The sequence below is a fragment of the Ixodes scapularis genome, unplaced genomic scaffold (assembly GCF_016920785.2).
Source record: "Ixodes scapularis isolate PalLabHiFi unplaced genomic scaffold, ASM1692078v2 ptg001212l_1___fragment_1__unscaffolded, whole genome shotgun sequence".
Taxonomy (NCBI): Eukaryota; Metazoa; Arthropoda; class Arachnida; order Ixodida; family Ixodidae; genus Ixodes; species Ixodes scapularis.
In genome coordinates, this window is record NW_024610117.1 from 2087573 (window position 1) to 2633708 (window position 546136).

General features: G+C 46.2%; 5 protein-coding genes, 1 long non-coding RNA gene, 1 other non-coding gene and 5 pseudogenes across 10 annotated transcripts; 5 read left to right on the forward strand and 7 right to left on the reverse strand.

Annotated features, from left to right (window-relative positions):
• The first annotated feature begins 2401 nt into the window (after positions 1 to 2401).
• Positions 2402 to 81493, forward strand: LOC8041234 (medium-chain acyl-CoA ligase ACSF2, mitochondrial-like). Its single transcript, XM_040220245.3, has 16 exons — positions 2402 to 2484; positions 30562 to 30727; positions 37381 to 37509; positions 37607 to 37660; positions 47579 to 47697; positions 47815 to 47862; positions 55431 to 55548; positions 58651 to 58746; positions 61012 to 61160; positions 62251 to 62342; positions 64876 to 64952; positions 65050 to 65157; positions 74439 to 74584; positions 78432 to 78573; positions 79820 to 79933; positions 81304 to 81493. Exons 1-16 carry the CDS (start codon positions 2402 to 2404, stop codon positions 81421 to 81423), a joined length of 1761 nt encoding a protein of 586 aa, XP_040076179.2. The 3' UTR covers positions 81424 to 81493.
• A 7610-nt stretch (positions 81494 to 89103) lies between these two features.
• LOC115310545 lies at positions 89104 to 92211 on the forward strand (annotated as a pseudogene).
• A 31340-nt stretch (positions 92212 to 123551) lies between these two features.
• Positions 123552 to 127974, reverse strand: LOC121047154. 4 transcript variants are annotated; one of them, XM_042288170.1, is made up of 10 exons: positions 127671 to 127974; positions 127326 to 127409; positions 127165 to 127233; positions 126593 to 126661; positions 125892 to 125960; positions 125769 to 125819; positions 125617 to 125655; positions 125338 to 125540; positions 124310 to 124469; positions 123552 to 124238 (listed from the first exon to the last, which is right to left on the reverse strand). In XM_042288170.1, exons 1-10 carry the CDS (start codon positions 127696 to 127698, stop codon positions 124123 to 124125), a joined length of 888 nt encoding a protein of 295 aa, XP_042144104.1. In that variant the 5' UTR covers positions 127699 to 127974; the 3' UTR covers positions 123552 to 124122. The 4 variants fall into 4 exon arrangements, with proteins under 4 accessions (XP_042144104.1, XP_042144103.1, XP_042144106.1 ...); XM_042288169.1 differs by having other exon boundaries at positions 125892 to 125987; XM_042288172.1 differs by lacking the exon at positions 126593 to 126661.
• Positions 127975 to 128676: 702 nt separating this feature from the next.
• On the forward strand, positions 128677 to 130981 carry LOC120836619. Its single transcript, XR_006077234.1, has 3 exons — positions 128677 to 129245; positions 129308 to 129377; positions 130786 to 130981. It is a non-coding gene; the product is annotated as an uncharacterized LOC120836619 (long non-coding RNA).
• Positions 130982 to 151764: 20783 nt separating this feature from the next.
• LOC120848313 (medium-chain acyl-CoA ligase ACSF2, mitochondrial-like) lies at positions 151765 to 412889 on the forward strand. The gene is made up of 16 exons (XM_042288177.1): positions 151765 to 151847; positions 242305 to 242470; positions 267677 to 267805; positions 267899 to 267952; positions 270777 to 270895; positions 270986 to 271033; positions 279740 to 279857; positions 282784 to 282879; positions 303813 to 303961; positions 323571 to 323662; positions 329720 to 329796; positions 329893 to 330000; positions 362098 to 362243; positions 381412 to 381553; positions 385635 to 385748; positions 412770 to 412889. Exons 1-16 carry the CDS (start codon positions 151765 to 151767, stop codon positions 412887 to 412889), a joined length of 1761 nt encoding a protein of 586 aa, XP_042144111.1.
• On the forward strand, positions 178544 to 178625 carry Trnas-uga. Its single transcript has one exon. It is a non-coding gene; the product is annotated as a tRNA-Ser (tRNA).
• Positions 412890 to 460875: 47986 nt separating the features above from the next.
• Positions 460876 to 462658, reverse strand: LOC121834468. Its single transcript, XM_042288173.1, has one exon. The coding sequence runs from the start codon at positions 462518 to 462520 to the stop codon at positions 461597 to 461599; it is 924 nt and encodes a 307-aa protein (XP_042144107.1). The 5' UTR covers positions 462521 to 462658; the 3' UTR covers positions 460876 to 461596.
• Positions 462659 to 478569: 15911 nt separating this feature from the next.
• On the reverse strand, positions 478570 to 481230 carry LOC121048302 (BEN domain-containing protein 5-like). Its single transcript, XM_040504481.1, has 2 exons — positions 480666 to 481230; positions 478570 to 478757 (listed from the first exon to the last, which is right to left on the reverse strand). Exons 1-2 carry the CDS (start codon positions 480964 to 480966, stop codon positions 478630 to 478632), a joined length of 429 nt encoding a protein of 142 aa, XP_040360415.1. The 5' UTR covers positions 480967 to 481230; the 3' UTR covers positions 478570 to 478629.
• A 7316-nt stretch (positions 481231 to 488546) lies between these two features.
• Positions 488547 to 490382, reverse strand: LOC115311259 (annotated as a pseudogene).
• A 1753-nt stretch (positions 490383 to 492135) lies between these two features.
• On the reverse strand, positions 492136 to 517100 carry LOC115324413 (annotated as a pseudogene).
• A 13344-nt stretch (positions 517101 to 530444) lies between these two features.
• On the reverse strand, positions 530445 to 531890 carry LOC115311248 (annotated as a pseudogene).
• Positions 531891 to 532990: 1100 nt separating this feature from the next.
• Positions 532991 to 538013, reverse strand: LOC115317173 (annotated as a pseudogene).
• Positions 538014 to 546136: the final 8123 nt, after the last annotated feature.

Sequence of the window (546136 nt, forward strand, 5' to 3'; positions counted from 1 at the left end):
TACGAAATGGCACGAGGTATGCGTAAGACGTCTATAGAAAAATGTGATTCTTTTAAGTCGAAAACATTGAGTTATGCAATTATTGTTGTAGGAATGCATATTTTATACAGAAACACTTCGACAAAATGGCGAGACACGCAGTGATTTGGAAACAGCAAAACAGCACAGTTAAAAATCAGGTAGACGTAGTAAACGCGGACAAGGCAAGACAAGTGTTTCTCACGATCATGTAAGCGACTTTATCGCGTGAAGTCACTGAATTCTTGCATCATACCGCGGCCACATGGCAAAATTAATGTAATTTCGATCGAATGACATTATGGGGTCAACAAATCCACTTGCGGCGCTCGTATAATCACTCAAGACCGCGAGCTGATTAAATCCTATATGACTGATTGAAAATATGTTAACTTTTCCGTGTGGCAGGGGTACTAAACGTACTACTTAGTCTACTAATTTACCTCTCCCTATGGGCTCGAGCTGCCTTAGAACAAAACATAACTTATTTTGTATATAATGATACTATTACCTTAATAGTTAAGATTCTAGTATAAACGCGGTAAAGGCAATACAATAACCTTAGTGTAAATAAACACAGAACCACAAACAACGCACTTTCAATAATCACACAAACTTGTTATTTACCTTCCAGTAAAAACTAGATTACCGCGCATATTTACAAATGTCGACGCAACTGCATACGAATAACGGCGAAGAACAAAGTTGCAATCTATCATGTGATTAAAAAAAAAACAATTGAAGCATTTTACTTGCGCTCTACATGACCAGGAAAGCCCGTAAATAAGTTGTTTCTCTCCTGTAGATCGTATCCATACGTCTTACAATATCCGTGACGAACACATTTGAACACGAACCCCAAGAAGCCTCTCTCTGTTGAGAGAGGTCTATCGATTAATCGACCAGAGTCTTCGTTGGCTAGTTGTCACACATGTCACTCAAACCGTAGCAGGACTTGTTTCACGAATCCACGTAAATGCCGTAGTATCAAGCGAACACAAACAAAACTACCCGAGACTACGGTGATGACAGAAATACGACGGGAAACAAGTCTAAAAAGTACCACACACGAGAGCAGCGGCGACGAAAGGCTCAAGGTTGTCGACCCATCTCTTGCTGGTGTGCGCTCCCTGCGACAATGACTGGATTTCTCCTCGGTTTCCTTCCCTTCTGAGATGTCTCAGCGTTCGTTTTCAGACAGTCAGCAGCTCACACACAACGTAAATTTACCAGAATTGGAGCCATGTGGCATCGGCAGCATCGCAGCCGGTCCTTTCGAAAAGTTTGGGGTGCTGCGGAACTGCACGTAGTCCCGCGGTTACGGGGATACTCATAAATATAAATTTGGTACTCTCAACCTTGGTAGCGCGTTGTATATTACGTTTATATTATATATATAATAAATTGTGCAAGACTGCGCCTTTAAAACGTATATTAATGTCTGATAAACGCGCATGAACGAACACCACCGCGCCACTTGTCAAGAAACATTTTTTTTCACGTCGATAGCGTATTCTCACGTAGTTGCGCCATGGACTTCCTTCCTCCGCCATTGTGACGTAACCTCTCAGAGCGCTATGGCCTCGTCTTCTAGGAGGTGTTGCTTAATTCCTCCTCTTCCTTTCCTACTGCCGCTGAATTTGTTCATGAGTGACGTGACACGAAGTGACGCCATTTTGCAGTTCAGTCCAGCTGGGAAACTGAATTGGAGTTCAGGTCACGTGACGTCAATTTTAGCAGTAAATATAGCGGGGAATCTTAACCCGCTAAATTTAGTGACGATAATTAACCCGCTAAAATTAGCGGAAAAATGTTTACGCTATGCTTAGCGTAAAAAAAATTCCCTCTATATTTAACGCGAACATTTCCCCGCTATCTTTAGAGGGAAACTTAATCTGCTAAATCTAGTGGGAAAACTGTGACGTCCCATGATGCAACTCTCGCGGTTATGTCGACGCCGACGCCGCTCAACCCAAGAACGGGCGCTTCAGAACTGCGCTCTAAAAAGGAACGCCTCGCAACAAATTACATTGATTGAGCCCCGAGTGCATGAATTATAAGTAGTTTTTTCGCAGAGCAATGCAACTTCCATAAGCCGTACCAACCACTGAAATTCATCTGAAAACAACAAATGCACACAGCGTGTTCTTAGCACCTGTGTGCACACGTGTTGTTCTGCTAGCGCGACCGTATCATAAATTCCAGCCGCATAAACAGAATAAATCCCCCTCCCCCCCCCCCCCCCCCCCCCCCCGAATCTCACCGGAAATGATATTGTAGGACAACGCGATGCGCTCAAGCCTCATTTTCGCCTTAGAGTACGTACTGTGATCAACTGTTGCCTCTGACGCGTACTTGGTTGTAATTAACGCTTGCAATCAAGATGCTCTTGATTCGCGCTCGAACCGTGGTGAATCCTCTCCGCCGCATAGCTAGAATATCGAGTGAAACAAATCACTTCAAACGGTAAGTCAGACAACCTCTGCTTATTGACGCATCTAGTTTTTAGTGCCAATGACATAATGAAATGGTAGAAAGGTGGTAAGCTGGGCAATACTCATGAAACACGGGCAACTCGAATGCTATTTACAACGAATGACGCTTGCGTGATCGGCGAATCAGCTCGCAATCTGTCGCGCGAGTGGAATGCGCGACGCCCGGAGTGTCGCGGGCTGATTGGCCGTCCGCTCAAATGTCATTCGTCGTAAATGACATTCGAGTTGCCCCTGTGGCACGGGTATTAGTTGGCATAAAGACGCGTGGAACCTAACTGCATGCGTGTTTGTCCTCGTCTTTTGTAGGCTGTTAGGTTTCAGATGATATAGCAAATATAATTAAAATCCGATTTTTGATTGATCTGTGTGCAAACACGCTAAGCTGAACTCTCGTAATTTGTCACAATGCTCTGCGTTCTAGAAAACGCGCTATGTGGACTTGAAAATAGCTCTGAATACAGAGACTCCAATAATTTTATTTCAAAATTAACACCCTCACGTTGTCATTTTGATATTCGAAATGTGAGCATAGTTATTGATCGACTGCACCGAGATTGAATGACTCACCTTCGCAGCATGAAAGGGTTGTAGCTTTAACTGGTCTTAAGATATCAGTGCGGTTACAATGATGTAAAAGCGCCCCTAGTCTACAAGTTCTTCCACTGCCTATTACGTTACAGCTACGGAGGCATTTAGCATCCATCTCATTTGCTGCTACGAGGTCCTCTCGACGCAGATTAAAACCTAATATGTTCCGAGTAATCAAATTACTTGTAATCACTCACATTCATCCGTAGCTTTGTAACTGCACAAACTACGTATATTTTAGACATTTTACAATGTGTGGCATTTCCAGAGTCAAGCAAACGCTCCGTTGCACATGTGTAGTGCCACTGTTTTAACTGGCTTTGCTGTCAAAAACTAGTGAGTCGTCTGCACCGCGGCGTAACCAAATCTCGGCATCGTCGGTTTCAGGCACGAGTTGAGAGAGCGAAGCTCCCTGTTGATCGAGCAACACGACATCTTTGCGAGGCGGCATGGTAATGTCGTGTGCAGTATTGGAAGCGTGAGACAAGACAGTGACGCAAAGGTGCGACTTTCAGCAGAAGGATTTTTCATTGAACACGACTGGACTGGGATAGAGATCCTGAGCAAAATTTCGTCGTTGTCCTCTTGGCTGGCGGCTTGGTAGTTTCGAACACGATGGAGGCTTTTAACGGTTCCGGATTCAAGACATTTATTTAAATTACAAACTTTGTACAATTTTATGTACAAGTAGGGGAAGTTTGCATCTCCGTCGAACTTCCTTCCGGTCGCTCCAAAGCAAGCAAAAATTGCCCCTTCCCTCCCCTTCACGAGTTCTTAAAACCTCAGTCGTTCTCGCCCTCGGGAAGGGATCGGCCAATAGGTTTGAAACCCCTCGGAGTCACGTGCTGCCCCCCGTCCAATGACCGACAGGGCGCATACAGGCACATTCGTCAAGTTCCCAACGAACTCGAGAAGACAGCCCCATAACTTCGACAGTGGTCGCCGTCGCCATCTTCGTGGCGCCACAGGGAGCCCCTGAGTCGAAACCCGATCGGGTACGGGGGGTGCGCCGAGCAGCCCCAGCGGCCTTCGTATATAAACAAAAAGATAACACTTCTCGCGCACAGCGGCCACCCCCGGGGGCTGCCCAACCTGCCTCGCACCGAGGCGCGCAAGTCCCTAACGAACCTGAGTGGAGAACCAAGTAACATCGATGGTGGTCGCCGTCTTCGCGTTAACACAGCGAACCCCTCGGTGGAAACCCGATCGGCCACGGAGGATGCGCCGAGTGGCAGCCGTCCCCGTATAAAAACAAGAAGAAAACACTTCCGCTCATGGTGACAACCCCGGGGGGTGTCCACCATGCCTTGCCCCAAGGCGCGCCAGCGGCGGACGCGCGGCCCGCTAGTAAAATAAACAAAACGAAACACTCCGCGGCGTCGCCCAACCTTACCCCTTCAACGCAGACTGTTGTACGGCATATAGACCGACAACAGTACACAGGATTCGGCGACTGGTGACGCTTTACCGGTCCAGGAACGGACATGCTTCATATGTACGCTCATAATAACATTTCTATGGGGACAGGAAGCAAACAAAACGAAACGATCGCGATTAGACACCACGCCACTGTCGCACGGCGAAACAGCCACTGCACCGCCGGTGAGTTAAGTCATTTTCTTACGCGCTGTACACTGTTCGGCCGGCACCCTGCGGCGCCAATCTGCAGTGCCCACCTGGGCAAGCGGGAACATTCACCTGCTCCCAAGGGTAACGTGGCTCCGCGCTACACATTACTCCAGCTGTTATTTCAAAGTCGCGACAGGGTGTCCGCGTTCCCGTTGTTTACCCCTTTACGGTGGGTGACCACACAGTCGTAACGCTTCAGCGTCAAAGCCCACGTCGTCAGTTTAGCCCCGTCCGTTGTGCTCGTGGTGAGGTAGGTCAAGGGGTCATGGTCGGGCACGTCGTTTATCCGGGCCCTAAATAACCAATAATCAAACTTATTCAGAGCCCAGATTATGGCAAACGCCTCGCGTTCGATGGTCGACCTGCGCATATGGGTCGGCGTGAAACGGTGGCTCGCAAAAGCGATGGGCTTCTCTACGCCGTCCCCTCTCATCTGCGTTAGGCAAGCGCCGGCAGCTGTTGCGGACGCGTCGGTAAAAAACCAGTAGGTTTGATTCGGTTCGGGTGTGCAGAGGGCCACGGCACCACAGAGCATCGACTTTAATTTTTGGAATGCCTCCTCTGCCTCGCTGGGCCACGATATCAGGTTGGGCACCCGTCGCTTTGTGAACGCGGTAAGAGGTATCGGCACCTCAGCGAAGTCGCGCTCATACTCCCGATAATACCCCATAAGTCCCAGGATGCTCCTCAACTCTTTCTTGGTCCGCGGCCCAGCTAGCCCGTCTATCGCCGTGAGCTTGTCCGGATCGGGTGCGTGCGAACGCTACCCCACTATGTGTCCCAAGTGCTTTATTTATACATATATATACAGGCGCCTCAGCAACATGGCACTTTTCAACGCTAGCCTTTAAGCCTCCTTGCTTAAGCGGCTGCAGCACAACACTTAAAAAAAGCCCGTGCGTCTACTTTCCCGCACAACACTCGGAGAGCCAATCAGCACAACTTACGGAGGCAGCTGAGCAAATGACGATGCCGAAACAACTGTTTGGACCAAAAAACGCAGTCTGAGTTGTGACATTAAGCAATGCAAGCGTGACGTTTTGCATTGCTTAATGTCACAAGTCAGACTGCGTTTTTTGGTCTAAACATATGTTTCGGCATCGTCATTCGCTGAGCCGCCTCCCTAAGTTGCGCTGATTGACTCTCCAAGCGTTGTGCGGGAAAGGAGACGCACGGACCTTTTTAATAGTGCACATCCACGTCCTCAAGATGTTCCTTCCAGGAACTGTAAAATATTGCTATATCACCCATGAAGCGGAGGCCTACGCCCAGTGCCTGAAAAACAGGCGGTTTATTATCCGTTGAAAGGTGGCCGCGGCATTCTTCAGGCCGAACGGCATCACCTTCCACGCGAATTGTTCTTTGTGCGTCACGAAGGCCGTTAAATGTTCGCTCTCGCGAGCCATGGGCACCTGCCAATACCCGCGCCGCGAATCGGCCACGGAGATGAACTTCGCGCTTTCTACTTTAAAAATAAACTCTCTCGGGTTGGTCATTGGGAACGCGTCCGGGTGTGTGGCGTGGTTAAGCCGCCGATAATCAACAGATAAGCGCACCGCGCCGCCTTTCTTGGCGACTCACATGATGGGATGAGCAAACGAGTTTTCGACAGGGTAAATTAGGTCCAGCTCGAGCAGTTGGCGAATATGCCGGCTAACCTCTTCTTTTAGGAGCTCGGGAATCCGGTACGAATTCCCGAGCCTTGGGTTTATGACCCTCCTCTAGTTCAATCTTGTGCTGGCCCACCATGGCTCTCCCGGGTGCCCCGCCGAATACTTCGCAATGGTGAGCGAACACCTTTAAGATTTGGTTCCTTGACTTTGCGTCGAGCTGTTCCAGTTTTGACACCGCGAGCTCTTCCGCGCCGTCCGAATCATTCCGAGGGGCATAGTCGTTCTCGCCAAAGTCCTCGTCTTCGTGGAACACCACGCCCACGTGCCCTGCTCGTGTATACTAAGGCGGAAGTCGGTTTGCGTGCACAATTGAAGTCTTTCTGTCGGGTTCCTCCAACCGGTAGGAGTTCTGTCTCTCTGCCCCGATAACGGTAAAGGGCCTGGTCCACCTCGGCGCAATCTTACCTGTTCGCTTGCAATCGAACAGCAAAACCTTGCCTCCCACCTGGAAGGACTTCTCCCGCGCGTTACGGTTGTACCTGTCCGTGTAATCGCCCTGCTGAATACTGCTGCTCAAGCTGGCCAGCTCCGCCGCGAATTCCAGCTGCTCTTTCAGCTGTTGTATGTACTTCGTGGGTTTTTTGCGAAGAGTACCGGGAATAGTCACCTTACCTGTCCACGTTTGCTGTGGTATAGCCAGTGGCCCACTAGGTCTCTACCGTAAAGAATACGGAAGGGAGACACCCCGGTAGTATCGTGCGGCCCCTTTCAATACGCCAAGATAACAAAAGGCACAAGCTTATCCCATTTCTTAGGGTCGCGTTGGATGGCATGAAACAACATATTCTTAAAGACGTGGTTCCATCTCTCCACGGCTCCGTTGCTCTCTGGGTATTCTGGCGCTAAAAACCACGGGGAGCAACACAGTCTTTCGAGCATCTGCTGCGTTAGCTTTGCGGTAAAGTTCGCACCCTGATCGCAGCACACGGTCTAGGGCCTCCCATATGACTGAATACTTTTAGGAGAGCCTCGCAGGTGGCCTTCGCAGTTAGTGAACGAAGGCAGACGGTTTTGGGCCACCGAGTACAAAGGTCCACCTTGCAAAGAGCATACCTTTGACCCCTCGCTGAGGGTACGCCGAGAGGCTCGATTCTGTCCACGTGCACAACCTGGAAGGAATGCTCGGGAAGCGTCAGTAGTGTAATCGGCACACAATCCTCGCGCCTCCTATCCGATCGGATCTGACACCCTTGGCACGACCCTCAGTGCTTTACTACGTCCCTTTCTGAGCCAGGCCAATAGAAGCTGATACATGATGCGGAGCTCCGTTTTGTTTGCGCCCAGATGCCCGCCCCAGAACGACTCGTGCGCGAGGAGCATCACCTCCTGTCGCCTCTCGCTGGGAAGGACCAATTGCCTTACTTCCGAGCCAGAAATTGTGCCCCTGTGATACAGAAGCTCGCCCGATACGAACATTCCTCCCTTGCCCTGGCTCGCGTCCCCCACGTCTTTCTTACCACCGTGTCATTTTTTTTTGTGAATCGCGGAATTTAACAGCCTCGCTGCGCCCCCCTCGGTCTATATCAGGATTGTTAGCTTCTTCTCCCCTCCCGTCCGTTACGGCCCCATGAGAACTTTGTCCTCGTCTTCCCCGCCGCTGTCTTCGCCGGCACTTGACTCCACCGAAGTTTCCCACTGAGACTGAGGAGAGAAACCGAGGCCTCCCAAAAGTATTGCCCAGTCCTCTCCCGTCAAGCGACAGTCCACTCCAGGGACAAGCTCGTTGGTCAACGCGTACACGATGCTTATCTGCGCGCCGTCCACGACCGTGCCGTTGTGGCGGAGCTGCAGCGGCAAACGAGCGAGCTTGGTGGTTATTGCCTGTCCAAAGGCTGAAATCTAGCGTATCGATCCCGACGGATCTCTTGCACTGGTCGGCAAACTCCTTCCCAGATAATAATTATCTCTCATCCCGTATCGAGGATCGCGTTCGTCGGAACGCCAGCGCAAACTATTTCGACACGCTGCAAGCTGGAAGTACAGGCGGCCTGCGGTGGCCCAGTCGCAAGCGTCGCCACCAGTAACCCGAGTCATCTGATGCCGGCTCGTCCTCCCCCACTACTATCGACTGGATCCGCGATACCTTCGAGCCAGCCACAGGGTGGGCTCCCGGCTTTGGTTTCCGGCTTGGACAGTCCCTTGTCAAGTGACCTTCTTTTTGGCACTCGTAGCATCGGAATAGGCGGCCGCCCCTTCCAGCCTTTGTAACGAGCGCCGCGCCGGTATCCCCGCTAGCCTCTACCCCCTTCGCGAGGCGACCTCTCCTTTCAGCCCCCTCGAACGTCTGAAGAAGTTTGGCGATCTCGTGTGCCTTCATCGATCCCTCGACCTCGCACAGAATCGCATATTTTAAGCTGTCCCTGCTCACACCGTTTTTTTTTTTCGATCCGCGGCCATCAGCTCGACTAGGTCTTGCTTAGCGTAAGCCCATCTCGCGTCAAGGTTATAAGCAAAATAACCCCTCACTCATGACGTGGATTCGTGTTTCATTTTAGATACGGTTTCGGAGCGCCTGAGGTATTCCAATGACGTCAGTCTGAGCTCCTCTATAGGACGGCTGCTTTCACCTTTTCGTAGTCGGCGAATTCCTCCGCGCTCAGGCTAGCGAAAAGGTACACCCTCTCCCATAGTCCAAGCATAATCAAATGCACCCGATTGTTTTGGGGACCCTGAACGTCGAGAATATATTGTCGACTTCCTCGAACCAAACTGGCACGTCCGCGCCGCAAGGCAGCTTACGGCCTTTCAGCACCTTGGCAAACTGTGAGAACGGGTCCCTATGACAACCCTCGCTCCCGTCCGGCCCAGACCTTAACTCCTGTCGAGTCGTCTTTCCCTCCGCCTCGATCCGTCGCATAGCGATGCGCTCCTCTGACTCGAGTCTGAGCAACTGACGCGGGTGCTCTAATTCGAGTCGCCGCATCACAACGGCATCGGACTCGCCCAAGTTTCTCGAATTCGGTAGCTCAACCTCGGACCGATCATTGTCCCCCGTCCCCGACTTACCCCCAACTTCTCAGCCATGCCTCTCGTTACAACCCCCATAAACTACTCAAAACTGTACCGGAGCCACGTCCACACTTGGAAACACGCAAGAAATCCCATTCACGTGGTCTCTACTTGTCTGTTTCCGTCGAGAAGTCCCAGTCCTTGTTACGCTCCAACGTCGACAGCCGCTCACTTGCTTACAGCCCTTGTCGGTTCACGTGCGCCGAGGCCTGCCACCGTCTTCAGGAGCTTGTTTTAACCGGGTCCCGGTCTGGAGACGTGTTTCGCCCCTTCCTTGAAGGTTGAGGCGCACGATCCCTTCGTTGTTGTCAGCTTGCCGAGAATCGTACGTACCTTTCCGCCAGCCCTGTCGGCTGCGCCAGTAAACTTTCGTCGTGGTTCTTCTTGGCTGGCGGCTTGGTACTTTCGAACACGCTGGTGGCTTTTGACGGTTCCGAGTTCAATACATTTATTTACATTACAAACTTTGTACAATTTTATGAACAAGTAGGGGAAGTTTGCATCTCCGTCGAACTTCCTTACGGTCGTTTCAAAGCTAGCGAAAATCGCCCCTTCCCGCCCCGTCACGTGCTTTTAAAACCTCGGTCCTTCTCGCCCTCGGAAAGGGATCGGCCGATAGGTTTGAATCCTTTTGGAGTCACTTGCTGCCCCCGTCCAATTGCCGACAGGGCGCATACAGGCACATTCGTTTAGTTCCCAACGGATCCAAGGTGACAGCCCCGTAACTTCGACACTGGTCGCTGTCGTCTTCGTGGCGCGAAAGCGAGCCCCTCAGTCAAAACCCGATCAGCCAGGGGGGTGCGCCGAGCAGGAGGCGCCTTCGTATATAAAGAAAAAGATAACAGCTCTCGCGCACAGCGGCCACCCCCTGGGGCTGCCCAACCTCCCTCACATCGAGGCGCGCAAGTCCCTGAGGAGCCTAAGACGCAGCCCCGTAACATCGATGGTGGTCGCCGTCTTCGCGGCAACACAGCAAACCCCTCGGTGGAAACCTGATCGGCCACGGAGGATGCGCCGAGTGGCAGCCGCCTCCGCGTACGAACAAAAAGAAAACACTCCCGGCGCCGGGTGACCACCCCGGGGGGTGTCCAGCATGCCTCGCCCCAAGGCGCGCCAGCGGCGGCCGCGCGGCCGCTAGTAAAATAAACAAAACGAAACACTCTGCGGCTTCGCCCAACTTTACACCCTGTGTAGCACCCAACCTTTTTTTCTAACGAATGTGAGCTTACCTGAGCATACGGCTGTACAAAACGTTCGGGGTAATACTCGATGCCATCTTTCTTTACGTGGACCTAGAAATTGGGAACTAAGGTCCACTCAATGAACAGGCAAAGACCGCTGCAATCATCTCAGTCCCAGCACGTCAGTTCGATACACCGGCAAGCAAAGACAGAAATTATAACAAGAATATAAAAAAATACTAATGTGTACTAATACTATAAAACCACAACGCCACTGCAGACGTTATATGCTTGGTTAGTTAGGATGCAAAAGCACACCCCCACAAAAGGATGATTAGCACAGTGACCTTGCACTTTTGATGCTGTCTGATTGGCTCGTCGGCTCCTAGCGTTGGCCAAGCTCCGACGTTCACTCTCTGATAGAATGACTTGCACATTGCACAATGTCAGTATTTTCCGCCTTTGTGCCGTGGCGCTGACCGTCCAAATAATCGGCAAGTGACTTTTAAAAGCGGTCTATTACAGGCACTGATGAATGTCGTCCCGTAGATATTTACTGACCGCCGAGCAAACAGTCGCCTCGTAGATGCACATTCCTGCGGAAATACACAAAAAATCATGGCGCTGTGTTGCCTACTTTCCCGCTTATAACTGTGAGACGCACGAATGAACCGGAGCTCTGAGCAACTTCGGCAGATCAAGTGACGTCACAACACATAGTGTGCAATAACTCGACTCGATTGACTAAGCGGGAACAATGAGCTCTTAGAGTGGTGCGCGACCATTGAAATCTCACAAGCCGCCCCCCCCCCCCCCTTTTCCAGAAAAAACGAAAAAAAGAACACCGGGAAAAACGTTTCTTACAGCCACAAGTTGCGACGTAACCTTTTCCGATGTCGAACATAAAGAAATGCCATTGGCGCCAAAGAAGCTTCTTTTTTTCTTTTGCGGCGTTTAAATTATACTTAGTTGCACCGACTTCTCTTGTCGCATTCAATGCTGTCGTGTAAACGGCATAATGCGCCAGGAAAGCGCATCGCATTCAAGTAGCCGGAGGTGGATCGAGACGGCGAACACGCATTCCTTCAGCACATGTAAACGGTGGTTGCATCGCATTTTTGAACGTGGAGGATTATGAGAAGGCGCTCGCTGCGGCAGCGAGTGAACAGTTGAAAACATGGCTGCGGCCAATCTGGTCGGCGACGGCGGAAAGCGGCCCCGCGTGGTGGCCCGAAGATTTCTTGCGAAAAGGAACCTGAGTTCTTATTGCCATCATAAACAGCAGTATAGAGCTCAGCTGCTCGGTTAGGGCGGCGCCCATCAAAGCCTCGTGAATTACGACTTACGCGTCCGACAAAGTCCCTGCTTCGGCGTATGCACGAACGACGCCGAGAGCTCCGAGCTAAATGGTAGCGCAGTGCGAGCAGCTCTATTCCTCGATGTCGTTCCTAACTGCGCCGGAGCCTCTCGGTCCCGGGGTTCGGTCGTGGCTAGCGAGGTTTGGCGGGGCGAAGTGTGGTGACGTTCTCAGAACGGTCGGAAACGATCTCGCTCACCGGGACGTGCGCACGCACGTCGCCTCTGTCGCAGAGTGGCCTGGCGGCCCGGCTTGGAGCAAGCCGCTTGGGTATTGATGTTGCTTGCGCCTCGTCATTTGTTGCACATAATCGTAGACAGCGGGCGCAATCTTTACGCACGTCCAAAGTGACGAAGGGTCCTCCGTGTGTGAAACCCCGGAAAATGTGTTCACGTGGTGTGGCTGGCGCCGGAAACGCAGCTTTATCTGTGAGATTTTACACGGCGATGCGCCACCTTCACGTAGGTCTTGATGTGCATCTACGTAAACGTTGACGCGTCGGTTTCATTTGGAGGACAATTGGAGTCGATGGCGGTTCTTTTTTCAAGGTGGCTCTTGTCTCAACGAGCGAAATAGCTTGGCTATCGTCCAAGCGGGGACTCTGAACACTAGGACGGAAACACGGTTCTTGAATTTTCACATTCTCACAGAAACAAACGCGCACAAGAGCGGTAGATAAAGAACAGAAAATTACTTCGGAGAAGGCGTGTCCCTAGGCTTGGGCCGCGCTTCTCAGCGAAGCGGACGACGATAACAACTCGTGCCATATTACGCAGTGTTGGTAAAGCCGCCAGTGACGCCAGGAAACGTGTAAAAACAATCTCCTGAGTGAGCGATATCAATACCTTTGAGTAGAAATCGCCCCTGAGTTCTTATCTTGTCACCGACTCTGCGTAATTTTTGTCACTTTTGTAAAAGATTTATTCTAATTCGCTCGGTGATGATTTATAAAGAAAATAACGCGAAATTTGAACTCCAATAAAACGAATATTCTCCCTGCATAAAAGAAAGGTTGATTCTACCAACCTCGACCGCATCCACAAGTTCACAATCATGGCAAAATGAAAAAAAAAAAAATCACCCTGATAGTTTTAAAGACCCGAATTACTTTCCTCACACCCCCTATCGTCTCTCGAATAGTTTCTTTTTTATTCTTCTCGTTCGTATGAACGTGTGGATTTGGCCGCCCACAACTCGTGGGAGATGAGTCCTCTACACGAAACTGAAGAAATAGGAGTATAACTATAAGAACGCTATTTTTTATCCTAACATTTACTTAGCCGTTATCGTCAGGAGCTTCATCCCGCTATCACCTGCAACATTGAGAATCAGAGCTTAATGAAATCTTGAACATGAAAATTACCAAGCTTTCTTTGCAATCATTTAGTGAGCTTGAAAACGGTGCATTCGTATGTGTCGAGTGATTTTGCATGAAACTACATAGCTAGTTCTGTGTTTGAGAGACGCACTGGTGTTGTACAATTGATGCCAACATAAGAGAGCGGGCAGAGAAGACATTGCCTTTTAGTTGGACAGGAAAACCCATGATTGTTAACATAATATTTGCAATGGTATGAACTGGTGCGCGCTTATGCTCCAAAAGTTTTTTTTTCTGCTCCTGAATTGACTTTTGGTTGCTATAAAGCGTGCCTCAAAAGTACTGAAACCAATCATATTGCCGCGCGCACAGCTGGCCGAGTAGGCAGCGCGCGCGTGGTCTAACTGTTATCGCGCTTGCCTCCCACGCAGAAAGGGTTCGATTCCTGGCCGCGACTACGCATTTTTGTTGATTGATTATTGTTGATGTTCTTAGTGAAATTATTGATGTTCTAGTGAATTCGAGAACCGTCTTGCTGATTCGGTGTGTAGAGCATTCTAACCTCGAATCAGCAAGACGGTTCTCGAATTCACTAGAACATCAAATTACACTGTCAACAAAAATGTGTAGTCGCGGCCAGGAATCGAACCCTGGCTTTCTGCGTGGGAGGCAAGCGCGATAACCGTTAGACCACGCGCGCGCTGCCTGCCGGGCCAGCTGTGCGCGCGGCAATATCTATGGAAACTCTAAACAAGGCTACCAAGGGTTGCCGTGTGGTGGAAAAATAAGATATCTTGGAGCTCCGGACGCCGCTTGGGGACATTCATTTTCTTATTTGTTTTCGCGTTCCCGTATTGCAGCAGCATGCCTCCTGCTGAGTTTTAGCTCCATTTTGTTTTAATCATCTCTCAACTACCCTTTGTAGTTTTCCTTCTCTTCACCTCGTTCATTATTGGGGAGGAGATTGAACGGTCACGCCTCCACCGCTGCGTTTCAGCTGTGGGTAAAACAAACCACATCTCCGCGATTCGTCTTAGTCCGAGAGATCAAAGATGACAATTTGAAGGCCACTGCTCGTGCTACTAAAGCACTGTTCAGAGCGATGCGTTAGCGCCAGATTGTGCTAGGCGAGCTTCCATTTTTTTTTTATTAGTAAACACTAGGCTTTGAGGAGAACAAGCTCGATAAAGAGCCCCCTATAGATCAATTTCCTCATCAATTTGGGGAGCACTTTCAGTGGCATTTGTGACCAGAGGAGGAGAGCGCGCAAAGCCTTCATCGGCGCTCTGACTGAGAGAGGGCGTGCGTACCCGTCCTTTGGGGGCAACATCTGATCACAACCTTGTTTTGTATATTGGTAGTGTCAGCAATTTTCAGGAGTCGGGGAAGCACAAAAACTTGTGCCAGGGATCGAACCCCGGTCACCGGCGTGGAAGCCGAGGGCGCTGTTTACTGAACTAGGGACCGAACACGGAAGAACGAGAGGAGCAGAAGCAGGAGGTTTGATAAAGCGCGGGAAGTGGAGCGGGAGGGAAGGGCAAGAAAGAGAGGAGTAAGAACAGGTAATGGAGAAGGAGCGCGCGGAACAAGGAGTGCAAAGCGTAGGAAAGAGCACTTCCCTCCTATTGGTGACCTAAAAAATTCAACGAAAAGGCTTGGTATCCAGGTGTTGCTGAAGGGAGTCGCGCGTAGTGCCACCAAAATAGCATGGTTTTACGTGATTTGTTTTTTCTAAACGAAACCCAGCTTCTTTCTTCGCCCACGCCATCTAGCCTCTAGTCTTCACAATGCCACCAAAACCCGGTCACCTGCTTCAAGATTAGGGTCTCGACAATCAGTTGCGGAAACGACTACTACCGACTGCCTCGTTGCACGAGGCGTTACAAGAACAATTTGCATGGACACCATAACCTACTTATCGGGACGTATACTATATCTCTGTATAGCGACGAAGTCAGAACAAAGCCGACACACCGTCAACAACAACAAAACAGCAACAACCACGAAAGACGCTGCATTGTCACCAATGATCGCCACACTGTATTTGCGTGCGTTCAAATTGCGCAATCACCGTAGTAACAATCTTAAAGTTGAAAGACTTGTGGTCACATTCTAAGTATTTCAATAAAATTGTACTTCGTTTCACAATACTTTTTTTTTTGTCAACGAGGGTCATGTAAAGTGTGGCGTCTCAAAGTGAGTTCACGATTGCGCCAAAAAGACCACAATAAAGGAAAACACTTGACGTTGGCTGGACGCGCAGCTCTCGACCAGAATTGTTTCAGCTCGAAACACTTCTATTTCTTGTTCCCCTGAAAAGCCTCGTTTCAGGGCACCCGTTTTTTTTTTGTTTTTTTTTTTATTTTCTGTTTTATTTTGCTCCATTATTAGGCAAGAGTGCATAGTTTTGTAAATTTTAATTGTTGCTTTTTATGTTTGTCTATTTGCTTCAAAAAAACAGGCAAGTGCGTAGTTATGTATCTTTCAATTGTTACTTTTTGTGTGTATTTTTTTTTCTTTTTTTGTTCATTTTTTATTTTTATTTCCATTCCGCTGCTGCTGACCATTGTAGGGACCCGAGGACCAGTCAAGCTGCATATCGCAGCTTTTTTCCACGGGTCCCACCATCACAATCGATGGAAATAAATTTATTATTATTATTATTATTATTATTATCTTCCCAAGAACGGTCGTCGCGCTCCCTGCCAGAAGCTGCCTTTTATTCGGACAACTTTGCACGTTACAGAAACTGAATACTACTTAAAAAGTGTTTGGCAAAATGACCAAACGTGCAGCCATTTTCATTTTTAGTGCAGATGATGCGAAGTTCTACATACAGTTATGTTCTTATCAACAAAAAACAATCATGATTTCTCTTTCTAGGTTTGGCAATGCAGAGGAAGCAATGGTTCAATAACGGGTACGAACCGGCTTGAACTGGTTTGAACCGGTTCATGCTTAGTGGAGCCGGTGACCGAACCGATATTTAGCGCTCACCACTGAACGGGAACCGAACGTGAACAAAATGCAAAGCAACTGAACCTAATGTTAACGGAACCGCACTAACGGCCTGTTTCAGATCCTGGCAAAGAGTCGGGAATATTGGGGAAAAGCTCGCGATTGCTTAAAATACGGCATGCACTTAAGAGGACGAATTCTAAACACCAAGGAAAAAAAAAACAAAAAAAAGCACAAGAAAACAAATTTTGCTTCGATCATCGGCTCAATAAAATGCAAGATAAGTCTGTGAAATAAGTTTCTATAAAAAAAAAGTAAAATAAAAAAAAATCCTGATGCATTAACAGTATTGCGTAACATGTGTCTTGGGGACAGCAGCTCGGCGCTCGCGTTATTCGTTATTGTTGTGGCGTCATTGTCGTTTCTACGCCTCGTCTTGAGCACGATTCTGAGCATTTTCACGCCATTTTTGTTTCCCCTCTCGATTCGACTCTCGTGCGTGATGGGTGGTAGCGTTCGCATGGATGCAACCGTACCGCGTCGAATTGAGATTTCACTGTTTCGAGAAGACGACGAAGTTTCTTAATGTAGGAGCACTGAATCTTTGAACTCCAGAGTTTTTGCCGAATTTTGCCTATTTCGGGGGCTTATGGTCTCCAAAAGACGACGACGGGGCATGGGAACCCTCCCGGCACCGGAGCCAAGCATCTTCTGGTGGTTGGGACCAGAGCAGCAAGGCAGAGAACCGGAAAGAAGGCCTTGTCTAACGCAACCGCACCGACAGCCAAGCGAAGCCTTATGGCAGCTGCTGACGCGACCAATGCAGCGACAGCGGTGAATCCACTCTACACGTCGTGGGTCGCTACCTAGTCGACGCCCGATCGGGACGTGCCTCGCTCGCTCCCCAAGAAGTCACTCACGCAGTGTGCGTTTTCAGAACACTTTACTAAAACGCACGCGTCGGTGGTCAGCGTCCTGCCCTGGTCCTCCTCGTCGTCGTCCTCGTCGTCGTCGTCACGCACACACCGTCCGCGGGTTAAGGAGCGCTCCCCCTTGTCCCGCTTCCCTTTTCGTATTCTCGCCCCCATCAATCACGTGCCCCCCCACGACCCGTCGACGTGAACACCCACGCCCCTGCCACGGGCCCCGCACGATCCCCGAGCGGGTATTACGCGCCATACGGTGACGCTCCCCCGTCCAGGGAACCGGGTGAGCAGGGGGTGCTATGTTGCGCTTTTTGCACTCCCAGGAGGCTTGGAAGAGGGAAGTGACGTCAACGACTAGAGCAAATGCAGATTGGATGTTGACAGAAGAAAACAAACTCAACATCCAATCTGCATTTGCTGCGTTGTTGACGTCACTTCCTTCTCCCTAGTCTCCTGGGAGTGCAAAAAGCTCAACATAGCCCTTCAGGAATGTTCGGCCCTGGCAGGGCGCGGGAGGAACGGGCGAAGGAGCGGGGGAAATGCGGGGAAGACGCGACTCCAGGGTGGGACGGCCGGAGGGATCCCCACAACGTTGACAAAAGGCCTTTCGCTGACGAAGACTGCACTCACCCTGGACCAGAAATCCCGGGAGGACGATCATAACACCGCAAGAGCTCCTAGCGACCCGACAACCAATGACGCCGAGCAACCGCACTTATGCCTGGTGAAGGTGATCCCGACGCTCGGTGAGGCTGTGAAAGCCGACGATCACCACATTCAACTTGATGCGTCGGGACACCCGACACTCCAAAATTCGGATTCTCCGAGCGCTGCCGATATGAATTGTCACCAAGCTTCGTGGAGCTCACGTGACCCATCAGGTGATGACGAGATGGACCAAGCTGCATGGTCAACCGTCGCCTCTAGGGGAGCCCGGAAGAAAGCGATAGCGCCGACACCCATGAAGAAACAGCCGGGAGGTGATGGTGACAAACACGACACAGTCATCTTACGACCGCGTGAGCGAGTGCGTGTGACAGAGTTGTCGCCAAACTATCTGAAGACTGACCTAGCAAAATCTATTGAAAACCATTCCAAATATGAAAGGTGCTATCGAATTAGGATCCAGGAGGTCACTAAAGGCCGGTTCTCACATGCAGCGAAGCGCTGATGTAGCGCTCCTCACGTGCCGTCAGCTACTTGTCGTCTGCCATGAGCAACAGTTTTGACGGTGCGACACAAAGCTGGTGATTGCTCCCATCAGCACGCGCTTAGCGCGAGGTCAGCGCTATGCTTGTAGCGCTCCGCTGCATGTGTGAACAGGCCTTAATACTATTGCGGTGGACACCTGGTTGCCCCACCTTGCGGAACACTTCTTAATGCTGAAGACGATACGAACACCAGACAAGGAAATTCCAGTTTCTACATACCTCGCCCAGCATGGAAACCAGGTCAGACGGGTAATTTACGGAATCGACCCGACCGACGACCCAGAAAACCTGCTACCGAACCTGGTCAGCACTACACACTGGATCCTGGATCCTGGAAGGAAGACCGATGGGCAAGAACAGCAAGACAGCCCTAATCACATTCGAGGGTAGGAGAACCCCAAGATATGTCACATACTACGATTGCATGAGGCAAGTATGTGCATACAGACCCCGCGCGGTGGTGTGCACGCATTGTCACGCTATCGGACACATAGCGGACATCTGCCCTAATGAAGAAGAGCAGAGATGCCCGGACTGCGGAAGGGAACACGTGCACGGAGAAGATGGCTGCATGGACACCTCCCCGCAGTGTAAGAACTTCAAGGGGGCCCACCTGGCCACGGATTCCTCCTGTCGCAAATGGAGGGAGGCCAACGAGCAGCTTCGACAGAAGGGAAAGACGAGGGCGAAACCCACACGCGACAGACGTCAGGCACCTCGATCAAGACGGTCTTCGGACACTGGGCCGAGGGATGAAAGCACGCAACGGGACCGTGCTGCGCAACTACCCAAGGGAGAAGAGATTCCCACGCCAACCCCGCCACCAAAGACTGAGGGGCTCTTCCCAGCGCTTCCAAAGACAGCGATAGCATCCGCAACAAGTACAATAGAAGAGAGAGAGGACGAAGGTATTCCGCACATGGTTCAAGCCATGAAAGCAGCTCTCATGGGGTCCAGGTCACGAGTACCGTCTCGAGGGCAGATGGAAAGAACAACCCAACGGCATTCCGAGCCACTACAACACCAAGCAATATACACGGCGACAAACATATCTTAGGCAAGCTGAGATAGAGATCAAACATTGGTGACAAGGCGGAATTCAAGTCCTGTATGGAGGGAATGATCGCCAGCATCAAGGCCGATCTCCAGAATACCATCATGAGCGTGGTCAGAGAGATCGTGCAAAAGGAGCTTAAAGCCATGATAACGCAAATCCTGCACGTGGCTGTCCGCTCATTGTTCCAAGGTCAAGAATATAGTAGAAAACCAAACTCGTCAAGCGGCAACACGATGAGGCACGAAAGTCAAGATGGCTTCAACTAATAACAGGGCTTCAAATCGGGGCCAAGCCCCGAGGCCGCCATGTGTTGTTCAATGGAACTGTCACGGATTTGCGGGAAAAGTGAGTGAACGGAAGAAACGTGTTTTAACTATAGAGAAACCGGTAGCCCTCCTGCTGAAGGAGGTAGGGGGTGTAGAAAAAGAAATAGCGGGGCATAACGTATATATGACTCCGACCATACGGTACAAGAAGCGGGGAACACCGCGCAGGGGGTCTGATACGCCGAACGTGCCGATAGCTAAAGGACAAGCAGCAGTGTTCGTAGATGATAACCTACCGCAAGACCAGATCGATATGTCGCAATGGTGCAACGAATATCACGAAATTGTGGCAGTGCTGGTGAAAATTGGAGCTCGTTGGTTGGTGGTGGTGTCGGTTTATGAGCGCCCAGGATACAACGTACGCAGCAACGCGACCGCTTGGATTTCACACCTGAAACTTGCAGCGGGGAAGGTACCAATCATCGTGGGTGGGGACTTCAATGCGACGCACACCATGTGGGGATACTCCCGTGACTCACCAAAAAGTGAGGAAATAGCTGAAGCAATGACACTGAACTGTTTTAGACTCGCAAACGACGTAGATATGCCTACGCGAATAGGTATGCACGCAAAGCAGAAGGACACCACACCCGACCTCACCTGGGCAACTCGGAACATCAAACTCGAGTGGCAACTTTCAAAAGACTGTATGGGCAGTGACCATCTACCAATCACCGTAAGACTGACCCATTTCTCACCCGGCGTAAAGCAGCGGGTACACAAACCAGTGAAATGGGACAAATTCAGGGAAGCTCTAACTCAAGGGCTGACTGAGAGCGGGTTCACAGAAAGATTACAGGCAGCCCTCAAGGAAGCCACACAAGTCATAAAGGTCAAGGAAGGCGACCCGACACCGGATTCACACCTTCTCAACCTACGGGCCTCCCGAATTGAAGCCCTGGAAAGATATAAGAATGAGGGCAAACCACCAGCATTGAGGGCAAAGCTCAATCTGGTGACGGCGACTGCGAAGAGGTACGCCAACCAACTTGCTAGGCAGCAATGGCAAGACCACTGTGGCTCCTTCAACGGTAGGACGGGCCTTGACAAGATGTGGAGGACGTTCCAAGCTATGCAAGGCCGAAAAAAGAGCAGGACTGCAGCACAAAAGATGGCGCTGGCACTGCGAATTTCAGAAGACCAAGTGGCAGCAGAAGCCATGACAACTCTTCTTCCCGCAACCCGCAACACCCGCCCCAGAAGAGACTTACAAGCGTCAATACTATGCTCCAGGGGATCCTGCCAGCGCCCCCTTTACTATGGGGGAGCTGAACTCGGCTCTAAGGTAATGCAAAACCAAGAGCACATCAGGCCCAGATGGCATTACCTATGCTCTTCTTAGGAACCTGCCAGACGAACATTCAGAGCAGCTCTTAACATGGATCAGCCAAATCTGGACCACAGGTCAAGTTCCAGAAGAGTGGAAGACGTCCTGGGTCATCCAAATTACTAAACCAGGCACGCTCACGACGTCGCTTGCGAACATGAGACCTATTTCACTCACCTCGAATTTATGCAAGCTCACAGAAAGAATGGCGTTATACAGAATTCAGCACATTCTAGAGAACAATGGCACATTTCATTAAACGTAAACAGGCTTCCGAAGACACCTCGGGACTCAAGATAGTCTTTTGATCATCTACACGGATGTGCTGGAAGCACCTTCCAAAGTTGATCCACGCATCGTTGTAGCAGTAGACGTCAAAAAAGCGTTTGACTCCGTACCACACAAGTCAATAATCGACAGCGCAGTCGCCCATTGTATCCAAGGAGCACCACTCAACTTCATCAAATCCTTCTTGGAGGGACGTAAATTTACAGTCAAAGTGGGAAACACCGCAGGTCCAGAAACACCGAATGGGGTCGGAGCCCCTCAAGGCGCAGTCCTTTCTACTACGCTGTTCAACCTAGTCATGGCCGATCTCCCGTAAGTCTAATTACAATAGACTTACGCAAACAGAAGTCCTAAAACTTGAAAGGCTCAACAGGGAAGCTATGAGAGCAATTAGCGGACTTCCACGATTTGCAAAAATCGAAGACCTGCACATTCACTCTAAGCTTAATACTCTCAAGGAGGGGCAGACGCACTCAAGGACGCGCAACTGGACCGACTCAAGACCACAGAAGCGGGAAGAGCCATATTCCGACATATTGGTTACGCAACGGATCACCTTCCGACGCTCCCAAACTGAAGCCTCGAAGATACAACCATGCAGCTTGCTACATTTGCCCCACTGGCTCGCAACATCGGGAAGGACCACGAAAAGCGGCGGTTCCAAAGAGTCATGGACCACATCGACTTTTTTCGAGAGCACAACAGAGATTTCACCAACCTGTACGTATACACAGATGCTGCACTACGAGGAGACGGACAAGGAGCCATTGGATGGTTCATGTTAAACTCCCAGATGATATGCAGTCAAATACTTAAGGGTGAATGTAGCCTCAAGGAAGCCGAGCTACAAGCTATACTGGCAGGAGCCAAACAAGCGGCCACACACTGCAACAAGACAGAAGCCTCTACAAACACGTATGGGTATTCACTGATAGCAGGGAGGCACACGCAGAATGCGACAAGGTTGACACCTATAGCAACACCGTCCGACAGCTGCGAGAATTAGGCCAGCAATTTGCAGATGAAGGACGCGTCCTTCGAATTGGATGGGTGCCGGGGCACTCCGGCATATATGGCAACGAAGAGGCCGACAATGCTGCCAGAACGGCGCTTGAAGCTGCGCCTGCGAGACCAGACCAGGAGCAACAGGAGCAAAGTCAAGAAGGCGAAAATGATGTCCTCCCCCTTGACCCCGACGAGTTCCTGTCCCTGGAAAGGACGAGGAGGCGCAAGACACTGAAAGATCTGGTCCCTCAAGATCCGAACGGCGAATTACCTGCCGAATACAGCCGGAGCGACCGCGTTATTCTGCGCCGGATCCGCACCAACACGGCAATAACGCCTGCCCTGCAGGCTAAGCTGGACAGAGCCAGGCGAGCCCGACATTCCGATGACCCCGGGCCGGTTATTGACGGTGACTGCACTCGATGCGGGAGCAAGTGTCCAGCAACTATATTACATCTTCTCTGGGAATGCAGAGCCACTGTACGCTCAAGGCGGGCCACCATATACGACCTCCCCGTTTGTCATCGACCCAAAACTTTCGTAGAGTGGACGCGACCAGGGGACGACATACAGCACAGGAAGATTGTGCTGGATTCTCTGCTTAAGTTCATTCGAGAAGCCGGCATCCGGCACTATTTTTAAACATTTCATCCACATTGTATTCCCCATCTCTCATCCCTCATCTTTTCCACAGATGACATAAGGTCAAGGTGGTGGAAAAATCATTAAAATACGTCTTAAACAAACAGACTGTTTCGATTGGTAGCAGATGGCTAGATGAAGGAGAAGAAAGACAGGCTGCGGGCGACTGGCCCCTGCTAGATTGGGTGCGCTACGATCGCTTACATCTAAACGTAGCCACTATTGGTCTAGGACGAGCCACCTCAGCGCGCCGTAACTGAAAGCCGCTTTCTTGGAATCCGCTGCGAGCTTTGCGAGGTACAGCCTTACCGTGCTAGTTCGTGCGCTCGACTGGTTGTCTGTATGCACCGGCGCAACGCGGTGTCGGCTGCAGGGTACAAACTGAGAAAGAGAAGGAGGCTAGAGCGCCTGGGGACGTAAAAACATCGAGCTGTCGTTGGAACGTTAGGTCAATCGACGGAAAAATAGCTGTGTTTGTCTCTAATCACACTTCCAATAAGCTCAAACACGGAGGACGAACGGCGGAGGCCGGCGTTCAAGATTAGAAAGCGTTTGAAGAGTAAGTAGAGACAAAGCAGCTTGCTTTTAGACTTAGCTACAAAACATTCCCATGAGAGCTTGATGTTCTGAAGTCCCCTCGTGCGCTCGTGTCCTACCCTCCCTCAAACTCTACCCGCGTACTGCCACTGCCAAATAGAGAACGACAGGGAGTGCCTTTCGAACATTTGAACCCAACACGCGCTCAATTTTTTTCTTATTTTTTTTTTACGTTTGGGTTAGGTACTTTTTTATGTCTTTTCGACAGCCGCTCTTACGGTGCGTGCACGGCGAGGCACCCTGAATTTTGGCGAAAAAATGAAACAATAATCCACGGTGAGGTTCTCACTATACTGGGTTTGCCCTTAAGCTTGGACAGCAACCAAAGCTACCAGCGCGAGCTTTCCCCCGTTCCTGAATTGGCCCTCTCCTCCCCCTTCATCTTCTTTTGCGACGCCTACACACGCACACACCCGTGTTCCTGGCTTTCAAAAGTGAATTTTTAGCGCGAGTGCACCGTCTGCGGGAAAACGTTTCAAAACAGTGTCCTGGTGCCTTCGTGCTTGTCGCACTGACTTCTGTCACGGCTTAAAAGTAAACAGAGCACGACAGCTGTTGTTACAGCTGTTGCAAACTAATTTTATGCATGCGACTGTTTGGATGGGGAAAATTTCACTTCTCCGCATTTCGCCGTGCTCCAACATCGAGGGTTCTCGTCGGCTAGGGCAGTATTTCGCTACAAGTATAGAGCAACCAATGCTAAGTTTTTATTTTGTTATTCAAAGGAGCAAGTGCTGCACTTAAAGGGGTCATGAAAATATTTTAAAATTTTTTCCTCCATAGGTTTTCTCCTGAACAAACAGAACTGTGACAACTTATATAACTTAAAACTTAGAAAACGACACCTGCCCAACAGCAATAGGGGAGCACGTCTGCTTTCATTTCTTCCACTCTCCCCCCCCCCCCCCAAAAAAAAAAAAAAACTACAAAAAAAAGGAAATTGGAACGAACATAATGCACTTAAAGCGCGAGCTCATTTCGTCAAATTCACGCCGTTGTAGGTTGTATCTTGGCAGGGACGTTGTGGAATCTTCCGAAAGGTGGTTCGAACCGGTGCCATGTGAAACGTGCAGCATATATGCTTCCTCGGGTTCATAGAAAGCTTCTAGGCCGGTGGCATGAATGGACCTGCATACTTTACCAGATTTGCAATTTCCCAGCTCGTAAGACAAGTTAGAGAGCTTCTTGCGAACAAGGTAGAGAACCTCCCATCTCTTTGCTAAAAAGGCCGTGAAGCATGTTGCAGCATCACTCAGTGGTTGAGGTCCCCTCAGCACGAGATCTCGTACATTGAACTACAGATTTTGCCTCCCCTTGTTGTGCTGGTTGCTTGCTGCAGTCTCGAGACGTCGAGGCTTTCTCGAGCTTCCCGCAAGTTCCCCGTGAACACTTCCGGAGATCTTGTGCGAACTGCGTAGTGGCGCGCTGCGTGCATGCTGGATCCGTGCAAGGAAGACCGTTTCCCAGGGGAAACGCGAGCTCTTTCCCAAAGTTGAGTTGAGGCGGAGTAAAACCCGTGGACCGGCTGATTGTTGGGCAGGTAGCGAATGCCATTTCTGCCAGTTTTGCGCCCCAGTTTTTGTGTCGCTTTGTATGCGCTACAAGAATCAGCTTCAGGTTATGGCGGACTATTTCTCTGTCCGTGATATTCGCCTGTGGATGGTGCGGCGAAGTCCGTTTGTGCCGTATCCCTAGTGCCTTGCAAGCATCCACGAACACCTTGCTAACAACATAAGACGTCTTTCCCCCAACGAGCATTGCGGCAAAGCCAGAGCGCGCAAACATCTCGAAAAGACAGTCCCAGATTTCCCTCGACTTCAGCTTGCGCGAAGAAACATTTCGACACACCTCGTGAAGTGGTAGGTCATTACTAGAAGATATTAATTGCCGCGTGGACTACGAGTAAAGGGACCGACAATGTCAAAGGCAACACACTCCCAGGGGTACTCGCTTTAAATCAACTGCATTAAACCTGGGGGTAGGCCACTTCGTGGTTTCGCCTTCTGGCATACCGAGCAGCTACGTGCGTAAGTTATGGCATCCTACCTCATGCCTGGCCACGTTGCAATTCGGGCCAAAGTTTCGCAAGTCGTGCTCCCATTGCTGTGAGCTGCCGGCTCTGAACCATGCATATAAGTTATGAATGACTTAACGGAATGTATGAGGTATTACAGTTCGGAAAAGCGGGCCGCAGGACCCATCGTCCGCCTGGTGAATGTACCGCAGCAGGATGCCCTCGCTGCTCAGCAAGTATATGTATCCAAATTTCTGTGACTCCTGGAGTCGACTGCGCTTACGTCTGTGCAACCGATGTGTTACCTTCAGACAAAGTTCATTGGGCGGCTGGGCCACCCATAGCTCCTATCTGCTCACAAGGATTCCCCACTGCGAATCTGGTGTGATGAGTGCCGCATTGGCCAGCGTCACCAAGTCAGAAATTACCTGCATTTCATGCCCAAGAAGGGGAGCACGGGACTTCGTACCTTCGTACCCCGAAAAAACCAGAGCGCTAAGCGAGTGCCGTAGGTAGTCCTTAGGGGTGGGGTCCTAGCAGCGGGGTTCTAGCGGGCGCGGGGCTTGGGCGCGTCATCTGCTGGCGCCGTAACTGAAGAAGCATGGCCATGGCCATCTTTAGTTCAGCTAGACCCCCCCCCCCCCCCCTTTGAAGATGCATTGGCCGGCACTGAGACTCCAGGCCTAGCGTCTGTTTTTTTGTCGATTGTTGCGTAATCTACATGTTCACCGAATGTCATATCGTCGTCATAACTCATGTTTTTGTCGGGGCCCTCTGATGACGACATCTGTAGTAGTTAGAGGTTCAGAATTCCATTCAATTTGCTTGGGTGAATAGGAAAAAATAAACACTTCGCAAACGCGGGCAATCTTAGAAACACACAAATGACAATGTAAAAATTAAAAAGGAACCCAGTTTGCGGCTATCCTCACAGACGAGCAGCATTGCGCGTCTGGACGACAGTATGGGAATTCCCACGCTGCTAACCGTCTCGGTGACTGACACGACGAACTGGTTCAACAACACGTAGTCATTTCTTCACTGTCATCGCCAGCGCCGCGATCCCATGAACCTCTGCGCATCCACGGCGACGGCCTTTAATAAGCGATGGAGCGCCGCTCGCGTGGCCAAATATACTTGAGCCCTCGTGGCGGAAATGACTGTAGGCGATTTGGCGCGCGGGACACCTTGCCCAACGCTTTATATCCCCAGGTTGCCCGTAAATGCTTATTTGTTTTCATCTTATTTAGACACAACATTACTATTTTATATTCCACTATATACATACTCGCTTGTGAATTGGATGCTGCCTATTGTTTATATTGTTTGCGTTTCGCATACCTGCGTTTTTGCGTGTGCTTCGATTCCTGTTAATATTTTTTTCTCGTTTTTCAAAATGTGTTTGTAATTATCACTCCTGTTGAAGTTCTTAACTTCTCACCAATAGTATGCCAAAAAGATAAAAGGCCGACATCAGCATGCAAAGATACCATTAAATCAGATAATGAGAGTTATCGAACTTGCTAGACTGAGCTTAGCAAAAATCCCTTGGCGTGTTTTCGTAGACGTAACATCGCCTGGTTCATTTGGGGAGAGAGTGGAGGGAACGCCTGAGGTAAAGGTGAACACGCCTCAGTGAAGCAGGCGCTAGCCATTACTCGACTTTCCGATTATGTTACGCTTTTCGCTTAACCTAATCTGGAAGCCGTCAAGATATTAGACCGTGATTCACTGGGGCACCTTTACCAAAGTCTCGGGCCCCCTTCTCATTCTTGTCCATTAAAGGACAGCGTACAACCTCGATTTTCTGCTGGGAAGAAAATCCTTTTAGCACTCCCCTCCCCTAAGCTGCAAGAGGGACCAAGTTGTGGAAAGGTAGAAAGATGAGAGGATACAGGAAAGGAGGAGGCGGGCAGAAGTGAAAAGCGTGAAGTGCACGTTGGCGTTTAATCCAGGTGACGGCCATTAAACACGCGCCAATCAGAGTGAGAGTCTGATGACTGTACTCACAAGCTTTTTCGAATTCGCACCAGGGGGAAGTTAGATCCGACACCTTACAGTACGCCCGTTTACCCTTGCCACAGTCAGCAGTCAGATATATCACCTAACGTTTTTCCCTCACTAATATACGGAGCATGATTAACTGGTGTGACGAATCATGTTCCTTGAATAATACCGTTTCAGTGCGAACGTCGTTGTGTTAACCGAGATATGACTCTGGGAAAAAAGAAAAGACATAAATCTGTTCGTTTGAACAAAATAATTTGATACACTTTGACAAACAGGGGTCTGCCGATGGGCGTTGGCTTATTAATATAGTCATCGGTGTTGCCGACTGTCGCTCGTAACTTGAGAATGTTTACCCTTCAACACCGAATAATGTTGCTAAAATGCTGCTATCGAACACGTTCGCGTGTTGTTGCCTTCGCAGGTAAACGGAATTATGCGTCTCATACAATTCTTAGACATTTTTCTACTGCACCGCAGCGGCTTTCGGGTGTCTTCGGCTACCGCATTAGCTGTTAGGGATTGACTTTGCTTTGATTTTGTCGCTTCACCGATCAGCGTGTGAATGTTTTGGCCGTGGTTTATTTAAGTTGCTCCAGTTAGTTTATACACCTACAATAATAACGGCTAATATCTGAAACTCTTCAGTTCTAATTCTAACAGTTCTGCTTAGTCTAATAAGTAAAAAAAAAAAAAAACACCTAAATTTCTTTCTATTCACTTATTGCTACACTTGTCATTGACCGTTTTCTTCAGTTATTCTCGAAATTTAAAAAAGTCCTATTTTACTATTACAACTGACCACTTACACTAACTGAACCTAAAATTAATGGGGTGGTTGGGAGGCACAAAAGTGGTGACATCTTTTCTTGAGGGTGGGTCAACTTAGTTAAAAAATTAGATTGATATTAGGGTTGTGCTCGACTAGTTTTCCCTTATACTAAACATTCATATGTACCGATCGATTCCCATAAATTCTTATTTAAGGCATTCTGTATTATTTTACATGCGGCACAGGCCTTATTTGCAATTAACTTAACTGGTATATTTGCCCTATTACGTTTAGCGATAATTCCAGGCGGTTAATTATTATTTTGTATTTATTTGACTATTTATATGTCTGCTGATTTTGAAGTCAGTCTTATTTGGTAAAATGTAGTTATATTCCTTTTGTGTCTTAATTAGGAGATAATGGGATGAAGTGACTATTTATTGAACTGATTTAATTTCAATAAGTAGTATTCACTATTAGTTAATACATGTATTATTTCGCCATTTCCGAACTCGGTCGGTTTCAGGTGCGCAGTAATGACAATTATTTATTCTTCTGGAATATTTGTGCACCAATCAACAAACTGACAGATAATGTTTTCTATGAATCATTGGTCACTTTTATTTTATCAAAATCTTTATGGACGAAATGGGCTCCACTGAAATATGACTGGGTATTAGCAATGACTTTTTTGTATTGGGCACAGAAGCTTCTAATAATGATAATGAATATTAGTTTTAATTCAGAAATTCTGGGGACTGAAATTGGTCCAAATCATTATTACTCATATTAGTAACTATCTGGAGTCAGCTATCTTTGAAGCAGGCTGTCTTTCGGAGGCCATTGCCGCTAATATTGGACTTTTATGCTGTTTGTGTTTCATAAATGTGATCGGCTTGAAATAAGTAATATGGGCGCTTGACATCGATTCTTGTCCAAATAAGCTGAGAATGCCCGGGTCTTAGCGACTTTCGCTATTCTGTGGCATTTAAGTTTTAGGGTCGGGATTGACTAAGAGGGGTTGTATTGACCATAGGCATCCATACCTTTTTTTCAAATCTGTATACTGGGCTATCCGTGACTCTTATAGGCTAATTCCACGATTTGGGGGTTAGAAATTTTTTCGACTTCAACGGCTAATATTGGCAAATGGCTGTTATGCTTGCCTTGGTTGGCAGGAGATGGCTAGAAATGACTAACTGATCAATATTAACATTTTTCACAATAAGATATGTTGGCCAATGCAAATAGAACTGGCATGATGTGGCTAATATTGGACATTGGCATCTATTTATGGCATGATTTGCTAAAACTGCTACAAACGGCTAGCTATTTGTGCTTATTATTGGCAACGTAATTTAATTTCTATGCTCACCGGTGACAATCGCTTCGAGCGGCTATTGCTGGCTATTAGCACTTAATAACAAACTTGGCCTAAATCACTTAGTAATCCCTATTAGTGACTATTATTATAATACCGTGATGTTCATGTTGTTTTAGATTGGAATGGCTTCAGATGTCTATTAGAGGATAAAACAGTTTTTACCGAAACTCCATAATCCCAGAAATCTGTTCGTCCGTCCTTCCGAGCATTTTTAGCAACATTTAGAAGGAAAATCAGCGTAATTTGACCCGACGTCATGTCTATATTTGAATTCAGTTTCCCCATTTTATTAAGGGAGGAAGACGACACGTGGCCCTATATATCAATAAAACTAGATAGGTTTGTTTCCCTGCTGTTGAATACGTATTAGTTCCCCGGAAGACAATATGTTAATTTATGTTTCTAAACAACACACACGCACACACACACTCACACTCACACTCACACACACACACACGCACACGCGCACACACACACACACGCACACACGCACGCACACACACGAACGCGCGCACGTACGCACGCACACACACACGCACACACACACACTTTGTTACCAGAAATATAAAATTAGTTTGCATGTATTTTGTGATCCCGCATGTTAAATTATTTTTTCTCTATTGTTCTTGCGGACAGAAATATCATGCACCTCTGCAGCAGAAACAAATCAGTGATAACATAACATTAGTTCAAGTTATCTGATAAGAAATCTGGTTGGATATTCTTATCTTTGCGTGCACTTCAGTCATTAAAAATATTTTTTCTGCCTGTGGACACAGGGACCTCTCCAAACTCAGCTACTTCCACAATCCCGGAAAAGAGCCGCTTCTGACGTGGACAGCGGGGGATGTGATTGACAGAGCGGCGGATGTTTTCGGGGACACCACAGGCATCGTGTACCCGCATCAGAACATCAGCAAGACGTACACAGAATACAAAAAAGACGTAAGTGTATATTTCAAATATATCTTTATCTTGAGACACATTTCTGGGCCCTTCAATATTTAGCACGGAAGGCTTGACGGAGAGACCAAATATCCCTAATTTTATTAGTAACAATGACAATCATCATGCAATATAAACCGTCACCTGATACCATGACATCGCATACACAGTGGAGTCAAGTGAGTCTGTGAAGTTAGGGAACATTATGACATGGCATCGCGACGGTACCTCACCTAACCTTACGTGGCACCATGACATTAGGTTACACCATATATAGACATTGTGATATCGCGTTACGTTGTTCCATAACGTAACCTTACATAAGGACGCCGTGTGACAGTTACTGCACCTGACCTGACGTTTCGTCACGATGCCATGTACAGTAATGTCGCGTGACCAAGTGCGTTCGTGCTGTGACGCCACGTTGCACTTTGAGGTGACGTGACACTCTGACATCACCATGAAGTCAGGTCACACCATGGTGTCATAGAGGACTCATATATGCTTCATTTAGATCGTTTTTGGTATATACCAAAGAGGGAGGCATTTTTTTTATAATATCGACCGACTCAGAATAAGTAAAAATTGCCTAGCTTGAGAGCCTAGAAAAAGAAAATATCTGAGAGTTCATTTCTTCTGACATTTAGAATAGAATTATCACATTTTCATTTAATAAATCTTTATTCAACGTGCATCAGGTGCATATGTTAGGGACAAGCCGAGTGGTGGGCATCCTTAGTTTGGGATACCCTGGCTGCGACCGGCTATCCGGGCCCTCCTCACCAAGTCTTGCTGGATCCCAGGGTCCGGGTTGATCAGGCATGCCATTCACTGCTCGTAGGGTGGGGTTGGATGGGAAGTGAGATCCGGGGTTTGTTGTCATTTCCATACCTGGTGGTACAGAGTGCCCGGAAAAGGGCAGAAATTGCGGGTGGCAGGGTATTGAGCGGGGCAGACGGTGTGAGGATGGGTGCAGTGGGGATATGTGTTGGTCTGCAGTCTTCGAAACGTGGTGGATTCATTTCTTGATAGTCTTGGGTGCAGTGCCGGTTATTTTCTTAGGTCGTGACGGTAGTCGTCCAGTACGTCGGCATACCTGGTGAGCAGGTCGGTCGTGGGTGCAGCAAGGAAGGTTGTTCCCTCTCGGGAACAACCTTCCTTTCTCCAGTCATGCCGCTGCCCGCCCGTTGTGTATGCGGGCGGGCAGCGGCATGTGTCGCCTCATTTCATTCGAGGTATTCGTGTCCGGGTACCAGGACGAGGTATACTTCGGTGAGCCGGGGGATGCTCTTGAGAATGCGAAGCTCTGTTTTGGAGATGCGTCCCCGTAGGTAATGGCGGCAAGCTGCCTTGGAGTCTGTGATCACTGTGATGGTATCGTCGCCTCTCGTGGCGGCTAGGACAACGGCAATTTGCTCGGCGGCTTATGTACCCGTAGATGTTGTGCGGACTATGAAGGCGGCTATATCTTGCCCTACTGCATGGATTGCACGTACGGCATTGCTGGCTGATGCGCATACGGGGACGCGTCCGTGTATATTACAGTTGGACTATCGCCGTATTGGGAACTCATGGTCCGTGCTCTAGCGGATTATCACATTTGATCCTATTATTACAAGATGACACTGGCCAAGTCTGGCGAATTTCAGAGGACACACTTCTATTCTCTGGGATCCGCCTGAGCCCTAACACATAGGCTCGAGGTTATTAAAAATCGGAGACTGTGGTTTCACCGAAACAACTATACTGAGTTTTACAGAAATTCTAAAAAAATATAATGTTTCTCATTTAAGCATTTGGTAAAGTGTTCAAAAGGGTGCTTACATCTCAAAGGTTGTATCATTTGTTGTCTAAAACGATGGGCAAGTTGCAGTCATATCCACAAAAAATAATTTGTACGGCGCACGCGCTTATTTTTACCTTTTGCTTTTTTCTCTCCCTCTTTTCACCTCCCTACTTCAATTTATTTGTGACGTAATCGATTATGAACTTAGAAGCTTCGCAAGCGACAATTTAATTATACGTAATAAAAACATACGTCAAGCATGTTTTTAACGCAATTGCGAAAGCACTACTGCCCGCGATATTGAAATACTGAAGATCGGAGTTGGAAGTGATGTCGCCTCCTGGCTTTTTATCCTCCCTCGGAAAACATGGCGGCGTTTGGCACATGTGACACTAAGGACGACAGGGAGTCAGGGAATCGGACAAGGTTCTGTTTTCGGTGCCGAAGGACCCTCTCAGACTTCAAAAACAAAATCTTGAAACGGTCAAAACGATCTGTGCACCATAGTTTCGCACGTGACTCTGTCGGGGCAGCCTTTCACGGTGACACTGCGCGACGTGGCCCCTAACGTCGCTCACAAAATTCCACTGCGCGTTCTCTTCAACCTCACACCGTTTCAAAGAATTAGAGATCGCTGAAAGGGTCCTAAAGGAGCTTCAAGCTCGAAAGTGAGGTGTCGCCTGCTCACAGCAATAGGCGGCACGCACGGAGAAGCAATGTTGATCGCTGAACGCGGGCGAACACGATACTTTCGGTTGGGACGCTTCGGAGGCGGGAGAGGAACTGGAGTTACAGGACAACTCAATCTTTGACGTCACTGCACCGGGGCGGACCGCGTGGTAACTTCAAATTCGGCTTTTGGAAAAATTTTTTTACTGCACAAATATTAAATTTTCAAGCCTCGAATATTAAAGGCATCGTTTTTAATCGTTTCGCAAAATACAAAAAAATTTGATTTGGACCTGTCAGTATTTCTTTAATGTTTCACACTATGCACCAAGGACTGCATATATTGAAGCAAGTCTGTTCATCCTGGAACCCCAACAGGTGTATTCGAGGTTTCACTATTCTGAAAGTGTGCAAAATTTGGTATCATGCTCACCACTTTTTTTTCAAAGATACTAGGAGTACAGTTCACTTTCATAGGAACCAGATCCTGTTAGCGAAGATATTTCGGTTACTCCGTTAGGATGAAATTTTGCTTTCTAAGTTAAAAACAAAGCATAGTTTCATGTATTTTTTACGCACTAAAAAAAAAACTCTTGATGTATGCGATGTTTAATGTACGTCTCTCCTAACACTACAGAAGTAATATGTGTAATTAAATGAAAATAAGTAGATATAAGCACAGTCTACTTGATTTAAATCCCGCACGTCACGACTTTTCACGAACGCTTAACAGCAGTCATGAGACACGCGGCTTAATCATAGTTTTCGTTTGTGGAAAGGAACCACCCGAAATATTTTGACAGTACATCTAGCTGATGGTCTGTCGTATTTTTCAGACATTGATGGTTGAACTGTCTGATGACTTGTCGTATGTTGGGACATCTGATGGCGTAAAAGTGTGTTTGTCTGTTGGTCTAATGGTGGCTATAAATATATAATCACACATACGTTCAGGCGCAAAAAAAAAAAGATTGCAGTCCAAACAAATATGAACTTTATTTTGTGCGGCACATTTCTCGCTGCAATTTGTTTGCCATCATAAATTTTAAGAACTGTATTCAGAAACCTGCGCTGTAATAAGACGTTGCATTTCAATGGCAGGCACAAAGTAATCGTGTTCAATCGCTCTCAGAAGTTTATTGGACCACTATAATTACATGCAGATTATTCATGAGAGATTTATAAAAGGAAAACTTCTCTGTGATAAAAATAGAACAACAACTACTAACTACAATTACACCATGCTCACACCGAGCGACACTTTTAAATGAAGCACAAATGACCTTCAATAGTGAGAGAGAAGCCGGCCGAGTCAATAAAGACGACCGTTTTATTGTCTATTACAAGCATGCTTGCAGAAGGCTTAGAAGAAAAACAACACTATAGATTTGATGCAATCCATCATAGATGGATGAGCCGACACGGGCAGTAAAAAACAATGCAATCACAAAGAAGAGAATGCAGGTCGGTCATATTCAACGGAGATCTTGCTGTCGCCTATTAGGAGTACTACGTCGAAGTTTGCCCACTAATCATGGCAAAATAATTTCATGGACTCCGACGAAGAAATCGGTAATCACAAGAAAAGCGTTTATTGTTCCTTGTTATTTGGTGATTTGGTGCAGTAAACGTTCATTCGAGGAGAGGGCCTTGTACAGCGCGAAATATTTTATATCGAGCACCTATTTTAAGAGCAACATTTTATAATCGTAAGGGCAGCTGGCTCTTGAAGTTTAAATAGGTGAGCATGACCGTATTCCGTTTACGACGAAAAAGAAGGGCCGAGACTTGAGCGCCCGAAAGTTAGAGAACAGTGATAATGGCATATTGGAAAACGGAACTACGTCACCCTCTACGGCAGTGGTTCTCAAATGGGGGTACGCGAAGCCACTTCTGGAGTCCGCAAAACCCTCAACAAAAATTTTTTTTTTTAGTTTGCACGTTTTTTTAGTTTAGTCCGGCCGTGACTGATTTGCAACCTGCTTCCGGAACTACGACAGCAGGTTGCTGCTACTTATACCAATAAAAGGCACCTGTTTCATGCTCCAAATGTGTTAAGTTACTAACGTCCCCCCCCCCCCCCCCCCCCCGTTGGAAGGGGTCCCACGTCACTCCCAGCGGTCCGTAAGGGGTCCCCGACATATCCATAGATGAGAACCACTGGTCTGCGATATATCATAGCTCGGCAGAACACGAAGACATGCTACGGCCTCAGTGAGACTGTCAGCGCATGAGATCGAGTTACGTGACAAATTTACGTTAAAGCGATTTTGTCCCGGGGAGAGTTGTCACATGTTTCGCTTCATCCCTCCGGATGGCTGAAGTGGCCGTCGCGCTTTCACACAGCCACAAGAGCCAATCACAAAAAGGCAGAAAGGCCTAACATCTTTTTCTTTTTTTTTTGTGGCTAAAAGTTCAAGAAATGGCGGTTTTCATTTTGTTTTAAACTTCAGTTTCGAGTGTTCCAGGAAACCGGAATATTTCGGCAGCTTAGGCGATTCACAAACAACTCAGCTGACGCAAGGAAAAAATGAAGGACGTTTACAACACCCAGTAACGCCGAATTAGAGCGCAGCCTTCGAGGAAGAGGAGGGAAGGGTACTGAGAGGATGATAAATACCTCTCCTCCTCATCCTTCCCGCTACTCCTCCTCTCTGCCCCTCTTTTTCCTCTTGCTCCTCCTCACTTCGTCCCCTCATCGTTCAAGCTCCTCTCCTCCTCTCATCCTCCTCCTTCCTCCCCCTCCCTCATCTCTTCTTCCTCATCCCTCCTCCTCCCCTCTTACCCTTCTCTTCCCCCTTCTCCCCCTCCTTTTCCCCTCCCATCCCCGTCCCCCCTCCTACTCCCCCTCCCCTGCTCCTCCAGTCCCCCCTCCTCCTCCCCTACCCCTGGTCCTCCTCCCTCCTCCTCCTCCCCGCGAGCTGCATTATGAGAAATCCCCACAATGTACCGCGCGGGACCCTCGTGACGTCACTCATCACATCACGTTTGACGTCACGAGGGTCCTGCGGGGTGCATTATGGGACATCTTCCATAATGCACCGCGCGGTTATGCCGGCGCCGCTTAAGCCGGAAAAAGGCGCTAAGGAGCTACAGAGCTGTGCTCTGAAAAGGCGGCGGCTATGGTATGGCAGGATGGCGTCGGCGCGACCTATCCGCATCTCGCAAATATTTACTGGATGTGAATGGTATTGGCACGATCTTCTCGATCTGACGGCAGTATCGGAACTCACATAAACGTTCACGGTATTATTCACACATTTTCTCTTTGTGTGTTCCGAAGTTTATGACGTACAGTCACGGTCCAACTAAATGCAAACAGCGGATCGCATGCCTCCCTGAGCATGCAGAAGCTACTGGAGGAACTTCCTGATAATTCTCCAGTGTGACATTATATTCACTCTTGATTACACGTTGCAAGATACTCGCCGTTTAGATGGTATGCACACCTTTAATTGCTCCTCTTTATAATGAAAGGGCTGCCAGTTATAGGGGAAAACAACAACATTCGGAATTTAGCATTGTCATACATGGGGCAAAGTGATCTTACTGGTCGTTTTTTATGGCAACATATTCAGGCATTGATAGATCACGAGGCACAGTGCGATTGGATTATTAAAGAATGATGCCCCCTGTAAACGGAATGGGAACGTTTTTAATCAAATGACTAAGCAGCACGTGACAACAAAATATGCAGCACGTGTGCTTGCGGCGTCAAAATATCCTATGAATAAGCTACATCATTCTCTAAGCCGACCACCCAGGAGTACAACATGAAAGCAGCGCTGTTGGCTATGAATCATAAAAGAATTGTTTTGCGAATAATTAAAAAAGCAAAAAAAAAACTTAACCGCGCTTCTTTTTTTTAAATTATTGGCATCATCGGAAGCTATGAAGCAGCTGAGTTGTCATTTGGTCGCCGGTCCGTGTTTCTTTCTTCTTAACACCATGACTGTAAAAATGCGTGTGTTTCAGTTTGTTCAGTGGAACCAGTGATTCCTAAAATTAGACATTGATGAATTGTCCAGGTTGTTTTAGGCATGTATTTTTTCGTAATTGTTTATGCCATTTGTATGTTCTGCCCAATCTCCTAACCCTACAAAATCTCCACTAGAACCGAATAAAAAAAAAATAATGTTGACATCCCGAGCGACGATAAAAACTGTTTTAAAACAGTGCCGCATTTCCTTTCCTTTAGGTAGATCAACTAGCTGCAAGCCTGGTGTCGCTCAAACTTCCGGTGGGCTCCAGGGTTGCCATACTTGCTCCGAGACTTTACGAAGGAGCACAGCTCCTTTATGCGGCCTCCAAGGCGGGACTTGTTATGGTAAATGCGAATCAGTTACTTGGCCGCACATGCTGAGCGCACAGACTTCGCGCGGAGCATTTTATAGATCCTGGCTTACATCTGTTCTGTTCTACAGGTTGGCATTCACACATTCTGCACGCTTTCTGAACTTGAATTTTGCTTGAATAAGGTAAGTCATCTGCAGCTCGAAGACGATTTTGTATACTTATTATATTTATTTACAATATTTCATATCCCATTTCGGTTTTAAAGGCTGGTACAACATGAACAAAGTGCGTGTAGTCTTGACTACACGCACTTGATAGATGTTATGGGCTAATCGATGTCGACAGGTGCACTTCTATGTTGATACAAAATAGATTTAGGGTAGTGGAATATGAGGTGTTTCGCGACAAAAGATTCCATTCGTTAACGGGGCGGGGGAAGAAAGCTAATTTAAAGGAAACTATTTTGGAATGGAAGCTCTTCAACACATCTACCGAGTTTATACCTTGGTAATCATTTGCTATACTTCGTTTCACCTTAAGTGCAGATGTAGCTGACGCTACAAGCGGATGGGACCGATCAGACAGCCTCAAAAGTGCATCATCATGGTTTTCGTCATGTTTCTGAGCGTTTTATATTATCAATAAACCAATCAGAAACAGTCAAGGCCTAGAGAGTTGCTCTCTTTACGCGCTTGATTGATCTCATTGCCTCGTAGTATCGACTGCATGTAATTTTAAGCTGAAACGAAGTATTGTAAGTATTAAGTAAGTTTCCTGGGGAATGCTGAAGTGTTTGGTGAACTCATATCAAACTTGAGCCTTGCTATTTCTGTCCTTTCTGCAGAGACAAAAGTTCCGACTGTCTGCAGAGTTGAGCGGGGTAGTCATGCCTTCTATATTTGTAACACAAACAGCTAGGTGGAATTTTTTTTTATTATTTCGAACCTTTTAATACCTGATACAGTATGGGAAAACCATGCGACTTTAACTTATTCGAAGATATGATGGGTGTTATTATTATCGTTGTTTACATTTATAATCTTATTGAATTATAGTTAATTTTACTTGATTCATACTTGAGGATACTTTTATTTCATGGAGTTTATTCAATCTTGTAGAAAATATAATTTGATGTGCAGGGCGCAGTGAAGGTTCTTACTTATATGCAAGCCAATATATTTATACACTTTCATTGTATTAAGTGGGATCATATTTATTTGGTAAGATAATGATTGGGCTTTTTATTCGTTAGCTATAGTCATGAAAAACTTGATTTATCTTACATACCATCTGTCAATCATTACACTGATTGCCGAATCAATGTCGTGCATTACTGAAAAGGATTTGAACTTCTTGAATAATCATTTACGAATAAAATAGGAAATAGTACGCTAAGAGGTTAATTTTACGTACACTTTTTGGACTACGTCATTCATGTTCATAAAAACCAAGTAGGTGGCAGTACTGATCTCTGTGGGACGTCAAACGAAAAATTGCCCATGATGAATGATCAAAATCAAAATCAAAATCAGTTTATTTCGTTAGCGCTTTAACACACATTCGACAAGTGGGCCTGAAAAAAAAAAGCTGAAAGTTTGCAGCTTCACGGGTTCCTACCCTCTTAGACACAGGGCAAAGCGGCAATGATACGAAAACTCAAAAGAAAAACATAATAAAACATGTTTTATTTACCATGTCACAGGAAATAGGTTGAATTTCAACACAATGACTTAAATACATATAACAAAAATAAAACAAGCATTTTCCCGAATGACGTACAATTATGATAATACAATGTTTTCAAGTTTGCCGAGGTTTAAATAATTCTTATAAGTTATCTTGTGGCACGTTGGCACGTCGCAGTTAATGTATTAGAGTACATGTTAGATATGTCAAGTATCTTATGCTTTATAAATAAGCGAACGGAACTACGATGGCGTGGAACAGTTTCAGTTATCATTATAGTTTTTGTTTGCATTAACCTCAACCTGTCGAAGTTACTTTTTGCTGTTGTACCCAGACCAGGTGGCATCAACAACAAATTGAATGAAAAAGGAATTGATATATTATTTTTGATAGTTCCAGAAAATACTTGCCTATATTTGTTCATTATTTCAACTTCTATACATTTTTTTATGTGTGTAAGAAACATGTAGATTCCACAGCATGTGTTCGGAGAACACAACAACGACGGCCTTGACGCTGTTTACATATTCTCCGACATTTGTACCAAAATACAAATCATTGGGCAATGCGATCCGTGATCCTGGACATTTAAATATAACTACTTACGTTTTGAACGTGTGTATAGCTCGACACCTAATGGCAACACAGTCATCTAAAAACAACGTTTTCTTTGGAAGTGGGTACGCTTTCACTACAGTCAGAAACAATCCATATGCTGTTATCTTCCGCGTACATACTCATTTCGGATGAGTTTCAATGCGTTCAATATTGTTGACGTAAATAATCAATAACAAGGCATCTAATATGATTTGCTAAGGATTCCCAGAGTAAATACGCTGCATGGTTGATGAGGAGTTTCCAACCTGAACGTTCTGTTGGCGATGTTGTAGATGGGGCGGAAGAATTGATAATGGAATAAAGTCTTCCATAGAATCTTAACTGGTGAAGATGTGTCGTGTGGTTTATTCGATCGAACGCTTTGTTCAAATAAATGATTGTCCTCAAGGTTAAAATTTTATTATTCAAAAGGTCTAATATGATCTGTTTCTGAACTAGTAAAACTGTCCTGTGGGTTTGTGTCTCCCAGCACCGAACTGCCATTCCGTAAACTAGGAGTATTACATTAAAAAGTCGAGAACGCATGATTTTCAGGGGGCATCGAAAAAAAGGAAGGATCGAAATCGGATAATAGTTACTCCCATCATTACTATCCCCGCCTGTTTAAATAACTGAAATTTTAGCAATTTTAAGAAATATTGGGGAATAGACTGGAGACGATAATATAACGTTATACGGATGACTTAGGCATGGAAGCATTAAATGCGAGACAAATTTCACACGTTCGATTTAGAAATCCTCAGAGTCATGACAACGGCTATTTTTCATATTCATAAATGGGGAGAATACTGCGACTATATAAGATTGAAAAACATATTTTCATTAGAGGTGGTAAAATAGTCCAATGGCTGTACTGTAATAAGTACTGTTCCTCGTACTTACAAAAAAGTAATTGAATTAAATCACAAGTTCGGCACGAGATACGTAACTAATATTAACGGTTATGCTTTTCATTGCGAACTAAAATGGGTTCCGCCTTAGGGAGTTCAAACGCTTTGGAGATGCATAAAACAAGATGCATCAAATATGGCAGCAAAACAACGTTGTTTCGTTCGTCGTGACTACGCATTTACAAAATTTATAATTTTTCTTAATTCACGATTTTTTTTCGCTTTTTAATAAAAGAAATATAAAGAAACGTTTCGAATCAAAAAAAAAAAAAACACAAAGAAAGTTATTTTTTTTTATTCTGTTTCAAAAGTTTCCTAGAGATTCAATGCTTTTGAGACTTTTTGTTTGCATTAATGGTTCTGTATCGAAACGCTGAGCAGTAGGCACCTTTCAGCTCGTTGAAGAAAAGGTCATAGCACTCGTTATCATCGGTAGACCGTAGCACGTGACTCCAATCAATAAAAGTAGTATTTTATTTCAAAGTTACCAGTGTTTAAAAACTTACGCCTCGTAATATTAAAGACCGGAATGATCTTGTTTGTGCGGGAACTAAACGACCAACAAACACGTTTTCTTCAAAGCACAACGAAAGTTCGGGGAATTAGAGAACCTCTTTGTTTGGCTCTTCAAACGTAAACCTGAACCCCCTCCACAGTTCTCAAAAGTATGTTTGTCAACCTTAATAGCGCCCTCAAGCACAACCAAAAAGTCATCCATATAGCGAAACACTTTTTGGACGGTGTACGCTGCAAGAGTTCTTGTGACACTCCTATAAACTCGGGCAACTTAGATGTCACTAATTATTGAGGCCACACAGCACCCAATGCAAACTTCCATTTCTTGGAGAACTATTTCCTTGTCCCATCAAACTACAAGCGAGCTGATGTAAAAACTTAAAAGCTGTAGAAAGCTTTACAGGGTAACACCGCTAGAATTTTTTTAACGTGAGTTCTCCGTTGCACTCTATAAACGACTTGCCTGACGAGGAAAACTGATCACGTGGCAGTATATGAAAAAGGTCCTCTACATCTACATTAAATGCCGATAAATTTCCGAACTTATAACATTCACAGAAATCCGCCACTGCCTCGGAATTAGAAATTCGGAAAGGTTCTCCAATGTCCAACGGCGACAACTGTTTCTGCAAGAATTGAAACAATTGGCGCTGCCAAATATCTCTTTCAGTTAAACTAGCCCTAAACAGGCATGAGTCTTTATGCGTCTGAACACTGAAAAATACTCTCAGGTGCCGCCCTTCCTATTTTTTCATGCACTCCCCCAACATTCTCCTGGCCAGGTTCTTGCACAATTCCATTCCCCGAATCGTTGAATCTTGTGGAAGAACAGAGTTTGATGAAATATTTTAGGCGAATACTTAACGTGACAAGGACTGTACCAGCAAAATGAATTCACAAATCTGGGACACGTGCCAACGTCAGCATTCACAAAAGTATCGCAGACACGTCTTCCAAAGAAGCCGTCTCCCTTGGTAATCCACAGGAGCTGTGGATTACCAAGGGAGACGGCTTCTCTGGAAGCCGTGTCTGCGATACTTTCGTTGCACTGGAGCGCGCCGTCAGCAAGAGACATGAGCCACAGACACTCAACACAGTGGTCTCGACGGACGCTGGAGCTTGTCCTCAAACACATCTTCTACAGTGAAACTTCCTCGCTCGCAAGCGAGGGAGCTTCTTCGCCTCCGAGTTATACTCCCTTTCACCTTAAGATGGACCGCGACGGATGCTAAGACCCACCACAGCCAATCCAAAGCCCAGAGGGTGACACCGTGCCCTGTGGGTCATCCGGAGCAAGGCGCGAAGTGTGAAGTCACGTGTCACTCCCGGAGTAGTGGATTGGCTAAGGCGGGTCTAGGGCGCGTTGCTTTACGTCTGTGGGTGAAAGAGAAGATAAGAGTTTATCTCTTTCCCATTCCGCGATTTATCTCCTTTCCCTCTTTGATCTTGGTTTTTTGGGACTTCGCAAACCTTTCCAAGCACCACAAAGGGCCTCGCCCAAGGGCAGGTGGTTAGCGTCGCCTTGGAGCGCCCTCCCGTAAAGAAGCAGCGTGAAAATGGCGTTCGTTTCGAAACAAGCGCTCTGAATAGCGTCACTTCTTTTTCCCACCCAGTACTGCAAAATATTATTATTCGAAACAAATCGCGAAAAGTAAACCACCCTTTAACACGCCCCATTTTCAGCGCAAACCGAGCCGTGAAATTCAAAATTATTCGGGAACATTGAAATGCGGTAATCTTTGAGACGCTCATTTAACTTGGCTAGCAGAATTGAGTAAACTAGTATGCATGCGAAATAAATCACTCGCAAGAAAACCGCCACATAAGCACGCCCCATTTTAGGCACAAACCCAGCCGTGAAATTTGAAATGTTTCGGAAACAATGACATCCGGGAAGCATTCACGCGCTCATCTAGCTTGGCTAGCAAAAGTATGGGCGCCAAGGAGTTTATTATTTAGCAACAAATTAGTTACTATAGTCTTCCAATTTACCCCGCCTTAACGATTTGTGATCATTCTCGGTGAGAGGTTCGCTAGGGGCGCTTCTGTTTTCCTCACTATGGGTAGTGCTCGTGCTACCCATGCGGGTATGTGTTAATTTTCATAGATCATAAAAGCTTGGCATTGCACGTGCTTGCAGCAGCAGAGGGTGTTGAAGTCTCCTCACTCCTGGCTGTGAAAATATTCCACCAGGCGGAGATACTCTAAATTTCACGCCGCGAATAACCTTCAATAATAACGACCACTTAACAAGCACTCACAAAGGTGCGGATTTTATTAATTGTTCCAGCGTTCGTTTACGTGAGCCGTTTCTCCTTTTAGGGACAAATTCTACATTATTATGCGCTCACAGGTTTGAGACCGTCTTGCGTTTTTCGAGTTTTGTTTGAAGAAAAGCTCTACAGATATAATTCGACCCGAGTAGATTGCACGATTCTCTCAACCCCAAAAACGATTACCATTTCTTTTTAATTTAGTGATTACAATAAAGCGTATTAGTGCAGCGAAAGTGCTTTTTTTTTTTTTGAGTGACTGACCTCAGTGGTACAAATTAACGTATGTCAATGTGCTTTCGAATTAAAATGAAAAATCGCGGGTATGTTGTGTTTCTGCTGAAAATGGCTTGCAGTGTGAACACAAAGCAGACGGCGGAGTCCGTGCAAGAGGGAGAGTAGACATGTGTCTCTACAAAGTGTGGTCGGATTGCACTTGTATGGTGACATTGGCTCACGCTATGCATGAAATCTGTGTACGCGCTACGTTGCCAAGAGTAGCGCAGCTTCCGGATGGTTCACAAAAAATATTTACGTGTTCTTGTAACAGTGCCGAGCTTCAGCACTCTGAAGCCACTCTATATCATAATTTCACCTTCTTGCGGACTAGCTGTGAGTCAAAGCTTTAGGGCCCCGTGCGCTTGCACATTCTGCGCGGCCATCAAAGTTTTGCACGCGCAGTCTTCACTTCTGAAAAGCTGCCGAAGGTTATGAAGCAGAAAACAGGGTGTCGAACTGCAAACGAACCGAACCCAAAACCGGAACCGAACCGTTATTTTTAGCCGAACCGGAACTGAACCAAACCGAACTCTTCGTCAACATCTTGGGACTGAACCGAAACTGAATCGGAAGAAAATATAACGGTAACCTATTCAAAACGGTTCACGGTCATTTTTTTTTATTCATTTTTTGTCATTATCAAAAAATGAATATTTGAGAATAAGAAATCGGAAGAGCTCTGTATTTCAATGTATTGATCCATCATCGTATGCAAAATTGGTATGAGGAGTTGTGGGTTTTCGTTGCTCTTTGTACTGGCACTATGTTTAATTAGGTGTCACCTGGTCACGTGGTTGCCATGCTGTCAAGTAAGGTCACGTCACGTGGCACCATGAATTCGCGTGACATCCTCAGTGACTCACTGCGTCAACTCCATTTAAATTAAGAACGTCACTAGATTAATTAGTGTTATTAACTCCGTGACGTCACATGACATGACATCGAGTTCGCTGGGGGCTGCATAACACATGGCGTACTCGATTTTCATGAGCTCGAGTCGAGTGCAAGGGTTAATTGCAATCAGCTCTGCCAGACATTTGGCTATTCGCGGATATTCATTAAAAGACCAGAATAGCCGAGCTCTAACAATGACGGGAGCTCAACTCATTGTCTATGCTTTCTCAACCCCAGTGCATGACTTTGATAAACACTGACGTACATAATTTGGTTCAGATCACGTGGCCCCTTTTTGTAACCGCGAGTTGAGGAGGGGATAGATGTTGCTTTCCTTAGCTTTTTCTGCGTCTGCTATCGCGCGGAGTGGAAAACTAATGGGTGATTTTGCAAGTTATCAACGTCAGGGTTTAGTCCTTGACGATATTCACTGAATGTACAAAAATTGTCGCGCAACCCATTTTACATGTACAAGTCATATTAAGCACAAAATCTTGTTTTCATTGTTGCTGCACTTCCTCAGAAGGTTGCCTCAGATAATAGAGGCATTGAAAGGACTTATTAACGCGATAGGCCTAGGATGTCTCATCGTTCAGTCGACCTTCAAAGTCCGTGAGCTAAAAGACACGTCGGCGACACGATGTGTGTATATTTAGAAAGACAAATCGAATGTAAGTGGACATACTACTACAATCTCAATTTCTAAATGATACCGTGTGGTGTCACGCTTCTGTTGTAAAATTTTTCTATCTAAGCAGCATATCTCTTTTAGTTGTCTTTCTACATACACAGGTACAATGATTGGAGTGAAATGCTGCAGTATATTTGATTTTTGGAGTGTAGTGTATATTCATTTTACGCTGTTTTTCCGCCAAAGTGTGTATGGGAACTAGGGCCACGTCAAGCAGCAGTAGCAGCTTTTTGCCCTCTTTTTCACCCTTTTTTTTGTTTCGTAATAATGAAAAAATAAAATAAAAGATTAATATTTTCACTAATAGCAGCAAAACTTCAATGTGGACGGTCAGGTCCAATTTGAGTAATCAGGCAACTTGGAACTAACAACTTTTGTGTGGTGATCCCGTTTCTGGTGTACGGTGTGGAAGGACTCAAACCCACCAACTGTAACTGCACTACCCTTCGTGGTAACCGTCATTCCCCGCATCTTTGAATACCGAGGAGGATAACGGTGTAAAGAACGACACAGCGGAGCGCACATGATATCATGATGACAAGAGTCTCGCTCGCGCTCGTGGGGCCAACAGTCAAAAAGAGAAAGAAACAGAAAAGTAACAATAGGCTTTTGTTGATCCTGACAGTGCTAGGTGATTGGGATTTCTAATATCACTTTTTATGTACTTGACCTCAAATCCTTTCGTGACAATATAGTCCGTGTTGGGATTAACCTCCACTGAGCGTCTAGCGCGCGCATTTACGGGCCGGAGTGATGCGTTGCCATTCTTGACCCATGCTACTTCCCCGCCATAGGCGAATAAAACTGCGGTACTAGCGAAACTGATGCTCCTTCGTGCGTTCGTTCGTTACTTGAAACAATCCGTGGATAACATTATAAACTAGCAGAACTTTTAAATATATTCTACGACTGCGCGCTTCTCATTAAATATTAAAACATAAGTTGTTATTGCGCCTGAAGGGGCGAAAGCTCGAACTACTCTTGGCATCGGGAAGAGGAGTTGTACTCCTTCTCCCGCATCCTGCTTCCGCGACTTAGATAAGTCGCAGATGACGCCACACAGTACTCTGTGGTTCAACCCATACTGAATTCCGAATTGCGTTAAGTGGGAGATTCATATTGTTTTCGTAAACTGCGACTTCAGCGGTGAAGCACACTGGCTCCTGCTCGCTGGATTCGGAAATAAGTATAGATTAAAGTTCGGGGCCCTGCAATTTTTCCACAAAATTTAGCGGGGAAATTGATATCACAAGAGCTATAAACCAATTAAGTTTTTCTCAATTAAATTTAGTGAGAAATTGCATGTCACGCGAGTGAGAAATTGCATGTCATACCGCATCTGTTTCCCGGCGACATTTAGCGGAGAAATCGACGTCACCTGACCTAAACACCAATTAAGTTTCCCGCCTACATGTGGCGGGGAAGTGGCGTCGCGTGACGCCAGCTGACATCACGTGACCTATGCACCTTGGGAAAATTCACGGCACGTGATCAGAAGGTCAACTCAGCCTTCACGCTAAATTTAGAGTGGAAAATTAACGTGTTTTGGCCACAACATCAGTTCTGTTTGCCAGACAAATTTAGCGAAGAATTAACGTCACGTCACATATACACCAATTCAGGGGGAATAGGAGGAGGTGGAGGGAAGAGAAAGAGGAGGGAAGGAGGGGAGGAGCGGCAGGAGAAAAGGAGGAGGAGGAGAGGCATACCATCCCCTCTGTACCCTCCCCTCTCTCTCCTCAAGAGCTGCGCTTTAATTTCGCATAACAGAGATCTGTAAACGCCTTTGATTGTTTGTTCTGTTCTCCTCCGAAGCTTACCACACGAAATTCATACAATTGGGGAGTTTTTTCTTCCTCCACTCCTGGTCTGCATAGTGATGTGTTTTTGTTTTCTTTCCTTTTGCGGCCAGCGAAACCTGCAACAACATCAATTTTCTCCTTTATTTTCTTTTGGCGTTGTTCTTGAAATCGAACACATTTCTACTGGCTGCCCTGCGATCCGCCGTGGAGTCGCTTCATTGGCCCTTCCGGCCGTCTGCGCGCCGCTGCGTCGTCGGGACCAAACCGTACTTTTTCGACCCGAAACGGATCGAGGAAACCATTAAAAAATATGTGTTCGTCTAACCGAAAATCAGGATGCTGTCAGGTTTGTACAGCCCTTTTGCCAACTACCTTTCCAGAATCCAATGACACTTCGAGCTTTTGCCGCTTGGTGTCGTCTTTATGTAAAAACAGGTTCTATTGCTTTCAGACAGAGTGTGCGGCTCTGTTCTTTGGGGAAAAATTTCTTAATAACAAGTACTACGAGATGTTGTTACAAATTGCACCGGAACTGGAGAAGTCATCGCCCAGGGAGCTGAACATCCAAAGGTGACAATTCAGTCGTAGCTGGCTGTGTCATATTTTTAAACCACGTGAGACTGGCTGGGATGTTTTTGATCACGTGGATGTTTTCGATCTGCCATAACCTAACCTGCGTCCTTCCAGGCTGCCGTTCCTGAAACACGTCTTCACCATCGGCAACGACCGGATGCCGTAAGTACCATAAAATGGCACATGTTAGTGTCAGAGCTATAAATGCTTTATAGGGTAACTTCCTCTGAATTGTTTCCGCTGTATAATGGGATTAATAAAATAACCTTTATTTTTCTTTCATCGCTATTCAGATAAAATCTCTGCATCTGAGTAGTTCACTCGCAATCAAATACTAAATGCTTCCTGCTATATAACCTCTTGCAAATATGTTTGCATTAATTTTTTTGTCTTCAGTGTCCTAACAAAAGATTGTCAAACTAACATGAACGGTGACCCATGCGTATAATTAAGGCACACATGACTCAGTGGCTGGTGTTACTCTAATTAGAATATGTCAGTTTGTAATGACAATCAAGTTAACGAGTGAGTAATGCATAACACATGAGAAGAATTTGAAATTTGAAGTGAATGTTTAATGAGGCAAACTTGTGCCCACAGTATTCACGTGAAAGGTACCAGAATCTTGCGTCGGCCACGCAAGAACGACTGACTTGAAGTAGCCTGCTATGTGCTATGGGTTGTATCGTACACGCGCTATGTTTAGAATAATTATTAGTCTCAACACGCAATTATTCACAATATGAGACTCGACCATTCCTGGAAAACATCGTTTGCTAAAATAAAGTAATGGGTCCGTGGAGTCTGAACTCCGTTCAGCAACGCCATGATCGCGGCAATATACAGAAATTGGAAGAATTCTAAATCCGGCAATGGCGGTTATTTAAGCTGTATTGAGCTGGGTGACTTACTGCGCAATGCAATTTTTACGTTAGTCTTAGTGTTGTCTAAAGTTTTAACGGAACTTATCGGGGGAATGAATTCTGCTGTATAGATACCAGTATTTAACATACGAATATTTGTATTACGTTCAATAGTTTGTGTTTTCTATCTAAAGGCGACTTGCGAAATATATATGTTAATGGTATTTTAGAAAATTTTTATTTAAAATATTGTAGTAAATAAATCCAAATATATTATCCATCCTTTCCGACATTTGAATGAAAATTCAGTGTTTGGAGGTCTACTCAGTTAGAGGATGATCTGACATTGGCCTGCCGGTGTTTCATATATTTCCTGCCCTGAAACCACGAGTGAAAAGACATCATTTCTATAGTGGCGACGCCGTCATGGTCGCAGCGTGTGAGTGGTTTGAGGTGTGAGACAAATTAGTCTTTTAATACACAATGCGGTTAAGTGCTGTGATTCCCACGGAGAGTGTGAGGAAATGACACAGGAACCGGTATTAAATTTTAAACACGTACTTTAGACGACAATCTATACAAAGAGACACACAATGTAAAATAAGAAATAGTATTTAAGAACAAAAACAAAACTCGAATCGCGACCCGAGAGAAATAGACCTCACGACGCCTTGTTCTTGAGCCTGACACTAACACTGCGGCAGATGGGAGACTTGCGAAGAGGAAACGACCCGTCCATTCATTGTTTCTAGACAAACGCGAAACGCCAGCGTTCGGCGTTTCCTTTGAACAGTGATTAGAGACAAACGCAGCGACCTTTACATCTACCCTGTAATAATTTTAACCAGAGCTCAGTGCTCCGACATCCCCACGCGATATCATGTACTTTTCTGTCTCTCCTTTTTATCTCGCCCAATTTCTATCTGCATAACAATAGAAGTCTGCAACCAGTTCCAGCAAATTCTGCAGAAACGCATGGGTGATTTCAGATAAGATCGACCAAAGGATGGCTAGTCGACATTTTCAAATCAACTGATGTTTTATATGTTATTGTCTAGTGTCTGGTATGAACGAATCCAAACTTAGTTTTGATTAGAAAAAATACTTGGGGACAGGAAAAATCGTAAGGCATGAGGTGGTGGACAGTTGCATTAACGCGCACTGATGGAGGGGGCCCGTTTGAGAGTGAATAACTAAAGCGATAACATTAGGAGAACACTAATACGTTTTAGGCGCAAACTATGGGTATAGCTTGCTTGTAATATAAAGTAATCATATTTATTTAAAATTTATTTATTTTTCTAAAAATTGACAAACATGCCTGCTCGAACGACAAATGGCAAACTTTGGAGGTCTGTATCTCATGAAATAATTTAATCATTATGATATAATTTGCAGATATTATTCTACTAATATATAGCTCATATTTAAAAAATGACTAAGGTATCTGTGTGATACAATAGTTAGGATATATTTAGTCAAACATGGAAAACAAATCAAACAAAGAAAAATTCCGATGCGAATAAAAAAAAAACACCACCCTCGATTTTTTTTTAAATTGAGGTAACCTGTTATACTCTATTTCGGCATTCATTTCCATTAAAAACATGTTGCATCATTTTATTGAGAAAGAAGATACAACTCCCCAAAGTAGGGTCCTTTTTCAAAGCCTACACTTAGCAGTGTTTTATACAAGAACTGACTCTGAGTTCCAGTTTCATGAAACCAACACACATCTTTTATATATTTTTATTCAGATGAGGCCAATGATAACTAAAGAAATCGTTCACACACTTAAATTAAGGAGAAACTACTGTGTACAAAGAGGTATCTTATTACGGACTAGTGATCCTAGAAAAGATCATGCAGCCATCGGCCACTAGGAACTTTGTTTACTTTATTCTCCTGCGACACTATATGCTATTCCCTCTTCCGCTCTACCTTCATCTCTCTCTTTCTCTCATATATATCCCTGATATATATCCAGAACAAAAACATGTTCAAGCATTCCCTTTCTGCGTGGTAGTGTTCTGTGGCTAGCAAAAATCATTTCCTCGCTAAGCTCACGATTATGGCAAAATAGTTGCCGGAAACCGCAGACGACACTCGTCGCTAGTTCTGGCAAAACGGCCGATACAATCTTTTTTTCGTATTTCCCCGCTCGCTGTCAAGGACAAGGGGGTTCGCTTCAACCAGCAAAACATGGCCGCCGACGCCTGTTTACTGAGCAGTCACGCCTGTCGCCATCTCACTCGCTGGCGTCACGGGCGATAATATCAGGCACAAAGGGGCACACCAACCGGCAGCATTATCCCCAAATACTCGAGCCTCGCGTAAATACATAGAGTGTAAACGCTGTCGCCATGTTATCGTAGTAAAACCGCCCCCCCCTCCCCCCCCCCTCCCCCAACGGGGGACTGCAGTACGCGACGGCGTACTAACACAACGGCGTCGATATCGACATCGCGGGCTCCGAATTTTCCCATAGTTCTACCCCACGGGCATTTCTCGAAACGCTTGATATTGTGTACGCCCGCCTGGAAGGATTTCAGGCGCGTAGTTAAGATAAGGCGGTTCTCCGCGGCAAAAGAAAGCAATTTCACAAAAGCTTAAAAGCGGCGGCGACGCGTGTGCGGTGAACGCTTGTAGTTTTGGTGTAGACAGGGTGTGTGTGTTCTCGTTGTTGACACCAGCCGGCGATAAGGCACTGCAGGCGGTAGCTCAGTACAGCAAGGGCTAATCCGAGTGACCATCAACGTAACCCCACCGCCAACGCCTCGCGAACCGGTCGCCGACATGGCTCAGGCTGTGTCATGAACCACGTGGTAGAAGCTCGGGTGCTTTCATATCAGCGCGTGGAGGGACGACAGTGCGATTCCGGAAAGTCTTTTTCGAAGGCCGCTGACCACAATTTTTTGTCTGGAGACTTTCCCTCTTTCTTCCTTTGACGTGGATCAAGCTTTGCCGATTGTGACCTCTCTTTTCAAATGTACGTTTGCAGTGAGTGAGCTCCTCAGCCTCGGACTTGTCACTTGTGCACCCAGTAGTTCTTTCACTTGGCAATTATATGCCATCAGTTGGGGTTTAATTTCTATTATTTATGTATACATTATGAAGACGTCCTGGAGCTCCGAACGAGTGTTTTGTGCAGATTACTTTTGCAAACACAAAAAGACTATACCAAAGCAGCGGAATTTTCGAACTGTTGGCGAGTTGGACCTAAACTCGTTGAAGCAAATTCTTCCGCCTGACTGTTCCACCAAAGTGAGTGCGACGGACTACCTGTGCTACCATTGCTTCATGCACATCACTAAGGAGATCTCGATGCGAAGCTCAGAGCAGTGCCCTGATATATTTGTGCCAGCTGAAGAAGCAATTGAAGATCTAAATCGCAGCATACTACCTACAGATGTGTCGCCGCTGAGACAACCAAGCGTCGTAAGAAGTCGGGACAGGCCTGCCTATGTCAAGAGAAAGCAGACAGAACTGGAGCAGGTTGCTGTCAAGAATATACGCTCAAGGCTACGTATTGCGTACGACAGGGACGCACCATCGGGGTCGTCCGAACCAACATGCTCCACGTGCACTGAGTGGGTGGACAACTTTCGGCAGGCCTTTGAAACCGCCACCTTTCTCCGGGAACGTTGTCAACTGCTTACACTCCTGCCGTCAACACTGACGAAGAATGAGGGTCAAAAGATGATTCCACAGGCCTCAATGTACCTCATCAGTAAATCCCGAAAACTCAAGGAAAAGCATGGCGTGTGGTATGAGCCGGATCCTTACACGAGGTGCAAGGTGAGCCCTGAGAACCTGTCTGCTGCCCTAGAGTACTTCACGAAAGACGAGCTACAATGTTCGCGCCAAAGTCCCAACCAGAAGGACGTCATCTCTGTCATGCTCAACGGAGAGAAAACGTTCGTGCCAGAGCGCTTCATGACACGCTCAATACGAGAGGCCTTCCGTATAAACAAAGACAAGCATCCCGATTCCGGCGTTGGGCTAACGAAATTTTATTCGTTGCGCCCTAGATGGGTCCAATGTATTCCACACCAGGAAGTGTGCGTTTGTGTGCGCTGCGCCAATTATTATTTGTATTGCCGCTCTAGAGAACGTTACAGGCTCAACATTCAACACTGGTGAAATGAACTCGGCATTTCTGTGCGACCCAGCAACAGAACTGTGCCTTCAAGGAGACTGTGATCACTGCCCAAAAGGCCAGTTTCTTACACTCCAGGAACTTGATATCCCGGAGGATGCAGAGATTGTGCTTGCAACATGGGAGTCCGGCGACCTTGTGAAAAAAACTTTGGAACCTCAGACTTTCCTAAAAGTCATCCAAGTGACGGTTGGAAGTTGGGTACTTCACAACCATATCCGGCAAACGCAAGGTAAAGCGATCTACGATGAAAAACAGTGCATGAAACGCGGGAGCATTGTCTTTCATTTTGACTTTGCTGAAAACTGGACCATCGTGCTTCCTGACGAAGTGCAAGCATATCACTGGAAAAAAAACAAGTTTCGACATTTACATGTGTAGTGACGACAAGAAAATCTACAAACAGCTTTGCCATCATCAGTGAGGACCTGTGTCACGACGCCGCTCACGCTTGCTTGGCTCTAGAAAAAGTGAAGGAGTGGGTTGAAGACAACGTTGCGGTATACTCGTACGTGACGTACGTACGTGACGGCGCCGCCAGTCATTTCAAGAATCGCTACCAGCTTCACCAATTTGCAAAGGACGATTGCCCACAAGCCCAGTGGTTATTTTCTGCATCTGGACATGGGAAAAATGCATGTGACGGAGTTGGCGGACTCGTGAAGCACCAGGCCACGCTGAACAACCTGAGAGAACGTTCAGTAAGCGCAATTCAGACGGCCAGGACAATGGTGAGCGTTCTATCAAAGAAACTGAAAGGCGTGCATCTTGTATATCTGGACGAAAATGAGGTTGTTCGGTATCGTGAACAAAAAAAAGAAGAGTGGCTGACGGTGCGCGCCTTCCCTGGCATTCAGTCTTGGCACGCGTGGCGGCTCAGCAAGTCATCAACAGAAGGGACCTGTGACGTATATGTAGCACGGACAGTCGGATCTGCTTGGAAGCAACTTTATTAAATGGGTACAGCGAGGAAAACCTTAGCGTAAAGTGCCGAATTTGATTTCCCAAGGACTGCTCATTTTGAATGCAGGGACATCTTATTTATCACATTTTTCTTCACGGGGTATTTAACCTACTGTTTTTGTTGGTGGTTACTAATAATTTTTATCTGATCACTATAAAAGAAATCCCAAAATGTTATCCTCGAGCAGGATAAAATATATCGGCTTGCCACGATTCATTCATACACCGAGAGCATCGAAGCTGCTCCAGTTAGGCACTATGGCATCCGTCACCTGAAATTGTTTGTAATCGTAAATACACAGCCAACCTAAATATCTTACTATTATATCTTCGTTTTTGTGTGTGGAAGTAAAGTTATTTATTTTACTCTAGATGTAAAATATACCGGAAGGTACAACTTCACACTGCATCATCTTTTCTCAAATCTTTAGTCTCTAATATGATACCACTTTGTACGCTTATGTAAAATGCTGTATATAGTTTCTCCTCCCTTTTACTGTGTGACCGATTGCTCTTTTTATCAATGACCTCATCTGAATAAATGTATATAAAAGATTTGTGCAAGTTTCATGAAACTGGAACTCAGAGTCACTTCTTGTATAGGACACTGCTAAGTGTAGGCTTTGAAAAAGGACCCTACTTTGGGGAGTTGTTTCTTCTTTCACAGTACAATGATGCAACATGTTTTTAATAGAAATGAATGCCGAAATACCGTATAACAGGGTACCCAAATTTAAAAAAAATCGAAGGTGGTGTTTTTTTTTTTATTCGCATTGGAATTTTTCTTTGTTTGATTTTTTTCCCATGTTTGCCTAAATATATTGTAACTATTGTGTCACTCAGATACCTTATTTATTTTTTCAATAATAGCCATATTTTAGTAAAATAATGTCTGCAAGTTATGTAATAATGATTAAATTATTTCATGAGATACAGATTTCCAAAGTTTGCCATTTGTCGTTCGAGCAGGCATGTTTGGTAATTTTTAGAAAACTAAATCAATTTTTAATAAATATTATTACTTTATATTACAAGCAAGTTGTACCCATAGTTTGTTTGTAAAAGGTTTTAAAATTCTCCTAATTTTATTGTTTTAATTATTCACTTTCAAACTTGCCCCCTCCATCAGTGCGCGTTATTGCAACTGTCCACCTCTCCCTGCCTTACGATTTTTCTTGTCTCCAAATTTTTTTTCTGGTCAAAACTAAGTGTGGATTCGTTTATACCAGACACTAGACAATGTCATATAAAAACATCAGTTGATTTAAAAATGTCGACCAGCCACCCTTTGGTCGATCTTATCTGAAATCACCCGCATATTCTGTACCGATTCTATACCTCTGATCAAGTTAATTTTTCTTTTCGCGTTTTGGCAGCACTAAACGCTGAACGAAGGACATCAATTCTAGAGCGGGGATACATGTAGAATGCTTAAACTGCCATTCTTCAAAACAAATTTTCGCAAAAAGGCTCACTACTCAAACATCCTTTCTATGTAGAATGTAGTAGTGTTCTGTTTTCCTTTTATGAATTTTTATTTAAAGTAAGCAAACATATTTGTTTGAATGTTGTCTAAATTTCGAATAGACTTAGTGGCAAGAATTAAAAGGCATTTCGATTGATGTATTGCGTAGAAGTTTAGTGTTCGCTCCCTAAGCCTAAGCAAATGGTGATGACTGCGAGCTTCGCAGAGAGGTTCTGCCAGCATGTAAATATCGTTTAATCGACACTTTCATCTCCCACAGCGGCACCATCACTTTCAATGACCTGATGAATTCTGCAACGGCTGAAGACCACGCCATCATGAACTCTTTTTCTGCCAAAGTGCAGTTCGACCAAGACGCTTTTATCCAGTTTTCCTCAGTAAGTGTTTAAAAATGAATTATTTTAAGCTTGAGAACATTAGCGTCCCACGATAAGCAATATCCCTAAATTACACAAATGCCATGGTTTTCTATGAAGCAGAGCACCAGGTGGAGGCCACGCAGTGGTGGTCATGACAGTTCCACCGCCTTCTACGAACAGCTATTCAATCACAGAGGTTGCCGAAAATGTTGAGCGACATGTTCACTGGTATTATAAATTCACTCTTGCAGAAAACGCCACGACACCCCTTTATTATCCCAGAGTCAACCGAACGACACAAACAATTGGAAAGAAGGGGGGGGGGGCGCTAAATTTTACGCTCAAACCGAATCCGAGACATCGCATTTTATTTTATGAATAATTGTTTCGGGCTCTAAATCCCAGAAGCAGCGCTTTATGTTTGGTTAACATAAATAGTTGTCAAAAAAAAAAAAAAAATAAGGCTGACAGATAGGGTGTGTTATAGTTCTGCTACTTTGCATTCTGAAAAAGAAAAGTGGAACTTTTTTCTAGTTATGGATTGTTGTGTATATGCTGCCCATCACATTGCCGTAATGTGTAAGCAGGTATAGGATAGTGTCACATATTTACAAAATAATTTATGAAAATAAATTATATGACATAACTTGGATGGTTCATTTTATCGAATGAGACTGAGCATTCAAATTTCATCACGATGCCGTAAGCGAATTCGAGCAGCCTCTCTTCTTTCTTCCTAGATCTGGGAGTCGAAGTATAGCATAACCGTTGTTTTGAATTGTATGACCTGGTGAGTTATTTTTTGTAGGTAAATTTAGACATCCGGAATGTTAGTCATGTGGGGCGTGTCTCTCAGCTGTAGTAGATGAATTTAGCCAGTGCAGTACACTCGCCAGCCTGGCGTTTTTAACGTGCTCCACTCGATGACCTAGTAGGGTCTCTCGCTACGTCCTATAAGGTCAGATAAATTGATATGGATTCGGGGTTTTCTAAAGCTTTTAGCAAACACGATACCTGTGCGTCCAGTACAGAAACATGGCATTATATCATTGTTCCCGCTTTCATAGGACAATGTAAGTACCACGAAAAACATCTGGAGAACGGCAGTTGAATTTTATAACCAGAAATACGGACAGCCGTTTTGATTCGACAGCATAACTACTTAAATACATTGGTTTATTGCCGATCGCGCAAAAGTGAGTCGACTGAAATTTTAGTTCTTTTGAACGACATATCTAAAATTTATAAGATAAAGTACGTTACGCTATCCGAAGCAATAGCCATTACACGTAAGCGTGGCTGGACACTTGTTGAGTATTTTTAATAATAACAGTTTAGCTACGAATGCTATCATTAAGCTATAAGAGAGTAAAACAGCCCAGATAGGCACACTTTTAGGCAGGGATGGGCAAAATACATGCAAATATGTATCGAAATACAAATACAAAATACTTCGTCAAAAAAGTATTTAATTACAAATCTAATTACATTTCCAAAGAAGCATTTAAGTACAAGATACAAATACAACCAAATGTATGTGGTCTCTTCCAAATACTTTTCCAAGTACATTCCTCAAAATGTGCGTCAGCGACTTCAGGGCACCTGCAACGAGTTTCTGGGTATCTCATTTTACTTTTGCATCCCACACTCGGGAGTTAATGTGCGAGGCTCTAGTAACGTAATAGAAATATAATTTCACAAAAAAATGTCATCAGCTTGGACGTAATAGGTGAAAAAAGTACAGAGCTTCAAGCAGCTTTTTTTGTCGATTACATTTTGGTATAGATCAACAAAGAACCGAGACGACCAAGACGGAGCACTGTATCTAGAGACTTTTTTATTGTTGCAACTCACACCAGTTACGAAAATCTGGACGACCCGCGCACTTAGAATGTTCCAGGCAAAAATATGGATGGAAATCAGGCTGGAAAGCATCACAAGTTGTCACAGGCATTTATTTAGCCAGTCTGCCTGTGAACGTCGATTTCGTCACTATTCTTGCCCTGAACTAGCACCGTAATCACAATGTCACTAAACGCTTGTGCTTGATTGAGAGACACTGCATTCGGTGCAGAACGTAGTTGTCTTCCTGCTCTGGACAGTGACAATAAAGTTGAGAATGTATTTTCGCCCCAAAAAATTGTATTTAATTAGAATTGTATTTGAAATACCCACGTTTTAGTGTTTAAATACACACGCCAAATACATTACCCAATTTGTAATTAAATACAACTGCAAAATACACAAAGTATTTTAAATACGTATTTCAAATACTTGTATTTGAAATACTGCCCATCCCTGCTTTTAGGTATGCAAGTGTTGATTTTTTATTGGTCCAGTGGAAAACGAGCTACTTTGTCAATTTATCATTTCGTATGTGTTTCCTGCCCAAAAAACAGACTCGATATTTTTGTTTCTATTTCTATTATTACTTTATTTATTTTGTAATATTATTTCCTCGGTTCAAATATTTGTAGAAAATCAGAATAAAAATTGACAGTATTTTTAAATAAATTCATAAATAAAATGCCTTTTACACGAACAGAAGGAATAATACGGAGCCTAATCTGTAAACAGTAAATTACGGCACTGGATTTCACGTTGACAGAACAAGTACCAAATAATCATTTTAGCTTGGCGATCAGCCGCAGAGACTCCGCGCCGGCTCAGCCGTGCCTTGTGGAGGCGGCGGCCGAGCTCCACGTAGCACGCCGCTCTTGGTCACCAGGCTGTAAAAATGTGGCAAGCTGTGCCAGGAGGTATGCAACCTAGTCGCTATGTAATACGGAAGCTGCAATAACTTCCAAACGCTAGGCGGGTACATGAGGCCTCATTGGACGGAAGCAATGGCTACACAAAACCCTGTTATGACTCTCACGGCATCTATTTAGGGAAGGTATAATGCTATTATATTTTCATGTTCATAGATAATAAATAAATCTGCATTATTTATTACTTTTTTTGTCGGTGGTGCTACTAACAAACCTAGCTACTCAAAAGCGAACCTTGCGGTTCTGTTCGGGAAAGACGTGATGGAGTATAAATACTTTTTTCAAAACACCATCCCGTTTTCATAGGTTGCCATTATTGTTAACTATGGGCATTTATTCATTCACGTAGGGTACAACGGGGCAGCCGAAACCTGCACGATTGTCTCACTTCAACGTTGTCAACAACGCCAACACTCTGGGCCGTTTTATTGGATACCATCAAAAGGTGTCGTAGTGTTTTTTTTATTTCCAGTACTTCAACTAATTAAAGCAAATTATTATAATTTTTATATTAGTCCTTAAAAAAGCAGTTTCCAAAATCGGCGAATCTGAGAAAATTATATACAAGGTATTCCCCAATAACTAGAAATAATATAGGAAATAACAATTCAAATAAAGATTTGGATTCCCTCCCGCTAACACTGCAGATCAAAGCGGAGGTTGAAGTGCAAACAGAAATAGTTAGAACTATAATTATCCAAAATTAACTAACAGAAGGCTTTAAATATTCTCGTTATCTGACCCATTTCAATTAAAGCTACGTTACCGGTCATCCAAATACGTAATCATAGTTGTTTGACACTAGAAAACTGTATACATTTTCGCGCAATTCAATGGAAAAGTTGGGCTTCATTCATTTGATGGTAACTCTGTATGACAGTACACAGAAGGTGAGCGAAATTTGTTTTATTACGTGTGTAATAAGGATTGGATATATGTATATAACCACTGCAAGCTTGTTATCACCGTTGGCGAATATAACCGGATTAATAGCAGGCCCCAAATTAAGAGCCGCCGTTTAAAGTGCACGAGGTGTAAAATTTTTTCTGTATATTTCTTTTTTATTTCATTTTCCCTCAGGGTTTAATTCCTCAACGACTTTCTTTCAGCAATACTCATCGCGGCCGTCGTTACACATTATTTTCGTCTTCCTATAGTTCGAAATATTTGGGAGTCATTTATTCAGAGTGTGGCGGTATCAACGCAGCAAGGGCTCAAACGGGCACCAAAAGGAGACAAACTAAGGCTTGTGCGTTCGACGGTCAAAAAGACCTGCCAGTCGGTCGAACTGTTTGCCTTTCATGCGTCAAACCTCTCGTCCAATCTGCATTTCGGAACCGAAACTTTTTATTCAAGGTGTTATTAACATCTGCTTATCTGCTGAATCATTCAAGAGTGGCGAATTTTGGTCTCAGTACATTGCCGAATGTACCCCGGAATCCCTGCAGATGCACAGTCCGACAGCGGAGGGATGCAGGATTTGACAGAACGCGAGACTTCGGGGAAACGTAAATATAAAAACGCATAGATTTAAGTCACAAGTAAGGAGTTCATTCAGGAGTCTTTCGCACTTCAGCATTATTGCGCAGGTTAAGAATATAGAATACGAGATGCCTGGCTAAAACTAAATAAGCTGTTTATTCTGTAATTTCACCAAATTTTATTTCGCAAAAAAGGCCAGCTGGTACGGGCCTCCGGCCTTTATGGCACACATCAACACTCCTTGTTCCAAATAGTGATAATTAATATTATAAAAATAAGCAAACCAGAACAATTTTAGATTTGTCTTTATTTGCCGCACACGCGCAGTCTTCAATCTTCTTTTCGGACGCGGTCGTCATGCTGATATCCCTGGATTTCATTATCCATTAGTATAAGGATAAACATACGCCCTTGCAAAAGTTGGTATTCCGGTGTTATTTAATTTATATTGAGAAGTGCAACGAATTGCGTCGTCTGAAATTGGAGCAACTCGGTCGGCACTACCCTACATTTCAGACAAAATGAATAGCGAGATGGGTTTCTTGCCATAATCAGAAAGTTTGCTGCAGTCCTAAGAAAAAGCGCGTCCAAAAAGTGTTTTCTCTCGAAGCTTCTTGGCCGAAAAAACCGAGCTCTTCGTGTTAAGTTATAAGTATGATTGCTTGGGGCGCTCTGCATCAAACATATAAGAAAACCACTGGTGGAAATAACTTGCTGAATAGCGTTCAGCAATAATGCACGCTCTCTCAACAACAGGCTACTGTTTGTTTCTTCTTCAACAGTTGCCAACCCGTTGATTCCAGTCCATAATACAAAAAAATCGTCTTATTTATTTCCATGACGTCACACAATTGAATTTAGAAAAGGTGCTTGCAATAACTGCAGGAATGAAGAGAGAATGATTTCAGGAATGCACGAGTACTGACTTTAACGTGAGAATCTTTTCTGGTGCAACATGCAATGAGAAAACAAGTTTGTTGCTTTCACTTTGAAATTTCAACCCAGCAAATAGATTAGTATTACACACCTTCAGGCATTACAAAACCTATCCACACTTTGTGCGCTTTTCGTAATCTCAGCGTGCAAACGTAGTTTGATACAAGGTTTCACTTTATAATATCGGCCACTTCGATTCATCTGCGAGGTCTGGGCAAATGGGAAGCTGTGCAGAACTGAAACATTTACTTTGGATTGTTTCACAAATACAAACCATTGTTCGTCTTTGCAGCGTGAAATCATGTGCTTGAACGCAGATCTGATCTACGGATTCGGCAGAACATTGGGCGTGTTGGCTGCCACAATGTTCGGTTCTACCGCAGTTATACCTGGAGCTAGATTTTCACCAAAAGCGACCCTGGAAACCATCACCAACTACAGGTTATATGATCGCTCAATATATTTTCGAATATTACCCGTTTTTTCGGTTTTGTATTAAAAACGAATGTCCCTACTCTAACAGTGATACTATAGCCAAGCTAGGAACCCATGCTCTTAACACTTAACGTATTGTTAACTGTGGCAATCTAGCGCACACCTTTCTTCTGATTCACTTTGAGGCCGTCTGCAATTAGACCTCGATGTCAGAGAGACATTTAGTCTAGCCCGGCATTTTTCTACAAGAGGAGTGCCGTTGCTTCTTGTGTCACGTTTTTTTTATCACTATAGTGCAAATATTTTTTTATTTCTTTGTCCTTAAGTTAAAAATGCCCCAACAGCTAAAGGACTTAAAAGTGCTATACCATAATACATAGAAAAGAAGCGGTACAACACTGAAATAATGAAAGTACAAAGACACTATTGAAATGCCGATGTTCTATGTGATTTCCACTACCACTGCATTTTAAAAATCGTTAAAACTAGGAAAGACATAATTTGCAGCTGACGTAAGATTTCTGTACATGTCCACCTTTCTTGTGAGAGGCGAGCGGTTTCAATATCTAAGAACATAAAAGTTTATTATATCTCAAGAAGCGAGATGGTACAGGAATGCTTATGTATTTTAGCAGGCCTGCGAAAGCTACTCCGCCATTCGATAGTTCGTGCAAAAATATAATAAGTCCCTAATAGTTTTTTGTGAAAGTGTGATCATTCTTAATTTATAAAGTAGCCAGGTATTAAAATAATATATTGCTTGCCGAGGTAAGGGTCGTAAATCAAACGAATAACATGTGCCTGCACTTTTTCGATACTCTATAATCTAGACAAAGTAATGGCATTCCATATCGGAGATAAAAATTCCAATGTCGAGCAGACGAAAGAGGTTTACAGTACTATTACAATTTCCGGGTTCCCTGTATTTCTGGACACTTTGCCAAGCATCCTCAATGATGAAGAAACTACAACATTCACCTGTGCTTCGATTCGAAGTTTATCATGAGCATACTAAAGCTCTTCCATGAACCGAACATTAAAGCTTGATCGTTCATGCATCGGTAACCTGTGTCCAAAAGTACGCTCAATATTCCAGATGCACGATCGCCACTGGTTCAACCAGCATATTCTCCGATATAATGCGTAAGCTTGAAGAAGGATCATACGACGTTTCTTCCGTTAGAAAAGGTATGGAAGTTTCATCTAATAATAGTTTAACGTCCTACTTTCTGGTACTGCGTATACTTTGGCTCACTTTATCACAGAATGCAGTGAAGACCACACGCACGTGATAAGTTATTTTTATATCGGCTTGGATGGATTCACGCTTGTGCAGTTTGTGGAGTGGGTGCAAAAGTAAAATTTATACTCTCTCTTCTTAACCTTTGTGGTATTACATCCAAAAGGAAAAGCCCCAAGAAATCTGCGAAGATCTGTCCTTAAATCGTGCGAAAATCGGAAAGTGCGAAAATTATTTCACGTGCTTTTAGAGGAAAGAGCTCATTTAATGTACGTGAACTGCGTGTAGGGTCTAGTTAGAACCACGTTAGGTACTTTTGTATCCCAAATACCCTCGTGTTCTTTATACTTCAAAATGGGCGTATAATTATTTGCTTAAATTTTGATATTAGCCCATTGGCACTTGCTTTACAGACTGAACTCAACCTCAGGTGCAATTTTGAACAATAATAAGCCTGTAAAAATAAAACCGGTCATGCGTTTTAGTTTTGCATTGCAGCACGCTGAATTTATTCACTCTAAAGAACATATCCTGCTGATTAAATTGAGACGAACTTCATTCCCCCAATCAGCTTTCATTTGTATCAGCACGAGCCCGTCTTAGTACTTCAGGCAAAGCACACTGATCAGTTTTCAGGCAAAGACAATGATCAGTTTTCTTTTTCTAACATCTCATTCGCATGACGAACGCTCTTGTCCTCAGTGCGCCACCCGTTCTGTTCAACAATGTCCCCATCAACCCCTTTTTATTTTTTTTTTTTGCGAGGCGATGTGATGACAACCGGAGCACTTCTAACAAGCCCCTGACTTTTAGTTTATTCTAGAGCGGAGCCAACCGCGACATGCGCGTATCCACCTGGACAACTGCAAACCACACTACCGCTTGTCTAATGACGAAGGCGCGGAATAACACATGGCCCGCGCATGCGCATGCGAAGGAGAGGAGAATAGGCGATTGCGGTTGTAAGAGAAAAAAAGGAGGGGAGAAGGAAATTGTTCCGAATTACAGATCAACATTTTCGAAGCTTCCTACCAATATGAAGGCTATCGCGTTTAACATGGAACACACAACGTAGTATCACAAATGTGGCCCACATCGACCAGGCTTCAGCCCATCACTGCGTCAAGTGAATGCGGGCCACTATCTGAATACCGCACCCCCCCCCCCCCCCCCCCCCCCCCAAATCTGGTGGGATTAGTACACCTCTCCAACGTGTCACACGACGCGTCGGGAATTTAGTCGTTTATCTGCCCTGGTCTTTAAACGAGAAACACCTTATCAACAAAATGTCCCACTGGCCGCAGGACTTGTCGGTAAGGCTTCCTTCTGTACAGTGTTGAACAAAATTGGGGGAGCTGATTCATATGAAAGAGTTACACAGCTCCTCCTGCGTTAAAATAACGGCGTCCTGCCGCAATTGCCACCTGCATGGGATGCGTGAAGCTGCACAGGCAGACACACTCCTGTCTCAGCGACGTACAGCCACGAATAACAGATTACTTCGAACCTGAAACAAAAAACTTTAAGGGACAAGCCTGCCCCCAACATGAAGTCAAATTACCCCTTTTTATTCTGTGACAAAAACAAAGGGGGAACTGACCCCAGTTCCTGGTCGGCAGCGACTTTGTTTAACTCTCCGTAGTCTGCATTTGTCTAGGACAGAACCGGTCTCATCATATTGCAGTCTATTCAGAACCTAACACGGTCACAGCGTTATGCGCGGTCGGCCGTGATCGCGGGAAAAGGGGGGGGGGGGGGGGGGCAGTAGGGGTGTATTTTGGCGTTGGCCAAGATAGCCTAAATTATCGCTAGAGAAGTAACATCAAGGGAGTTCCGCTGGAAGGTTTTTTGAGCTCAGGACAGCACCTTTTGCTATACTTACTTGTTTTGACCATGACTTTACAGTGGTAGTGGAACGGGACAGCACGGTGAGACTCTTTCTGGGGACTAGTCAAATGAATGTCGAAACCACTGCTCTCGTCTGGGTGAAAATAGGCATCCCCTGCATATATATGAGAAACTAGCATTGAGTAGCACTTTAGGGAAACTGTACCTGTTTTATTTAAAACTTTCAAATGCCAACCTGTCTACCGTAAAGTGACCGTCACCCAAAGCCGTTCAATGTGGTTACTCAATCTCTTGATGCAGAACGTTCTGTCACAAAATGTATGATTGATTATAATTTAAAGTTGACGGCATCGACGACGCTTTTCTTCGGAAGGTTTCCTTCGTAGCGTCTCATGGCGATTTGTGTTTGACCTCAATACTCTAATGGAACTGCGAATCCTATTTCACAACTACTCTGATGTGGATCGTACCTTAAAGGATTTGGTTGTGGTTGAGGTTTTCTGGAGTAGCCACGAGCTTGTTCGTGTTTTTGTTTGAACTTTCTCTTCACCCCACTTTGCTTGTTTTTTGCCTGACATTTCCTCTATTCACTGTTTCCTGAATACCCTTTGGCGTTTGCAAATTTTTTCGCAGCGATCATGTCCGGGTCATTATGTAATCCTGCCATTGTGGAAAAAGTAAGAACAAGGCTGAACGCTCAAGCTGTATACGTACGTAAACAATTCTGAAGCGAGTCTCTTTACTACGACATGCTTTCATGCTTCCTAGGTCTGCTATCTTACGCCTTACAATGGTGCGACCTTTCAGATCATGTACGGTGCCACCGAGACCAGTCCGATCTTCAGCAGCACGAACCCAGATGAGCCAACAGATCGCTGGATTCGGACAATTGGGACACCGCTGGACCACGTTGAGGTCGGTACTCACCGGTCGCTGCCCACTTTTTCGACTAGGGGTAACCAGGAATATGCAGTGCCATCTACACTCACTCCAGTCTTCTACTTGAGCTATCAACGATTATTCAAATGGTCGCTTTCTAGCCTAATTTACAGAAGAGTAACATTAGGGACAAAATGCTCGACGGTTCGTACAACGCGTCAGAGGGAGGTCCGAGTTCGGCGAGGCTCAGGTGGCTCAGGAAAATCTAGGTGTCTCGCTGGTTTCGTCTCTCATGTGCCTCGCGCTTAATAAGCATTAATACAAGTTTGTATGAACTTTAGATATAAAAAAATGTTTCTTGTATCTGTGACATTGTGCCCACAAATGTTTAGAGAAAACACATATTAAAAAGACCACAACGCGTCGGAAAATTAAAAGAAATCTAGACAGGGGGAAACAAAAATATAATTTTTCTTCAAAGAAAACTTGGCGAGGCGTCCTCGGCATCAGGCCCTAATACCTTTTCGTCGCCAAGCAAATTATAAGGCAGAAGAGGCAAAATTTAATAGCGAGATTTCTGACAGCCATATTTTGAGGAGCGTTCTGTGAACGGTAATTTCACAGGCATTCAGATAGCGGCATTTTTGTGCTCATGTTCGTTATTGTACGTATCATCATATCGCTGGTGTTTTACGACGAAATCAGTGAACATGTTTTCTTGCGCCGTTTCCTGTTCCCAAATACATTAGCCAGCCTTCCACTTCCCAATCGCGCAAATATTTGCTTTTCGATTGGTTTATCTTAAAATCGTCTCTAGAAATGAACTTTGTACTTCACGAGTCCCCTCTTGAACGCCGGGTGTTTTTATTCTTCAAGGTGTTTCGCTTTGTGACTCAGATGGCGTACTCATTTACCGTTCTATATTGTATGTTTTGGTTTCTTGACATGTCAAAACACTTTTCTATCAAAGTAAAACTTTTCCTTTCATATAGTTCACTTTATAATACATGCCTAAAAAAGCAGTTGTATTATAGAAAAAAATACATTCCTGAGGAGCTATATTGTATTACTCAACTAACCTCACAAATGAGTCATAAATATTGTAGTTACTCCTGTGCGAAGTGATTTAAACACTAACTTAAATAAGTAGTTTCACTACTTCTATTTTTGTGAGACACACTTCCTTTTCGAAGCCAAACGTGCGTTCGTGCTTGCATCTGTGGATGTAAGTGTTTTATTATTTGGTCCCTATGCTATACGCCTCAAATGTGGGCTCATTTTCGTCTTCTGCGCATGAGAAAGGAAGTAGCGATGGCGTCAGAACGCCGAGCCCTGATTGGCTGATCGCGACCCCTATCTCTGCGTCGTCTGCTCCTTTGCAACGTCGTCTGCGTCTGTCTTACCTTTCCTGCGACTTTCGGAAGTTCGAGTTCGACTTCGCCTTTCAGAGAGGGCAGACGAAATAACTCGAGCGGTACGTTGTTTTTGTCTAACAACTAGCAGACGCGCATCAAGCAGGGAAGTCAAAGGACTCACTGGCGAGGTGTCCCGAGGCGCCGAGGTTTGTTTGCTTAGAACCGAGAGTGAGCGTGTTAGTGTCCGCAAGTTCCCTCCCAAATACTTTTTCCCTCCATTCGTGTGCGGCGAGACCCCTCACTCTTTAACGGCGTCGGCAGGTTGGCGCAGTTAACGTCGTCTGCTTTACGTCTGCTAGACAAAGCGATGGCTGCTTTACCTTTCCTGCGTCTGTCGGAGATTCACCACTTTTTCACCGGCGAGAGTCACCGTTGCCTCGGGAAGCAAGAAGATAACAAGAGGAAGGAATTGACCTCTTAATCTAAAATTGAGGTCAGCGATCAAAGTATAATACGGGAAAGGTTCACAAGGGTCGCGCGGGCATATTCCATTCTGCACGCCAGCCGGTCGTGGGCAGACGGTCGCCGAGTCGCGGAGTGCCTGCTAGGCCTAACTGCCCAGCTCGTTTGGTCGCGTTCGGTGGAATCGTGGCCGTTGGTGCTTTTCCCGGGTGTTTGTGGATCCAGCGTTCTTGTTCGTCGTGGTCTGTTTTAAGTACTTCTTAATTTTTTCTTGCTGCTTGAAGACGGGACGCGTCAGAAGCGCAGGTAGAAAAATAAACGTCCGTGGGTCGTCGCGACCGCGACGCTGTCGGCCATGCTGATTTGATCGTAAGAAGTGCGTAAGACAGCTTTGGAGCTGCCGTAGGATTTCGTCGTAACCTGCGCAAAACTTGCGAAAATTTCGTTTCGTGAATACGAATTTGTTCTTAAGTTTTGTCTTGCGCAGAGTTTTGGCGTAAGATCGTTTCGTGAATCTGGCCTCTGCGCTTCCGAAAGTCGCAGGAAAGGTAAGACAGACGCAGACGACGTTGCGAGCAGACGATGTTGCAAAGGAGCAGACGACGCTCAATAGGGGGTCGCGATCAGCCAATCAGGGCTCGGCGTTCTGACGTCACCGCTACCCCCTGCGCAAGAAGCAGACGAACTTGCCCTCCGCATAGTGCATGAAACACATCTTGGGCATGTGTGTTGCGCCTCCTATTCGGCGAGGAAGTGTTCCATAACGCGTCCTTGGTGCATTAGACCATAAGGAGGTTGGACTCCCGCCAGATGGTTACACAAGGAACGCATGCAGAACGAGTGATGACGAAGCAGCCAAGTTCGCGCCGTCATTGGATGAGATCAGAGAAAAACAATAGCACGGTGGTACATCTGGCGACTAAACAAAGACACTACATCCGTTAAAGGCAGACGAAAGTAATTTTGAAATGATAAGCAATCTAATTGCAAGGACTGGTGCGTCATGGCGTCGGATATCGCAATCCTGGTGGTACTTTGTCGAAATGTGTGCAAGAAAGGTGACCGCACGCAAGGGTTGGTGTCCTCCCGGCGTACCCTACGCTGTGAGCACACCTTTCCATTGGCTGTTTGGCTCCAGAGCGAAAGCTACCCTAGAGCAGGCGTCCACTCAATCCGCCTTCGCTGTCGAGGTACTGTCAAGGTCACGACAGAAACATCCTGACACATGAGTGATGTAGCTATGCGTAAATTAAGGGACCAAAATTACATGCACGCGCTGGACACAACAATCAGGGTTTGTCACGCAGGACAGCCCCTGACTGTAAGGTTTTGGCAAGGTTGGTTGAGGTGTAAAATTGATGAAAACACTAGTTGTTCTGGAATATCAGCTATTAGCGTTAAGCCCAATTTCCGAACTCTTTTTTGTTACGTTCCGTCCATAAAAATCCCCCCCCCCAAAAAAAAAAATAAAAAATAAAAATAAAAAAGGACCATAAGAAGATGTAGGATGGTCCATCAGGCTGTTGGTCTGATGGTTGATTGTATTTTGTTACATCTGACGGCCTAATGGTTTGGTTGCCTGTGGGTCTAATGGTCGGTGTAGATTTCTAACCACCTATATGGAATATAAAGGGAGAAGACAGAGATTGCCTAACAGGCAGTTCTGGACTTCATTTCGTAACCATCATTATTTAGAAAAAACAAGAAGGTTTAGGACAATTATGAATGAAGACCGTGTTGGTGGGGGCCATGATTGAAGAAAGAATAAACAAGTCAGACCAAAGAGACATGTTACATCTGTACTTCGTTACATCATATTACACATGACGAAAGAGGTGGTTGTATCGTCTTCGTTTTACATGTTTATTTTTTCTTCAGTCCAGGCTTTAGGATACCTTTAGAAATCGTCATATGAACCTGAAAGTAGAGTTTGTATTTCAATAATGATATGTCAATACTCCTATTCAGAAAATAGTGTTCGTTCATTTATTATTTCGTAAAACAAGACGGAAGAGGAAACGTACTTACTCCACTCCGGATGTTCGAGGCTCTACAACTTGTAAATTTATCGTTGTCTCTTGAGTGGCAGTCTAAAATCTTTCTTCATCGTCCATGGTGGGCATCACGGCGTTGTGCGAGAGCGTGCAATACGCTAAGCCTAATCGGGCCGAGATTGACTTTGTGTTACCTTATTCACCGTTTTGTAAACTTTTTATCTTTACACATTTAGTTCTCACTACACATCAGTCTAGTAAGTGTGTTTCAACCTAGCAAAGAGCTTTTTTTTTTTTGCACATTTTGTGGCACTTAGATCTTAAAGGAAACCTGACACCCCTAATCTTTTTTCTTTTTTTTCATTTTTGCCAGGCGATTTATTATGGTATTGGAAAACTACCCAATTCATATTTTGCAACAGAGTCACGTATATTTTTATTAAAGCCAAGAAAACGCAACTGCTCGAAACCGAAACTGAAACCCGCGCATGGAGGTCGGAGGGGTAGAGATGAGAGAGTGAGTGGCGGAAGTCATGTGGCTACACCCAACCACGCGCTTTTTTTTTTCCTTCAATTAGTTTTTTCGCAGCAGACGACATGCGTGGCGGTAACTGTTTGCCCTGCTATTCCTTTGCCGTTATATCTGTTCCGCTCGCTGCTCTGTACTTCAAGATGAGCTGTTTTATAGATAGAGAAGTTGGAGATGAGTAGTAAGTACCTGTGGTGAATTTCCGTGATCGGCTCCGAGAAGAATACCCCCAAGATGTTGCGTGAAGTGCTGCCTCACATGTCCTGCGTCCGAAAAAAGTGGCTTTGTGCGGCAGAAGCGTCCACAAGTTTCCGAAAGATGAACGGAATCGGGACCAATGGCTGGCTGCAATTCCTGTAGAACATTTCCGCCTTCGGAAAGTGGACGCTGCCCGATTTATATGCTCCTTGCATTTTGTGAAAAGCGATTACATTGAGTTCGCACGTGTCAACAAGGAAATCCCATATCATTTAGTTCAGCGACGTTTCGTCCACAACCTTTTTGTCTTTCAGTGACAATTAAAAAAAAATGAATCGGTGCCGCATTAAAGACTAGTTATTGAAACGATGTAGCCAAAACCGAAAGTGATCCATTAAAATTAATTTAGAGAGATACAATAGAAGTGACCAGCCATAATAAGGCTAATAAAAATGATTATTATTGCACTAAGATCAAGGTGGACCAGAAAAGTCATCAATATATTAATTGACAAAAATGCAAAAACTAACATTGATACTAGAATCAGGAACCATTTTCTGGACAATGATGATTACCGGAGGTTATCCAATTCACTTAGCAATAGTTTTGTTAAGGCTGCAAGCGAATTAAGACACAGCATCAATCCAGTACAAGCACATGAGTCATGCAAATGGTCTAACTGGAAAGTTTCGGCATATATGCCCGACATGACGGGAGGATGATTTAACGAGTACCTTAAGTTTAGTGCCTATAACAAACTCTCCATGAACAGAAAGAATGCCCGTGCGAGACACACGATATAACATCGATACGCTTAAATATTTATTATTTTAGTTATCCACTGTGTCTTTTACATCGAATAAAATCCGAAGCGCATTGAAAGTCTCGATAAGTTTGCCAATATACAAAGGCGGAAGCAAAAAGTAATGTGCAATCGACAGGCCAATATATGTTTCTCTGTTAACATGTAAATTCTAACACTATTTTGAGTGTTAACACTAACATATTTTGGAAAAACTACTATTTTTTAAACTCTCGTGAAGAAGGAAGAGCATCGGAGCTGTAGCTTCTGTTTTCGGCGGTGGCTTTCCAGGCGAGCGATCTGCTCTTCTTTCGCAAGGTAATCTGAAGCGCTCGACGCAGTGGAACTTTGGTCGATAGCGGCTTCGCGGCGGTTGCAGAACCATACGCGCTGCTGCGCACATCGCCGCTTGTTCAGCTACCGTCCTTCTTCCTCCGAAGAAAGGTTGCCGTCATCTATGAGCGACGGCGGCAACCAGTTGTTTGGTGGCCGCCGTCGCTCATATATGGCGGTAGCTGCCCAGAGTTCGGTGTCATAATTTTTAATCCGGCGGGCACGATCCTGGGGAAAATAGCCCTTTACAGCTCGGCTGTAATAATGACCAGCCTCACCGCGGAACCTTCATTTTGTTGCCTTCTTTGAGTGAGAATGTGCGTGCGTAATGAGCCAGAGTTTCTACAATGGCAGGGGGACAGTGTTTCTTCAAATAGCCGAAGTTTTTGTCTGTGAAATCTGAGCGACAATAAATCGCCTACTCCGGCGCAAACACCCCAGCTCACGAACGCTAGTGTCGGTGACGGTTTAAGAGTTCAGTGGAAGCTCCTCCCACCTCTTTCCAGTCTAGCAGAACGAGCGCCAGAGAGAAGGTAGCCTCCTCTCCAGCTTTCGCTTCACTCAAGTGGAAAGCGGTGAGGGGAGCTTCCTCTGAACCCTTGACCTGTCACCGTCTGTCACATCTCCCCTAGAAACACTTGTCTCCATAGACAAGGGAACCTTCTTCGAGTCCACTCAGTGGATTTACTCCTTGCCGCTCCGGACGTCCCCGCTTTCCCTAACCAAGGGGACTGCTAATTTAGATAGGCGCAGCTTGCGTAAGCGCAATTTCAGACACTGATGGCAGCTAAAATTATCGCCTGTTCCCGCTGTTTTGGCGTTCCATGATGTATGTATTTTCCGGACGACATTGAGAATGTATTGCAACACTTTTCAAACAGAAACAAACTGTAATCTAATTTGGGGGTACATGAGAGGGAGCGCCAATGCGACTGGATTGTTTTATTTCTCGGTGAGTTTTATGAGGATTCAGAGAAAAGCTGTTAGGTTTATCTTCAAGAAATTCTGAAGAAAGAGATCACCATCAAAATTAATGCTTCAAAAAGATTTAACACTGCTGTCATCCAGAAGAAAGATAGCCCGGCTAAAAATGCTTTCTCTAATCGTGAATGGAACCATACGAATACCTCAAGATAAATATTTCGCTTTTTCCCAAGGGACAAACACTCGATTCCCACACCCGAAAACAATTTTTTAAAGTCGCTCTCGGGTAGATGCGTTTAAGTACTCCTTTTTTCCGCGCACTGTGTCCGATTGGAACAAACTACCTCGAGATATAGTCAACTGTGACTGTGTTTCTTCGTTTCTTCAGCAACTGTTATCAACTGAATAAATATGATATTTTTGCAATTGGCGCCTCACTGTCAAAGGCGCTCCACTGTTACAACTCTTGTGTCATATTTGCCACTGTCTGCAAGATAGTCGTTATGTAATTGTTCATGTACTGCTATGTGTACACTTGCCGACACACTGCTCTCAATTGAAGCTCAGAGTTTCTTTCGTGGCATTCTGGTGGCGGGGGCCTACACTTACATTGCAAGGATATTTTATACATAGTGCTTCATTGTTGTGCCACTCCTATTATATTCAATGTATTAGAATAATAGTATTGATAAAAAAAAAAACTCCATCGCCAGCTTAGCCGTGTTCATTGACAAGGCGCTTAGGCCTCTTAAATAATTTAGAACAAAGTATAGCCGAAAGACATGCATATCTAACGCGCAAAAATAATGTGATTACCACGCTACACTACAGAACTTGAACATTAAACTTAGCAAAAGTCAACATTCGAAGAATATATTGAACGTACCACACTATACAGCGTCATGCGAAAAAAACAACACATTTATTTAGGAAAAGTATTAAATAACACCAGCACAACAGCGTCGACCACACTCACATTTAAAAAATGGGACGAAACTCAAAATGAACTGTTTTTGTGATATGTTTTGAGGAGAGCTTCCTTTTATCACAACACAAACACGAAGCTAAATGAACGAACTGAACTTGTTCGTTTCCGACGCCAACCCGAACAGCTATTTTTGGCGATGAATGAAAATGTACCTGCGGGGATTACATCTTGGAATGTAGAGACGGTTTTTATTGTAGAGAAAATCGCGCCGAGGGCCGTTGGACCTTCTTCCCTTTGATTCTTTTGAATGTCGAGTAGAGAAGCTTGAGGGCATGCCCTTACCAGCCTTATTCCTCACAGTGTAAGATAAGATAACAATGACATGCAGCGTACACAAGGAAAACAAAGTTTACACTTTCAAGAGAGTTTGGAAAACTTGGAATGCAAAACTTTCTAGCTGATAGGGGGAGCGAGAGTCTCAGCAGCTGCATCATCGTCAGCAATATGGTGGCGTCCTAGGAGCGTTTTTTTTTTTAAAGTGGTGTAGGTGGTACTTTTGTGTTTTTCCCTTTCTGCTGGTTTCCTGGATTTCCGAAAAAAAAAAGTGTTGCGCCGACAAGGTTCTTTCTGTGAATAGTCAGCACAATTTGAATACCTCTGAACAAACTTTCACGTTCGTGTCGGGGTTTAACTGAAGTTGAGGGCAACTGCGCCCGGTTGCAACAAGGCTCAGACAAAGAAGCGCTAAATATCTAGACACCAGCACGACATCAACCTTTTCTCTGCGCGATTCTTAGTTTTAGCAGGAGCGATTTGTCCCGCGTTTTCTGAAATACCATATATATATATATATTTAAGTCAGAGGTCCGTACTTGCGGAGTTGCTATGCTAGGAGTTTATTGCATGTATTACGACAGTTTCGCCGAGAGGCTCGGCTTCGTCATCTCCCGTCGAAGTCGAGCGTCTCGGCGAAACTGTCGTAATACATGCAATAAACTCCTAGCATAGCAACGCCGCAAGTACGGACCTCTGATTTATTACACTTTCCCGGTCTATTGTTGTCAAGCTACTCTGCCTCACCTATATATATATATATATATATATATATATATATATATATATAGTGTTCTCAGGTTTTTGTGTTTTTTTTTTGCGAAAATCAAGCGAATTGATCTAAAACTTATTTAGTCCATAAATGTTTTTGTAGCGTGAGATACACTGGCCAAGGTTGAGCAGTTTCGCGTGGATCGCATAATGAGCCATGCTCCGTGCTGCACATGCGTGAGGAGCAGTGACGTCACACGGCGCAAAGCTGGCGGGCCGGAGCCTCCGCGGCCGCGCGCTCCGCCGCCGCCGCGCCCGCCTCGCCGGTCTGCGCATTCCAGAGGAGTGACGTCATTGCCGCGGCAGACGCACTGTTGCCGCCGGGTGCTCAGCTGTGCCTTTCCGTTGCGCAGTAGCCAAGTCTGACGCTGCACCGGAGCCGCTCGATAGCGCCTCTCATTTTCTGCGCATAAGCTCACGCTACGTTTATCCTGGCATATCCGAGCTAAGCCACTGCAATTTTTTTCATGAGCGAACATACCTCTAAGAAAATATTGTTGTAGTTTCTATAGTAGTTACTGGGAAGAAGCGTTTAAGCTACTGCTTACAAAAATAGAAGTGTAATTGAAATTAGCTATAATATTGGGAACTGCAGTCATTTCAGTCGAGTTGTTGATGTACGCACATCTCCGGCGCATTAAGGCCTTCAAAGAAGTCATAAAATAGATGACGCCTTCCATCGCTGCAGGTGAAGGTTGTGGATGCCGAAGGCAGGATTGTCCCCTTGAACACGAGGGGAGAGCTGTGCACCCGAGGTCCCCATGTCTTCAAGGGCTATCTCAACGATGAGGACAAGACAAATGAAGCCATCCGAGACAACTGGTACCACACGGGGTAAGAAGGGCAGCAGCATCAGTCGAATCTGCGACAGCTATGAGAAAAACTTCCACAACACTAAAGAGAAAATACAGATAGTTCCCACGGCACGGCTCCCAGAAACTGCCTGCTAAAGAAGAGGGTGCGAAACGACAAAGGCAGGCAACTCAACTGAACGGAAAACGTGTATTCATTCCCGAAAGAGATTTACCGATACGCTGAAGACTGTATGAAATTGAGCAATGTTGTAGTTCATCAACATATTCGTCTCCATTGATAAGTCCTTGAATTAAAAAAAAGAAATAAAATCAATGCGTCGTAAAAACCTTCTTGCAAACAAACTGGTATTACATGACAAGTTAAGCTGCAAGTAATACTTTTATACTTAGCTTCAAATATTCACTCGTAAGAGTACGAACATGTACTCTGCTCGTTGGTCAGACACAGAAGGCTAGCAATAACTAATGAACCTCTTTCGGCATCAATTTCTACTTTCGCTTCAAATTTTACAACGAGATCTATTAAGAACTAGAAGACCAAAATAAACTTTAGTTTTTAACAAAACCCGAAGGTCCTGAGTTTGTTACCGCAATATTGTCACGTATCACATCTGGTACACCATGCAGTTTGGGGTATATCTTACGAGCATGAAGAAAAAGTTTTTTGTTATTTTTTAAAATTGGGCTTAACAAAACTAGGAGTCAAAATGTGAGGACATGCAAACTTTCCTTTAAAAAAGACATTTTCTTTGTGACAACATGGATTAGTATTGCACTGAAACATTATGAATATCACTCATCGGTGTGTCTCTGTAGTGTTGAGATTCTCAATGCTGCGCTTCTAATGAAAATACTTGAAGCAGTGGCGCTTTCTGTTGAAACACTGCACAATGTGGCCTTTGCGGCACGACATATTCGCGAGGCGAGCGATGGAGGGCAGCTTGCAGCGCTGTCGTTTTATGTGGTACACCTTGCATTGGCGGATATCAATTGTCAGCAGTGGTGCCATCGGGGACCTCCTCTTGGATGTCTAAATGAGCGCGTTTTGCTCACAGCTGGGTCACTCAGTGCGCTTACTTTGATGCGGCTTTCCTGCTTTGCACAATGCTTCTTCAACACACGACTTGAATTCAAGCAGTGATGTCTTTCTGTTTCTCTGTCTCCGCCAGAGAAGCCAGGCATTCACCACTGTCGGGTCTGTCATATGCAAAACAAAGAACGGAGATACCACTATTTTTATTGAATTCTGATTGGATAGTATCCCAGCATCGAGTTCAAAAGGTCTACTCCGCCCATGTGCATGTTATAAACGAGAACAAGGCTTGAAAAGGTCACGATCTTGTGCGTCTTCTCTATCGCGAAGTAACGCTTGACTTCTCCAGCTGGTTTATGGACGGCAAAAGTGGACAGCAAAGTGACGGTTTAGTTGTCATGCCATGCCACTGACAAAAGTTTCGTTCCAGCCACCTCGCACCCTCTTTCTTCATAAGCTCCTCCCGCTTTCATTTCACTTCCTTTCGGGAGTGAGCAGCCAGACAATCGATTTTCCCGCAAAGTTCCGACACAATCGACTACCTCTTTCTGAAAAACTACTTGGAGAGAAACATGCGTAAACCAGTTTTTAAAGTACAGCGAGCGGTAAATCTTCCTCTGGATGTTGTGGGCTACCCTCATGACCACGTTGCTGCTTGCACCCAAGTCAGGTTCACCTGGGAGCTGCTTATTGTTCAGAACACCGCTGAACACTTCAAAGTTATTCCGCTGGTGGATACTCCACTCAGCACGAACATCTTGTAGCCCCAGCGGTGTGGCGTCTTTGGGTTGCTGAGCTCCAACGAGCTACGTTCCTTGAAGGGCATGGCCTGTTCATCAGCGCAAAGCTTTTTTTTCGTGGCACTCGGCTTAAGTGCTGACGTAAAATGTGAAGCAGTGGTCATACTTTGTGTAATTTGTCACGTCAGCTTCACCTGGAGGTAAAAACTTGTCGTTAATGTGCAAATAGAAAAACCGCTTCAGTTCCTCCGAGCGGTTCAGGCTCATCACATTTAAACCTTTTCGTGACCAGTCCTGGAGAACCAGTAGCGGTGGTTGCTTGGGAGCAGAATAATCGACAGATAAAGCACCATGCCGACGAACCTATCTAATTCATCTACCGTCGTTGAGAGAGGTCTTTCAGGACGGTATTGTGTCCGGTAGATTATGGTCTCCTCACACATCGTTGCGAAAACCTCATCAGGAAAAAAGCAGTTAAAGAGGTGAGATGGAGTACCAGATTCATGATACTGGACGTTAGGTTTATATCCGGATTAACTACATTTTTTTTTTTTATTTCTTAACAGGCAGCATTTCTTCTCCTTCCGGTTGCTCTTCGGGGAGCGTTTTTCGCCTTTGACTCGTACTACTGCTGAAACAGCTTATCCTCGCTTTTTTTCTCACTTTCTGAATACTAATTGGTTGTTATATCAGAATGAGTGTGACGTGGTAGTATCTCTTTTTTGCCACTATCGGAGAGATGTGGTCGCTGCCGCTGCTCCTGTCGCCATCTCCCCGAATTCGGCTGGCTCCGCTCTTGACCTCTTCGTAAAATATGTTGTCGTCCATTACTTGGCATTGATAATCCCTTTCTCGTTAATATTCTTTTCTATCTTGAATTATCGGTTCATTAGTTACTCTAGAAACGCGCGCTCAGAAGGTTCGTTGCATTCCAATTACTGGATAATCCTATGTTCTACAGTCTAGTGTCAACTGTGCATGCACACCACTCTTCGTTACCTTGGATTGTTTCTTTTGGTAATATTTTCTGAGATAGAGTTACATCAATGTTAAAGGGTTAACGATATGCTTGCGGTAAAACATTCGCTGAGGCAGCTGAAAATGGGAAGCCCACATCGTAGCGCCTCTATTTTTATGCGTTTTTTTTTTTTACCCAGAGTGCCATGATTGGAATTGCCCTTCCGCACGTATTTTATCATTTACATGACGATTTAGGCAACTTGATTCACTCATTTCTTAACCAAAGGCGGAAAGCAGAAAGATGCAGAAAAGAGGGGAGTGTGTCCCTCTCCTCCTCCCCTTCTGTTCCCCTTTTCTCTCCTCCCCCTCTTCCCTCCTCCGTCTCGCCTCCTCCTCCTCCTCCTCCCACCCCCCTCTCCTCTTGCCGCTAAATTTGTTCATAGGTGACGTGACACGAAGTCGTGACGTTATTTTCCCCGCAAAGTTTAGCGGGGAAACTGAATTGGTTTTGAGGTCACGTGACGTCAATTTCCACGCTAAATTTAGCGAACAAACTTAACCCGCTAAATTTAGAAGAAAACTTTCCCCGCTAAATTTATCGGAAAATTTCTCGCTAACTTTAGCGGGGAAACGTCCCATAATGCAACGCGCGCGGTTACACCGACGGCGACGGCGACGGCGGCGACGCTCAAGCCGTAAACGGGCGCCTAAAAGCTGCGTTCTAAAAGAGACTGTTTCGGAGCAAGATTTACACCGCGAAACGTATTTGCCTCATTTCCGAGTGTGTTTAAGAGTTTCTGCACCGAAGCCGACGTCTAGAAATAGAAGTGCGTTCGAAAACGCTCGTAACTCAAAATGTGTTGGGAGGTGTAAAAATTGCTGTAAAATATTGCTTTTACGAGATATAGTTTAGTAACCTAAGTGGCTCAACCCTTTCCTTAAAAGTGAATGTTAGGATCTCACTGTTTGTTTCAAAATCGCGTTTTTATTTAAGTATGTTATACTGGTGAAGTTGGTTGAATAAACGAAGCGTTATCTGCCACGCCTTCGAGACTCGAGGAAAGTTACAAAGGAAATGAGTAAAATTGCTGCGTTCAGATATTTCGTTTTCCCTATTGAACACCCGTTCGCAGGGACGAGGGAACAATGGACGAGGATGGTAGGCTTACATTTGTGGGCCGCATCAAAGAGATGATCAACTTCATGGGTCTAAAAGTGCCGCCACTGGAGATCGAGAACATCCTGAACTCGCACCCCGCCGTGGAAGAGGCGCAGGTATGTTTCCAAAAGTAGGGTACGTGGTGCAAGACGTCCAAGAGCAGACCCATTACTTGTAGTGTACTTTGTATCGACTGTGCCGCCTAGGCGCATTTTCTTGAATTCAAAGTCAGCAAATCGTGGTTACGGGTTTCATTAACATCCGTTTTCTCGCTAAATTTATAGGGAAAATTAGCGTCAGGTTACAGGAGGTTTCATTCAACCAGTGACAAGAAACCATGCTTCGCCGCTTTTTCCATCTCGAAGTAACGCATTAAATGCATACACAATAGGCTGTACTAAGTTCGTGCAAGAGCCGCGCTTACATACTGGACTTTATGGCAATGATGTTCAGAATCTTGAAAAGGTTGTCAGCGATAGTTCAGATATTAGCTATTTTTATCAAGTACCTTCGGTACATAAGTTGAATTTGTTTTTAAATATTATGTACACCCGTGCATTAAAGACTTGTCTTACCTTGTCTTTTTCGCAGTGGATGCTTCAAAATGAGTCAAGTTGAAGTGTTGTTTACAGAACGCTATATTTTCACAATCTTTTTTCCTCTTATGTGATCTTTTTTTTTCGCATAACTTGCCATTCAAGATCTCTCTCCTTACATGAGCTTAAGTAGTTGGCCGTTCGTTCCCAATCCTCTAGGTATTCTAAAAAAAAAGTCCGTACCATGAAACAGTTAGTTTTATGAAGAGGCTTTGCCTAAGTAATTGTTTAACAGAGTTCTTTCTTCCTTACCATCTAAACTGGATATAATTTTGAAATATATCTACAGTGAATAACATATTCGTGCAAGTGATATTTCTTGATTCAGATAGTTTTTTATTGGCACCATATTTTGTCACACCATGAACCACTAGCTACGTAAGCCACAATATAACACTGCATTTTCAAACAATAGGTGAACAAGCCTCTAACATATTGATCAAATGTGGAACGTATCTATTGAAAGCAAAGATTTTTAAAGAGTTGTACACCCTACGTCTCAACAAAGGGTCACACAAGAATTATTTGAACGATCTGCAACTGTGAAAGCAAATCGCCGTTGTGATGAGCTGTCTTGGTGTATTTTGTGATCTTCTTTAAGTGCGTTTTTACCGTGAGATTAAAATTCAAAACTTTATAGCTCCAAGAGCAGCTCGTTTTAGAGTGTTTCGAGACTCAATCTTTGACTTAAATTACAGTTTGTGCTAGTTTGGCGTTTACATAAGGGAAATAAAATTATTTCTAATTTTTTTTAACCTTTCGGCAGGTGTTTGGAGTACCGGACGAAGAGGTGGTTGAAAAGATATGTGTTTGGATCAAAGCAAAGCCAGATAGAACCTTAACCTCAGAAGACATCAAATCCTTTTGCAAGGACAAGAAGGTATATGCATAGTTCAGACATACTAAAAAGAACTGTAAACGTACGCTCATGTACTCTTTACACAAACAGTCGAGCGCTGCCTCCTAATGCAGAACACGTAATTCAACTTACATTTGCAAGTTTTCATCCCGGAGAGCGTAGTGCCACTCCTCCAACGTTCAAGGACATGCCCTACAATGGTACTTGGGACATTTATGTCACATTCAAATGGGGCGCACGCAGCACCGAGAAAATGCTGCCCCCAAGGCCGCGCCACCGCGCGGGTGCAGCGTATGATGCACTACCAAGTGAACACGAAGCATTCCGCCGTGCAACGCGCTTGGCGCGGTCACTTCAAGGGCACAACATAAACGGGTGGACCATTGAACAAAATCCGCCACGAGTGGGGCGGCGGCGCGCGCCACCTATCGAGAGTCTCCCGAGCCGCCATGTTTACCTAGACGAGGAAGACGAAGCGAGGGAAAGAAGGGGCCGAAGGAGGCGGAGAGCGGTAGCTCAAGGCCGCACCGGCCCGCAGTGCGCGAAGCTGCACGGTCTCCTTTCGACGGTGCAGCTGGTGCAGCAACGCGCCGGTGTCGTGCGCCGCACCAAATCCCAAATGAACGTAGTGCAGCCGCACCGACACGGCCATCTGAACGCGACGCGTCGGCCGGTGCAGTGCGGTGCGGTGTGGTGCGCCCCAATTGAATGTGACATTAGTTAAGCCACGACCTGCATATGGCGAGTAATATCAGACCTCAGGTTGCTGAAGGTTAAAGAACGCGCAAGCTTCGTGCTACTAGAAGCTGGGAGATCGTTAAAATTGTATAAGCACTGGAGGAAAGAAAAAATATATATTCCATTCCTGTGTCACCAAGGAATACCAAGGTAGTGGGGGGAAAAGCTATATTGAGTTTTTTTTTTTTTTAGAGCGTAGCTCTTAGGCGCCCCTTTCCGGCTTGAGCGCCGTCGGCGACGGCGACGCGTAACGGTGAGTTCACGGGACCCCCGTGAGGTCACTTGACCTCCGTCATATCACGTGACCCCGTGAGCTAAGGTGACCACGGTGACGTCACGTGACCCCCGTGAGGTCACGTGACCCCGTGAGGTAACGTGACTCCCGTGATGTCACGTGACCCCCGTGAGGTTACGAGTGACACGTGACCTCACGGTTACGTCGATAGCGACGGCGACGCCGACGCCGCTCGGAGGCAGGAGTAGCAGGCAGGATGAGGAGGTGAGGAGAAGGGAAGAGGGGTATATGGCTTCTTTCAGTACCCTTCCCTCCTCCTTCTCAAGAGCTGCGCTCTAATTCGGTGTTACGGGGGGTTGTAAGTGACATTCATTTTTGTTTAGCTGCCATGCACTCCGAAGAAACCTTATAATTACAGCTGCCGTGGTACAAGGTACCGGAATATGTGCTGTTCGTGGACTCTTTCCCGAGGACTCAGACCGGCAAAGTTCAGAAGCATAAGATGCGCGAAGAGAGCAAACGGCTCCTGAACTTGTGAAGAACAACCATCGCTGGACAAAGACATATACAATATATGCTTTGTAAAAGCCTAATTCGACTCGCATTATTCGCCCAGGTTACCCGAAAGGTCCAGGGCCTGTTAATAAAATGCAATAAAAACATCCTGCACTTCTTTGGTAGTTATTTAGATACGGTCCGCCCAGTACCTAATATATAAACCTAGGACCCGTTCACGGATGGGTGACATCTGTGGAACGCCACTTTGAGATACGAAGTAGAAACTGGAATTTTCACATAGAATGTGTTAATGGGCTGAATTTGATGCGAAAAACACCACGTTCCATTGTGGCTGGAGAGCTTTACACGCAAGCAGAGGTAACATAAAAAATTCATTAGCCCAGAGCAGGCGAATCACGAGCAGACAAAACATATAGAAGTTATTCATACATAACCAGGCACAATTAGTCGCAACCAGCGATATTCCAAGGGGGCTCAGTGGAAATCCAACCCCGTATAATGCGACACGCAAGCCGACGCCTTTGATCAGTGCCACAATGAGCTGGTGAAAGAAGGCAAAAGCAGCAGTATTAAGTACGACTTCCTCTAAAGGTCTCCAGGAGCTACACGTGACAGTCGGCGGCGAGGGATAACCCAAGCGTACTTAGTACGCAGGAGGTTGTTGACGGTGAGCCAGGCACGTAGCCAGGATTTTGTTTCGGGGAGGGGGTAGGCGCCCATGACAAAATGCTGTATGAGGGGGAGGGGGAGAGGAGGCCCCAGCAAAACGGAAGATTTCGGGGGGGGGGGGGGGGGGGGAGGCCCGGGCACCATGGGCTCCCCCTGGTTACGTGCCTGCGGTGAATCATACTTGGATCGGCATACTTAGTCTGCAGTCGGCATTCGGTCGTAAGTGAAACCTAGCCCGGCATGTTTAGTCCGCAGGCATGCTTTCAATGGCGAAGTAAACTTAGTTCTGCGTACATCGCCTGCAGACGGCCGTCGGCAGCAAGTCGAATTCAGTCGGGTGCACCTTCCTCGAAAAAGTAATCTATTAAAATTACAATTTCTTTTGATCACAATGTAGTCAGTTAGATCATTTGACTACTTAGGAAAAAGGCAATTGGCTGTTATTTGAAATAGTGGCCTTACTTTTTTTAATTACTTAAGATTCTTTAAACAACATATTTTTTCTCGGTTTGAAAACGGGTCTTTCGTGCTGTTTCGAAATTGATTAAATTTATTAAAAGCACAGAATTACAAACTACTAATATTCTCAAATCCACCACTTTTAGTCTAGCATTCTCCTGTAGGAGACGTTTTACATGATTTCTTAATAAGGAACTGGCAGAAAGAATGGACGTCAGTAGCAAGGAGAGTAGAAAATGGTAACGGTCAGACTTAATTTTAGTACATTCAAAAGCAATCAAATTTTACTTTTGATGACTTAGTGATAAATATATTTCGTTGATTGTCAAAAATGATCCAAAACGTAATGAATTATAAGTAATTTGGGCACTTAATTATTTTGAGTACCATACAAGTATGGTCGTATTTAGTTCAACGTAATCATTCTGTAAGCGACAGTCGGCTCACGCACCTAACTTACGAATCACGAAGCGTACCTCTCCTACCTAGACTGACAATATTGCGGTCTGCATCATAACTAGTGCTTGTATTTTTTGGTAAATACCGATAGACACCCCCCAAAAAAAAAGCCCAAATTGGTTTAATCTATATCAGATAAAAAAAAATAAAAGTTCATTCCACCTGTCTTTGCGCTTGAAAAACCAAAGCTTCATTATAATGATGTTTTAGTCATAACTCTATATAGTGTCACGAATGACAAGGTGACAAAACAACGAAATAACTGAGAAAACTGAAACATTTAATGGGACGAACTTGTGCCCAGGAATAAAAGGGAAAAGAAAATAACAACAGAGCGTCGCGGGCGTCGAAAGCGGCGAAACAGCAGGATCGAACGCTGAGGCGAAAACTGACTCGACAAGGTCGCGGGCGGCCTCTTATCAAGAGTGAGTCACTATCTCGAAGATTCGGCGGAGAAGGTTCGAGCGTAGCGCGCTCGGGGCGAGAATTAACAGGCACTTTCTAGAACAAGAAAGCAGGAATAAAGGATGGAAGTTACGTCCGGAACAAGAATAAATGAGAACGTTCTAGAGCTCCGTGACCGAGCGTTCATTTCCCGGCACAGCGCGCGGCATTATCCCCCCCCCCCCCCTTTAAAAGTGCACCGACCCGATGCAGCACAAAACGGAAAATAGAAAAAAAAAAAAACACACACACACACACAAAAGGACAGCAGAATTGCGAGCCGCAGTTCACAGTTCACTCGCCGACGAGAGGGGAAAGCTCTATCGTTCGTAATAGACCCCTTTCGAAATGCTGCCCTCTGTTGGCAGCTGCGAAATCCCTGCGCAATGGCGGACTAAAACCGCAACATCACGGCACACTATGCGTTTTGTTTGGATGTGAAGGCAAAACCACATCCAAAGAAAAATGTGATGAGCGCAGTGACGTTGCACTTCCGACGCTGTTTGATTGGCTCGCCAACTCCTACCGTTGGCCGCTCTCCGACGTTCCCTATCTTATGGAATGACTTGCACGTTCCCCGATGTCAGCTGTTCCGCCATTGTGCAGAGGTTCCGAGCTTCTAATAATCGGCACGCGAATTTCGAAACGGGTCTATACGGCTTCAGCCGGACGACGTGCACCACCTCGGGTCGCGGCTGACGTCTTGCAGATGGGCGCGTTCCGTCGGGTAGAACTTCGTAGTTCAGATCGCCGAGGCGTCGGATGATCTTGTAGGGTCCGAAATAGCGTTTCAGAAACTTCTCGCTGAGACCGCGGCGCCGTATTGGTGTCCAAACCCATACCCAGTCTCCGGGTTGAAAGTGGACGTCTCGGTGGCGAAGGTTATACCGGCGTGCGTCGACTCGCTGCTAATCTTGAATCTGGATTCTTGCCAGCTGACGAGCTTCCTCCGCGCGCTGGGAGATCAGTTGAGCTTCGTCGTTGCCATCGTCGGCTGGCACGTGAGGCAGCATGGCGTCGAGCATTGTGGTAACCGTCCGGCCGTGCACCAGTTGGAACGGTGTCATTCCCGTGGTTTCTTGAGCCGCTGTGTTGTACGCAAACGTGACGTACGGCAACACCTCGTCCCATGTGTTGTGCTCTACGTCGACGTACATGTAGATCATGTCGGCGATGGTCTTGTTAAGCCGCTCCGTTAGCCCGTTAATCTGCGGGTGATAAGCGGTTGTTCGTCGATGGCTGGTATGACTGAGTCGAAGAACTTCTTGGGTCAGCTGTGCCATGAAGGATGACCCGCGATCTGTGATCAGCACTTCAGGGGCGCCGTGTCGAAGGAGAATGGACTCGACGAAAAACTTGGCGACTTCGACCGCTGTTGCCGATGGCAGGGCTTTCGTCTCGGCGTATCGTGTAAGATAATCGGTCGCGACGATAATCCACCGATTTCCTTGCGACGATGTTTGGAACGGCCCAAGTAAATCCATTCCGATCTGCTGGAAGGGCGTAGTCGGGGCAGGTATCGGCTGTAGGAGTCCTGTTGGCTTCGTCAGAGGCCTCTTACGTCGTTGGCACTCATGGCACGACCGTGTGCACAGGTGGACTGTTTTCGGGAGTCTCGGCCAGTAGTACTTGTCACGAATTCGGGCGAGCGTCCTGCTGTATCCAAGGTGTCCAGCCGTCGGGTCGTCATGGCATGCTTGAAAGATTTCCTCTCGCAGGCTGGCCGGAACAACCAGCAGCCAGGCAGGGTTGCTCGTTCCGAAGTTTTTTCTTGAAGAGCAGGCCTCGCCGCAGAACGAAGCTTGGCAGGTCTCGGGCCAAGACTCGCGGAACTGAACTTCCTTGACCTTCGAGGTGGTCTATCACGGCGCGAAGTTCGGGGTCGTCTCGTTGAAGTGCTCCCATGTCGGTATCCGTAAGTGCTCCGAGAAAACGGGCGTCATCGTCGTCGTCGGTGCTGTCGGGTGGCGATTCGATTGGGGCCCTAGACAAACAATCGGCGTCATTATGCTTGCGGCCAGACTTATGCACGATTGTTAAGTCAAATTCTTGCAACGTCAAATTCTTGCAGTCGAAGGCTCCAGCGAGCGAGGCGTCCTGACGGGTTCTTAAGGTTGGCGAGCCAACAGAGAACATGGTGGTCCGTGACAACGCGGAACGGTATCCCGTACAGGTACGGACGGAACTTGGTTAACGCCCAGACGACAGCGAGACATTCCTTGTCGGTTGTTGTGTAATTTTTCTCTGCCTTGGACAGTGCCCGGCTTGCGTAAGCGATCACCCTCTCTGCTCCGTCTTGTCTTTGGACGAGTACCGCGCCGAGTCCGGCGTTGCTGGCGTCCGTGTGAACTTCCGTTTCCGCTGGTAGATCGAAGTGGCCGAGGATAGGGGGCGACTGGAGTCTTTCCTTCAGTTCGTTGACCGCTTGTTCTTGTTCCTCCCCCCAATGGAAGTTCACGTCGTCCTTGGTCAGATGCGTGAGCGGTGCAGAAATCTTAGCGAAATCGCGAACGAAACGTCTAAGTAAGCACACAGTCCAAGAAATCTTCTTACGGCTTTCTTGTCTGATGGCTTCGGAAACTCGGCAACAGGAGATGTTTTGGCAGGATCAGGGCTTACACCCTGAGCACTTACGACATGGCCCAGGAATTTGAGCTCGCAGTAAGCGAACCGACATTTTGACGGCTTTAGTGTCAGTCCAGCATCCTGGATAGCCTGTAGCACGGCTCGCAAACGTCTCAGGTGCTCGTCGAAGTCGCTTGCAAATACCACGACGTCGTCGAGATAGACGAGGCAGCTTTGCCATTTCAAGCAGGAAAGAACGGTGTCCATTACGCGCTGGAACGTCGCCGGTGCTGTGCACAGTCCGAACGACATCACTTTAAATTCGTACAGTCCATCCGGCGTGACGAAGGCAGTCTTCTCACGATCCCCGTTCGTCGACCTCGATCTGCCAGTACCCACTCTTCAGGTCCATCGACGAAAAGAATCGGGCGTGGCGCAGCCGGTCCAGAGTGTCGTCGATGCGTGGCAGCGGGTAGACGTCCTTTTTTATTACGGCGTTTAGTCGACGATAGTCCACGCAGAACCGAACAGTCCCGTCTTTCTTTTTCACCAGGACAACCGGTGAAGCCCACGGACTCTTTGAGGGCTGGACGATGTCGTCGTCGAGCATTTCTTGGACCTGCTTTTGGATGACTTCTCCCTCTTTCACAGATAAACGATACGGCGACCGATGAGCAGAAAGTGGGTCATCATCAGTAATAATTCGTTGTTTCGCAACCGTCGTTTGGCGCACCTTTGACGACGTGGAGAAGCACTCACTGAACTCGGCGAGAAGGTCACTGAGTTGTCGTCGTTGTGGGGTAGGCAGGACTGGATCGATGTCAAACTGCGAAGGCGGCGTTGTGTTGGGTGGCCACGAAGAGAGGTCTTCTTATATTCCGGCGACTGCGGCTGAGTCCGGGAGTTCCTCGGCGTGCCTCACGGCGGTGCCTCTCGTATGGTGCTGGGCCTCCTGTCGGAAGTTCGTTACGAGTGCGACAGTGTGTCCGTCTTGGAGCTCCCTGACGCCCCTTGCGATGCCGATCTCTCTTCCTAGAAGCAACTGGAGGCTTCCTTCGAGCAAAACGTCGCCGCAGAAAGTCTCATCGACCCCGACGGGTACGAAAACACTTGACCGCGGCGGTAGGTTCACGTGGTTTGCGAGGATTCGTACCGCGGATGACGTCGCTTTGGGGCCCTCCCGTGGTGGAGCACGTTTTCGTAGCGTCAGCCGGTTTTCTCCGAGGTCGATGACGGCGCCATACTCGCAGAGAAAGTCCATTCCGAGGATAACGTCCCTCGAACAGTATTTCAGAACGACGAACTTGACAGGGCACGTCTCACCGTGGATCTCGACGCGAGCAGTGCATCTCCCAACCGGCGTGATGAGGTGCCCTCCGGCGGTTCGTATTTGAGGTCCATCCCACGGCGTCGTGACTTTTCGAAGACGGCGGGAGAGCCTCCCACTCAAGACTGAGTAGTCTGCTCGGGTGTCAACGAGTGCTGATGCGTCGTGGCCGTCGATAACAACGTTTAGGTTGTTGGACACCGATGCAGAAGCTTCGCTGCGATGCGTGGCGTCGGGAGAGTGGGAGCGCTACGTCGTTCTTGGAGGCTCTTTACGTCGGTCGTCTTCGGCAACTACATCTCCAGGGGTTGCCGCGCCTAGTTTCCCCGGCGAGGAGCGAGGGGTGACAGGCTTTCACGTCGGGATCGGTGCATCGGCGAAGCCGGACGTCGTGGCGATGGCGACGGGAACACTCGGCGGGAGGTAGGCTCGGGGGACTGGGGTCGTCGAAGGTACTCGTCGATCTCCCGAGGGCGTTTACCGTAACGGGGGCGTGGGTCATTCGGGTGGAACCCCCGCAGCCCGAGTCGCCGGTATGGGCATTGGCGGCAGGTGTGGTTCGCTTCCCCGCAGTGGAAACACAAAGGACGTCGGTCGGGTGTTCGCCACACGTCGGTCTTCCGAGGTGCGCGGGGCTCCTGGCCGGCGTACCGGACCTGGTCGTCGCGGTGGCGGTCGTGCTGCGGCGCAGGAGACCGACGTCGGTGTGGTGTCCAGAGGGCACTACGAGCGCGGGGGCGGTAGCCGGGCAAAAGAAAACCTGGTGCGTATGGGACTTCTGAGTTGTACTCGGCACGAGCGGTGCTGGAGGGTGTCAGTTGAATAAAGGTCTTCAAAAACGCAAGAACTGGCGACGAGCGTCCAGCCACGCGAGACCCGTTGAAGAGTCGCCCGCCGCACTACTCCCCGGTGACGCCGCGACGCCATGGCGACCCTCGGTCGAATTGAACCGTTCGACGAAGCGGGCACGGACTGGCCAACCTACATCGAGCGACTCGACCAGTTTTTCGTCGCAAACGACGTCAAACCAGAAAGGCAAGTGGCAGCGTTCCTAAGCCTCATTGGCGCGAAGACGTACGCTCTGCTAAAGAGTTTGGTTGCGCCGGACATCCCGGTTAGCAAGTCGTACATCGAGCTGGTAGCCATATTGCGAGAGCACCTGTCGCCGAAGCCTCTTGTCATCGCGGAACGCTTCCGTTTTCACAAAAGAAACCAAAACGAGAATGAAAGTATCCTCGAGTTCGTAGCCGAGCTGAAAAAGTTGGCGCAGACATGTGAATTCGGCGGCACTTTGAACGAAGCCTTACGTGACCGCATGGTATGCGGCATTATCAGCGACTCCATTCAAAAGCGACTGTTGTCGGAAGCTGGCCTGACGTTTAAGAAGGCGCTAGAAATCGCAGTGGCGATGGAAGCTGCCTCCGCGAACGCACAAGTTTTACATTGCCGGAGCGCGGACGCCGAGGTGCTCAAGGTGGAGCAGGACAAGTCCGAATGCAAGCACTGCGGACTTGCGAATCACACAGCAGGTGGAAAGGCTTAGACTGTCGTAGGTGCGGAAGACGCGGACACCTTGAACGAGTTTGCAGGAGCCAGCAGTCGGGGCCAGCAGCTTCTCAGCATCGCGGAGCACCGACACGAGGCCGGAGGAATCAAGGGAAAAAAGTCAAGACGCTGAACGTCGACACGAAAGACGAGGTCGAGATGTTCGAGCTTCGGGGGACACGTCCGCGGCCTCTCCAAGTAACAGTGAAGGTGAACACGATTCCGCTGACGATGGAAGTAGACACCGGGGCGGCGGTGTCGGTACTCCCATTAGACCGGTACAAGACAAGGTTTCCCAATCTAGTGAAGGGAAGAAGTGGAGTCGTCCTTCAAGCATTTACCGGTAAAAAGGTGAAGCCGGTAGGAGAGGCACAGGTTGAAGTGGACTACCAAGACCAGGTTCACAAGTTACCGCTGCAGATTGTGGACTTCAAGGGTCCCCCGCTTTTGGGACGTGACTGGCTGGAGGTGCTGAGGCTCGACTGGACTAGCATCAAGGCTGTCCAGTGCTTGGAGAAGGGGAGCAAGAAACAAGTCGACACGCTTTTGAAGGACTTTGCTCAGGTGTTCTCAGACGATCTGGGCCGTCTTCAGGGGTTTGAAGCTCACCTCAAGCTGAAGAGTGGGCACACTCCAATGTTCCTGAAGCCAAGACCAGTGCCCCAGGCCCTGAAGGCAGCTGTCTCTAAAGAACTGATGGCACTGAAGGAGGCGGGGATCCTGACCCCGGTGGACAGCAGCGAGTTTGCATCGCCCATCGTGGCGGTCGTCAAAAAGAATGGATGCATAAGAATCTGCGGCGACTACAAGTCAACAATCAACCCGTGCTTGGAGGTCGACAACTATCCGCTCCCCAGGATAGAAGATATGTTTGCAACGCTGGCAGGAGGGAAGTTTTTCTCAAAGCTGGACCTGTCAAAAGCCTACCTACAGCTGGAGATGCATCCTGCAGCGCGGAAGTACCTCACCATCAACACCCAGTTGGGGCTGTTCCAAGTGAACCGTCTTCCCTTCGGCATAGCATCTGCACCCTCCATTTTTCAAAGAACTATGGATCAAGTGCTTCAAGGGCTGCCGCAGACCACCTGCTACCTGGACGACATCCTGGTGACTGGTAGAACGAAGGGTGAGCATTTTGAAAACTTGAAAGCAGTCTTAACACGATTACAAGAAAAGGGAATGCGTCTTCAGAAAGAAAAGTGCAAATTCTTCCAAACGGAAGTTGCCTACCTCGGTCATGTGATTAGTCGGGATGGTCTACGGACCATGGAGGATAAAGCAGCAGCACTTCGAGATGCACCCACTCCAAAGAACAAGGCAGAGTTGCGTTCATTCCTTGGGCTTGCTAACTACAATGGCAAATTTCTACCGAACTTAGCAACTACAGTGTATCCTCTGAATCGTCTACTGCAGAAGAAGGCTGCATGGGAATGGAGCACAGACTGTCAGGACTCCTTTGATTCGCTTAAGAAGCTGGTGACGTCGGCACCAGTCCTGACATATTTTGACCCGCGTCGACCCGTTATACTGGCATGCGATGCATCGGCGTATGGAGTAGGGGCAGTCCTGTCCCATGCGTTTGAAGATGGAACAGAGCGGTCAGTTGCTTTTGCTTCTAGGACCCTGACTGAGCACGAGAAGAATTATTCTCAGTTGGAAAAAGAAGGCCTAGCTATCATCTTTGGAATAAGAAGATTCCACTACTATTTATACGGCTATTACTTCACGCTGATCACTGACCACGCTCCCTTACAGAAAATCCTAGGCCGAACGACCGGTATCCCTACAATGACAGCAGCGAGGCTCCAGAGGTGGGCCTGTGAGCTAGCCGCACACCGCTACACCATCGTCCACCGGTTTTCCGAGGAAAATGCCAATGCAGACTGCTTGTCAAGACTCCCAAAAGCAACGGACAACCCCAACACAGACGCCGTCGACGAAGCGTACGCCTTCTACTGTGAGTACTTCGACAATGTACCTCTTAGATGTAAAGACATTGCACGGGCGACGTCCAGAGACCCCCTCCTAAGTCAGATCGTGGAAAGAGTAAAGCATGGTTGGGGCCCAGAACGCAAGCCAACCGATCTAGAGTATGCACCCTTCCACGTAAGCCGCAATGAGCTGTCACTCCACCAAGGATGCCTCATGTGGGGTTTACGAGTGGTGATTCCGAAGACCCTGCAGAAAAGGGTCCTAGAAGAACTTCATGGGGACCATTATGGCATCGTGCGCACTAAGGAAATGCCTAAGAGCTATGTTTGGTGGGCATCCCTGGATAAAGACATTGAGAGGGAAATTGGAGGGTGTACCATGTGTCAGCTGCACCGAAACAATCCGTCCGCTGCTCCCCTGCACCCTTGGGCATGGCCGACACATCCATGGGAGAGACTGCATGTGGATCTGGCGGGACCTTTCATGGGTAAAATGTTCCTCGTCCTCGTGGATGCTCACTCCAAATGGCCAGAGGTGTTTGTCTTGGAGTCTACGACGTCAAAGGTCATAATCCAGTGTGTACAAGAGTGCTTCGCACGGTTTGGCCTGCCCACAACCATGGTTTCTGACAATGGGCCTCAGTTTGTGTCGGAAAAATTTCAAACTTTCTTAAGGAACAATAGTATCGCCCAGGTCACGTCTGCACCATACCATCCCGCTACGAATGGACTAGCTGAGCGGTTTATTCAGACCATGAAAAACTATCTGCGGAAAACAACTTCGAGCCATCCCCTCCGTACAAGGTTTTCACGTTTTCTTCTGTCGTACAGGAACACCCGGCACCCGACAACAAGAGAGTCTCCGGCCCAGTTGATGCTACAGCGGCATCTTCGCACCAGACTGGACCTCCTGAAACCATCAGTTGCAGACTGTGTGGCCAGCGCACACTACCGCCAACAGCGGCAACACCCAGGACAAGAGCGGGATTTTACTGCAGGAGACCAAGTCTATGCCAGAGATTATCGAAGTGGTCACAAGTGGCAGCCAGGAACAGTCGCTGCCCAAACTGGTCCAGTGTCTTTCCAGGTGCAAGTCTCCCCGGGACGGGTATGGCGAAGGCATCAGGACCAGTTGCTCCGAGCACCGTCGCAGGACTCCGGACCTTCAGAGTCGCGTCCAGACGAGGCGGGAGGGGTGTCTGCCACGGCTTGGACAGACAGCACACCGCAAGAGAGCGCAGGCGACAGATGCCTTCCACAGGCCACTTTGCCTGCACCATCCGAAGTCCCGAGGCCAAGAAGCAACACCCAGGATGCTGAGACGCTCATGGATGCAGATAATAGAGACGGAGAGCGACGGTATCCCGTGTGAGATCGGCGCAAGCCTCGAAGGCTAATAAAAGAGTGAAAAAAAAGTGACGGATTTTTCTAAACTATTTACTGTTAATGGCCGGATGTTACCAGCTGGGTATGTTTATTTAAAAAGGAGGGGAAAGATGTGGTGTCCAGAGGGCACTACGAGCGCGGGGGCGGTAGCCGGGCAAAAGAAAACCTGGTGCGTATGGGACTTCTGAGTTGTACTCGGCACGAGCGGTGCTGGAGGGTGTCAGTTGAATAAAGGTCTCCAAAAACGCAACAGTCGGGGCGGAGCGACATAGGCTCGAGGAGGAGGCGGTGGCCGTCGGGCCACTGCGGCGTAGGTCAGGGTGGGCTCCTCGGGTGCTGCTACGGTGACAGGAGTCTCCGCCTGGAAGGCTCGGTGGACCTCCTCTCGTACGACTTCGGCGAGTGAGTGAGAAGACGAGCGATCTGCAGCAGGTAGGATCTTGCGGAGCTCTTCCCGGACGATATCCCGGACGATCTCCCGGAGGTTGTCGACACCGTTGGTATTCGGGTCCAGTAGGGAAGCTGCGACGGTTGGAGCAGTAGGCGCGCCAGCGAGTCGGTGGTAGTGACTTGCTCGGGCCGTCAGTGCGCTCTCGATGTTGATGGCTTCACTGACAAAAGCATTGACGGTCATCCGGGGATCCCGAACCAGGCCTCCCAAAATATCTGCCTTGAACGCCTCGCATGAGAATTCGAAGTTTCTTTTCCTCGGTGGCCTCCGGGTCGGCTCGGGCGCTTAGACGCAGGACATCCTCAACAAAGCTGGTCAGGCTTTCATTGGGGCCCTGCACCCTTGTTTGAAGCAGGTCCTCTGCTCGCTGGCGACGATGGTGGTTGATGAATGTCCGCTTAAGTTCGGCGACGCAGAACTCCCATGTAGCGAAGGAGGCTTCGTGGTTTTCAAACCAGTGCCTCGCAGTGCCTTCAAGCGAGAAGTAAAGATTGTGGAGGCACTGCTCAGTCGTCCATCCGTTGTGGCGGGCTACACGTTCGTAATGTTGCAGCCAGTCCTCGATGTCCTCGTGGGCGTCTCCGTGGAAAGGCGTCGGAGTTTTGGGAGCGACGGGCAGGTATACGACGCTGGCGGAGGACGGGTTCTGCGACGACTGGCTGTCCATCGTTGGCCTTGTTGGCTGCTCAGTCTTGGGCGGCAGAGGTCCGAATTCCGGCTGTAGGTCTTGGGTGCGACGACTGAACCGGATCTCGGAAGTGCTTTCGTTGGTTCTTCGTGGGCTAGGCGTCGGACTTGCACTGCGGGCCCTCGGAGGGGTACGCGGCAGGGGCATCCGGTACCCTGCACCTCCACCAAAATGTCACGAATGACAAGGTGACAAAACAACGAAATAACTGAGAAAACTGAAACGTTTAATGGGTCGAACTTGTGCCCAGGAATAAAAGGCAAAAGAAAATAACAACAGAGCGTCGCGGGCGTCGAAAGCGGCGAAGCAGCAGGATCGAACGCTGAGGCGAAAACTGACTCGACAAGGTCGCGGGCGGCCTCTTATCAAGAGTGAGTCACTATCTCGAAGATTCGGCGGAGAAGGTTCGAGCGTAGCGCGCTCGGGGCGAGAATGAACACGCACTTTCTAGAACAAGAAGGCAAGAATAAAGGATGGAAGTTACGTCCGGAACAAGAATAAATGAGAACGTTCTAGAGCTCCGTGACCGAGCGTTCATTTCCCGGCAATAGTGACGTCCAGAATACAAACCCCACTAATCCGCGAGGTCCCTTGTTTTCTTCGAAACCACACCCCTTATCCCGTTTAGATATCGTAACGCCAACGGGATCTTTTTTGAAGTACGAGGTTAACTTGCATATTTCTTGAAGGTTTTGGAAACCCTTTGAACGTGACTTGTCTTATCTGATACAAACCCTAACAAAAATGTGTATTTTATGCGAGACACAAATTTGGCGTGCAAAAATGCAGAGCCTTTTTAGAAAGAACAAGAGCGCAGGAAAACAAGACACTTCACAATTCGACGAAAAATAAACGCAAAATACACAATCATAATCCTAACGCACCAAGGCCTATAGTGCAGCGAATGTAAAAAAAAAATGGCACACACGTTGAGGCAGCCGTCGAAAGATAGCGTAAATGGCGCGATAACGCTACTTTTGTCGCGATCATTGCGCGTATCACAAGAAACGAATTGCAATTTAAGAGTGCCAAGCATTCGATACTATAGACCCGCCAATGAAAAATGCAGAACCACGTGTAAAACCCCTCTTAAGAGCAGGGTATTACGCACTTCCCTCCTGAATAAATTAATACCTTAGTTTGTTGGTCTTATGAACCCGAGATACCTAGGGTGAGGTGTGCGCAGCCTGTACGAATCTATTCAAAATCCCCCTAAAGAAACAAAGTGATTTATGACTCACTCATAATTCGCACACAACATATTATGTGCCTTAGTATTTATAAAAATGAGCACGACAAATTTAAATGTGTATTTTTTTGTTTTTCCCACCATTACCCAGCATCGTTCTTTTCTGAAGTCTACAGTCTACCTTTGATTTTTGGGATGCAGGCACTGCTTTGGCGATTAAAGGTGGCAGAAAGAGGAACGTCCGCGATATTATTCTAAGAATTTCTCATGAGCAGATGACTCGTGACGCAGAATGTGCGTAGAATGAATTACCCCAAAAATAACTAACCAAACTAAACAAACTGTGCTAAAATTATTCTTTATAAAACAATTATTTCAAGAATGCCGTTGCACTGTTTATGCCGCGTGCTGACGTGATCCCGTTAGTAAAAGTTCGTCTTTATTTTTTTTTATCTTAATTTAATGAGGACCGTTCTCGCGATCGCAACATCTCTGGAACTGAATAATTCTAATGCGTATTAGCTAACCATTTTCTTCTAATTGAATCAGGGAACTTACAAAAAAAAACATAAAGGGGTTGAGCCGGGCTTCGGTCCGAGACACCAAAAATTACAAAACAAGTTTTTTTTTTGTTTTTTCGAGCTTTTTACAATACGACATTGTCTTAGAGCTAAGCTGCAATCCTGAAACATAATTCACCTAACTAGACCGCTAGCTTCAGAACGCAGTTGAGACACAAGCAAGTGCAACACTCCAAGACATATTTAGTAGCAGACGAACTGTAAAAAAATACTTCTATATGCACCTGACAAAACTACAACACAACACCAGAAAAGTTTCAAAAAGAACAAGTAGAAACGATGTTGACACATCATTATTGATTGTTTTCTGACACCGAGCAGAAAGGAACCGTCTTTTATTATATCAATTAGGGCAGTATACAGTACCGCTTCAGACGCTAACGCGTTCAGCGCTTGTATTTACGTTCCCGGCCTTCCATTTAAAGGGTCGCTGACACATCAAATTCATATTTTTTTTTTGAATCCGAAACGATTGAAAACGATGCCGGGACATGACCCTCAAAATTCGAAACTTGGGAATTCAGTATTTGTGAATTAAAAAAAACAATTTCCAAATGCCGAAATTGAAGTTCCCGCGCGATCCGCGCCAGTGCAGTGAGTCAAATTTGCGGTGTCCTGCGACTCGACTTTCTTTCGGACCTTCGTCCACGCTATGAAGCAAAGCGCCGTTGCCACCGCGATTCCAAGCGAGGAGGAAGTGAGCAGGCTGGATAGAAGGCGCCGGCGCGGGAAAAAAACCGGATTCATCCCCGACTCGCCGATCATCCTCTGCTTGAGCGCCGCCAAGTTTTCCGAGGAAGCATACAAATCCAGGGAGCGACATCACACCGAACTCTGATTTTTGGTATTTCAAAAAGAGGGGCCGTAGTGCGTTCGCAATTGCGTTAAAAAACATGTTTTGCAATTGCCGTTATTAAATGTTATAGAAATGTCGCCTACAAAGCTTCTACGTTTCCTGATTTTTGACGTCACCGATTAAACGAAGTAAGAAGGTGAGCGGCGGGAGATATAAACGCCAAAAATAAAAAGGCGCTCGCGTGCGGAAACATGTTTTTTCGCGATGGGGTTTTTGTTTACGTGTCTGTCACTACAACTTGCACCATTTTAGACAATAAAAAAAATGCGACCTTTGAGGAGTCAGTGCCCCTTTAGCGCTGGGGTAATCGCGCATGGCACCGGTTCTTGCAGTTTTCCTGGTTTCTCTGCAAACCGAATTGGGCCAGGCTTTGTTTCAGGCAAACGGAGCGTGTCGTGTCGGGCCGCGCGCCGTTTGCTTATCGTAGCTTTCAATAGAATGAGATCAAAGACAACGTACTTAGATCTACCAGTTGACAAGCTCCGCAAAACAAAAACGTCGTTCAATAGCGTTTTTTCCCTGTTGCGTCCAGGCGAGCAGGTACGGGCGGATAGCGTGCCGGACGCCACCAGCTGCAACGCCTCCACGGGCAACAGGGAAGGACCGTTTCAATCGATGCTCTTTTTGCGCAAACTTTGGCGCAAACTTTCTGTTTACCGCAAAAACTAGGTCCACCGGTTCTGCTGCTTCTTTCCATAGCGTGGGCATATAGAATGGCGAACACACCAACTAGCGTATGCATCATCGATATAGCAACGTTGGCCAAATCTTTCGGCGCCCGTGCACTTGTCAGTAGTGATGGGACGAATCACCGGAGATTCGGATTCGGACAGATTTGGAAATTTCCGAACTTTTCGCGACGAATATTCGGAAGATTCGGAGATTCGTCAGATTCGTCGCTGGATGCAGGCGGCAGCATGAAGCTTGTCGTAAACCACGCGAATGCGGTCAGTTGTGCTCTTCTTAAATACTGTTCCTGCATATAACCAGATTTCGTCTTGTTTATTTCAACGCATGGTATGTACTGTACTGTCATTGTAAACCCTGGCACGCGCCCAGGTCCAGCTGAGCTGATCGGTGTGGTTAACGTAGGCCTAACCAATGCACGGTCTCGCTTTCTGTGCGGTTTCGCGGTGATCGGTAAAATGTAGCGGAACGCTGTGTATTATACATAATCTGGCGCAACGCACAATAGATATATATTCAGGCAAGGAAATGATTCGTCTCCTTCTCTAGAGCTGCGTATGTCTGTACCTGTAAGGCACGAGAGCGAGATGAATGTTGCTCGTCACAACTTAGGCCGCGTACTGGCACCGGTGGCAAAGAACAACTGTCGATTCTCCGTTCTCGGCAGCAAGTTTTGTATGCATGAACTTTATTTGATGAAAAAGAAACACAACACAGGGGTGTCCAATACAACTTCATTGTTCGGAAACAAACATTAAATCGGAAAGCCTGCATTAACCAGGAGGTTCAGGTTGTTTCCCGTGTTCCAATAGGAATACTTCAGTGGGCACTCGTTGGAGATAATCGAATCGAACATACTCACTTATGTGGTGTGTGCCACTGCGACAGTAATTATGGGCACGAAATGTGTCTGTACCGAACAGCATGTACGGCATCGATCTCTTGCGGCGATGAAAACATGCGCTTGTATTTCCACGTGCGTGCACCAACATGCCTATTTGGGTCGTGATCCGGAACCGAAACCAATTTTTCCGCGATGTCTGGCTAGGCTACCGTTCTCGATAAACATTCAAAATAATATTAACAAAGGGGAACATTTTATTTATTACTCTGATATTATATTACAATATTATTTCGTGCACTTTGTAGAATTTATTGAATTTAATATCACGAAAAGTTGAAACACACATCAACGTGATTTGGCAACCATGGCAACTCTCCGAATCTTTCCGAACTTTTCCGAATCGCTTCAGATTCGGCTCCGAATCTTTCCGAATCTTCAGATTCGGCTCCGAATCTCGATTCGGATAAAGATTCGTCCCATCACTACTTGTCAGCTTGATCGCCACCTGACGGCGCCGCCACTCAAAGTTTTACACGGGTGTTCTTTACTTCCGCAAGGTCGCAAAAACGTTGTCCTCCAATATAGATCATTCCAGAAAAAAAAAAGGCTGCTCCAGGCTTGTGTCATTTGGAGCCTTCTTGCGTATGGGGTGTGCTTTGCGGGATCGGTGTCCGAGTGGGCTAGCGCATACCAGCTCGGAGCACGTGGAGCGAAAGCACGGGCTGCAGAACTCGGGATACTGGGTTCAATACCCCATCCCTGCCCGTTTTGAACTGAATCAGCATTGTAACGACGTGCGGTAGTGTATCCCTACAGCGTGGAGCAGCGCTAAGGACCCCAGGTTAGCGTTGTACTGAACTGGATAAATTTCGTATATATAGCTGAGAGAAAAGTCGCCCATTGTTACTGCCTAACATCCGGCTCTATAAATTTACACCAAATACAATTACACTACTTAAGGTGCCACCCCACCCTTGGTTAGTGTGATTCTGAACCAACAGATTCTGGTGGGATCGCCTTCCAGGCCTGTACATCAATGCGAGAAATCGTGTGTGATGGCCCTTCAATATAGTGGGGTATTTTTCTACATCCTGAATTTGACATCCCTGGTCCCTTGCTTGTTTTTCTCTGCTCGAGCTTTCTTTTGAACGCTCACGGCTGCGCCAGTTTTCGTGCAAGGGGGCGAGTTGCCTACGCTTCGAGCTTACGTCTCCGGCAAATGTAGGCAGAAAAAAGCACGAAAATCGTCCTGAGCCAAACGGCGAGACACATGCATAACAAAACTACCGGCGCGTTAAAAATATAAAATTGCCTGTGCGCCGTTATCGGAGATTTCAGAGGCCAATTACACATATTTCTATGGGATCAGATTTATGCAGTCACGAATGAAGGTGGCGAGAGGACGAACACTGAACTGAAAAATAAAGTTTTGGCGAACTTGTGACAAACAAAAAAGTAAAGAAAAAGCGTCGAGGCAGCAGAAAAGCGGGCGGCCATACGAGAGCGTAATAGAGAGCAAGAGCGAGACTGACTCGACAAGGTCGTGGGTAGCTGCTTATATACAGTGCATCACTATCTCAAATGCTCGGCAAAGAAGGTTCAAGCGTCTCGCGCTCGGGGCGAGGATAAACTGGCACTTTCGAGAACAAGAAAGCGGGACGAAAGTTACGTCTGATGCAAGAATAAACGCGAATCTTCTAGAAATCCGTGACCGAGCGTTGCTTTCTTGGCTCTGCGGGTGGCAATATGACGGGCCGGCCCTCTTGTCGTGCATGTGTTTGGCTCTTTGTGGATTTCCAGGAAAACGTGATGACGTGATAGACTTGGCTTTCCGAAATCCTAGCTTGAGGAATTAACAAGAAAAATAAAATAAATGACCTATTTTTTGGGCGGTCAGGTACCTCATTTAGGTAGCTGGGTGTTTATTTTGACCAAAACCAGGAGACTGGAAAACCCAAAAAATGACACTCATGTTTAGACGTCCAGTTTAGTAAACCCAAAGTAGGACTGGTGCGGGAGTCATAATAAAAAAATCCCGAGGTTAAAGATTAATTCACAGCAATAAATGATAAGAATTAATTTTAATATGAATCCAGGGATAAATGCAATGACTGGCCAAGCAAAGATTCTACGTAGGTCTATGGATAGCTTTTGCACATAGTCTAAACCATGTACAGAGTGTCACGAAAAAGAATTACAGGCTTTTCTCTTTTTACCGCAAGAATAATCTAGGCATTGCCGAACGCTCATTCTCCTCCCAAATTTAGCGCTAGAGGTCACAACCAGATGTCAAAGTTTCAGCCCGATCCAATACCTTATTCAAAAGTTATAAGTGATTTTCTGAAAATTTCAATGGGAAAATGGCGGCCGACGGAGTTTTCGTATACATGGGGCTCTAAGGCACCAGAAACCGAAAACGGGCAAAAATGGGCTCCATTTTGCCCGTTTTCATCCCGAACGGACACAAGGTGTCCGTTCGAGATGAAACTTTTGCATCTGGTTGTGACCTAGCGCTACCTTTGGGTGGAGAATGAGCGTTAAGCGATACGTCGTTTATTTTTGCGGTAAAAAAAACTTTACATTTTTTTGGTGACATCCTGTACCAGCGCAAGTAGTGGTGGGCATAAATGAAAAAGATGCGAACGGGTAGAGTTTGACGTTGTATAAAATATAGTGTAAGCACGCACATGGTACGCTGATTAAAAATGAAACAGCCCTACACCTTACACTAGCGCTGAGCGTATCGAAAGTTAAGGATGCATCAAAAGCTAAAGCTTGTACACATATACTGCTAAGGCCGTTATGTTTGAATGCTCATAGTGCTTTATTACCCTCAGATTTGGTGTAAGTTATCTCCTGATTGCTTACAACAGAAAGAAGGAGGCATTTTAACTCTTGGTTGACAGAAAAACTCCCCCTACTGAAAGCTACCAATCATCTCCGCGCCGATTATGAGTATTCACTGCATGCCAACGGTCGCGTGCTTACAGTGAGTCTTTCCCACGTGATTTCATACAATCGCAATAGTTCTTGACAAACAACAATGTTTACTCAGGCAAGCGGTCACATGTGATGCTTAGAATATTTTGTATTGATTGTGGCACACGTGGCGAGTTGCATAGGTATTTTTTTTTTTAGAATACGCAAAATAGAATGCTCCTGGGTTACCTTGGCCTCTAATGCATGTAGCACACAAAAGAGCACAAAATAAATCGCAGTGGGAAACGAAAACAATAATGATAAACAAGCGTGTAATCACGGGAAAATTGATGAGGCCATTGCACATATACAGAAGGTAAAACATTTCGACAGAAGGTAAGCTTTGTTTCACTAAATACAATACCGGTAAAGTATTTGTTTTTATCCTGCGAGCGAAGCGGAACATACAAGTGCGAGCATATACTGCCCTGAACTACACTTCCAGTGAAGAAGCGCCCCATTCAAAGCACCGACCTCGTTTTTATAGCCTTCGGTGCGTTCAAACCTTTGAAAACACAATTATAATCAATTCTAATGTTTCAATTATTTTTATTAAGTGCGCCTATGTGTGTTTTTTGTTGTCTTTTCCGTTCACGTGCCATTTTCTTAGTGATATAATATTTTTCCAGAAGTCCGACAACTATAGTCTTGCTTTATAAGGAAGAGGCGCATAATAAAAAATGTAGACAAAACAAAAAAAAAATAGCGCCAACACGCGAACACACACTAAAAATACAATAAAACGGTGCATTCAAAGTTATTCGTTAATTTTTTAGAGAGCAGCAGTTTCGTAGGGCGACATTGTTACCCGTAGAAGATTTGAAAAAGTGCAGTACAACTGTTAAGCTCGGGGTCTTTAACGTGCATTACGCAGTATATGGGGCACACAAACGCACGACGGTAGGATGCAGATGGGCGACTGAACCCAGGGTCCCCGCTAAAGCCCCTTTATAAAGACGTTTTTTATAAGTACCGCCAATCATATTTGTGAAAACGCGCAAGACACGTGGCACGAGCGGGCACTCCGCCGCCATTCGCTTTCAAGGGTCAGTCATTTAGTGCTGCGCCGCCATTTGCCTCCAAGTGCCGCTCGAGAGACGGTCCTCGTGTACTGGCAGATTTGAGGTTACTTGAAAGACCAATGCAAACACATCGAGGGGAATTAGTCCCTACAGGTTCTGCAGCGTGAGCTCCATGCTTTGAACGGAGCTCGCTCTCGAGCATTTCTAGACGGATCCATATCACATGAGCGAATCGGCGTTTTAGCGAATAACGGGGGCGCGCGTTAACCCATCCGCCGCGATGCGCTTTACGCCGCTTCGCGGTGACAGTCTGCGGCGGCTCATTACAAATATGTGAACCCACTTATCCCACCCGAAAACGCCGCTTCGCGGCGTCCGACTATTTCCTAAAGTGTCGTTCGGTGAAACATGGGCTTTCGCTAAAACGTCATTCGATCAAGGGACTGCTTCCCTTCTTCCACGTGCTCTGATCTGCGGTGCCAAAACACACTCGGCCAACGATTCCCCACCGTACTTGGTTTAGCCTGTGAGCTAAACCAAATGAGCTACGCTTAGAATATCGGCAGTTTTTCCCCCGATATTTTTGTGGGTGCCGCCATCTTGGTGGTTAGTAACAAATCAAACGCAACTGCCGATCGTTATGATTCAAAAGTGCGACTTCCTCAGCATTAGCTTCGGTGTCAGGAAGCTCAGGTAATATTGCCTTGCTTTGTCGCGAACTGTTTAAACATTTGTGGAGGACGGAAGAGCGTTTCCTGCGATTTCAGATACAGCTTCAGATAACTGACAACCATCATTTTAAGCATTCATATCTGTATGAAGCGTAGCTTAGTTAGTGGGTTTAGTTTAGCCCGACTGCATAGGCACAGAAAGGGAACGAACAGCTTAACCTCGTGCTCTTGGCGATGCTTCAGTGGCTTCATCAGCCCGTAGCGTTTGCTGCGCTACGAACTAAGGCAAAGCAAAGCAAATATTCACATTTTAGGGTTTCACGACGCTAACCAACAAAAATCACTTAACACGCCCCAATAAAATTAAATTGCAGGTTTATTTTGACGTGCGAACGAAATCTCAGATTGGCCTCTGCCGGATAGCGGGGGTACCTCGGCCGATATTTAAACCCGACAAATATAAATTCATGGGCCAGCGCGTTGGCTCAGAGACACTGAGACGATTTAATGTTTTGTGTTTTGCTTAAATAGCATTGCCACTTAAGAGCCACCGAGGTAGTTTTAGAGCGCAGCTCTTAGGGGCCCGTTCCCGGCTTGAGCGGCGTCGCCGTCGGCGTCGGCGTCGCCGTCGGCGTCGCCGTCGGCGTCGGCGTCGGCGTCGGCGTAACCGCAACCCTCGTAACCCTCGTGAGGGTTACGAGGGTTACGAGGTTTAATCTCATGAGGGTTACCCTCACGAGGATCACGAGGGTTACGAGGGTTACGAGGGTTACAAGGGTTAGTTACCCTTGTAACCCTCGTGAGGGTTACATGGGTAACTAACCCTCGCGAGGGTTACTTACCCTTGTAACCCTCACGAGGGTTACGAGGGTTAGTAACCCTCGTGAGGGTAACCCTCGTGAAGGTAACCCTTTTGAGGGTTACGAGGGTTAGTAACCCTCGTGAGGGTAACCTTCACGAGGGTTACCCTCACGAGGGTCACGAGGGTTATGAGAGTTACCCTCACGAGGGTTACTCACCCTCGTAACCCTCACGAGGGTTACGAGGGTTAGTTACCCTCACGAGGGTCACGAGGGTTATGAGAGTTACCCTTACGAGGGTCACGAGAGTTACCCTCACGAGGGTCACGAGAGTTGCCCTCACAAGGGTTACTAGGGTTACCCTCACGAGGGTCACGATGGTTACCCAGGTCGTGACCCCCCCTGGGGTCACGTGACCTGGGGATACCCCCCGAGGTCACGTGACCCCCCGTTGACGTCATAGGCACTGATGACGTCGTCAGTGACGTCACTGATGACGTCACCGGCATCCGCATCGTCATCGTCATCATCACTGATGACGTCATTAGTGACGTCACTGATGACGTCACCGGCATCCGCATCGTCATCATCATCACTGATGGCGTCATCAGTGACGCTACTGATGACGTCATCGGTATCGTCACGTGGCCCCAGGTCACGTGACCCCCCGACGTCACGTGACGCCCCAAGGTCACGTGACTCCCACAAGGTCACGTGACCCACAAGGTCACGTGACCCCCCGCCCCCCGAGGTCACTTGACCCACCCCCCAGTACCCTTCCCTCCTCCTCCTCAAGAGCTGCGCTCTAATTCGGCGTTACAGGGAGTTGTAAACGGCTTTCATTTTTTTTAAACAAAATATAGTCAAACAATTCCGACAAGCATAGTTTGATTGAGAAAATGATTTTTGCAAGTGATAAAAACATTAAAATGTTTTCGCGTACGTGGCGGAGTCTGTAATTGTAGAAAGCATTTTCTGGCGCCCATTTCATTTGGATCGCGTAGGGCATGTGCACCGACGCACAGTAGAATGCGCGCAAAAGTAGATGTGGTGGACCCGCAGCCTCGCACTTGTTGTTCTGACATCTCTAGCTCGCTCACTGCGGTCATCCAGGCATCTGACACCGTGACATCTGACGTTTTTTTTTTGTCCTTCACGTGGTGTTCCAAGTGGCACACGTCCGAAAATGTACAGTCGTCCTCAATATGAGTGTGAACACGCCGCCGTCGACCGATTGGTACTGCCAGCTCCAGCTAGCGGCGCTTCCACGAGTCACTGCGAGAATAAGCGCTTGCGCAGAAAGAACGGATGCGCTGTTGCGATAGCGTGTATCACCCCCGTTCTGGAATCCTAAAACCGTCCGAGGCCCGTCTGTTTTGTTTTATTGATAGTTGGAAGCGCTGGTTGTGATAAGCAATCGGCCAAGGACTGCGCTTTTTAAACGACAAATCCTGCGGTGTAGCTTGCGCGTGTCGGCATAGTCGATAGTCACTCTTGATGGTATAAAACAAACCTGTTTGACAAGTAAGTAGGAATCGGGGGCGTTATGATTGGGTCTTGAAGTTGGTATCAGTGAAGACGTTTTATCTATACCTTGTTTCACCTTAAATTCAGACGCAGCCGATGCTATGAGCTAATCGGACCAATCAGACAGCGTCAAAACCGCGCCATCATGCTTGTTCGTCAAAAAAATACATGCGTGCCTCCTTAGAAAAAAAAAATCAGTTCCGCGTTAACGAAAAGATACCGCACGAAGCGAGATCAGAAAAACGGAGCGCGCGTGGAGGGTCGTATCTACACTGACCGCGCAACTTTTTATAAATATATAAAGCAGCACTTACTGCCTTATCCAAACTGACATGCAAAAGGGGGTGGCGTGCGTTCTCGTAACAGCCCATCCGTCCTTTCTGCGCAGGCGCTTATTCTCGCAGTGACTCGTGGAAGCGCCGCTAGCTGGAGCTGGCAGTACCAATCGGTCAACGGCGGCGTGTTCACGCTCATATTGAGGACGACTGTACATCAATCCATTTTCGAACACGTGTTGTCATCTGTATTTTATATTAAGAACTACAATTTGCCGTAACTGAATGGGAAACGTTTGAGGTCTTATAACATCATTAACGTGTAGTATATGAATTAGGAAGTTTTGGAAAATGTAATATTAAAGGATGCTCCATAATTTAATGTCTCATTATATAGATCAGTTGACGTGATTCCGTTTTTATAGCGCCATAAAATATTACAATTTTGAACTTTATTTTTTGGTTTAAATTATACATTATCTGTACATTTTGTTGCTTGCTTCTTTCACTTATTGCATCCAATCGAACGCTCGCGTAAAATATCGTGGACGATGGGACGTTATAACTAGAGAAATATTTTTTTTTATATTAGAGACTGCGGTTATTAAAAGCTGAATAAATATTTACCAACTAAAACTAATCTTAATATTGATACATTAAAGTATTGTTGAAAAGCAGCTTTTTAATTTGACATTTTCTTTATAATTGTGAGATACATAGAAAGAAAGTTATAAGCCGTCAAAAAAGCACCAAAACGTCATGCTCAATGGGGTTGCACCTTAAGGGAAAGGCGTCGGCAGGCGTTCATTATTTGATATGCTGTTGCATGTATTACACTTCTAATAGTTTGTATGTTAAGATACTTTGTTTACCAGGATCATCCCCTTAAGTTTCGTTGCTAGATTACAATGCGAAACTGAGCTACGTCATTTAAAAGATGTATAAAAGACAGTTATTGAATAAATATTAAAGAATTTTAGGTAACTAACTGAGAAAGAAACGGAAGTACACAATCACGCGAGTTTTTCATCACTTAAAAAAAAACGCGTCTTGGTTGTATTACAAGTATGGAAACATGTAATGCGTAGATACATGTCCTCAAAAATATTAAAACTTGTATTTTTTTGTCGCCCATGAAAACACAGATGCAGAATTGCCCATTTTTTTGCAAAAAAATAATAAAATATGTGGCAAGAGCACAAGCGCGACATTTTTACCGCAAATAGGACCGTTAGTAGAACTGCCAGCAATATTATAGATGAGGACGCGGGACCGCCGCCAAAAGATTCGCCTTGAGAGGCTTCAAGCAGTGGTGATGCCGTACGCTGGGATGTTCCGAACGACTATGCAGTGATACTGCCTACCTTTGACTGGAGGTGGCCGTGCAGTGCTGAAGGCTTCGTTGGGCCACTGAAACAAGCGGGAGTTCGGGAAGACGTTGCAGGACTAGGCGCATTTCAAATGGGGCAGGCCTGGCCGGTGCAGCTTCACACCACCCCCGCTAAAGAGAAGATTCTGCGAGCAGAAACCAGGCTGGTAAAAGGGTGTCTGTATACAAACCATACATTTTCACACCCTTATTGGTGTCAATGACATGGGTCACAACTCACCCCCTTATTGGTGTACAAAGCGCCCTAGAAAAGAGGTGTTATTGCGTAGCCTACACAAAAAGGTGTGATTCTGCTCTACAACATTTTATTAGGGTGTGGTGGCAGCGGTACACCCTTCCAAAAAGGTGTACTGTAGCTGGAAGAGCATGGTGAAGAAAAACCCGAGACTAGTGTCAACAAATTGGGACAACACAACACTGTCTCAAAATGTTTCGAGACGTGCTGTGTTGTCCTGATTTTTTGTCCCTAGCCTTGGGTTTTCTTCACCATGATCCTTCTCCAGCTCGCCTGCGCAGTAACTCTCACTTCATTCAGCTAGAAGAAGTAATACTAGATGTGTAACGCAGCACTTTATCAAAAGGTATCTATGAAGAGATGATTGCTAACAAATTGAAACATGTGGAACACTTTATTATTTCAATCCAGAAAAACGTGCGTGGATCCTATCCTCTTCTGGCGCGAATTCGCGACAAACCAATGTCAAACCTCAAATGCGAACATTTGTGACCTAATGTTAAGTTTTTGTGACAAAGCTACAAAAGTTTTAGAGGCTTAAAATAAATCCACTCAAAATTTTAATAAAGCGTTTCTTCGGCTAAACCTACTTTAATGCCTTCTAGCTCTGGTGACGTAAGCACAATTGGACAGGCTGGCAGAGACGGACCGACCGGGAGTTGCTTGGGGTGTAAGCGGCAGTTCATGTTTGTAAACAGTAAAATGGTTTATTGAGACGGAAGCAGGACTATTACCGGAAGCAGGCTTGCAGAGTACTTACAAATAAAACAGCCATCTCATGTAATCCGTGATAGATGCCAGTGTTGCGGAATGGGCACCCCCCCCCCCACACACACACACATTCCATTCCCATTCCATTCCGGGGAATCAGAGTTTTCGATACTTCAATTCCTTCCAATTCCTAGGAATGGAGACACTGAGCCCATTCCCACTGCTGGAATGGCTGAATCGTTCCATTCCATTCCTTTAATTCCTAAACGTAAAAATTGACACTTGACAGCTACATTTTGTTGCCGGCCTAAGCAGCATAAAGCTGACATTATCAAATGCAGACACAATCGCAAAAAAATACTAAATTCCTCAAAAAAGCACTGATTCTTACTAAGCGCACCGCTGGTGGCAGAAAGTGTTTATTTACAATGTGCAGCAAACATCAAGAAAGCCCCTTAATATGTCGATGCTTGTTTAAGACATCAGTCTCGCGACCACGTGGCTCGTAACAAACAGCAAAACGTGAATGCGCTAATTTGTTTTGGCAAACTTTTTGGCATTTGTCTTCTAGGACATACACGTACGGCGAGCGTGTTTGTTTGATAAGAGCATAAAAATATCCAGTTCGTGCGTGGCGCAGAAATAAGCTATATTACTGTATTCTTTAAATACGTGCACAGCAACACGGCTAGTGCACTGCTCGAAGCGACTCCATGCACAGCGGCAAGAACACATCCTCTGACAAAATGCAACCTCTGCGGCGCAGCACGAGGGACCGTATAGACCATGTCACGAAACCTGTTTTAAAACGCATGAGTTTACGCTTGCTTTACGAATCTCGATATTTCTTATCATATTTATTTCAATTTTTTGGCTGGTTCGCCTGCCTTTTTCCACCCTTCGCATACTCATTCTCGTGTTTGCTCTTCAGATGGCGAATAAAGTTCGATGATATACGGCGACTGCACCGTGTATAGTTTCGTTGCACAACTTTCAGCGTGCAGTTTGTTGATTTTCTTCGCGACTAATGTAGAAAAATGTCTTCTACGATGCCATGACTCGATTTGTATTTATCTTGTCTTCTCGTCCGAATTGTGATGTTCCTCTTCGCGCTGATCGAGTAGAGGGTTCAGGCAGCAGACGGTACCAACCGATTCATTCTTCTACCTCGGTGTCGGTTGTTCGCGTTGTGGCGACGGGTCGGAAAGTCAGCGTTGACAAAGCTCTTCACATCAAGATACAATTAACGGGGGAGATAGAGCACGGTTCGAATTGAAATTCCCCGTGTTTTCTCAACAACACGGTCCCACTGACTTCTCACCGCCTCAAATAGGGCCCAGGACAAGGAGCACGAATGCAGACCGGACAGCCTGAGACCCGGGGAAGCGAAAACCTCAGTGGCAGCTTTCACCCAGCTCTCCTTTTCACGTGCCCTCACAGCAACGGTCGCGCCTCGTCTGGCGCGGGGCGATCTTTCTGCAGGTCTAGTCAGTTCGGTCACACCAAGAGCGGTGACGATAGTCTACTTCACCTTACGATGGACCTCAACAGACAGAACGAGAGCCTTTGAAAGTGCTTTCTGAGTGTCGCGTGACCCTGCAGTCCTGCTCACGGTGCTGGATTGTTTAGGGTGACTCGTAGCGTCCGCAGCGGTCCATCGCAAGGGGAAACGAAGTATGCAGAAACTAAAGTCAAAGGAAATGAGCGGCAATCCGCTAGCTTGCTTGTAACCCCAACCCACTAAAATATATAACACAGAAAACAAGCATCGGAACAAAGGCCAATTAATAGGCGGACTTACACTACACATGCAGTATAAAAAAACAAGCCTCGGAGCAAAGCGCAAGAGAAGATGGAAGTGAATCTAGCTTTGTTTTAATGGCGAAGCGAACCCAGATTTCGCACTTCAAAGGAGTGCGCACGAATGAGCGTGGAAGGCAGCAGGGTTGGCTGCCTGCTAAACAACGCACCTTGAACTATAAGAAAACAATACCTGATCATCTTTCGACGGCGCCCGAGTCAACGAGTTATCAGAGTTCTGCGAGTTAGGAGTCGCTTCCGCTCCCAGATCTGTCTGTGCGCGCGCGTGCATCCTACAAACCGTCGCAACAACAACAAAAAAAAAGCATGACAAGAAGGACGATGAGGAGTTGTGCATGGCGGTTTCTTTCTTTGCCGCTCCCTTTTCTTTTGCTTGGTGCTTGGTTTCTTGTTTAGCTCTCGCGTACCGCCATCGAAGCCCGACGCCTGCGCGTCTGTGAAAGGAGCCACGCTACCCCCCTTTCCCCCTTTGCTCTTTGCTTTGACGCTTGTTTTTTCTATTGCATTTTTTTTTTTTGGCGTATAAGTCTGTTAGGGCTCCACGCGGGCTAGCAGTTTCCCGCTCGTTTTATTTCTGAGCAACTGACTCGCTGACTAGTTCGGTTTAGCTGACCGAAAACACAAAAAAAAAAGAAAAAAGAAGAACCGTGCCCATTCCATTCCCATTCCATCCCGGCAAAAGGCACCGAATTGCATTCCAATTCCATTCCCCTCAACGTTGCCGCCATTCCATTCCCATTCCATTCCGGGGTCGTGAAAATGCGGAATGATTCCGGAATCATTGCAACTCCGGAGTGGCAACTCCGCAACACTGATAGATGCATAATCCAACCGATTCGGGCACCACAGAACAATTCACAAACACAACGTCAAGGATGAAGGCGGTCGCTCACATTCAACGGAACTCTCGCGGTCGCCGATGAGTAGCTCTCTGTCGTGATAGATGGACAATCCGATTTGGGCAACACAAAACTACGTAAACACAATGTCGAGGTTGAAGGCGGTCGATCAGATTCAGTGGAAGTTTCGCGTCCGCCTATGAGCAGCTCTGTTGAAACGCGCTTTACAAACTCCGACGAAATAAATGGTCATAGACTCCGACAAAATAAACGGTCGTTATGGAAAAGTTGGGATGGATATATTCCGGCCGTTCACGACGAAAAACCACGGTCGCGAAATGGAACTGGCCAAGACCTGCTTGCATGAAAAACAGGAGAACATTGTCGGACGCTTTTTGGAAACCGAACCTACGTAGTCCCTGCAATTCACCATAACCTGGCAAACGGCGAAGGATATGACCCGTGAGCCCATCAACGCGTGAGAGCGAGTCACGTGGCAAATTTTCTTCCAAGCGTTCTTGTCCTACGGAGAGCGGACACGTGTTTTGCTCCACCCCTCTGATTCGCTAGAAGCGGCCTTCGCACTTGCTCACAGCCACACGAAGACACAAAAGAGGGTGTGGAGGCTTGTCAGAGAACGAGATCAAAGAGGGGTGGACAAAGCAGCTAATCTCCTTGTGCTTCTTTGTATAGGCTACCTGCGCTGCCCAGGGAGGGTCGCAAAATGGGACACGTCAGTACTTGCTTCATACAGTAGCGTGCGTGCTCTGATACCGATCGCGAAATCACGAAATAAATACACAAAACAAATTCGAACGCATCAAACTAGAAATGATTTTTTCACGCGTACCAAAAGAAAAAAACGGGGAAAAAAAGCATTGGGACATTAGATATTTTGGTGTCACCACGCAGAGATAAGAATCGCGTACACTAGAAGGGGTGTCATAAATTCGGCACTTTTGATTGTCTTGCGGCATTGTTTGTTCAAAACTGCACACAAAAATAAAATCTCAGTGAAGATACGTAGTGCGAGGCCCAGTCAGGTGAGTTTGCAATACCCTAATTGAGAGCGCCACGGACCACAGTTTGTTCAATGCTTCAGCGCAGGAGGTCTTTTTCGGGTTAAAACTAAGCAGATTCCGTTTTGCTTAATCCTGTTTTTCTTTTCTTTTTTTAACGTCACGTTTTAGGCAGTTAAGGAATAGAAATGCATCGCCGGCATAGGCCATTCATGCAGGACTCTTGACACTGGACCAAAAATGCCGTCGTGTACGGTATCTCAGGATAACGTCGGCGCGACCCATCCCTTTTTTCACAGATATTGGCTTGACCAAAATGGTAATGGCACAATCTTTCAGATTTGATCCTATGTCGCAGCAATATTGTGTGCTGCCTGGGCTGCATATTGACACGTCTTCGTTCATCTTTCGCGAGTGGAGATGTTTTGTTTTTAAATCAAAGTTGAACTGAAAAAACTGACGCACGCGCGACACGCAATTTTCGGCTCGTGTCGGACGGTGAGTTCGATCAGAGTTGCGAAAAGAATGCTCTAACACTTCCTAACCGTACGCGACTTTGTTTGGCGGCTAATTATACTGGATGTTTGTACCACCGTACATCAGCAACAGTTTCAGCAAAGCAATAAACATTAACGGATATGAAATCGTGGGTGTATTAGACTGCATCACCATAACGCTGCTTTCACATCGTGTGAATAGAGGGCGTAAAATTCGCCCATACATCCTTTTTACACGATTTCAGACACCATCGCTATAAGCGGGGTCGTAAAAAATGGCGTGCAAGGGATGAAAAACGTCAGCACACCTTTTTTACACCCACCGATATTCAAAAATCGTGTAAAAAAAGTGTAAAAAGGGTGCTTTTACTAACTTACACCCTTTTTAGACGGTTATGGGTGTTGTAAATGTTTAGTGTGTAGCTATGTTCCTACTCTTACCCAAAGGATCCGAGTTACTTTGGCCGGTCGTTTCACGTGACAACACAAATTGAAAAACGCTGGATGCGGGTAGGTTCTAGAACGGAAAGGTACAAACCCGTTACCCTGGAGTAAAATCGAGTAAATTTGGACCTTTGAGACAGAGTGTGTTTCCCACTATGATAGAGTGTGTTTCCCACTATGTTCCCCATGTCGATTTGTTCCCGGTATGTGTCCGATATCGGTGTGCCCGGTTTCTGGCAGGGATCTTTTCTACGATATGCATATGTAAGCACATGATTTCTGACATTGTTCCTATATATTGGGATATCTAGTTGGCTAGGTCTGACGTGGGAGCGCGCGATTAGCCACTGTTCTGATATAGGAGCAACCACGTAGCCAATCGTACCCACATATCAAATTTTAGATAACTGATACTCGATCAATACATTTATTATCGGCCGATGATCGATCATCGGGCGAGAGTCGATCATTACCCATTGCTAGTCGGCAATGTCTGTGATGCCATGCACATGACTACTGCGAATTTCAATCGCTCCGAAAAGACTTTTATGAAGGCTTTGAAACACAATTTTGACCCGCGTCCCTCGGCCAGTTTTGAACCAGCGGCATTTCGTTCAGTAGCCGGACGCGGTACCTTTCCGCCACACCTGCAAATAAGTGTTCTGTGCATAGACGTTGTGTACAATCGTGGGAAGTGCATTCTCGTGGGAAAGTGCGGGGACACGCCGGCGGATAGCGCCATGCCCAATGCAGTTCGTGGTATTTAAACAAGATGTAGCGAGTATCCGAAAAGTGTGGGGACACACCGCTGGATGGCGCAATGTCCAGTGCAGTTGGTGATATTCCCAAAAGACGTCGAGAGTATCGCGACAAATCGCGTCTTTTGTGCGGCACCGCTACACCAATCAGCCTAAGTCGTTTCGCTTTATATATCTTTTCCCTAAACACTCCGCACATCAGTTATAGAAGAGACACGAACGATCGTCATGCACCAAATAGCTGCCATCGTGCTGATCACTGATCCCGCTTTTACGGAGGCACGCCGGTGGTTCTTGTCCCGGAACGCACACCTGCGTGCCTCTGCTGCCGACGCCCGGCCGACATACGGCGCGACTAAACAGTGCCGATGTGCGAGGAGTGTCGAGCCTGCGGGCATAAGGCCTCTGATTTCGTACGGTCGTACGCTAGAACTGCCGCCAGCAAGACCACCGGACACAAACCTCGTAGTGGACGAGGAAGAGGCCGAGCGGACGGTGACCGCAATCACGAGGATTTCTTTTCAAGACACTCAGGCGTCCGGTCCGCAGCAACGCGCGCCGTTAGCGATGCGACAAAAGCCAAGTGTCCGCCGTAACTTTGACCTCAGAGGGCTCCGTCGCTGATGAGAACCCCAACGCGAACACGGCCAGTCAGACGGCAACGGCTGCAAAGTACGCGACTGACGCACTGGACGGCTGAGATGGTACTGCAATGAACTTGGCGACTGAAACACTCAAGCGGCGACTACGAGACCCAAAGCAGGAAACCGACCATACGCTGCAACAGACTGAGCGACCCTGGTTGGGAGCGACAGGCAAAAAGGGGTGAAGCGTGAGCTTTGGCCACTCTTCGTCTCTTCCCTGGTAGAGCAAGAGGTGAGCAAGAGGTCTGAGAGGTGAGCGAGAGGTGAGCGAGAGGGTGGTAGAGCGAGAGGTCTGAGAGTCGTTTCTCGATAGTTTCCCTTGAAAACGCACTGCGTGTGGTTTCGTTGAACGTTCGCGGACTCGCTGCCAGACGACGTCGGCAGCAGCTCTACCGGCTGTCCAACGAACATGACTTGGACATTGTCGCAATTCACGTGATCAAATTCGACAGCGAGGCCGAGACCGGCTGCATGGCGCCGCCTTTCCTGGCGCGGTATGAGGTCCCCATTAGTCATGCTTTTAGTTTCTCGGCTGGCTAATGACTTTTTCTTAGAAAATCTCTAGGTGCTGTTGTGCAAACCGTACAATTTGCCTGTCTTGGAGGTTTATCATGTGCGACCTTTATGTCTTGGATTATTAATGGCGTATCATTTCTGTTCATGCACCAAATGAGGCCGAGGAAGGCCGGGTTTTTGTTTTTCTAATCCATCACCAAAGTTTCCAGTCCCATCGTTTTTTTTTCATTTTTTCTGGTGACTTTATTTTGTGTCTGCCGTACTGAAGACAGATCAAACCAAACGCGCTATAGGAATGCCAGTACCCTAGAATTAAATAACTTGATTGAAGATTTTGTTCGGGAAGAAGTCGCAAGGTCAAACTCTATGCCTTTCTCGCACTTTCAGAATGCCAGTCACTCTAGACTGCACCGTGCGTATACCTCATCGGATCTAATACATTTATGTCATGTCTCCTCAAGTATCAGGAGAAGAATCAAGATTTCGAAGACCGAAAAAACTTGGGGAAGCTGCTGCAGGAAGAATTTAGAACAACTGTTGTTTTAATTGAGAATAATACCTACTTGAAAGCCAAATTCGAGTGCCTAGATTGCGACCAATACAAGGGGGCGACTATATACGGGCGCGATCAGAGTGTTGCTTGCGGGGAGAGCAGCCGACAAACAAAAATAGTGGTGGCGGAAAAGAAATACCTGCAAGCTAATGATTTACGTGAAATACATCACCTTGGGGTTTTGTCCAGCGAGAAAGCTCACATAGAAGAGGCATTTATTAATCACTATTAAAAGGTGTTTAGTTGTAGCACCCCATCACTGTACGGATTTGAGGACGACTTTCTGCATCTACTGCCGAAGATTGAAATAACCGATAAAGACTTTTTAAAGTAACCAATCAGCTTGTAGGAAATAACAAAAGCGAAATAGGAATTAAAAGCCGGGAATTAGGGAGGCCCAGATGACTTGCCTGCTCTTTTTTACGAAACATTTAGAAATGAATTTTTATCCTTGTTACTCGAAGTTCTTTACCAAGGCATATGAAAGAAAGTTTTGTTCTTCTTTTTCTCGTAGAAGCAATGCTAATCCCAAAGTGTGGCGATCCTGTTAAGGTTGGCAGTGTTAACTCCTACCGTCAAATAAGCCTTACTAATGTTGACTGAAAACGTCGAGGAAAGTCCTCGCTCGCCGTTGGCAACGCGTGGTAACGAGTGTTTTTGGGTCTCATCAGACATGAGGCCGGACTATTGTGACCAAAATTCGTGTTGCGCGCAGTACCTTGGAGTACTGTGACACTGAGTTGAGCAAAGTCGCCATGTTGTAGGTTGACTAGAAAAGGGCTTTCGGTCGGGTGTCTAATAACGTCCTAAGCTAAATTTTGGAGCATATCGATACAGGATTCGTTATTTTTGAAGGAGTACAAATGGCATATTATAACGGCACAACGAGTCTTATTGTTAATAAGCGAGTCAGTGCGCGCATTCCTATCAAATATTTTGTTAAGCAAGCGTGTCCGTTCTCGCCAGTACTGTTATTATTGTATATTGAAACATTCTGTCCGAGTGGCGTTTAAATTTAGCCTTTTTGCGTTTCTACCTTGAATGCGCGCGAGGTTTGCATTTCTGCCTATGCGAACGAACTTGCAATTTATTTCACAGACAGGGCGAGCAATGGAAAGGCCGTCAAAGTAACGATACCTTTTTGTTCTCAGACGTGATATTTCGTGAACTGGTTTGAATGTTCGGGTTTTTGGCACGGCGGATGGCATCCGAGCCAAACTTTCTCGCACACGTTGCCTGGGCAACCCTTGCCATCCGAGATCTAGGCGTAGTAGGGGAATACTACCGTCACAACGCAAGTTTGTCCAGCGAAGAGTCTGATAAGCTGCGCGAGAAAGCGGCCTCCGGGGCAGACCGCCATTCGCCATTTTTTGAGAGAGCTACAGTGTGTAATTATTTTTGCCGTAATCTTTGGTATCTTCTACAGGTCTTCTATTGTTCTAGATTTCACATTCTAAAGCTTCAATGTGCGTTCGCTGTATATGTGCGGGCGTCCAACTGGGAGCGCGTCAGCCGAATAAATATGCTTCGACACGTTCGGCATGGGGGTCTTTCTTTATCACACATTTTATATGCCAAATTGTTAACCGTTTTCTTTTTCTGTGAGATCGAGATTATTTGTTTCTGCGTATTGTTCTTCAGGTTCAATTTTTGTGTGTCCGCCCTGTTTCATTGTTGCATCTAGTGACGGTTCTACGGGACCACTGACTCTATATTCATAGGAAGTTGTCGGTGCATACAAATATTTAACAGCGCGTTTTTTTTTTAATATTTGAGTACTGCTTCACGAAAGCGTCGTATAATAAATATAATAGAAAGGGCTTTTTCAATTTATTTGCATCGAGTTGCCAATAGTTCATCCTTAGGACAGGCTGTACTACGTCGAGTTAACTAAATGTTGGTCCCGGCCACTATAAAAACCTTTTTCTTTCAAATTCTCAATAAAACACTTCCGGTTAAAACTTGAGATGACGGAAATGAAATATTTCTTCCCTAGACTATAAATTTATCTTGGTCAAAAAAGCACGAGTCGATAGGACGCGTGTTTTTAGATTGCTGGAACGCGGTGTTATTTGGGTTGTACTACAGCGAACCCTGAAAAAGGCCCTTCCTTTAAGTGTACATGGGATACGTTTTCTGCCTGTTGCCCAAACCGACTATGTGCCCCATGAGTTGTTTACGATCATTTGCTTACACGGTATCTAGATTACCCGCATGGCAGTGCGGCATGCAAATGTAGATGCTCGATCTCTGTGTCAGTATTCTGCTAGCGCATTACTCAGATCAGAGAAGTGTATAAAGGTTTGGGACATTGGCCTCACTAGTTGTCAATCCTAGACACACTGGTCACATTAAGATCATGTTAATCAGTCTGTGTCAGTCATAACTCAGCCGGCCCATTTTTGTGTTGTTTGGAAGTGTATTTTTGTAAATGAGTAATGTCTGGTCATAAAAAAAGTATTTGCGTGGCGTAGTAGGTAGCCTGTCTGGCTCGCAACTGAAAGGTTGTGGGTTCGAATGCCGCCCGCCCATATTTATGAATATTTTTTTTCTTTTAGGAAAATGAATTACTTCGTAAACTAAAAATTCAAGATTTCACGCCACGCCACCGACGCGCAAGCCAGCGTTTTTGCGATACGAGTTTCTTAAAGCTGTGGCTTTAAACTTCGACGTATTTTAAATGGAATTCGAACCCATGTTTCTTCGGCTGCGAGCTAGACACACTACGAACCAAGCCACCGTATACGCCGCTCTTCGCGCTCACCCGCTGGAAGAGTATGAGAAGCCAACGAGAAGGCGATGCGAACGGGTTTCGATAAGGGTTCCGATGTTCCAGTCTTAAAGGCAAATCTTAAACGCCCTCCATGCTTTTGCCCAAACTTGTGCGCAAACTTTATTTTTACCGTTAAAGCCACAATAGAATCACCTTCCACTGAAGGCAATCTGCGCCCAAAGGTTCACCGGTTCCGACGCTTCTGTCCATATGGTGGGGTCATGGAACGTCGAGCACTACTGAGTGGATGCGACACGAAAAGGCTCCACGATGAAGCTTGTCAACTGACATTTATCTACACTTTCTTTACCCTCAAGTTGGGAGTATATTGCCGAATTCCACTGGTCGTTTTGGAGCGCGCCGGGATCGACTTTTCTGGAGCGAGCCTATTTCATTGGGCGATCGGGATCGAGACCGACGTGTTTCACTGGTCGTTTTCGATTAGCTCCCGCTCCAGATCTCGATCTGGATCCCAAAAAAGTCGCTCCCACGATTTCGGCGGATTCCACCGGAAGCCAGCGGGGCCAGCCCTCGACGCACACATGTGACTTCCTTTCTCGTGGGGCATCTCGCCTGATCTCGCCCATCTCGCCTCAGAAGAAGAAGAAGCACGTCGCAGGCAGGGCTTCTAGATTGTCTCGACATCAGAAGAATTCGTAATGACCGCTTGCTTACCCCTTGGCTCGACAGCCGGTTCGTTTTCCTGGGAGGAGAAGAGAAGGTATTTGCCGCGCTACGGGCATTCCGGCAATCTTTGCTAGAAGCGCCTGAGCCATTCCTGGCGCTCGTAAGTCGAACACGTGTTAGCGCCGCGATTGCGAAAACGTCTTCGAAACGACCGCGGCGGCCGCGGAAAGGGATTCCCGGGCAGTTGAATGACGGGAAGGCATCCGCCGATCCCGAAGCAGTGGTCATGTTCATCGGGGGATCCGTAGGCGGCGCGACCCCGTTCGGATCGTGTGCTTCAGTCCGGATCTAGTCAACTGATCCCGGCGCGCTCCAAAACGCCCAGTGGAATTCGCCATAAGTTATGCCTTTAGCTCAAGCTTTCTGGACTTGCTAACACAAACGAGCATGCGATGGCGCGGGCAGCCAAAACACTGCGGAAGCCAGCAATTTCGCGCTTAAGGGTGAACTGTGTATAGTAAGGTTCACCAAAATTATCCGCGCCGGAACGCTCGCGCGGCTTGAGCGCTACCGAAAGTTGTACACAAGCGCTTTTCTTTGTAAGTGCCACAGAGAGTTGTCCACCAGTATAAACCATCCGAGAGGAAGGCTGAACCAACGTTGGGCTGCACGCCGGTGTCAATTTAAGCGTTCACGCATGTGGCTCGTGCTTTGCAAATACCACCGAGGATAATCAAAGCTTGTGCAGTAGAAGTTTGACGACATCGCAGTGAGGTTGAGCGAAGGCATCGATTAGATACGAGTGCTTATTCAGTGCTCGGCTGGACCACGTGTCGAATCATAGCCTCCATATACTGTCGAAGCCTGGCAAATCGCCTCCAGAAGCGGCCGCCGTAATGGAAAAGGTGGAGCGACAGACAACGTATGAGAGGAGAGCCACATGACTGGCGCCCCGCTGAGGCGAGACGCCGAAACAAACTTTTCCGAAGAGAACAAGTGTGTTTCGGGTCCTCGCCGCTGCAAAAGCTGTGCGCTGACGTCAAGGTTCCCCGAGAAATGTCTCTTTGATGCTCTGTGCTACCAGATGCTCGCGCTCCATATCTGCGACCGGGCACTCTATGCACAACTCCGTCGTCAAACTGCCAAGCTTTGTGAGTATAAAACAGGCTATGGTCCAATCAATGTGTCAAACGACGCTCGGCATCGAGATCGGCTCCGATTGCCGAGTTGGCACCAGTGTTGTGTTATGGGCACACCCATTCTATTTCAATTCCATTCCGGGGAATGGAAGTTTCCGACAATTTGATTCCATTAAATTCCTCGGAATGGAGACATTGAGCCCATTCCTCCTCCTGAAATGGCTGAACTCCACAATTCGATGCCTCTAATTCCTAAACATGAAGAAATGGCCATTGATCACCATATTTTGTAACTAGAAAAAAGCAGAATAAAGATGCTGAAGTCAAACGCGGGGACGAGTGAGAAAGAATTCAAAAGCTTCCTCATAGTCCTCATTGTACTAAGCTGAAGGGTGGTCGCACAAAGCGCTTCGTGGCAATCTCTTGTCACTGCAGACATCGATCGCGCGATGAAGCGTTAAAGCTCGTGAGTAGCAACGCACGTTTAAAATTAAAACCACCGATTTTCTTCGCAAACGGACCGTATACTTTCCGCAGATGCATGGTCATTGTGTTGTCTGTTTGATAAGGCCCTAAACATGCGTGGTTTGTGCGTGGCGCGAGAAACTATCTTGGTCTATGCTTCGAGTACTTGCACAATACCACCGCGAGTGCGTTGTTAGAAGCAAAGCCGCGTATACCTGACCTAAATGACTGCGGAAACAATAAAAAATCACAGACAACGTGCGATCGGTATACGGCGCTTCCACAAGTGACCGCAGCACCATGTTACGTAATCCGCGTTAGAACATAAATTTTTAACGTTTGCTGTACGATTCTTGCAATTTCTTAACACATTCATTCGACTTATTTATTTGTCTTCCACGAAAACACTGTAAGATTGGCTGGGTTACAACTTCAAAGCAGGAAGTCGAACCGGCTAATACTCTGGTTCTTTTCGGGTTTTGGTTAAGTAGCCTTGCATTTTGTTCCGTTTCGGTTCTGCAGGTTCAGTAAGGCTTTTGAAATAACGTTTCGGTTACCAGCTTCGTCAAGCGCCACCCAGTTGAAACCGGTTCTTTAAAAAATATGAACATCTCAAAGTCGTGAACAAGAAAAGTCGAGTTCAACACGGTGTCATCTGCATTTAAAGGAAAAAAATAGATCTTCAGAAGTCGTGGTGCGGAAGCGAGGAGAGCCAGACAAATATATGCTTAAGTTCGTTTTCTGATCTTGACTTCGCAACGCAAACACCGTTTTATAAAAATTGCGTGGTTAGGCAGGTGCTAGGATAGCACGAAATACAGTACTCATATGTGAAGAAAATCAGCCAGCACGCACAGTGACAAGTGTTACCCGGGGTAGATGCGCAATTTAGCCATTGGAGTAGGACTGCTTGCCTGGGGTCTTTACGGGCTCACGCAGTACTAATAACGACCGCAAACCCGCACGATGCTGATCCAGATCGAAACGGCAAATCACCCACGCCGCACGTCCGAACGACGTGCTCGAATGCCTGAGTTGAAGAGGAGAAAGACAGCGAGGGCCAATCGAAAGACAATTAAAACAAAACAAAGGACCAAAAATGCAACGGGCGACTTGCTGTTTATTTATTTATTCAGAATACCTCGCATCGCTTTACAAAGGTATTATTGCCAGGGAGGGGTACAAATACAATTGAGAAAAAGTACAAACGTACAAAAAGTACAAAAAGCGCGAGGCCGAACATGAGATAATAATATCAGTTCTTTTCGGTTTATGAAGCATCACTTGACACATGGTTGAAAAAAGAAGTGGCAGAAGTCGTAGAAATTATTTCCTCTGGCAGCGAATTGCAGGTGCCCGTTGTGCATGGAAAGAAGGAGTATTTAAGCACATCTGTTCTTCATTTATACTCTCGCACTTTTTTTGGAGTGATCACGCCTTCCTGATGATTAGTGGGCAGGCCGCATGTACTTAGATTTGTCAATGCCGAGATAACTATGAAAAATCCTGTAGTAAAATATTAACCGCATATACCGCCTTCGCTGGAATAATGGAATTAAATCAAGTTATATCTTTAGTTGTGTCGCATTTGATCCAAAGTTATAATTACTCGATATAAATAGGGTAACCACCTTCCTGCTGGCAAGATGCGGGACACGCGGGGCAAGGGAGGGGGGTGGGGATAGAGGGAAATCATGAACACGCACATCACGAACCAAGGCTCTGTTAACACATTTAATATCCTGTGCTCTTTATACACCTGCAAATTGTGTCGCAGCAATTAAGCTAAAATAGTTTTAACTCCCAGTGATATATTACTTATGCCAAATATGTTATTAAATGTGTCGAAGTTGAATGTATAAAAATCAACTCCAGCAGCACTCAATGCATAAAATGAAATAAAGTAACAGTAAACCTCTTTCGATTTATTGTTTCCTGTCAACGCTTGCTTTTTCCACATGGTCCTACACACATTTTTAACATTAAGTTTTTTGTTTTTGCCTTCTGTGACTGTCTTTACTAAAAAAACGTATCCGGTAACTTTTTTACGTTGATACGGCGACATGAAAATAATGGCAATGAACGAGCAACTTTCTTTGCAATATTTTGCCACTAAAGGAAGAGGCATAACGGCGCATGCGCGTCGGGTCTCCTGCCAAAACGACAGCGACCTTCCTGCAATGCTTGCATAGAAAATGGCGTACAATTGCGATTCACACGATTACCACTGACCTCCACGCTTCCCCGTGTCGCGTTGTTCGGCAGCCCCATGAGTTGCAGAGTGAATTTTACGACAGTGTGAAATGCGAGACATTTTAAAGATTTGGGAATTTCTCGCGGGACGCGGGACACGAGCCCTCAATGCGGGACAGTCCCGCGAGTCGCGGGACGGGTGGTCACCCTAGATATAAACCGAGCTGCTCTATGTTGAACTGCCCCCTGGTTGACAAGGTAGGCCTGGCGGGGGTCCCAGGAGGCCCAGGCGCACTCTAATATTGGTCTAATATAGGTTAGGTACAATGTTCGTTTGGTAAACTTGGAACAATCTCTAAAGTTACGGCTAATAATGTTCAACATTCTGGTCGCTTTTGTGGATGTGTAGTCCACGTGTCTGGCCCACGAACGGTTTTTCTGTAAAATATACACCGAGGTATTTGACTTCAGAAACTGTTGGTCTAGAAATTTCGCTGATAACTTGTTTGAAGGCGACAGGCTGTCTCTTTCGCGTGAAACATACATGATTACACTTGGTTATGCTCAAAATCATTCCCCATTTTCACACCAGGCGGAGATACGACAGATATCTTTCTGCAAAGCGAAGCAATCGGAAGCCTCCAGATCTCGCCACTGTGAAACAAATGCGCCGACAGTCGTCAACTTTTTGTTTTTATTTGGATGCTTATCTTCGCTTTCTCCTTCCTTTGGGAATATTGCTTAGCAGCAAGAAAAGAAATGACGCACACGCACACAAAAAACAGCTCTTTAGTCTTTCGGCATAGGCAGATCTATTCCTTTTCACTGCGATGGACGGCACGACCTACACGAGCCAACCCATAGTTTAAAGCTGGTCTTGTGATTTCACGCTTCTTGCATTGCTCCGCCCAACCGGAAGGACATGTGACACCCTCCGAGCTATACATTGGCTGCGGTGGCTCGTAGGGTCCTTTGCGGTTCATTGTAACGTGAAAATAAAGTATAGAAGTGTACAGCTCGTCACCGACGTCAATTCGGGCCGCACATAGACGTGAAATATACTTCTTCGTTTCATTGTTTTTGAGCTGGCTCAATGTAATTTCTTCCATTCGCTTAATCAAAACTGAGCCACTGACGCCACGGTCTCAAATATTTATTTGACTTCCCGCCGCCACCCGCAAGAAGGCGCGGCTCATATTTTATTGCGCCAAACCGTTTCCAATGAACTGGTAACCGCCATATGAAATACTGTTCGTTCTGGTACGGGTTTAATATTAAATGTCTCATTTGGGTTACGGTATTGTTCCGGTTCAGTTAAAAATAACGTTTTTGCTCCGGTTTTCGGTTCGGGTTCGGTTCGACACCTCGGTTAAAGGCTACATGATATGCACTCCGGAATGGAAGTGATTACTGAATCACTCCGCATTTTTGCGACCCCGGAATGTACTGGGAATAGAATGCCGGCAGGGCTCGGAGGAATGAATTGGGAATAGGATTGGATACCTTTTGCCCGGAATGGGAGCGAAAATGGAATAAGCTCGGTTCTGATGCGACTTGTGTCGAATATCATCTAGGGCCTACACACTGATAACACAGTTTGCTAGCGCATGGTAAGTGGTTCTTAAAACAGCATCATTGCGCCGGAGGTGACTGACGTCTTGATTGTCTCATTGGCTTATGCTCATTCGGGGATGAAAATGGCGCGCCAGTGAGGCAACCAAAATTGAATAGTTGCAGACAGATAAGGTGTCGTTCCTGGCGCCGCGAGACACGACAAAGCGGTGGTTGTAATCAAGCTCGAAGGCAACTCCGCAGCACTGTTTGGCACCATCCCAAGCAACCACGTATGTCCGTCGGACGTCCGAACAAGAGCCGAATATCCATTGCCAGGGAAGGACGTCCGTCGGACGTACACTGGACATCCGTTTCCGTACGTCCAAATTCGGACTAATAGTGGACGTCCTGTGGATATACAGAAATGGATGTCCGAGGGCTGTCCATTTGTGGATGTTCGAACATATCCCAATAGGTATTGGGAAACCATTCAAAAACAGTTACTTAAAAGTGGTCCCATTCTGCACTAAACGATTATCATAACAGAACCTTTTTGTGCAGAGGATATACCTTTCCCTAATGAAGATAGGTTTGAGGCCCCCCCCCCCCCCCCCCCCAAGATTCTTTGACAGATTTGATGGCCCCTTCAAGATTTCCTGAGGTCTTAAGAGGTCCCATCACAGTATTTCCTGAAGTTCCATAGGGGCCCATCACAATTTTCTGCAAAGTCTGATGGGCCCTCTAGGATTTGCTAAGGGTTTGAGGGGCGCAATAGATGCTTTCTGGGGTCTCCAAGATCATTCAATAGGTATGACGGGGAAAAAAAGAGGTGGACACATCGGTAATTCGTTTTTTTTTTTCAAGTGTTGTCCGAAGGTCCATTAATAGAGGCCTAGAACCTTAGAATTGTAAGCTCCTTTCAAGCTGATACTGTGTGCGGTAAAAAGAAAAACAGTATTGTATGTTCTCGACTACAAGTAATCAAATGAATTGTGATGCATGTGTACTACTTTTTAAAGTAATTTTGCAATCATTTGATTACATTTTACGTAGTGATGTCGCAGTGCCAGTTGGCCTTATGTTTCGTAAGCTAGAAGGAAACAAGGATGTTAGACAGCAAAATAGTTTTTTATTTGCAATCAGAACCAGGGCAGAGGCACCTTTCTCACACTTGAAGGTAGATGCCTACTCTCCCTTAGAAGTGGTGCACCTCTCCTTTGCGCGGCGAAGCCACTCCTTGACTTCCGTTTCCACCTCTTTTTTCGTAGACTCTTTGCAGTGCTTTGTCCGCTTTATAGCAGCTGAAAGCAATAGATGACCCTTATAGTACAACTTAAAAAGGCAGGGAATTGCGTTGCAAACTTCTACTTACCAAAGATCAATTTGTACAGCTTAAGGCTACGGAAAACCTTCTTCCCTTTGCGCCCATCCATGCTGAACTTGGCTGCAGCTTCGTCACTAATCAGGTGTGCAAGCATAGACCTTACAGTTGTTTTGATAGACAGGTCCCCAAGGGAGGTCAGCTCCACAACCTGGAAGGAACGTACAGAGCACGACACAGTTAATACGAACAAGACATAGCCAGTTTTCGCTGTTTTACTCTGACCAGTGAAACGCTATCCCCAAAGCTACTTATATCATGGAAAGGGTTCATCTTGGGGCAATAACCTTGGTTATAAGAAAATGCAATCCTCAATTCACTGTCCATGCAAAATGCCAATGCCGTGTTTGAGCACATAAAACGTGGGGCTGGTGCCTGGGGAACGTAAGACATGACATAAGGAGCATTACGATACCCAGAAAGCAAGTATAGCCAAAAATGTTTGGCATTCAAGGTTAGCTGGATAGAAAGAACCTGAGCATGAATGGGTTTACAGCTTGTATTAACTGGGCTAGGCTTTACAATTAGCCAATTCACACCCCCTCTTTATCTCCGAGGCCAGTATGAGTGAACTGGTGATACCTTGAGAAAGATTGAAGGAATGTGAGGGCCCAAATTTTATTTTATTTGGGCAGTTGTTTACACCTCCTAGTCATTGTTCTATCTCATTAGTCATTTCCCATGCTCTAAGATCTGGAACTGTGGGACAGAGTTGCCATTTGAAGAAATACGGAAGTAGTCAGAGCTTGCTCTACACTCATGAAATAATGCTAAAGTATAGCACCATTACAAACACCTTTGTTGCTTACCAGAGAACAGGCAGTCTCACCCCTTCGATGCATCTCGATTTAAAATCACAGCTTGCTCCTAGCTTATTTGTTATCTACATGTCTTAACCTTAGCTGCACACTAGGGATAAGACATAACAGCAAAGCCTAGAGAATGCAAACACCAATACTTGCCTCAGTAAGTGACAAAAACTAGAGTATGGGCAGGCATTGATAACAGCAATTGCTTACCAAAGCCTCACTCGTGGCATCTGTAAGAGCGCCATCAAACACCTCAATTGCTTCAGGAGTGTCGAGGGGATCAACGAGGATCGGCTGGCTGGGCTCTACAACGAAACTCTCACGCGCTCGTAGCAATGTCGAAATCATGTCCATTATCTCCGTCTGCTGGCTCCTCATGACGCTCATCCCATTCAGCACCCGTCGCTGAAACTCTGCATGCAAAGAAAAGGCTTGAAATAAATATTGGCAAATAAAATTAGTGCAGGCAGGAGACAACATCCTACTTACCAGCAGCACTCAAGATCCTAGCAGTGGCCCGCAGATCAGCTAAAAAGAAAAAAAAAAGATGGCAAAAAGTCAAGAGCTTAGCCATTTCAAAACTATTCAAAGTTGTGCAACCATGCTGTGAAAGAAAAACAATTGAAATCAAATTAGCTTACCGCAGGTCGAAGCACTGGTGCTAGGCGTCATGTGTTGCATAGCCTGCAGTGCTGAAAAAATTTAATGAAGGACACACAAAATATCTTAATACCCAGCTGCAACACAATTCTGCAGTAAAGTACCTTGATCTAATCGACTGGGAGCCGACATCCTTGTCAATGTTTGAGATGCGGTTGAAAAACCACTGGCATCTACGAAGATAAAGACAACTGCAGGCGCTAGATGCAATAAGGGTACAAGGTGACTTGGATTGCTTCTCATATTTATTTATGTTATTTATTTATTTGGTACTTCTGAACTGCCCTTGAAGTGCCCGTGGGCCTACAGGAGGGTGCACCATGCATACATGCAAGAGCTCAAATGACACAGAATACAAAATTAAAAAACATGCCTAAAAAAGTAGGAAAAAAATTTACATATGTAATATCAACAGAATGTGACCTCCGACAGTGGAAAACATACAGCGCAGAAACCTGTTGCCCCCATATCTGTTGTTTAAAAAACAGAAAGGAAAACATACAATCAATGTATACCTTGAGCAGGGCTCGCACGCTAAAACTTCCAGGCAAAAAAATATCCACCTCTGGAGAGTTCACTTTATTTAATATGCTAAAAGCCTACCGAAAAGTTTCCAGATGTGAAAAAGTCACTTCGTTTTTGGCGGTATGGTGCTCCATACATTTGCTTGCTCAAATTTGATTAAATATAAAACTTCACCCAGAAAGATATGAAAGAGATGGCGATTGTTTTTGCAAGCTTTGCATTTGAATTTGCACTGCTAGTGTGCGTAGCTCTTTATTTGTAAAACGATCATGCAATGTACCTTTATTTCGTGAACTGGGAGCCGGTGTCCTTGTTGACGTTTTAGGTGTCTGGAACGAACCACAGGCACCTGCGAAGATAAAGACAATTGAAGGGGCTACATGCAAGAAGGTTACATGGTGACATGGATTTTTCTCATATTTAGGTTCCTAGATGTGAAGAAAGCCACCTTGTTTTTGGTGGCATGGTGCTCCATATATTTGCTTGCCCAAATTTGATTAAATATAAAACTTCAGCGCTCACACGGAAATGAAATTAAAGTTAATTGGTTCTGCAAGCTTTGCACCTCAACTTGCAGCAATATGTGCATAGCCCCTCATTTGTAAAATGGCCATACATTATAGGTTGTTCGCACATAACGTCAATTTGGCATTTTGTTGTTAGCTTGTTTTTTCACACAAATTTACTACATTGAAGGATTACATCGTAACCGGTTGAGATGATGTCAGCGGTGCTCTACGCATTTGAGGGGGCGTGTCAATCCTTGGAATGCTCGAGTTTGGCACACGCCAGACAGCTCACAACAACAAAATGGTGGACGAAATTACGTCAGTGAAAACACCCTATAGCTACCTTTATCTTGTGGACTGGGAGCCAGCGTGTTTATCGAAGTGCTAGACGACTGGGACGAACCACTAGCACCTGTTTGGAGATGTCTGATTAAGTTGGGAATTGGTAACATTAGAATACAAAAAGCGAAAAACAATATAAGTGGTTTTCAGGAGAAACTGTACCTCGCATTAGTGCAGCTTGCGACATTTCACTGTGTATTGATCTTGCCGGGCTCGCACTCTGTGATTCCAGTCTCTGGCTACTGGCTGTGAAAAGCGACCAGAAAACCTCAAATTGTAAGATGAAAAAAGTACAAATTGATCTCCCAAGATATAAAAAATGCAGTTGTGCCCCAACCCCCTATATAAGCACATTGTTTACGTAAAACGACAGATCAAGTACGTCTGACGACACACCCTAGACTTATCAAGTGCCAGGTTCGAATTCTAAGCTAAAGGTTAAGAAACAGTTGCAACGGTCAACAAGGCTGTCAGCTGCAGAACAAAATAAAAATCAAATAGCGTTACGCGAGTTCTGCCGTGCGCAGAGCGGCATCGGGGCTTCCGGGAATTCATCCGAGCTTGAGTCGGACTCGCTCCAGCGTGTGGGGCGAAATCTCCTACGCTTTGGGCGTATCTCCTCGTCCGAGAGATCAGATGTGAACCGCGACCGCTCCAACTTAGATCGCCCTTCTTCGTAGGAATCTGTAGTTACATAAGAAAAAAATACTTACAATTAATGAACACTGCTGCACGCATGAAGAGATGCAATATACTCACTGAATAGTCCTTTCACAGTCACCTCGAACTCAGAAAACCCTGGTCCTGGTGGCCCCCCTTTCGCACTAGCTTGACAGCCTTATCGGTGGACACCTTCGGCCATAAACACTTGTTTCCCGTGACCCACGTGCAAGGCACGATCTCCACCTCTTGGGTTAGCGTAAATTCCACAATTGCATACATCCCTGAAAATGAACAGAAAAACTGATGTGAGAAAGTCATCAACACTAACCGGATCTAAAAAGTTATGCAAAAGCTAAACATTTACCTTGAGCTGCTGAAATGGCGGCGGTTTCACGGTACCGTCGCTTTCACCGACAGTAAAACGTAAAACCCGGTCGTGGTAACACCAGAGTCCAAACCACGCGCTCCTAGAGCCGACAATGCACAAATATCGATGGATTTCGTTGGCTATGGATTTTAACGGATATGTGACACTAGCGGCACCTAGAAAAGTTGAAAACTACATGACGTCGGGGTTAAACATCAATAAATAAATAAATTGGTAGCGTTTGTTTTATTCATACATTAGTTTGGTGACTTATCAATTTAAACAAATCTCCACAGACAAATTATAACAGCACAGTCGTACCGTCGGTGTCATCCTTGGTGTTATCCTACGTTGATTTCATGAATTGCAGTTTACACCAACACGCTCGGCAACAAGCAGTAAAATAATTATGCCTAATTTTTAACAACAAACAAGAAAAGTAGCGAGAAGTATATTCTTATTGAATCATATACCGACAACCACTGATCGGTATAGCCAGCTTCGCGACCTCACCTGTCTCGGCTGGCAACCCGATTTTCGAGTTTTGTTCTTTTTCTTTGTTTCTTCCGTGTCCACGTTGTTGCTGTCGCGTGTCAACGGTTATACAACGGTGTTACTAAAATATTTTTATTTCTGTTTTAAGTAGTATGGTGCGTGTGTGGCAGTACTCACGTTGGACAATGTTCCAGAAGAACTTTTCGTCTAGTTGAACTATCTGCTTGAGTTGTCCATTTCGGGTTAGTACTTGCTTTCCATACCACGTCCTTTTTTTCCATCCCCCTCTCTTTTTGTGTTACTCGAAATTCATTCCGTTCATGTTTTCGTAAGTAGCGTCCTAAAGGACTAGTACAGATGTTGGCTAGCGTTTCACAACTTTCGTTCACCTATAGTTGAACGGCCTACTTGTTTCTATTTTTGGGAAAGTTAGTTTAGTCTCATTCTGAACCGCTTCGTTATTTCGCGCATATCATCCGTACCACGCTTTGTTTTTTCCGTCTTCGCCCGTTCCTGTCTGGCTGGAAGCACATCCAGTCTGCGACTGTGAGCTACAGGTACGTTGACAGTGTATGTGATAATTGCCCTCACTTATGCCTTTGTCAACTTGTTTTCTTAGGTCTGCACGGTGGAGAGGGGCTTCCCCACGCCTGGGTCAAGCACATCCAGTCTGCCGCTGTGAGCTACAGGTACGTTGACGGTGTATGTGATAATTGCCCTCACTTATGCCTTTGTCAACTTGTTTTCTTAGGGCTGCACGGTGGAGAGGGGTTTCCCCACACCTGGGTCAAGCACATCCAGTCTGCCGCTGTGAGCTACAGGTACGTTGACAGTGTATGTGATAATTGCCCTCACTTATGCCTTTGTCAACTTGTTTTCTTAGGTCTGCACGGTGGAGAGGGGCTTCCCCACGCCTGGGTCAAGCACATCCAGTCTGCCGCTGTGAGCTACAGGTACGTTGACGGTGTATGTGATAATTGCCCTCACTTATGCCTTTGTCAACTTGTTTTCTTAGGGCTGCACGGTGGAGAGGGGTTTCCCCACACCTGGGTCAAGCACATCCAGTCTGCCGCTGTGAGCTACAGGTACGTTGACGGTGTATGTGATAATTGCCCTCACTTATGCCTTTGTCAACTTGTTTTCTTAGGTCTGCACGGTGGAGAGGGGCTTCCCCACGCCTGGGTCAAGCACATCCAGTCTGCCGCTGTGAGCTACAGGTACGTTGACGGTGTATGTGATAATTGCCCTCACTTACGCCTTTGTCAACTTGTTTTCTTAGGGCTGCACGGTGGAGAGGGGTTTCCCCACACCTGGGTCAAGCACATCCAGTCTGCCGCTGTGAGCTACAGGTACGTTGACAGTGTACGTGACAATTGCCCTCACTTATGCCTTTGTCAACTTGTTTTCTTAGTGCTGCACGGTGGACAGGGGTTTCCCCACGCCTGGGTCAAGCACATCCAGTCTGCCGCTGTGAGCTACAGGTACGTTGAAGGTGTATGTGAAAATTGCACGCACTCATGCCTTTGTCAGCTTGTTTTCTTAGGGCTGCACGGTGGAGAGGGGTTTCCCCACACCTGGGTCAAGCACATCCAGTCTGCCGCTGTGAGCTACAGGTACGTTGACGGTGTATGTGATAATTGCCCTCACTTATGCCTTTGTCAACTTGTTTTCTTACGGCTGCATGGTGCAGAGGGACCTCCCCATGCCTGGATTTTGCACCATATGTTCATAACACACTTAAACTTCCCTTTAGATGACAGGGAATAGCTTTTCCCCGTCATCTACAGGTAGGTTTCAGTGTGTTGTGAATATGCACTCATACCTTCGTCAATTTGTTTGCTTGGCGGGGGAGAGGGGGAGCCGTAGCGGCCTCCCTCCACCGAGGACTAGCACTTCGTCACTCGTCCGGTTAATTTGCGATAGTTACCGGCACTGGTATCTTAAGCTTTTCTCGCTAGGTATGAGATTGCTTTTCCACGACACAGCCAATCTGGTATATAACATAGGCTAAAAATACTGAAAAAGTCTCTAGGCACAAGTGCCATTCATATAGTCCAATTAATATAATTAAAGCATATTTCTTTCATTTGTTTACAGACGGACACTCCCTCCAAGGTCTGACTAGGACATGGGTCAGACAACAGCAAGACAGCTGCTAAATATATGGCAGAAGAGCTTTCCAGGGCAGAAAGGTATTGCACAGTTGACAAAAAGGGCGACTGTCGAGGAGTGGAGCCACCAGAAGATCTGGAGAAAATGCATACTATTAAAATTATCATCTTATTTCAATATAGATTTGGCTCATGGTCTTTCATTGGCACAGCATGCGGGCTAGGGTACGACATTTTGAACATTCATAGCTGTCCAAGTAAAGGGTAAAGCATAAAGCGCCGTTCACACTCTTGCGACCGAGAGACCAGACCGGTTTTTAAGCCTTTTGCGACTTCTTAGGACCGGATGCGCTGCAGCGGAGCTGGTCCTAAGAGATCGCAAGAGGCTTAAAAACCGGTGTGGTCTCTCTCGGTTTTACTCGGTCGCAAGAGTGTGAACGGGCCTTTAGACGTAATGCCCTAATCCCTAGGGATTTTGAGGCTCGATATTCAAAGTATGTCCGCTGAGGATGCCTGTTCGGATGTCCTCCGGATGTACAAAACTCTTACCTTTGTACGTCCGTCGGACGTCCACGGGACGTCCTTCGGATTTTCGCGGATGGCCCTCGGATGTACGATATATCCGAAAAGGATATCCATCGGATGTCCGATGGATGTCCAGTGGTTGCTTGGGATACGACTGGGATGACGTTCAATGGAGAAAGAGCGTGGAGTTCGGATGCCTTCATTATTCTAGGTGCTGCTGGTTTTGCTCGACTTCCGAATTTACGAATGGGCCCGAGCTGAGATGAGCTGGTTGAGCGCGGGGCTGTGGATTTGTAGACGTTAGAATGCTCACTCATACTGCGTAGTAATAATAAATCTGTGAATGAAAGCAAGAATTACGAGAAGCCGAAAGAAAGGCATTGTTCGCTTTTTATTAAAAAGCCGAAGGTCTGCGTTTTCTTTTTTCTTGTTTTTTTGGTTTCTTTCAAGTGTTTCCGCCTTATTTTGTGCCGTTGAGCAGACGCTGAAATATGCGTAAAACCCTTACAATGAATGCCTTTGAGGGCGCGTTCATTGCTGTGTTTGTTTGCTATGAACGCGCACTTCCTAGCTGGTCTCAATTGTGGGCGAGCGCTGGCTGACTGATTTTTTGTAAGCAGTGGAATCATCTACACACAGATCAGCTGTCAGCATGCCATCCTTTCAGGAAAGCATACGCTTATGCGCCAAGAAAGTGAGAGACAGGAGGAAACGGGGCCTTTTTGGAATGTTTAGTGGGCAGACCCATTGATCTCTATTGTAGTGGGCGGGATCGCGTATCGGGAGCCATTCGGTGGCATTACCGGCGACCATTTCTTGACTTTAGGGATTCAGGCATGTCTATGGGAGGAACACAAAAAAAGTATGACTATTGAAGCCTTTACGCGGTGCTCGCAAGTGATGTTTGTGGTACGTCGATTAAAAAAAAATGTTCAGGAGCACCACCGACTTTGCAGGCGCTGCTTACTTCAGTTGTTACATCAATGACACCTTCAACACTTGAACGACACGCTCGAGTTTTAGATTGTCACAGAAACACTCACTACAGTTAAAAGCAAAAGCTCACACCAGAATTAAAATGTACAAGCACTTGAAACTATGCGAATGTCCCCAGTAAAGGCCTTCGAACATCCTGTGCTAGGCCCTAATCACTCTGAGATCACGAACGACTCCACATTGGCTCTAGGGACCCCTCGTCTCATTGAATCTCATTACAGTTTACCTACAAACAATGACGCAACCCGCGACTGGAAACCACTAAATATTTATTAAAACAATATGAATATTCTGCATTTTAATATTTCCGGCTAGAATATTATATCTTATTCCCAGAAAACAGGATAAAAGGTTCATTGTCGAGGATGTCTTGCCAAGATAAGACATTTCAGTTTATCTCGTTTCTTCGATAGAGTCCCATGCATTAGCTGGTGTCATTATATACCCCTTGTGCCTCTAAATAAGCTACGCTTCAGAGTAACGACACTTGGGCATATTGTGTCTTAAAATCGTGGTTCCCAATTGCCTGAAGCTTTAAATGAAATCACAAGAAACGCTTTTCCGCCCTCCACAAATGTTTAAACAGTTCGCGACAGAGCAAAGCAATATTACATGACCTCCCTAACACCGAATCTAATGCTGAGGAAGTCGCACTTTTGAATCATAACGATCGGCAGTTCCGTCTGCTCTGCATACGAGCCAGAACGGCGGCGCCCACAACAATGTTAGAGAACGGAGAGCCGATACACTACGCGCAGCTCATTTAGTGGCTCTAGATACCCCCGGTGGTGCCGCCCGACACAAGCGAGACAAGCGTCGATCCACGATCTATCCTGCTACATTAGAGGTCAGTGGGTAGAAATAAAGGTAGCTGCATTTGTCTCCACGGCGCTTCTCGAATGTGTTAGAAGGCGTAACGCCGTCATCCGGCGTTTGACTCTCACATTCGAACGTGTTCTACCAGTGCACTGGAAACAGGCAGCGAGCTTTAGTTCTACCCACTAATCATTCCAACCAGAGCTCGACGTTATGACGCCCCTGCGCGCTATAATCTCTCCTTCTCCCAGTTTCTCGGCCCATTCGTTGATTAAAAGTACAAGCAAAGCACACAATGTACTATCAAGTAATAAACTTTGCACCTGCCAGCAGCCCTTTGTCTGCAAACTGTATGGCTATTGAGCATCGCACAGCCAAGCTTGCCATATTCGGAGCCCAGCATGCGCATGTGTATCTTTAAAAAGTGAGCAATTCATACGCCCCACGTCGAACGCTAAAAATGGCACCAGTCAGAAGCCCTTTTCTGCTTACCATCATGACTCGTACAAGGTTCAGAACATACTAATTATTTATATGCGTCTAAAGACTGAATTCTATAAAACGTGGCTTTACAGCGAAATTCATTACAACGCACTGCCTCGTGTTTGTTGTCACCATACGATACACAAGTGACGAACGCCGCCGAGCCTGATACACTCAATCCAGCCGTCAGTTCTGAAGTGTAGTGACGCCGCGCTACACACCAAGCTGCCTGGGGGTCTCGCAAGCGTTAAAGCCCCCTATTCAGAAACCCCCTTTCATTTGAGTACTTCCGGATGCTGCCAGGGTGGCCAAATAGTTTCTTGATGGCCAGTGTTGAGCAACTGCCTTCTGGAATTTAGAAAGCTACTGCAGTGCGATGCGCATTTGTTTTTAGTTGTGTGCGGACGGAAAGTTCAATACATATATCTATATGCGTACTCCTACATGTTGATTTCACAATAAAGGAGTACATAAATTACCCAGGCCCGCAAAACCCTGCGTGCTTGTGGGCGGGACACTATTGCAATGGATCAGACATGTGCCCCCTGACAAAAATGTAATGGATTACAATTACAACTTACCGAAACTCAGATGTAATGGATTACCGTTACACTTTACTTTTGTTGAAAAAAAACAGATTACTTTACTCGTTACGTTACAAATGACTTTCACGTTACTTTTTCAGTGATGTTTTCCAAGATCTTCTACAGCATTACTTTTCATTTGTCATACGGTAGTCCTTGTTAAAATAAAATATTCTACTGAAATTTATCCTTAAGCAACCGGAAAGAATAAACACAAATTCGGGACGCAAACAGACGATACATCGTATCGTCTGTATCATACATCGTTGTATCGTCTGTTTGCGTCCCGAATTTGTGTTTATTCTTTCCGGTTGCTTAAGTATTTACCAACACGCTCGTTTTTTAATGTTGAAATTTATCGTCCGATGAAATCTGGACAATCAATTAAAGCTAACCTAACCTGGCCTGACCTATCCTATAACCTTACCCAAACGATGAAGAGCGCAAACAGCGCTGCGTCATTCATTTGACGTGCATTTTAAATTGGATAGCAATTCGCTACACATTTTTTTGCCTTTTGCATTTAAGTATGAGAATCGCAGTATTTTGAGAGGAAAGAGGCACAAATCATCGCACTTATTCTAAGATAAATAATATAAAATGTAAATGATAGGTATCAAAGTTCGAATAGTTCCAATGCTCCTATGCCCTGAACGGATTTGGGTGTCACGATGAAAAAGACAGGCTGGGCTGCAGTTTCATATGTCGTATATTTGCCCTTGATAGAGAAACAAGCATCCGGCCGTGATCCAGTGCATCCGCCAGCCCGCAGCTGCAGTAGACGATGTCGCGTGCGTGCCCGAGAATGCTCACGTGCCTCGGCTTGTTTGCAGCAGGTGCGGCGAGGGATCGTTACAGAGAATCATTAATCGTGAGATTCAATCACACTTGATTCGAGTGCGAGGCGTTCTCGCAATTCTAAGGGAGGTATGACAAGTGATCACGATGGGCGTACTCAAATGTCAAATTTGGGTGCTTTTGCGAGGAAAGTCAACAAATGGCATCTGGTACGCCTCTTCGGGGGAATAAGGTTTAATGTCGATCCCCTGGGGATCCTTTGACCTGCAATTAAATGCGCGGTTGCACGGCTACCTCTCGGCAATAAGCCTCCGTCAGACCGCACTCTTGGATGACAGCATGTCATTAGACGAATGCCCTTCTGCGTGACCCGTCATGTTCACAGTTAACATTTGACGTAATATATCCATCAATCAACCAAACTGTCGTATGAAGAATGGTGGCATATGGGAAGCAAGGGGGACACAAATTCCAGTGACAACCTTCCAGGCACGCGACGCTGCGTCTAGAGACGAAAAATCGTCTCTGGCGTTTCGCGGCTGTAGTGGCGCTGAAGCAGACTTGTACGTAACTTAAATACTCTACTTAAGTTACTGTATCTTAAATACGTTTGTGAGTAACTTCGTATCTTGAAAATACTTTCAAACATCAGTATTTAGTACTCTAACTTAAATACCTTTTCCCAGTAACTTCTACTCATTTTAAAATTACTTTTAAGTTATTTTCTATTTTTTTATTTTCTTTAGAGGTGGGAAGCTTGCAAAATATTGAACTCTAGTTATTTTGGCTAGGCACCCTGCCATTGCAGTTACATTTTGTGCCAGGTAATGCAGTCACTTCCGTGCTTCTGCTGCAGGAGGTGACAGGGAGAAGCAGGTGTCGCAGCCTCAAGCCGAGCAGACGCGTGTCGTGTCTTCTAACTGGGCAAAACGTCAAAGCACATTTTCTTGCAATTTGTTTGTGGCCAAGCACAAGCGCACCAGCGATTCCAAAGCAGAAGGGGATGCGGTTGTACAAGGCTACAAGCCAGAGGGAGGGCACTTGTGTCGGAGAGAGGGTGGGTTCTACAAGTGTTTGTTAAGAGTCGAAAGTAAACCTAAGTTTTTGTTTTTCTATGTTATGGAGTGAAAGAATATAAAACAGAGCCTTCCAGCTTCAGAAATGCCTTTGCATCCGGACGCAGTTGCACACACCGCTCATTAGTTTCACCAAGCTCTCTCCGCACACAAGACTCGTCCATCACTCGCGGCGTATGCAGCATTGCCTTCGGTAGCACGAATGACCGCCGGCGCCCACCACGGCAGTGTTGTCAGATGGCCGAACCGGGAAGTCCTCACGTTTGCGGCAAAAAGTTCCTTTTGACCCTACCCGAGTGTGCAAATGTCCCTACGGTTGTCCCCACAGGAGCAAAATAGTTGTATTTTATTTATTTTTCTCATTTGAGAGAGCCCGCCTTCTGTACCTCTCCGTGAGCACGTTACAACTGATTAATTAGCTGTTTCTTGTTTTACAAACACAAGATTGAATATGTAAAAGGAAAAATACAAGTTAATCCAGGTATTCAGTAAAACAATGTAAGAACTTTTGTGTTTATTGCATAACATACAACAGTCACTAAAACTTGAATAGCATTTTTAAGAACACCCTGGTTATTAGGACCTTACGTTAACGAACATTTGCATCAATCGCCTCCGCGGTGCGATCTTTGGCTGCGCACGCGTTCACAGCTAAGTGACTGCATTTTTCAACCTGGTGATAAGCGATGGGAAGGTCTATAGACCCACTTTTTTCAGAAATTGTCCGCTGCACAATCGGTTAATTGGTGCAATCTGATGGCACAGGTATTCCCCAAGCCGAGTTCAATAGCACATCACACGAGGCAGATATAATCAAAACGATAGGCTCGAGCGAAGACGATAATCAAGACGATAGGTGACCTCGCGAGCCGAGCGCCGCGCCTCCAATGAACGCTTCCACTGAGGCAAACATTTGGATTACCGTAACTCGAGTGAGCGTAGCAAGCGCAACTCGATGCTCCGGGGCCAGGGCCCCCATTTCGGGCTCAGGTGCACCTGCACTCAACACCTCCCCTCCCCCCCCCCCCCCCCCCGACACACACACACACACTCAAATAAAAAAACAAAAAACAAAAAAACTTAGCAATGAGCGACGTTGTTAGCGCGAATGTTGCGAGCGTAGCAGCCTTTCAAGGTTTCCATTCTGAAAAGTTCCTACACACTCCTCGAAAGTCAAAATCCGTTCCTACGTCCCTGCAGCGTAAAAAAAAAGCGAATTTTTTTCAGACTTTGGTTGTGCTTAAAGGGAAGATGGGGCACTTCTACATTTGAGAAAAAAACGCTTGAATTGGGTTCATTTGGCCTTTAGATTAACAGATATCAAAATAGTATTTCAATGCGACGCGCCGGAGAGCCATACGAGCAATTTCAAAATAGGACTGAAGCCCCGCCTCCCTAGCCTTGGGCAGCCAAAAGAGCCGTCGATGACGTCATGGACAGCGACTGTCTTTCACGTCTTTCTCGCGTTTAACAATACTTACGCAGCAAATGGTTTGGGTATTTGGGTGCACGGGGTAAAAATACACGAGAATTCACTTCTAACTCATTTTTTCCAAGAAGCTCCGTAGCTTCCCTTTAACAATGAATTGCAGAGAAAAGTGTAACTTGAGAGTATCTTGAAAGTAAGAAGTTACTTTTTTGGAGTATTTTGTACTTCACTCAATTACTTTACAAATTTGAGTATTTAGTACTCTTCTCAGTTACGATTTTTCGTGGTACTCAGTAACTTAACTTCAATACTTTTAGTAAGTATCTTGTACAAGCCTGCGCTGAAGCTACCGCGGCGCTAGCGTAGATGCTTCACCTCATGTCTATATGGTTTCTGCTTTTGCGTAAGGCCCACACCTGCGGTGGGCAAACGCGGACTTGTTCGTAAGCGGCGTCTTGGCCTCAGCGTTGCCCTGTATCTCTTCCGTACACGTTCTCTGCTTCTTTTAGAGCGCAACTCCTAAGGCTGGTTCACGCACTTGCCCGAGTCCGTGCGAGAGCGACTGTAACGGCTTGTGACGTTAACCCTTTTACGGATTGCTATGGTGGAAACGGGGTTTTGGGACGCACATAGCCGCCATTGCTGCTGCACGGCATGGTCGAAATAGGCTTAAAAACTGGTTCTGTGCGACTCTGTCGTTGTCGCTCGCAAGAGTGGGAACCAGCCTTTAGGCGCCCGTTCCCGGAATAATCGGCGTCGGCGTCGCCGTCGCTTTCGGTATCGGCGTAACCCTGCGGGTTTCGTTAAGGAACTTCACAGACCGATACACCAATTCAATCACCAGCTAACTTTAGCGGAGAAAGTGAATGCGGAACGCAAGTTCGTCTGCTTTTCGAGCGTGATGGGGCTGCGGTGACGTCGGAACGACAATCTCTGCTGGGCTCTTACTGTAATGATAGTGGGTAGACCTCAAGGCAGCTAGCAGTGAGGTCTACCCGGTATCCTTCCAATCAGGGTTCAGCGTTCTGACGTCACCGCTACCCCCTGCGCGAGAAGTAGACGAAATTGCGCTCCGCATTGATGTCTGTGACGTGCCAAACTACAACACTGTGAGCGTTGCATTATGGGGTTCCCACAGCACCCTACTTGCCCTCTCTGGCCAATCATAAACAAAGTATCAACATATCAATAAAGAGAGATTTCTCTCTAAATTTCTTTACCGCGGTATATCGCAAAATCAACATATCTCAAGAGCTGCGTTTTAAATTTCCAATACTAAGAGGTGTAGACATCTGAAATAGTTCGATGACGCTTTCGAAGCTAGCGAAGTCTTCTTGAAAAGTCTCAAAGTCCTCGTCCTTTCTACTTTTTTTTTCTTTTCTTTTTTCTTTTGGGGGGGGGGGTTGTTTTTTTATCGCTTTCGTAATTGCGTTGAGCGACCGCGCGGCAGTTGTTTCGCAGCCACGGATACTTCTTTTTTTAACCATGGTCGCCTTAGCACGCTTTACTCTTCAACGTTAAATCGAAGTTTTATGATTTCAACAGGAATAAAATCTGCATTAAAAAAACCTAGACTTAATTCGAATACTACGATCGCAACGGCCTTATAAATGCTCAAAGAGCTTTCGTTACCAACGTCGACTCAAATGGATTGAGCGAAACTTTAGATATTGTCACGAATGACAACTGATGAGGCGGCGAATTACTGAGTAAACTGAGCGTTTAATGGGGGGAACTTGTGCCCAAAAATAAAAAAAGAGAACAGAAGATATCAGCAGAGCGTTGGCGTCGAAATCGGCGTAAGAGCAGGGTGGAACGCTGGGGCTCGCGAGACTGACTCCGGCACGCCACGCGGGGCCCCTTTTGTACACGCGTGGACTTGTGGAACAATCGGCCTAGAAGATTCAGCGCGTAGGACATTCTAACCTCGAAAAAGTAACACGGTTCTCGAAATTACCAGAAATCTAAATTGACAGAAAATAAATGACGGCGCGCTCCCAGGAATCGAATTCTGGGCAACCGCACGAGAGCCAAGTGCGGTAACCACTCGGCCTACTACGCGCTCGCCCGCCGACGTGCGTGGCATTACTGCCCCCTTTAAAAGGCATCGTCTCGATGCAAGGCAACGAAACAGAGCAAGAGAAACAAAATAATAGGAAAATGCGGAAGCTGGCAGAACACAATCCTATCAAGCGTTGCACGAACTTACAGTTCACAGTCTTATCGCGAGTAGTAATGCTTGAGGCGCACGACGTGGACGACATCCGGTCGTGGAGAGTGGCGTAACGGAGTCCGTGTTCCGTGGGGCGTCACCTCCTAGTTCAGATTCCCAGGTCGACGAAGCACTTTGTAGGGTCCGAAGTAGCGCTTCAGGAGTTTCTCGCTTAGACCGCGTCGTCGTATCGGGGTCCAAACCTACACACGGTCTCCGGCCTTAAAGCGAACGTCGATCCGGCGAAGGTTGTACCGGGTAGCTTCGACACGTTGTTGGTCTTGAATTCGGAATTGGGCGAACTGGCGAACTTCTTCTGCTCGTTGAACAACCACCTGGGCGTCGGGGATCCCATCGTCAGCTGGTTCGTGGGGTAGCATTGCGTCGAGCATGGTCGTTTCTTTTCTGCCGTGCACCAGGTGAAACCAGGTTACTCCTGTCGTCTTTTGCACCACCGTTTTGTAAGCAAACGTAACGTAGGGTAACACCTCGTCCCAAGTCTTGTGCTTTACGTCGACATACATGAAGATCATGACGGCGATAGTTTTGTTTAGCCGTTCTGTTAGTTCCTTTGTCTGCGGATGGTACGCAGTTGTTGGATGGTGACCGGTGCCACTGAGACGAAGGACCTCTTGCGTCAGCTGGGCCATGAATAATGATCCATGGTCTGTAATGAGGACTTTGGGGGCACCGTGCGGAGGACAATGGACTCGATGAAAAACTTGGCGACTTCTACAGCCATACCATGAAGGAAGCGCGTGGTGACGATTCTCCAGCGGTTTCCCGACGTTGACGGCGGAAAAAGGCCAACTAAATCCATTCTGATCTGCTAGAGCGGCCTGGACGGGGGAGCAATCGGATGCTGAAGTTCTGACGGCTTCGTCGGCGATTTTTTACGTCAAAAACACTCGTGGCATGATCGAATGTAGAAGTGAACACTCTTCGGTAGCCTCGGCCAGAAGTACTTTTCTCGAATCCTGGCGAGCGTCCTGCTGTAGCCAAGGCGTACAGCCGTTGGGTCGCCATGGCGTCCTTGGAAGATTTTGTGTCGAAGACTAGCAGGAATAACCAACAGCCATGCTGTGTTGTTGTTGACGAAGTCCTCCTTGTGCAGCACCCCTTGCCGCATGGAGAACGTATGCAGGATTCTTAAGAAAGCACGGGAACCTTACTCGCTTGCCTCTCTAAGTGCTCGATGAGCGCTCACAGTTCAGGGTCGTCTCGTTGAAGGGCTGCCATGTCGCTGACGTCCAAAACGCCGAGGAAACACTCATCGTCGTCGTCTTCAGTACAGGCAGGACCGGCCTCGACAGGAGTTATTGACAGGCAGTTGGCGTCATTATGCTCCCGGCCGGACTTGTACACAACGGTCATATCGAACTCTTGTAGTCGTAGGCTCCAGCGGACGAGGCGTCCGGAAAGGTCTTTCAGATTCGCGAGCCAGCAGAGCGAGTGGTGGTCCGTGACGACGCGAAAAGGACTTCCGTACAAATAAGGGTAAAACTTTGTTATTGCCCTGACGACAGCAAAACACTCTTTTTCAGTTGTTGAGTAGTTCCTCGCCGGCTAAGACAGCGCCCGACTCGCGTATGCGATGACTCGCTCTGCCCCATCTTGCCTTTGAACTAGCGCCGCGCCAATTCCGGTGTTACTGGCGTCCGTGTGGATCTCTGTACCAGGGAACTGGTCGAAATGGCCAAGAATCGGGGGTGGCTGGAGTCTTGGTTTCAGCTCATCCAATGACCGCTGGTGTTCTTCTGCCCATTCGACCTTTACGGCGTCCATCGTGAGGTACGTCAGCGATGCGGACAGCTTGGCGAAGTCCCGAACAAATCGTCTGTAGTAGGCACAAAGACCGAGGAATCTTCTCACGGCCTTCTTGTCAGACGGCGGCGTAAATGCAGCTACGGCGCGGGTCTTCTCGGGGTCAGGGAGAACACCTTTGTTGTTCACGACGTGGCCAAGGAACTTAAAGATCGACGACCACTTCGCGCTTTCCACTTTTAGCCCGCTTCCTCCTCTCCCTCCTACCCTTTCCACCCACGCCCGCCCCTCTTGGTCCCTTCTTTCCATCCTTCGCTTTCCTCCCCCGAAGGCGTGGAGGGGAGGGTCTTCTGCCTTGCAGAATCTCGAGTCTGGTCGTCGGCCTTTAAGTTCACCATAGGCGAATGGACACTTTGTTGGCTTGAGTGACAGGCCGGCGGTCTTGATGGCTTGAAGCACGGCTCGAAGTCGTTTCAGGTGCTCGTCGAAATCTCGTGAAAATACCACGACATCGTCGAGGTAGACGAGGCAGCTCTGCCATTTCAGACCTGCAATCATGGTGTCCATGACACGCTGGAAGGTGGCTGGTGCTGTACAAAGTCGGAACGGCATCACTTTGAATTCGTACAGTCCGTCGGGAGTGACGAAGGCAGTTTTCTCCCGGTCGCGTTCGTCGGCATCAATCTGTCAGTAAACACTCTCCTGGTCCATCGACGAAAAATATCGGGAGTGGCACAGTCGGTCTAACGTATCGTCGACCCGGGGGAGCGGATAAACTTCCCTCTTCGTCACAGCGTTCAGTCGAATATAGTCCACGCAGAACCTCAGGGTTCCGTCCTTCTTCTTTACAAGGACGACTGGGGACGCCCATGGACTTCTTGAGGGGTGAATGATGTCGTCGTTGAGCATTTCCTGGACTTGATCTTGAATCACCTTCCTTTCCTTTAAGGAAACTCGATACCGCGACTGGTGGACAAGGAGCGCGTCGTCGTCGGTAATAGTGCAATGTTTTGCTATTGTTGTTTGGAAAACTTTCGACGACGTGGCAAAACAGTTCCTGTATTCGGCGAGGAGTTCAACCAGTTGCCGGCGCTTAGCATCTGGGAGATCGGGGTCGATTTCGAGCTGCGGCGGTGACGTGCATTTTTGCTGTGACGACGAGGTTACCTCAGAGATTGTGGTGAACCCGGCTGGCGCCTGAAGCTCTTCGACGTGGCCCATGGAGGTACCCTTCGTTAGGTGCTGCGGCTCCTCTCGAAAGTTTGTCACGAGAACAGTCGTACGTCCTTCTTGGAGATCCGTTACGCCTCGAGCGAAGCCAATTACTTTTTTAAGAGCAGTTGGACGCTGCCTTCCAGGAGAGCTTCACCGGGCATGGCTGCGTTGGTTAGAACGGTGACGAACACACTCGACCACGGCGGTAAGTTCACATGGTCGGCGATAACTCGGATCGTTGTTGACGGCGTGTAGGTCTCCACCGGCGTCAAAACAGGCTTTCGCAGTGTCAGCTGGTTTGCCCCGAGGTCGATGACGGCGCCATACTCGCAGAGAAAGTCCATTCGGAGGAAACGTCCCCTCGAACAGTCTTGAAGAACGACGAACTTCACAGGGCAGGTCTCACCGTGGATCTCGACGCGAGCAGTGCATCTCCCGACTTGTGTGATGAGGTGCTCTCCAGCGGTTCGCATTCGAGGTCCATCCGACGGCGTCATGACTTTTCGAAGGTGGCGGGAGAGCCTCCCACTCAAGACTGAGTAGTCTGCTCCGTTGTCCACGAGTGCTGGTGCGTCGTGGCCGTCGATGACGACGTTTAGGTTGTTGGACACTGTTGCAGGAGCGTCGTTTGGGTCTCTGGTAGCGTTCGAGTAAGGGCCCTCTGACGTTCGTGGAGGATCTTGGCGTCGGTCGTATTCGGCAACTCCACTTCTAGGGGTTGCTGCGCCTAGTTTCCCCGGCGTGGAGTGAGGGGCGACAGGCTTTCACGTCGGGGTCGGTGCGTCGGCGTAGCTGGGCGTCGTTGCGAAGGCGACCGGAACTCTCGGCGGGACGCAGGCTCTGGGGACTGAGGTCGTCGCAGGTACTCGTCGATCTCCCGAGGGCGTTCACCATAAGGGGGGCGCGGGTCGTTTGGGTCTAACCTGCGCAGCCCGAGTCGTTGGCATGGGCATCGGCGGTACACATGGTCAGCTTCCCCGCAGTGGTAGCACAGCGGGCGTCGGTCGGCCGTCCTCCAGAGGTCTGTCTTCCTCGGCGCAGGTTGCTCTGGGTGAACGTTTGCCTGATCTTCCTGTCGTCGGGGGTACTGCGGCGTTGGGGCGTCTCTTCGAGGTGGCGCCGTGGCCTGGCGGGGAGCTTGCGGCTGTCGTCGGGCCATGGCGGCGTAGCTCAACGTCGGTTCCTCCGGTGCCACCGTGGTGACTGGAACCTCTGGTTGGAGCGCCCGATGCACTTAGTTTCGGACAGCCTCGGCAATGGAAAGGATTGGCGGGCGATTGACGGTTGGCAGCAACCTTCACAGTACGTCCCGTACGACCTCCCGGGTAATTTCCCGGACGTCCGGCGTACCCGGAGTGTTTTTGCTGTTAAGCATCGTGAGTGCAGCGACGCCTGGATGTCGCTGGTAGTGCGCTTGGACGGCGCGCTCGATGTTGACTGACTCCGTGACGAAGGCTTCGACGGTGGTCGGGGGGTTGCGGACGAGGTCTCCGAAGTTGTCAGCATTAACACCTCGCATCAGGATCCGCAGCTTCTTTTCGTCGGTGGCTTGAGGGTCGGCGCGAGCGACAAGGTGCTGGACATCCTCGACAAAACTGGTGATTGCCTCGTCTGCGCCCTGGGTCGTCATTCGAAGAAGGTCCTCGGCCTTCTCCCGTCGATATTGGTTAGTGAAAGTCCTCCTCAGCGCATCCTTGCAGGTGGTCCATGAGTTCAGCTAAGTCTCGCGATTCTCGAACCAGTGCTTGACCTTTCCTTCGAGAGCGAAGTAGACCCTGAAGGCGGTGTTCGTCCGTCCATCCGTTGTGCTGGGCCACTCGCTCGTACTGTTGTAGACAGTCCTCGACGTCTTCATAGGGCTCACCATGGAAGGACGCGGGCGTACGGGCAGCGACCTGTTGAGCGACGACGGGTGGAGTGGTCATTGTCGGTATTCTCTTCCTCCGATTCTCAGGAAAGAGACCCAATTCGGGGGACTGACCTCTGGTACGACGGCTTCTTCGGGCTTCGGCGTCTTCGGCGAAGTTTAGCCTTCCGGGGCTAAGCACGTCGCCCTTACAAAAAAATTGTTATGCTTTTCTGCAGAAAAGCTGTTGAAAAAAGTCAATAGAGGATATTGTACGGTCAACAGCTTTTTTGTTTACTTTCTTTTGAATATTGGCCCACTTTTCTAATGAAAGTTAACAGACTTCCCGCGATGCTTTTCTGTTGAAAAGCTGTTGAAAAAAGTCATCAAAGGATATAAAATGTCAACAGCTTTTCATCTGACTTTCTCTAGCTTTTCTGTTGACTCTTTTGAATATTGGCCCATTTTTTGCAATAAGAAAGTCAAGAGACTTTCTGTCGCCTCCAAGATGCTTTTTCTGCAGCTTTTCAGCTGAAGAGCTACAGAAGATTAAAAAGAAAAAAAAAATTCTTTACAGTTAGCTATTAATTCAGCAAAGTTATGGAAGCTTATTACGGCTTTCTACTCCTCCAAATTAGCTGCAGCAGAATAAAGTAAAAAAAAAACGCGAATTTTGTTTTTTCATATTGTTTAGTAATTGGTTTCCCTGTGGTATTTGAAGTCACTACTACGTACACACACAACTACACATTAGGAACGAACACAAACACCAAAAACAAACACATTAGGAACGAACACAAAGAACTCAGCACCTGAATTATTTTCTTTATTTGCACTGAACACCCGAATCACAGACCGCCTGACTGCCACAGAGCCTTAAGCGCGATCCAAACCAACGCTTCTTTTTGCGCCTGTAGGTCGTACGGCTGCGGATGTGACGCATTTTTTGACGTTTTTGCTGTTTCCGGGCGCGCTTTCTGAGTCAGAGCCGTGCGCTTTGGTTTGGACGGGCCAGCTTCGGGCGAGCGCGCACGCGCGCAACAGACTGGCCGGCCAGGCCAGTCTGTCGCAGCCAGAAGGCGGCGAGAGAGAGAGAGAGAGATCGCGTTGTTATGTTGGAAGAGAATAAAAGTGGGGGGAGGAGAGGGCCAATTGTGGATGCGCACCGGGCGCTTTTGTCACTTGCTCTGAGAAGGCGGCGAAGAAACGCGGAGCCGGAACTACCTTGCCCTCCACCGATTGGCCGGGTCACAGGAGCGCCCTACTACGACACCGCGCGTTTTTGTGCGCGTTGAGAAAGAAGTTGAAATTATCCAACTTTTTTGTGCGCGCCCGGAAAGAGCGAAGGAGCGGCGCGACGTCACGAAAATACGTCACATCCGCAGCCGCACGACCTACAGGCGCAAAAAGAAGCGTTGGTTTGGATCGCGCTTTATATAGCCTACACATTGAAGGTAATCATTTGGCCGGTGACCCCTCAACACTTATTAAGGTTCCAAGTATTTAAACTTCTCCTCGGGAGTCTGTCAAAAGGAAAACAGTCTTTCGAAATTCGTGGACGATATCTCTTACTAAAAGCATTGGTACTACTAATAACAATTCGCGCAGTCGCTTAAACAACATCCACGAAAACGGCTCCCATAAGAAATATTAGGGCTTCGCTGCATATCACCGCTCAGGACGAAGCGAGTCAAGGCAGTTTCTCCATTTTCAAGTAGTTATTTTGCTTTTCTTTGCTAGTGGACTATTCAATATGGTCATTAAAGTCACTATGGTCACTTACCCAGTAAGAACGGCAGGGCATGCCTTTCGAGCGCCTGGCCTCCACGACGGAAGACCCCATGCCTTCCGTCGTGCTTTGACTGCACGCGCGCGCTCGAGGTGCGCAAACGCCGAAGCATTGTCGAGGCTAGTAGGCTCGCGCTGGACGCGGGACAACTGATGCTGCTTCCCGTCCTCACTTTGTCAGAGACTATTGAAAAACTTAGCAACCTTTGACATCTAGTCGAGGTGTACAATGTTCAATAAAAAGTCAACAAAAAGTCTGTAGCTTTTTTGATGACACTGGCTACAAAGAGACAACAGAAAATTTTCAACGCGAAGTAAACAGAACGTCTGCAGTCATTTTGATGACACTGTCAACAGAAAGTCAGCTGAAAAAAAAGTCAACATAAAGTTAATAGAAAGTCAACAGCTTTTCTTTTGGCTTAGGCTGAAGAAAATCATAAGAAAAGTTTCAACACAAAGTCAACAAACTTTCTGTTGACCATGTCAACAGACAGTCAGCAGAAAAAAAAATCAACATAAAGTTAATAGAAAGTCAACAGCTTTTCTTTTGACTCAGGCTAAAGAAAATCATCAGAAAAGTTTCAACACAGTCAACAAACTTTCTGTTGACCATGTCAACAGAAAGTCAAAGTCAAAAGGAAGTAATCAGAGTCAACAAAAAGTCAACACGTTTTCAATAAAAAGTCAAAAATCATTTTTATAGGGGTGGGCTGGGATGTCTTCGGAGCGGTACGTTCAGAGGGCATAGAATGCAATACCCCGCACCTCCACTAAAAATATCTCGATTCACAAGTGATGAGGCGGCGAATGACTGAGTAAACTGATCGTTTGATGTGGCGAACTTGTGCCCAAACACAAAAACTGAATAAAGGATAACAGCAGAGCGTCGCGGGCGTCGAAGTCGGCGTAAGAGCAGAGTCGAACGCTAGGGCGAGACTGACTCCGGCTTGCCAGGCGGGGCCCCTTTTGTACACGCGTGGACTTCTGGATCAATCGGCCTAGAAGATTCGGCACGTAGAGCATTTTAACCTAGAACAAGCAACACGGTTCTCGAAAGTACCAGAAATCTAAATTGACGAAAAATAAAAGACGCGGCGCTCCCAGGAATCAAACCGTGGGCTACCGCACGAGAGCCAAGTGGGGTAACCACTTGGTCACCCAGGAGCTCGCTCGCCAACGCGCGTGGCAATATGCACATAAGATTTGACATTCTATAGCAGTGATTGGCTTTTCTCCAATAATTTATCTAGCCAATAGGGAGTATTCACCGGTGACCATAGCTGTGTGCTCGACTGCTGAGCGAGTGATTACGGCTGGTTTCCACGGTTCTTTTGCAACGTTCTTTACGCGCCATCAAGACTGCCGGTCTTGCAGCCTATTAATGTGGGCCAATTGAGGGCATGCGCTCTAAACATCGCCTTCAAATATGGCGTCCAGTGTATCCCCTTAATGGAAAAATCTCACCAGCCATTTGAACTATGCCACCAATGCCGTGATGTACTCAGAGAAATTTAGTATTTTTCTTTTCCGGCGTAGCGACCTGGCAGGTTCTTTGCGGATGTTGAGCATGAGACAGCACGAGCTGTCTTGGGCGTTGCCGATTTCCTTGTGTGTACTAAAGGAATGGCGGTGTCACGCATGCGGTGAACGCTCTGTAAGATCCTTCTATTGGCTTTTTTTTTCTGTAATCACGACGGCTCATTGTGGTTAATGAGCAGATTGTGCAACTTGCTTAGAGTTTAAGAGACGGCGGGTTCGCACGGTCGTTGCTTAGTATTATGACTATACTGCCACTAGTTTTTAACATAGGCATTCATTTACATAAAAACCGCGAGATACAAATCTCGGTTAGGCATGCTAAAATTCCAATTGCTTTGTGTGATGTATACATGAGTTGTACGTCAAAAGATACCCAGGTTATCCGAATGAAGCCTGAGTCCTTCAGTAGTATGTCAGATGCCCTTCTTCAGTTTGGCTCGCAATCAAACTAAAGTTACGTTACCTAACATATCTCACCTGATTTGCGCAGTTTTCTTGGGAACTTAGCGAATTTTTCAACAGAAGGCCGCAAGGTTAAATATTTCAGTAATTTTTTTTTCTATTTGTGAAACAAGTTTTATTGAAGTTTGAATCACGTATTTGCTAATAGGACGATTAGAATTATAGTCAGCAACTGCTTAGTCATGTCTTGTAGTTAATTTGTTTCTTCCTCTATTGAATGATGGTGTGAAAACTCAAAAACCTAGAAATTATATATAAAACAGAAAGCATAATTTAAGCGCATCTTGCTATAAGAGACACTCCGGTGGGGGGTAAAAGAGGGGGGAGGGTGACATGGTGATTTTTTGTTTTTGTGCTCAATCAAGCGCATCTTTGATCCGACCTATTAATGTCATGTAAGAAGCATCAAAATATTAAAAAAAGAAAATAGAGGCGAGAGGTCAGTGATAATTTTTACTGAAACGATGGTACTAATGCACGACGGCTACAGGCGAACGCAACGTTTGGTGGTAGCGATGGGATGCGCCTATCAACGAAGATTGTTACTCTGGCGCAAAAGAATGCTGCTGAAGCAAGTGCAGCTACCTTGGTAAAAATGATAGGGCGGATCGCTGCAGAGTTTTACAGTCGCCTATCTCAGAAATTCACAACTGATTCTACTAACCTTCCGGAAGCCTTCAACGGTCGCATCGCTGGACGTCTTAAAAATGATTACTGAGGTGGAACAACGAGTTGATAACGTTAGGCTGCAGCACGCCGGTATTAGTACGCAAGAAATGGAGTCGAGACTAAAGCTCGACTTCACCTAACGCCTACGAAGTGTATCTTTAGCGATAGCGAAGGTACATACCTGGGTAAGATCATCAGTAACGGGGGCATTAGACCAGATCCGGCGATGTTGGCTGCGTTTGCCAACACTCCAGCAACTACGGCGGTAAAGCAGCTAAGACGCTTTCCTAGCTTTGCTTTAAACCTTTGTCGATTTATGAATAGTTTCACTATCAAATCATCTCATTTGAGTTCACTTTTGAAACAAAATAACAAGGGTCAATAGAGTTCGATTAAAGTGGCATTCTTTGGTAAAAAAAAATAATTTTTCAAATTAGCTACTCTTTCTTTTTTCGAAAAATGCTTTTACGTTCATCGAAACGGACGCGAGTGGCGAGATATTTGATGCTTTCCTACTTCAGAAAGATTGTACTGGATGGGAACGTCTAGTCTCGTATGCCGGCCGAAACCACTTTGAGCTTGAAATCTGATGTCAATCATCGGAAACGTGAACGCCTAGCTGTTGTATCGACAACAAAGATAAACGCAAGAAAAATGAAGAGAAAAAATAGAAGAGAGGTGGGAGTCGGTTTCCAAAATGTAGGATTGAAACTTGACGGTTGAAGGTCAACAAAAAAATATTTAATATGATTTTTTGAACTCAGATAACCAAATATTCAATAGCCTTTGGTGCCAGAAAAGAAATTCAATGTTTTCGCTTTAACCGTGTCAGAATGTGTGCATTGAATACAATGCGTGTAATATACAACACGTTATACAAATAATTATCTATGTGCATGTCGGTCTACGCTGCACGTTTAAGTGTTGATTGTTGTAAAAACGTCGAGGTCTTAATTCCCAGAAAGATTGAGGCTGGCATGATTTCACAATATTACCGAATATTCGATCCCCGAGTTCGGGGACTTCCTAAAAGCACACGGGATCGAGCACAAATTTACGCTTTTTATCATCGTTCAAATGAAGCCTCGGACATTTAAGCGGAAAGAACCGCTTAAAAAGAGGCTGAGTGATCAAACAGAAACGCTAAATCAGGACATTGCAATGTTGAATTGTTGAACTACGTATTGTTCAGCTAGGTATCTTTGAACTACGTATTTTTGAATTTCAAAGAAACAGGTGATCCAGACTCTAGCTTCTTCTCTAGTGGAAGTCCATTGGCCACCCACGTTAATGTGATTGGCTTCGACGCTGTCCTTGCTTGCAGTGCGTGCAAGTAGTACTCAGGTGGCTTACCGGCTGGTTTGAGACTGCTCACTTGATTTGTGAACTCCTTGTTGGGATTGTCTGCCCAGGACAAGCAGAAAAGTGCCAGGTTTGCAACTTTTTCGCGCTTGTAGCACTTTGATCACTTGCGTTTGCACTCTGGGGCTTCGGATTCTGCGAGAAAGAGTAGATACAGGGCCGCTTGTCGTTTATCATTTACCGATACCCGACACAATATTCACCACGCGTTGCCTTCTACGTGATTTCCAGAAACCTTTCCCCCTTCTGTTCCATCACGTGTACGCATGCCTGTGTTTGTGCTTCTTTATTAGTTTTTTTACAGAGCCATCTTGTTACGATTTGCTACACGGTGCTAAATGAATCTTTCAAAGCCTCGCTTTGCGCATGCCCCCGGCTGCACCTAAGAGCACAATTAGTGGCCGTAATGACCTCAATGAAAACACCCCATGGGAGTAAGAGTTGCGCGCTTGCTTTACACCTGCCGCCGCGCCGCTATTCACCGAGATCCGATCACGTGAGGAGCAGACTCGAATGCCGTGCAGGAAAGTAGGGTTTGCGCGCGCCCCGGCGTACGTTCCCCTGCTTTTGAGCGCCGCTAATCGCCGAATTCGGACACGTGAGGAGCAAACTCCGAATTTCTTGCAGGAAAGCTGGCGCTACGGCGATGAACACGCAACTCTGGCTTCCGTAATGAGCCTATAGAGGAGCACTAACTCAATCGATCCCGCAGCAAGAGAAAGTACACAATCACCGCTCTCGACGACTTTGTGCGTTTGCTGCTTCCGGCTTAAGCAATCACGAGGTGTGAATGAAGCATGATCCTGCGCTTTCTTCTGTTAGTGATTTGTTTAACCGGTGACAAGAAACGCTCAAAAAATAACCAGCGCCGTGACAATAGACTTTTGGAACTGCTTTATTGGCTTCATCGGACCGTAGCGTTGGCTTCGGTCGGACAAGACATAAAATGGAGTGTATGTAAACGTGCGAGCTTCTGTAGCGCGGTCTCGACCCTTGGAAAAAAAAAAAAGAAGTAAAATCGCCATATAGCAAAGTCATTCGATTGAAGCATGAGCGCAAAAAGCATGTAGAGGTTCGGATGTACGGTACGATAACTTCTCATCGCCGTGCCGGTTGTTCAAATAAAAATAAATAAAAAAAGCTTTCCCGGGATGTTTCACATTTGTAGACCCCATTTATTGCGGATGTGTTGCTCTACTCGTACTGTCTTTATCGCCATCGAATAACATAAAAATAAATTTAGCTCATTACCCCCCCCCCCCCCCCCCCCCCTTAGGTTCGGGAATCAGTGTGTTATTTTTCAAGACCACGCGACGGGGTCATACCCAGTTGCCTCGCACGCGATATTCCGTTATCACTCGTGCCTTCGACCCGTCCTCACTTGTAAAGCTTGCAGCCAAGATGATTTCACTTCGCGCTCGGGCCGTGTTCAATCCTCTCCGCTGCATCAGAAGAAGAGTCAACCCAATGAAACACCGCAAACGGTGAGTCCAACGCCCTGCCCGTCTTGGTGCTTCAAATGTTTCGTCCAGAATGCGCAAACAAAAATACCTAGGTCATTTCTTCGATAGTGCACTCTCAAGAAAAAGGGGTGTAAAAGGGTGTATCGTTACACCTTTTATCCCATGTAATACACCCCAAAAGTTCAATTCGAGGTACAGCGCCATACAGTCGAACAGACGGCCCGAAATTTTACGAGGCGCTTGATAGCCGTGTGGTACAACTTATTAAAATAGCTGATGTACGTTTTAGTGAAAACAACAAAAAAATAATCGGGTTTTTTTTTGCCCTACTGTAAAAACTCGGTGTTTTATTTATGTGATCTTTGATACGTACTTTAGCTATTTAAAAAGTTATATCGCACCGTTATCAAGCCGTTGTAAAATATGGGGCCGACTGTTCGAATATAGGTCTCTGTACGTCGAAATGAAGTTTTGGGGTGTATTTTATGGGATAAAGGGTGTAAGGACACACACTTTTGCACCTTTTTTTTCTTGAGAGTGTGGAGCGGGCAGTCACGTTAAGCGAAACCTTCGTATCTTGCCGAAACACTCTACATACTGATGCGCCACCTGGACCAGATGGCGCCAGGTGAATGAAGTGATTGAAACGTTATACAGTGATGTCTCGTCAATATGGGCACCTTTGTTCTCCCCAAAAATTGTCCATGATGTGAGTTGTTCATAAAAACTAGACAAAAGTGCACGCATTTTCCCAGTTTGTCCCCGAAATCGGTTTCTATATAGTGGGGTACCTAGATTACCATAGTCCGTAATCACGAGACATGACTGTAGTTGGAAATTAACACCTCAGTCTAGGCATTTTGAAATTCCAAATATCTTAGGTTATTGTTAAACATACCCACTGTTGTATGACTAATATTTTCAGCACGCATATGTGGTAGGTTTTAATTGGGTATGCAGGGAACTTTGCTTTCTAGCAAGAAGCTCGAAGATTGAACATTAGTGTTCGAACGGTTCGAACAATTTTCAACTTTGGTATTTTTACGTTGTGGGGCGCTCGGCCCGCCACGCAACGGCGAATGCCGACACCAACGGCGGGGGCGGTTCCCACAGCCGCCTATAAATAAGACGGCCGAGTCGGGCCAGGGGCATTGACTGTTTGGCTTGTCCGGAAACCTGTCGGTCATGGTGATAAACCCTGCCCAAGTCCACAGAACGAGTCGTCTGGTCGATCACCTGCGGCGGGTGGCGGAAGTCAAACGCCGCAACGTTAAGAGCTTTGACGATTTTCCAACTTTCAAATTCTTCGCTCCACAATATTTTAATATTTTCCAACTTCCAAGTTATGAACGCTACAAAGTTAGACATTATTGACAGTATTGTATCTTTTCAAACTGTGGAGTTCAAAAGTGCGATAAGCTTCGAGCCTCTGAAAAAAAGTTTGGACTTGGTCCAAACGACCTTCATTCATTCATTATTTTAATTTTTTTTCACCTTAAGGGCCCGAATTGGGCATTGCATAGGGCGGGTGGAATAAATACAGGTTATACAAATCCAGAGAACCAAAACGTTAGAAAACGGACCTTTCTGCAAAAAGTGGGAGTTCGCATAGGTTCGAGTGTGGCTCAAATTTTAAGTGACATTTTCTTGGCGGAAGTAGACCGTGATATAGAGAGATCTCTATACAACACCAAGGTTAAAAAAGTAGTCAGATACGTCGATGACTTTTTAGTGTTTCACGAGGACTGGGACGGAGGGGGCGTGACTGGGACGTCTGTGGATGAGGTGATGACAGGTATTGCGGAGTGTGGCGGAGGGCTCAGGTTTACTGTGGAGGTACCTAAAGGGGGGGTTCTCCAGTACCTTGACCTCTCCCTCCGCTCCAGCGAGGGTCACATGTGTTGGCGCTACTCTGCGCGATCTAAGAAGGGCCGTCTGGATTACAGGTCGGCTCATTCGAAACTGATTAAGAGGGGCATAGCACTCTCTTGCTTGGGTGCAGCCTTGAAAAAGTCGTGCCCTCATACGCTTTCTGAGAGCTTTGGGACACAGGTGCAAAGGTTACGAACAGCAGGATTTACACCGGCGTTACTGTCTGACGTTGCAAGTGCATTATTGAAGCGGACTAAAGGATCCCAGGCGGATAAGCCCGGCGTAGAAAAGAAAAGGCCTGTAGTGATCCCGTATATCCACGAAATCTCCCATAGTCTAAAGAAAGTCGGGAGCCGATATAACATACCGGTGGTGTTTTCAGCCCCCCTCACACTTAAAGAGGTTTGCTCTAGTATTGAAGCGAGAGCGGAAGGGCACCTAAAAGGAGAGTGCAGAAAGAAACATGCGAAACCGTTCGTGAGATGCTGTGAGGGGGTTGTTTATAAGATTGCCCTCTCGTGTAATAAGTGTTACGCCGGGCAGACAGGACGTTGTTTAAACGATCGGCTTAGAGAGCATAACTACTCCCTTAGTGCCCCGGTTGGAGGGCACCTCTCGTTGCACTGCAACGTATGCAAGTGTAAACCGTCCTTCCCTGACACTGCAGTATTAGGACGAAACAAAGATAGATTGGGGAGAGAAGTGCTCGAGGCCTTTCACATTGTCACTCTGGGTGACAATGTGTGTGAGTGAGGCCTCAATAACGCTTTCACAAAAAAAAAAAATTTGAATTTCTGCGCGAGAAAGTGAGAGGTTGGCCACACGGTGATGTGATGGTGCTGATGGGGGAAGGGGCTAACACGTACACGTCTCAGTGAAAGTGCTGATTTAGGGTCTTCCTGGTATGTGTGTTTTTATCTTATTTTCTTCTTTTTCCTTTTTCGAGTAATAAAGTTTTAGTTGCGAGTCAGCGCTTGTCCCGTCTGTGTGTTTCTTCTCCTTCGTCCGTGTTTGTTTGCGCTGTTTTTACATTATGATGAACGGACCCTTCACCCTAAAGTTTGTAGGGTTCCTTTCCTTAGCGAAAAACTACTATATTTGAACCATATGTTGTATTCATTTGATGCATATACCTTTTCATATTTTCGTCCGCATTCGAAATGCATTTACTGACATATATTTCAAACATATTTGCGGGTATGCACTAAGAGTACGGCGATAATATATTCGAGATGCCCTATAATGTATTCGGTAATGTACTAAAAGTTTCCAGTTGCATTAAAATGCCTTTATGCAGTAGTATAATAATGCTTTTTATATGTTTATTGAATAATGCCAGTAAATATCCTTTCCTGACCTCAAAAACTCGAACCATCTAGTACACATTGAGCAGTTCACAGAGATTGCGATTAGAAACTGGTTTATTTTGCACTACGGATACAGTGGCAAATTCTATCTTCTGTCTTCTTGGACTTTTTTTAAAACAAAGCCTTTTAATTACACAACACTATTCCCATTTCACTACAGAACGCTTTTTTACGCTCAACAAAAGAGAACACTTGCTAGCTACAGTTACACCTGCGACGAAAAAAAACGATAGTGATACAACTGAAAAAACAGCTTGCGGCTGATGGCCTGAAAGGTAGAAAGTGAAAAATGGTTTCCCCTTGAACAACTTGTGGGACTCGGACGCACTAGTAAACAAGCATTAAAAACGGGCTCTAAAACTAAAAAAAAAAAACAATTTTCGAAAAAAAAAACAAAAAAAAAAACACGACACATTTGCGTGTGCTGTCGAGGACGAACTGTCGTCTGTCCATTTAGACCGGCGGCCGATGGCTGAAAATCGAAAACGGTGGAGGCAAACGCGCGTCCTATACTGGCGAATGCCGCAAAAACGACGGTGGTCGATGTCGGCACTAATCGCCTGGTCGTTATGCCATCATCGAGCGAAGGTCTCTAGATTCGCGAGGGCTTCCGGCACACCTCCTGACTGTCAGAAGGCAGCTCAAAGTTCCCAAGGAGGTGGCGCTAAGGTTAGCCGGACGGGCGGAAAGTTGGGCGCCTTGTTGATTCCGCAGCCACGTCATGATGGGAATCACTTCCTCGGTGCTTGTAAAGGCCCACGGACGGCCGGGAAACGTACCGTGCGCCTGACTTGCCCATCTATAAAAACTTCATGAACTGTCCGACAATTATTTGGCGCTTTTACTGCACGAAGAGTCGGCTACAGCTGGCCGCCAGTGGGGGGCAGATGGCAGCCATGTTGAATCTGCCGCTACTTTGCGATAGAAACGTGCACCTCAGAGCTTGCAAGGCTACACGTACGACTGGAAAGCGTATTGTATGCTTTTCTTGAACAATCATGAAGCCCTCCCTCCACAAACTTTTTAGCGAGGATTGGCATGTTTTCCGGCTTAAAACATAAACACTCATGGGCTCGATGGTAGAGCTGCTATCAGTTGGCTTTCTTCTACAGTGATGCCAACCGTTAAAAAACATGTGGATTTTTGTTTTGAGGGGAGAGGGCATTAAGAATAATATATGTGCAAAAACAAAACGTCTTTCTCAAACTTTTCCTTGTTTGTAGAAGTCATCAAGGTCGTCACGCTACATGTTCGAAATACATACGCATAAATAAAACTAATCATTAACTCAAGAAGCAATTTGAGGGGAGGGGGCATTAAGAATAATATATGTGCAAAAACAAAACGTCTTTCTCAAAATTTTTCTTGTTTGTAGAAGTCATCAAGGTCGTCACGCTACATGTTCGAAATACATACGCATAAATAAAACTAATCATTAACTCAGGAAGCAAACAACAACACTAAACTGTTGTCGAGTTGTGACCAGTCATTACACAACTATTGTTCGTATACACCACAATTTAATAGCGCTCTTCCAAAATGAAACATAATATAACCTAGAGCTAGAAATGCGCTGCTGCGACAATAGAATTAATTTCCCCCTCAGCTATAAATCACATCTCACGAAATACAAAAAAAAAATATCAGAACGAAAGATAAGCGTCTTACATCACATGCACCAGCAAATTTCGCACCTTTAGCGAGGTGGGAATAACAATTGCCGACGAACAAAACCTGCCGTTACCACCACCAATTAACATTTCCGCACATTTACAAGTTGCTTGCGACACTCACGCTACAAGCAAGCTACGACAACTCTACGCATCATGCCGTCATCGGGATGGATAACCACCGTTCCGAGAGTCCCGTGTCTCGCAGTACCAGCAATTTGGGCCAGCATAAAAGGCAAACGTTTTGATGTGCCAGATAATGCACCCATAAAGTTTCTTCTTACAAGGCTCTGTCCGCAACCTCTGGTTCTGCGCCAAAGCTTACCGCATCACTGTTAGGGGATAATCTCCAAACAAGAGCGACGAGCGTGCAACGGGGGTCCACACTGAAGTGTAACGGAGTAGCCACTGTGAGTCCTGGCCCTGCACAAGCTCAACAATCGCGATCAGCGTATCGATGCACATGCAAATTCTCCCCCGGCCTAGCCACAACACCACATGACTGAAAAGTTTCCTTGCGACTGTCATGGCCGGCAAGGCTCGAGCAATGAAGGTATCTCATTTAAAGGCCGGCCATCAAGCAGAGAGAAGGAACCCGACCCTCACTTTCCTTCTCGCCACTGTGAAAGGAGGAAATCGCCTCTCGTTTCCTCATCGCCATTTTCTTTTTTTTTTTTGCCGGTTGCTTGTTTTTTTGTTTTTTCTTTGTTTTTGACAACTTTGGAGTGGAGGAAATGAAAGCTTCAAGGATTTGAAAAGATTATCCAGAGGCCAGCCGGCACACCTGCGACAAGGAGCTGAACCAACCGAGTATCTGTTTTGAGCGAGCTTGGCACTTGCTCTTCCCAACGAGTTGCATTGGCTTTTTTTAGCACTGGTTTGCAGGACGATTCTTGCTGTTGTGAGAGCACAAATGCCTTGTTCTGCTCAAAGAAGTAGTAATTGAAGTATCAATTTTAATATAAATATCTGATTTGGCATCTTTCGTTGTTTAGGAGGATTCATGGCGACAACGGGAAATACGAGCGGCGTTTTCTGTATATCAGGGATGGCGCTCCATAGACCAGTGGTTCTGAATCATTATAATTCGTAAACCGGCAGAGGTGACGGAGGATCCCATTCGTAGTGGGTCTAGCACGTTTCGGTGTAGAGCGTTTTGATGTAGTTCATTTCGGTGCGGACCTTTTGGTGCACAGACATTTCAGTGTACGGACTTTTGCTGCAAAGACTTCGGTGCGCGGATATTTCGGTGCACGGACCATTTTGATGCATGAACATTCGACGCTATTGTTTGCCTCGCCGGTATCTCTTTTCCAACGTACGCAGACACGCTTCACATCGTGTTTGCGCGTTGAGTTGATAGAGATAGTCTCCTCTATAAGGTTTTGGCTTTATTATTGGTCCTGCAAGTAGGAAAGGACCCAAACAGCAAGACGTTTGAAGTTGTTTGTGTATTCAGGACAATTTTGAATATCTTCAAATGCGCCTCCTCCGCGTAATCACATAGCTCCGATTGTTAATAATAAATTTTGATAACCTCGCACGACAAAAAAAAAATGTAATTATCACTTGTAACTCATTAGGGAATAAAGTAGGCGTGTGCGGGTACAAAATAAGTATAATCAAATCAAATATCGATTTGAATCAAGTAAACAAGCCGAATTTGGTGAATACTAAATCTTTTTTATTTGGCATCAAATGTTTGCTCATTCTCGTACGAAAAAGAACAGTGACCACAGATCATACACAGCGTATGATCTGTGGTCAACGTCTCCTTCCATGCCGTAATGATGTCGCCAGACGTAAAGAACTGCCTTACAATCGTGCTTATACAGGGCGACTTTTTTTTAACGACTAGACATTTTTTTTAAAAATACGTTAGAGTTATGCAATTGCGATTTGCGCCTTATTTCTAGTCATCAAAAGCACCAAATCAATCATTTTTAAAGAGATGTAGTGCACATGAAGTTGTTCACGGCGTCTTAAAAAACCTAATTTTGACGCGAATCGTGTTACCGCAATCTTTTCGGCCGCCGCACTCCTCGCCCCTTCTATACAGTGGCGTTGTCACAGCGATGCGCATGATTTGTCGCTTTGGCTTTATAGCATTAGGCTGTGCCACGCGGAGATGGAGCCCACATAAAAATCAGAACTATATCTTCACGCCCAAATTAGGAGGACGCCGTATCAGGACGCCGTATAATAGTGTACGCGCGTTACATCTTTTTAAGATTGGACATCAATCAATCAATCAATCAATCATTTTATTTTTTCAAGTCAAATACAAATTCGACTTGAACGGTCCGCTGGCACAAAAGGCAAACAGGTTGCCTGACGAGGTGCCAGCGGCCGGCAGGGGACGGCAAAATCCAGCGGCAAATACAGAAAAAAAGCAAAAAGCAAAAAAAAAAGAGAATCCGCGCATGCAGAAACCCACAGTAACACAACATCGTGATAACACCCAGACATCATACAAGGCAAAAAAAAATACATATGCGTACAAACAACATCAGGAAGCACAATAAATCAACACCGCCCGCCATTAGACATTGTTAGGGAGTGATAGAGAAGAAACACAATATGTAAATAAAACAGCAAAAAAAAAAAGGCCTATAAAGTATACTATGTAAAAATAAGTATACGCATGAATTACATAGTACAAAGTGCATAGTGTAAAAAATAAGTATAATGCTTGTGTATGGACAGCATTCCACGATTAAAAAGTACCATATATTTTACGGTCGTTAGTCAAAAAGAGAATCTAAAACAGTGACAAATAAAAAATGGCCAGGAAAAAAACTCCTTTCCCATAATTCACCCTTAAAACAATAAAAACATATGCAGGCAAAAGTAAAAACCATTAGTATATCTATATTTACACAATACGTATCTCATGTTCGACCAAGAAGGAGCGAAGCTGCTTTCTAAAAGCCCCTGTGGTGCCGGCAAGCAATACGTTGTTGCCTAGAGCGTTTAAGAGTTGGGGTATCTGGAAGTTGATCTTTTGGTTGCCGTAATTCGTCCTAGTTCGTGGGAGTTTGTAAGCTGACTTTGCCCTTAGGTTATAGTCCGTTAGATTTGAGGGAATTAAATCAAAGCTATTTATTCCTTTTGCATGAACTAGCTGTCCAAGTTTATAGTGGTATAGCCTATTGAGCGGTAAGATGTTAAGTTTTCCAAGTAATTCATTAGCATTGCTATCGTATTTTGCGCTGGCTACAATTCGTATTATGCGTTGTTGTAAACGAATGAGCCCATTATAGTTTGTTTTGCAAGTGGTACCCCATACTAGAAAGCAATAATACAGTTTGGTTTGGTGGCTTGCGATTTTTGCCAACAACTTTCTCAATACACGATGCCGTTTTCTTTTCTAATTAAAAGGTTAATTAGCGAATTTTAGGCAATCGGTCGGTTTTAGTTGCGTTCTTTCTTGAACCTAATCCTCGCCTGGCCGTATAGCTCACCTACACAAACCGCAATGGCGCTAATTTTTACTGGACAATTTGGTGGCTTTCGATTATGCCCAACAACTTTATAAATCAACTATCCCGTTTTCTTTTATAATCAAAAAGTTCATTAACAAATGTTAGGTACTCAGTCGGTTTTTGTTGCGTTCTTTCTTAAACCCATTCTTCGCCTGGCCGTATAGCTCACATTCACAAAACGTTAATTTGCACGTTTTTTCTAATATCTAGTAGGTAAAAAAACAAAAAAAAACAACGTTGTGTATAAAACAGAGGGCAGATTTTTTTTATATATAAATAAAGCGTAGGGCACGCGTCTTGCATGCATCTTTTTTTTTTTTCGGCCTATAAAAACAAATCGCGGGACATTCAAAATTGAGTTTATGATGGGGCGGGCGCTTTATCATGGGGTATTTTGTCATGTTTCATAAGCTTTATTACTAGTCAGAAGGAAGCCACGCGAGCCGTATCAATTTGCAAACAGCTAATTCGGGTGTTTCCCAAGGCGCTCTAGAACTTTCCAGTTGACATTTCGGTTCTTAATACATTTAAAAAAAGTTTGGTACTTAGTCCTAAACATTTAATTTATTAGGCAAAATTAAAAAATACTGCAACTCTCGCAAGACGTCTGCCCAAAACATAAAGTTTGTTTCATTGACGTAAAGTGGCTGCGTTCTAATTTCGCGTTACAGAGATTTGTAAACGCCTTTCCTTTTTATGCTTGGTCTTTATAAAGATTCGTGAAAAGCTTTCGCGACCTTACCTGTCAAGCCGCGTACGCGGACAGCGCGGCCTCCTCGGCAAGTTGTTCCCTCATCGAAGACGACAATGAATAAGAGATACGATCAAAATCTTAATGCCTAAAAAAAGCGCAAGTTTAAAATAATTATAAGAGTGTCAGTTGATTTTATTTCTGCTATATTCAAATTTCAACACTCGTCGCAGGCAGCATGAAAGGAAGCACCGCACTCTTGGCGCAAACCAGTGCCCAGTCAACGGTCCTACACTCAAACACGCGTCACCACCCGACCTGTTTCAAAAATAAATAATTTCCAGTACTTTTGGTAGAAAAGGCGAATTTTCTACTGAGCGTGATATTTTCTGGACCCAAAAGTCCTGTAGCCGAGATCGGTAGTTCATAGCTTCAGGAAGGCGAAGAACGACGGATGCATTATTTCCCGTGGAAGTACTGTTTTGACGTTGAATTCCACATAAAATTGTATTTGCACAAATTGTGGCACGGTACCTAACTTGCTTGATTACATTTCTTTTAGAGACAACATAACCAGGCATAATCTACAGATATTGCAGAATTTATTTTTGATGGCGAACAGGGCGAAAGACAAGTATGGACATAAAGAACACAATAGAGCTCTTCATTTCTACTGCATTTCTTTCTGTACTTGTGGACAGTTAGTCCGCATGACTATATTAAAAAATTGACATATCGTTTAAGCTTACCCCTTTTTATAGTTTTTTTCAATAGATTAATTAGGAATTGCGGCGAATCCCGGCTGGGTTCGGGTAAAGATCTCGCTTGTGCTCAAGGACACATTTCGGCATGATTTCCCGCTTGGTGACGACGTTGAGCTGGCCGCTGTTCCGCTTCTTTTCTAAGTAGGCGGGGAACGCCAGACGCCTAAATTAGCCAAGCAGCCCCAAAACTTGCGGTAATACACCTTCCAAACTCCTTTTTTTTTGTTTTTTTTAGATGGTCGCTGGCCTTCGCCCACCCTGACAGAGCCCCGAATAATTACGATGCAAGGGCTGCAGAGGCTATCTGGGCATTCCATTTTTTAATCAGCGAACAAATGGGAACAGAAGAGAATGAAAGCTTCGTAATACCTGCTGTCTTTTAATAAATGGCATAATATGCTACTATTACTAGTTGCACTATTTTACGCGAAGAAAATTGTGATTTTGCGGTTCAATCTCCGTGTTTCCCGTTCTCTTTGCTGATACGCAAGATATTTGTCGGCTGTCGAGTTTTCAGTTACATTTGTTGACAGAAACTAAATGCACCTTTGGCCACGAAGAAATTTTTTTCAAAGGCTGAAGATAGATGAAATATACCTTAAATCGTTTCACTTTTTATGGAAGTTTGTTTTTACTCTTCTTAGTAGCGTCAACGAGGCGGCCGTCACTCTAGAAAACACCTGTAGTACGAACCTATATATTATGCCCCAGAAATGGTCAGACTGTGTCCCTCTGACTGCAATATTTTTGACTTGTAATTACTCATGATTTTTACTTTGTACAAAAAGCAAAAACACAATAGTGATACAATCACTCTTCAGTGTGCCGTTGTTAGAACGACCAATTTTCAACTCTCTTGGTAGAGCTCAAAGTTCAGATAAAAATACCCATCTTTTTTTCCTTCTGCTGTGATGTTCAAGTTCCGTTCACTCGAGATGAATATGCGGTGTTGTAGCGTATGTGGCCGCATGCGGAAGTATCTGAATGTAAAAGAACTTGTTGGGCTAGTTGGTGTTGACTTTTAGAGCTGCACAAAATGAGTAAAAAAAAAAAGAAAAGTTGAAAAGCAAGCCAGCCCGAACCCTTCCGAGCTAATATCCAGCCTGACTAACTAATCCCTGATGTTTGGGATTGAAGCAGAGAACCTTGAAGGGTTACAGATTTTGTCGAGGGGGGGGGGGGGGGGGGGGGGCGGTAAGCCCATTAGCCCTCGTGCGAGAAGGCCGGAAAAAGCGAGGAGGAAAATGGAGGAGGAAAGGGGAGGAGGAAAAAAAGAAAAGAAGGGGAATTTTCTGCCACGCTGAGAAAATTTTGAGCGCCCGCCTTTAAGCGTCTCGCAACACTTTTAGATCTCAATCCAAACGTGTCCATGAATGAACCCAGCAGGGTACGCAGAAAGCCCGCATAGACCAAGTCAAAACACCTCATATATCACAAGAGTTCTTGCGACTAAAAAGACTGGCCAGGTTCGAACAAAGCACGCACCCCGCACGCGCTTTTTTATGTTCCGCGCAACAAGCGCGCCATCGAAGTGTGTAATCTAACCGGCCGGTTTTCGAAATTGACGAGTTAATAAACGATATTTGCTTTGCATATATACTTTCCTCAGCGTCAAACTGGCTACGGCATTTACCGCTGAATTTCAACACCCGCTACCCATTCCTGAAGAGTCTGCCGTTTTGTAGAGCAACGGGCTGGCCCAACGCAGAACAGTTACAGGCCACCGGCAGCCATGCCGTTACCAGATTCATTAAACTCCCCTGACCCGCCGACGTGAACCCCACGTTTTTGGGCGCATACGGCGCATCTGTACAGGATAAAAATATCAACAAATCGTCACGTCATCGCAAGACCGCCACCTCGCTCGGGAAGCTTTCCCCACCTACCCGTCTTTCCACCCTAACTCTAAGCCGTTATCCCTCCGCGCGCCCTCGCGTCCCAACGCGGTCACAAACACGGTGGAGAACCGGTACAATGCCAAGCGGCAACGCGAGTCTTGTACTTTACTGCCCCTTCTCCGGGCATGGGGACAACAACTCGAGAGCAACCTCCGCGCGAAGCACAGACTCCGATAGGGCCGTTCGAGGATCCGGCAAAAAATCGCAAATTAAGCGGGTTCAACTTCACGACTCTACAGCCCTGGGAACGAAAGGAACATGTGAGTCGTGTTAACGAGGACCCCTCGGAGCATTACACAGCCACTGTTAAAGGGATATTACAACGAAATTTCGGCACTCATCTTTTGGTCTATATGTGTTCAAAGGAGCAGTATCTCATCGAACACACAAATTTCTTGATAAAAAGTCCCGAAAAGGAATTTTAAAACGAATTAAATGATTAGCAAAGAGCAGCCGGAGGATGTCGCTAACGCCTCGTTTGTAATGCCCGTCTAGGAACCTTGACAAGTAATGACGATAACTGTCTCGCCTCCAGCAATTCACGAGAGAAGACGGCAAGGAGGAACTTCCTTCTTCCCGAGATTCCTTTTGCGTGTCCCAGAAGTCGCTATTGTCCCTCTACAAGATTTTAGATGATTAACCCGTCACTCAAAATTCGTACAAAAGCAGCTGCTTCGGTGGTTGGAACGACTAGGCTATCTTCTCGACGTCAGCCTCGCCGTAGCTTTGCTCGTCCCGAGACGAACTACGTCATGATTGCGTTGGATGTCACGTGCTCTCCGCTGGCTTTTTTCCGAGCGCTTGCCAGAGAAGGCCATTTATAACGAAAAATACAGCCACCAGGCTCATAATACAATCGTGCGATTGTCATTTACAGACATTATGGATCATACTCAACCTATTTTTGAACACGACGGTCATATTTCAAATTTTGTTGAAGTATTCCTTTAAGCGCCGTCCACACAGTTGCAACAGAGTAGGACTATGAAGGAAAAGACCGGTTTTTAAGCCTCGTGCGTCGGAGTAGGACCTGCTCCGCAGCGGCGCATCGGGTGTTACGCCGTCACCAGACGCTCAAAAACAGGTCTTGTCTCTCTCCGTCGTACTCGGTTGCAAGTGTGTAAAGAGTGCTTTAGGTGGGCACGGAAACTTGGCGACTCTCGGTATTCCGATGCATTCACACTGTGTGTGGCGTATCCGGCAACACCCAGGGGCGGATCGAAGGGGGGGAGGGAGAGCCCAATCGGCACAAGAATATTAGGCGAGTATCTACACAATATTGTTGGCGAATACTCAGAATATGCGGTTCTTCCAATCCACACGATGTCTAGAAAATATCGTTTCAAAAGCGGGGCAGTACCAGCACAATAGGGAGTTTTCGTAGATCGTTTTTGCCGTCCCGCAAGGCCCTCCGCAACCCGCTACGATAGCCGGAACTCCACAGTCGAGGCTATCGGCGCGCAGGCGCAGTATCAACTTCTTCGTTGCGGAACGCTTAGCGGAGGAGGCAGCGCGGTCTACGAAAACTCCCTAATATCACTGGAGTTCCGCAACTGTCAAGCTGAGCACCCACCGGACGCCGAGTATATCTATAGAGTCCAGCAGCGTCGGCTGGGTGCACGCCGGACGTCGCGTCTTAATCCTAGGTCAATTGAGTTGTCCGAGTACCCGCCGGATATCGCCCGTACATCCATCGAGTACTTGGAGCATCGGCTGACTACACACCGGGCATCGCATATGTCAATCGAGCTGGCGTGTCGTCTGAGCACCTGCTGGAAATCGGGCGTGTATCTATACACTCCGTGCGGGAACTATAGGGGGCGCTTTGAAAAACGCGCGTAGCGCCGCTAGCGGAGGAGCTGGCGTTCGACAGTGAGGCGCGTTCAGCAGCCTGCGGCGTCTTTTCGCATGCAAAGCTGTGGCGTCGGAAGCGCGCACGGACGAAACTTTTGTTTTTTGAGCCGATACGTTGAGGTTGACGTTTGCTTGAGTGCTGGGGCAGGCCCAAGAAGGGCATTTAGCTGTTCTCCACTTCTTATATATTGAGTTTGAGTCGTTATTAGGGGTAACTTCTCTAGCTGCGGCCGAAAAAGGGGTTGGAGCAATTTTCCGAAAAGCAACACGGCCGCCACCTTAATTGCTTTGAGTGGGAAATTGGTGTCGCTCGTCGCTGTAAACGGAAATGCTGGAACGATGACATTGGGAGGTGAGTGAGATGTTCACTAAGTTTGTGAACGAAGTGTGCCAAGTTTCGTTAAGACAGCAGGTGTGAAAGTTATGCTTCTAACGAATAAAGATATGAAGCTGTATGGGATATCCAATAGTGGACACAAAATGTTGTGTTATAACCGGGCTGTGCGAAGTGCAGATTTGGGCACACAGGTGCTTGGACTAGACAGCAACACGATGCAGCACACATTATACCAAAAAGAGGTGGCAGAGGGAAACCAGGTGGAAATTCGGTTTCGGCGGCGTAACTCAATGGTAACCGGTTTTGACCATGAAAGGGCTGTCAAGAGAATACCACTCGTCATGGGAGGTGGAGATTTTACAGGTAGGAAGAGACTAGTCGACTGTACTACCAATTGAAACAACTTTACGAAAGGTGGTTCTAAAGCCTCAAAAACAAAGTCGTCGGCCAACACACGGTTCGGCTGTCAAAGGCTTTTGCGGTCAGCTGTTGTGTAATAACCTGTTGCGCGAGGTGCTGATTTTCGGCACACAGGTACTTTGACATGACCGTAACTTGACACAACTTAATATACCAAATAGTAAAGGCATAACGAAACCAGGCGGAAATTTAGTTTGGGCGGCGTAACTAAATGGGAACCAGTTTTGACCGTCAATGGCTGTCAAGATAATACAACTCATCGCGGGAGGTGCACACTTTCCAGGTAGGAAGGGACCACAGGACGGTACTTCCAGTTCGAACAACTTTGTGACAGGTGGCTTTAAAGCCGAGAAAAAAAAAATTGTTGTCGACAAAACTCGGGGTGTCAGCGTTTCCAGATCCAAAAGGAGGCTGATCAAAAAAGAAAGCACACCACATAAACTTCCATGCTCAATCGTCGATTCTCCAGTGGTTCCGAGTTTTATTGTAGTTTTCCTTAGATTCATATGTGTCCCTTTTGTTTTACCGTTTAAATCTTTCTACATGAAGTACAGATTGCGTGCCATATTCCTCCGGAAATATCATCGACACGTACGATGGGGACGAAACTTTTCTGGAGGGCATTGCTCCAACGAAATTGGCACTGCAAACCCGCGAGTGTGGGATGGCATTTCAGTTCGTCCCATCGGCGCTAACACATGTAGGCGTCACTGGCACGAAAACAAACGCAGAGCGCAAAGCGGCAGTGTAGAATAGGTCAGCCGTGCCGACACAGTGGCAGATATGATCAGGAGACTAAATTTCTCGCGTAGTACGGGACGGGTCCATCGTTGTCACTGTCCCACAAAACATCGGCGAGGTGAAAAACTGTGAAACTTTGTCCCCACGAGATGCGACGCATGACTGCTGAAGTACTTAAGGCCCTGTCACACTGAGGCAACAGTTGGACAACTCTATCCGGCAACACGGGGAAGTCGTGTTGCCGGCGACCCTGTCACATCGAGGCAACAACAACAGTCGGGCAACATGTTGCTGCCGCCCGGCAACAGTGTTGCCCGATTTGTTGTCCGACAACCCTGTCACACCGCGCTGACGGCGAGGACAACACGGGGAATACTCCGCCATCTTGATTGTTTACCTTCGTGTGCGGCGCGGAATCGCTGGAAATGTGACTCTACAAAGTGCTAGTGCGTTCGAAGGGCCGGGAATTACCACGGTACGACATCAACCAGTGGCTGTAATTAGAAAACTTGACACAGGGAGTATTTTTCGCTCTTTATTTTATCGAAATGTTTTTCATTCGCTGACAAAGCAAATAGCCCTAACCGAGGAAAGTGGGATCGCTGATGTATTTTCGTGATTTACGCCACCGTATGAAGTGATTCTGTCCGGCTCTTTCATGCAATTCCTATTTCTACTGTAAAATTGCGTTAGCACCGGAAGTACCCCAAAGCGTCTTTTGTAACGTGGTGTTGAGCTGAACTGACAGTGCTTCAAAACTGCGACACCGACACCATCGGCCTTCATAACAATCGGTGAAATAAATATTTTCAACGCTGTCTACTGGCCTACCGCTGCTACGTGATCGCTTCATTCCCCCAAAACGTCCTGGGTATTTTTAAAACAAATCAGGTGTCTGGTAGCGGCTGTTTCCAAGTTCCAAGCATCAACAATCATGATCAGAGTGGTCGTTTTATGCTTCGATTTTTTAATCTTAGGTTTTCTGAGTTATTTTTATTATACTTTATTAGTGGGTGGGTAGGCATGCCATTTTATTTCACTATCCGTAATGTGCGCTGGTCTCTCGGGAGTTCTAATTTCAAAACCAGTCTGAACGTTCACGACCGTAGCTGTGACCATTTCGAAAATTGCTTTCCGTAACTACGCAACCAAAACATTAATCGAAAATATTTTAGCTGCACGCCAGCCCTAATTATTGTTAAATAACGTTTTCCAAGCCTTTATTTGAGTAAGACTTTATTGATAGGGGACTAACTCTACCATCGAATCTATCTATGTTGTCGTGTTGCCGGCCCGAAATTCGCTCAGCCAGCGATCAGGGCAACACTCGTTGTCCAACACGAGTTGCTGCTGTTTTTGTTGCCGAAAGCTGTCATACCGAGACAACATTTTAGTTGTCGTCCATGTTGTCGTGCTGTTGCCGCGGTGTGACAGCTTTGTCGGACAACACGGGGAGCGAGCAACAAGTTGCCCGACTGTTGGACAACGTGTTGTGTTGCTGTTGCCGTCGTGTTGCCTCAGTGTGACAGGGCCTTTAACGGCGCAGCACCGGCAGCACTTCATACTGTGAAAACCCATCGCAACCGCACCGCTCCGACTTCAATGCGTACCAACGTACGTGGCGTGGTTTCGGTTTCGTTTTCTCTGGGGTTCTCACTGCCTACCTTCGGTAACGGCCGCGCGGCGGCGTGCCAGTCGCGTCGCACGGAGTGTATAGAGTACTTAAAGAGTCGGCTGAGTATCCGTCGCGGGTCGAGAGTTTCAATTCTGTACTGGAAGTGTCGTCCGAGCACCCGCCAGATATCGCACGTATATCTACAGAGTACTTGGATGGTAGGGCGAGGGCAAGAAAGGAGGAAGCAGACGGGAGGCTGCAGAGAAGAGAGGGGGAAACCTTCCCTCTTTAGCGTTTCGTCTGCTTCCTTCTCCCCGGTTAGTCTTACCCTCGCCCTACGTTCTCGAGTTGCGACGGACTACAGATAGTCCAATTTATGTGCTACAAAAATATTTTTATTTGCTCACGCCACCATTACGCTCCGGGCTTTTTTGGCACCTTTATTATATACACATGTAGATACATTACAGATACCACAAGCATCAGCTCAGCATATACATTAAGCGCATACACATACACGGCACATACAAACGTCAGCCCAATAGTACACTAACCACCACCTTCTAGAAATAAGACGGTAGCGCTCTTCTCGTGACGTCGCAACGGAAGGCCATCGGGGGCGCGCGACGAAGCGAAGGCGACGCTCGTGGATCGACCGTCGCAACGTGCGTCTTATTAGCTAAAATTAATGCTGCACATAGCAACTGGTCTAGAAAACATTTCATTACACGGAAAAGACATTTCACCGCTAAACAATCTGTACAAAATGGCACGAGGTATGCGTATAAGACGACTATAGAAAAATGTGAATGTTTTGAGTCGAACACATTGAGTCGCAATTATTTCTGTAGGAATGCATTTTTTATACAGAAATACTTCGGCAAAATGCCGAGACATGCAGTGGTTGGACTCAGGAAAACATATTACTGCTAAAAATCAGGTAGACGTGGTCAACGCGGGCACGGCAAACAAGTGCCATTTACGATCATGTAAGCGGCTGTTATCGCGTGCAGTCACTGAATTCTTACATTAAACCACGGCCACATGGCAGAATTAATGTACTTTTGATCGAGTGACATTATGGGGCTGACACATCAGCTTTCGACGCTCGTAAAATCACTCTAGATCACGAACTGATTAAATTGCATATCTTTTAATGAAAATATATTAGCTTTTTCGTGTGGCATGGGTACTAAACTTACTATTTAGTCAACTAATTTACTTCTCCCTATGAGCTTGAGTATACAGTAATACTGTCACCTTAATACAGTTAAGATACTAGTATAAACGCGGTAAAGGCAATAAAGTAACATTAGTATAAATATACACATGAGCACTAACAACGCAGTTTCAATAATCACAAACTTGTTATTCACTTTCCAATAAAATAGAAAATATTACTACGCGTATTTACAAATGTCGACGCAACAGCACGCGGATAGCGACAAAGAACAAGATTTCATTCTATCACAAGATTTAAAAACAAACAATCGACTGCAGCACTTCGCTTGCGTTTTACATGACCAAGAAAACCTGTAAATAAGTTTTTTCTCACTTGCCGATCGTATCCATACATCCCGCTCTATCCGCCACGAAGACATTTGAACACAAACTCTAAGAAGTCTCTTTGTCGAGAGAGGGGTCTATCGATAATGACCAGTGTCATCGTTGGCTAGCTGCGAAGCTGCCACACATGTCACTCAAGCCGTAGCAGGTTTCTGCGAATCCACGTAAATGGCGTAGTATCAAGAGAAAAAACAAAAAACAAAAAAACTACTCGGCAAGCACTCCCAGATCTGGTCGTCTCGGAGAAGCCGCGTCGAGTTCCCACGGCGTTGGAAATCATGCTTTCCTCAATATCCCCTCTGTCCGTTGATGTCTCGCTGCCTCCAGGCCGTCCAGTCCGAGGAAAAATCTGCCTCCTGGTCTCCGCACCGTCCCGTACGCCCAGCCCCTGGCCCCGTCCTTCCTTTTTGTTCCCCTCCGGGGTCGTCCATTTCCCCCGCATTAAAGGTGGGGAGAACTTGATATCTCTCCAGTCGCAGGCTCTGCTGGAATGCCCCTCGCCTGTTTCTATTTGCTTGGACAACGTGGTCTTTTTCTTGCTCGTGGTGAGGGGGAGTAGGCGAGCAAATTGTCAGGTCCGAATTAGGAGGGGGGGGGGGGGGGGGGGGGGGGCGTTCTCCGAAGCATGTCGAATTTGCCATGAGTCACCACCCGTTGCCTCTCGCTTCTTGAAACACGCACACACCCACACACCCGCGCGCGCATACCTAACCGGATCTTGCGTTGGGCCCGAGCGCCCTGTTTCGAAGGATAACCAAAGATGGGTACGTCCACAACTGTCTCTCTCCCTCTCCCTTTCCAACTTTGCTTTCCAAGGCGTAAGCGAGTCTGGTCACGTGAGGTTGACCTAAAAAGGTGGGGATCACTCTCCCTCTTATTATGCCTCCTCTCTCACCCGTGTCGTCCCATCTCTCTCCTCTCTCCTTCCAAGAGATCTTTTTGGGAGGAAACAAAAAACAAAACAATATTCGGCCAATCGTCGTTACCGGGTTTGCGTCGGTGCAATATAACAGATATTCTCTGGACATCGGCCGTGTCAAAATGGTACCGGCTTTCTTTCAATATCATTTTCAAATCGGCCGAAAATGCCTAATACTGCGCTGTTATTGCCGATTCAAAAACGATATTCAGGGAAAAACACGGTTCGTGTACCTTACATAGCATGGTTGCGTCGCCGCAATGTAACTGATATTCTGTGGACATCAGCAGAATCAAAATGGTACCGGCACAATTTTCCCGATACAACGAAAACGTTGGCAATACTCGCACGGCTTTCCCGACCCGAGGCGAATATCGCTCATATACTGTGTGCTTATTGTGTGCTGCCTGGGAGGCGACGAAGGCGGCCGCCCCCTCCCCCCCCCCCCCCCCCCCTTCCCCCCTTCTCGGAGGGCAATTTGATATGCGTGGACCCCCCAGTGCACAAGAAAGAATGGGAGAATAGTATCCTTACAAATTTCCCTCCCTCCCCCCCAAACAAAAAACGGAGTTCTGGATCTGTCAGTGGCAGCACCTGGGAGGGGGAAGGGGGGGGGGGGGAATTAGACCCAAAGTGCCGCCTCTGGCCGCAAAGCAGTGCGTTACAGCGGTGGGAACCGCAGGAGAACATATTGTACCCGAACTCTCTTGGCGCACGGAACTCAAAACTGCGCCGACAGCTCAAGCACGGCCAGGCAGGAGCGAGCGTGTAGTAAAACTGGAACGTTAGGCTCCATTCGGACAAAATGCAGTACGGCAACAATTAACCAATGCACTCCGTGCAACCGCCATCCACAATGGAAAAATTGACAATTTCCCAGCGCGAACCCTCTTTGACATGAGCAATCGAAAAGAGTGAATTAAAGACATGGCAAAGACACTCGAACGAAGGCGGTTGCGCGCGTCACAACCATAATATATGAGCTGAAACCTCACCCATCAGACTTAGACGGCCGGAGGCGTAGTTGGGGCGACAGAACATCCGACACTACAGGCCTCAATGAGTGCCAGAATATTCACGAAAACTGAACACTTGCGCGGTATTAAGAGGCTGAAGGATAAACCTGCCAGCATCCGACGGCGCATTGACGATTTTTTGCTTCGGGTTCGTGATGTCACGAAGTTCCGTTACGTAGACAGAAGTTTTGATATGACCCCGCCCCCCCCCCCCCCCCCCAAAAAAAAAAAACAACAACAACAACCAAAAACAACTTTATGAGGTTTCAAATCGGTACATTGTAGGTACCAAAAACATACGTCCTGCGCGCCCAATCCACCTATCTGGGAAGTTCCGGTCAACCTACCTTCTAGCGCAACACGAAAAAATGGGGTGGTTCTCAGTCGTACTGGTACCATGTTTGTCGTACGTCTTGCAGCAGCAAGTTGCAACCAAATTTGTCGATGACTCCACACAGGATATTCTTTGTGTAGTTCCTACTGACGAGCTTGCCTTCAATAAAGTAAGGTCCTATAATCCTGTTGCCGAGGAAGCCACGCCAGACGTTGACGCACCAACAAACCTAATGGTTATGTTCTCGCAACCAATAAGGGTTCTGGTCTGACCAGTAGTGCCTTTTTGTGGAGATTCGCATTTGCGTTGCGCCAGAATTTCACCTCGTCGGTCCAAATCACTTTATGGAAAAATATCCCTCTCTTCGCCTGCCTTAATCAAAACTCAGTTGCGAAATTGCAACCGCTTCTCGATGTCTGCTTCGGTGAAGTCTTGTCGAAGACACACTTGGTGCGGAAGGAGGGTATGCCTCTATGCCTCCGCAGCAACTTGAACGCTGAGGTCAGGCTGCTTCCGCATTCACGTGCTACCTCCCAGGTGTTGCCCCGAGGGTTTACTCTCACATATGCGGGGACTTCAATTTTGAAATCTTCATTTACGATTACAGCCTTCAGGCGCCTTTTGCGGTGCACAGAGCAAGTCCCCCGGAACCTTGCAGAAACGTTCGCCATCCTTGTATGGGTCGTAACCGGACGGCCTCGGTGACAATGAGCGTACATCCGTGTGGCCAAATGGGAATTGCCGTTTGTTTCAGGGTACGCTAAGACTTTTTTGCGACGGAGTATCTTAAGTTCAACGGGGAAGCCATTTCACAGCACTGTATTGTGTTCCTCTGAAGATAGGGCAGCTGAGTCCTATCTTCAGCGTAATAGAAATGTAACGTGCATCGAAACATCACAGCATCGAGAAAGTCGGCTTGTATATTGCGAGCAATACAGCCGAAATCGAAATGTTGAGATAAAGGGAATCCCACCCCAGCAAAATGAAAACTTGCTTGACATCGTGGGAAAACTGGGAGTCGTGATTGGCGCGCCCATACTTGAAACTGATATCGAGGTGTGTCACCGCGTTCCCGTTCCGAACAGTACGGCTAGGAACATTGTTGTTCAGTTCATACGCCGGGACAGGCGAGATAACTTCCTTGGGCATGCCAAAAAACGACGCGTCAGTTGCGAGGACCTTGGCATTAGTTCGGGTAGCTCTGTGTATGTGAACGAGCACCTTTGCCCCGCGCTAAAAAAACTGCTGGGAGTGACTGTAGCAAAAAAGAAGGAATGCAACTGGAAATTCGTTTGGGTCCGAAACGGTAGCATATTTGCTCGTAAGGCTGAACAGACGCCGTTTCTGAAAGTAACGTGTGCTGATGACGTGTGCAAGATAACGGCGAGCTAGCAAAATTTTTTTTTTTTTTTTTTTGTTGTTGTCTCTTGAAAAACGATGTCTGAATCCTTCATTTCACCTTTTAAACTAAAAAATCTACTTGAAAATGAGTCTGCATTTCAAATGACAATTATCCACCTAAATGTTCGATCTGCAAGGAATAAGCACGATGACCTCGCTGTTTTGTTTGACTGCATTGGACCGAATATTGACGTCGTCATGCTAACTGAAACGTGGTACAGTTGTAGTGCTGATTACTTTCTGCTTCCGGGATATTCTCATTTCAACCTAAATAGAAATGATAGGCTAGGCGGTGGTGTTGCTATGTTGGTAAAAAATGAAAAAAATTGTGAGATATTAGAATCGTTCTGTGAAATTACTGATTTTTATGAGGTTGTAACTGTACGTTTCAAAAATACTCTGCTCTCCGTCGTATATAGGCCACCAAATTCTCCGGTCATACCATTTTTTAATTTTGCGGAGACATTGTTCAATTATGTCAATGATAACAATTACAAGGTAATCATGGGTGGTGACTTCAACATTGATATGATTTCGAACTCTGGCCAAAAAATCTCTTTCTCAAATCTTATTGCTTCAAATGGGTTGTCGAATATTATCACACATCCTACAAGAATAACAAATACGTCATCTTCTATGCTTGATTTGTTCATCACGAACTATGAAAAATCGGTGGTATCATCAGGTGTTCTTTCTACTGATATCAGTGATCATTTTTCCATTTATTTTTGCTTGTACAGTGAGCACTCCCAGAAAAACCGCAGTGACCCTGTTCCAATGGTTAAAATTCAGTCTATCACCCCTGATCAATTGCGTAGTTTTCGAGAAGAAATTGAAAAGACATCTTGGCAACATATTTTTTCAACAAAATCAACAAATTCCTCATATAATTTATTCCTCGATACATTTAGTGCAATTTATAGTAAACATTTTCCTTTTGTCAACCTCAAAGCATCTAAGAAGTCGCGTAGGCCTTGGGTCACGCCAAAGCTACTCTCAATGATACGGGTTAAGACTAATTTATATCAAAATTTTTTACGAACAAAAGAAATTAGCAAGCTTGAAACCTTTAAGAAATACCGCAACAAACTCACAAGTCTGCTAAGAAATGCTAAGCGTGACTACTACAATAATCTTTTCGATCCGTTAGAAACTAAGAAACCTGACGTTATGTGGAAGAAGATACGGTCAGTACTGAATCATAAGCCATTTCAAAACGTGCCCCATGAAATAAGTATAAACTCCATTAAAATAACAGGAGTGAACATGGCAAATGCTTTCAATAATTTCTTTGTAAATGTTGGTACTTCTGGTGTGTCATCGTTCTGCCTAAACAAAGTTCTAGATTTCATGCCAGTATCGTATACGAAATCGATGTTCCTATTCCCCACGGATGAGTCAGAAGTCTACTCGACCGTCATAAATCTTAAAAATAGCAAAAGCGTCGACGCTGATAACATGCAGGTAAAACCTATAAAATACGTCATTGATATTATTGCACCATATTTAACATACATATATAACCTCGCATTAGAAACAGGCTGTTTTCCCCTGAGAATGAAGGTATCAAAAATTAGTGTTCTTCATAAAGGTGGTGATAGGCTTGACATAAATAACTATAGGCCCATCTCAATCCTTCCTGTCTTTTCTAAATCACTTGAAAAACTAATACACAATAGACTCATAACACATCTTGATAAGCACGCTTTAATTTCCGATGCGCAATTCGGTTTTCGTAAACATCGATCTACCGAATTGGCTTTATTAAACCAGAAAGAACAAATTGTGAAAGATTTTGACGAAAGAAAGATGACACTAGGCGTCTTTCTTGATTACTCAAAAGCCTTTGATTCCATCGATCATGATATTTTACTTGCCAAATTACCATTTTTTGGAATAAGAGGCGTAGCACTCGATCTCATAAAATCATACTTAGAAAATAGGAATCAATACGTGTCTTTTCTGAATTTTCATTCGGACAGGCTTTCTATCAAATCGGGTGTTCCTCAGGGTAGCATTTTAGGCCCATTGCTATTTATACTATACATAAACGACATTGTGCATGTGGCCAAAAGCGATGATGTAAAGCTGATAATTTACGCTGATGATACAAGTATTTTTTTCTCCCATAACAATCTTTCTACTTCTATTTCTACAGTGCACGAAGTGCTAAAAAAAATCGCCGCCTGGACGCTTAACAACAAACTAAAATTAAACTGTAAAAAGACCAAAGCTATTTTGTTTAGGCCCAAAAATAGGAAAATAAATAACCTACCTCATGTTACAATAAACAATGAAGAAATTGAGTTTGTGGATTGTATTAAAACTTTGGGTGTGTTGTTTTCTTATGATATGAGCTGGAATGCACACATAGACTACATGCAAGCAAAAATATCTAAAAATGTAGGCCTGCTTACAAGATTTAAAAGTTTACTTCCTACTCGAATTAAATTAACTATATATAATACATTAATTTCTTCTCACTTAAATTACTGTAACCTGATATGGGGCACCACAACAAAAAGTAATCTGAATAAGTTGCATCTATTACAAAAGAAGGCCGTACGTGCAATTTCAGGAACTCCATTTCTTCATCCAACTAAATCACTATTTAAATCCCTAAATGTCAAAACCGTTGAGCAAATGTATCCTTACAAGCTTCTGTCAACGTATCGCAGGGCTCTTCAACACAATAATGTTCATTTTATTAAACTAGTCAACCTAAAACATCGCGTCATCCTACGCAACCTAAGACAAAATGAACCCTGGATGATTCGCCCAACGCGTACAAATTACCTAAATCAGACGCTCCATTTCAGATTGTCCACCATGTTAAATAGTTTGTACAGAAAAGGTCGCCATTTTGAATCACTATCACATAGGGAATTAAAAGAACTTACTTTTCTAGGCGATTTTTGAATACTGCTGATATTTTTCGTTATGAACTGGATGTATTATTTCATGTACGATTGTATCATTGCTTTAATTATTCGAGTTCTTCTTTCACTGGCCTGTGTGTTTTTCGTCTATATGTTTTCAACAAATTTAGTATTGTATAAATCAAGTTTCTGCATTGGTGTGTACTAGTCTCTGTACACTGTGTAGTTGTAAACTAAATTTTAGTCGTTAAATTGTTTGAAGCTGTCGCAAACTGTACGGGGGCTGGGACCCTTGTCAAGCTGCTCTTTAGCAGCTTTTTGCCCCAGTCCCTGTTGTCATGTAAAATGTGACAACGAATAAATTTGATTTGATTGATTTGATTTGATACCGTGAAGCCGAAAAGCTGTCCTTACACTAGTGCGACAACGGATCGACAATCACTATGAAATGTCGAAAGCATAACTAAAAGCGTGTGCTGGCCGCAGACATGAGAGAATGTATGGTTCATATTCAAAGAAATGTTTCGCTCTTCGATTATTTCTCGTGGTTTGAGGCCGTTCTACGTTTTTAAATAATTCAAGAAACCATTCGTCATCGATACCGCTCCGCAAAGCAAAGCAACTTGTCATGGCCGCAAAGGTGGCTAAGCACCTTTGCTGCCTAGCCGCAGAGCCCAACCGTAATCAGCTCCGGCATGCTGTCACATAAAGTAGTGACGCAAATATCGTCATTGACACGTGCATCCCCGGTGTAAAGGGGGTTGTCCTTCTGGCGGACTTCACGCGTTTGGTTTTGGTATCGGCTGGCACCAAGCTGGTTTCCAGAGACAATTTTGGAGATGGATATCTCAAATCACGCTCTTGATTCAGAATTAAAAAAAAAATAATTAGCTCGAGCTTTAAGGAAATCTAATTTCACAATGTAAACCTGTGTCCTAAAGCTAATAAATCGAGATTTAATTATTATTTTTTGTTAATTAATTATTTTTCACCTTCATTCCTTGTGGAACATTGTGTCCCCCTGGCCATGTAACTCATCTGAATAAACTGTATATTTGTAAATTTCTACTTTTTCTTAAATATAAATCTCTTAACAATAAAAAAAAAATATATAAAAGCTTCGCTACGTCTTGGATTGTCGGCTGGAGGCAGCCAGCCTAGCTCATCTGGTAACAAAGGGCTTTGACAAAAATATGTCCTGGGTGGGGAATATAAAACTCACGTGACCCCCAAATGGTCTCCATTAGGACAAGCCAGAAGGTTCCCGAGTGGCGAGAGCTCCACGCACACTTCGTACCAACTTGAACGGTTCAATGCCTTTGAAGCTCAAATACAATTAGCGCCATCATGCAGGACGTAATGCCCCTTTATTAAAGAAAATGACCGCATCTCCACGTTGTGAATGATGTTGATTGGGGCGAAGCTCTGGTGGTGCTGATGATGCTGATTTTTTTGTTCATAGGTAGTGCTGATGGTGCTGATTTTTTTATTGCTCAAAGGTAGTGCTGAGTTCCGGGTTGCGTTTCGACTTCATTATTACTGCTTTATGGTCGGTGAAATGCAGAGCCAGTGGTTTTTCTAGCGAATCAGCTTGGATCCGCTAGAAGCCGTGGGAACGCATGTTCACCGCTTAAGTCAACGGTCCATGTCAGAAAGAGAATGTGTGGTATGGAACGTGGTTATATACGCATTTGAGCATTTGACCGCAGCACCCTCTCGTCTATAAACGTTGAGCCAGAGCATGCAAAATTTAACGCGATTATATACGCATTTGACCGCAGCGCCTTCTCCTGTATAGACGTTGAGCGGCTACATGCAACGTTTCATCCATGACAGAAACCCCAGCTCTTGAGTTACTACCATATCTCAGAGCCCCCCTACTCGTCCCGTAGTCGTGGCCGAGTGATTAAGGTGATGAACTTGAAATCCATTGGGGTCTCCCCGCACAGCTTCAAATCCTGTCGACTGCGGAAAAAATTTTTTCCTTTTTATGTGAGCACGGACGCCGGACGGACGGACGGACGGACAAGGTTAGACCCTAAGGAGCTTCGTCCCTAAAAGTTCGCCAAATCGTGAGTACATGTACGAGAGCTACGGCGCGATATAACGCAATGAGACGGGTTCGAGCAACGCTGATGTAGTTTGTGCTTTTCGAGGTTTCTTTCATTTGAGCGCAATGCACTCTTGCATATTACGATATGGTTCGGTTCCAGTGCGCCTTAAACAGGGTGCATTAAATTTGGCAGCAATTATCGCCACTCGAGAAAAGCGGGCGGAAAAATAACTGATTACAGGTTTCACGGAAATTCAGGCAGATACTTTTTCATTGCCCTCAAAAGTTCTTTGCTTCTGCGGATTAGCCGTAGAACGTATATTCTTCATACAGGCCGTTTTTTTTTGTTGTTTTCTTTCCCCTTAAGTCCAGACGCAGCCGACAAACCGAGGTGATGGGGCCCATCATACAGCGTCAAAAGCGCACCATCTGGTGCTTCTCGTGGTTCTGTGCGTGTTATATCACCGCTGAACCAATCATCAATAGAAAAGGCCGAATGAGTTGCGAGTGTTCCCAATTCGTCGCTTGCGCATCCGAACGCAAAGAGGGGAAGGCCAATTGAAATGGCCATATAGAGAACACTCAGGGACCGTGCGAGGACGAGGCAGCGAAGCGCGTGCCGTGATTGCCTGAGGTTGGCAGAAACAAAAGCAGGTCGGCTGATTTGGGGGGCAATCAAGCGCACGAGGCGCGTAAAGAGCAGACAAATTTGCATGGCGTATTGCGGTTAAAACGGAACGTTACATTCGTAACGTTTGACTACGGGCGGAAAATCCTGCTTCTCGAGTGCCCTATCACAAGCGAGGCATGAAAATCCACACAACTAATTATTCGTTCAAACTATCACCTTATTGACAGCCAATTCTGGCTTCCAAATATTTTATCTTTCCCAGTGCCTTTATCAGAAGCTCGATGATCAGTCGTGCGCTGACCATGCACGGATGCGAGAGATTAGCTTTCGATGGCTGAGTGCGTGTACAATTTCGTCTGCATTATGTCCTCTGCCCTATAACTTTTGTGGAGAAAAGCTCTACACATAAACATGAGGTAGTCACCTATAGACTTCTAATAAGAAGTCATCTTTATCCGAAATGACTACTCAGCCCAGACGTTAGGAAAACGGGCACTACGACAAGGTGCTAAACCCGCTACAGAGAGTGGAAAGAAGGTTTATCTGGAAGGCGACAAACTTGGCGTCAATGCATATACTACATGTGGCATGACGCTTCCAATTCACGAATCCCTCTGCAGGGAGACACATCATCGGTGAGATAACGGTTCTATCTCCTGAGGCCCAAGTTGTGCATACTTTCTTTGGATAGCAAAAGCACTGTAAGCAGAGCTTAAAATTCAGGAATTTTGCTTCTTTCGTATGATCAGCGCGGGGTCATTCCAGCGGAAACTTGGCTAGACGACAATATCCTTCAAAATGAAGTTATTCATCTTAGTTAGCATTTGTGTAGGAGATATTGTGGTTCACGAGGTGGAGGAGTAGATTTAAACTGGGCAAATTTGTAACCGATGACAAATAAATAGCTCAGGAAACGTTCAATGCGCATTTAGTAATTACAATGGGCATTTCATGAATAACTCACCTATTAATACAATATAAGCTATAATTATATTAATTCCAGAAGATGGAGTTTTGTTAATCATAAGCAAACTAATGCAGACGACCTCGATTTGGTCGTCTGCATCGCCATCTGCCGTTTACCCTGGCAAGTTTCTTGGCCCTATGTATCAAAGAAAGAGAGTTACACTTTCTAAGTTTACAAGAAAAACAGTCCTGTGAAGTACACCTTTGACGAAAAGTTTATGTCGCGACATGCAGGCGTCAATTTTCACACCTATTTTAGATTGAGCCTGGTGACTTGGGACATCGATACATTCAAATGTTATTGAGACGTCGTCCTGAGGCGTCGTCCTGTCTTGAGACGTCGTCCTGTTTATTTTCTGTGCCTTCTACGTCTTGATGTTTCTTCTCTACCCCAGTCTCAGGTTAATTCAACATGGTTAACATTCCCCAGCTCGCCTGCACCTTCACGATTTCTGTTATTGATATTGTAAAAAAAAAACACTTAACTGAAGTACTGTGAGCCAGAGTTGCTCAATATTGTTTACACACATAGTTAACAAAGGTATGTTTCGAACGAAGCTAGATTATTGCTGGTTACTATTTCTTGGGGAGGAGCGTTCCACTCTGCTACTGTTCTGGGAACGAAGTTCAATTTTTAAGTTTCATTATTTGCCCTTTCTAATAGATTGGACTGAAATGGGCACGTCTTAGTGTTCTGGATAAGCGAGACATCATATAGAGAGATATTTTAATGTTAAACTTGCAGTTACTAACCATAAACAAGAATTTTAAACGTGCTATTTTCCGACGGTCTGAGAGTGGTGGGAGATTGAACTGCGTAAGCAATTCCGTTACCAATTCAGTTGTCCGATAGTTGGATAGTATAAATCGGGCTGCCATCCTTCGTACAATTTTAGCTTCGTTTACCTGGTATGCTCTATAGGTGTGCCATATACCGGAAGCATCTTCTGATGCGACCGTAATAATATACTGTAAGGAATTATTTGTGTCTCGGAGGTAGCAAACTTAAAGGTTGCGCTTAAGAACTAAAGGTTCTTCCTGGCTGTAAAGGAAATATTATATATGTGCGTGTTCTAGTTTAAGCAAAAAGATGTTTTAACACCAATATGTTTTAATTGAGAAACTTAGGTAAAAGGTTGATTATCGCATCAGTACAGAAACGAAATAAAGTTTTTCTTCTTTTTAGTGATGGCATAGAGCACTGTCCTGTCGCAATTAACTTTTATTTTTCATTGCTTACACCACTTTTTTACCAGCTCTAAGAAAGAGGTTAAATGTACCTGATCATTGTGGCAAGAGATATTTTAGTACATCAAGGAATCATCGGCGAACAAGGGAGAGTACATTTGACCCATTTTTTTTTGGCTATATCATTTATATAGCACGAACATTTCGGGTCCCAAAACAGACCCCTGTGGAACTGCAAAGAATACTTTTACAATACATGATTTTGAAGTATTTATTTGTACAAACTGTGTTCTGTTTGCGCAATAAGCTTTAATCTATCACACAATCTTTTTGTTTGCCCCCAGATTCAGTAAATTCTAAATAACCTCTGCGTGAGGCACCCGGTCAAAAATATACGACAGATCTAAACATATTGCATCAATCTGTCTTCTATTGTTTACTGATTTGGCAAAACCATGCAAAGTTTCAGCGATTTCCGTCACACTCTACAATGTTCTTAGAAAGCCATAGTAGTTAGATAAAAACAGTTTTGATTTCTAAAAATAGGGTAATAGATACAATGTTCTCGAGTAACTTCCAGCATTCACACGTAAGCGATATAGGTCTATATTTTTCAACCTGAATGTTATCTCCAGATTTGTACACTGGTACGGTCCTTGCTATAAGCCTGTCCGAACTTACCTCATGCCGTTCGAAACCTTCGCTGTAGATGACGAATAAATATCTAAAAATCCACTCTGCGTAACACTTTAAATATGGGGTAGAAATTTCGCCTGGTCCCACGGATTTGTTTGCGTTAATCTCTAAAAGCAAAGAAAGAATGATTCGCTCGGATGTATCCAGGGTCTGGCATAGCCGAAACCCGTTTAACAGTCATGTTTCCAGCGCGACAAAATATGTTACCACTCTCCGCCAAAAACAAAATGGAAGAACATATTAAACATATTTGTTATTTTGCTGGAATTAGTAACGTCGTGTTCATTATCAGTAACATAATCCACACACTCCCTTGACGGTGCGAGATGACGCCACTATTTTTGTGGTGATGTCCTCATAATTTCATGCGTATACTATAAAAAAACATTTTTTCTTTTGCATTTTATAGCTTGCTTTTAAATGTACGGGTTAAGTGTTCGACAGCGTTGTTGTTACTTTTTTTTTTTTTGCGGTTCCGGGATATTTTATTTTTTAGATGAATTATTTCTGGGATCATCCACGGGTTTTGTTTTGCCCCTCATTCGCCCTTTTTGCAACAAATCTTTCGAGACAGTAAGATGTTAATGCCTTGAGTATGTCCTATAAATTATTTGAATGTTCCATCTTCACAAGGAAATAAGGGTTTAATTCTATACGGTCTCCAATAATAATGTAATGAGCATGATCAAAATCATACACTTGCTTGGTTAGGCACTGCACTCCTATATGTCGCAGCGACATTGCGGGAAAGCAACACAAGTTTATGATCCGAGAGTTGCTTAGGGAGTCCTTTTTACGTTGTCCATTTGTTAATTGGAGAGGACCGTACGTACAATGCGGAACACAACTTGTTACTGTTCATTGTTCTGTTTAAAAAAAAAAGTATTGTTGGTATGTCAGGGGAGGGTGCTATGACGACTGCTTTGCTTAATTTATATAAATGATCTTTAGTGTAGTTTTAGTATGCGTCAACGAGACTATTTACAAACTATTGTATTGATATTAAAAAAATATTGCTGCCGACGGCCATGATGTGCTTCAAAACTTAATTCTTAAAATTGATCTTTAGAGTAACAAGAGACAAATGTATCTGTATATAGACAAAACCGTTATTTTGCGAATCACATGTAACAAACATATCAGCTAATTTTAGTGTCTCCTTCCCATTTTTAATATTCTTGAAGCTACAGAATATCATAACGTCGATGTAACCCTACTAACTACTCAACTTCAACAACACACTTTTCAGATATTTGTTTCTCTTCATTCACAAACCTGTATTATCTAACTGTAAAATTCAAACTCGCCCGCCGCACCAATAAGCGTCTGGTACACAACACTTTCCTTACGTCTGTAGTCGACTAGGCATAGGTAGGTCATATGATAGCCATATAATAAAAAAAAGATATATCCAGAACCTTGAAATATTTTGAAGAAAGGCACTTCGATTTATATTTGGTAAATATAAAAGACAAGGTGCACAAACTAAGATTATGGCAGATAACTAGATTCTATCTCTACAATTACAAAGACAAATCGTAGGTATATTATTTTAATACCATTAATTGTCGCAAAACACAAACATAATTTTACTCACCTTTCATCTGACCATTATGCTTAAGTAGGACGTCACACTAGAAAACGCTCATTAGAACCAATGTTCAAGAACACAATATAGTTCCGGACAAGAGACAAGAAATGTTCGTTTCTCTTGACCGGAGTTTGTTTTATTCTTTCTGTTGCCAGCCATTGTTACCAACACGCTCTTCAGTTAATGTAAAATATAGTTTTTGCATAGTTTATTCATTCGAACCGTATCCGAATGGAACTCTACCCCAGAAGCTGCTGTTTTCAATACCTTTATTTAAAACCCGCACAAGAACCTCATTTTACTGATTAACATTGCCTTCGTGAAACATTATCTCTTTCTTATTATTATCGCTGTGAAGAGACAGACGTTTGTCTTAGTGTCCCCGAGTGCTAGCCTCAGTCGTTGTGAGATGCTTCAAGACACACAGGGGGGGGGGGGGGGGGGGGGGGAAGCTCACGCAAACTAAACAGGTCTGCGTGGATACTCAAGTGATGCTTTTTTGGCTGTGTGTGTGGGGAGAGAGGGGGGGGGGGGGATTTCGGGCCTTTCCTTCACGGTCGTCTTTCTCTTACAGGTATTGAACGCGTCTACCCATGTGGACTGTATACTCGCGATAACTATGCAGTAATGCGAGCTGCGTGGCGCGTCCTCTTCACTTTAAAATAGAAAACAAAAAGAAAACAAAAACAGAAAACAATGCTCTGCAACAAAATATTTCGAGATATCTATTTATGCAAAATATAATATAAAATGTTTGTCACGCGGTATAATTTTCTTTCGTGAATGTGACAACTGCACAAAACTGGAAAAAAAGTGAAACCAAAAGAGTTTGCAGCGGATGTTTCGCACATATCGATCCTCTTTCTGCACATGTGGCATTTTTAAAATGGGGTTATTGTTGGCAAAACTTGAACTAGCTAATGCACCCCCTCCCCCCTTCCGTCCTTCTCACCGCGCAGGCAGTTGTATTTCGGAGCCATGTGCCCCGTTTTCCCCCACAATAGAGCTCGCCATCGCTCGCACCTCTTGCGCGTCCTTGCTTGGAAACCTTGCACTAAAGATGCTCTCGGTTCGTGCTTCTCTCCTGTTCAATTCTTTCCGCCTCATTAGAAGAAAAGTCAGCACATTGCAATTCAAAAGGTAAGCCCGACGATTTCTGCACGATGGTGCATAAACTTTTTTGGTTTCAAATGTGCAAACGATATCAAAAATATTTCTGCTATTGTCCTCTACGCGGTAATAATAAGGTAATCTTTAGAGATTTCTTATACACTCTACATAATAAATAAATAATGCACCACATGAACCAGTAAAATACGCGCTAATATATCGATGTAAATTTTATTCATCGAAAATAACACTTGATTTTGAAATCAAATAAAGCGTAGCTATTGATGAGCAGAACCAAATGTTGAATGACTCATAATGGCAAACCAAAATCGTCCTTGGGTTAAAAAGATGGCGTGGATACAAGTCCAGTACCAACGATAAAAATACCGCACTTATACCTGAAAATGATTACTCTCAGCCGCTGCTGCCAGGTTGCATTGTTGCGGATGTGTATGATATCCGCTACAATTAACGATATTTCTAGTCATGGGAGAACAAAAGATTTTGAATCCGAATCGAATTCGAAGCGAATAGTGATATTGGCCGAATAATTTCGAATCGAATAGTTTGAACAGCACAAGAAATACAACAAGATATGTTTAAACTATAATTTTATATTTGGCCTCATCTTGTACTAGAAGTACTGCAATTGATAGTTCCAACTGTACTGAGTTCGGGAGCACGAAATGGTCGGAAGCTTGCGCCACCTGACTGAAAATCCAAGCCCGTTTATTCGGAAAGGTCGAACAATTCGATATTGTCGAGTAACTTGATATTGTCGAATACAGGATTCAATGGGCTATTCGTAATAACGGAATATTTGCCAATCCCTAGATACTACCTGTAATCACTTACGTTTGGACCTCAGTTGTTAATAGCCTCATATCTACAGCAAGTTGAAGGTTTTTCACAATTTTTGAGCGCAGCTTCGTGCGCGAGTTTCGAGAATTATAATGTGTTTTTGTCCCCATAAAATTTGGTGCAAACTAGTGTTGAACGCGTTCCTCAAAAAAAGAACGAATGCTCATTCCTCGTTCCTTCTGATTTTCGGAATGCGTTCCCGTTACAGGTTTAACTTGTGAAATACGAACTCGCTCTCGTTTAATAATAGCTTTATTTCCAACAATGATATACAGTGTTGGTGGGGGCTTGGGAAAAAAGCTGCTGAAACAGCTTGACTGGTCCCGAGCCCCCAGAAATCAGCAGCGGGAGGAAAAAAAAAAGAAGTTAACAGCAAAATCACATCATACATCAACAAGATGTTCAAAACAGAAAAGTCACAATAGCAGTACTACATATATAACAAATAATGAACATATAAACATGCCACTCACATTTCATCAGTTTGGCTAAAAATTATTATGCTCCTAAGGTTATCTGCAGATATATTTTCAAGCTCGAGGTGTTGCGCACAAAAATATTTGGGGGTGGTTGGAAGAGTAGACGCCGCGGTTCAAAGGCCGTAATTAGTTCTAAAAAATGGGACTACTAAAGGTTCTGTGATTCTTGTTGGATATGCATACACTTTTTCTTTTAAGTCAGCTAAGTTCACAAGATGCCGTACATTCATATTCATTTCAGCTTTATATTTAACACATAGGCGATATCGATAGAAGTTAAAAATTTTAACTACATCTAGCTGGCTAAATAATTTTTCCGTTGGAAATTCCGGTGAAACATTCCAAGTGCTTCGTAGTATCTTTTTTGTAATAAAAATATCTTTTGTAGATTTGTATGATTGGTTGTTCCCCACATTAAATAGCCGTAATTAATTTGTGAGTAAAATAGCGAGTTATATATTAGCAACTTTATTTTAAGAGGCAAAATATCTTTGTGACGATACGCCAGTCCGACAATGCTAGACATTTTTGATGTAGCATAATTTACATGAGCACCCCATGACATTTTCTCTGAAAAAATACACCTAAAGTTTTAAATGCTGGTACCACTTCTCTTTTAGAAGAATTAAACATTATATCCTTGTCGATGTTAAGAATTTTACCCTTCGGACGAAACAAAACAGCCTTTGCCTTATTCACATTCATTTTTAACCCATTAAACCTACTCCATGTATTTAACTTTTCTAGCGTGACGTTTGCGTTCTCAATAAGCTCTGCGGGGCTATCTCCATTAAACAGCATGCTGGTGTCGTCCACGTAGGTAATAAATTTTGTTGAATTGCTTATATTTACGATATCATTTATATAAAGATTAAATAAAAAAGGACCCAAAATGCTTCCTTGAGGAACCCCTGATTTGATTGGCTTTACATCGGAAAATTGACCAATGATGTCGACATACTGCTGACGGAAAGACAAGTATGATTGATAAGAAGCGAAACCTGACCCCGATACCCATATATTTCGAGTTTTCTAATTAGAAGGTTATAATCGAGAAAATCAAAAGCCTTCGTGAAGTCAATAAATAAGCCGAGAATTAGTTTTTTATTTTCAAAACCTTTAAGAATGTATTCTTTTTGAGTGAGAAGAGCGAGTTCAGTAGATCGTTGCTTGCGGAAACCGAACTGAGATGGGGTGATTAAGTTATGACTATCTGCAAATAATGACATTCGAAGGAGCAGCATTTTTTCTAGTCCTTTAGAGAACACTGGCAAAATGGAAATCGGTCTATAATTTCCAAGATCGTTTTTTATCGCCGGATGACACAAGTGAGAGAGGAGGCATAATAAAAGGGAGAGTGAACACAACCTTTTTAGTTCAACCTCACGTGACCAGACTCGCTGGCGCCTTGGAAAGCAAACTTGGAAATGGAGAGGGAGAGACAGTTCTGACGTACCCGTCTTTGGTTAATCCTTCGAAACAGGGCGCTCGGGCCCCACGCAAGATCCGGTTAGGTGCGCGCGCGCGGGTGTGTGGGTGTGTGTCCGTGTTTCAAGAAGCGTGAGGGTACAGGCGGTGACAAATGGCAATCGCTACATGCTTCGGAGAAGGCGCCCCCCCCCCCCCCCCTCATTTCGGACATGACAATCTGCTGGCCTTCTCCCCCTCAGCACGAGCAAGAAGAGAACCACCAAAGTATTGGGAACCACGTTGCCCAAGCAAGCGAAAACAGAAACAGGCGATGGACATCCCAACAGAGCCTCCAACTGAAAAGCTCTCAAGTTCTCCCAACTTTTCTGCGGGGGAAATGGACTACCCGGGAGGCGAACAAAGACGAAGGAAGAACGGGGCCAGGGGCTGGGCGTACGGGACGGTGCGGGGACCAGGAGGCAGATTTTTCTTCGGACGGGACGGCCTGGAGGCAGCGAGACAGCGACGGACAGATTTCCAACGTCGTGGGAACTCGACGCGGCTTCTCCGAGACAACCAGATCTGCGAGTGGTCGCCGGGTAGTTTTTTTTTTTTATTTTTTGCTCGCTTGATACTACGCCATTTGCGTGGATTCGCGGAACAAGTCCTGCTACGGCTTGAGTGACATGTGGGGCAACTTCGCAGCTAGTCAACGATGACGCTGGTCATTATCGATAGACCCCTCTCTCGGCAAAGAAACTTCTTGCAGTTCGTGTTCAAATGTTTTCGTGGCGGATAGAGCGGGACGTATGGATACGATAGACAGTTGAGAAACAACTTATTTACGAGTTTTCTTGGTCATGTAGGACGCAAGCAAAGTGCTGCAGTCGATTTTTTTTTAATCTTGTGATAGAACGGAATCTTGTTTTTCGTCGTTATCCGCGTGCTGTTGCGTCGACATTTGTAAATATGCGTGGTAATAATCTAGTTTTTATTGGAAGGTAAATAACAAGTTTGTGATCATTGAAAGTGCGTTGTCGGTGGTTATGTGTATATTTATACAAATGTTACTTTATTGCCTTTACCGCGTTTATACTAGAATCTTAACTGTATTAAGGTAACAGTATTATTGTATACAAAATAAGTTTTATTTTGTTCTAAGGCAGTTCAAGCCCGTAGGGAGAAGCAAATTAGTTGACTTAAAACAATCACATTTCTTTATAGAGGTCTTTTACGCATACCTCGTGCCATTTCGTACCGATTATTTAGCGGTGTAATGCTTTTCCCGTGTAATATATTGTTTTCTAGACCAGTTGCTATGTGCAGCATTCATTTTAGCTAATAAGACGCACGTTGCGACGGTCGATCCACGCACGTCGCCTTCGCTTCATCGCTTGCCCCCGATCGCCTTCCGTTGCGACGTCACGAGAAGAGCGCTACCGTCTTATTTCTAGGAGGTGGTGGTTAGTGTGCTGGTTGGCTGATGTTTGTATGTGCCGCGTATGTGTATGCGCTTAATGTATATGTTGAGCTGATGCTTGTGGTATGCGTAACGTGTCTCCATATGTGTATAATAAAGGTGCCAAAAAAGCCCGAAGCGTAAAGGTGACGTGAGCAAATAAAAATATTTTTACCACATAAATTGGGCGGTATCTGTAGTACATTGCTACTCGAGAAGGTAGTGCGAGGCTAACACGGGCCGGGGAGAAGGAAGCAGACGGAACGTTAAAGAGGGAAGGAGGTTTCCCCCTCTCTTCTCTGCAGCGTTCCGTCTGCGTCGTCCTTTCCTGCCCGTCTTACCTAGCCCTACCATCCAAGTACTCTGTAGATATACGTGCGATATCTGGCGGGTGCTCGGACGACACTGCCAGTACAAAATTGAAATTCTCGACCCCCGGCGGATACTCAGCCGACGCTCTAAATACTCTACAGATATACGCCCGATATCCAGCAGGTGCTCAGACGACACGCCAGTTTGATTGATATACGCGATGCCCGGTGGGTACTCAGCCGACGCTCCAAGTACTCTATGAATATACGGGCGATATCCGGCGGGTACTCCGACAACTCGATTGATCTTGGGTTAACACGCGACGTCCGGCATGCACTCAGCCGACGCTGCTAGTACTCTATAGATATACTCGGCGTCCGGTGGGCACTTAGCCTGACGGTGGCGGTACTCGAGTGATATTGTGCTGGTACTGCCCCGCTTTTGAAACGATATAGTCTGGACATCGTGTGGATGGGAAGAACCGTATATTATGAGTATTTGCCAACAATATTGTGTACATACTCGCCTAATATTCTTGTCAATGCAAAAATGTTCCAAAAGCCGGGATTCATGATTAAAAAACAAATACCTCCGACTTGCATAACAATACCAACATTTATCAGACGTTTCGTCTCCTATACGGGAGACATCATCAGTGCGGCTTGGGAACACCCGACTAGCTACCAGAAATACAACGCTTCTTCTTCGTTCTCTTCATTCGTAGCGCTGGTTCTGCCGACTTCTTCGTCCATGGCATACGGGAGACATTATCATCGTCTGCACTCGCTTCAACTTTTTTTTACGGCCGTCCTAGATGGGAAGTTAAATGACAAGTTATTTCAGGATGTCGGTGTACACGTCGGGGAGGGGGCCGCGGTTGGAATTGCAGGCAGATGGGTCACTGCGAATACACCATGATTCCAGAAATCTTCTGGGGCCCCACCGTTGTTCGCGTGCCAGGGTCACAGCATTCGCAAGGTCAAAAGTGTGACCAGTCGTCCAACAATGGTCCACCAGTTCAGTTTTTGATCTTGTGGCATGTGTTGCCTTCTCCACGTCTCTTTTGTGCTCTTTGAGGCGGGTACTCCGTTTGCGGCAAGTTTCTCTGATGTACACTGTTAGCAAAAATAACACGCCCAGACGTGTAAACCGTTGTCCCATAGCGGACACGTCGAAACGTGTTCGTTTTACACGAGGCCATCTGTGTTTTTCGTCTACACATGAGGTGCTGTGTAAACTTAACACGCTGCACCGTGTCTGCCTTCCGCAAAACCGTTTCGAGCGTGTTCCTTATGAAACATGGCGGCCAGCGGCCGAGAACAGGCGAGAGACGAGCCCAGCGAGCCGCGCGCCTTTCAGCCGAATTGAAAGCACACAGGGCGCGTTAGTTCTCGTTCGATGTCTTTTATACACAGTAAAGTCTCCAAGCGGCGGACGTAGCTACTTGCAAAGGTACGTACGTGCGTTGTCGGCGGTCGGCGGCGTCAATAGCTTCAACAAGCCGCTATACAAAAAAAAAAAAAAAAAACCGAATGCCGCATTCACATGGATAAATAATCTATTTAGCAAACTATTTAGAATCGGGCGGTAACTTGCGCCACCTATCGAGATTTCTAGCAGCCTGTTTAAAAAAAAAAAGACGAGTCTGTTAACACTGCGAACGACCACGACTACACAGCAACCCTACATACAACGCAGGCAACACAGCACACACCACCGACATGTACACAAACACAACAACCGACACTACGCCCGACACTTCCTACTCGATATCCATTTCTCCCCGCGGCGCATATAAGCTGACATGTGCGGGTGAGCTCTTTGGTCGCTGACCATTACAGATTTATAGAAGAATACACAAAACACGGCGCAATGGACAGCCGTGTGTTAGAACTGTTTGGATTTAAAAAATATGGAGGCAAAATCTATAATGTTAGTCCGTTGCAATAATAACGATATGTTAACAATAAATCTTAAACCGGTCATGAAAAAGTTCAAACTTTTGTTATTTTCTTGCTTGACCAGTGTTATGAGCAGTCCGACTAGCTTGAATCAGATAGGAAAACAAATTATTGGGATTTTGTTATTACGTATACAATAATAAATGAAAATGATCCTTGCGCAAAGCATTTTTTATATATTTTTGTGAAGGACATCCGGACATCCGCTTAACACCTTACTTCCGCTAGTTGCAGCAGTTGCAGCACGGGAGCAGACGCCTTCACTTTTGGGGCGTTTTGATGCAGTTTATTGTCGTAGGTCGTGTCGGTGTCGAGTGGAGGGGTGGGGCTTGGGAGTTTGTGACCGATATTATTCGTGACCACTGGGGTGGTGCGCGGATGCCTTTTTTATACTGCCATTACCCCGAGCTTTGAGAATACACGGTCCCGTAACACCGCATTATGCTGAATCGCGAGCTCCTTCTCTGTTGGCGTCGTTTTCCTGGTACCACTCGGGGGGGTACTGCAAGCGTTTAAACAGTGTGCACCGTCTCGCCTACATCCCCGGTGACGTACTCGACTTGTTGAGACTTATTTATTCCGTCATTTTGAAGTACGCAAGGCAGTTATCTCGTTGCTCTGATTTCGGTTATAAAAGCAACGCAAAGAGCTCGTAGTTCCCACCCTCAGTATACGTTGGACATCTTCCACACTTTGACACCGGATAACTGAATGAACGAGGATTTACATTCACTTCCGAGTTTACTCTCGCCGCTTCCTCACCGTTGAGCAGTAGGATGAGCTGGCGACAAGCCGCGGATGAAAGGCTTGAGCATCAACAGCCCAAGCGCACTCGGTGCCGATGCGGGCGACGCGGGTTTCTGTCAACCGGGAGGCCAGCACAAACCGTGACCATTCCAGCTCTTCGTCATGACACGGTGTTGCAGAGAGCAGGGTAAAATACAGCTACACGGATCACCGAAGCAAACGACTGCTATCTTAAATCTTGGCTTGTGATTGCGCCTTTGTAGTAGATCATCTTATTCGTTTTGCTGGAGAGACGCAAACGACGGGCATAACAAAATCGCTTGCCGCATATCTCACAAAAGCATTTACCCTGTCACCTTGCGAAAATCGCGAAACACGGAGTCCGCACCGTCTTAAGCTTCCCGTTTTTTACCTGCTTTAGAGCAGTTTGTACCTGCTAGTAGATATGCCTACTGAAACTGAAACAGGGCAGTGCCAGAGAGAAAGAGACAAAGTTGAGAAAGGTTGCTCGCTCTCCAATTTGTCAACTCTCAAGTGATTGTACCATGATAAATGCACCAACGCGTCTTCCAAAATAAAGAAAGAGCACTACGTTCATCACATAAAAATAGGTCTCAGTACATGCATCTGTGGGCAGGTAGGAAACCTTGCCCTACTTTATTCACGCCGCATGATTGGCGCAACAAACTCTTTGCAGGACCGAATCATCTACTCGAGCGGTGTGCGTCGCTATGCAAACGCAGTACAACACGAAGCATAAAAAACGGCAGATTTAAGACAACAATCCGGAGTCCGTTATTCAATTAAAACAACGTAATTTTGTTGAAAACGCCCGCTGCTTCTTACTCACGGTATGTGTCGGGATACTTCCACAGTTTGAAACGGAACGAAGAAAGATTTACTTTTAAAAACGCTCGCTGCGTCCTCCCGGACCAGCTGGACCGGATCAGCTGACGACGACGGGACTGTACCCGTTGAACCTCCACCACGCAACAAACAATTTGCGCTCCGTGTTAAAAGCGTGGTTCAAACAGACCCGGAATTTAAAGCACCGCACCACACACGACGAATGTTTCAGCTCTTTTTCGCATCGCCGGGTTGCACCAAACAGAACGAGATCGCCGAAGTCAACGCCGCGCTGTCGTGAACCTTGGCTTGTGGTTGCGAACCCGTGGACCCTGTGACTCCCTTCGCTTTCAAAGCACACACGGCGATTACGAATGCTACTTTCCGTCTTCCAGGAACATCACAGGGGCACTTCTCCGGTCATGTCTTCAATATGTGCTCGCAAACTGCGAAGCTCTATGCGAAGCTTCTCGCGTCCCGTCAAACCAAAACAGTAGCGGCGCCCATGCGTACTTGCCAGATTTTCTCCGGTCAATCAAAAACAACGAAAGCCAACCGGCGCTTGCTTCCAGCGTACATCGGCGTTGCGCTTGCGCCGTGGCCAGATCGCTTGCTGTTGAAGGTTGAAGCAAAAGCGAAACCAACTGCAATGTCACGTGTTCACATCGAGGACACGCTTTTTATATCCATTTTAACTGTTTGGAACAAATAATTAGACCCATAACTTTATTTGTGGTGTCTAAGAAACTGTTATCAGGACCCCTAAACTAAATACAAACATGGGCGACATGAGGGAAGCCGCATTGCCATCGGCCAGAAGATGGCGGCGAGCACGGTAAGCGCGGGTTTCGCCAACGTCCTGCGACATGGAGCAATTGCTTTTGGTGCATATCTGTCGCCGAGACATGTTTCTTTCCGCGGCATTTGTCTTGATGGTCCTTTCTAAGTGTGTCCCCAAGCATTCCGGTGCTTCGATAGCCGGCAATGCCGCGGTCGTCGCCGATGGCGATGAGTGTTATCGAGGTCTGCTACACGGTCATGCGTGTATGACCGAACCAATACACGTTTTTTACAACCTCGCATGATTTCTGAACGAATTATCCGTTACTCATCGTGTAAATTTATGGTAATTTGTGTAAATAGCGTGTTTTTCACCCCAAATATTCGCCAAATACACGGGACTTGCTAACAGTGTAGCACTTGTCACAGTCCTGACAGTTCACTTTGTATACAACACCACTCTGATATTCAGGGGGGGTTGGATCTTTTGGTTTCAAAATGAGGTCACGTAATTTTATATGGGGTTTGAAAGTTGTTCGTATATTTAGTGGCAGGAGGGACCGGCGAATAGATTCTGAGACGCCTTTTACATAAGGGATAGTCACCACGCCTGCTTTGTAATTATTAGTTTTTTATTATTTTTTTTTTATTAATATTTATATATTTTTTATATTATACTATATATAATTTATATATATATATATATATATATATATTATATATAATTAATATTTATTAATTATTACACACGTAAACAGATGCAGCAGGAAAGAACAAAAGCGACTAATAATTACAAAGCAGGCGTGGTGACAATCCCTTATGTAAAAGGCGTCTCAGAATCTATTAGCCTGTCCCTCCTGCCACTAGGTATACGAACGACTTTCAAACCCCATATAAAATTACGTGACCTCATTTCGAAACCAAAAGATCCAACCCCTCCTGAATATCAAAGTGGTGATGTATACAAAGTGAACTGTCAGGACTGTGACAAGTGCTACATCGGAGAAACTGGCCGCAAACGGAGTACCCGCCTCAAAGAGCACAAAAGAGACGTGGAGAAGGCAACACATGCCACAAGATCAAAAACTGAACTGGTGGACCTTTGTTGGACGACTGGTCACACTTTTGACCTTGCGAATGCTGTGACCCTGGCACGCGAACAACGGTGGGGCCCCAAAAGATTTCTGGAATCATGGTGTATTCGCAGTGACCCATCTGCCTGCAATTCCAACCGCGGCCCCCTCCCCGACGTGTACACCGACATCCTGAAATAACTTGTCATTTAACTTCCCATCCAGGACGGCCGTAAAAAGAAGTTGAAGCGAGTGCAGACGATGATAATGTCTCCCGTATGCCATGGACGAAGAAGTCGGCAGAACCAGCGCTACGGATGAAGAGAAGGAAGAAGAAGGGTTGGATTTCTGGTAGCTAGTCGGGTGTTCCCAAGCCGCGCTGATGATGTCTCCTGTATAGGAGACGAAACGTCTGATAAATGTTGGTATTGTTATGCAAGTCGGAGGTATTTGTTTTTTAATATTCTTGTGCCGCTTGGGGAGTGCCCCCTTCAAAGTATCGGCCGCAGGCAGTACCCTGTTGGAAAAGCTCGACCGCGGAAAGGTGATGAAAAAACTCTCATACAAGCGTACCCGTAATATGGGACATCCTATACCAGCGGATTGGATTATTGCGGACCCAAGAAGGCGCATGAAACCATGTCGGTGGACGGAACCATACCAGCATAACGTGATATGGGACATCCTATACCAGCGAAAATGCTATACCAGCATGGTAAAGCCATTTAGCTCCACCGTGCTGGTATCGCCTTTTCAGTGTTATGAGGCGCGATCTGTTAAGCTTTACATATTTGTTTAATAAGGTCGTGAAAGCTACACTTACGTGGTTTGTGCAGGTGAGTTATGCGGCCAGGAGTACGTAATATAGGGGCCTAATCTTAACAATCAGTCCAATAATTAAATACATTTTGTTAATTAACTTTTAAATTAGTGAAAATAAACACAGGGTTTCAATTAGAAACATGCTGAGAGTCATCTAAAACACTAAATCAACTCTTTTTAGAAGGATTTGACGCAGGGGTAGCATTTTACGCGTTCTGTAAAAACGCTTTATGTGGATGCGTTTCTAGGATTCGGTTTCTTATCGGATCCCATCTTTGCACCCACGGTCCTGTTCCCCAGGGGCATGGACGAGCAACACTTGTGCGCCCTGCTTCCCTCCATCCTACGAGGGAGGCGAAGGGGCGGCTTCGGACTGCGGCCACCGAGCAGCAGCATTGCGGGCGCAAAGATGCGCTCAGATAAGAAACCAAGGTCTGAAAACGCGTCCAAATGTAGCTTCTTTTTTTTTTTTTAGAACGCCGTAAGATGCTGCTCTTTTATCCTCACAAAAATAGTTTATTTAGTGTTCTTCGATGATGCTTCCCTACTGAAAAAAAACCCTTTGAAATTCAGACGGGTGGCAAACTGGTCGACCCATTTGATTCAAACGGGTGGCAAACTTGTCGATCCGTTTGAATCAAACGTGATTGCGGGATACGGGTACCCGTTTGAAACGGTACCCGTTTGATACGGATGCCCGTTTGATACAGGTGCCCGTTTGAGACGGGTGCCGTGTGATACGGGCGCCCGTTCGGCTAGACATGTGACCACAGGTTTGAACGTGCCATTCGAATTGGCAAATTATGCGCTAGCCCTAAATGGGTATCGTCTGGGAGGTTGGTTATCTTAAACTTATTTAAGACGTCCCGAAACTCATAAACCTATTTATAACATGGAAAAAACACGTAGAACAAATGCGCTCGCGTATTTGCTTGTAAATGGACAGGAAAACAGACACAAAAGATTGCTTTCAATTCTCCTCGAAGTTTATTGCCTGTTCTGTAGACAAGTACAAACGTGCAAGCGATCAGTGAAATGCGAGAGTCACTTTCAGCTTTTATACAACTGACAAGATTGCAAAGCAAACAAGAACCGAGATAGTTCTAGACTATACAGGTAGACTTTCTGGGGAATTATTCTCCCGGCTGCCGCGTGAATAGGCGCTGCATAATTCCATAGATAATCTGGAAGAGTACGCGTAGACGAACGGTCAATCGTTGCCAACACGTAGATTGCAGTGCACTTACCATAATAATAGCGGACTCGAAAAATGTAATTCGTGATATTTGTCGACGCGGTCAAAGCAGGACAACCACACAAACACAACCGAGAGGGAACGGCTCCTTGGAAGTTTCAACACGATGCGGCGCACAAGCTACCATTTGCCGAACCCAACCAAACCACAAGAATTCCTGACTTCTTTGAAGAATCGCTCGTTGCCGATATACACGTAGGACTTTTCGAACACTGAGAGCTTTGGTGCACGTCCAATGCATCGTCGAGAGACATCCCAATAAGACCGCAGGGTTAGGCGACAGATTGAAGCAGGTAGGACGAGCGAAGTTTAAGCTGCAACTGACAACAAGCAGAAGAAAGAAAAAAGCGACTGCAAGGCGCGCCCTTCCGGATCTTGATGCTTATCAGCGCGTAGCTCGCGCGCTGCTGCGGGTCACGTGACAGAGGTGACAAGAAAGGAGGGAGGGGGCGCGGTGAAGGCGGAGGACACCAAATACTTGACTAGGGGGAGTACATTCCACTCTGCTCATTTGCATTAGACAGAACGCCTACAGCGCCGAATCCAGCCCTGACGGAGTGGAGGTCCGCGTCAGTCCACGCGCAAGTGCACGTGGATGTTCCCGGCGGCCGCGGTGGTGTCGTCTCCGATTCCACCTAAAGCTTCTTCATGTTTCAAAAGTAGCGCATGGTGCGTCGATCCACGAGGCACGTGGAACGTGCGACCCTTGAGAAAATCATGGCGGCACAGCGCAGCAAAGTATTTAGCGCACCACTGAGCTAGAGTTTAGACTCCATGTTATTCTTACAAGTGGCGCGCGGCACGTGTCTCGCGCATTTCCACAACAATGAGTTTGGTATGTAGAACATCAATATCATCAATAGCCGGGACCTCCCCGACGATAGATGGCTCTCGCCAAGCCAGAAAACCTGTCCGCGCCGAGGCTATTGTATTTGAGAGGAGTGGAATGTATTCCCCCTAGTAAAGTATTTGGAGGACACCGAGACAGCCCCGAACCCTCCCCCCAGGCATTCCAATGAGACGTGCTTTTTGTAGCCTCGGAAAGCAGGCGCGCGCGCGCGCGCAATTTAGCACGTTTGAACGCAGGAAATGGCCGCGGCCAGAAGCTCGGCTTCCGCCTGAGCGAACGAAGTATTCAGCGCGAGCTTTTTAGACTGCTGCAACGGCGAGCGTGCTCTCACAATGCTCGATGTTCTTGCAGCCGCGTGTTCGCGCGCAACCTTCGTTGTGTCTTGAAATGAAGTGAAACAGACTCTAGAAGTATATTCTTTCATGCGGTCGCGTCTTCTGCGAGAGAGATTCGAGCTGAATAAGTAAATTGAGGCAACAAAGATGGAGACAATTTTAAAGTTCTGTCAAAAATATCGGCTCACCGACATCGCGCTTTACGTAAAAAAAAAAGTGTTAGTTTTTGTTGCAGTATAAGCGAACATCAGCGCAGTTAAAATATAAATATAGTTACTTGCATTACGCGGACGATCTGAAATCGATGAACCGGCGCTCCCAGCCTTTTGGAAACATTGGCTGCCACGGCTGAAACAGGCGTGCCCACGCCGCCGATTTGTACTTTCAATATCGAACGGGCTCCCGAGAGCCGTTTGATGCATAGAGTTATTATGATGTACGCTAAAGGTTCAACTGGCGCTAGTGTCTACGCGACTTCCGGGAGAGAAATTGAAGCAGACAGCAACCAGTTGCGGCGCTCCTGTGCATTCCTATGGGAAAACGCGCGTGCATTTTGTCTCTTCGCCGGAAAATAACATGAATAACTTTTGTTATTTCGGTTGTACCGGATAGTATATAGCTTTATTAATATTGGGAAAGCGTAATTGCTTTAGTTTGTGGTCGGTTTGCCTTGCTGCATACCCGACCCGGAGGAATAACACGGAGCCAACGGTTTCAACAACAAGAAGAAACTACATTTAATTGGACATGGACATGACGATTAACATTGCTACCGGCGCTGTCGGAGTCCAGGCAGCGACTTTCTGTGCGCCGCCTCTGATGCGCCTTATCAAGGCGGCGCACGCGATGTGCGCGTGGCTGGCGTGACGTCGCCGCCACGCGGGAAAAGTTCGGCACCCTTGCCTCGCAGTCGGGCAACTGGGCTGGGGAGCAGCCAGTGTGCCCACACTTCCCTCCCCTCAAGCTTCGTTCGGCATGTCGATGACCGAGACGACGTCGTGGGCGTCAGGGGGTGGATGGCGCTGATGTGCGGACTGGCGTTGGAAGTCCGACCGGCGCCTGCTGAACGAGCGCGATGGCCCGTTGGAGGTCGCGCTCGCCAAGTTAGTGGACGCGTGCTATGCGTAAGAGCAGCGGCTCGGTCAGCTCCAGCTTGTCGCTTGAGCTCCTTGCTCTTAATCAAGGCTCGGCTGGCTGCCATCTTGTTGCTCTGGACCGTCTCCAGCAGGTGGCTGCTCTACATGTGGTCCTCCTTGATCCGAGCCAGCTGCCGCTCCGTCCTGTAGAGGGTGGCCGCGGTCCACGATGAGAACGGCCGCCGTGTCGTTCAGATGGCGGGTGTGGCGACGGTGTTGTCCATTAGCCAGCTTCGTAGAAAAACAAGGAAGCAGACGACATGGGGCTCAGTTGAGGGTTGAGCCTGACGTTATCTTCGCACCCCTACCAGAGAGTTTGAAATAACGGATCTCAGGTGGGCACACAATCTTCTCCCCCCTCTCTTGAAAAGGGTGCAGATCCTTGGAAGTAGAAAACTACCCCCAAAATGCGAGAGAGGTCAAGGAGACACAAAAAAAAAGGTTCCTCTCTCTTTGGTGTCACCGGCGTCGCAGGTTATACCACCGCCTTGGTGGAGACAAGTTGGTTTCCGGAACGGGACTGCCGTCAGTGTCGTTCCGGCCCTGCGAGGAATCTTCGTCTTCTGCTTGAAAAAATCGTTTAAAGGGATGCTGAACCAAAATGTGGATTCCCCAAAACACGCGGAAAAAGCGTGCAACGGGATGCTACAAACACCAAAACATCACTCATAGAGCGATATCTCGAACGGATGACCGTATTTGTGTAGAAAAAAGAGGCGCATTTGGCAGGAATGTTGACGTCATCTTTCTACGAAAAGGAGAGGGAACAGCCTCGAGTCTTCTCCGCCTCGCGGCCTTGAGGGGGCGAAGCGAAGAGAGGAGGAAACTAGGTATCTTGACGGTCACGAGCCTCGTCGGCCTGGTTCAATCTCGACTTCTTTTTCCAAAAATACGGCCTTCTATTTGAGATGTCGCCTTACTAGTAGTGTTGTAGGGATTGTAGCGTCCCGCCAACATTTCCAGCATTGTTTTTTTGAAATCCAAACTTCGGTTCACCATCCCTTTAAGGTCGGTGACATGAACAGGTCCGGTTTCGTCACTAGACTCACAGTGAACTAGTTCGTAAGTGAGCGGTGAGCACTTTTCATGCACGCAAAGCGGACCTTCCCCCTGTTGGCGAGGGAGACTGCGAAGCCTCGAGCGGCGTCACTCAGTGGGTGAGTACGCCTAAGTACAAAATCTCCCACCTATAACTAGGGTGTGTATTTTCCGGTTTTAACCGAAAAACACGTATAAACATCCGTCGGTGACAAAAATACAAAACCGCTTAAAACCGAAAAACACCGGTGGTTGGATATTTTCGCCCTGGTTAAAACCGAAAAACACCGGTCGTTGCACGTTTCCGACCTAGCGAAACCCTTTCCCCGTAGAGGTTCGTCAAACGTGTTATCTCGTGGATCCTGCATTCTTCCAGTGTCTATACTTGGCCTGTACGTGGCGTCAGTCCGCCCTCCTTTCTGGGTGTGAAAAGCGTCTAGTTAACGCAGTGAAAGCTAAGCTCTCACACGCCTTTCCCCCATCGTGTCGCCCATGGCCCCCTTTTGTGGAAAAATTAACGCAGCGGAGGGTACGCTCTCACGTGCCTTTTCCCCAATGTGTCTGGCCAGGTAATGTCGGTGCAAGCCATGTATTCAGAGGTTGCTGTGGTTCCTGGAAGACACTACCAACATCCGTGTCGTACTGGGCTACTGAGCTTTCAGAACTGAGATGCATTCCTTGTTATCTGTTTAGTTTCCATGGGCTTTTGGGGAAACGGAAAAAAAAAGGGTTTTGTTGGTGAGGGAGTTTTTTGCTGTATATAAAAGGACCGTTCTGTAAAAAAAAATCGTAGACGTGTTTGACAAGGTGCGTCCGTCCCGCGTCTGCGGGTTTTCTCAACCTGAAACTTGCTTCCCTTCGTCGTCACGCGGAGTAGAAGGCCACCAGGATGGGAAGTAAGCGGAAAGCTCAGGATGACTACGCTACAAATTCCATGGATGAATCGTCGTTCTGGTTCCGCGTGCCAATTGTTAATCCGTGCATAAACGTGGAGCTGCCTGAGGGATTTGTGCCTTATGAAAGTATCTATCGGCTGGTCCTCCGAGACGAGAGCTAGCTGAGTGACCTAGAATCAGAGTTTCTTTGTTACCGCCAGTATGCTGTGACTAGCACCGTTGATCCAGTGTTATTTTGGAAACTTCATTTACCTGACTGGCCACTACTGTCCCAAGCCTGGCTGGACATTTTGGGATTTCCTGTGTCCAGCGAAAATGTGGAGCGTGTGTTTTCAAAATTGCGGGTTGTGAACCGCAAGGAACGTGCTGCCATGAGGGATGCAAGCCTCTCGAAGTATGCTTGCATCCACTATAATAACCAAGTGTGAGAAATATATGCTTCTTCGAGAAGTGTATGAAATGTGCGAATAAAATTAGAACTCTCTGTCTGTGATCAATCGCATTTTTTTCCACCGATAATCACCGATTTTAGCCTCGTCGTGAGACGTTCCACCGAAATACACCGGTGTTTCGAAAACAAATAAACACCGAAAAACATCCGCCGATTTTTCTCACAAATAAACACCGGAAAGTACACAGCCTACCTATAACCGCAAGTCACGTCGCCCCTGGTTGTACTGGTCCTACTGCTGTACTCGGGCGACTTGGAGTTTTTTTCGGGCCTCTCGAAGGTTATCGGAGAAGCGCTTTCGCAGGTCCTCTGCGAACTTCACGTAGGGGCGAAGCCTTCCCCCAGACTATGTAGAAAGGAGACTGTTAAAAAGCGGGAACGCAAGCTCCTTGCCGAAATCCAATTCAGGAGGAGTGAGACCCGTTGACCGTGGTTGTACGGGTTGCGAATGCCACCTCGGGCAGTTTCGCGTCCCAGTCCTTGTGACGCTCGGTGTAGGCCACTAGCATCATCTTAAGGTTCCGATATACCCTTTCCGTGATGTATGCTTGCGGGTGGTACACTCTAAGAAAAAAAGGGTGTAGTCGGGTGCATCAGTCGCTCATGTCCCCTTTCCCTGAAAGGCGCACCCTCCGTTGCCCAGCCCGTGTGCTTGAACACCGACAATGAGCATCCCCCGCTCCCTTAAACACCTCTAGGTGTACCCAGAGCCTTTTGGGTGTACCCGTGCACCGCTACGCTAGCCACGCGCCCCGATCAGCTTGTTCTTGGATTTCTCCATGGGGGTCACTGTTTGGGTTGGGCAGTTTCTTAGGAAGTATGGAGCTATCCTGTTATCCTCGGTATTGACAGTAGAGTGGACGCTATGCTTGGTTTAGGCCAATCGGGTCTCCGGGTAGGATAACATGACTACAGTCTCCAAGCTAGGGATAAGGCAGAGCACGGCACCTGCCTGAAGGCCAAGGCCACGGATAGCATCTACTGCACTATTAACTTTGGGTCGAACTTTCAAGAGGATATAAGCGACAAATCCTCTCGTTTTGTTCATTGTTGGGTTGCCCCTGAAGATAAGCCTTTGCGAGGGCGCCCCCTTTTGGCCTTAAAGGAGCTGCTATTTTTCTACTCCACTCTTTTTCTTCCTCTCCCTAAGCTGAAAGCGTGGACAAAGGTGCGCAGTTGGCGGATCAATGAACCGGAGGTGTTTTTTATCTTTCGACTCCTCTGTCTGAGCGCGGATAACGGCAGTAGTGTGATCATGGGGTAAAAGTTTTACGGAGGACGTAGTAGCTTTTTTCGACCTCGGAATGTCTGCTTCCCGGCCTAGTTGCTTGTGTGCTGTGCTGCGACCAGCAGGTCTGCTGTGGATTTCACCCGCGACAACGTATTCGTGTGTACCGAGATTTCCAGTGTTTGAAAAGTCCTCATCGGCAACAAGGGATTTCTTCAAAAAAGCCCAAGGAATTCATGTGATGTGTTTAGTGTTCGGTTCGGCAAATTACTGCTTCTGCCACATCGTGTTGAATCTTCACGGACCCCCTTCCTTTCGTTTTTGTGTTTGTGTGGTTCTGCAGTGCCCGTGTCGGCATATATATCGGATTACATATTTCAAGTCCGGTATTTTCATCGTAAGTGCACTGCAACCTAATCCTTTGCAACAATTGACCGTTCCGTTCCGGATTACCTCTAGAGTTAGGCAGTGTCTATTTTCTAGCAGCCGGGTGAATAATTTCCCCGAAATTCTATCGGCAGTCGCCTGCCATTGGCTGCCTACAATCATGTGACAACTGCAGGTGGAATACTGACTTTCTTATTCTCCTGGCGTTTTGTGAAAACACGTTTTTGTTGATACACGTTTTGTAGACACGTTTCATCGTCACTGGTTACGCAAAATGCACGCTGTAGGGCAATTTTGTCGCGCGTGTATCTCTGAGGCGCGTGCTCGTGCACGGACCCTGCCCACCCGTTCGCGCCGCTTTGTGGTGACAGTCTGCGGCGGCTCATTACAAAAATGCTAACCCACATGTCCCACCCATTCACATCGCATCGCGAATACATTCTGGGGCGGCTCATTACAAGAAAACAAAGGAGAGAAGCTAATATAGAAAAGCTAATCTGAGCAGTCGATGAAACGTCGTTTGATGAATTAATGGCGACTGCCGGTGGAATTTCGTGGAAATAATTCTACCGGCTGCTGCCAGAATGGAGTCTACCTAAGGCTCTCCCCCGGTTCTTGTTTGCATAGTAATCTTTTCAGTTGCGTAACAGCTTCTTTGAACGTCTTCAGATATCACGGATTGCTTGCAAGTTTGTACTTGTTTACGGAATAGGCTGTCTAATAAACTTCTATGAGATTTGAAAACGACCCCGCATGTCCGTTTACATGCCTTATTGCAATCACCGGGGTGCATACATTTTTACTGTTTTCCTTGATGCCTTAAATAGGTTTATGAAGTTATGAAACGGGTGCATAAAGTGGTGTGACCATGTACCTTTGAATCGGGTGCATCTGTGTTCTCTTCGAATTCAGTGAGTGTGGAAAGAGGTGTAACAGTACACTATACACCAACTCTGGTTTACAAACAAACCTGAGCGCCCCTAGCAGACGCCACCGGCGCCGCGCATGCGCGATTGGGGTGTGGGAAAGAAGCTCGCCGTCGCCCATTAGCAAACCATTGATATGCGATGTTGTCGGCGTCGGTGTAAGTCCCTCTGCCCTTTTTCGCGTTCGAATTGTAGTTTCTACCCTACTGAAAAAAACCATTTGAAATTCAAACGGGTGGCAAACTGGTCGCCCGTTTGAATCAAACTTGTCGATCCGTTTGGATCAAACGTGATTATGGGATACGGGTACCCGTTTGGAAACGGTACCCGTTCGAAACGGTACCCGTTTGATACAGGTGCCCGTTTGATACGGGTGCCGTATGGTACGAGTACCCGTTCGACATGGCACGTGACCACACGTTTGAACGTGCCATTCGAATTGGCAAATTATGCGCTAGCCCTAAATGGGTATCGTCTGGGAGGTTGGTTATCTTAAACATATTTAAGACGTCCCGAAACTCATAAACGTATTTATAACATGGAGAAAACACGTAGAACAAATGCACTCGCGTAGGTGCTTGTAAGTGGACAGGAAAACCGACACAAAAGATTGTTTTCAATTCTCCTCGAAGTTTATTACCTCTTCTGTAGACAAGTACAAACGTGCAAACGATCTGTGAACACTATACAGGTAGACTTTCGGGGAAATTATTCTCCTCGCTGCCTCGCGAATAGGCGCTGCATAATTCTTTAGATAATCTAGAAGAGTACGCGTAGAAGAACGGTCAATCGTTGCCAACACGTAGGTTGCAGTGCACTTACCATAACAATAGCGGACTTGAAAGATGTAATCCGTGATATTTGTCGACACGGTCAAAGCAGGACAACCACACAAGCACAAACGAGAGGGAACGGCTCCTTGGAAGTTTCAACACGATGCGGCGCACAAGCTGTCATTTGCCGAACCCAACCAAACCGCGAGAATTTGCGACTTCTTTGAAGAATCGCTCGTTGCCGACATACACGTGGGTCTTTTCGAACACTGATAGCTTTGGTGCACATCCAATACCTTCTCGAGAGACATCCCAATAAGACCGCAGGGTTAGGCGACAGATTGAAGCAGGTAGGACGAGCGAACTTCGAGCAGCAACTGACAACAAGCAGACAAAGAAAAAAGCGGCTGCAAGGCGCACCCTTCCGGATCTCGATGCTTATCAGCGTGTAGCTCGCGCGCTGCTGTGGGTCACGTGACAGGGGTGACAAGAGAGGAGGGAGGGGGCGAGGTCAAGGCGCTGGGACCACTGGGACAGCCCCTCTCCCTCTCCCCAGGCATTCCAGGGAGATGCGTTTTTGTAGTCCCGAAGAACAAACGCGCGCGCGCGCGCGCGCGCTCGAACTTTGGAAATGGCGGCGGGGCGGCCAGAAGCTCGGCTTGCGCCCGAGCGAAGAAAGTACCCAGCGCAAGCTCGTAGTTTGAGTGCTGCAACGGAGGGCGTGCTCTCGCAATGCTCGATGTTCTTGCAGCCGCGTGTACGCGTGCTACCTTCGCTGCGTCTTGAATTGAAGTGAAACGGAGTCTAGATGTACATTCTTTCACGCGGTCGCGTCTTCTGCGAGAGAGATTCGAGCTGAATAAGTAAATTGAGGCAACAAAGATGGACAAAGTATTAAACGTCTGTCAAAAATATCGGCTCACCAACGTCGCGCATTTACGTGAAACAAAAAAAGGTGTTAGTTTTAGTTGGAGTATAATCGAAAATCAGCGCAATTGAAATATAAATATAATTACTTGCATTACGCGGACGATCTGAAATCGATGAACCGGCGCTCCCAGCCTTCCGGAAAACATTGGCTGCCACGGCTGAAACGCTAGGCGTGCCCACGCCGCCGATCTGTACGTTCAATATCAAACGGGCTACGGAGAGCCGTTTGATTAAACCGGTGCAGTTTGCAGCATGGTCGCCGGTTTCAGCAAACGTGCGACAACTTTGCCCAAACGAGTCGCCCATTTGCCCAGACGAGCGACCCGTTTGCCAAATAGGTGACCGTTATGGCTCATACGGGGGACCCCTTTGAGCCATACGGGCGACCCCTTTGACAAACTGGTGACCAGTATGGTTAAACGGTTACCGGTATGGACCCGTTTATTTTCATATGGGCGCCAAATGGTTTTTTTCAGTAGGGTACGTCTTCCTGGCGATGCCTGACTACTTGAGCGGCCTCAACGAAATTACCGAGTCTCGTTACACCGCAAAACTTCGTGTGAATAATGTTACATGCGGCGATTCATTCCGCGTGGACGCCGCAGAATGTACGCTAAAGCCTGATTCGCATGATGAGACTTCGCTCGCAATTTTTAGTCGGGACGTCGATCGGGCTGCAAAAGTGTGAACCGTAGTTGAGATGGTCGACGTCGATGCTGAAAATCTCAAGCAGAATCCGACCAAGCGAATCAGGCATAACAAGTCGGTGATGGCCACTGGTAACAATGATCAGCCCTACTGAAAAAAAACATTTGAAATTCAAACGGGTGGCAAACTGGTAAATCAAACGGGTGCAAACTTGTCGACCCGTTTGGATCAAACGTGATTATGGGATACGGGTAGCCGTTTGAAACGGTACCCGTTCGAAACGGTACCCATTTGATACGGATGCCCGTTTGATACAGGCGCCCATTTGATACGGGTGCCCGTTCAACCTGGCACGTGACCACACGTTTTAACGTGCCATTCGGATTCGCTAGCTCTAAATGGGTATCGTCTGGGAGGTTGGTTATTTTAAACTTATTTAAGACGTCCCGAAACTCATAAACGCATTTATAACATGGAAAAAACACGTAGAACAAATGCGCTCGCGTAGGTGCTTGCAAATGGACAAGAAAACAGACACAAAGGATTGTTTTCAATTCTCCTCGAAGTTTATTACCTCTTCTGACGACAAGTACAAACGTGCAAGCGATCTGTGAAATGTGCGAGGCACTTTAACCTTTTATACAACTGAGAAGATTGCAAAGCAAACAAGAACCGAGGTAATTCTAGACAATACAGCAAGACTTTCGGGGAAATTATTCTCCCGGCTGCCGCGTGAATAGGCGCTGCATAATTCTACGAATAACGTAACGATAACCCGTAAAAGAGCGGTCAATCGTTGCCAACACGTATTTTGCAGTGCACTTACCATAATAATAGCGGACTGGACAGACGTAATCCGTGATATTTGTCGTCACGGTCAAAGCAGGACAACCACACAAACACAAAAACGAGAAGGAAGGCTCGTTGAAGTTTCAACACGATGCGGCGCACAAGCTGTCATTTTCCGAACCCAGCCAAACCGCAAGAATTCCTGACTTCTTTGAAGAATCGCTTGTCGCCGATATACGCCTAGGACTTTTCGAACATTTGGTGCACATCCCATACGTTGTCCAGAGACGTTCTTATAAGACCGCAGGGAAAGGCCGCAGATCGAAGCAGGCAGGACAAACGAAGTTGCAACGGAAAACAAGCAGACAAAAAACAAGCGACTGTCAACGCGCGCGCAGCCGGATCTGCTTATCAGCGCGGAGCGTGCCCTATCCTCTCTCTGGTCACGTGACAGAGCCGACCAGAGAGGAGGAAGGGGGCGACGGCGAGGTCAAGGAGCAAGACACCGGGACACCCCACCTCCCTCCCTCGCCACCCTCTCCCCTCATGCATTCTATAAAAAAAAAAAAAAAATTGCGGTTGGCTTTTTGTGGCAATGCAGTTAATGCTAGGGGAGAGGGTGCCCGGACCGCTGTACACGCGCTTTTCTTCTCTCTTGGAGTTGCCACTGCACGTCGGTCGCGTCTGCAGGCTTGGAAAGCAGGCGAAACGCGCGCATTTCAGCACGGACGCTGGAAGTGGCGTCGGCCATGAGCTCGGCTTGCGCCCGAGCCAAAAAAGCACCCAGCACGAGCTCGTAATTTGACTGCTGCGACGGCGGGCGTGCTCTCGCAATGCTCGATGTTCTTGCAGGCACGTGTTCGCGCTACCTTCGCCGCGTCTTGAAATGAAGTGAAACAGACTCTAGAAGTACATTCTTTCACGTGGTCGCGTCTTCTGCGAGAGAGATTCGAGCTGAATAAGAAAATTGACGCAAAAAAGATGGACAATGTTTTAAAGTTCTGTCAAAAATATCGGCTCACCAACGTCGCGCGTTTACGTAAAAAAAAAAGAAAAAAAAAGTGTTCGTTTTAGTTGCAGTATAAGCGCACATCAGCGCACTTAAAATATAAATACAATTACTTGCATTTCGCGGACGATCTGAAATCAGCCAGCCTTCCGGAAACATTGGCTGCCACGGCTCAAACAGCTAGGCGTGCCCAAACCGCCGATCTGTACGTTCAATATCAAACGGGCTTCCGAGAGCCGTTTGATTAAACCGGTACAGTTTGACGGTCCGGTCACCCGCTTGTGCAACATGTTCACCGGTTTGAGCAAACGTGCGACAACTTTGCCCAAACGAGTCGCCCATTTGCCCCGACGAGTGACCCGTTTGCCAAAGAAGTGACCAGTTTGCCCAAATAGGTGCCCGTTATGGCTCATACGGGGGACCCCTTTGAGCCATACGGGCGACCCCTTTGGCAAACTGGTGACCGGTATGGCTAAACTGTTACCGGTATGGTCCCGTTTATTTTCATACAGGCGCCAAATGGTTTTTTTCAGTAGGGAGTACATCCTTGTATCTACTGTTTACATCAAGCCTGCTTACCAACCTTCAAACTTGAGTATTTTGAGGCCTGCACTTACTTATGCCAAGTACCGGGCCCACGTTTGGTCTACGGGCCGGTGTCGTCTTAAAGAGCAGACGACAAACATAAACGTTTCAAAGAGCAGACGACAGTTCGAACAGTCAAGCGGTCGTTGGAACTTGAAGACGCACTGAACGTAGTCCGCCTGTGGTCCGTACAACTTCGTGGTTTTTCGCCGTTCATGTTAGAACAAAACAATAAATCTGATGACCAGAAGTATCCGTGAATTCAATCCAAAGTGCTTCCCGCCCAAGCAATCGTGGACCGACGGCGTCTGGTTTTCCTTTTCACGGCACATATCCACCTTCTCGGACGAATCGAGCACATGAAAACTGGCATTCAAACCTTTCTCGACTCTTTTAGTACAACCCCGGTCGCGGCGTTTTGACGAGAAGGCAGGTTTTTGTCAGGTTACTTTCAAAACATCGCGGGAATACACGTCTCGCATGGGGACTTCTGCCCACAGCCCCAGACCGGAAGTGCGACCGACACACCACCACCGCGCCGTGACGCAACAGAGATGAGTTCGTGTATTGAACGGGGTGCTCCTGTGTTCCCTTTGAGAGCAGTAGGTGTAGAAAGGGGAGTAATGGTACACTATTGAGCGGGGTGCATTTGTGTTCCCTTTGTGTGAGGCGGGTGTATGAAGTGGTGCAACGGTACACCATCGAATGGGGTGCATCTGTGTTCTCTTTCATTTCATTGAGTGTAGAAAGAGGTGTAGCTGTATACCATTGAATGGGGTGTACCTGTGTTCCCTTCGAGTAAGATTTCCGTAGAAAAAGGTGTACATGTGCACCACACCAACGGGTGTACACATACTCCAATATTTGGGGTGTACATGCATTCCCCCAAAGGGTGTAGCATATGTGACAAATACCTACACCCCCTATGGGTGTACCCCATGACACCCTTTTTTTAGAGTGTACGGGGAAGTTTTCTTGTACTTGATTCCCAGCACCGCGCATGCGTCCACAAACACCTTACTCTTGAGATAGGAGGCATTATCGATTACAAGCTGTGCAGCCTAGCGAATGTTTCGAGTAGACACTCCCAGATATTTTGCGAATCTAGCTTCCGCAAAGGGAATAACTCGACCCACTTCGTGAAGTGGTCGGTTACCACGAATAGGTACTGATTGCCACGGGTACTACGTGGGAAGGGGCCCATGACGTCACAGCAACAGATCTGCCAAGGGCTCTGACTCGCGATTGGTTGCATGAGACCGGGGGGCTGACCACCATGTGGTTTTGCCTTCTGGCACACCGAGCAGCTGCGAGTATATCGGAGCACATCCTGCCTCATGCCTGGCCAGGTAGCAATTTGGGATAACTTTTCGTAAGTCTTGCTCCCACTGCTGTGTCCTCTCAAGGCAGAGTCATGCATGTATCGGATGAAAAGCTTACGTAGCTCGCGGGGTATCACGGTCCAGAACGCCGAGCCATCCGGATCGTCGTCGGCCTAGGGGATGTAGCGCAGCGGGAGGCCGTCGTCGCTCATCAAGTAGAAGTCGAACTCCTCGTCACTTGGGCGGTCGACTGGACCGCTTGCTGCCAGCCAAGCGGACACGCGTTAGCAGAGTCCGTCATTCAGCTGCGCCTTGCGATGCTCCTCGCGGCTCAACAATTCACCCCACCGTGAATCTGGGGATCCTCGTGTCGTGGCCGAGACGGTCACAAAGCCATGGGTATCCTGCGAGTGTTCCTCTGGAAGTGGAGCTCGAGAAAGCGCATCAGCAACTTTGTTAGTTGACCCCGGGTGGTACACGATGGAGTAGTCGTACCGTTGTAGCGTAAGCGCCCAACGAGCAAGACGTCCAGCCGGATTCTTAAGTCCCGTTAGCCATGATAGCGCTAAGTGATCAGATTAAATCGGGAACGTTGCGACATCTACGTACATATCGAAGCGCTTCGAAGCATGAATAATGGCGAGACATTCACGTTCTGCGACACTGTAGTTGCACTCGGCTGGAGTTAGCGTGTGGCTCGTGAAAGCAACTGGCCGAAGCACACCGCCATACTCCTGCAGCAACACAGCACCCAGGCCACAGTCGCTTGCATCTGTCTGCAGAACGAACGGCTTGTTCAAGTCTGGGAGCTGTAAACAAGCGTTGTCAGTCACGGTTTTTGAAAGGGCTGCGAATGCTTATTGTTGTTGTTCGGCCCAACACCACTTGACGCCTTTTTTTAGAAGGTGATAGAGCGGTTGCGATATCTCGGAACAGCGTGGAATGAAATCCCTGTAGAACGCAATCATTCCGAGGTATCTTTGTAGGCTCTTTACGTCATGTGGGCTTGAGTATTCCGTTAGCGCGCGCAACTTATCTTCGTTGGGGCGGAGCGTGCCGTTATCCACAACGAATCCAAGGAGGTTAATCTTGGGCGCGGCCAACTGAAACTTTCCGGGATGAATCGTGAGCCCAGCATTACTCATTCGCTCAAGTACAATGCGAAGGTGCTCGACAGGCTCCTCAATAGTTCTCGAGAAAACAACCACGTCATCCATGTATGCCTTGGCACATTCGTACTTCGAGTTCCAAAGTACAACATCCATCAGGCGTTGAAAACTGGCTGGAGAGTTAGACAAGCCAAACGGCAGTCGGGTGAACTCGAACAACCCTCTGCGGCAGATGAAAGCCGTTTTTGCAACGTCTGATGGGTGAATCTCGATCTGAAGAAACCCGCGACTGCAATCCAGCGTTGGAAACACGGTCGCGTTACCGATCGCATACATCACGGAGGAACTGCTGGGGAAATTGTAGCTGTCTCGTACTGACACATCGTTAAGCCACCTGGAATCCACACAGAGTCTGGCTGTTCCGTCTTTTTTCGGTGCGAGAACAACGGGGAACGCCCAGGGGCTCTTCGACTCACGTACTGAACTGGTGTCGATAATCTCCTCGAGCGCCGCATCAAGGAGTGTCCTTTTGTGGACGCTGATATGTCGAGAGTTGCACCTCCAAGGCGGGGCGTCACCGGTTTCTATGCGGTGCAGCAGAATGTCAGTCTTTCCAGGTGTTTCCGTCAACATCGCTGAGAAAGACTGCAGGACGGCTTGCAGCTCCTGCTTCTGCTGGCTGCTTGCGGGGCACTTTAGCAACGATTCTCGAACGCCGGCAGGCAAGACGTCTGGCACCGTGGTGAAGTGGGCTGCAGTGGTCGGGTTAGGAATGCAGTCCTCGCGTTTGGTAAACGGAGTCAGCTCCAGTTGTTGTCCCAGCCGGTATCCACCACAATAAAAGTCGAGCGTCATGCTTTCGCCTGTAATGAAATCTCGGCCCAAGATCACGGGTACCACAAGTCCTGGCATATAAAGAAATCGCTGACGCCGCTTCTTTCCATTAAACCGAATCTGCAGCCTCACGTTTCCTCCAGCTGTTATCTTTGTACCAGAAGCTAGCTGCAAACGGGTTTTGCACTCGCGGAGGCTTATCTTTCTTGCTTTGCAGAGTTCAAAAACGAAATTCCCCATAAGCGAGATAGCGACCCAGAATCGAAAAGTGCGGCATAGGGAACATGGATCAGTGAAATTGTCATACGCGTTTCAATGATGTTAGGCTCGGGCTGGATTTGACATACCGATGGAATCTGTGCCGCGGCCTGACCGCTCCAGGGACTGTACCGGCCGTCGGCGAGTGGCTGTCTAGTTTCAGCGTCGCCGGCCGTAGTAGTTTCCCTGGTTCTGGTTCCGGCCCTTTGCCGCCGTCTCGTGCCACCTCTTGTTTGTAGTGTCCAGAAGCCTTGGACACTGCTTTCGCTGATGGCCGGGCTGCTCGCACTCGTAGCAGCAGTCCGACGACAGTTGCCTGCTTAGGCCACCCCCACCGAGGTGCCCGGCGGACCGCCTCCAGTAATCGGATAAGGAACCACTATGGGAGGGCCTCCACCAGGCTTGCGACTGGCTGTTGTGTGGAGGGCTTGTTCCGTTGTGGCGGGGGTTAATGCTGCTGGCTGCGGGTTTGCGACCGCACCGCGCCAGGTTTCGCCAGCACTTGCAGGAGCAGACTGATGAGGATGGTTCGCTTGGGTGGTGGTCTTCTTTGGGCCCCAGCTTACGATAGGGCACGGCCAACCCCCTCCCAATTGTCGTGGCGACCCCCCCCCCCCCCCCGAAACCCTCACGGGCCCCGCTGTGACCTCCGGGGACCTCTCGGGAAGGGTTAGGCGAACATACGCTTATCCCGCACGGGAGATCACCATGCATGCCACGCCAACTCTCCTGGTTGACGTGGTGGGGAAGGGAGGTCTCGTTCGGACATTCCACTTGCGTGGAGGCCTCGGGGCCCCGCCATGCGCATGCCGATTCGAGCGCATACTTGGCTGGTGGCGGCGACACGTAGTTCCGCTCGGCATGAAGAGCTCCCTCGATGAGGCGGGCGCCCCGTGCTAGCTCTTCAAGGGTCTCAAAGGTGCGGTTGATCAGGTAGACGTTGTACCTTAAGTGACACTGTCTTCTGACCCGAGCTACTCTGTCCGACTCCGGTGACTTCGGGTCCACCCTCTTGAAGAGCTCTTGCATGACCCGAACGTACCGGACCAGACTTTCATCCGGGTGCTGCGTCCTTGCCTCGAGCTCTGGCAGAATCTGCGTCGCGTAGCCTGCAGGCAGGAACTCTTCTCGAAGCCTTGTCTGGAAGTCCGCCAGGCTGGTGAAAGGGGCCTGTGACCCCAACCAGCACCTGGCGCTGGCTTGCAACGCCAGCGGGACAATCCGGTCCACGATGAAGGCATCCGAGGCACCGGAGGCAAGGTGGTACGTCTGCAGCTCGCCCAGGAAGTCTGCCACGGACTTGACGTCGTCGTACCCCACGTAGACCGGAACAGTCAGGTGTGGTCGGGGCTCTCGCGGTGGGGTCTCCTGCTGGCCAGGCGTGTGGGCCAGGCGCTGCATCACGGAGTCGCACATCTCCGTGACCTTCGTGAGCAGGTTCATTTGTGCCGCGGCGGCCATCGCGGCTTCCTGCTCCCGCGTGAGCGTTCCTGCAAGTACAAAAAAGAAACGCCCCCAAAAACCCAAAACACGCGCGCAAAACGATTGCCGCGGTCACAAAAACACACTCAGAAAAACTCTATGGTTTGATGAAACCGGTACAGTATGCCGGTCACCGGTCACCCGTCTGTGCAACATGGTCACCGGTTTGAGCAAACGTGCGACAACTTTGCCCAAACGGGTCGCCCGTTTGCCCAGAAGAGTGACCCGTTTGCCAAAGAAGTGACCTGTTTGCCCAAATAGGTGACCGTTATGGCTCATACGGGCGACCCCTTTGAGCCATACGGGCGACCCCTTTGACAAACCGGTGACCGGTATGGCTAAACGTTTACCTGTATGGACCCGTTTATTTTCATGCAGGCGCCAAATGGTTTTTTTCAGTAGGGTTAGCAAGTTCCCGATTGAAACCATGGTCGATTTTCACTAATTAAAAATTTAAGGAACATATTAAACTTAAAGGAAAGCTGAAGCAGTTTTGCATTTGAGGAACACATTTAAATATTGTGGGGGACAATGAGCCACACTGCACGTGGATGGACGGCGCCGTGAGCGAGGAAGAAGAGATAAGAGGCTCGTGGTGTGTGCGCGAGGACAGAGCTACAGTTCCAAGGGCGGTTGACGAACGGAAGAGCCGGTGCCGGGACAGGCATCTCAACAGAAGACCTGAATCACAGGGCAGCCTTGGCTTTCCACAGCATCGCACGCACAACTTGAGTATTCATAAAGTGTTTCTCTATGATAGTGCTCCTTGTGTGGCTTCCTCGGAGTGAGTAGAACTCGGCCTGATAGGGCGATATTGATAGGCGATCCACAACCTTCTTTATTTGACCTCCAGGATCTCAAATATCAAAATTATTTCTTAATTTGTTTAATCGAGGCTGCATAGAATCATTTTTAAAGTACCGCTGAAGGAACTCTTTTCCGCAGAGTGACGTCACAAACGGAGCCTCCGAAATCTCCACTCATGCATCTTCAGCACATATAAGAGCTATGCTTGTACACACTATTTTTAAAAAAAGAGGAGGGAAAGGCGTGACGACTGGTGCCAGTGCGGGCGAATATACCTAGACAGCTTGCGATTGGACGCGCGGTCCTCAAGCGACAGATGGTTGGTAGCTGAAAGATCCTCTTACGACGTCACTACTGGTCGGATGTCTTTTGTGTTTTCCCACGTTTTGTCATATCTCTGTGAAAAACGTACGCGATATCGAGATTCACGTGATGAAACTACGCTAGAATCAACCTCCATGTAGTTTTCTGAAAGAAGTCTTGCACTTCCCTTTAACAAGCCTGCTCATCATACAGATAGCCCTTTTACTATCTCCCCCCCCCCCTCCGGCCATATGACTCACGTGCGCGGACCGCGTAAGTGTAGGTTTCACGGCTCTTGTTCAAAACATCTGTAAAGCACACAACACGCACCCTGTAGAAGGTCCCCTAATACGATACGATTGTATGGTTCCTTCCCCGCTTGCGTCGTTCGGGAGAGACTCGCGGACATCCAGCGCTCCATTAGAATACTGAGTGTTAGCGAGTCACTAAACCAGCGATTGGTTTGAAACAAGCATGATGTATCCACACAAATAAGCTCTTGTCCGAGGTCCTCGAGGAGCACTAATAGCACTGGCGCAATGTAGTGACGTGGTAAATTTGGTAGCTAGTATTTATTTCTAGAAGAAATGCGTGCAGCAAAGCTTAACTTTGCTCGAAATATGGTAATTATAAATTCAATACTGAACAAAGGTGTCCCTTGCTGTCAGGCCAAACTCCCACTCTTGCTGCTCAGGAGTTCCTAAATTGTGCGTAAAGGATGAACACAACCCACATTTGTGCTGCGAGCGCACCTGCAATATAGATATTGAATAAACATGACATGAAAAATGAAAGGCGTTTAAAATTCTCTGTAATGCAAAATTAGAGCGCAGCTCTTGAGAAGGAAGAAAGTAGGGTATGCCCCTCCTCCCCCTCCCCTCCTACTCTCCTGCTCGCTCCTACTTGGCGGGAAATTTCCTTAAATTTAGCAGGAAACTTTCCCGACTAAATTTAGCGGGTTAAGTTTTCCCGCTAAATTTGGCGGGGAAATTGATGTCACTTGATCTCAACACCAATTCAGTTTTTACGCTAAATTTAGCGGGGAAAATGACGTCGCATGACCGTGTTACGTCACCCACAAACAAATTCAGTTTCTCCTCTAGATTTAGCGGAAAAATTAACGTCAGATGACCTCAACATTAATTCAATTTCCCGCCAAGTTTAGCGGGGTAATTACGCCAATGGTGACGCCGCGAAACGCGGAAACGGGCGCCTAAGAACTGCGCTCTAAAAAAACTCTTACATGAAATAAACTGAAAATTAGAGAGAAGGCAAAGGAAGGAGAATCTTAGATACCGCGTTAATATCATTCCTTTTGTCCGTTCTCAAATATTTTGTTTTCAAGAAATGTTTATCTCTTTATTGATGCTCAGAGAACTCCTCCCAGTTTCAGCATGAATGCGATAAATCAGTGCAGCTAGACCTTGTAAACCATAATTCACATGAAAATGAATGTTCGCCACATAGTCATGCATAAGTCGGTAGGTCAGATCTCTAAATGCATTTGTAGTGAGGAACGTTCTTGAATAAAGCTTCTAAGATTTGAATTTGACAATTTAAACATCCATAAGGTACACTGTATGCCACCGAGTTTTTTGTGTCACATCAGAAACGGCACAGCAACGTCATCCTTGCATACCTAACAAAAAATTGAATTTTTTTGGCATGGCATGGGGGGTGCTATTCTCATGCATATACGGCCCCCTTTAACAAAATGTAACTTATAAAGCTTTTTATTGGTTCTTCCTTAACTCGCACGACCAGATTCGGCACCGTCAACTCTCACTCGGCATCACCACTTTTATATATAGATGTAATAGTGAAAAACAAGATGCATGGGCTTGGGTACGGCTCAACAAGCACAGATGTGTAGAAAAGTGATGAAAATACTCCCTGGAGAAGGGGAACAAGAATGACAAAGGACAAACACAAATCTCCAAACACAGCTAGGTGACTGGTGAGCAGTCTTGTACACGTTACTAAAAAAAAATTAATCGATTACAATTACTATTACTCTTGGCTAAAAAGTATTCGATTAGATTACTTGATTACTCGACGGCTAAAGTAATTGGGCATTACTTAAAGAAGTAATCGTTACTTTTCCGATTACTTTATTGTGTGAAGACACATCTTTAGCGATCATAACAATGAACTGCTTCCAACCCATATTTCACATTTGCACAAGTATTGAAGAAAAACTGGCTCCCTCTTCGTGGTCGTTGCACCTTCACAATGCGGACACAAGCATAGAATTCGTTTGAAGAAGTTGAATGATTTGGGCGTTCGCCAGTTTGGGGGGGGGGGGGGGGAAGGGAGGGGAGGGAGGGAGGAGAGGAGAGGAGAGGAGGAGGAGGGGGGGGGAGGGAGGGAGCGGAGGGGGTTCTAGATCTTGTTAAGCTTAAAAAGATTGTCCGGTCGAAACCGGAAGTACTTAAGTTCTTGCGCTCGTTACGTCGAGGGAGCCTTCATATAGACAAACGTCATTTTTCTTTTGATATATGATCTCCCGTTATTAATTAAACCTTTCATGATCCTGTGAACGAAACTGCACCGCGAATTTCGCCAGTGTCAATGGCTGACATCCGTAGGTGCTGCGTGACGTCACAAAACGCAAAGGTTTGTCGTATGGTTGGGATAACAAGGGTTGGTCGATGGATGTCTTGTATTTTGTTTCGAATTATATAGTCTCCTAGGCAGTACCCTACTGAAATACGTTTTTTTTATGCAGTTCCCAAGCACGTGCAAAAAAAGTCACGCCTTTTAGCAGGATATTACTCGCAGACAGCCATAAGCTTCGAGCAAACGTATGCCGTTTTGCGCAAACACAGCTGCGACGGACGTCGATCGAACTAGGGGCGCTTTCGAAGCAAAGGATGCAGATTTCGCCTCTGAAGCGGCACTTAGATGCACGAAGCGGCATCTGGGTACACATTTCGGCGGATCCACTGGATCGGTGATGAGGCTGCGGGTCATTCCCTCAGAGGCGACGTCCGCGGGTCGAAGGCAAACGGCGAACCGTTCAAATGCATGTCGGACTCGTCACTTGACTTGGACGAGCTTGGTGAATCGTAGCTACGCTCCATTTTCACACGCGCGTTAAACAGATATCGGGCTGCACGCGTGCTAAATACAACTTCTGGCATCATTTCGAGATGGCCAAGCTGTTGGTTTCGGTTTCGCTGCATAATCAAGGTCTGTTCGATTCGGCCAGGAAGTTATGAACTACAGTCGGTTACAAGTCAAGAAGGTAGCGACAAATGCCCCTCAAAGGGGATCTTGGCATTTCGACGATAGGTTCGCGGCATCAGGATAATTTTGCGTCGGGAGTCACTGGCGGCAGCGCGCGGTCGGTATACCGGTCACCTCGAAGACGAAGGCCTGACGATAGCGACTTGGCCAAGAAAATTATCGACCGTGACGTTGGCGTCAAGTTGAAGCGAGAATCGGCAAAAAAATGACGATTCTCGGTGTTTTTCTCAGGCCCGTTAAAGGGCGTTCGCAGATACCAGAGGACAAAGCATGCAGTATTATGCTCAGCTACGGGGACATGCGAGTGCCAACGCACTAAATCCCAGACCTCTGCAGTGTATCGGAGTCGTCAATATGCACCCAAGAGCAACTGAAGGCGGAGACTATCAAGAGGGCAATACCTTTCCCGTGTCTGTAAGTAAGAATATCAACAATGTAGATCCCCACACAGCATCAAAAAGAAACGATTTACGTGAGCCAATATTTCAACACTCACCACAGGGAGCCAAACCTACGCAAGCAGGTGCCTAAAACACTTTTAGAATATCATAATCAAGCAAATTCCCACCCTCGGTTAGGATCTCAATTCCGCGTCCACCGCGGGTACGTTATTATCATAAATGAGAGGAAACGCAACCTCCGTATCGGCGTTATTGTTAAACATCGCAGACATTTGAGCAAGCGCTGCGAAAAATGGCACCGCGAGCAGAGACGGACGAGGAGTTCTGCTATCGCCGTCTGCTCTTGTCGTCTGCTTCTGCACGGACGTTGAACAGAGTGCGGAGCCGGTGCAAGATTTTGAGGAACTGGGTCTGAACTCGTTCAGAACTGGGATGAATTGAACGCGCCAGTGCAGCGGTCGAACACAACTTACGGTTGAATCGAATGCACCAGTTCCTGCACTGCCGAACTAGTTCAGCCAGTTCAGGCGAATCGAACAGATATAAATTGACTGATCCGATTTAAGCGAGGAGTGGGTGGACATAGTTTAATATCGTTTGCACAGCATCACACCTCAGCTTACAAGCCTTCTGTCCGCTGAGAGCTCAGCTCGCAGCTTTCTTCTGTGAGATGATTGCTGCATAAGCAGGATCTCGATCTGGGCGGGAACCCAGTCCCTACGCACGACGACGATCCATTTTGCTCGTCACTGCACGTCTCGCGGAAAAGTGTGGATCGTCATGTCTTGGCTCGCATGTGCTGTCCGGTGGTTATGGCACCCAACCGCGCAACAAAAATCTCACCCAACCCCAAAACAAGTCGAGCACAACAAGAAAAACGAAGCACGCTGAAGCATTCACTCGCAGGCAAACAACGAGCCAAAAATGCTCGCTTTGTGTTTTGTGACGTCAGAGCTTCAATGCTGCCAACGAAAGCAGCGTTTACGCTAGAATGCGATATGAGCAGTATAAATTCAATTACTCACGCAGAGAGGCATATAAAATTCGGATATTGCACGTACGATGCTTCTTGAGGCAATAACAACGATATTCAATTGTTTTCTCGAATACAAAATTTGATCGGACAATCCCTTTAAGGAAGGGTTGTCGCTCAAACTGTGTGCGTCGCTCATTTTAATATTCACATGTGGATGAGCTCGCATGTTATACAAAAGAGCAGCAGCTCCAGGATTTGAAACGGATCATGTGTAGTATCCATTAGCGGAAGAGATTGTCCCGACCACTTCTCAACTCGAACATTGCTTGTCACAAAGACCACGTAGGGGAAATGGGGAAATATTTCACCTGCCTTTGTTATATTTTGCATCCGCTTTAGGCATTCTTCGGTTCTGGTTCTGGCTGCGAGTAGGCACCCTCAGCAGGATTTTATTTTTTTTTTATTTCTGTGTGTGTGTGCGTGAGGGGGCTAGTTTGAACGAAGGACTCACAAAGCTACATTCTGCATCCTCAAACTTCGCCCTGAATGGCCTTTGCCACGCACTGTGGTATTCCTGGGGCTTCCCCCTCCCAGTCCCATCTCGAAAAAAAAAACAAAAAAACTGACAATCCACAGAAACTGTACATAGAGATTGACCTCGTTTCCTACAGCTCCGCAAAAATCTTTATTTTTTCCGTTCGAAAAAAAAGACAAAAACAATTTTATTTTGTCATTTCATAAAAAAAAGGCGTGTGCGGGGGGGGGGGGGGGGGGGGGTATGGGTCCCGTGGACAATTTGTAACGGTTACAAGTAATTTTATTACTTCAAAAAGTAATCAGATTACTCTTCTGATTACTGCCTAATAAAAGTAATCAACTGATTACAAAATTACTCCAAAAAGTAATCGATTACAAGTAATTTGATTACTTGTAATGTGTACGGTACAAGTCTGCTGGTGAGCGACCGAAAAAATCCGCCTGGTCCGGGTATCGAACCCGGGACCTATTACAAGTGGAGCGCTCTACCAACTAAGCTAACCAGGTTTTTTTTTTTTTTTTTTTTTTTTTTTTTTTTTTTATTGCCATACTACGACATACATACATAAAACCAAGCGCCAGATCATTGTGACGACACGTTCACTTAATTCAATGAAATGAATGAGTTGTCACTGGCAATATTTATGGGTCTAAAACGCCGCCGGTCGGCCTTCCGCCAGGCGGTGTAATAGGCTAAAATTCTCTAATCTTTGTCAGCCTCTCAAAAACGGGCAACCATTCCAAGTCCGGGCAAACTTTCTGGTACACGGATAACACAAAGTGGACATTTTCTATGAAATAGAGGCGTACCGGGCGGACATCTAGATCCGCATGTCGAACTGCCATGCGACATTTCCATATGGCGTGTAGACCGAGTAACATGACGAGGTCGTAAGGGAAGGCATTGTTCTCCACTGACAAGAACCGAATTCCACGGGCAGTAAGCGGCAGGTCTTTCTTGAGTGTGCGTTGGAGCACGTCCCAAAACAGGATAGCATCCCAACAGTCGAGGAATGCGTGTTCCACAGTCTCTGGTGTCTTGCATAGACAGCAGTTCTCGCCCCACGGCACCGACATGCGTTTTCTAATCAACCACGCTTTAACGGGCAAGGTGTCGGTATGTAGTTTAAAAGAAATGAAAGCCGCTTACAACTCCCTGTAACGCCGAATTAGAGCGCAGCTCTTGAGGAGGAGGAGGGAAGGGCACTGGGGGGGGTTAAACTAACCAGGGGGGGGGTCACGTTACCTTGGGGGTCACGTGACCCCCAATGCCGATGATGTCATCACTGACGTCACTGATGACGTCATCAGTGACGATGACGATGCGGGTACCGATGACGTCATTAGTGACGTCACTGATGACTTCACCAGTGATGATGACGATGACGATGCGAATGTCGGTGACGTCATCAGTGACGTCGCTGATGACGTCATCAGTGATGATGACGATGACGATGCGGATGCCGGTGACGACATCAGTGACGTCACTGATGACGTCATCAGTGATGATGACGATGACAATGCGGATGTCGGTGACGTCATCAGTGATGATGACGATGACGATGTGGATGCCGGTGACGTCATCAGTGATGATGACGATGACGATGTGGATGCCGGTGACGTCATCAGTGATGATGACGATGACGATGTGGATGCCGGTGACGTCATCAGTGATGATGACGATGACGATGCGGATGCCGGTGACGTCATCAGTGATGATGACGATGACGATGTGGATGCCGGTGACGTCATCAGTGATGATGACGATGACAATGTGGATGCCGGTGACGTCATCAGTGATGATGACGATGACGATGCGGATGCCGGTGACGTCATCAGTGATGACGATGACGATGTGGATGCCGGTGACGTCATCAGTGATGATGACGATGACGATGTGGATGCCGGTGACGTCATCAGTGACGATGACGTCATCGGGGGGTCACGCGACATCGGCGGGGGTCACGTGACCTCGAGGAGGGGGCCACGTGACTTCGGGGGGTCACGTGACCCCCCACGAGGTCACGTGACCTTGGTGGGGGGCTCGCGCGGTGCATTATGGGACATTTCCCATGATGCACCGCGCGGTTACGCCGACGCCGACGGCGACGCCGACGGCGACGGCGACGGCGACGCCGACGCCGACGCCGACGGCGACGCCGGTCAAGCCGGAAACGGGCCCCTAAGAGCTGCGCTCTAAAAAAGGTCTTTACCGACCCACGTACTAGCATTCTTTTTACGCGGCACAGCACATCCCGGTCTACGCTATCCTGATACATCGAGCGGTACAGTGGGATGGGAAATAAACAATCAAGAAGGTCACGTGACAGTCGCTTCCGTGTCACCGTACACAAGTACTCCCTTGAAAAGCGTACACAAAGAAATCGGTATGCACAGACAACCTCCTTGAGATATCCAGTGACTCTGCCTTCGTAATTGTCATAGGAAGAAACAATGAACTCCGGCAGGTCGTTAAACAATCTTACTTGGATGACTGTGCGCAAAAAAGGGTCAACCTGGTCCCGCATAAAAAGGAATCGTGAGACTAGCTGTCTCAGAAATAGATGGGCCAAGCTGAGGCCACCAGACTTTACGCGACGAAAGAGGTTATCACGGTTAGTCCGTTCCCACGTTGATTTCCATATAAATATAGCGAAAACCCGGTGCATACGCTGAAGGTGGACGCGAGAACAGTGTAACACCTGTAACAGGTACCACAGTTTTGCTACAAGAAACAGATTGCACACCGTGGCTCTCGCGAAAATGGAAAGATCCCGGCCCCCCCAATTCGTCGCCTTGACTCTAATCTTTTCAGTCTCAGCTCGCCATAGTTCGTTGTTTTCGCGATAATTATTCAAAGGCACACCCAAATAAACCCCAGGCTCGGTAGACCATTGAACTGTTTCGAACACCCGCGGAACCGCGTCCCAGTGGCCATGCCAAATCCCTAAGGATTTCGTCCAGTTTACGGCGCATGCGGATTGGTCACAGTACTTCCTTGTCAGCTGGACCGCCGCCGTGACGCTCTCACGGTCACTACAGAAAATAACGACGTCGTCCGCGTATGCCAAAATTTTAACTTGGCACGCGTTTAAAGAAAAACCACGAATATTCTGACTATTTATGACACTTCGGCAGAAGGGTTCCAGAAAAATGGCAAACAATAATGGTGAAAGCGGACAACCTTGCCGCACAGATGACAATACAGGGATACGGCGGGTGATATGCTTGTTAACTACAAGGCTGGTCAAGCAGTTCCTGTACGCCATTTTTATGCCCTCGAATATAACTGTTCCCACCCCGACGTTATCCAATACGCTAAAAAGAATGTCATGCGACACCCGATCAAAGGCTTTCTCGAGGTCAATTTGAAGCAATGCGACCTTCCGGTAATTAGCGTCGCACAGCTCCAGGACACTCCGGGCAATATGTACGTTATTCATTATTGTCCGCCCCTTGATCCCACAGGTTTGATGTTCCCCCACTATCTCAGTAACCACCCTTTGCATCCTTTTAGCAAGAATTTTCATTAAGATCTTATAGTCAACGTTCTCTAGTGTTATTGGCCGATAATTTGATACATTTCGAAGCTTCATCGGATCGTTATTCTTCGGAATCAAGACTGTATGCGTGAACGTGAAGGAAGGTGGAAGGATTTTACTTTCATAACACTCGTGATAGACTTCTAATAGTACACTTGCACCGTCGTTTTTAAACTTTTTGAAGAAAGCGGCGCTCAAACCATCGGGTCCGGGCGACTTTCCGGTTTGCAGTTCCTCGATGGCTTTTTCAACTTCCGTAAGACTTATCGGTTCTTCTAAGCTTTCCCGTATCTCGCTGCTAAATTTCGGTAAAAATAACAAAAAATCGTCCTCAAAACCGACTTCCTTTGGGGCTCTGTGACTCAGCAAGCACTCATAGTATTCAACAAAAGCCCGCTCGATTTTCTCGGGATCGTTAGTCGTGTTCCCCTGATAATCTATCTCAGTGATTTCGTTGGCCCGGGCGTGCCTCTTTTCCGTCGCTAACGCTTGTTTTGTTGGCATTTCGCCCGCGAGAAACTTTTCCGCTCGTGCTCGTATTATTGCACCTTTATATTGCTCGGAATCTATAACCTGCAGTTTGTTCTTTATATTAATTATATCCGCAATAAATAGTCCGGGAGATTTGCACTCTTCGAGTGCCAGCAACTGCAGAGTCTCCCGCAGTTGCTTTTCTTCTCTAGCTTTCTCATGCTTCAACACACCCGACCTTTCGATTGCATCCATTTTAATTCCTTGTTTAAAAGATTCCCACTCAGCGCATATCATCTTGCGTTCAGCTTTCCTTAAGGATTCGAACCGTCTTTGAATCATGTTGTTGAACACCTCATCGGGGACGTTCTTTCCTCTTAGCCCCCAACCCAAATGTCACCAGGCAGTGATCACTAAAGCTGACGTGATCAACGCGGTAGGCCTTGCACGCCGGGACAAGCTCGACAGAGACGTACGCCCTGTCTAGCCTCGCGTGGCTGTTTCCTTGAAAATGGGTGAACTTCACACCCTTTTCGCCTGTCCCGCAGTGCGCCACGTCAACCAAGTCATGCTCGCCTACGATCTCATTCCATAAATCGCCGCTGCTGTCCCTCCATCGACCAGGTACCGCCCTATCTTCAGGCGCACATATGTAGTTAAAGTCTCCCATCACGACTAACAGCCTTTCGCCCTTTAAATGTTCGGAGATCCCTTCGAAAAAGGTACGCCGCTCAGCTTCGGAGTTTGGGGCATAAATGCACATGACGCGATATTTTTGATTCAGCAAGCGAAAGTCGCAGTAGACGAACCTCCCATCCTCTCGCGAGGCTACTTCCTCGACCGTTATTCCAATAGAATTTTTCAGAAACAAACAGGCGCCCCCCGATCTCCCAACCGCATGGCTCACGCATACATCATATCGTGCGTCGAACTGCCCCACCATGCGCGCTGTCTGGTCCTCACCCTCAATTTTAGTTTCTTGGATGGCGACTACGTCCAAGTCATTTTCTAGGAAGACGCGTCTCAACTGATATTGCCTCCGTCTTGCTGACAACCCTCTCACATTTAGGGTACCGAAACGCAGTCCGACCGCAGGAAGTGCCATACGTTTAGGCGTAAACAGGAGCTTACGGCTTTGGTTGATCTACTAATCAAGTGGGCCCTACTCGTAAAACACAAAAAGACCTTACACCTTACTGTGACAGTCGGTCACCGCGGGTCCTCGACGGCGAACGACTCCGCGCTTCGTACCGTCCCTTCTTCCCGACGACTTTCCACTGGCGCTCTAGGCGTCTAAGCGCCAGTTCGCCCTTGGTTGCTGCCACATCGTCGAACCTTCTCTTTTCAACGACTACGTCCCAGGACATGTCGTCATTCATGGCACTGTCCTGTGCCACCTCGTTGGACTTGCCCCGAGCGTCTTGCTCCGTCGCCACCTTCGTCGTCGTTTCTGCCCCCAGGATGCGTTCTCCGTCTTTCGCTGCGGCAGGCGACATTGCGTCAGTCGAGGTTCCCGCGGGTAGATTCCCGGTGGACTCTGCACCTGCTGCAGTTCCTTCTTTCACCCCCTTCTTCCTCTCGGCTTCCTTGCTGGGTCCAGGGGCTTCCACGGAAGACACACTTGCCTTCGGTGCCGAGGCTGGAGGTGCAGGCTTTGAAGGCGTCGCAGCCTCCTCCGCTTCATCCTCATCCATCACGAGTTCGCTTGTCTCGTCTCCTGCCCCACGGTTCCCAGCTGCACGGGCATAGGACTGGATGCAGTCCTGTCGCTCGTGACCATAGTCCCGGCACTTGCTGCAGCGCGGCACCCTGCAGTCTCGCCGAATGTGGCCGGTTCTGCGACATCGCAGGCAAAGCGGCGCACGGCCCGGAACGACGACTAGCACAGCCCCGCCGTAGACACGTAGCTGATGCGGTAGGCGGTCCAGAGTCATCCCCTCTTTCAGCAGCAGACGGGCCACCCTGGTTGTCGATTCGACATCTTCAAATCCGTCAATATGCCACTTTTCACGGGTTATGTCTCTCACCGTGCCGAAGTCCTCCAGTTTCTTCTTGAGGGCTTCGTTTGGTGTGTCGAACGGCACCCAGTGGAGCTTGAGACGAACTTCACGTTGGTCTGGGTCTATGGGCACGCACCATCCACCCTTCACCTGGAACTTGCCGGGCTTCATCAGCATGTCCTTTGCGATGCTCGTCTTAAGTCGGACGGTCCAGACGTGTCCCATTTGAAACACACCCATGCCAGCTACGTCCTTCAGCACGCCAAGTTCCCTCAGGGGTTCCCTGAAATCTTCAATGCGGTAGGGCCTCGCACCGATGTCAGCGTGTAAAAAGACCGTACATTTCGACGAATCACTGGCAGGAAGCGTCGGCAGCATGAAGCGATAACCGTCTGGCAAATCGAGGACACTATCACCACGGCACAGCAGTGCCGTTTTATCAGCTCCAACGGAGCACATGATTCCACGTCCGTTCGCCTCGGCAGACGAAAGAAGAATCCTGAGCTAACCAGGTGTTAGACGTCAGTAGAGCAAACGGGTTTTATCAGCTGCCACCAGTCTAACACCAACAAGGGTGAAGCTTGCAATCTAATGTTATAGTTATAATGCAATTAAATGCAAAGGGGCAAGCGAGCTGGACAAGAATGATGAAACCCGGACCAGGCGGATTTTTTCGGTCGCTCACTAGTCACCTAGCTGTGTTTGGAGATTTGTGTTTGTCCTTTGTCCCTCTTGTTCCCCTTCTCCAGGGATTATTTTCATCATTACTGTCCAGCTTGCTTGTACCTTTGTATTTAATTGCATAATAATCATAACCTGAAATTGCAAGCTTCACCCTTGTTGGTGTTAGACTGGTGGCGGCTGATAAAACCCGTTTGCTCTACAGACGTCTAACCCCTGGTTAGCTCAGTTGGTAGAGCACTCCACCTGTAATGGAGAGGTCCTGGGTTCGATACCCAGACCAGACGGATTTTTTCGGTCGCGTACCAGTCACCTAGCTGTGTTTGGAGATTTGTGTTTGTCCTTTGTCCCTCTTGTTCCCCTTCTTCAAGGATGATTTTCATCATTCTTGTCCAGCTCGCTTGCCCCTTTGCATTTAATTGCATTATAAGTGTAGAAAAGTGTTGTCAAAAACTCAAATATCAAAATAAAAATTATTATATAGAATGTGGATACAATTGTGAATACGGTCATTTATTTAATTATTTATTTATTCTGCATACACTCAAGCACCGAAGCATTGTAGAGGGGAGATGCAAATCAAAACAAACATAAAACAAAATGACAAAACAAAAAACATGCGGCAAGAAATTCAAATATCAAAACTACACTGGGATTGGCAAAGGCTGTAAGCAACATCTGTTACGAAAAAAATAAACAAAATAAAATGACTCATGTCGGCACATCAAGCAGAAATGTAAACGAAAATTGGCGAAAAAGAAAATAATCGGTATTTCATTTCATTTCATTTATTGTTCCCTCAAAGCGCCCAGAGGCATTACATGAGGGGGGGAGAGACAAAAGAAAAAGTTCGCTGCAAAAACAAGAAAACACTAACATTGAAAACAGCACGCGACAGATCGCGCACACATACACAGCATACTATATACACAACAGCTACACACCAGAGAGCGTATAAAATTAAACTGACTTAAATAATTCTTCACATACACTCCTAAACTTTGCACAGTCTGAGATATCAACCACACTTTCAGGGAGGTCATTCCATTCATGAACAGCCAAGATCAAGGGCGACTCTGAAAAATGCTTAGTGCGACATAAGGGTAGCTTAATTTTATGACGGTGATCATGCCGAGGAAAAATCCTATGGGGCGGAAGTAAAGGTTGACTTTTAAGGTCAGCGTTGTACTAATACACTCGATGAGGGAAAGCCAGTCGTGATGCTTTCCGTCTATTACATAAAAGAACAAGGTCAGCTCTTGTTTTTAGTGCTGTCACGCTCGACGTAAAGGAATAATCTCTAAGAATAAAACGTACGGCTCTGTTCTTAACAGACTCTATTTTTTTAATTAAATAATCTTGCAATGGGCTCCAAATAATGCTCGCATATTCTAGTTTTGAAAGAATAAAAGATTTGTAAGCTAACGATCGAACGTCACTTGGTGCTAAAAACAAGTTCCTCCTAAGATACCCTAGAGATCGATTCGCTTTGCTCACAATATGATCAATATGCATTTTCCAGTCGAGATTATCCGTTAGAAATACTCCGAAGTATTTGTAATGAGTTACATTTTCAAGAATTGCACCATTAACTTTATAATCAAAGGCAGACTTAGACTTAATTGTAGCAAAAGTAAGAAGCTTGGTTGCGACATCTGCTGGAAGGGGGTTCCAGTCGTTTGATGCATGCGGGATAAATGAATAAAAAAAGTGTTTGTTTTGCAGCGGGTTAACCAACTTTATTCTGATGGTCCAGACGGGAAGAGTAATAGTTAGGCAATGTAAAGAAATGGTTTCGCAGCGACTGATGATGATATACTTTATGAAACAGGCGAAGTCGAAAGAAGTTTCTACGCAATGACAAAGAGGATAACAACAAGGTGGACTTCATGGATGATATGCTGGCTGTTCTAATATAATTAGACAGAATAAAACGAACGCGTTGTTTTGAACTAGTTCGAGAGCTTTATGTGGAAAAGCGTGGTTAGGATACCAAATACACGCTGCTATTCCAATTTTGACCGTACAAGAGTGTTACAAAGAAAAAGTTTTAAGTTAACTGGAGCCGTTCTGGAAGTTTCGTCGTAGGTATTCTAACATGCGGTTAGCGTTGGCGGTTATTACATCGATATGAGGTGTCCATGTTAAAGTCGATGATATAGTAACACCCAGATAACGGTACGAGTTTACAGATTCAAGTTGAACGTCGGTTAGTCTATATGCTGAAGGGCGCGCGCCTTGCCGGCAAACTCGCATTAGTTTGTATTTGTTAGGGTTTAGTTCCATACGCCATTTTTCGCACCAAAGAGTAATATTTTTACTTAAATCAGATTGGAAAAGGCGTTCATCATCATCATCATGAGCTTCCCGATGAATTATACAATCATCTGCGTATAAATGCATGGATGGGGAAACACAACTTGGTAAATCATTAATGAATATTGGAAAAAGAAGCGTGCTTAAAACCGAACCTTGGGGCACGCCCTTTACCACATCAGTCAGAGATGAATTATTGCCATTTAGAGTTACATATTAAGAGCGGTTGTGAAGAAAACATTCTTGCCAGGTTAACAAATGAGGATCTAGGTTTAACGAAGAAAATTTAAGCATTAGTAACTTATGATTAACCTTGTCGAATGCTTTAGAAAAATCGAGAAAAACTCAGTCAGCCTGATGGTTTTTGTCTAGTATAGCATGCAACGCATGGGAAAAATAAGGCAGCTGTGTTTTGCAAGCAAATGAGCGACGGAAACCATGTTGAGCAGGAGCGAAAAATTATTTTGATTCTAGGTAATTAAAAATAGGAGAGTACAGTATGTGCTCCATTATTTTACAGGGGATACTTGTTAGTGAAACGGGGCGATCATTTAATGGAGAATGATTGTTGCCGGACTTATGCAGTGGAACCACCTTCGCAGTTTTCCATTCCATTGGGAGCGTTCCACACTCAAGAGATTGTTGGAAAAGTTTGGCCAAAAAAGTAAGGATCAGTACATTTTAGTTTGTCTTAGAAATTTTGAGGTAATATTATCACTTCCACATGACGATGATACATTCAAACAATCGATTAACTTTACAATTCCAGTAGGTTCCATGGCGATGGCAAACATTGGGATAAAACCCCAACGGGGAAAGTCATAAAATACACTTCCATCACATACAAAAAAAACTATTTGAAAAAAAAAAAAACATAATTAAACATTGATGGACATTCTGCCGGAGGGATTAACGCCCCAGACTCATCGCTAAAGAAATTACGGTGTCTTCATTCATCGTAACAGTCTTCCAGAACTTTTTGGGGTCATTTAACAAGAGGCTGGGTAAAGTGTCCTTAAAATAGTTTTCTTTGACGTCAGATATAGCTTGGGAATATTGACCTCAGCCGCAAAGTATGCGTCCCATCGATCAATCGTGTTACGTAATTCAGCTAAACAAAAAAAGTCGCTGTTTTTTATTGGAAAGACTGTGTAGGGTTTTAGACTATACCAAGGAGCTTTAGCATCAGATTGAATGCGCCTTACGGGTACATGCGCATCAATCCGTTCGTCACTTTGAAACAAAATAATCTCCAATTTTCCTGCACGCTTCGTTGATCAAATTGTGGCAGATATATGTCTAGATAGCTGCACAGTTTTTTGGTTAATAAGATCACAATTGGCCTTATTGGAAGATACTTAAGGGAAGATAGAAGGTCAGGGTGTGTCGACAGAATTAAATCAAGTGTGTTCGCTGCATCATTGGCATACCTTGTTGGTTCCTTACCAGCTGTGTCAAATCAAAACACGCGCACAAATAAAACAAAAATGTTGACTCTGAGGTGAAACAGGTCGAAACGAAGGTGGGTCAGACCACTTGATATGAAGAAAATTAAAATCTCCCAATAAAAAAATAGGAGAACTAGAATGCTGACAAGCATTAGAATTCATAAAGTCATGCAAATCATCAATAAATGTCACTGCGTTGTTTGGGGGGCGGTAGCAGGCACTCAGTAAATTGTTTTGTGTTATTTAAAGTGATACAAGCACAAACGATTTCTAGATAGGAAGCAACAGCTACGCAAAATGAAGGTATGCTCTGCAATACGGCTATGAGTCTAGCACCCTCACGTCTATCGTCTCTGTGAAAACGATATACATTAAGTATACGTTTTATCACCTTGGGAAATTTCAGAGCTGCGTACATATTTACCGAGGCATGTTTCCGCAAAAAAAAATTAGGTCTGCGTTTGTTGAGCTTACAACAGAGTTGAGCCGATTTCGTTTATTTATAGCACTTCTTATGTTAGTAAACGTAACTGAAAAAGATGGAAAAAAAGTAACATGTCCGCCACTGGTTCTTGCGTGTAGCTATGACGCTTCTGACAGTACCTGCGCGTTAGAAGATGTTGCCCGATCTTTACGAGCACGGGTGCAATAGGCTTGTTCATGTGCACTTACTCGGTCATGGTCACCCGAAATAGTTTTGGCACGAGTCAGTCTTTCTTGAGTTTATTCATGTAGCTTGTCACCGGCCCTACTTCTTCCGGACTGGGAAGTGCTAGCAAGATCATTTTGTGCCTCTTGTCGTCATCAATCCGAGAGCCCGTAAGCTTACACCTTCGACAATTTTCGTCATCCCACACATAAACATCCTGATTAATAAACAACTTATCATACTTAAAATATACTTTATCCTCAGGTCTTCTTTTATCTTTAACAGTTGCCCATAACTGTTTCCGGGTGTTCTGAATTTTAAGCAAAAAATCTTCTGATATTGAAATTTTCGCTCCCTTAAATTTTCTTGTGTTTCTCAGTAGCTCAATTTTTTCGTTGAAGTGAATACAGTTTGCAGATTCAATACGAAGAATAAATGTCAGATGCGCACTCAGCGAAACCTGTTGCATCTATATTCATGCGAATTACTTCGGAGAACCAAGCGCTGCAGACTCGGGAGGGAGTTCGGTGAATGTGTCTACCGAAAATGAGTGTAGACGGAAAAAGCAGTTTGATTTGCGACAGTGAGCATTACATAAGCAAGTGACATGTCATCATTACTATTACAGTTCCGACTGTTTCTTATAAATTCAAACAAAATGTCAGCCACGTCATTCGGTGAGTTCCCTCCGTACATTACAGGGTTTGGCTCTCTCGAATGCTTTGCGAGAAAGTTGATGAACTGGAGATAGCTAGCGTATTTCTAGAAAAACTATTCCCAGAATCGTACCTCAGCATCGTAAAGAATATGAAAACTTTCTAGAGACAAGAGTGGTGCAGGAGTTCAATAAAATAAATACTTAGTTTTGCGAAACCATCTTGCCGTAGTAAACGTATATAAAGTTCTCCTAGGTAGAGCTAGTCATTACGGATGATTGTGCCCATTGCATAGCATAAACATTTAATTTGCGCATGACCACATCCGTCTCACATTGACTGTCTGCAAACATCCACATAATAATTTCTTTGAACCTAAGTATTTCAAGATAATACTTAGCGCGAGCTGTTTAAAACACCATAACACTTTTTAACACTAACAGAAAGCCTCTAGTGGGCCACAAATTAAGCAGTCTTCACTTGATTAGGAAGAGCAGTTACACATATTAACCTTGAAACTAGGCCTGCACTGAATTGTTTTCTTAAGTTGAACCTGCTATGCTCTGCTCACTATATAAATCTTTGCAGAGCCGACAATGTGGAAGTTTCAATGTTTTTTTTTTTACATTCCACATCTCCCCACTGCTGGGCGCGATAGGTACATAAGATTGATGACACCCATGTAACACAATGCTTATTTTAAGAATTTGTTTGAGTATAGCGCGAGCGAAGCCATCTCCGGGAAGTTATTTCTGAGACACCATCGAACCTACATCCGCGGGTTCTAAGTTCACATGTTAATCATGTCTGCAGAATCCTTTTTGTAATTGAAACCCCATCGAACCAAAGATTTGAATACGTCTTTTTGCATTTTAGGCTTTGTAGTGCTCTTGCTGTTTTACTTAATGAATAGGTAAGAAGAATGCTTATTTCGTGTTGCAAACCTAACACCTGGTGGCACGAGGACTCCCCTGTCGTGACACTAACCAAAAGTCACAGGCAGGGAAGTACTGCAATGCTCTTGCTGCTGGGATTACCTCCCCCATGGTCCTGGCCAGACCACAGGAGAAGGTTGACTCCAAGCTTGTGGCCATTAGTATCTCCAGATCCTAAGGAACCCAAGTAGTTGAAAATAAAAACAAATCAAACTCAAGTACTTGGCAGAGAAACATTACAAAGGCTAGGATATTCTTTCGTGATCAGCATATAGGTCCTTTTATTTTTCCTACTTCGTACCCTTACTAATAAAACAATCTTTTGCTGCCACGGCCATAGTCACCCACGAGGACAAGGCCATGCAAGCCTTGAAATGATGGGTACTTAATTAAGACAAATGGTTACACACCTTCGTTTAACCCTCTTTCGCCCAACCTGAGAGATTTGTCGAATATTCACATTCAACTGTAAAGTCCATGAAAAAATACAATTGCAATGGAAAGATTTTTCTACCCTCATGCTCAACGAGTGTCGAATGGGGATACTACTCCAGTTCATACACTCACCGAGCATGAGGGCAGAGTGTAGCAGCAGAGGGTAGGTGTCTGCATAGAAAGATTCTTTTTGGCGCACCAAGAGGCTAACCGGTAAAAATCGGTACTAATCGAATCAAAACGCCAAAAAAGCGCCGATCTCGACTTGGCAGTAACAGTGGCACACAGTATCGATTTTACTGACTAAAGGGTACTCAATCATTATTTTTGGCTACCTAATCAAACTAAATATTCTACCCGGCTTGCTTTTTAGGAAAATCTCTAAAGTTACAACAACTATTAAGACAAACAGTAAAAAAAGCAATGGAAAAACCAACAATTGAATTTGCCTGCTCTCCAGTAGAACGACATCTATGGCAGGCAGACCTGCAGAATGAGCAAGCAGTCTAAAAGAAGGGGTATGTCCTATGTATAATTCTTCTCCGTTCTGCAGAGCAAGTGCTGGAAGAAAGTTTTACGGCATACATTTTTCACAACCCTATTTCTTGCAATCAGTTGAGAACAAGTTCGAGCAGTGAACTTGTCCTCGCCACCGGCACAACGTTTTAGTGATGCCCGTAGAGACTCAAATAAATTTGTGAGTAAAAACAAAGAAGACCAACCTTCATGAAAACATCTGTATCTGGCGGGGCTGGGGCGAAAAGTAGAGATGAACAAATTTATTACAAGTGATAGATTCATATAGCATAAACTCAAGTATAGCGGGAGTTTTTAGGTCAGTGATGTGTTTTAATTAAACACAGAAATGGTTTGTTTATAGGATGAACCAACAGCCCCTGATTTGCATAATTGTAATCCACAGGGTGAAAACAATCGCTAGTGTGAGTTGGTCAAGAGAACGCTCGCAGTGTTTAAAAGCTTCGTTCGATTTACAAGCACCTCCTGCACCAGTCCAGAAAAGTGTAGGGCGGTGCACTTCATGTTAGCGATTTGGCGAGCGACGAGACAAGCGACAGCTACGAGGACCCGCTGTCGCTCAGTCAGCCGGGCGACGAGACATCCTTTGTGAAAGTAAAGGGAGGAAGACACCAAGGCGAGGAGCGACGTCTTCTGGAAATCCAAAAACCGAGCGATCAACCAGCGACAGTGAGAAATCACCGTCACTCGTCGCCGGTACTCGTAGCTTGTCGCCGTCGCTCGTCTCGTTGCTCGCTGAATTGCTGACATGCAGTTCAGAAAGGCATTGGGACCAGCCTCGCATCCAGTCATAACCACAGTATTTTTTTTTGTTTTCTACAGGATTTGGTTTTACCACAAAAATAAACTAGGCATCGCAAAACGCTCATTCTTCGCCCAAAGGAAGCGCTAGAGGTCACAACCAGAGGCCAAAGTTTCAGCCCGATCCGATACCTTATACAAAAGCTATAAGGAATTTTCTGAAAACGTCGATGGGAAAATGGCGGCCGACGGAGTTTTCGAATACATGGGACTCTATGGGCAGCCACAAACCGAAAACGGGCAAAAAGGGGCTCCATTTTCCCATTGAACTTTTCAGAAAATCCCTTATAACGTGTGAATAACGTATCGCATAGGGCTGAAACTTTGGCCTCTGGTTGTGACCTATAGCGCTAGCTTTGGGCAGAGAATAAGCGTTCGCCAATGCCTAGTTTATTTTTGCAGTAAAAAAAACAAAACTAAGTTTTTTTGTGACACCCTGTACATCGCTTTTAAGCATGGCACCTCGTTCCTCTTCTTGATTTACATTTTTGGTAAATGAAAATCGTGATTAAGCACAATTATTTTAGCTCAAAATTGTCACGAACACTTGGCACACATGTTTGAATTGAAGCGCGCCCAACATAATTTAAAATTAAACGAGAAGGGGACGAGATTCGCTTACCGTTTCACGGAAAGACGCCTTCGGATCCTAGGCTTAACATCGAAGACGTCAGCGGTCGGCCGATCGCACGAGGCCTCGAGGCCAGCCGTTCGCGCCGCGCTGACCACGCCTGGTTCTATGAAAGGTGCCGTCGAATTGAGAGCCAGAGTCGCTAAACATCTGTCCCATAAAACGTAGAACGAGCCGTCGACTCGCTGCGTCTCCGCGACGATGGAAGCCGCGGCAGCGGAACCTGCGGAACCGGAACAACCGGAAGCTCTCGCCGACGCGACGCCGGCGGCGAAGAAGTCACAATAAAGCGCCGACTTCGCCGAGTTGGCCGAGTGCGAGCAACGGCCCGTTCGCCCATGTGGACCGGTGATGCGGTATCCTCGGCTTGGTGTCGCGGTCGGTTTGTTGACGTGCACGTTTGCTTTGCTTTGCGGTACGGTTGATTCGGCTGTCGAATACTTGTGGTGCACATCATTCGAGACAGTCGCTCCAAAACGTCGCCCTGAAGGGGTGACCGAGGAACTTGTGTCAGCTGAACGAACCGTCTATGTTGCGTTTCGACATGTATGGCATATATGTAACGATACCGGTAGTAAATGGACGTTCTGTTGGAAGATGTCGGTCGCCTTTCGGCATGTATGATTTGGTAAAATGTGGGCTGATAAAATGACGCTGCTGATCATTATGCAATCAAGTGCTTCCAGATGTATTTCAAAATATTAGCGAAATAGCATACAGAGAAATCCGTTCTACGAAGAAAGCAACAGACGCTGACTTCCACCCGCGGCCTTCCTGGCACACGACTCCGTGTTTAGCCAATCCTAGCTGTGCTTCCTAGATAACGGAGCCGAATGACTTCGTTATGGTGCTTTCTCAATTAACCGCAAGACTGATTTTAAATGCAATAACAGTTCTCAGCCATACCTCCGCACTTCCGTGGCCGTCCTTCGGTGTGTAAGTAACGAAGTCACCATTGTCTGCTGTAGAAAAACCATATGAGCCGGAGCGCCTCTACTCCGCAGTCGTCATGGAAAACAAAGTGAAAGGTGGCTTGCGTATGCCGGGGAACACTTTTGAAGCCTCGTTTTTTTTTACATTTATACTAAGGATAAGGTTAACATGAATCCAGTGCCTAAATTTTTATATACTAAGATGACAATTGCCCTTTGAAAGCATGAAGGGCTTACGGCAGATTCCCCAATCCCAAAATATTGTTCGTCCACTCGTCTGTCTATTTCCCGCTAAATGTAGCGGTAAAACGGAATTGGTGCATACCTCACGTGGCGTTCATTCGCGTGACCTATGCAGTAATTCTATATCTGATAGGCATAAATATCGCGTGACCTGACTTCAGGAGGTCTATAAACCAATTAAGTTTCCCACTAATTCTAGCGTGAAAGTTGATGTCATGGGACCTGCCTTCACTTAACCTATGCACGAATTACATTTCCTCGCTCAATAATGAGGGAATTTAATAAAACTAAGGAGACTTCAATCCTTGAAACTGCACTATAATGTCTTCTAAATAATTTTAAATGATCGCACCTTAAATACTGTATTTCATAGATTATTTGATGTTCAAATTAAGGTCACTGCCAATTCTTCACTAAGACTGGTCACCACTTTATCGCTTGCGGAAATGACCACATTAACAGTGTTTCAAATGTTATCTTTAGAAAACGTGCTAAAGATGAAAATAAGTAAGACTAAGAAAAAAATATGATGACCCAAACATGCAGAAACGACATGCAACGATGAGTCTTATCTTAGACATCAATATATCCTTGATAAGTCTAAGAGCTCATGTGTTCGTTTTAATCCTCATTCGCCTCTAAAAATTATGCAGAATACCTATATTAGGTGGGCGAGTTGTTCTAGTTGGTTTTGATACATGGCGGCAAACAGGCAAAAAAACAAAAAAATAGGACAATATGACATAGAGTAGAGGAACACAGGAGAGGGCGTACGCCCTGACCTGTCTGCCTTTCTTTTATGTCCTCGTTTTTATGGCAAATTTTCCACCGTGTATCAAAATATCTACACAATATGTTGTCTACAGTAATTGCACTAGCCTTTTGCACATTCTATATTGATGATTATTGCAAACTACTTTGATATCAGACATTTCTTACCCAATCTGATATGGGATACAACAACTCGTAAAAATATACAGAAATATATGTATTAAAACAAAGTGTGCGTACCTCATCTTAAATTCTTCCTACAATTCGAGCACCCAAGGTTTGTTTTGATGATATGATACCTTAAAAAGAGTGGTTGCCATTGAAAACTGAAAACAACTGCAACTGAAATACAATGAAAACAAAGTTCCAATTGAACACACAACTTTCTTCGTCGTGAACTTTCATTTCAGACGTATGAGACGAGATCTGTCTATTCGTGGCTTTTAAATATGCTTTAACTAAGAAAAGATTCAGTGAACCATATCCGGTCGCAAGGCGATTCTGATCATATCACTGTTCTAGTTATTCCGCTCATTTATAAATATTGGCACACACTCAGCTCGCCGGTTCGGATTGTGACTTAAAGGTTAATTTCTCTCTTGGCTGGCGAAAAACAAATGACATCCTAGAGCCAGGCGAGAGGAACGCTTCTTAGCTCGGCATTATTCTCATGCGGAATTTCATACTCAATGACTACACCGCACTGGAGAGGGGTTTGGTGACGGTCGTACTTCTAGTTGAGGATGTAAGACCAGAGACAGATTACGTGTACGTTACAAAATAAAGCACATGCCTTAACTATAATAAAAATATGCGGTAGCAAATATCAGAAAATTTCTCAGTTGACGGCCACGCTTTTTCATAGACTTAGAGTCCGCCTGAGAACAGAGTAGGTGCAGAAAAAAATTTCTAGCGGTTCTCAAATATTTTATATTTTATTTTGTAACACTCCAATTTGCATACTTCATATTGAAATAATTGCACATAAAGTATTTTCCTTGGTGCGCTCAGTAAATATAACGCCAGGCAAAACGTATGGAGAGAAAACATACCAGAGCAGTTCTAATAAGTATTCAAGGCCTCCTAATAAATGCATTTATTTCTCAAAAATTCCTGTGCAAAACAATTAGGCATATCATAATCTAAACATTGGGATAAGGAGAGTATAATGTTTCCTAACCAGCTTGTATACATACTTTCGCTCCTTGTAATACGATGTACTTATCCAGTGAACCAAGTGCAGTACCAGATAAGTGTATAGCTTCGCTACTAAACTAAAAAAAAATGTATCGCGAAGGACGCTGCAGTTGCGTTGCTACGTGAAACCTTCTAGGTTTAGCGCAAGCAACATCCAGGCATTTCTTTCCAAACTGTGCCTCTAGGTTTTTCCAGAACCGTACATTGGGAGAGTTTGGCCAATAGGCGGAGCAAAGGCCGCAGCGCCGAATATTGCCCCCGCGGTTAGAGCGTAAACTAAATATGTGACAACGCGTCGACCAATCAGCCAACCGCGACGTCACAATATTTGAAATGACATTTAAAGCGTGAAATAGAAGCGTTCAATCTCGCAGCAGCACGACGCCGACGACGTTTAGAAGATGCCACACCGGGCGTCGGCGGTGCCTCCATCTAAGCCCTGGGTCTCGGTACCTCGGAGGCGGCAGCTTTCTGCTTTGACTGGGTTACCTCTTTGGAGCCTGATGCCAGGGCCGGCTTTTGGGGTGGGCGAGCTGTGCAGCCGCACAGGGCGCCATTCATAGGGGGGCGCCGAAAGGGCCGCCGACTGAAAATGATATTATGACTGTGAGCGACCCGCGAAGACTCCGAACTCGCAATGCCGATCAATGTTGCCAACTCAAAATTCAGAAACCCGCCCAGAGTTCCAAAAACCGCCCAATTTATAGTGTTGCGCAAGAATGACTTTATAAAGCATTTTATTTCTTTAAATGTTTTAGAACAAGTATAAATATAAAAAAAAATATTGTTAAAAATACTCTTTTTTTACTTTACTTCTTTTACTTGTTTGACTTAAAACTGGCGACAACAGGTGGTATTAACAACAAAAAGATGTCAGCGGGAAAACTACACGAAAACTGCTAAATTGGCCACACTGATTCCGATCTCTTTCATTGATGTTTTCTGTTGGTGAGAGACTGGCCGTCTCATTGATCACGGTAAGACATTGCATAATTGATTTCGAGTTATTTGCACGGATATCTTGAAGTGCATTTGTTCCATTTCCAGTGAACTGATCACTGCGTAACCCCTTTGACTGTGCGTGCACACCTGAGTAGCTGAAACTCAATTGTCATGAAACGAACATATGATTACGTAACGACTGCTAGTTTCTAGAGTCTAATTGTTAATGCTCAGTGTGCACGTGTTGCTGGATGTAAACTGGGTGAATTTTCATCGGTTCGGCGACTGTTCTTTGCGTTGACTTTGGCCTTGGGGTCCGTATCACGTAATCTGGTGCTATGCCTACGGTACTGCATACACAGGTGCCACGAGCTACTCAAAAATATTGTGGGATCTACCGAGGTCACATAAGGAGCGCCTTCGGCTTCTTTTAGACAGTAATTTTTGTGTTCATGAGTTTCGGGTTTTTAATACTATAAATCACGACCATCTAGCTTGTTTTTTTTTTAAAGTATTGTTACAATAGGCATTAGGGGTAAAGTATTGTTACAATACGCACTGGTATAAAATTTATATTTAGTCTGTTGGTTAAAATTTCAGTGCTATGCCACTTCGTCGAAAGAAACCATCAGGAGCGCAGTACAGAAAACGAAAATTTGAACAAGATTGCGGATCCTGGAAGAGCGGAGACGCCCTGAAAAAGTATGGGAAAGTACGGTGCCTGGAACGCGTCTCCGACTGGTGTGTTTACCGCGTCCAAAAAAGTGGTCCCTCGATTTCCGCTTGATGACGTCATAGAAGCGTCATGCTGTCGCCGGTCCCGATCCTGGCGGCGTCCCAGCAGCGGTGGTGTTTGTAGCAGATGCCTGATATGCTCCAAGTCGCTCTCAAGTGTGGTGGTCCAGGGAAGTTTCGGCAGCCAGAAGTTGGGACGCCATGACGACGGCGGCACTCGTGTTCAATAGTGCTACTCGCAGCCTTCTCGTTAGCATTTCTACAACCAACCGCCAGGATCGCGACATGCAACAGCATGACACTTCGGCTTCTGTGACGTCATTTGTTGCCACTTTGGGACAGCTTTGAAGCAACGGCGGGATAGGACGCTAAACACACCAGTCGAAGACGCGCTCCAGGCGCCATATGAAAGTACACGAGGGCCGCTCAAGTTCAAGTGAACCAGCAGAGGGAGAAACATAGAACCAGAGCAGGATAAAAGCTCGACAAGCGAAGATTATTCCCAAACAAAGGAAATTGAGACATTGCAGCAATATCCGGACGACGCCGAGGGCTCCACTGCAGTCTGTGGCACTAAACAAGATAGTGATGACACATCGAATGAGATAAAGGCCGCCAGCGACGAACTGTCTGATCCTGTATTATGAACTAAGCTGACACCACAAATCCGGGACGCCATAGTCAGCCAAGGGCCTGCAAATATAGAGAGCAGCGCCGTTTGTTTTTAGGATGGGGTTCTCGACTGACAACGACAAAATCGCTACTATTCGCGCTGGGTCACTCTGGCATGTTTACTACCAACGTGATTCTGGGTGCGAAAATAGAGGGGGGGGGGGGGCGCCACGACCGCAGTTTGCCCAGGGCGCTTGCTGCTCTAAGGCCGGCCCTGCCTGATGCTTCGACCCCAGTGAGCGACAGCACCATCATGCTCCTGGGGCTCCTTCAAAAAGGCCAAGAGGATCTGCAGCCTGCCGAACGGCAGGCTGCAGATCCTCTTGGCCCGCCGCTGACACGCCTCAACGAAATGTGGAAATCTTCAAATTAGTCTGACATCTTCCGCAGTAGCAACAATCCATCTCGTCGTCATCTTGCATGCATATACTCATCGCATTATCATGTTCCTTAGACGCGGCACCGCGGGCCTTCATGGTACAGGCCTTTCCGCAGTGCCGCCGCTCTCCAGAGCCAAATAAAGATATTACTATTAGTAGTAGTAGTAGTATTAAAACAATGCAAAGGGTGAGGCGCGCGAGTGTCTTGAGACGCGGTTTGCTCGGCTCGGGTTTAGACGGTCCCGCACGGCTCGTGCGGTCGCTTTGTCAGTGCTTTCCTTCCCCCAGTCTCAGCTGAGACGCTGTTTCTAGCAAATCAGCCTTGGTTTGGAACACACGTTCGTTTGTTCTAGCCTTGAACATGGGCGTAACGAAAACCTCACATGCGCCAAGTTTTCAGTCACAGAGAGTTATACCTTTTCACTCTAGCGACGCGAAAACGGCTTAAATTAGTTGTGTCACATATTTAGAGCTCATGATCGCCGCTAGGGGCTGTTTCGATGCCTGTGGTTGGCCCCGAGAGGCGCGCCTATTCAAACCAACGTATGGCCAAACTCTCCCAATAAACGGCTCTGGGTTTGTCCACTCCTCTCCATCCTCTTGATTCATTGACCTACTGAATTTCTAGGTTGGGTCGGCCTTGTCCCATAGTGTGGGCGATGACGGATAGCGGGTAAACCAAATTTATGTTGGGGTCACGTGACATCATCTTACGGGAAGCCGATTCTCCGCACAATTTTGCGGAAAAGCTGAATTTCTGCGTAAGTCACACGACATGGTTATGTGACATTTTTTTTCCGCTCAATGTAGTGGGAAAACTTAATTTCTTTTGAAGTGGCGTGACGGCAATTTGCCTACAACATCTAGCGGGGAAACTGAATTTGAGTATAGGTAGCGCCACTAACAATAATAGTTCCTCCAAATATAGCGGGAAAACTGATTTTTGTTTGTATAGGTCACGTGACATGAAGCCGCTGGACGCCATTTTCACCGCTAAAGTTAGTGAGAAAATTTGATATTACGTTTTTTGACGCTTCAGTTCAAGTGAAAACTCAGCCCGTAAACGTTGCGCGTCAAAAGTAGCTGCAGTCACCTCAAATCAAAACAGCATGAAGATACGTGACTTTGGCTGCAGTTCTCCAACAGAACATATTTTTTGTCTGCATGTCGACGCAGGGATCTTTCCAAACTGAGCTACTTCCACGTGCCCGGGAAGGAGCCGCTTTTGACCTGGACTGTGGGAGACGTGATTGACAGAGCGACTGACTTATTCGGGGACACCACAGCGGCCGTTTACACTCACCAGAACATCAGCAAGACATACACGGAATACAAGAAAGACGTACGTATAGACTCAGATGATCTACTCAGCGCGAGACCCACTTTTGTCATTTAAACATTCAGTACGCAACGCTTCACAGGGAAACGATTGATTCGCAATGTTGTTGCTAACGATAAAAACATCAACGCAATATTGCAGTTAACGATAAAAACATCAACGTAATATTGCAAATGAGACGTCAGTGTCACCTTATTTTCATGTTGACATGTGACGCCAAAATGTTGCATGCCATAGTGGTGTCAGATGACGCCGCAGCGTCACGTGATGTGAGGTCATAATTGTTTTTTTTATTTAAGGAAGAATAGTTCGTGTAATTTCTTTAGTATGAGCCATACGGCTCAAGACAACACTTAAAATAAAGCATGGGAATCTCAGCGTGTCCACTTGCACCGAGAAATTACTCCAGACACCATGACTCGTGCCTACGTTAAAGAGGATGGCAAGAAGATCAAAGCTATGCCTCTCTTCGCCTTCTTGAAATGGGCCAAATCATGCCTTAGCACACCACTCTCTGTACAAAGAGCGTCATTACAACCCATATGAGGGCACGGTAGTCAAAAACCTGAATGCAAAAAAGAAAGACGCATTACTCCTTCTTTCGTATAATCATACCCAATTCCAAAGCCCAAGAAGCACGTCCGTCATGTCAAACTGAACTGAAAAATGTCTGCGCGCTAATTCACTGGAGATTGGTTACTATAGCTTTTAGGAATATAAGTCTTTAATAATTTTTGTTATATTATCAGTCGCATTCCATTTATTTCACGGCCTTTCTGAAGTCAAAGTCAGATTGAGGTCGGCACTTTGTGCGTTTATTTTGAAGCTCGTTCGTCTGTTTTGTGGTGTTGAGTTTTGTATTGTAAAGTATTCCGAAAAACTAAACCTCATACCTCAAGATAATGTAAAGTTTCCTAAGTAATAAAATATGTGCAGGATATATATGAATCCGATGGCTTCCTTTCATTCATTCATTCATTCATTCATTTGTTTATTTTTGTGCTCATGAACAGCATGAAGCCTTGATAATGATGCACAATTAACATACAGCAAAAAGAATAATTCTACAAATTGACAATAGAAAACTTGAACGTTACAAAAGATGGTTATAGATTTGTAAGAGAAAACTTGAATGCTGCAAAAGAGGGGTTAAAAATGTCAATGCAAGATTCATTGAAAGTACTATACAAGGTCTGAATACGTGTCATGGAGCAGGCTTGGAAGAATTCATTAACTTAAAATGGGAGAGAAATTCGCAAAAATCTTCTCGGGACATGAATATTTATCGATGAAGTTAGGTCAGGGCAATTAATGACTCCTTGAAGGCATTTGAACAAAAATATAAGATCTCTGTCGCGTCGTCTGGCACTCAAAGTAAAACAATTGTATCGCTCTAAGAGTTTTCTATATTCAAAGTAAACAGTGCAATCAACATAGCGGTCGTAAAAAAAAAAAAAAAAAAAAACACGTTTCTGGACATTTTCAATCGACTCTTGGTGCGTACGCCCAATAGAATTCCACACAACTGAGGAAAATTTCTGTACACAATGACCACACTTTGAATTTTTCCTGATAGTGCCTAACGGTTTTTTGAAATTCAATCATTGAATTAATCATTGTTCATTCTCCGCGTCGAAGCCAACGGTGCCCTATACCAATCGGTGCTATAGGCCGCTTGACGTTTGAAGTTCATCAGCAGGACTAGTTTTCAATATAAGAAAAAATGCGCACTAATAAAATAAGCCATATTACCAAAATACCATAATCCTAAAAAAGAATACAATAGAAAGGTCATTATCTCTGTCAATATTGAATATATTGTTATATCTAAGGATCACCCGGTTTGCGTAATTCAGCGTTTGGGGAGTGTGTTGATAATATGTTAGTTAGATCTATTTGGTATAATTTGCTATGGTCTTATTGTTTAGTATGCTTAGATGTATTAAGTGAGTGTTCTCATACACAAGCACGAAAGTGCTTTTGAGAGACAGAAACTAATTTAGGCAGTTGAAGGAGGATACATAGTCTACACTCTAAAAAAAACCCGTGCGTCTGCTTTCCCGCACAACACTCGGAGAGCCAATCACCGCAACTTACGGAGGCAGATCAGCAAATGACGATGCCGAAACATATGTTTAGACCAAAAACCGCAGTCTGAGTTGTGACATTAAGCAATGCAAGCGTGACGTTTTTCATTGCTTAATGTCACAACTCAGACTGCGTTTTTTGGTCTAAACATATGTTTCGGCATCGTCATTCGCTGATCTGCCTCCATAAGTTGCGGTGATTGGCTCTCCGAGTGTTGTGCGGGAAAGCAGACGCACGGGCATTTTTTAGAGTATAGTACTACTACAATTATTGCGTACAGGAGTGTACCAATAAAGCTAATACAGTTTAGGTGCGCACAGTACCTTGTCAGGCGATAGCATTGGCTACTAAATAATGCTGCAAATACAGTCGCGTTTAATGAAGCTGACAAAATGTTTCGATTTCTGAAAACACTAACAAGGCTCAGGTGTATTGATAGTGCAATTGCTGTCTTCACGATACCCGCGACTCACAGCATCTAAAATAAATAGGCGTTTATTGTTTGAACCTAGCAAACCCCAATTATGTCTATAGCACATATTGCAGGGACTTTGTCACACAAAATATCTGATGAGTGAAGCTGCCCTGTCTGTTAAAATACGAGGAGGCAGTTGGCCTGAACTCATTCGGTTGGTTAGTGATTTGTATCGGTTAATGGCCCTTAGACAGGTAATGCTCTCGTTGTCATGTCTTCAAGTTAACAATGCGTTCTTAGCGTTTCAATGCTTTTTAGGAGAACCGACCAGCCATTTGTTTAAATTATTGGTATGGTTGAACATACAATTTCCTGCAACACAGGACAAACCACGACGAGCTTTATATGCATTGTAAAAAGTAGTTCTACATTGGGTACTGGTCCTTACTCTGGAAATTTAATAAGTCGACACTGGTTTGCGTTTACATGGCATAAGCTTTGAAGAAAATTTGAAACCAAACTTCATTTATATGGGAACTGTTTTTGCAAGGACACGCAAAGTTGAGAATAGCATACCCTATGAGTATGTTTCTTTCAAAGTAAACTGCGTTGAATTGTCCGGAACTCGAATACTGGAGGTCATTTCACCCTTTACAGATTAAGAAATGACAGGGCTCTTGGTCAAACACATTGAGGATATGTGCAGATATAGCCATGGTCACACTCACAGGAGCAACAGGGATCACGTAGCTTGCTCTAGAAGTGCATTTCGTTCCTAAACTGAAAAGGGTTTGGTGGCAATAATTTATCATAATTAAGAATATTTAGGGAATAAAGCTACTGATTATAAGAGTTCCGCTTTTAGAATATTGCATAAAGAATGTATCTGAATAAAACAGACGCCCTTAAACTTGAAAGCAGAAGAAAATTGCAAAAAGTCTCGTGTCACCGTTACTAAAAAGACGCTGAAATTGATAAAAAAAAAAAAAACAATTGTTGTTTTACAGATGAGGTTGATATAATAAGAATGCGATTCCGCGACATTTTTTGTGGGTTGAGGTGGAGATTGCATTTACTTCGCTTCTTTTGACTGTCAGTAATACTGATGGAAACTGAGAGTGAGGATGATATGATAGCGCGTAAGGTCATCCGATCATCGGCATTCGGTTGAAATGCTTAGCGGGCAGACGTAAGGCATTCTGCCTTTGTCTCCACTCACTTTTCGAACGCAAACACGTTCGTCAAAGATCTGTGTTCTGACTCCCCCACACGCTCTCATTTTCTCGTCTCCTTCGTTTTTGTTGGTATAGCGAGTTATTTTTTTTTCGTAACATCAAATTACGTGATGTGGTGACATAACATGGTCACGAAGGTTACCTGCACGGTTGCCGCTTTTGGCCTAGACAGTTATTTCGTCTTTGCAAGTTCCCCCATCACTGCAGTGATAGTGTAGTCTCACAATCGTAGGCGTCCAGGGTTCGATCCAGACTTGTGCCCGTTACTTGAATAACGTAATGGATAACACTTACAAATTAGCGAGAATAAAATAAAATGTATTGCTGTTACAAAATACTTCCTTTAAAGAGTAACAAATTACTTTACTTGTTACGTTACACGTTACTTTCACATTATTTTTCCCGCAAAAAAGCAAAAGGACATTTTTTTATGTTTTCTTAAATGATCCCCAACACTACTTTTCATTTCTCATACGGCCGCATTCCGGTTGTCTCTGTAAAAATAAAATATTGTATCTAAGACAGAGAATGTAGGTGCACTCCGTTCACATGTAAGGTGACAAGGAAGCAAAAGTTGCCACCACAAGCGACAACCCCCTAGCGATGCGCAAGTCTGGAATTCTGCAGATAAAGTTATCGGTGTCCATGCTTAGTATCAGCGTCTACCTCCGCTAGGAGGTTGAATCTAAGAAACCGATCTACGAAAGCTCCCTTTTGAAACGGGATTTTTAAGTGGTGTAAGAGTGAAAGACATATGAACACGATGAGCTTTGTCCTGTCTAAGTGAAGAAAAACACGATGGAAGCCGACAGGAAGAAGCAGAGTCCACTCGGTGCTGTCTATTTGGCACATTTCAAGGCATTTGTGTTGCATACGTGAATCGTTCTAGAATCAAAAACTTTTAGCTTTACTCTGAGTTTCCAGACTCCAGCCGCTTATGTTCACGGCGCTCTTCATCAGGTAAGTCAACACGTACAATGGAACACTTCATAGTTGCTGGAATGAAGCGATAATACCGCTCATCGCTCCGGCTGTTACACCTGATGACCTTCCAGGTTCCTGCATACCCTCGAGCTCTTCTCCCTCAGTGCGCACAAGTTGTCGAGCTCCTCCTCGCCTGGCTTCCACTTCCTCGCCCACCCCTCTAGTAACGTGACCTCCATGTTAACCAATCAACATCGAGCACCTCACTCCTCCTCTCCCAGCTGTCAAACAATCAGTATCGAGCCTCGCGGTCTCACTTTTATCCAGGCCTCACTTTTTGGGTTTCGAGAAATGCCGACCGTTTAGTCAAAGAATGAATCAAATCAATACCACAAATAAGTTATTTTTTAACAAAAACAAATATTTATGTGTTGTAATCTTATAGACTAACTCCTTTGTAGTTATGAGCACCTAATTCACTGCAAAAGAGCATAAAAAGGATCACGAGGTCTCGGCCTCTTCCAAATCGTGCTCAAGCCGGAAAATCGAAGCTGGTCTTTTAGGCCACTCCCTTGTTACTTGGTAAAAGACCACAATCTTGGTGTTGTCTTAAACTGGAGTTTTTTTTTTTCCCCTTTTCTTTTTCCGCTCTTTCACACGGTGTTTGCCGCGTAGTTAAGGCGGAAGTCGTGCTTTTCTGCCTCGCGATTTCGAAACCGTCATTGGCCGAAGCTCGGCCATACTTCGTTTATCTTACGTTGAACCGCTGTGGATTGGCCTCCACAGCCAATCAGGAACCAGTTTAGAAGTTACGTCACCTCACTCCCCGGGCGTTTATCAGTGCGCGTATTCAAATGGCGCTGGTTGTAGGTCCGGCGTGTACGCGGTGCGAATGAAACTTTTTTGTCGGCTGTGTTCGAGAAATTTCAGACTTGTTTTTGTCACGTATTTGAGGTAATGAAACAAAGAATAAATGGAACTAAACATGTAATGCGGCGAACTTGTGCCCGAAACAAAAATAAAAAAGATAACAACAGAGCGTTGCGGGCGTCGAAGGCGGCGAAACAGCAAGATCGAACGCTGAGCCGAGACTTACTGCGGCCTTGCCACGGGGAGCACCTTTTGTAGCCGCGTGGGTCTCTGGAATATTCGGCCTACAACTTTCGTCGCGTAGAACATTCATTTTGTTTTTTTTTATTGGGAGCGTAGAACATTCATTACTCCATCAGACAAGAAATTTCACGAATTTTCGAGAACGCCAAATAGAAAGAATAAATAAAAGAACATTCCGCTGCCTGGAATCGAACCCCCATCTTCCGCACGAGAGTCAAGCGCGGTAACCACTCGGCCACGCACGCGCTCGCTCGCCGACGCGCGTGGCATTAGTCCACCCTTTAAAAAGGCTTCGTTTCGATGCAACCTCAAAGGCAACAAAATAGAGCAAGCCAAACTAAAGAATGGGAAATTACGGAGGCTGGCAAGACACAATCCTATCAAGCGTTGCATAAAATCCTAATTCACAGCCTTATCGCACCTAGTACGGCTTCGAACGCACGACGTGGACGACTTCCGGTCGTGGAGGGCGGCGTGATGAAGTCCGGGTTCCACCGGGCATCACCTCGTAGTTCAGATTCCCGAGTCGACGAAGCACTTTGAACGGTCTGAAGTAGCGCTTCAAGAGTTTCTCGCTTAAACCGTGTCGTCGTATCGGCGTCCAAACAAACAAACGGTCTCCGGGCTTGAGGTGAACGTTGATCCGGCGAAGGTTGTACAGGGTAGGCATCGACGCGTTGTTGATTTTGAATTCGGAGTCGGGCGAGCTTGCGAACTTCTTCGGCTCGTTGAGCAACCACCTTGTCGTCGAGGATCCCATCTTCAACTGGTTCGTAGGTTAGCATCGCGTCGAGGACGGTCGTTATTTTTCTGCTATGCACCAGGTGAAACGGGATCACTCGGTTTCTTGCACTGTCGTGTTGTAAGAAAGCGTGACGTAGGGTAACACCTCGACCCAAGTCTTGCGCTCTACGTCGACATACATGGAGATTATGTCGGCGATAGTTTTGTTTAGCCGTTCTGTTACTCCATTTGTCTGGCGTTGGTACGCAGTCTTTCGACTGTGGCCGGTGGTACTGAGGCGAAGGATGTCTTGCGCCAGCTGTGCCATGACCGATGATCCATGGTCGGTAATGAGGACTTCGGGGGCGCCGTGCTGGAGGACAATGAACTCGATGAAAAACGCGGCGACTTCAACAGCCGTACCTGATCGAAGGGCTTTCGTCTCGGCGTACCGTTTGAGATAGTCTGTGGTGACGATTATCCACGGGTTTCCCAACTTTGACGGTGGAAATGGGCCAAATAAATTCATTCCGATCTGCTGGAACGGCGTGGACAGGGGAGAAATGGGATGCGGAAGTTCTGGCGGCTCGGTCGGCGGTTTTGTGCTTCGCTGACACTCGTGGCTTGCATGATCGAGTGTAGAGGTGAACGGCCTTCGGTAGCCTCTGTACTTTTCTCGAATCCTGGCGAGCGTCCTGCTGTAGCCAAGGTGTCCAGCCGTTCCGTCGTCATGGTATCCTTGGAAAATTTCTTCTCAAGACTGAAAGGAATAACTAACAGCCATGCTGTGTTGTTGTTGACGTAGTTCTCTTACAGCACCCCTTGCCGTATGAAGATGGGCAGGATTTTTTAGAAAGCACGAGGAACCGCACTCGCTTGACCCTCTAGGTGCTCGATGAGCGCTCGCAGTTCAGGGTCGTCTCGCTGGAGTGCTGCCACGTCGCTGAAAACAAGAGCGCCGAGAAAACACTCATCGTCGTCGTATTCGATGCAGGCAGGACCGGCCTCGTCTTGGGCCCTTGACAGTAAGCCGGCGTCATTGTGCTTCCGGCCGGACTTGTACACCACGGTCATGTCGAACTCCTGCAGTTGTAGGCTCCACCACGCAAGGCGTCGGAAGGGGTCCTTCAGGTTGGCGAGCCAGCAGAGCGAGTGGTGGTCCGTGACCAGGCGAAAAAGGACTTTCATACAAATATGGGCGGAACTTTTTTATTGCGCAGACGACAACAAGGCATTCCTTTTCAGTCGTTCAGTAGTTCGTCTCCGCCTTAGACAGCGTCCGATTCGCGCATGCGATTACTCGCTCTATCCCGTCTTGCATTTGGACTAGTACCGCGCCAAGTCCGATTTGCATGCGAATATTTCTTGATCTTTAGCAAGATGTCTTTAGAGGTTTTCCATGTTTCTTATTGCAGTTGGACGTAGGAAGCATGATGAGAGATCGGACTCAATGCCCACCCGGTTACATAGGACTGGGTGTTCAGTTGTGCATCTGGTCTGTCGTCCGTGAAATTCTTCGCGATCTCCGTGGAGCTGTCATACTCGCCAATTGAGGTGTCAATGGCGATTTTAAAACAAGACTTGGATAGCTCTTCCAGTTTAATTTGAACGTGGTAGTAACGTAATTTATCATGTTTGTTCGGCCTTCGGGAAGCGGAAGAAGAATTTTTCATCATATCAAACTTGTTTTTGCAGAGGTAGGCAGAACATGGCATGCCTGCCATCTCCAAGTATGCGCGGGTGTATGCCCGTTTGCGGCCGGTTGACCAACAAAGCGATGACCCATAGCCGACGTGCCCACAAACACAAATAAAATCCTAATAGGTATGGATAACGAGCTTGCACTTTATAATACATGTAAAAATTGCAAAAAACACATATGAAGATTTCGGATTAGAAAATTCGAGGTTATCGCACACGACAGTGGAAGAAAACAAGAAAAAATTTGCAGACGGCCTTCAAAATGTTCAGGCACAGTGTATCGCAGTTGAACCGGCGTTAGGAATCGGCTAAGCAAATGAAAGATAGTAAAATCTAAACCAAAAAGGGAAAGCAAAATACGCGATTTTTCGAGCGTCAACTAAACAAACAAACAAAACAAAAAACAAAACATAAAGCAGGAGGAATAAAGCACTCGGTGGCGTAGCGTCGCCTCAAATATAAAAATAAAGTAGACTGAAAAATGGAAGGAGTTTCTTGACGGTCCATCGGATAACGGCCTTTATCGTAGAAGACGCTGAAGACGGTTGTCGTCCAGGCGCTAAAAATCGCAATTTGTGCACGTTATATAACGCGACCGAAATCACCACTATTTGCACTACGACGCTCTCTCTTGTTTTTCTGTTCTTTTGCGCGAGCGAGGAGTCAGCTTTTTTATAACCCCGCTTTCATTATTTTTAATAATAGCGTCAGAAATCCATGTGCACAATGGACTTCTTTCACAGCATACTGGTATCGCAGTAACGCACGTGGTTCGAACTTGCCTTTTGCTTTCTTATCCGAAGACGATTTTAACGGCACTAGCCAATTCGCCTATTCGACAAAACGTTTATAAGCAAGACATTCATGAGAAATGGGAATTGCAACAACGAAACGAAATAATTGAAAATAATAGTATATTTCAAACGTAGCTATCTTCGAAAATATTTGTACATTACCCTTTAAAAATATTAAAAAAAAGGTGTAGGAACATTCTTGTATTGTCTGGCTTCCATAAGTTGTAACAGACTGTTTCCTTCAGGACAGCCCCAAATTGCAAACCTGTGGGCTCTGACATCTTTCCCACGCGAAGAAAAGGTCCTTCACTCATAAGGTGGCACCTACTTTTTAACATTCAAAGCAGCGAATACACGTCACAATTGTCTTTTTTTTATTGGTCACCTCGCACGTAGATGGGCAAAACAAATGCCTAGTGGAGAATCCCTCTGCTACTGGAGACTCCGAGCTCGCCAGGGGCGCTGCGATCACTTTTCGTCCGCGCTCCGCGAGTTAAAGTGATCGAATTGGTACACCTATGCACCCACCAAGTTTTTCGTTCTTAATTAGATTTTTTTAAGTGATTTAAATATATGCACAATGTAAATACGCTTGTTTGAATATCCGTACTATTTACAAAACCTGCTTTTTACGTGTTTTTTATCTCCGCGTCTGTGATGCAGCCTTGCTGGAGAGGGGGCGCTCATGACATCACGTTGATTAGAGAACTTGGTTTCTTATTGTGGTGCTGGAATGGTGACCAGTCCTAAGAGGGCGAATTATAAGGTCATCTTTTCTTGCACGTGGCGCTGTAAAGTCATGCGAAAACATGAAGTCAGCCCGCAGCAGCTCCGAAGTTTCTGTGCTGACAAAAGTGAGGCGCCACATAAAACGTGGCATCTCCTATTCTCTTCATGCGTTACCACCTGTACGGGGTTCGAGTTTTTACTGCTACATTTTTAAAGAGCTGTGGTAGAAGATGACCTGAATCACCGTTGGGCAGAGATATTTTCCTTGTGCCTGAGCCAATCGGAAAGCCCCTCGCCCTACAGGGTTGCGGAATCCGCGGAGCTAGTGTTTCAATTTCTACCTATGGCTGCCGGAACGGTTTTCTCCGTCGCTGTTCTCATCGCCCGGTGCACGGAATGGCGGACGCCTCGGAAGTGCCGACGGCGGCGTCGCAACCGACGTGAAGCTCGCGAATTCGACACATTGGAAGAGAAAATATCTTTTTGACCCTCAGTGTTTGTTACGAGGCCGTTAAATTGCTAGAAGTATGTGAGGTACGAACAACGTTCTGGTCTTCGCTCGAACCACGTACACTCATCTGGGATGAGGCGATTGGAAATATGCTGAAGTCCGGCACCCTGGATTTTCGTTTGCTGGATGTTAGTTCGATGTGCATTCTTTGGTTGTTACCTGTATCTAAATATATTTAGTCATAAGAAAGAAAAAGAGAACCGAATGAAGTGGCTCGCGAAAGTTCATAGACTCACTATAATACTTCTTGTTAGATATTGTGGGAACCACGGGTTCTCCGCATCCCTATCTAGGCCTAGCTCAGGCAGGCCGTGGGACGTCGCCACGTGGGGGCGCGTCCCGGAGGCGAGGGCGAAGCCGCATTCCCTGGTGGGCGGCTTTCCCTCGTCCTTCTCGGGTGATTTGCCTAAGGCACACCCCTCAGGATCATGACTTGGACGCGTCCGCCCCTACGGGGAGCCACCTACATCCGACCCACCCTGGGCGCGTCCATTCCCGCAGTCTATATAACACGGCCCTAATCCAACGGGCGGGACTCTCGCTGGGGGAGGCTCTGCTCGACGGAGCCTTCACATCCTTATCTGATCCTCCCCCTCCGTGATACTGTCAATAGCGGCAGCGCGGACTCCGACTGGTGATCCTGTCAAAAGAGACAGCGCCGTCATATCCAACATTGTTGGCCTTCGGGCAAGCGTGTGGCATCTAAGTGAAATAAACACGTCTTTATCCGGACCCAAGGAACCTTCTGTGTTTCTAAGTGGTACCCCCAAAGAAGGGGAAACCCATATCTGGCGCCCCAACGTGCGGCCTGTCCGGCGACTGCAAACAAAGCAGCACTCTCGCAATGACTGCGAACCAGGCCAATTTCCGGCCAAGAACTTTGTGGACAGAGGGAGAGGCTAACGCCCGACACCCGATGCCACTCATCGGCTTTGTGGCCACGCCGGCCACGCACGGACACAATGAGCAAGTGTCCTTTCGGCCGAGCTTCCTTAATGGGTATGACTCATACTGCCCGGAATGCAACCGTGGCACTCCTTCTCGGAGCGCGCCAGCCTTCATCGCTGAGCCAAGCCCACCCGCGACTTTCGAAGTCAACACGGGTCCGACGAGACAAGAGACAATGACGCAACAGCAGGCAAATGCAGCTGGCCGTCAGCTTCTCCGCACGGAGATAACACTGACGCCGTCTACGAGCCACAGCACAGCACAGCTGCTACAGGCGCAACAAACCACTTGGCGGGCCTATACAGAGGGAACAACCCGCCAGCCGCACATGCGGAGAGCGATTCTCACCACAGAGAAAACACGCCAAGCGGATATCACCCCCTGCTAGAAAACGCAGCTCGGGTGATCGAAAGCCTGACGGGCGCACTGCAAACAGCAGTTAGGCCCCCGCCGCCGACTCGGCCACCGTTCAGAATCCCTATCCCGACATACCAAGGGTACAGAGACCGAGTGAGTGCGACAGACTTCCTCGAAAACCTGAAAAAGTACCAACAGGCCATGAAAATGTCGGACCACGAGATACTTGTACGCATTTTGCCAATCTCGTTGGTGGACCAAGCGGCGCGGTGGCTCCGTCTAACCGGAAGCCAGCTGTCGTCGATTGAGCAGTTCCGCAAGGCATTTCGCCAAGAATTCTTCCCTGCAGACTACAAACGCAGGATGAGGCGAGAGCTCGAACAACGGACCCAACACCCAGACGAGTCACTGTTGGAGTTCGTTAGGGCGATGCAAGAGCTCTTTGAGCTAGCAGAACCCTCAGCGCCCAATGCACAGCGGGTAGAGCGAGTCATTAGACAATCGCACCCGACTTTTGCGGCGTATCTCCGAGGCAGTCGCATTCGCAACTTGAACGAACTGGCCTCGGAGGCTCGGCGGATTCAGGGAGACATCCTTGCCGCACGAGCGTATCGTCCCCCACCCCCAGCATCAGCGGCACTCGAGCCGCGCTGCGCGTGGAACGGTGACGCGGCGTCCCGAAACAGGAGACACGAAGCCGCCCATTACGCAGACGAGCGAAGTCGAAACACGTACGACTTATCAGATCGTGCGCACGACCCCTACTCCTATGAACGGCGCGCAGCAGAGACTGCGCCGCAATTCAACAGGCGAGATCGGACCACAAAGTTACCGACGCCACGGGAGGAAACGCGGCCAAAGCGTCCAAACACACAGGACGAAAGGCGCGGCGCACATCAAAGCGAACGACAGGACTCAAAAAAAGTCCCGCAACAACGTTGCTTTCGCTGTAATAGCGCCAACCACCTGGTTCGACAATGCCCAGAACGGCAGAACCCCGGTCCCCAACAGTCGGGAAACGACCAAAGCCGCCGATAACCAACCCGGCGGCTCAAAACGGCACGGAGCAAAAGACTCTTTTGCCTACAGCCTACAGAATAGGCTTTCCGACCGGCACGCTAGCGCCATTCATAGCCCTGACGATTGTCGGTCGGACGTTCAAGGCACTGCTGGACACAGGAGCCAGCGCCTCGCTTTTCGGCGACGAAGTGTTGACCCACCTCCAGCAAAACTCAGTGCATATGAGGGAGGGCAACACAGCCTTTCGACTCGCGTGCGGTACCGCCCATTCAAGCGGTACTGTGCGTTTGGTTGCGAGATGGGAGAATCGAGTAAGACGGCAACGCTTCGTTCATTTTCCCAGTCTTTCCGTTCCGATCATCCTGGGCAGAGATTTTCTCGCCAAAACAGGGATCGTGATCGACGTGAGTAGCGGTGGCTACCGAGAGGGCACATTTGCACCTCTGAAACTCTTCTGCGAACCCCCAACGCCAGAAAAAACACTGGTTAATGGGGGCAGACAGCAGCTGCCAAAACAAGGCAACAGAATCACAAAACCCCGGGTATCAACCCCTCAACAAGTACCCCGACGCGGTTGCAAACAAGCGCCGTAGCGTCGGTGGTCACCCACCCCCTGCTGACTGAGTCATGCTGCGGGTCAGGGCAAGAAAAAGCCCGTTTGTCGACATTATTGCGACGCTACGACGCCATGTTCACAGAGCGTCCCGGTTGCACAAACAAAGTGCGACACCGGATCGACACGGGCGATGCGCTTCCTCGGAGGCAAAACGCACGACCCGTCAGCCTGGCTAAAGGAAAAGCCATCGACGTCGCTTTGGACGAAATGATCGAGACCGGAGTCGTCCGGCGGTCAAACAGTCCCTGGGGATTTCCCGTTGTGCTGGTCCCAAAAAAGGACGGCAGCTCACGGCTCTGCGTAGACTACCGCCGTCTAAATGACGTAACGCGGAAAGAAGCATATCCCCTTCCGAGCATTGACTCGATCCTTTCCAACCTCGGCAGCGCACGGTATTTCACAACCCTGGACGCTAGCCGAGGCTACCTCCAAGTTCAAATGGAGGCAGGTGACGAGGCAAAAACAGCCTTTGTGTGTCACCGCGGGCTTTTCGAATTCACAAGAATGCCCCTTGGTCTGTGCGGAGCGCCAATGACGTTTCAACGCTTGATTGACCGAGTACTGGGAGAAGCCAAATGGAAACATGCAATGGCCTATCTCGACGACATTGTCGTGTACTCCAACACTTTCCAAGATCATCTACGAGATCTGGAGGATGTGTTCGACAGGCTAAAGGCTGCGGGTATCACTTTAAACCCAGAAAAGGCCCTAACAGCCGAAACCCGAATCAACTTGCTTGGGTTCACGCTCGATAGCGGGCGCATCACGCCAAACCCCGAGAAGCTAAAGGCTATCCGGGAGTTTCCGGCACCGACGGACGTAAACTCGCTCCGTCGCTATCTGGGAATGGTAAACTTTTACCGCCAATTCATCCCGAACTGCGCATCGCTCCAAGCGCCACTGACACGGCTACTGAAAAAGACCGTGAGATGGAGTTGGGGTGCCGAGCAGGAGGCGGCATTTCGCTGCACCTCTAAAGCGCTCGAGGACACAGCTGAACTAAAGCTGCCCGACTTGAACAAGCCTTTCGTGATCCAAACGGACGCGAGCAAACTGGGCTTGGGAGCGGTCCTGCTCCAAGAGCACGAGGAAGTGTTTGGTCCGGTAGCTTTTGCTAGCCGCTCGCTGACACGCGCTGAGGTGAACTACAGCACATATGAACAAGAGTGCTTGGCTATTGTATTTGCCCTGAAGCGCTTCGACATTTATGTCGACGGGACCACGTTCACGATCGAAACAGATCACCAGAGCCTAATATGGCTGTCCAGACTTCGCGAACCCGCAGGACGGTTAGCGAGATGGGCCTTGCTACTGCACAAATACGACTATGTCGTGCGGTACAGGAAAGGCAGCACAAACGTGGTGGCGGACGCACTGTCGCGAGTCCCCGTAGACTGCGCAAATCTTTCCGTGAGGACCCAGGCCGAGCCAATGGCAAACTCCAAGCCACGCGAAGCCGAAAATCAGTCCAAAATGGAGGCAACACCACAGACCTCCTCGGACGAAAACGTGAACCACATAGACGCAGTGAGCGCAGTGGGGATCGTGTTCAGCAAAGAAGAGCTACTGAAAGCTCAGCAGAATGATCCGTTTTGTCGAAAGGTGATCGACGGACTCTCGAGTGAGTCGGACTCTGTGGAGTCGGGCGGCGCGTCCGCCGGGCGTACGACTGCTGGTATTGCGGTAAACGCCGAGTGTCGGGATGTATCTGGTACTAGTACTGACACGCTGGATCAATATCTGCTCAACGCCGACGGGCTCCTGCCGAAATATATCCCATCTGACAAGGACACGGATAATGTGTTCAAGGTGGTAGTGCCAAAAAGTCTGAGGTGCGCAGTAATGCATTACTATCACGACTCGCACTTGGTCAGACATGCGAGTCGCTCCAAGACTTATACAAAGTTATGCCACATCGCAACCTGGCCGGGCATGAAAAGGGACATATTCCGCTACGCCCGCACGTGCCACACTTGCCAAAGCTTCAAACGAAGAGGCGGCAAACCTCCGGGCCTAATGCAGCCGATCCACAGCCAAGAACCATGGTCTTTGGCGGCTTGCGACGTGGTCGGGCCTTTACCAAGGAGCCCCAAAGGACACCAGTATCTATTGGTTGTCACTGACCACTTCAGCAAATGGGTAGAACTTTTCCCACTACAAAAGCTGACGGCCCGAGCAATCACTAAAAAGCTCATGGAGGTGTTCACCCGATTCGGATTCGCTGAAGCTCTTCTAACAGATAGAGCAAGCTACTTCGTCGGGAAGGTATTCGTGGACGCTTGCGAAGCGCTGGGCATCAAGCACAGAACAACCACATCCTACCACCCACAGGCGAACATCACGGAGCGATGTAACAGAAACATCAAACCCATGCTGGCAGCATTTGCCGAAAAGCACCGCGACTGGGACGTATACATTCTTGAGTTTGGGTTCGCACTCCGTTCCACTGTCAATCGTTCGACAGGCTTCACCCCCGCCTTCCTCACATTTGGGAGAGAATTGCCGAATCCAATGGACCGCGTCCTGGGGGCAAACGCTGGGGTGAGCGACGCACAGTCGAAACAGACTGAACATGCGCGCACGCTACAAACCCGGATGACGAAAGCTTTCTCGGAGGCCCGTCGCAATCTCGGGGTAGCACGAGCTAAACAAAGAGCTCAGTACGACCGCTCTCGCCGGGACCTCCGCTACAAACTAGGCGATCTCGTGCTCAGACAAAACCATGTTGTGAGCGACGCCAGCAAAGGCTTTTCTGCTTCACTGGCACCAAAGTGGTTGGGCCCGTACCGAATGCACGAAGTATTTTCACCACTCGTGTAAAGCTGACTGAGAAGGACTCAAGAAAAGTCAGCGGGCCTGTGCATGTCTGCGATCTCAAACCCTACAACGAAAAGGAAGAAGAAGGGGACGAACAAACGCAGCCCCCGCAGCAATATGCACGCGAAACGCGAGACAACGCCGATGATGAACAACAGGCGTCTCGCTACAATCTGCGAACTCGGAAAAACCAATATCCGAAGTTTTCGTAGAGGCAGCCCCAGTAAGTGGCGAAATGTCACATCAAGGGAAGCGCAAAGCACAATGCACTCTGCCTTCGCGAACGCGCCAGACATCATTGTTTTACTGGCAAGTGACCTAGATAGAAGGTCACCTCAGCATTCGCTCCCGGATCAACCCGTAGGGGAATCCCCCGAACTACGGCATCCGAGGGAAAGGGTAGCATAACGGCCATTGGTCCGTTATTGCCACCTACGCTCACGTGTCCAACACGTCACCGCAAAAGCGCGGTGCGAGCGTCGTCACAAGCGGTCGGAGACCAAGTGGTCATTCGACCGCAGTACACCCCGCATCCACGAAGAGGATCCCCAGCCAGCACAGGGCCTTGCGCCGTTCGGGAGCTGCTGTCTCCTGGTTGCGGCGGTTCAGCGCCGTCCACGGACCCCGGCTGTGCGTGAATCGTCAAGCAACCCTGTGACCCCGGCCGGCCGCGGGCCGAACCAGCGACCCGCCGTCGTCGTGCACGTCGGGATCGTCATCTGGCCACAGACAGCCCGCTCTTCATCCACGACCACGGGACCCGCGCGGCGGTCGGACAGCTCGCCGACAGGGGCCAGCTGTTCGCGTCCGTCCGGTGACCTGTCCCAGGGCCCCGCAAACCTTCTACCAAGAACACTGCGCCATGGTGAGCAAGCGACTGCGTCATCGGGAACTTCACGAAGAACGTCTATTTATTTGTTACCCCAAGCATGTGGGAGCCGGCACCGCCTCGTTGTTTTTGTTTTGTTTTGTTGTCGAGAGTCGGTAGGTTAATTTTTATCTTTCTTAAACCTACCTCAGCCTTAAGGAGGGGGGAGTGTGGGAACCACGGGTTCCCCGCCAGTGTTGCCAGATGGTCCCAACAAAAAACCGCCAAACGGCTGGGAGGTATAGCCCAAATATAGCCAAAGCCATAAAATAAGTATAGCCCAAAATAGCCAAGACTAAAAACAACGATTTTTAAGCCTTTTATTGACAATTTTTCATACGCGCAAAAAACAACACGTTATATTCTCTTTTTCAACCCTCAGATGCGCCACTTTTTGTGTGCATTAGGTCCCCTGATATATATATATATATATAAAAAAAAGCTTCAGAAGGATGAAAATTTGTGAAACAATTACCCATCCTTCGTAGGTTTTCACAAATAGAAAACATACATGGACAGCTGTATTGTGAAGCCCGGGAGATCTAATCATACAGTAAAAGAACAGAATGTAGAAGCAGAACAGTCAGAACTGGGAGTTTTAAACTAGCACCCCCTATATCTAAGGTTCTTACCAATAACCCACCCGTCTATTTTTCTTTGTGTAGAATATGAGCGTCCCCCGTTCCCGGTTCAAGCTATTTTTGATTGTGTTTCTTTTCTTAAAGTTGGAGATGCCTAAGAATTTTCGAAATGGGCACCAAAGCTGCGTTTGGAGAGTCCAGTCTACGTCCGGGTAGAAGACGCGCTACCGGACCTGTAAAAACAGTGCAATTTCTTTGTTTGATTTGCTTCACTGCGCTGTGGGGAGAACGCTTGAACTCTGCTAGCACTGCTTCTCTGTGCATTGTGAAAACCCCGAAGTTTGTAGAAGTTTAAAGCCATTCTCCTTCCTCTCTCTCCTCTCGACTAGCCAAAAGAGAAACAATTTTTTTTACGAAACTGACTAGAAGTTCGAAAATTAACTAGTCGAACCTCAAAGTTCGACGTCGAACCTGAGGTTCGACAAGAGTTCGCCGCACCCTTAGAAATAGCCCAAAAATAGCCACATAGCCAAAGGCGAAATTTTGACGCCAACTAGAAAAAAATGTAGCCCAATTTGGCTATATATAGCCCAATCTGGCAACACTGTTCCCCGCATCCCTATCTAGGCCTAGCTCAGGCAGGCCGTGGGATGTCGCCACGTGGGGGCGCGTCCCGGATGCGAGGGCGAAGCCGTATTCCCTCGTGGGCGGCTTTCCCTCGTCCTTCTCGGGTGATTTGCCTAAGGCACACCCCTCGGGATCATGACTTGGACGCGTCCGCCCCTCCGGGGAGCCACCTACATCCGAACCACCCTGGGCGCGTCCATTCAAGCAGACTATATAACACGGCCCTAAACCAACGGGCGGGACTCTCGCTGGGGGAGGCTCTGCTCGACGGAGCCTTCATATCCTTATCTGATCCTCCCCCTCCGTGATACTGTCAATAGACCCCTTTCGGCATTTTGGCAACACTAAAACAAATTTAGCCGGAATAGTAAAACATCTAGCAACATTGGGTGATCGCCGCCATTACGCAGGGTTCGACTCGTTCGACCGGTCGGCGTGCAGCGTAGCCGCCGTAGCGTTTTGAGCTATGGCTTGTGCGGGTGTTTTCCCGCGATCACCTGTTGGTCTAATGATCTATCGATACTGCCACATATAAGTGACAGAAAGGTGGAGCAGTTCTACAGGAGCCGGTCAGGCACAAACAAACCGGTGCACGGAAAGAACCTGCAACATCTTCGTCGAAGCATACGCGGTCCCCGCCTCGATAAGGACTAACTACTCGCGGAACAGGCAAGCTCTTTCTTGTTTTGTGGTGATTTTTTTAGTAACATTCCATAATTTTAATACAGTTAATCATAATGATCGAGCTTTTAGCGTGGCCACTCCGAACGACCCGGTACGCTGCCCCCGTCGTGAGCTTGTCGTTCGGTGACAGTCGAAAACTCGCTCGTTTCGTTTTTCGTACCCCTCCAATAAACTTACGACCGCGTACCAGTAACTGCAATATGTGCCTCACGAGTCAAAGCCTTGAGTGTTCAAGAAATCGCAATCTCAAATCGTACAGAACAGCAGAAACGGTTGTACGGGTGGGTGGCAGGCAGCATTTTAAATTCCTTCCTCGGTAACCTTTTAAAGACTAAGAAGTTAAGCGGTTTATGGCATTGCTCACAAAGCTACAGAGTAGACTTCTAAGAACCACTGATGTATTGGGTTTATTTCACGGCGTTTGTAAACGTACCACGTTTGTTTGAACCCACCCAAAATGCGACATTACAAAAAAAAAAAAAAAAGTGTGCTGGAACTGATCTTTATTTGCACAGAAAATATGCACAGCTGTTTGAGTGTAAAACCGGTGTATAATTTTTTTTTTATCCCAATCAGTGCAGGAAGTTTCTTCATCAAGGGTTCCTGCTACCGAAGCAAGAGAAAGACCCAAGAACAACATACAATGTGTTCAGGAATAAAAACCGTTTAACAGAATAACAATTGTTGAACATGCTCTAATCACCAACTCTTTGGCTGCATTCTTACGAAATTCCAAACTGATTAGTAGCGTAACGTCCCTAAACGTCTAGCGGCACGGCCTTGACACTCTGTTTAGGCCACCAATCCATATGTTCCCACGATCGCAAGGCGGGTTCGAGTGATCTTCAGATTCGGTGTACACTGCATTTCGTCTGTACACCCCCTCCACCCGACGTCTGTTTTCTGGAAAACTCTTTACCGGCGTGAGTAAAGGAAATGAACTTGCGGAAGAAGTAATCATGCATCTACACACCAAAAAGTACCTAAAATGGCCTCGGTTGCAGTGAAGAATCACTGAAGGAGGGAGCCGCTCGCGCATGCGAGCCGCGCACTGAACCGTGGCCGTACCTTTCTAGTTAAAGACGGGGCTCGACACACGGCCACACTACTACAACATATAATTGTTTGCGATGCTTCCGCTTATGGATGATAAAAACGTTTTCTTGTCTAACCCGCGAAAGTTTTGTAAACGACACGAGGACTCGGTTTTTCTTTTTGAACACTTCAGAACTTGTCTGACACGTATCTTTTTTTCTGTCTCCATCAACGTATCCATCCTACGTACACAAAGGTACGCAGCAATGCGATGGCATATTGATGCGGCGCGCGCAGACTGGGACTCAAAGTGTAAGCAGCACCGTTGTAGGCGGTAAGATGCAGGCGGTTTTGGCGGGACCCCTGCGTGATGGCGCGGACCTAGTTGCAGTTGCGTGCAACAGGTGGCGCTCTACTTCGAAAGGGGTCTATAGCGGCAGCGTGGACTCCGACTGGTGATCCTCTCAAAAGAGACAGCGCCGTCATATCCAACATTGTTGGCCTTCGGGCAAGCGTGTGGTATCCAAGTCAAATAAACCCGTCTTTATCAGGACCCAAGGAACCTTCTGTGTTTCTAAGTGGTACCCCCAAAGAAGGGGAAACCCACAATATATAGATACGTATATTTGCTGACTTCAGTTTTTACCCCCCAGAAGAAATTGAAAATTAAATTTTGCTAAACGTGGAACAGCTTAAAACCTACCGAAGCAATAGAACATAAAACGAATATTGGTTTTGTTAATTTTACATATTTTCAGAACGATGCTACTATCTATTATCGGAAGATGTTCACCTCTTCGAACGAAGGAAGGCTTCGCCAATATACTCTTTACGTACATAAATCCAGTCATGAAGGCCTCGTGAAAGTTTTTTTCGAAGCTGTATTGATGAATTCCAGATACAAATATTGATTTGTCGGACTTACCCGGTGTTCGATGTAGTCCCGTGTACCTGTAACTCTGCGGCGGCGTGTTTTTTTTTTTTTTTTGAAGATTGCTTTTGAGCACAGAAGTTGTATTCAGATGTTCACGGCTCAAACGAGCTATTTTTGGAAATCACATTTGAACCGACAGCATGGGAGCAACGAACATACTGAGCATGGAATACGGAAATAGAGCAAGGGGTGGGAGAAAGTAGGGGGGGGGGGGGGAGGGAGCTGCAGCAGTCTCGGCCAGTGTGCCGTGGGGCACGCTGCCCACGCCCACCAGTGCCGCGCCCCTACTGTAATTACATTTCAGATGATCTTTGTGTACAAATAAATAAAAAAATGACCGCTTCTAGCGGATGAGCTTGGATCCGCTAGAAGCCGTGGGAACGCATCTCCACCGCTTAAGTCAACGGTCCATGTCAGAAAGAGAATGTGTGGTAAGGAACGTGGTTATATACGCATTTGAGCATTTGACCGCAGCGTCCTCTCGTCTATAAACGCTGAGCCAGTGCATGCAAAGCTTAACGCGATTATATATATCCCTACTGAAAAATCCGGTTAACTTTTTCCTATCCGGATTATGGAACCGGAAATTTGTTTCTGGAAACCCGAAATCCAGATTGCAGACAAAGGAATACTTTTTGAAAACCTAGATTCCAGATAAAATCCAGATAGAATCCAGATAGATTTCCGGTTCCATAATCCGGATAGCGAAAAGTTATACGGGATTTTTCGGTAGGGTACGCATTAGACCGCAGCGCCCTCTCCTGTATAGACGTTGAGCGGCTACATGCAACGTTTCATCCATGAGAGAAACCCCAGCTCTTGAGTTACTACCACATCTCAGAGCCCCCTACTCGTCCCGCAGCTGTGGCCGAGTGGTTAAGGCGATGGACTAGAATTCCATTGGGGTCTCCCCGCACAAGTTCGAATCCTGTCGACTGCGCAAACATTTCTTTCTTTTTATGTGATCACGGACGCCGGCCGGATGAACGGACGGAGGGACGGACAAGGCTAGACCCTACGGAGCTTCGCCCGTAATAAATAAATAAAGTGACCGGATGTGACTTTCTGCAGCGAAGTGACAGCTGAGGCAATCTGCGACTTTCTGAGTATGACCTTCAGCCGCGACAAATATCCTTACGTCATTGACTCGGATCACGGGCCACAGTTTCCATACCACGCCTTCCAAGGGTTCAGGAAGTCAAGAGGATTTTTTTGGAATCGGTCCGCCATGTACAACCCACGAGCCAATGTCCAGGTTCAAAGGTTCAACCGTGTTCTTCAGGGGAACGTTCAATCCACCATGCAACATCAAGGAAACCTTCGTACTTGGATTAGCGAGTCACTAGGTGGATAAAAAAGTACACCACATGCAGCAACAAAGCTCTCTCCTTCAGAACTAATTTATGAATATAGAATGAGAACACCTCTAGACATTGTGAGATGTCCGTGTCTACACAAGCCTGTTCACATCTGTAACCATTGCTGATTACCATTGTTAATAACAAGAAATGCAGGAAGAAATACACAAACGATGGGTGGTGGGAAAAGACGTTATCAATATGCGTCTGAGGCTCCGTCTGAGTGAAGATCCTTGCATAACATTCAAATGGAACGCCGTCGTTTTGGCCACATGTACATGTACCAAAAGCAGTCAAAACAAGCACCTTTTTTGCAACAGAAGGATAGGGCTGGAATTCGTCGTTCTGGTCTCGAGCATATCCAGCACGAAACCAGTTACAGGAGGTCCGCTCAGATACAAGAGAAACAAGGAAAACTAGCCATCAACGATTGGTGGATGTTCCTTCGAAGATCCACTAGAAACAAGAAACCTCTAAACAGGTTTTCCCCTCAGGAACTTTTTAACATTGGGGGTAGTGTGTTGTGCCCACGAGCAGTGCTTCCAGACCGAAAGAGGGCGGAGGACAGAAGGAAGGACGGAGTGCGAGGACAGGAACTGTTTGTTTTTGCTGAGTCTAGAATAGACTCCAGTATCAACCCTTTTCTTACCATCGACGAGCTGGGCTCGCTCACATTGTTTGCACCGTTCCACCTGAATGGGGCTTGGCTCGTCCACGCAGAATAAAACACATGCCGTTTACCAAAGACAAGGTGGATAGTCGACGTGTGTTTAGTGTTGTGTGCCTTAAGAAGATATCGCAAAAATGTGATAAATTTTGAGATTTGGCCGAAAACCAGCTTACCACTGGTAAGAAAGCGTTTAAAAATGGCGGCGTCCACTTTTGGAAGCAATGTAATTCGTGACAATTGTGCAAAAAAAGAAAAAAAGGACGGGCGAAAAACGGAGATTTTACAACATATCTCTCCTCTGAGATGACAAGGACATAAACCTTTCTTCCGACAGTGAGTGTGAGGCCACTGAGCTATTTGACTTTAGTACTGACGCGACTCCGATTCGGATGCAGACACTGGTTTGTCTGGTCGGCATTGGAAGAGAATCAACGTGGAGATCCCTCTTCTTGCGCTTACGCGTTTTTGCACTCCAGTGCTGCGCCGGATATGAAGGTTGACGTAGAGGGTTATGCAAACTGCGTACGCTACTATACTTTCATGTTTACGCTATATATACATGTGTACGCTACGATACATATAAACAATTTTGGATCGTTTCTCTAAGTATTTCCGTAGCCAAAGGGTTAAGGCGACACGATCACAAAACATCGTGTCGTCACGTCCCGTAACAAAAGAACGTCCCTTCAAAGGTTGGCCTGATATGACAGTGACATCACATTACCTTATGTAATATCACGAGGTAAGGAGTGGTGAGAAACGCGACCACGTGGTTTCTCGTTGTCCACGCGATATCATTGACGCTGTGACGTCACTTTATTTATAAGGTCACGTGGCACAGTCACGTCATTTTTTCACCACGACGTCGGGTTACACCACGACGCCGTTGAGTAACTAGAAATGCCATCATTTAAAGTACCATTGATATACAGGCCAAAGAGATAGAACGCTTCTCTTTAATTAGACCGCCTACTGGAGAACTAAAGAGTTACATGCTTGAGAGCGTTATAGAATATAAGTATGTGGGAGTTTATTTTTCGTGCATTTTGACATAGAATCATCACGAAGATGATACTGTTAGAAGGCTAATATATTTTTGAACTTCGTCCACCTTATTCCGACGAATCTTTGATACGTCGCGCAGTTTTAACAAGCACTGTAATTTACTTTATAAAAAAAATATCTTAGAGCACACTTGAGTTATTTGGGACCAGGCTCATAGTTATCTTGTGCATATAGACGACGAAATTATAGATCTTGGATTGTGATATCCAATAAACCACTACCGTTTATGAAATAGAGGCAGAGAATGAGTTAGTTTGTCTTTCGCTTCAAAACTGAACAAAGTGGTTAGGGATCCACACTCCGTATCACGGACGTGCTTGTTATTTCATCGTATGACTCCACCTGTTATCTTTCTGCTACAATTATTCTAAAAAGTGACAAATTATCTTTTTTTCTGTTTCGGAGTTTGATCCAACCAGTCGGGAGTATCTTCACGTTCAGAAGGGCTAAACCAAGTCAGGGATGATGTACTGTTTTGTTTTTTAATTATAAAATTCAGAGCTGTACTTTATGTTAACATATATTTTTCATAGCTGCGAAGAGTCGAGTTTACGCGTGATCTTGTTGAATAGACAGACTCCTCGTTATACGCTGCTGTACATATTGACAACCTTATTAATACTCTTTTCGTAAGCTGGGAGTAATTTCTAGAAACACAGTGAGTTCTCCACATCAACTTGTATTCTACGGTTATATGTCTCATTAATCCAATCCAAGAAAATCTTCAAAAGCGTTTTTTTAATTGTCTATGATTGTTACGTTAAATTGGTCGTACTGTTTATTATTCTTATGCGAGACTGTTGGAACAATGCAAATGCCCTACCTTGAGTTCTAGACGACGTGAGAGCGATCTCGTTTACCGGTTTAAACGTATTCATGGGCCTATTAATTTCCCATATCTCGCATCTGCTATTAATATTCACGTTCCGAGTCGAGTTTTGCGGTTTTCTCCAACTTTCTATGTTAATCACATGATCCAAACCAGCTTCATGACCCGTATTCAACACTTCTGCAATACCCTCAATGGAGCAGATACTGATGTTTTTAAACCAAATTGTGTAGCTTTTAAGACTTTTGTAACCAACCTGTAAACATTTTGTTGTGCATCATTATCAAGGCGTCCAGCTGTTCATGAGCACAGAAAATAAACAAACAAATCAATGAATGAATGAATAGCTGTTTTCGTACGTATCTTAAAAAAAACGGGTTTCTTTGCCGTGTGGTTGAATGTACCCCCTGCTCAATGGCACAAAAGTAATTTGCGGTTGTAAATAAAAATTAAAGACGCATACCCAGTATACATTCAATTCAGCATGGTCGTTTTATAACACAATGATCCACAGAAATAATTAAAAAAACAAGTTTGTTGAGACTTAGTCGTTCTTTATCCTCATAGGTAGACCTACTAGCTGCAAGCCTGGTGTCTCTCAAACTTCCGGTGGGTTCCAGGGTCGCCGTAGTGGCTCCAAAGATTTACGAAGTGGCACAGCTACTGTTTGCGGCCTCTAAGGCGGGACTTGTTATGGTAAGTACGGTTTACTTCTTTCGCTGCCCATGCTAAGTGTACAGATAACGTGCGCAGCAGTGAATCTTGGCTCCCGCCTGTTCTGTTATCCAGGTTGGCATCAACTCATTCTGCACGCTTTCCGAGCTTGAATATTGCTTGAATAAGGTAAGTCATCTCGACCTCATGGACATTTTTCTTATTTGTATACAAGTCTACAACGGCTACCTTCAACAGCAAAACACTGTAGTCCTTAGCCACCTTCGTGTAAGGGATATAGAAAACCTTGAGACGTTTACGAATCCCTGTAATGCGAAATTGGAGCGCAGCTCTTGATAAGGAGGAGGGGGGCACGGAGGGGGGTACGCTTTCCCCTCCTCCTCCTCTTTCCCTCCCCGTCTCTTCATCCCGTCCTCCTCTGCTCCTCCTCCCTTCCTCCTCCCTCCCACCTTTCCTCCTTTTCCTCCTCCTTCTCTACTCGTCCTCACGTCCTCCTCCCCCTCCATACCCTCCCCTCATCCTACAGTTTCCCCGCTACATTTAGCGGGAGAATGGATATCACGTGACCTAAACATCAAATCTATTTCCCCGTTAAGTGGGGAAAATGACGTCACATGCCTTCGTGCCACGTCACCCATTAACAAATTCAGTTTCTCCACTAGATTTGGCGGTAAAATTGACATCACGTGACCTAAACATCAATTCGATTTGCCACTAAATTTAGCGGGCGGTTGCACCGACGTTGACAGCGACTCCGTGAAACGCGGAAACTGGAGCCCTAGAGCTGCACTCTAAAACAGACCTTGTAATAAACTCTCCATTGATCGCCATCGTAACGTAAGTCGAAACGTGGTGTAGCAACTCGTCATCACATGCCTCCGAACTTACCTTGCTTCCGGTGAAGTGGCCTAGAGAGGGAGTAAGATGTGAGCTGGGCGAGTTGGTACTGGTCGAAGGTGGTAAGAAAAAGGCACAAAAAGACGAGCACGGGGACAGGAACAGAACACAGAAGACAGAAAAACGCTAACTCGCAACTCAAATGTATTGTCGTGGCGGCTTCTGGTGGAGGTTTAACGTCACCTTGCATAGCCTACTACATGGGCAGGTCGTGCAGGGTTCCCTTATATTGTGAAGTTCGCCGTCTGAGAGCGGTGTGCTCGTTTCGTCTTACACGGTAGGACATATCACGTTTGGTCTGATATGAGGGTGGTATCAAATCTCCGAGGCCTCAACTCATGCGGCAGATATCTGCAGCTGCGGTCGCTGACGTCATTCAAATGTTGTAATGAGCGAGGGGAGGTAGCTTATCTAGAGCGTTGGATGCTGAAACTTTTCTAGGCATTGCCTTGATTGATCGTTCCGCCAGCGCTCCTATAGAGTACTGCTTAATACGATTATGTGCGCCTCAAAATAAAAAGGTGAAATACTGTTACGTTCGGCCCGCTGCCAAACACTTTCTGCTGGTAAGAGATAAAAACTGGACACGATATTACGACGTGCCAAACTAAGAGTAAGAATAAAACGAACTTTACCGTGCACGCTTTGACTACATTTTTGAGTGAGTTATAGCGCGGCAACAGGAGCTCTTTATTGAAATTGTGCTACGCGAGCTGTGGATTGTCATTCGACGGTGCTTTGATGCCTTTGGTCTAGAATCGTTTCGTGGAACTATAACCATTTTTGCATACAACCACAAACCAGCGTCTAGCGCACGTGATTCAAACCAGATTGGTGCGGCGTCGTTCTCCACCCACTTTCAATTACCCCCGAGTATGGTATTTGCGAATTGGACATCAGCATTACTGAATTTGGTTCTACATAACGCTTTCGTCTGTAATTAAATTCAGGGCCTTATGAGCTTGTTGGAAGAGCGCAATTTATGGTGTGACTGCTTGCCCTTGAGGTCCAATAACAACTTCAATGAACCACATACCAGTCAGATGAAATTATGCATTCCTATGAAATAAATCCTTTAAACACCCTTTTGTTCCAGAAGACGAAGGTGCATATACCAGTTGTCGTTGATCGGCATACGTGGTGTGCAAGCGCTTGCTATGATGGACTCTTTCGACTCTCGTAGGGTTATAATGGAAAGCGGCCTGCTCATTGGCTATCAAATGACTTCCAAAAAAAGGAAAGCCGTTTACAAATCCCTGTAACGCCGAATTGGAGCGCAGCTCTTGAGGAGGAGTAGGGAAGGGTACTGAGGGGGGTCACGTCACCTGCGGGTAGTCACGTGACCCCGGGGGGGTCACGTGACCTGGGGTGGCCTTGGGAGGGGTCACGTGACCTCGGGGAGTCACGTGGCCTGGAGGGGCCACGTGACTTGAACGTGGGGGTCACCTTGGGGGTCACGTGACCTTGAGGTAACCTTGGGAGGGGTCACGTGACCTCGGGGAGTCACGTGGCCTGGAGGGGCCACGTGACTTAAAGGGGTCACGTGACCCTTCCAGGTCACGTGACCTTGGGGTGACCTTGGGAGGGGTCACGTGACCTCGGGGGTCACGTGACCTTGGGGAGGTGGCCACGTGACCTCGGGGTCACGTGACCTTCAGGGGGTCTCGTGGGGTCACCTTGGGGGTCACGTGATCTTGAGGTGACCTTGGGAGGGGTCGCGTGACCTCGGGGGGTCACGTGACCTTGGGGTGACCTTGGGGGTCTCGTGACCTTGAGATGACCTTGGTTACGCCGACGGCGACGCCGACGCCGCTCAAACCGGAAGCGAGCCCCTAAGAGCTGCGCTCTAAAAGTCCGGGGCATGTGCAGGTGCTTCTCACGATACCGCGAAAGCCTGAACTCCTGTTGGTGTCCGGAAGAGGAGTTGCGCTGCGTCTCTTTACGCACCCGCGACTCATTTGAGTAGGGGAGAAGGCGAGGAGGCATGAGAGAGGCAGCGGAGCCCTCTGTGTGGATGCCAAGTGTACTTTAAGATTTCGCGCTTGGCGTCGTCCTTGCGTAAAAAAAAAACACAAAAAAAAACTATTATTTTCAGGCAGAATGTGCGGCTGTGATCCTTGGAGAAGAATTTGGCTCTGTAAGTTTCTACGAGATGTTGCTTAAAATTGCACCAGAACTAGAGAAGTCGACGCCGGGAATGTTGAAGAGCGAAAGGTGACGATAAAGATATTTCCCTCCATGAGGCCCAGAATTTCTTTGCTGGATATCTTTCGAAGTGCCGTAACTTTCACTGCATTCTTTCAGGCTACCGTTCTTGAAGCACGTGATCACTACAGGCGACACCCGGAAGCCGTAAGTAACTTTAAGTCTCAGATGTGAGTGTCAGTTAATGAGTGCTTTTGTGGGTGACAGGCTGTGCATTTTGTTTCTGTGGAGCGTGATTTACATAAGTGGCTTTATTCATGTTCTTTTCTCTTAGGACAAACGACTGAAAGCTGAATAGTTTCTTTCTAATAAAACACTAAAGTCTCTACACGAGGCTGACATATCTTAATATTTGTTCGCTCTCATTCTCGTTGTATTCAAGTGGCCGATGTAGCGCGTTCAATGTTGAGGACGGAAGAGATTGTGCGACCGACTCCGAGCTTAGGTGAAAACGTTATGTTTAATCCACGTGCCGTTGGTCTTGAGCCAATGAGTCGATTTGTTGTGTTTGTTGGTGGCGACACTGGACGTATTGGCAGCTACAGGTAGCTCCCCCCCTAAAGACGTCACCTGTAGGATCGCAGCAGGCTGCAGGGGACGGAGCGATCCTGTGAGCAGTAGGTGGTGAAGCTTCCAGGAGTAGCGCTGTTGCTGTTGGCGTGTTGCGAGCTGAATGACGCTGCAGGAAGCGGTGGACGTTGAAGACAGGGTGTGGAGACCGGGCAGGTTTTGATTAAGGTTGATGTCAGGCGAAATAAAGACAGCGGGTACAACGATCGGGTAGTGCTCTGGCTCCGAAGTTTAGTGGGCTCTATATCCATTCGGGCTACAGGGGAGTTGCAGGCCAGCTGCGGGACCGATTCAGTGTAATTCCGGGAGATGACGCACCGAGTGGAGAGCAGATGCCTGACGTAGTAGGAATGAAGAGCACTTGGACGGTCAGCGACGTGCCTTATGAACAGACTGGCGCGTCGTGACTTGCCATGCTCCAGCGTGGCGCGGTGTGGCACGCCCCACATGTTGTGGCAGCACGCGACCGTGCCAGGACAGTACCACACCACACAGATGGGCACGACTGCCGGGGCGACACCAGGGACTGCGGCAGTGGTGGAAATACCAACGAACGTAGACTTGCCGTGCTGGCGGGCTGAGCGAGGTGGTCGCAGCCCATTGCTGAGAGATGCCGGCGGCAGACGCGACGAGGCAGAGGTGGTGGCGGAGGGTCCGGATTCGGTGGCTGTGATAGATGTGCCTACCGCATAAACATCTGAAATGCCATGCCGTTGCCATGCCGCCGGGCCGTGGAGAACGTTCCCCTGAATGGCAGGTGCTCGGAGTGGATCATCAAGTCCGGGTCAGGAATTTATAGCGCGTTCGATGTTGAGGACGGAAGAGATTGTGCGACCTACTCTGAGCTTAGGTGAAAACGTTCTGTTTAATCCACGTGTCGTTGGACTAGAGTCAATAAGTCGCTTTGTTGTCTTTGTTGGTGGCGACACTGGACGTATTGGCTGCTGCAGCCCAGTATATTGGTTTAAACGTTTAAATGATAGCGCGTTTGCTAAAATAAAAGAGACAGGACTGAATGCGTTGTCGAATTACTTTAATGATCTTATATCTCAATAGGAAACGCTCATCATATATTTCGTGTGAGAGACGGTGAAGAATACAAATCCGCTAACGACGTTTCTCGTAACTGAGAATTCGTACGGTTCCTGCGCTATCAAAATATTTACCGTATATATAAAATAACTTATTTCGCCCCTGGTCAATCCTAAAGCATTAACTAGAGCAGATGTCTAAATCACAAACGCTTTCACTAATGTGAATAGCTTAATTAGAAATACAAGACAAATTGTCAGGCAAGCAAATTGAATAGGCATTAAAACAAAACGCAATGCTTGAACACGACAGGATGGATGCTTGGGCGAGTTGGTGAACCATACTTGACGGTGACAGCGCAGGGAAAACCAATCTCACACCAGACACTCAGGAAGACAAGCCCACGCGCTGAACTTACAACTCTTGTGTATTCGACTACTTCATTTTTGTCTTCAACGTCTGGGTTGACTTTTCAGTACGTGATAAGTAGAAGAAGTAGCACGAAGTACAAGGAAAATTCTAAAGACAAGGCAGAAGAACAGTAAAAGGGAAGAAAAATAAAGAAACGGAAAAAAATATATAAACGAAACACTTTTACAAATCGTCCCTCTCCCTCATCGCTATCATTTCGATAGAAATTGAAGCTCTTTGGTCGACAGCGCGATAGAAGCACTACTTACACACTTGTCCTTCAGCTGTGCTATCCTTTCCGCTTCCATTATTGTTCTTGTCCATGCGTTTCGACTCCTACGTATTAGAGAACAAATTTCAAAATGTGCTACACAGCCACAAACTCGACAATGGATTCCGAAGTGTCCAGCTACGACTCAGTGGGTGTTATAAAAATGCTCACTTAAGCGATCATTCAAACCTTATGATTGCCTGACTTATGATTTTCAAAGATGGTAATAGAGAGGAAGTAGGATATTCCTAAGCCCACCACATAGCTTTGTGTAAAGAGTATGCTTAGCTAAACAAGACGATTATTAGCATAGTATTGCATGGTCACTTGACGTTCATGGAGGGCATGCACCCAGAGGACAGGCAACCCTTTCTAGTTTGAGCCTTTTGTGCTTCTTGCCATGCCGCCTGCCCTGCTTTGCTTTCTCGTGACTGCGCCTCCATTCGCAGCGAGTACCATGTGAGCACCTTGACAGTCACTCCTTTGTGGCGCCATCGGGATGAACACATCTTCAAGAGAGAGAAGTTGAACGTTGTGTGGGGAGTGTTTGAGAAGTAGTGACACACCTGAAAATGAGTTCGCGCATTCGAATTGCACATTGCCAATTTGTCACTCAACACTCTAAAAAAAGTCTGTGCGTCTACTTTCACGCACCTCACTCGGAGAGCCAATCACCGCAACTTACGGAGGCAGCTCATCGAATGACAATGCCGAAACATATGTTTAGACCAAAAAACGCAATCTGAGTTGTGACATTTAGCAGTGCAAAACGTCACGCTTGCATTGCTTAATGTCACAACTCAGTCTGTGTTTTTTGGTCTAAACATATGTTTCGAAATTGTCATTCCCTGAGCTGCCTTCGTAAGTTGCGATGATTGGCTCTCCGAGTGCTGTGCGGGAAAGCAGACTCACGGGCTTTTTTTAGAGTGAACTCTTCCCAGATCATTCTCGCAAAAAGCCATCCGGCAGAGCCAATCGATAAAGATGGGCAGTCTGTCAGTTGAGATGGATGCTCCCGCGAGTGAGGGGCGTTTGCGTGAGCTGTGTTCTGTTCCGGGCAAACCGACGACATGAAGTCCAGTCTTTCGGGCAGTGTTTATACCGTGACAGTCAAATAAAGTGAAAAAGCAACGGACCCCGGACGTGGTATTTTAAAGACCAAGTGTGTGAGAAAATACAAACGCGGGCTACCAAAACGACAACGATGCAAACCTCTCTTACAAAGCCCGCGTCTCTTGGCAGCAGATCAGTCAACGTGACTATAAACTGTTAAGGATGGTTTACAGATTTATCTTTGAGTGTGCTCAGTTGCATTGCGTTACGTAAGCGCTTACGACAAGCAGACACGCTGGCGTCACGTATCGGGCAGATTCAACCAAACACGGACAAGAACTTTTGTCTCCAAAACCAATCCGTAAAGGAAACAACAGCATACGGGTACATCAAAACAACGATTACGAGCGAAAAGGACTACCTCTTCAACACGAAAAAGACAATGTAGCAAAATCTAAGAAACTAAAAGGAGCAGTTTTGCATCTCGCCCGACACTCGTGTAACAACAATTCGACAGGAAGAGCATTGTGAAAATCACTAGCAGCCCCGGCGTAACCTACGCAAACAGCGTGCTTATATACAACGCAGCTACAGTCTGCTTTGACCCACAGGCTAAAATCGCCGGTCATCTGTGAATGCGCTTAAATCGCAGCTTCAACGTAACCGCTCAAGGGCCGACGACAACTTGCGGATGTCGAACCCACGAAGTAGCGCCCACCGACGCCGGAGTCTATAAGCGACCTTCAAGCGTGGCAGCAGTGCAGCCAGTCGCAGTGCACTAGGAGGTGTTAACATATCCGCTTTGACCCTCAGGCTAAAATCGACGGTCATCTGTGAGTGCACACAAATCGCAGGTGCAACAACACAACGCGAGGGCCGACGACAGGCTGCGGAAGTCGGAGCCACGAAGCAACGCCCCCGACACCGAGGCTTAAAAGACACAAACAAGCGTGGCAACATTGCAGTCTGTGAGAGTGCAGGAAGCGGTTTAAGATCTCCGCTTTTACCCTCAGGCTAAAATCGCCGGTCATCTGTGAATGCGCTCAAATCGCAGCTTCAACGTAACCACTCAAGGGCCGACGACAACTTGCGGATGTCGAACCCACGAAGTAGCGCCCACCGACGCCGGAGTCTATAAGCGACCTTCAAGCGTGGCAGCAGTGCAGCCAGTCGGAGTGCACTAGGAGGTGTTAACATATCCGCTTTGACCCTCAGGCTAAAATCGACGGTCATCTGTGAGTGCACACAAATCGCAGCTGCAACAACACAACGCGAGGGCCGACGACAAGCTGCGGATGTCGGAGCCATGAAGCAACGCCCCCCGACGCCGAGGCTTAAAAGACACCAACAAGCGTGGCAGCATTGCAGTCTGTGAAAGTGCAGGAGGCGGTTTTAAGATCTCCGCTTTGACCCTCAGGCTAAAATCGACGGTCATCTGTGAGTGCACACAAATCGCAGCTGCAACGACACGACGCAAGGGCCGACGACAGGCTGTGGATGTCGGAACCACGAAGCAACGCCCCCGACGCCGAGGCTTTAAAGACACCGACAAGCATGGCAGCATTGCAGTCTGTGAGAGTGCAGGAGGCGGTTTAAGATCTCCGCTTTGACCCTCAGGCTAAAATCAACGGTCACCTCTGAGTGCACACAAATCGCCGCTGCAACGACACGACGCAAGGGCCGACGACAGCCTGTGGATGTCGGAGCCACGAAGCAACGCCCCCGACGCCGAGGCTTAAAAGACACCGACAAGCGTGGCAGCATTGCAGTCTGGGAGAGTGCAGGAGGCAGTTTTAAGATCTCCGCTTTGACCCTCAGGCTAAAATCGACGGTCACCTGTGATTGCACACAAATCGCAGCTGCAACGACACGACGCAAGGGCCGACGACAGGCTGCGGATGTCGGAGCCACGAAGCAACGCCCCCCGACGCCGAGACTTAAAAGACACCGACAAGCGTGGCAGCATTGCAGTCTGTGAGAGTGCAGGAGGCAGTTTTAAGATCTCCGCTTTGACCCTCAGGCTAAAATCGACGGTCACCTGTGAGTGCACGCAAATCGCAGCTGCAACGACACGACTCAAGGGCCGACGACAGGCTGTGGATGTCGGAGCCACGAAGCAACGCCCCCCGACGCCGAGGCTTAAAAGACACCGACAAGCGTGGCAGCATTGCAGTCTGTGAGAGTGCAGGAGGCAGTTTTAGGATCTCCGCTTTGACCCTCAGGCTAAAATCGACGGTCACCTCTGAGTGCACACAATCGCCGCTGCAACGACACGACGCAAGGGCCGACGACAGGCTGTGGATGTCGGAGCCACGAAGCAACGCCCCCCGACGCCGAGGCTTAAAAGACACCGACAGGCTTTGCAGCATTGCAGTCTGTGAGAGTGCAGGAGGCAGTTTTAAGATCTCCGCTTTGACCCTCAGGTGGCTACAAATCCTAGTTTGACCTTTCACAGCATTCCTCACTCCGCTGGTCTGCCTCCTGTTGTCCCTTTCCAATCATTCCCGACGACTGTAATCATTGCATCGTGCCTTTGAAGCAACTAATACCCGAAAGCCAAAGGCTCAAATGCGCGGAATGTAACGACTCCTATTATGTATGAAAATGTGCAGGTTTCAACAACGCAAAATTCAAAGCTATGATTTGCATTGATTTTTTTTTTTGTTGTCTTGGAGGTGTACAACATGCAAAGTGAACTCCCAACGACAATCGCTGCGAACTAAAAGACAGGAACGTCTGCTTAAAAAAAACTAAAGAAGTCACCAAAAAAAGGAAGAAAGACATTTACAGTTTTTTTGTAATGCGACATTAGAGCACAGCTATTTAGAAAGAGGCTAGGAGGCAGAGGATGGGAGGCAATGCCCCTCCTTCTCCTCTTCCCCCTCCCCTCGTTCTTTCCTGCCCCGCCCCCTTTAGTGGAAAATGTTGCGGAAATTTCCCGGTTAAATTTAGCGGCAAATTCAGCAAACATTTCTCCGCTAAATTTACCTACAAAATATTCCCATAATGGAAAGCGCGATTACACCCGGTTGCATTATTTCCATAATGCAACTTGCGTGGTTACGTTGACGCCGACGGCAACGGGGACACCGCTGAACCCGGAAACAGTCACCTAAAAGCGGCACTTTAGAAACTAACCAGATGTCGCATGTCTTAAAAAAAAGACACTGATATAAATATCTTATATATCTTAAATATAATCGAGACCATTGGGAAAAAAAAAAAACCTGAATCTGCAGTCAGCAAAACAACACTCCGTAATTCACAATCAGGATGAAGAGGAAAAGACAACCGAAGCAATCCAGAAAACAACTGAAATGCTTTCGAAGCAGTACAGTGACTTGAACGAGCTGAGGAAAAAGGACAAAATTACTTGGAAACCTCGGTAAAAGAGGGACGCGCGAAATAAAGAACTTGAATAGGCGGCTGGAAACGTTCAGGAATGTTAATCGCGAAAGAACATAGATATATGTGGTATCGTCGGAAATATTCAAGAAGACTTGACAGCCGTTCTCGGCAATCTGGCAGTAAAAATGAACCTGCCTGTGCCTTATCCTTATAAGATTGAATCTGTGCAAAGATTGAAAACGACGGTAGGAAAAATTCCTCCAAGCATTGTGCGGTTCAGGGACAAGTCAGATAAAGGATGGTTGGTCAAGAAGCGCACCGCATTATCATCCAACCGTATTTTTATCAACGAGAGCCTGACGAAGGCTCCTGCGATGTTTGTCTTGGAACGCAAAAGAACGTGCAAAAGAAAATGTCTACAAATATGTCTGGATGAACAACGGGAAACAGTGTGGCAGAGAGACGGTGCGGCTGCGATATATATTGATGAAGCGAGTGACTTGAACCAACGTTTTTTTATATGATCTCATGCAGTGCATATATATATTGGGATAGGTGCACCAAGACCATACTAGTAGGAAACTGAATGGAACACTGCGAACATGTTCTTCATATTATTCAAATGAATATTCGACGCCTTAAGAAACACTGGGAAGAACTAGGTGTCTACCTGCTGGATGCTTTGATAGAAATATATATAATAATACTAACCGAACGAAACATGGAGGCTGCACAACTTCTGACATTTTATCGTGAATTTAACGCAAAATCGGCATGCCGACAAGGCAGAAAAGAAGGAGGAAATATCGTATACATAAACGATTCCTCTCCATTTGCTCGTATTAAGTGGTCTTCGAATCGCGCGGACGTTCTTGTACATACTACTCATAAAACAGAACTGCCATTTAAAACATCTGTTCTGTATAGTTCGTCTAGCCATCCTAACGTCCAGGGCGGTTTGGAACAATCCCTGGACTTCGGAGACGCCAGCGACGCAGACGACATGAACAGGAATCGAGAGCTTACGGAGGTCACGAAGCGCCGCCTGGTAATTTGTAAAAAATCTTTGTCGCAAAACCAATTCTGCTAAACTCGGCGCAAAGTTGCTCTGAAGCGCAATACACAGACAAAAGCAGATGTGAACATTTTTTTTTATTACGGTACCAGAGTTACTCAGGACTGCCCGCTGCGTTGAAAAGGGTTTTGGTACAACAGATATATTGGCTGTTTGACTGAATACTTTTGACCTGTGAATATGTTAGTGTAATTGTGTACGCATAACTCTTTGACCGTCAGCTTGAAAAAAAATCTGACAACGTTATATTTGGCACTTTATCATAAATAGTGGGTGGGCTTGATCCAAGCATAATTCAAACAAAAAAACAAGTAAGGGGTCTAGTTTTCCACAGGTCGAAACAATTCCAGTGTTTTCTGATAGATTTCACCAGTGTTCCAGTGATTCTCTTATCGCGAGTGGACAAACTAAAGCTCACTCAAATGCAAATATGTGAACCAGTTTTTTACATCACCCACTTTGCTTGCCGAATCGGGCGCAGCCAGATTTTTGTCTGTTGCCTGCACTCAGACAATGAAAAAAGGAGTATATATCTTTGATTACGAAGCTGTGCTTGAGTTCCGTTAGGACCCAGAAAAAATCGTTTTTCTTCTCCCTGGGCTGACAACCCAAACATCGCTGGGAGAGTGCATCACACCCAAATGGGACTACATAAAGAAGTCCCAAGCTGCCACTTGCCAGGGGCACTTCCTACACGCCAAACCTCACCACTTCTAATAAATCTCTCACGTGCAAAATGGATATGTTGTTTTTTCTTCAATGTTTATTCACACTACCTTCGCAGCAAATTATTTCCGGGTTATCGAAATTGACAGTGGTCTTCCTCATAGCAACGTTTAGAGCGTTGGCTATATTATGTCGTTTAGCGTCTGAGACTGTTGCATAAAAAAAAAAAATCCTTTAGCCGAAGGAGCAGTCACAGAAGGGAACGTCTCAAACTCAGCTCAAACTCAAACTCAGCTACGAAATTATTTAGCCAAATGCTTGGTGCCGTCGCCTTAACGAAATTTTTATTGCTGCCAGTGTGCGGCAAGCAGAGGCAGTTTCTTCCAGTTTGTAACAAGAATATAATGGACACGTTCATTTCACGCAGCGGCAGTATGACTTTCGACGACCTGATGAATTCTGCGACGGCTGAAGACCACGCCACTATGCATTCTGTGTCTGGAAAAGTGCAGTTCGACCAAGACGCTTTCATCCAGTATTCATCGGTAATTGTTTAAAAGCTCGAAATAATATTTAACATTATCATACTAGCTTATTACACAGAACGATATTATAAAAATTAACCAATAAGTTAGCGATCAGCATAGCATCATGCTGAGGTCGTACTCTGACGGTCGTAAATCTACAGCCTGGTACAACCGGCTTGTGGGTCAGTGAGGTTACCTTCATTTCGAGCACCCTTTTCACAAGTTTCTTTAAATGAATCCTTCCAAACAATTTTGGGACACGTCGCTGTAATCCCAAATTGCACCGCGCGGCCAGAATTATTGTTGAGCTGTTAGATGTGCTCTCGGACCAACTCAACAACAACAACAGAATAATTAAAACAAGGACGACACACATTGTATACCAGCATCATACTCGTGCCACATGGGCAACTCGAATGCCATTTACAACGAATGACATTTGAACGATCGGCCAATCAGCGCGCGACACTCCGAGCATGGGGCGTTCCACGCGCGACAGATCGCGAGCCGATTCGTCGATCACACGTATGTCATTCGTTGTAAATGGCATTTGAGTTGCCCGTGTGGCACGGGTATTAACCACAGTTTACCAGAATTTGTAACAATGGTCTAATATCACCATATTCTACAAGGAATATGTAAAGCAGCAATCTTTGAGAGTTGTCACGGTTGACAATATTGTAGGAAATTGAAAACCGGCAAAAGGTGAAAATAACTTGGCACAATAAGCCCCAAATCTTTTACCGGGTACTGTTTCCTCGGCAGATTAAACAATATATATATTTACCGGTTGTTGTGCCGAGTGGGTGTGGCAAACCTGCTGAGCTATATCGATAGACGCTATTACGCTGTTCTGCAGTAAGCAGTTTCCAGCTGATGGACGTAAATCAGTTAAGAAGTTGTGAATTTCGGATCGACCGATTAGACTCTATAGTGCGGGTTCTGTGTATATTTGTAACTTTAGAGGAACCGATTTAAATTTCAGGGTTCAATTAAACCTAAATAAATAGCACGAAACAAATTTCATCCGAAAGCGTCTGTAAAAACTTGAAACGGGTTGCTAAAACATCTGTGTGACTGGGGAACAATATGTATATTTTTGTTGCCAAGGTGCAAAAACATTGGTGGGTTGTTAGGGAATGCGCTACTCTGACCCTTCGGTAACGCCACACAGGCAGATCATCCTTTAGGAAACGCTACTGCCGACCTCTTCAATTTTCTGTTCTTGGCTTTCTTTTCTTGGTTTCTCTTTTTGATTTCCCTTTTGCGTCCTATTATTTTTGCGGCCTCATTTTGGCTTTTGTTGCGGGGTTAGCGTTCCTTAAGGATCCTTGCGCATTCGCTAAGAACCCACCAATGGATATCCATTTATTTATTTTTCCGGTTTCTGTCGCACGCAGACCCGCGTCGGCTTGCCGCTTCGTACGCCGCATTTGGGCCAGCCGAGCAAGGCGCTATTAAGCCGGGAACACATTTGCGAAAAAAAACCGAATTTTGTGCGAAAACCACACACGAAAATCGCACGGCAGCTAGGCTCCTCCCCTTTTCCGAAAATCGGGAGCGGTTCGAAAGGTCTGCAGCGCCAGATATTTTCGCACGGCGCCTCCGAATCCGGGCGGAGGAGCTCGGTGAGTGAAAGCCCGGAACAGGACGGAACGAAAAGATACGATCGGCTCGCAACATGGCGGCTCACGCAACCTCGGAAGCAGCGCAGGCAACATCGTATGCCATCCCTGCTTTCTCGTCTCAACCTTCGTAGAAAACCCCTTCTGTCTTGATCAAAGGGTCGCGTGGCATTCAACGAGGTTTTAATAGCTGAAGTTTTTAAGAGGCGCGAAATATGGGACGCCAGTTCGCCAGACTACCGCACAGCCTCCTGAAGTCGGAGCACGAAAACCGCAGTGCATTGCGATTTCCGCGCCGCGCATTCCAGCTCATGTGGCTCGTCTTCCGAAAATCGCACGCTACGATTTTCGCAGCCTCCGATTTCTCTCCGATTTTCGGTTCGTTTTTTCGCAAATGTGTTCCCACCTTTAGCGCTCCTCTGTCTCGTTCGCCCGCCTTGCACGCTGAGCTGCGTCTTGCGCGGCCTTCGCGCTCGCACTGGCTTCCGCCCATGTGACGTTGCCATCCCTTTCGCCTTTCTCCTTCACTACACAAATTCCTGTCCGCTTGGCTCCCTTCTTGTGACGTTTTTTTTTTTTTTTTGTGCGCGGACGGACACCGTTTGCGGACAAATGAGTGCTGCAATTAATTTAAAAGGCACTGGATGGTGTTTGGGATCCCGTGAGCACATATATCTTCTAGCTGCATCTTTTTCCGCAGAAGAAATTTGTGTCTGTAAATGTTTGGTGAGTGGCGTCACGACGAACCCCGAGCCCGTCGTAGTTTCAGACCTAGTGAGGCCTGGCTGTGCGTGAAGCATTCGAGTACGTGTAAAAGGGCATCCTGATGGCTGAACTCGGCCCTGTGCTAATACCCACTGGCCCCCACCAGAACTTTTTCCTTAAACGGGTGTCCTTGTAGATACCGGCGAGGATGATTTGCTCAGTCGTCTCATCTGTACTTTTCTTCGTTCTTTCACTTCTACGTTCCCAATTTTAATTGCGCTCTCTTTTTTCTTGTATATTTGGCGTCTTTTGCTGTGCAACTTACGGACGCAAGCTGAGGTCGGAACCAGGTTTGGTAACTTATGTTGCGAACGTTGCTTTCTAGAATGAAACAAACTTTAATACTCGTTACACACAAAAAAAAATGACTTGCTTCAATTTTTTTTTAAATGTAACTAAATCCTTATTTTGTTATTCTGAAATGTAGCTATAGGTAGACGTAAAGCGTTGTATTCAGTCTGCTTGATTGAGAGTGAATATTTCCTGTACAGCAGCATAACCCACTCTTCTACGAGGCCACTATTGTTAAAATATGCGTTTTTTATTTAACCTAGGGTACAACGGGGCTGCAGAAAGCAGCTCGCCTCTCTCACTTCAACGTTGTCAACAATGCCAACACCGTAGGCCGTGTGCTTGGATACCATCAACAGGTATCGTACAACATTCACGTTCCGTTGTCGTAATACTTCGAGACGAATATCGTCATTTTAAATAAGGCCTAACAGGCACAGGCTAGAAAATGAGCGACTTCGGGTAAGTCATATGCAGGGTGTTTCACTAACAACAAAAATAATATTTACAACATAAAAAAACAACATAAATAACTATTTTGAGGGGGATAGCGTTGCCGAACACGGCTGACGTCATATGGATTCAGGACAAAAAAAAATAAGTGCCGAAAAATCAACCGAAAAACAAATAAGAGATGGAGCAAGCTAGAATATTATTCCACCATTCTTGGAAATAAAGCGATTGTGTTCCACGCAAACAACATACATTATCTGGCTAAAAGCTTACGCGTATTTTTCTTCCCACAAACACCCTCATAAGGTTCGTTTGAAAATAATGTAGCGGAATATGTCGTCCAAGTTTCGATATTGTTCGTTCTTCCCATGTTCTTTCCCACATTTGAAAAGAAACATGTTCGGCGGAAATCGGCCTGGTTGGTAGCACCAACCAAATCTCGAAAGGAAGCCCGACGTTTTGAAGCCAACTCGGTTTCTTCTTCAAGGGTAACTGAAAATACGCGGAGCAGCACAAACTCCTAACCTCTTCGTCTTATAAAAAAAAAAAAAAAAAATTTAGTTTCGGAGAGCTTTTTTTTTGAGGTCACAGAGGTCATGTGCGCGCACAAAAAGGACAATGCACTCCGGGGCCTGTATAGGTTTCCTGTCTTATGCTGGATTTGCCACGATTCCAAGAAAAGTCGTCTTTCGATATTTGCCTCTTTGTCGACCACGTCCGCGTTCGCAAAGTCAACGCTATGGTGTAGGGCAGTGCTTCTCAACCACTGACTATTCGCGGACCCTTCGTGGATCCACGGAGATGATGGAAGACCCCGTTCGTGGTGAGGGGAAGAGAAAGCTATAGGTTGATAATGATGATTATTCAAACTGCGAGTTGGGCTAGTTGGTACTTACGCTTTGTAAATAAACTGTATTAAAACTGCGAGTTCGGCTAGTTGGTACTTATACAGGGAGTTGCGAGTTGGGCTAGCTGGTACATTGGCTGCACATAGTGATAGGTATTGGAGTCTGGCCGACTTTAATAATACCAAGACTATGAGAAATTTCAAAACGAATTTGGACCGCGAGATACGTGAGGCATTCATGATAATAGCGCATGGCACGAATGTGTCTATTAGTGCTCCTTGTGTTGCCGTATCCAATAAGGAGCAGGCTTTTATCAGTCACTCGACAGTTACGGCAGGCATTCCAGGGGGTTAATGAAAGTCCATCAGTTTTGCGCATGTGCGGTTTTATTCTTCTTTTGATGTGTTTCCTTCATTAAAGCTCAGTTGCAAGTTACACCTCGTCCTCTGTGCTTCTTTTTTTGTCCATGTTTTGTATGCGTATGTACTATGTGCCACCATGATAATGGTTCATTAAGTAGATATTATTACGGGCTGGTGCGAAGTAGACTTCTTTAGTTGATGTATACAAGAGAAACCTCATCCGAAAATTGGAACGCTTTTTCTCAATCGGATAAAGGACAACTTTTATTGCCAGGTTGACTGACGAGGCAGGGATTCGCGGACCCTTAAATGCCTTCGCGGTCCCCAAAATGTCGGCTGACCCCCATTTCGGAAACACTGGTCTAGGGTATCCCAATATTCGGCGATGGCGCTACGTCCACTGTTCAACTTTCGCATGTCTTTCTTGTGTTGGCCGATTTCCTCGGGAAAGCTATGTATGTGATTGTTTCTGCATTCTCAAGAAATTGATCGTGAAAAATGTTTTTAGCACACCTCAAATCTATCGAGCCGAAGACGGATTGTACCTTGCCAATGTTCGATGCGCAAGTGAACCGGCGAGGGCAAGATCTGACGTTTACGGTGCACAGAAAACCAATACACACAGGAAGCTAACTCCATTTTGACTCTAACCACCCAACAAGGCATAAGGCGTCAATTGTTTTAACCCTGAGGCGTAGGACAATGATTACCTGCTCGTCCGAAACCGATAGCAAGAAAGAGAAGACCATAATTGCTGACTTAAAGAAAAATTGCTACTCTAATAGCACCATTGAGCGCGTCGGCCGACGCCAAAGACTCGCCAGATAAAACCAGATGCTTCTAGAAGGAAGGCAGTTCATTGAATCGCGCCCATTAGCGACCACTACGTAAAGGGGACCAGAAAAGCGCTTGCACGAGTATTGGGAAAGGAAGAAATTCTGATGGCCCACAAGCCCGCGTCTACACTGGGAAGGTTCATATTAAGACCCAAAGATCCTCTACCAAAAGAAAAAAAACATAGGGTGTGGTTTACACCATTCAATGCGCAGACGTAGAGTGTCATCCCAGGTGGCACGCCAGAGAAATGCCCAACGTAGGCAAAGTTCTGGCAAACATAAGGGCCCAACTTTGGCCCAGTTAGGTTTTGCACCGTGGCGTTCATCAGTGCCAAAGTACGTTGCCTAATTATAGCCCAAGTTGGGCGATACTAGGGCATGCCAAAGTTTGGCTCTGCTCTGGTCCGCCACAGAAGTGCCGACGTAGTGCCACACTGGAGCCCTAACTGCCACAGAAACACCTAATTTGGGTATTTCGGACATGACAAAGTTTGGCTTTTCTCTGGTCCGCCACAGGGGTGCCGGAGTAGTGCCATATTTGAACTATAACTGCCAGAGCAAAGCCTAATTTGGGTATTTGGGACATAACAAAGTTTGGCTGCTCTTGGCTCGGCCACAGAAGTGGCGAAGTAAGTGCCACACAGCCAAGCAACGCCAATTTGTTGATATTTCGGATAAGCCAAAGTTTGGCTTTTCTGTGATCCGCCACAGCTGTGCCAAAGTAAGTGCCGGACCTGAGCCATAACTGCCAAAGTAAATCCTAATTTGGGAATTCGGTGCATGCCGAAGTTTGGCTCTTCTCTGGCTAGTCACTCGAGTGCCAAAGAAGTGCCAAACGTGCCAAGGAAAGCCGAGAGGCCTGCTGAAGTTTGGAATCTCTGTGGTGTATCACAAAAGTGCTCTTTCGCGCACTCAAGAAGAAAATTTAAGTTAAATAAGATTGGAAACACGATGGTCGGATCTCATCATCTCCGTTCGTAAGCAGCACGGCGGTGCTTGGCAGTATAGTGCCAGTACCGACCGAAAGTCGGTTTCAATATCGCTCAAATGTCCAGTTTTTCAGCACCGTTTGATATCCGGCAACTATTGCCGTACAGTCGTTTTGCCCCGGCCTAGCGTTCGCGCAATATTGTGCGAATACTGTAGGATGACCATGCTCAGTATTGGCCAAACGTCGTGCAAGTATGTGTTGTATAGGATATTGCATATAATTTGTCACATGTCGTTAACATGCGCGGAAGAACAAAATTTTTTCGAACGCTCCCAGAAGTTTGTTAAATCACTATCATTACACACAGCTTATTTTCGACATATTTACAAAGATCACACTTCGCTGTAAAATCAAAAACAAATGATAAAATATAAATAACACGGATTTCATGCCAAGCAAAACTCATAAATCAAAACACAAACAACCGCAAAGATTGAGAGGAAAGCAGAAGTACTATCAGAAGCATGCTTGTACTGTACTTACTAATAAACGCGATATAATGTAATCCTTAACCGATGCATAATCCGACTCGGGCAGCCCCAAAACTCAATCGTGAAAGAAGTTTGGGCAAATTCAACTGACGTCTTGTCGTCGGCGAAGAGCAGTTTTTGTCGAAGCGCGTCCAACAAACAGAGCACAAGAATTCCACGGACTCCGGCGAGAAAAATGGCTATTACAAAACAATTGGCGTGGATGTATTCCGGCCATTGACAACCCAAAAGCACGACTGCGTCTGAAACGCACGAAAGCAACAGAAAACTGAAGAGCGCATTTTGGGAACCGGACTTACGTGGCCCTCCTATTTCTATAACTATAACTTGGCAAACGGCCCAAAGTATTCAACAGATTTTCCATCAGAGCGACAGAGAGAGTCACGTGATAAATTTTCGTCCAATCAGTTTTGTACTACGCGTTCTTCGGAGTGAAGTGACGCGTCTCGCTCCACCCTTCTGATTTGCTTAATGTGGCCGTCGCGATTGCTGACAGCCACACAAAGACAGAAAAGCAGGTGAGGAGGCGTGGCAAAAGGCGAGGTCGAAGGGGCACGAACATTGTAGCTAATCTACCTCTGCATTTTTGACTGATAGGGAAGACATTCCATGGCTCGTACCCGAGGCTTGGAATGTCACCTTTGGTTAGGGGGTAGGCAGGGGGTGGGGGCGTGGAGTGAAAGACTGTGAGGGTTGATGTTGTCTCATGCTTCAAAATAACTTTGAAAAAAATGTGAGCGCAGCTCTTGAGGAGGAGGAGGGAAGGGTACTGAGGGGAGGGTAAACACTTCTCCTCTTCCTCCTCCTCCCCTCATTCTTTAATATGCTCCGGGAAGGTCACCTGACCTCGGGGGGGAGGGGGGTCACGTGACCTCGGGGGGTCATGTGACCTTGGGGGGTCACGTGGAGGTCATCTTGGAGGGTCACATGACCTCGAGGTGACCTTGGGAGGGGTCACGTGACCTCGGGGTCACGTGACCTCGGGGTCACGTGAACTTGGGGTGACCTTGGGAGGAGTCACGTGACCTCGGGGGGTCACATGACCTGGGGATCACGTGACCTTAAGGTGACCTTGGGATGACCTTGGCGACGGCGACGGTGACGCCGACGCCGCTCAAGCCGGAAACGGGCGCCTAAGAGCTCTAAAAATCGTCCCCGCCAAGATTCTATCCTAGTTCCCCCAAGTGTGAAGCGGGCGCAATGCCACTGAGCCCCTGTCGTTCTCGCTTTTTGTTATCGTTAAGATTTGACAGTGCTCAATCACAATGCAAGACACGCAAAGGGCTACGCTTGCTTTTGCAATGCGCCGCCTAATAATGATAGCTGTTGCGGACACGTGCACACATCAGTCTCGCGCAGCGCTTGCTCGACGGCAGCAGTTTCTGCAATGTCGAACCATTCTCACTGCGCGTCCTGATATTGGCATGTGTACTTACGCGCGAACACAACAACCCGGCGAAATCTGCGTTTGCAAAGCTAGGTCCAGCCGCGGCAAAACATTCAGCCCAACTTTGGATTGGAGAAATCAAGAAAAACCCAAAATAAAATAAAATGTTGCGAGCAGAATAAAACTTGATTTCTATTTAATTAAGTTGCATACCACTCGCGTACATCCAATACCTCATCAACCACACTGCAAGGCAGTAAGCAGAAGTGTTGTAAGTTGGGCGAGTTGGTATGATGACATGATGAACAGAACAGCGCACACAAAGACAAGGACAGAGAAAAGGAACATGCAGCGCTTGTGTGTCCTGCATGTTCCTTTTCTCTGTCCTTGTCTTTGTGTGCGCTGTTCTGTTAATCAAGGCAGTAAGCCTAGTTCTGGTGCTTGTTTGGCGACTTTGGCCCGTAGCTGCTAGATGACAGCCAAACTATCGGGAAGCGAAGCCCAACTTTGGCACTTGTTTGGCGACTTGGGCCCAAAGATGCCAGATGTCAGCCGAACTGCAAGGCAGTAAGGGTAACTCTGGCACATATGTGGCGAGTATGGCCTAAGTGGCAAGATGACAGCCGAACTATCAAAAAGTGAAGCCGAACTTTGGCATTTCTTTGGCGATTTTGGTCCAACAATGCCAAATATCAGCCGAACTACCAGGAAGTAAGCGTAACTTTTTTATTTGTTGGGCGATTTAGGCCGAAAGATGCCAGATGACAACCGAACTACCAGGCAGTGAAGCCTAAGTTTTGCACTTGTTTGGCGAATTAGGGCCGAAATACCCAGACTCCTGCCAAGGGAGGTCAGGTTTGGCTCTGCACTGGCTGCTTCAGACTTTTGAAAGCCCTAAACTCCCAGACAGCAGCGAAATTGTGGTCCAGGGCTCTGTGCTACCTGGGATGCAACCTACATCGACGGGACGAAGGAATTTCCTGAGTGAATCCGCCAACACAAAAACAATGTACGAAATTTTGACAGTGAACGTAGCGCCATCGCCGCCCAACTTTGCGATACCCGAGGCCATGGCATTGACTTCAATAAATCGCACGTGTTTCATTTGTAACAGAGCCAAATATCCGAAGACTCATCTTGGAACCCTCGGAACTCCAGCATACGCCAGGGAACCTAAACGGGCCCCTCGGCGCATTGCCCTCTGTGTGCACACATGGTCGTCGTGACCTGGTTCGAAAGCTGAGACGACCATCTTCATAACTAAAACAACAAATTTTTTGTTTTGGAAGACGAAAAGGTTAGGAGCTGCTTCTCCTCCGCGTGCAGTCAGTCACCCCTGACGAAGAAACTGAGGTAGTTTCGAAACGTCGGGTTTCCTTTGGTGCTTTTATCGGAGCTACATTTTTCCTACTTTATTTCGCACCTGTGTTCCCGTCTTTAGTGACTCACTGTGTAGAAAACACGACAAGCGACTCCGATGTCTCGGAGGAAATGTATTTTAATCACGCGCTCTCGAGACCACATCACCGTTTGTGCTTGGCGATGGAGCTGCAAGCTTAAAGGGAAAATAGAAAACAACGAAGCATGGGGCCCCTGCAGGGCTCCCCCCTAGCAACATAGAGCAAAATGTGTCACTCATGGGGCAGAGTCAGATGTTCCATGAGACACGCTTAGTGACGGGTGGCGAATTTGTAGGCGCGTGGGAGTTTGCTTGTTGTATGATCGGAGTCGGAGGTAGAGGATTATCATCCAGGAAGGCTGGCTTTATGCGGTCCATGGCAACGATCTCTGTTCGACCGTGCAAATCGATGGTCATCGTTTTTGCCGTACGGTCAATAACCTTGAACGTCCCGTCGTAAGGCGGTGTCAAACTCCTCTTGAGGCCCTCCTTCCGCAGGGAAACGTGCGTGCATGTTGTTAGATCTTGGCTTACAAAAACTCTCCGGGAGCTTGGCAGGCGAGGCGGTGTTGGTTGTAGCCGTTGGAAGATCTCCCTCAAGTTTTTCAAGTATGTCTGAGATGGGAGTTATGCAAATGTCTTGGGTGCTTTGAAGAATTTTCCGGGTAAACGAAGTGGTACACCATACACCAACTCTGCGGAGGCGAAATTCAGGTCTTGTTTGTATGTAGACCGGATACCGAGCAGGACAAGAGGCAAATGGTCCACCCAGTGAAGGCGTTCGTCTCGTGCCGTGATAGCCGCTTTGAGCTGCCGGTGTAAGGGTTCCATCATGCCATTAGCCGACGGGTGGTATGCGGCGGTGTGGATGTGGCGGGCCCCGAGCAGGTCAGTTAGGGCCGTAAACAAGGTGCTCTGGAACTGGCGTCCCCTGTCTGTCGTTACTGTTGATGGACAACCGAAGCGAGAAACCCACGTCCCTACAAATGTTCTTTCGACGGTCTCAGCAGAGAGGTCGGCCAGTGGAACTGCTTCGGGCCACCTTGTGTACCGATCAACAGCTGTTAAAATGTATGTAAATCCTCGAGATGGTGGGAGAGGGTCTACAATGTTGATGTGCACGTGGTCGAATTGTGCACCCGGATTAGGGAACGGTTTGAAGGGTGTTAGGGTATGTTTGTTCACTTTAAAGCTCTGGCACTGTAGACATGTCTTTACCCAACTGCGCACATCTGTGTTCATTTTTGGCCACACATAGCGTGCTGTGATCAGTCGTTGTGTATTTCGGATACCTGGATGGCTGATGGCGTGCAGTCGGTCTAAAACCTGGCGTCTCAGGGGCAACGGAAGAAAAGGTCGTGCTGTTCCCGTAGATATGTCACATGTGATTGTGGTTGAGGAATTCGCGAGAGGTATGTCCTTGAGTACAAGTGTGGTCGTTGCATTTCGCAGAACTTGTAACTCTGAATCTACCTGCTGTGCTGCAGCTAGGGTCTGAAGGTCCACGGAGGCAGAAGTAGAAGAGAAGGCACCAATGCGAGAAAGCGCATCGGCTGCGCTGTTGTCTTGGCCCTTGACATGTCGAAGGTCGGCGGTAAACTCGGAGATGAAGGCAAGATGTCTTATCTCACGCGCGAAGTATGTGGTGTGGTTGCCCCGAAAGGCATATGTCAGGGGCTTATGGTGTGTGAGTACATGAAACGGTCGTCCTTCTAGGAAGTAGCGGAAATGTTTGACAGCCAAATAATTTGCAAGTAACTCACGCCCAAAGGTACTATAGCGGGTTTCCGCAGGCTTCAGTTTTTTTGAATAGAAAGCAAGCGGTTTCCAGACTGCGTCTAGCTGTTGTTGCAGGACAGCTCCTACAGCTGTGTCGGAGGCGTCGGTGAGGAGTCGGGTGGGTGCATCGGAAAGTGGGTGGACAGGAAGTGTAGCGTTGGCTAAGGCCTCTTTCACTGTGGAAAAGGCTGACGCAACCTCTTCGCTCCATGGGACTTCCGATGACGGTCCTTTCTTTGTCTGCAAAAGGTCTGTCATTGGTTTAAGAATTTTCGCGCACTGTGGTATGAATCTGCGATAGAAATTCACCAGACCCAGGAATTCTCGGAGCTTACGCAGAGATGTTGTTTGCGGAAACTCGCGAATCACCTTTACCTTGTCTTCCAGCGGATGGATTCCTAGCTGGGTGATGCGATGGCCAAGGAATTCTAAGTAATCCACTCCGAAGACGCACTTAGTAGGTTTAAGGACAAGGCCGAATTCCTGTAGCCAGTCGAATAAAACACTGAGGAGTTGCTGGTGCTCGTTTGGTGTGGCACTGGCTACAAGAAGGTCGTCCAAGTAAGCGAAAACAAAAGGCAGATTTCGCGTGACCTTGTCAATGAATCGCTGGAACGTCTGAGCAGCGTTTCGCAAACCGAAGGGCATACGGGCGTACTCAAACAGTCCGAACGGTGTAATGATGACCGTTTTCACTATGTCTGCCGGTTCCACAGGAATTTGATGATACGCTTTTACCAAGTCAATTTTGCTGGAGATGGATGTACCTGTTAGATTTTCAGAGAAGCTCTGGATATGCGGCAGGGGGTAGCGATCGGGAACTGTGCAGGCGTTCAGCGCTCTATAGTCTCCGCTCGGTCGCCAGTCGTTGGGGTCTTTCTTAGGGACCATGTGCAGAGGTGATGCCCGATTGCTCGCTGAGGGTCGTACGATGCCTAGCTGCAACATATGGTCGAACTCACGTCGTGCGATGGCGAGGCGCTCGCCGGCAAGCTGGCGCGGGCGTGCGGAGGCGGGTGGGCCAGTTGTTATGATGTGGTGCGTGACTCCGTGCTTGGCAGGGAGTTCAAGGCTGTTGGGTCTTAAGAGTATGGGGTATTCAGTGAGGATGGCTTCATAGCGCGATGTGGCTGGAAGTGGTTGCAGCGAAGTCACCGTAAAGTTGGAAGCCTTGCACTGACAATGATGTTGTCGAATCCGTGAGTCGCCGTGCTTGAAGGTTCACACACAGACCCGAATGTGAGCGGAAGTCTGCTCCTAATATTGGTTGTCGCAAGTCGGCTCCGATGAAAACCCATCGAAACGTTCGACGCAGTTCGATTTCGATGGTGAGGGATCGTTGCCCGTACGTCTTGGTCGCAGAGCTGTTGACGGAACGCAGTGGAGGTGAAGGCGCCTGCTGCTGGAGGCGGTCGTTGCGTGACGCTGGTAAGATGCTGACTTCAGCTCCAGTGTCAACAAGGAAGCGGTGCCCTGAGATTTGATCGACGACAAAGAACAAGCGGCTTGTTGTGTGGCCTTGGTTACCCGCCGCTGCTAGTGCTGGGCCTCGGCGTTTCCCGACCACGAGCAAGGTCTCGTGCACCGTGTGGCTCGCTCACCGAAGCGGCGATAGTACATAGCAGTGCTGGTCAGAACGCGAATCTCGTGGGGACGCAGACCTGTAACGAGAGGGAGTGCGTAGCGGGGATCGCGACGGTCGCGCTAGAATTGTTTGCGATTGACCCATGGCAGCAATGGCGTTCGTGAGCTGCTCCAGTTTTGTTTCTGTGTTCAAAGCCCGTGTTTACCAGGCTGTTGGTTGCAGTTTTGCGACAGCACTCACGGTCTGCGAGGAATATTCCGCGGTGCGGTCGGCAACCACTGCCGGGACGTCTAGGGGCATGTCGTCCGCAGTGGCCACCATCATCCGCATGCCTTGAGGAAGCTTCTGGACGAACAACTGCCGCAGGATGGAACATTGTGCTTCTGAAGCTTGCGGTCCTAACAGCTGCTTCATGCGGCGTAGAAGTTGCGTCGGGCGACGATCGCCCAGTTCTTCGGCAGTGAGGAGCTGTTGGATGCGGGAGCTCTCTGATGTCATTGTCCTGGCGAAAAGTATTATCTTCAAATGGTCGTAGGCATCTTCTCGTGGCGTAGTCGAGCTGGTCTGCCACCTCCGCTGGTAAAGAGGTGACGACGTGGTAGTAGCGCGTCATTTGCGTTGTGATCCTTCTCAGGTGGAAACGGGCCTCGTCCTGAGTAAACCAGACTTGCGGGTTCTTAGCCCAGAACGTTGGCAGACGAACCTCGATCATAGCGAGAGCGGAGTCACCACAGGTTGCTGTCACGTCACCGTCGGAAGAAGCCTTGCCTTGTTCCATGTTTAGCTTGGATCCGGCGTGCGAGGTGTAAACGTGACGCTGTTCAAGATTCCGGGACACCAGTTTGTAGAAAACACGTCAAGCGACTCCGATGTCCCGGACGGAAGGTCTTTTAATCACGCGCGCTCGCGACCACATCACCGTTTGTGATTGGCGATGGTGCTGCAAGCTTAAAGGGAAAATAGAAAACAACAGAGCATGGGCCCCTACACACTGCTTCTCATTCAAATACGCCTAGCTGTTGTTAGAAGCAAGAAAAACAAAACAAAAAAACAAAATTTATGTTGACGATGAGGAAATTGTTTTTTTTTTACTTCATACCATCGCAATGAGCCGATGATCTTTTTCGGGTAGTGAGCGCCGGGAAGGTGTGAAGACTCTATAAATGAAGTATAGCATCCTCCTTTGAAGGAGAAACTGATGTGTCTTCTATGTTCATTTAAAAAGGGTGGAACGCTGCACCTAAAAATGGGGAGCAGATTTGCTCCCTTAAAAGACATATCCAAAGACGAAAAAAAAAAATGCGTTAAACAACGTGGACAAAAATTATATGATAAATAAGATTTTTAAAAAAATGCACAGCTATATTTACGCTGGGAATTGAATTTGTAGTTGACGCCCGTGAGAGCCCGCGGAAACGTGGCCGCTATTGACACATTGTGCTTGCGTTCTTTTGGGAGCCTTAAATGAGCTCTAAATGTTGCTTATTAATCTTCTATTCAGGTGCAAAAAAAACGAAATGAAAATGAATATGTAACTTTTAGAGCCCATACGAGCTCCCGAAGAAAAAAAAAAACGCGTGCACCAGGTGGTAAGCCGGTACGCCGGTTAGAAATTAGCGGCGGCGCTGGCGTCGTTAAGAAGCGTGCTCAGCCGACAGTGTGAGCGTTCTGGGAGCTTTAGCGGCAGCACTAAACGGCACCGGCGTAACTTGCGCCTGCAGTAGCGCGGAGCGGCGGCGCACAGGTCTGCCGCGTGGGAAGTAGCGGCTCCCACGAGCGCCAACTACAAATTCGTTTCGTGTCGTAAATACAGCCTTAAAACTATTTTTTCCTTTGTTAATTCATTTGATGACATTCGTTTTCCGTCCAGCCTTTGCCTGTGCATATGTCCTTTAAGAATAAAGTTGCTACACTTTTCTATCCAATTGAGAAAAGTTCCTCCCCTAAACCAACATGGCGGCTGGTAAACGAGATCCGGGTCGAAGGTTTAGCCAGCTGCACGCCTTTTCATCGGAGTGACAGAGCACGGCCAACAAGCTTTCCAAAGTTTTTTACGTGCCCTGTGACTCTCCAAACATCCACCTTCAAGCACCGGCATCATATTTTGTACGGGAAAGAGAGCAGTGTTTGCGTGCTGTGGTTCAGCGCTTAGGGCCAGGTCGTGTGATTGATATAAATGCCAAAAAATAATATTCAAAATATATCGTTGCAAAGACTTCTGTCAGGATTTTTGCAGCACTAAAAGAGAGAAATATTTGACATAGAGCTAGGCCAGGTTTGACGACACCTTTTACAAGTTTAAGCATGCGAACTCTAATGGAATTCCGTTCGAACTCAGCTGACCATTGTGATGTACAACACGGTAGGACAGCTGTCCGCTATTTCTCATGCCTCCAGCAGCGAACTTAGCGTCATCGTGGAAACATCAAAAACAAATCCGTCTGATACGCATAACAAGCTCAACGGCCTCCTAACGTCCGCTGATCTCCAAGTGAAACTGAAGCTGCATGTGATTACAACAATCATCTTGTGACAAGCATCAGGAAATTTCAGATTGGTCTAACACACCAATAGCCAATCGAGACTTGCCGATCTGCAATTACATGTCCAGATGTCACTTATTGGGTCTAAAATGCTACCGACTGGGTCGCACAATGTTTCAGAGTGGGAGATCCAAATGCAAAGCTGACATATTTTGATGACTGTAGAAAGAAGGTGCAAACCTACAGGGCACAGTCTGAAAAACCTGCTGATAAGAACAAAGACATTGTCATTAGAGGCAAGTTCTCCTACCTACTTTGGGTGAGGGAAATGACGCCATCACCTGACATTAGAAAATATAATAGTGCAAAAATAAATCTATACAATTTGTGGAAGAGATGTACGACGAAAAGCAATGTTTGGTAAAATACCATTTTCGAAATCTGCTTGACATGCACTCCAACAAGTCGACAAAAGATGTCAAACGGATGGCAGGTTCTGAGATCGATTGCCCTAAGTCTATTTCAAGAACAAATGCAGTTCGTTTCTATAGACAATTGCCTCTGTACAAAACATCCCAAGGTAACAGAAGCATAGTTTTGTTAGAGCGTCTGGGAAGGCACGATGCGATACTAAACGTGCATTAGGCTCATTGCAAATCCTTCAGAAGAGAGATGTTCACTTTCACGAAAACAAAAATAGCGGTCAGAGCGCAAAAAGTTTCAGCAAGAATTCAAAACTGCTCAGGTAATCAAAATTAACACTCTTCATCAGAAGCCGTTTTGTGAAGCAGTGGTGTGACCTCCAAATGTCTGTTTTGTCCGAAGCTCGGTGAACCTCTTCTCGGACGACCCTGGCGAGTGAGAGTGAGGGCGGGCGATCAGCAGCGGGTAGAATCTTGCAGATCTCAGACCGGACAATAGTCCTGACGATCTCTTGAAGGCTGTCGACACCGGTGGTGTACAGGTCAGTCGGGAAGCTGCGCCAGTTGGAGCAGCAGCTTCGCCGACGAGACAGTGGAAGTGGCTTACTTGGGACTTCAGTGTACGCTCGATATGGATGACCTCAATTAAAGGCACGGCCTCGCAGTGCCCTCAAGCTAGAAGTAGAGGTCCCCGAGGTGCTGCCCAGTTGTCCATACGTTGTGGTGGATTACACATTTATAATGTTGCAGCCAGTCCCCTATATCCTCGCGCTCTTAGCCGTGAAATGGCGTCGGAGTGCGAGGAGTATCAGGAAGGATGACGAGCGGTGGGGTAGTAATCGTCGCGTCCTGTTTCTTTACTTCCTGTGGCAGGGGACCGAGTTTCAATGGTTAAATTTGACGTATTCTACGAAGGGTATCCTTCCGAGAATAAATATCGCACTTGGTCTTTTGAGGGGTACAATTCACGGGTATATAATGTAAAACCCAGCACTTCCACCACAATATCACAAATAACGACTGATGAGGCGACGAATAGACAAAAATAAAATAAACGTTTAATCTGGCGAACTTGTGCCAAAAAAACAAGGAAGAGAATAACAGAAGGTAACAGGACGGCGTCGTAGGCGTCGATTGTCAATGTGAATGCAGAGTTGAACAATTACGAAATACTGCCTAGGTAAGGCGCGGCGCGGCCTATTTTGAGCCTTACCTACCCTATTGAAAAAACCAGCAAGGTTTTTTCAAGCTGGGCAAGCTGGTTTAGCTGGTTTTTAAGCTGGTTCGAGCTGGTTCGAGCTGGTTCGAGCTGGTTCGAGCTCGTCTAGGTAATATTCTAGCTGGTTCAAGCTGGTTCAAGCTGGTTCGAGCTGGCGCTGCAGCTGGGCAAGCTGGTTCGAGCTGGTACTGAAGCTGGTTCAAGCTTGGCAAGCTGGTTCAAGCTGGTTCGAGCTGGCACTGCAGATGGGCAAGCTGGTACTCGAGCTGGTTCAAGCTGGTCGTGCTGGTTCAAGCTGGTTCTGTATCTGGCCCAAGCTGGTTCAAGCTGGTCTTGCTGGGAGCGCGCACGCCAAGGTCGGCAAGAGCTTGTCGAACTGGCATTGCCGGGAGCGCGCGCGCCAAGGTCGGCTGGGGTGGGGACGATGCCACGTCCTGTTCTTTGCCCTCTCGGTTTTGGTAGACGACCGGGCGCTTCAGGCACGCTGCGAGCTTCCTTTGTGTGCGAGAAAAGAGAGAGAGTGAGTGGTTGGAACGGAGAATTTGAGACACGTTTGGCCACCTTGGGCACATTTTGTAGGGACGGCTGTGTGCGCGTCGTTTGGCGACTACTTGAACGGCGGTGCAAGCGAAGCGGGATTTAAGGAGACAGCGAGCGGCAGTCCGTTCAGCGCGGGAAGAAGTCGGATGCCCCGACTGAAGCGTCGTTTTGTGTCTTCGAACACCTGTGTGCTCGGGAATGAGGGTGGTGCCGAGGAGTATCGCCAATGCCATCCAAGCCACACGGATTTCCTCGCCTCTGCCGACTACGCAAGAGTACGCTTCGCCCCCATTACGGGCGGGACCCAAGTTCGCTTCTCTCATCCGTGTAGTATTTTTTATTGTTATTGCTTGTTTTTGGCGTGTGTCTAGTATTTTTCATGTTGAGAGATAAGCAATCTAGTTTTAATAGCATTGTTTGTTTTGCACCGAGAACTACTATCTGTGCGCCGGTTAGTACTGTGTCAGCGCAGTGGATGTGTAGCATCTGAGCTCATGTGAGCAGACCGCGAATACGAAAATAATAAATTAGATGCCGAGCTGGCTTTTCTGAAGCGTTTGGCTTGTTTATCCTGTGTATTCATTTAAACTGGTTAAAATAGTGGGGAAGTGCACCAGCCTAACCAGCATGGGCAGTTCACCCAGCATGACCCAGCATTTGCCCAGCATTCACCCAGCACGACCCAGCATCCAACCAGCACGACAAGCTGGGCATGCTGGAGAAATAACCCAGCATGAAGCTGGGATGCTGGGACCAGCTTGTGCTGGTTTTTTCAATAGGGTAGGAGCATAGAAATGTCTACATCGTTTGCTCTGGATGCATACGTTGTGAGCACGAACAAGCCCCTATACGGCTCTCCAAGATTCCGAAACCTTCTGCTTACATAAGGAAAGAAAGTAAAAACGGCTTGCAATGGTGGGATTTGAACCCCGTCCATCTGCGGTGGTGCCAAGCATGCTGCCGACTTGGCTAGCTGCGCACATGGCAATATGACCATTGCAGGGAACAATGAAATGGTACTGAATGAAAAGCACAGCTTTCACTGCGTGAAAAGAGGTAATGTGGCAACGCACCGTGTAAAAAAATAGAATTACAAAACCTGCAAGAGCTTCAATGCAAGCGCTACATTGTATCCCGATTCTAATATTACAATTCAAATTAAAGAGTTAAGAACAGAGCACCAAGAACGAATTAGGAAAGACAACCTCCAACCCTAATGAAGCACAAGAGGTGTCTTTGGGTGTTCTGATAGGAGACGATTATTAGCTGGATTTTGTTAACGGGCACGTAACAAAATTGGGTAAAACTTTGATGGCGTCAGATTCCTTGATATAATTTATATTTAGTGGACGGGTTCACATAACTGCGACGGTATTTGCATTTCCACAAGCTTCAATTTGCAGGTTTCAATAGACATCGGAAAGACGTAAGCCATCCTCAAGTGGTTTCGACAGACAGAATATTTAGGTTTGTCAAAGAACCCAGACAAGGTGTGAATCGGAAGCGCCTAAAAATCGTATAAAAAAAAAAAAATGTCGAAAGCGCGGGAAACGTAAAAATATACACCAAGCCGCAATATGTTGTACTTCAAAGAGGTTCATTTTATATTCGGAACTGAGCTTCAAATAATCTGGCAATTATCGCGAAACTATGAAGAACTGTCGATAAACTAATGATCTCTAACATACCTACAGACTTGCTCATGACCTTAGGAATGACATGGATTCCTTTGGGACGATTCATTCTTTTTTTATTGAACATTTGAACATCTGTAAGCTAAAGCGAAGATTACGCGACCTGCATTGCCAAGCACAGAAAAAAAAAGTTTAAAACCCAAAGGAAGTACTGGCGCCATTTGACATTCGATTGTGCCAAGCAATTTTTGCAAAAGATTCTGATGGACGTTAATTATTGAGCGCCCTACCTGGTGCTGATGGCTTCATGGGGAACCGTTGTGGTTTTCAAACCGTGAAAGTTGTGCCATTTTCAAACATATGGCAAATACCTTGACACAGATGGAGGCTGTGATATACTGGAATGACTCATTAATCTATATAATGAGCCAGGTGAACCATTTCGTATCCCAAGAGAGCAAGGCTCATGGCCAATTTTTACGCGGGGCCGTGTAAGACAGGCACAGAGTGAGGAATCAAAAAAGGTGCGAACAAAATATTACATCCTCAGGTTGACAAATGCGGGAAATTTGACGAACACGGCGTCGTCTAGGATAATTGTTGGTGATGTGCTTATTGCTTACAAGGTCCGACCATGTCTCGTGTAGAAAATGAGAAAGATTCACGGTGCTTGTCCTGTACCTGATGACTTGCTACTTGTGGATAAACACACGGATAATAATGAAGAGGTTAATTGAAATGCTGCTCCTCATTGAGTTAAAAAATGAACTCATCTTGCAGTTGGCAGTGATTGTGTTAAAGCGAAACAAAGCTAATATTTCATGACACTAAAGAAAACAATGAAAAGTAGCGCCGACAAGTCATATTTTATCAACACGCCGTACGACGGCCTTTCCTTCTACTCTCTTGCATTTTGAAACATAAATTTTATTAACATGCTGCAGCGTTAAACTTCGCGACCGTAGTTAAACTTTCTTTCCGTAAACTGTGGGCTACGGCTCTCCTATAGCAGCTGAGACTATAACGGTGTAATCGCAGATATCGCCGGTATGGGCGTCAAATAGGAGAAAATAGGAAATTATCCGTTTGATCTCAAAGAAAATCGTGCGAGTCCGTCGAAGAGCGCCACTTCCATGCCTGAACCTTCCCAGCAAATATGCAATGCGATTCTATTGAAGTTAATGTTGAAACCTTCGTATCGGCTAGGTTATCAAAGAGCGTGGAATTGAGGTCCAGTACTCTACCAAAATATTCCGCAGAATACCGGGAAATAGCCAATTAGGTTTTGGTGGGAAAGAGCTGGGGACAGACGGGGAGAGCGAGGTAAACCATTGATCTGTGAGCCAGGTTGTTTCTTTTTCAATAGCAGCAACCAACCTTGCTATAGTTAAGGTAATTAATTGTTTGGTATGTTACACATCCGCTTTATCGCTTTTGAGAATAGAGAATTCTGTCGGCTAGTATGAAATATCAGTGAGATGTTCCTTGCACCCTTATTTAAAAATCATAAACAACTTAACTCGATAAATTGGTTAAACTCACTGCTGACGCGTCGAGTTAAACCATGGTTTCTGAACGACGTCCCCGTGTTCAAATTGTAAGCTTCTACTCGCTATGAATATCAGGCTAAACATCTGCACATTAGACCCACCGGAGAAGTGGAGGAAGACAACATTCGACAAAAAGAGGGAACAGATGGCGAACTGGTCTTATCAAATGGCACAATATGAATAGTCAAACAGAAATTGCTATAGTTAAAAACATTGCTGAATGCCCACAAAAAAATGCGATCGGAAACGATCCCTCAGTAGCTTCTTTGTCGCTAGAGTATAGCCTGTCATTTTCAGTCATACTATCACCGGCTTGCGGTGCTCTCCATTGCATTACTATTAAAGCCGTGGCTCAGAGCTAACGCGTCGAATAATTTTGCAGCACGAGCCGAGCTGCATCGACAACACGCGCTTGTTTTCTTTCGTCACATGGCAGCTCCTCCATTTCGGCCAAAAATAAAATAAACGTCTTCCACTACAGTGGTTCATGGTTTTCGTGACGTCACACGAACCAATGCCTAAACGCTGCATTTCTATAATAGCGTAACTAAAGTGCAGACGTTTTCAAGCATGTACGTATGTTCATTGTAGCGTTCAAAAAGTGTAATATAGTACATCATTACGAGATGAGTGAGTTTCTTGCTTTCACTTTGATTTTAAACTGGTGAAATAGAATAGTATTACACAGCATCCCTCATTCTCAAGTCTCTTCGTGTTAAACGCGCTTTTTGCAATAAAAGTGCTCAGAGCTAGCTCTTTTTGTGGTATGATTTCGCAAATTCAAACACGTTGTTTGATCTGGGATGTTAAGGGGGATCCTAAGCCCTACAATGCTGGAGATATCGTCTTTTACCTTACGGAAAAAAATATTGGCAGCGACCTTTGAAGTTTTACAACAAATGAAATTTAGCATTTCAAGAAGCATCGTTTAATTGTGCTTAAAAAAAACGTTAAACGGTCGTATGAAGAGGTGAAGAATCTGTTTTTTTAATTTACCCGCTAAATTAATTGAAGCAACTGACTTGGTATAGGTCACATCACTTAAGGTTGCGCGACGTACATGTTGTATCTATATTTAGCGAGAAGACTGACTGTATATTTGTCACGCCTCATCAATGTCCCCGCAAAATCTAGCGGGTGAACGCTCTTTTATGTGAGGCAACGCAGGGAAACTTGTGAGGTCATTTTACCTCATACAGCGCCCGAGTCGATCAAGCCGCGCTTCAGGCGTTCGCCAGGAAGTAGAACATCACGGAATGTGCAATAAAATGTTTAGTGACTGACATTACGTCGCCTCAATTTAGTTCTCTGATAGCGGCTACAGATTGTCGGCACCTTCAATTAGTGATTCGAGAATGAAGACCCTCAATCAAGACTTGTTCAGCCCCCGCTGGCTCTTTCCTTAAGTAGCCTCCGAGCCCTTTTTTCTACCGCCGCATCTCGCTCCTGCCGACGATGGAATTACTAGCCTTCTACCAAGGATGGTTTGTCTATAGGTTGTTCCAAGTCACAGGACTCGATCTAAAATGTTCCGTAAAAATCTACGCCTGCACGTAGTAATCTAAACTTTTCGTCAAAGGTGTATTTCAGAGGTCTGTTTTTCTTGTAACATAAAAAGGCGTAGCTCTCTTTGTCAAAACATAGGGCCCAGAAACTAGCAAGGATCACCGGCGAGTGGCGGCGTAGATGACTAAGTCGAGTTGCGTGGTGCGTTTGCTGCGCGTAATCACAGATGGCGTCTGGAGCAGCGTCCGATGGTGTAGCTAACCAGGGAAAGAAAGCAGACGACACGCAGACGAAATCCGTGGGCAGCAAAAGCGCCGTCGTTATGCGAGCGCGTTTCTTAGAGCGAAGCTGTCTATGGCTAGGTTCTGGCAGATCGTTTCCGGGGTCAGACCGAGCGTAGACCAACAATTTCGCACTGTTAACGCTGCAGACTCCCGTGTCGCACGCGGGCGCCTTCTCTGTATCAAAGATTCGAAGTAAATACGAAAATAAAGCGTTGACAAACGCGCTTGCAAGATGCCATTTGATTTAGGCTTTTGCTTTAGAACACTCAATGCTGCAGGCGCCGCTACCGCACGCGTGCGTCTTTCCAACACAACCGTCTCTCGCTCTCGCTGACATTGCGCAATGCCACGCGCTCTTCGGCGGCTACCTGCTGAATATCGCGCTTCTAACCTTATCAGTTGGACTTCAGACTTCAAATGGGTCGCATCCATGTTTTACGTTCCGAAGAGGAGCAGCGGGAGAACGAGGAGCGTCGGCGCGCCCAGAAGCGGCACGCCATCAAGATAAAACCGCCGTTGCCGCTGCTCCCAGCCCGACATTGCAAATATCACCAGAGCGCCAGCTTCGTTGGACTTCCCTCTTCACGAGATGGAAGGGCTCTCAAGGTTTTTCCTTGAATTTTTGCTTCTATTGATCGTTTTTATTTTTTAAACAAAGGCACATTACAAATAGATTATGCTCATTTCAATAAACCATAGGGGTCGCGAGCAGTCTTATTAGAGAGGTAGCACTATCTATCAATACGTGCGCCAAACCCGCGCCGCTGGTCGACTTGCTCGTCTGCGTTTAGCCCGCCGTTGACCTTGGCAAGTTTCTTGGTACTATTTTATGCACAAAGAGAGCTACGCTTTGTAATTTTACAAGAAAAAACTGACCTGTGAAGAACGCATTTGACGAAATGTTTACATTGCTATTTGCAGGCCTTCATTTTTACGGTCTACTATAGATTGAGCCTAATGACTTGGGACACCCTGTATATCGAGCTCAAGGATATGGCTATATCGGGCCACCGATGTGTCTCGCAGCGAATGGCACAAATCGGGCAGGAAACGAGGATGTTTTATCTCGGATTTGTAGGCTCTACAGAGTGCAAAGCTATGTATCGGCCGGGAGCCTCGGCCTATGGCACCGGAGACGTTGGAGGAGTCAAAGCGTGTTCGCAACGGCGGAGAATGTGGGAGTCGGCGACGGACACGTGGAGACAGTGAAGGGTTCTCCAAGAGCTAAATTCGTGTATAATACTCGTGAATTCAATTCACGTGACATCAATTTGCACGCTAAATTTAGTCGACATTTTGAATTTCTTCACTAACTGGTGTTTTTGTGACGTGACGTAAATTTCTCCTCAAAATGTAGCGAGGAGATTGTATTTGTGTATAGGTTATTTGGTGTCACCTCACATGACGTCAATATCTCTGCTCAAATTAGCCAGAAAAGCAGAGACGGTGCGACAAAAAGTTGAAATATTAGAGGTTACAATACACTGCCTTTCATTCTAAAAAAAGATGGCATGTGATTGCAGCGTGAAACCATCTACGTCAGCGGAGACTTGATCTACGGATTTGGACGCACGTTGGGCGCTTTGGCTGCCGCGATGTTCGGGTCTACCCTAGTGCACCCGGGAGCGGCGTTCGGACCAAGAGTGGCGCTGGATGCCATAGGAAAGCACAGGTAACACGTGCCTTCATTAGGTATTCAATTATCCCCCTGTGAATCTTCGCCTATATTTCAAACAGAAGGCTTTATTGCGTCCTTGAGGCCTTAGCCAAGCCCACTACCAATGCTCTGAACACTTGGCGTGAATGTTAGCACTAAGAACCTAGTATTGAGAGCCTGCTCTGCCGACTACCAAATAATATTGAGGCTTAAGTTTTCATAGAATCGCCTTAAAATTAGGTCTCACTCCTGCAAGTGCAAATTTTATTACTCTGCCGTGTCTAAAAACGATATTGCGGTTACGAGCTATTTCTCATTTAGTGACCCCTTCGAAGCAACCGTGCTTGGCTATAATATTGTACGTTTGCATGCAGTGTTCGTTCTTCCACTTCAATGAGATGCATCTTATTTCCAAAGCTGGCTTTGTAACGTGGTGCAAACATTATTGTCGTAATGATTCAGTTGTATGCGTTATAAAAATAATATATGACGCCTATTCAGTACAGCAAACCAAGAAAGAACGAAAATTGAATGTCATGAACATTCTTATGCAGCAAAAACTTGGCATGCAGTGGAGATATGGCGATACTGGATCAAGAGCAGAAATATTCATGTAAACCGGAGGAGAATCATGGAGACCGGATAACGCTTAGATACCGAAAAGAAAAAAAAAATTGAATCGTTAAATTTATAAAAAAAAAAAAGAAAAAAAACATTTCGGCGAAACTGTTTTGCCGCATCCTTTGGTGGAGCAGGTCGTGTGTCATATCCAAGCCTGTGGCTCCGTCTAGCTAACGCTGGTCACACTGCACGGTGGTGTGTCCAATTCACATAATGTCACGAATGACAAATGCTGAGGCAAAGGATAACGGAATGAAATAAACGTTTATTGGGGCAAACTTGTGCTTAAAACAAAATAGAAGTAAGTTAGCGTCACAGGCGTCGGATGTCGGTGAAACAGCTGGATCGAACGCTGGGGCAAGACTGACTGCGGCTCGCCACGCGGAGCACGCGTGGGCTTCTGGAACAATCGGCATAGAAGGTTCGGCGTGTAGAAAATTTGGATCCAAACAAGCAACAGGGCGCTCGAATTCACCAGATATCTGAATGGAAGGAATAAATAGAACACACTTTGCTCTTAGGAATCATACCCTGGGCCTACGCACGAGAGTCAAGCGCGTTATCCACTCGGTCGCGCACCCGCTCACTGGTCAATGCGCGTGGTAATATATCGACGTGCGTGCGACACCGCACAATCTCTAGCTTTAAGGCGCTACATTGGATCTCCCGGAGATGGCTCTCTAGGCTGATGTCGAGCCCAAGAGGAAGAGCAATTGTGATGACGCTTAACTGCTAGAATATTGCACAGTCAAATTTTTGGCTGAAAGTAGGCGGCGAAGAAATGTTAGGGTAAGTAGTTGTGGTGGCATAAGCTGGACCAGGTTCAAGAAGTCAATGAATATAATATCATGAAAATTTTTGTTACACAGGCATTGTGACGCCTCTGAAGTCCCACGAAAATACGCTGACACTATTGATGCAGTGTCGACAAAAAACACAAAAAAGGTTATTTTTTTGGGGTAGAACAACCACACATCCATTCAGTGGCCATCATTTTGCCTTGTCAGAGTAGTAAGAATAAGCCGCAGGCGAGTGGCATCTTAATGATGTTTTTAAGAGGGTTCGGCAAGGAGGTAGAAGAGGCATCAGGAACTGATCTATGTATAGTCAGTGCATGGCTTACCTCCTCGGAAGAGCATATCCCACAATCTCATGATTGGTGCACAGGCCTAAGAGTCAATGTGCTCCTCTTGTGTGGGTTGTAGTGAATTGAAAGTACGGCTCTCAACGAACAACATTTTATGCAGGCCGTTAGAAGCGGAGCAGTGGTGAGAATGGCAGGGTATTCAATGAGAGTCAGGAGTGTTTTCAGTAGTCTGCATTCGAACATTATCCTTGGTGGGTGGAAATATATATATATATATATATATATATATATATAGATGCACTACTGGCATTTACGTGAACACCCAGGCATGGTGACATAAAAAATACAAAAGAAACATGCAAGAATGGATAAACACGCAACGCAACAAACATAACTACTAAACAAAGTGCTTCGGAGGGGTGTTACTAAAAGATAAGAACAGCGGAAGTGCTTTACCAGGGGCGACTTTCTGCCGAAGTCCCGGGTCCCCGAGCTTGTCTCTAGAATGTAATGGTAGCTTCCGAGGTTTTCCCCTCTGTTCACCCTCCTTCGATTTCGGATTCCTCTCACCATCGCTAGGTTGGGTTACGGACCCTGAGACGCCAACACCGATAGGGACGAGCACTTGCCGAGACACGTGCCCCATCCTGGCGATGATGAGAGGAATCCGAAGTTCAAGGTAGATGAACACAGGGGAAAACCACGGAAGCTGCCATTTCATTCTGTGCACGAGCTGGGGGACCGAGGACTTCGGCAGAAAGACGATCGGTAAAGCAAAGCTTGTACAGTGGGACAAGTGGGGCAAGCAAAACGTTGCGACCATTCACAACATCGAGGAATGAACAGGGGAGCTAGTTCGAATCCTCGAGCGGTATTTTGCGGTGGTGGACACAGTTCAGGAAACCTCGAAAGTGGACCCTCATCTGCGGCACCTGTGGGTGGCGCGAAGATCTATAACAAAATGCAAAAAGGCAAACAAAGAAACAGCAAAACAAGATTGCGGAACTGAATGAGAAAACGGAGGAGTATGCATTGAGACATTCAGGGTAAAACTAGTACAGTCTGTGTGATGGGTTGCGAGGCAGCCTAGTTTTGCACGAAGCTGAAAACTTCTTCGGGCACTGGTGGATCCGGAGGGGACAAGAACGGTGAAACAGAACAAGATAACCTCTTTCATGCATAAGGAAGGGGTTGAAGACTGCTGCCTTACGGAGCGCCTGGCCAGGGCATTCCTGTTTCGGGAGCCTCCCGTTCATTAACCAGACTATCAGGGAGAACCGAACCAGATGATCGATAGGCCAATAACGCTGAATGAACTCCAGGCGGCACTGAAGGCGATGAAGAATAATTTAGCGCCGGAGACGGACAGGATTACAGCGAGGAAGTTATGCAATTCGAATAAAGGATCTTCGCGGGAGCTGATTGCTCCACTTCAATGAAGAATATTGGATGGCGTGTACCATCCGGGAGAGCTACAAGAATGTTGAGGTACGATTTATTCCTAAAACGAAAACGACTCAAATCTGTGGAACCTTAGACAAATTTCTTAGACATTATGCTTGGGAAAGTCGTTTAAAAGAATTTTCAGTGCGAGACTCACCACGCATATTGAGGACAATTCGTTACGTGCTCATACACAGTTCAAATTACGCCCACACATGTCGATGCAAGGGGTGTTGTTTATGTTGTAGAGGGACTTGCTCCACAGTCAGCGCGAGCGCAAGTAAGGTGCCTTTTAGCGCGTGATCTAAAAAAATGGACACGTTTACAACTCCTTGTAATGCCGAATTAGAGCGCAGCTGTTGAGCAGGAGGAGGAGAGGATACGGAGGGGACGGCATGCCCCTCCTCCTAATCCGTACCTCTTCTCCTCCCTTCCCCTTCCTCCTCCTCTCCTCCTTCCTCCTCCTCCTTCTTCCTCCTCGCCATCCTCCCGCTCCTCATGGCTCCCCTCCTCCCTTCTGCTCCCTCCCGTGTTGTGCGTCACATAATGCAACGCGCGCGTTACGGTGGTGCATTATGAGAGGTTTCTCATAATGCACCGCGCGGTTACGCCGACGCCGACGCCGAATCCGACGCCGACGCCGCTCAAGCCGGAAACGGGCGCCTAAGAGCTGCGCTTCAAAAGCCAATGAATAATGTAACACATGGAACTATAGTATAAGGACTCAGTCGAATCAACTGAGGGGAAAGAACGTACAACTACATACGAAGTTTTCCTTCGAAGCGTAAAGCGGTTCTCTCGCTGGGGGACTAAAGATCGGATCCCCTAGCACTGGGGCCCAGGGGCACGCCGCAAGGGACAGTGCTTTCAGACGTACATCTGAATTTGGCAATGAAAAATCTGATGGAGAATCTCAAGAGTATCCCAAGGGACTCACATCTGTGCGCAATATCCTCCGCATATATCGGGACTCACACCCGATATATGCCGAGGATATTACGATCTGGTGCAAGTCTGGGAGCAACGGTCAAGGGAACGATACGCTTTAGGCAGCGGCCGATATTCCGGCAGCATACCCGCGGAGCCGAGGGCTTTAATGCGCGCCGCAAAAGTCTGAGTTGCTGGTCATGCGGAACGCACACTAAGGGCTTGTAACTTACATCCGTGTCGAAATGGAAGGACAAGAGGTGCCCAAGACGCAGGAGGCGCGATTCCTGGGGCAGCTCATCCCACAGGGAAGGAACAACGAGAACACACTTGAAAAGCTCACGAAGGCGATGGTGCAGACCAACGGTATGTTGCGTAGGAATCGCAACAAGCAACATGGATCTAAAGAAAGAAAGGCCGTCAAGCTCGTGGATGCATTTGTGGTGTGGAGGGTGATTTGTTGAACGCCGCACTTAAACTTTACCAAGAACCACGTAGTAAAGCTCGATTTTCTGCTTGGAAGGAATGAAAGTATGCCCTGGGGATGCAGAAATATGCAGCCAGTCATAGGCTACTTAAGTATGGAATGAACTGCGCCTTTGAGGAGCTGGTCAGCGCCCAGATTGCAGCTCAAGTCAAAAGACTCGGAGGAACCTTACCACGGTAGCTTGCTGCTTGACAAGCTGTGGTTGGAAAACCCGGGCGCCGCCTTCCTACGAGAACAGGTCGAGCTTGGAGACCATATTTTAGCCGGTTATCAAACAAATCAAACAAGTAGAATTCCCAGGAACATGAACCCCTTACGGGACGGGGGGGGGGGGGGGGGGGGTGGCCACGTCTGGCAAAGTGCCAGTTTTTCGCTCGTGCCTGGGCCAGCCGACCACGCACCCTCAACGTCGACGCCGCGGGATTTGTTGCGGGGGTGGCAGCCGCAGCCGTGGCTGCCTCGAACAGGAGCAAGATAGTCGCAGAAGCATTATTCAGAATGTCTTTTGATACAGAAGCCGAGGAGGTGGTCATCGCACTGGCTATCTCTCACAACGCAAAAGGAGCTATAATATTAGACGCTGAGGGCGCCGTTCGCAACTTAGCGGCGGGTTCCGGGGGGGGGGGGGGGGGGGGAGAGGTGGCGGCCGGGCTACTGAGAAGGCACCCCCCGCAGGTGGTTCACATTGTCGGGTCTCCAGGCATATGGCCATGCAGGAAATGAGGTGGCTCACGCCGCTGCCGGAGATTCTCTTCCAAGCCGGGACTTGATTTCTGCCTCAGGCATGGAGGACGGATTGTCTTACTTCAAATGTCAGGTGGACATCCGAATAGCAAGAAGGAGATTTGCACTACCGGGCAAGTTCCTAAGCATGATAGGGGAACACACCCTCCGAAGGCTACAGATGGATAGCTTTCTCACCCCAGAGAGCTACACACTTCGTACCGGGACAGATCCACGCCGGCAGTCTTCTCGTAGTGAGGGTTGCAAAAGACAGACACATACCACATGGTGTTGACCTGCGAGAAGAATGAAAAAACTTCGCAAGGCGGTGCAAGCGAAGAGGAATGGTATGCGGAGAAAAAGACGGCTCTTCGTTCCCTGGAGTGGGTAAATTATTCGCTTGTGGTCGATGAAGGTGCAAAATATTTGAACCTCCAAGGCTAGAGCCTAGATAAATTTAAGGTTAGGTAAGGCCCCATGAGTTTTGGACGAACGGGTCTGTAGCTGGACCTTACGAAGCCATCTTCAAAAAAATGCTTTAAAGTTCTCCAAGTGCCCAAAATAAAACGAGCTCCACTAACACGACATTTGAATAGTACTTCATGACGCATAGAGGCGTAGTAGCAAGCAGGAGCGCAAACAAAGTAGTTGTTGCGAGAAATTATTCAATTATCAAGGACGCCTCCACCGTCATCTGTTGCAAAGGTAAAAAGTTATAAGTCGCATTGAGCTTCCTTTCGGAGATTATCGTCACGTTTTAGAACAGGTAAGGAGTGCGGCAGAGAATGCCCATATAAATTCTTGACTTCAAGGAGCCATCGATGCTTCCTATACGACTTGGGTGTAGGCAAGTTCTGGACAGCGTCCAATTTTCATTAAAACTTCCGGTGCAAAAAAAAAATAAATAAACTGTGAAATTATGAATCTCCACTTCGCCTAACTAATCACAAGTCCGTTCTCTGCCAGTCACAAGAAAAGGATCTCCAGGTGTTGCAGATGTTGCGCTTTTTTTTTAGCACTGAAAGCCGGAATTTTGTAGGAATGAAACGTAACCCTTTGGATGGCGCTTTCGATCAACAATCCTTACCAAAACCAGAGTGTTGAACCGGGACCAAACCGTTATTTTTATCCAAACCGTATTTCCATATAGTGATCAAATTGTCATATACTGTACTGCAATGTATAAAAAATTGTGGGTTTTCGTGGCGCTTTGGTATTGGCACTATGACTAATCATGTGTCACGTGGTCACGTGACATCATGATGTCAAGATATGCTGTCAAATAATGTCACGTCACGTGGCCTTGTGACGTAGTCCCGTGACTCATCGCGTCAAGTAGACTTAAATTGAGTGCGTCATCATAGTCCGTTGCAACTCAAGAAGGTAGGGCGAGAGAAAGGAAGGCCGGGGAGGAAGAAGCAGGCGGAACGCTGGAAAGAGGAGAGGGTTTCCCCCTCTCCTCTCCAGCGTTTCGTCTGCTTCTTCCTCCCCGGTTTTCTTACACTCGCAATACCTTCTTGAGTTGCAACGGATTATGGATGTATTAGCGTTGTTGACACCGTGACGTCATTTGCACTCACGACTTCTCACCGCGAGTTACGTGCCACCGTGACGTACTCAATTTTCAGGGGCCCGAATCGAGTGCTCGGGATTTTGACAATCAGCATCGCTAATTATTGGTGTTGGCTCGTGTTCAATCAAAGATGAGAATAGCCTAATTCTAACACTGGCGGTGTACCATTGGCGACAGATCACGTCGCCGCTTGTTCTAATAGCGATTGACGAAGGGAAAGCTATTTCTTTCCTTTATTTTTCCTGCGTCTGCCATTGAGCGAAGAGAAAAAGTAATGGGTGTTTTGCCAGCTATGAACGTCAGGGATTAGCTCTTAGTTGTATTCACTGAAAGTACAAAATTGTTACATGAACCATTTTACATGTAAATATCATTGAGGAAGCCAAACATATTTTTGTTGTTGCTGAACGGTCTCATGAAAGTTGTCCCCAAAAATAGAAGGATTGAAAGGACTAAATGTGGCTTATTAGTTTGACGATAACTAAAACCACAAGTGTGTACGGCAGGGATACCAGAAGCGAAAGATTCTAGTCGCCTTAGAGGGCCCTTTCAAATTCTCGCAGTTTTGTTTAAACTTCACAGTTTTTGGAACAAACTAAAAGAAATGGAGGATTACTGTTAGCAAATGTCACACATATAATTGTCGAATCAGGACCTCCAAACTGAAGAGGGAGTCCCTCAGAAAAAAAAAAGGCTTATGTTGAGGAGCATCGTAAAACTAAGAGTGTGTGTGTGTGTGTGTGTGTGTGTGCTACATCGTTTGCAAAATCACTCCTGCCAGAAAGCGCGTTTTCGTGGTGCCAGACGCACGTGCCGTTCCTCACAACGCTGCACCAAGAAAGAATATTTTTTGTTTCTGAATACATGAGTTGCACTGAGCGCGAACATTCTGCAGCGTTCATTTTGAATTACAAAATTTAATTTTTTTCAGTCAAAAAAAAAAAAAATTCTAATCACTAGTTTATAGTGCAATGTTGTCACGTGCAAACTATGTTAAACAACTCAGTTTTCTGGTTAAATGGGATGTCCTCATAACAATACTCGGTTTTACTTTAAATGTGAGCGTAGCAGAAATTAAAAGAGCCAGCTCCGGGCTTTCAGCGTCCATGGCAAGCACGCGCGCGCCTGCAGTGCAAGCACTGGTCAGGACCACAGGCTTGCGCATGTAGCATTGGCTGCGTCTGGAGTTAAAGGGGCCCTGCAAAGCGTTTCTGGCCATTTCTTTTTAATTTGCATCGCGTTCGTTCTAACTAGTGACTGTAACTCTAGCAACACATTAAACATAAAATAAAGAAAATATCTGACGTCTCTTTAACATAAAATGAGAAATAAGTTCAGAAGTTTCAACACATTTTTTTTTGTTGGTGACATTCTTGGTCTGAATTAATAGAGAACCTAAACGACAAGAGCGAGCAACGACCATGCACAATCTTCATAAATGTTGAAAATTAACATACAGTTATGAAGATGTGAACGCCCAACCAATTTACGAGTGTTCCAAACAAAAATCGGAGCTTAAAGGGGTGACTTGAGCCTATTCAAACAATCCTTCTTTTACAATTCTATGTCGTCCTTATGTGACGATCTGGATTAATGTTGTCACTGAATTCTCTTTTATGACATTGATAGGTACGCCTTCCAAAGCAGCATTTGATTTTCTTCGCCCCTTTGCAATGCCCCTTTAAGCTGCAACGAAGTATAGCAAAAGTAAATGCCCAAATGGTAAAGTTCTGCAGTAAATATAGCAGTCTCGCAATGATATGCGTCTACCTAAAGGCCTGTTCACATATGCAACGGAGAGCTATACAAGCATAGCGCTGACCTCGCTAAGCGCGTGCTCACGGGAGCGTTCACCAGCTTTCTATCGCACCGTCAAAACTGTTGCTCATGGCAGACGATAGGTAGCTAAAGAGAGGGAGAGAGAGAAATGTTGAAAAAAACAGAGGCCTGGAACTTATTTAACTAGCTGACGTCGCGTGAGCAGCGCTACATCAGCGCTTCGCTTCATGTGAGAACCGGCCTTAATAAAATGTTAGAGCTCGCTTGAAAGCACAGATCTGTAAAATGAGGCCCCAAAACAAGTGCGCGTAAAACCGAATATAACTTTAGCTTCCCGAGAATGTATTCTGCGAAGCTTCAAGCTCGTGCAATTCGATGTTCAAATGTGATTTACATTAGAAATATATTGTCTCTCCTTTGCGTTATTTGTGTGTAATTACTAACATCATTGCACACATCTCTATTAAAGAAATACGGACGATAACCAGCCAAGTCCTGAACAGTTATGAGTTCCTGGTTTCAAAACCGGTTCGATATTTTTATCAGGAACAACTATTTGCACTTGGACAGCTGCAGCTTCTTTTCCATCTATGTTATTTCGTTTGCTTCCTTCACTTATTAAGCGAAAGCATTAGCTGTCCCATGGAGCGAACCGACGTAATCAGCTTTGAAGCGGCGCCAAACGGCGCCTTGGCTCGTCCCAATGTCGCGTGTCCCATTGGTTATCGCGTGTCTTCAAGGAACGAGGCTCCCTCCATTGGCTCTCGTGCGGCTTAGTTCCAAAAAAAAAAACGCCTCCAGAGAAGCCCTCTCTATGGCGGCGCAGCGCACACAGCGGCCCGGCTGCCGGTAAGAGGTGCGGCGGTGCGAGCTTGGCGCACGGCCCGCTCGGGCAAACTCCGAAGGGGTTGCACAGCAGAGCTCATCGCGGTTAGGCCACTTCACGAGAGCGCGCGCTTGGCCGTCCGCCAACGAAACGGGGCCGTCCAATACACTACGCCGCAGAAAAACTAAGGGAGCAGAAGAACGCCATCTCTGATTTCGCCTTCACATTTCAGTAGAAGTGCTTAGGTGTCCTCGGACATATTTGTTCTTTAAGTGCTCTAGTGCGTTGCCATACGCCGATGGTTTAGTGGCTGTCGACCCATTAAGCCCGACCTATTGAAGCGTGGAGCTCCTGAATGTTTAGCACTTGGTTGGTGAAGGTCTGTATTCCTCAGAATTTTGGCCCAACCGGACGGAGTTCGGTCAAATAACTTTACGTTAAAAATCTTCATTTCTATACATTTAATTTTGCAGTAAGGCGTCCTGTATGGGAATATTTAGAAGAATATCATTTATTATTTCTCTTTCTGCACATTTCGTATATTTGCCCTCGGATCTATAGTGTGAGCACAAAGTACTTTTGGCATACCCCGCGACCCGGTGCTTCACACTGCCAAACAGCGAACATAAAAACACGTTTCCGGAGACTCAACAGATGGCCTATTTTTGAATATCGTACTCCCGTGTCGGTCTTAAGCTGTTATGGGAACTTCGTACAGCAAAATGTATTGATAACAATAAAAAAAATATATTATTGGTGCCTGAAGACTTGACCAGAAAAATAAAGGGCCGGTCACCCTAAAGGTATGCATCATAAGTAAATGCACTCCCAAATTATCTGATATATACTGTGCAAATTTTTTCCGGCGTTTTTATCCTAGAGAGGCACGTGTTTAATTGAGTTAGAAGAAATATAAACATTTTTTTTTTCATTTAGAAGCTGACCTAAGTAACATCTGTTCCTGACGCATATTAAACTTCTCAAACATATAGAAGTCTGTTGCCTCTTTTATTTGTTGAAAAACAGTTTTATGTGATTGTGGGCTGGACGAAAACAAAGTACACAATGACGCGTGGCGAAACTATCACGATGGCGCACGCAGACCGCCAGAAAGTGATAAATTAAGTAGCTGTGATGTCGAGCAGAGTATAAAATACTACTTTGTTTTATTTAACAAAACACTATAAAAAATAGCAAGGGTGATGTTTATTTGCAAATCGAATTGATCGGCATCTTGACAAGTACAAACCCTAAATGCCAAACTGTGTGGAAAATGTTCACTTCGGTACGCGCGATGTTAGGCCAGATCCGATTTGAGTATGGAGGTCATCCTTTTCTGCATGATTATTCGCCTGCATCACGGTGCTGAGTATAAACAATATTTGTCAGGAAGGCAAGCGTTGTGCTTGCCGCTCAGTGCTTCTATAAAAAGTAGACTGAAAGGGTTTGTCCTAAAACGTTCCAGGCATTTTGAAAATATTATTGCCGTTAGCTCAGTAGCGCCGTCATTACATATGTTGTAAAACGTATTTTGTAAACTATATTTCAAGATAGATATGATAAAGCCGGGCACATTTAATGATTTCATGCACAGTAATTAACTTTGGTTCAAAAGCACAGCAGGATTCGACTTTTAGTATAGCGGCGCAAAGTAGTATTTTAGGCAACCTACCAAACTGATAACATTTTCATTCGGGCAAAATATATGTGACTGAGGTATAAAAATAGATGGCGAGCCATATATGTTAATCTAGCTTTGTTTTACTGTTTCATTGAAATTAAATAACGGAATTTATTTTTGTACCTCAAAATAATAGTGGGTTCTGCGCATGACAAGAAAAAGTTATATGATAGTCGTTCCATTGTTGAAACTGTGCCTATTGCCAAAGAAACGCGGAAAATATATTCTCAGTTTTGCGGTTCAAACCAGTTTCGAACCGTTTTTTTTTTCGCTCCCCTGAACTGAACCGGAGCTGAACAAAAAGCCGTGAACCCGAACCGGAAACCAACCGATAAAAATATCGGTTCGACACCCTAACCGAAACACCTAAAATGGTTTTTCATTGTCTGAATACGAAACTGGAAATCCAAATGAAATTGTTTCATGGAAAGCTGAACTCCAGATAGCGGACTAAGTAATTATATCTAAAAACATGATATCCAGATCGATTTCCAAATCCATAAACCAGATAGCGAAAAGTTGTACTGAGTTTTTCGTTCGGGAAAGAAATGAAACTTTTACAAGATACATTTTTAAATGTATAGTCGTTTTTTCTAACGATGGCGTAACGTCCGTGGCGTCTGGAAGGATATAGAGTCCAACTCAACTCACTGACTTTACGCGACTGCGGTGGCGCTGTTGTCGGTACTGCGCCTGCGCAGACGCTTCACTCCTCCCGATTTGGTTTCTGCGCACGCGTAGTACGCACACCTGGTGTGGACAAAGCGGGCTTTCACTAAACAGTGTGTTGGTCTACAGCGGATCGAAAAGTGGGTGTAGTTCAAAGCGGGTCTACCAATGCAAGGCACCAACGCGCCTTTTAGATTTATTTACACTTTAAGTGCCTTATAGAAACACCGAAATTTAAAGATAAGCGATTAAAAATTTAACAGGACACCTATGTCAGAAAAACTGTTTTCGCAATAATTACGTCAGAAGAAACCCCGACAGCAGATCAAATCATTCACCCAACGTAATACTACTGAATTGACTTGAATGCTGGTCCGAGCACGTCCGCATGCGTAATATATCCCTGTATCGACGTCCGGTGCGTAGACGCGCGGCGGTGGTGTCTGGCATCGTCGCTCTACCAGACAACCTAGCACGGTCTTCAGTGATCGCAAGACGCAACCACAAATGCGGCGCGTGAACCCCCGCCATAAGTTGCCTTTGTCTGCTATTCCGGCATCGTTGACAGTCGTATGCAACGCCCAGATTATGTAACACGGCAGAGCGGCACACATTATGCAGATGGCATTATGCAAGCCAGGTGTGCAGCTCAAAGCTTGCAGGCGGTGAAATTGACGGTTACTGGACCTTCAAATCAATTCAGTCTCCCCACTAAATTTAGCAAGAAAGGGGATATCATGCAACTTGATGTTGCGTGTCCTTTACACTCCTTTAGTTTTGACGCTAGATTACTGTAAAATCGAGGCCACATGAATTAAAGAATACATTATTCCCGCTAAATTTAGAGTCAAGCTTGGCGTAACACGGCCCATTCACCAAAGGGTTTTCGGGCTAAATTGAGTAGAGATGTTGTGGTCCCGGAACCTAAACATCAATCCAACTTCACCTCTAAATTGACTGGTAAAATTTACATCGCGTTGTGTGGAATCACGTGACCTAACACCCGTCCAGTTTTTGTGCCAAATTTTGCGCTGGAATTCACGCCACGTGGCCCAATTACCAATCCGGTTTCGTCCCTAAATTAGGCAAAATATTAACATCGTGTTACCTGACGTCAGGTTATCTCACCTCTTACAATTGATGTTTTACGTTTATATAGTGCTACGATTAACGTACTGACCAGACGGTTACATGACCCGTATTTGATTTGAGAGTGAAGTGCGCTCCCCGAAACGACTCTTTAATATTTCAACAAATCCAAGCCCTCGCGTTGTAAATGCTCCAATATTAATTATAGGATATATTGGAAAATTGCTAGCTGCCAATTTTTCCCGCTTCGTGTGAATAGCCGATGAGCATGAAATGTAGGATATGATGATGCCGGGCCTACAAATTTTGAGAATTCATTCTTCGCGATGTTTACCCCAGGCGGTCATCCAAAAGGCGTAGAGGGAGTCTATGAGCAATGCCAGCTAGAATACAGGGTCTGCTTCTTTCCCTCCAAATGTGATTACTACTAAACTCACGCAGGTTGCCTAATTTGCGTCAAAATCGTCGAAAGCACCTCTTGTAACGTCTCAAACTAGAGCTTTTACGCACGTGGTGACTCCAGAAGGGACGCGTCTGACATTTTGTGGCGGCTCTCATCGAGTTCGAATGTGCTTGCCGCTAGGGGAGGGGCGGGAATTCACTAAAGATGACGTCATACACAGACCTAGTCTTCTAGGTGATATTGCCATGAGAGAGATGACCCCGCGTTATGTAGTGACTTCTGATGTCGTGTAGCATACGTTGAAGTAAAGGGCGCTTGCTGTTGCTTGAAAACAATGGAGCAAATATTTTCACCATCCTTGTCTCAAGTGCAACAACAAGGCAGTGATGAAAGGAAAACTCAATCCTTAGACTATTACCGGAGTCGCTGCATTCACAACACCCAACCGCTTAACGTTCTCTAAAAAAGAAGTTCCCAGGAAACTCGCCCATTGCCACTGGGTACGTTACATGGCCAACCATCAAACGCATCCGGTGGTCATCTTAAGCTGATGTTTGAGGCAAGTACTCGTGTGATTAATTTTCCGACGACAGATTTGCTGTTTGTTCACGAGGTTACTTCGGAAAGCGGAGGCTCGGTAGAAATGGACGCCACCAGAATACTGCTAACTTCGTCATGGTTGTCGACAAAGGAGAGACAACAATTCTTCCGTAATATCACAAATCAGACGGTTTGGCTCAGAGTCGCCACCACTTTCGGACTCTAAAAAAGGGCTTGGGTGGTTCACCAGCAACTACAAGGTAAGCCACCCAAGCTCGAAGTTTGGTATAGTCTCATTTGGAATGGACGGGTCTTGTGATGTCGCGGCGCGGTTCGCGGTTCTCACCGTGCTCTTTCGGTCCGTTCATTCACTCGTTACGTCCACTTTCCCTCCTGCAGGAAAAAAAGAGCTTCCTGGCACGCTTCTAATGACGCGCCGCCGGAGCGGGAGAGTAGTGGATCGAGCGGCCATGGCTGAGGTCACGGCAGCTCGATCTGCTACTCGCCGTGGCAGCTGTTGTGGCTGCATCCAAAACCGCCGACGCCCGGGATACAAAATGGCTCTTCGAAGACTATAGAATGGGGAGCTTTGGGAGGTTGGAATTCCTATCCTTCTCTCAGCCTGATCCTCTAAGCTAAATGCTACTTCATTCGGACGTGAAATAGCGTAGCGACAACAAGATTTCTGCATAATTTTTTTCTTTCTCCTTAGAAAGAGCTTGCAATTATTGAAAACATGAGACAAAAATATGGCTGCGAATTGTTGCTCCTAGCGGACGTTTCTTGGATGAACATCGTGTAAAACAATTGCCCTTACTCTCTGTTCAATGTCACCTTACCGCGCTGCTCCACACAAAACTTCAGAAATCATACTCGGCGCTAATCCTTTTTCTAAGTGGGATCTGAAAATTGAGACAAGATATCACCGTTTAGCGCTGGTAAAAACAGCTGTTATTATCGCAATTCCACCTTGTCTTCGCCATTCGCAGGCGATGGAAGATCAGTCCGACAATGAGGGGAGCCGAAAATAGTTCTCATTATTGATTTTATGAATTTGAGAACTGCATGTCTTCAGCGCTTCTCGGAACGCGTCAAACCACTCCGTGTAGTGCTCACAACTGTTTTCGCCGGTTTTCACGTCATAAACGCTTGACAGGTTTCTTCTAATCGAAGAACTCACTTGAGCTTGTTTTTTCTGCAAATATGCTTCGCGCCTTTTTTTAAAGATGGTTTTACGTGGTTTCAATGGGGTTACCGACAGACTAGCAGCATACAAGTCTTGACTTACTCCAGCCACAATTTCATCAGAGTCCCTAAAGAAGAGTTTGATGAACTCACGTTGTGAGGAGAAGCAGCCTCGTTCTTGAGGTATTTGTAGTAATGCTAACAAAAGGTCAGATTCGTTGACTGTTCGTGGAGCCAGTAGCTTTTCTAACCGCATTTTGTTGAGTGCGGTTGGAAAAGCCGGATGTTTACATGGCCACTTGCGTAACTGAGAGTTTTAAGTTTACGTATGCATAGTTGGCTATTTTACAGAGTGGGGCCGTTTTGTTTTTGTGAATTGGCAGCTAATTAATGGTATTCCAGCTCAAAGTCCCTTTTCGCGTCAGTTATACTCAACCCATTAGAAAAAAAATGATTTGGAAAATATAAAGACATCCCATAACTAACGCTCAAAAAGTTAAGTGCTGTGCGACAAAACTGCTATGACGAAGACGTCGGCTCGCTCCGAGTGAAAGTTTGTCGTAGCTTTCCTCGTTTAGAGTTCATACGTTACTCAATGTTTCGCCATCACAAGCTAGTTCAAGGCACTGCAAAGTGCCAAGTGGAGTTTAAAAGAAATAAGAGATGAAGCTTACCTAAAAAATACACAAAAATAACCTTTATTCCTTCTCTTGTCCCCCACCTTCAAACTGAACAACAAATCCAACCTTCGCAAAGAAGTATTTTTAGCTTTCAAGACTGACCTTCAAAAATCTCTACCCTCTCCTGCACTTGCTCGTCTTGCGGACAGCAACATCGAGAAGCAACTGTTGTTAAGCTCTGATAAGGAACTTCGTTAGCTTGAAACGTGTGAGGTTGTTGTAAAACGCTGGAGCAATGTGGGTACATTTGGCTCGTCTGAATCGTCCATTACAAACATGAATATGATTAAAAGCTGAGATTTTTACCTAGAATATATCAACAAATAAAACCCTGCTTCCGCTTGTTTTCTTTTTCTGGTGCCCTTCCATCGCGACAAACTCGTATGTTGCGTATTGATGTGATAGAAGAAAGAAGAAAACAATCTTTGCGTGATTTAACTAAATATGGTAATTAACAAAATACAAATGTAACGTATATGTAACGATACGTTCCATTTTTTACACTGTAACAGGAATGAGTTCCTTTTTAACCGATGGAACTCATAACGGGAACGCGTTCCAAAAATCAGAAGGAACTAGGAACGAGCTTTCGTTCCTTTTTTGAGGAACGTGTACATCACTGATTCGGAGAAATCAGCCGCATTTCTGCGTTAATAACAAGAAGAAAATGAAAGGTGGGCATATTATTTTGATATATTCGTAAAGAAACATTTAAAGACGGCATATCGATATGTTTTGTAAAGTATTATGAATGATGGTTTATTTGCAAAACAAGAAGTGAATATCTCTCTAAAACGCGATTTTACGCCTTGTTTGAATATTTTGTTTGCATAAAATATTTGATTAATATTTCTAATTTGTTGTGTATGCGTTGCACATCTACTGTAAAATGTATTTAAAAAGTTATGGTGACGTGAAAGCCTCGATGAGAAAATTAAGACTGTGCAAAGTAGCATCGTGGGAAAACTTCTTAATTTCCACACCTCGAGCTTCTATATTTCATATCTCATAAAAAACAATGTTCCGGCGCTTATATATAGCTGAGTATTCCTCCCAAGAACATGGCTTTCATATATATTTTTAACGAAAATATCAAAAATATGACCCGGACCATTATTGCACGAACAGACGTGGAATCACCCTGCAGACTAGATCAATGCATATTAAACAAATAAAGCATTTTGGAAATATCTGTAATCCTTTGAACTAGGTTAATTAATAGTGCAATCCAACCGAACATGGAAGTGGATCCTTGTTTAATACACAACTGTTCCTCCACAAATTATTTTACCTCGAGCTAATTTTATAATCTTTTATTTTATTAAGGATGATATTGCCCCGGGTGCAGCTGGCCAGGTAGGCAGCGCGGCCGTGGTTTAACGGTTATCGTGCTTGGTTCCTACGCAAAGAGCCGATGTTCGATTCCTGGCTGCAGATGCATCTTTTTATTGTTTCTGTAAATGTCGCGTTCTGGCGAATGCAAAAAACCTGTTGCTTCTTCGAGATTAGAATGTTCTATGCCCCGAAATTTCTACGCCGATCGTTTCAGACGCCTACGCGTGTACATCGGAACTCCGCATGGCGAGCCGGAGTCCGTCTCGTTCCAGCGCTCAATCCTGCTTTAACGGCGCTAGCGGCGCCTGCGATGCTAGCTTTCTTCTATTTTTGTTTTGGGAACAAGTTCGCCCCATTAAACGTTTAGTTCGTTTCAGGTTTCGTCGGCTCATCAATTGTTATTCGTGACAATATATAAAATATTTCGAAGAAATTTGCATTGTACGAAGCTCGTTAAAGTACATTTTACTTTGTGTAATGTGTTCTTTATATGAAACTGTTTTATATATATTCTTTCTTCATCTGAACTTCCTTCCTCACCATGTTCTGGCACTTTATGTTGGAGAACGCTCTATATGATGAACCATGCAGCCCGATTGCGCCGCTGAGTTTTTGTAGAATTCAAAGAAAATGAAAAGCATGGGTAGAAATTGTGAGACTTTTCACCCAGACTTTTATTCTTGAGACAAAGGCTGCCGAAGCCAAACTTAACATAGCAAGGCTAGCTTTAGCGGGATGCTTAATTTAAAATTTTCTTCTTGCCCCAGACAGCCGAATAACCATGATTGCGCCGGAACATAGCAGATAAAGAATAACGTTCGGAAACTTTCTGTGCGCCGACTTAAAACAGCTTTCTCCCGGTCACAGTTGGGCTTTAAAGAGTACTCGGGCGATTTTCTAGAGCGCAGCTCTTAAGGCTGAACTCCATGGAGCGAATTATGTAACGAATAACTGTGAACGTCGCCCGACGGCACGCTCGCTTTGCGCGCGACGTAGCAGCCACTGTGCTGATCCCTCGGGCAGAGCAAAAGCCGCCGGGCAAAATTTGTCAATTTTTCGCAGCATATTTGGCCCATGGAGTTCAGCCTTTAGGCGTCCGTTTCCCCGTTGAGCGGCGTTGCTGAAACCGTCGCCGTCGGCGTAAGCGCGCGTTGCATTATGGAAGTTCCCCATAATGACGTCATGAGGGTAACGAGTAACGTCACGAGGGTCACAAGGGACGTCACGAGCGTCGTGAGGGTCACGAGTGACGTAACCCTCTTGACGTCACACGGGCATACCCTCGCCTCACGTCCTCCTCCTCAAGAGCTGCGCTCTAATTCGGTATCACTGAGAATTGCAAACATCTTTCATTTTTTTTAGATACAACAATTAACTACATTTTTGGAATCACCTTTTGGTTTTCAAGATGCTATCTAGCGTTGCGAAATTCAAAATAGTTATTGTGAAGTCGACAAGTAAATCAGATACCACAACCCGCATCCAAATATACCCGTGATTTTCTATACCATGGCGTGACTGACAGAGAGGCGTGCAAGTCGAGCGGGCAGTTTGAAAATATACAATGGCGAGCATTTCTGTTGTGCTGCACGGGTGCCGGAGCGACCTTCCAAAAGATTCATTTGATGCCAGGAAACTGCTTCTAATCAGTTGGGAACAAAGTCTACAGACCGAAGACTGAACCGCTACGTTCCGTTGACGTCACTTTTCTTTTGTTTCCTGTCAAGATTTCCACTTTGAGAAATGCACTGAGGACCAAAATGGCGATTTTGCCCAGTATTTGGGTCACAATTTCAACTATGTTTGTTGGAGTGTTTAATAAATTTTCAAGCAAATGGGCGGCAATAGAGAAAAAGCCCAAGTATCTGTTTAAACAGGCCGCATTTAGACGAAGAAATGGTGGACTTGTAGTTAGTTTATCGGTGACAGAACAAAAAAAGGATACGATTTGGATTTTGTATTTTCGTTCTGAGCGATGGAGGATAATTTTATAATTATTAAGGCGCACTATTTCCCGCAGGTTTTTTTATTCATAATAAATTAATCAATGCAAAACAAATGGAAAATTGAAGTAAACAACCTCATTTATATTATAACATATATTATTTCAAAAATAATATTGTGTTCTAACTCAAGGCGTATTACATCACATTAAAGCTGAGTCCAGAAAAAAATAAGGTGGGTTACCACCTTATTTCTTTCTGGACTCAGCCTTTATTGTTCAGTAAGTTTACCAGCTTGCATGCGTCTTATGCTTTTCGGACTCTTGCCTTGTTGGTTTTGAACATTGCTCGCCTTTTCCCGACGCCCTCCTCCCACGTTCAGATTCGCTTCGTCTTTCATTGAAGATTTGAAACTTTAAATTAGATCTCAAAACAAATGTTCGGCTCGAATGCGACTTCATCCCTCGCCGAGAGGGTCGCCGCCTTTCTTCAGTATCAGTTATGATGTACTTGAACGAACCCTTAACTCTTGTTTGACTCGGGTGGATTATAAATCTGCCTTATGGGCCAAGAAACACAATATATAATTTATTATTCCAGACACTGTCATCAAAAACAAACTTGATATTCCAGATGCACGACGATCTACGGTTCAACGCCTCTTTTCTACTCATTGTTTGGTCATCTTGACGAGGGAGCATACGACGTGTCTTCCATTAGAAAAGGTACGAAACTTCCAATTATTAAATTACTGACGTCACAATCTCCGACATTGCTAGTTTCGGGTCGGTTTAAACGGTGGATACTATACTACGTTCAGTGTAAAAGGAAGTTGATGCACTTTTCAAGAAATCTGAGTTAGTAGGTACTTCTATAGCTTTTTGTCCAGTGAATTCAATCATCACAATCATCGTTGGTAAAAGTAAACGTAAAGCGCACTTATTTTGAGAAAAAAAATACATTCAGCGATTGTCTCCAGGCACGCAGAAATCGCTGCCTCTCATCTTGCCAGGGCGTCGTGACGTCATCAAACGCATCCCCGAGACATCTTAGTGGCGAGCAGGGGTCATCAAACCCCGCTGACGACGTCACTTCCGCTAGCATTTCTCTCCGCTCTCGCACCTTTCTACTCTCGCCGTGTAGGAACGGGCAGGTCTACGTCTAAATTTCAATTGGCTCTTACGACACACGTACTAATAACATCGAAAAAGAAACAACTTAAGAAACTAAGACACACAATTCGTAAGGTGTCTCCATTACAACTTTCACTTGCGGTTCGAGCTTAAGAACCTCTTCAGAGTCCCTTATGTCCAGACGCATCGGACTCTACTATGTAATGAAACAATCCAGGCAGCGTCAAAAACGCAAATCACCGAGTCTGTTATGCTTATGATTGGTTCAGTGATGTCAGAACTCGTACAGAAACTTCACGAACAACAGATGCTGCGCTTTTGACGATGTTTCATCGGACTCATGAGCTCGTAGCGTCGACTGCGTCTGGATTCAAAGTGAAATAAAGTATACTTGGGTAGAATCTGAGGAAGAGAAGGAGATGAGAGGGTGAGGACGTCAGATAACCGACCTGTTTAAACAAGGCAGCTAATCATATGTCTACCCGCTGATCATTCCAAACCGAGCTTGTTTGACTCGATGTTCATTCTTTTATTTATTTTTCCTCAAAAGCTTTCGTGTGAGATCCTTAGATAAGAAGGAGGCGACTCTAGAAATTATACAATGAAATTTGGAAACACAAAACACAACAACAACAACAACAAATGAACAGCACACTTTTACCGCCTATGAAATCTGAGAAGTAGCAACACTAGAAACCTAATAAGTAGAGCGAAAATGCAAGATGATAGAAGTCTCAAAAAACACAGGGAGAGTAATTAACATGGTAGATTCTGGAAGACCGTTCCAGTCCACAATTAACATTGGTAGAAATATTTCGTTAAATTCGTTACTCGAACCGGATCTTCGTTTAAAATTTCGGGAGTTATTGAGACGACGAGATGGCAGCGTGGGATTTAGCAAGAATGAACTTCTAACCACCGGATGACAATGATAAGTCTTATAAAGTAAGCAAAGATGGTGCTATCGTGCGACTTGCCTCGAAAATAGAGAAATTTAGGCTTATTTCTATAGAAGAGACACTGGATGTATAATCGTAGTTAGAGGAAATGTAGCGGGTCGCTCGGCTTTAACTGCTTCAAGTTTAGTGAATAAGCAATTTTAGGGAGGATTCAAGATTGCGACAGAGTAGTCTAACTTAGTCGAGCGAAAGTTTTGTGGGCAAGCTTCCTAAGTTTTGAAGGAGCAGCACTCAGAAAACGCCGGATATACCCAAAGGTCCTTGCTGTGTCACAGAAAATACCCTCGATGTGGCTAATCCTTGTGAGATCAGATTTGAGTACGACACGGATATATTTGTACTCATCGACTTTTTCATAATTCTTGTCATCTAACATGTAATAAAAGGAATAGGTTGCTCCCTTCCAAGAAAAGCGAATTAGTGCAAACTTTAATTTATCGAATGGCAACTGTCAGTTGTTGTATCATTTGGAAACTCGTACTAGCGGTTTAAAAAGAGTCTGATCACTGGGTGAAGTGATTTCGCGATACAGCTACACAGTCGTCTAAAAACTACATAAGTTAGAATAAATACAATGTGGTTGGTCCCTATGAATGTTAAGAAAAGAGGAACAAGAACTGTGCCTTGAGGCACATTTGAGGTGACATTGAGAAATTTAGATGCATGCCCTTTTAAGACTGTGTACTGCATTCGAGAAGCAAGGCAACTGCATATCCACTATAAAGCTTTTCCTTCTAAATCAAGACGAGATTGTTTTCAACTTAGCCAGATATGTGTTGCATGGTCAAACGGCTTTGAAAGGTCTAAAAATATTGGGCCAGTTTCGTTCCGAGTTTGAAGAAGGCAATGAATGTCTCGCGTAAATTCGACCAGCTGTGTGTCACATGAATAGCCTCGACGAAAACCTTGTTGGTCTTTGTAGAATAAGGTATTGCAATCTAAAAATATACATTATGCGAGAGTAGATATAATGTTCGAGAAGTTTCGATGAAACTGAATTTAGTGAAATGGAACGATAGTTGTAATTGAGGGGCCATCTCCGTTTTTGGGGAGCGGAACGATCTTACCGATTTTACACTCAGAAGCAAGGTAACCTATGGATAGCGAATGATTAAAAATTAGCTTAAAATTATCGGATACCGTGTTCGTAGTTTTTGAAATTTTGTTGATGTTATTTGACCCTGAGGATAAAGAAAGCTTCGTCCCTTCGATGAGAGGGCCCAGAGGGGTAACACCGGCAGATGAAACGCAGAGAGGGTCCCTATGCTCGTATTGGAAAGCTGGAAGCACGTGCTGATTGTTGGGCAAGTTGGTATGGTACGTTAGGTTAGGTTAGGTTAGGTTAGGTTAGGTTAGGCTAAGTTAGGTTAGGTTAGGTTAGGTTAGGTTAGGTTAGCGTTCTGTGGTGTCTGTTCTTCCTATGTCCCTGTATTCAAAGCGCAATCGTGTTTTCTGGAAGCACGGGCAAGTTTAGGGAGCTCTCGTAAGTAGAAAATGGAAGCACAGTTTTTCCTCAACGGGGTTGCCACTCTCGTCAACCAATTGAACTATGGGAGTGTTGACGTTTGAAGGTATTAATTTGAAAAACTTCAGAATCAAATATTGTCAAATTTTATTTAAATCTAACGCCCCAGCGCCCTCTCGTCTCCTATTATAACTTAGTGTATACCCTCAAAAAGGGCAAATATTTGCTTTCTATACCAGTGGCAATTGAAGGAGACTGGGATACGACAATTCGAAGGCACGTTTGAGCGGGATTTCTGACTGTAACAAGTAACGATTACACGTAGTTTTAGACACAGAGTTAGCTGCCTTTGCCTCCACTTTCGAACACGTTTGAAGAGCTAACGATTCCACCAGAACTCGGCTCCCTAGCACCCCCGCGTGAACGTTTCCCCTCCTCTTATACAGTTTCTACCAGCTTAGCACCTCATCTGGACTCATCCTTTGACACCTCTTGCAATGAGAGCAAAAGTAAAAGTTACAGGATCGCACTTGCAACCTTCTGTGGCAATTACCGTGGGAGCAAAAGCTCTAACACACTGTGATAAAGCCTCCACATATTGAACGAATATCTGAAGATATATAATATATCACGCGCTCCAATGAAACGAGCTTTTTCACCGCACGCAAACTGCAGATAGGGTCTCGTTAAAAGCATGCTTGCTTATTTCAGTGTCTTTTTTTTTTCTTCTGTGTTTTTAAACACATCATAAACTGAAACTCCGGAGTGCTGGATATTTTTTGCGCCGCCTGCCGGGGGCCAGGGAGAGGATCAATTTCAACCTGAGCGCACCGTCGACGTTCGACTCGTGATCAATCGGGGTTCTGTCCAACCGCTACCGCTTTACACGTGTCCAATCGGGGTCAATTGTTCGGCTTCGTTACTTCAGGCCGAGTATCCACGACTAGAACCTTCTGTTCTAGGAGGTTTTTCGCTGGGACGCAGCGAACTAAGCTCCGTGACAGTCAGATATCTTTACTACCCCTGTTACACGGGCACCCGTAACCGCAGTTGGCTCAGACGTAACTTCGTTTACGTGGCGCCACCTTTAGCGCACTATACTTTGGACAGCTATTTCAGAAGTGTTGAGTGCGCGTTCACTGCTTTGGTGGGTGTGAAGAAGCTCAAGCGAAAGGGCGCCGATAGTTTTGACTGCGTAGCCCCAAACGTTTGGCCGCATATATGGTGGGCTGACTGTGGCTTCGTGTTCGCAATTAAGTGTGCATATGTAGAGAGGGAATAAAGAGCCGCTGACAGTCCCGAGATCTATATTGTTTTACCGTCTCAAACGGTTTAGAAAAGACTTGAAACACACACACACACACACACACACACACACACACACACACACACACACACGCACACGCACACGCACACGCACACGCACACGCACGCACGCACGCACGCACGCACGCACGCACGCACGCACAAAAGAGATCATCACCATCAGGTCCTTCAGGAGACTGAAAGCCCGTCAATATTGCTGTCCTCCCCCCTGCCCTCTCCCCCCAATTTGCGCTCCTCTTCACTTTCTTTTTGTGACGTAATTGGCAAAGACATTTTTCAAAACGTTTATGCTTGTCACAAGTTGCATGTCCGTAATATTTATTATTGCCATTTATTAAATAAGCTTTTTACGGCAACGTTTAAGGCTCTACAACGTTTTTCTTCACAATTTCAATAATGCGGCTGTACTGGGCATAACCTATACGGCATCACCCCTTACGTCGCTCACCAATGGCTGCTAAACTTTTATTTTAACATTACCTTTTTAAAAACCGCTTTAGGCAGACTACCATACACTGCTTAAAAAAGAAGCGCAGAAAAGTGACACGATGTCTGCGCGTGAAGAAACGTCTCCTGGAATACTTTCGCGGTTGGCCCCATGGGATGTGCACGTGCTCATGAACGACGAGAAGGAAAGAGAAAAAGTTAGCGACATTTTCTGTGTTAAGTCATCCAAATAGAAAGGGGTGCACGAGGTTGCCACCTAACTCGTAGATTCGGAAGGGTGTTTCAAATCAAGCTTCCCGAAAATATTTGTTTTCGTTATCTAAAAATAGGCTTGATATTTTTAGAGAGATCCCTTGGAATGATTTTCCATCAATATTCGGGTTTTCAGTGGTCGTTTTGTGTTATCTTGGTGAGCTCACGACAGATTGGTACAGAATACTACACTACATTAGGAAAGCGCTTATCCCTGACTAAAACTACACCACAATCAGTGAACGCCGTCGACAGATATCTATACTTATATTTGCGTCTACTATTTCATTTAGAGTAGGTGAAGTGTGTGGCATGGTGGGAAATATCATCACAAAACAGCTCGCATGAAAAAGTTGAAGCTTAAAATATACTCGCCAAAAGAGGACAATCTAGGAAGAGCACGGCGAGGGAAGAGCTTAGTGACAAAAGAGAACACTGACAAAACAAACCGCAATGTGGAAACGTCTTCACTAGTCTCTCTGGTAATTTTAATTTTGTAATAAAGTAATTATGTAAAAATGTGAATCAAAATATTAAAATTCCCCCTGCATACATGTGCGGCCTTTAAATGTTTATGTGGATGCCTCACATGCGCGGCCATCCCGATCTAAACGCGTGTACCGTTATATTCTGAGCAGCAACTTTGGTCAAGGCAGGGCGTTATATTCAAGGGCTTATTTGCGATCTTATTTTATAGGCGACACACTCCGTATACTCGTCGACCGACAAGGGTGGGTATCGTAGCTTTCAATGCTAATACTAGGGTATCATGCTTTAAAGCGCAGCCTTAGGATACCGTTACCGGGTTTCGCGGCGTCGGCGTCTGCGTCTGCGCCGGCGTCGGCGTAACCGCGCTACATTTAGCGCAAACATTGACGTCACGTGACATCAACACCAATTCTGTCTCTTCGCTATTTATAGCGGGAAAACTGCCGTCACATGACTTCCTCTCACGTCGTCTCTGAACGAATTCAGTTTCTCCGCTAGACTTAGTGACGAAATTGACGTCACGTGACCTCAACAGCAATTCAATTTCCTGCTAAATTTACCGAGTAAAATGACGCTACATGATTTCTTGTCAGTTCGCCTTTGACTAGATTAAATTTGTCTGCTAGATTTATCACGGAAATTGACGTCACGTGAACTAGAACCTGAATCTTGGCCGGTCTGTGACGTTTGCTATATCTTTTTTATTTGTAGCAGCCATGGCCGGCTCCTTAGCCACTCCTGCAATTGTGGAAATGATTAGAACAAGGATGAACGCCCCAAGTATATACGTACGTAAGCTGTTTTCTAGTGGTTTTTTTACTGGAAAATGATTTCGAATCTTATGGGATCCATCATTTATGCCTGTGAATGGTGAATGCTCTCAGATCTTGTTCGGTTCCTCCGAGACCAGTCCTGCCTTCAGCAGCACGAATCCTGACGAACCCACAGACCTTTGGATTCGGACGGTTGGAACGCCGCTGGATCACGTTGAGGTCTGTATTAGACATGCAAACAACGAATTCCTTAACTACTTAGAAACTTTTTGAGGGAAGGAACGAGTAATTAAATTTCAATTACTTTTTAATTGTGTAGGCAGCAATGATGTTAAGTCAGAACGTGTACGATACATTATGAAACTTGTTTGTATCCACTGTCTCTAGGTGTCACGAAGATATCAGGCACTCAAAGGAAAAGTTTAGATAAAAATAGTTCAAATATTATTTGCATTTAGGCAAGGAAATGGGATATCTGAACATATTACACCCGGAAAGAAAAACCACAAATAAATTCGCCCCGAATAACATTTTTCCAATTGGAAATCAGAAAAAAAGTTTCCATATGGAATTTCGGGGGGCCGTTTTTATAGTTTTATGAATTTGCCATGGGCTTGTTTTTTTAGTAAACCTAACTTGTGGAAAAGTGAAGGATTGAAAATACTTGTAGCGAGACGCTCCCTATTTTGAACTTTCCTTAATAGTATTTAAAGCATACTTTTAGTCAGTGATAAATATAAGCGAATTATAATATAGTGCTTATGAATTACTTTGTTTAACATACCAGCATTTTTCTAATGTGATTTTCTAGTTTGAATATGATATTAGTGATGAATAAAACATGCTGAGGTTTTATGAACCGAAAATGTTTTGTTCAGTCGAGTGAAGCTAATCCCCCCGGTAAATCGCGAAGTGATGTTTGTATTTATCTTCGTCTGCCGACCAAGTAGTCTGAGCATATAAATAAAACAATATGGATTTAAAGATAAACAAGAATATAATACACGCAGTTTGTGGAGCTCTAGGTTTGTCTCCAATAATTGGGAATTCTAAGTACGTACTAAGCAACGTTACTAAAACACTCAGTTGGGAAACTCACCGTCGAAACCTGGGCCGCTGGCGTCCACCGAGACCGAGCTAAATGCGACAACAGCGCCACTCTTTATCATTTGTCTGTACTGTGGTCACATTGAGCTTTTTGAAAGCCTGTTCTTGCGTAAAAACAAACGAAAAAGACTCTTTTTGTATGAAATTTATTGAAGTTTAGTACCAAAAGAGGGGCGCGTTATGTTTTTAAAATCTTTAGTTTGCAGGGTTTTTCGGCTCAATTAATATTGTTTTTATACAACCATGCCTCAGCGGACCTTTCAGGTAGCATGTCCCGCCCCAGGTGCATTTTAACTCCGATAGCTCAACGCGGCGCGTCCGCCGGGGAGACGGGGGTGGCACGTAACCTCTTCCGCTGTATTTGTTCTTAAAGCCAAAATAGAAGTCACGTGCAGTCCCTCGAGTGGCCGCTGCGGGAGAAATGGTGGCATTGTGTTCGTCATTAGCTCGGTGCTCGGAGACAGTTTGGGGCCACTTTTTGAAAACTGTCTCTATGGGAGTTTCCCAACTGGGTGTTTTAGTAACGTTTGTACTAAGTGTTATTGCCTCGGATTTACGAAGCCTCTTAGAACAGTAAACATTTAAAGGCCCTTTGAGAGGAGCTGGCCCTAGGGTCATAGACTAATAAAGTGAAATAAAAAAAATTGTCCACTGAAGTTCAATCGCTGCGCAGGTATGAAGATTCACAACACACGCTAGTTAACGTAATGTGCATATTTATTTATCTATTCGTAGTATTGGTACCAATATTAAACTGTTATACCTAAATGCACAAGCTTTTTAAAACTATTACCAGCTTCGAACGCTTTAAAAAAATAATGCGGCAGCGACTAGGTCTTTAGCGAGACGCATGGCTTGGTTATCACAGTTGTTAGAGGTGGATTCGTGGATCCAAAGTACCTGTTGCTGTCATGGGGGCTGATTATTTCTCGTTGTTCTTTTGTTGATGAGGTGAGACGGTTCAAGCGGCCGTGGTACAATATTGGTAAAGAATGTGTCCCATTTTACTCAAGCTTACTAACACTAGAGGTACCCAAATAAACTCGAACACAGCATAACCTTTCCACCGTATGAAAAATATTGCCTAACCCTCAATATCGGGCATCGACGAACCGACAAATAGGTTTATTTGATCGCTCTTGGGTCTCACCGGATTCCTCGAGCAGTGCTTTGAACAATTGCCTACTCTTGGTAGAGCTCAATCTCCGCATTGCTACTGACAAGACCCATGTGACAGTTCCGGCATTGACAATGGCATCCCCACTTCCATTGTCCCCTCGTCCAAACCAACCTAAGCCTCCTCATTACAGTTTGCAAGTATCAGTGATGGGCAAAATACATGCAAATATGTATCGAAATACAAATACAAAATACTTCGTGAAAAATGTATTTAATTACAAATATAATTACATTTCCAAAAAAGCATTTAAATACAAGATACAAATACAACCAAATGCATTTGGTCTCCTCCAAATACTTTCCCAAATACATTCCTTAAAATTTGCGTCAGCGACTTCAGGGCACCTGCAACGGGTTTCTGGGTATCTCATTTTAACTTTGCATTGCACATTCGGGAGTTAGTGTGCGAGGCTCTAGTAACGTAATAGAAATATAAGCACAAAAAAATTTAATCAGCTTTGACGTAATAGCTAAAAAGGTACAGAGCTTCAAGCAACTTTTTTTGTCGATTACATTTTGGTATAGACCAACAAAGAACCGAGACGACCAAGACGCGTAGCACTAGCTAGATAATTTTTTATTGTTGCAACTCGCACCAGTTACAAAAGTCTGGACGACCCGCGCATTTAGAACGTTCCAGGCAAAATATGGATGGAAATCAGGCTGGAAAGCAACACAAGTTGTCACAGGCACTTATTTAGCCAGTATGCCTGTGAACGTCAATTTCGTCACTATTCTTGCCCTGGACTAGCACCGTGATCACAAAGTCACCAAACGCCTGTGCTTGATTGAGAGATATTGCATTCGCTGCAGAACGTAGTATTCTTCCTGCTCTGGGCAGTGACATTAAATTTGAGGGATGTATATTTTTCGCCCACAAAAGTGTATTTATTTACACTTGTATTGGAAATACCCACGTTTTAGTATTTAAATACACACGTCAAATACATTACGCAATTTGGAATTAAATACAAATTCAAAATACACAAACCATTTGAAATACGTATTTCAAATACTTGTATTTGAGATACTGCCCATCCATGCCAAGTATAATACCTACCCCAACAGCTTTGAAAAACAGGTTCTACACAAAGTGACTGATCACATAAAGACGATCCAAGTTCAACCACGTCAACTAGATGCCGAAGGAGTTAGAATAGGGAAGACCCCATTCGAAAACATTTTGGAGTTGGGAATCGTTATTCCTTCGAGTAGCCTTCGGGCCTTTCTGCTCCGCAAGGTGTCAGCAAATTTCTTCTGGTGGGAAGAGGCGCCAGATACCCAAAATGTTTACTCCAATTGCGGCTGGCGACTTCGTTGACAATACAATAGACATACGACGAGTTTAAAGTGCAAACAGTGGGAAAGTTTCCTTGCTGCGTATGTCTAACTAGACTAACGTCACGGAGCCAGGGGTTTAAAAAACAATGAATGATATTTAATGTTAGGTGGACGGGACGATTAATAGAACGCTAAATATGCGTCGTGCAACTGCCCATGACTGGCTTAAGCCCAGAAGCCAGTCTTGGGTAGTAACGCGTTACTAGTAACGCGTTACTGTAATTTCGTTACTTTTTTGGTAACTTGTAACTGTAACGAGTTACTTTTTAAAAATGTAACTTGTAACTGTAGTTCTATTACTTTTTTCTGAGGTAACGATGAAAGTAACGACGTTACTTTTGTCGTTACTTTCCAGTTTTTCATGAATAATATATCACTGAACGAGTACAATTTAGCCATTTTTTGCGCTTTCCAAATTGTCTCTTCCGACATTTCGAGTGTCAAGTTAATTTTTTGCACAGACTTGTGAATACGTTCTTTCTCGCCAGTCACGACCCGAATATAGCCACGTGTAGGTTCGGTGAAAAAAAAAAAAGTAGTTATCTTTAGCACGCGCTTGTACTTTGTGACTGAACACTTGCATCTTAGTGTCTTGAAGAACTATGTCTTTTGCGGTTTTTCTTTTTTTCTGCGCAAAAGCTTTTTAATCGGGTGAATCAAACAACAATACACGCGGAGGGCACCGCGAATGTTTCGTATTTTAATTAGCGCCGCCACTCCGCACTGCGCATGGTTCGTATCTTGATATGCGCCATTAATCCGGTGTAGTGTCAACAGTCGAGGCGAAAGTTACTGCTGTTTGCGCGGGGTTTGTTTCTGGCTTGCCGGGTACAAGCTGAAATATGTCCAGGGACTCTATGAACCCAGCGCAACCGTCAACGAGCCAGCAATACGCTAGTGCTACGAAGGATATGAATGTTGATAAGAATAAAGAAAAACTACCATGGCCGGCGTACAGAGAGTATTTTGCTGACGTGGAGGAGGTTACTAACACCTTGACCGCAGAAAACGCCACTCTATTGCCTCACCGCCTACCCGGCAATCAAAAACCTTTTCCGGCGAAACAACACAGCAATCTCATCCAGCGCGTTAGACGAGCGCCCGTTCAACAAGGGCAGGGACGTGTTCGTTATCAAACAAGGGAAACTTTCAGAAACTAATTTCGAGAAGCAACTGCTGCCAACTTACAATACGAAGTAAAAAACACACTTTTTAATTTTATGCAAATAAACTTGGTGAAAAGCGTTTTCTAGTTTCTCCTAATCTTTTTTTTGTGTTATAGAAAAAGTAACTGAAAAGTAACGTCGTTACTTTCTGAAAGTAACTGTAACTGTAACGAGTTACTTTTTTTGTTGCGGTAACTGTAACGGTAACTTCACTACTTTTTTCTGAAAGTAACTGTAACTGTAACGAATTACTTTTTAAAAGTAACTTACCCAAGACTGCCAGAAGCCCCCTGGGCACTTATGGCGATGTCCTATTATATCCGTAGTGAGGGACAAGGCCCCCTTAACTCGTGCACTGGTCGCGCCAGCGTTGCGCTACGGTTCCTGTATAGGCTGCCTACGGGAGCCAAAGTTGCGCGTCTGTTTTCCGCATGGCGCCGCGCCGATATTCGCCGAGCTCGATCGTGTGAGGTGCAAAAAATTCAACGTCGTGCAGGAAAGCCACCAGTACCGTCGCTTTGCCGGCGGTGCACGTGCCCAGGCGTATTTTGCTCTTCTTTTGCCTTTTCATCCTTTCCTATTCTTCACGCGCGGCGCCAGTATTCGCTGAATTCAGTCACGTGACGAGCAAAGTATCTAGGACAGTGCAGGAAAGGCGGTGCTACGGCCACCCGGCGGGGCTGAATACACAATTCTGGCTGGCGTAGGAACTCTACGTTGCTCTTCCCCCGCGAGCACCCTGAGGTTGGGTTACGCTCAAACCCCAGGGAGTGCGCGGGGGAAGCGCAACGGCGGTGACTGTCAAGTGGCGCCGCAACCCGCCGGGCCCCGGGGTGTCTCCACGCTACCCCACTCAGTTTTGCATACATGAGTTCTCACGATGCTGGCTCTCAAGTACATGGAAAGTGTTCATGCCGTATCGTTGTGAACAGGGTCGTGTTAACGAGCGCGTCCATTTCAGACGGTATGCTGGTGAAAGGGTATCTGTTCCTTACAGACACGTCGTTAAGCCGTTGGTAGTCTACACAGAGTAAGGCTGTCTCGTAGTTTCTTGGAGTAACAACCACAGGAAATGCTCAATGTATCTTTGACTTACCTCCTGCACCGCTATAAGTCATCTCAGGGAAAAATGTGCCCAGGAGCGTTCTTCTCTACAAGCTGATCGTGCACGGGCTGCAGTTCCAGGGCTGTGCGTCACCAGTTTCAATGCCGTGCAGCAGGATGTTTGTATTTCCTAGTCACTCCGTGAACATAAAATCAGACGGCAGTAGAACGTCCTCCAGTTGTCCCCTCTCAAGTTAAGCAAAAGGACAGCCCAAAGACAGAAATCATCTCGCCGTTTGGTCTTTAGAGTTCCAAAGTGCCATTTTGAGTGAGAAATTTCGCCCAAACATTAAAACAATTCATTGATATTCTCATAAGGTATCTAGTCTTCACTTATGACCCCAACAAACACATAAAATTGATATGGTTTTTGAAACATCTCCTCTCACAAAATACGCTCCTTGTTTCACCCAACCGAAAATGTAACTTAGTGGTTTCACACTTAGAATATGTAGGCCACGAAATTGGTGCACGTTGCATACGGTATCTATAAAAAGGTGGACGTCATAAAACGTTACCAGCGCCAATCACCACCATTTGCCGGCTTTCAGAATTCCTCTAACTAGTTATAACGTATCACCGGTTTATCCTCGGGAAACTGCGATAATGTGTCCACTAAAAATGTATCTCAGGAAAAAACATACCGCCTTCGTTTCCAATACAAATACAGAGAGCGGCATTATACGCTTAGAGTCAGGCAAAGGGGAAACTCTCAGATGCTACTATGCTGTCTTATTCTCAGCACGATACTGCAAGCTACGAAAAAATTGGATGAAAATTATAAAAGGGGTTGTACTGCAGCAGTTTAATAATAACAACTGGAAGCCGCTATCTTGTCCCGACAATTCGTACAAGTGTAACGGCGGAATCGCACTTTCGGAACATAACTAATCACAGCCTATGCTGAGATCCCACATTTCCACAAGTAACGTCTACGGGCATATGAGCTACCACAACAGAGCGCCGACCGGTGCATAAAAGCCCAAATGAACACCTGTTGAAACATGTGCTCTCGGACACTATTGGGATTACCAATAGCGATGCTGCAGTGCTGTTCCCGAAGTGCTTTTTGGAGAGGATCCCTCAACGAATGACGATCCTTACCAGGTTTCTGGAGAAGGTGCGAGGGACTGTACTCTCTCGTGCTTCGAGGTGATCGATCAGGGAGCGGAGCTCTAGATTGTACCGTTGTAGGTAGACCATGTCATTATAACTGATTGCCCCAATGTACACTTCGTCGGCGTCATCGTCGTCGGCGCATGTAGCGGGTGACTGGACGGTGGCGCTGGACATACAACCGGGATCACTGTGCTTACGGTCGGACTTTTATGCCACGGTCGTGTGAAATTCCTGTAGTCGTAGGCTACACCGAGCGAAGTGTCTTGGTGGATGCTTAAGGTTTGTAGGCTGGTTAGCTGGAGTGAGTGGTGGTCTGTGACCACTCGAAAGGGGCTCCCAAACACGAACAGGCCAAACTTGGTGATGACCCAGGCAAGACGTTATTTGTCTATCGTTGGGTAATTACTCTCCGCTGTTGAGAGTGTCTGGCTGGCATAGGCGATCACTATTATGTACACTCCTGAAGTTGAACCAGTGCAAGACCAGGTTCAATATCACGGGCATCCGTGTAGATTTGAGTTTCTGGGGACTGGTCGAAATAGCGAACGGTGGGAGGTGTCTGGAATTTTGCTTTAGTTCGTCAAATGCGCTTTGATATTTTTTGCTCATGCAATCATCACGGCATCTCTCGTGAGGTGTGTGAGTGGCGCAGAAAGATTGTTGAAATACTGAAAGAAGCGCCTGTACTACGCACACATGATCAGGAGTCCGAGGTCGGCGTTCGTGTCTGATGGTCGAGGAATTTCGGCTACGGCGTATGTCTTTCCAAAGTCAGGGCGCGATCCTTCGCTACTGACGTCTTGAGCAAGGAACTTCAGTTCTCGTTGGCAGGAACGACTATGCGGCTGCTTCCGTGTAAGCCTGGCGGTCTTGATGGCTTGAAGTACGGCCATAAATCGCCTAAAGTGCTCGTCAAAGTCACGCGAGAATACCATGACGCCGTCGAGGGACACAATACCGCTCTGCCATTTCAGTCCAGCTAGCACGGTATTCATGATCCGCTGCAGAGTGTCCGCCACCGTTTAGAGTCCGAAATGTATAACCTGGAACTCGTAGAGTTCATCGGGTGTGACAAAGGCAGTCTTCTTTCGGTTCTGCTTGTCGATTTAGGGACGAAGCTCCTTACACTCTTAAAAAAAAAGAGTCGCTATGACTCTCTTTGGGGGTATTGTCGCGCCGCAGAATCGACTCCAGTTTGTAGAGTCCCTCGACTCTTTATAAAGAAAGTCGCCACGACTCCCTGTGGGGGGTCTTTGCGTGCTACAGATTTGACTCCTTCACGACTCCAGTTTGGAGTCACTTGACTCTTATTTAAAAAAAAGAGTCCCGCGACTCTCATCACACTGGAGTCATGGTAGTGTATGGGCGACTCCAGGTGACGTAGTTAACTGCGACTCTTTAACGACTCTTATCCAACGGAGAAAAAGGGTCACACGACTCCTTCCTGGTAATCCCCGTGACTCTGTAACAAGAGTTGCGAGGACCCTCCTTTTATGAAGAGTCCCCCGACTCCTATCGCAAAAGAGTCATGGAAGTGTATGAGCGACTCTCCGAAAGATAGTCAGTGCTGACTCTCACTTTGTCTGGACTATAGCAGCCCTAGTCAAGTATCAGTTTGTTGAACAAAGGGAGGCATTGTGATCGTTAGGAGATTTCTTGCCGCCTGCGAGGTTCAACTTGAATTTCCCTAAAACAAGGGTAGTAACATCAACTGTGTGAAAGTATAAAAGTTGAAATGGAGACTTCGATTCCACCTAAAAGAAGCGGTAACATCAATTGCCTGCAAGTGTGAACGTCGAAGTGCAGAACTGATATCTTACAATTTTCTGTAATGAAACATGGAAAAATGAACGATGATGGTCTTAACGATGCTGAACTGAATGCTGCTCTAAAATTTATCATGAAACACATCAGAAGCTTTCAGGACAGCATTGTTTTGTTACATCGGAATTTGCACAAAACAAAAAAAAGTGTTTTTTTTAATCGGCAGCTTAACTTCCTATTAGTTTGATTATACTTATCTTTTACAATAGGTTGTATATACCATGTAGGAACTTAACCCGAGACTGGGGTAAAAAGAGAAACTTAAAAGTAGAAGGGTCAGAGACAAGTGAAGAAGAGAACGTCTCAAACGCAGTTTGCAGCTTGCTTTGTTTGTGATTTTGGTTACGGTGGCGATGGCGACGCGGCCACGTTCGCTGGTTACGGCGGAGCTCATTTGACGCAACGTGAATGTTTCTGTTTTAGTCGACATACATTAGAACTTTTAAACGTAAAAACATTTGTTTTAACATTTATCTAATTCTTTGTAATGAAGTATGTTGGTTGTGTACTAAACTGAACCTTGGCCTGGCTCAGCTTCGTTGTGTACTAAACTGTAGCTTGGCCTGTCTCAGCTTGGTTTTATTTCAACATGGCGGCGACAATCGTTGCGTGCTGTGTCGTGCTCAACCTATTTTCTGTGCATTGGTCGTCCTGTTAGCCACCTCCTGCAATCCTCACCAGCCGCAAGCATGCTGTCGGAGTATTGTGTGCCCGCCGGAAAGAATATACAGTCTTCTCGGAAGCAAGGCTGCTACTAGGGCTGCTCGGGTCGTGGCTTGGACATCGTCAGCTCCCACGAACCGCGTCCGCGAGCCTCACGTCGTTTCCTTGGTTCCTTTACGTTTCCGCCGATGAATCCCCCAGCCTTGGCCTTGGCCTCATCCCTACAGGACCTAGCTGGTGAAAAACAATCTACGACAACGCGGCGTCTTTGGAATGTGATTGCTACGATCAGTGGCTCTTAAAACCTCAGTGGCCCCCCTTCAATTGTGAGCTCTGTGTGTGTGTGTGGGCGTTGTAAAGAGAGCTCTTCGGTGTGAGCGCTCTTACCTTAACAGTGTGCAAACTCTTCGAATGGTTATTCAACAGGCGGCACTGCGAGACGCAAGCCTTCGGCGTTGCTTCAACTCGCAGTGTGGTGGTGTGGTTCTCAAAATGGGCACTTATACTAATTTTCATACATAGCGTGCAAAGCTGTCAAAGGTGCTGAAGTGGTGCGCATAAAAATACAGAAAAAAAAATGTATTCCTGGGCGCGTTTCGTGGACGAGTGGTAGGGCTGCTCTGGCGATACCGACGTCTCGGCGGCAGTGGTTCGAACCCACTAAACGCGCATTTTTTTTCTTCTTCTTTTTTAGGCATATTTTTTTGAGCAAGATTGTGCGCATTGCCGAACTGCATATTTCAATTCCTCCTTTCTTCTTTCTTTTTATTTATAAGTCGCCGAGAGGCCACATTGCTACCATCTGCTCTGCCGCTTTGCAAGTGTTTTTTGACTCCAGCACCGAGTTATATTTTTCTTTCGTGCAGCGTGGAATGAGGAATCTCAAAATTTATAAGTAACCCCAAAATTTATAATAGGACGTTAATCGACAATAGTTGTGGCCTGAACAGTTTATTTTGAAATAGCTGTCAAGGGTAGGAATCCGCCTCTCGGAGTACTTGCGATGCACCTTCAGGCGAATGGCGTTGTGTGTGTATTCGAATTGCTTGACAGTCCCCGTGCTCGAAACTTCTACATGGCGAGGTCTTCGCTTCGGGGCGCCAGCGTGCCAGATAAACACTGCGCCTTGTACTTCGCGACAGTCCGGGCGCACACTCCGGTGTTGTTATTGACCGTCTCCAGGACTTCACGACCGACTTCTCCGGGAAACGCGTTCTTGTACTCGCGTACACTTTGGCGATCACCTGCTTGCACTCTTTCAAGGTCTGCGCGCAATGAATCTTCGAATCTTCGAAAATATCCGAGCAGGAGAGGTACTTGAGCTTGTTGCGTAAGACGCCATCTTCTCAAAACCAGCCAGTGCACACAACCCGAAAACCCGCAGCGGTTGCCGCACGGACAAAAAGGAAAACAATTTAAAGTAGTTTACATTATCTTTTCCTTTTGATTGAAAAACAATTGTGCTCCGTCGGAATCATAACACCACTATCAGTTGCTAGCTCCAAGGAGGCACATTTCTCGACTTTTTTATAAGTGTTTTTGCAGGGGACGCACTATTTTATGGGGTGAACGTAGACACGGTCGGCGATGCAAACCGGTGCGCTAGCTTTGACTGCGTTGCATGCTACGCATGAAACGGAGTATAGTCTTGAATAAGCTGCTGCACCTTCACTCACTCCCAGAGACGCACCCCACGACAGTTCTAGAAATATGTAAAATGCAGACGCAGGATTCGGTTTCGAATAATATGCACAACGCGAAACTTGTTGAATCTCGTATAAAACGAATTCTCAAAACGAGTACTCGCAGGTATAGCTATGTGGAAAGATGCCCGCTTCTTGCAGAGCGAACCCAGGTTCGATGCAAGAAATAAACATACATTGTTTTGTTTTTGTTTTTTACAATTATTATTGAGAAAAATGAATGTCGACGAAACTTCGTGCATTATTTTTTTTCCTTTCCGTTTTAAATTTTTTTGCACAATTATTATTGAAAAAAAATGTCGACAAAGCTTTGAACTAAATGGTGTCGGACTCCCATTCTAGAGGTGCATAGGGAAACGGCGCGGCTTGGGTTGCCGGCTGGACGCCGCGAAGCAGCATTCATACTGTTTTTTTCGGTAGGGCAAATACTGCGGACCTGTGACTCCCGTTGAGAAGGGGAAGAGTCAAAACAGAGTCGCACGAAAAATTGACTCTTTAAGAAAGTCGTGAAGTGTTAAAGAGAGTCATGGAAGCAGTGACTCCCTTTGGACTCCTTTTTTTTTAAGAGTGTAGGGTCTAGCCTTGTCCGGCGTCCGTGCTCACATTGATTGCCATCCCATCTGTCTTCTTAAAAAAAGAAAAAATGTTAGCGCAGTCGACAGGATTCGAACCTGTGCGGAAAGACCACAATGGATTTCTAGTCCATCGCCTTATTCACTCGGCCACGACTGTGGGACGAGTAGGGGGCTCTGAGACGTGGCATTAACTCAAGAGCTGGAAATGTCATGGTTGAAACGTTGCATATAGCCGCTCATCGTAAATACAGGAGAGGGCGCTGTGGTCAAATGCGTATATAATCGCGTTAAACTTTGCATGCATTGGCTCAACGTTTATAGACAAGGGGGCGCTGCTGTCAAATGCTCAAATGCGTATATAACCACGTTCCATACCACACATTCTCTTTCTGACATGGATGAAAACGAACGAAAAGCTCGGCATTCTTCGACTCAGCGTCTGCGCAGAGAGTAAGCTGCTCCAGAGAGGATAAAAAAAATCAGCACCATCAGCACTACCTATGAACAAAATCAGTATCATCAGCACCACCAGAGCTTCGCCCCAATCAACATCATTCACCACGTGGAGACGCGGTGATTTTTTTTTTAAATTGCCAGTAGCCACTCTTTAAGTTTATCGACGGGAAGTACCGTAAGTGGCGCAGACGGTCGAAAGTGTCGTCGATGCATGGACGCGGATATACATTTTATTTTTCGTAACCGCGTTGAGCCGGATCTAGTATGTGCAGAGCCTGGAAGTCCCGTCAATCTTCTTTAATAGCACGACTGGAGAGGCCCACGGCTGCTTGACGGCTAGATGATGTCGTCGTGGAGCATTTCTTGAGCTTGTTTCTTGATGGCCTCCATCTCTTTTACAGACACTCGGTACGTGACAGTCGGACAGAAAGAGCGGCCTTGTCAACAATATCTGGATGCTTCGCAAGTGGAGTTTCGGTACCTTTGATGGACTTGGCGAAGCACTCACTAAACTCGGAGAGATGGTCGGTGTAGTGTCGTCGTTCTGGGACCGAGAGGGTCGGTTAGACTAAGCTCCGAAGGTGGCCTCATCTTGTGAGGCAATGAAGAGGAATTTGTTTACATGGAGACGATAGCGGCTGACTTTTTAAGTTCTTCGACGTGGTCCACGGTTGTGCCCTTTGCGAGGGACTGTTACTCTTTTGGAAGTGCTTCACAAGAGCGATGGAACTCCGGTCTTTGGTCTCCGTTACGCCCCCAGTAATGCCGATTCCTCTTAAGAGGTGCTGAACGTTTCCAATCAACAGAGCTTCGCCGCACGTAACTGCTGTGATCCCGACCGACACAGACACTCGACATCTGCCGCACGTTCACGTTGTCGACAAGGGCCCATATTGCGGTTGAAGTTGCGTCGCCATCTTCCGACGTAAGGATAGGCTTCCGCAGCGTCAATCTGCTCGCTCCCAGGTCGTTGAAGGCTTTATATTCAGAGTGAATTACCATTCCAGGAACGGCGTCTAATGCACAGTTCTTGAGGACGACGGATTTCAATAGACTGTCTCCCCACCCGTGCAGTGCACATTACCACAGTTGTGCTGATATGTTCGCCGGCGATTCGTAACTGGGGGCCAACCCATGGCATCACCACTTTACGAAGGCGGCGAGAGAGCTTAGCACGGTAAGCGGAATGGCCCCCTCCGGTGTTCATTAATGCCGTCGAGTCCAGGCCGTCAATGGAAACGTCCTGGTTATTCGACACCGTCGCAGAAGTGGTTTCGCTACGATGGGAGTGCTTTAAAATTTGTGGAGGATGTTCGCTTCGGTCGTCTTTGCCAATTTCACCTCCATGAATTGCTGCACTTAGTGTTTCCGGCGGAGGAAAAATGAAAAGCTTTCTAGACGACACTCACTTGGAGAAGAGGCCGGGGGTTGTGGGACGGTGAGCGCAGTCCTCGAGGGGAAACGATCATCGAAGTCGGCGAACGACGAAAATAATCTTCAGCGGTTTGTGCCTTCTCCCTAACCTGGGCGTTGGTCCTGGCGGACGCACGAGACCCGTTCTTTTTACCGTCTGGAGTACTGCGGCGCAGGAGGCTCATGATGCAGAAGTGCCACAAACGGGCAAGCAGGCGTGGGTTATCGGCAGGTCATTGCGACGGAAGTCAGCGTCGGTTGCTCGGAGGCTGGCACTTGAACGGGAGGCTTCAGGTGGAAGGCGTGATGTACGCCCTCTCGACCGACCTCGACGATCTAGAGCGAAGCCGGGGGTTCGGCAGTAGGAAACAGTTTCTTGAGTTTCTACCGGACGACGTCGCGGATAGCCTCGCTGGTGCAAAGATAATGGTGTCGATGGCGCACGTGGGCGGCATGGGTCAGCGGAATTGAGACGTCGCTGCTAGTAACTGGCTTTTGCAAGGAGTGCGCGTTCAATGTTCGACGCCTCCGTCACGATAGCCTGTACGATTGCAGGTAGCTTTCGTACAAGGCCTCCAAAGTTGTTCGAACGCAAGCTTCGCAATAAAACCTTCGGCTTCTTTTGCTCCGCTGCCTGAAGGTCGGCGCGTGCACTCGGGCGTAGGGAGTCTTTAGCGTAGCCGGAGATGCTCTCGTTGGGACCTTACATCCTTGTCTAAAGAAGGTTCATGGGTCTCTTCGGTTGGTGCTGACTGGCGCATGTCCGTCACAGCTCTTCTTTCGGCTTGTGTAAAGAAGTAATCTAGGTTTCATAATACTCTAAGCAGTGCCGTGCCTTGCCCTCGAGGGAATGTAGACGTTTTCTAGGCTTTGTTCAGGGATACACCTATTGTGCCGGGCCATTCGCTCGTACTGGTTAATCTAACCCTCGATGTCTCCGTAGACGTCGTCGTGGAAGGAAGCATGCGTCCGGGGTGCGACGAGCATAACGACCACGGAGGGAGCGGTCAAACCGGCAGTGTCATTGTCGTCATGTTTTTCTTTAGCTTGACCGCCAGAGGGCCAACGTCTGGGGGCAGGCCTTGGGTACGGCGGCTGGTCCGGGTTTTCGGTTTATCAACGGAGACTAGCTTTCCGGGACTTGAAATGGATCGAGTCCAACAGACCTTCTGGGGGGAGGGGGGGGGGGGGGTTCGTTTCACGAGTAGTGGATGAGGTACACCGAAGCTTGACCAGAAATTTCGCAAATAAAAACCAGAAATACGGTGAATGACGTAAAAAATAAGCGTTTCAAAGATCAAACTTGTTTCCAAAAGAAAACCAGAGCTACAGGCGTTACGGGCGTCGAAGGCAGCGTTACACCTAGGTCGAGCGCTGTCCAATGACTGCCCTCTGCAGCCACGGGCAGGCTCTTTTATAGCCTTCAAAGTACCAAAGCAGGAGTGGCCTAACTGCTGCTGCCGAGTCGCATACGGCTCTTCGTGGGCACAGGTGGGGCTCGCCGCTCCCTGGTAAGCGTGCCTCCTTCCCCTCCTGTGCCCCCTAGACGAAAATCTTTAGAATTTAAAAATACTCACAGTCTTTGCAGCCTTGTACTACACTACGCACATAGAGCTGAACTGCTTCTTGACATATAGATGTGGCCAGTGAACTCCGTTTCCTTTAGCGTTGTACACACAATTTCGAATATACGCATAATGGACATCAGGGGCAGTGACTGGCTAGCGAACCTTTCATCAATTTTTGCTTAGCGGGTGAAGGAACGTTCTGCTGCATGGTGTAGTTCAAGTCGACAATTATACTTCTCCTTGGAAAATGTTCGGTCTATAGCGTTACTTGTTCAATGTTTCCTCTCCCCCCCACCCCCTTGTTTTTCCCCTTTGGCTCGCTGAACTTTTGTAGTTTTGTTTGCGATTCAACCGCATGTCAGTCTGGCCACGTCTGTACAAGAATAACGCTATGCACATCCAAAAACAGGAGAAACTTCTGAGTTCTTTCTGTATCCTTGGGGGTAATAACGAAATAAGAAAAAAGGGCTCGAAGCCGTGACTCGGACCCGGCACTGTCGTGTGATATCCGGGGACGCTAGCCACTCCGATAGACTCTTTTTTTTTATTTGCTGCGATACTCTCGTTACTTGTATTCAAGAATGCGGCTATATCTAGAAACCTGGGTACGGAGCTCCCTGCAGTGCCAAAGATTCAAGATGGATGTCACACAACGTATCTACCACATCCACATTAAGATTGTGGGTTTCTTCCTCTTCCTGAATCACACCACTACCATCTCACCTGCATTGACAGGTTCACACAATGGCGTGAAGCAATTTCCATCATGGATACCGGAGCGGATATTGTTTCTCGAGTTTTTTACAATGAATGTCCAGATTCGGCATCTCCTCAACTACAATTGACCGAGGCCTGCAATTTCTGTCTTTTCCATCAAATGCTCATCCTCCTCGGCACCGACTGTATCCGCAAGCATGCCGACCATCCAAGCAATCGCTAACGGTAATGTTGAACGTTTTAGCCGTTCTCTTAATCCTGCAGTTGTGAGTCATAAGTTCATGACCCATAAAGAACCGGGTAGGTAGAACAGCACCTTACGAATGGGGCGACACATTCGGCGGACTTCCAACACGAGAAGGAACAACTATACTGCCGAAAAAAACACGTTTATTGTATAAACAGATTGGTCCTTTAAGGCCTCAAGAATTGTGTTCGGCGAATGAGGCACGAGTAAATAAAAAGAAAATCAATATCCAATTCGCCGATTCGATTATCTATAAGGATAGCAAGGCATTGGTTAGAGGTTGGCAAATGATACCTAGTGCGGATAGGATGAAGGGTTCAGCGATCCTTGACTAATTTAACAGGAGATGAAGTCAAGGAAGCTGCGAAGCTGCTGGATGCGAAGCCGTGGGGTGCGAATCAGTTAGGTGCCAAGCTGATGGAGCCGTTGCGTACCAACTTGGCTCCGCCGGAGTGCGCTCCTGGAACACGAAAGCAGTTTTTGACACCGCTGGAAAGCCTTGATATTTGGCAAAGGGTTTTCCTGCAGAGGCGGCAGGGGAGTTGAGGTGAGAAGGCTGCAGTCGTTAGACTCCATTTAATTAGGGCCAGGGCAGCTCAAGAGCGGCAGGAGGCTCCACTCCAAAGCATTGCAGCGATCGTTGCACGAAGCAAGCAGAAGAAAACTGCGGTAGGGTTCTGCGCAGTCTGAATGTAGAGCATAGTAGCGGGCAGGTCGAAGTTGTGAATTGGCTTAGTAAACGGGAGGTATTAACAGACGTTGAACGCAACCAAGCACCACGATACGGCAAGGAACGGTTCTAATAATCTTACTAGGAGCATAAAATACAACAGAAAAAAAAAAATCTAGCTCCAATATTAAATTTCAACAAACGCAAATATAGATAAAACCATATAAAACTAAAACCAAATGATTTCGCACACTAGAAAAAAAAAACCGCTGGAAATTGCACATAGAAGAGGAACACTAGGGAATTCGACTAAGCCATTTGGAAATGGCGTGATTTCGGCTTTATTGTGCCACACTTTTAAAGTAAAATGCTGGAGTGGAAAACCACATCTTATCAACGCTGCTTCCTGTTTGACAGCTGACTTATACACACGAGATGGCAGTGATCAGTCTAAAGAAAATAGTGAAAGATATTTCAGGTAACACGAAATGTTGTCGTCTCGACATATCATTCAAGCACACTTTTTTATGTTGTGATATATTTCTTCTCGCGCAAAGTTTGCTTTCTGATGAACTCGACAACCGTGGGTTCCGCGTCCCTTTCGTTTATTTGATTGAAGCGACGCGCCAACCCCGATCGCTCGCCTTCACATTGCATTATAAATGTTCGATTGTTACTTTGCTGAAGCTAGGACATAAATGCTGGCTAAACGTCCCCTGATCAAGACAAAAGTGGAAGCCTTTTACAACTCCCTGTAACGCCGAATTAGAGCGCAGCTCTTGAGGAGGAGGAGGGAAGGGTACTGAGGGTCACGTGTTGTCTGGGGGGGGGGGGGGGGTCACGTGACTCTCCAGAGATATTTTTTCGCTAGATTTGGCGGGGAATATTTTCCGCTAAATCTAGCGGGGACATTTTTCCGCTAAATCTAGCGGGGAGACTTTTCCGATAGATTTAGCGGGGAACAATTTCCGCTAGATTTAGCGGGTAAATTTTTCCGCTAGAATTAGCGGGGAAATTTTTCTGCTAAACTTAGCGGGGAAATTTTTCCGCTAGATTTAGCGGGGAAATTTTTCCGCTATATCGAGAGGGGAAATTTTTCTGCTATATTCCGTTGCAACCTAAGAACGAAGGGCGAGGATAAGACGGGCCGGGGAGGAGGAAGCAGACGGAACGCTGGAGAAGAAAGAGGGAAGCCTCCTTCTCTCTTTAGCGTTCCGTCTGCTTCCTCCTCCCAGGCCCGTCTTACCCTCGCCCTTCGTTCTTAGGTTGCAACGGACTGTAGATTTAGTGGGGAAATTTCTCCGCTACATTTAGCGGGGAAATTTTTCCGCTGGATTTAGCGGGGAAATTTTTCCGCTAGATTTAGCGGGAAAATTTTTTCGCTAGATTTAACGGGGAAATTTTTCGGCAATATCTAGCGGGAAAATTTTTCCGCTAGATTTAGCGGGGAAATTGTTCTGCTAGATTTAGCGGGCAATTTACCCATAATGCACCGCGCGGTTACAGCGACGTCGACGGCAACGCCGACGCCGACGGCGACGCCGCTCAAGTTGGAAACTGGCGCCTAAGAATTGCGCTCTAAAACGCCTTCTAACGTTCTTCAGTACGAGGTATACATATATAGAACGTTTGGTTTTGCTCTATGAAAGGCCTCTTTGAGAGGCCTAATGACAGGCAAAATTACTAATGTAATTCGGGTATTAGCGGAGACAATGAAAGAACGCAAGTGCAACTTGGTGATCTGCTAAGGAAAGTTTTTAATGACCTAAACTTCAATTTCTAACTCGTACCTCTTTCTTCAGCCTAAAGCGTGGCCCAAATAGTGAAATTCAGCGATGTAATGTGATTGTAGACCCTTTTCAAGAGTCCAGCAAGCAACATTGGCCGTCGCCATTTCCCGGAAACGGAACACGGGATCGGACCCGCGCGCTCGCTGCACGGTGACGCAGTACTCATCTCCAATGAGTGCTCAAAGTCAAGGAATGGCGGAAAGGAGTTGCCGCGGGCTTTTGAACGGTGTCTGCTGCTGCATAAACTTTCGGATCCAGTTTTCTGTTTGACGAATCTACAGTGCCTGGATTTTCCGCGTCATTCAGAACCTTTCTGGGGTTAAAGATCGAGAACAAGAGCCGCGTAAGTGTTTGACGGGGTTTGTGCTCATACTTCTTGAGCACCAGTGACAGGTGAACGGCGTCACAGCACTCGTGTTCGATTTGTGCCACATGGCATTTTTTAGGTGACGACGATAATGAAGTACACATTCCATTGTGTTATCTGTTTGGTGGTAAAGCAAGTGTTCAGCTCTTTATATCAGCCTGTACATGTATCTCTTCTGCCCCGCTCTCGGTCCTTGGAATGCTCTGTTTAATAGTGTTCATCGTTCGCAAAATTCACCCAGCTTTTACCACTTTACAGGAAGTTCGAGATCTTTGTTTACCGCATTTATTAAATAGTTACATATAAAAATATATACATGTAGGTTACTTTAGAATTATTATTTTGCCCTTCCATGAAATTACCGCCCAAATTTGTTGTGAGAAAGCTGTTCACAGTTGTATTACATGCTGAGGAACATTTGACATGCACGTGAGATGGCATGTATAAGGCTTCTTTGTTTGAGTCTAGTGGTGCTGGAAACTCCGATGTTGTTGGTCGCTTAGTAACAGCGAGCTTTCGCAACCTTCGTTTGAAACACAGGGTTTCTTGGTTCTTCACACAGGACAAGTTAATTTGCACAAAACAAGATGCGCTGACCAATATGAATGCCTTTTCTGCTGTATGAAAAACGTTTTCTGAGTGTAGCCCTCGTTCCTATCACTGCACCTAAGCGGGGAAGTACTGTCGGCTTTATAGCTGTCGCAGTGTCAACTGACCAATACGGAATACTTTCACGCATTACAGACGAAATAGAACCAGAAAAAAAGGTATGGCAACTTGGGGTAATTTTTTTGGGTGTCTTTTATAGTGCGAGGCGACAGAATGAGAAGTTTAAATGCAAGGCTCCAAGGTATATGTATATGATGCACACTGCGTCATCCTAACAACTGAAAGCTGTGCCTCGAGTTTCAACGAAATCAGCCACCCCAGCACTTTTTTTTTCTAGTTAGACAAATTTATTGCAGATTTGGGGGCTATATACAATCCTCAGCCATAGGCAAAACATGTGAAAAATTGTAAAAGAAACTTGAGTACTCTTACTGAGTGTCGGTGTTTGAAAACTTGAAGCAGACTAGAAATTACGCGATGGCAGTAATGATTCATCAGAGTAGTTACTACACTAAAGAATAGCGAGTTCCTTTCATTGTGACTTTCCTGTATTTTTATGCAGCAAAAATACGACACGAATTAAGCTGACTATGCATTGGAGTTGGTTCATGACTTAAGAAATTAGAAACAGCGCGTAAACAGACGAAGACAGTGAGAGTAGAGCACAAGACGAGTGGCTGACTGTCAACTGAAGTTTTATAAAAATGGCTCAAACAAGAAAAGCACCACAAAGAAAACTAACGCCATAAGAATCAATGGCGTGTCGCTCACCAGGAATCTATAAAATCTATGTTTTTTTTTCTGTAGATACATTGAAGGCTGACTGACGCAGTGCCCCGAGCCAGCTTCTCTATTGCATGCGCCTCCAGCACCTATCTTTGCACTTTGCGGGAAAACAAGATACGACAGATATATTAATGTTTTAAACCAATTCCGTTAGCCTCATTTAAATACTCCCATTTATAAACTTCGGTTTCACAAAATTTTTGGTGATATCTAGAACTTCCGATAGCTTTGAAAGCTCCTTGCTGACAGCTTTTCCCTTTTCCTCCCAGAACAGATTTCCATCAAGACTAAAAGCGCAGTCAGCCTGAAGCACTGCATAGAGCAGTCACGTTGGCCTTCGAGAACACAATTTTGACGGTTCTTAGTTTTCAGGCGCACATCTTGGATGCACAGTTTCTCCTTTGAGGTTTTGGTCGATTCAAGTATATTCTAGCAGACATTGTGTTTTCTTGCTTTTTTCTGGTTTAATATGTGAAAATCTGTGGGACTTGCTAATATTTCTCGAATGTTGAGAAACCCAAAGACTTGCACATCTTATGTTCTGGGAGGACAGGAAGGTGCACAGACGACACATAGTTTCCCTACTGGGCATATGATCGTTTTCTCCTGTTTCCCTCTTTTCCCTGCTACTGCCTAAATATACGGCAATGCTACTCAATTACCCAAATACTAGTCAAATACTAGGCAGTCCTCAATTCGACATTTCTGGCGTTGTCTCCAAAGAAGAAAGAAACAACCTCAAACTAGACGAACAAAAGAGAAATTAAGAAGAGGACCAACGTAAGAGCGGGAGCTTCATGTCTTTTTCTCCTTTGAGTGAGCATGAACGTGGGTAACGTGTAAGAGTCCCTACAAAGAAAGGAGGGGAAAGAAGCCTTTGTTTTAAATATGCGAAGTGCTCGTCTTTTTCACCATATGGACAAAAAACGCCAGTCTTCGGCGCAAAACCCATCACCTCACAAACTCTGGTGATATTTTAGTACTCCTTTCCTCGTTGCTCAGTCAGATTAGTTCCGAGTGGAGCGTTGTGGCGTCAACGGCGTCCGCCTAATCCTATGGTTTATCAACACCAATTGAAAACACACCTGAAGACAAGCAGTGGCGTCCCTGTTCGTTTCTAATTGACATGCGTGGCAGTCCGCAAGACTCACGCGGTAGCGGACCGGGGAAACTTCATTTTTGTTCATTATTTCTGAATTCACCACACCAAAAGTCGTCTTGCGGGGCAGGCAGACACGTTAAAAACGATACTGTAGTCAAAGCCATCATTTGTCGACATGCACGGCCCATACCAACGCTGCGGTCTGCCTTTCGCGATTTGCCCAAGGCTAAAACGACGTTTTGAGTGTTATGGATTAATGTTTCATTATAAAAAATAAGCAAAATTTCAGAGCGTCATCCTTGGTGGTGTTGGTTTAAAGGGGTACGGAAACAAAAACTGAAATATTCAAATTTCGTTCGGATATGGGTCAGGCATGACGGGTAATAATCGTAAATGATAATCGCACGTTTGTATTTTGAACGACTGGCTCCATTTTACGTTCCAAATGGTGCACTCGAGCAAGCGCTCGAAGAGAAGCGAACGGAGAGCGCGATGCGTCATGGGATATCCGGCGCAAACAAAAACAGAAAGAAAAGACTTCCCGCGTTCGTGGAGTAGCAAGGCAGGTGTGGTTATGAGCTTTGCCCTTGGTGGCGCTGTCAGCGTTGTGGTGGTGTCCATGGCGTCAACGCGTAACAACCGAGCCGTTCAAAATACCCGTAGGGTGACGACCGTGTGGCTGGCCGAAGAAACACGTCCCTCAGCGAAAAGTCGTTCAAAATCAGTATACTGAAAGTATACGAATAGTGAACTTGGGTTATGTACTGAAATCGTACTAGTTTCACACTTTTATGAAACAAAATAGTATACGTTTAGTACACCCCAAGTACATATGTAGTATACCATAAGTGCACCTCGAGTCTACTTTCAGCGTACTAGAAGTGCGCGCTTAGTACACTACATGTATGCTTTTAGTGTACTAAATGTACACTACCAGTACATATATGCAGAGTGTTCCAGATAACTTGCACCAAACTTGAAAAAAAAAAAACGGAGCGTTCTGCGGGAGTGAAACTAACTGTACGCTGTTAGAAAGTCTCTTGCGAAAGTGCACGAAATTGTTTTAGTGCGCCTATTTATTTAATTAAGAGCAACAAACTAACTTCTGAAATCTTCGTTTAAAAGTCGAGGTGTGAAATGGAAAGTTGTAGAGCGCATTAAGAAACACCCAGTTAAACCATTTTCAACAAGGTGCACTTTGCATGCTCCTTTTTCCTAGGCTTCAAAAAAACGCCCGCGAGATACAAAAAAATACCGCGCGACAACTCGATTCCCCAATCACGGCGTGCGAGCGCGCCGCGAATTTGCGTTGCTTGAAGGCCGGAAAAAAGCACGAAAACGTATTACGTTTCAAACACTTTAATTGGGTGTTTCTCGATGCGCCGTGCCACTTTACAATTGACATCTTGGCCCTTAAAAGAATATTTGAAAGGTTAGCTCATTAATCTTAATTATTTGCATAACCAGGCGCATTAAAAATATCTGTGCACTTTCTCAAGACGCTTGCTAACGACAGTTGATTTCACTCCTGCAGAGCCCTCTGGTGTTTTTTTTAAGTATGGTGCAAGTTATCTGGAACGCCGTGTATGTCGGGCGTTCTGAATGGAAAGAACGGTCTCAAATTGGCCAGAAAAATCGGCGCCTGCATTTAGAAAGCTGACTTTTCAAAGGTATTTCTTTGGACGGCTGTATTCCAACCTTTGAAATTTCATGTCATATAGCTCCATTCTCGTGAAATGTTAAAAAACGCCGTTGACAACTCAATCAATGATGATAATGCAGAGGCGCCACCATCGGGAGATGCAGTCTTAAAAATGAGTCAGGAAATTAACGAGGAAATCTTTGGCAGCTTTATTCCTTGTGAGAATGACGTACCGGCGTCTTCTGAAACTGTCTGAGAAAAGCCATAAAGAAGAGGTGCATCGCATTTTGCAACTGAAAGTATGTATGTGTAGCCTACAAACATTATGATCAGTGTTCTTCACGTAATTGATAAGACAGAAATTGAAATCCTACTTATCACTTTATTCAAGTTTCTGAGCCTGCCTCACTGTACATTCTCCTTTGTGATGATGGTATGCCATTGCATCCTGCGTAAAAAGAGGAGAAAATTACCCTATGCCACTTTATGATATAACATCACATATTTCGCTCAAAGGACCACTATGTGAGGAAGGCAAGATAGTAAAAACTTCATTCTGACAAAAGAATGAGGAAAATCGGACAATACCGTTTCTGAAAGCCTGATATGTCAGACATTGGTGGTGTGCCTTCTTTGCATGCCAAGGGCTATGCTACAGGTAATAGTGTTCATTGTAGGGCACAACATTTATTACCTCAAATCACAGGCACCATAAAGGAAAAAAAAAGATTCAAGGTTGCAGCTGCTACATTTTAAGCACATGGATTGATGAAGGCCACAACGAAAACATCTGAGGATGGCCAATTTCAGGGCTGTGTGTGCTAATAATAAAATTGTATTTTAGAAGTTTAGTATAATACGGTATTCGATATTGGTTTCAACATTGATTGTACTACTGTAAACGACCTAATTTTCGCGATGACTTAGTTTTTGCGAGTTTATCGAAATTGCTCAAAACAGGTAAAGCAAAAAAGTAACCCCATGGATACGAATGCATTGAACATTACTCGATTGCAAAATTTTGTACCTGGAAAGTATTCTCAACACTAACACTTCATGAAATGAATGAAGTTTTGAGCTTGCGCAAACAAAGTCCTTTATGCGATTCAAACCTTTCAAAGCGCTCGCAGAGTCACCATTGCAGTAGATTTGCTTTGTTCAGTGCGCTTGTCCGCATGTGCCAGTGTGCTGCAGAAATTAGTTCTGGATGAAATCCCAGGAATAGGGGGTCATACACACTTTTTGATAAAATAGAATCTAAAAATGCTCACGTCGAATGGCTTCCCAGGAGATTTCTCGGGTCCGGATGCACTGTTACTCCGCAACAAGCAGGCTTTATTGGGATGACAAGAAAAAACCCAGCGCCCTGAACGCTGTTCGAATCAGCACTCGGGAGAGTTGAAAAGCCTGTCAAGCGCTCGCTATCGGGACAGGCCGCTTACTTACGGTGGCTTCATACCTGTCTGCTCGATGCATCATCTAGCCACCCATAATAGAGATCAGTGGGCGGACGTCACTTTTAGTCTTGTGATGCAGGTCCCTGCAGGTTCCCATAGGTTGCAACCTGCTAGCCCAACGGAGTCAGGCCTGCAGCCCTGCGGGGAATGTCGATTACAGTTTTTTAGATGTAGACACCCACATTTTGCTTGTACCTGAAAGAAGCTCAAACACAGAGCAAACAAAATGATTGGCTTTTTTTAATGCCTCCTTGCGTTTGCTGAAAACACACATACAAGTCCTACGCTATTACACATTCAGTGGTGCGGCTTAATTTATTACAAGCACTTTTTTTTATATACCTTCGAGCTTTTAGAGAAAAGATTCAATATAATGGGCCGGATATAAATGGTTGCTATGAACTATCCTATATATTTACACATTATCTGATATCATAAAAGCACTAGAGCAGGGTAGGGCTGTACTGCATCAATTATAAATTTCTAACCAATTAAAAGTTGGCATTTATTTATTTTTTAGTATTGGCTATTATTATTTGACAAAGAATAACTGGGCGAGTTGGTACGTTGGAAGTCTTTCAACTCCATCGAATATTCAGGTCCTTTTAACATTTTTTCATGCTTTTGCTTTTTCTAACTGCTCTGCCTTTTGTAGCGGCTTTTGCCGCCACTAAAAAACGTGACATCCAAACTCACTTTATTCACAACACACAACCGCAAACTTGGAAAGCGTGCCGCTTCGGCATGCGCAAAGAGATCGTCCGTCTCTACGGCACAGGCACGGGCAAGAAATCATGCTGCTCGCTCTTGTAACGTTTTTTGCACTCCCGCTTTATGAAACAAATCGTTGGCGAGAGACTGTTGGGAGCATGACCTGTGATTGCTCGAACTGCCGTCAGACTGTACTTGAACGCTCCGCAAAAGCGTCGTCGGGCGACCGTCGTAGGGACGGCGCCCAGGACAGGCCCTCGGCTGGCCCTCGGTTCCGCCGCACGCGAATCGTTCTCACTCTGCCGAGAGAGCCATTAATTTTGAAAATACACTCTTCTCAAATAACGAAATAAAAACGGGTAGAGCATAGTGAGAGTCAGCATAGCTTAGCAAGCACACGGAACAAGACAAAGTTTGAAACGGGGCGCGCTTCGCAGAAACAAAAGAAACTTCCTCACCTTCATTTGCACCAGTCGGCCGTGACTGTCCGCCACTTGCGACGCTGTGTCTCACAGCTCTCAGTAATCGCTTGCTATTATTGAACACGGTATTCCTAAGTAAGCTATCTAAAATAACCGCTAAAACGGCTAAAAACGTAAAAAGGAAGCGATGTTCCTGACGCTCGAACCCTCCGGAACTCCAACGGTGGCTGAACGGAAGCTGATTGCAATAGCGATGGTCTTGCGCAGTTTTCAAAAGTCTGTTCTTTTTGTTCTTTTTTTTTAAGACAAAACTAAGCAAATCAATAGATTAATAATAATAATGTCACTTTATTATATTCGTAAAAAATTAACAACACGTTTAGTCTATCTTAGGTTTTATCTAAACTTTCGGTTTTCTTTTTCAGTGTAAAACCGAAACTATCTCAAGCAATTTCTCCCTTGTCGCCAAGGTTATTTTGATTCATCAGCGCATGCTTGCACCACTGGGATTTCGGCCTTTCTGGAGGGATCGGCTCTCGCGGCACATAAATAATGAGGGCAACCTCGTGTTTTGAAACGATGAGCGTGCCTGCCTTTTTTGACGAGGAAAAGACACGTTAAATTTACGTCGATTTTTTACAGTGTGGAACTCTCGATCGACGGTGTTGTTCGTTGTTGCAATTGTCAATCTCTTTTCACGTGAATTGAGATATCTTAGAGCTTTGCAAGATAAATCTACACCATGAAACACTTTCGGTGAAAGCTTGAGGTTGTTACATGAAGGCGCCGATTTCTCCAGCCAATTTCAGAGCGAGCTTCCATTCATAACACCACTTCGCTTACGCGGTTCAGAAGTTCATTTGCGCCGCATGCGACTATGCAAGGTGGAGCATAGGGTGATCACCCGTCCCGCGACTCGCGGGACTGTCTCGCATTGAGGGCTCGTGTCCCGCGTCCCGCGAGAAATTCCAAAATCTTCAAAATGTCCCGCATTTCACACTGTCGTTAAATTCATTCCACAACTAATGGTTCTGCCGAACGACGGGGCACGGGGAAGCGCGGAGGTCGCTGGTAATCGTTTGAATCGAAATGGTACGCCATTTTCTATCCAAGCATTGCGGGAAGCGACACGTCGTTCTTGCAGGAGTGTAGGCGGGCATGCGCCGTTGTGCGCGTGTGTGTGCGCAAAATATTGTAAGAAACATTGCTCGCCAAAAGTTTAAATATAAAATATTGTAATTATTTTCAAATTGCTGTGTAAATGCGAAAAGGTTGCGTTGGACTTTTTTTTTATTGAAGACAGGCATTATTTGCAATGGTGGAAAAAGAACATGGTGTTAAAATTTTTTGTAGGACGATGTTGATAAAAGTAATTGTTGAAAGAAAACGATAACCCGAAAACAGATTTACTGTTTCTTATTTCCATTTTATGCATTGAGTTCTGCTACAGTCGATTTTTATGTTTTGAACTTTCACACATTTAATAACATGTTTGGCATTAAAAAATATATCATTGGGAATGGAAATTATTTTAGCTTAATTGCTTCAATAAAATTAGTAGGTGTGTAAATAGTACAGGCTAAACAAATGTGTGAACAGAGCCTCGGGTCGCTGTGTGCGTGTTAATAAATTTCCTTTGCCCCTCCCCCCCCCCCCCCCCCCTTCCCCTGCCGCGCGTGTCCCGCATTTCGCTAGCAGGAAGGTGGTCACCCTAGGAGCATCTTATGTCCCCATTATTCGCCGTGGTTTCTTTTGCCTCCTGTCCTTTTGATTGCTGTGGATGCAGATATCTCAAACAGCGTATAGTTACGCTGAGACCTGCATTACAAAAACACCGGATTATCCTGCAAACGTAATTTGTCTACTAGCCTATGAGGCAGCACGCAAGTGGCGGTGCACTTTAAAAACAAAGTCATGTGCATGCTTTTTCATCAGCAGCATTAAACACTTAGTGCGACTGCCCTCGATCGCCTAGCTTCTGAATAGTGCTAACAGTTTTTTTACAGTAAACTTTTATTCTTCAATAAAGGTAACAAATACATCTCAGGGAAAATAAAAGCTATCTTTGCAATAAAAGTAGACTTTTCAATTGCTAAATTTATAGAAATCACTAGCTAAAATAATTATTGACAAGTTTGATAACGCTGCTTTCCGTGGCGTACAATGTAGCTAATTTTTCTATTTGTGCTTTTTTTTAGGCGTAAGTCCATGTTGCATTTGCGTCGTAAGTATGCTGTGACAGTGCCGGTCGTTTCCCCGGGGAACTTTTGGACCACGTGGTCTGCAGTGAAATGAGAAATAAAGTATCCCTTTGTCACATTATGTCAGCTATACCCGGTAATATGTTTTAATCACCTGGTTTCAGGAAAATAGGGGGCTCACTATCGTGTTGATGCACTCTTCATGTGCGTCGTGCGACTCGGCGGGCTTTACATGGGTGAATAACACCGTGCCAACATTTTTTTAAGTAATTAAGATGCGTAAATTTACTTTGTTTTATTATTGCTGTTTTAGAGGAAGCCGTTATTAGAGCCTAACACAATCAAAACTATTCACGAAACAGCCAACGGGCTTTCAGATATTTATTTATCAAATTTCGCACTTTTTTCCCTCGATTCAAGAACCACACGCGGCAGGGGCGGGCAAAGTGGAGAGTGACTTAGCGGTTTTGACATGGCAAATCGGTGATGGCATGTTTGTTTGTGCTAGCGAGAACTTCTCATACTGGAGTTCTATGCACTATTTTATTTTCTAGTGAAGTTACAACCCTCATAAAGTGCTGTCGCATTCAGCATGAAGGAAGTTGCACACTTTTGACAGCGTGCCTTTGGTGGATGCTCCAGCATCATACTTCCAACGGTTCGACTGAAGGGAATACGTAAGAATAGCATCCTGCGCTCTGTCCGGCGCGCTGTTTTTATTCAGGCGACGAAAGGCAGAGTTTTAGCTATGAATAACCCAAAACTCGTCACCTTTTCGCAAATTGTTTCAGTCGGGCTAAATTTTATTCATAGCCCCTTTAAAATTGAAAATTCAACATGGTCAATTACACTCTCAATTAAAAAAGCTTATTAGACAACCTACTGTGACGTTTATTTACTCATCTAATGTCCGCCGAGCCCCACAAATATTCTGTGAAAACGGCATCGGCCTATCTATCGCGTTTTTAGTGTGTTGATGTTTAAAATCGCACTATATATATATATATATATATATATATATATATATATATATATATATATATATATATATATATATATCCGTTATTATAATTTGAGTACACAGACTGCAAGCACTGAAAGTAGATCTTTAGTAAACTTAAGTGCACTTTGTGTATACTGATTTTGAACTACTTTTCACCGCGGGCACTACGATTCTACTACATGTACTAGTTTTGTACGGAGAAGTATACTTTCAGTCCACCGCCATTTTTACTGGAAGTATACTTCAAGTACACTTAAAGTATACAGTCAGTACGAAGACCGCACTGAAAGTATACTTTTAGTATACTTCAGTATACTTCGAGTGTACTGATTTTGAACGACTTTTCGCTTAGGGGTAGCCTCCTCAACACTGTCAGCTTAGGGCTAAACGGGGTAGGAAAAGCAACTTTTGTTAGAGTTTTGAGTGACGGGCTAATCTCCTAGGGGGAGAATGGCTGTTTCCGGTTGCACGAACGAGGGTCCGAGAATGAGGGGAGTCCTTCCTTTCTGTCTTCTTGGACCGTTTGGTACAATGCGCGACTTGTCAGTTGAGGAGGAAAGCTAAGCGGGAATATGTTAAAATGCCAAAGAGCGGCGCAGCTCCGAAGGAATCTGCTACGTCACGACTACGTAGCAGATTCCACAACGTTGCTAGACTACCTCCCAAATAGGCTCCGCGTGCATCCACCAGGTGCACATTGAAAGATCGTTTATTTAGCTTTAAAATTCGTTTTCTTGTGCCTTTCAACGGAAGACTGGTGTTTTTGAGGTTAGGGTGCAACATGCAACACATTCAAGCTAGAAAATAAGCGCTGGAATTTCGTTTCCCTACCCCTTTAAGGACTAATTAACTACAAGCTTCCTCCGTGATTTTTAGACACCACAAAAATTGTCACTGGAAGTGAATAATACTGGTTATTTCGTCACAGACAGGAAGCATGAAAGTGACAACTGAAGCACCATGTTTCGAATTACATTCTTTCACTTTTTTTTTTAGATTCATTTTTTTTATAGTGCCAACAAATGTCCAGACATATTATTTTAGATGCTACGAGAATGTTTGTTATTAGCAAACCTGCCACTAGTGGCCCACAGTTATTCTTATGTATAATATGAGGTACTCGCGTCATTGCTTTAAGATAGACTACAAGCCAGGCCTAGGCAGTATTGCGATACGAATGTATGGAAATAGCATCTTAGAGATAGTTTCGAGTAACCAATCACTGTATGGAGATACTGTTGGAAAATGTATTTGTATCGCAGTAGTCACATACATTTAAGATGTATTGCTTGTATCGAGATACTTTGCCGTACTTAGGAATCTCACGAGGGTAGAAAGTTGGGCGAGTTGGTGATTCATAATAATTAAAAAGCGCGACCGGACAACGAACACACAGAAGGAGACAGAGACACAGCGCTACTTACAACTGAACTTTATTTTCACTGCAGATCGGTATAAATTACCGGCAACAACACAAACAAGTTACGAAGATAAAAAATACACATCGTAAAATTCTTAAAAAACAACATAAAAAGGCTAAAATTCCTGCATCACTCATCGGCACCCACCCGAAACTAGTCATGCTTGGTCAAGAAACTGCAATCCTTTTTCAGATAACAATAAAGAGGGTGCGCTGACACATTGCAGCCCTAATCTAGCAATTTCTCGAGCCTCGAGTATTTCCCTTGTGTTTTTGTTTCTGTTTTGGTTTAGTACGGTACAATCTGTGAAAATCGGAGTACAATTCCAATCCCGGAAATGCACACCGAGGTGTCCTGATATGACGGCATCAACGTTGTAACGGTGTTCCCTCAATCTTTCATTTAGGCAGCGACCAGTCTGCCCCACATAATGACGCCCGCACGATAGTGGCACGGAGTACACAACCTCTCCTGTACACTCAACAAAGCAAGTTTTGGGATTTTTCGCGCAGCAGGGTCTGCTTTGATGTTCAAGGTGGAATTAACCTTTTTACATAAAGTAGCCAACTTGACAGGTGCTGAAGAAACAACGTTAACCCCGGCGTGCAAGCCCACTCTTTTCAGGTGATGGGACACTTTATGTATGTATGGTATGACCACTGGTTTCTCTTTTTTCTTTCTCTGTACTTCCGTTCCCTGCTTCCTAATTTGTTTGTGTTGTAGCCGGTAATATATACCGAGCTGCAGCGGTAATAAAGATCACTTGTAAGTAAGTAACGCTGTGTCTGTGTCTCTTTCTGTGTCCGTTGTCCTGTCGCGCTTATTAATCATTAGGAATCTCGTTGCATTTGCTGTACTTTTTAAAGACCGACAAGCAGTCAGAAAAGAGGGAACGCTCTCTCGATTCTCGCTTTCCATTCGAGAAAGAGGGAAACCGTCTTCCTTTCGGCGGGGAGTAACTCAGAGAACTGCCCCCGTGTGGAGAGGAGTCGAGAAGACTGCGGGAGGGAAAGGCGAGAAGGAAACTGGGAAATGGTGCTCTGCCCGGCAAAAGACGATTATGTAGGTCGGCCTTTAAGATAAATTTAAAAGAAAAATATCTGTTTTGGTGCAAGTAGCTTCGTAATTTATAATATGAACCCGCGCCTGATAATATGACCCATCTCAGTTACCTATGTTAAAATATAGCTGTGGTTTAGAGAAGGTTACGGGCAAGAATAAACAAAGTCAGCTCCTCTCACAAAGCCCTACACTCTTTCCAAATTAGCAAAGAGAACGCTGTAGAGGAGTTGAGTCAAGAAAAAGTACGGCCCCGTTGTCCAATCTCGCCTCACTATGGGTGACACAGAAGCTTCAAAGAGGACATTTTGAGATGCGCTCCATGGGCAAAGCTGGGTTCATCTCTAGCAGATGCCTTTTGTTAAGCATGGCACGCAGTCTTTACCGTTCTGTAACAATGGGTTCAACGGCGGTGAGATTCTTTTTTTCAGCGGCATTAATGCTCAACAAAGAGTTTGATGTAAGCGAAACAGAATTAAAGGGCAAAACAAAAAGGTGCACAAGCATAACTTATTATTTGTTTTCGTCAAGAACTAAGACCTCCCTACCAAGCACCGTTCGGGAACAATTGTATTTTTATAAAGTACTCCGGTATAATTTTTCGCCGGTTTCGCTGAAGAATCTCGGTATCTGTGTTTTGGGCCATGCAATTCAAATGTATCCGAGTATCGGTGTTTTGGGCCTTTAAATATATGTATCTCAGTATTTGTATTCGTGAGTGCGTTTTGGAGTATCTCTACCTAATCGTGCTACGAGCTCCCAAATGAGTATGTGCCGATCAAATAATATAACGCAAAACAACTTTATTAGAGTAGTTAATTTGCAAACAACTGTGCAACCTAAAGTCCTTCCAAATAAAGCAGTCATAAAAAAGATACGTATTTTATGCTGCAGGTGAAGGTCGTGGACGCCGAAGGAAGGATTGTTCCCGTGAACACGAGAGGAGAGATATGCACCCGAGGCCCCCACGTCTTCAAGGGCTACCTGAATGACGACGCCCAGACGAAGGAGGCCATTCGAGACGGCTGGTATCACACTGGGTAAAGGAGATAGCCACGTCGGTCACAGTGATACAGAAAAGATACTACTGTTTAGTATCTTAGCTATATTTTCTATCGACTGTTTAGTGTCTTTTACCATATTTTCTGTATCACGCTGTGACACAGAAAAAATACGACTGTTTAGCAAAGGTTGGCGCCCAGAGACATGCCTGATAAAAGAAAAGTAGGTGAAACCAAGGTTCAGTAGTATCGCGATACGAGTGTATCGCGATAGTATTTGATAAATAATTTCCTGTATCTGTATTTTTGTAACGAGATATATTTAAACAAATGTATTAGTATCTAAGTAGTAAAATACATTTACAACTTATTGCTTGTATCGCGATACTTTTCCAGACTTAGGTATCTCGTTACATGTGTTGCACTTTTTAAGAAAAATTTAAAGGATAAGAACACCTCTTTGGTGCAAGTTGCTTCAGAATTTATAATATGAACCCGCCCTGTAACATGATATATCTCAGTCGCAAACATTAAAAACAAAAAAAAACTGCGGTTTAAAGAAGGTTATTTGCAGAAATAACAAGATCAGCTTCTCTCGCAAAGTTCTTTACTATTTGCAGTGTAGCGTAGTGAACGCTGGAAAGGTGTTGAGTGCATAAAAAGTACGGCCCGGTTGTTTAATCTCCCCAAACTATGGGTGACTCAGAAGCATATAATACGACAATTTGAGATGCGGCTTCACGGCAAAACAGGGTTCATTTTGGGCAGACGACTTTGGTCAAGCATGGTACGCTTTGCTGTTTTGTAACTATGTAATTCAAAGGAATTAAATGTCGCTTTAACGGCATTAATGATAAATAAAGAGTTCGAGGTAAGGGGCTGTGCACAAATCCCCACAAAAAGAGCAACACAAGCATAAATTACCATTCACACTAGCCACCAACTAAATGCGCCCCACGCATCGCCGTCCGGGAACAAATGTGTTTCTATAAGTATCGCTATCTGTATTCCGGAATACTTTTTTGCCGTTTCTGCATGCGTACGTCAGGGATATCCCGCTGCATAAGACATATGTATATTAGTATCTGTACTTGAGCCTTAAAACACATGTATCTCAGTATTTGTATTCCAGAATACTTTGTGGAGTGTTTGTGCCCAGCCTTGGTGGAAACAAAGAGTACCAAGCAGCTGTACTGAGTAGACAGTATATATTTCTAATCAAGCAACACCCGCCACAGCACTGACGGGCGTGAGAAAACTACGCAACATTTCGCCTGAGCAAAAATCTTTCAAATTCAGAATTGTTTGATGGGATGGATTTTATGCAAAATATGTAACGTTGAAGTGCGACAAAAAAATTGTTACACGGACGCCAGTCCAAAATAAAGGTTGCTTAGTAGCAGGCAATACTTAAGCAGTCATGAAATTAGTAAGGCACGAATACTCCTTTTTATTCATACATAGTGGTAAGTATGCTGATTTAATTTCAGGCTCACGAACCCTACCGAAAAAGCAGTTTGAAATTAAACCGGAATGAATTTTAAGTTTCAGTCCGTCATATGAAACCGGTGGCAATTCCGATTTCTAGAATCCGGAAACCAAACCGTAGACAAACAATCCGGGGGCCTAACCGTACTTGCTGAAATTGTAAGCTAAATAGGACTTGGCCAGTACGGGTAATTTAACCGTAGTAGATCAAACCGGAGATTGAACCATATCAGGCCACTCCAGACGAAAACTAAGTTAGATTAATGCAAGGCTATACTCAGTTTCACCTTCTGGTGTACTGAAGCTGTTGCAAGGAGCCTTTCAATGATATTGTAGTGAGTGCGCAGGCGAGCTGGTGGAAATTAACCATTCTGATGTTACCCTGGCACTGAGGCAGGAAAAGAGGAAGTTTCAAAGTAGAAGAAAAAGGAACAGTCGAGGATACGTCTCTCGTAGAGACGTATCCTCGACTGTTCCTTTTTCTTCTAGTTTGGAACTTCCTCTTTTCCTGCCTCAGTCTCAGGCTAACATCAGAAAGGAGCCTTTCAAATCAATCCAGTGCTCGAGAGCATGTCATTTGATTCTCTAGGAAGAGCCAGCTGCAAGGAATGCGTTGAGTTATGCAACATATTCACTCCCCTTGGCTGGTAGAGATGCTTCATAGCATCTGCTACATTACATCATAGGTGAAGCAGGAGATATTCAGTGTTGGCGGGTCACCAATATCACGGAAAATAATGAGGTATGAGACCACACAGCAAATTCTGAGAAAACGAGAATTTGTATTTATATATATATTGAAAACATACAATTCCATAAAATTTGAGAAGTATACACTTAAAATTTTATAAAATAATTAAGAAAATGCTTTCAAGATTCATAAAAACTGAAACATTCTACACACCAATTGCTCCATAAAATTATCAAAAAATTAGGCAAAATCGCAAATATATACAAGAGAACACATATTCAAGATTGTGCAAAATAATAAATAAATGGTGGAACATAATAAGCTTTTTAAAAAAGGTGCATTGTACGTATATAGGAGACTTACATTCACGTACAGGATCCCGTATAGTTATATAGGATCTGTGTCCACATCCAGGAACCCGTATATCTAAATAAAATATGGATCCGCATACAGGATCCTGTCTATATATTGACACCTCTTGTTCGGCTTGCCTTGTTGCATATATGACCCGGAGGAATAACACGGAGCCAGCGGTTTGAATAACACAAAACAACATTTATTTGGACACGGAAGTGATGATAAATACACTAACATCATTACCGGCGGCGCTTGAGTCCGGGTACCGACTGCTTGCGCGCCGCCTCTGATCACTCTTAAGCGCGAGACACATGCGCGTCAAAACTGTCCGATCCGGCGTGCGAACTCTCGGGAAGATGGCTGCTCCGAATCGCCGCACAGGACGGTTCGCGACACATGGTTTCCGACGCGTCGTTGCGTCGCTCCGTTCAGCACCGCCCAGTTTCGGGTGTCCCTCTACCAAATGGATGGATGGATGCTAATGGCTATATTTATAACGGGCGGTAGCTCGCGCCACCTAGCCTAGAAAACTAAAATACTTCCCTCGCCCTTCTTCGTTTTTCTGACTTTAAAACAAACGTAATATTTTTATTACATTCTATCAAAGTGTGCGTGTGTGAAGATTTTCCGTGAGGCTATTTTTGTGCTCAACATCACTTAATCGCGAAGGACCGCAGCGGACCTTAGAGCCATCCCAGCGAAACGAGCACTGCGTACAAATCACGTGACTACGTACCGCACGCATTGCTGCGTCTCTCCGGAAGCTCACATGACACTCACATGACATTGGAATGGCTCGTAGCATCCGCTCCTGTCGATCCTAAGGTGAAACGGAGTATATTCGGGTTTCGACGGGCTCGATCGGTCTCAGAAGTCCGGATTGCTTTGGCGCGCGAAATTAGCAGCTCGTTTTGTGCGCGCGAGAAACTCGATGGCGTCCGTTTCCTTCACAACCACGACTCGCCTCGCGTGACGCACCGCGCACCGCCACATCCGCTTCCCCGAACCACGTAGCGCCTCCTCGTCCGATCGGTCCGAAAGCCACTTGACGACATAACCTTCGCCATCCTTGCTCATTGGCTGTGGCCACTGCGGCCTTCCGAAAATCGGACCGTGCGTGCGGCGATATCTAGCAAGTTGGTCACAAGCCGTCGCCGGACGGAGCCCCCGTCCGACGCTCCGGTGCGACGAAAACCCTCGCCCTCGGACGTCGTTCCGGCGGTTCGCATGTCGGATCGGATGGTTTTTTCGCGCATGTGTCTCGCGCTTCACTAAGGCAGCACGCGCGGTCTTGCGCGAGGCCGGCTTGATTGCGCCGCCCACCGGAAAGTCCCCCGCCTGTGGACCGTAGTCTGGAAACTGTGCTAAGGAGCCGCCAGGGTGCCCACACTTCGCTCCCCCACCACCCTCAAATTTCGTCCCGCATATCGATGACAGTCTCGTCGTTGGGGGCGTCAGGGGGTGGATGGCGCTGCTGATCCGAGTGGCGTAGGAGGCCCGGTCGCTGCCGCTGAAGGAGCGCAATGTCCCGGTCAAGGTCGGGCTCGCCGAGACTTCATGCGCGCGATGCGTTTGACGTCCGCCCTCTCTCCATGAAGGTGTTCGCGTTCGTGTGCCGCCCAACAGAGGTGTGCTCCTCGAGCATGGTCCAGGTAGCTACGCTACGATGTGGCCGTCCGCTGCATCGTCGGCATAGGCCGGGTCCTTGAAGCCGTCCTGTGGCGGGTGGGCGCATTTCATGGTCCACGGTCCCCTGGGCCACCCCTGACACGCCGTCGTCCTTGGTGGCCCGGTTCATCACGATCCCACCTGCCATGTCGTTTCGTTCGGATGGTGGAGTGTGATGACGACGTTGGCCACGAGGCATCTTGGTGGAGAAACAAAGAAACAGGTGGCATGGGTGCTTAGTTGAGGGTTGAGCCTGACATTTTTTTCTCACCCCTTCCAGAAAGGTTCAAAGAACAGATCTGAGCTGGGCACACAAACGTCCCCAGCCCCCTCTTGAAAAGGGAGCAGATTGGAGGAAGTAGAAAGCTACCCCCAAAACGTGAGATAGGCCAAACAGAGGGGAGAAAAAAAAAAGAGTAAAAAAGGTTCCTCTCTTTGGTCTGACCAGAGTAACAGGTTATATTACTACCGTGGAAACGGGGGGGGGGGGGGGGGGGGGGGGGTCTTTCTGAACGGGAATGTCGGCAGTGTCGTTCAGGTCCTGCAAGAAATCTTCGTCTTACGCTTTAAAAAATTTGTTTAAGGACGGTGACATGAACAGGTTCGGTCTCTTGACTAGACTCACAGTTAACTAGTTTGTGAGTGGTGAGCTCTTGCATTTACGCAAAATGGACTTTCCCACCTATTTGCGAGGGAGGCTGCAAAGCGTCGGGTGGTTTCACTCAGTCGGCGAGTACGCCGGAGAGCAAAATGTTCCACCCCTAACTGCAGGTCACGTCGCCCCCGGCTGTACTGTTCCGACTGCTGTGCTCGGGTGACATCGAGATTTTTTCGGGCCTCTCAAAGGTTGTCCAAGAAGCGCTTTCGCATGTGACCGGCGACTTCACGTAAGAGCGAAGCCTACCCCTGACTCTGTAGATAAGAGGTTGCTAAAAAGCGGGAACGCGAGCTCCTTGTCGAAATTCAATTGGACAGGAGTGAGGCCCGTTGACCGGTTAGGGGTCGTACGGGGTGCGAATTCCCGCTCCGGCAGTTTCGCGTCCTAGTCATTGTGGAGCTCGGTTTAGGCCACAAACATCATCTTAAGGCCCCGATTTACCCTTTCCTGGATGTTTGCTTGTGGTTTGTATAGGGAAGCTCTTTTGTGATCAATTCCAAGCACCGCGCGAGCACCACACATACGCCTTGCTCGTTAAGTAGGAGGAATTATCACTTACCAGTTGCGCTGAAAAGCCGAACCTAGCAAACGTTTCCAGCAAGCAGTTTCAGATTTTTTGCAAATCTAACTTTTGTTAAGGAAATCACTCAACCCACTTCGTGAAGTGGACCGTTTCATGAACAAGTACTGATTGCCGGGGGGCTACCGGGGGAATCGGGAGGGGCACATGACGTCACAGCAACAAGTCTTCCAAGGCTCACGTTTCGTTGCACGACACAGGGGGGCTGACCACAACGTGGTTTTGCCATCTCGCACACCGAGCTGTTATGGGTGTATTGGAGCGTATCCTGCCTCGTGCCTGGCCAAGTGGCCATTCGGGGTAACACATCGTAAGTTCTGCTCCCACTCCTGTTTCTTGATAATGCAGATTTATGCAGGTTATCCAATAAAAAGCTTACTTATTTTGCGGGGTATCATGGTCCGGAACGCCGAGCGATCCGGGTCGTCGTTGACCTGGGGAATGTAGAGCAGCAGAAGGCCGTCGTCGGTGATGAAGTAGGAGTCGGACTCTCTGTCACTCTGGTGGTCAACTGGACCTTTTGCCATCAACCACGCGGACACACTTTGGCAGGCTTCGTCATCCAACTGCGCCTTGCAAATCCCCTTGCGGCCCACCAATTTGCCCCCCCCCCCCCCCCATGTATCTAGGAATCCTTGTGCCGTCGCGGCGACGGACATTAGGACATGGTTATTCTGCGACTGTTCTTTGAGAGGTGGAGCACGAGAGAGTGCGTCAGCTACTTTGTTCGTTTACACCGGGTGGTACATAGTGGAGTAGTCGTACTCTTGTAGCGTAAGCGCCCAACGAGCAAGACGTCCAGCTGAATTATTAAGTCCCCTTAGCCATGAAAACGCTAAGTCATCAGATTGAATTTGGAACGTTGCGCCGTCTAGGTACATGTTTAAGCGCTTCAATACATGAGTAATGACGAGATATTCATGTTCTACCACACTGTAGTGCGCACGGCTGGAGTTGGCGTGTGGCTTGTGAAAGCCGCGTCCTGTCTAGTTCTACCTTCGTTTTGTCTGTCCCTGTTGTTTTGGCGTATTACACCATGTTGTGAAAGCAACTGGCCGAAGCACACCGCCATACTCCTGCAGCAAGACAGCACCAGGCCACAGTTGCTTGCATCTGTCTACAGAAAGAGGGATGGGCAATATTTCAAATACAAGTATTTGATATACGTATTTCAAATACTTTGTGTATTTTGTATTTGTATTTAATTAGAAATTGGGTAATGTATTTGACGTGTGTATTTAAATACTAAAACGTGGGTATTTCAAATACAATTGTAATTAAATACAATTTCGTGGTCGAAGATACATCTTATTTTTATGCATGTGATTGTAAGTTATAGTCTCCATCCTTTATTCGGCCATGGGGCCATGGGCGTACCAACCGGGGGGGGGGGGGGGGGGGGGGGCAAGGCATGTGTTTTGCCACCCCCTAAAACAGCCGCCACTGGGCAGGGGCAAACACTGACCAGCGCCGCCCAAGGAATACCAAGGGCACCGTCCCCCGACCCGCGGGCCATATTGTTAACGCGAAGGCGATACACACCCCAGAAACGGCGCTCACGCCGGATGGGATAGTACGTGGAGATAGGCGTTGCCGCCGTCAACATGGGCAGCGGTCGCAACGCGAGTTTCCGAAGAGGTAGCGTATACCTCAGGTGGTAAATTATTTGCCTCATACGTAGCGGACCCGGGTTCGATTCACGATGTGGGCTTACGTCTTCTATTACTTTATTTTTAAGCATTTTGTTTTGTCGAGGAATTTGGCGATATTTAAGACATTTATTTTTTGCTATTAACACTGATAAAACGATTGTTGTCGACGAAACGTCGCTGAACTAAACGGTATGGGACTCTATTTACCGAGGTTCATGTAGGACAGTGGGGCTTGGGTCCGGCTGGACTCCGCAAAGCGGCGTGTACGGGGTGGGGGAGGGGCCTTAAGTGGGTTAATAGTCTTGTAATTAGTAGCTGCATAATGCCGCCGCAAAGCGGCGTGAACGCAGGTGGGGTGGTGGGTTAACACGCTTTGAGTGTGCATGTGCCGTCCAAATCCGAAATTTAAGTTCCCGCGCGTTGCCGAGCAGCCAGTCCGGCGTGAGCGTCGTTGCTATGGGGTCAATCGTGTGCGCCATAAAAATTAGAGATAGGCAGAATCTGCCGAATTTTAGATTCGGCGAAGTCCGGTAGTGGCCTATATTTTGAAGGAAAGTTTGGCAAAGATTCACCGAAAATTCGGCAAAAGTCTGAGCACACGCGCGAACGCGACGGGGCCATGGATTGCAAATAGACGCCGAGCAGTCCTGCTGTTACCATCCTACAGTTTAGTACAACCAGGGGTTACGGCGAGGTGCGGACTAGGCAACACGGTAACTGTGCGTTTGTGAGTCTTTGCGAGTGTGGTTCTCTTCAATATTCTCTACCTTAAGAACAGAAAATGGACCAGTAATGTACGCAGTCCACTGCGCAAGTGACAGATGATGCGGTAAATTATGAATAACATAATTTTAATTTGACTTTTCCATTGATGCAACGAGGTAGTTGGAACATTGACTGACAACTGAAAATTACGCTCAGTGTGCCCAGCCCACTGCTGTCAAACGGGCAGATCACGACAGCTGGCCAGGATGTATGGAAAATATATTTTCTGTCCTTTTTGTGTGCTTTCTGTTGCGTGTATATTCTCTATATATAAATCTCTGCTTTGTTTTTTTCGTATGTGGTGGCGGGCTGGCAGGCACTCTGCGGAAGGTAGCAGCTTGAACCGAGTTGGTTGCTCATATTAATGTACACACCACAGCGCAATACTGCAAATGTACGCTCACTCCTTACACACGAAAAAGAAAGGAAAAATTCTAACGAACCGCGCTGATTGACAACTTGTTTATATATACTTCGTCTTCTTCTACGTCTGGAACTACGGAATTTCCCGAATCACGCGCACCAACCTCCTTGGCTATGTTCCAAATCTTATCCGAGTAACCTGTCTCCTACGTCAGCGGGTAATACTACGTAACATCGCGAGTAAACGATCCGCGACTCGATTTTGGAACGGCCGGGATGATCACCTGGATACTACGCGGATTTGCTTCGTCTCGGGCTACGGCAAAAAGAAAACATAGCAGCGATGGCGGAAAATAGCAGACGATCTCTTTCGACCATGGAGAAACCACACAGAGACGATAATGTTAACCGCTTCGAAGTTTTTCCTTGACAGTGAGTCGGTTAGCGTTCACCAGCTGGGCTCAACCCTGGGCTAAATCCTGGGCTCAATCCCCATCCCTGCCGTTTCGATCTGGATGAGCATCGTACCGGCGTGCGGTCGTGTATCACTACTGCGTGGTGCACGTTAAAGACCCCAGGCTAGCGGTTGTACTGCACTGGCTAAATTGTCCATTAATGGTCAGCCATTTAAAGTTGCGACGAGTGACTCGTCGCAACTTTAAATGGCTGACCAACTACACGCTGTATAAATGTCCCCAAAAACCCCGAAAACCCCGGAAACCATGACGGTGCTAAATGCACGCTCCAAAAGGACTGCGGAAGCTCGACGGCAGCACGCGCTCAGCAGCAGCGCACACGGATGTGGCCGCCAGCGAATACTCCCTATTCCCACCGAACAGTAACTTGTACCGAGAAACAAAAGAACAGCTTCGTCGAGTGCACGGAGGAAGTAGGGTAGTCATTTCCTTTTTCGTGCGGAAAAGTGTACATAGGGTAGACAGGACGATGCCTTAATGACAGACTCCGTAAACACAAAAACAATAGCACCAGAGCTAACTCTGGCCACCTGGGCATACACTGCCGCGATTGCGGGTGTGAGGTTCACCAGCCATCTTGTACAATTTTAGGTAGGCACAGTAATAAATTAACGAGAGAAATTATAGAAGCCAAACACATCGTAAGGAATGATTAAAACTATATCATAATCCCATCTTTGAGCCTGACATAAAAAGAAAAACATTTTCTAGGCGTCTAGGAAATTGATGCGCGTGATTCGGGAAATTCGGTAGTTCCATACATAGAAGAAAACAAAGTATATAAAAACGAGCTGTCAGACCGCGCGATTCGTTTGAATTTTTTCTTTCTTTTTCGTGTGTAAGGAATGAGTGTACTTTTACAGGTAGTGAGCTGTAGTGTGTATTAATCTAGTAAGGGTTTTCAACTATCTGCCTAGCCCCGCACACCACCACATGGTCCTCTTCCAGTACGTGCAAATAAAATTAATTTTATTATTAATATTATTACTATTATTATTATTATAGCAATCCTGTTTTCGGCTCACAAGTAGTCTGTGCCAAAACAAAATAATATTGCGTTTTAGTTCGCGTTATTTCGCGATTTTCATATATCTGCATAAAACCAAACAGAACTATTCACGCTCGACGTTGCACATTCGACCATTCCTAACTCTTCCCATCTTTGTAAACGTCCGTGTGTGTCCTAACATCACAAACCGGCATTTTAAAGGTTAAAAACGGCACGTTGCGAATATGGGACGCACACTTTCATGCAAAGCTGACGTCAAGTGACTCAAATGGAAAAACATGCAGATTTACAATATCGATTATTTGTTCTGGTGAAGGGTCAGCAACCGTTGCATTCGTTTTCACGCACGCGCACGAAACGGTGATTCCCAGAGAAAGTAAAAACGCACTGTTATTGCATTTGCATTTACACCACCCACACTTGCAGGCTTGCGCTGATGAGACCTCAAAATTGAAACTCTCGTAGCGCGATTCGTGACTGCGCCCGCTACTGCCCAACCTCGTTGTCACGGCACATTGTTTACGCAGACACTAAAATTGCCAGTAAACACTAAAAGCGACACCGACACAACTATCTTGTAGAATCTAACCTTATTATTAGTAATCACTGTGTCAATAGGCACTACATGTTGTATTTAACTAAAGACAAAAAGAAAACCTTTTTTTTTTTGTTCGAAGCTAAATATCAACGCTAAGGCTGGTAACACTGTATTTTTTGGCTGTATCTTTGCCGAATCTTTAGAAAAGTTCGGCAAAAGTTCGCTCCGCCAAATTTTCGATTCGGCGAAAGTTCGGCCCATCACTATAGTTCGTTTCGCCTTAGGTCCGAGCGCGGACGATGTTATGAGCCGATGGGCCAATCAAACAGCGCAAAAAGCGCAAAGTCATGGCGTGTTCTCTGCGCTTAATAAGACCAGCCGGCGGAGGAGCACGCACAGCGAGGCGGAGAATACCAGCTACTCCTATCAACTGAACAGAGCAGGCCATGACGTTGTGCCTCTTTCGCTCTTTGATTGGCCCTTCGGCTCATAACATCGGCCACGCTCGGACCGAAGCTCAAACGAAGTATAGTAAAAATGTGCGACCCGGGGGGCCTAGTACGCCCATAGGGTTTGCCCCCCCACTCAAAAGCAAGTTGGTACGCCACCTGCATGGGGATTTTTTTCTTTTTCTCCTCCGGCTTTATTTCACAGGAACTGTCCAGAGCAGGAAGGAAGCTACGTTCTGCACCGAATTCAGTGCCTCTCAATTAAGCACAAGCGCTTAGTGACTTTGTGATTACGGTGCTAGTCCAGGGCAAGAATAGTGACGAAATCAACGTTTACAGGCAGACTGCCTAAATAAGTGCCTGTGACAACTTCTGATGCTTTCCGGCCTGATTTCCATCCATATTTTTGCCTGGAACATTCTAAATGCGCGGGTCGTCCAGATTTTCGTAACTGATGCGAGTTGCAACAATAACAAATTATCTAGCTAGTGCTGCGCGTCTTGGTCGTCTCGGTTCTTTGTTGGTCTATACCAAAATGTAGTCGGCAAACAAAGCTGCTCGAAGCTCTGTACTTTTTTCACCTATTAGATCCAAGCTGATTACATTTTTTTTGTGATTATATTTTTAAAAAAGAGATACCCAGAAACCCGTTGCAGGTGTCCTGAAGTCGCTGACGTAAATTTTGAGGAGTGTATTTGGAGAAGTATTTGGAGGAGACCAAATACATTTGCTTGTGTTTGTATCTTGTACTTAAATGCTTTTTTTTAAATTGTAATTAGATTTGTAATTAAATACATTTTTGATGAAGTATTTTGTTCGTTCTGCACAGGATGCCCATCCCTGTGCAGAACGAACGGCTTGTTCGAGTCTGGGAGCTGTAAACAGCCGTCAGGCGTTCTTTTGAAAGGGCTGTGAATGCGTATTGTAGTTCTTCGGCCCAGCACCACCTGACGTCCTTTTTTAGAAGATGAGTGAGTGGTTGGGATATCTCGAAGCAGTGCGGAATAAAATTCCTGTAGAACGCAATCACTCCAAGGCATCTTTGTAGCCTCTGTACGTCATGTGGCTTGGGTATTTTCTTAGCGCACGCCAATTATCTTCGTTTTGGTGGAACGTACCTTTATCCAGAACGAATCCAAGGAGGTTAATCTGGGGCGCAGCCAACTGAAATTTTCCAACGTGAATCGTGAGGTCAGCATTGCGCATACGCCCCAGTAGGATACAAAGGTGTTCGACATGCTTCTCAATAGTCCTCGATAAAATAACCGCGTCATGCATGTATGCCATGTCAAATTTATAGTTCAATTTCTCGAGCACAACATCCATCAGGCGTTGAAAACTGGCTGGAGAGTTAGACAAGCCAAACGGCAATCGGGTGAACTAAAAAAAAAACCTCTATTTCATATTCAAGCTGGTTTTAGAACGTATGATGGTTGAACCTTGATCTGAAGAAACCCGTGACCTGCAATGCAGCCACGGGTTTCTTCATCCTGTGCAGAATGAAAACATCCTGGGCGAAGAAAAGTTTACCTTAGGAGGAAGGAACGCAAAGACGTTGAGGATAAAGTAAGTAGGCAGGCGAGCTGGTTGATGTTACACATTTTTGAAAACCGGAGACGACGGACGAAGAAGGGGACAACACACAAAACGTCTCTGAGACGTCTCTGAGACGTTTTGTGTGTTGTCCCCTTCTTCGTCCGTCGTCTCCGGTTTTCAAAAATGTGTAGCAAAGACGTTGACCGGCGACGCCCGTCTCGTCCCGTTCTCGCTCGAATCCGACGAAGACAGCGACCGACCGAACGAGGGTGCGGATAAGGCTTCGCATTTCTTCAGCTACAGTTAGCAAAAGAAGCAAAAAGTCAAACCAGGGCCTGGGTCACTCAACATGCCGGGGCTTGGGGGAAGGTCCTCGAGGATACAGTTGACAGGCTTGGAGGTCTTCCCAACGCCCATGGAGAGTTCGGATGGCGGTTTCTCAGTCTCTAGTAGACAGACAGTATGCGGGTTCGTGAAGCGCGCAGCCGACGTTTCCGTAAAGGCAATAATGCAAACAACTCGTTAAAAAAAAAAAAAAAAAAAAAAAAACTGGTGGGGACTTGTTTTTGACGTCTGACCTGGAGGCATGCGCTTCACCGCCATCATCTATGGCGGGAGCGACCTGCCAACGTTAAAATATTTATTTTATGAAAATTGTGTGGCTCCAATAAGCGCATATGATCAACTAAGATGATATAAAACATATAAGGACCTTATAAGAACTCATACGAAATTAAGGATCATTTAAGATCTATAAGGAAGCTCTCATCAGTTTCTCATATCTTCCCATATTTCTTATGAGTCACGTACATGTTCTTATACGATCGTATAAGAACATGATCGCATAGGCACTTATTTGACCCAGAACTGTCTTATCCAAATAAGTTCTTAATTTCTTTTTTCACTAGCGTGGCTTCTGCCAGAGGTTGACTGTCACCCCCTACTGGTCTTTCAGTATTATTGGCGTCCTCACCGTCAATCGCCAAGGGCGTGTGGTTGTCCGTGACGGCGGCGTACGTCGTCACACACTTTTTTGCGCCCGAAACGAAAAGGCAGCGAAAGCTTCGGTTTACGGCAGTCACGCCTAAAGTACCAGGCTCCCTTGCACAGGAAGCAGGTGGTTGCGAACCCTGGTATCACAATTAGTGCGTTGGCACCGTTGAATCTCATTTTGTGTGGAATACCCTATGGTGTGAGCCCGCTCTTTCGTGTTTATGCGGGCAAAACAAGTCGACGCCTTCACAGGCACCAACTCGTCGTTTCTCCCAGCCAACTTTATGCGCTCAACCGAAGGGCTCGAAATATTTGCAGACCGTGTCGTGCGCCTTTTGAAACAGCACCTTGTGCAGCCGGAGGCGGACCTTGGTGCAACGAGGGGTCAACAATAATAACGCAGCACAGGTCTTTCACCTTGTGTTCCTTGACGTTGACAAGCTCCTCCTTGGCTTCGAGTGTTCGAAGTGTGGCCAACCAAGCATTATTCATTCGAAACGTGCACAGTGCTGCGACATCAGGCAGGATGTTGGCGCGCTTCTGTTCAATTAAAAAAAATCCTTAATTTTGTACGGCCGGCCCTTTAGGTCGCAGTCCGGAAGCACCGAGTTCACACAAGCAGTTCCATTTGTAATGGGAGGTATCACAACCTTGTACTCGTTGGCATTATATGCAGCATCTACTAAAAAAGTCACGCGGCAGGCGGGGCTGTTATCGCCGCTCTTGAGGAGAGTATTATTCCCGGGAACGTCTCCTGTCCCTGCCAAAACAATAATCTTCCATGAAGAGGAGGGGAAAGTGAGCGCAAAGACCTAGACCAAGTGTGATTTCCCGCCAGCGGTCGTCCGTGGTAGCAAGCAACCATCCGCGGCGAGTGCTACTTTCTCCAACATACATTGTCACCAACGTCGGCGAGTCATATATAGTCCAGCATACTTGGTTCGCAAGTGACCATCACTGGAGAGTGATACTTAGTCTATCATGCTTAGTGCGAAAGCAACCGTCGGCACGCGCAGCTAGCCCTCGAATGATGAAGGGTAGTGCCCCAAGTGCTCAGGACATTGCGGGGTGGATTATAACGCACAATGAGATAGCGCAGAAGGCGTATGATCTGACATGTTCAAAGGGCAGGCAATAAATAGACTAAAAGGGCGCGATTAGCATGCTAACATGGAGATGATTTCATTAACCACAAGGGGTTCCTCGCAACACAAGAGCAGTAAGAAATGGAGTCCCTGCATGTGTGCGAAAATAAAAAAAAACAGTGAAAAAGTCTGATTTAAGCACTACGCTCCTAAATAAATTAAAACTTGGGTGGAAAAATAGATTATATTCGGTTACCACAAGAGTGGCTGGTGTGTGCAGCAGCGTATCGGAAACCAGAATGAGCTCTTTGTAGCTAAGTTTAGCAAATCATAACTTAGGCATAGTGCACGGGCCATTGTGATTCCCGGGCTTATCAGAGTGATCGAGATAGCTTTAATTTTTTGTTTTGGTTTCTAAGAAATCACTGAACTTGAAGAAAATCTAGTATATCGAAATAACCCTTTAAGAGAAGAATAACATTAAAAGTGTCATATAATGATATAGATTGGGAATGCTTCTCACTTTACTGCAGCTTACTTGCACTAGTCGGGCTCAAGTATTCTCAAACACAACGTCACCTGCCAAGAAACGTTTTTGTCATCACATACTTGCAAGGATGAAAGCGAACGTTTTAATTTATTCTCTTCTTTGCAGAACTTTATGAAGGTGTGGGTACTGCATTTTTACTTTTGTTAACAATGCCATCCCCACGATTTTGACTTCACGTTTTGCGACTCCCGCCATGATAATAATAAAATACGACTCATTCAGTGGACACGAGCACTGTGTGAGCATTAGATTTGGGCTCCAGGTAATCATTCGCTTGACAAGTATTCGGGTATTGAATTGTGCCCAATCGCTTCGTTGAGAAAATAGCCGAACTGTAGAAATGTGTGGAACTCAGCACTCACCCTGTGCTTTGTCTATTTGCTACCCCAACACAAGGCTATAATAAACTTTAACAGCCTTTGCGCCATTGCACTGCTTACAAACAAGTGAGAGTTCACCCACACCATGTGCGGGCAATGTTTTTTTTTTTTTAATATTAAATATTGTATTGCATTTCTTTACATTCTACATATACCACCCGCTAAATCATAGATGAGCATGCTTGTCTGTGGGGACTGGTGTCCAACGGGCTGCGTGCTTATTTATTACAAATCATGCGTCGTTGGCTCGCAACTAGAAAAAAAAAGGAACCTCGCACATGCTAAACGAACAAGAGAGAGACACAGTTTCAAACACGAATCACATTTATAGTACGAGTGTCTCAGTTCGTATTTCACTCGTGTTAATGAATAAAAGTTGAGAAGATTTTCCGGTAGTTTACTAAAGTAAAACGGACCGTACAATGGTGTAAATTTCTCTCCATGGTTAGTATATAGTCCAGGAAAAAGAAACTTCTTAGTCCGCATTAGAATTTGCTCTTTTGTTAAGAGGATCTATCTTACTAGAATCGCATAGCAGTGCAACTGCTCTATTAGCTAACTCTTGCTACATTAATTTATTGTTGTTTCTCTGCTTCCTCGCTTATTGCACGATAAATGGCGCTGCATGCTATTTCGTATATCACCACTTCAACGTTTTTTGCTTTTTTAATTGGAACACGTTCTATATAACAACATACTTTAACAAAGGATAGATTCATTCAGTGCGGTGTGTACTCTTTTTCCCACAGACATATTTGCTACAATCCGAATTATATATAAATAAGCAGAGACGGCAAGGATCCTTTTAAAAAATATTAAACACGATAATTTCATGCAACATTTAGTTCCATATGAATCTCTAAATATTTTGTTGTTTGGACATACTATAACGATAGGCGCATAAAGTTTCTGCAATTATGACAATGAAGGAAATATGAAACTGTCAAGTTTAATTGTTTTTAGGGAATACGAAAGCACAGCAGCTTGGATGTACTTGAATTGACAAAAAATATGATTGTCTAAAAATCATGCCATTAGTAATTTAATATATTTCTGAAAAATTTAAATTCTGTGTGTTTCGTCACTGTGTTCGAGTACTAGGGCTGTATCGTCTGCCTATTGATACACTTAAGCTGTAAGTGGTAGTGATCCGATTCGATTTACATAAAACATACATATTAAAGAAAAGAGGACCTAATATTGAGCCCTGAGGCACTCCCAAGTTAATCTGCATTACATTACTCTTGTTGTTGCCTATTTTTAACCCGCTTATCCTGCTTTGTAATGTAATATTTAGAAATTCATTGATAGACCCCCACCCCCTCCCCCCCCCCCCCCCCCCCGCCCCCGAAACCCATATTTCCTAGCTTCAATTGTAGTAGTTTATGATCAGTTGCCTCAAAAACATTTATTAAATTCAGAAAAAGGGCAAACACAAAAATGGCTTCTACGCAGACTGTAACTAACGTGATCTGTACAAAGTTTCTGCCCAAGTTTGCGGTCCTATTTCTGCAAAGTCGTATTGGGATGTGTGTATCAAATAACACTTTTTCACAATATGAATTTGTTTTTTTGAGTGCCAATTTTTTTTTTCATAATCTGCGTTGTTAGTGGCAACATCAAAATCGGACTGTAATGCATAACGTCTTTTCTTTTACCGTTCTAATATACCGGTCTAATTCGCACGGTGTTTTATCTATACAGGTATGTATACAGTTGAATGATAGCTATTTTATATATTAAAATGTCTTTAAGTTTATAAACATGTTGGTGCGCATAAACCAAACTGACGTGAATCTACTCATGCGATTTTCGAGAAAAGCATCACAGCAGCGAAATGACGTCATATTCGTCTTTTGGTTTTATAATCGGCTCCGTATCACGTGGCCGCTTGTTCTGGCTGCGAGTTGAAAGAATGAGCGCTTCTGGATTTTCTCGAATTTTTGTTGCCGCCCGCCATTGCCGAGAGAAAAAAACGCTAACACGTGTTTTGTACGTTATAAATAACAATAAATATTCTGAGAGGCATTTATAGAACGTACTGAAATGGCTGCATGCCTCTTTAAGAAACATGTCTAACCTTAATGAAGAGTTATAAATCAATTTTGAATAATAATTCCTAGCAGTTTGAATACTTATTTTGCTGGTTTGTTAGACCAAAGTAGTTTAAGAGTATTTGTAATGAAAATCTACCAGAATGGACAACTTGCACACAACTTTTTTGCATATGGGGAAGTAGAGTTGAGAAATGCTCCGAAGAACTTATCGGAAAAATATCATAATATAGTACATAATTATGTCATAAATTATCAAATGTTGAACACGACTTTAGAATCTTTTTGACAAAGGCAAATTTCCAAAAGTTAGAATTCAATACGATTGTTCGCCGCTGGGCTTCCATTCCATAATACGTTTTCATTCAGACATCAATTGTGAATGATGCACGTGAAGAGAAAACAAAAAGAGGAAGGGCGGTGATCTAGTTTCATTATGAAAAGCCCGAGATTGGAAACAAAAATTACTCGCTTGCTAAGGTTGTAAAACAATATACAAGCTGGAAGTTTCCATACAAGTCTAAAATCATTCTTCAATACTCGTGGTGCGTATATTTAATCGCTCCCTTAATATACAGTGCCCAAAAAGTAACTTTGTTTTCAACGTTTTACTAGCAGCCTCCAATAGTTTCTAATTAACTTAGAAGTTTAGCGATCGCTCCCTTGATAACGTCCTACTATGTATACGTATATATTTCGTTAAATTACGACATTCTTACATACAAAATAAATATGTTTTACGATTTTTAAAACAATATCCTTTGACACACATATCTTCTTCCCCACTATTTCATTTCTTATTAATATTATTTTGTTCGGACGATCCTATGTTTCAGAGTATACTGTCTCTTGCGTGTTTGGACCGCTGTTTCTCTACTTTGGCTGTACATTTCGGCAATTTTTTTTAAAATTAGAGTTATGCCCCATAGAAAATAAGCTAATAATTTCGGGAGAAAACAATATGGGCAGCTAAAACTGGGAATGGCCCATTGCAAAACATTTTTTACGCTTTTTTCTGCCTCCAAAAAACCCTAGGTTTAAATCGACTTCTGCACGCACTGTCTCAGCTTCTACACTCTATATAATGTCTGCGCGTCTACTTACCCGTAAAACACTCGAAGAGCCAATGTCTGCCATGTACGAAATAAGATCAGCGAATGATTAGGCGGAACATCTGTTTAGACCTCAAAATTAAGTCTGGTCTGTGGCATTGCGCAACTCAAGCAATACGCTTTCCATTGCGTAATGCCATAGCACAGACTTCATTTTTAGGTCTCGGATGTTCGCCCTTATTACTCGCTAAGGTGATTTCGTAGATCGCAGAGATTGGATCTATGAGTGTTTTGCGGGTAAGTAGACGCGCAGACGTTTTTTAGAATGTAACGCGTAGGCAAATTAACTTATTTAAATTTCTCATAAAAATGCAAAACACCCAAAATCAGTTTTCAGGTCTCTAAATAGGATTCGTATACATAAAAAATATTCAATGAAAACGAAAAAAAAAAGGTTTAAAGCAAGATTAACGACGCTAGCTTCAATAAAATGATAACAAAGTGCGCTAAAGTTTTTTACAAAGTCTGAAATTAGCAGCATAACTGAACAGTGCCTATTCTAAATTTTTGTGACGACGTGAATATTTGGCTAGACTTTTTTTTAAGGAATGGGGTTGATATGAAAGGGCAGTCCTAACCTTTACTTAAATGGGAATGCATGTAGGAGTGTGCTCTTTTCGTAGATATGTAACAGCAGCACCGCAATTCAGAAATTTTAATGATTTTTACATAGAGAATTTTTTAAGCGAACCAAATTAACTTTGCAATGTCTTCGAGATTCAAAAAAAAAATATTAACTTAAAAAAAATAAAATGCTCCTTCCTAAGTTTTTTTCTTTTTTCTGTCCGACCATTCAATTGCAGGGACGAGGGGACAATGAGCGAGGACGGTCGAATTTCATTTGTGGGCCGCACCAAGGAGATGATCAACCACAGGGGTTTGAAAGTGCCGCCACTGGAAGTCGAGAATGTCCTGAACACGCACCCCTACATTCAGGAGGCGCAGGTACGTTTTCTAAAGAGCGGTGAGATAGAACGAGACATGCGTGCGATCATTCTTTTCTTGAAATTAGGTGCATTTCGAGAGTGTGGCTCGTCTTGTTTTCGTCCGCAAAACCTTCACGTTCGTCGAAGAAGTAGTGACTCTGCTTAATCGATTTCTCTACCCCGAAAACAACACGTTTAATGCATACCAGAAGCGCACCTCACTTTAAAAAAAAAAAAAAAAACGGTAACTGTTACGTAGTGCACTTCATGCTTATGATGTTTATAAACTTGATGAATATGTTTAAGGTTCCAGACACGTTATGAAAAATTGTGGTCTGCATTTTGTTTTTATTTATTAAAATGATATCTCCATTTATTTAGGGATAGTTTCAGTACGTGGACGCTACAACTCAATGTCGCAAGACGTCTTCGACATTCCAACCCAAGTTCTACAGCTCAGGTCCAGCCAGCCTAAATCCCTCGCCTTTCCTTTAAAGGACGCAAAACTAAGGTGACTCTCAAGTACCGCTACTATAATCAATAATAATCTCAGACAATCGAAGGTTGTCGGTCAGTTCGCTATATAAGCATAGCATAAACACAACACACTTCATTTTTTGGCGGATGCACCTAAGTTCCAAAGACTCGCCGTGTAGATAGGTCTTATCTAACTCCGATTCTATACTTGCTAATTTCGCGTCGTACAATCCCATGCAAAAATTTCAGAAATTACATATATCGACAACTGCTACCAGCTCAAATTAGCGCTGATTCAGCGCTAATTTGAGGCGGTCATGATAACAAAAAAATGAATAAAAATAAAACTTGCCAAAAAGCAGAGAACAATTTAAGACCCCGCGCAGAACTGCGCAGGGCCTTATGTTGTTCGCTGCTTTTTGATGCGTTTTATTTAGAACTATTAATGCTAGAAGTACAAAAACAGTAAGAATAATATGAATTCATTTAGAGGGGCATGAGGACGGCGGATGGAGCGGTCGAAGCCGGTGGTATCATCGTCTTGCTCTTCTTGTGCTTGTGTGGCAGAAGTCCGAATTTCGGGAGTTGGTCATTGGTGCAGCGTCTTTCTCGAGTCTCGGTAGTCTCCGGGGACGGTCTTCTTGAACCGGGTGCAGGGCTTGTGGTGGTAGGTCTCGGAGAGGTACGCTGGGAATGAGGTAGAGGGCCCTAGAGCGATAAAGTGGCAGGTGAAAGTTACCCCCAGTTGGCCGCCACCATGAAGCACATTTCTTACCACAAGACACGTGACCTTATAGTTTTGCGTCTAGTTTTTAAGGGAGTACCGCGCACAAATAATTACTTATTTATCTTTATAAAAACTACCGACGAGATAAGTTAAGTTTGTTTTAGGTCCAAAATGTGCTTTACGACGAAATTTTGGGCAGCTTCGCAATGCCTTTGCTAGATGCCGTCAGCAGCGATGCTGTATTTTGGGCTTTCATCGGAGCAAGACACTGTTCACTGGGTTAACAGTATTGAAAATATAGTTTATCGTATTTTCTACAACGATTGCACAACGAATATCGGCTCAGGTTTACGCAAAAGCGTCAGGATTTGGTACGGTCACGTGTCTGTTGGTCCAAATTGTACAACATGGCATCAGCCAAGTGGGGGTCACTCTTACCCGGTGAACGGGATACGCGTTTATCGCTCTTTTGAGACTTTGTGTTTGTCCGTCCCTTCTTGTCCCAGTCTGGGGGCTTATAGTGAAATGTTGCAGCCCCTCTACCTCGTTTGGTACGCTTAATCAGCTGCAGTGCCTCGCACTTCTACCAAAAAGTTTACGGGTGAAGGCGGCAAGAGGATGAACAGTGAACTAAAAATGAAGGTTTTATCGGAGAACATGTGCCATTAAAAATAAAAACCGAGCGTTTAGACAGCAGATTAGCGGGTCGCGATTTTTCGGCGTAACAGCAAGCGAGAGCAAGACTGACTCGACAAGGTCCCCCGTGGCTCCTTATCTAGTTTGCGCCACCATCTCGAAACTTCGGGCCATAAGGTTCGAGCGCCGCTCTTTCGGGTGAGAATGAACAGCCACTTTTGAGAACTTGAAAGCAGGATGATATGATCAAAGTTACGTCCCGAGTAAGAATAAACACAAATCTCCTAGAAGTCCGTGACCGAGCGTTGCTTGCTCTGCCTTGCGCGGGGAAATATTGTAGTCAAGAAAATGTCACATATGTAGAAAACATGTAGTCACGGCAGTTATCAGTGTTGTTTTCCTTAAACACGTGGAAGTTTGTGTTTATTATACTCAATCGAATCACACGGTTTAAAGTTGCGCCGTGTTCTTCCACCTCTTTTTCTGTCTTGTCGGTGTTTTTTTCGTATAATTACACTAAATTTTCTACTCTGCCCTTCCGTGGATGTTCACTTTGTGCGAATGTCTTAATACAAAAAAGAAGTTCAAGTTACTCGCACTTTATCTACACATTCTACAGGTCAATGGGCGTTCCATTTTAATTCGATGCGTTACGTTTCAATTCGTGTAAAGCCAACCTCACTCATAAGGCGCTACTTTTATGATGACCTAGTGATCCTCATGTAAAATATTTGTAGTTATTTTATTTCGTTTTCCTGTTTTGTCGGTTTATTTCATTTTGTCGGCACTTGTGCTCACCTTTGTTGAATTGTTTTTTTCATTTTGTGTTTTTTGCCCGGACGGCAACAAAATGAGAAGGGGGAACGTGTTGCTTCCCGAAAAATGTATTTGTATTAGTTAACCTTTTTTAAGGCTGTGATTCTTTTCTCAACCTGTTTCGCATTACTTGCTATTCAAGACTACTCCGATGGCACGCGCTAAAGTGATAGGTCCTTTGTTGCAAATACCTGGCCGGGACTAAGTCCACACTCTAAAAAACTTAAATTTATCGAATGGCTTTGCTCAAGTCAGTTCTCAGTACAAATTGGTTATTTCTTCCTTACCTTCTACACTGGGATTAATTGAGAAAGAAGTGCTCAGTAAAGGGACATTGTCGCTTTGTTTCCCGTCGACACGCCCGATTAAGTCAATGTTCCCGGTAAGGTACCTGATTCTTTTAGGATCAAGTGTGTTGCGAACCCTGGGCAACTGGCTACGTAAGGCACGCTGTAAGATTTCCGTTCGGAAAGGAGAAGCGAAAAAATGACAAGTACAGTGCGCAGGCACTGCACTTGTCATACGATTTGAAAGCAAGGCTTTCCTGTAATTTACGCGACGAAGACCTGCCTTCAAACGTTATTTTTTTTTAGAGCGCATCTCTTAGGCGCTTGTTTCCCGTTTGAGCGGCGTCGCCGCCGGCGTAACACCGTGTTGCATTATGGGACGTTTCCTATTATGACGTCACACGTGATGTTCTTTTACGTCATGAGAGTAATATGTTCTTTCTAAAGTTTGCGGGAAATGTTTTTGCTAAATCTGGCGGGAAATTTCCCCTCACTGAATTTAGCGCAAAAAATTTCCCGCTATATTTGGAGGGAAAAATGCCCACTAATTAGCGGTAACATTTCATGCTAAATTTAGAGAAAACTTTTTCCGCTAAATTTTGCGGTTACATTCTCCAGCTAAATATAGCACATCATTTTCTTCACTAAATCTAACAAAAACATTTTCCCGCTAAATTTAGCGGAAACAAAAATTGCCCACTAAAGGTAGCGGTAATATTTCTCCGCATAAGGAGGGAAAATTTCTCCCTAAATTTAGAGAAAAGTTTCTCCTAAATTTGAAACGGTGTTAGAGAGGAGGTGGAGAAAGTACGGGGGGGGGGGGGAGTAAAAGAATTCCCTCTCGTCCGTACCGGCCCCTCCTCCTCCTCAAGAGCTGCCCTCTAATTCGGCATTACAATGACTTGTAAACGTCTTTCATTTTTAATTATTTTTAGTTGTTCTTTTATCGTCCGAGTTTCGAAATACAATATATATATATAGTTCTAAGAAAAGCCTTTCTCAAAGCTTTCAATTACAAAAGCTTCTTACATTTTTTAGTGCATTTTTACATAGGAAAGAAGTCGTCTGATTGCATAGCGATAAACACTAGATTGAGGGTATAAATTGGCTTCAGCAAAACTAAAAGTATTTTTTAATTTCTTTTCAATTCTCGGCAGGTTTTTGGAGTACCGGACGAAGAAGTTACAGAAAAAGTGTGCGCGTGGATCAAACTGGAACCAGAAAAATCCTTAACCCAAGACGACATCAAAGACTTTTGCAGAGAAAAAGAGGTATACGAAATGTGCAATTAAAATTAACTGTTGGGAGGGTTACGTCATATCTTAAATACTAACGTGCCAAAGATGAGGGCAGACCATTTTCTTAACTTTTTACATAATATTTGAACTTTAGCATGAATTAATTTACCATTTTATATTAGTCATTTGTCTTCGAAATTGCGCCTCCAAAAAGGAGTTACTTGGGTGGTGGCGTTGCGTGTGAGTACCGTTGAGTTTAACTAGTGACAGTGAACTCGTGTAAACTGAAAAACATTTTAATTGAATATAATCGCATCGTTCTTTAAACACTCAGTTGATGGTAAGCGCTTGTCCAACCAGTATTTTTGTTCTGTCCTTGTCTTTTGCGCTTTCGTATTTAAGAATAGTCGAGGATGTAACATCGCTATACTTTCATATAGTCAAACGTGTATGAGCTAGATCTGAAAAAATTACATCAATATAAAGAAGAGTTCACGGTGGTCATCTTTGGAAATATATGTATACCTATTGTGTTATTTCGTTTTATAATAAACATAAAATGCTTACAAATATGTAATGCTTCCACTGCCATATTAGCGTTTCAGGCAGAATAGAGCTATTCTTTTTGTCATTAGATGAATAATGCTGGGAATAGAAATATGCGTTGGACTCCGAGGTTACCAACTGCTTGTCTACAAGAGGACCATTATCATAGGCAGAAATGTTAACATCAGTACGCAGCGGTTACAGGCGATGTGATTGCTCTGGTTTTATGCAGAATAGTCAAAGAAGATGGGGGACTGTTACGCGAATTCTGTCTTTGCCTTGCTGGTCACTAGGTTCAGCAGATGTTACAATTTATCTCTCAAGCTCTCTTGTGCACTGGGAGGGACTATGCAGCGCCACCTTCCTGATTGGTTGTATTTGCCGGCACTCAAGAAAAGTTATGACAGAAGATACTTGGAACAATATCCACCATTGTCAGTTGATGAAGTAACTATAATTGAAGTTTGTAAACTGTGCATTATTCTTCCATTCGCCGCCACGTTGAAACTATACGTTTAAACCGGTTACTATTATAAAACAAAAAATCTTATACAACATAAAATAATGCTTTCGGATATTCAGTGATTAATGTTCCCATGATTTTCACCGATTCTGAAGCTAACTGTGTTGTGTGCATGTCTACACACCGAGCAGTTAGTCTTCTCATATGGCTGCCTGCGGTCTGCGCTAAAAATAGGACACTTTGCAGTTTAGTGCCACTGCGAGCATAGCTTAAGTTTTTTAACGTTTGTCGCGCAGTAGTTTAATGGTTATTCAGGATGCTATGCCGGTACGATGCTCATCAAGCTTAAAACGGGCAGAGGTGGGGAATGAGCTCAGGGTCCCTTGGTTGTGCAGCGCGAGTTTTTACTCCACGTGCCTTTTAGATGCAGTACGTTAACACACTTCTACATTGATCCCCTTACCCCTTAGTCGACGCGAGGATAGAACTGTGTTCAGAAATAGCGCCGGAAGCTCGGCACGCAACGTTATGATCGACAAGAAGGGGACGTGTGGTGAACGCTCAATTCTCCCAGCAGCCGACAGCGTTCGTATGCATGGTGGCTCATGTGCAACCATCACTATGGTATTATCTGTAATTTGATAGTTTCTTCTCAAAGGCAAAACCAGTGAATCTCTTGAGAATTGTGTTCGAAATGCAACGGAGCAGGCAAGATATGTAAAAATATCTAAGAAGTCGTGTTTCACTTTACTGGTAAACCTTACCTCCACCGAGCATAATAAAATACCCTATCGGCCCATTTATGCTAACGTCCTCTTCTCTACTAGCCGTGAATTGAGAGGTGGTGTTGTTGCTTGCTTGCCGAATATGCTGAACGACGCATACAGACAAAAATTCACCAGGATCTGCGCCTCCATCAGGCGCTTGTTGACTTTCACCTGGCTTCAGCTTCTCGTGCGATGGAGTGTATCAAGGGCAAAACGCTCGAGATAGAAGCCATGCGCGCATTCAATTCATAGTTTGTCACCGGCTACGGAAGCATTGATAAGGAGAGAGGATTCACCCGTATGATTGTCATAGCTTTACTTCCAGTCCGCGTTGCCCTGCAGAGATAGTGACAACTTCTCTCGTACGATAACGACCCTCTTTTGCGTGGCACTGTCGGCAGGAATTCCACCACTCCATCTGCGCCCAGTTTCTCAACATGGCAGAGAAAAACGTAAACAAAAATTTCGCAAAGCCTGTTTCTTTTTTCTTTGAAAGAAAGTTGGCCTGGAGTAATGACTGCCTCTGTATCCAGTGACAGCCGTATCGATTGTGTTGTCCCCTGGATATGCTCTTACTAAGCTTAAATATAGAGGCTACAAAGACCTGCACTCATAGCTGTGGTTTATGTGATACTCGTATCAAAAGCGCTAACCATTGTTTAGGGTTTATTACGATAAGCAGTCGTCTTCCTGAAAGGGATTCTTAAAATCAATATAGGACCTCGATCCAGGTCTTGCAAGTTTTCAGAGGTAAGTAGAGTCGTGGGACTCCGCTGTTTTGACTCCAGACAAAAACATGACACCGCACCCGGTATTATGTATTTTCCTATTCCCTGCCACTAGTTAAAATTTTCGGCAAATATTCTTCGCACTCACAACGCTGGCATGACCATTGAGATGAAGGCCAAAATTAATCTAGAAGATATAGAAGAGTCCAGCATGGTGAACGTAGTGAGGCTTGAAGCCCTCAGCATTATATATCCGATGGCGATCCGTGTAGGATTCAACAATGCATACGGAAAACCTCTTGATTTTATTGCGTCATCAAAGCCGCCTCTTTCGCGTCGATATGTTCCTCGGTATTGACGCAGTGATTAGAACATCATGAGAAGCATGCGCATCAAAGAGGCGAACACTCGATTCTCCCAGCCGTCTTCCTCTTTATAGGAAGACGGCTGTAAATTTCAACCTTTTCTATCTGTCTCCCAGGTCTGTAAATAAGCTTTAAATCTTGCTAGGCTAAGACCGGTGTAAAGCGCAGTGAACGCAGGGACAGAAACCAAGAAATAGCTTCGACATGGTGTCCTAACCCCAGAAGAGACTTGTGGCCCGTAAAAGTATTCAAAGAATTCAAGGTATTTTCCTAATAAATACTGATGGATCTTTTTTCGGCTGCAAGAGTCATCCTCTGAGGGTCTATCTGAGAGGGGGCTCGGCACAGTAGCCACATATTTATATTGCGATAGTATTTTATAGACACTTTGAAGTATGTTTTCCTATCGAGATGCATTTCAATCATGTTTTTGTATCTCAGTTGTAAAATACATTGCCAATGCATCAAGCGTAATTTAATACTCTGAAGGTTTTAAGTATTTAGCTACATTTTCTGGTGAAAATGAGCTGTAAAGTTCTACGATTAACTAGAAAAAAAAGAAGTTTGGTGTTTGAAGTCCCAAGGCTTAAAACACGCACCCGCCGTAAAAACCGCATCTACCGGGGTGTAGCCCGGACACCTGGTATACAGCACACTTCTCTAAATTCAGAAAAAAAAAACAAAAAAACATAGTGGTTTCATTAAATGCTCTTGTAACAATAGCAGGACAAGCTGCTTGAACACAGACCTGCAACGTTTTCACTTTAGTAAAGCCGACGCTGGAATAGTGGCAGCTGGGGCGAAGGAAACCACAAAGCATAGACAACGGAGAACATCGTAAGATTAGCTTTTTTTCTGTTAAAACAGATTACATGCAGACTAGTGCTAAGAGGGAAGGTTATTTTGTTACATCTTCTCACGTTGGCGACAAAGAAGCTCTAAGGGCATAAGCTGTAGGCCCACACTCATGGCGACGCAGGGCTTATTTCGGGCAGATGCATCTTGTCAAGAACGGCAGACACTGGGCAACAGTACATAAATGGTTCACTGAGGATGATAATGTAGCTTTGCAGCTGTGAATAAAGGAACAGTTAAAGATAAGGGGTGGTCCATAAATCAATAACAAGAGTTAAACACTAACACTAAATAAAAAAATTCGCTATCAACTGCAACCTATCCGCTCTTTCCGATGTTCGGGGAGAAATGAATTTTGCATGTATATTGTCACGGGTGGTGGCCAAAAAACAATAAATGAACAAAAAGAAATAAATGTTTAATGTGGCGAACTTGTGCCAAAAATAAAAGGGGTACAAAGGATAATAACAGAGCGTCGCGGGCGTCGAAGTCGGCGAAACCGCAGAATCGAGCACTGGGGCGGGAATGAATGTGGCTCGCCACGTGGAGCCCCTTATGTACATGCGTGGGCTTCTGGAATAATCCGCATAGAAAGTTCGACGCGTAGAACATTCGGACCTCGAACAAGCAACATGATTCTCGAATTTACCGGAATACTAGTGTGCAGGAATAAACAAAAAGATGCCCCGCTCCCAGGTATCGAACCCTGGCTTTTCGCGTGGGAGCCAGATACGATAACCGTTAGGCCACGCGCGCGCTGCCTACTTGGCCAGCTGCGCGTGCGGCATTACTCCCCCCTTTAAAAAGGCATCGTCTCGATGCCACGTAAAAGGCAACAAAACAGAGCGAAACAAACAAAAGAACGGAAACATACGGAGGCTCGCGAAACACAATCCTATCACGCGATGCACAAGATCCCTGTTCGCAGTCTTATCGCGCGTAGTACGGCTTGAGGCGCACGACGTGGACGACTTCTGGTCGTAGAGCGCGGCGTGATGAAGTCAGTGTTCCGTCGGGCATCACCGCGTAGTTCATATCCCCGAGTCTACGAAGTACTTTGTAGGGCCCGAAGTAGCGCTTTAGGAGTTTCTCACTGAGACCACGGTGGCGGATCGGTGTCCACACCCACACCGTGTCTCCGGGCTGGAAGTGGACGTCCCGATGACGAAGGTTGTAGCGGCCAGTGTCGACACGTTGTTGGGCTTGAATACGGTGTCTGGCGAGCTGGCGGACTTCTTCTGCCTGTTGGCAACCACCTGGGTGTCGTCGCTTCCGTCGACAGCCGGTTCGTGGGGTAACATCGCGTCCAGCATTGTGATTACTTTGCGACCATGAACCAGTTGGAGGGGTGTCACCCCGGTGGTCTCTTGCACGGCCGTGTTGTAAGCAAATGTGACGTACGGCAACACCTTGTCCCATCTCTTGTGCTCCACGTCGACGTACATAAAGATCATGTCGGCAATGGTCTTGTTGAGTCTCTCCGTCAGCCCATTGGTCTGCGGGTGGTACGCCGTTGTGCGCCGATGGCTGGTGTGGCTGAGACGAAGGATTTCTTGCGTCAGCTGGGCCATGAATGATGATCCACGGTCTGAGATCAAAACTTCGGGAGCGCCGTGCCGGAGGACGATGGGCTCGATAAAGAACTTGGCGACTTCCACAGCCGTCCCTGCAGGAAGGGCTTTCGTTTCGGCGTACCGTGTGAGATAATCTTTGGCGACAATAATCCATCTGTTTCCTTGCGTCGATGGTGGGAAAGGACCAAGTAGATCCATTCCGATCTGCTGGAATGGTACGGTCGGGGGAGCGATCGGATGCAGGAGACCTGCCGGCTTCGTCGGCGGTTTCTTGCGTCGCTGGCACTCGTGGCAGGCCCGTGTGTAGTAGTGAACGGTCTTCGGCAGCTTGGGCCAGTAATACCTTTCACGAATTCGGGCCAGCGTACGGCTGTAACCCAGGTGTCCGGACGTCGGGTCGTCATGGCAGGCTTGGATGATCTCCGCTCTAAGGTCGGTAGGGATTACCAGCAGCCATAGTGTGCTGTTGTCTCCGAAGTTCTTCTTGTAAAGTACACCTTGTCGGAGGACGAAAGTCGGCAGGGCTCTCGAGAAGACATGGGGGACAGTACCCCCTCGTGCTTCGAGGTGCTCGATTAACGCGCGCAACTCAGGATCGTCTCTTTGACGTCGTGCCATGTCGTCGGTGTTCACTGCACCTAGGGAGCACTCGTCGTCATCGTCGTTGCTGCTGCCAGAAGGTGTTTCGACGGGGCTCTGGACAGGCAGTCGGCGTCGCTGTGCTTGCGGCCTGACTTGTAGACCACAGTCATGTTGAACTCTTGTAGTCGTAGACTCCATCGTGCGAGGCGTCCTAACGGGTCCTTGAAGTTTGCAAGCCAGCAGAGCGAGTGGTGGTCCGTGACTACACGGAACGGGTTCCCGTACAAATACGGACGAAACTTCGTTATTGCCCAGACGACCGCAAGGCATTCTTTCTCAGTCGTGGAGTAATTTTTCTCCGCCTAGGACAGTGTCCGACTTGCGTAGGCGATAACTCGCTCGGTGCCTTCTTGCACTTGAACCAGTACCGCGCGAAGTCCAGCGTTACTTGCGTCCGTGTGAATTTCGGGTTCCGCATCTTGATCGAAATGTCCTAGAACAGGAGGAGTCTGCAGTCGTCGCTTCAGCTCGTCGAATGCCTGCGGCTGCTCCTCGGCCCATTCGAACTTCTCGGCGCCTTTGTGAGGTTTGTGAGCGGTGCGGAAATCCTTGCAAGATCCCGGATGAAGCGCCGATAGTCCAAGAAACCGATAGTCCAAGAAACATAGTCCAAGAAACCTTCGCACGGGCTTCTTGTCTGTCGGTGCTGGAAATGCTGCGACGGCGCGAGTCTTCTCTGGGTTGGGGCGAACGCCTTCGTTACTAACCACGTGACCTAGGAACATCAGATCGTCATAGGCGAACCAACACTTTGACGGCTTCAGGGTGAGTCCGGCGGTCCGTATGGCTTGGAGAACTGCTCGTTGTCGTCGCAAGTGCTCGTCGAAGTCGCTGGAAAACACTACGACGTGATCGAGGTAGACGAGACAGCTCTGCCACTTCAGTCCTGCCAGTACGGTGTCCATGACACGCTGGAAAGTTGCTGGAGCCGTGAAAGTCCGAAGGGCATCACCTTGAACTCGTACGGCCCATCTGGCGTGACGAAAGCTGTATTCTCTCGTTCCCGTTCGTCGACTTCGATCTGCCAGTAGCCGCTCTTCAGGTCCACAGATGAAAAGTATCGGGAGTGGTGCAGCCGGTCTAACGTTTCGTCGATGCGGGGGAGTGGATAGACGTCTTTCCTCGTCACTGCGTTCAGCTGCCGGTAGTCCACGCAGAACCTAAGCATTCCGTCCTTCTTCTTAACCAGTACAACTGGAGAGGCCCACGGTCTGCTCGAAGGTTGGATTATGTCATCGTTCAGCATCTCTTGCACTTGCTCCTGGATCACCTCCCTTTCTTTAACGGAGACTCTGTACGGCGATCGATGCACAGGGCGCGCGTCGTCGTCGGTAACGATGCGGTGTTTCGCAACGGCGGTTTGGCGCACCCTCGACGACGTCGCGAAGCAGTCACTGTATTCGGCGAGGAGGTCACTTAGCTGCCGTCGTTTCGGGACTGGAAGCTTGGGGTCAATGTCGACCTGCGCTGGTGGCGTAATGTGTTGCTGAGGTGGGAATGATTCTTGAGCAATCGCGGCGATTTCTGCGGAGTTGCGAATTTCCTCGACGTGGCCCACAGCGGCACCTTTCGTGAGGTGTTGCGCTTCTTGTCGAAAGTTCGTCACGAAGACCACTGTGTGCTCATCCTGCAGTTCAGTCACTCCTCTTGCGACGCCTATTCCTCTTCCTAGGAGTAATTGAAGGTTGCCTTCAAGAACAACTTGGCCGCAGGTAGCTGCATCGGCCACTACGGGCACGAAAACCCTTGATCGCGGCGGCAGGTTCACGTGGTCGGCAGCGACTCGGACGGCGGCTGAAGCTGTTTGAGGTTTCTGTGAAGAAGGAACAGGCTTGCGCAGCGTTAATCTGTTCTCACCAAGGTCGATGACGGCGCCGTATTCACACAGAATGTCCATGCCGAGAATAACGTCTCTGGAATAGTGTTGTAGAACGAAGAACTTCACAGGGCACGTCTCACCGCGGATCTTGACGCGAGCAGTGCATCTCCCGACTGGTGGGATGAGGTGCCCTCTGGCGGTTCGTTTTTGAGGTCCATCCCACGGCGTCATGACTTTTCGAAGGCGGCGGGAGAGCCTCCCACTCAAGACTGAGTAGTCTGCTCCGGTGTCCACGAGTGCTGATGCGTCGTGGCCGTCGATGACGACGTTTAGGTTATTGGACACCACTGCAGGGGCGTCGTTTTGGTCTCTGGTAGCGTTCGAGTGGGGGCCCCCCGACGTTCGTGGAGGATCTTGGCGTCGGTCGTCTTCGGCAACTCCACCTCCAGGGGTTGCCGCGCCTAGTTGCCCCGGCGAGGAGCGAGGGGGGACAGGCTTTCACGTCGTGGTCGGTGCATCGGCGAAGCTGGACGTCGCGGTGAGGGCGACCGGAACTCTCGGCGAGACGCAGGCTCGGGGGACTGAGGTCGTCGCAGGTACTCGTCGATCTCAGTAGGGCGTTCACCATGACGGGGGCGCGGGTCGTTCGGGTGGAACCCTCGCAGCCCGAGTCGTCGGTAGGGGCATCGACGATAAATGTGGTCGGCTGCACCGCAGTGATAGCAGAGGGGTCGTCGATCCGCTGTCCTCCACACGTCGGCTTTCCTTGGCGCCGGCTGTTCTCGGCGGTCGTACTGACGTACTTCGTCGTTGCGTCGGGGGTACGCCTGTGTTGGTGGGTCTCGTCGTGGCACCACTGGCTAATGTTGAGCAGTTGGCGGCGGTCGTCGGGCCACTGCGGCGTGGGTCACTGTCGGCTCATCGGCTGCGGCCACGCTGGCAGGAGTCTCCGGTTGAATTGCCCGCTGAACTTCTTCGCGTACCACTTCGGCTATCGACAGCGAAGCCAGTTGGTTGGCAGTAGGCAGCAGCTTCCTGAGCTCTTCCCGGACGATGTCGCGGACAATTGCACTAAGATTGTCAGCGCTGATGCCGCCCTCGTCGAATCGGGAAGATGTCAGCGTCCAAGCGGCAGGCGTGCTGGCGAGTCGGTTGTAGTGGGTGGCTCGGATTGACAGGGCCTGCTCGATGTTAGTTGCCTCGGCGACGAATTCATCGACAGTAGTTGGTGGGTTGCGAACAAGGCCACCGAAGATGTCACTCCTCACTCCTCTCCTCAGGACGCGCAGCTTCTTCTCCTCGGTGGACTGAAGGTCGGCGCGGCTGCTCAGGCGGAGGACGCGTCTTCAACGAAGCTGGTGACCGTTTCGTTGGGCCCTTCAGTTCGTACTTGAAGGAGGTCTTCCGCTCGCTATCGTCGTGACTGGTTCATGAATGTCTCCTTCAGGCCAGCGATACAGGTGTCCCACGACGTAAGCGACGCCTCGTGGTTCTCGAACCATTGCCTCGCAGTACCCTCCAAGGAGAAGTAGGGGTTTTGGAGGCGCTGCTCAGTGGTCCATCCATTATGGCGTGCTACACGTTCGTAGTGCAGAAGCCAGTCCTGAACGTCCTCGTGGGTCTCGCCATGGAAGGTCGTCGGGGTTCACTGGGCAACAGGCAGGTAGATGACGGCGGCGGCGGACGGGGACTGCAATTGCTGGTCGTCCATCGCCGGCTTCGTTGGCTGCTTGGTCCTGGGTGGCAGAAGTCCGTATTCCGGGTGTAGACCTTGGGTGCGGCGACTGGTCCGATTTCCAGGTTCCGCGGTGACTGGTCTTCTCACCGGGCTTGGAATCGGGCTTGCACTGCGGGCCCTGGGAGGGGAACGCTGCACGGGCATGCGGTACCCCGCACCTCCACCAAAGTGTCACGGGTGGTGACCAAAAAAAACAATAAATGAACAAAAAGAAATAAACGTTTAATGTGGCGAACGTGTGCCAAAAATAAAAGGGGTACAAAAGGTAATAACAGAGCTTCGCAGGCGTCGAAGTCGGCGAAACCGCAGAATCGAGCACTGGGGCGAAACTGAATGTGGCTCGCCACGAGGAGCCCCTTATGTACATGCGTGGGCTTCTGAAATAATCGGTATAGGAAGTTCGACGCGTAGAACATTCGGACCTCAAACAAGCCAACATTATTCTCGAATTTACCAGAATACTAGTGTGCAGGAATAAACAAAAAGATGCGCCGCTCCCAGGAATCGAATCCTGGCTTTTCGCGTGAGAGCCAGATACGATAACCGTTAGGCCACGGGCACGCTTTTTTTTTTATTGCCGATTTTGACAGTGAACACAAACTCAGCAATCAATGATAATTACAATGATAGAAACACGTGCACAACACATAGGGCTCGAGCATAAATGTTAAAATTCTTTCAGGTTCTCTAGAGCGTCCAATATTGGCACCCAGTCGGGCGGACACTATAACGTGGCATACACAGATTTCAGGCGGCTAAGAGATTCCGTAAAATACAATCGAACGGGACGCGCGTCCACATCAGCATGCCTTACAGCCATTCTACTGCACCATATTGCATGCAGGCCCAGAAGCATAAGAAGGTCAACCGGAATTTGGCTGTCTTTGTGAACAGGAAGGAACCTAATACCATGCGGTGTTAAAGTAAAATTTTTTTTTTATAGTTCTCTGGAGAACATCCCAAAAAAGAAAGGCGTCCCAGCAGTCTAAAAATACATGTTCTGTAGTTTCGGGCTTTTTGCACAGCAGACAGTCAACGCCCCAAGGGACGAACAGTTATTTCTCATGAAGCCAAGTTTTTACTGGGAGAGTGTTTGTGTGTAACTTAAAGAAGAAGGTTTGAACAGAAGGTGGGATAGACATTTTCTTAACTCTAGATAACACGTCCTGCCCTGGGCCAGCATGAATCATAGAACGGTAGACAGGAACAGAAAAGGCAGCATCTATAATATCTCGCGTAAGGCGTTTCAGGTGACAGTTGACAAGTATTCAAAAGAGAACCGTACAGTCAAAAACCGGCAAGCGTCAATCACCTCGCGAAGAAAACTACCAATTCGCCTTTGCCTTTTGTAACACGTAGAAACAACGAACGAAGGAATTTCCTCCGCGAGTCTAGTCTGAATGACAGCAAGAAGAAAAGGATTAGTTTGCTCTCCAAAAAACAAAAACCGCGATACAACTTGCTTAACAAATATATGTGATAGGGACAGCCCACCTTTCTTGACGCAGCGAAACAGATTATCGCGACATATTCTTTCCCACGCAGACCGCCAAATCAATACAGCATTTTTGTACATTTACTCTAGCGCAAGCCAAAACTTGAAGTACATACCAAAATTTTGCAATTAAGAAAATGTTGCAGACAGTGGCACGCGTAAAAATTGACATATCCCACCCACCCCATTTTCCCGCTTTCACTCGCGTCTCTTGAATCACCGTCGACCAGTATTCATTTGATCGTTTATAATGTTGCAATGGAACACCAAGATACTCAGTTGGCGTTGGCATAAAACAGATATCTTCAAAGACTTCGGGCTTCGTGGCCCATGTCCCATGCCAGAGGCCGCAGCATTTCTGCCAATTAACGGAAGCGCCGGTTAACTCGCAGTAGGACTTTACTTCACGCACCGCTTCGACAATACTTTTCTTATCTTTGCAAAAAACAGCAACATCATCGGCATAAGCTAGAAGTTTTACTTCTATATCTTGGAGAGAAAAAACATTTATAAGTCTATTTTTAATTATGTTTCTACAAAAGGGCTCGAGAAATAAACTGAAAAGCAACGGGGACAGTGGGTAACCTTGCCTGACGGATGACTCTACACTAATACGAGTTGTAAGCTTCCCGTTAATTATTAGCTGGGTAGTACATCCTGTATATGCCAAGCGAACGAAATTCAATAGTATTTTGCCTACTCTAACCTGATGTAATATTTTATACAATACACTGTGCTGTACACGATCGAAGGCCTTCTCTAGGTCGATCTGAATCATGGCAAATTTATCTAATTCCTCATCACATACCTCTAATATACTTCGCGCAATGTGAACATTTGTCAGAATTGAACGACCTTTGATACCACAAGTCTGATGCTCACCCACAATCTCACAAATAACGTTCTGCAACCACCGGGCTAAAACTTTCATTAGAACCTTGTAATCAACATTACCAAGGGCTATTGGCTTGTAATGTTTTATATTTTTTAATTTCTCTTCAACATCAACTTTGGGTATGAGAACAGTGTGTGCGTTTAAGAGAGACGGTGGTATCGTATTTGTGTCACAAGCTTCAATTATTACAGCATGAAGGGGGCCTGAAATTACGTCTTTGTACTTTTTATAAAAAGCCGCCGTCAGACCGTCGGGCCCAGGAGATTTTTTTGACGGAAGGTCATCGATTGCACGCACAATTTCTTCCACACTTATCGGAGCTTCCAGCCATTCCTTTATCTCATCGCTGAGACGGGGCACCGCCGCTAGATAATCTTTAAGCTGCGAGTCACTGCCGTGCTGCCGTCGCCGAAACAGACTGCTATAATATTAGATAAAAGACTTTTCAATAACTGCAGGGCGACTAGTCGATAGGTCATTGTATTCTATTATTGTGATATTTTTGTTTTTGCATATTTGGCTTCTGCACTTAGTGCCCGTTTGGTTGGCTGTTCACCCAGAGTGTATTTCTCCGCTCGAGCTCTTACGAGTGCTCCTTTGTACTTTTCTGTTTCAAATTCAGCTATTTTTTGTTTCAGATAACTCAGCTGATCTGTAAATTGTCCGGGATGTTCACATTCTAGTTTAGAAATGCGGTGAAGATCATCTAGCAGCAGCTTTTCTTCTGCTTTCTTCCAGTACGCGAGCGTACTAGCACGTTCTATAGCAGTTAGCTTGACCTCCCGTTTCAACCATTCCCACTTCGTACTGGGGCTCTCTGTACGGTCATGCATCCTCACTAGTAATGCATCTATAGACTCATTAAACACGTCATCCTTGAGCAGGCTATTATTAAGTTTCCACAATTCCCATTGGAAGCCGGTGTTTTTCTGTTTTCCCCCGACAAAGAAAGAAACCAGCGCATGGTCGGAGAAATAAACGGGTGACACACTGTAGTCTTTGAAACCAGTTAATAGTTCAATCGACACGCACGCTCTGTCGAAACGGGCATGACTTGTGCCTTGAAAATGCGTGTACCGCAACGCCAGGTCATTTCTTTGGTAATTCGCAACATCATATAAAGTGAATTCGGAAATCATTTCATTTAAAATACCCGTGCTAATATCACGTTGCCGAGTTTTACAAGAGCAATCTCTTACGTCACAAACGCGATTAAAATCACCCAACATAATGATTTTCCTTTGGCAGTCTAGATACATGCAAATCCTTTCAAAAATATTTTGCTAGAATTAACATCGTTTGGCGCGGACAAATTTATTATTCTGTATTCAACATTGCTCAAGCTGCAATCACAAATAACCAATCTGCCCTCGATATCAACAGTGAGGGAGAGGTCACGCGCGTTTAAATACTTCTTTAAAAACAACATACATCCTCCGGACAGTCCGTTGGCACAAGAGACGCCAACCTCGAAGTAAGGTCAAAAAGGGGCCAGCAGGGAAGCGGTTGCCTCGTCGCTTTCAACCTTTGTCTCCTTAATAGCTAGGACGTCTATGCCATTATCGATTAGCAGCCTTCTACCCTGGTACTGTTTGCGACGCGAGGCAAACCCGCGAACATTTAACGTCGTTACTTTCAGACTGCCGCTAAGGCTAGACGTCCCCGCGTGTCAGTGACTTGCGTATCCTCACCAGGAGCTGGCCCGGGGACGCTTCAACCGGCCTGTTTGTCCGGTTCCCTGGGTTCGGGTGCAGGTTTCGGAGAGGGTCGAAGCGGCTTCCTTTTAGGCGGTGCCGCCTTCGCCGGTGCCTCCGCCAGGGTCGGTCTGCCGTCAACTTGCTTAGAGTCGGAGTCTTCGGGATGCGGGCGTTTCGTAGCCAGCCCGCTGGCGTCGACCGTGTGAACCTCGTTAACCGGCCGGACCGCAGTGTTTAACTCAGGCCCTTCATTCTTCGACGTCGATGGTTTATTTCCTGTCGCTGTCTCGTGTTTATTGGTCGGCGCCTCTTCCCGGTTTCCCGTGGGTGCGTCGACCGATGAAGCAGCGACCACCTTCAGCGAATGCTCAGACGCGGCCCGGTCGACCTGCGTGCCTGTGCTTCCCGGTGACTTGGTGGCGGGGCCCGTCCCTTCCAGTGCTTCCTGCGCGTCTGCTTCATTCATGACATGCTCGGCGTTGGCGTCTTGTCCACTCGAACATGTGGCCGTTGCGTAGGTCTTGATGCAGTGATCCGCGTCATGGCCGAACCGGTGGCAGGTTGCGCACTTCGGCATACGGCAGTCCCGGCGGATGTGCCCGGTCCGCTGACAGCGGACCGGGCACATCCGCTGACAGCGCAGGCAAAGCGGGGGTCTGCCCGGCACCACGACGAGAGCCGGTCCTCCGGCTATACGCAGCTGGTGGGGCAGGTCTTCCAACCCTATCCCTGGCTGGAGCCGGATAACAGCCGTGCGTGTCATCGACCCGCAGCCCATGACTCCTTCAACCCGCCACTTCTCAGTTCCTACGTCAATCACCTGGCCATGCGGTGCAAGTGCCACCCTCACCTCGTCGTCGGGAACGTAATGAAGCAGCCAATGAATCTTGACTCGGACGTCCATATTCGCCGGGTCCACGACGACGCATCGCCGTCCCTTGACAACGAGGTCGCCCGCAGCGATGATTTTCCGTTTACCCTCGGGTGACCTGAAGGTCACAGCCCAGACGTGGTTCATCTGGTATGCCCCTAAGGTAAGAACCTCGGGGAGCAGTGCCAGACGACTCAGGGTGTCGCGGAAGTCCTCCACACGGTACGGGCGTCCCCGGACATCGGTGTGAAGAAACACGGTGTTGAGCACCGTAGGTCCAGTTGGCAGAGGCGGCAAAATTATCTGATACTCCGAAGACGCAGAGTCATTCCTGTCACCGCGGCCCGACTGGGCCGCTATCGCTACTCCGGCGGAGCCTGCCATCCCACGTCCGCACTCGGTGAAAGCCAGAAATGGAATGGCCACGGGCACGCTGCCTACTTGGCCAGCTGCGCGCGCGGCAATATATCTCCATTCCGGGATAGTTTTTTGCTGTTTCTCCGGAGTATCATTTTAATATCATAATATAACAACTAGAATGGTATCCCAGTACATCTTCCTTGGCCTTAAAATGCACGTATCAAAGTATTTGTACGCTAGAATATTCTGCTGTCTCTCCTCAGCTCATGTTTGACGGCAGTTTATCTGAAATCGCGTCATCGTTAACTACCCATTCACCATGGGGAAGCACTGACCTTAATAAGGCCCATGGCTTACGACAAACCCTAATCAAAATCAAAAGGCTTTGAAGACGACGGTAATTATTTCCTTTCCATCGCACTTTGCCAACCGGTTGATACCTACACGAGACCTTTGGTCTGTCGAAAAGCTGCTTGATTATCCTATCTTCTTCCACAAAGCACCTTCGTTCAACAACCGGAATAGCGTTTACAAGACGTGAGCGGCGCCCTTAAACTAAGGGCGGTAAATGTTGAGAAATCTTAGGAAGCATTTAAATTGTTTGTTGATGGTGTGGATCTGTAGCCGTGTGATTAGCCCTACATCATACCTTCTGCGGAAAGCATGGCCACATTGTCAATATTGTACACTAGAGAAAGCTTTTGTTGCCCGCACATTCTTACTCTACTAAGAAGTAATAAAAAGAACTGAGAACAAATTATAATGTGAAGTTAAATAAATTATGTTCCACGCTTTGCGACCAAGATTTTTTATGACCTGATTCAGAATGCGGCTGTCTTGCCTATGGAATGTTCAAAAAGAAACTCAGAACACGTGCCTTACAATATAAAATCGGACATAAGATAACGATGATAATGCAATTATAGCAAAGGTGCAACTGAGCTGGACAGTAATAATGATAATATTTCCTCGAGAAACGAACAAGGAGAATAAAGGACAAACGCCAGTCTTCAAACGAAACTAGGTGATTGCTGCGCGGGTGAAAAAATTCGTCTGATCATGGTATTGCGCCAGGAACACCTTCATTTCCAGTGGAGCGCTTTGCCAACAGAGCTAACCAGAAGCTAGACGTCATCGAAGCAAACGGGTTTTAACTGGTACAAACAGTCTTAAACAAACAGGGGCGGGCAGCTTGCATTTAAACGATGTCATGATAACGCAATTAAAGGAAATGTACAAGCAAGCGTGACAATAAAAGCAATAATAATTCATGCAGAAGAGGAAACAGAAATATCCAAACAGAGCTAGGTGACACGTGCGCGACTGAAAAAATCAATCTTGTCCTGGCATCAAAATAGAGACCTCTCCATTTTCAGTGGAGCGCTCTACCAACTAATCTAACCATGAGCCAAATGTAAGTGCAGCAAACGTCAGTACAGCAAAAGCTAAGATTTTATTGAATGTGATTCAAAGTTGCAAGCCAGCTGGACAAGAATAACGATAATAATCTCTGCTAAAGAAGAACAAGGGGGACAAAGAAAGAAATAAAAAAAATTTAAACACTACTAGGTGACTAAATGTGCGACTGAAAAACATCTCTGGTCCTGGTATCGAACCAAGGACCTCTTCATCACTGATGAAGCGCACTACTAACTGTGCTAAGCAAGAGCTAAAGGTCAGTAAAGCAAACGGGTTATAACAGCTGCCACAAGTCTAACGCCAACAAGGGTGAGCGGCCTCCAATTAAGGTTCTGATGATATTGCAAATAATGAAAAGGTGCGAGCGAGGTGGACAAGAATAACGATAATTATCCCTAGAGAATGGGCACAAGAGGGACAAAGGACCCAGACATATCTCCAAACACAACAAGGTGACTGGTGCGCGACAGAAGAAATACGCCGGTCGTGCTAATGGAAATTGGAGCTCTCCATTCCCACACATCACGTACATCTGTTTGCATATTTGTCCACCTTGGTCAGCTTCTCCTGGGATTATTACCGATATTCTTGTGCAGCTCGCTTGCGCCTTTTAATTAATGGCATTATCATCATAACCTTAAAATGCATGCCGTTTTTCGGTGTTTGCGTTAGACTAGTCGCAGCTGATGAACTCAGTTTGCTTTAGTGATGTCAAACTCGTCGTAAGTTCAGATGGTTGTGCGCGCCACTCGAAATGAGGAGGTCGCCTGTTCGATATCAGGACCCGGCGCATTTTTCAATCGCACACCAGTCACCTAGTTGTATTTTCAGATTTGGGTATTTCCTTTGTCCCGCTTGTTGCGCTTCGCTAGGGATCATTATCGTTATTCTTGTTCAGCTCACTTCCACCTTTGCATTAATTGCTTTATCATTATAACCTTAAAATGGAGGTTCTTCATTGTTGTTGCTGTTAAACTGGTGGCAGCTGTTAGAACCCGTTTGCTCTGCTGTCGTCTAAGTCCTGGTTAGCTCAGTTGGTAGCGCACTCCACTGCAAATGAAGAGGTCCCTTGTTCGATATCAGGACCAGGTGCATTTTCGCAGTGGCTCTCACAAGCTACGTAGCTGTGTTTGGAGAGTTGTGTTTGCCCTTTGTTCCCCTTGTTTCCCTTTTCTAAGGAATATTATGAGCATTCTTGTCCACCTTGCTTGCGCCTTCTCATTTGGTGCGTTATCATTATAACCTTAAAATGCAGGCTGTTCAACCTTGCTGGTGTTAGACTGATTCCAGCTGTTAAGCACCGTTTATCTCTACTCACGTCTAGCTCCTGATTAGCTCAGTTGGTTGAATGCTCCACTGGAGATGAAAAGGTCTCTGGTTCAATGCCAGAACCAAAAATGTTTTTCTTTCTACCTCGTATCAGTTACTTAGCTGCGTTTGGAGGTTCGCATTAGTCCTTTCTGCCCCGTTCCCCTTTTTCAGGAATTAATATTGTTATTCTTGTCCACCTCACTTGAACCTTTACATTAAGTGCATTATCATTATAACCTTAAAATGCAGGTCGTTCAGCTTTGGTGGTGTTAGAGTGGTGGCAGCTATTAACCCCGTCTGCTCTACCGACGTCTCACTCCTGATTAGCATGGTTGGTAAAGGCTCTCCCCTTAAAATGGAGAGGTCCCTGATTCGATACCAAGAGCGGTTGGATTTTGTCAGTCGCGCACCAGTCATATGGATGTGTTTGGAGATTCGGGCTTGATCTTTCTCCCCTTGTTCTCCGTATTCATGGAATGTTATCGCTACCAAGATCTTGTAATCCTTTAAAATAACTGGGATTCTACGGGGCCGAAATTGGGACGCACCCTGGAAAGAAGAGATCCCAAAGAAGCAGGTTGCCGTGGGTAGGTTTTAGTGTACAATTATCTGTGGCGCCGTTTTACGCCTGAAGATATTGTTATCCACCAGAGAAGTGCATGCGGTGCACCTTTTCCTTGGAAGTCTCCAAAGTCACTGGTCAATTCCGCTATTAAAACAGGTGCCGACATTCTTGTGTTGAAAACCGTCTGTTGTTCACTTCAATGGGAAGTTGATGGGCGTGTGGTCGCTTTCGATGTATGCTTTGAAGCATTTCAAAGATTACTTGACATTGACGAAAAAGCTAGCAGCTCGCGACCCATAGTGCTGTAGCGTGTTTTAGCAGGACCTCCTTATTTCTGCAGAATTAAATTGTTTGCATGTGAACGTTAAAAGGAAAACTTGTCGAGGGTACAATTGAGAATTGCGAGGGGGGGGGGGGGGGGGGGGGTTCTTTTCCGCGGAAAAGACCCTCCCCCCCCCCCCCCTTCTAAAGTTGGATTCTGCGCGCTGGATGCCTTACGTTTTAGTTCTCACAGACTCTACGAGTAAAATGATTTGCACATAAGGTGCACAGGGCTCCCGGTGGAAATGGGAGCAATACGACCATCTAGTGCATCCTCGTAAAATGGCAACAGACACCCTCGATGAGAATATGATCAGTATGGCTATCTAATGTCTCCTCTTACCAGGTGATCGAGGTTGTCGAATTGCGGAGAGAGACTGCAAGGTGCTTTCTCCTGAAGCTTTCAATCGAGTGATAAATTTGTGTTCTTTGACAATGTCATTCGTAAAGGCGCCGAAGTGAGCCTCTAGAGTTTCTAAGTGCACTTCGAACTACGTGGTGGCATAGATCCAAAGAGCGGCCCGGCGTAAGGAAACTGTGAGAGTACTATCAGTCCTAATGGCCGAGCACAAGCAGAAAAAAACGCGTTAGAGTTTTGCCGAATAGTGATCGGCGTTAATTTTGGTCAAATAATTGTAAACTATTGTGTTTTCTTTTATGCGATAAAAAGGCAGGCATATAGAAAGTACAGTGTTTGTTTCTGCCTCAATTTTAAGAAATCGAACAATTTCCGCTTCTGTCTCTGCTGACGATTCAAGATCGTTTCTGAATGCGCTCGTGCGAGGTAGTTAGATTATGTGTGCAGAAAATTATGTATTTTTGGAATAGTGGGCCCAAGCGTTCTGTTTACCCGGAGCAGCTTGTGAAGTGGAGCTGCGTAAGCGAAGAATTTCTGGCCATTCGCAGTGTGACGCCACAAGATGCTCAGGGTAAGCAAAGCGTTTGGGCCCACCATTCTAAATCTTTGTATTAGGTCCCCGTTGCTCGTGCAGCAGAAGTATGTTGCATGCAGGGTAGCGCCGTTCTTGTCATGGCTGCTTATCAATGTTACCGCCTCTTCAATGTACGTAGCTTCGATTTCGCTCTAAGTTTGCGAAATCAGAAGCTTCAGTCCGAATACGTACCTAAGTACGTACTGAGGATATAACATAGGTCACGCCCTATAAATAAAATACGGTGACTTTAATCCCTGCTTCGTAACTATAAGATAGGCACAAAGTGTGGGCGAGCTTTTTTTCTGTCTCACCGGTGCCGCAGACGTAGCTTCAGACATGTGCTTCATGCTCAATTTGAGCACCGAGGCAAGTACAAATAGCGACTCACCCGTTGCAGAGAGCTCCTGCTGACAATACAGCCGATTACTCATCCTTAATTTTACGTGACACAAGTTTTCAAAGCGCCCATGGTATGAGCCGCAAGCAAGAATCTTCGAGGTGTCGGCAGTAAGAAATCTCTTTTGAAGACACACACAAAAAAGATATACTCTATTTGACCGCAATCTAAGGAAGAGCAATACCTATGGTAGTACAGCTGAAACAAGAAAAAGATTAGCGCAAGTCACCGACGACCGGAGCGACAAACTAGCGACACTTTCCGCTATCGTTCTTTTACGCGCCGATGGCGAGAGTGCCAGGCACGCTCAATTTGGCGAAGTGGGGGTGGCTGGCAAAAAGTAGCCCACCCTAACACCCGCATTTGGAAAGCAATCTTATCCCTCACTTTTCGGCAAAGCGTTTCCGCACGCAACCCGTTTATTTTCTTATTCTTTTTTTTTTTGCGTCGGCATTGTTAGCGGCGTTTTTTTCCTTTATCGCTGTTTCCTCCAAAACCGACAACAGACCCCTTTCGGAAGACTACCTTATGTTGGCATCTGTGGAATCCCTGCACAAAGACGCACTAAAACAGCAACGTCACGGCACACCTTATGCGTTTGGTTTGATTAGAATTCAAGAACACACCCATATAAAAAAATGATGAGCGAAATGACTTCGCACTTTGGTCACCGTTTGATTTGCTCGTCGGCTCCTAACCGCTCGAAACGCGCGAGTAAATAAATATAAAAAATAGACGGGCACACGTGCGCTATCACCAATGAGGTAGAGGGGCTTAGAGCGATAAACCGGGGTACGGTCTGCAGTCGAAAGTGACCGCCATAAGGCCAGTGCCATTGCACGCAAATTTGACCACTCGTCACGTGACCGACCCAAATACGTGACGTCACAGGAAAGATGGCAGCGCCCAGGCAGCGCTGGCCCCAGCTGGGCCGGAGCATCGGCCGGAGCTTATAGAATGCTTTGTTCGTTGTTCGTCTCGGCGAGATGATTTCAGGCGCGGAAGCCGTCGTATGAGGCCGGTCAAAAGCGACTTCAGAGTTAAGCGTGGTGTCTGACGTAGGTATAACGTGAAAATACGGACGAACGGTGTGCATTTCGCTGGTGACCGACGGGAATATTGCCACGGAAGAGACAATCAGCCCTACATTGCTCGGACTTCGGATTGATTCGGATACCGCTAGAATAGACTTTAAAGCGACCTTTCTGTGTCTCGTTGACCAACGGAATCTTCGAGGTCTGCTGTGAAGCGTGTCCAATGTATCTGGATACACAGTTGAGCTACGGAAATTGCGTGAGTCGTGCTTGGCAGTGTGCGATTGTGGTGCCGGTTCGTTCAAATAACCGAAGGCTCACTTTGGTTGTTCGGCGCACCGAAGAGCTGCCTTTAAGCTGGTGGTTCCTGTTCCGTGCATTAGGTGATGCTGTGCTGCTTCCTAAATGGTTCTGGCGTAGACGTGCACTTTCCCGGAGCACAGGTGTTGCAGTTGGTATTGATTCCGCTGGTCTATCGCACGTTTCGACAACACAAACGTTCCATCCACACTCGTTACGCGAATTGCAAGCTGTGAGGACATTTCATCGAGCGTGTTACCTACCCAGCTCACCAGCTCACGCCGCTTTACGGCGATTCTGCAGTGGCTCATTACAATAAGAGTAGTACCACATCCATTTCACTTCAGTTTGTCCACGACAGTCGCCAAACCCCGAAGGAGAGGATTTATTCGGACAGAGTGCCACTAAAGCAATTCAGCTTTTTTAGTGGTCAGGATAGACTCTCTTCTGTCAGCTTTTTTATATTGTCACGGATCCTTGTCCCAGTCCTATCTTCTATCAATATTCACTATTCTGGAAAGTTCCAGGCCGTGCTCGGCTGTCATCGTATGTTGTGGTGGAGGTGCTGGGTACTTTACTCTGAGCCCTTGACTCTATGTGCACCCTGGCGGCTCCTCAGCCGAGTAGCCCTATAACGGACACGGGTGGCGGACTATCCCGCGTCTTAAATTCCCGGCGAGCCGTGAACAAAGTCCTATCCCGAGCCCGGCAGAAAAGCCGCAAGACGAGCGAGTACCACAAGAACGATCCTCGCAAATACACGACAAAGAACCTGAACTCCGGTCCAGTTGTTGCTACCAGGAAGACCCAACGAAATTCGGTCTCCTGCCAGAAAAACCTAAGCTGACGAAGCCAGAAATGACAAACCTGTAGCAGCAAACCGCGTCCCCTTCTACCATTGTTTGCGTGCCCGTCGCACGCCACACTCCGACGCTTTTCCACGCAAGGTGTATGAAGACGTCGAGGACAGGATTGAACAATAATACCGGGTCGCCCGCCACATTCGGTGGACAGACAACCCGCTCCTGCAGAACCTATACTTCTCGTGAAAGAAACTGCCAGGCACTGGTCTCAGAACCATGAATACTCCTTAACGTCGTGGGAAGTTTGCAAGATCGAGCTGAAGCGCACGTTCGTCAGCCAACATCAACGAAAGAGAGCCGCATTCCCAATTCTGTCCAGGACACTGCCCCAACAAGAGCGTCACCGCATTTGTGAAGGATGTTTTGCGCCTGATCGAGCGCCCCTGATGCTACAGAAGACAAGATCCTAAGAATCCTATGTCCCTCATGGGAAGGACACCTTCGGCAGCCCTGTCCGGAACCCCCCGACAACAGTCGAAGGGTTCATATTACCGAGGCAACCTGCTCTGCATGCCCGAGCCTGTCACAATCAACAACTTTTCGAAGTCGCGACACTCGAGTCGTCCAGCTGCTACTTTGACGCCAGCCTCCCAGGCATTCGCAACATCATCGACGACGTTCTCTAGGAGGCGATCAGGAAGCTAAATCCTGCCATCAGTTGCCCGGCTTTTATTTTGACGGCCGAGATTGTTTCGGAACACGTTTGGCAGGTATTTCAACCGAGACTTCTGCGAGGAAAGCGGCATCTGACGAACGGAGGACAACTTACGCCACAATGGCACGACGACCGCCACCGGCTGCCGCTTAGTATTCAATGTCAATTCAATGAGACTCCCAACAACGTCGAAGCATTCCCGACGTCGTGTGTAGGTCTGCGTCAACAAAGTACACCATGGAAAGCGTAGGTGCAGCGAATGGCCGACAGAAAAACACTTTGCTACCACTGCATGAGGCCGACCATTTCTACCAGAGCTGCCCGTTCCAATGAATTGGCCTGCGAGGGTTTGTGCCAAACGACCCTCGACCACGTCTTGACGAGCGACCACCGGACATCGAGGATTATCTTCGGCGGCCTTTGCCTCCGATGCCGATATTACCCTGAAACTCCTGATGTCCATCACCTCAACGAGAGGTAAACACGACAAAGCAGGGGAGCGGCAATGCAATGACAGTTAATTTGGTGTGGGTTGTCGTCCAAGGACAATACCTAATATTTTGCTGACACCAATTATCTGTGTCAACTCCACGAAGCACACAATTTCCAACTTTGAGGGAGAATGCCGCTGAGTGACTTGAAGAAATAAAATAGTTGGTTTTTCTCAAAAGTGGCACCAGGCATCACCCGACTTCACTTTGCCACACGAGACTTACACAAGTTGCAGTGGTCGCGGGATGCAGAAGAAATCGTTATTACGAAATGGAAGTGAAATGGTTTGGATAGCCAATAAACATTGTTGCCAGCCATCCAGTCAAAGGTACAGAAAACGACACAGCCACGTAAGCAATACATGCCCGAGCTTGCTGCATTGACGCAGAAAACTACCAGGAAAATTTGCGAATTAGGAGCCAGCCCTGCAGCTTCAGTGCATTTGATGTCAGTGGCCGCACATGACGTATGATTGCAAGATGGCATCAGTCAGTCAAAGTTGCCACTCGACCAAACTGAACACTGACGTGCCAGGAGCGTCATTCGACAACAAGGTCCACAGGTACTACAATTGGACGCCTGACACGAGACTGTCACAAATATAACTCGTTATGGAACCATTTACTAAGAATCAATAGTTATGTAATCAACTGTGAATAAACATATTTGATACACTAACCAGATAAACATATTTCCACTTGCCTTTACGCCTGTAGAGTCTATACACCAAGAATTGTGCTCACTGCACGTGCAGGTCCTTTTGAGGACACTCGCATCATTGACCCTTCAATCATAATTAATGGGACATACCAGACTGGCAGACTTGTTGCATGGGGTTGCACTCGTTCCACTTCTCCTCCCACGTTGTGCATCGGAGAACAAACTCCAGTGACGTGAAAATGATATTTATTAATTTATCCCCTCCAGGGGCCTTTGTAGGCTACGCAGAGAGAATGCTTAAAACTACAGTCATGATAATGACATTAAAGCACATTGCTGTAACTCCTTAATTGCAAAAACAAATACACCTCTGAGCATATAGTTTAAAAGTATCTGTTGGTGCACTGCTATGTAGCAGGACACTTCCTATACGTATGACACAATAGACCGTTTGCAGAACCCCATCAAGCAACACAACTGTCGCCATTTTTTTTCTGTGTGAAGCACACGAATGGGTCCTAGTTCACGTCGAACGCTAATGCAGCATTCTTGTCCAATTGGCGCTGAGCCGAGTTTACAGTGATGGCGGACATAACATTTTTGTCGAAAAAATGCCCAAAGTATGAAGGCCTGGGGTAATTAGAGTAGTAGCTACTGTAATTCGTTTCATCACAATTTGGCAAACGGCAATGTGCACGTTGGAGAGAGGCACATGACAACATATCATCAGAGTCAGGCACGTAGCCAGGATTTTGTTTCGAGGGGGGGGGGGGGGGGGGAGGGCGCCCATGACAAAATGCTGTATGAGGGGGAGAGGGGAGTTTAGGTCCCAGCAAAATGGAAGATTTCGGGGGGGGGGGGGGGGGGGCCCCAAGACCCCCCCTCCCCTCCTGGCTACGTGCCTGATCAGAGTGCTCGTCTCCACAGATTTGTCACACACCGTCGCTCCGTCTATCTGATTGGCTCGAGGGGGCTGCGGCGATTGCCCTTTTCCAAGCTACGGCTACGGTGATACGACGTATAGGCAGCCTGCACTACTGAAAAAAAAAGTCTATTGAAGAGGGCGAAAGGAATGGTAGTCAACATTTTTCAACAAGTCTGCTCTTCAGGCAAGGGATGATCATAAATATGAATCATCTTATCCAGGTAATTAGAACAAGTGGATAATTGACCGACTAATGCAATGCACTCTTGATGAAAAAAAGTATTGCTCCAATAAATCCTACGAAAGAGAAAACTTTGCAGTTAATCTATGCGTACACCAAAACAGTTGTTTTTATAGCAAGTCGAATAGCTTTGAAGCAGATGCCTGCGACAATTTATTCATCCTCACACTCAATAAAACGTCATCCTCGTAGCTGAAAATAAGTGTGCACCTCGCACTCACAAAAGAAAAAGAAAGAAAGAAAAGCGATCGAATGTCGAATCGGCGATTAGCGCAGAAGTTAAAGATCGCAAAAGCTCCCTCGCTAAAATTTCCTATGGTTATTCAGTGACGCAGGGCTGAAACAAATTCCCCTAGGCCCTGCGTCCGACGCATACATTTCGAGTCGATTCTCAGACATTTCAATGTACAAACAAAACTAAGAGAATGCGAAAACTTCATGCTAAAAGCACTATAAGTTCTATCGATCCTCGAACGCATCCCGGAATCCGAGCACCGGTACGGCGATACGGCTGATGCTGTCACACAGGTGTTAATATCCAGATGATTCAGAGCGATCTTGCGCAAAAAAGGTATAAAGTCTTATTCTTTCATGTTTTCACATTATGCCTGCGTAAGCGAACACGAAGAAGCCCGAAGTCGTCGGAAAGCAGCTGCATATCATGGCTACCGCGCACCGAAAAAACTCGCAAGCGCCAGCTCTGGGTGCTGCAGTCTTACCTGTGACGTCACGGTTCTTGGGAGGTCACGTGACGAGTGGTCACATTTGCGTACAACATGGCGGCAACCGGTGGATGCCACTTCCGAAGTTCCGGTTTATCACGCTAAGCCTTTTTACTCGTTGGTTATCACGTTGGCGTACCGCTCGGCCGAAAAGTGAGGATAAGGTAGCTTTAAAAATGCAGGGGCTTTAGGATGGGCTGCTTCTGCCGGCCGCCCCCTCTTTCAACCGAAAACGTGCGTGGCTCTCTCGCTCACTGCGCGCTCGGGAACAATAGCGCCGCGTGTCCCGATTTTTATAAAGCCCCTTTACACCGAAACGTAGCGACATCCTTTGAAGAACGCCGCCTGCTATCTTGGGCAAAACTAGGCTGCGCTACCGTGAACGCGCGGGTGTAAAAAAACAAAACATAAAGACAAAAGGTGTGCGAGTCGGAGGAATTAAGAGAAGGGATGCCTATGCTATGCTGTCGGAGTGCAGTGCATTCTATGAGCTCATGTCGGCAATCAAATAACGCCGACTGTGCAACCTCAAGGCTTTCGTCATATTTTTTGAGCAAATTCTTCGAGGCTGGTAGACCGTGACAGTCCGCTTTTAGCCTGTGTGTATGTGTTCGTGCTTGCGTGACTTTCAGCCTTTGACTGCGCTCTGACTCAAGTATAGGAAGGCCGTCTGCTATCTTGGGCCAAACCAGGCGGCGCTACAGTCGACGTGCGGGTGTAAAAAAGCAAAACATAAAAATAAAAGGTATGCGCGTCAGAGCAGGAGGGAGAAATGTCGCTACATTTGTTACACAGGAGCATTAGATTTTTCTGGTCATGTCCTTGGTTACTTGTACTAATCTGTTTTCCTGCTGCACCTTGACGTTTATTCTTAGATGATAACCAGACCACACTCGACCATAATGCTGATCAACGCCGTCGTCTCATACCTGTGACGAGGATCATTCAGTCTCCAGCAGATATTTTCACTCTTGACAACTTGCCCCAAAACCATTCCAAGCTAGAAAAGAAACACGCACATAAACTCGTTATCAAACCAGTCAAGCGCTGTTTCTCAAAGCAGGTACACCTGACAGGAATTGCGCTTGAGATTATTATTCTGCGGTGTGCAATGCTACTCCCTCCTTCCGGGGCGCGACCTCCAATGTGTTCTGGGCATTTCCTAATTTTCTGGGGTCTAAATTTTACCCTTCCAACGTCAGGCTAGACGTAAATAACTCATGCGGAAGATTTCTTACACTGGAAACTGGGCGATGGCCAACATCGATAATTACTCAAGGACATTGAAAATAGGTACACAATACCGTGCCACGGCATAATGCTATGAAAGTAAATATTAATATTTTTAGGTTTTCCTTGTTTTGTGTATACGCAATGAAAACAAACTTTTTAATTACAGCTGCACTGGTTCAAGGCTCCGGAATACGTGATGTGCGTGGATTCTTTCCCGAAGACACCAAACGGGAAGATTCAGAAGCTCAAAATGCGGGAGGAGACCGTGCGACTGCTCAACCTGTAAAGGATAGTGCGCATGATATTAAACAAACCGATTGCTACAATAATGTATTCTTAGCAAACGACACTAACACGACTGTCGCGTGGTATTAACTCGGGCGAATGCGGTGTCTTATGGCAAGAAATGCGCCATCGACCGAAAGCACTGCTTTAGGAAATATTTGAAAATTGCAAGCAGATTTCTGAAAAATCCTGGTGTGATTAACATAAAAATAAGACAATCAATATTTTGATTTTAATTTTTATGTAGTCGCCTCGGTAAAGTCCATAAGATCCGGGCACTATTCACGGAATTGGCGTCACCTGTGGGACGCCGGATGTATGCACGTCTAGCAACTCTGGCGTATTTTATTTTTGTTATGGTTACCTTGCCAATTTTTCGTCCCTCTAATATTTTTAGTTTTTGTTTTGTTTTCGACGAAATCAGTCACATATTTTGACGACGATTTAACCCAAGAGTTTTGCAGCTGCAAGAATTTTTTTTTCTTTTTTTGCGTTGAAAAGAAGGTTACAGGTACACACAGCATCTGCGTCTGTTACTTACAGTTTATGCTTGCTGCTTCTTAGTGCATATTAATTGGCATTTCGGGACCGCCACCTGGGACCGCCGATACCCACGCCTATACTCCGCAGCGCCGACGCGGCCAAATGGATGAGACCTTTCGCTCTAGGGTATTATATTAAATTCATGATCTCGAGAGAGAAGCTTCGCATCACAACTAAGAGTTTGTGGACTGCACTTCGTGGCAGGTGGGGAAGCTCTTTTTGATCGACTAGGACAAGAACATATTTAGAGATGCGGGTATACCAAGTCGGCTCTTTAACTCTACGGCACTACGGCTGCCACAGTAAGACACTGAATGCTTCCAGCATGGCTTCAAGGCACTGATAACAGACGAAAACGTTGGTTTCAATTTTGAGTCTTACCAGAAGTCAGGTAATGTTCAAGAAGCCCAAGATTACAAGCGCCAAAAATCGAGCACAACGACGAAGGAGTCAACACACGGAGCTCTCCTGGCAACTGAATAATGTTTGTAAATCACAAATATATATACGCACTTCATTATGCCTTCCCCTAAATAAATCTAAATTCCTTATTTGATGACGATTGACGACGCACTGATGTAGGTGTCATCCTCCTTTACGCTGACGTTTAACGCCTCAAAAAGTTTATTTTCTCTTTTGGATTTATTTTTGCCCGCAATTTGTGTTTTATTCAGCAAGGGATCGCACGAACACCTATCACAGTGGACTGCCAAGTTCACCGAAGGAAACCGCTTTACAGAAAGCTCATTCCCTATGTGAGATCGGGTGGTGTACGAAAGCACCCGAAGGCAAACTCCCATGTCAAATGCCCCACGACTAACACTCCGCAATTTTGCCCTGCCCTTAAAGGCCAGTTTCAGAGGTCCATGGCAAGTCTCCCCAGATCAGAGGAGCTGGGTCCCCATCGTGACGACGTAGCATTCTGATTTTAATTAAGGGACAGTAATTCTGTATTTGAGCGTGTGTAATGTTATGGTACCATCATTCGCATATTCTTAACATATTAGGTTAACACATGGAACAGCGCTGGTTGAAGCGCGCATAGAAACTCTGCACGTCGGCAATCAACCTATATACGTACGATCGCCCACATGTCGTTGGCATCTTAGATTACCGATGTGTCGCATCTGCATCTTTGTTTGTATGTCTTCTCTTTGTGGGCATGCTCTCCTGTTTATAATTTATTTTTGCACGTTGGTAATAAAATTAAATGCAAAAAAAAGCAATATGTTTTCTGTTTTCCGTCCTTCATGCGTTATTCTTCCGTGGATTAAGCTCTCCTACTCTCGTTGCTTTTGAAGCATAATCTAGATAGCTTCAGTGGTGCTCTGAGCACGACGGAAGCGCCCATGCGGCCGACGGTTTTTTAAAAATTTTAATTGCCAATTTTGTTTTTTTGGGGGTGGGGGGGGGGGGGGGGGGTGACACTTGGTTTACATTCGTTTCTCTTCAGTTTTGTCATTGGGCTTCAAGCTCTGTTCGGAGCATTGTATCTGTTTGTCTTTTCTTATCCCCTCGCTCTAGAGTTACCAGGCCTAAGCTATCACTACCGCATTGGTTTTTCGACACCCTGATAGAAAATACGAGAAGACACAGAGGGGAAACTTTCAGAGAGGAAAGAGTACAGGGGAGGTGCGCACCGACGGCCTAGGAACAGGTTGCCTACGAAGGTCACTCGGCCAAACTCATGCGGCAAGGCCCTTATCTCTTCCTGAGAAGGGGCGAGTGAGGGTGATGACAGATAGCCCCTCCTGTTTTTCCCGAATATCTCCTTTGTGAGCAAGGAGGACTGGGCGTTTTCGAACGCCACTCACTTCGTTCATTCCAAAACTGACAGTGCAGGGGGAGCTACGCGCCCGACGGACAAGTCAATCGTGTCCCTTGCATCCCTAGCCCCACTCACTGCGCGCGGTTACCGGAGGGAGCGTGATCACGTGATTAAAGATAGACGCACGAATTGTTTTCCGAACACCTCACTTTCCGCTACACTCCCAGCTTAGGGGTGAGAGGACGACTCCATGGAGTCCATAGACTGAAAGCATTATTTACAAAATCACTACCAAATCACAAAATCTTCTATCAAGCCTGTCATGTTTTTTTTGGTTTTGTTTTTTTGTTCTTCAGTTTTAAGTGTTCTCTCTGCGATGATCAAAAAGAACTATTCAGATATTCTGCAATAACCCCGAGTTTTGTCAGTGCAAATGACGCCACAGTTGTCGTACTCTGGAATCTAGTAGAGAAGCACACATTCCACTCTGTGATGACTGGGCAGAGGCACTTGACTTCCCCGCGTTCCCCGGTGCCCGGGAAAGGGGTCGGGCCTTGAGGCCCCCCGCGCCCCGTGGAACACGGGCACTGGAGCCTGGACAACGTGCAACGCTCAAGCGCGAGGACAAAAGCCCTCACGAAATGTCCTATGAATGGACATGCAGGAGCCCTCAGCGAAGGACCTACTCCAACTCGGTTAATCCAAGGCGTCATATAGACAGTCAGCCGGACTCCGGGCTTGGAACTCCGACCACTCGGTCAGGGCTTTGGATGAATGCTTTCCGTAGTACACCAAGCCGGCGATGTGGGCAGGGTCACCCCCACAAAGGCGTTAACCCGTCAAAAATATAAGAATACCATATAGGGTGAAAAGAAACGTTTATTCGAAGGCTGCAGAAATTCAACTAAGAGCGGGTAAACGGCGGGACTATCTCTTAACAACGAAGAAATTTTCCTTTGACAAAGAGAGTTAATAAAAATGTTGAAACCACGAAGCACGGGATATTACTAGAACGGGCGTGCGGTTATAACGATACTGTATAAGATGAAAAACAAACATTCCAGCATGTTATTCGAAGGCTGCATAAATTCAACTACGCGCGGGTAAACGGCGAGAGTAACTCTTAACAACCAATAAATTCTAATTTGACGAAGGGGGTCAATAAAGAATGTTGAAACCACGAAGCACGGGATGTTCCTAGAATGGGCGCGCGGTTTTAACGATACTGTAGAAAGTGAAAAGGAAACATTTCAGCATGTAATTCGAAGACTGAAGAAATTCAACCATCGCGGGTAAACGGCGAAGTAACTATCAAGAACGGAGAAAAAAGAAAAAAAAGAAAATGGCAGCAAGCTGGAAGTGTTGGAAGAGTGGAGAGCAGAGGCATAACGCACAGACAAAAATATATATATATGAAAAAGAGGAAGTAGAAAAAGAAGAAGGACCGAAAAGTTTTCCAAAAAAAATAGAACCACCCCGCATAGACTCGCGTAGCAGTCAACGGAAGCGAACTAGGCCATTGGGAAAGCTCCTACTCTCTCGGGCTTCATGAAGGATACAGCAAGACGTACTACAACACCACGGTCCAGGCCGCGAAACACACACACACACATAGAGACATGCAGAAAAAGTGGGGGCGCTTGAGGCAAGGCCGAGGTAAGAAGACGGTGCCCATGCAGCGCAATTCACCGGTGCAGACTTGAGCCTGCTTGGGCAGCCGGAGGAATTTTCCCTGCCCAAGCACAATTTGGTACCGAGGGGCAAGCTTGCTCCAGCCTGGCTAGCCGGCCCAGCATTTCAGTGGGAGTTCCTTGTATGGCCAAGCTTGGCTCTACGATGTAAAGCCAGCCTGGGCCAGGCTAGCAGTTCAGTGGTCTGCCAAGCTTGGCAAAAAGGTCTCAATGCAGCCTGGGCCATGCTGGCAGTTCATTGGTCAGTGAAGCTAGGCGAAACGGTGTAAATGCAGTGCGGGCCAGGGTGTGAGTTCTCAGGTCATTCACCTTGGATATACGGTGAATTTACAGACTACTCACAAGAAGGCTAACGTTGTGATTCAAAGGATGTTTTTGAGTCATATAGCCAATTATCTCCAATTTTCGGTGCTCTGCTCAAAAAATAACCGGTTGCTACTTTGATCCCGATTTAGTGCCTCACGATTAGTAAAGCTGCTGAGTAATTTTCTGAGAATGCTTAAACAGTAGATTGAAAGTTGAACAAATGTGCGAGCTGCTGTATTATCGCCTGGTCGTCATGCAAATGAAGCTGCAAAATCGAATCAAGTTTAATAGTTTTTTTTTTTAAATTCCATGTTCAGTACGTGTTGCTGGCTAATGCTCAAGTCCCACTACAGCGACAAACAGAAGCAAATGACAGCGACAATCCTCGAACCAGTCTTTCGCGATTCGACAGGCTTTGAAGACTAAAGGAGGCTATGCTGCAACACGAGCATCAAACACACAACGTTATCTTTGGCAGGCTTGTAATCACTCGCGCTCATTTCATGAGCACCGAATGACTACACGCAAGCCAAAAGTACCATCGCGAGCATGCTGCACGGATTGGAGTCTTATCCGTGTCGTTTGTTTTCGTTTATTGCTCTCGTGGGACTCGGGCATTACAAGTTATAAGGCTTGTTGCTGGCCAAGTATTTGCTGCCTGGTAACTGGGCTACGCGGCTAGCGGGTGGCTCTGCCGATCCGAGCTCTAATGACAGCAATTGTCGATGGTGCACCCAATGGCTTCTTCATGGGCGGTGATGGGGAGCTGAATAGCAGCACCTGGAGTAGAAACATGATAAAAAGCAACACATGTTTAATAAATATGTCTTACATAAACTATAAATCATGGTTCTAATTAAATTATAACATAGCGGAAAGGCTACCCTAATAGCCTTGGTGGTATGTTCAGTCTCCTTCAATACAAAAATACCTACTGATATCGCGTGGACGAGACGGCGGCGGTTGGGGGCAGAATTGCCGCTCTGTTAGATTCCGTTCAGCCTCGAGGAAAGGGCACTCGCTTGGGGCTCAACTGGTGCCGAACTTGCTAACAGTTTTTGCTTTAGGTTGAGCCGATAAGTGCGCTTCATCGGCATGACGAAGATGAAGCGCACTCATCGCACCTCCCTGTACTCATCAGGAAGGCTCGAAGAAAGCATGCTCATCACTGTTTTTGTTATCCGTTGTTTCTGGTGTCAAATTTTATAACGGATACAGTCAAATAAACAAATATTAAAGTTATATCCAAGCTTCATATTTGAAAAATAAATGTGTTGAAGAGCGGATTTATTAATTAGAAGAATGGCAAGGACCATGCAATTTAACACACGAAATAACTGCCCTTGACTCGTGCCAGTTTCTCTCAGACAACCATTTCGGAGTTAGTAGCCGTAACATGAGGCTGATGAGCTGCTCTCCACCGCAAAACCGAAAGCTAATGGGCTTGCGTTGCGCTTTAGTTGAGCCCTGAGGAAGTTCTCCCCTTGGGTAGGTTGAAATCTCCCAGAGCGTACTGCGCGCTCTACCAGTCACTGCCGTAGCCAGGCGCTTCCAGTGGGCTTTTTTGTTTTGCAGAAGACTACATAGCTCAGGAACTACAGAAGTCGACAGTGACAAGCATAATTTCCCTCTATTTGCAGAATACTGCTTTCAGTTAATGCAAAACAAACTCCAGGTATGGCACCTCAATGTGAACACGAGATATAACTTGCAGTACGGCGGAAGGTTGCTTAGATCGTTTGAAAGCGGATTTAGAATTGTCCCTAGCAAAGATTGTTTTGTTTCTTTTGATAATAAAACCAAGCCATAAGCACAACTTTACTATAAAGACAATGTTTTCTATCTGCTTTTCCTTAAATGCATAGAAGTACATTTTAATATTTATGTTACATACCTGTAAGTTTTGAATATAAAGTGGTGTCAACTTCCACTGACAGCCCTCAAGCTATCCACCCACAGAAACCAAGTTCTCCACTAACTAAAGCGCCACAAAAGAAAATAAGATCGAAAAATACATTGAGTATGACTTGATTATATTTAATCAATAAATCATAGAATGCTAGCCATATTTTTGTGAAAATGTATTTTAAACTTTCAATGTAAAATGGAATCAGACATAATGATAGAGTCCTACTATAGTGACTAACAGAAACAACCGACCCCCACATGCCTTAAATAAATTGAGCATGCACGCAAAAGTACTTTTGACATGTTTCCCATCTTTCAGGGCTAATAAAGTAAGCACAAGTTATTGGAAGCCTGCCAAAACGTATTTTCGCATGCAGGCTGCATGGTCTTGACGCTTAAGAGGGCTAGTTGGTTATTCATCACTGAATCATATTGCCACCCGCAGAGCCGAGAAGGCAACGCTCGGTCACGGTCTTCTAGAGGATTCCCGGTCATTCTCGCAGCAGACGTAACTTTCCCTCTGCTTTGTTATTCTCGAAAGTGCCAGTTCATCCTCGCCCCGAGAGCGCGACGCTCGAACCTTCCTTGCCGAACTTTCGAGATAGTGACGCACGGTAGATAAGCAACTGCCCGCGACCTTGTCGAGTCAGTCTCAGTCTCGCTAGCGCTCTGTAGTGCCGCCGAATCGCCGCCCGCTTTTCTGCTGCCTCGACGCTCTTCCGTTACTTATTTTTGTTTGGCACAAGTTCGCCCATTAAACCTTTATTTTCAGTTTACTCTTTTCTTTCTCGTCGCCTTAATTCGTGACATTTCTGGTGGAGGTGCGGGGTACAAAACCCGTGCAACGTATACCCCTAGAAGAACTCGGTCAACAAGCCCCATTTCCCGACGACCTTTCGTTGAAGACCCGAAACACCGTGCCAGCTGCCGTCTTCAAGGGCAAGCTCCTGAATTCGGACCATTCACCGCGAGGACAAGGCAAGCGAAGACGACGATGGCCAACCAGTCGCCGAACCCCGCCGCTCCTGCCGTCGTCTACCTTACCGTCGCTCCTCGTACGCCGACTCCCTTCCACGGCGAGATCCACGAGGACGTTGAAGACTGGATCAAGAACTACGAGCGTGTGGCGCGCCACAACGGATGGACTGCGGAGCAGTGCCTCCAGAACCTCTACTTTTCGTTGGAGGGTACTGCGAGGCACTGGTTGGAGAATCACGAGGCTGCGCTCACGTCGTGGGACGCCTGCGTCACCGAGCTGAAGCGGGCGTTCATGAATCAGCATCGTAGGCAGCGGGCCGAAGACCTTCTCCAGGCGAGGACTCAAGGCCCCAACGAAACGGTCACCAGTTTCGTTGAAGACATCCTCCGCCTGAGCAGCCGCGCCGACCCGGAAGCCACTGACGAGAAAAAGTTGCGCTTCCTTATGAGAGGCGTAAAAAGCGAAATCTTCGGGGGACTTATTCGCAACCCTCCGACGACCGTCGAAGAATTTGTTGCCGAAGCGACAAACATCGAGCGGGCGCTAATGGCCCGAGCGCTGCACTACCATCGGCTCAACGACGTTTCAACTCTGGCATCGGGAAGCTCCGAGTTCAGCACCAGCACCGACGAGCTTCGCGAGATTATCCGTCAAGTCGTTCGCGAAGAACTCAAGAAACTGCTGCCTGCTGCCGACCCCCCGGCGTCGCTGTCCATTGCCGAAGTTGTGAGGGACGAGCTCGAGAGAGCCATCGAACAACGGGCTCCTGTCAACCCCGCTCCGCTCGAGCAACCGACGGTGAGCTACGCCGCCATGGCCCGACGACCGCCACCTGCTGCCCATCAACCTCCAACACCACGACGACGGGACGCACCGGCACAGCCGTACCCCCGACGTCTCGACGATCGACCTCAGTACGTCCGGCAAGAGCAACCGGCGCCCAGGAAGACCGACGTGTGGCGAACGGCCGATCGACGCCCGTTGTGCTACCACTGCGGGGAAGCTGACCACATCTACCGTCGATGCCCCTACCGCCAGCTGGGCCTACGAGGGTTTGCGCCCAACGACCCTCGACCACGTCTTGGGGAGCGACCTCGGGACATTGAGGACTACCTCCGCCGTTCTTCATCACCTGAGTCGTCTCGCCGCCGAGGATTCCGTTCACCATCTCCCCGACGCTCGTCATCGCCCTTCCGCCGGTCTCGCCGAGACAGCCCGTCACCCATCGCTTCCCGTCGGGAAAACTAAGTGCGGCAATGCCGGGAGGTGGTATTGCCGAGGACGAACGACGCCAATATCCTCCACAAACGTCGGAGGGCTCCCCCACTAGCGACGAGACGGTGTCCAATAACCTCGACGTAATCATCGACGGCCACGACGCGAAGGCGCTCATCGACACCGGAGCAGACTATTCGGTTTTAAGTGGGAAGCTCTCTCGCCGCCTACGGAAGGTGATGATGCCGTGGGATGGCCCGAAAATACGAACCGCCGGCGGACATCTCATCACACCAGTGGGAAGGTGTACTGCGCGCGTGGACATCCACGGAGAGACCTGCCCCGTGAAATTCGTCGTCCTCAAAGACTGTTCGAGAGACGTCATCCTTGGCATGGACTTCCTCTGTGAGTACGGTGCGGTGATCGACCTTGGAGCAAACAGGTTGACGCTGCGAAAGCCCGTGCTACCTCCGGAGGAATCCAAAACGTCGCCAGCCGCCGTCCGAGTCATTGCGGACCACGTGAACCTGCCGCCACGGTCGAGTGTTCGTGTGCCCGTCGTGACCGACGCAGTTGCCAGCGGGAAAGTCCTTCTGGAAGGCAACGTCCAACTGCTTCTCGGAAGAGGAATAGGCGTCGCAAGGGGCGTAGCAGAGCTGCAGGATGGACGTTGTGTGGTCCTCGTGACGAACTTTCGACCGGAGGCGCAGCATCTCACGAAAGGGGCCACTATAGGACACGTTGAGGAACTTCTGGCCGACGCCGAAATCGCCGCGATCTCCGACGAGCCCTCGCCATGTCAGCCGTCCAGTACAGTGCCGCCACAGCTCGACGTCAACCCCAAGCTCAGCACCACGGAACGACGACAGCTCGGAGACCTCCTCGCTGAGTTCGGCGACTGCTTTGCGACGACTTCGAGGGTGCGCCAGACCACAGTTGCGAAACACCGCATCATTACCAACGACGACGCGCTCCCTGTGCATCGGCCGCCGTACCGGGTCTCCCCAAAGGAACGAGAGGCCATTCATGAACAAGTACAGGAGATGCTCAACGACGACATCATTCAGCCTTCGAGCAGCCCGTGGGCCTCTCCAGTCGTGCTTGTGAAGAAGAAAGACGGAACGCTTCGATTCTGCGTTGACTACCGGCGGCTCAACGCGGTCACCAAGAAAGACGTGTATCCGCTCCCCCGCATCGACGACACGCTGGACCGGCTGCGCCACTCCCGATACTTTTCGTCGATGGATCTTAAGAGTGGCTACTGGCAGATCGAAGTCGACGAACGGGACCGAGAAAAGACTGCCTTCGTCACGCCCGACGGACTGTTTGAGTTTAAGGTGATGCCCTTCGGACTGTGCACGGCGCCGGCAACGTTCCAACGTGTCATGGACACCGTCCTGGCAGGCCTCAAGTGGCAGAGCTGTCTCGTTTACCTCGACGACGTCGTGGTATTCTCCGCCAACTTCGACGAGCATTTGCGACGCCTTCGTGCCGTTTTTGAGGCAATCAGGACCGCAGGACTCACCCTCAAGCCGACGAAGTGCCGGTTTGCCTACGGCGAACTGAAGTTCCTGGGCCACGTTGTGAGCAACGAAGGTGTAAGTCCTGACCCTGAGAAAACTCGCGCCGTAGCGGCCTTTTCACCGCCCACCGACAAAAAGGCCGTCCGAAGATTCCTTGGACTTTGCGCATACTACCGGCGATTCGTTCAGGATTTCGCCAAGCTTTCTGCGCCGCTAACGCGCCTTACGAAAAACGCCGTGAACTTCGAATGGGGTGGAGAACAACAACAGGCATTCGACGAACTAAAGCGACGGCTCCAGTCACCACCGATTCTCGGCCACTTCGACCAATCAGCCGAAACGGAGGTCCACACGGACGCCAGTAATACAGGACTCGGAGCGGTACTGGTCCAACGACAAGACGGTGCGGAGCGCGTGATCGCATACGCTAGCCGGACGCTGTCAAACGCGGAAAGCAATTACTCGACGACCGAGAAGGAATGTCTGGCCGTCGTCTGGGCCATCACGAAATTCCGCCCATACTTGTACGGGACTCCTTTTCGGGTGGTCACCGACCACCATTCGCTGTGTTGGTTAGCGAGCCTGAAGGACCCTTCGGGACGCCTCGCTCGGTGGAGCCTACGACTGCAAGAGTACGACGTGACCGTGGTCTACAAGTCAGGCCGAAAACACAGCGACGCCGACTGCCTGTCCAGAGCCCCTGTCGAGTCAGCTACCGGATGTGCCAAAGACGACGACGACGACGACCACTTTCTTGGCGCGGTGAGCATTCACGGCATGGCAGCGCTCCAGCGGGACGATCCTGAGTTGTGTGCACTGATCGACCACTTGGAGGGACGAGGGGGTACGATTCCCCGAGCCTTCTCGCGTGACCTGCCAAGATTCGCCGTCCGGAGAGGTCTCCTCTATAAAGAGAACTTCGGGGACAACTCGACGTGGCTCCTGGTCATTCCTGCTAGTCTTCGAGAAGAGATCTTCCAAGCCTGTCACGACGACCCAACATCTGGTCACCTTGGCTACAGTAGGACTCTTGCACGGATCCGAGAAAAATACTACTGGCCCAAGCTCCCGAAAACTGTCCACCTCTACGTCCGTTCGTGCCACGAATGCCAACGACGCAAGAAACCACCGACGAAGCCGGCAGGTCTCCTGCAACCGATCGCGCCCCCGACTGCACCATTCCAGCAGGTTGGAATGGATCTTCTCGGACCTTTCCCACCGTCGACGCAGGGAAACCGGTGGATAATCGTGGCAACTGATTATCTCACCAGGTACGCCGAGACAAAAGCACTCCCGTCGGGGACCGCCGTGGAAGTAGCCAAGTTTTTCGTGGAGTCTATCGTCCTCCGACACGGCGCTCCCCAAGTCCTGATTACGGACCGAGGATCCTCGTTCATGGCGCAACTGACACAAGAGATACTCCGCCTGAGCCACACCGACCACCGCCGGACCACGGCATACCACCCGCAGACAAACGGGCTGACGGAGCGACTAAACAAGACCATCGCCGACATGATTTCGATGTACGTGGACGTGGAACACAAGACGTGGGATGAAGTGTTGCCCTACGTCACGTTTGCGTACAACACGGCGATTCAAGAAACTACCGGCATTACACCCTTTCAGCTGGTGCACGGCAGAAAGGTGACGACGATGCTCGACGCCATGCTGCCCCACGACCCGACGGACGACGGCACTGACGACGCCCAGCTGGTCACCCAACGAGCAGAAGAAGTACGCCAGCTAGCCCGTCTTCGAATTAAGGACCAGCAACGTGTGGACGCTGGCCGGTACAACCTTCGCCGCCGCGACGTGGAGTTCCAGCCCGGAGACAGGGTATGGGTGTGGACGCCCATTCGCCGCCGCGGCCTCAGCGAGAAACTGTTAAAACGCTACTTCGGACCCTACAAGGTCATCCGCCGCCTTGGGGACTTGAACTACGAGGTGCTCCCCGACGGAACTCGCCCATCAAGACGCCGCCAGCCACGACCCGAAGTCGTCCACGTAGTTCGACTCAAGCCGTTCTACGCGCGTTAGGATTGTGAAACTGCATGTTTGTTTTGTTTCGCCGTAATTGTTTTAGCCATTTCCGTTTTCCTTTCGTTTTGCATCGGGGCGATGCACTTTTAAAGGGGGGATAATGCCACCCGCAGAGCCGAGAAGGCAACGCTCGGTCACGGTCTTCTAGAGGATTCCCGGTCATTCTCGCAGCAGACGTAACTTTCCCTCTGCTTTGTTATTCTCGAAAGTGCCAGTTCATCCTCGCCCCGAGAGCGCGACGCTCGAACCTTCCTTGCCGAACTTTCGAGATAGTGACGCACGGTAGATAAGCAACTGCCCGCGACCTTGTCGAGTCAGTCTCAGTCTCGCTAGCGCTCTGTAGTGCCGCCGAATCGCCGCCCGCTTTTCTGCTGCCTCGACGCTCTTCCGTTACTTATTTTTGTTTGGCACAAGTTCGCCCATTAAACCTTTATTTTCAGTTTACTCTTTTCTTTCTCGTCGCCTTAATTCGTGACAATATGCCGAAAAACACAAACAAAGCGAACACAAGATCTGGAAAGTACACGGCGTAACTTTCAACTGAATGGTTCATTTAAAAATATATATATTTATATATACAGATAAAAACTGACACCTCGTGGCAGAGCATTGTAAGATAAGGTCAAAACGCACTCCCTCAGAAACCAGCATCACTTCCTCTATGGGAAGCGAAATTCTGTTTCAGACAATGACAATGAGAATGCACTCACAAAAGAATTGTTACCCTGGGATGTTACCAAGAAGTTCACCTATACTCCATTTCACCTTACGTCCAGACGCAGAGGATACTATGAGCGATCCTAGCCAACCCCGCTCTGTGAACGTAGCCCATGATACGCTTCCTGTGCGTTGCTGTGCCCCTCTCTAAGGTCACGTTATGTTCACATGGCCTTGGATTTTCTGCAATCATTCGTAGCATCCGCTGCACTCAGACGTAAGATGAAACGGAGTATAGCAGTTAACTGTCTTCACTGTGGGTGCAAGTACTTCGAAAAGACTACTGTCATGGGCCGTTACAGAACAAAAAAAAACCGCAAGAAAAGTTCACATTGCCTTCTTGGCAAAATTCCAGGATAACAATTCTTGTGAGAGGATCCTGATTGCTATCATCTGACGAAGAATTTCACTGTCTGTAGAGCCATTGACGCTGGTTTCCGTGAGAGCGTGTTCAGACCTTTCATTAAGCCCGCTTCTCATGGTGCGATTTTGCTTGCAAACTTACCCCTGTGACATTGGACACCACAGCTTCCCCATATACCTTTATTTTTCTGCACGAGTGACGTCGCAACTGCGAAATTGCAAGTAAAATTGCACCATACAAACCATTAAGTGCTCTGCCAGCATGTGTCGCTTCTTTCCAGTGGATATAATTTTTTTTACAGCGGAGCTGTTAAGGGCTAGTTTCCCTAGGATCGTGTCCCCCGCAAAGAAATGTCGACACAAAACTCTGGTTGCCGCCGTCATTCATAGATGGCGGTAGCTTTCCAGAGTGTTGTGTTTGCCGGTTGTCCGCTTGCCACCGTCGGTCATAGATCGCGGCAACATTTCTTCGGGAGGGTAATAGGAAGAACGGAACGAGCGGCGAAGTGCGCAGCAACGCGAATGGTTTCGTAGCCACCGCGAGGCCGCTATCGCCTAAAGTTGCACTGCGTCGAGCGCTTCAGGTTCCTTTGCGAAGGAAGAGCAGATTGCTCGCCTGGAAAGACACCGCCGAGAAAAGAACCTACAGCTCCGCTGCTCTTCCATCTTCACCAAAGCGGAAAGGCTAAAAGATTTTTAAACCGAGGTAAACCATTCGGTTGAAAGTTACGACGTATCCTGTCCAGATTTTCCTTCTTTTTGACTGTGTTTTTTGACGTATTATCAAGTCTTGAGGCATATCGGTGTCGGGAGTTTCCCCTTGTCACTCTAGTACGAATCGGCAGAATGGGTAAACAGTCATGTCTCAATAACATGAATACTCTGCTACATACAAACCATTTTCGGAGACCAACTGGTAAATCCTGCATTTTGTTTTGTTGTTATGGCAGCTCACATTATAAATACCATGGATGTTTTTAGGGAGGAACGGAGGTGTTCATATTTATGAGTCATCCCCATCAAATTTTGTAGCGTTGAAATTAATGACTGCATGCTCTGAAGCCACGAACCAGGTTTCTTCGTCGTACAGCAATACGTTGTGATGGCATGGCAGAAGTTTGTGAGTGCGGAACACACCGCAGGCAAATAATATCCAATGTGGACAATCGTGGATATTTGACATTACAATAACCATAAAATGGCTTATATGTCATTGCTGTAAATGTCGAGAGGGCGAAGTTGACATTTGCAACAAAACTTGAAATATACCATGTGGAGAAGGAGACAAAAAGCCTTTGTCGCTGGAGCCCACAAGATCGTTCGAAGCACTTTGGGTAAACTCTCCAAGAAAAAGTGTGATAAAAAAAGTGGGACAGAACAGATTCCGATTCCCCTACAAAGCTGGTTTAGAGATGTCGTGGCAAGCTACGCACCTTTAGTGAGACCCATCTTCTAAAAGAATGTGAACGATTAATTTTACTCTTGATGTGAAGAATCTTCTAAAAAAATTGAAGGATTACTTTTACTCTTGATGTGAAGAACTTCACTGCGCATGGATAGCTAGATTACCTTAAGAGCCACTATGGCACAGGAAAAAAAGACCATCTAAGGAATGGAAAGATTCATGCAAACGGCTGTAACCTTTGCAACGGAAAGTATTGTCAGTTTATGTGATAGGACTATTGTGTCAACAGTGCCAGCGTTTACAGACAACGTGAATGGCTTAACGAACATGTTAAACCAGGTATGAAGTCAAAAACAGTTCCAATGCCTTGTCTAGAAAATGTGCGTGCAGTGGCTAAAACATCCCTGGCAAGCGATTCACACTTGCAGCTAACAGAACAAACCCCAGATTACAGACCTCCTGAAAATCAACACAAGTTGCACAACAAAAATGTTTCCTTGGTGATTGGAAAGTTGATAATGCAAGATTATATGAAGACCGGATCTTTTTGGCTGGGTCTTTGGTGGCTCATGGACTGCGAAGCCCAGTGTGTGAATACGCGTCTCAGCATGGTGCCTACCTAGTGACAAGTGCCGCTTAACATTGTCCAGTTCAAGTCTAGCAGCCAAACACGACATACAACCTACAGCCGCTAGACAAAGGCGTAATACAGATGTAGTCCAGATTATGTTTACCATTTAATGTTCAAGCACTTCTGGGAGTTAGCCCATGCACTGGCTTTTGGAGACGGTCACGAGAGTCAGCAGCTTGTCTTGGGCGGCTAAATTTGAGCCACTCTGTCCCTCTTTGCACGGTGTCACCTTTATGATATCCCACTGAAGAGCAAATGAAACAGAATGGTGGAACCTATTATAACTGCAATGAGAACATCTCAGCAGCAGATACTATGGTATGGTGCCTGGAATGCGCCTCCGACTGGTGTGTTTAGCGTCCTATAAAACTCATGCAACAAAAGTGGTCTCTATGTGACAACTTTAAATGACACCACATGATCCCACATGTCATGCTGTCGGATGTGGCAATCCTTGCGGATGGTGGTACAACTTCTCGCAAAATAAATATGAGTTAACGCAAGTGTCACTGTCCTTGCAACATCCAAAATCTTGGCTGCCAAAGCTTCTGTGGACTGTCAAACTGATGAATATCCCACTCCTCTCCGCAACCGAAACTACCTCAACCACCATATTTATTTATTTATTGAAATACCTTAAATTTCCTCCTGGGAAAGACATTACATAAGGGGAGGGGGGGGGGGGTAAGTACAGCATATATGAAACACTCGAAAAATAATAAAATAAAAACATGCACAGTAGTGCAAACATATAAAATATCGTAAATTGAGCAACAAAAAATAATATCTTCCACAGTGTTGCCAACATACACGAAACCGTGTCATACAATAGCTAAATGGCTGCTGATAAGAGAAAGAAAGCTATCAGGGTTAATCCCGGTGACGGTGCGCTGCGTTAGATCATTCCACCACACTGCTGTTTTGGGAAAGAAGAAATGAAGAAATTCAAAAAAGAAGAAGTGCGGCAGATGAAACGGTCACTCTTACATGAGAGATTAAGACGAGGTGTAACAAAATGCGACTGTGTTAGGGTTCTTTAGCTGAGAGATGATGCATAGTAAATGCGATGAAAAAGGAATAAGCAAGAAAGCTTGCGTCTTGAGGCCAGTTCTGGTAGGTCGGCTTTTTGTTTTAATAAGGTGACGCTGGAATGTCGAAAATAATCAGAAAAAATAAAGCGCGCGACACAGTTTTGAAAGGCCTCTATTTCAGCGATCAAATATGCTTGGTGAAGATCCCAGATGCTCAATTTGTACTCAAGTTTCGGCCGAGTCGATGAAAGCTATGCAGTTTTCTTCAAGTGAGGAGGAGCACAACGAAGTGTATGTTTTAGGTAGCCCAAGGAAAGATCGCACGACGAGAACAGTGACCGAATATGTACGTTTCAGGAGAGATCCGATTTGACGTGAACATTTAGGTACTTATAAGAGGAAACAGACTCAACAACGTTAGAATCAATAAAATAGTTATGAGAAAAAAGGTCTCTTTCCTAACAAATAAGATGAGTTTGCATTTAGATCTGTTAAGCTTCATGACCCAAGTCGAGCACCACAATGATAGGTTAGTGAGGTCATGTTGCAGTTTCATGCTATTGTCTTCGTTAGAAACTTGCCTATAAAGAACGCAGTCGTTTGCAAAAATACAGATGCGGGAGGAAATACATGAAGGGTAAGTCATTAATATATATTAAGAAAAGCAAGGGTCTAAGGACAGAGCCTTGAGGAACACCCTAGACACAGGAATAGAAGGTGAACTATGAGAGTTCACGACCGTGTACTGTCTTCGGTCAGAAAGCCAGTCTTTGATCCACACGATGATGTTACTGTCTAATTTCAGATGGGTAAGTTTTTGCAACAGACGTTTATATGAACCCGGTCGAACGCTTTGGCGAAATAAAAAAAAAGTAACATCATTTTGGGAACTGAAGTCAATAGAAAGACGGATATCATTAATGAATCCTGCTAGTTGAGTCTCGCAGGAATGACCCTTCCGGAACCAATGCTGGTAATTAAAAAATAATTAATTTTCCTTTGAAAAGCGAATGATGTTCTAATGTAATCTATGTTCAAAACTTTTTGAGGCTATGCTTGTAATGGATATGGGCCGATAGTTTAAGGGGGAGTTGCGTTTCCCTGGTTTAAATAACGATATAATTTTACCGACCTTCCAGTCACTAGGAACTAAATGAGAAAGCAAAGATTGTGAAAAAATTGCGGACAGTATGACACTGGAAATTGTTTTAGTATTCATTAAAACCTTCGAATTCATTTCGTCTTCACCAGTCGAAGAGGGAACTTTCAAGTTATCAATTAGTTTTACAACACCAGATGAATTAATTGTCATACTTTCCATTTGATCATGTTCAAGAAACGTATCCAAAATAGGCAAGGTTGCATTCTCACATGAAAAAACTGCAGAAAAAGCCAAATTCAAAACACGAGCACTTTCGAGGTCAGATAGTGAATTTCCTAATATATCAATAAGATTTATTGCATCAGCCGATTTAGGATTTAATTCTGTCGAAAATGGTTTGGGGTTTGTACGCAACATATTGGGGAGAGTGATTTGGTAGTAAAAATTTCTAGTTAGAACAACTTTTTGATTATATTTTGTTTCGCACTCATGATATGCATGACAGTCGGAGGGACTGTCACGGCACCTGGCGCGCCTGAATATACGTTTTTTTTCGTATTCCGTAGGCGCCTCAGGCTTGCATCATACCACGGAGGAACATTTGACGTCTTAATGAAAATAACAGGAATATGCTTATCAATAAGATATTTTACTTTACTTTTATATAGCTCCCAGTTTTGCTCAACTGCGCGGCTGTCAAAGATATGCAAGAAAACCTGTTCATAAAAAAGTTATAATTCGCTGTTTATTGCATCGTAGTTAGCCCGGCCATAACTTCTAATGGGTTTACGAATGGTTCCCTTTCTTTTTACTGGCATATTGATTTGCGCAAACAGAACGTTGTGATCAGATAACCCTGAAAGGGTTATCTGATCACGTGGTGGAAACTAATGCTCTAAAATAAAAAAAAAAATGTTGGTGTTCACCTAGCAACATCGCTGCACACAGGAACCGGGATATTCCATTTCATTGGGAACATTTCGCATATCGCCTAAGCTGCAGATTTCGGGTCCTGCTGTCGCCAACACAATTTGTGTTGGCGGCAGCAGCTTTTGCCGTCAAAGCTCACCGTGACGGCAAAAGCTCCGCTAGTAGTTCGACGCTTTTGCGTAGGGTCTACGAAAAGTTTATTATTTCCAGAAAGTAGTAGAGAACTGCTCGCGCAACGGTGCATCGAGAGATAGACATTGGGAATGGGTTCGCATTCTATGCACTTAAAGCCTGTGATAAGAAACATGACAGTTTGCTCCAGGCCCTTTTAAAAAAAAGTGACTAGGACTAGGCGTACCTACTTTCAGTTAATTAGAAGGGCTAGTAAAAAAATTCTTCAAGCATTTTTTTTTTAATTCCGTATGTGCGCCCACCACGAGGTATGCTTAGAACGGGCAGTTTTGGCCAGACTGGTCTAGACGATCAGCGTAACACGGCAGTTAGGTACAGGCATATTATTCATTCTTTTTTTTTTTTGGTCGGTTTGGGTCAAGGTGCAGGTGCGGTGTCGAAGGATCACCCCGGGCATGCGTGGGAAGACGGCGGCCTGACCAGGAATGAGGGAGTGTCGCAGGAATGTTGCTTTCAGGGGTACCTCGAGCGGGCGCGTGCCTAATTAGGGAGCCAGAACAATGGGACGCTTTCCCACGGGTGGCTGCCGGATGGGGCGTTTGGGGTAGGAAACGGTGCCGAACATGTCGGCTTTGCTTTCATTGTATGAGCGCGCTGGGTACATAGGTGCGGCCATGTTCACGGCGCCTTCCTGTAATGACCGTCGAAGAAAACGTGGGGTCTTTGTGTGTTTTATTTTAGTTACCTGTTTGAGACGACAGCATGTTGTTGTTCTGCTTGTGTGCTTTGAGGAACAACCGTTTACCAGAAACAAAATCGCGTGGGAAACAGCGATTAGTTCAGACGATTGGGAGAGGGAACCTGATTTTGACTCTAAAACGTTGGGGCAAGTGATGAGACGAGGCTTTTTGAGACGGTTCGAGCAGGGGGGCGGTTGGGTTCCTTATCGGGGGTTTGGAGGACAGAAAGTGCCGGGCGGCGACGTCTGGTCGTGCCCACTACTGTGAACGTACTATGTTAAATAAATCTATCCAAGTTAAAGTCTAATAACACTTGATTGAACTTCACTTCGCAACGTGTTTGCCATCAGGCCCCTTGTTGCAAGTGACCGAACATCATCAAGAACAACGACCTCATTCGTAACTACAATGCTTGAATATTTCTTTCGGCAGAGAAATGACTAAAACCCCTAAACACTCCGATGAGGTTATTAGGTATTTTTCTCAAATCGTTTTCCCTACTCAGCTACGCTCTTCTCAACGAAGACGCCACTAGTGCGGATGCGCGCCTCTGGCCTTGTTTGCAGAGTTCGGGATATCGCAGGGGGTTGCGGAGGGCATTACGGGACGGAAGACACCATCTACGAAAAATTCCTATTTGCAGTTCTTGGATAGCGTTAGCGCAAACTACCGTAGTTGCGGCTCCGATAATGGCGCGCGTCGGAAACCATGCGCCAAAGGTGCCGGGTGAACGTCTGGTCGCAATGCCTCACTGCACGGTAGTTCGTGACTAAGCTTTGCAAAAACTGCCCACTAGTGATCATGGAGCAAGTTGACCACGTGTTGCAATGTACTAAAACGGCGACTGTGCTCAGTGAGCATTGACCCTCCGACAAACGATACATCAATACTGTGAACGCTGCTCCACCAGAGCTTGAGGGTCACCATGCGCGACCCATGTTATAGACCAGTGGTGACTAGGCACGGCGGAAACACAACGATATTTTCACTACCCAAAAAAACATTTTGCCATACAAAATGATGTGACCGGTCCCAAAACACGATCGCTTTTCTCAAAACATCAAAAATTGTGTCGATTCCGCAGTTCCTAAAATTTAATGCTAGTTTTTTTTATAGTCTGCATTCACAACTCCGTCGCCTGTGGTACGCCCCTGCCCTGATCCTTCCTCATTTGTAGCCAAATAAATTAATTTAGTCACACTGGGCGGGGTCCGCTAGCAGGGGCATGAAATATATCTCTCTGTCTCTTCCGCCGACTTAAATTTTCCGTCCTGCTATGTATATGCGTTGGAGTTTCAAATAGAACCGCTTATTATAAATGCCGGATCATGAAGTTTTCAGAAAAATCGAATGTAATTAAGAGATGCCAGTATTAAAGCAGATGCTCTTGATCATTAGCTCCAAGCGTCAGGCTTCCTCGATATATCGGTATTCGGTTTGGTTGTTTCTGAACATACACAAGAAACGTTCGTATCAATCACTTGGCACTATTAAAATTAATTTTTTTGGGCATCTTAAAGCAGAGTTTTATGGTCGCGGTGGAATTACACGACTGAAAGAGGACAGTGTTAAAGCTGCGCGTAAATTTATATTTATGTGGCCTAAGCTACGATGCGGTTGAAATTTAAAACGTCTCACACACAATAAAGTGTGTACAACTCCGGTTTATAAAAAAAATCTACGCGTAACCGGACATGCACACGAACAAAATTGAAAGATTTGAAGAGTAAAATAATAATTATTTTGAAATTTCCTTTTTTTATTGAACTAACTATTTTCTCCTTGGAAGTGACCTTAATTAGAGCTACTCAACAAGCTGAGCCCATTTTCCCATGTTCTTGTAAGCAACGCCATTTTAATGCTTAGAGCGGAGAGAGCGCAATTGCAGATTATAACAATTCAAAAATGCGATTTCCTTCTCTTTAGATGTAGCGTCAGGAAGTTCAGGCTATATTCCTTGGTGGAAGGCTGAAATATTTTAGGACGACAGAAACTCGTTTTCTGCTATGTTAACTAAAGCCTAAGATAATTGCAAACAATAGTTTTTAGAACCAAGTTGACTGAACTGATGCTACCTTGAAGTGTAAGTTATATAGGTGTAGTGGTGCGTCGTTCTGGTGTCTGAAATTTCTCAGCAAGCGCCATCAAAATGTGAAAGGGGTACTTTGCAAACTCAAAATAAATTCTTCATTGTGCCCTGTGTTTCGAAGCCGGCTCGAATGTTTGCTCGCAGGTGACTGCATGTCGACCCAAAATTCGAAATCTCTTTTTTGACCTTTGGGCTTCCATAGACCAACCCATCAACAAGAAGCCAAGCCCGATTCAAAACGTCGGGCAAGTTGAAGAAATTGTTTAGAGTTTGCTGAGTACCCCATTCAAATTGCTCACCTTGCCAGGCCAGGTTCCGCCGAAATGTTTACATTTACTTCATCAAAATGGCCTCATAGTAGCTGTACTCTTATTACAAAATGCGACGAAAACGTTCAAAACATGCGCCAGATTAACTCCTTAGGGGAAACAAAAATCTTGATATTCTATTTTATTGTTCGAATTCCCAAGTGCTTGACTCTTGATCTTTAAAATCATCTTAACCTTCCTTTCGGAGTGTCAGAATTTATCATTTACTGCGGAAGCTACCAACGTCATTAAGAAAGGAGTGACGTAAAACAGCATCAAAACATGACGTCGAACAAAACTTTTGGCAATAAATATCATCAAAGGTTACAATAACCTGTGAACGAACAAGTAGCTCTCGATCTTTCAGAAATGTCACAGCACCAGTGTGGGCGAAAACGCGTAACAAGAAACGGCGTTACCGCGGTAACGTGTTTTTTTCGGTAACGAGTAACGTGCTCTTTACTTTTTCAAAATAGTATAGGGTAAAGTACTTACGCTACTTATTTCGAGTAACGGGTTACGTAGTTACGTTACTTGTCAATCTTTGTTCCCTAGTCTTACAAGATTACACTTCAATTTTTTACGTGTTTCTAAGCGCCAAGCCATGTGCATTGGTGAGTTTCGCGATTTGCTTTGCATTTTTCTCGTGAATATTTAAACGAAACCGTAAAAACGATGAAGTGATTATGTTCAGTTTCTACATAATCATAACATTTCTTGAAAAATGGCGCTTAGCGCACTTGTAACATTAGTATAGTAAAACGTGTTAATACTGAAAAGCGTAACGCCTACGTAAAGTGCGTTATCTTTTGTCGGTAGCGGTAACAATAACGCGTTCTTTTTTTATTTTCAAGTATCGTAGGAAGGGCAACCCGCTACTTTTATTATATAGGAAGAGCAACGCGATGTACCTTCCTGACCCACCACCCTTTTGAAGGGGGGGGTGGGGGGCGGGGGAGCAAGGTACATCGGAGTAAAACACGCGTTTACGCCTGGTGGTAATTAAACCCAGAGCATTATAATTATTAACCGAGTGTGTTTCCAGCTTGTCGCGACACCTATTTTTTACTCCCTGGCTTTGGCAGATGTGACAAACACATCGCCAAACCAATAAAAGTTTAAAAAAATAGTCATAGTGCCTAATGCAAGCCGTCAAATATCTTTGATGATCGCCAGCCTCTCGAGAAGCGGCAGAAAGTCAGGAGGGGGCTGATGTACTTTAAATGCTTCCTTAAAAACAACATTTCCATAAAATACTTCAACGCAGGACGCACGTCGACGTCCGCGTCTCTCACCGCCATGCGGCATCGCCAGGATATAATGGGGAGGCTGACAAGCATAATAATGACATAGGCAGAAAAAGTTGCCCTATTCCTTCACAAACAAATGGCGAATGCCGTGAGGCATCTTCTGAAAAATGTTCTTTAAATTCTTTTGAAAGATATTCCGGTAGATCACTGCGTCGCAGCAGTCAAGAAACGCGTGTTTTATCGTCTCGGTTACTTCAAAGCAAATAGTTTACCAACCAAGAAACAATAATTCCTTTTCCGTCCAAAAATACTTTGACCGCTAGTGTTTGAGTGTGCAATTTGAAAAAAAAAAAGTATTTATGCAAGCAGGGACCCTCATTATCTTGACAGACTTTACAACACCCTGGTCATGTTCTGCACTGTACAAAAAACGATACAGCGGAGTATGAAAAAAATAAAAAAAAATCGGAAGTTTCGCGGAAGAATTTCGCGACACACTGGAAAAAATGTTCAACCAAAAAACGGGCTTCCAAAAACCTATAAGGCACCACAACTTCTTTCGAAAAACCGCAACATCATGACTGAAATTAATATTAGTCGAAACAATTAACTCGGACAGTGCTCAGCTCTACTGTAGCTGAATGGCAGCGAAGAATAAGGTCATTATGGTCATTCAGAAATATACACTTATCAACAAGTTGTCTGACAAAAATATGAAACAGACCCAGCCCGCCGTCTTTGACACGACGTAATAGAGTGGTTCGACTCGTCCTCTCCCAAGCCGAGCTCCAAATAAAAATAGAAAACATACCATACATATGTGGGATATTGACACGCGAGCAGTGCACCACCAGCAGCACGTACCATATATTCCTGCCAAAAAGCTATTGCATACCACTGCGCGCGCAAAAATTTAACAGCCTTCATCCTCCCCCCTCCTCACTTATCGCGCGTAACGCATCAGTTCCCCCGCTCCTATAGTCCCTGTTGTCACGATACTGTTCCAGCGGAGCCACCAGATAAAGCGCCGGCGTGTTCCCCCACATGCCGCGCTAAAAAAAGGGGCTAGGAGCACCAGTCCCCTTGACTCGAATTCAGACACTTTTGCAATTCACGGCACAACGCGTCTACTTGCAGATCTTCTCTGTTAGTTCCTACGTCGTTCTCCACACTCTCTTGATCAACGCAAACATAGTCACATCATCGGCCTAGGCCAAAACACGGACCTCGCTGGCTTGTAAATTAAAGCCACGTATATGCCCACTACGAATCACACTTACCCAAAAGGGCTCAGCGAAAATACAGAAAAGTGGTGGGGAAAGTGGCCATCTCAGCCGCTCAATCGAATAAAGGGGGAAGCGCTCAGTCGTACTCTTATTCACCACTAGACTGGCGGCGCAGTGTTGATAAATCAGGCGTAACCCATCGCACAGCATCGAACCCACATTAATATAATCTAAGATAGAAAAGAGGTTCGATCTCATGGGACGCGCGGTCAAAGGTCATGTCAAATATCTGCCAGTAGTACACAACCCTTTGTTGGAAAGCATCGCAACACTCTACGAAATGCGTACCACATTTGGGGTAGTAACAATCCTCCCCTTAATGCCACACGTCTGGTTAGGACCGACCACTAAGTTGAACGCAGCTTGCAGGCGCTTCGCCAAAACCTTCTTTAGAATCTTATAGTCGACATTCATGAGAGTAATCTGGCGTACGCTGCAGCAGAGCGGATCTTCACTCGATCGTCGCTATTTTGAAATAAAACAGTATGAGTAAACAAAAAAAGAAAACGACAAAACATTAACTTGAAACGCCTCGAAAAAAACAAAAAAGTTCGAGAAAAGGAGTTACGTTGTCCGTGAAGCCTTTATAAAACTCAGATTCAAAACCATCAGGTCCTGGAGATTTTCCGAACTTAAAATCATGTATCGCTTTTTCACTTCGCCTGAAGTTATAGGCTGCTCGAGTGTTTCTTTTTCCCGTCTAGTGCTTTCGGCACGAGCAGTGAAAATTCCCTTTGAAAATGAGAACCCTTGGGTGTTCGATTTCTGAAATGCTTTTTTAAGCGGTCTACAAGTGCACGTTCAAGGTTGTCCTTGTCAATTAACAACGGCCCCTAAAAAAATGACACTTATTTTGTTTTTAACGGCATATCTTCGCTCAACGTCAGCAGCTTTTCTGTTTGGGATCTCCCCCTCCAGTACCACTTTCAGACAGGCACGTGCAGTTGACCCCAGATACTGATCGGTATCAAGTGCTTCCAGAAGCTTTTCAAGACTGACAATATCCTCAGTGAAAGCCCAGACGATAAATATTCTTCGCGCAATAACTCTTTCAGCAGCTCATTTAAATCCCACTTGACCTCTTCTTCCTCGTTCTTCGAAATACTTCAGCGTTCAGTTGCTCGGATTTTAACATCCTGTTTAAAAAACTTCCACTTTACCCCAAAATTATTTCCCTTGGCCCTTTCCACTTTGCCTAGAGTTTCACGACCAGACTTAGCAGACATTCCAGAGGTTCCACACAAGCGTTTTAAACGTTTATTTGGATGAATAAAGTGAAAACGAAACGGAGACAAAAGTCACAAAATACCTTTTGCACGCACCGAGCAGTTAAACAAGCTGAAAGTGCCTAAAACGCCAAATTCCTCCACCTGAGGAGCAATCAGCAACGTCTTCTAGACCGACGTATTTGAGCATAATACCCCTTCCGCCAAAATAAAACTTTCATTTTTAAGCCCTTCAATGTACGACCGGCTGCGGGGAGTACAAACATAATTAAAGACGCCCAACAAAATGACGCGCCGATCGGTTCAAGCATACTTCTAAAACTAAAAGAAAAACCTCGAATATTTCACCTATTCTAGTTGGTGCGCACAAAGCAAAAAAGGTGGTTACAAAACAAACAGAGGAGGAACCGTCCTAGCTCGTCGCTAACTACTCATTTCACAGTAAACAAGACATTACGCAAAAGCAAGGCAGCCGCCAGACGTTCCGACAGCGTGGCTGACACAAATGTCATCAGGTAAGGCCAGCTGAACTAGAATAGGCATACACATAACGAAAAGATCATATACACCGCTGGACTACAATCTGACTTTTTTTCCTCCCCTTCTACTACGAGCCCCATTTGAGGGAAATGTTTTCTTTTCTTCTTCCTTTTGCTTCCTACTTTACCGAATGTTTAACCCCCATAGGAACTTTTTTCTTTCTCATGCAGCGCGAGAGAAGGTGCACTGATGCAATAATCGCCTTTTTGGTGAAAGGAAAGGGCCTCTAGGATTTCACTTCCCAGGTTTGTCTAGTTCCTTTCCACGGTGTTTACGAGGTAGAATCGTGCTGAACATTGCCACGCACCACAGTGGGTTGGCAAATGTCCTCCTGCTGACAGGTGGTTACTGATGCAGCGTGCTCACTCGTCCGATCGTTAATACATCGGCTGGTTTGTTTAATGTAACTTCAGCCGGAAGTCAGCGGAATGTGGCATACCACCGCCTTCTAACACACCCTCTCGTCGTTGCTTCGCTCCAGGTTAACACTGCGACACATGGTGTAGGTCTTGTTTGGAAACGAGCACACCACCTGAACTCCCTCCCGTCCAGCAACCTTTTTAAGCTTGAGGGTGAGCCCCTGAACAGAGGGAGCTATCGCCACCGCAAGTCGACTATTTTTCTTTCCTTTGTAGCTTATCCATGAACCCATACCCGTGCAAGATGGTCCTGCAGACCTGCTCGCAAATTGCTACCAGGATCGATTTTGAATAACCAGCCTCCCTTAGTCTCAAGACCTGCGTTTTAAAACTTCACTTAACTTCGTGGTGACAAGTCTTCTTTAGGGCTGATAGAAGATCTGAGGTGATCACCCCTTGCTATATATTCTTGGAGTGTCCCGAGTCAAAAGGTATAAAACTGACCTGGCTTGGTATCTACAACACACGTGGTTACATTCGAATTCCATTTCCAGGTCCAGGAATTTGATGGAAATATTCACGAAGAGTTCATTAGTTCATTAGTGCCCAAAGCAGCTCTGTTCAAAGCATCGTATCACTGTGTCTTGGCAGCTGTCCATTTCCTCATCTATCTTTGTGTTGCATCATTTAGAAAATCATCGACGTACCTGAAAATGCCTTCAATCCTTGAATCTTTCAATCTTTCTTAATTAGCACTTCCGCAAGCTGTGAGGAAAATATCACTGAGGTGCGGAGCCAAGCGTGACCAAACAATGTCAGACCCTTCTCCCGAAGAAAGGCAATCACACTGTTGGAGTTGGAAGTCCTGAAAGGGTCTTGCATCGTACACTGAGACAACTGGTTTGCCAGAGAAGTCGACACCTGTCCTTGTCATGTTTTCCTTTCTGAAACTATAGCACGAAAAGGAACGGCGTCCTTCTGGTTTTTGCTGAAAAAATCACCCGCAAGCGGGTTTCCTTTGCTCCTTTGATTTTCTTTGGAAGACTTCCTTGAAAGTTGTCTTCGAATATCTTCAGGATGGCCTTTGTTTGCTGATTTAGTTATTTTTTCCGCCACTGGATAAAATCCTTATCGATGGCTCGAGTGGCGTTTTTCCCATTCTTTTCAAAATCCAGCACCACAAACCCTCCCTTTGTATCCGATACACAAAGCAGACCAAAGGCCTCAGGCTTTGTGTATCGGACCTCGCATTGGAATTCAAAGGTAACCCTGTGAGCTCGAGATACCAAGCCAGGGGATGCAAAGGTTTTCTACCTTTTGACTCGGGACAGTTCAAGAATGTAAAACGAGGGGTGGCTACCACAGCCGTTCTATCCGCCCTAAAGAAGACATGTCACCATCAGGTCGAGCGAAGTTTTGGAACACAGATCTGGAAACTAGAGGAAGCGTCTTAACCAGATTTGCACCCGCTAGCAACTGGCGAGCAGGTCTGCAGGACCATCAAGAACGGATTTGAGTTCACAGATAAAACCACAAAGGAAACGAAAGATACCCGACATACTGTTGTGGTAGCGCCCTATGTGCACGGGACTACCTGCTAGTTGAAAAAGGTTGCTGGACGGCAGGGTGTTCAGGTGGTAAGTTCGGTTCCAAACAAGGCCTATTCCATCTGTCGCAGGGTTAACCAGGAACGAAACAACGACGACAGGATGTGCGACAGCTCACAGGTCTCAGGACGCCCGTGTGAGAAGATGGTGGTGTACCACATTCCGGTGTCATGCGGCCGAAAGTATATTGGACAAACCAGCCGATTCATTAACGATCGGACAAGAGAGCACGCTGCATCAGTGAAAACCGGTCAGCAGGAGGACATTTTCCAACCCGTTGCCGCGCGGGTCAATGTTCACCAGAGTTTACGACATAAACATCGTTGTAAGGAACAGGACAAACCGGAGGTGTACTCTAGAAGGAGAACTTCAGGGAGAACAACTTGTCGTGGCTACTAGTAATCTCACCCGACCTTCGAGAGGAGATCTTCGAAGCATGCCACGACGACCCGACGTCCGGACACAATGGTTACAGCACGACATTGGCCCGTATTCGTGAAAGGTATTACTCAATTACTCAATTTATAAGTGAGAGATAAAAAAAGAAAATAAACTGTTTCTCTCTACCTGCACCACCTGACGGTATAACAGGTTTGATCCAATGTAATATAAAAAATGAGGGCCGTAATTGACCAAACGTTTCTTTAGTCCTTAAAGCCAATTAAAAAGAAAAACAGGGAGACAGCTGAACGTTGGCATCGCAACGAAATTAGAGAATCTTGCGAGCAATTATGAGTATTTGTGTTTCGTTTTTTTTTTTCCTTTGGTATTAAGTTATTAATTGTTGTTCCCCTTGGTCCTGCCTCTTGTCTTCTGTGTTCTTGATGACGAGGAAGTTGTCTTCTTTAAAATTTTCGTACTAGAATATATAAGAAAATGAATTGGAAACAATTTTAAATTGTTATTCTATTTTAATGATTTTCGTTTTTAAAATTAGTTATGTATTTCTACGTACCTTGGCGTTCTCAAGTATGTTTTCATTTTATTTCTTATTTGTCTGTCGGCTTAATTATTTTTTTTAAGGGGGGGGGGGTTGGGAGGGAGCAGAGAGCATTGCAATTTTTCGTTGTTTTTGATTTTTTTAATGATTATATTTTACAGCAAGAGATTATTATTATAGCTATACATACCCTTGTATTTACCCATTTACATATTTACATTTTCCCCCGAAGGAGAAGGATCACACTTATAAAACTTCATGTTTGCATCCTGTATTCTTATCATGTGTTGCTATAATCTTTTTTTTTTTTTTTTGAGATTGGAAGGACTGAGGTTAGGTCTTGAAACAGACACTAAATATTTAGTTGTTTTCATCAGTATTGCCTTTCTTTTCGTACGTTGTTATTACTGGCCAAAGCTCCCCAAGACAGTCCACCTATACACAGGATTTTGCCAGGGGTGCCAGTGACTCAAGAAACCTTCGATAAGGCCGGCCGGACTCCTGCAGTCAATTTCTTCTCCAACTGCATCCTTCCAGCAGATCGGAATGGATCTACTTGGCCCTTTTCGGCCGTCGACGTCGGGGAACCGCTGGATCATCGTCGCCACAGATTATCTCACGCGGTACGCCGAAACCAAAGCCCTTCTTGGAGGAACTGCTCTGAAAGTTGCGAAGTTTTTCATCCAGTCCATCGTCCTCCGGCACGGCGCTCCCGAAGTCCTGATCTCAGACGGTGGGTCATCATTCATGGCCTAGCCGACGCAAGAAGTCCTTCGTCTCAGCCACACCAGCCATCGTCGCACCACGGCGTACCACCCGCAGACCAACGGGCTAACGGTGCGGCTCAACAAGCCGATCGCCGACGTGATCTCTGTGTACGTCGACGTAGAGCACAAGACGTGGGACGAAGTCTGCCGTACGTCACGATTGCGTACAACACAGCTGTTCAAGAAACTACGGGAATGACACCGTTCTAACTGGCGCACGGCCGGACGGTACCCATAATGCTCGACGCCATGGCAACGACGACGCTCAATTGATTTTGCAATGCGCGGAAGATGCTCGCCAACAGGCAAGAATTAAGATTTATGACCAACAGCGAGTCGACGCACGCCGCAATTGCCTTCGTCGCTTGACGTCCAATTTCAACCCGGAGACCGGGTATGGGTGTGGACACCGATCCGGCGCCGCGGTCTCAGCGAGAAGCTTTTCAAACGCGCCCATCTGCAAGACGCCAGCCTCGGTCCGAGGTTGTGCACGTCGTCCGGCTCAAGCCGCATTACGAACGATAGAACGTTGGATACTCGTCAAAAAGTGAACTGTGAACTGTGAACTGTGAACTGTGGCCTGTGGCTCGTGACTTTGCTATTCTTATGCTGTGTATTTTTTTTTTCGTTTGGTGCTGCATGGGGACGATGCACTTACTTAAAGAGGGGAGCGATGCCGCGAGCGCAGCTGACTAGGTAGGCAGCGCGCTCGTGGCCTACCGGTTATCGCGCGTGCCTTCCACGCAGAAAGCCAGGGTTCCATTCCTGGCCGCGGGGATGCATTTTTTTTCACTCTGATGTAAAGTTTTGGTAAATTCGAGAACCGTGTTCCTTGTTCGAAGTCACAATGTTATACACGCAGAACCTTCTACGCCGAACCTTCCAGAACCCCGCGCGTGTACGTAAGGGGCTCCGCGTGGCGATCCGAGTCAGTTTTCTACTCAGCGTTCGATCATGCTGCTTTGCAGCCTTCGACGCCCGCGACTCTCTGTTTTTATCTTCCTTTTCCCTTATAGTTTTGCGCACAAGTTCGCCCCATTTAACGTTCAGTTTACTCAGTCATTCGCCACCTCATCACTTGTCATTCATGACAATACGACGGATCTGGCTGAGTTCAAAATTACTCTAACACTAAAGAATTATGGCAAGGCTGAACGCAAGACTAACAATATCGTGATCTACATGGATGGTCATGCTGTGCTAGAGGATAGAAAGTGACCCAAGCCTACAGCAAGTCCTACGGTGGCATATGTTTTCGGTAAAGAACTGGCCTTGTACCGTGCCAACATAATATGGGATTCCGGGCATGAAGACGTTCCTGGCAATTCGACGGCTCATGGAGCGGTTTAGACGGAGATGCGTATCCTCACGTCTCCGACAACCTCGAGTGACTCCATGGTGTCAGGCGAATCAAGACGAACTTCACCCTGCAAGTACAACACGATAGAGTAGTACGTCAAGGCATCTAAGAAACGGAAAACATTTCTGCTGTAACCTGCGAAGTTCTCCGAGAAGACAAAAACCGAATCCCCAAAGGGCCTTTCATGCGGAAGAGAATGGTACTTCTGCGCAAGATCCAATCTGGTGAAGTGGCCACGCCGTGGTTGAAGTACATCATAAACATAGCTCAACTCAAAAGATTGGAGCCCGTTTCCTCCTCTCTTGACCGCAGGAGTCAGTATTGCAGGTAAGATGAGACCGTCCCCGAACTATACCACATCCTCTGAAAGTCCAGGACTCTTCAGGAAAGCGAAGTGCTCTTCGGGAAGACGAAAGACCCTCAAGCCTCACGAATTGGACGCATCCGGCTGGGAACTCCCAACGAAGAACTCACGCTCTCAGATTGCTCCTGTCTTACGTTTAAGGAGATTAACAGGAACGCTCCAGATGAGGATCTTCACCTCCTTAACCATCATGTCATTCTCATATAGAAACGAAGATGCCATGTTTAGCGGCAATCGCATCGCTAATATAAATATATATATATCTGTTCTCTTCACTTATCATTTCTTTTTAATAAACATTATTTCGATCTCGAACATTCTTAGCCTCCTTTTAATTTCTACCTTACTACCAGTTTTTCTGGTCTTTAATGGTGACCATTCTTTATCACCGGTACCTTTGGTCCGGTGCACTCCCATAACGCCTCCCTGCACTCATAACGCCTCCCTGCCCACACCGCGTTGCTTTACTTCTAACCTTGCTTGGATATCAGCTATTTATTCACGGGACTGCGTTGACAAATGCTAAATTTGGCAAAGACAATTTAACTCTCGAATGTCCCTCACCATTTCAAATCGGTTGTAACTCGACAGAGTTCTATTTTTCATTACATCAGCGGCATTTTTGATGCCCTTACAACTTATATATTTTTTCATGGTCACTTATATAACCCGCTCTGTCTTGACTTCATGCCCTTGGGTTCTTTAATTTATTTACTCTCTTAACCATGAATTCTTGTATATTAACTTCTGCCTTCTCGTCATAAAAATTCACGACTGTTACCTTGTGCTTCCTAAATTCTAAATCGAGCTTTTTTCCTTCGTCACCATATGTATTCAGTAATTCTTGCAGATATATGGGCTATCAACCACTAATACCGTATCATCCGTATATATTTAAAGCTATACTCCGCGACAACTTTTCTTGGCAATGCAGTGGAAGGTACAGGCCCGCGTCCCCTCTCCCGTTTTGAGTGTACGCAGGCTCTCCTTTACCCCCATTTCTGGGGAGAGGAGGGGAGCGCGCGCACACTCAAAATGGGAGAGGCCACGCGGGCCTGTACCTTCCGCTGCATAGCCAAGAAAAGTTGTCGCGGGGTATAGTATGCCTGTTCAGTTTCTGACCTCCTATGTAGTGTGCCAAGTCAAAACCGCAACCGCTATTCTCTAGCTTATTCTCTGCTCCTTGTAAGTGCAACATACCCAAGGTGAGTTTTGAAGTTATCGTGGCATCATCTGACGGAAGTCATCAAAACCATTCCGTCTCCGCTGCTTCTTTCCTAATATTTTCATGGTGAACCTTCCTTCGTCTGGACCGGTGGTGGATACTCGAACCTTCAAAAGCTGACAATCGTGAAGAGAGCCCCGAGCTTTGGGTTTTGTTGTTATTGTATTTATAGCTCACGCACTTTAGACAGAATGGTTTACTGCTATTTATTTTGTAAGATACGTATTAATTCTCGCAATTATTTGGCCGATGTGTGACAATCGTTGCACCACCACTTTAATGATGAAACAAAAAAACAAAACAAAAATATAAGATAAACAAAGAATGATTAGGAAATTATTTAAACGAAGGTTAAAGAGGTTGTCTAGATTTCATAGATCCATCGTTTTCACATCACCGCGTAAATTCAGAAGTGAAGAAGCGACAGCCACAACCTCATTGATTTAATTGAATACCGCTCTTTTCAAAAAGGCGTCCTCAACTCCGTACATAACCTTGCGTGCACAATATCTCGTAAATCTTTCGCGGGATGAATCAACCATCTGGCACTTTTCCTGACAATAGCGGAAGCACCTTTAAATATGGGTTTGCATATCTACTGTCCATTTATTTATTTCAAAAACTAATAACCCTTTGGCTTGCATGATGAATGTTTTTAGAAAGAAAAAGGAACGAAAACCATACAGAAAGTAGTCACTACAAGTAAAACATAATTTGAGTGCTGCTCTTGTTGAACAATAACGTTCACAAAATCATTACACCTTAGTTATCTAGAAGAAACTAGCACTCTTTTAATTCAAATCTAACAACACATTTAAAAAAATATCTAGCATCATCAATCCCAACATGAAGGGTGCCATCCAAACCATACCACGGCTGGATTCTCTTACTCGGTTTCCAATATGCGCCTTGACACTAAACTGATTTTTATGTCTGAAATTCCTTCGTTCAGACAATTTATATAGTCACTCGGTTTGATATTATGATGTCCTTTACACGATGTCAAAACAACTTAGCTTCTCCTGTTTTTATTCGTACTGCCAAGAGTAGGCTTTTATTAGTCTTTTTGGTAACAGTTTCCTGGTACACGTAACGCACGAATATTACTCAATTATGTTGAATAAGTTCAAGTTGATAAACTCTAGTACTTAAGTGAATTATACATTACCTGTGCATATTCCAGAGGTGGACACATTTTAGTCTTAAAGACACACGCGCTCAAATTCCTCGAGTAATATTTTACTGTCGTTAAAAAACAATGTTCCAAAAGCTGTAGAACAGCATCATTAACTTAAACCTTTCAGTCCAGATCGGTAGAAATTGGTTCCCCTGTGTCTTCAAAAGCTCAAGATTGTTAGATTACACAATTGACGGAATAAAAAAAACATTCGAGAAGGCGTTTTCTTTGTGACGTTTACACGCCTTAATATCTGAAAACGTTTCTTCATTTTCCTTTTTTTGCACCGCTTATTTATAGACATTCGTTACTTGTGCAAAGCTAGTGGTCGCGCTGTGAAAGAAAGGTTATGTAAATTGACGCATGATCATATGCCAAAAGGCGTTATTTAATAAACGTAGATTTTAATAATTTAAATATCGTTCTAATTTAAAATATATCCTTGAACAAAAACGAAGGTGAGTAGTATTGCAAGAAAGATTCTTATGCAATTTTAACAAATTAGTTTAGGCACGTGCGTTATAATTGAGAGAACAATAGACACATTTCCCTCATTCAACGATTTTATTAGGAGCTTCGAGCGAGAAACTGAATGCTTTTAATATATCAATTCAGATTATCAACATCCTGGCAAAGTGCACAACAGTAGAACATTGATGATATTGAGGTGAAGGAGTCAACAACGTATCATCAAGTGGGACAGTTTCTAATCTAAAATTCCAACATTTGTTGAGTGCGTTCCTTCTGGTAGGATTTAAAGGCAGGTCTTTCTCACCGTGTGTATTGCAAAAAACCTTTTAGGATACTAATTTTCTCTCGGCGTGTAATAAGTCAAGTATATAGTGCTGAGCGTGGATTTTGTTGTGGAATATTTGAAAACCAGGTAAAACAAAATCGGGAACAATTCTCACTTTTGTCATCAGGTGGTGTCTTGAAAACGACCGATCATTGACGAAGAAATTAAAAGAGCCCGCTTGCCGACTGGGAAGCATTCTTGATACATCGAACCTAATGACTCGTTTTATTTTCTAAACAAGATTTTAGATTCAGAATAATATATTCCTTCAGGCAGGCGCTGTGGCTACTGACGTAACAAGGCATAACGTCTAAGAAAGGTCACAAAAATGCGAAACACGGTATGCCCGCAGCAAGAGAAGCTAACTTTACAACGAAGTAATACAGACCCCTCCCCCCTCCCTTTTTCGAAAAAATAAAAAAAACACTCAATTTGAACGCGTTTTAAAGCTTCGGTTTTATATCAATGGCGCCTCTTTGCGATACCACTCTTGCTTGCGAATGGCCAAGTGACCCAAAACTAATGTGAGTCGCCACGCATTCTTCAAATGATCGGGGTAACCCAAGAATCAAAAATATTCTTGCATTATCATTCAAACAGCAGAGCATTTTATTTCACAGGCTCGCCACGAACTTTCTTCTTTCTCCCTTGGGATGAAGGGGAGAGGTAGTTACGTGCTTTCATCACGGGTAGCGGCATTACTTGCGCAAATCCAGAGATGGTAGTAATGGTATTACTGTGATGGGGATGCCAGTAAATAAATTATTTTTCGAGTAATGAGTAATGTAATGAATTACTTCTCTAGGCTAGTAATTTATTAATGTAATGATTTAGTTTCAGGCACTAATTTTGAGAAAATTACTTATTACTTCTGAAATCACAACTGTCCTAAGTTAGAGCATTCTTTTGCAGGCTTTAAGAAAGAAGAGAGAACTTATTTTGCATGGTGAAATCTTGTAGAGAGATCATCGCAGGAAATGATCGACGGCTACCTGAGTGCACATCCTTGTACGAAGAGCTGCACAGGCGCTCAAAGGAAGGCTGGAAAGGAGAAGGAGAAAAGCTTGCGTGTAGACATCGCTGGAAAGCAACGGCTTACGAACTCTAGGCAGGACAGATTCACGGCGTCTCGTCTTCACGACGATACTATACTTCGTTCAAACCTAAGATGACAGCGCTGTGGGAGCTGCAAGCTAACCAGAACCAATCAAACACCTTCTTTTAATCACGTGTCCCGTCCCTTTCTCTGCGCGTTGGTATGAACGAGAGCGTGGTTACGTGTCGAACGATAGACGTGTGACTACTCCAACAAACACGTAGCTTCCACCGTTCATCCCTAAGCTGACAGTGCGTCAGCTTGGGGATGAACCTGATAGGCTACAAGGCGACGGGCAAATCACCAGTGAGTTAGTCATAACTTAAAACCGAGAGGAGAGGACAAACAGATCCCCAGCTTTGTACTTTCGTCAAGCAAGGTCAAAACGTAAGCATCGACCATTGTCAACAACAATAACCTGAATAAATCGTTAATTCCAAATGCCTTGTCAAAGCCCCAAAACATTTCGTGCCTCCTCAAACAAGCAAGTGCGGCTCCCGGTATAATTCGCTGCCTTCTCTTGGGAAGTTTATTCGGGAATAATCCTACAACCAGATATCGCCCCCCGTTTGTTGGGTCCCCAACTCGCGACTCCACTGCTTGGCAATTATTCGGGCCCTTTGTGTGACAGTGCGCAAAAACTTGGACTCTTAAGGTGTTTCCGAAAAACGCTCCTTGAATGGAATGACCGAGGCGACAACTTTTCTTGGCAATGCAGTTGAGGGTACAGGCACGCGTTCCCTCTCCCATTTGGAGCGCTGAATAAAGCTCTGAGAGGGCTCTCCTCCTCTCCAGAGCATTGCCAAGAAAATTTATCACCAAGTATAGACGTTTCTGTTTCCGATCGTTCTTAATTACGTGAGTTTTGTATCTGGTATGCGGGTCGAAAAATTAGTGAAAACATTTTTACCTGGATTATTTGAGAAAAAATAGGTGAGGCAAATCAAGGATGTCTAACAATCATGAATTTATCATAAACTACCTCCAGTGGCGTGGAGAGATCAAAAGGAAGTTTTACCCCACACCACAAGTGGCGACATTCAAGATGGCTGCGCCTTTGTGGAAAAGGTGTATAGTGCTCTTGGGAGAATGAAATTAGGTTGAGTCCGGAGGCGGAAGGGAAACATTTCACGTGACGACTCTTTCTAAGAACGAGCTGCCATTGCTCGACTAAACAAACTAACACAAACTGCAGCTTCTAAATCAGGAAGACGGAAACATATCGCCCTTTAAGTAAGAACCTTCACCATCGAATGAACAGTGAAACCGGTGGGTCGATTATCTTTCTGAGTCACATCTAAAGAAGCTATTCATCATGTTTAACACTTATGTCGTGTGCGCCAACAAAACCACTGTTCAGTATGGTTCACTTTGAGGCACATAAAGTTGTTGCGGTGTAAACAGGAAGATACCAGTTTATGTACAAATAGACACACTCAGCTCTTTGACGTGACATCACTGCGGTGGCGCTGCTGTTGCGCATGCCCAGCGCGTCGCTTCTCTCGGATCTGGTTCCTGCACGCGCGCTGTGTGGGCAAAGAAGAGTTTGTTTTGTAAACACCTTGTTGGTGTATACAGTAAATAAAATGAGTGCGAATTACTGCCTCAAGGTATTCAAAAGTAATTTCAAAAGTAATTTTATTACTTTTGCGAAGTAATTGTAATGTAATGTCATTACCTTTAGTCTGTGGTAATTTGTAATGTAATTAATTCCGAGTTTTGCAGTTTTCAGAAAGGCAATTAGTAATATAATTTAATTACTTTCTAAAAGAGATTTCGCCATCTCTGAGGGCGTCCACACCGGAAAAAAATGTGAACCTGTCGATGGTATTTTTAGGTGGAGTTGAAAGAAAATGCTCAGAAATGTCTCGAGCAGGAACACCCAGAAATATCCGTTTTAATTTAACTTATGTCTCTGGGTATGTCATCAGAGCGGTTCATTTTTTAGCGAATCTTTGGAAATTTACTCCAGGTCTAGGGAGCCTGAAACGCTACCTCGATGACATCATTCTTTACGGAGAAACGGGTCCACACTATATAATAAATTGGATTTACCTTTTTCTGTGAATTAGAGACATGACTTGATGCACTGGCGCATGTTCACGGACATTGTACGGCAACAAGCAGTTCAGCACATATTTACACAAATTTTGTTTGTAAACTTTTTGTAAGAAAAGCCGAAGGGAACGAACTAAAACAGTTTACTGAAAACATAAAAAACAAGTTCAGCAGTACCTAGCGGTTCTAAAACGAACAACCCAACAACTTCCGTGTTTTAAGCTGCATTACGAGCATAAATTTCAGTTTCGATGCTCATGAAGAGCACCGATCACAGCGTACCTTGCGGACTCAAACTAAAATACACTTTTCTCTCCACCCGTAACTGAATTAGCGTCCACTCCACTCTGAATGTGCTCAAGAATGATTACGAATATGTCAAGCATGGCTTATGTTAGAGACATATGACTAGGTACTTCAATATCGCGTTTTGTTTTGTTAGTTTACTCAGTTCAGTTCTGAGTGCACCTTTTTCGTTAAATCTGTCTGGTTCGTATCTTTTTGGCTCTTTCTTCCAAGCCTCGTGATGAAACAACCGGCCAGATTAACAACGTCGTCTTAGGCCTTAGTCTCTGATCTTCCGAGAACTGAAGGCGCTTTCTCCAGTGTAGTGTCAGCAAACATGCTCATAATAACAAATGATGTACAACGTTTCACAAACAATGAAATGTAAGATTTTTGGAAGAAACGAAAGAGGAAGTTTCAACCTTTCAACACATGCGTGTTTGAGGCGGCTTCGGTATATGTTAACCCTTTCGCCTCGCTGAAAATATCACCTCCTGCGTAGACATAAAACCGTAAAAATGACTATTGAGTTAAAATTTGTGAAAATTCTCAGCTGCCACCTGTAAAGACAACAGAAAAACTTACGTGGGCCGTCGTCCGTTCGACGACCAACCCACAAACAATCACCGACGTTGATTCCTTTAAGGAAGCGGATTTCCGCTTCCGTTTATTAAGCTCCACAAAGTAGTATACACATACAAGGTTACTGTTTTTTTTTTTTTTTTAACAACTTTGTTCGCACAAACGCCATGACTGATGCATGAATTCGAACTGTGCAATTAAGTTATGCGACCAGACCTACATTATGTTAAAAAAGTATGCAACTAAAAGACAATCAAATCCGAAATTTCACTGATTAGTTATTTTAATTAGGCGTTTTAAGGCACATATTGATATCGAAAAAAATGAAGGTAATTAATGTTGAAGGCCAGACCACTTTTTTTTTAAATTCTGGATCGAGTGCGCCAGTTGAAGTTATTTCTTATCAAATATTGTTTCGAAAATCTGGCGATATCAAAACCAAACGCGCCATGCCCGACGGAAGGACCACGCTCGTTTGACGCCGGAGGGTTACGTTTTAACGACGAAGTTTGCGTCACTATCTTGCGTCACAGCTCGTCGGAGCAAATTGCAGTCGAACTAAAGCAATAAGCCATTCTACCATCCCTCTCAAGTTGCTTTGCTTCCCTTTGCTGTGCGATAGGACAGAAACAAAACTTGTGAACCATTAGTGCGAATAAGGCTCAATAAACAACTTGCACAATAAACAGATGTGAATGTTTCTATGGGACTTGCAGCACGGAATAGCAACGAGCATTATCCGGCAGAAAAAAAAATGGGCTTAGCATAGCTAATGAAGAGGTGAATCATAAATCGAAGCCATCCTTCACCTACTGTTATGGAGTGGACGGTTCTCCACAACCAGGAAAAGGAACTATTGAAAATAAGAGCCCCGAAAAGATAAAAGAATAAAAACGGAGTGAAAAGGTGACAAGCAACACGTTGCAATGACACGGCATTCTAACATTCAGAGCCAACTGCTGAAACATCGTGTCTGGCTTATTGTATAGTTTACTGCTGGTTGCAAGGAACTGCTACAGGTGTACCCCTTGTAGCGTTCTAGTTATATACCTTTACAATCGTAATCAGGTGTTAGTCGCAGTAGACAGTTGTAAAAATGTCAGGATCCGTGTTATGCGCCCAGTGTTTTCTCTCTATTCTATCATTGCTTATAACAACCAATACTGTTTTGAAATGTTAGGCTCTGTCGTCTCATTTACCAGTTTCACGGTGGTACAACCCTGTGATTCTCGGCATTTTTGTCGACACATAATAAATATACTCCGTTCACATTTCAGCTGATACTAGAACTTCCGCCTTCAGCGCGAGTCTTCTGCGCTTGCTGACACAAGGGTGAACGCACAGGCACACGCAACCAATGAAGTTTAGAAGCTCGCGCTGAAGGTGGAGCTTCTAGCCTCAGCTTAAGTGTAAACGGAGCATATTAATTCTTATTGAAAACATGAAAAAATAAAATATGACATGGGTAAGACGGGTTTATTTTATTTATTTTTTTGTCACAAGATTATATCTTTTACCAACAATAAATTAATCGCGTCTGTCTTAAAGGCAAAGTCGGAGAAAACGCTCGAAATGCCTGCCTTCAGCTTCAATGCAAATAATTAAACGCTTTTTCCAGGGAACCCACAGCTCGCTGTATTATTTCTGGACTGATGTGAGCCCAACGATCGACGAATTTTTGTCTTCAAAGACATACTGTTCCGAGGTTCCGTTACGTGGACTTTAGCATTTATGTGACCCCCCCCTCCCCCCTCCCCACGCCGCTCTCCCCAGAACAAAAGGGAAGTGGTGTCAAACCCTGAGATTTGGGAGGTCAAAGCATTGGTCCTGCACGTCCGATTCACCGATCTGGAAAGTTGTAAATCAAACTACTTGCGCCAGAAGAAAACTCCGGATGGGCTCCATTTTGGTGAAACCACGCCAGTTGCAGATCTCGCTGTTCCAGGTCAAAGGCAGTCATCGACAAATTTATTAGGGGCTTTCACTCTCTACTTTCCGCTGAGATAACCTTCATGGAAGTAAGGTCAATAATAATCTTACCGAGGATGCCGTACCAGACGCTGACAGAGCAGCGAACCTGATGGTTGTGTTCTTTGAAATAATGAGGGTTCTATTGTAACCAGCAATGCGCATTGTGAAGGTTCACAAGTCCGTCACGAAAAGATTCTGCTTCATCACTTCTTTTTAGGTCGCTGAAAAACTCCTTGTTCTTATTCGCTTTCATTACAGGCCAGTTTCAGAACTCAAATCGTTTTTCGAAGTACGTACGTCATCGGCTTTACCTTGAGCAACAGCAGGCTGAAGCCCTTTATACAGTAATGTATTATGTGTTCACTCGCCTCCTTTTCCTCTTGCTGTGCTCTATACACTGTATCTATGTACTGATATTCCACCCTGTACTTTCTAGTTTGCAACACTTATGTACTGGCCTCAGACAACAAAAAGCTTCCCCCACAATTGTCAAAGACATTTAACTTAGAAAGCTTCATCTTATATCCTTTATACGTCCCCAGAAGCAATTTAGTCCGCATCCCCGATTCACATATTTCCCTCTCTGCTGGTTTAACTGTCTTTTTAACACTAGTTTTCTGGTTCATGTCCCCACTATTTTCAAAGACTTTTCACCTGTTTTTCCTTGTCCGCTTTCTCTAATTTGTATCAACGCCTTTCGTGTAAAATTAGCTAGAACCTCTCCGTGCCAGTTGCTGTGGGTCGGAAGAAAATACTGCCACGAGCGCAGATGACTAAGTAGGCAGCGCGCTCGTGGCCTAACAGTTATCGCGCGTGCCTTCCACGCAGAAAGTCAGGGTTCAATTCCTGGCCGCGGGGACACATTTTCGTTGACTCTGAAGTAAAATTCTGGTAAATTCAAGGACCGTGTTCTTTGTTAAAGTCAGAATGCTCTACACGCAGAAACTTCTAGGTCGAATCTTCCAGAAACCAACACGTGTACATAAGGGGATTCGCGTGGCGAGCCGCAGTCAGTTTTCGCCTCAGCATTCGATCTTGAGGCTTCGCCGCCTTCGACGCCCGGGACGCTCTGTTATCTTTATTGTTCCTTTTATTTTCTGGCACAGGTTCGCCCCGTTAAACGTTCAGTTTATTTAGTCATTTGCGGCCTCATCACTTGTCATTCGTGACATCGTGGTAGAGGTGCGGGGTACCGCATGTCCGTGCAGCGCACCCCTCCAAGTTCCCGCAGTACAAGCCCAAACCCAAGCTCCTGAGGACTCGACGAAGACCAGATCGACACCCGATCAAGTCGCCGCATCCCGAACACTGATTTCTGCCACCCACGACCAAGCCCAAGAAGACGATGATGGCCAACCAGGCCCAGACCCCGGCCGCTTATGCCGTCGTATACCTGCCGGTCGCACCCAGAACTCCAACGCCTTTTCGCGGGGACGTCCACGAGCACATTAAAGACTGGCTGCAACACTATGAGCGTGTAACCCGCCACAACGGATGGACGACCGAGCAATGCAACCACAATCTCTACTTCGCGCTTGAAGGAATTGCGAGGCAGTGGTTTGAATGCCACGAAGCGTCCTTCACTAAGTGGCAGCCCTGCCCTGCCGAGTTGAAGCGAACGTTCCTCAACCACCACCGTCAGCAGCGAGCGGAGGACCTTCTCCAAACAAGGGTGCAGGGCCCCAAAGAAAAAATGACCAGCTTCGTAGAGGATGCTATGCGTTTATGCTCCCGAGCCGATCCGGAGTCAGCCGAGGAGAAGAAGCTCGGCGTCCTCGTGCGTGGTCTGAAGGCTGAAATTTTCGGGGACTTTTCCGCAATGCCCCAGCAACCGTCGACGGTTTCGTGGGTGAAGCCGTTAACATCGAGCGCGCGCTGTCGGCCCGAGCAAGCCAATACCATCGACTCGCCGGCGTGCCTTCTCCTCTAACCGCCGCGTGTTGCCGACTGGACCTGGACACCGCCGGTGTCGACGGCCTTCGGAAAGTCGTCCACGACGTCGTCCGGCAAGAACTCAACAAGATGCTCCCCGCCGCGGATCGCCCATCCTCACTGTCGCTCACCGAAGTTGTTCGAAAGGAGGTTCACAGAGCCTTCCAACCTGAAGCCCCAATCAACGCGACGACGCCAGAGGAACCGACGTTGAGCTACGCCGCCATGGCCCGACGATCTCCGCAAGGTAACCGCCAAGCCACAGCGCCAAGCCGGCGAGACACACCGATATCGTTGCATCCTCGTCGCACGGAAGAAGTCCAGTATGTCCGCCCGGAACAACCGTCCCCGAGGAAAACCGACGAGTGGAGGACGTCCGATCGACACCAGCTGTGCTACCACTGTGAGGAACCCGACCATATCTATCGCCGCTGTCCCTACCGGAAAATAGGGCTGCGTTGCTTCCATCCGAACGATCACGCCCACGCTTCGGTGAATGACCGCAGGAGACCGAAGAATACCTCCGACGACCTCAGTCTCCCCCTCCTGCAGCTAGCCGCGTGTCCCGTTCGCCGTCGCCACGACGTCCAGCTTGTCCGATGCACCGACCCCGGCTTGAAGGCCTGTTGCCCCTTGCTCTTTGCAGAAGAAACTAGGCGCGGCAACCGCTGGAGGTGGAGTTGCCGAAGATGACCGACCCCAAGATCCTCCACAAACGTCGGAGGACCCCCACTCAAACACCACCAGAAACCGAAACGACGCTCCCGCAACGGTGAAGAATAACCTATACATCGTTATGGACGGCCACGACGCGTCGGCTCTGGTCGGCACTGGAGCAGACTACTCCGTCCTGAGTGGGAGGCTCTCCCGACGCCTTCGGAAAGTGACGACGCCGTGGGATGGCCCGCAGATACGGACCGCCGGGGGACATGTTATCACGCCAGTCGGAAGATGCACTGCTCGCGTCAATATCCAAGGCGAAACGTGTCCTGTGAAATTCGTCATTCCAAAAGACTGTGCCAGAGACGTCATCCTCGGCATGGACTTTTTGTGCGAATACGGCGCTGTCATCCACCGTGGTGAAAACAAATTTATGCTGCGTACGCCTGTTCCGCCTTAAGGGACGCCCCCAACAGCGTCAGCTGCCGCCCGAGTCGCTGCCGACTACGTGAACCTGCCTCAGCGATCAAGTGTTATCGTAACCATCGTGAATGATGCCGCTACCGGCGGCGACACTCTTCTATAGGGAAACCTTCAGTTGCTACTGGGAAGAGCAATAGGCATTAGAAAAGGAGTAGCTGAACTTGGGGATGGCCGCACTGTCGTCCTCGTGGCGAACTTCCGAAATTAAACGCAACATCTCACGAAAGCTGCAGCCGTGAGTCACGTCGAGGAACTCCAGAACTCCACCGAAATCACTGTGATTACTGAAAAATTCCTCGCCACCTCAGCAAAAAAGAACTCACCAGTGCAGCTGGTGAGTTCTTTCTTGTTGACCTAAGCTTCCGGGCCCGAAAAGACGGCAGCTGATCGACCTCCTCGCCGAGTACACCGACTGCTTTGAGACATCGTCGAAGGTACGCCAAACCGCCGTTGCGAAGTACCGCATCAATCCCGAGGACGACGCGCGCCCTGTGCATCGATCGCCATACAGAGTCTCCGTAAGCGAAAGGAAGGTAATCCAGGAGCAAGTTCAATACATGCTGAACGACGACATAATCCAGCCTTCAAGCAGTTCGTAGGTCTCTCCAGTCGTACGGGTTAAGAAGGACGGAACGCTTAGGTTCTGTGTGGACTACCAGCAGCTGAACGCGGCAGCGAAGAAAGATGTCTATCCACTCCCCCGCATCGACGACACGTTAGAACGGCTGCGGCACACTCAACACTTTTCATCGATGCACCTGAAGAGCGGCTACTGGCAAATCGAAGTCGACGAAAGGGTCCGAGAGAAGACAGCTTTCGTCACGCCGGATGGCCTGTACGAGTTCAAGGTGATGCCTTTCGGCCTGTGCAGGGCGCCACGAACTTTCCAGCGTGTCATGGACACCGTACTGGCAGGACTGAAGTGGCAGAGCTGTCTCGTGTACCTCGACGACGTCGTGGTGTTTTTCGGCGACTTTGACGAGCACCTGAAGTTGCTCCGAGGTGTTCTCCCAGCTATACAAACCGCCAGACGCACCCTCAAAGCGTCAAAATGTCGCTTCGCTTATGACGAGCTCTAGTTCCTAGGTTACGTGGTTAGTAACGAAGGCATTCGCCCGGACCCAGAAAAGACTCGCGCTGTCGCAGAATATACTGCGTCGACAGACAAGAAGAACGTACGCAGGTTTCTCGGACTATTTGCCTACTATCGGTGCTTCGTTGGGGATTTCGCAAGGATTTCTGCACCGCTCACAAACTTTACGAAGGACGCCGCGCAGTTCGGATGGACCGAAGAGCAGCAGCAGGCATTCGACGAGCTGAACGACGACTTCAGACTCCTCCTGTTCTTGAACATTTCAATCAGGATGCGGAAACAGTTTTTTTAGAAAGAAAAAAGAAGGAAAACCGTACAAAAAGTAGTCAAAACATGTAAAACATGATTTGAGTGCTGCTCCTGTTGAACAAGAACGTCCACAAAATCATCCCACCTAAGTAATCTAGAAAGAATTAGCACTCCCTAAAATTAAAATTCAATAACACATTTTAAACAAAATTCCAGCATCATCAGTCCCAACATAAAGGGTGCCATCCAAACTATACCACGGCTGGATTCTCTTACTCACTTTCCAATGAACGCCTTGACACTAAACTGATTTTTAAATCTGAAATATCTTCTTTCAGGGAATTTATATAGTCACTCGGTTTGATATTATGATGTCCTTTACATGATGTCAAAACAACTCAGTTTCTCCCATTTTTATTCGAACTCCCAAAAGTAGGCTTTTTTTAGTCTCTTTTGCTACAATTCCTGGTACACGTAACAAACGAATCTTACTCAATAATGTTGAATAAGTTCAAGTTGATCAGTCTAGTACTTAAGAAATGAATCATAGGTTACCTGTGCATAATCCAGAGGTGGACACATTTTCGTTTTAAAGACAGACGCGCTCAAATTTGTCGAGTCATATTTCACTGTCGTTAAAAAACCATGCTTCAAAAAGCTCTAGAACAGCGTCATTAACATAAACCTTTCAGTCCAGATCGGTAGAAATTGGTACCCCTGAATCTTCAAGACCTCGAGATTGTAAGATTACGCAATGGACGGAATAAAAAACCATCCAAGGAGGCGTTTTCTTTGTGACTTTTACACGCCTTAATATCTGAAAGCGTTTCTTCATTTTCCTTTTTTCCACCGCTTATTTATAGATATTCGTTACTTTTGTAAAGCTAGTGGTCGCGATGTGAAAAAAAGGTAATGTAAATTGAAGCATGATTGTATGACAAAGGGCGGTATTTAATAAACAGAAGATTTTAATCTAAATATCGATCTTTGAACAAAAACAAAGGTGGGAAGTATTAATAAGAATGTTTCTTATGCAATTTTAACAAATTAGTTTAAGAGCGTGGGTTATAATTCAGAGAACAGTAGACACATTTCCCACATTCAACGATTTTATTAGCAGCTTCGAGCGAGAAATTGAATGCTTTTAATATATCAATTCAGATTCTCAACATTCTCGCAGAATGAAGAACAGTAGAATATCGCGGATATTGAGGTGAAGGAGTCAAGAACGTATTATCCAGTTTGAGAGTTTCTAATCTAAAATGATAGCGTCTGTTAAGTGCGTCCCCTCTGGTAGGATCTAGAGGCAGGTCTTTCTCACCGTGTGTATCGCACAAAACCTTTTTAGCTACTAATTTTCTCTCGGCTTGTGATAATTAAAGTATATTGTCCTGAGCGTGGACTTCGGTGAGGAATATTTGAAAACAAGGTAAAATAACACCGGAAACAAATCTCGCTTTTATCATCAGGTGGCGTCTTGAAAACGACCGATCAGTGACGAATAAGTTAAAAGAGCCCCCTTGCCGACTGTGAAGTATTCTTGATACATCGAATCTATTGACTTGTTTTATTTTCTAAAAAAAAGATTTTAGATTCAGAATAATATATTCCTTCAGGCAGGCGCTGTGGCTACTGACGTAACAAGGCATAAGGTCTAAGAAAGGTAAAAAAAATGCGAAACACGGTATGACCGCAGCAGGAGAAGCAACCTGGTGACCTGGCTACCTACCACAAAGGTACTTCGCAGCATTCCCCACTTCTTGTCTGTACCTGCACAAGTACATCATATAATTTGTACTGTGTTGGTCACGCTCAGCGTATATCAACCCCTAAAAAAGAGGTCATGATATATACTACACGGTGTTTCTTAGAATGCAGGTCACACAACTCCTGCAAAATGTACGCACCGCACAGAAACATGACTGACGTCATCTTTGCCTTTGTCAAAGGGCCTATCGAAGAAATGTATTAAAGTTCGGTATAAGTAAATTTATAATTATTTGCGAGCATTTTTGTTTTGAATTAATGAACTTAAACGTATGGTTTAATGAGAAACTATTTGAAGTACAAAATTAGCTAACTTTACTACGAAGTAATACAGCCCCTCCCCCCCCCCCCCCCCTCTTTTTCGAAACAAATAAGAAACACCAATTTGAACGCGTTTTCAAGCTTCGGTTTTATATCGATGGCGCCTCTTTGCGATACCACTTTGTCGTCCAAATGGCCAAATGACCCAAACCTAATGGGACTCACCACGCATTGTTCGTATGATTGGGGTAACCAAAGGATCAAAAATATATTCTTGCATTATCTTTCAAACAGAAGAGCATTTTTTTACAGGCTCGCCACGAACTTCCTTCTTTCTTCTTTGCGATGAAGGGGAGACGGTAGTTTTGTGCTTTCGTCACGGGTAGCAGCACCGCTTGCGCAAAACCAGAGCTGGTGGTAATGATATAACTGGAATGGAATTACAGTGATTAAATTACTTTTTGGAGTAATGATTAATGTAATGAATTACTTCTTATGGCCAGTGATTTAGTAATGTAATGAATTACTTTCGGGCAGTAATTTCGAGAAAATTACTCATTACTCTTGAAATTACTTTTGTCCTAATTTATAAGAATCCTTTGCAAGCTTTCAAAAAGAACAGAAAAATATTTTGCATGGTGAAATGTTGTAGAGAGAGCATAGGGGGAAATAAACGATGGCCACCTGAGTGCAAATCCTTGTACGAAGAGCTGGACAGACGCAGAGAGGAGGGCTGGAAAGGCGAAGGACAAAAGCTAGCGTGTAGACATCGCTGGAAAGCAACGGCTTATGAACTCTAGGCAGGACAGATTCGCGGCGACGATACTATACTACTTTCACCTCTAAGTTGACAGTGCTGTGGGAGCTGCAAGCTAACCAGAACCAATGATGAAGATTATTAACTTTATTTTCAAAAAGGGTTGCGCCATAGCCTCATTGGGGGAAGGGGAACATAGGTAGAAAAGTTTACATTCGGAGGTGCACTCCGGTCGAGCGCGGGAACTCCCATAGGGAGAGTAGTGTCTCCCTGGCCCGTGCCTCGTTAACCGGTGTGATCCAGGCCTCTAAAGTGTCGATGTGAGGCCCCGCGTGTTCGGCTCTTTTGTCTCGCATGCGGGCACAATCCCAGAGGAGGTGTCGGATTGTCGGGCTTACGCCGGCGGTGCATGTAGTGCAGACGACAAGTGGCAGCGGGCTCGGACCCTTCCGATGGCACTTGGTCGGGTCCCTCCGTGGCTTCTAGCTACGCCACCGAGCGAGTATGTCTTCGGTGAGCACAGCTCCTGTGCGGGCCTTGTGTATTAACACTTGTGCCCCTCTGGGTAAACACTTGGGTAACGGTGCCGGGTTGTGCGGTGTTTGATCTCGCAGCCGACGCTCATCCTCTTGTCGGGCCGCAGATTTCTTCTCTAGGGGGTCTGGGTCCGGCGGCGCAAAGGGGACGAAGATCCCTGGGTTGGAGCGGTCTTCCCTATGCTCGCTCGCCCACGCGTGTGCAGACTCGTTGCCGATGCCGCCCGCGTGTCCCGGGACCCAGTCCACTCTCACCTCAGTACCTTTGGTGTTTTTCAAATACGAGCACAGACTCTTGATTCGCTGGCAGAGCGTCCCTTCGCGAGGAGTTTTCCCCAAACGGGCAAGGGCTTCCCTACAATCCGTGAAGATGGTTACAAGGGTAGGCACGTCCACTGGGTCGAATTGGCCCTGGGTCGAATTGGACCTGGCACTATCTTCTTCGAGATAGTGCCAGGTGTATTGCATCAAGTTCGAGGCGGCTCGTGCTAGGATCGCTGTCGTATTGAAGTGTATGAGCATATCGGTCCTGGCCAATAGCGTAGGCGAGTGTGGCCCGCTTCGTCCTTGGCACCACGCGGCGTCTGTGAAGACCGGGTGCTCCACGAGGTCTGCCCGCGCAGCGACTGCAGCTCTTTCTTCCGAATGTTCTTCGCGATGTTATTTGCGAGTGAGCGGCTTGGGGTTCCTGACCATAATGTCCTCCCATGGTGACATGCTCTTCAGAGGCGGGACTTCTCCTACGGGAGGCCACCAACCATGTAATTGCAGAAGACGTTGACCGGCTCTAGTCGACGTCCGGCGCCACTGATGGCAGGAAACGCGGGTCTCAATGATGGCTTGTAGAGTCGGAAGGTTCGAGTACCGATGCAGCTCTTCCGCCTTAGTGTGTCTTGGGAGACCCGTGATTGCACGCAGGTATTCCCGATGCACTATCTCCAGCTGTTCGTACTGCCCCTTGGTCAGGATGAAACATGCGTCTCCATAGCAGGCTTTTGAGGTGAGGACTGCTTGAGTGAGCAAGCGGATGGTGCGCGTGCCCGCGCCACCGAGGCGGTTGCCCATTCTCTTAATGACTTGGAGCTCTTGTCGCCACTTGGGTTTGAGTAGCTTGATCCACTCTTGCGCTCCTCCTTGTTCGTGCAGTGGGACTCCCAATATGCGAATCCGACGTTTGAGGGAGCGCTGAACAGACTGGCCGACCAGGGTCAGCTGTATTTGAGCTCTGTTCTGCTCAAGACCGCCCACGATGAGGAAGGCGGTCTTCTCTGGAGAAGGTTGCATGCCCGTAGTATTCAGGCACTGGTCAATGGCATCTAGGGCCGTCTGCTTGGTTACGACCGTTTCTTTAGTGTCGAGCTTTGTGTTACGGGGGTCCACCCAAAGGGTGATGTCGTCCGCATAAGTTGTGTGCTGAAGGTGTGGGACAGCGCGCAACACTCTTGCTATTTTTCTCATGACTAAGTTGAAAAGGGTCGGCGAAGGGATGGCTCCTTGAGGTACTCCACGAAAATTCTGGAACATGCGGGGTTGCTGGGCGCCCAAGCTGATCTCAAAGGTACGATTCTTGAGGAAACTTGTCATGAAATTGATTATGCGGGCGCCTGCGCCGCTCTCTTCGAGTGCCTCGATCACTGCCGAATGCTCAACGGTGTCAAAAGCTTTCCGGAGATCCACTGCCACCAGGAGTCCGGGTACCTTGTTGGTTCCTCGGCGCCTCTTACCCAGGAAGTTTCGGAGGAGGTGTAGGCTGCCGTGGGTGCACAGTCCGGAGCGAAAACCAGTCTGCGCAGCGTCGTAGTGAGGGTCGTCCCTGGATTCTTCCAAGACATAAGTGAGTCGCGTAAGGACCATCCGCTCGAGCAGCTTGCATAGCGTAGACGTAAGTGAAATTGGTCGGTGGTTCTGTACTTGATCCAGACTCTTTCCTGGTTTCGGAATAGGGTACACCACTGAATGTTTCCAGTCCGCCGGTAGTACTCCTGACGCCCAAACGTCGTTAAGCTCTTTCAGGAGCTTTCGTTTCTCCGGCTCCTCCTGGTTGCGCAGCATACGCCAAGTGATTCCACCTTTGCCCGGGGCGCTGCGCTCGTTTACAGAGTCCAAGGCCGGTGTCAATTCTTGAATCGTGAACGGGGCATCTTGTTCTGTGTCGCTCGGTGGTTGCAGTTCGTAAAGGCACAGGTCCGGATCGTTAGCAGGTTGTGGGGAAAGGCCTTGGCGGCTGCTTCCTCGAACTGCTCCGGAGTTTGGTCGGTGGCTAGCTGGATGTTGCGAGGAGTGTTGGGCGCCTTGGTCTTGCCAGTCAAGGCTCTGTGGGCGCGCCATAGCTTGCGGGTGCCTGTTCGTTCGTCAAACGTCGCGCAGTGCTCAAGCCACCTCGAGCGAGCCAGGCATTTGGCATATATACGTGCCTGTGCCGTCTTGTTGTGCAAACGCACTAGGTCCTTGAATCGTTTGCCGTTGTTAAGATATATCTTGTGGAGCCGCTTGCGTGCCTCCCACAGGTTGATTAGATGTTTTTCGGGATCGGGGTCTTGGTCTTGCACCTCCAGGTTTCGCGTGGCCGCTTGCGCTGCCCTCAGTAATTTTGCGGTTACGGGAACCGCATCTTGGCACGTCGCCACCGCCTTCCCGAAGGCGTCCCAGTCGATGGCCTGAGTTAAGCGTCTGCGCCCTGCTTTGCCGCCGGTTGAGAGCTCCAGCCAGATGGGATAGCGGTCGGATCCTATAGGGTCCGGTCCGCATCGCCAGTCGGCCACCAGTCGGGAGTCCACCCAGGTCAGGTCCGGGGTGGTGTCTCGCTGTCCCTTGTGCAGTCCGTGCGACCGCCCTTGAGACCTCTCGCAGTTATTTCGGCGTATGATTGAAGCGGACCCTGGATCTAAACCTTGCTCGACCCGCGCAGCCGGGAGGTAGTACCCTTGGAACCGGGACGTGAGTTAGTGGTGCCAGAGGGTTTCTTGGATCGCTGCCTGCGCTTGCGGGAGCGGCTCCGCGCCATTCTTTCTTGTTTGGTTCCTTCCCTTTGTTTCGCGCGCTGAGCGAATTGAGCTCGAGCGGGACAAGAGGGATCGGTAGCCACGTGTCCATCCTGTTTACAATGACCACAGTACTTGTCCTCGCCATTCGGGCAGGCTTCCGGGGGTTGCTCATGTTGTTTTCCGCAGTTGCTGCAGACCGGCTAGTTAATCGGGCAGCTGGTGGCTTTATGTCCCGGGTGGTGACAGCGCGGGCACACGAGAGGTCGCTGTTCGTACCATTCCACCCTTTTCGGGAAGCTCCAATACATAACGTCGCGTGGCGGATGCGGAGATGCAAAGTGGATGAGGACCAGGGTGTCGAACCGGAACCGAACCGAACCGAAAACCGGAACCGAACCGTTATTTTTAGCCGAACCGGAACTGAACCGAACCGAAATCTTTGCCGCCATCTTGGAACTGAACTGGAACTGAACCAAAAAAAATATAACGGTAACCGGTTCAAAACGGTTCAAGGAATTGTTTTTGTTAGTGTCACAAAATAAATATTCGAGAATAAGAAATCGGCAGCTGCATTTCTATATATATGGATCAAATCGTCATATTCAGAACTGCTATGTGGGAGAAATTATGGGCTCCCGTAGCGCTTTTGTTCTGGCAGTAGGATTAATCATGTGTCACGTGGTCACTTGACGTGCATAGTGTCATATATAATGATTGGAACGCGTCTGCGACTGGTGTGTTTACCGCGCCAAAAAAAGTGGTCCCTCAATGTCCGCTTGATGACATCATAGAAGTGTTGTGCTGTCGCCGGTCGCGATCTTGGCGGTGTCCCAGCAGCGGTGGTTGATGTGGCCGACGCCTGTTCTGCTGCAGGTCGCTCTCCAGTGCAGCAGTTCACGGTAGCTTCGATAGCCAGAAGTTGGGACGCCATGACGCCCGCGACACTTGCGTTCGCTCGTGCTTTTCGCCAGCATTCCTACGACGAACCGCCAGAATCGCGTCATCCGACAGCAGAATACTCCAGCTTTTATGACGTCATTTGGTAACACTTTGGGCCTACTGTTAAGAGAGATGGAACACTAAACACACCAGTCAAAAACGCGCTCCAGGCACCCTAGTGTCAAGACATGCTGTCAAGTAATGTCACGTCACTTGGCCCAGTGACGTCATGTGACTCACTTCGTCAAATTGATTTAGATTTAGAACGTCACGAGATTTATTGGCGTTGTTGACATCGTGACGTCACATGACATCACGACTTCGCACCGCAAGTCATGTTGCACCCTAGCGTACTCGCTTGTCAGGAGCCGGAGTCGAGTGCTCGCGTTTATGACAGTCAGCATCACCAAACCGCTCTTTACGGTATTTACTGAAAGTACAAAAACTGCTGCGCGACCTATTTTACGCCTATACATCATTGAGGCACCCAAACATGTTTTCGTTGTTCCTACTGCCTCAGATAGTTGTCTTCGTGAAGCATTTACGAAATGTATTATTAAATAATCCTATGTTACATAGAACTACAACTGTGTACGAGAGGGATATCGGGAAAGAAAGATTCTAGTGGCCTCGGAGGGACATTTTGCCCCAAGCTTCGACCATCTCCGTAGTTTGTTTATTTTTGGGTGCAAAATAAAAGCGATGGAAAATTATCCTAATAAGCCGAATTAACACCCACAAACGGAGTAGGGAGTCCCTCAGTAAGAAAAAGTAGTCTCTAAAGAAGCAACGAAAAAAGTAAGAAAAAAAATAAGAGGGGGGGAGGGTACTTTTAAGAGCGTACTGTGTTGTAACGGTTTCTCTGCTCCGCATTTTCGGCATAGACAAGAAAGCGTGGCCCCGGAAACAAGCATCTTTGCAAAAGATACTCTAACCAGAAACCGCGATTTCGTGGTGCCAGGTTCTCGCGCCGTTCCTCACGACGCTGCTCCAATCAAGAATAATTTGTGTCTCTCAAATACATGGCTTGCACTCAAAGTGAACGTTCTGCAGCGTGCATTTTGCATTACCTGTTTTTATTTTCTGACTAAGAGCAATTGCAATAGAGCCTTCCGGAAAATCCCAAAAGATTTCGCTGCAGTGGGAATCGTGGGGCTGTTCCGATATACGCTCGGTGCCGGCTCGAACGCTTCGTATATTTTAGTAGCGACGCGGTTCATTCTCTTATAATAAGGAGCTTAGAACGCCCAAAAATAACGCGGACACAGAAAGAGCTCATCGCATTCTCCGTTTTGCTTTCCTTCTGCCTTCTCTGTGTTATTAAACCACAGAACATTAAGCCAACGTCAACTTCGTCCCAACCTCCTGATGAATTTCACGTGCCGTACATAGGAACGTCACAATGCGTCAAGCATACAATGGGGGCGCCACATATTTCCGGAAAGGTCTATTACCACCAGCATAGTGCGATGACGTCACGTGCATACCATGTTAAACAGTTCAGTTTCCTTATGAAATGCGATGTTCGCAACACTAGCGAAAGCAGATAATCGAATTGTATATTTGTGCAGTATAGATAGCAGTCTCGCGATGATATATAGCAGGCAAACAAAATGTTAGAGCGCATGACTGAAGGCACAAAGTTGTAAAGTGAGTGCAAAAAACAAGTGCACGTCAAGGCCGAATGTAACATTAATTTCCGAGGCGGTATCTCCCGAAGTTTCAAGTTTATCCAAACTGATGGCCAAATGTAATTTAAGTTAGTGATATATGAATCTTCGTCGGTCCTTTGTGCTATTTATGTGTAATGGGTATATCATTACGTCTCTACAATTTTTTTTTTGCGCTAATGCGTCGTGCATCAGATTCTTTTTAAGATTACCCATTTATTTTCGTTCTCTTTCTGCCCATTTCGCGTATTTAACTTCAGATCTATTATATTAGCACAAAGTCCTATTATGCATATCCGGCGACCCGGTGTTTCACACTTCCAAACGGCGAAATAAAAGAATAAAAAATGTTGCCACAGCCCTCAACCGCTGGTGTATTCGAGTATTGTCCTTCTGTATCGGTCTCAAGCAGTTATGTGGCATGGTAAAAGAGTACCACGTAAAAGACGGGACAGAGAAGTAACACACAGGACCAGCGCTAACTTGACACTAAAAGGTCTATTTCGTCTTCTATGCGCTACTCTTTGATTACGTCTGTCAACAACTAACGAGCCCGTCAATTCATTATGTTCAGTTATGTGAACTTAATACAGTCACATTTATTGATGATAATAAAACTATATTGAATTACTGACAGAAGGTTTCACAACATAAATGAAAGGTCGATCACCTTGAAGATATAAATCATTAGTAAATTCACCCGCAAATTATCTGAAAGATCCTCTGCAAATCTCTTTTGGCATTTTTATCCTCGATAAACCCGAAGCGATTTGCAGTAGCGTTACTGTGTTCCTCACACATATCTGACTTAACAAACATATAGAAACCTGTTATTCCCTCCTTTATGTCACGAACAGCAGTTTTATGTGTCTTTGGGCAGGACCAAAACAAAGTCGACAGGGAAGCGTGACGGAACTTTGACGATTACGCACGCAGAACGTCAGGGCTGTCATGTCGAGTAGAGCATAAAATACTATTTTGTTCTAGGAACCACCATGAGTTTCCTCTCCAGCTTATGTTTGCTCGAACTAACATTTTCAAGTTGTAATTTTTGCCACGCACTATATCTAATTTGAACGCACTGCCCTATAATGTTTTTATCTCCCTGACTTCAATAAAGCACTAAATCATACAAACTTGGAAACAGCGCAAAAAAAAAAAACAATAAAAAAAAAAAAAGCAAGGGACAAAAACGAGAAGTGACCGAACACAACGCTGACTGGCAACTGAAGTTTATATTTTCTGTCACATTTTTGAATTCGAGCGTTGATTGCATATTATCACAGTCTTTGCTATTCTCCTTACTGCTAGTTATGTAAAACGACGATTGAAATTTTCAAATGTGCCTTTTATATATATATATATGCATCTTTTAGATCAGTACGTTGATCGTTTCTTCCGACAGTCATTGCTATTCTTTTTACTGTTAGCTATGTAAAACGATAGTTGAAATATTGAAATGTGTCCTTTTTTATTGATTACATCTTTTGGAAATGTACCCCACACCTGCAAGGTCCTAATCAAGGCCTGCAGTATGTAATAAAAAAATAAATAAATAAAATATCAATTAACTAGTGCGATTCTTATTTTCAAATGGAATTGACCTGCATAAGAAAAATGTTCACTTGAGTACGCGCTATTTTAGGCTAGATTCGACCTGAGTGCGAAGCTGCGTATAAATGATAGTCCCCCATTTCGGATCCCTTTTATCGGCATGGTTCTTCGCCTGCATCACGGCGCTGAGTGTAAAGGGTGTTAGTTAGGAAAACGAGTGTTGTGATTGTCACCGTTTTTATAAAAGGTATGTCACTGATCCAGAGTGACTACAAATGCATGCGTTTGTCATAAATATTTCAACTGCTTTTAGCTCAGTCGCGTCGTCATCATATACTGGGTGCGGCCATATGGACTTACACATTTGGCACGCCTTGCGAAATTCGTATTCAAAGCGTACATACTTGAAATTGGGCACGCGAACCTAATCTCGCAAAAAGTTTTGATTTTTTTTTTTAGAGCTAAGGTCATAGTAAAGTATTAAAAATATAGCAAAAATGGCGATCGTACATTTTCTATGCCTTGTACCGGATGTTCATCGTCTTCACACTGGTTTGTGAGATTGCTCCCAAGTAGGCATTGTTTATATATTTCGTTAAAAGTAATAATTATCGCGATTATCTTGCTCATGGCCAGCTTCTGCTATTGAGTTTCGGCGTTGTTGCGTTCAGCAAGCAACCTGGGAGTGATCTCAGAAACAAGTGTGCAGACGACAAACAGGCAGGTATAGGACACAGGAAATGCACGGTCTACGATTTTGTTTTATTTTTTAATAGTTCATGACTTTAAAATTGAGCTCTAAAGAAACAAATTGGAGATACAACTTCTTAAAAACTACGTCCGCGCCCAAAATTCAGATATGTACGCTTGGAATTCGAATGTTGCAAGGCGTGCAAAATACGAAAATATGTTGCTCCTAACGGCCGCTCCCGGTATACTGTAAAACGTACTTTGTAAAGTATATTTTATGATATTTACAGCGACAAGATACCCATTCCATGATTTTAGGCACTGCAATTAATTCAATTGTTGAAGAACAAAATAACGATTCAGCTTTTAATCCTGCGATATAAAGCTGTACCAATCAGGGTGTTTTAGGTGGCCTACTATACTTCGTGACTACCTTTCGATCAAGGTAAAATATATATAACTGAGGTAAACAGATGAATGCTCAGTCGTATAAACACGACGTTTCTTTATGATAATCTAAATTTTATTTTACTGTTGTGTCAAAAAAATAACGCAATTTCTTATTTTTTGTACCTGAAAATAAAAGTAGACTGTACGAACGATAAACAACTATACAGTTACTCGTTTCACGGCGGAAATACTGCATATTGCAAAAAACCGCGGAAAACAAATTCTGAATTTAGGGCTCAAACCGGTTTCAACCGGTTCGAACCGGTTTGAACCGTTATTTTTTACTCCCCGGAGCTGAACCGGAACTGAACCGAAAGCCGTGAACCCGAACCCGAACCGAACCGATAAAAATTTCGGTTCGACACTCTGATGAGGACTGTACCTTTGGAGCCCATAGCCCGGACCGTCAGGACATCCACTCCGTCGGCGTACAGCGCCTCCATAAGCTTAGCCGTGGGTTCGTTGGGTTTGCAGCCGTGGATTACTCCCCGGGAGATGCCGTCCGTGGGAACCCGGTGCGTGCGCACCGGGAGTGGCGGTCTCAATCGCAAAGGTAACACACCCATACGGAGGAGATGCGTGGCCTGCATGGAGTCACACGTAGTAACGACGATGGTATTAGAGAGTTTGCTCACCCTCAGTATCTGATGTTTTAGTAACTTGGGGTCACCGGCTGATAAAGGTCTTCAGCTCTTCTGGGTCTAAGCCCCATACGCCGCATCTTTCTATGGGCTGTATCTTGACTACATGGGTGCCGCGAGTTACACGTTCCTTGCGGCTTGTGGTGGGGGGGGGGGGGGGGGGGGGTTGGCACAATGCCTTAAGTTGCGCTCGGCGCTGGATTCTCGTTGTAGCCTTTTCCCAAAGTCATTCCAAGTCAGCGGCGTCCGGCTCTCGCAAAGCCCATGAAGCCTGGAGACTCGCGTCCGCGTCTTTAAGACTATCGTCGGACGAACGAAAACGTTTTGCATTATTGGACGGGCCGAAGTCCTCCGGGTCCTCATCCACCTCTTGCGAGGGAAAGGGAGAGGTTTCGTACCAAGTGACAGCGGCATGATCCTGAGTAGCGGGCAGCAACTGCAGCCGCGGTGGCGCAACCAGAGACGTCGTCATGTCCGGGAGTTAAAACTGCGTCGTGGGTCCCATGGGCCGGCGGCGCTACCGTCACCTTGCCCTATTCCTTGCCGCGCTGGGCCAGTAGGCTTAGCGCGGGGGGTTCAACGAAAGGCTCATAAAAGGTGAAAAAGGACTCGAAATTGAGCAAAAAGTTGCTCACGGATGCGAGTAGAGCTCTCGAACCGCTGGCGAAATCAAAGAAGAGAAGAGGTGAGACCAATTACATTCCAGTACAGTCAGGACAAGGCCGCAGGAATGCCAGGAAACGATTCGAACCAGTGTTCTTCGTATTTTTCCACCAGACTCAATAAAACATATTTTTTAATCACGAGCCCCGTCCCTTTCTCTGCGTGTTGGTATGAACGATATCGTGGTGACGTGTCGAACGATAGACGTGTGACTGCTCCAACAAACACGTAGCTTCCACCGTTCATCTCTAAGCTGACAGTGCGTCAGCTGAGGGAGTAACGGCTCATAAGCTACAAGGCGACGGGCAAATCACCAGTGAGTTAGCCATAATTTAAAACCGAGAGGAGGGGACAAACAGATCCCCAGCCTTGTACTTTCGTCATGCAAGGTCAAAGCGTAAGCTTCGACCATTCTCAACAACAAACGACCTGAATAAACAATTCAAAAATTCCTTGTCAAGGCCCCAGAACGTTTCCTGCGTCCTTGAGCAAAGTGAGTGCCCCTCCCAGTATGCCTCGCTGCCTTCCCTTGGGAAGTTTATTCGGGAATAATCCTACAAGCAGATATCGGCCCCCGTTTGTTGGGTCCTCAACTCGCGACGCTTCTGCTTGGCAATTATTGGGGCCCTTTGTGACAATGCGCAAAAACTTGGACATGTCGGGTGTTTCGGGAAAAATTCTCCTTGAATGGATTGACCGAAGGCGACAACTTTTCTTGGCAATGCAGTGGAGGGTACAGGCACGCGTTCCCTCTCCCATTTTGAACGCTGAATAAAGCTGTGCGCGGGCTCTCCTCCTCTCTATTGCATCGCCAAGAAAACTTATCGCCAAGTATAGACTTTTCTGTTTCCTGTCGTTCTTAGTTACGTGTGTTTTGTATCTGGTATGCGGGACGAAAAAATAATAAAATATTTTTGCCGGGAATATGTGAGAAAATCTTGGTGAGGCAAAGATTTTCTCGAATTTATCGTAAACACCCTCCGGTGGCATGGAGGGATCAAAACCATGTTTTACCGGAAACCAGAAGTGACGGCATTCAAGATCGCTCCCCTTTGTGGAAAAGGTGTAGAGTGCTCTTGGGAGAATAAAATAAAATTGAGTTCGAGGGCGCACGGGAAACGTTTCTCGTGACGACTCCTTGTAAGAACGAACTGCCACTGCCGGACTTAACAAACTGACACGTACTACAGCTTCTAAATCAGGAAGACGGAAACATATCACTCTTTTAGTAAGAACCTTCACCGTTCAATGAACAGCGAAACCGGTGAGTCGACTGTCTTTCTGAGTCACATCTAAAGAAGCTATTCATCATGTTTAACACTTCTGTCGTGTGCGCCAGCAAACCCACTGTTCAGTATGGTTCACTTTGAGGCACATAAAGTTGTTGCGGTGTAAACAGGAAGATCTGACTTTAGGTACTTATGGACCAACTCAGCTCTTTGACGTGACATCACTGCGGTGGCGCTGCTGTCGGCACTGCCCAAGCGCAGAGCCTCGCTGCTCCCGGATCTGGTTCCTGGACACGCGCTGTGTGGGCAAACGAGAGCTTGTTTTGTAAACACTGTGTTGGTGTATACAGTAAATAGAATGAGCGCGAATTAGAGCCTCATGATATTCAAATGTAATTTCAAATTGTAATGTAATGTCATTACCTTTAGTCTGTGGTAATTTGAAATGTAATTTATATACATTTTTGCACTTTTCAGAAAAGATGAATAATGTAATTTAATAGGTTTCGGAAAGTAATTTTGCCATGTCTGAGCGTGACTGACATTTTTCAGTCAGACGATGCCTCGTACGAACCGAGACACGTTTTTGTGTCCACACCGGGAAACAATTTCAACCGGTCGATGGTATTTTTAGGTGGAGTTGAAGGAAAATGATAAAAAGTGTCTCCAGAATAAACGCCCAGAAATTCCAGTTTCAATTTAACTAGTGTCTCTCGGTATATCATCAAAGCCTTTCATTTTCTGGGGGACCTTGGGAAATGTGCGCCAGGTCTGGGAAGGCTGAAACGCTTCCTCGATGGCATCATTATTAGCGGAGAAACGGGTCAACACTACACACTAAAATTGGATTTACCTTTTTCGGTGAATTAGAGACATGACATGATGCACTGGTGCATGTTCAAGGGCATTGTACGGCAACAAGCAGTTCAGCACATATTGACAAATTTTGTTCTGTAAAAAACCTTAGCCGAAATAAAACGCTGAAACTTTTTTGCAAGAAAAGGCGAAGGGAAAGAACTAAGACACTTTATTGAAATCTTTTCAAAGATTAACAAAACAACAACGTCCCTGTTGTAAGCTATATTACGAAAATAAATTTGAGTTGTAATGCTCACAAAGAGCACTGATCGCAGTGAAAATTGCGGACTCAAGCTAAAAGACGCCTTTCTCTCCACCCGAGATTGCATCCGCATCCACTCTTCCCAGAATCATTTCAAGAATGATTAGGAATATTTCAAGTATGGCTAATGTTGGACAGATATGACTGGGTGCTTTCATATCGCTTTTTTTTTATTAGTTTACCTAGGTCAGTTCTGAGTGCACTGTTTTTCGTTAAATCTTTCTGGTTCGTATCTTTTTGGCTCTTTCCTCCGAGCCTCACGATGAAACCACCGGCCAGATTAAGAACTCTGTCCTGGGCCTTAGTCTGATCCTCCGAGAACTGAAGGCGCTTTCTCCAGTGTAGTGTCAGCAAACATGCTCATAATACCAAATGATGTACAACGTTTCACAAACAATGAAAAGTGAGATCTTTTCTAAGAAACGAAAGAGGACGTTTCAACCTTTCAACACACGCGTGTTTGAGGCGGCTTCAATATTTGTTAACCCTTTCGCCTCGCTCAAAATGTCACCTCCTGCGTAGTCATAAAACCGTAACAATGTCTACTGAATTAAAATTTGCGAAAGTTTTTATGCTGCCACCGGCAAAGGCAACAGGAAAACTCACGTGGGCCGTCGTGCGTTTGACAACCTGTAATGGTGCTCGGTGGCACCCGAAAGAAATGCGACTGACACCGTGTCACCCCTACTGAAAAAAAAAAAAAATTGAAATTCAAACGGGTCGACCCGCTTCAATCAAACAGGTCGACCCGTTTCTATCAAACAGGTCGACCCGTTTGGATCAAACGTGATTATGGGATACGGGTAGCCGTTTGAAACGGTACCCGTTTGATACAGGTACCCGTTTGATACAGGTGCCCGTTTGATACGGGTGCCCGTTCGACATTGCACGTGACCACACGTTTGAACGTGCCATTCGAATCGGAAAATTATGCGCTAGCCCTAAATGGGGATCGTCTGGTAGGTTGGTTATCTTAAACTTATCTAAGGCGTTCCGAAACTCAAACCTATTTATAACATGGAGGAAACACGTAGAACAAATGTGCTCACGTAGGTGCTTGCAAATGGACAGGAAAACAGACACAAAAGATTGTTTTCAATTCTCGTCAAAGTTTATTACGTCTTCTGTAGACAAGTACAAACGTGCTAGCGATCTGTAATATGTGAGTGGCACTCTAAGCTTTTATACAACTGAGAAGATTGCAAAGCAAACAAGAACCGAGGTAATTCTAGACTATGAAGGTAGACTTTCGGGAAATTATTTGCCCGGCTGCCGCGAGAATGGTGGCTGCATAATTATATAGATAATCTGGAAGAGTACGAGCAAAAGAACGGTCAATCGTTGCCAAGAAGTAGATGGCAGGGCACTTACCATAAAAATAGCGGACTTGAAAGATGTAATCCGTGATATTTGTCAACACGGTCAAAGCAGAACAACCACACAAACACAAACGACAGGGAACGGCTCCTTGGAAGTTTCAACACGATGTGGCACACAAGCTGTCATTTGCCGAACCCAACCAAACCGCAAGAATTCCTGACTTCTTTGAAGAATCGCATGTTGCCGATATAGGCGTAGGACTTTTCGAACACTCATAGCTTTGGTGCATATCCAATACGTTGTCGAGAGACATCCTAATAAGACCGCAGGGTTAGACGACAGATGGAAGCAGGTGGACGAGCGAAGTTGAAACTGGAACTGACAACAAGCAGACTAAAAAAAAAAGGGGCTGCCAGGCGCACCTTTCCGGATCTCAATGCTTATCAGCGTGTAGCTCGCGAGTTACTGCGGGTCACGTGACAGGGGTTACAAGAGAGGAGGGAGGGGGCGAGGTCAAGGCCACCGGGACCATCGGTACAGCCCCTCTCCCTCTCCCCAGGCATTCCAGTGAGATGTGTTTTTGTAGCCTCGAAAAACATACGCGCGCGCGCGCGCGCGCACGCATTTTACCACGCTCGAGCCTTGGAAATGGCGGCGGGGCGGCCAGAAGCTCGGCTTGCGCCCGAGCGAAGAAAGTACTCAGCGCGAGCTCGTAGTTTGACTGCTGCAACGGCGGGCGTGCTCTCGCAATGCTCGATGTTCTTGCAGCCGCGTGTACGCGTGCTACCTTCGCTGTGTCTTGAATTAAAGTGAAACGGAGTCTAGACGTACATTCACGCGGTCGCGTCTTCTGCGAGAGATTCGAGCTGAATAAGTAAATTGAGGCAACAAAGATGGACAAAGTTTGAAAGTTCTGTCAAAAATATCGGCTCAGCAACGTCGCGCGTTTACGTAAAACAACAACAAAAAAAGGTGTTATTTTTAGTTGCAGTATAAGCGAACATCAGTGCAATTGAAATATAAATATTACTATTACTAATATTACTTGCATTACGCGGACGATCTGAAATCGATGATCCGGCGCTCCGAGCCTTCCGGAAACATTGGCTGCCACGGCTGAAACGCTAGGCGAGCCCACTCCGCCGATCTGTACGTTCAATATCAAACGGGCTCCGGAGAGCCGTTTGATTAAACCGGTACAGTTTGCAACATGGTCACCGGTTTGAGCAAACGTGCGAGAAGTTTGCCCGAACGAGTCGCCCATTTGCCCAGACGAGCGACCCGTTTGCCAAAGGAGTGACCTGTTTGTCCAAATAGGTGACCGTTATGGCTCATACGGGGGACCCCTCTGAGCCATACGGGCGACCCCTTTGACAAACTGGTGACCGGTATGGTTAAACTGTTACCGGTATGAACCCGTTTATTTTCATATAGGCGCCAAATGGGTTTTTTTCAGTAGGGACGGCAAACCAACAAAGAATGTTTATTCCTCGTGACCCTCCACAAGTCACGGGCCCCGCGGCAGTCGCGTGCGTGCCTCGCGTATAGAAAGTGGGATGTTCAAAGGAGACTCACGCCACATCTCCCTCTGAGGATAAATAAGAGCTTTGAGTAATCTGTAGTTATTCACCAAACCGCTGGGGGCGTGGGCACTTTTCTTCCAGCCTTCTTCACTGCCACGGGAACTCTGCAGTCTTGAGTCGATGACTGAGACTGCGAAGCCTGCTGCAATCTTGGTGGATGCTGCATGATGTCTTTCCCGGGTAAGGCAGATCCATCAGGAGCGGTCGTGTTGGCTGGACACAATACCAGGTCTTCGCGTTGACCAGTATGAGTCGGAATTCGGTTGAGGGCTCTCCGGTGGCGACGGACGTCCTCCCTTGTGGTTCTTACCCAGTAAGACCTTTGCGTGTCCGCCTGACGGAGGACCTCCCCTGGGCACTTGAGGCCCTTTAACCACACTGTCGATCCGGGACTCAGTTTAGATAGCCGTCAAGCTGCATGTCGGCGGTCGAAGTGTGTCCGTTGGCACTCTTTGACTTGACGATCGCGTCTAGTCGCGACGTTGTTGTTGACTTGGCCGAGAGTCGGGAGAGCTAGGTACACCAGGATCCGCGTCTGCAGATGTCGCCCCATGAGGCCTTCGGCTGGAGTTCGCCCTGTTGGACCCTGTGTATCCCGGTACGAGAGTTGAGCTTAGTACGGGTCCTCTGCTTTCTCAAGCGGATCCTTTCTGCTCTGCACCGTGCGCTCGGCCTCTCCATTTGCCTGAGGGCTACGAGGGCTGCTGGTAGTGTGCTGGAAACCGTAGTGCCCGGCAAACTCTACGAAAGCACCACAGGAGAACTGTGGTCCATTGTCACTTACTCCCGTTGCTGGTATCCAATGGAGGGCGAATATGCTTTTCAGACGTTCGATGACAGCCTCAGCTTTCGTTGACGATACAAAGCCGATCTCGGGAAAGCGAGACCTATAGTCACCGCAGAGCAAATTCTCCTTGCCTCGTGGATGAAAATGTCCAGCCCAACCACTTCCCTTTGCAGAGATAGCGTCACCGTTGGCATGAGAGGCTCGGCGTTTTGTTGACGTACCTTCGTGCACACAACACAGTTATTGACAACCCATCTCAGCTCGGACGACAGGCCTTGCCACCAGACAGTTTCTTTCGCGCGCTGCCTGCATCGTCCAATTCCCTCACGTCCCTCGTGGAGTCGCTGAAGGCGGGTTCGGTTGAGGAGAAAGCCTTCGCAGTGGGACAGCGTTCCTCTGTTCTGCTAAAACGGCGACACGTCGAGAGGAAGTCTTGACTTTAATGGCCATCCGTTTATGCAGTACTCCCGAAGCATTTGGCTAACTTTGTCTATCTATTGGGCTTTTTTGGCTCGATTCAAAGTGCTGCTTCGGAGTCCCATCACTGCTCCAACAGTGAATGACTGAACCTCAGCACAGGTCAGTGTCTCCGCTGGCACTTCCTCACTCACTGAAGCCCTAGATAGAGTATCAGCCGTCACGATGCTCTTGTCAGGAACACACTGCATTCTGTAGCTGAACCGCATCAGACGCATGCGGAAGCGCTGAATACTAGGAGGGTGCACACCCAGTGCCGACTTTCCCAAGAGCGTCAGCAAAGGTTGATGATCGGTCTGGAATATTGCTGTTAGGCCCCGCAAAAAGTCTTGAAATCGCTCTGCTCCCCAGGTCAAAGCCAATGCTTCCTTTTCCACCTGAGCGTATCGGCGTTCAGTCGGGGTAAGGAACCCTGATGCGAAGGCCACAGCTCTTTCCCTCCCATCCGGCTGGACCTGAAGCAAAACTGCTCTTAATCCGTGTGAAGACGCATCTGCCGAGAGTATTGTGGGATACGACGGATTGAAGTGAGCCATGCAACAATCTGAACACAGAAAATCCTTGACGCCTTGCAGAGTGGATGCTTGTGGGGGACCCCAGGTTCACTCTGAATTTTTTGGAAGCAGGTCTCTGAGATGCGCCCTAATTTGTGCCAAGTTCGGAAGAAACCTTGCCAGATGGTTCGCCGTTTCTAGAATCTAACGGACGCCGGCAAGATTCTCTGGAGCCGGAAGATCATTGATTGCCCTGACTTTTGCTGGGAGCGGTCGAACACCATGGCGCGATATTGCACATCCAAGGAAAGTAACGTTCCTTGTGCTGAAGACACACTTGGCTTGGTTGAGGGTGACTCCAGTATTCTCTAAGTGCTTGAGAGTCTTGTGCAGGTTTGCATCATGCTCAGCTTGGTCCTTGCCGAAGACAAGTGCATCATCCATGAGGTTGAGAACTCCGGGAAGTCCACTCAAGATCTCCGACATCCGTCTTTGCAAATATTCCGGAGGTTATGTTATCCCAAAAGGTAGTCGTGTGAAGCAAAAAGGGCCAATTGGGGTGATCATTGTGGTCAGCTCTTGGCACGAGGGTGAGAGGCGGATTTGATTGAACCCGCAAATAGCATCCAACTTCAAAAACACTGCCACCGCCCCCAGCTGGCCAAGCGTTTCCTCCACAGTTGGAAGGACGTAGCGCTCTTCCCCGCTCCAAAAACCCGCAGACCCATGGGGTTATGAAACCGTGTGGGTCCCACAGAAATTGTGTGGGTGTTCGGGTCCCTATGGGTCCCCGTACAGTTTGTTTGGGTGTGCAGGTCCCCACATAGTGTGTGGGTGTATAGGTCCCCATGGGTCCCCGCACAGTCTGTGTGGGTCTACGGGAGCTGTGTGGGTCCTGCAGAGATCCTATAGGAGCTGTGTAGGACCAAAGTCCCGTGGGAGCCGTGTGGGTAACCCATAGGGTTTCATAACCCCATGCTCTGTGGGCAATCTCTGTGGGAACCTGTGGGGGAATGCATGCTTGACACCGTATTTCACTGCAGACCATTGCCAAGAACCGGCTGGTTCTATTTTTATTTACCGATTGGCTCTTCATTTCTCTTGCTTTCGCCGGTCGTTCATTTTTTCTCCCAGTATGTGGTTTACTTTTGCTGTCCTCGACATTACAGCAATGACATCTGCATGGTGCTTTTGGCCACGGAGCTTCATCATTAGGCATTCTGAAAAATATGCAATGACAAAATATTTAAAGGAGCGCAATTTGTAGACGTAAGGCTTGAACTAATGTTCATTAAAATCACATGCCACATCACTTTCATGAACAGTTTCATTTGGAATAGCCTTTAATAATGACGCACTTGAAGAATGCAATTTCAACATGCCCTATAAAATCAATAATTAAAAAGTTAATTAACAAATATGGGTTAATTGGTCAACATATTGTGACGGTTATCCCCTTATCTATGTCCGCCGAGCCCCACAAATCTCTCGCCCTCTTTTTTTTAAATTACGTTCAAACTAAATTGGCACATTCTGTATGATGCTGAACCCGATTATATCGAACTTTTTATCAAACTTTGTGAACAGACTAGTAGCTGCTATAAAAATGCATAGCGAAAAATGCGGTTACGTCGAAGGAAAATTGCAGCGTCTTCCGATAGATAGAACTGCCAAGAGCGCCGTTTAGCTTTGCAAGCTGGCTTTCCCCCAGCACGGCGACGCATTCGGGGAAAGCCAGCTTGCAGAAAAAGCTTGCCTTTTTTGGGCGGGAGGGAGGGGGGGGGGGGGGGGGGGGGGGCAACCGCGTCGGCCTTTCCGGAAGTGGGGAGAGGATGATCCAATGAGATCTTGAAAAACGAAGAAGGGGCCACTGAATAGCCGTGGAGTGTCCCTTATGACGTACAGACGCTCCTTCGAGAGTAAACAACTTTTCTAAATATGTCGTGTTTGTTTGTTGTCAGATTCATTCAAACTTTCATGTAGAATTACCCGCTATATCGAACTGGTAGACAGTCTTTTGCGAGTTCGACATAAGTGGGTTTGACTCTATAGCAATTCGTAATCATCGCCATTTGAAAGCTTTTTATGTCCAGTTCCTGGTTTTGACAAGTATTGGGCTTATGAAAGATACCGTCACAATGTCACCGTTTTCCACCATCAAAAACCCTAGAAAAAAGTGCTGGTTATACCCTTAATGTAATTTTTTTACACTTATGCCTGACTGCACGGGGCGCTAGCAAACGCCAAGCAGGCCGCGTGTTTGAGACACAACATATGGTGCCCTCTCCTATCTAATGTTTGAGCAAGCCAAGATAAAACCATTAAAAAAGAAGTACAATGCTGATGCAGAATTCAGTTTAGAGAAAGTGATTAAGAGTGTTCAAACATCCTACCAGTTATTGAGAGTACTAATATACATCACATATTACAACCCTGCTTTTATTTGCCACTGCACAACAAGTACTTTGAGCTACTGTAATTTTAAACAATACCTACTGGGAGTTAGCAATGTTCCATGGGCACATTGAAGTGACCAGATAAATGGGCATATTTCGCTGATATGTTACAAGAGAATGCCTGAAAGCGGTGGTTTTAATATTGCAAAGATAAGGACATAAACCCCCTTGCGTCAAAAAGAAGAAAGAAGAGAATTGTTGCAAATTGCAACAATTCTCTCCACGAAAAGAAAATTTCGTAGAGCTTTTTTTTTTCTTTTTTTTTTGTGAAGACATTAGTTTATTCAGGGTCACTATAGCATGTACTGCAACTGCAAATGATTGTAAAAGGAAATGCCCTACGCATTGCTTACTTCATATAGCCGAAATAAAGGCCAGTGGCACAAAAAAAAAAATATAAATCTGGTGTTGGCACGCAAAAAATAAAAAAAAAATATAGCTTTTGTGTTTTACCGAGGTTACCTAATCTTCCTATAATTTTACTGAAAGCTTCCACCATTATGTCACAGCTGTGTGCTCAATCCTATCAGTTTTATGCGGTCCATCCAAAGATCACCGAAACATTGTGAACTCCCAGTATGATACCAACTAGCTGCCGAGATACTGCCTTGATTGAGAAGATTTTTCAAATAACTGCTTAGGTTACGCTTACGTGAGATAATTTGCACTCGCCTCTTAGGAATGCCGCTTTCTTGGGTGTCAGAGGCAGCCTGCTGTCCTTGTTAAGACTGACATTCGACGCCATTTCGACCACAGTCCTCTGCAGGACACTGGATCCCCACAGAGCAATGGCCAGGTTCTTCACAGCAATGCTTGACCTTATGTCCTGGTTCACTATGTTGTCACCCCAGGCTTTCCACGTCATTTTGACATCAACCGTCGTAGAAATGCATCTATAAAAAATTAGAATAGGAAGCGAAACCGGTGTATTCGGTGGTGAGATCCTCCTTTCATGAAATGCTGCTTCGTGCATATTGATTAAAGCAAGTTTCGTTAGTTTCACTCCTTTTTCAGTTGAATCATTTTCAAAAATCCTGCGAAGCTCCCATACAACACTACTACGGTGCTCGAGCTATCAAGTTCTTTTATTACGTTCCCTGATTCTGCCGCTGTCAACTGCAAGGGGTACTGGGTGGCAAGCCCTCTTGTAGTGTCGGCTGCTGGCGAAGATTATTTGGCCGGCTCAAAAAAACCTGACAGTGCGATCACTGACTGGCCTTGTGATTTCGCTCTTCCCTTTCCAGCCCCCTTTGCCTCCTTAGATGGTGTTTCATGAATCCCCCCCCCCCCCCCCCCCCCCCCCCCCGAACTTTTCGGTCGGCGTAATGGACAGAGAACATGAGAAGATGCGCCCACTGATTTGAGTTGCCGGTGCAAGGCGCGGCACTTTTTTACCTGTGTGTGGGGTTATCATGCAACCTCGAGCGTGGCTGGGACTATAAAACTAACGCTTTAAAAGAGAAGAAGCCACTTTATGCTCCAAGAGTGCTGAGTTTCATTCCCATGTACCTGGTGAACATAGGAAGAATAGACCATTTTCAAAACCTAAGCAAGCAACATTGACAGTCGCCATTTGTTGGACACGAAAGCTGTGATTGGATCGAAGACCATGTGAAATGCTGACGTTGCACTCACGTCTATCCACGCCAATCACTGACACGGTGCTTGTTTCCAACGCGTACTCGGAATCCGCTTTTAAGAAATGGCGGCCTTGGATATGCACACACTTCTGAAAAGGGGTTTGTTGTATGGGCCAAAGGTAATTAATGGGGAATACGATGCTCCAAGTCTTTCCGCCTAATGCACTCAAAATGTTGAGCAGAATGTTAGAGATGCAGGTTTAAACTTTCTACAAAGAGATGTCGCCTTAGATATGTTTTTCAAGACACTAAAACTTGGGTCTTACACCACTGCTGAAGTGATGCAACACCAAAAAAGAATAATTTGTGGCGATGGTGCTGAAAGAGAGATCTTATTTGAGCAACATTTATCGAGATCTAGATGGTCAATGACAAATTGTCAAGGCCTTTTCATCTTGAAGACATTGTGCAAGCATAGAAATGCCTTCTTTCCAGAGGTATCTCTTATAAAGCAAAAGCTTACCAAATCAACTTACCATTTCGCATTCTAGGAAGTTTAGCAGCTGATATGGCTCCACCTCAGCGGGCTCTTTAGCAGCTGCCTCAGCGGATGCAGGTCCGACTGTACCAGCTGCTCCATCTAAGGTTGCAGGTATTGCAGCTGCACCACCGAAGGCTGCATCTGTGTTGCACATGCTCTGCATCACAGGAGCTGGTGCTGCTGCCACTTATTTTGTGAAAAATATAAAAAATATATGACATGAGTCAGAACAATGTGCAGGACTGTCACATGATGTGTGTAATGCTATAATAAAAGCTGAGAGTGGGAGTGGGGTCAACCAACCACCCACCAGCTTGGAGCAATGCGGCTGCACTCCTGCCCCTGTGTATACATGGAGAGCAGTGCCACATAACACAAGGCTGATTGCAGTTTGGTCCAGCCCATACGCAGCTTCTATGACACTGTCAGCCAAAAACCTAATAGTTATAGTAAGGGTCGTGGACATAACATTTATGATGCTTTAGCTTGTCAAAGAGAGTATGTTGAATGCATACCATGCTCCTGCAGTCAAGTATTCGAGGTTAGGAAATAGCACGGAATATTTTTCATAAATATCTACTGCAAAGCTTTGCAACTAAGGAGTGTTCTGAAGAGTTTTACAGATTATAGCTTCTTGACTACACGGCTTGATAGACCGAGTAAAATGTTTTTGGGCATAAGTGAGGCAGAGATGTACAAGAATCGATGCAAAAAGTCCGCAGTACGTGGAGACCAGAGTTCGGAACAGGTGTGACAGCATTTGGCACGACAAATATGCCAATGTCATTATTTATTTTCGCAACATTAAAATGACTCTGAAAATGCGACCAGCTATGGGGTGTATTCACGCAAGTCTTGTGAGTGTTGAATTGTAGGTACAGCTCCTGGTTGTGTCCTTGTGCGATATATGACAAAATATTATAGATATTAATACTGGAAACTTCTCTGAAAACCAATCGGCACGGTGGCGAAGGACGTGAGAGGCACTGTTTACCACTCTTGCCGTTCATTTGTGTTTGTGTGTTGTTACTTATGCCCAAGTCCCACTAGAGCGACAAACAGAAACAGACGACACCGACAAGCCTTCAACACATGCGGTATCCTCGCGATGGTATACCTTTCGCAGGCGTTTATAGTCGTTCGGTGCTCGTGAAGTGACCCCGGGTGATTGTAAGCCTGCCGAAGATACCCTCGCGTGCGTAATACTTGTATCCGAGTGTAGTCTCTTTTATTCTATGCACAAGCCTGTGAAATCGCGACAGAGACTCTGGTTTGAGGCTCGTCGCTGTCGTTTGTTTCTGTATTGTCGCTCTAGTGGGACTAGGGGCTAACAAGCGCACCAATGGGAAGGCTTTAGCCATTATTGGGAACACTAAATAAAGAAATACAAAAAAATACAACACCCAGCAACACTGCATGCAAGTAGTGATGCACTTCTGTTGTCAACTCTGCATTCCGCTTACGAATGAAACGTGCGATTTCCCTAGAGGCTTTCATTCCAGGCGAGTGGCATCAGAATTGCTGAAGGCCAGCCCATAAACACAGTCTATGTTAGAACAATCCCAGCAGCAATAAGTTGCTATTGTATTGCCCAATATATAGAGCGCCTTACCATAAACAGCCTTGGCAGTCTCCCATGAAGCCTGGACTTCAGCAGAGGAGACTGTCATCCTGTGTCGTCCTAGGACACTCACATCGGGATGGTGAAAGTGAATGCCAACTTCTGCTTATCAAGGGCTGCAGTAAGTATAAAGATGAAAACAGAGTACAATATACAATAAAAAATATTGTGGACCAACTTGAAAAAAGTGCACAAAAAAAAAGAGACAAGGACAAAAGGACAGGAACACGTAGAACACAGACAGGTGCACACTAGCAACTCAATCCATTAAAAACAAAAGAAAGAAGAGAGCATCAGAGAAATCAAAAAGGCTGTGCTCGGAGAACTGAGCTTCAGGAACCGTGGCGCGAGGCAAAGATGCCAGGTAGATTGTTTTACAGAAGTTCTAGAATTAACAACATCCTTTCCATGTAGTAAAGTGGTGAGTTCATTCTAACTGAACACATTAAAAAATAGTACACAAAAAACAAGGAATAAAGGGTCGAGGAATACATACACTACATACAACTGCAGACTCCCAAGTCACATAAATTATAGCAAAAATAAAAAAAAAGAATGCGGAAGGAGTTTTAGCAAAAGTCTAAACAGGTCCAAGTGGAACGTGTTAATTCAATCATAGCCACAAGGCTAAAAACAATTTCCTTGTTAGCTCAAGTAACAGACGAATGTGCAGACACATTGGTTGCCCATACTATGAATAATAAACGCCTAAAATAATCCTCTTTTATGTTTTTCATAGTATATGCCAATTATCCACGTTTTTTTCTAGGGATGACATACACGAGCAGTGTAAACAGTGGATAGATAGCTGACAGTCCATCGTGAATTTTAGATAGAAATTGAGCTGTTTTGATGTATTAGCCATCGATCTGTTACCTTAAACGACGAGAAAATTATGGTTTTAAAATCTGCACTTGCGAATGGGTAAATCAGCGCGTTCCCACTTGGGCCTCTGCTCGAGCTCCTTCCGCATTCTTTATTTCCTTCTTCTCTGTTTATGCGAGTTGAGTCTGCGCTTGCATGTGGTCTATGTGTTACCCTCCTTGTCTCTATGACTTTTTGTGAACTAATTTTCAAGGTGTTCAATTAGCCCCAGCTCATCCCCTTACTACCAAAAACAATTACAACCTACACCATCCGCTAAAGGCAGTACCAAAGAGAAAAAAACAGGAATTGGGTGAGGTATGAACACTATATACTTACACTGAACAAAATATACCTCCCATAAATTGGCGCGACACAGTTCAAAATAAGGACACGCTTGTAGAAGCGGTGTCAAAAAGTTTTTCGCGGGCACAAATTTTTGCGATCGGGAGTGGCATGCTATGCATTAATCACCGTGGGGTGATTTTACCGCGGCACCAATTTTTGGCAATTCTTTTCCGGTTATACATCGAGAAAATGAAGTCGTTTGCAGGCGACTGGGCGGCGGAAGCTACGGGCCTGCTCGATCAATCAATCGCTGACTTTTGCCTGGTCCAGCTCTCCGGACGCAAATACGCACACAGAATCCACCTGTGGTGTCAAACCTAGAGCTTCGGCAATGGAGGGGCACCGCGCTCTTCCAGACATTCTAGTTTACCAGTAAACAGTACGGTGGAGGGAGGCAATCAAACCAACCCCCCCTCCCTTTATTTTTCCGTCTTAGCATGCCTGCCTGCCCGCCCGCCCGCCCGCCCCCATGTCCCGAAAATTTCCGCCGCTACTGATGGACCTGGAGCGAGTATGCAGCCTAAGCGCTCATCTGTGACCGCTAATTGGTGCGAGGATGGAGTGCTCTGCATCGGGGAAAAAAAGAAGAAACACAGCCTGGCATAACACCATTCGCGCACAATTAGTAACAACGATACAAGCAAGTGATCTAGAGACAATAACAAGCATTATGAAGGGAGGAAAGAATAATCTAGCCCTAACGAACAAAGAAAGGAACTTACTTTGGAACGACCGTGCCACGACCTCGGCTGTTGAGCAGATTCGACGTAGTTGCACGGCTCACAGTAGCTTCCTTCTTTTTCAGACACATTTGAAACTAAGGTGCACTCCACGCATCACGAATAATCGGTAAATTTACTTTATGACGGAGATTTGAAACACACACGGACAACGCGACCGGCAAAACGTGCAAAATAAGATTGTGGATTATATTGGATCGCATTCGTTGGCTATTATGGATGCCTAGCGACTTTACCGAGGCTATGTTCGCGTATCTTCAACACGCTTGCAATAAAACGATCAGCAAAGCGCTTTAAAACGATTAGAAGACACAGTAATATTAAATTATTGAGCATGTCAACATCACCACAATGTTAGAAATACAATCCTGAACAGGTAGCAAAAAATTAAATACGAGACTAGCCACACAATGTTTAAAAACGAATTCAGCAGACATATAAGTTGCAAAAAAAACCGCTCCAACGGATGGGGCGCGTGGCCTATCTTGTTAGCGCGCTATGCTTGTGATCGTATGGTCGATGGTTCGAATCCCAGAAAATGAATATGTTTTAATTGTTTTATTATTATGTTTTTTTTTTTGTCTTTATTGATTTAAATATTTGCTATGTTTTTTTTTGCGGTCGCCGGCCCCCTACTTTCGGGTAAAAATCACTGAAAATGTAAAAATAGGAAGTGCGAGCCCAAGTTTGAATTTTGATACAAGCACAAGCCGTGGCCCTCTTGTTTTGCCGAGATAATTCGCTCCCTCCGTGCTAATAGGTGGGTCAGTGTAATAGGCAGGCGCCGCAAATCCTTTCAACGAAGTAAGGAAGGTAATAATAATGGGAATATTGAGAGAAAAATGGGAAAATGCGTAAGTGGTCAAACTAGCTGCCACAGTGAGGCAGCCAAAGTTTGACTGAAGGCGGTCATCTTTACCCACTATTCAAACGAAAATACCGCTACTTTAAGGCAGTTATTTACCTAAGCTCATAGCGCGCTACGTATTAAGCACATTTCTAAATTTTCTGAATACCGGAAAGTAGTACTTAATTTTGTTCTGGTACATCCTGGTTTCACTTATCGGGGTTGCACTCCGCAGTTTTACTTCTTTATTAGGCCTAGAGATGTTTTTATTTCTGACATCCAAGAACAGTGCGGATACTTAAACTAGCTAGCAGAAACGGTATCGTTCGGTTTTATAACATTTGTTTCGTAGCGTCAAGGGGTCACATTCACAAACCCGGCAGGGCAGACATCCACAGCGCATTGGTGTTTCTCGTTTTTTTCTGCTAAAAAAAAAGAAAAAAAAGGAAGGTTTTTTTTTTTTTATATTCCCGTTTTTCTGGTGCGGTATGTCTATAACACAAGCTATCGGGATTCGGGCGACAGATCGTCTGGCTATGTGAACATTTGAAATATTTCTGTTAGATGATCGTAACTAAGACATTTGATTCCTGCCTGAATCAGCATATTTTCACACTCAATTAAAATTACTAATAACATGGTCTGAGGAGATTTACGTACCTTTCGTGGCGTCGTGAGCAATAAATACAATTACTTTTTCTGGTTTCTGGAGAGTAATGTTTATTATTGTTTTAGAAGCTCAAAGCGGGTGCTCAATCCTGCCATGTGTTTTTTTTTTTTTTTTCATTCGGAGGCTCCGCTACAGTGGCGTCACAAGGGGGGGGGGGGGGTGTCGCGGCCGGCTACCGCCCCGGGTGCCCCTAACCCTCGCGACGCCACTGATCCGCTATACCGTTTTTATTTTTTATCCGAGTCAAAGACGTGCGTATACCACCGGACGTTGAGTATAGTGCATCAAATTAAACTAGATTCCTGAAAAAATATCATTCGGCGTTGTAAAATTTATTTTTCGTGGCGTACGTGTTCAGATTCTCAATATCCTGAATGTGCTTTCCTCGCCGCGTTTTTTTTTTTTTTTTTTTTTTTTTCTCGTTTTTGCGGTAAAACACGTCAGCCTTGGCACGCTGGGATCAAATACGCCAGCGTCGGCAGTCATTTACGGAGGATTTATCAACGCAAACATTTCCCCTCGCTATTCATGCCATTCATGCCGCAGTTGGTCAGAATCTCAATGATGTGACTGCATAGTGAAAACGGCAAAAAAATAAAAATAAAACGATGTCGGTCAGCAAACGGAACTTCAATGGCAGGACTCGCCAGCGTGAAGAGCAAAGCGCAGATTCCAGAAAGTTACTGAACTTCCATGTAAATACTGGCCATCAAAGACAGCAAAATACCGATGCCGGCCAGTTACTGGAACCTCCATGAAAATACTGGCCAGCAAAGACAGCAAAAACACAATTCCGGCCAGTCACTGTAACCTCTGCTCAACTGACCAGTTCGTAAGACGAGACGCCAACGCCGGACGGGGCCGGTAGCTCAAGGGCGCCCGTGGCCGGGCGCCGCATCCTGTTACAGGACCGGCCGGCGTAGTCCCGATACCGACCGACGCGGTGTGCTACCTGGGTACATGCATTTTGCTCAGGAAAATCTGCTTGCTTTTTGTTTTTCAGTCTGTCTCCATATTTGTCTTTTTAAAACATGCTCCTCTTTTAGACTTAATCACTATTCTGCTGCAAGATGATTGCATTTGTTCATGTATACTCATCAGTGCACTAGCTTTTTTTCTTGTTTTGTTTGCGCTTCACTGGATATCTGTATAACAAACCAATAAGAGTCCAGATAAGTCATGTCCTGCATCTAATTTGTCTGTTGCCTATAAACATATAGATTTATTGCTCTGCATTTTGGCAATACGCTTTTTCGCTAGAATACAGAACTCATAAGTTCACAACACAGAACACGAAACTGACTTCGGAACAATGTTGACATAAAGTATTGATGCCTGTGCATTAGAAGCCCCATTTCGAAGAAAAGCCCGCGTGGTCGACGTCGTCGGCGTAGTGTTCTGCGCACTGGGATGAACGATGTAATTAAAAAAAAAAGACTTACAAAAAAGTTATATTTTGCATGATTTCTGTAGAATATATCTTGAGGGGCACATTCACAGGCTTCCCATAGGCGTCACACATGTCCCGTGTAGCTACACAGACCGCCCCCTAGCGTGTGGCATCCCTACAGCAGCCCGCACAATGTCGCACTTGTCCTATGGGATGCTAGGCTCTATCCCCACAGGCTGCAGGGTACCTACATCAACCCATAGAATTTCCCACATGTCCCATAAAAGCCAGGGTTTTATCCCCACAGACTCTGTGGGTCACCTAAAGAACCCCCACGGGCTGTGTGGGTTACCCAAAGAAGCCCCCACAGGCTGTGTGGGTTACCCAAAGGAGCACTTACAGGCTGTGTGGGTTACCCAAAGGACCCCACACAGTAACCCACATGTCCGATAGGCCCACAGGCCTGACCCCACAGAGATTTCAGGACACCCATACAACCCCATGGGTGCCCCATAGAGACCTCTAGGACCCCACACAAATTTTCTGTGGGTGCTCTGTGGGCATTTGGACCAGGGTTGTCAGACAGAGGTGTTGAGGTGAGTGAAGTCAATGCAGATCCTTACTTTTCCGGAAGGCTTCAGGTTTGGAACAATCCCAGCACACCGGTCGGTTGGACCTTTAGCTGGGCGAATAACGCCCAGATACACAATCTTTCTGAGTTCTTGAACGACAGCATGTCTCAGAGGGATCGGCACGCGACGTACGACGCTCAGCGAATAAGGCACAGCCGCCGGGTCTAGTCGGATAATGTACTCTCCTGGAAGTGTCCCAAGGACGCTGAAGAGTCGAGCAAAGCGCTTCTCGATGCGTTTGGTGCTGAAGAGAAACTTGACGAGTCCTAAGTTCTGTATGGCAGGCAGTCCAAGAAGGGCCTTGCGAAGTTGTTGCACGACGTAAACCTCCTGCCTTGTGGACTTGTCCTTCCATCTCATGACAGCGTCAAACTTCCCCAACACCTTCAGGAAATGTCCACTAGGCCCCAAAAGGACCTCTTCGGCTGAGTGCAGGCCAGAAGACGGTATTCCCGAAAATGTATGTGGGACCGCTGAGGCCTCTGCACCAGTGTCAATCTTCGCAGTCAGTGAAACGTTGTTCACGGTTATCGTCGCGAACTTGGCGTCTGGACGTCTACCGAACTCCCCGACGGCGCCGAGAAAAACCGTTGGTGTGATTCTGTTCCACTGAGGATATGCCTTTGGTTCCTGCAGACATCCTTTTGCAGACACGTGCACAATGACCCTTGGTCTTGCATCGAGCGCACTTCTCGGCTCGCGCAGGGCACTCAGAACGAGCGTGACGCAATCCTCCGCAATAACCGCACGTGGAGCTTGGTTGTTCTGCTTTTAAAGTTCGCTTCGAATTAAAAAAAGATGGAGCGCTGCGAGGCTTAGATGACGAGCCTTTCGCCACTGCGTTCAAGTCGGCGTCTTCAGTCTTGACAGGCTGTTGCGGTTCAGTCTCTCTCAACAACTGCTGCTGCTTGTGAACAGACTCTTTCTGTCGAGCCTTGGCAAGCGCGGAGGTTAGAGTGAGCGCAGCGTCTAACTGAAGAGCTTCCGAGAGCGACTTGTCTCGCAGCCCAAGAACGAAGCGGTCACGAATCAGGCGGTCACACAGGATTCCGTAGTCACATCGGTCCGCAATGTTGTAGAGCACGGTTACGTATTGGTCCACCGTTTCAGTGGGCCCCTGCTCCCGTCTGTTAAAACATGCAGACTCGTATACTACGTTCTTGACAGAATGACGTGACCGCCAAATCTCGCTCTCACGGTGCCGTACTTTCTGGCGTCGGCGTCAGATAACCCGAAGGTGTTGAAAATTTGCCTAGCCTGGCGACCCATGACGTAGAGAAGCGTTCGCACCTGGGTTTCCTCGTTCTGTGCCACCAGTCCGGTTGCGTGACAGAAATCGTCGAACTCGGCGGTCCACGCCGGTCACTCTGAAGCGTTCTTAAAGTGGAAGGGTACAGGCGGCCTGAGGGCGAGTGCGGTGGCGACGCTTGCCCGATCCATGACTCGGTGCGGTCCGCAACCGCAAGACGACGCCCGAAGCTTCAGAGGCGGCGGGGTCCCACTTCTGACACCAAATATTGGTGCTCGGTGGCAACCGAAAGAAATGCGACTCACTCCGTGTCACAGAAAACCGAAAAAGTATTGGTGCTTGGTGGCACCCGAAATAAATGCGACTGACTCCGTGTCACGGCAAACCAAAAAAAAAACTTTGGTGAGTGAGGAAGTGCGAGCGGAGACACTGACCTGTGCTGAGGTTCAGTCGTTCACTGTTGGAGCAGTGATGGCACTCCGAAGCAGCACTCTGCATCCAGTCAAAGAAGCCCAGGAGAAAGACAAAGTTAGCCATATGCTTCAGGAGTACTGCATAAACGGATGGCCATTCGTTTATGCAGTACCCCCTTACAAATTCTAGATCGAGCCTTTTTCCTACGGCACCACATCTATTCATTAATTCTTACAGATATGTCTGCTATCACCCATTAATACCGTATCATCCGTATATATTTAGAGCTACTGTACCTACTTAGTTTTTGGCCTCCCATGTAGACTGCCAAGTCAAATCCACAACCGCTACTCTCCAGCTTATTCTCTGCTTCTAGCAAGTGCAACATACTCAAGTTGAGTTTTGAAGCTATCGAGGCACTATTTGACGGAAGTCATCAAAAACCATTCCCTCTCCGCTGATTCTCTACTAATATGTTCATGGTGAACCTTCCTTTGTCTACACCGGTTGCGGGTAGCCGAACCTTCAAAACTTGACAATCATGAAGAGAGGGGGAGGGGTGTGATAAGAGAAAGCCTAGAAACCTCGCTGTACCACTTAACGGATGTGAGAATTGAAGAATGCCCCGAGATTTGGCTGTTGTTGTTTTTATAGCTCACGCACTTAAGACAAAATGGTTTTCTGTTATTTATTTTGTAAGAGGCATATTTATTCTTGCAATTATTTGGCCGATGTGTGACAATCGTTGCAGCCATCCTGTTATAATAAAACAAACAAAACAAAACAAAAATATACAGATAAACAAAAAATAGTTAAGAAATTAATTAAACGAAATTTAAAGAGGTCCTGTAGACTTCATAGATCAATCGTTTTCGCATCACCGCGTAAATTCGGAAGCAAAGAAGCGACAACCCCACCCACATTTATTTAATTACATACCGCTATTTTCAAGAAGGCGTCTTCACCTCCTTACATAACCTTGCGTGCAGAATATCTCGTAAAACTTTCGCGGGATGCAATCAACCAAATGGCACTTTTCCTGACAATAGCGAAAGCACTTTTAAATATTGGTTTCCATATGTACTGCTCATTTGTTTATTTCAAAAACTAATAACCCTTTGGCTTGTATGATGAATGTTCTTAGAAAGAAAAAGGAGCGAAAACCGTACAAAAACAAGTCACTACAAGTAAAGCATGATTTGAACACTGCTCTTGTTGAACAATAACGTTCACAAAATTATTCCATCTAAGTTATCTAGAAAGAATTAGCACTCGTTTAAATTCAAATCTAATAACACATTTAAAAAAAAATTTCGAGCATCATCAATCCCAACATAAAGGGTGCCATCGAAACTATACCACGGATGGATTTTCTTACTCGGCTTCCAATATGCGCCTTAACACTAAACTGATTTTTATATCTGAAATGTCTTCGTTCAGGGAATTTATATAGTCACTCGATTTGATATTATGATGTCCTTTACATGATGCCGAAATAACTCAATTTTTCCCATTTTTATTCGTACTGCCAAGAGAAGGCTTTTTTAGTCTTTTTTGGTACAGTTTCCTGGTACACGTAGCAATCGAATCTCCTGAATAATGTTAAATAAGTTCAAGTTGTTCAACTCTAGTACTGCAGATGTGAATCATAAATTGCCTGTGCATATTCCAGCGGTGGACACATTTTAGTCTTAAAGACACACGCGCTAAAATTCGTCGAGTCATATCTTACTCTCGTTAAAAAACAATGTTTCGAAAAGCTGTAGAACAGCATCATTAATATAAACCTTTCAGTCCAGATCGGTAGAAATTGGTACACCTGAGTCTTCAAAAGCTCGAGATTGTAAGATTACGCAACTGACGGAATAAAAAAGCCATCCAAGGAAGTGCTTCCTTTATGACTTCTACATGCCTCAATATCTGGAAGCGTTTCTTCATTTTCCTTTTTTTCACCGCTTATTTATAGACATTCGTTACTTGTGCAAAGCCAGTGGTCGCGATGCGAAAAAAAGGTTATGTAAATGGAAGCATGATCATATGCCAAAAGGCGGTATTTAACAAACGGAAGATTTTAATTTAAATATTGATCTTTGAACAAAAACAAATGTGGGTAGTATAAACAAGAGAGTTTCTTATGCAATTTTTACATCTTAGTTTAAGCACGTGCGTTATAATTCAGAGAACAATTGACACATTGCCCACATTCAACGATTTTATTAGCAGTTTCCAGCGGGAAATTGAATGGTTTTAATATACCAATTCAGATTCTCAACATTCTGGCAAAGTGCAGAACAGTAGAGTATCGCTGATATTGAGGTGAAGGAGTCAAGAACATATCATCAAGTTTGAGAGTTTTTAGTCTAAGATGATAACGTCTGTTGCGTGCCTCCCCTCTGGTAGGATCTAAAGGCAGGTCTTTCTCACCGTGTGTATCGCACAAAACTTTTTTATATACTAATTTTTTCTCGGCGTGTAATAAGTGAAGTATATAGTGCTGAGCGTCGTCTTTGTCGTAGAATATTTGAAAAGAAGGTAAAACAACACCGGAAACAAATCTCGCTTTTATCATCAGGTGGCGTCTTGAAAACGACCGATCAGTAACGAAGAAATTAAAAGGGCCCGCTTGCCGACGGTGACGCATTCTTGATACACCGAACCCATTGACTTGTTTTGTTTTCTAAAGAAAGATTCTAGCTTCAGAACAATATATTCCTTGAGGCCGGCACAGTGGCTACTGACGTAACGTCTCAGAAAGGTCACAAAAATGCGAAACACGCGATGTGTTTAGCAAGAGAAGCAAAATGTTGACCTGGCTACCTACCACTAAGGTACTTCACAGCAATCACTGATTCTTGTCTGTACCTGCACAAGTACACATATTTTGTACTCTGTTGGTCACACGTAGCGTATATCAACACCTGAAAAATAAGTCATGATATACACAAAAAAAGTATTTCTCAGAACGCGGGTCAAACAACTCCTGCAAAATTTACGCACCGCACAGAAACATGGCTGATGTCATATCTGCCTTTGTCAAAGGGCCTATCGAAGAAATGTATTGAATTTCGGTATAGGTAAATTTGTAATTATTTGCGAGCATTTGTGTTTTGAATGAGTGAACTGAAACGTTTCGTTTAATGAGAAACTATTTATTTATTATTTATTTATTAACAATACCCTCAGGGCCAAAAGGCTTTAGAGAGGGGAGTGGGTGTTAAGTACAATGGTTGACAGTGCTTCTCGGAATCTGATAAGATCCTGAATTGTGAAGATGTCTTCGGGAAGGTCATTCCAGTCCACAATTGCATCAGGAAGAGGGGCGTGCTGATGTGCTGTGGAAAACACTTTGGCCGGGCTATTTTATTGCAATGGTCAAGTCTGGAGGAAAGATAAGCCTGTGGGGAAAGAAGAGACTGATTTAAAAGTGGTGAATAAAAAACTTTATGCAGAAGGCAGAGACGGGATATTTTTCGACGGGTGAAAAGAAATGGGAGAGAGAGATTTGATTTAATGAGGGAAACACTAGAAAAACTGGAGTAATCAGACTGAATAAAACGCGCAGCGCGGTTTTGGACAGATACAATGTAGTCTGTTAATGTAGCTTGGTGAGGGTGCCTGATTGAAGATGCGTATTCTAACTTAGACCGGATCAGGGCAAGATAGAGGAGCCGTTTTAGTTGACAAGGAGCGGATCTGAAATTGCGACGAAGAAACCCAAGCTTTTGTTAGCAAATCTCACAACTGAATATAGTTTTCCCAGGAGAGGTTAAAAGTTAGAAGAACGCCGAGGTATCAGATATCCGTAGGTTGAAGAGGGATGCCATTGAGAAAATGAACAGGAGAGGTTTGAAAAGAGGAACGAGAGAAGCGCATGCATTTACATTTGCTGACGTTAAGCGTCATCTGCCAGTTAGTACACCAGCTCTGAACAAGGTCGGGGTCATTTTTTAGGGTTAAAGAGACCTGAGGAGATGTTGTTTTTTTTTTTTCAGGAAAGGACACAGTCGTCAGCAAATAGGCACATGTGTGAAGATACCTGAAGAGGAGGATCGTTGATGTAGATGAGGAAAAGTAACAGACAAGGCACCGTTCCCTCAGACATGCCAGATGTTACGGGGGCTAAAGTAGAAGAACAATTATTAACATGAACAAGCTGATGACGCTGAGAGAGAAAAGATTCAATCCAGGAGAGAACATTATTATCGAGGTTTAACGACGATAGTTTTAGAAGCAGTCTGTTACGCGGAAAATTCTCAAAAGCTTTAGCGAAGTCGAGAAATACAGCGTCAGTGGGGTAGCCAGAATCAAGGTTTCCGAACAGGTCGTTTGTTAACCAGAGAAGTTGGGTTTCACAGGAGGAGTTCCGACGGAAGCCGTGCTGCGATTTGTTAAAGAAGGAGATAGAATCAAGGTGAATAGATAGTTGCTTGTGGATTACGTACTCCAGTATTTTAGAAGGTACAGAAGTTAGTGATATTGGCCTATAGTTTAAAGGAGAAGATTGATCACCGCTTATGTGGACCGGGATGACCTTGCCGATTCTCCAATCATCAGGAACCGCCGCCGTATCTAATGATTGTTGAAAACGTTTTGTTAGAAATAGGCTTGAGGAATATTTAGTGCTTTGTAAAACCTTAGAATTTATGCCGTCGACACCACAGGAAGAGAACATTTTCAGTGACTTACTAATACTAACAATACCTTCGTAATCAATACAAATTGGATCCATAGGCAAAACATTGCTAGTATTAGGTAAGGACAGTGGTAAGGGACAGTGGGCGGTGAAATGGGAAGAAAATATATGATTAAGGACTGTGGCACACTGATTAATCTCGATAATGTTCTCAGAATCATCAATAAGCGCTAGTGGGGAGTATGGTCCATGATTTCCAACACCAAAATTGGCGCGGGTTGTTTAGTAGCATAGATGGAAGGGTCTCCTGGTAGAATATGCGCTTCTGCTGCTCTAACATAATTTTATATTCAGTGGCGTATTCATGATGTTTAGACCAGGATAAAGCAGTGTCTTGTTTTTTGGCTACTCGAAAACGTCGTTTTTTCTTATTGTTAAGGATTTCAGTGAGCGCGAATACCAAGGATTAGAAGACCGGGAACTGATGTTAATAGTTGGAACATGAGCTTCAATGAGTTGCAGTAATTTGTTTTCAAAAAGACACCAATTTTCATTTATATTCCTATCGTCAAAACCCTCCAGGAAGACTGACAAATAGCTTGAGAGGTCCTGGTTAAGCTGCTCATAGTTCCCCTTATTATATAGCCTTATTTGGTTGGTCAACCTGAATGGTTCTGGTGCTTGAAATCCTAGGTTAAAGAACACTGCTTTGTGGTCACTGATGCCTTCAAAAGCGGTAAGAAAGGTAATAGATTTCGAATGGCTAGTCAAAAGCAAGTCTAATATATTTGAACATGTAGTGGTTACACGGGTGGGGAAATAAATCATATGGGAAAGGCTAAAATCCAGGCAGAGACTAATAAAATCGTGACACTCACCAGAACTTCCACTACCGACAAGATCTCATAAATTCTAATTTATCTCACGGAAGTTAAAGTTGCCTACAAAGAAAACAGAATGACCAGTATATTGTGTGAACAAAATTGACAACTCATCACGCAAAGCAGTTACAAAACTAGGTGACGCGTTTGGTGGCCGATAACACATGCCAAGCAGGATTGACTTAAAACCACATTTCATTGAGACCTAGATGGCCTCGATTGACATGGAAACGAAAACCACAAGATTAGCTAACCTTAAACCACAAAATTAGCTAACTTTACAACGAGGTACTACAGCCCCCCCCCCCCCCCCCCCCCCCTGCATACGAAAAATAAGAAGCACTCAATTTGAACGCGTTTTAAAGCTTCGGTTTCATATCGATGGCGCCTCTTTGCGATACCACTCTTGCTTCCAAACGGTCAAATGGCCCAAAACTAATGTGAGTCAACACGCATTCTTCGGATGAATGGGGTAAACAAAGGATCAAAAAAAAATATTCTTACATTATCTTTCAAACAGCAGAGCATTTCCTTTCACAGGCTCGCCACGAACTTCCTTCTTTCTTCCTTGCGATGAAGGGGAGACGGTAGTTATGTGCTTTTGTCACGGGTAGCAGCACCGCTTGCGCAAAGAGATGGCAGTACTGATATTACTGTAATGAAACTAAAGTAATTAAATTAGTTTTCGTAGTAATGATTAATGTAATTAATCACTTCTCTAGGCTAGTAATTTTGTAATATAATAAATTACTCATTAATCTTGAAACTAGTTTGTCCTAAATTAGTATATTAGTTTGCAAGCTTTAAGAAAGAACAGAAAAATGATTTTGCATGGTGAAATGTTGTAGAGACAGCATCGCAGGAAATAATCGACGGCCACACGAGCACAAACCCTTGTACGCAGAGCTGGACAGACGCACAGAGGAGGGCTGGAAAGGCAAGGAGAAAAGCTGGCGTGTAGACATCGCTGGAAAGCAACAGCTTATGAACTCTAGGCAGGACAGATTCGCGGCGACGCGTCATCACGGCGATACTATACTTCGTTCACCTCTAAGCTGACAGTGCTCTGCGAGCTGCAAGCTAACCAGAACCAATCAAAAACCTCTTTTAATCCCGCGTCCCGTCCCTTTCTCTGCGCGTTGGTATGAACGAGAGCGTGGTTACGTGACGAATGACAGACGTGTGACTGCTCCAACAAACACGTAGCTTCCACCGTTTATCCCTAAGCTGACGATGCGTCAGCTTAGGGATGAACGGCTCATAGGCTGCAAGGCGACGGGCGCATCACCAGTGAGTTAATCATAACTTAAAACCCGAGAGGATAGGACAAACAGATGCCCAGCATTGTACTTTCGTCAAGCAAGGTCAAACCGTAAGCTTCGACTATTGTCAACAACAGACGACCTGAATATATCATTCATTCCAAACGCCTTTTCAAGGCCCCATAATGTTTCGTGCGTCCCTCGAGCAAAGCGAGTGCCTCTCCCGGTATGCCTCGCTGCCTTCTTTTGGGAAGGTTATTCGGGAATAACTCCACAAGCAGATAACGCCCCCCCCCCCCCCCCCCCCCCCAGTATGTTGGCTTTCCAACTCGCGAGGCTTCTGCTTACCAGTTATTCGGGCCTTTTGTGTAACAATGCGCAGAAACTTGGACTCATCGGGTGTTTCGGAAAAATGCTGCTTGAATGAAATGGCCGAGGCGACAACTTTACTTGGCAATGCAGTGGAGGATATAGGCACACGTTCCCTCTCCCATTTTGAGCGGTGAATAAAGCTGTGCGTGCGCTCTCCTCCTCTCCACTGCATCGCCAAGAAAAGTTACCGCCAATTATATACTTTTCTGTTTCCTGTCGTTATTAGTTACGTGAGTATTGTATCTGGTACGCGGGACGAAAACATAATAAAAAAAAATTTGCCTGGAATCTGTGAGAAAATGTAGGTGAGGCAAACAAGACTTTGTAGCAATCACGAATTTATCGTAAACACCCTCAGGTGGCGTGGAGAGATCAAAGCGAAGTTTTACCGCAAACCAGAAGTGACGACATTCACGATGGCTGCGCCTTTGTGGAAAACGTGTATAGTGCTCTTGGGAGAATAAAATAAAACTGAGTTCGAGGCGGAAGGGAAACATTTCACGTGCAGACTCACTGTAAGAACGAGCTGCCACTGCCCGACTTACAAACTGACACAGACTACAGCTTCTAAAGCAGGAAGAGGGAAACATCACCCTTTTAGTAAGAACCTTCACCGTTCAATGAACAGCGAAACCGGTGAGTTGACTGTCTTTCTGAGTCACATCTAAAAAAGCTACTCATCATGTTTAACACTTCTGTCGTGTGCGCCAGCGAACCCACTGTTCAGTATGGTTCACTTTGAGGCACATAAAGTTGTTGCGGTGTAGACAGTACGATCTGAGTTTAGGTACATATAGACCAACTCAGCTCTTTGACGTGACATCGCTGCGGTGGCGCTGCTCTCGGCACTACGCAAGCGCAGAGCCTGGCTTCTCCCGGATCAGGTTCCTGCACACGCGCTGTGTGGGCAAACGAGAGCTTGTTTCGTAAACACTGTTGGTGTATACGGTAAATACAATGATCGCGAATTAGAACTTCATGATATTCGAATGTAATTTCAAATTGTAATGTAATGTCATTACCTTTAGTCTGTGGTAATTTGAAATGTAATTTATATACATTTTTGCTCTTTTCAGAAAATAAAATAATGATTTAATTTAGTAACTTTCTGAAAGTAATTTTGCCATGTCTGAGCGTGACTGACATTTTTCAGTCAGACGATGCCTCGACGAACCGAGACGTGTTTTTGTGTCCACACCGGGAAGAAATTTGAACCGGTCGATGGTATTTTTAGGTAGAGTTTAAGGAAAATTATAAAAAGTGTCCCGAGCATAAACACCCAGAAATACCCGTTTCAATTTAACTAGGGTCTCTCGGTATGTCATTAGAGCCTTTAATTTTCTAGGGGACCTTGGGACGTTTGCGCCAGTTCTGGGAAGGCTGAAACGCTTCCTCGATGGCATCATTCTTAACGGAGAAACGGGTCAACACTACATACTAAAATTGGATTTACCTTTTTCGGAGAAGTAGAGGCATGACATGATGCACTGGTGCATGTTCATGGACATTGTACGGAAACAAGCAGTTCAGCACATATTGACACAAGTTTGTTCTGTAAAAAACCTTAGCCAAAAAAAGACGCTGAAACTTTTTGTAAGAAAAGGCCAAGGGAAATAACTAAAACACTTTAGTCAAAACTTTAAAAAAAAAGTTCAGCAGTACAGATCTTTTCAAAGATGAACAACCCAAAACGTCCCTGTTGTAAGCTACATTCTGAAAATAAATTTGAGCTGTAATGCTCACCGAGAGCCGATCACAGTGTAGATTGCGGACTCAAGCTAAAAGACACCTTTCTCTCCAGCCGTGACTGCATCCGCATCTACTCTACTCTGAATTAGTTCAAGAATGATTACGAATATATCAAGCATGGCTAATGTTGGACACATATGACTAGGTGCTTTGATATCGTTTTTTTTTATTAGTTTACTTACCTCAGTTCTGAGTGCACCTTTTTTTTGTTAAATTTGTCTTGTTCGTATCTTTTTGGCTCTTTCTTCCAAGCCTAACGATGAAACCACCGGCCAGATTAAGAACTCTGTCCTGGGCCTTAGTCTCTGATCCTCCGAGAACTGAAGGGGCTTTCTCCAGTGTAGTGTCAGCAAACATTCTCATAATACCAAATGATGTACAACGTTTCACAAACAATGAAAAGTGAGATCTTTTCTAAGAAACGAAAGAGGACGTTTCAACCTTTCAACACACGCGTGTTTGAGGCGGCTTCAATATTTGTTAACCCTTTCGCCTCGCTCAAAATGTCACCTCCTGCGTAGTCATAGAACCGTAACAATGTCTATTGAATTAAAATTTGCGAAAATTTTCATGCTGCCACCGGCAAAGGCAACAGGAAAATCCACGTGGGCCGTCGTGCGTTTGACCATCTGTAATGGTGCTCGGTGACACCCGAAAGAAATGCGACTGACTCCGTGTCATGGCAGACCAACAAAGAATGTTTATTCTCTCGTGGCCCTGCAAAAGTCACGGGCCCCACGGCACTCGCGTGCGTGTCTCGCGTATAGAAAGTGGGATGTTCAAAGGAGGCTCACGCCACATCTCACTCCGGGGATAAATAAGAGTTTTGAGTAATCTGTAGTTATTTCATTTCATTTATTTCATTTCATTTATTTACACCTTAAGGGCCCGTGAAGGGCATCACATAAGGGGGGGGGGGGTATTCAAGTTTTATACAACAGAGAAACGCAAGTACAAGAAAAAACAGAAAAGGAAACCAAAACACACTTAACACACTCAACACACTCAGGTCTGCTCAAAGTTACACAACTCATAGCACTAGTAGGACGATAAATGAAGTTTAATACACGATAGAAAATTAATCGGATCCACAATGGTGACAATGGACGATGGGAGGTTGTTCCAGTCGCTGATGGCCTGAGGGAGGAATGATCGATTGAATGCGTTTGTAGAGCCTGAAATACGCTTGATTGTACATGTGTTGTTAAGGCGTGAAGATGTTCGGTCGGGGGGTGATAGCAACTCATTTCTAAGGACTGGAATGTGGTAGTAGATTTTATGAAGAAGGCAGAGCTGAGAGACTTTCCTGCGGAGCTGCAAAGAGGACATAGTTAGTTGACTTATCAAGGCGGAAACACTAAATGAGTGATCATAAGTAGACAGGATGAATCGAGCAGCCCTGTTTTGAACTGCTTCGAGGTTGTTAATTAGGTAAATTTGATGGGGATTCCAGATGGTAGCGGCGTATTCTAATTTAGGTCTGACGTACCTGTCGTACGCCAGTTTTCAAACCAGGGGAGGTGCGGATCGTAGGTTACGTCTTATTAGTCCAGGGGTCCTTGATGAGTCAGCAGTAATGGCTTCAATGTGATTATTCCAGGAGAGGTCGGGTGTTAGTCTTACACCAAGATATTTATACATAGAAACATTCTCAATTAAGTCGGAGTCCAGGTAGTATTGGTAGGACAGTACAGATTTTTTCCTAGTGAAGCGAATTAGTTTGCATTTAGATTTATTTAACGACATCAACCAGTCATCGCACCATTTGTTAATTTTAGATAAGTCACTTTGAAGTTGGTCGTTATCTTGCACACATGTTACTTTGTTATAGACGACGCAGTCATCTGCAAATAGACGTATTTTAGAGGAAATATTGCTAGGGACGTCATTTATATATATTAAGAATAACAGAGGCCCTAAAACAGACCCCTGCGGAACACCAGAAGTCACGTTTGTTAGGGATGATTCTTGGTCATTAATTGACGTTACTTGCACGCGGGACGAAAGAAAGTCACGTATCCATGAAAATGTGAGTGGGTCAATGTGTAGAGATGACAACTTAGAGAGTAGGCGTTGATGAGGGACACGGTCGAAGGCTTTTGAGAAATCAAGAAAAACGGCGTCAATCTGAGTATGACATTCAAGGTTAGTGTGTAGGTCATTAACAAAATCACAAAGCTGAGTCTCGCAGGAAAGTCCCTTTTGAAAACCGTGCTGCTGCTTGAAGAAAAAAGAATTACTTGCTAGGTGAGACATGATATGGGAGTAAAGTATATGCTCTAGTAATTTGCAAGAGATCGAGGTTAATGATATTGGGCGATAATTAGACACAGAAGAGCGACTGCCCTGCTTAAAAACTGGGACAACCCTGGCCATCTTCCAGTCAGAGGGAAGGCGGCATTCAGAAAGTGATTGGGTAAAGATCAATTTAAGAAACTCGCTTGAAATTATGCTAGTATTTTTTAGGATTTTAGAGTTGATATTATCGGGACCAGCAGATAATGTAAGTTTTAATTTATCAATTAGATTTTTTATTCCGGCAGAAGTAACAGTGATAGGGGGCATAGGCTCGTAGGGTTGATCGGGGAATATGCGAACGCTGTCCCAGCACTCGTTTGTAAAAACTGAAGAAAAGTAATCATTAAAGACTCTAGGGCAGTCGCTCTCCAGGATGGGGTCGCCATTAGCGTTTTTAAGATGGATGACAGGGTTGCTATTTTTCGGCAAGATTAAGCTCCAGAACTTCCTTGGGTTACTATGAAGTATATTAGGTAAGTCGTGAAAAAAGAATTTTTTTTTTAGAGAGTCGAAGACTACTGGTGTATGCTTTTAGGGCAGAATTGTAAGCATCCCAGGCTTGGGGGGTGTTCGTACGTTTGGCTTTTGTGAAGAGTCTTTTCTTCCTATTGCCTAATGAGAGCAGAGTTTTTGTAAACCAAGAATTTGTCGTGTCAGAGCGTATATGAATGGTTGGAACAAACATGTGTACCAGATTATTTATTTTACTCTTGAATAGCACCCAATTTTCTTCTACTGATCTACAATAAAAATTAGAAATGAAATGATCGAAGAAAATGGTCAACTCATGGTTAATTGATGTGTAGTCAGCTTTGTTGTAATCGTGAATAATTTTGGAAATGGGATGCTTCATGAGAACGGGAAGTGACAAGTCAATGTGCAGTACTTTGTGATCACTGAGCCCATCGCAGTAGTGAATGGATTTGACAAGGTCAGATGACGTAGTTAAAACCAAGTCGAGGATGTTGTCAGAGCGTGTTGGTTTATCAACTAACTGTGTGAATAACTGGCTGAAGTTGAGCTAATTGGTACATAATTTAGGTAAACGGTCAGCTAGAACGAGAGGGACAAACACAGACAGGGAGAAACAGCGGTGTGTATGTCTCTGTTTCTCCCTGTCTGTGTTTGCCCTCTCGTTCTAGCTGACCGTTTACCTAAATTAACTGTGTGAAGTTTAGGTTGAGACACATATCTAGGAACAATTTTGATGCGGTGGAGCTTCCTGGTGATAGATTAGGCCAGTCTATGGAAGGAAAATTAAAGTCGCCAAAGAGGAGCATGTCAGCTTTCGGGAAACGATTTTTTATGTCCAGAAGCACGGAGCACAGTTCTGTATGAAAAGATGAAGCACAATCCGGTGGCCTATAACATACACCACGAATGACTTTGCTGGACGATGTAGAAATGCATATACACAGAAATTCTAAACCATGGTCAACTAAACAAATGTTAAAAGAGGAAATATTCTTTTTTATTGCGATTAGCACACCGCCACCTCTCCTGCTGGGCCGGTCGTGCCGGAAAATGTTATAGCATAGATGTGCAGGGAAAAGTTCTTTATCTGCAATATCAGGTTTTAACCAGGTTTCCGTGAGAATGACTATGTCAGACGAATTGTCCTCAAGAACACTATGCAGCGCGGTACGTTTTGGAATGATGCTATGGATATTTGTGAAAAAGACAGATAATGTTTGATTTTTATCGCGCGTTACGGGGGAAGATGACAAAGCTTTGTTTTTTTTACGTGTACCTAGCTATGCGAGCTCAACTACAGACTGAGACTCTACGTTAAAGACGAAACGTTTGTTATTGATGTGCAGTTTGTTAAAACGAACTTTAAACGGCACATTTAGACTCTTTCCATACTCATAAAGCTTACTGCGGGCAAAGCGTACGGCCTCAGAAAAATCCTCACGGACGGCAAAATGTGTGTATTTCAGTTTGAATCCGGCAGCCAAAATGCTCTCTTTGTCTTTAAACCGGGAAAACTTGACGATGATTGGCCTATGTTTATCAGGTTGAAATTTCCCCAGACGGTGCGATCTCTCTAGATTAGAGGGATCCAGCTGTACGCCTAGATTGTTAGCGCAGAAATCGATAATTTTTCTTTCCGATTGGCTCCATCCCTACTGAAAAAAACCATTTGAAATTCAAACGGGTGGCAAACTGGTAAATCAAACGGGTGCAAACTTGTCGACCCGTTTGGATCAAACGTGATTATGGGATACGGGTAGCCGTTTGAAACGGTACCCGCTCGAAACGGTACCCATTTGATACAGGTGCCCGTTTGAAACGGGTGCCCGTTTGATACAGGTGCCCGTTCGACTTTGCACGTGACCACACGTTTGAACGTGCCTTTTGAATCGGGAAATTATGGGCTAGCCCTAAACGGGGATCGTCTGGTAGGTTGGATATCTTAAACTTATTTAAGACGTTTCGAAACTCATAAACCTATTTATAACATGAAGGAAACACGTAGAACAAATGTGCTCGCGTAGGCGCTTGCAAATGGACAGGAAAACAGACACAAAAGATTGTTTTCAATTCTCCTCAAAGTTTATTACGTCTTCTGTAGACAAGTACAAACGTGCAAGCGATCTGTGAAATGTGAGAGGCACTCTAAGCTTTTATACAACTGAGAAGATAGCAAACCAAACAAGAACCGAGGTAATTCTAGACTATGAAGGTAGACTTTCGGAAAATTATTCGCCCGGCTGCCGCGAGAATAGTGGCTGCATAATTATATAGATAATCTGGAAGAGTACGAGTAAAAGAACGGTCAATCGTTGCCAAGAAGTAAGGTTGCAGTGCACTTACCATAAAAATAGCGGACTTGAAAGATGTAATCCGCGATATTTGTCGACACGGTCAAAGCAGGACAACCACACAAACACAAATGAGAGGGAACGGCTTCTTGGAAGTTTCAACACGATGTGGCGCACAAGCTGTCAGTTGCCGATCCCAACCAAACCGCAAGATTTCCTGACTTCTTTGAAGAATCGCTTGTTGCCGATATAGGCGTAGGACTTTTCAAACACTGATAGCTTTCGTGCACATCCAATACGTTGTCGAGAGACATCCTAATAAGACCGCGGGGTTAGGCGACAGGTAGAAGCAGGTGGACGCGCGAAGGTCGAGCTGGAACTGACAACAAACAGACAAAAAAAAAAATAAAAAGCGGCTGCTCGGCGCACCCTTCCGGATCTCGGTGCTTATCAGCGTGTAGCTCGCGCGCGGCTGCAGGTCACGTGATGGGTGACAAGAGAGGAGGTAGGGGGCGAGGACCACAGGGACGGCCCCTCTCCCTCTCCCCAGGCATTCCAATGAGATGTGTTTTTGTAACCTCGAAAAAAAAAAAAAAAAAACACGCGCGCGAGCATTTTAGCACGCTCGAACCTTGGAAATGGCGGCGGGGCGGCCAGAAGCCCGGCTTGCGCCCGAGCGAAGAAAGTACTGACTGCTGCAACGGCGGGCGTGCTCTCGCAATGCTCGATGTTCTTGCAACCGCGTGTACGCGTGCTACCTTCGCTGCGTCTTGAATTAAAGTGAAACGGAGTCTAGACGTACATTCTTTCACGCGGTCGCGTCTTCTGCGAGAGAGATTCGAGCTGAATAAGTAAATTGAGGCAACAAAGATGGACAAAGTTTTAAAGTTCTGTCAAAAATATCGGCTCACCGACGCCCCGCGTTTACGTAAAACAACAACAAAAAAAGGTGTTATTTTTAGTTGCAATATAAGCGAACATCAGCGCAATTGAAACATAAATTTAATTACTTGCATTACGCGGACGATCTGAAATCGATGAACCGGCGCTCCCAGCCTTCCGGAAACATTGGCTGCGACGGATGAAACGCTAGGCGTGCCCACGCCGCCGATCTGTACGTTCAGTATCAAACGGGCTCCTGTGAGCCGTTTGATTAAACCGGTACAGTTTGCAACATGGTCACCGGTTTGAGCAAACGTGCGACAACTTTGCCCAAACGAGTCGCCCATTTGCCCAGACGAGCGACCCATTTGCCCAACGAGCGACCCGTTTGACAAAGGAGTGACCTGTTTGTCCAAATAGGTGACCGTTATGGCTCATACGGGAGACCCCTTTGAGCCATACGGGCGACCCCTTTGACAAACTGGTGACCGGTATGGTTAAACTGTTACCGGTATGGACCCGTTTATTTTCATATAGGCGCCAAATGGTTTTTTTCAGTAGGGATGTTTCCGCCTGGTCATCTGGGCAGCCAAAAAATAAAAGATTCGATCTTCGAAGCCTGTTTTCGTTATCGTCACACTGTTTCTGGATGTTGGTTAGCTCGACGGACATGTTAAGAACGGGTGAAATCCCAGGTGTGGCGCTCGTCGCAACAAGACTAGTTTCCACAGCAGATAACCTGGTAGATAGTTGCTGGACGGTGGCGTCTGTTGCCTTCAGTCAGCTATCTAAGGACGCGACTTTTGCGAAAATCTCCGACTGTGAGGCCTCAATTCTCCGAACTGTTGCAAGAATGCTTTCTAGTTGCTCACTGACCGTCAGTGGGCCCGGGTTAGATTCCACGTCACCCGACAAAGCTAAGAGTAGTCGGGAGACTAAAGATATGTATGAGTAATGAAAACAGCAGTAACAAAGATACTTCCATGAAGTGCACACATTGTCGTAGGGGCTCGACACTAAAAAAAGGCACAAATCATTACTGCGGAAACTTTGGCATTCCTAAGGTAACTAACTGAATAAACAAGTGCGGTTTCGTCATGGCGTCAGCGGCGATGTCGAGCCCCAACTGGCCAGACCGTTGAAGCGGCTTTAGTAGACCCTCCCCAGGCTCCGCAGTCGTTGCTCCTCGTTGCCAGCCGAAGTTGGTGAAACTGGCTGAGCTTAGCAGAGTGGGCGTGTGCGGCATTTGTACGGTGTCATCCTCCTTGAACAGATGATGTGCGTCGTCGGTGGAACCACGGGTCACGGTCGGGCAATCCACGGCAAGCTTCGATGGGAGGATAGCAGACAGGAGCAGCACCTGAATAAACAAGTGCGGTTTCGTCATGGCGTCAGCGGCGATGTCGAGCCCCAACTGGCCAGACCGTTGAAGCGGCTTTAGTAGACCCTCCCCAGGCTCCGCAGTCGTTGCTCTTCGTTGCCAGCCGAAGTTGGTGAACAACCAACTTCGGCTGCCTGCGTGCCTGCCCCCCAGCGTGCCTGCCCCCCAGCGGTATTCCCCAAACCGCTGGGGGGCAGGCTTTTTTCTTCCAGCCTTCATCACTGCCGCGGGAACTCTGCAATCTTGCGTCGATGACTGAGACTGCGAAGCCTGCTGCAATGTTGGTGGATGCTCCATGACGGCTTCCCCGGGTAAAGCAGGTCCATCAGGAGCGGTCGTGTTGACTGGCCACAATACCAGGTCGTCGCGTTGACCAGTATGAGTCGGAATTCGGTTGAGCGCTTTCCGGTAGCGACGGACGCCGTCTCTTGTGGTTCTTACCCAGTAACACCTTTGCGTGTCCGCCTGACCGAGAACCTCCACTGGGCACTTGAGGTCCTTTAACCACACTGTCGATCCGGGACTCAGTTTGGATAGCCGTCCAGCTGCATGTCGGCGGTCGAAGTGTGCCCGTTGGCGCTCTTTGACTTGACGATCGCGTCTAGTCGCGACGTTGTTGTTGACTTGGCCGGGAGTCAGGAGAGCTGGATACACCAGGATCCGCGTCTGCAGATGTCGCCCCATGAGGCCTTCGGCTGGAGTTCGCCCTGTCGGACCCTGGGTACGCCGGTACGCAAGTAGAGCTTAGCACGGGTCCTCTGCTTTCTCAAGCAGACCCTTCATGATCTCCACGGAGCGCTCGGCCTCTCCATTTGCCTGAGGGTGACGAGGGCTGGTCGTAGTGTGCTGGAAACCGTAGTGCCGGGCAAACTCTGCGAAAGCATCACAGGAGAACTGTGCTCCATTGTCGCTTACTCCCGTTGCAGATATCGAATGGAGGGCGAATACGCTTTTCAGACGTTTTATGGCAGCCTCAGCTTTCGTTGTCGATAGATAGGCGATCTCGGGAAAGCGAGACCTGTAGTCAACGTAGAGCAAATACTCCTTGCCTCGTAGATGAAACACGTCCAGCCCAACCATTTTCCTTTTAGAGATAGCGTCACCGTTGTCATGAGAGGCTCGGCGTTTTGTTGACGTACCTTCGTGCACACAACACAGTTATTAACAACCCTTCTCAGCTCGGACGACAGGCCTGGCCACCAAACAGCTTTTTTCGCGCGCAGCCTGAACCGTTCAATTCCCTCTTGTCCCTCGTGGAGTCGCTGAAGGCGGGTTCCGTTCAGCAGAAAGCCTTCGCAGTGGGACAGCATTCCTCTGTTCTGCTAAGAGGGCGACACGTCGAGAGGAAGTCTTGACTTTAATGGCCATCCGTTTATGCAGTACTCCCGAAGCATTTGGCTAACTTTCTTTCTCTTGGGCTTTTTTGACTGGATGCAAAGTGCTGCTTCGGAGTCCCATCACTGCTCCAACAGTGAATGACTCAACCTCAGTGGAGGTCAGTGTCTCCGCTGGCACTTCCTCACTCACCGGAGCCCTTGATAGAGTATCAGCCATCACGATGCTCTTGCCAGGAACGCACTGCATTTTGTAGCGGAACCGCATCAGACGCATGCGGAAGCGCTGAATACGAGGAGGGTGCACACCCAGTGCCGCCTTTCCCAAGAGCGTCAGCAAAGTTTGATGATCGGTCTGGAATATTGCTGCTAGGCACCGCAAAAAGTCTTGAAACCGCTCTCCTCCCCAGTTCAAAGCCGATGCTTCCTTTTCCACCTGAGCGTATCGGCTTTCAGACGGGGTAAGGGACCGTGATGCGAAGGCCACAGCTCTTTCCCTCCCATCCGACTGGACCTGAAGCAAAACTGCTCTTAATCCGAGTGAAGACGCATCCGCCGAGAGTATTGTGGGATACGACGGATTGTAGTGAGCCATGCAACAATCTGAACACAGGAAGTCCTTCACGCCTTGCGGAGTGGCTGCTTGTGGGGGACCCCAGGTCCACTCTGGAAATTTTCGAAGCAGGTCTCTGAGTGGCGCCCTAATTTGTGCCAAGTTCGAAAGAAACCTTGCCAGATGGTTTGCCATTTCAAGGATCCAACGGACGCCGGCACTATCCTCTGGAGCCGGAAGATCTCTGATTGCCTTGAAAACAAATTGGGTTGTGTGTGTGATTATACAGCCTAGAACTTGGTCTGCCTCACAGGGGCGACGAGTCTCCCAGCTGTAGATGAGAAATTTAGCCAGTGCGGTAGAGCCGCTAGCCTGGGGTCTCTAACGTGCATCACGCAGTAGTGATACACGAGCGCACGCCGGTGCGATGCTCATCCAGATCGAAACGGGCAGGGGTGGGGCTCGAACCCAGGACCCTGGGTTCTGCAGCGCGAGCTTTCGCTCCACGTGCTCCGAGCTGGTGTGCGACTGATTGCCTTGATATTTGCTGGGTCCTGTCGAACACCGTGGCGGGATGTTGCCGCGCGCGCAGCTGGCCAAGTAGGCAGCGCGCGCGTGGCCTAACGGTTATCGCGCTTGCTTTCCAAGCTGAAAGCCAGGGTTCGATTCGTGGCCGCGGAGGCACATTTTTGTTGACTCTGTAAAGATAAATTCTGGTAAATTCGAGAACCGTGTTGCTTGTACGAGGTCGGAATGTATTACACGCCGAACCTTCCACGCCGATTATTCCAGAAGCCCACACGTGTACATAAGGGTCTCCGCGTGGCGATCTGCAGTCAGTCTCGCCCCAGCGCTCGATCCTGCGGTTTCGCCGACTTCGAGGCCCGCGACGCTTTGTTATTATCTTTTGTACTCTTTTATTTTTGGCACAAGTTCGCCACATTAAACGTTTATTTCTTCCTGTTCATCTATTGATTTTGGTCACCACCCGTGACATATTGGTGGAGGTGCGGGGTAACGCATGCCCGTGCGGCGTTCCCCTCCGAGGGTTCGCAGTGCAAGTCCGACGCCAAGCCCACGAAGAACCGACGAAGGCACTACCGAGACCCGGTTTAGTCGTCGCACCCAAGGCCTTCACCCGGAATTCGGACTTCTGAGCCCAGGACCAAGCAGCCAGCGAAGCCGACGATGGCCGACCAGTCGTCGACCCCCGCCGCTCCTCCTGTCGTCTACCTGCCCGCCGCTCCCCGTACGCCGACTCCCTTCCACGGCGAGATCCATGAGGATGTCGAAGACTGGATCAAGCACTACGAGCGTGTGGCGCGGCACAACGGATGGACTGCGGAGCAGTGCCTCCATAACCTCCACTTTTCGCTGGAGGGTACTGCGAGGCATTGGTTCGAGAATCACGAGGCTTCGCTTACGTCGTGGGACATCTGTGTGGCCGATTTGCAGCGGACGTTCGCCACCCTACACCGACGGGAGAAGGCAGAAGATCTCCTCCGAATTCGAATGCAGGGCTCCAACGAAAGCATCACAAGCTTCGTAAAAGATGTCCTCCGCCTGAGCGCCTGTGGCGACCCACGAGCCACAGACGACAAGAAGCTGCTGGTCCTCATGCGTGGGGTGAGAGACGACATATTTGGAGGCCTCGTGCGCAACCCGCCGGGCACCGTCGAAGCCTTCGTCACCGAGGCGACAAACATCGAGCGCGCCTTCCAAGCGCGCGCTTCCCACTACCAGCGACATCCAAGTGTCGCTGCAACCGCGCTGCTTGGCGGCGAGAACGCTCCTGGTACGGACATCCGCGAAATTATCCGGGAGGTCGTCCGGGAGGAACTCCGCCAGTTGCTGCCAGCCGCAAGACGTCCAGCGACACTGTCCATTGCCAAGGCTGTGCGCGAGGAAGTACAGCGGGCGCTCCAACCAGAGGTTCCCCTCACCACGGTGGCACCGGAAAAACCGACGTTGAGCTACGCTGCCATAGCCCGACGACCGCCGCAAGCTCCCCGCCAAGCCGCGGCGCCACCCCGAAGAGACGCCCAAATGCCGCAGTATCCCCGACGACAGAAAGATCAGGCGCACGTTCACCCAGACCGACCTGCGCCGAGGAAGACAGACGTCTGGAGGACGGCCGACCGACGCCCGCTGTGTTACCGCTGCGGGGAAGCTGTCCATGTGTACCGCCGTTGCCCATACCGACGACTCGGGCTGCGCGGATTCCACCCAAGCGACCCGCGCCCCAGGTATGGTGAACGCCCTCGGGAGATCGACGAGTACTTGCGACAACCCCAGTCCCCCGAGCCTGCGTCCCGCCGAGAGTTCCGATCGCCTTCACCACGACGTCCAGCTTCGCCGATGCACCGACCCCGACGTGAAAGCCTGTCGCCCCTCGCTCCACGCCGGGGAAACTAGGCGCGGAAACCCCTGGAGGTGGAGTTGCCGAAGACGACCGACGCCAAGATCCTCCACGAATGTCGGAGGGCCCCCACTCGAACGCTACCGGAGACCGAAACGACGCTCCTGAAACGGTGTCCAACAACCTAAACGTCATCATCGACGGCCACGACGCATCGGCACTCATGGACACCGGACCAGACTACTCATTTTTGAGTGGGAGGCTCTCCCGCCGCCTTCGAAAAGTCACGACGCCGTGGGATGGACCTCAAACACGAACCGCCGGAGGGCACCTCATCACACCATTCGGGAGGTGCACTGCTCGCGTCGAGATCCACGGTGAGACGTGCCCTGTGAAGTTCGTCGTTTTGAAAGACTGTTCGAGGGACCTTATCCTTGGAATGGACTTTCTCTGCGAGTATGGCGCCGTCATCGACCTCGCTGCAAACCAGTTGACGCTTCGAAAGCCCGTCGTGCCGCCGGTGGAGATCAACACGACGTCAACCGCGATCCGAGTTATCACCGACCATGTGAACCTACCGCCGCGGTCGAGTGTTTTCGTCACCGTTATAACCGACGCAGCCATGCACGGTGAAGCTCTTCTGGAAGGCAGCGTCCAACTGCTCCTCGAAAAAGGAATTGGTGTCGCAAGAGGCGTGACGGATCTCCAAGAAAGACGTACAACTGTTCTTGTGACGAACTTTCGAGAGGAGCCGCAGCACCTAACGAAGTGTACCACCGTGGGCCACGTCGAGGAGCTACAAGCGCCAGCGGTGGTCACCGCAATCTCCGAAGAAACCTCGTCGCCACAGCAGAAGAGTACGACGCCGCCGCCGCTAGACATTGACCGTGAGCTCCCAGTTCCGAAGCGCCGACTATGGGTTGACCTCCTCGCCGAATACAGTGACTGTCTTGCCACGACATCAAAAGTTCGCCAAACACCAATCGCGAAACATCGCATTATTACTGACGACGACGCACTCCCTGTCCACCAGTCGCCGTATCGAGTCTCCTTAAAGGAAAGGAAAGTGATTCAAGATCAAGTCCAGGAGATGCTCGACGACGACATCATTCAACCCTCAAGAAGTCCATGGGCGTCCCCAGTCGTCCTTGTAAAGAAGAAGGATGGGACCCTGCGGTTCTGCGTGGACTATCGTCGACTGAACGCTGTGACGAAGAAGGACGTCTATCCGCTCCCCCGCATCGACGATACGTTAGACCGACTGCGCCACTCCCAATATTTTTCGTCGATGGACCTGAAGAGTGGTTACTGGCAGATTGAAGTCGACGAACGTGACCGGGAGAAAACTGCCTTCGTCACTCCCGACGGACTGTACGAACTCAAAGTGATGCCGTTCGGACTTTGTACAGCACCAGCCACCTTTCAGCGTGTCAGGGACACCGTGCTGGCAGGTCTGAAATGGCAGAGCTGCCTCGTCTACCTGGACGATGTCGTGGTATTCTCACGAGATTTCGCCGAACACCTCAGACGACTTCGAGCCGTGCTTCAAGCCATCAAGACCGCCGGCCTGTCACTCAAGCCAACAAAGTGGCGGTTCGCCTATGGGGAACTAAAGTTCCTCGGCCACATCGTGAACAACAAATGTGTTCTTCCTGACCCCGAGAAAACCCGCGCCGTAGCTGCATTTCCGCCGCCGTCTGACAAAAAGTCAGTAAGAAGATTTCTCGGACTCTGTGCCTATTACAGGCGCTTTGTTCGAGACTTCACCAAACTATCCTCACCGCTGACACACCTCACGAAGGACGCCGTAAAGTTCGAGTGGACAGAAGAACACCAAAGGTCATTCGACGAGCTCAAACGAAGACTCCAGACGCCCCCGATTCTTGGCCATTTCGACCAGTTTGCTGAAACCGAGATCCACACCGACGCCAGTAATACCGGACAGGGTGCGGTACTAGGCCAAGTGTAGGACGGTGCAGAGCGAGTTATCGCATATGCAAGTCGGACGCTGCCTAACGCGGAGACGAACTATGCAACGACTGAAAAGGAGTGCCTTGCTGTCGTCTGGGCAATAACAAATTTTCGCCCATATTTGTATGGAAGTCCTTTTCGCGTGGTCACAGACCACCACTCGCTCTGCTGGCTGGCGAATCTGAAAGACCCCTCCGGACGCCTCGCTCGGTGGAGCCTACGACTGCAGGAGTTCGACATGACCGTTGCGTACAAGTCCGGCCGGAAGCACAATGATGCCGACTGCCTGTCGAGGGCCCCAGTCGAGGGCGGTCCTTCCTGCACCAAAGAGGACGACGATGAGTGTTTCCTCGGCGCTCTGCCAGGAAACACTTCAACGAGACGACCCTGAGCTGCGAGCACTCATCCAGCACCCAGAGGGACAAGGAAGCGCCGTTCCGCGCGGTTTTGTACGAACACTGCCAACCTTCTCCATCCGACAAGGTGTGCTCTACAAGGAGAACTTTAGCGACAACAGCACGGCGTGGCTGTTGGTGGTCTCTTCCAGTCTTCAAGAAGAAATTTTTCAAGCCTGCCACGATGACCCGACGTCGGGACACCTTGGTTACAGCAGGACTCTTGCCAGGATACGCGAAAAGTACTACTGGCCCAAGCTTGCGAAGACTGTGCACCACTACACCCGATCTTGCCACGAGTGTCAACGATGGAAGAAGCCACCGACGAGACCGGCAGGACTTCTTCAGCCTATTGCGCCGCCATCTGCCCCATTCCAGCAAATCGGTATGGATTTACTCGGACCTTTCCCACAGTCGACGCAAGGAAATCGATGGATCATCGTCGCAACCGATTATCTCACGCGGTACGCCGAGACAAAAGCCCTTCCATCAGTAACGGCTGTTGAAGTCGCGAAGTTTTTCATTGAGTCCATCGTCCTCCGGCAGGGCGCTCCCGAAGTACTGATCTCAGACCGTGGATCATCATTCATGGCCCAGCTGATGCAGGAAGTCCTTCGTCTCAGCCACACCAGCCGTCGTCGCACCACGGCGTACCATCCGCAGACCAACGGGCTAACGGAGAGACTCAACAAGACCATCGCCGACATGATCTCCATGTACGTCGACGTGGAGCACAAGACATTGGGCGAGGTGTTGCCGTACGTCACATTCGCCTATAACACGGCCGTACAAGAGACCACCGGAGTGACATCCTTTCAACTGGTGCATGGGCGCAAGGTAACGACAATGCTGCACGCTATGTTACCCCACGAACCGGCAGTCGACGCAAGCGACGACGCCCAGGTGGTTTCCCAAAGGGCAGAAGTCCGTCAGCTCGCCAGACTCCGGATTAAGGCTCAACAACGTGTCGACACTGGCCGCTACAACCTTCGTCGTCGGGACGTCCACTTCCAGCCCGGAGAGAGGGTGTGGGTATGGACACCGATCCGCCGCCGTGGTCTCAGCGAGAAACTCCTGAAACGCTACTTTGGACCCTACAAAGTGCTTCGTCGACTCGGTGATCTGAACTACGAGGTGATCCCGACGGAACACGGACTTCCTCACGCCGCCCTCCACGACCGGAAGTCGTCCACGTCGTGCGACTGAAGCCGTACTACGCTCGATAGGACTGAGGACCCTAGGTGTTAAAAATGACACTTTAGTTTACCGTCCATTTTATTTGCTTTGTTTTGTTTTTGGGTTGCATCGGGACGATGCACTTTTTTAAATGGGGGAGTAATGCCGCACGCGCAGCTGGCCAAGTAGGCAGCGCGCGCGTGGCCTAACGGTTATCGCGCTTGCTTTCCAAGCTGAAAGCCAGGGTTCGATTCCTGGCCGCGGAGGCACATTTTTTGTTGACTCTGTAAAGTAATGTTCTGGTAAATTCGAGAACCGTGTTGCTTGTTCGAGGTCGCAATGTTCTACACGCCGAACCTTCCACGCCGATTATTCCAGAAGCCCACACGTGTACATAAGGGGCTCCGCGTGGCGATCTGCAGTCAGTCTCGCGTCAGCGCTCGATCCTGCGGTTTCGCCGACTTCGACGCCCGCGACGCCTTGTTATTATCTTTTGTACCCTTTTATTGTCAGCACAAGTTCGCCACATTAAACGTTTACTTCTTCCTGTTCATCTATTGTTTTTGGTCACCACCCGTGACAATATGATACATCCAAGGAAGGTAACGTCCCTTGTGCTGCAGACACACTTGGCTTGGTTGAGGGTGACTCCAGTTTGCCCTAGGTGCTTGAGAGTCTCGTGCAGGTTTGCATCATGCTGAGCTTGGTCCTTGCCGAAGAGAAGTACATCATCCATGAGGTCGAGAAGTCCCGGCAGTCCACTCAAGATCTCCGACATGCGTTTTTGCAAATATTCCGGAGCTTATGTTATCCCAAAAGGTAGTCGTGTGAAGCAAAAATGGCCAATTGGGGTGATCAATATGGTCAGCTCTTGGCACGAGGGAGAGACGCGGATTCGATTGAACCCGGAATTAGCATCCAACTTCGAAAACACTGCCACCGCCCCCAGCTGGCCAAGCGTTTCCTCCACAGTTGGAAGGACATAGTGCTCTCGTCAGACGGAGGTGTTGAGGTGAGTGAAGTCAATGCAGATCCTTACTTCTCCTGAAGGCTTCAGGAGTGGAACAGCCCCAGCACACCGGTCGGTTGGACCTTCAACTTGGCAAATGACGCCCAAATCCACAATCTTTCTGAGTTTTTGAACAACAGCATCTCTCAGAGTGATGGGCACACGGCGCACGACGCTCAGCGAATGAGGCACAGTTGCCGGGTCTAGTCGTATGGTGTACTCTCCTGGAAGTGTCCCAAGGGCACTGAAGAGTCGAGCAAAGCGCTTCTCGGCGCGTTCGGTGCTGCAGAGAAACTTGACGAGTCCTAAGTTCTGTATGGCAGACAATCCAAGAAGGGTAGTGCGAAGTTGTTGCACGAAGTAAACCTCTTGCCTTGTGGACTTGTCCTTCCATCTCATAACAGTGTCAAACGTCCCCAACACCTTCAGCGCATGTCCACTGGGCCCCAAAAGGACCTCTTCGGCTGAGCGCAGGCCAGAAGACGGTATTCCCGAAAATGTATGTGGGACCGCTGAGACCTCTGCACCGGTATCAATCTTTGCAATCAGTGAAACGTTGTTCACGGTTATCGTCGCGAACTTGGCGTCTGGACGTCTACCGAACTCCCCGACGGCGCCGAGAAAAACCGTCGGTGTGATTCTGTTCCACCGAGGATATGCCTTTGGTTACTCCAGGCATCTTTTTGCAGACACGGTCGATATGACCCTTGGTCTTGCATTGAGCGCATTTTTCGGCTCGCGCAGGGCACTCAGAACGAGCGTGACGCAATCCTCCACAACAACCGCACGTGCAGCTTGGTTGTTCTGCTTTTGAGGTTCGCGTCGCATTTGAAGATGGAGCGCTGCGAGGCTTACAGGACGAGCCTTTCGCCACTGTGTTCAAGTCGCCGTCTTCAGTCTTGACAGGCTGTTGCGCTTCAGTCTCTCTCAACAACTGCTGCTGCTTGTGAACACACTCTTTCTGTCGAGCCTTGGCAATCGCGGAGGTTAGGGTGAGCGCAGCGTCTACCTGACGAGCTTCCGAGAGTTACTTGTCTCACAGCCAAAGAACGAAGCGGTCACGAATCAGGCGGTCACACAGGCTTCCGTAGTCACATCGGTCCGCCATGCTGTAGAGCACGGTTACGTATTGGTCCACTGTTCAGTGGGCCCCTGTTCCCGTCTGTTAAAACATGCAGACTCGTATACTACGTTCTTGACATGAATGAAGTGACCGCTGAATCTCGCTCTCACGGTGCCGTACTTCCTGGCGTCGGCGCCAGATATTCGGAAGGTGTTGAAAATTTGCCTAGCCTGGCGACCCATGACGTAGAGAAGCGTTCGCACCTGGGTTTCCTCGTTCTGTGCGACCAGTCCGGTTGCATGACGGAAATCGTCGAACTCGGCGGTCCACGCCGGCCATTCTGAAGCGTTCTTAAAGTGGAAGGGTTCAGGCGGCCCGAGGGCGAGTCCGGTGGCGACGCTTGCCCGATCCATGACTCGGTGCGGTCCGTAACTGCAAGGCGACGCCCGAAGCTTCAGAGGCGGCGGGATCCCACTTCTGACACCATATATTGGTGCTCGGTGGCAACCGACACAAATGCGACTCACTCCGTGTCACAGCAAACCAAAAAAGTATTGGTGCGCGGTAGCGCCCGAAATAAATGCGACTGACCCCGTGTCACGTCAAACCAAAAAAAAAAAAAAAAGACTTTGGTGAGTGAGGAAGTGCGAGCGGAGACACTGACCTGTGCTGAGGTTCAGTCATTCCCTCTTGGAGCCGTTATGGGACTCCGAAGCAGCACTCTGCATCTACACAAGGACGCCCAGGAGAAAGACAAAGTTAGCCAGATGCTTCGGAAGTACTGCATAAACGGATGGCCATTCGTTTATGCAGTACTCCCTTACAAATTCTAGATCGAGCCTTTTTCCTACGGCACCACATCTATTCATTAATTCTTGCAGATATGTCTGCTATCAACCATTAATACCGTATCAACCGTATATATTAGGAGCTAGTGTACCTATTTAGTTTTTCGCCTCCCATGTAGACTGCCAAGTCGAATCCCCAACCGCTATTTTCCAGCTTATTCTCTGCTCCTCGTAAGTGCAACATACTCAAGGTGAGTTTTGAAGCTATCGAGGCACCATTTGACGGAAGTCATAATACCATTCCCTCTCCACTGATTCTCTCCTAATGCCTTCATGGTGAACCTTCCTTTGTCTGGACCGGTTGCGGGAAGCCGAACCTTCAAAATTTGATAATCGTGGAGAGAGCGGGAGGGGTGAGATAAGACAAAGCCAAGAAACCACGCGGTACCACTTAACGGATGTGAAAATTCAGGAATTCCCCAAGATTTGGGTGTTGTTGTTTTTTTGATAGCTCACGCACATAAGACAAAATGGTTTTCTGCCATTTATTTTGTAAGAGGCATATTTATTCTCGCAATTATTCGGCCGGTGTATGAGAATCGCTGCACCTATCCTTTTATAATAAAACAAACAAGACAAAACAAAAATATACAGATAAACAAGAAATAATTAAGGAAATAATTAAACAAAATTTAAAGAGGTCATGTAGACTTCATAGATCCATCGTTTTCACATCACCCCGTAAATTCAGAAGCAAAGAAGCGACAACCGCACCCACATTGATTTAATTTAATACCGCTCTTTTCAAATAGGCGTCTTCAACTCCTTACATAACCTTGCGTGCACAATATCTCGTAAAACTTTCGCGGGATGAATCAACCATCTGGCACTTTTCCTGCCAATAGCGAAAGCACCTTTAAATATTGGTTTGCATACCTACTGCTCATTTTTTTATTTCAAAAACTAATAACCCTTTGGCGTGTATGATGAATGTTCTTAGAAAGAAAAAGGAACAAAAATTGGACAAAAAAAGTAGTCACTACAAGTAAAGAATGATTTCCACACAGCTCCTGTTGAACAAGAACGTTCACAAAATCATCCCACCAAAGTAATCTTAAAGAAATTAGCACTCGTTTCAATTCAAATCTAATAACACATTTTAAGAAAATTTCGAGCATCATCAATCCCAACATAAAGGGTAGCATCCAAATTATACCATGGCAGTACAAATTACTCGGTTTCCAATATGCGCCTTAACATTAAACTTATTTTTATGTCTGAAATACCTTCGTTCAGGCAATTTATATAGTCACTGGGTTTGATATTTTGATGTTCTTTACATGATGTCAAAACAGCTTAATTTCTCCCATTTTTATTTGTACTGCCAAGAGTAGGCTTTTTTAGTATTTTTGTTGCAGTTTCCTGGTACACGTAACAAACGGATCTTACTCAATTATGTTTAATAAGTTCAAGTTGTTCAACTCTAGTACTTCAGATGTGAATCATAAATTGCCTGTGCCTATTCCAGAGGTGGACACATTTTAATCTTAAAGACACACGCGCTCAAATTCGTCGAGTCATATTTTACTGTCGTTAAAGAACAATGTTTAAAAAAGTATAGAACAGCATCAATAACATAAACCTTTCAGTCCAGATCGGTAGAAAGTGGTGCCCCTGAGTCTTCAAAGGATCAATATTGTAAGATAACGCAATTGACGGAATAAAAAAACTATCCATGGAGGCGTTTCCTTTGTGAGCTTTACACGCCTTAATATCTGAAAACGTTTCTTCGTGTTCTTTTTTTGCGCCGCTTATTTATAGACATTCGTTACTTGTGCAAAGCCAGTGGTCGCGATGCGAAAAAAAGGTTATGTAAATTGAAGCATGATCATATGCCAAAAGGCGGTATTTAATAAACGGAAGATTTTAATTTAAATATCGATCTTTGAACAAAAACAAAGGTGGGTAGTATAAAGAAGAAGGTTTCTTATGCAATTTTAACAAATTAGTTTAAGCACGTGCGTTCTAAATCAGAGAACAATTGACACATTTCCCACATTCAACAATTTTATTAGCAGCATCGAGCGGGAAATTGATTGCTTTTAATATACCAATTCAGATTCTCAACATTCTGGAAAAGTGCAGAACAGTAGAATATCGCTGATATTGAGGCGAAGGAGTCAAGAACGTATCATCGAGTTTGAGAGTTTCTAATCTAAAATAATAGCGTCTGTTAAGTGTGTCCCCTCTGGTAGGATCGAAAGGCAGGTCTTTCTCACCGTGTGTATCGCACAAAACTTTTTATGTACTAATTTTCTCTCGGCGTGTGATAAGTAAAGTATATAGTGCTGAGCATCGTCTTTGCCGTAGAATATTTGATAAGAAGGCAAAACAACACCGGAAACGAATCTCGCGTTTATCATCATTTGGCGTCTTGAAAACGACCCATCAGTAACGAAGAAATTAAAAGAGCCCGCTTGCCGACTGTGAGGCATTCTCGATACATCGAACCCATTGACTTGTTTTATTTTCGAAAAAAAAAAGATTCTAGTTTCAGAATAATATATTCCTTGAGGCCGGCACTGTGGCTACTGACGTAACAAGCGCTGTGGCTACTGACGTAACGTCTCAGAAAGGTCACAAAAATGCGAAACACGCGATGTGCGTAGCTAGAGAAGCAACCTGGTGAACTGGGTACCTACCACTAAGGTACTTCACACCAATCACTTATTCTTGTCTGTACCTGCACAAGTACATCACATTTTTTGTACTCTGTTGGTGACACGTAACGTATATGAACACCTGAAAAATAAGTCATGATATACACAAAAAAAGGTATTTCTGAGAACGCGGGTCAAACAACTCCTGCAAAGTTTATGCACCGCACAGAAACATGGCTGTTGTCATATTTGCCTTTGTCAAAGGGCGTATCGAAGAAATGTATTTAATTTTAGTATAGGTAAATTTGTAATTATTTACGAGCATTTGTGTTTTGAATAGGTGAACTGAAACGTTTCGTTTAAAGAGAAACTATTTATTTATTATTTATTTATTTACAATACCCTCAGGGCCATAGGGTTTTAGAGAGGGGAGTGGGTGTTAAGTACAATGGTTGATAGTGCTTCTCGGAATCTGATAAGATCCTGAACTGTGAAGATGCCTCCGGGAAGGTCATTCCAGTCCACAATTGCATCAGGAAGAGGGGCGTGCTGATGTGCTGTGGAAAAACGCTTTGTCCGGGCTATTTTATTCCAATGGTCGAGTCTCGAGGAAAGATAAGCCTGTGGGGAAAGAAGAGACTGATTTAAATGTGGTGAATAAAAAACTTTATGCAGAAGACAGAGACGGGATATTTTTCGACGGGTGAAAAGCAATGGGAAAGAGAGATTTGATTCAATGAGGGAAACACTAGAAAAACTGGAGTAATCAGACTGAATAAAACGCGCAGCACGGTTTTGGACAGATTCAATGCAGTCTGTTAATGTAACTTGGTGAGGGTGCCTGATTCAAGATGCGTATTCTAACTTAGACCGGACTAGGGCAAGATAGAGGAGCCGTTTTAGTTGAGAAGGGGCGGATCTGAAATTGCGACGAAGAAACCCAAGATTTTGTTAGCGAATCTCAGAACTGAATATAGTTTTCCCAGGAGAGGTTTGAAGTTAGAAGAACGCCGAGCTATTTATAGACATCCGTGGGTTGAAGAGGGATGCCATCGAGAAAATTAACAGGAGAGGTTTGAAAAGAGGAACGAGCGAAGCGCATGCATTTACATTTGCTGACGTTAAGCGTCATCTGCCAGTTACTACACCTGCTCTGAACCAGGTCGATGTACTTTTTTAGGGTTAAAGAGTCATGAGGAGATGCTATTTTTCAGTAAAGGACACAGTCGTCAGCAAATGGGCACATGTGTGAAGATACCTGAAGAGGAGAATCGTTGATGTAGATGAGGAAAAGTAACGGACCAAGCACCGCTCCCTCAGACATGCCAGATGTTACGGGGGCTAAAGTAGAAGAACAATTATTAACATGAACAAACTGATGACGCTGAGAGAGAAAAGATTCAATCCGGGAGATAACATTATTATCGAGGTTTAACGACGATAGTTTTAGAAGCAGTCTGTTACGCGGAAATTTCTCAAAAGCTTTAGCGAAGTCGAGAAATACAGCTTCAGTGGGGTAGCGAGAATCAAGGTTTGCGAACAGGTCGTTTGTTAAGCAGAGACGTTGGGTTTCGCGGGAGAACTTTCGACGGAAGCCGTGCTGCGCTTTGTTAAAGAAGGAGATAGAATCAAGGTGAATAGATAGTTGCTTGTGGATTACGTGCTTCAGTATTTTAGTAGGTACAGAAGTTAAAGATATTGGCCTATAGTTTAAAGGAGAAGATTGATCACCGCTTTTGTGGACCGGGATGACCTTGCCGATTCTCCAATCATCAGGAACCGCCGCCGTATCTAATGATTGTTGAAAAAGCTTTGTTAGAAAAGGCTTGAGGAATATTTAGTACTTTGTAAAACCTTAGAATTTATGGCGTCGACACCACAGGAAGAGGACATTTTCATTGACTTACTAATAATAACAATACCTTCGTAATCAATGCAAATTGGATTTATAGGCAAAACATTGCTAGTATTAGGTAAGGACAGTGGTAAGGGACAGTGGGCGGTGAAATGAGAAGAAAATATATGATTAAGAACTGTGGCTCACTGATTATTCTTGATAACGTTCTCAGAATCATCAATAAGCGGTTGTGGGGAGTATGGTGCATGATTTCCAACATTCCAAAATTGGCGCGGGTTGTTCAGTAGCATAGATGAAAGGGTCTCCTGGTAGAATATGCGCTTCTGCTGCTCTAACATATTTTTATATTCAGTGGCACATTCATGATATTTAGACCAGGATAAAGCAGTGTCTTGTTTTTTGGCTACTCGAAAACGTCGTTTTAGAGCGCAGCTCTTAGGGGCCCGTTCCCGGCTTGAGCGGCGTCGGCGTCGGCGTCGGCGTAACCAAGGTCATCCCAAGGTCACGCGACCCCCAAGGTCATCCGAAGGTCACGTGGCCCCCAAGGTCACCTCAAGGTCACGTGACCCCTCCCCCAGGGTCACGTGACCCCCAAGGTCACTTGACACCCAAAGTCACGTGACCCTCCGAGGTCACGTGACCCCCCCACCCCGAGGTCACGTGACCACCCCCCAGGGTCACGTGACCCTCCCGCCAAGGTCACGTGACCTCCTCGATGACGTCATTGTCACTGATGACGTTACCGGCATCCACATCGTCATCGTCATCATCACTGATGACGTCATCCGTGACATCACTGATGACCTCACCGGCATCCGCATCGTCATTGTCATCATCACTGATGACGTCATCAGTTACGTCACTGATGACGTCACCGGCATCCGCATCGTCATCGTCATCATCACGGATTAAGTCATCAGTGACGTCACTGATGACGTCACCGACATCCGCATCGTCATCGTCATCATCGCTGATGACGTCATCGGAGCCCGCATCGTCATCGTCACTTATGACGTCATCAGTGACGTCACTGATGACCTCACCGGCATCCGCATCGTCTTCTTTATCGTCACTGATGACGTCATCAGTGACGTCACTGATGACGTCACCGGCATCCGCATCGTCATCGTCATCGTCACGGATGACGTCATCAGTGACGTCACTGATGACATGATCGGCATCGTCACGTGACCCCCCAAGGTCACGTGGCCCCCCCAGGTCACTACACCCCCCCAGTGCCCTTCCCTCCTCCTCCTCAAGAGCTGCACTCTAATTCGGTGTTACAGGGAGTTGTAAACGGCTTTCACTTTTTTCTTATTGTTAAGGGTTTCAGTGAGCGCGAATACCAAGGATTAGAAGACCGGAAACTGATGTTAATAGTTGGAACATGAGCTTCAATGAGTTGCTGTAATTTGTTTTAAAAACGCACCAATTTTCATTTATATTCCTATCGTCAAAACCCTCCAGGAAGACTGAGAAATAGCTTGAGAGGTCCTGGTTAAGCTGCTCATAGTTCCCCTTATTATATAGCCTTATTTGGTTGGTCCACCTGACTGGTTCTGGTGCTTGAAATCCTAGGATAAAGAACACTGCTTTGTGGTCACTGATGTCTTCAAAACCGGTAAGAGAGGTAATAGATTTCGAATGGCTAGTCAAAACCAAGTATAATATATTTGAACATATAGTGGTTACACGGGTAGGGAAATAAATCATCTGGGAAAGGTTAAAATCCAGGCAGAGACTAATAAAATCGCGACACTCACCAGAACTTCCACTACCGACAAGATCTGATAAATTCCCATTTATCTCAAGGAAGTTAAAGTTGCCCACAAAGAAAACAGAATGACCAGAATATTGTGTGAACAAAATTGACAACTCATCACGCAAAGCAGTTGCAAAACCAGGTGACGCATTGGGTGGTCGATAACACACGCCAAGCAGGATTGACTTCAAACCACATTTCATTCACACCCAGATGGCCTCGATTGACATGGAAACGAAAACCACAAGATTAGCTAACTTTGAACCACAAGATTAGCTAACTTTGCAACGAAGTACTACAGCCCCCCCCCCCCCCCCCCCCCTTTAGGAAAAATAAGAAACACTCAATTTGAACGCGTTTTAAAGCTTCGGTTTTATTTCGATGGCGCCTCTTTGCGATACCACCCTTGCTTCCAAACGGCCAAATGGCCCAGAACTAATGTGAGTCAACACGCATTCTTCGGATGAGTGGGGTAACCAAAGGATAAAAAAAAAATATTCTTCCATTATCTTTCAAACAGCAGAGCATTTCATTTGACAGGCTCGCCACGAACTTCCTCCTTTCTTCCTTGCGATGAAGGAAAGACGCTAGTTATGTGCTTTCGTCACGGGTAGCAGCACCACTTGCGCAAAGAGATGGCAGTTGTGATATTACTGTAATGAAATTAAAGAAATTAAATTAGTTTTCGTAGTATTGAGTAATGTAATTGATCACTTCTCTAGGCTAGTAATTTTGTAATATAATAAATTAGTCTTTAATCTTGAAATTACTTTGCCCTAAATTAGAACATTCGTTTGCAAGCTTTAAGAAAGAACAGAAAAATGATTTTGCATGGTGAAATATTGTAGAGAGAGCATCGCAGGAAGTAATCGACGGCCACCCGAGCACAAATCCTTGTACGCAGAGCTGGACAGACGCACAGAAGAGGGCTGGAAAGGCAAAGAGAAAAGCTTGTGTGTGGACATCGATGGAAAGCAACAGCTTATGAACTCTAGGCAGGACAGATTCGCGCCGACGCGTCATCACGACGATACTGTACTTCGTTCACCTCTAAGCTGACAGTGCTGTGCGAGACGCAAGCTAACGAGAACCAATCAAACACCTCTTTTATTCACGTGTCCCGTCTCTTTCCCTGCGCGTTGGTATGAACAATAGCGGGGTTCCATGTCGAACGATAGACGTGTGACTGCTTCAACAAACACGTAGCTTCCACCGTTCATCCCTAAGCTGACAATTCGTCAGCTTAGGGATGAACGGCTCATAGGCTACAAGGCGACGGGCATATCACGAGTGAGTTAATCATAATTTAAAACCTGAGAGGATAGGACAAAGAGATGCGCAGCATCGTACTTTCGTCAAGCAAGGTCAAACCGTAAGCTTCGACTATTGTCAACAACAGGCGACCTGAATAAATCATTCACTCCAAATGCCTTGTCAACGTCCCATAATGTTTTGTGCGTCTTCAAGCAAAGCGAGTGCCTCTCCCGGTATGCCTCGCTGCCTTCTTTTGGGAAGTTTATTCGGGAGTAACTCCACAAGCAGATAACGCCCCCTCCCCCCCCCCCCCCGCATGTTGGCTTTCCAACTCGGGCCTTTTGCGTAACAATGCGCAGAAACTTGGACTCATCGGGTGTTTCGGAAAAATGCTGCTTGAATGGAATGACCGAGGCGACAACTTTACTTGGCACTGCAGTGGAGGATATAGGCACACGTTCCCTATCCCATTTTGAGCGCTGAATAAAGCTGTGCGCGCGCTCTCCTCCTCTCCACTGCATCGCCAAGAAAAGTTATCGCCAATTATATACTTTTTTCTGTTCCCTGTCGTTCTTAGTTACGTGAGTTTTGTATCTGGTACGCGGGACGAAAAAATAATAAAACATTTTTGCCTGGAATATGTGAGAAAATGTTGGTGAGGCAAACAAGACTGTGTAGCAATCACGAATTTATCGTAAACACCCTCAGGTGGCGTGGAGAGATCAAAACAAAGTTTTACCGCAAACCAGAAGTGACGAGATTCACGATGGCTGCGCATTTGTGGAAAACGTGTATAGTGCTCTTGGGAGAATAAAATTAAATTGAGTTCGGGGCGGAAGGGAAACATTTCACGTGACGACTCATTGTAAGAACGAGATGCCACTGCCCGACTTACAAACTGACACGGACTACAGCTTCTAAAGCAGAAAGACGGAAACATATAACCCTTTAGGAAGAACTTTCACCGTTCAATGAACAGCGAAAGCGGTGAGTCAACTGGCTTTCTGAGTAACATCTAAAGAAGCTATACATCTTGTTTAACACTTCTGTCGTGTGCGCCCCCAAACCCACTGTTCAGTATGGTTCACGTTGAAGCACATAAACTTGTTGCGGTGTAAACAGTACGATCTGAGTTTAGGCACATATGGAGCAACTCAGCTCTTTGACGTGACATCACTGCGGTGGCGCTGTTGTGGGCACTGCGCTAGCGCAGCGCCTTGCTTCTCCCGGATCTGGTTCCTGCACACGCGCTGTGTGGGCAAACAAGAGTTTTTTTGTAAACACTGTGTGGGTGTATAGAGTAAATAAAATGAGCGCGAATTACTGCCTCATAACATTCAAATGTAATTTCAATGTAATTGTAATGTAATGCCATGACCTTTAGTCTGTGGTAATTTGTAATGTAATTTGTTTTACATTTTTGCTTTTTTTCAGAAAAGCAATTAGTAATATAATTTAATAACTTTCTGAAAGTAATTTGGCCATGTCTGAGCGTGACTGTCATTTTTCAAGCAGACGATGCCTCGTACGAACCGAGACACGTTTTTGTGTCCGCACCGGAAAACAAATGGGAACCTGTCGATGGTATTTTTAGGTGGAGTTGAAGGAAAATGCTAAGAAGTGTCTCGAGCAGGAACACCCAGAAATATCCGTAACAAACTAACTTAGGTTTCTCGGTATATCATCAGAGCCTTTCATTTTCTAAAGGACTTTGGCAAATTTGTGCCAGGTCTAGGAAGACTGAAACGCCTCCTCGATGCCATCACTCTTAACGGAAAACGGGTCAACACTACATACTAAAATTGGATTTACCTTTTTCGGTGAATTAGAGACATGACATGATGCACTGCTGCATGTTCAAGGACATTGTACGGCAAGAAGCAGTTCAGCATATTTTGACACAAATTTTGTTTTGTAAAATTCTTAGCCGAAAAAAGACGCTGAAACTTTTTTTAAGAAAAGGCGAAGGGAACGAACTAAAACACTTTACTGAAAACATTTAAAATAAAGTTCAGCAGTACCGATCTGCTCAGAAATTAACAACCCAACAACTTCCCTGTTGTAAGCTACATTACGAAAATAAATTTGAGTTGTAATGCTCACAAAGAGCACCAATCACAGTGTAGATTGCGGATTCAAGCTAAGAGATATCTGTCTCTCCACCCGAGACTGCATCCGCATCCACTCTACCCCGAGTTTGTTGAAGAATGATTACAAATATATCAATCATGGCTTATTTTGGACACATATATCTCTGTGCTTTGATATCGCTTTTTTTTTTTTATTAGTTTACTTAGTTCAGTTCTGAGAGCACCTTTTTTTTGTTAAATTTTGTCTTGTTCGTATCTTTTTGGTTCTTTCTTCCAAGCCTAACGATGAAACCACCGCCAGATTAAGAACTCTGTGTTGGGCGTTAGTCTCTGATCCTCCGAGAACTGAAGGGGCTTTCTACAGTGTAGTGTCAGCAAACATGCTCATAATACCAAATGATGTACAACGTTTCACAAACAATGAAAAGTGAGATCTTTTCTAAAAAACGAAAGAGCACGTTTCAACCTTTCAACACACGCGTGTTTGAGGCGGCTTCATTATTTGTTAACCCTTTCGCTTCGTTCAAAATGTCACCTTCTGCGTAGTCACAGAACCGTAACAATGTCTATTGAATTAAAATTTGTGAAAATGTTTATGCTGCCACCGTTAAAAGGCAACAGAAAACCTCACGTGGGCCGTCGTGCGTTTGACCACCTCTAATGGTGCTCGGTGGCACCCGAAAGAAGTGCGACTGTCTCCGTGTCACGCCAAACCAAAAAAAAAATGTTTTTCCCTCGTGGCCCAGCACAAGTCACGGGCCTCACGGCACTCGCATCGCATGCGTGACTCGCGTATAGAAAGTGGGGTGTTCAAAAGAGGCTCACGCCAGATTTTCCCTCTGGGAGTAAAAAAGAGTTTCGAGTAATCTGTAGTTATTCACCAAACCGCAGGGGGGCAAGCACTTTTCTTCCAACCTTCGTCAATCCCACGGGAACTCTGCAGTCCTGCGTCGATGACTCAGACTGCGAAGCCTGCTGCAATGTTGGTGGATGCTCCATGACGTCTTTCTCGGGTAAAGCAGATCCTTCAGGACCGGTTGTGTTGGCTGGACACAATACCAGGTCTTCGCGTTGACCAGAATGAGTCGGAATTCGGTTGAGGTCTCTTCGGTGGCGACGGACGTTCTCTCTTGTGGTTCTGACCCAGTAAGACCTTTGCGTGTCCGCTTGACGGAGGACCTCTCATGGGCACTTAAGCTCCTTTAAACACACTGTCGATCTTGGACTCAGTTGAGATAGCCGTCGAGCTGCATGTCGGCGGTCGAAGTGTGCCAGTTGGCGCTCTATGACTTGACGATAGCGTCTAGTCGCGACATTGTTCTTGACTTGGCCGGGAGTCAGAACAGCTTGGTACTCCGGGATCTGCGTCTGGAGACGTCGCCCCATGAGGCCTTCGGCTGGAGTCCGCCCTGTCGCACTCGGGGTATCCCGGTACGCAAGTAGAGCTAAATACGGGTCCTCTGCTTTCTCAAGCAGATCCTTCATGGTCTGCACGGTGCGCTCGGCCTCTCCATTTGCCTGAGGATGACGAGGGCTGCTGGTAGTTTGCTGGAAACCGTAGTTCCGGGCAAACTCTGCGAGAGCATCACAGGTGAACTGTGGTCCATTGTCTCTTACTCCCGTTGAAGGTTTTATTTCATTTCATTTCCTTTATTTAACCGTTAAATGCCCACAGGGGGCTTACATAGGGGGGGAGGCATCTTTAGACACTCATAATAACACAAACAAGAAAAGAGGCTAGGATGTTTGTTAACGCGTACAAACAGGACGCTAGGTGGTGACGAGAGAGGAAATGGCACATCTGAAGTTATTACATTCTGTGATGCTCACAATAGGTTCCGGGAGGTTGTTCCAATCAGTAATAGCCAATTGCAAGGGAGAAAATTTGAGTAGGTTTGTCCTAGGCGTAGACAGTAGAATTTTGAATGGACGGTCAGTGCGGGGGGAGATGTGGACTGGATGTAGGCGGTATTCAACTTTTTTTTATAGGAAAATTATAATATATTTTGTGCAGGCGGGTAAGACGCGATACTTTTCTTCTGTGTTTTGAAAGAGGAAGGTTTAATTTTGCTTTCATTGCGGTAACACTTGTAGGCTGATAATTGCGGAGAATGAAACGTGAAGCCCGGTTCTGAACAGCTTCCAAATTTTCTTCTAGATACAACTGATGGGGGTTCCAGACAATGGATGCATACTCGAGTTGAGGACGGATGAGAGAATTATATGCGATGAGTTTTGTTTCTTGCGTGGCCTTATAGAGATGGCGCTTTAAAAATCCCAAGCATCTGTTTGCTTTCGCAGATATGTAGTTCAAACGAGGCTCTCATTATAAGTGATGGTTAATGTTGATGCCAAGATGCTTGTGGTATGTTACGGCTTCAATTGGTACGGTAGAAAGTGAATAATCAATCTGAGTAATGTTTTTTTGGTAGTGAAATTAAGATATTTTGTTTTGTCAACATTGATCTCCGTTTGCCATTCTCGACACCACGCTTGGATTTGTGACAAGTCATTTTGCAAAACGGTACAGTCGGTTACACTCATCATTTTTCTATAAATCGCGCAGTCGTCCCCATATAATCTAATAGTGGAATTAAGGAGGTCCGGCAGGTCATTTATGTAAATTAGGAACAACAATGGACCCAGCACGGTTCCCTGTTTTTGTGACGAACAATTGATGTCTTTAACAAAGTTATGTGTTCTGTTTGAAACGAAGTTTTCAATCCAGTTTATTACGGTCGTTTCTACTTTAAGTGCTTTTAATTTTTGGATAAGACGGCAATGTGGGACTTTATCGAACGCTTTTTTAAAATCAATGAAAATTGCATGAGTTTCATGTTTTTTTATGTAGGTTATCGTGGATGTCCGTTAAAAATTCAAAAAGTTGAGATTCACCGGAGTACGTCCGCCGGAAACCGTGCTGGTTTGAGAAGAGCATATTATTTACACATAAATAATTTATTACATTAGAATAAACGACATGTTCTATCAATTTACCTACAAATTGGTAGGGAGATCTTTCGCGCCATCTTTATAAATTGGGACAACCATTGCAGATTTCTAGTCAGCCGAAACAAAACTAGAGTCAAGGGATTTTTGAAATATGCGGGATAAAAGTACACTAGATATGTCACTTGTAATCTTCAGCAGCTTTGTAGTTATAAGGTCAGGACCGGGAGCCGAGTTAGATGATAAATTTGATAATAATTTTGAAATTCTGTCATTTGTTACAATGATCTGATCCATTTCGGTTGTTATAAGATATTCTGGGCAGTAAGAGGGTAATGGCAAAAGTTCATCAGTGAACACTTCACAAAAGAAAGTACAAAATAGCTCGCAAGTCTCGGCTGTCGATAAACTTTTTCCAGAGGCGTCGCTCAAACTGACCGAGTCCTTTACCTGCTTTAGATTCACAGCGAGCCAAAACTTTTTGGGGTTTGTTTTCAGTATATTACAAAGATCAAAGTAAAAAAACCTATCTTTTGCATTTTTTATTTAATATTTGCAAGTTAAATAACACTCCTTGTCTTTGAACCATGAAATAGCAGTCTGAGACGCCTTTGCGGTGCGAAAAAGTCTATTCTTTTTATTTAGCAACCTCTTCAAACGTGTTGAAAACCACGGGTTGGAAAACGACGTGTAAATGGTTAGTTTCGGAATAAATTTGTCACACAACTCAAGCAATTCCCACTTAAACAAAATCCAGTTTTCATTCAGAGACCTAGAGTCAAATTCCTCTAAAAACCAAGCTGAAAGTAGCGTAAAGTGTTGGTTAATAGCGTCGAGGTTTGCCCTTGAGTAACTGGAAATTGTTTTTGCCCGAAGAGGTTGCTCACATGATGGAATAAAAAGTTCAACATTAATAGATATGTGATCACTTAATGGTTCCATATACACAGCATTTGCAACTAGATCGGGTTTTGATATAAAAAAGGCCAAGCATGGCTTCACCGCGACTGAGTTTATTAACAATTTGAGAAAGTGCAAAAGAGTATATAACTTCAACAAAATCCCGAGACTGTTTTGGAAGGTTTCGCCACGATAAAAATGGTATTTTATCAGACAGAAAGGAGCATTTAATTTCAGGGTAGTTGAAATCACCAGATATAACGAGTACATCATTTGGGTATAAAAGAACAAGAGACTCCAGAAAATCATGAAGTAGCGGAGCAAAATCCAGAACACTTGGGGGCTTACAAAAAGCAACGACAATAATAAACCATGGTAAGCATTTGTATTCTAACCCAAACGGCTTCAAAGGTTGGAACAGTATCAGAACAAGCTTGTAGCAGTCTTTTTGACTGCTACAAGCACACTTCCTTCCTTACGGCTTACTCTCTCATTAAGAAAAATAAAATGTGAGGGGTGTATGGTTAGTTCCGAGCTTGAGATATTATCTGTGAGCCAAGTTTCTGTTAAAATGATAACGTCCGCTGAGCATGACTGGACTGCCGAAAGAAGGTCGTCTTGCTTTGTGTAAACAATTCTAGTGCTGGCAACGAAAAAATTTAGACTTGCAGCGGGGCGAGAGCAGCTTTTTGGGGAGGAGGAACGCGGTTGATGACCGTGCGATTGCTATGCACGGAGTGCTTTCACTGAGTTAGATTGTTTATCGTAAATGTGCTTTAAGTTCCCCATTATCAACTTGTCATGACGAAGCTTAAAATCGTGTAATCTAGATTTTGCAAACGTGACAAGCTCTTTTCTTGCATTACGGACATCGATTGAATAATCACCGCTTAACCGGAAACTAGTTCCCTTTAGTTTAAACGCCTTTGACAAGATCAGCTCTTTTTATTTGTACGAGTTGAATTTTACAATGAGAGGCCTCGGAGACGCTCGGTTTTCACGAAAAGAGCCGAGCCTGTGAGCACGCTCGATAGCAGGAGGGAGAATAGTGACGCCAAGCATTTCTTTGCAAAAGGCAATCATGCTTTCCTCAGATTTTGCCCACGTTTCACCGCGAACGTCAGGAAGGTTGAAAAACAAAAGATCCTTACGGCTAGGCTGGTTTTCTAGGTTTTCACACTTCTGCATTACATGTTCAAGGGCTGCACTGGCTCTTGCATTCATTGTGTACATTGAAGCGACTTCATCTTTTATCACTTTTCAGGCAGAGACATCTCGGTCAATAGTGTTCATTTGTGCCCTCAAGTCCCCAAGAACTTTGTCAGTTTTTTTTGTTTTTCTTGTAATGATTTTATCTCATTTAAAATTGCTGCTTGTCCTGCAGAAAGGCTGTTCAACGAGGCGAGAATCTGAGAAAGCGGGAAGATATCCTCAGAAACAAGGGTATCCGGGCCAGGATTAGTTTCAATATCCCCGGACAGTAGAAGCGAGTTAGCTACAAAATCAGCGATAGATGACATTTTAGCGGCACATTGGGATAAATTACGCCAGATAAGAATCAAACGCTTGTACACGTCGCGAGGGCACGACACCGCAACGACACAGACGTTGTTGTCTCGGTAAGACGTCGAAAAAACACCAACCTGAGAAGTAACAGGGTGTAAGTGACGCATCCCAGTTTCGGTGCCGTGGCGGGCGAATATGCTCTTCAGACAGTTGACGACAGCCTCAGCTTTCGTTGACAATAGATAGGCGATCTAGGGAAAGCGATACCTGTAGTCAACGCAGTGCAAATACTGCTTGCCTCGTAGATAAAACAAGCCCAGCCCAACCATTTCCCTTTGCGGAGATGGCGTCACCGTTGGCATGAGAGGCTCGGCGTTTTGTTGTCGTACCTTCGTTCACACAACACAGTTATTGACGGCATTTCTCAGCTCGGACAACAGGCCTGGCGACCAGACAGCTTTTTTCGCGCGCTGCCTGCACCGTCAAATTCCCTCATGCACCTCGTGGAGTCGTTTCAGCATCTCCTTTCTTAGGGAGCCAGGAATAAGGAGGCTGGTTCTGTTGAGCAGAAAGTCTTGGCAGTGGAACAGGCTTCTTCTGTTCTGCCAAAAGAGCGACACGTCGAGAGGAAGTCTTGACTTTGATGGCCATTTGTTTATGCAGTACTCCGGAAGCATTTGTCTAACTTTGTCTTTCTCTTAGGCTTTTTTGACTGGATGCAGAGTGCTGCTTCGGAGTCCCATCACTGCCCCAACAGTGAATGACTCAACCTAAGCGCAGGTCAGTTTCTCCGCAGGCACTTCCTCACTCATTATGGGACCTTACAGGCCTTCAAAACCCTTGAAATATACCCTTCATAAAAACCCTTCAGGGATACCCCATAGAAAAACCCATTAGCCCCACAGCCCTTCAACCCGAGTGACCCTTTAGCCCATCAACCCTTTAGACGCCAAAATGACTGTGAGCGATAGACAAAAATGCAGTTCAAAACATTATTGAACATTTATTGCAGACATTTAGTTTTACATGCATATTGTAACTCAAAAAGGTGATAAAAAACGCTTGTTCAAACCCGGCGCAAGTAGCTGTAGACAAAAGAGATCACATCAAACAGGGCAAACTGACTTCTTTATCACAAAAAAGATCTTTCAAAGTACTCACAATGCCGCTGGCTATATTCCTGATGTATGGAAGTTCAGCTAATAAAACCGAGCAGGTGAATCTTACGGACAGATATACACTATCAGTAAGCACCTTTAGCGAAAACCACGACCTCGCAAGCAGCACCCGCTGCCGTTGAGAAATACCGAGCACAGTCACGGTTTAGTTCATGATGACGTCGCGCCGGCGTCTTCGGCGTATTTTTTGCTCGCTGGATGCTTCTGAAGTCGAACGGACGAAGAAGCGCAAGGGACAAGTCCGGACAGCGGCCGTCATCCACCGTCTCAGGACCCACAGTGGCATAATCCCGGTGCGAAGGCACAGCATGCGGTGGGACGCTGACCCCGACTGCCAGACTTTGCAGCGAGTAAGTCGACACCGGCCACCATCTCCTTGAATGCGCTGAGCACGATGGCGCTCGAGCGGTGCTGAAGGCGGCCAACGCCGAACTGGGGATCACCTGCAGAACCAAGGAAGAAACTGCACTGATCAAAACTGACCAAGGGGCGAGCCCTGAAAGCCATGCATGCTCACCTTGCTGGAGGAAATTGGTCCGCTCCGATAATCCGCGGCGGCTCTTGGGCTAAACGGAACCTCCCACGAGCGAAAATGGCTATACTGGTGGCTGGCCTTCCCCGCTTGCACACACCACCCTCTTCCACCGACCGCTGGCCTGGCTGCCCTGCACCCTCTCCCCATCGCCGGGCGGAGAGAAACGCAGTGTGGATTGCTCTGCTTCTTGGGGACCGTCCCCCGTCGAGGAGGCAGTTCTGCGAACGAGCCGCTCCCGCGTGCATCCCTGTTCCTAAAAAGCGCGCACTGCTGTCGGCTTGTTTTTTAGAGCGCAGCTCTTAGGGGCCCGTTCCCGGCTTGCGCGGCGTCGGTGTCGGCGTCGCCGTCGGCGCCGGCGTAACCAAGGTCACCCCAAAGGTCACGTGACCCCCAAGGTCACCCCAAGGTCACGTGACCCGTCCCCCAGGGTCACGTGACTCCCAAGGTCACGTGACACCCAAAGTCACGTAACCCCGAGGTCACGTGCCCCCCCCCCCCCCCGAGATCACGTGACCCCCCGAAGTCACGTGACACCCCCCGAGGTCACGTGACCACCCTCCAGGGTCCTGTGACCTCCCCGATGACGTCACCGTTATCCGCATCGTCATCGTCATCATCACTGATGACGTCATCAGTGACGTCACTGATGACCTCACTGGCATCCGCATCGTCATCGTCATCATCACTGATGACGTCATCAGTGACGTCACTGTTGACGTCACCGGCATCCGCATCGTCATCGTCATCATCACAGATGACGTCATCAGTGACGTCACTGGCATTCGCATCGTCATCGTCATCATCGCTGATGACGTCATTGGAGTCAGAATCGTCATTGTCACTGATGATGTCATCAGTGACGTCACTGAGGACATCATCGGCATCGTCACGTGACCCCCCAAGGTCACGTGACCCCCCTAGGTCACTTCACCCCCCCAGTACTCTTCCCTCCTCCTCCTCAAGAGCTCTGCTCTAATTCGGTGTTACAGGGTTGTAAACGGCTTTCACTTTTTCTTTTTTTTTTTTTTATTCATGGTTGGACGGATTTCGCTTCGAGCGGGCAAGATTGCGTTCGCCTCAAAACACTGCTCGGCCAATACCCCTCGGCCCGCGGCTCGTCAATTCTCCACACGGGGCGGTCGCCCTCGGTGACCTCCTTGGCGACCGAACACCCGGGCAGTGACAGACGGGCCCAGGAGCCCACTCGTATTTGATAGAAGAGCAGTAATAAAATCTGATCGCACACACATAGGATCGAGATTCTCCAAATACTTATTTTTGTTTTCCCGTAGCGTACAATAAGCGGCTATGTTCTAATTCTGAGAAATGTGTTTTCTCCACCTAAGGTTGTTCCAACAGACTTCTGATGAAGCCTGAAGGTTTTTCCGACCCCACTAGAAAAGTTCTTGACAGGCTTTCAGACATTTCAAGGCACTGTAAAGGGGACTTCAGACATTTCAGGAGAGCCTCTCACGGGGCCAACGAACCCACCAGGAAATATCGGTGCCCCCTTCAAACATCTCAGAAATTCCTGAAGTCCCCTTCACACCCTTTAAAAAAAGCCTCAAGCCCCATCAGAGCGTTTTTCAATACGGAAGGGACCGTGATGCGAAGGCAACAGCTCTTTCCCTCCCATCCGGCTGTACCTGAAGCAAAACTGCTCTTAGTCCGAATGAACACGCATCCGCCGAGAGTATTGTGAGATACGACGGATTGTAGTGAGCCATGCAACAATCTGATGACAGAAAATCCTTGACACCTTGCAGAGCGGCTGCTTGTGGGGGACCCCAGGTCCACTTCGAAGTTTTTCGAAGCAGGTCTTGAGTGGCGCCGGAATTAGTGCCAAGTTCGGAAGAAACCTTTCCAGATGGTTCGCCATTTCAAGGATCCCACGGACGCCGGCAAGATTCTCTGGAGCCGGAATATCTCTGATTGCCTTAACTTTTGGTGGGTCCGGTCGAACACCGTGGCGGAATATGATACATCCAAGGAAGGTAACTTCATTTGCTGAAGACACACTTGGCTTGGTTGAGGGTGACTCCAGTTTGCTATAGGTGCTTGAGAGTCTTGTGCAGGTTTGCATCATGCGCAGCTTGGTCTTTGCCGAAAACAAGTACATCATTCATGAGGATAAGGATTGCGGGCAGTCCACTCAACATCTTTGACATGCGTTTTTTTTTCAAATACCCCGGAGGTGATGTTATCTCAAGAGGTAGTCGTGTGAAGAAAAAATGGCCAAATGGGGTGATGAATGCGGTCAGCTCTTGGCACGAGGGAGAGAGGCGGATTTGATTAAACCCGGAATTAGCATTACACTTCGAAAACACTGACGCCGCCCCCAGCTGGCCAAGCGTTTCCTCCACAGTTGGAAGGACATAGAGCTCTCGTCAGACGGAGGTGTTGAGGTGAGTGAAGGCAATGCAGATCCTTACTTCGAAAGGCTTCACGACTGGAACAATCCCAGCACACCGATCGGTTGGACCTTCAGCTGGGCGAATGACGCCCAGATCCACCATCTTTCTGAGTTCTTGCATGACAGCATCTTTCAGAGGGATGGGCACGCGACGTTCAACGCTCAGCGAATAAGGCACCGCCGCTGGGTCTAGTCGGATGGTGTACTCCTGGAAGTGTCCCAAGGGCGCTGAAGAGACGAGCAAAGCGCTTCTCGATGCGTTCGGTGCTGCAGAGAAACTTGACGAGTCCTAAGTTCTGTATGGCAGGCAGCCCAAGAAAGGAATTGCGAAGTTCTTGTACGACGTAAACCTCTTGCCTTGTGGACTTGTCCTTCCATCTCATGACAGCGTCAAACCTCCCCAACATCTTCAGGGCATGTCCACTGGGCCCCAAAAGGACGTCTTCGGCTGAGCGCTGGCCAGAGGATGGTATTCCCGAAAATGTATGTGGGACCGCTGAGACCTCTGCACCGGTGTCAATCTTTGCAGTCAGTGAAACGTCGTTCACGGTTATTGTCGCGAACTTGGCGTCTGGACGTCTACCGAACTCCCCGACGGCGCCGAGAAAAACCGCCGGTGTGATTCTGTTCCACTGAGGATATGCCTTAGGTTCCTGCAAGCATCTTCTTGCAGACACGTGCATAATGACCCTTGGTCTTGCATCGAGCACACTTTTCGGCTTCAATCCTCCGCAATAACCGCACGTGGAGCTTGGTTGTTCTGCTTTTGAGGCTCGCTTCGCATTTGAAGATGGAGCGCTGCGAGGGTTAGATGACGAGCCTTTCGCCATTGCGTCCAAGTCGGCGTCTTCAGTCTTGACAGGTGGTTGCGCTTCAGTCTCCCTCAACAACTGGTGCTGCTTGTGAACTGACTCTTTCTGTCGATGCTTGGCAAGCGCGGAGGTTAGAGTGAGCGCAGCGTCTAACTGAAGAGCTACCGAGAGCGACTTGTCTCGCAGCCCAAGAACGAAGCGGTCACGAATCAGGCGGTCACACAGGTTTCCGTAGTCTCATCGGTCCGCCATGTTGTAGAGCACGGTTACGTATTGGTCAACTATTTTGGCGGGCCCCTACTCTCGTCTGTTAAATCGTGCAGACTCGTATACCACGTTCCTGACTTGAGTGAAGTGACCGTCGAACCTCGCTCTCACGGTGCCGTATTTCCTGGCGTCGGAGTCAGATAACCCGAAGCTGTTGAAAATTTGCCTAGCCTGGCGACCCATGACGGAGAGAAGCGTTCGCACCTTGGTTTCCTCGTTCTGTGCGACCAGTCCGGTTGCGTGACAGAAATCGTCGAACTCGGCGGTTCACGCCGGCCACTCTGAAGCGTTCTTAATGTGGAAGGGTTCAGGCGGCCTGAGGGCGAGTCCGGTGGCGACGCTTGCCCGATCCATGACTCGGTGCGGTCCGCAACCGCAAGGCGACGCCCGAAGCTTCAGAGGCGGCGGGATCCCACTTCTGACACCATATATTGGTGCTCGGTGGCAACCGAAAGAAAATCGCCCCACTCCGTGTCACAGCAAACCAAAAAGTATTGGTGCTCGGTAGTACCCGAAATGAATGCGACTGACTCCGTGTCACGGCAAACCCCCCCAAAAAAGAAAAAAACGTTGGTGAGTGAGAAAGTGCGAGCGGAGACACTGACCTGTGCTGAGGTTTAGTCATATACTGTTCGAGCAGTGATGGGACTCCGAAGCGGCACTCTGCATCCAGTCAAAGAATCCCAGGCGAAAGACAAAGTTAGCCACATGCTTCAGGAGTACTGCATAAACGGATGACCATCCGTTTATGCAGTACTCCCTTACAAATTCTAGATCGAGCCTTTTTCCTGCGGCACCAGATCTATTCATTAATTCTTGCAGATGTGTCTGCTATCAACCATTAATACCGTATCAACCGTATATATTAGGAGCTAGTGTACCTATTTAGTTTTTCGCCTCCCATGTAGACTGCCAAGTCGAATCCACAACCGCTATTCTCCAGCTTATTGTCTGCTCCTTGTAAGTGCAACATACTCAAGGTGAGTTTTGAAGCTATCGTGGCACCATTGGACGGAAGTCATCAAAACCATTCCCTCGCCGCTGATTCTCCTAATGTCTTCGCGGTGAACCTTCCTTTGTCTGGACCGGTTGCGGGAAGCCGAACCTTCAAAATTTGATAATCGTGGAGAGAGCGGGAGGGGTGAGATAAGACAAAGCCTAGAAACCACGCGGTACCACTTAACGGATGTGAAAATTCAGGAATTCCCCGAGATTTGGATGTTGTTGTTGTTTTTATAGCTCACGCGCTTAAGACAAAATGGTTTACTGCTATTTATTTTGTAAGAGGCATATTTATTCTCGCAATTATTTGGCCGATGTATGACAATCCTTGCACCCATCCTTTTATAATAAAACAAACAAAACAAAACAAAAATATACAGATAAAAAAAATAATTAAGAAATTAATTAAACGAAATTTAAAGAGGTCCTGTAGATTTCATAGATCCATCGTTTTCCCATCACCGCGTAAATTCAGAAGCAAAGAAGCGACAACCACACCCACATTGATTTAATTGCATACCGCTCTTTTCAAAAAGGCGTCTTCAAATCCTTGTATAACCTTGAGTGCAGAATATCTTGTAAAACTTTCGCGGGATGCAATCAACCATCTGGCACTTTTCCTGACTACAGCGAAAGCAACTTTAAATATTGGTTTGCATATCTACTGTTCATTTATTTATTTCAAAAACTAATAACCCTTTGGCTTGCATGATAAATGTTCTTAGAAAGAAAAAGGAACGAAAACCGTACAAAACCAGCCACTACAAGTAAAGCATGATTTGAACACTGCTCTTGTTGAACAATAGCGTTCACAAAATCATTCCACCTAAGTTATCTAGAAAGAATTAGCACTCGTTTAAATTCAAATCTAAAACCACATTTTAAAAAAATTTCGAGCATCATCAATCCCAACATAAAGGGTGCCATCCAAGCTATACCACGACTAGATTCTCTTATTCGGTTTCCAATATGCGCCTTAAGACTAAACTGATTTTTATATCTGAAATATCTTCGTTCAGGCAATTTATATAGTCACTCGATGTAATATTATGATCTCCTTTACATGATGTCGAAGCAACTCAATTTCTCCCATTTTTATTCGTACTGCCAAGAGTAGACTTTTTTAGTATTTTTTCTTACAGTTTCCTGGTTCACGTAACAAACAGATCTTACTCAATTATGTTGAATAAGTTTAAGTTGTTCACTCTAGTACTTCAGATGTGAATCATAGATTGCCTGTGCATATTCCAGAGGTGGACACATTTTAGTCTTAAAGACACACGCACTCAAATTCGTCGAGTCATATTTTACTCTCATTAAAAAACAATGTTTCAAAAAACTGTAGAACAGCATCATTCACATAAACCTTTCAGTCCAGATCGGTAGAGATTGGTACCCCTGAGTCTTTAAAAGCTCGAGATTGTAAGATTACGCAATTGACGGAATAAAAAAACCATCCATGGAAGTGTTTCCTTTATGACTTTTGCATGCCTCAATATCTGAAAACGTTTCTTCATTTTCCTTTTTTGCACCGCTTATTTAAAGACATTCGTTACTTGTGCAAAGCTAGTAGTCGCGATGTGAAAAAAAAAAGGTTTTGTAAACTGAAGCATGATTTTACGGCAAAGGGCGGTATTTAATAAACGGAAGATTTGAATTAAAATATCGATCTTTGAACAAAAACGAAGGTGGGTAGTTTAAGCAAGAAAGTTTCTTATGCAATTTAGTTTATTATTAGTTTAGTTTAAGCACGTGCGTTATCATTCAGAAAACAATTGACACATTTTTCACATTCAAAGATTTTATTAGTAGCTTCGAACGAGAAACTAAATGTTTTCAATATATTAATTCAGATTCTCAACATTCTGGCAAAGTGCAGAAGAGTAGAAAATCGCTGATATTGAGGTGAAGGAGTCAAAACGTATCATCATTTGCGAGAGTTTCTAAACTAAAATGATAACGTCTGTTGAGTGCGCCCCTCTGGTAGGATCAAAAGGCAGGTCCTTCTCACTGTGTGTATCGCACAAAACTTTTTTAGATACTACTTTTCTCTCGGGGTGTGATAAGTCAAGCATATAGCGCTGAGCGTCGTTTTTGTCGTGGAATATTTGAAAAGAAGGTAAAACAACACCGGAAACAAATCTCGCTTTTATCATCAGGTGGCGTCTTGAAAACGACCGATCAGGGACGAAGAAATTAAGATAGTCCGCTTGGCGACTGTGAGGTATTCTTGATACATCGAACCTATTCACTCTTTTTATTTTCTAAAAAAAGATTTTAGTTTCAGAATAATATATTCCTTGAGGCCGGCGCTGTGCCTACTGACGTAAGAAGCTATAACGTCTCAGAAAGGTCACAAAAATTCCAAACAATCTATACGCGTCGCAAGAGAAGCAACCTGGTGACCTGGCTACCTACCACTAAGGTACTCGCAGCATTCACCGCTTCTTGTCTGTACCTGCACAAGTACATCACATATTTTGTACTATGTTGGTCACACGTAGCGTATATCAACACCTAAAGAAGAGGTCATGATATACACAAAAAAGGTATTTCTCAGAACGCGGGTCAAACAACTCCTGCAAAATTTACGCACCGCACAGAAACATGGCTGATGTCATATTTGCCTTTGTCAAAGGGCCTATCGAAGAAATGTATGCGGAGGGCAAGTTCGCCTGCTCCTTGCCCAGGGGGAAGCGGTGACGTCAGAACGCTGAGCCCTGATTGACTGATCGCGCCCCCCTATCTGAGCGTCGTCTGCTTCTTTGCAACTTCGTCTGCCCGTAACGTCGTCTGGGTCTGTCTTACCTTTCCTGCGACTTTCGAAAGTGCAGAGGGTTCACAAAACGACCTTACGGCAAAAAAATGCGTTAGACAAAACTTGAGAACAAATTCGTATTCACGAAACAAAATTTTCGTAAGTTTTGCGCAGGTTACGACGAAATCCTACGACAGCTCCGAAGCTGTCTTACGCACTTACCATCAAATCAGCATGGCCGACAGCGTCGCGGTCGCGACGACCAACGGACGTTTATTTTTCTACGTGCGGTTCTCACGCGTCCCGACTTCAAGCAGCAAGAAAAACGTAAAACGTACTTTAAACAGACCACGACGAAAGAGAACGCTGGATCCACAGACACCCGGGAAAAGTTCCAACGGCCACGATTCCACGGACAACGACCAAGAGAGCACGGCAGATAGGCCTAGTAGACACTCCGACTCGGCGACCGTCTGCCCACGATCGGCTGGCGTGCTGAATGGAATATGCCCGCACGACCTTTGTGAACCCTTCCAGTCTTATACTTTGATAGCTGACCTCAGTTTTAGATTAAGCGGTCAATTTCTTCCTCTTGTTATCTCCTTGTTTCCCGAGGCAACAGTGACTCTCGCCGGTGAAAAAGCGGTGATTCTCCGACAGACGCAGGAAAGGTAAAGCAGCCATCGCTTTGACTAGCAGACGTAAAGCAGACGACATTAAAGCGCGAAACACACGTACAACATAACCGTCCGATCCGACGTCCGACCGCGCAATACGACGGTCGGAGGCGAGGGTTTTCAACGCTCTCCGATGCTACGAACACCCTCTCCCCCCAAGGTCATTCCGGCAGTCCGCACGTCGGATCGGAGGGTTTCGTCGTACATGTGTTTCGCGCTTAACTGCGCCAACCCGCCGACGCCGTTAAAAAGTGAGGAGTCTCGCCGCACACGAAAGGAGGTAAAAAGTATTTGGGAAGGAACTTGCGGACACTAACACGCTCACTCTCGGTTCTTAGCAAACAAACCTCGGCGCCGTGGGACACCTCGCCAGTGAGTGCTTTGACTTCCCTCCTTGATGCGCGTCTGCTAGATTTTAGACAAAAACAACCTACCGCTCGAGTTATTTTGTCTGCCCTCTCTGAAAGGCGAAGTCGAGCTCGCTCGACTTCCGAAAGTCGGAGGAAAGGTAAGACAGACGCAGACGACGTTGCGAGTAGACGACGTTGCAAAGGAGCAGACGACGCTCAGATAGGGGGTCGCGATGAGCCAATCAGGGCTCGGCGTTCTGACGTCACCGCTACTTCCTTTCTCATGCGCAGAAGACGAAAACGAGCCCACTTGCGAGGCGTATTGAATTTTGGTATAGGTTAATTTGTAATTATTGGCGAGCATTTGTGTTTCATCGTCACTGATGGCGTCACCGGCATCCGCATCGTCATCATCACTGATGACGTCATTAGTGACGTCACTGATGACCTCACCGGCATCCGCATCGTCATCATCACTGATGACGTCATCGGTGATGTCACTGATTACCTCACCGGTATCCGCATCGTCATCATCACGGATGACGTCATCAGTGACGCCACTGATGTCACCGACATCCGCATCGTCATCGTCATCATCGCTAATGACGTCATCGGAGTCCGCATCGTCATCGTCACTGATGACATCATGAGCATCATCACGTGACCCCCCAAGGTCACGTGACCCCCCAGGTTACTTCATCCCCCCCAGTACCCTTCCCTCCTCCTCCTCAAGAGCTGCGCTCTAATTCGGTGTTACAGGGAGTTGTAAACGGCTTTCACTTTTTTTCTCCACTCCTTGCTTTTTTTCCTCCTCTACGTTCAGCTGGAAACCTTCAGAATTAAAGATTACTTTTGCGCAAGCTGCGGCGGCGACGCCATCTAGCGACGTGGGGAATGATGTCACTAGCCTTTCGTATATAAAACGTTTTGGTACAGTGCATTCACTTTTCTTTCGTCAATCATTTGGTGTAGAGCAGTGAGCAGGTCATGCCACAGCTTCGCTGGCCAACCACCTTCAGCGCGTTGATTGGAGCCCCGACTTTTTTATTTACCAGTTGTTTTTTAGGAACTAGCATAACGTTCAAATAGTATATGCTAAACTTCAATATGAAAATAAATGATAGCGGCGCAGCACAGTAATGGGCCGTCCCGCTAACACATTTCGAACAAAATATTGGTAAGCGTGAATTCATATTTATGCTGCCTAAACTACGAACCAGTTGTAATTTCAAATGTCTCATAAAAAAGCGATGCGTAACCACGGTTTATGTTCAAAAAAAATCTTACACATCACCGAACATGCCGAGGAACAAAATAAAGATATTGGAAGTGGAAAATTAATATTATTTTGACGTTTCTTTTTTTTTTTTAATAAAGCTGCACTTATTTTGATGGCGGTAGCACTATATTATGAGAGCTACGCTTAGATTATCAGTAGTGACATCGACAATATTCTTGTGGGCGCTGCCATTTTGATGCCGAGTGCAGAGCAACGTTACTGCAACAGCTGAGTTAGGAAACTGCCGTAAAGTCTGCTTTAAAAAAAGTTACTCTAATCCGTACTCAGAACCGAACTAATGGTGATCGCAGCACCGCCATTTCTCAAGCAGCTGCCACTCCGGCAACTGCACGGATGCACGTATTGGTTCAGATCGAGTCGCGCAAGGGCCGGAAGTGCCATCTCGCAGTGCCATTTTGCAGTAGTCGTAGATATGAACACTTATGTTTTGACTTGAGGCTAAAGGGCGGCGCTGTTATCGTATTTTGTTCGGTTTCGGTGGACGCGAGCGGTTCGCGTTTAAAGGGCGCGATTCCCAACTGAGCGTTTTGTTTTAACGTTGGTGAAGAGAGAGCTTAATAGACCTTTTTAGCAATGCCGTGCAATGTAGCGGCGCCGATTCCAAACTATGCGCACTCGCTGAGAGCGGTCATGTGCGCGGCTCCGGCGGGGCCGAAGTCGCGATTACGTGTTATGGGGTCGCAGAGGACAGCACTCTTGAATGGCCGCACAGCATCTTTTTACATGCGTTTTTATTGCTGTGCGGGACTGTGCAAGCAGATAGGCGTGGAGGATAAACTCCGAAACAGGACGAGATCTGCTGTTTCGCTGCAAAAACGCAGCTGTCAACAAAAACAGACAGCATCAATATAAACGACATCTGCTAAGTGACCGCTTCCTAAGCTGAAAAAATTATTAACGTCAGGATATGCGCAGCAAAAAGAAGTTAAAGAACTATCATTGCTACGTGCTCCAACACATAGCTCTCCCCGAGGGTACTTTATTCGGGCGTGGCTTTTACGCTCTTCTGAAATTCCGGTACTGTCTTCTTCCAGGTGGCCCACCGTTTTGCTTGATGAGTGATGCGTTTTTCGAAGTGACCGGGAAATCGTATAAATCATCAAGGGCCAAAGATAATAATATAAAATATGCGACGCTATAGGCTGAAGCTGTTCAGTCAGGCTGGCTGCCTCTCAATCGTCTGTGGGCAGCCGCCATTTCTTGATGCAACAAGTTGATCAAGGTACCCTGTAAACAACCTAATTTTCTCGAGGACATATTTTCACGAAGTTTAAGTCATCAAAAATATCGCGAAGAATAAATCACGAACATAAATTACCCTATGGCAAGGAATATTAAGCCTACTCCTCCAAGTTCGCAAAACATTGTGCCCGCCAAATATTCACGAAACCAACACTTCTTCAATTTTGTGAAATATCGAGGCCGCGAAAATAGAGTCAAGAGTATTTGCTTTCTTCTTTGTTGAAAGATCTAAGAGGAGAGAACATCGTCTCAAAAGACTGCCACTGCCGTCGAGGCCATCGTTCTTTATCTTGCTGCTGCTGAAGACGCGATAAGGAAAGCGATCGTGCAAACGATGGCGTGACAAGCAATTCGGTTGTCGATTTAAACCGCATCGCGAACGAGACGCGAAAGCGATTTCATGGCCAATGTGGACAGCGTCGCCAATTAAAATACGACAACCTAATCAATTGCCGATGTAAAAACGAAGCACTTGAAAACGAAGTCGTCGTTTTTGCGGACGTACTGTCACGCAACTTTCAGTCACAAACTTAAACTGCACTTTCGGTTTTGGTCGCCCGTCTTGTGGGCGACGTAGTTGTCATTTACTTTATCTGTAGTTTATGCCAGTTTTAAATGTCAACCAAGCCCCTGGTCCACGATAGCGAATCAAGACCTGCGGCGGTGATGCTTGCAATCGCAGGCGCCCACCCCATAAGGGCGGTGCCTCGCCCGATCCTGGTGACCAGCCGCAACTGCGAGCGCCCTCGAGGCAGCGGCTCATTGTTGCCAAGAGCGATTTCGGAAAGGGTCCATTAAAGCTTCTTGCGATTCGGAATTGTGACTTCCTCGGTCTTGATGCAGTGTCAGAGGGCTCAGGCGAT

Bases quoted from the DNA above. Each gene is read 5' to 3' on its own strand.
- LOC8041234 (XM_040220245.3), top strand. From the start codon at position 2,402: ATGCTCTTGATTCGCGCTCGAACCGTGGTGAATCCTCTCCGCCGCATA. The intron at 37,510-37,606 runs GTAAATGCGAAT...TCTGTTCTACAG, and splicing joins CCAAGGCGGGACTTGTTATG to GTTGGCATTCACACATTCTG. The intron at 78,574-79,819 runs GTATGTTTCCAA...ACCTTTCGGCAG, and splicing joins CCGCCGTGGAAGAGGCGCAG to GTGTTTGGAGTACCGGACGA.
- LOC121047154 (XM_042288169.1), bottom strand. From the start codon at position 127,698: ATGCCGCTCTGCGCACGGCAGAACTCGC. The intron at 124,470-125,337 runs GTAAGCAATTGC...CGTTCCTTCCAG, and splicing joins ATGCCACGAGTGAGGCTTTG to GTTGTGGAGCTGACCTCCCT. The intron at 124,239-124,309 runs GTAAGTAGAAGT...TATTGCTTTCAG, and splicing joins GCTGTACAAATTGATCTTTG to CTGCTATAAAGCGGACAAAG.
- LOC120848313 (XM_042288177.1), top strand. From the start codon at position 151,765: ATGATTTCACTTCGCGCTCGGGCCGTGTTCAATCCTCTCCGCTGCATC. The intron at 267,806-267,898 runs GTAAGTACGGTT...TCTGTTATCCAG, and splicing joins CTAAGGCGGGACTTGTTATG to GTTGGCATCAACTCATTCTG. The intron at 362,244-381,411 runs GTAAAGGAGATA...ATTCAATTGCAG, and splicing joins GACGGCTGGTATCACACTGG to GGACGAGGGGACAATGAGCG.
- LOC121834468 (XM_042288173.1), bottom strand. From the start codon at position 462,520: ATGACAAGTTTCCTCAAGAATCGTACCTTTGAGATCAGCTTGGGCGCC.
- LOC121048302 (XM_040504481.1), bottom strand. From the start codon at position 480,966: ATGCACGAAGCAGCATTTCATGAAAGGAGGATCTCACCACCGAATACA. The intron at 478,758-480,665 runs GCGAGTGCAAAT...CATATTTTTCAG, and splicing joins GAAAGCGGCATTCCTAAGAG to AATGCCTAATGATGAAGCTC.